The sequence below is a fragment of the Pseudophryne corroboree genome, chromosome 7 (genome assembly GCF_028390025.1).
Source record: "Pseudophryne corroboree isolate aPseCor3 chromosome 7, aPseCor3.hap2, whole genome shotgun sequence".
Classification (NCBI taxonomy): domain Eukaryota; kingdom Metazoa; phylum Chordata; class Amphibia; order Anura; family Myobatrachidae; genus Pseudophryne; species Pseudophryne corroboree.
Genome location: NC_086450.1, coordinates 207,992,228 through 208,539,808, shown reverse-complemented (window position 1 = coordinate 208,539,808; position 547,581 = coordinate 207,992,228). Strand labels below are relative to the sequence as shown.

Sequence of the window (547,581 nt, the reverse complement as noted above, 5' to 3'; positions counted from 1 at the left end):
TCCAGCCACTCCCGCGTTTTTCCCAGAAACGGTAGCGTTTTTTCACACACACCCATAAAATGGCCTGTTTCCGCCCAGAAACACCCACTTCCTGTCAATCACATTACGATCACCAGAACGAAGAAAAAACCTTGTAATGCCGTGAGTTTAATACCTAACTGCATAGCAAATTTACATGGCGCAGTCGCACTGCAGACATTGCGCATGCGCATTAGCGACTAATCGCTCCGTTGTGAGAAAAAAATACAGAGCGAACAACTCGGAATGACCCCCAATGTGCACACTCTTCGTACCTACGCCGAACGGACGTAGTAAGTACACAGTTTGCGTACACAGGCCTATACACAGATAGCACAATGCAGCAGCCCGAGTGGCTGTAAATACACTTTAAACCTTAGCAGGGAAAGGGACACGACACCAAATTGTATTTTAAAACTATGTTGGGGTCCAACCCACCAATGGTTATTTACTATCAGGGGGTTACAACAATAATACAATACAATAAGAGAAAAGGCTACAATCAATGGTACATATGTTTGTTCGCCTGCGCTACCCGGTCCGGTCCTCAGTCAATCAAGGTAGATGACCTTCAGAGATTGTGTCTGACCGGGCCTGCAGCTGGCCTTTTATACATTTGTCCAAAACCTAATACAATGGAAACTAATTTCTTCATCCATAGGTCAAAGGGCTGGTCATTTACAGTACAGGAGGGGGGTCATAGGTTGGTTTGAATAGGTGGGCGATGTCTGTTCCAGGTGTACTTGCACTTGGTCTCCACTGGGTTCCCGCCGAATATCAAAGTACAGTAAACACAGTATAATATTAATATCCTATTCCTGCACATAACTATGCGCAGGAGCGTGCTATCTTCTGCAAACTGCTACCGGAATGTTGCCCTTAAAATACCCTACAGTTGGATACCAAACACCACCTTATAACCTAATGCTGTCCCCTCATATCCTGTAAAGGTGAATCCCTTTGTTGTTGTACCTTTTAAACAAGTATAACTTGCTGGTGTGGTGTGTGTGGGCTATGTGTACATTGGAGGTAATTCCAAGTTGATCGCAGCAGGACATTTTTTAGCAGTTGGGCAAAACCATGTGCACTGCAGGGGGGCAGATATAACATGTGCAGACAGAGAGAGATTTGGGTGTGGTGAGTTCAATCTGCAATCTAAATTGCAGTGTAAAAATAAAGCAGCCAGTATTTACCCTGCACAGAAACAAAATATCCCACCCAAATCTAACTCTCTCTGCAGATGTTATATCTGCCCCCCCTGCAGTGCACATGGTTTTGCCCAACTGCTAAAAAATTTCCTGCTGCGATCAACTTGGAATTACCCCCCTTGTGCACTATGTGGATTAAATGTGAGATATGTCTTTGTAGCTTTTCAGGTATATAAAAATACATTCACATAAGCATTGGGTAGGGCTGACGTCTTTTCCGGTTGGATGTTTTCTGGGTAAAAGGGGGAAACAGAGAAAAATGGTGAAACAGGCCTTGAAATTCATTTGCAATCCTTATCATAACACTGTCTTTATGGAAGGATCATAAACCAAATCTGCTGCTGTAACAACGCCCTCGCTCCTTAGACTCATCAAATTTGTGCTGCGCTTGCGCCGCGTCAGAATTCGAACACACCTAAATATCAAACCACTAATTATGACGACACCTAGGATACACAGGAGAAACTTTCCTGCACTTTCAATTACATTCTGCACCCACTCTCCCAATCCAGAAAACCATTTGAGTGGGTTTAACCATGAGACCCAGCCGGTCAATTCATTACCCACAGCTGTCAGGGTAAGATTGTGTCTCCTCCGGAACTCCCACTTCAACTGTAAGATCTCATCCATCTTTTGATCGATGATCTCCTGTTAGGGTCTCCTGCCCTGTGCTGCCACGTCGTCATGGCAACCGGGAGACAAGTGCTAGTGGAGTAACCTGAGCGCAGCTGATACTCCGGTTCGGGTCTTTTGCTGTGCAGTGGTTATAGGCTCTGTGCACGGCAGGGGATCCGGTGCTGGTTTTTGTGCTCACAGTCTGTGAGGTCTGAGTGGGGCGTGGACAGCACCTGCTTTATAAGGCCTCTTTTCAGGGTAAGCAGATGCTGCTGAATCTCTGTTGGTTAGTCAGTTCATGAAAGTTAGCCAGTACTGTGTAGCTTTGTATTTGTTTGTTGCTTACTGCAAATAGGCCTGGGGATTTGGTATTACACTCTGCCAATCCAGACCTAGCAGTAAGACTGGAGTCAGTCGTTTAGCTTGCTGGGGTTCTGTTATTACTCTGTGAACTTAGCAAGTTTGCGGCTGTATTCTAACACTTGCCTGTCTAATCCTGTCTCACTGTGCTAGGTGTCAGGGGTCAGTTTAGTGGCAGTAAGCTTAAACCTGTGCACTGCAAGTGAGAATCAGGATTGTGGAGGCTCTCCTTGTGTCTATCATTCCATCTCTGACCAAGGAGTTTACTGCCACACCCGTTGGTAACCCTTTAGGGTTTTGCTGTTGCCCTTAGCAACAGCATTTCGGGTTCTCTACGTATTAAAACACAACATCTTGCTTTTTACATCTGAGCAGTTCTAATACAAGGGAGATACCCAGTTCCATAGCCTCTGGGCTTCTCTGTTCACTGTGTGTGTATTTTGTTACCCTATCACCTTCTGTGTACGTTATGTCATATTCCCCAGTTTGTCTGTGAGTCCATTTGTTTTGCATAACAGTTCAAACACCAGTACATTCCTGCAGACACTGGAGTGCATAACAGTTCTGACACTAGTACTTTCCTGCAGGCACTGGTGTGCATAACATCTCCGTGGGGTCGTCAGTGCTATTCGTAATATATGTACAGCACTTCACGCCATATTGAGCTGCCAATGTGACAAAGTACCCACCCGTTACGGCCGTGACATAATTCAGGACCGTCCTGTGCTGGACCAGCTGTCTTGTAAGCTTGTAACTCCCTGCCCATATACCTAAAGGTGTCATCATACATCTCAGCGATATTATCTATCAAGTTCGCTAGCGCATGGATGTACCTATAATTTATAGTTCCTCTGGCAGTACGGGTGATATCTAATGCGAGTAGGAACTGAATCCCGGTGGATTCGTGGATCAAATCAGAGGCTGCGTGCTTTGCCCTATCTATGATGTGTCTCTTGATGATGTGTTCATAGTGGGTATGAGTATAAGGAGTCTGAGCGCTGCGGTGAATGTCTTTCATTTTATTGTGCTCTAAGGTCATGACCTCTGGTAGTACCCTTCCAATATAACACAATCCCTCAGAGCTCGGAGTGAGCCACTTGTACGCTTTCCTCCCACATATGAAATAGGCATCATCTGGGAGAACATAGGGGACAAAATGTAACAACACCATGTTGCAAATCTTCCAGGTAAAGAAACCAATCCCCAGTTCTCTCATCTGCTCAGTACAAGTATCAGGCTGGATGATGTGGGCACAATACCCCGGTGACACTTTTCCAACCCACATGGCCTTGCTCCCACGTGTATACCTATACCGAAAATACCTCCCACTGTTGGCTATCTTGCGTACAAGTTCAGAGTCAATAGGTATCCTATCAGCTCTGTGTGAGAAGGTCATTGTCTCGTTATTCCAGGTTACTTCCCAATTTCCGTGTTTTCGGAAATTGGTGACATTAAAGAATATTAGTGATCTATCTACATGATACTGGTGGAGCTTCAAGCTAGGGGGCCTAGATATATTGAATTTCTTGTCCACTAATCTCCCACCCCGTAATTCGAGTACCTCATCTAATGTTAAAGGATATGGCACTAATCCTGACTTACTCTGTCCTTGAGGTACTTGTGAGCACACCCAGCATTCTGTCTGGTTTAAGACCTTACCCACTAATGAGTGGTAATTACTCAACGGATGTCGGTCCATATCGATATTACTGTTGGACTGACATCTCTGGATGCATCCATCTTCAACTATGTTCTCACAATATTTACAAATACAATATTCATCAGACAATAACCCCTTACATTGTCTCCGAGCTCCGTGACTACCAGAGCGCTTACTGATACCAGCCTTTACTCAAATGATGTGCTGCTCCTGAGATCCTACAAATTCGTACTCGCCATCAGAACCCATTCCAGGTCCTTGCTTGACTTCTCTGGGACCCTCACCAAAACAAATTGTGATAGATCCATTTCGTTAGGGGAAAGGAGGAAAATAAGGAGGAGAAAAGAAAGGAAAATGCAGTTGGGGGGTGAATAAAGAAAATGGTGCGACAACCGTCTTTGATCTTGTTGCTCTCCGCACTCAGGTGCCGTTCAATAGTCCTGCCTCTCAGCTTTCCCGGAATAGACTCTCTAGTGATACGAGGTTCTCTTCACCTTGCTCTTTGTCACGTGTTTTCTCCGGGTCAGCGACCTTCTTGCACTGGGACGAGTGGACCCAAGTCTCTCTTTCGGCGACTTTTAGTGCTGTTGTGCTGGTTAACAAGACTTGGTGCAGTCCTTCCCATCTGTCTATGAGGCAACCTGAGCGTAAGAAATTTCGAGTCATCACATAATCCCCAGGCTCAATGTCATGACAATTACTGTTCGGTAGGTCAGGAATCACCAGCTTTATATTTCTCTGTTGATTTCTCAGCTGCTGGCTCATCCTAACCAAATATTTCACAGTTATTTCATTATTGCACTTCAAATCATCCTGGGGGTCTATCATTACATGTGGTTGTCGACCAAAAAAACTTCAAAGAGTGATAAGTTAAGCAGTGACCTGGGACTGGTTCTGATGCTGTACAACACTAGTGGAAAAGCTTCTGGCCACAGCAATCCAGTTTCAGCCATCACCTTGTTCAGCTTGTTCTTAATAGTGCTGTTCATTCTCTCCACCTTTGCACTCACCTGTGGCCGGTACGGAGTATGCAGCTTGCTATTAATTCCTATCCGTTTGCACATGACCTGAAAGACTTCACCTGTAAAATGGGTACCCCTATCACTTGCAGTCATTCTAGGGATACCATATCTGCACACAAATTCCTGCACGATTTTCTTTGCAGTGAACGTGGCAGTATTCGTGGCAGCAGGGAATGCTTCTACCCAGTTGGAAAACACATCAGTACATACTAACACATATTATAAATTCCTACAGGGTGGCAACTGTATGAAGTCGATTTGTATTACCTGAAAAGGTCCGTCTGTAGGAGGGACATGGGATGGCTCCGTTGGTATTGCCTTACCAATATTCTTCCTCAAGCAAGTAAGACATGTCATTGCTTTCTTACCTGCATGAGAAGAGAATCCTGGCGCACTCCAGTAGGCTCTTACCAGTTGCACATACCCTCTTTGCCCAGATGAGTCAGACCGTGTGCCGCCTCAGCTAGACTTTGAAGATATGCTCTGGGAGCCACTGGCTTACCATGTCCACCAAAGTCCTGAGGACTCCTGACTATATCCCTTTGCCTTCCAGACCGCCTTTTCCTGTAGGGAACACAAATTTACATTTCAATTAACTGTTGTGTGTTGACCGTGTTAAATGTAATCAGTGGTGTGATATTCATTTGTATGGTTGTGCTTGCTACTGATTTAGCAGCTTCGTCTGACCGGCTGTTACCAAGTGAGACTGGGTCTTGGTTGTAAGTGTGTGCTTTACACTTGATAACAGCCACTTTGTCTGGTTCTTGTATTGCTGTCAGAAGCCTTTTGATGTGGGACGCATGCGCTACAGGTGTGCCAGCTGCCGTCATGAAATTTCTGAGGCGCCACAGGGCCCCAAAATCATACACCACTCCAAAGGCATACCTAGAATCCGTGTATATATTAGCTGACTTACCTTTGGCCAACTCACATGCTCTGGTCAGTGCGACCAGCTCAGCGACTTGTGCTGAGTGTGGTGGGCCAAGGGGTTCAGCTTCTATGATACCTTCGTCATCTACAACTGCATATCCGGTGCACAAGTCTCCCGATTCCGTCTGTCTGTGGCAACTACCGTCACTATAGAAGGTAAAGTCTGCTCCTTCCAGTTGGTTGTCACTGATGTCAGGTCTCGCTGTAAAAGTTTGGTTCAGGTATTCCATACAATCATGCGTATCAGTATCTGCACTAAATCCTCCTTCACCATCATTCTCATCCTCCACCCTTTGTGCATGACCAGGCACACTTGGCAAGTAAGTTGCAGGATTTAGTGAGCTGCATCTCTTAATGGTGATGTTTACAGGGGCCATCAGTGATAATTCCCACTTTGTAAACCGAGCAGATGAGACATGTCTGGTTTGGGCGGAGATCAGCAAGGCTGATACTGCATAAGGTGTATGGATGGTCAAGTTGTGTCCTAACACTACGTCCTCGCTTTTACTTACCAGCAAAGCTATCGCTGCAACACTTCGCAAGCAAGTAGGGAGAGACCGTGCTACAGTGTCCAACTGTGCACTGTAGTAGGCTACCGGTCTGCTGGCATCACCATGTCTCTGTGTTAAGACTCCTGCCGCACACCCAGCACTTTCAGTACCGTACAATTCAAAGGGCTTCTCATAATCTGGCATACCCAACGCAGGTGCTTGTGATAAACACTGTTTTAGTCTCCCAAACGCCAGTTCGGACTCATCTGTGTGAGAGATCCATTCCGGTTTGTTCGAAGAGACTATTTCTTGCAAAGGTAATGCCAGTATGGAGAACCCTGGAATCCAGTTCCGACCGTACCCACACATTCCAACGAAAGTGCGGATCTGTTGCTGAGTTTGTGGCAGAGCCATGTCATGAATCGCCTGTATTCTATCAGCTGTGAGGTGCCAAAGTCCTTGCATCAAGCAGTGTCCCAAGTATTTAACCCTGGTCCGGCACAACTGCAACTTATCCTTTAAAACCTTGGCCCTCATTCCGAGTTGTTCGCTCGCAAGCTGCTTTTAGGAGCATTGCACACGCTAAGCCGCCGCCTACTGGGAGTGAATCTTAGCTTATCAAAATTGCGAACGAAAGATTTGCAATATTGCGAAAAGACTTCTCTGTGCAGTTTCTGAGTAGCTTAAGACTTACTCTTCCAGTGCGATCAGTTCAGTGCTTGTCGTTCCTGGTTTGACGTCACAAACACACCCAGCGTTCGCCCAGACACTCCTCCGTTTCTCCAGCCACTCCCACGTTTTTCCCAGAAACGGTAGCGTTTTTTCACACACTCCCATAAAACGGCCAGTTTCCGCCCAGAAACACCCACTTCCTGTCAATCACACTCCGATCTCCAGAACGAAGAAAAAACCTCGTAATGCCGTGAGTAAAATACCAATCTTCATAGCAAATTTACTTGGCGCAGTCGCAGTGCGAACATTGCGCATGCGCAATTAGCGGAAAATCGCTGAGATGCGAAGAAAATTACCGAGCGAACAACTCGGAATGACCACCCTTGTGTCCTGTCTGGGAAAGATGAAACAGAAGCTGTTTATCTTTCAAGGACAACTCGAGTGAGTCAGAACACAACAACAAGTCATCAACATATTGTATTAGCACTGATCCACTCTCAGGTTGAAAGGATTGTAAACAGTCATGCAAGGCCTGGGAGAAAATACTTGGGCTGTCAATGAAACCTTGGGGAAGACGAGTCCAGGTGTACTGTACTCCCCTGTACGTGAAGGCAAAGAGGTATTGGCTGTCAGGGTGAAGAGGGACAGAAAAGAAAGCAGAACAGAGATCAATGACAGTGAAGAATTTTGTGGTAGGGGGAATTTGCATGAGGATGACAGCTGGATTGGGCACTACGGGAAATTGGCTCTCAACTATTTTGTTTATCCCCCTTAAATCCTGCACTAACCTGTAACCCCTCCCCCACTCTTTTTCACAGGGAAGATGGGGCTATTGGCTGTGCTGGACGTCCTGACTAGGATGCCCTGCTGTAGCAGCCGCTCTATGACAGGGTACACTCCTAACTCTACCTGTGGCTTCAGAGGATATTGAGGGATTTTTGGAGCTATCCTTCCATCTTTTACTTGTACTGCTACTGGAGCTACATTCGCCATCAATCCAGTGTCCAGTCCATCTTTGGTCCAAAGGGAACCCGGTATTTGCAAGATCATTTCCTCTACCTTTGATGGACACATGTCTATAACAGTAGAATGCGACATTAGCCTTTGAGGGGTGTCTAGTATATCTTGCACTTCTTGTGCGTGGTTCTCAGGTATATCCAAGAAGACACCCTCAGGAGTACAATATATGACACACCTCATTTTAAACAATAAATCTCTGCCGAGTAGGTTAGTCGGAGCCGATGCTGCCAACAGGAAAGAATGTTTGGTTTGCAATGGCCCTATCGTAACCTCTGGTCAGGTCTACTCAAAGGGTATTGTTGCACCGTTCCTGTTACTCCCATTGCCGAAATAGTTTTTCCCGTGGTTTTTACACCTGTTGTGGAATTCAACACTGACCTGGCCGCCCCTGTATCTATAAGAAAAGGTAATGGTACACCAGCTACATCAACCATGACCTCAGGTTCCTTTCCAAGGCTAGCAATCAACTTCACTGGCTGTAGACTACAGGTGTGGCCTGACCTCTATTGTGTAGTGGGACCTTCCCGCAGCGCATTGGCAGCTACAATATGTGAGGGGGATAACTGAGAGTTTTCGGAGGTCTGCCAGTCCCTCCTAGGTGGGTACCTCCGTGTTTCCCCTCTATGTGGTCTCTGTTCCCAACTATGTGTGTTATAGCGTGGTTCGTATCCAGGTCTAGGGGGTCTGTATACATTATGTGTCCCTTTACTCCTATATTCCCTTGAGTAATGCCCTTCCTTCTGGCAATTGTAGCATACTGTTAACCGTGACTTACCATCAGGGGTCTGGGGTTTTGGCTGATGGGACTTTCCTGTAAGTGCCTGTATACTTACCATCATAAGCTTATCCCCTTGCGGCTCCCTGTGTTTAGTGATATTCTGATCATGCTCAATAGCGGACTCTCTCAACGCAGCCACCGAGATACCTCTCCAGTTAGGTAGAGAGGTTTGCACCCTTGTCCTCAGTGTTTCCTTTAAACCATCCATTAACACCGAGGCAGCTACCTCCCTGTGATGTGCATTATCCTTAATGTCCTCGATCCCAGTGTATCTAGCTATTTCCTGCAGTGCTCTATGGAAATATTCGGATGCCGTTTCACCTTCCTTTTGTCTTATGGAGATTTTATTCCATTTAACAACAGTAGGGAAATATACTCCTAATTGCAGATTGATTTGCTTTACGTTCTCATGATTGTACTCATCAGTGAGAGGTACCTCTGCATATAACTTACAATCCGTTATTAATTTCGTGATGTCAATATTTGAGGGTAAACACACCCGTAGCACTGTTCGCCAATCTTTGTTTGTGGGTTCATGGGCATTACCTAACTCTTTAACAAATTTCTGGCATCCGACTAGATCTTTTCTGGGATCGGGGAATTCTGACATAATTGACCTTAACTCTGCTCGGGACCAAGGATAATGCATGGCAATGTTCCTGATGGGAGTTACTCCCTGATTGTCAGTTCTCCCGTTGGGAACTGCAATCACCCTGACAGGATTTAATTCAACTACATCATTTTGGCTTGACTCTATAATGCGGGGAGTTATCATCTCTGCATAGTGTATGGTGCCGTACTTACCTGTGGACACAACCTCACTCACCCCTCCGCTGGGGGGTATCGCTACAACTCTTGGTGGTTGGGCCGTGCCCACCTGAGTATTCTGAATGGTGGCTGCTAGAGAGAGTGCCGATATCGTGCTGGGCTCATCTTCCTGCTCACAGTCCTGGGGAAAATTTAAAATGGGATACAGCTGGCAAGGGTTAGGGTTAGCACATTGATCAATTACTTTCCTATCCTTTACCAATGCACCATTGCTTGTAGCCAATTTCTCCCCATCAACATATGGTGGTGGTGGTGCGGTTGCCATCGCTTTCCCGCTGTGCGAGCCAGTTCCCTCTGCACATCCCCCTCTTGCTGCCACAAGTTTAAACAATCTGTATGTCTGATCCTTTGTTTTCTAGATTTTATCAGACATATCCTAATCCTTATGTTCTGTAATACCTCTGGCTCAAAGCTGCCCATCCTAGGAAATGATGCCCTATCTTCAGCAGTCATACGTACCCATTCAGAACGTCCACACCCATTCAGAAGTCTCTGCGTGTGGACCATATTTCCCACACATAATAAACCTCGCTGACCCCCTGGGCCGCAGCTCTTCAGCCTGAACCCTGGCTACCATACGCCCACCGCTTGTGCAATTGGATCCCATCGCAGACTTTTTTCTTTTACGCAATCCCCAATGCACGACACGAATAGACGGTGAAAGTTCTCAGAGCGCTTTCACCCACTCCTTCTCCGCTGATGTACCACGACTCACTCCAATAGTGACTACCGCGTGAGGACCCTACCTGGCTTCTATTCACTGGAAGTTTTAGGAGTGACTTACCTTTTCCAGTGAATATCTACTGTTGGAGATTTTCCTGAGAGAGACCAGCGAAAACTCCCTATACACTTATACACAAATCACGCTTGCGTATGCTCTACACGGCGCTAATGATAATGCAGGTTTGCGCAAAAAGTTTGCACAAGGGTATTGTCACGATCCGGGTACTGAGACACTATCTCCCTTCTGGTTGTACGCCCTCCGCGGCCTCCACTGTCATCCATGCGGTTCCAGTATACAAGTTGCCAGTGTGGCGTCTCCTGCCCTCCGTGGCCTTCGCCGCCATTGCTGCTGAATCTCCACATGGTTTTCCAAACTAACTTTCCCTCCAAGTGCTAACATGGGCGCAGCCATCTTGGTTTCAGTCACATGCCTCAGTTTCCACCAATCCGCTGCCTCTGGAATCTGCATAATTGCCCAGCCAATGCCTGCCTTGCTGCAGGTATAAGTATCCTGTGCCTGGGCCAGGAAATCGTCAGTGCTTTCATTGTCATCTGTGATTCCAGCCTACAAGCTTCACTACAGACTTTCTCCTGCAATTCCATTCTGCAGTTCAGCCTGACTTCCCTGGTGATTACACTCTGCTGTGTAACCCGACTCTCCAGTGTTAACCCCCTACAGCCTACTTTGGATTCCTGTGTTTGAACTTTTGCTTTACAGTAATCATCCTTTATTCCTCAGTTCCAGCGCACTCCAGCTTCTTTTCTCATCTTCCAACGAACCCCAGCTTCTTTACTCATCTTCCAGCGAACCCCAGCTTCATTTATTGTTTACAGAACTTTCCTCCATATTCCAGGTTACTGGTCTTTACCAAATGTGCACCTAATTATCACGTGTGACTTTCTATTATTCTTTTGCACGTTATTTGACTTTTTATTTAATAAAAGCACTTAAGGAATTCCCTTGTTGTCGTGGTCACGCCTTCGGGCATTCTTTGCTGCTGTCATTACGCATGTCCAGGAGTCACATAGCTCCTCCTAAATTTAAGTACCCGTCAGGCCCTACAACTGAGGCTCTCAGTGACGGTCTCCAGCCCTCAGTTGTGACAGGTATCAAGTTGCGCCACGTATTGCACCCACAAATGCGTGGTCCAATCGCACAGCGTATAGGTACTTGTTACCTATCCGCTCTACGACCACTGGAGTCGAATATACAAGCTGTGCTCCTCAGCCGGAGCGTAACAAAACACCTTTACTTCAGTCCACAATTCTTTACTACACAATGCACAATTCCCTATTACGCACCTCTGCAAATCTCACTATTTGCGTATTTCACTATCTGTATTAACGTGAGTCAGCCGCCTCACGCTGCCAAGCCTCCACTTACTTGGTGTCACCGATGAGATCCCGAATTCCCAGGGTTCAATACACTCACTCCGACTTTCAGCTCACACAAATACACAGTGTTTTTCTGTACAGAAAAAAATCCACTCTTTCTGATTGGCAGCTTTACCCTAGAGGCAGTACAGTTTAGACAAAAGTCTTACACTAATCTGCTATTGAAATCGGATAGTTATGTGCTATTTGTATTAAAAGTGTACTATCCCACCTTATTTGATCAATTATCGTGTGATTCTATTATGCGCATGCAATACTACGCAAGCTTGCGTAATCACGCAACCGTGCATAGCTCTATGCCACGTGTGCGACCCTGCGCCACGTGCACGTTTTTGTACGCTGTCCTCATGTTCCGTACCACATGTAGCAGCGTGCGTACATAATAAAAACCACACAACTTCTATAAATGTGAGCAATAAAACTACTATCGCCCGCTAAACACAACCCACACTGGTTCTGTGTAAACTGTAATGACTAGGCCAGAACTGTGTTTTGTGTTTTACAATTACGCCCTTAATATACTATATAAAATTTATCTATATAGCAAACCACTGTTTCCGATTTCACACAGATCTAAAATGACCTAATAATCTATACCTGTGGCAACAATATGTGAGAGGGTATGCAAAGTCTTGGTACGCCCTGTGTATGCTTTTTCGCGCCAAAAATTATAGAGATAATAAACAGCTTTCTTCCTCTCTCTGGGTTTCACACCAGCATCTCTTAAGACTGCAGTTACAGACGTGATCTAATAACACAAAATAATAGGGTTTAAGTACACCCAAGCAACCAGAAAAAGGTGTATCTTAAGATGCGTGTCCACCCTATGTTGATAGATCAAAGTCTGTTCTATTAGCTGCAAATCTGTGAGTATGTAGTGAACTGGAGGAGATCCCAATTGTGAATGCTGATTATTTTATAGGACAAAAAGCAATACCTTATTTCACCAAAGTTCAAGCCACTGCGGCCGCTGTATTTAGTCCTTAACCTCTGTACTGTTTACACACCTTACGTACACAAGATCGTACCGTGTGCGCACTCTGCGTACCTACGCCGAACGGACGAAGTAAGTACACAGTTTGCGTACACAGGCCTATACACAGATAGCACAATGCAGCAGCCCGAGTGGCTGTAAATACACTTTAAACCTTAGCAGGAAAAGGGACACGACACCAAATTGTATTTTAAAACTATGTTGGGGTCCAACCCACCAACGGTTATTTACTAGCAGGGGATTACAACAATAATACAATACAATAAGAGAAAAGGCTACAGTCAATGGTACATATGTTTGTTCGCCTGCGCTACCCGGTCCGGTCCTCAGTCAATCAAGGTAGATGACCTTCAGAGATTGTGTCTGACCGAGCCTGCAGCTGGCCTTTTATACATTTGTCCAAAACTTAGTACAATGGAAACTTTAATCTCTTCATCCATAGGTCAAAGGGCTGGTCATTTACAGTACAGGAGGGGTCATAGGTTGGTTTGAATAGGTGGGCGATGTCTGTTCCAGGTGTACTTGCACTTGCACACACAGTATAATATTAATATCCTATTCCTGCGCATAACTATGCGCAGGAGCGTGCTATCTTCTGCAAACTGCTACCGGAATGTTGCCCTTAAAATACCCTACAGTTGGATACCAAACACCACCTTATAACCTAATGCTGTCCCCTCATATCCTGTAAAGGTGAATCCCTTTGTTGTTGTAACTTTTAAACAAGTATAACTTGCTGGTGTGGTGTGTGTAGGCTATGTGTACATTGGCCCTCATTCCGAGTTGTTCGCTCGGTAAAAATCTTCGCATCGCAGCGATTTTCCGCTTAATACGCATGCGCAATGTCCGCACTGCGACTGCGCCAAGTAAATTTGCTATGCAGTTAGGAATTTTACTCACGGCATTTTCATCGTTCTGGCGATCGTAATGTGATTGACAGGAAATGGGTGTTACTGGGTGGAAACAGGACGTTTTATGGGCGTGTGGGAAAAAACGCTACCGTTTCCGGATAAAACGCAGGAGTGGCCGGAGAAACGGAGGAGTGTCTGGCCGAACGCTGGGTGTGTTTGTGACGTCAAACCAGGAACGACAAGCAGTGAAATGATCGCAGATGCCGAGTAAGTCTGGAGCTACTCAGAAACTGCTACGAGGTGTGTAATCGCAATATTGCAAATACATCGTTCGCAATTTTAAGATGCTAAGATTCACTCCCAGTAGGCGGCGACTTAGCATGAGCAAATCTGCTAAAATCCGCTTGCGAGCGAACAACTCGGAATGAGGGCCATTGTGCACTATGTGGATTAAATATGAGATATGTCTTTGTAGCTTTTCCATGCGAGTACCAATGCTACCGTAATTACTCATACCACGTGCTAATACGCAGGACCGCGTGAGCGGTCATACGCAACTTGCGAATATGCGCACGCATGGCAGAACAAGTACGCGTACGGAGGCCATCTGTGTAGAGTTTGTCCGTGATGTGTATGGCTGTAATATTTTCGACTTTGACACATAGTAAGAAAGACACTAAATAACTGCCATTATACATAGTTTAATAATGATCAGATAATTATACCTACGCTGGTGGCTGTATACGGTGCAGGCTAGCCCCAGTACTCCCCATACACTCAGGTGCAGCAGCTCAGTAGTAACTAATGTACAGCCACTTATTCATTTGGGAAGTGGTTAAAATACCGCTAGTCAGGAATGCCGACGCCGGAATCCCGACTAGTGGTGAAATGGCGCTGCCGGAATCCCAGCGACACAGGCTATTCTTCCTCTGTAGGTGTCCACGACACCCTTAGAGGGAGAATAGACCCTGTGGCCAGTGCAGCGAGTCACCAAGCCCGCAAGGGGCTTTCTAGCGCTCACCCTGCTGGCGGCATTACGGCGGATGGGAACCCGCTGTCGGGATCATGACAGCCGGGATCCCGTTCACCGGCATTTCATACTGATCCCATTCTTTTGTTTGTAAGACTTTCCCTGTGGTCTCAGTGTGCTACTGTATAGTATGGGCCTCATTCAGAGTTGATCGTGTAACACACCAAAGGTATTAAGAGGATCGACTTTCGTGGTTTGCCCACTCTTGTGGTCATTTCTGGGGCTTCTTCCAGACTTTGCACACACCCAGCAGAGAGGGAGGCAGTCCCACAAACCCAACTCAGTAATCGATTCAATAAATAAAAAATAAAATGTCTGTTTATTAATTGGAACTATTCTGCAATCCAGCTTTAATTTATGCGAATAGTGATAATAACACTTAAATAAATCAGTATAACACCCAGACTTGTTACTACCAAATACCAATTTAGTAACTAGTTAAAATCCACAACAATCTATAACTAAACTATGGACGGGATTCAAATCTTTTATTGCCCCCGATCTTAGTGACGTGCGATGGGGTGAGGCAGGTGAGGAAGAACCTTTCCTTTTGCGGCAGAGTTTTTACTGTATAAAGTATATGAAAAATACAAAGAATATGTTAGAAATATTTTCTTTGTATTATTCTTTTTTTTCTCCAAAAGTTTTTTAATTGACAGGTGTATATAATAACAATTCAAAATAGAAACAACATGCATTACATGAAAGTGTTCAGAAATGCGTTGAACAGTAGTAGCGCTCCACGTAGACCCAGAGTGATATCAAAATTAAACATTAGCGGAAACAATCAGATATCGTATCAGCAAGAGACAATAATAGGGATATATAAACGGTAAGGAATCGTGTAATCAGAAGGGGGCTGTAGAATCAAGGGTCTCCAAGATATACCATTTAGCATCCTTAAAACATTTCCGTAGAGCCTCCTTAATAATCGGGCGGAGGGTCAGGACGTAGGGTAGCCAAATATGGAAATACTGTTCAGTCAGTTTTTCTTTCTGTAAAGTAGTGTTAGTCCAGTCTAGGTGAAAAAGATGGGAGATCCTAGGGTGCAATAGTGAGATGGGATCAGCAGAGATCTACTGGGAGAGGATCGTCTTCTTAGTAACAGCTTCTAGTTTAATTAGTAAAATGCGCTGTCATTTAGACAGCATGATGGGAGAGGTTTTCGGGTATATGCCCCAAAATGCCCATGTCTTAGTAATAGTAAATTGTAACTGTAGGTCTGTTGTGATGTATGATTGGAGTGCCTGCCAGATTGCTTGTACCTTAGGACAGGACCATAGGCAATGAACAAGATCTGCGTCTGGAGCAGCGCATTTGAAACAGTGGGACGAAGGAGTGGTTCCAATAAGGTGTCGCAACTTGGGGGTGACATATGCTCTATGTAGGATTTTCTGATGCATTTCCGAATATGAGACTGAGCCTAATGTTTTATCCAAATAGGTATTGGCCTCTAGAATCAACTTCAAAGTGAGATCCGGGAACTCCAGTCTCCATTTCAGGAGACCCACTGAGCCAGATTCTATGTTTAGTAAGGCGCGGGAGTGTGAGTGTATGAGTGCTGTGGGAAAACTACTATTGGGGTCAAGACGTAAGGTTTTGTCCAGATTGTGAGATTTATCCTGTAGTGATAGCAAGGATAGAACTCTCTGCACATAGCTACAGGCTTGAAGGAAGGGGAATAATGGGATTTGTAAAAATGGGAAATGTGCTATAACATGTGAATGTGTAAGCAAGACCAAAGTCTCAGCATCTAAGAAATGATGGACATATTTCAGACCTCCGTCATACAAAGTATGAAATATGTGAGAGGTAGTGTGGGGTTTAAAGTCTGGGTTACCCCAGAGAGGTAAGAACAGTGATGTGTGCCGTGATAGTTTAAGCTGTGAGCGAACCACCTGCCAGGCAGCACAGGTAGAGGATATGAGTATATTGTCCTTTACGCAATTTGGCATGGAAGTGGAAGAGGGTGCAAAGGATTGTTCTAAATATGTATTAGCATATATACTTTGTCCGCCGATCCAGTCCAAAGCAATCCTGTAGTTAGCTGCCAAAGCATAGGCATGTAGGCATGGTAAATTTAGGCCACCAAGGGACCGAGGTTGACGTAATTTAAATAGCGAAACTGTAGGGCGTTTGCCCGCCCAGATAAATTTAGACAGTGCCTTATCCAATTGAGTGAATATGCTTTTGGGTGGGATCAGCGGAAGCATCTGTAGCACATATAAGAAACGCGGAAAACTGATCATTTTATACAAACGACTTCTGCCTGTGTATGTGAGGGGGAGGTCGGCCCATCTGGCGAAGTCCGCATATGTCCTAGTAAATAATGGGGAGAAGTTAAGGGAATATAGTTTGGAAGGGTGATTAGGGAATACAATACCTAAATAGGTAATACAGTTGTTTGTGGCCCAATGAAATGGGAAAGTGTCGCCCCATCCCGTTTTGGCCGAGGGAAAGAAGGCTAAGGCTTCCGTTTTAGAATAATTGATTTTGAAACCAGATACTAGTTCAAATGAGTCTAAAATGTCGAGTAAGTGTGGTATGGCAACTTGGGGGTTGCTGAAGTAAAATTTCGTTAGCAAATGCCGAGAATTTAAGTTTTTGATCAGCTAATTTTATACCTTGCCATCTATCTTCTTTTAAAAAGTGGCGAAGAAGAGGGTCTAAGGCCAGATTAAATAAAAGGGGAGATAGAGGGCAGCCCTGTCTGGTGCCCCGATGTAGGGAAAAGAGTCTGGAGTTGTGACCATTAATCGTTAAGAAGGCTTGTGGAGTTTGATAGAGGGTACAAAACACCTGGAGAAAATCAAGGCCAAAGTTCTGAAGTCTAAGTATTCTGTCTATATGAGCCCAAGAGACTTGATCAAAGGCCTTGGAATTGGAATTTGGTTTTATTGTCATTAAATATTCAATGCATGAACAATCAATGACATTTTCTGCATCACAACTTAGGACTATGTTTCCCGTCTCTAGTGAGCCGTGAATTTTAATCATGGCCGCTAATAATGAGCGGACAATATGTACTGAGTGCCTATTGCGTAAGAATCCTGTCTGAGCAGGATGAAGCAGTTTGGGTAGAACCAACTGGAGGCGGGCAGCAAGAATCTTCGTGAATATTTTAAAATCTTGGTTCAATAATGAAATTGGCCGGTAAGACGAGACTAAAGTGTGATCCTTATTAGGTTTAGGGAGGACTATGACTCGAGCCGTATTAAAGTCAGTTAGAGCTGGATGGCCCGCCAAGATTGAATTGTACAATGTTCTAAGGTGGTCACTTACATGTGGGAGAAGTAGTTTATAATAGGCCGCCGATAGTCCGTCAGGACCCGGGGACTTCCCATTGGTTAGGGATTTAATGGCCGATTCTAATTCCACTTCAGTGATGGGAGTAGTGAGGAAGTCCCTGTCTTCCTCAGAGAGGGTGGGAAGGTCAGCATGTGTCAAAATGTCTATACCAGCTGCAGGTCGGTCAGGGGGTGCGGTGTATAAAGTCTCAAAGAAAGTCAGAAAGGTGTCACTAATCATTTCTTGAGTCAATGAGGGTGAAGTGTGAGTGTCTCGAATTGAGGAGATGTGTTTAGGGGTTGTATGGGCTTTCACCATGTTTGCCAATAATTTCCCGGGGCGGTTACCCCAACGAAAATATTTGTTGGACTGAAAGGAAAGAAACAACTTGGCCTGCTCAGCACAAAGGGTATCATGGACTAATTTGGTGTCTTTATATAGCATTCTGTTAGATTCGGACGGGTCAGCCAATAGACGAGAATAAATAGAAGCAACCTGGAGGGAAGCCTTGGCCATCCTCTCCTGGAGTTGCTTCTTCCTGGCGGCAACATATGAGATTATCTGTCCTCTAAGAACAGGTTTAGAAGCCTGCCAAAAAAGGTTTATGTCATTAATATGCGTTGCATTATCGTGTGCGTAATTGACATATGATTGTGTCAAGTAGAGTTTAAAGTCCTCAGAGTGGGCTAGGTGTTCTGGAAACCGCCAGACATGAGAGCGGGTTGTGGCCAAAGTGATCGATAGGGTGATGGGAGCATGGTCTGATAGAAGAATATTAGCTATGGTGGAGTCCTTTACTCTATGAATCAGTGAGGCAGATATCAGCCAGTAGTCTAACCTAGAGAATATTTTATGTGGGAGTGAAAAGAAAGAGTATTCCCTAGAGTCAGGATGGAGAAACCTCCAGGGGTCCAGGAGCTGTAGGGAGTCCAGCATTAGGGACAGTGGTGGTGGAGTGGATCTGCTCAAACTCAACTGTCTGGGACCACCTGATAATGGGTCCAAAACAACATTGAGATCCCCCCCTAGAATCAAGAAGCCCTCCACCAAGCCTTGTAAGTTAACAAAGATGTCTGAGAAAAAGGAAGCGTTTGGCCCCGTGGGGGCGTAGATACACGCTAAAGTGAACCGCTCCCCCTCGACATCTACCTTTAGAAACAGAAACCGACCCTTCGGGTCTATCCATTCATCCCTAATCTCGTAATGCTATGATTTATGAAAAAGAAGTACTCCCCTTGCCTTGGTAGTGTAGGGGGGACTTCTGAAGTCACCAACCCAGGTGTCTCTAAGTCTATTAGGAGCAGTGAGACGCCAGTGCGTCTCTTGTAGAAACACCACATCGGGATGACATTTTTTGAGGTGATTCAAAAAATTTTTCCTCTTGATTGGTGTGCTCAAGCCCACTACGTTCCATGAGACTAACTTAAGAGACGTTTTTGAGCCACCAATGGAGGTCTCCGCATCTCCAGGGTCCAGCATTATCCAATACCCAGTCTGACAGAACGCAGAAGGAGAAGCAACAATTGAAAGTCCAATCCCCCATCCCAGCTTGCAGGGGAAGGACAAAAGGAGTATGTTGGGTTAATACGTGGAGTCACAACAAACATATAACAGAACATCATAATACATGTAGAAGACACTAGCCAGCATAACTTAGGCCACCAGTCAATGTTTTTTTCACATTTTTGAACTCAATATGACAGTTGTAACCATCCATATGTAAAAGAAACCTTAGTTCAGTGCCGTAACTAGCCATTTTAGCGCTGTGTGCAAGAAACGACAGTGGCGCCCCCCCCATGTAAGACAGGGGCAGTGCGCGCCGCAGGCGCGCAAAAAAATTATAGGGGCGTGGCTTCACGGGGAAGGGGCGTGGCCACAAAATAACAGCAATTCATACTACGGTGCACAGTAGTCTACATTATTCAAATTACGCTGCACAGTAGCGCCACTACACCAGGTAGAGCCCCTTTTATACATTACAGCAGACAGCGTCCCCCTTTTTACACATTGCGGCAGCCAGTCCCCCTCTTTACACATTGTGGCAGCCAGGCCCCCTCTTTACATATTGCGGCAGCCAGGCACCCTTTTTACACATTGCGGCAGCCAGACCCCCTTTTTATACATTGTGGCAGCCAGTCCCCCCTTTTACACATTGCGGCAGCCAGTCCCCCTTTTTACACATTGCGGCAGCCAGGCCCCCTTTTTACACATTGCGGCAGCCAGTCCCCCTTTTTACACATTGCGGCAGCCAGGACCCCATTTTACACATTGCGGCAGCCAGGCCCCCTTTTTACACATTGCGGCAGCCAGACCCCCTTTTTATACATTGCGGCAGCCAGGACCCCTTTTTACACATTGCGGCAGACGGTGTCCCCCTGAGAGAGAGAGAGAGAGAGAGAGAGAGAGAGAAAGGTAGAGTGAAAGAGAAAGAGAGAGAGAGAGAGAGACATACTTACCTTCTCCCCGCTGACAGGCTCCTCGTGCAGCTCCCTCTCGGTGCAGGCTGTGTGAGGTGAGAAGGAGGAGGAGGGAGGGGGAGCAGGGAGCCGCAGCAGCGCTATTTGATTGGTAGTAAGCGCCGCTGCAGCATCCCCCTCTCCTTCTGTATTGGTTGCCTGGCGCTGCTGTGGATGCTGGGATGAAGGAACCGCATCCCAGCATCCATAGCAGCGCCGGGCAGCAAATACAGAAGGAGAGGGGGATGCTGCAGCGGCGCTTACTACCAATCAAATAGCGCTGCTGCGGCTCACTGCTCCCCCTCCCTCCTCCTCCTTGAACCCGGCGCAGGTCTCTCTCCTCCAGCGCGGCGCACGGCGCACACAGAGGCGGCATGTAATGAGTCAATTTGACTCATTACATGCCGCTGGCCGTTGCGCCCCCAGGGCAACTGCGCTGTGTGCCAAGCCCCCTTGGCACACACGTAGTTACGGCCCTGCCTTAGTTTGAATAGAAGAAGGGGGAAAAAAAAGGGCTGACAGAGAAAATGGAAGAAGAGCCTCCCGCCATCCCTGCAACCACAATAGGTAGGGAAGATTCCCATGCAACAGTGGCTGTAAGAGCCAAATGTAAATAATCAACAGTGTGCTATCCATCAGGAAAGAAAAAGGAGATGAAGTAAGTGTAACATGACTAGTATATATTAATAATTGTTTAGCATTAAATTAATATGTATTTATTGTTATTAATATAAAGAATGTGTAGTTCATGTAAAATCCAATAGGACTTAGTTTCATATGAGCAGTTTGTGTTAGGGGAAATGCACAATAAATATAATAGGAGTAAATATATGAAATTAATAGATATATATGTATATGTATATAGTGTTAGTAATTAATTGGAGTAGTTATGTTATCCATTGTGATAGTGGTCCACTGCCATACTTTCGTTAATGTAACAAGTGGTTGTGTGTACTTCAAGGTGGGCTCGAGACATGGTGAGATAGCAATAGCCTGCAGAGCAGCAAAGGCGGCAAACTGGATCCTTGGCGTTGGCCTCGCGCTGCGGGAGCGACAACCTGCAGGGCGGGAAGAGTTTGTCCACGAGCAGGGTTCAGGGGCTGACCGCGAGCGGCTGACAATGGGAGGCAATGGTTGGCGGAGGCAAGGGACGGGGGACCAATAGTGAACGGCTGTGCGGCGCGAGTCCCTTTATCCGGGGGTATATAGAGAGCTCACCTGCGCTGCTGGGGGTGGCTGCTGTTCCCCTGGCTAGTGTGCGTGCTCAGATCTCTAGCGGGCCGCTAATAGAGCTGTATGCTGTAAACATACAGCGGCGCCGCGGAGACGGAGTAGCGCTACCCACGCCAGGTAATACTGTGAGAGAGTATTGGAGGCAGAGCTTGGGTGACACCGCCGGAGGCGGCCCACTGCTCGAAGAGGCGGGAGGAGGCGGTGGCCGCTCCTGGTTTGGCTGGACCATTGGTCGATGAGCGGGGGAGGACGGAAGAGAAGTCCCCGTGGAGGTCCCGGCTGGGCGTAGCTGACTGGATCGTCCGCCTTCCACAAGGGACCACCCAGCTCCATTGCTCACCACCTCACTAGGGAGGAGTCGGGGGAGCGTCGTCCAGCCGCAGCAGCAGCATAACTGGGGACGTGTAAGTGAACCAAAACCACACTGCCCCCTGCAGTATACATACACTGGGCCTCATAGACTTCAGCTGACACTCTGCTTTAGGAAATTTCATACTGCAGATACCAGTGCTCAGTGGCCAGACTCAACCATAATTTTGCAGTAGCACGGAAGAGTAACTGAGATGCATAATAGGCTGGTGTCACAATTCAAGCAGCTAAGATAGCTATAAATATTCATAGACTGGCCAATATGTAGATTGAACTGTATATGGCACTTATTCGTACAGTTAACTGTCAATACAGCTTTGCAATAGCTGAGATGAGGGAGAAACGTCATATATAAGAAAGGAATTTAATTGACGGTCTTATATATATACTATTACTAGGGATAAATTCCAGGGAGTATATATATATATATATCAGAGTGGAAAGAGACAATACTTCAATACAACATATTTGTTGGACTAGTGTTAACATAAAACACTGAAGTTCACATGCAAAATAAATATAAGGGTGTCCCATCGGAATTTACAGTGAAGTGGAAGGCTTGGCACCATAACTAAAAGTCCTATAAGGGATAGTATAATTCCAATCTTCGTAGGAAAGAGGAGACATTGCTTATCATTAGTCAATGTAATGATATAAATGTTATTCATATTTTCTCTGTCAAGGGGACAACGCTGATGTAGATACTACAGCCTTATATTTTGCAGGAAGTCAGAGCAGTATTACTTTGCTACTGTAACCAATATCTTATCTTGCTAAGTGAAGGAGACAGCTGGAATTGTTATATAAGTAGCCAGAGAGATAACAATTTATTTTGCCCAACTAGAGACATAAGTAGCAAAATACTGTGACTAATAGAAGTTAATGCTACAGTGTTTCATGGACTGAGATATCCTTAAGCAATAGATAACCACAACAATATCTCAGGAACAGTAATGCTAATTAAACCTCTGACACTGGAATATAATTGCAATAGGGATCATCAACAAAGACTTAACTAATTCCTGTTCCGTGTAACATAAATATTCAACTACCACCGTCAGTTCACCAAGTCCTTCAATATATATGGAATGTTTTTTCTTATATGGTATGGGCCCCTCTTGTGCACATCAGTTTTAACGAGTACCCGGGTAACTCAGTCTCAATTGAAAAGGGAAGAACGTTTTTGTATTGCATGCATAATGATATGTATAGTAGTGGTAGTAATATATATATATATATATATATATATATATATATATATTACATATTACTGTCATTATATTTAACAAGACAATTCATTATTGCATAAGTTGTCTAGTGTGATTCTGTAATTAAATTACATTACTTACCGTTATAATTTGTGGCTTGACGTGGATCTTGGAAACCTGGAAGAGAAGAAAGGTACAAAATAAGAGGTAATGAGTAACTGAGTTGAATACACTTACACATACAACACAGGAGGAAGGCTTACCCATGCGAGCCTTATAATAACCAGCTTGGGTGGAGGCACATATTTATTAATTACCCCTGGGTGGTTATAGAGGGGTTACATTTGGAGGCACCGCGTGAGATTAATTTGTAAGATACTCAGGGGTAAAGGAAGCACAGTAGCCAGAATGCCACAATATACCAGGAGTGAAGTGTTTGACTGGTGTATAAGGAAGGGAGTAACTCCTGAAAGGAGTTTTGTATTAATGGGGGACCTCACAGACACTACTGATAATACCATTATGACAGAGATGCTGTTTCTCTTTGGGGTGAAGCAACCAAGGATTGCTGATAAACAATTCAAGGAAAGTGGAGAGATGTGTGCTGTATTAATAACTACCAGTCATGATTTAGAGTCTGAATTGCTTCCCAAAGTGGTGGCTGTGAGATCTAACCCAGAATACCGGTGGATAATTATATGGCCTGAAAAGGATAGCAGTGAAAGGGCTGCTGAACCAGTAATTGTGGGTGATATGTCTTATCCGGCTAGTGGAGATCCTTCCACAGCTGTGAGAGAAGGTAGTCAAACACAGGGCATTGAATAAAAACTAGGTAACCAGTTAGAGGTTATAGCTGATAAAGTAGTACATCAATTGAGGGTAGTTACAGGCGATTGAGGCTTTTTTCAGGAATACTTCCTGTGCCTACTGGCGAGGAACCTTATGAGGCATGGAGGGAGGCAGCTATACAGCAGTCTGAGGAGTGACATTGCCCCGATCATATAAAGAAACAAAGGATAGTAGAGAGCTTACGGGGACCCGCTATGGGAATTATTCAAGCTACTAGAAAAAGTAATCCTGGGGCTGCTGTGGCTGACTACTTTCAGGCCTTAGAATACACATATGGGACATTGGAGGATGTAGGTGATTTAGTTGCCAGATTCCATCATACTTATCAGGAGACCGGAGAAAAAATAAGATTTTACTCACCGGTAAATCTATTTCTCGTAGTCCGTAGTGGATGCTGGGAACTCCGTAAGGACCATGGGGAATAGACGGGCTCCGCAGGAGACTGGGCACTCTAAAAGAAAGATTAGGTACTATCTGGTGTGCACTGGCTCCTCCCTCTATGCCCCTCCTCCAGACCTCAGTTAGGATACTATGCCCGGAAGAGCTGACACAATAAGGAAGGATTTTGAATCCCGGGTAAGACTCATACCAGCCACACCAATCACACCGTATAACTCGTGATACTATACCCAGTTAACAGGATGAAATATAACTGAGCCTCTCAACAGATGGCTCAACAATAACCCTTTAGTTAGGCAATAACTATATACAAGTATTGCAGACAATCCGCACTTGGGATGGGCGCCCAGCATCCACTACGGACTACGAGAAATAGATTTACCGGTGAGTAAAATCTTATTTTCTCTGACGTCCTAGTGGATGCTGGGAACTCCGTAAGGACCATGGGGATTATACCAAAGCTCCCAAACGGGCGGGAGAGTGCGGATGACTCTGCAGCACCGAATGAGAGAACTCAAGGTCCTCCTCAGCCAGGGTATCAAATTTGTAGAATTTAGCAAACGTGTTTGCCCCTGACCAAGTTGCAGCTCGGCAAAGTTGTAAAGCCGAGACCCCTCGGGCAGCCGCCCAAGATGAGCCCACTTTCCTCGTGGAATGGGCTGTTACTGATTTAGGATGCGGCAATCTAGCCGCAGAATGCTCCAGCTGAATTGTGCTACAAATTCAGCGAGCAATAGTCTGCTTAGAAGCAGGAGCACCTATTTTGTTGGGTGCCTACAGGATAAAAAACGAGTCAGTTTTCCTGACTCCAGCCGTCCTGGAAATATAAAATTTTAAGGCCCTGACTACGTCCAGTAACTTGGAATCTTCCAAGTCCCTAGTAGCCGCAGGCACTACAATAGGTTGGTTCAAGTGAAAAGCTGATACCACCTTAGGGAGAAACTGGGGACGAGTCCTCAATTCTGCCCTATCCATATGGAAAATCAGATAAGGGCTTTTACATGACAAAGCCGCCAATTCTGACACACGCCTGGCCGAAGCCAAGGCCAATAACATGACCACTTTCCACGTGAGATATTTCAAATCCACAGTTTTAAGTGGCTCAAACCAATGTGATTTTAAGAAACTCAACACCACGTTGAGATCCCAAGGTGCCACAGAAGGCACAAAAAAGGGGCTGAATATGTAGCACTCCCTTTACAAATGTCTGAACTCCAGGCAGTGAAGCCAGTTCTTTCTGGAAGAAAATCGACAGAGCCGAAATCTGGACCTTAATGGAACCCAAATTTAGGCCCATAGTCACTCCTGACTGTAGGAAGTGCAGAAAACGACCCAGCTGAAATTCCTCTGTTGGGGCCTTCCTGGCCTCACACCACGCAACATATTTTCGCCAAATACGGTGATAATGGTTTGCGGTTACTTCTTTCCTGGCTTTTATCAGCGTAGGAATGACTTCCTCCGGAATGCCCTTTTGCTTTAGGATCCGGAATTCAACCGCCATGCCGTCCAACGCAGCCGCGGTAAGTCTTGGAACAGACAGGGCCCCTGCTGTAGCAGATCCTGTCTGAGCGGTAGAGGCCATGGGTCCTCTGATATTATTTCTTGAAGTTCTGGGTACCAAGCTCTTCTTGGCCCATCCGGAACCATGAGTATCGTTCTTACTCCTCGTTTTCTTATTATTCTCAGTACCTTTGGTATGAGAGGCAGAGGAGGGAATACATAAACCGACTGGTACACCCACGGTGTCACTAGACCGTCCACAGCTATTGCCTGAGGGTCCCTTGACCTGGCGCAATATCTAGTTTTTTGTTTAGGCGGGATGCCATCATGTCCACCTGTGGCCTTTCCCAACGGTTTACCAACAGTTGGAAGACTTCTGGATGAAGTCCCCACTCTCCCGGGTGTCGGTCGTGTCTGCTGAGGAAGTCTGCTTCCCAGTTGTCCACTCCCGGAATGAACACTGCTGACAGTGCCAAGACGTGATTTTCCGCCCATCGGAGAATACTTGTTGCTTCTGCCATCGCCATCCTGCTTCTTGTGCCGCCCTGTCGGTTTACATGGGCGACTGCCGTGATGTTGTCTGATTGGATCAGTACCGGCTGGTTTTGAAGCAGAGGCCTTGCCAGACTTAGGGCATTGTAAATGGCCCTCAGTTCCAGAATATTTATGTGTAGGGACGACTCCTGACTTGACCAAAGTCCTTGGAAATTTCTTCCCTGTGTGACTGCCCCCCAGCCTCGAAGGCTGGCATCCGTGGTTACCAGGACCCAGTCCTGTATGCCGAATCTGCGGCCCTCTTGAAGATGAGCACTCTGCAGCCACCACAGTAGAGATACCCTGGTCCTTGGAGACAGGGTTATCAGCCGATGCATCTGAAGATGCGATTCCGACCACTTGTCCAAGAGGTCCCACTGAAAGGTTCTTGCATGGAACCTGCCGAATGGAATTTTGCTTCGTAAGAAGCTACCATTTTTCCCAGGACTCGTGTGCAGTGATGCACCGATACCTGTTTTGGTTTCAGGAGGTCTCTTACTAGAGATGACAGCTCCTTGGCTTTCTCCTGCGGGAGAAACACTTTTTTCTGTTCTGTGTCCAGAACCATCCCCAGGAACAGCAGGCGTGTGGTAGGAACCAGCTGTGACTTTGGAATGTATAGAATCCATCCGTGCTGTTGTAGCACTTCCCGAGATAGTGCTACTCCGACCAACAACTGCTCCATGGACCTCGCCTTTATAAGGAGATCGTCCAAGTACGGGATAATTAAAAACTCCCTTTTTTTGAAGGAGTATCATCATTTCTGCCATTACCTTGGTAAAGACCCTCGGTGCCGTGGACAGTCCAAATGGCAGTGTTTGGAATTGGTAATGGCAATCCTGTACCACAAATCTGAGGTACTCCTGGTGAGGATGGGAAATGGGGACATGTAGGTAAGCATCCTTGATGTCCAGGGATACCATGTAATCCCCCTCCTCCAGGCTTGCAATAACCGCCCTGGGCGATTCCATCTTGAACTTGAATTTTTTTATGTATGTGTTCAGGGACTTCAAATTTAAAATGGGTCTCACCGAACCGTCCGGTTTCGGTACCACAAACAGTGTGGAATAGTAACCCCGTCCTTGTTGAAGTAGGGGCACCTTGACTATCACCTGTTGGGAATACAGCTTGTGAATTGCCTCTAGCACAGCCTCCCTGCCTGAGGAAGTTGTCGGCAAGGCAGATTTGAGGAAACGGCGGGGGGGAGACGCCTCGAATTCCAGCCTGTACTCCTGAGATACTACTTGAAGGATCCAGGGATCCACCTGTGAGCGAGCCCACTGATCGCTGAAATTTTTGAGGCGGCCCCCCACCGTACCTGGCTACGCCTGTGGAGCCCCCGCGTCATGTGGTGGACTCAGAGGAAGCGGGGGAAGAATTTTGATTCTGGGAACTGGCTGACTGGTGCAGCTTTTTCCCTCTTCCCTCGTCTCTGTGCAGAAAGGAAGCGCCTTTGACCCGCTTGCTTTTCTGAAGCCGAAAGGACTGTACCTGATAATACAGTGCTTTCTTAGGCTGTGAGGAAACCTGAGGTAAAAATTTTTCTTCCCAGCTGTTGCTGTGGATACGAGGTCCCAGAGACCATCCCCAAACAATTCCTCACCCTTATAAGGCTCTATGTGCCTTTTAAAGTCAGCATCACCTGTCCAGTGTCGGGTCTCTAATACCCTCCTGACAGAATGGACATTGCATTAATTCTGGATGCCAGCCGGCAAAATATCCCTCTGTGCATCCCTCATATATAAGACGACGTCTTATGTTCGCAAAATAGTATCCCTGTTTGACAGGGTTACAGACCACGCTGCAGCAGCACTATCTGCAGGTCTCAGTCTAGTACCTGAGTGTGTAAACTTCAGGATAGCCTCCTGCTTTTTATCAGCAGGTACCTTCAAAGTGGCCGTATCCTAAGACGGCAGTGCCACCTTTTTTGACAAACGTGTGAGCGCCTTATCCACCCTAGGGGATATCTCCCAGCGTAACTTATCCTCTGGCGGGAAAAGGTACGCCATCAGTAACTTTTTAGAAATTATCAGTTTCTTATCGGGGGAACCCACGCTTTTTCACACTTCATTCACTCATTGGATGGGGGAACAAAACACTGCCTGCTTTTTCTCCCCAAACATAAAACCCTTTTTTAGTGGTACTTGGGTTAATGTCAGAAATGTGTAACACATTTTTTATTGCCGGGATCATGTAACGGATGTTCCTAGTGGATTGTGTATATGTCTCAACCTCGTCGACACTGGAGTCAGACTCCGTGTCGACATCTGTGTCTGCCATCTGAGGGAGCGGGCGTTTTTGAGCCCCTGATGGCCTTTGAGACGCCTGGGCAGGCGCGGGCTGAGAAGCCGGCTGTCCCATAGCTGTTACGTCATCCAGCCTTTTATGTAAGGAGTTGACACTGTCGGTTAATACCTTCCACCTATCCATCCACTCTGGTGTCGGCCAACAGGGGGCGACATCCCATTTATCGGCATCTGCTCCGCCTCCACATAAGCCTCCTCATCAAACATGTCAACACAGCCGTACCGACACACCGCACACACACAGGGAATGCTCTGACTGAGGACAGGACCCCACACAGCCCTTTAGGGAGACAGAGAGAGAGTATGCCAGCACACACCAGAGCGCTATATAATGTAGGATAAACACTATCACTGAGTGAATTTTCCCCAATAGCTGCTTGTATAAACAATATTGCGCCTAAATTTAGTGCCCCCCCTCTCTTTTTAACCCTTTGAGCCTGAAAACTACAGGGGAGAGCCTGGGGAGCTGTCTTCCAGCTACACTGTGAAGAGAAAATGGCGCCAGTGTGCCGAGGGAGATAGCTCCGCCCCTTTTTCGCTGACTTTTCTCCCGCTTTTTTATGGATTCTGGCAGGGGTAATTATCACATATATAGCCTCTGGGGCTATATATTGTGATTTTTTTGCCAGCCAAGGTGTTTTTATTGCTGCTTAGGGCGCCCCCCCAGCGCCCTGCACCCTCAGTGACCGGAGTGTGAAGTGTGTATGAGGAGCAATGGCGCACAGCTGCAGTGCTGTGCGCTACCTTGGTGAAGACTGAAGTCTTCTGCCGCCGATTTTCCGCATGCTGACACCGATAGGCCTGGGCCGCCTGCCGGCATTCTGGCAGCCGGGATCCTGGCGTCGGTATGCTGACAGCCAGGATTCCGGCCGCCGGGATCCTATCTACGTCCACTACCACAGCACAGACGTTCTGCTCTCATCTGACATGCACATGCATGCATGCAGATGCATCCATATGTGCAGAATGCAGATGCATGCATAATGTGCAGAATGTGCCCGCCTGCATTCCGCCCCAAACCAATCCTAAAGCCCTATACATGATGCATGAAGTGATAAAAGCCTTACCAGCAGGCTGCAGAAGCAACACACTGACACTGACAGTGACACAGCCGCCGGCTCCGCGGCGCTCATTGACCAGGCTCGCCTCCCCAAGTCCCGCTGCAGTACTGTGTCCCGGGCCGCTCCTGCTTGGCGCTCCGTCTGGCTCCTCACTCACACAGCAGAGACAGGGAGGCCGCGTGCGGTGAGACACTGGAGGGGCGGTCCGGACGAGCTTCCTGCTGTGTGACTGGTGCGCGGTGCAACGTCAGTACACTGCACAGCACACGGCACGGCCGGGGACTGGCTGAACGGATGACAGGTGACCTGGGGGGGGGGGGGGGCTGGGGGCACTGAAGAGGACTCCGGAGGGCTGGGGGGGCGCGTGTGCTGAATTAAAAAAAAAAACGCAACCACACAGCGGGCGGCCAGCGGCTGCCGCGATGCCGGGAGCAATATATAATTATTTACACTGCCTGGACCTTTGGCCCCTCACAACGACGGGGCCCGGGACGGGTGTCCCCTTTGACCCCCCCTGTCGCCGGGCCTGGCCAGCAGGTCTCACTGTAAAATAAAAAACCTAACATATACTTTCTTTCTAGGAGCTCAGGAGAGCCCCTAGTGTGCATCCAGCTCGGCCGGGCACAGAAATCTAACTGAGGTCTGGAGGAGGGGCATAGAGGGAGGAGCCAGTGCACACCAGATAGTACCTAATCTTTCTTTTAGAGTGCCCAGTCTCCTGCGGAGCCCGTCTATTCCCCATGGTCCTTACGGAGTTTCCAGTATCCACTAGGACGTCAGAGAAATTATCACAGTATGTGTATAGACTTGATAAATTAATCCATAAAATTGTAGATAAAGGAGGGTTAGCTCCCGCTGAAGTGGATAGTAGCCGCTTGAAACAATTAATTAGGGGAGCACTAACAACTGACCCTGTAGCTCAGCGGTTGCATTGTACAACTTTATTATTAGGAAGTCCCACCCTTAATGATCTAATTAAGGAAATTACACAGGAAGAAGCTTTAATCACTAATAGGGAAAAGACTCAGACCAAAGCTGTCAAAGTGGTGGTACCCTCCCCTGAGGCCCAAAGGTCGAGGGAAGACAAGTTAGTTACATTGGTAGTGGAACAAAATAAGAAAATAGACCAGCTCATTCTGGCACTAAATAAAAGGGTGGAACCCTCCAGCATTACTTCTAGTAATTCCAATAGGGGGTTTAACAGTGGCAGGGGAAATTTTAGGAGAGGTGGAAATTTTATAAGCAGAGGGTGTTTCCGCTGTGGACAGTTAGGACATAGAGCAGTGGAATGTTCTAGAGACTGGGGAATGAATGAAGTAGGAACTAATGTTCAGTCAAATAATTATCTTCATCAGGGAAACGATGGCGGGAGATTGGCGGGCCCCTCGCCGTCTCCCAGAAATTAGATGTAGATTCAATGGGGAGTACCCAGTGGAGTAGTTCTATTCCGGATGGTATGATAGGACCTGCTCCACATGTGGTAGTTAAATTAAACGGACATCCATGCCCTGTTTTGTTGGACAGCGGGTCCCAGGTGTCCATTATATTTGAGCATTGGTATAGACATTATCTATCTGATGTCCCTATCATGTTCCTGGAAGGACTGGTAATTTGGGGATTGAGTGAACAGAAATACCCTTATTTAGGTTATGTGGTAGTCAATATAGAGTTTCCGGAAGGATTTATGGGTGTGTCAGAACCATTACCTTTAGTTGCTCTGGTATGCCCAGAATCACCAGGTGATAAAACTGTAATGCCAGTGATCATTGGGACTAATGCTCATTTATTTAGGGTCCTCAGTGATTGGTGTTTAAAAATGTGTAGGGAAGCGACTGCTATTTCTATGGCGACTTGCCATGAGAAATACACGGACGGGGAGTCTGAGCACCGAGATTCTTCTCGGGCCCGGGGTCTGTCCATGGAAGACTTAGCCCCATGTTTCCAGGGGAGTGACATTGGGCTGGTAGAACAAAATACTTTATGTGAGGAATTGATGCAACGAAAGCATGTCTTTTCTCTTGGAGAATGGGATTTGGGAAAAGCAAAAGGTGTGGAACACTGTATAAAGCTGAATGATGAGACTCCTTTCAGGGAGAGGTCACGCAGACTTGCTCCTGCAGATTTCGATGATGTCAGACAGCATCTTCAGAATCTCTTGGAAACAGAGGTTATTCAACACTCTGAAAGTCCTTATGCCTCTCCTATAGTAGTGGCATGTAAAAAGAATGGCAAAATTAGAATGTGTATTGATTATCGCACACTTAACCAACGCACGGTGCCAGATCAGTACACGGTTCCTAGGATAGAGGAGGCATTGGACTGTTTGCAGGGGAGTCAGTGGTTTACAGTGTTGGATCTGCGGAGTGGGTATTACCAAATACCTATGAGTAATTCGGATAGAGAAAAGACTGCTTTTATTTGCCCTTTGGGTTTCTTTGAATTTCTGAAGATGCCACAAGGAATCAAGGGTGCCCCAGCCACTTTTCAGAGAACCATGGAGCAGACGGTGGGTGATATGAATTATCGTGAGGTATTAGTTTATCTCAATGATATTATCGTTTTCGGGTCCTCTCTGCAGGAACATAACCACCGTCTGCTCAAGGTACTGGATAGATTATTGTAGAAAGGTTTTAAACTTTCTGTAGACAAATGCAAGTTCTGCCTGCCCTCTGTTACTTATTTGGGACATGTGGTGAGTCGACAGGGCATTTCTACTGACCCAACAAAAGTTGAAGCGGTGAATGAGTGGCCTAGACCAACTAAATTAAAGGAGTTAAGATCTTTCCTCGGGTTTTGTGGGTACTATCGCCGCTTTGTGCCCTATTATTCGGTAATATGTCGCCCTCTCACTGATTTGACCAAGGGGTATCCGCCAGTTGGTAAAACCACAACGGCAACATCATGTAAAAAAAAAGGTTATTTCAAACCGTATGAAGAGTTTGGGAATAGATGGACACAGAAGTGTGAAGAGGCTTTCCTCAAGTTAAAATGGAGTCTTACTAATGCTCCTGTATTGGCCTATGTGGACCCCACTCTGCCTTATACATTACATGTGGATGCGTCCTTTGATGGTTTAGGTACAGTGTTGTACCAAACTCATGAAGGGAAGTAACAACCTGTATCGTATATCAGTCGGGGATTATCCAATAGTGAGAGGAGATATCCTGTACATAAATTGGAATTCCTTGCTCTTAAATGGGCTGTGGCTGATAGATTTCATGAGTATCTGTATGGAGCGAGTTTTGAGGTATTCACTGACAATAACCCCTTGACCTATGTACTTACCACGGCTAAATTAGATGCCACAGGGCACAGGTGGTTAGCTGCCTTGTCTATCTATGATTTCAAGATAAGATATCGCCCAGGCATCAACAACATAGACGCTGACTCTTTATCCAGATTATCTAGAATCGAAAATGAACTAGATAAATCTGAATGGATTGAAGTTCCTGCAACTACCATTAAGGGATTGTGCTTTAGCATCTCATGTGTAATGGCAGAGAGGGGGGAATGTATTAGTGCTCTTGGAGCGTCTGATAAGGCTTTACCTCTGGCCTATTGCTGGTTAAGCCAATTAGAATTGGAGGGTTTGAGACACTTAAATCAGGAACAAATCCAAATTGATCAAAGGAATGATCCGGATATTTCCGTTGTCATACTTTATATTGAGTCCGGTTATGCTGAACGTGATGGTTTAAGTTCTCTGACACACGCATCTAAGTTATTGATGCGGCAAATAAAGCAATTGACTCTGAGGAATGGAATAATGTATCGTGAATCAGTTAAATACAATGGGAAGGCCAAATTACAATTAGTTACTCCACAGTGTTATAGAGAAACTATTTTGAATGCATTACATGATCAGCATGGCCATCTTGGGGTAGAAAAGACAACGGGGTTGATAACTGACCAGTTTTACTGGCCCTTAATGGAGCAGGATATTGAGAACTACTGTAAGACCTGTGGTAGTTGTATTTTGAGGAAAACTCTTCCCACTAAGTCCGCCTCTCTTATTAATCTTCAGAGCCATGGTCCCATGGATCTAGTATGCATTGATTACTTATCATTAGAAACATCACCAGGGAAGGAATGTAACATACTGGTAGTAACGGATCACTTCACCCGTTATGCCCAGGCTTATGTTACTCCTGATCAAAAAGCTGTTACAGTAGCCAAAACTCTATGGGAGCGGTTCTTTGTTCACTATGGTTTACCAGCCCGCTTGCACTCCGACCAGGGGCGGGATTTCGAGGGAAAAATGATAAAGGAGCTCTGTCTGTGTTGCGGGATTAAAAAATCCCGAACTACTCCTTACCATCCGCAGGGTAATCCTCAGCCAGAACGTTTTAATCGTACCCTGCTTGACATGATGGGCACTTTGTGACCCATGTGCAAAACAAAGTGGAATAGAAGAATATGCCATCTGGTGCATGCCTATAATTGCACTAAGAATGAATCTACTGGGTACTCCCCATATGAGTTGATGTTTGGGCGTGAGGCCCGACTGCCCATAGATGTTTCTCTAGGACTTCCATCCAGAGATGCAAAGGGACAAACTCATTCTCAATATATCAACAATTTACGGAAAGAGCTAAAATATGCTTATGAGTTAGCTCAGGAAACGGCTAGGAAAGCTGGGATAGCAAACAAGAAAAGATATGACATGAGAGTAAAAGAGAATATATTAGAAATAGGAGATCGAGTTCTAGTGCAGCAATTAGGACTTCCCCGACGACAAAAATTAGCTTATCGATGGAAACCTGATCCATATGTGGTAATTGAACAATTACCTAATATACCAGTTTAGAAACTAAAGTCAGAGTCGGGGGAGGGACCAATTCTTACATACCACCGACAGCATCTTTTGCCTATATCACAAAACCTTCGTCTCCCTGAATGTACTGAAAATGAGCCACAATTAAAACCTAATTGGAAAGACGGTAGTAGATTACTATCTTCTCAGGGCAAATGCCAATCTCCAGAAATCTCTGTGGGTCATAATGAGGATGCCGAGGACATGGAACAAGGCCTAGGATATTTTTATTATGAGCAAGGTGCTGATAACTCTGTTCCCTGGGTCTATGATTGTACCCTACCTAAGATGTGTAATGAAAGCTCCCCGGACAATGAGAATAATATATCCGTTAATACTAATAACGAAGAAGGTGGGTTAGAATCCGATTGGGGAGTTATATCAGAAGGGGGTATAGGTGACACTGAAGTTAATCCAAGTATGGATCCTGGTAGTGAATCTAGGATCTTAGATGCTGGTAAGGATGACGTGCCTAGTTATAGGACCTCCAGGGAACGAAAACCTCCCTTAATATTAACATATCCGGAATTAGGTAAACCTACATATTTACCTCAAATAATTCACCCAAGTATAGTACTTACCTGGCCCTACTTCGGGTACTGGAAAGGGGAGAGTATTTGGTGTGTAACATGACTAGTATATATTAATAATTGTTTAGCATTAAATTAATATGTATTTATTGTTATTAATATAAAGAATGTGTAGTTCATGTAAAATCCAATAGGACTTAGTTTCATATGAGCAGTTTGTGTTAGGGGAAATGCACAATAAATATAATAGGAGTAAATATATGAAATTAATAGATATATATGTATATAGTGTTAGTAATTAATTGGAGTAGTTATGTTATCCATTGTGATAGTGGTCCGCTGCAATACTTTCGTTAATATAACAAGTGGTTGTGTGAACTTCAAGGTGGGCTCGAGACATGGTGAGATAGCAATAGCCTGCAGGGCAGCAAAGGCGGCAAACTGGATCCTTGGCGTTGGCCTCGCGCTGCGGGAGCGACAACCTGCAGGGCGGGAAGAGTTTGTGCACGAGCAGGGTTCAGGGGCTGACCGCGAGCGGCTGACAATGGGAGGCAATGGTTGGCGGAGGCAAGGGACGGGGGACCAATAGTGAACGGCTGTGCGGCGCGAGTCCCTTTATCCGGGGGTATATAGAGAGCTCACCTGCGCTGCTGGGGGTGGCTGCTGTTCCCCTGGCTAGTGTGCGTGCTCAGATCTCTAGCGGGCCGCTAATAGAGCTGTATGCTGTAAGCATACAGCGGCGCCGCGGAGACGGAGTAGCGCTACCCACGCCAGGTAATACCGTGAGAGAGGATTGGAGGCAGAGCTTGGGTGACACCGCCGGAGGCGGCCCACTGCTCGAAGAGGCGGGAGGAGGCGGTGGCCGCTCCTGGTTTGGCTGGACCATTGGTCGATGAGCGGGGGAGGACGGAAGAGAAGTCCCCGTGGAGGTCCCGGCTGGGCGTAGCTGACTGGATCGTCCGCCTTCCACAAGGGACCACCCAGCTCCATTGCTCACCACCTCACTAGGGAGGAGTCGGGGGAGCGTCGTCCAGCCGCAGCAGCAGCATAACTGGGGACGTGTAAGTGAACCAAAACCACACTGCCCCCTGCAGTATACATACACTGGGCCTCAAAGACTTCAGCTGACACTCTGCTTTAGGAAATTTCATACTGCAGATACCAGTTCTCAGTGGCCAGACTCAACCATAATTTTGCAGTAGCACGGAAGAGTAACTGAGATGCATAATAGGCTGGTGTCACAATTCAAGCAGCTAAGATAGCTATAAATATTCATAGACTGGCCAATATGTAGATTGAACTGTATATGGCACTTATTCATACAGTTAACTGTCAATACAGCCCTGCAATAGCTGACATGAGGGAGAAACGTCATATATAAGAAAGGAATTTAATTGACGGTCTTATATATATACTATTACTAGGGATAAATTCCAGGGAGTATATATATATATATATATATATATATATATATATATATCAGAGTGGAAAGAGACAATACTTCAATACAACATATTTGTTGGACTAGTGTTAACATAAAACACTGAAGTTCACATGCGAAATAAATATAAGGGTGTCCCATCAGAATTTACAGTGAAGCGGAAGGCTTGGCACCATAACTAAAAGTCCTATAAGGGATAGTATAATTCCAATCTTCGTAGGAAAGAGGAGACATTGCTTATCATTAGTCAATGTAATGATATAAATGTTATTCATATTTTCTCTGTCAAGGGGACAACGCTGATGTAGATACTACAGCCTTATATTTTGCAGGAAGTCAGAGCAGTATTACTTTGCTACTGTAACCAATATCTTATCTTGCTAAGTGAAGGAGACAGCTGGAATTGTTATATAAGTAGCCAGAGAGATAACAATTTATTTTGCCCAACTAGAGACATAAGTAGCAAAATACTGTGACTAATAGAAGTTAATGCTACAGTGTTTCATGGACTGAGATATCCTTAAGCAATAGATAACCACAACAATATCTCAGGAACAGGAATGCTAATTAAACCTCTGACACTGGAATATAATTGCAATAGGGATCATCAACAAAGACTTAACTAATTCCTGTTCCATGTAACATAAAAATTCAACTACCACCGTCAGTTCACCAAGTCCTTCAATATATATAGAATGTTTTTACTTATATGGTATGGGCCCCTTTTGTGCACATCAGTTTTAACGAGTACCCGGGTAACTCAGTCTCAATTGAAAAGGGAAGAACGTTTTTGTATTGCATGCATAATGATATGTATAGTAGTGGTAGTAATATATATATATATATATATATATATATATATATATATATATATAAAATAAGAATTTACTTACCGATAATTCTATTTCTCGTAGTCCGTAGTGGATGCTGGGAACTCCGTAAGGACCATGGGGAATAGCGGCTCCGCAGGAGACTGGGCACAAAAGTAAAGCTTTAGGACTACCTGGTGTGCACTGGCTCCTCCCCCTATGACCCTCCTCCAAGCCTCAGTTAGGATACTGTGCCCGGACGAGCGTACACAATAAGGAAGGATTTTGAATCCCGGGTAAGACTCATACCAGCCACACCAATCACACCGTACAACCTGTGATCTGAACCCAGTTAACAGCATGATAACAGCGGAGCCTCTGAAAAGATGGCTCACAACAACAAAAACCCGATTTTTGTAACAGCAACTATGTACAAGTATTGCAGACAATCCGCACTTGGGATGGGCGCCCAGCATCCACTACGGACTACGAGAAATAGAATTATCGGTAAGTAAATTCTTATTTTCTCTGACGTCCTAGTGGATGCTGAGAACTCCGTAAGGACCATGGGGATTATACCAAAGCTCCCAAACGGGCGGGAGAGTGCGGATGACTCTGCAGCACCGAATGAGAGAACTCCAGGTCCTTCTCAGCCAGGGTATCAAATTTGTAGAATTTAGCAAACGTGTTTGCCCCTGACCAAGTTGCTGCTCGGCAAAGTTGTAAAGCCGAGACCCCTCGGGCAGCCGCCCAAGATGAGCCCACCTTCCTTGTGGAATGGGCTTTTACAGATTTAGGCTGTGGCAGGCCTGCCACAGAATGTGCAAGCTGAATTGTACTACAAATCCAACGAGCAATAGTCTGCTTAGAAGCAGGAGCACCCAGCTTGTTGGGTGCATACAGGATAAACAGCGAGTCAGATTTTCTGACTCCAGCCGTCCTGGAAACATATATTTTCAGGGCCCTGACTACATCCAGCAACTTGGAGTCCTCCAAGTCCCTAGTAGCCGCAGGTACCACAATAGGCTGGTTCAGGTGAAACGCTGAAACAACCTTAGGGAGAAATTGAGGACGAGTCCTCAATTCTGCCCTGTCCGTATGAAAAATTAGGTAAGGGCTTTTATAGGATAAAGCCGCCAATTCTGACACACGCCTGGCCGAAGCCAGGGCCAACAGCATTACCACTTTCCATGTGAGATATTTTAAGTCCACAGTGGTGAGTGGTTCAAACCAATGTGATTTTAGGAACCCCAAAACTACATTGAGATCTCAAGGTGCCACCGGAGGCACAAAAGGAGGCTGTATATGCAGTACCCCCTTGACAAACGTCTGAACTTCAGGAACTGAAGCCAGTTCTTTCTGGAAGAAAATCGACAGGGCCGAAATTTGAACCTTAATGGACCCTAATTTTAGGCCCATAGACAGTCCTGTTTGCAGGAAATGCAGGAAACGACCCAGTTGAAATTCCTCTGTAGAGGCCTTCCTGGCCTCGCACCACGCAACATATTTACGCCAAATACGGTGATAATGTTGTGCGGTTACATCCTTCCTGGCTTTGATCAGGGTAGGGATGACTTCATCCGGAATGCCTTTTTCCTTCAGGATCCGGCGTTCAACCGCCATGCCGTCAAACGCAGCCGCGGTAAGTCTTGGAACAGACAGGGTCCCTGCTGGAGCAGGTCCCTTCTTAGAGGTAGAGGCCACGGGTCCTCTGTGAGCATCTCTTGAAGTTCCGGGTACCAAGTCCTTCTTGGCCAATCCGGAGCCACGAGTATAGTTCTTACTCCTCTCCGTCTTATAATTCTCAGTACCTTGGGTATGACAGGCAGAGGAGGGAACACATACACTGACTGGTACACCCATGGTGTTACCAGAGCGTCCACAGCTATTGCCTGAGGGTCCCTTGACCTGGCGCAATACCTGTCTAGTTTTTTGTTGAGGCGGGACGCCATCATGTCCACCTTTGGTTTTTCCAAACGGTTCACAATCATGTGGAAGACTTCTGGATGAAGTCCCCACTCTCCCGGGTGGAGGTCGTGCCTGCTGAAGAAGTCTGCTTCCCAGTTGTCCACTCCCGGAATGAACACTGCTGACAGTGCTATCACATGATTTTCCGCCCAGCGAAGAATCCTTGCAGCTTCTGCCATTGCCCTCCTGCTTCTTGTGCCGCCCTGTCTGTTTACGTGGGCGACTGCCGTGATGTTGTCTGACTGGATCAGCACCGGCTGACCTTGAAGCAGAGGTCTTGCTAGGCTTAGAGCATTGTAGATGGCCCTTAGCTCCAGGATATTTATGTGAAGTGATGTCTCCAGGCTTGACCACAAGCCCTGGAAATTTCTTCCCTGTGTGACTGCTCCCCAGCCTCTCAGGCTGGCATCCGTGGTCACCAGGACCCAGTCCTGAATGCCGAATCTGCGGCCCTCTAGAAGATGAGCACTCTGCAACCACCACAGGAGAGACACCCTTGTCTTTGGTGACAAGATTATCCGCTGATGCATCTGAAGATGCGACCCGGACCATTTGTCTAGCAGATCCCACTGGAAGGTTCTTGTGTGGAATCTTCCGAATGGGACTGCTTCGTAGGAAGCCACCATTTTTCCCAGGACCCTTGTGCATTGATGCACTGAGACTTGGCCTGGTTTTTGGAGATTTCTGACTAGCTCGGATAACTCCCTGGCTTTCTCCTCTGGGAGAAAACCTTTTTCTGGACTGTGTCCAAGATCATCCCTAGGAATAGAAGGCGTGTCGTCGGGATCAGCTGCGATTTTGGAATATTGAGAATCCAACCGTGCTGCCGCAACACTATCTGAGATAGTGCTACCCCGACTTCCAACTGTTCCCTGGATCTTGCCCTTATCAGGAGATCGTCCAAGTAAGGGATAACTAAAACTCCCTTCCTTCGAAGGAGTATCATCATTTCGGCCATTACCTTGGTAAAGACCCGGGGTGCCGTGGACAAGCCAAACGGCAGCGTCTGAAACTGATAGTGACAATTCTGTACCACAAACCTGAGGTACCCTTGGTGAGAAGGGTAAATTGGTCTCACCGAGCCGTCCGGCTTCGGTACCACAAACAGTGTGGAATAATACCCCTTTCCCTGTTGCAGGAGGGGTACCTTGATTATCACCTGCTGGGAATACAGCTTGTGAATGGCTTGTAATACTGCCTCCCTGTCTGAGGGAGACGTCGGTAAAGCAGACTTTAGGAAACGGCGAGGGGGAGACGTCTCGAATTCCAATTTGTACCCCTGAGATACCACCTGAAGGATCCAGGGGTCCACTTGCGAGTGGGCCCACTGCGCGCTGAACTTCTTGAGACGGGCCCCCACCGTGCCTGAGTCCGCTTGTAAAGCCCCAGCATCACGCTGAGGACTTTGCGGAGGCGGGAGAGGGCTTCTGTTCCTGGGAACTGGCTGTGTGCTGCAGCCTTTTTCCTCTTCCTCTGCTATGGGGCAGAAATGAGGAACCTTTTGCCCGCTTGCCCTTATGGGGCCGAAAGGACTGTGCCTGATAATACGGCGTCTTCTTATGTTGAGAGGCTACCTGGGGTAAAAATGTGGATTTTCCAGCAGTTGCCGTGGCTACCAGGTCTGATAGACCTACCCCAAATAACTCCTCCCCCTTATAAGGCAATACTTCCATGTGCCTTTTGGAATCCGCATCACCTGACCACTGCTGCGTCCATAACCCTCTTCTTGCAGAAATGGACAGCGCGTTAACTCTTGATGCCAGTCGGCAAATATCCCTCTGCGCATCACGCATATATAAAAATGCATCTTTTAAATGCTCTATAGTCAGTAATATACTGTCCCTATCTAGGGTATCAATATTTTCAGTCAGGGAATCCGACCACGCCACCCCAGCACTGCACATCCAGGCTGAGGCGATTGCCGGTCGCAGTATAACACCCGTGTGAGTGTATATACATTTTAGGATATTCTCCTGCTTTCTGTCGGCAGGTTCCTTTAGGGCGGCCGTATCAGGAGAGGGTAGTGCCACCTGTTTAGACAAGCGTGTGAGCGCTTTATCCACCCTAGGGGGTGTTTCCCAACGTGCCCTATCCTCTGGCGGGAAAGGGTATGATGCCAATAACCTTTTAGGAATTATCAGTTTTTTATCGGGGGAAACCCACGCCTCATCACACACTTCATTTAATTCCTCGGATACAGGAAAAACTACAGGCAGTTTTTTCTCACCAAACATAATACCCTTTTTAGTGGTACTTGTATTATCAGAAATATGCAAAACATTTTTCATTGCCTCAATCATGTAACGTGTGGCCCTACTGGAAGTCACATTTGTCTCATCATCGTCGACACTGGAGTCAGTATCCGTGTCTGTGTCTGCCATCTGAACAGGCGTTTTAGAGCCCCTGATGGCGTTTGAGACCCCTGGACAGGCACAAGCTGAGTAGCCGGCTGTCTCATATCGTCAACTGTCTTTCGTAAAGAGCTGACATTGTCACGCAATTCCTTCCATAAGCTCATCCACTCAGGTGTCGACTCCCTAGGGGGTGACAACTCTATTATAGGCAATTGCTCCGCCTCCATCTCATTTTCCTCCTCAAACATGTCGACACAATCGTACCGACACACCGCACACACACAGGGAATGCTCTGATAGAGGACAGGACCCCACTAGCCCTTTGGGGAGACAGAGGGAGAGTATGCCAGCACACACCAGAGCGCTATATATAGACAGGAATACCACTATATAGCGTGCTTTTCCCTTTATAGCTGCTGTTATTATCAAAACTGCGCCAAATTAGTGCCCCCCCTCTCTTTTTTACCCTTTTCTGTAGTGCAGGACTGCAGGGGAGAGTCAGGGAGACGTCCTTCCAGCGGAGCTGTGATGGAAAATGGCGCCCGTGTGCTGAGGAGATAGGCTCCGCCCCCTTCTCGGCGGCCTTTTCTCCCGCTTTTTGGTGAATTCTGGCAGGGGTTAAAATACTTCCATATAGCCCCGGGGGTTATATGTGGTGTATTTTCGCCAGCCAAGGTGTTTTACATTGCCGCTCAGGGCGCCCCCCCCTAGCGCCCTGCACCCTCAGTGACCGGAGTGTGAAGTGTGCCTGAGGAGCAATGGCGCACAGCTGCAGTGCTGTGCGCTACCATGTTGAAGACTGATGTCTTCTGCCGCCGATTTTTCCGGACCTCTTCTTGCTTCTGGCTCTGTAAGGGGGCCGGCGGCGCGGCTCTGGGACCGGACTCCGAGGCTGGGCCTGTGTTCGGTCCCTCTGGAGCTAATGGTGTCCAGTAGCCTAAGAAGCCCAAGCTGGCTGCAAGCAGGCAGGTTCGCTTCTTCTCCCCTTAGTCCCTCGATGCAGTGAGCCTGTTGCCAGCAGGTCTCACTGAAAATAAAAAACCTAAAACTAAACTTTCACTAAGAAGCTCAGGAGAGCCCCTAGTGTGCACCCTTCTCGGCCGGGCACAAAAATCTAACTGAGGCTTGGAGGAGGGTCGTAGGGGGAGGAGCCAGTGCACACCAGGTAGTCCTAAAGCTTTACTTTTGTGCCCAGTCTCCTGCGGAGCCGCTATTCCCCATGGTCCTTACGGAGTTCCCAGCATCCACTAGGACGTCAGAGAAATATATATTACATATTACTGTCATTATATTTAACAAGACAATTCATTATTGCATAAGTTGTCTAGTGTGATTCTGTAATTAAATTACATTACTTACCGTTATAATTTGTGGCTTGACGTGGATCTTGGAAACCTGGAAGAGAAGAAAGGTACAAAATAATAGGTAATGAGTAACTGAGTTGAATACACTTACAACATACAACACAGGAGGAAGGCTTACCCATGCGAGCCTTATAATAACCCGCTTGGGTGGAGGCACATATTTATTAATTACCCCTGGGTGGTTATAGAGGGGTTACATAAGATAAAGAAGAGGAAGAAGTACTTAGTTCTAGAAAAGTCAATCCGCATCGTCCATTCGAGAATCAGACTGTGGCGTGGATAGAGACTTGAGAAAGTTCCGAGCAGATTCCGGAGTATCGAAGTAGTGTGGTTTGCCGGCATGAAAGATTCTCAATTTTGCAGGATAAAGGAGAGCGAATCTGATGTTTTTAGAGAAAAGATCATTACATACAGGGGAGAATTCTCTTCGTTGTGTCGAAACTTAGAAAGAAAAGTCCTGAAAAAGAAGAAGTTTGGATTCCTTATAGCGGAGGTCAGAGCTACTGCGGTAGGGCCTCCATAATCTTCACCTTGTCAAGATAATTTAGTAATTTGAAAATTACAGGTCTAGGGCGTGACTGGGAGGACTGTGAAGATTGTCTATCGGGGCCGATGCAGTGGGCGAGGGGGGCAGATCAAGGGTTGTAGGGAGCCAGCGAGTAACCAAGTCTAGTAGATCTTTCTGTCTGACCAATTCTGGAAGGCCAATCAGGCGCAAGTTTTTCCGACGATTGCGATTTTCCAAATCTTCAATTTTATCGGTCATGGCCACTAGAGTGCTGTCGTGTGATTGCTGTTGTGACTGGATCGCACGCTGATCATCCTCTAAGGTGGAGATTCGATCCTCGGCCTCTGCCAAACGTTGAGTGTGTTGGGTTAATTGAGCCGCCGCTGACGTGATGGCCTCCATCAAAGGCGCCAGCTTTGCGTCCAATAGGGGTGAGATGATATCTGAGATTTCTCTGGCCTTTTGTATAGAGGACAGGCTAGCTCGGATGTCGGCAAGTAACATGTCATCAGCGTCCCTTCTACTAGGAGAGGATGGGGACCCCTGCTGAATAGGGCTATGCTCTTTATCTTTGGCTGCCGGTTTATTTATTTTTATTTTGAGAATTCTTATTCGTGCGGAGTGTTTTGGCCACGTACATTTCCATAGTGGGAAATGTGATTCAAGCGCAGCTCAGCAAGGGAAAAGGAAAGTCCGTCACTCGGAGGACGAAATAGGTGTGGACGTATAGCAAAAGATTATTAGTTCCTCAGGTGGGTAGCTGTCAGGCCACATAGGAGTGAGAAAGGAGGCCAGAGGAGAAAGCACTATGATGAGTACCTCAGCCAGGCTCATGTGCAGCAGGGAGAGGGAGGAGGGGGGAAATGAGTGCCCACCTGCGATAGCTGCAAGGTCAAAGCTCAGGCAGCGACCAGTGTGGTACCTGAGAGGCCTTCATTGTGTTGTGGAGCCGCTTCACAGACAGGCACAGGCAGGGGGTAACGGGTTGCTTGCGTCGTCACTAGCGCCAGTCGGCTGACGGCCCTGGCCGGTGGAGCAGTGCAGAGATGGTTGGAAACCTGCGTACCCTCTATAGGGGCAGGGGGCACAGGATACACCGGGATCCCAGATTTGGGACCAGGGGGTCGCGGCCGCTGCAGCAGCGGGGCGGGTCTCTGCCGCACGCACCTGGTTAGAGGGAGCCGCCAGTCAGCGGTGCGGGATCCGGAGGGCGTCGGGGGACACAACGGGGTGCTGTAAATGGCCAGGGGTCCCTCAGGCAGCCTGGACTCGATCCTCCACGAGACCCAAGATGGCTGCCGTCATATACTGCACACAGCGTGTGCGGACTCCAGCGGGTGAAGCAGGGGGGGGGGAGCGAGCCGGGACACACACCACTTTGCTCCCCGTTATCTCCGGGCCCCGCGGGTGCAATTGCGGGGTCTCTGGTCAAGGTTGAGCTGCTGAATTGGGCTGTTAGAGATGCCTGGAGGGAGAGCTCTCATGGGAAGTAGCCGGATCGTTTGGCCCGCCCACCGGAAGTCCTCTTTGTATTATTCTAATCATTTTTATAGTCAAAACTCTGGAGTAAAAAGTCTATGGCAGGTGATGCAGTGTCTCTCCTGCCTATCTTTTACAGACATCTCTGATCAAAACTCACCAAATTATCAGTAGTATATATTGCTGCGCCTGTGTATAATGCCCACATGAATCCTTTGGCGTGTGGGCATTATACATGGTGTGTAAATCTGGCTCTGGTACTAGCCAGTGCCTCATCAGCCATTTACCTCACTGCACATCCCTGGAGCATGTTGTGGAACACGCTGCAGAGGGGGGGAGGGGTGTGTGACGCTTAGGGCATTTGGGGCACACAGGGGAATATTGTCCAATAGTGTCCCCCTTTTTAAAAAAAATCTTTGATAATCTGACTATTTTAGTTTGTCAGGGTTTTTTTTTTTTTTGGGGGGGGGGGGGGGGGGGGAAATTACTGCCTTGCCTTGGGTGACGAAAATCCTAGTTTCGGCCCTGCATACAGAGACACAGTACAGCACCATTTACATACAGAGACACAGTACAGCATAAGCCATATACAAAGACACAGTGTTACACCATTTACATACAGAGACATAGGGCAGCACCAGTTATACAGAGATGCAGTACAGAACCAGCTACGAGAGTCGGCACGCTGCCAGGCCCCCCTACCCCATGCAGCCCAAGGCCCGACACCATTCCCCCTCGGACAGTAAAAAAATCACTGGCAAGCACGCACACCGCACGCCTCACTATCTCTCCCCTGTGAACGGCAGCGCACCTCTGCTTCTCCTAGCTTCTTGTCTCCATAACACAATTCAGGCCAGCGGAGAGGAGAGTGAGACAGAGCAGCACCCAGCAGCTGTCCAATCAATGTGCTGACAGTCTGCCGGATGCAGAACTTATCAACAAGCTTACATTGTACAGCGCTGTCGGCACTCCCCATGAGACTCACCGGGCCCTAATCGGCCGCTTGTGTTGCTAATGGGCCCTACACACTGGACGATTAGTGCGATTTGAACGATGATTGATATGAATGATGATAGATATTGTCCAAATTGGCTTGCACTGAAAAATTATTAAAAACCAACGATGAACAACCGCGGGGACACGCATCATTCGTCGTCGGTGCCTCCACACTAAACTATATGAACGATATATCGTTCATTTCTGAACGATATCGTTCATATTGTCTTAGATATCGTCTAGTGTGTAGGTCCCATTAGTGGTAAAGCCGCTACTGGTTAGGACAAGCCTCACATGGGCCCTTGTGGTTATGCCTGGAAGGAGAAGGGATCACTAAGAAAATGTAATGTTTGGGAAAATGTACTGTAACGCTTTTCAAACTTTTTGTAGAACTCAAACAATATAAGCCTGCAAGATTCCCTGCATGACCTACATATGTGCCATTTATGTTCTGTTTTGCTTGAACTGCATTTGCTTTGAGGTAAAAGTGATCACTATTTAAAAAAAAAATCAAAATACCTAAAAGTCAAGGAGTGGCTCAACCCTAGCGCATACATGTCTGCCCGAGGCATCTGCTGCTAATCCTGCCATAGAAGAAATGAATTTGGGTAACAAAAGCATGTTTTGCCAGGTGCCAGTTAAACTGAAGATTGTTCTGTCACCTGGTGAATTGGACATATACTTTCCAACATTTAGAAGCACAAGAAGACAAACCCATAAAGTCCAAGTCCACCCCAATCTGAAATACACCATCAATATTCTGGCGCAGCCACAGAGCCGCAGGGAAGGCTGTACTAAAGGCTCATTGCCAGCAATAGGGACTGTATCGCTCTAGCCATATATAGGTGGTGTAAGTGGTATAGAGAGAAACAGCATTCAACTGCTGATTGTTAAATACTGAAAGGAGCTAATTGGTTGGTACTTTATCTCTCTCCACGTTATCTATCTCCAAGGTTTGATACAACCCCACATCTATTGCTGAGTACACATCAGACGATTTTTTAAATGATTCGCTCGGTTCCGACGGATCAGAATGACATATTGTTATGTACTTGTGTGTACCCAATATGGTGCTGACGATATGCGCTCCCGCAGGTCATCAGTGATGTTGCCCTTTGAACCTGCATGCAGCTCAATCTGGCGACATCAACGGCGAGGGTCATGCTGCCGAATACAGCATGGCTGCCTGCCCCCCCCCCCCCCCCCCCCCCTCCGTCGTTGCCAGCATCGGTGGCGTGTGTAACTATGCACTTGCCGATACCGGCACCCCCGCAGGGTCCCGTTGCCACCAATGTCATGCTGGGTACACATCGTCTAATGTGTACCCAGCTTTAGGCTTGCTATCTGCTTGGTACAGTCTGAGTGCTGAACTGCCTTCCTCTCCCTGTGTCTCACCTCCACGTGCCTATCAAGATAGGGGATATGGATCAAACTTTTGAAAGAGATAAAGTGGAGAAGTTGCCCATAGCAACCATCAGCTTCTATAATGCATCTAGCACAGTCTATAAAATGACAATTACAAGCTGATTGGTTGCTATAGGCAACTTCTCCACTTCATCCACCTGCGGCAGTTACCCATCCCTTGTCCTGCCCAGTTTGTCGGTTTATTGCACTACTGTACATTGGCCCTCATTCCGAGTTATTCGCTCGCTAGCTGCTTTTAGCAGCATTGCAAACGCTAGGCCGCCGCCCTCTGGGAGTGTATCTTAGCTTAGCAGAATAGCGAACGAATGATTAGCAGAACTGCTACTAAATAATTCCTTGCAGTTTCTGAGTAGCTCCAGACCTACTCCTAGATTGTGATCACCTCGGTCTATTTAGTTCCTGGTTTGACGTCACAAACACGCCCTGCGTTCAGCCAGCCACTCCCCCGTTTCTTCTGGCACGCCTGCGTTTTTAGCACACTCCCTGAAAACGCCAAGTTGCCACCCAGAAACACCCACTTCCTGTCAATCACACTACGATCACTCGAGCGTTGAAAAAACGTAGCTCGAGCTTGTGTATATCTACTAAGTTTTGTGTTAAATAACTAAGCGCATGCGCGCTGCGTACCATGCGCATTTTCTACCTAATCGCTGCGTTGTGAAAAACGGCAACAAGCGAACAACTCGGAATGACCACCATTGTTCCAAAAATGTGTCCACTTACAGTCACTGTACCACTGATATGTCATTTCTCTGTTACTTTATTATTATTATTATTAGAGATGAGCGGGTTTGTTTCTCTGAGAACCGAATCCCCCGAGTATCACGTCCCGAGTCCGGATCAGAGTCCGGCTCGGGACTTCCCACCAGACTTGGAAGCCCGAACGAGGCAAAACGTCATCATCCCGCTGTCGTATTCTCGCAGGTTTTGGATTCCATACTAGATGCTGCTCGTCGCGCCATTTTCACTCCAGTCCTGGAGAGTGTAGCGAGAGGACGTGTCTCTCTCCTCAGTGTCTGTCTGTGCGGGAAAGTGGTGTGGCGAGTTGACATGCTCTTATGTGTCATTCCAGTGCTGTCTTGTGCTGCATCAGTCCAGTGGTGGTGTCTTGTGCTGCATCAGTCCAGTCACAGTGGTGTGTCCTGTGCTGCCTGTCATAAGTCCAGTGCTGCTGTATAAGTCCAGTGCAGTGGTGCTGTGTTTTGCTGCATCAGTCCAGTGGTGGTGTCCTGTGCTGCCATAAGTCCAGTGGTGGTGTCCTGTGCTGCCATAAGTCCAGTGGTGGTGTCCTGTGCTGCCATAAGTCCAGTGGTGGTGTCCTGTGCTGCCATAAGCAGAGGTGTAGCTAGGCCCCATGGTGCCCGGATCAAGGGTATGTTTTGGTGTCACCCTCCCCTGTACTGAATTTGGGGCCTAGCCAACATGTGGTGGAATGTTACATTTGAAACGAAAGAATATTTAAAAATCCTAAGTCAGGGGCTGGCTGCGCAAGGTGGCATGGTGCACATTTAAGTGTTCCAGGGCCATTTTTGCATTGCATTCCCTGTGAGAAGCTGGGCCACTTGCTTGAGTCTGTCCCCCAGGCTGAAAGTTGGCAGCCAGTCCCTGGGGCGGGTTCTAGACCTTGTGGAGCTCAAGGAAAAAGCATCCTTTGGGGGCCCCCCATGTTTAAAATAGGGTCAGTGCATGCCGAAGGGCCATGGCTTCATTGGGAAAGTGCGTGGCCACAGAATAGTACCAATTCACATTACTCCGTAGTGTAGTGTCCATTATTCACATTACACCACACATTAGTACCCCTTATACACGTTATGCAACACTGTAGAGCAGCGCGCCCTCTAACTTTTTTGGCCATAAGTCCAATGCTGCTGCTGTATAAGCCCAGTGCAGTGGAGCTGTGTTGTGCTGCATCAGTCCAGTGGTGCTGTCCTGTGCTGCCATAAATCCAGTGCTGCTGCCGTATAATTCCAGTCCAGTGATACTGCTGTATAAGATCAGTGGCACTGCCGTATAAATCCAGTGATACTGCCATATAAGTCCAGTGGTACTGCCGTATAAGTCCAATCCAGTGATACTGCTGTATAAGTCCAGTGGTGCTGTCCTGTGCTGTATATTATTTACTACAAATAAAGGGGTTATTACTATTTAATCCAAATAATTTTTACAGGGTTTGCACGGTGTGGTGTAGAGGTACGCTCTACTGTGCCACATATTGGTGGTCATTCCGAGTTGATCGCTAGCTGCATTCGTTCGCTGTGCAGCGATGAGGCAAAAAAAGGCACTTCTGCACATGCGTATGCGGCGCAATGCGCACGCGTGAAGTACTTTTACAACGAACGATGTAGTTTCACACAGGGTCTAGCGAAGCATTTCAGTCGCACTGGTGGCCGCAGAGTGATTGACATGAAGTGGGCGTTCCTGGGTGTCAACTGACCGTTTTCAGGGAGTGTTTGAAAAAACGCAGGCGTGCCAGGAAAAATGCAGGGGTGGCTGGGTGAACGCAGGGCGTGTTTGTGACGTCAAAACAGGAACTGAATAGTCTGACGTCATTGCAAGCGCTGAGTAGGTATTGAGCTGCTCTAAAACTGCACAAAAAAACTTTGGCTCCGCTGTGCGATCCTTTCATTCGCACTTCTGCTAAGCTAAAATACACTCCCAGTGGGAGGCGGCATAGCGTTTGCATGGCTGCAAAAAACTGCTAGTGAGCGAAGAACTCGGAATGACCACCATTGTTATATAACTCCAGAAAAATAATGGAAAACAAAAATTTAGAGGATAAAATAGGGAAAGATTAAGAACCACTTCCTTCTACTGTGCTGCTGCTGCTGCTGCTGTTGTTGCTGCTGGGAGTCGATCATCCCAGAGTGGAAGTCGGAAGACCACTTGTACTACTTCAACTAAGCAATTGACTGTCCAACAGTCCTTTGCGAGGAAGATTAAATATGACAGCAGTCACCCTGTTGCAAGCAGATAACTGAGGCCTTGACAGCTATGTTGGTGTTAGTCGTGCGTCCAGTATCCGCCATAAGTGCAGAGGGATTTAGAGACAGTTGATGGAGGTAGTGTGTCCCCGGTACCAAATCCCATCTAGATTCCACTTCACTAGGAAAGCGTTTCCCGAACTGTACAGGGACATTAAGAAAAATGTCCTCAGTGTCCTGAAAAATGCGGTTTATACCCAGTGTCCACTTAACCACGGACATGTATACAAGTGGAGCAGGGCAAACTAAGGACTACATGACTGTAACAGCCCACTGTGTAGATGTATTGCCTCCCGCAGCAACAACAGCAGTGGCACCAGTAGCAGCATCTCACAAACGCCAGCTCTTTCCTAGGCAGGCTACGCTGTGCATCACCGGGTTCTGTAAGAGGCACACTGCCGACAACCTCTTTCGGAAACTGAGGGACATCATCGCACAATGGCATACCCCACATATCACAAATCTCCTGGGGATTTGTGATATTGGACAACGCCACCAATATTGTGCGTGCATTACATCTGGGCAAATTCCAGCACATCCCATGTTTTGCACGTACAATTAATTTGGTGGTGCAGAATTTTTAAAAAAATGACAGGAGCGTGCAGGAGATGCTGTCGGTGGCCTGAAAAATTGCGGGCCACTCTCGACATTCAGCCACTGCTTGCCACTCGTAGATGGGCCAGGTGTTTGTGCCGCACACTTGTGTCGCTTAGCTTAGTCATACAGCTACCTCATTGCACCCCTTTTTTTTCTTTGCATGATGTGCTGTTTTGGCCCTATTTTTTTAAATCTGCCATCCTGTCTACCACTGCAGTGCCACTCCTAGATGGGCCAGGAATTTGTGCCGCACACTTGTGTCGCTTAGCTTAGTCATACAGCTACCTCATTGCACCTCTTTCTTCTTTGCACTATGTGCTCTTTGGGGCCTAGTTTTTAAAACTGCCATCCTGTCTGACATTGCAGTGCCACTCCTAGATGGGCCAGGTGTTTGTGCCGCACACTTGTGTCGCTTAGCTTAGTCATCCAGCTACCTTGGTGCAACCTTTTGGCCTAAAAACAATATTGTGAGGTGTTCAGTGTTCAGAATAGACTGGAAATTAGTGGAAATGAATGTTATTGAGGTTAATAATACCACATGATCAAAATTACCCCCACAATCTGTGATTTTAGCTGTTTTTGTGTTATTTTAAAAAAATCATCCAGATCCAAAACCAAAACCCGAAAGGGTGGTTTTGGTAAAACCAATCCAGATCCAAAACACGAGCATGGAACCAGATCCAAAACCAAAACACGTAAAGTGCCCGCAGCACATCTCTAATTAATATTGTCTGGATTTTCCCTGAACAGTGCGGAAACTATGTGGTGCCTTGAAAATAAAAGATAATAAGAATTTACTTACCGATAATTCTATTTCTCGTAGTCCGTAGTGGATGCTGGGGACTCCGTAAGGACCATGGGGAATAGCGGCTCCGCAGGAGTCTGGGCACAAAAGTAAAGCTTTAGGACTACCTGGTGTGCACTGGCTCCTCCCCCTATGACCCTCCTCCAAGCCTCAGTTAGGATACTGTGCTCGGACGAGCGTACACAATAAGGAAGGATTTTGAATCCCGGGTAAGACTCATACCAGCCACACCAATCACACCGTATAACTTGTGATCTAAACCCAGTTAACAGCATGATAACAGAGGAGCCTCTAGAAAAGATGGCTCACTACAGCAATAACCCGATTTTTGGTAACAATAACTATGTACCAGTATTGCAGACAATCCGCACTTGGGATGGGCGCCCAGCATCCACTACGGACTACGAGAAATAGAATTATCGGTAAGTAAATTCTTATTTTCTCTGACGTCCTAGTGGATGCTGGGGACTCCGTAAGGACCATGGGGATTATACCAAAGCTCCCAAACGGGCGGGAGAGTGCGGATGACTCTGCAGCACCAAATGAGAGAACTCCAGGTCCTCCTCAGCCAGGGTATCAAATTTGTAGAATTTTACAAACGTATTTTCTCCTGACCAAGTAGCTGCTCGGCAAAGTTGTAAAGCCGAGACCCCTCGGGCAGCTGCCCAAGCTGAGCCCACCTCCCTTGTGGAGTGGGCATTTACAGATTTTTGGCTGTGGCAGGCCTGCCACAGAATGTGCAAGCTGAATTGTACTACAAATCCAACGAGCAATAGTCTGCTTAGAAGCAGGAGCACCCAGCTTGTTGGGTGCATACAGGATAAACAGCGAGTCAGATTTTCTGACTCCAGCCGTCCTGGAAACATATATTTTCAGGGCCCTGACAACGTCTAGCAACTTGGAGTCCTCCAAGTCCCTAGTAGCCGCAGGCACCACCATAGGTTGGTTCAGGTGAAACGCTGAAACCACCTTAGGGAGAAACTGAGGACGAGTCCTCAATTCCGCCCTGTCCGAATGGAAAATCAGATAAGGGCTTTTACAGGATAAAGCCGCCAATTCTGACACGCGCCTGGCCCAGGCCAGGGCCAACAGCATGTCCACCTTCCATGTGAGATATTTTAACTCCACAGATTTAAGTGGTTCAAACCAATGTGACTTTTGGAACCCAAAAACTACATTGAGATCCCAAGGTGCCACTGGAGGCACAAAAGGAGGCTGTATATACAGTACCCCTTTTACAAACGTCTGAACTTCAGGGACTGAAGCTAGTTCTTTTTGGAAGAAAATTGACAGGGCCGAAATTTGAACCTTAATGGACCCCAATTTCAGGCCCATAGACACTCATGTTTGCAGGAAATGTAGGAATCGACCCAGTTGAAATTCCTCCGTCGGGCCTAACTGGCCTCGCACCACGCAACATATTTTCGCCAAATGCGGTGATAATGTTTTGCGGTTACATCCTTCCTGGCTTTGATCAGGATAGGGATGACTTCATCCGGAATGCCTTTTTCCTTCAGGATCCGGCGTTCAACCGCCATGCCGTCAAACGCAGCCGCGGTAAGTCTTGGAACAGACAGGGTCCTTGCTGGAGCAGGTCCCTTCTTAGAGGTAGAGGCCACGGATCCTCCGTGAGCATCTCTTGAAGTTCCGGTTACCAAGTCCTTCTTGGCCAATCCGGAGCCACGAATATAGTGCTTTCTCCTCTCCATCTTATAATTCTCAGTACCTTGTGTATGAGAGGCAGAGGATGGAACACATACACTGACCGGTACACCCACGGTGTTACCAGAGCGTCTGCTGAGGAAGTCTGCTTCCCAGTTGTCCATTCCCGGAATGAACACTGCTGACAGTGTTATCACATGATTTTCCGCCCAGCGAAGAATCCTTGCAGCTTCTGCCATTGCCCTCCTGCTTCTTGTGCCAACCTGTCTGTTTACGTGGGTGACTGCCGTGATGTTGTCCGACTGGATCAACACCGGCTGACCTTGAACCAGAGGTCTTGCTAAGCTTAGAGCATTGTAAATGGCCCTTAGCTTCAGGATATTTATGTGAAGTGATGTCTCCAGGCTTGACCATAAGCCCTGGAAATTCCTTCCCTGTGTGACTGCTCCCCAGCCTCGCAGGCTGGCATCCGTGGTCACCAGGACCCAGTCCTGAATGCCGAATCTGCGGCCCTCTAGAAGATGAGCACTCTGCAACCACCACAGGAGGGACACCCTTGTCCTTGGTGACAGGGTTATCCGCTGATGCATCTGAAGATGCGACCCGGACCATTTGTCCAGCAGGTCCCACTGGAAAGTTCTTGCGTGCAATCTGCCGAATGGGATTGCTTCGTAGGAAGCCACCATTTTTCCCAGAACCCTTGTGCATTGATGCACTGAGACTTGGCTCGGTTTTAGGAGGTTCCTGACTAGCTCGGATAACTCCCTGGCTTTCTCCTCCGGGAGAAACACCTTTTTCTGGACTGTGTCCAGGATCATCCCTAGGAACAGAAGACGAGTCGTCGGAACCAGCTGCGATTTTGGAATATTGAGAATCCAACCGTGCTGCCGCAACACTACCTGAGATAGTGCTACACCGACCTCCAACTGTTCTCTGGATCTTACCCTTATCAGGAGATCGTCCAAGTAAGGGATAACTAAAACTCCCTTCCTTCGAAGGAGTATCATCATTTCGGCCGTTACCTTGGTAAAGACCCGGGGTGCCGTGGATCATCCAAACGGCAGCGTCTGAAACTGATAGTGACAGTTCTGTACCACAAACCTGAGGTACCCTTGATGAGAAGGGTAAATTGGGACATGAAGGTAAGCATCCTTGATGTCCCGAGACATCATGTAGTCCCCTTCTTCCAGGTTCGCAATCACTGCTCTGAGTGACTCCATCTTGAATTTGAACCTCCGTATGTAAGTGTTCAAAGATTTTAGATTTAGAATCGGTCTCACTGAGCCGTCCGGCTTCGGTACCACAACAGTGTGGAATAATACCCCGTTCCCTGTTGCAGGAGGGGTACCTTGATTATCACCTGTTGGGAATACAGCTTGTGAATGGCTTCCAAAACTGCCTCCCTGTCAGAGGGAGACGTCGGTAAAGCCGACTTTAGGAAAACGGCGAGGGGGAGACGTCTCGAATTCCAATTTGTACCCCTGAGATATCACCTGAAGGATCCAGGGGTCTACTTGCGAGTGAGCCCACTGCGCGCTGAAATTCATTGAGACGGGCCCCCACCGTGCCTGAGTCTGCTTGTAAAGCCCCAGCGTCATGCTGAGGGCTTGGCAGAGGCGGGAGAGGGCTTCTGTTCCTGGGAACTGGCTGATTTCTGCAGCCTTTTTCCTCTCCCTCTGTCACGGGGCAGAAATGAGGAACCTTTTGCCCGCTTGCCCTTCTGGGAACGAAAGGACTGCGCCTGATAATACGGCGTCTTCTTATGTTGAGAGGCGACCTGGGGTACAAACGTGGATTTCCCAGCTGTTGCCGTGGTCACCAGGTCTGAAAGACCGACCCCAAATAACTCCTCCCCTTTATACGGCAATACTTCCAAATGCCGTTTGGAATCCGCATCACCTGACCACTGTCGTGTCCATAACCCTCTTCTGGCAGAAATGGACAACGCACTTACACTTGATGCCAGTCGTCAAATATTCCGCTGTGCATCACGCATATATAGAAATGCATCTTTTAAATGCTCTATAGGCAATAATATACTGTCCCTATCTAGGGTATCAATATTTTCAGTCAGGGAATCCGACCACGCCAACCCAGCACTGCACATCCAGGCTGAGGCGATTGCTGGTCGCAGTATAACACCAGTATGTGTGTAAATACATTTTAGGATACCCTCCTGCTTTCTATCAGCAGGATCCTTAAGGGCGGCCATCTCAGGAGAGGGTAGAGCCCTTGTTCTTACAAGCGTGTGAGCGCTTTACCCACCCTAGGGGGTGTTTCCCAACGCACCCTAACCTCTGCGGGTAAGGATATAATGCCAATAACATTTTAGAAATTATCAGTTGTTATCGGGGGAAACCCACGCATCATCACACACCTCATTTAATTTCTCAGATTCAGGAAAACTACAGGTAGTTTTTCCTCACCGAACATAATACCCCTTTTTGGTGGTACTCGTATTATCAGAAATGTGTAAAACATTTTTCATTGCCTCAATCATGTAACGTGTGGCCCTACTGGAAGTCACATTTGTCTCTTCACCGTCGACACTGGAGTCAGTATCCGTGTCGGCGTCTGTATCTGCCATCTGAGGTAACGGGCGCTTTAGAGCCCCTGACGGCCTATGAGACGTCTGGACAGGCACAAGCTGAGTAGCCGGCTGTCTCATGTCAACCACTGTCTTTTATACAGAGCTGACACTGTCACGTAATTCCTTCCAACAGTTCATCCACTCAGGTGTCGACCCCCTAGGGGGTGACATCACTATTACAGGCAATTTGCTCCGTCTCCACATCATTTTCCTCCTCATACATGTCGACACAAACGTACCGACACACAGCACACACACAGGGAATGCTCTGATAGAGGACAGGACCCCACTAGCCCTTTGGGGAGACAGAGGGAGAGTTTGCCAGCACACACCAGAGCGCTATATATATACAGGGATAACCTTATATAAGTGTTTTCCCCTTATAGCTGCTGTATTTTTAATACTGCGCCTAATTAGTGCCCCCCTCTCTTTTTTAACCCTTTCTGTAGTGTAGTGACTGCAGGGGAGAGCCAGGGAGCTTCCCTCCAACGGAGCTGTGAGGGAAAATGGCGCCAGTGTGCTGAGGAGATAGGCTCCGCCCCCTTCTCGGCGGCCTTATCTCCCGCTTTTCTGTGTATTCTGGCAGGGGTTAAATGCATCCATATAGCCCAGGAGCTATATGTGATGTATTTTTTGCCATCTAAGGTGTTTTTATTGCGTCTCAGGGCGCCCCCCCCCAGCGCCCTGCACCCTCAGTGACCGGAGTGTGAAGTGTGCTGAGAGCAATGGCGCACAGCTGCGGTGCTGTGCGCTACCTTATTGAAGACAGGACGTCTTCTGCCGCCGATTTCCCGGACCTCTTCTGTCTTCTGGCTCTGTAAGGGGGCCGGCGGCGCGGCTCTGGGACCCATCCATGGCTGGGCCTGTGATCGGTCCCTCTGGAGCTAATGTCCAGTAGCCTAAGAAGCCCAATCCACTCTGCACGCAGGTGAGTTCGCTTCTTCTCCCCTTAGTCCCTCGATGCAGTGAGCCTGTTGCCAGCAGGTCTCACTGAAAATAAAAAACCTAAAACTAAACTTTTTTACTAAGCAGCTCAGGAGAGCCACCTAGTGTGCACCCTTCTCGTTCGGGCACAAAAAATCTAACTGAGGCTTGGAGGAGGGTCATAGGGGGAGGAGCCAGTGCACACCAGGTAGTCCTAAAGCTTTACTTTTGTGCCCAGACTCCTGCGGAGCCGCTATTCCCCATGGTCCTTACGGAGTCCCCAGCATCCACTAGGACGTCAGAGAAAATAAGAATTTACTCACCGGTAATTCTATTTCTCGTAGTCCGTAGTGGATGCTGGGTACTCCGTAAGGACCATGGGGAATAGACGGGCTCCGCAGGAGACTGGGCACTCTAAAAGAAAGATTAGGTACTATCTGGTGTGCACTGGCTCCTCCCTCTATGCCCCTCCTCCAGACCTCAGTTAGGGAAACTGTGCCCGGAAGAGCTGACACTACAAGGAAAGGATTTGGAATCCAGGGTAAGACTCATACCAGCCACACCAATCACACCGTACAACTCGTGATAACCATACCCAGTTAACAGTATGAACAACAACTGAGCTTCACTTAACAGATGGCTCATAACAATAACCCTTTAGTTAAGCAATAACTATATACAAGTATTGCAGACAATCCGCACTTGGGACGGGCTCCCAGCATCCACTACGGACTACGAGAAATAGAATTACCGGTGAGTAAATTCTTATTTTCTCTGACGTCCTAGTGGATGCTGGGTACTCCGTAAGGACCATGGGGATTATACCAAAGCTCCCAAACGGGCGGGAGAGTGCGGATGACTCTGCAGCACCGAATGAGCAAACCATACCTCCCAACTTTGCAGTTTTGTGGAGCGGGACACTCGCGCGGCTTGGCCGCGCGCGCTCCCGAAAAGGAGGCGTGGCCTATGAAAAGGGGGCGTGGCTTCACGGGAGGACCCGCGATCGCGAGCCATGCCCCCGTTTTCGTCACTGAGGGGGGCATGCCCAGCGCTCTGTGAGCCGCTGGCATGCTCCCTCTCCCTCTGACTCCACTGAATAGACGCTGTGTGCATGCGCACAGCGTCTATTCACCGCTGCTCTGCTAAGCAGAGCAGCGATTGACAGAGCCTCCCAACTGACCCCCCCACCGCGGGACACTGTGGCCCGCGGTGGGACAGCGGGACAGTCCCTAAAAAACGGGACTGTCCCCCGAAAATCGGGACAGTTGGGAGGTATGAGCAAACTCAAGGTCCTCCTCAGCCAGGGTATCAAACTTGTAGAATTTTGCAAACATGTTTGATCCCGACCAGGGAGCAGCTCGGCAAAGATGTAAAGCTGCTGCCCCTTGGGCAGCCGCCCAAGAAGAGCCCACCTTCCTCGTGGAATGGGCTTTGACTGATTTAGGATACGGCAGTCCAGCCGCAGAATGTGCAAGTTGAATCGTGCAACAGATCCAGCGAGCAATAGTCTGCTTAGAAGCAGGAGCACCCAGCTTGTTGGGTGCATGCAGGATAAACAGCGAGTCAGTTTTTCTGACTCTAGCCGTCCTGGAAACATAGATTTTCAGGGCCCGGACTACGTCCAGCAACTTGGAAGCCTCCAAGTCCCGAGTAGCCGCAGGCACCACAATAGGTTGGTTCAAATGAAACGCTGATACCACCTTAGGGAGAAATTGGGGACAAGTCCTCAATTCTGCCCTGTCCATATGGAAGATCAGATAGGGGCTTTTACATGACAAAGCCGCCAATTCTGACACACGCCTAGCCGAAGCCAAGGCCAAAAGCATGACCACTTTCCACGTGAGATATTTCAACTCCACGGTCTGACGTGGCTCAAACCAATGTGATTTTAGGAAATCCAACACAACGTTGAGATCCCAAGGTGCCACTGGGGGCACAAAAGGGGGCTGAATATGCAGCACTCCCTTAACAAACGTCTGAACTTCAGGCAGTGAAGCCAGTTCTTTTTGAAAGAAAATAGACAGGGCCAAAATCTGGACTTTAATGGATCCCAATTTTAGGCCCATAGTCACTCCTGACTGTAGGAAGTGCAGAAATCGACCCAGCTGAAATTCTTCTGTTGGGGCCTTCATAGCCTCACACCAAGCAACATATTTTCGCCATATGCGGTGATAATGTTTTGCTGTCACATCCTTCCTAGCTTTTATCAGCGTAGGAATGACTTCAACCGGAATGCCCTTTTCCATCAGGATTCGGCGTTCAACCGCCATGCCATCAAACGCAGCCGCGGTAAGTCTTGGAACAGACAGGGCACCTGCTGTAGCAGGTCCTGTCTGAGAGGCAGAGGCCAAGGGTCCTCTGAGATCATTTCTTGTAGTTCCGGGTACCAAGTCCTTCTTGGCCAATCCGGAACGACGAGTATAGTTCTTACTCCTCTCCTTATTATCCTCAGTACCTTTGGTATGAGAGGAAGAGGAGGGAACACATAAACCGACTGGTACACCCACGGTGTCACTAGAGCGTCCACAGCTATCGCCTGAGGGTCCCTTGACCTGGCGCAATATCTTTTTAGCTTTTTGTTGAGGTGGGACGCCATCATGTCCACCTGTGGCCTTTCCCAACGATTTACAATAAGCTGGAAGACTTCTGGATGAAGTCCCCACTTTCCCGGGTGGAGGTCGTGCTGACAGTGCTATCACGTGATTTTCCGCCCATCGGAGAATCCTTGTGGCTTCTGCCATCGCCATCCTGCTTCTTGTGCCGCCCTGTCGGTTTACATGGGCGACCGCCGTGATGTTGTCTGACTGAATCAGCACCGGCTGGTTTTGAAGCAGGGGGCATGCCTGACTTAGGGCATTGCAAATGGCCCTTAGTTCCAGAATATTTATGTGTAGGGAAGCTTCCTGACTCGACCATTGTCCTTGGAAGTTTCTTCCCTGAGTGACTGCCCCCCAACCTCGGAGGCTTGCATCCGTGGTCACTAGGACCCAGTCCTGTATGCCGAATCTGCGGCCCTCGAGTAGATGAGCACTCTGCAGCCACCAAAGCAGAGACACCCTGGCCCTCGGGGACAGGGTGATCAGCCGATGCCTCTGAAGATGCGATCCGGACCACTTGTCTAACAGATCCCACTGTAAGATCCGTGCATGGAATCTGCCGAATGGAATTGCCTCATAAGAAGCTACCATCTTTCCCAGGACTCGCGTGCAGTGATGCACCGACACCTGTTTTGGTTTTAGGAGGTCTCTGACCAGAGATGACAACTCCTTGGCCTTCTCCTCCGGGAGAAACACCTTCTTCTGTTCTGTGTCCAGGAACCAGCTGCGACTTCGGCATATTCAGAATCCAGCCGTGCTGTTGTAGCACTTCCTGAGATAGTGCTACTCCGACCAACAACTGCTCCCTGGACCTCGCCTTTATAAGGAGATCGTCCAAGTACGGGATAATTATAACTCCCTTCTTTCGAAGGAGTATCATCATTTCGGCCATTACTTTGGTAAATACCCTCGGTGTCGTGGACAGACCAAACGGCAACGTCTGGAATTGGTAATGGCAGTCCTGTACCACAAAACGGTGGTACACCTGGTGAGGTGGGTAAATGGGGACATGTAGGTAAGCATCCTTGATGTCCAGTGATACCATGTAATCCCCCTCTTCCAGGCTTGCAATAACCGCCCTGAGCGATTCCATTTTGAACTTGAACTTCCTTATAGAAGTGTTCAAGGATTTCAAATTTAGAATGGGTCTCACCGAACCATCTGGTTTCGGTACCACAAACATTGTGGAATAGTAACCCCGTCCCTGTTGAAGGAGGGGAACTTTTATTATCACCTGCTGGAGGTACAGCTTGTGAATTGCCGCAAGTACTACCTCCCTGTCCTGGGGAGTAGCTGGTAACGGCGAAAGGGGAGACGTCTCGAATTCCAGCTTGTATCCCTGAGATACCACTTATAGAACCCAGAGATCCACCTCTGAGCGAACCCACTGGTCGCTGAAGTTCCGGAGACGGGCCCCCACCGCACCTGGCTCCACCAGTGGAGCCCCAGCGTCATGCGGTGGACTTAGTGGAAGCATGGGAGGATTTTTGTTCTTGGGAACTGGCTGTATGGTGCAGCTTTTTCCCTCTACCCCTGCCTCTGGGCAGAAAGGACGCGCCTTTAACCCGCTTGCCTTTCTGGGGCCGAAAGGACTGTACCTGATAATACGGTGCTTTCTTAGGCTGTGAGGGAACCTGAGGTAAAAATGTCGACTTCCCAGCTGTTGCTGTGGAAACGAGGTCCAAGAGACCATCCCCAAACAATTCCTCACCCTTGTAAGGCAAAACCTCCATGTGCCTTTTAGAATCCGCATCACCTGTCCACTGCCGAGTCCATAATACTCTCCTGGCAGAAATGGACATTGCATTAATTCTAGATGCCAGCCGGCAAATATCCCTCTGTGCATACGCCATCAGTAACTTTTTAGAAATCACTAGTTTCTTATCGGGGGAAGCCCACGCTTCTTCACACACTTCATTCAACTCATCTGATGGGGGAAAAACCACTGGTTGCTTTTTCTCCCCAAACATAATACCCTTTTTAGTGGTACCTGGGTTAATGTCAGAAATGTGCAACACATTTTTCATTGCCGTAATCATGCAACGGATGGCCCTAGTGGAATGTACATTAGTCTCGTCCTCGTCGACACTGGAGTCAGACTCTGTGTCGACATCTGTGTCTGCCATCTGAGGTAGCGGGAGTTTTTGAGCCCCTGATGGCCTTTGAGACGCCTGGGCAGGCACAGGCTGAGAAGCCGGCTGTCCCACAGCTGTTATGTCATCGAACCTGTTATGCAAGGAGTTGACACTGTCGTGTAAAACCTTCCACATATCCATCCACTCTGGTTGTCGACCCCGCAGGGGGTGACATCACACTTATCGGCACCTGCTCCGCCTCCACATAAGCCTCCTCATCAAACATGTCGACACAGCCGTACCGACACACCGCACACACACAGGGAATGCTCTGACTGAGGACAGGACCCCACAAAGTCCTTTGGGGAGACAGAGAGAGAGTATGCCAGCACACACCACAGCGCTATATAATCAGGGATTTACACTAACACAAAGTGATTTTTCCCTATAGCTGCTTTACATATACAGTTTGCGCCTAAATTTAGTGCCCCCCCTCTCTTTTTTACCCTTTGAGCCTGGAAACTGCAGGGGAGAGCCTGGGGAGCTGTCTTCCAGCGGAGCTGTGAAGAGGAAATGGCGCCAGTGTGCTGAGGGAGATAGCCCCGCCCCCTTCTCGGCGGACTTCTCCCGCTCTTATATTTATATTATGGCGGGGGATTTTTGCACATATATAGTTTTTTAGACTATATTATGTGCTGTTTGCCAATGTAAGGTACTCTAATTGCAGCCCAGGGCGCCCACCCCCCCCCCCCCCCCCAGCACCCATCAGTGACCGGAGTATGTGGTGTGCATAGGGAGCAATGGCGCACAGCTGCAGTGCTGTGCGCTACCTTAATGAAGACCGGAGTCTTCAGCCGCCGATTTCCAGGATGTTCTTCTTGCTTCTGGCTCTGCAAGGGGGACGGCGGCGCGGCTCCGGGACCGGACGACCGAGGCTGGGCCTGTGTTCGATCCCTCTGGAGCTAATGGTGTCCAGTAGCCTAGAAGCCCAAGCTAGCTGCAAGCAGGTAGGTTCGCTTCTCTCCCCTAAGTCCCTCGTAGCAGTGAGTCTGTTGCCAGCAGATCTCACTGAAAATAAAAAACCTAACAAATACTTTCTTTACTAGAAGCTCAGGAGAGCCCCTAGTGTGCAACCAGCTCGAGCCGGGCACAGATTCTAACTGAGGTCTGGAGGAGGGGCATAGAGGGAGGAGCCAGTGCACACCAGATAGTACCTAATCTTTCTTTTAGAGTGCCCAGTCTCCTGCGGAGCCCGTCTATTCCCCATGGTCCTTACGGAGTACCCAGCATCCACTAGGACGTCAGAGAAAATAATAATAATAATAATAATGATGAGGTGGTAGCTTGGTATCGGCTATGATGCTAATTGTAGTGCCATTCTCCCAAGAATACACAATGCCACCCCATGCTTGCCTACGTTCCCTCATTCTGCAGGAGACTCCCTGAATTAGTAGCAAACTCCCTGAATAGTCCAGCAATCTCCCTGATTGCACCTCATCCCCATTGTGCAGCTGTTACATTCATGAAGGGGGGGGGGGGTGGATAAATCACAGATACATACATTCAAATGGGTACACCAGCGCCATTTCCCTGCATTGGTTTTAAGACACAATGATCTCTATGGCTACATGCATTTTAAATAAAGTTTCTCATGGCCACTTACAGTATATGGATCCTCTTGTAAAGCACAATACACAAACAAATCCTGCAAAATATAAGTCTTTTCTTCAACATGTTGTGAGAGGTGCGGTTTGACTGCGGTGCGTGTGGTGGTGCCTGCTGCCGTGCAGGTGTAGACTCGGTACTCACCAGGCGCCGCTCTCTCTCACCTTCAGGTACCGGAACCTTCAACGGACCTGGAATTCTTCAGTCGGATCTGGACACGGCGATTCCCTCTTGGAGCTGACCGTCGACCGAGCTGAGGAGAGAATGGTCTACATTAAAGGGGGTATCGACCCTGCTTCCGGTGGAACAGGGGATACCCCAGGGGTGGCTGCGACCTTCACCGGCTGGGTGAATGGTCATCACCGGCACAAAGCCTCAGCTACCCAGCTTTCACACACTCGCGCTTTCGCACGTAGTGTGATGAAAGGGATTCTCACGTCCGTGAGCAATCCTAACTCCGGCGCTCGGGGACAAACAAGGGACAGACGTACACGGATGCTACTCACCGTCACAAGTCTTGCACTCCGATCTTCTCCACTTACAGGTCCCTGTAAGGAGGCAAAGAGAAACAGCCGTGCAGGGCCTAACTCTGACCTAGTGTCACACCCTATACTATCTACAACAGCAGAGCCCTCAAACTAGCTCTGTGGGTGTGGTGCAACACAACTATGCACAACTTACACAACACATACACTTTGCCCTGCACGGTAACAACATATATCACACTATCGGAGTTACAACATAAAACGGTGCTGTCCCTTTATCTACCCGACTCAGAACACCCAGCAGTGTGGACCGCACAGCTCACCCACCTACCGTACTCTCAGGGTGGCCTGAGCCTAACGCCCAGTGTCACCTTTACTCACCTCGGGGAAAACACTGCTTCGATGGGCCTAGCGCCCCCTAACTGTCCACAGGCCGGAGGCCTGACTTCGCCCACAGGCCTAGCGCCCGCCTAACTTGCTGCCCGTTGGGTGACCTGGGCCTTGTGCCCAGGGTCACCTTATCTGTACCTACTGGCAAAAATACGCTAGGGCCTAATGCCCTCTATCGCCCACAGGCCTATTGCCTGATTTGTCCCCCGGGCCTAGTGCCCGCCTAACTGGTGCCGCAGGGGTGGGGTGGCTTGGGCCTAATGCCCAAACCACCTAATCAGACAAATGACCCCCAATCTCCTAACTGCGCCACAGGCCTAGTGCCTGACTTGTGCCCTCGGGCCTAATGCCCGTCCCTGGTGGTCGAGGGAGGAAAAGGGGAGGGGGGCAGGATGCCTCACTGAGGCCTTACCTAACCCGGGGGCCTCCGGCACCGTCTTCTGCCGCTGACCCGTCCTGGCCAGCGGCGCCGGCGTCTCTCCTCCGCGTCCAGCCGCCGCTGGACATCTTCTCTTCCGATCCCGACCGATGACCTCCTCCGGCTCCTCCTTGCGGCGTCTGGATCTTCTGCGCTCCGGCGCGCCGACCTCCGTCCGCGCTGCTCCCGCCCGTCTTCTTCCTTCTGCCACGCGATCCTCTTCCTCGCGCTCCTGCGCGCGGGCTCCTCCTCTTCGCCGCTCTTCGGCGCGGCCTCCTTTACGAACGGCTCCCGCCCGGCGTCTGACGTCAGATGCCAGGGGCGGGGCCTATGACGCGGCGAGCGCCGATTGGCTCGCCGCGTCACTCTCCGATTGGCTGCCGCTCTGGGAGCCGCGATTGGCTTCCGGAGGGCGCCAAGATTTAAATGCCCCCGCAGTCTCTGGTCCGGTGCAGGGAAAAAGGTAATCCCTGCACCGGACACCCGCCGCCACGCACCAAGCGCTGGGGACAGACAAGCTGCCCCAGCGCTGTCCCCAGCTAGGGACGGCAACATGGATGTGCCCACAGGGCACATCCTTACATTTCCCCCCCCTTTTTCCTTTGTAGTCCCTACAAAGTTCCTCACGACTTCCATTGTCCGCGGGTCAGGGAATTCAGAGGTCCCTCCGGCGAAGGTACATTCGGGGGCCCAGCCTGGACCAGCTGTGACCCCACATCCTTCCTCCTCCAGCTCCGGGTTCCTCTTACGTCCTGACCTCCATCGGCGGATCCTCTGGGGGAGTGGCATCTCCTCACGGTCGCTTGACGTTGGCCACCAAGGGGAATCTTCCTCTACGGGGACAACAGTCACCCACTCTTGGCCTCCGATACCGTCTGTGGCTTCGTCCCTGTCGTCCGGGTTTGGTATCGACCACCACCCAACAGCGGAATCCTCCGGGGCATCCGTTTCCTCCCGGGCAACAGCCACCACATGTCGCATTTCCTCGTGGGGCATCTCCAAAGGTCCTATCTCTTCCTCTGGAACGGGTCCTCCCACGGCATCGCAGTCCTGTCCCCGTACGTCGGTCCATTTCGGCACTCCTGGCAGGTATTCTTGCTCCAGGACTATCTCCTCCTCTTTCCGGAGGGCATTCAACTGGGAGCATGACTCCACCCGATCCTGCCAGTCACTCTCGTCGGCGCTTCCGATGCCAGAGTCGTCCTCCATCTGTTCTGGGAGGGATTCGTCGGCGGACAGCTCACCGTAGTCCTCCTCCTCCTCCGATATCTGGACTGGGGTATTACTTTCCTCCTCAGCGTACTTCTTCGCTTCCGCTGGCACCTCTGCTTCCTCAGCGTACTCTTGCGCTTCCGCTGGCATCGTTACTTCCTCAGCGTACTCCTTCGCTTCCGCTGGCATCGTTACTTCCTCAGCGTACTCCTTTGCTTCCGCTGGCATTTCTTGGTACCCAGGACACTCCTGTTCCGCACGTCCTGGTCGTGGACGGTTCCATCGCGGGGAGATTCCGGACGTCTCAGTCACTGGGTCTTCACGCTTTTCTTCGCAGCGTGGCCTCTTCACCTCCCAGTCGTCCACCTCCGCCTCATGCGGGAAAGGATTCTGCCTTACTGGGGTCACTTTCTTGGGACAGAGTAGGTCCTCGGCATCTTCCCAAGGGCACTCACTGGCCGCATGTCCTGGTCGCCGACACTTCCAACAAGGGAGGGCCACTGCCACCTTCTCCAAGACGGGTTCCTGGTCCACCTCCTTCACTGGGGAATCTTCACCCGTTGGTTCCGGCTCAGAGGAAATGGGCACCTGCGAACTAACTTCAAGCAAGGCCTTCCGCTCCATTTCCCTGGTTTCCTCCTCCCATCTCTGGGCGCGACCATCCGCAATCATCCGGTCTTCATTCCACGGACAATCGGGAAGCGCATGTCCTCTCGCCTCGCAGAGCGCACACACAGGCTCTGCAGCCACCCGGTCCCAAAGCTGCTGACGAGACTCCGTCAGCTGCTTCACCGTGGCCTCGTAGTCCGTCCTGTCTTCCGTCCATGGACATTCCAGGAGCAGATGTCGGGGATCTCCACAGTTTTCACACCGGGAATCAACCTCGTCTTCGCTCGACTCTTCGTCCCAGGGACAACTGTTGTGCTCATGCCCGTAGTTTCCGCAGAGCAAACACCAGGACTCCTTCGCTTGGCCCTTCTGACGTCTTCGGTCCGCTTCCTGGACCACCTTCTTTGGGGACGTCTCTCGCCAAGTACACTCGTCGGCAAAGTGACCTGTTTGCCGACATTTCTTGCAGGGCGTCACAGCGGCCTTCTTGCGCCCCTTCTCCCGGCGATCTTCTTTTTGCCGCTGGACCGACCGCTGCACCATCTTCAGGATGTCTGCTTCAGACACCGTCACCCAGTCGCTCTGGTCCGCACACATCCGGGGGTGAGTCTTCTCCGGAGCCGTCCGCAGGGAGGTCTTCTTGGTGGCGTTCCACATCGTGTCCGTGATCCGGTCTCTCGATCCTGCCGACTACGCCAAGTGTGAGAGGTGCGGTTGGACTGCGGTGCGTGTGGTGGTGCCTGCTGCCGTGCAGGTGTAGACTCGGTACTCACCAGGCGCCGCTCTCTCTCACCTTCAGGTACCGGAACCTTCAACGGACCTGGAATTCTTCAGTCGGATCCGGACACGGCGATTCCCTCTTGGAGCTGACCGTCGACCGAGCTGAGGAGAGAATGGTCTACATTAAAGGGGGTATCGACCCTGCTTCCGGTGGAACAGGGGATACCCCAGGGGTGGCTGCGACCTTCACCGGCTGGGTGAATGGTCATCACCGGCACAAAGCCTCAGCTACCCAGCTTTCACACACTCGCGCTTTCGCACGTAGTGTGATGAAAGGGATTCTCACGTCCGTGAGCAATCCTAACTCCGGCGCTCGGGGACAAACAAGGGACAGACGTACACGGATGCTACTCACCGTCACAAGTCTTGCACTCCGATCCTCTCCACTTACAGGTCCCTGTAAGGAGGCAAAGAGAAACAGCCGTGCAGGGCCTAACTCTGACCTAGTGTCACACCCTATACTATCTACAACAGCAGAGCCCTCAAACTAGCTCTGTGGGTGTGGTACAACACAACTATGCACAACTTACACAACACATACACTTTGCCCTGCACGGTAACAACATATATCACACTATCGGAGTTACAACATAAAACGGTGCTGTCCCTTTATCTACCCGACTCAGAACACCCAGCAGTGTGGACCGCACAGCTCACCCACCTACCGTACTCTCAGGGTGGCCTGAGCCTAACGCCCAGTGTCACCTTTACTCACCTCGGGGAAAACACTGCTTCGATGGGCCTAGCGCCCCCTAACTGTCCACAGGCCGGAGGCCTGACTTCGCCCACAGGCCTAGCGCCCGCCTAACTTGCTGCCCGTTGGGTGACCTGGGCCTTGTGCCCAGGGTCACCTTATCTGTACCTACTGGCAAAAATACGCTAGGGCCTAATGCCCTCTATCGCCCACAGGCCTATTGCCTGATTTGTCCCCCGGGCCTAGTGCCCGCCTAACTGGTGCCGCAGGGGTGGGGTGGCTTGGGCCTAATGCCCAAACCACCTAATCAGACAAATGACCCCCAATCTCCTAACTGCGCCACAGGCCTAGTGCCTGACTTGTGCCCTCGGGCCTAATGCCCGTCCCTGGTGGTCGAGGGAGGAAAAGGGGAGGGGGGCAGGATGCCTCACTGAGGCCTTACCTAACCCGGGGGCCTCCGGCACCGTCTTCTGCCGCTGACCCGTCCTGGCCAGCGGCGCCGGCGTCTCTCCTCCGCGTCCAGCCGCCGCTGGACATCTTCTCTTCCGATCCCGACCGATGACCTCCTCCGGCTCCTCCTTGCGGCGTCTGGATCTTCTGCGCTCCGGCGCGCCGACCTCCGTCCGCGCTGCTCCCGCCCGTCTTCTTCCTTCTGCCACGCGATCCTCTTCCTCGCGCTCCTGCGCGCGGGCTCCTCCTCTTCGCCGCTCTTCGGCGCGGCCTCCTTTACGAACGGCTCCCGCCCGGCGTCTGACGTCAGACGCCGGGGGCGGGGCCTATGACGCGGCGAGCGCCGATTGGCTCGCCGCGTCACTCTCCGATTGGCTGCCGCTCCGGGAGCCGCGATTGGCTCCCGGAGGGCGCCAAGATTTAAATGCCCCCGCAGTCTCTGGTCCGGTGCAGGGAAAATGGTAATCCCTGCACCGGACACCCGCCGCCACGCACCAAGCGCTGGGGACAGACAAGCTGCCCCAGCGCTGTCCCCAGCTAGGGACGGCAACATGGATGTGCCCACAGGGCACATCCTTACATTTCCCCCCCTTTTTCCTTTGTAGTCCCTACAAAGTTCCTCACGACTTCCATTGTCCGCGGGTCAGGGAATTCAGAGGTCCCTCCGGCGAAGGTACATTCGGGGGCCCAGCCTGGACCAGCTGTGACCCCACATCCTTCCTCCTCCAGCTCCGGGTTCCTCTTACGTCCTGACCTCCATCGGCGGATCCTCTGGGGGAGTGGCATCTCCTCACGGTCGCTTGACGTTGGCCACCAAGGGGAATCTTCCTCCACGGGGACAACAGTCACCCACTCTTGGCCTCCGATACCGTCTGTGGCTTCGTCCCTGTCGTCCGGGTGTGGTATCGACCACCACCCAACAGCGGAATCCTCCGGGGCATCCGTTTCCTCCCGGGCAACAGCCACCACATGTCGCATTTCCTCGTGGGGCATCTCCAAAGGTCCTATCTCTTCCTCTGGAACGGGTCCTCCCACGGCATCGCAGTCCTGTCCCCGTACGTCGGTCCATTTCGGCACTCCTGGCAGGTATTCTTGCTCCAGGACTATCTCCTCCTCTTTCCGGAGGGCATTCAACTGGGAGCATGACTCCACCCGATCCTGCCAGTCACTCTCGTCGGCGCTTCCGATGCCAGAGTCGTCCTCCATCTGTTCTGGGAGGGATTCGTCGGCGGACAGCTCACCGTAGTCCGAGTCCTCCTCCGATATCTGGACTGGGGTATTACTTTCCTCCTCAGCGTACTTCTTCGCTTCCGCTGGCACCTCTGCTTCCTCAGCGTACTCTTGCGCTTCCGCTGGCATCGTTACTTCCTCAGCGTACTCCTTCGCTTCCGCTGGCATCGTTACTTCCTCAGCGTACTCCTTTGCTTCCGCTGGCATTTCTTGGTACCCAGGACACTCCTGTTCCGCACGTCCTGGTCGTGGACGGTTCCATCGCGGGGAGATTCCGGACGTCTCAGTCACTGGGTCTTCACGCTTTTCTTCGCAGCGTGGCCTCTTCACCTCCCAGTCGTCCACCTCCGCCTCATGCGGGAAAGGATTCTGCCTTACTGGGGTCACTTTCTTGGGACAGAGTAGGTCCTCGGCATCTTCCCAAGGGCACTCACTGGCCGCATGTCCTGGTCGCCGACACTTCCAACAAGGGAGGGCCACTGCCACCTTCTCCAAGACGGGTTCCTGGTCCACCTCCTTCACTGGGGAATCTTCACCCGTTGGTTCCGGCTCAGAGGAAATGGGCACCTGCGAACTAACTTCAAGCAAGGCCTTCCGCTCCATTTCCCTGGTTTCCTCCTCCCATCTCTGGGCGCGACCATCCGCAATCATCCGGTCTTCATTCCACGGACAATCGGGAAGCGCATGTCCTCTCGCCTCGCAGAGCGCACACACAGGCTCTGCAGCCACCCGGTCCCAAAGCTGCTGACGAGACTCCGTCAGCTGCTTCACCGTGGCCTCGTAGTCCGTCCTGTCTTCCGTCCATGGACATTCCAGGAGCAGATGTCGGGGATCTCCACAGTTTTCACACCGGGAATCAACCTCGTCTTCGCTCGACTCTTCGTCCCAGGGACAACTGTTGTGCTCATGCCCGTAGTTTCCGCAGAGCAAACACCAGGACTCCTTCGCTTGGCCCTTCTGACGTCTTCGGTCCGCTTCCTGGACCACCTTCTTTGGGGACGTCTCTCGCCAAGTACACTCGTCGGCAAAGTGACCTGTTTGCCGACATTTCTTGCAGGGCGTCACAGCGGCCTTCTTGCGCCCCTTCTCCCGGCGCTCTTCTTTTTGCCGCTGGACCGACCGCTGCACCATCTTCAGGATGTCTGCCCCAGACACCGTCACCCAGTCGCTCTGGTCCGCACACATCCGGGGGTGAGTCTTCTCCGGAGCCGTCCGCAGGGAGGTCTTCTTGGTGGCGTTCCACATCGTGTCCGTGATCCGGTCTCTCGATCCTGCCGACTACGCCAAGTGTGAGAGGTGCGGTTGGACTGCGGTGCGTGTGGTGGTGCCTGCTGCCGTGCAGGTGTAGACTCGGTACTCACCAGGCGCCGCTCTCTCTCACCTTCAGGTACCGGAACCTTCAACGGACCTGGAATTCTTCAGTCGGATCCGGACACGGCGATTCCCTCTTGGAGCTGACCGTCGACCGAGCTGAGGAGAGAATGGTCTACATTAAAGGGGGTATCGACCCTGCTTCCGGTGGAACAGGGGATACCCCAGGGGTGGCTGCGACCTTCACCGGCTGGGTGAATGGTCATCACCGGCACAAAGCCTCAGCTACCCAGCTTTCACACACTCGCGCTTTCGCACGTAGTGTGATGAAAGGGATTCTCACGTCCGTGAGCAATCCTAACTCCGGCGCTCGGGGACAAACAAGAGACAGACGTACACGGATGCTACTCACCGTCACAAGTCTTGCACTCCGATCTTCTCCACTTACAGGTCCCTGTAAGGAGGCAAAGAGAAACAGCCGTGCAGGGCCTAACTCTGACCTAGTGTCACACCCTATACTATCTACAACAGCAGAGCCCTCAAACTAGCTCTGTGGGTGTGGTGCAACACAACTATGCACAACTTACACAACACATACACTTTGCCCTGCACGGTAACAACATATATCACACTATCGGAGTTACAACATAAAACGGTGCTGTCCCTTTATCTACCCGACTCAGAACACCCAGCAGTGTGGACCGCACAGCTCACCCACCTACCGTACTCTCAGGGTGGCCTGAGCCTAACGCCCAGTGTCACCTTTACTCACCTCGGGGAAAACACTGCTTCGATGGGCCTAGCGCCCCCTAACTGTCCACAGGCCGGTGGCCTGACTTCGCCCACAGGCCTAGCGCCCGCCTAACTTGCTGCCCGTTGGGTGACCTGGGCCTTGTGCCCAGGGTCACCTTATCTGTACCTACTGGCAAAAATACGCTAGGGCCTAATGCCCTCTATCGCCCACAGGCCTATTGCCTGATTTGTCCCCCGGGCCTAGTGCCCGCCTAACTGGTGCCGCAGGGGTGGGGTGGCTTGGGCCTAATGCCCAAACCACCTAATCAGACAAATGACCCCCAATCTCCTAACTGCGCCACAGGCCTAGTGCCTGACTTGTGCCCTCGGGCCTAATGCCCGTCCCTGGTGGTCGAGGGAGGAAAAGGGGAGGGGGGCAGGATGCCTCACTGAGGCCTTAACTAACCCGGGGGCCTCCGGCACCGTCTTCTGCCGCTGACCCGTCCTGGCCAGCGGCGCCGGCGTCTCTCCTCCGCGTCCAGCCGCCGCTGGACATCTTCTCTTCCGATCCCGACCGATGACCTCCTCCGGCTCCTCCTTGCGGCGTCTGGATCTTCTGCGCTCTGGCGCGCCGACCTCCGTCCGCGCTGCTCCCGCCCGTCTTCTTCCTTCTGCCACGCGATCCTCTTCCTCGCGCTCCTGCGCGCGGGCTCCTCCTCTTCGCCGCTCTTCGGCGCGGCCTCCTTTACGAACGGCTCCCGCCCGGCGTCTGACGTCAGACGCCGGGGGCGGGGCCTATGACGCGGCGAGCGCCGATTGGCTCGCCGCGTCACTCTCCGATTGGCTGCCGCTCCGGGAGCCGCGATTGGCTCCCGGAGGGCGCCAAGATTTAAATGCCCCCGCAGTCTCTGGTCCGGTGCAGGGAAAAAGGTAATCCCTGCACCGGACACCCGCCGCCACGCACCAAGCGCTGGGGACAGACAAGCTGCCCCAGCGCTGTCCCCAGCTAGGGACGGCAACATGGATGTGCCCACAGGGCACATCCTTACATTGTAGATCTTACTAACTTTGGGGCTCATTTACATTTGGATGTAAGTCATTTTTATGACACGCCTCTCAGATGTAGCAGTACACGGCCGCACTGATAGGTGTTACTTTCACATCTCCCTGAAATGCTTTTTCAAAAGTAGGCAGGTATGTGCCACCCTGACCAAGCTGTACACTAGGTAAGAAGATGGGAGGTAGGGCGGCAGCTCTGAAAGGAGAATGGAAGTCTAGGGAACTCACAACACATGCACTGACCCTAGACGGTACAAAGTAACTGAGCAACATTGCTCAGATATTAATTTCCAGCTTAATAAATGATTCATTTCTAGACTAGGAGGATTCTAAACATGATCCACCCATCGTAACTTTAATTACCTCTCTAAAAAGTACCAGGCCTGGCTGCACCCTCAGACTATGGGACTATTGGGCTCAATCTCCCTGACCAAGCACTCATCCACTATTTCTGGCCACCCTTTGTGCCTCCTATCTCCTGGAGCACCAAACAGTGACACTGCCCCTGGTAATCGCCTCCTGGCTGACACTGATCTACCCAGGCCAACATCCATCAATATACTGTATACAGCAAGCATCAGCAAACATCTCCTGGCTGGAATGTCCCAGGCTGATGTCTCTGCAGTTATTTGTTTTTCTTTTTACTATGACTATACATATTGATTTAAAACTGGTGAATCCAGACAGAGTAGATTGCGCCAAGGACACTGAAGTATTTGATCCATGCAATGTCTCCGGATGCACACTAGAGGCCGCTGCTGCACTTCCGTTTCAGAGAGACGGAACCTAGCTTTACGGTCTTTGTATGGGGGGGAAGAGGATTTGCAAACACAGAGAGTAGGAGCAAGAGATGGCGCGGGCAGGGAAGGTATGAATGACAGATGAGGTGGGGGAATGTGTCACACGGGGCTCCTCTTATATCCTGCTGCCTCTATTATGGGGCATTAGCACGTATCTAGCTTCTACCTTAGCACGTAGGACACCGTATCTTGGTATCTGGCTGGACCTGTAATATAACATGTAGTTAAAGCTCCAGGGACATGTTAACATAGTAACCAGCTGCTGTGTGTACAGTTCCTGCTGTATGCTGTAGTCAGCAGTGCTTATTATTCTTATTCTAATTTCATATTTGTTTAAGTTCAGAACATGGGACTCCATGGGTTAGCATAACTAAACTGCTTCAGAACATCATTAGCTTGTTCAGAACCCATTATAATGTGTACCCTCCAGGGCTCGCTTCTCTCGCCGTGCTTCTGGCACTGTGCCGGATTATCGGTGGTATCGGCGACGGAGGTGTTGGCAGCACTCTGATCTCCCCGCCCCCTCCCCTGCAGCCTAATTTTACTGAGAATGCCTCGCACATCCTAACTCCAAGCCTGCAGCCCGACTCCCCGCCCGCAGCCTGACAACCTGCCCACAGCCCTGACGGTAGAGACTAGATCCCCGTTTCAGTAACTGAAAAGGAACTAGACTTTTCTCTGACGTCCTAAGTGGATGCTGGGACTCCGTAAGGACCATGGGGAATAGCGGCTCCGCAGGAGACTGGGCACAACTAAAAGAAAGCTTTAGACTACTGGTGTGCACTGGCTCCTCCCACTATGACCCTCCTCCAGACTTCTGTTAGAATCTTGTGCCCGGCTGAGCTGGATGCACACTAGGGGCTCTCCTGAGCTCCTAGAAAGAAAGTATATTTTAGGTTTTTTATTTTACAGTGAGATCTGCTGGCAACAGACTCACTGCAACGAGGGACTAAGGGGAGAAGAAGCGAACCTACCTAACTGGTGGTAGCTTGGGCTTCTTAGGCTACTGGACACCATTAGCTCCAGAGGGATCGACCACAGGACCCGACCTCGCTGTTCGGTCCCGGAGCCGCGCCGCCGGCCCCCTTACAGAGCCAGAAACAAGAAGTGTTCCTGAAAATCGTCGGCAGAAGACTTCTGTCTTCAACAAGGTAGCGCACAGCACTGCAGCTGTGCGCCATTGCTCCTCATGCACACCTCACACTCCGGTCACTGATGGGTGCTGGGGGGAGGGGGGGCGCCCTGAGGGCAATATAAGACACCTTGGCTAGCAAATCTACACCATATATAGTCAGGAAGGCTATATAGGTGTAAAAATACCCCTGCCAGAATTCCAGAAAAAGCGGGAGAAGTCCGCCGGAAAAGGGGCGGGGCCATCTCCCTCAGCACACTGGCGCCATTTTTCCCTCACAGCTCCGCTGGAAGGACGCTCACTGGCTCTCCCCTGCAGTTGTCAAGCTACATAAGGGTAAAAAAGAGAGGGGGCACTAAATTTAGGCGCAGTATATATAAAATAAGCAGCTATAAGGGAAAACACTCATTTATAGTGGGATCCCTGTGTTATATAGCGCTCTGGTGTGTGCTGGCATACTCTCTCTCTGTCTCCCCAAAGGGCTTTGTGGGGTCCTGTCCTCTGTCAGGGCATTCCCTGTGTGTATGCGGTGTGTCGGTACGGCTGTGTCGACATGTTTGATGAGGAGGCTTATGTGGAGGCGGAGCAGATGCCGATAAATGTGATGTCACCCCCTGCGGGGTCGACACCTGAGTGGATGGTGCTGTGGAAGGAATTACGCGACAGTGTCGACTCCTTGCATAAAAGTTTTGACGACATACCAAATGTGGGACAGCCGGCTTCTCAGCCTGTGCCTGCCCAGGCGTCTCAAAAGCCATCAGGGGCTCTAAAACTCCCGCTACCTCAGATGGCAGACACAGATGTCGACACGGATACTGACTCCAGTGTCGACGACGATGAGACTAATGTAACTTCCAGTAGGGCCACACGTTACATGATTGAGGCAATGAAAAATGTGTTGCACATTTCTGATGTTACCCCCGGTACCACAAAAAAGGGTATTATGTTTGGAGAGAAAAAACTACCAGTAGCTTTTCCTCCATCTGAGGAGTTAAGTGAAGTGTGTGAAGAAGCGTGGGCTTCCCCTGATAAGAAACTGGTAATTTCTAAGAGGTTACTAATGGCGTACCCTTTCCCGCCAGAGGATAGGGCACGTTGGGAAACATCCCCTAGGGTGGATAAAGCGCTCACACGCTTGTCAAAGAAGGTGGCACTACCGTCTCCGGATACGGCCGCCCTGAAGGAATCTGCTGATAGAAAGCAGGAGGCTATCCTGAAGTCTATATATACACACACAGGTGTTATACTGAGACCAGCTATTGCTTCAGCATGGATGTGCAGTGCTGCAGCTGCGTGGTCAGATAAACTGTCAGAAAATATTGACACATTAGACAGACACACGATCCTGTTAACCATAGACCATATAAAAGACTCAGTCTTATATATGAGAGATGCACAGAGGGAAATCTGCCGACTGGCATCTAAAGTTAGTGCATTGTCCATTTCTGCTAGGAGAGGCTTATGGACTCGCCAGTGGACAGGAGATGCAGATTCTAAAAGGCACATGGAAGTTCTGCCTTATAAGGGTGAGGAGTTGTTCGGGGATGGTCTCTCGGACCTCGTTTCCACAGCAACAGCTGGGAAGTCTACATTTTTACCCCATGTTCCCTCACAGCCAAAGAAAGCACCGTATTATCATGTACAGTCCTTTCGGCCCAATAGGGGCAAGCGGGTTAAGGGCGCGTCCTTTCTGCCCAGAGGCAGAGGTAGAGGGAAAAAGCTGCAGCATACAGCCAGTTCCCAGGAGCAAAAGTCCTCCCCCGCTTCCTCTAAGTCCACAGCATGACGCTGGGGCTCCACAGGCGGAGCCAGGTACGGTGGGGGCCCATCTCAAATATTTCAGCGATCAGTGGGCTCGCTCACGGGTGGATCCCTGGATCTTTCAAGTAGTATCTCAGGGGTACAAGCTGGAATTCGAGACGTCTCCCCCCCCGCCGTTTCCTCAAATCTGCCTTACCAACCACTCCCTCAGGCAGGGAGGCAGTGTTACAGGCAATTCACAAGCTGTATTCACAACAGGTGATAGTAAAGGTGCCCCTACTTCAACAAGGACGGGGTTACTATTCCACAATGTTTGTGGTACCGAAACCGGACGGTTCGGTGAGACCCATTTTAAATTTGAAATCCTTGAACACATATATAAAAAAATTCAAGTTCAAGATGGAATCGCTCAGGGCGGTTATTGCAAGCCTGGACGAGGGGGATTACATGGTATCACTGGACATCAACGTTGCCGTTCGGTCTATCCACGGCTCCGAGGGTCTTTACCAAGGTAATGGCCGAAATGATGATACTCCTTCGAAAGAAGGGAGTTTTAATGATCCCATACTTGGACGATCTCCTGATAAAGGCGAGGTCCAGGGAGCAGTTGTTGGTCAGGGTAGCACTATCCCGGGAGGTGCTACAACAGCACGGCTGGATTCTAAATATTCCAAAGTCACAGCTGGTCCCTACGACACGACTACTGTTCCTGGGAATGGTTCTGGACACAGAACAGAAAAAAGTGTTTCTTCCGGAGGAGAAGGCCAAGGAGCTGTCATCTCTAGTCAGAGGCCTCCTAAAACCAAAACAGGTGTCGGTGCATCACTGCACGCGGATCCTGGGAAAGATGGTAGCTTCCTACGAAGCAATTCCATTCGGCAGGTTCCATGCAAGAACCTTTCAGTGGGACCTGTTGGACAAGTGGTCCGGATCGCATCTTCAGATGCATCGGCTGATAACCCTGTCTCCAAGGACAAGGGTGTCTCTGCTGTGGTGGCTGTAGAGTGCTCATCTTCAAGAGGGCCGCAGATTCGGCATACAGGACTGGGTCCTGGTGACCACGGATGCCAGCCTTCGAGGCTGGGGGGCAGTCACACAGGGAAGAAACTTCCAAGGACTATGGTCAAGTCAGGAGACTTCCCTGCACATAAATATTCTGGAACTAAGGGCCATTTACAATGCCGTAAGTCAGGCAAAACCCCTGCTTCAAAACCAGCCGGTACTGATCCAGTCAGACAACATCACGGCGGTCGCCCATGTAAACCGACAGGGCGGCACGAGAAGCAGGACGGCGATGGCAGAAGCCACAAGGATTCTCCGATGGGCGGAAAATCACGTGTTAGCACTGTCAGCAGTGTTCATTCCGGGAGTGGACAACTGGGAAGCAGACTTCCCCAGCAGGCACGACCTCCACCCGGGAGAGTGGGGACTTCATCCAGAAGTCTTCCAAATGATTGTAAACCGTTGGGAAAGGCCACAGGTGGACATGATGGCGTCCCGCCTCAACAAAAAGCTAGAAAAGTATTGCGCCAGGTCAAGAGACCCGCAGGCGATAGCTGTGGACGCTCTAGTGACACCGTGAGTGTACCGGTCGGTTTATGTGTTCCCTCCTCTTCCTCTCATACCAAAGGTACTGAGGATAATAAGGAGAAGAGGAGTAAGAACTATACTCATTGTTCCGGATTGGCCAAGAAGAGCTTGGTACCCGGAACTTCAAGAAATGATCTCAGAGGACCCATGGCCTCTGCCGCTCAGACAGGACCTGCTGCAGCAGGGGCCCTGTCTGTTCCAAGACTTACCGTGGCTGCGTTTGACGGCATGGCGGTTGAACACCGGATCCTGAAGGAAAAGGGCATTCCGGAGGAAGTCATTCCTACGCTGATTAAAGCTAGGAAAGAAGTAACGGCAAACCATTATCACCGCATATGGCGTAAATATCTTGCGTGGTGTGAGGCCAGGAAGGCCCCAACGGAAGAATTTCAGCTGGGCCGTTTCCTGCACTTTCTACAGTCAGGGGTGACTATGGGCCTAAAATTGGGTTCCATTAAGGTCCAGATTTCGGATCTATCGATTTTCTTCCAGAGAGAACTGGCTTCACTACCTGAAGTTCAAACTTTTGTTAAGGGAGTGCTGCATATTCAGCCCCCTTTTGTGCCTCCAGTGGCACCTTGGGATCTCAACGTTGTGTTGGATTTCCTAAAGTCACATTGGTTTGAGCCACTTAAGACCGTGGAATTGAAATATCTCACGTGGAAAGTGGTCATGTTGTTGGCCTTGGCTTCGGCCAGGCGTGTATCAGAATTGGCGGCTTTGTCATGTAAAAGCCCTTATCTGATTTTCCATATGGATAGGGCAGAATTGAGGACTCGTCCCCAATTTCTCCCTAAGGTGGTATCAGCCTTTCATCTGAACCAACCTATCGTGGTGCCTGCGGCTACTAAAGACTTGGAGGCTTCCAAGTTGTTGGACGTAGTCAGGGCCCTGAAAATTTATGTTTCCAGGACAGCTGGAGTCAGAAAGACTGACTCGCTATTTATCCTGTATGCGCCCAACAAGTTGGGTGCACCTGCTTCAAAGCAGACTATTGCTCGCTGGATCTGTAGTACGATTCAGCTTGCACATTCTGCGGCTGGACTGCCGCATCCTAAATCAGTAAAAGCCCATTCTACGAGGAAGGTGGGCTCTTCTTGGGCGGCTGCCCGAGGGGTCTCGGCTTTACAACTTTGCCGAGCAGCTACTTGGTCGGGGTCAAACACATTTGCTAAATTCTACAAGTTTGACACCCTGGCTGAGGAGGACCTAGAGTTTGCCCATTCGGTGCTGCAGAGTCATCCGCACTCTCCCGCCCGTTTGGGAGCTTTGGTATAATCCCCATGGTCCTTACGGAGTCCCAGCATCCACTTAGGACGTCAGAGAAAATAAGAATTTACTCACCGGTAATTCTATTTCTCGTAGTCCGTAGTGGATGCTGGGCGCCCATCCCAAGTGCGGATTGTCTGCAATACTTGTATATAGTTATTGTTTAACTAAAGGGTTATTGTTGAGCCATCTGTTGAGAGGCTCAGTTGTTATCATACTGTTAACTGGGTATTGTATCACGAGTTATACGGTGTGATTGGTGTGGCTGGGATGAGTCTTACCCGGGATTCAAAATCCTTCCTTATTGTGTCAGCTCTTCCGGGCACAGTATCCTAACTGAAGTCTAGAGGAGGGTCATAGTGGGAGGAGCCAGTGCACACCAGTAGTCTAAAGCTTTCTTTTAGTTGTGCCCAGTCTCCTGCGGAGCCGCTATTCCCCATGGTCCTTACGGAGTCCCAGCATCCACTACGGACTACGAGAAATAGAATTACCGGTGAGTAAATTCTTATTTTTATCATGAGTCTTCTATTTCCCCTTCTGTTTGTGTACGTTTTTACGGAAGGGGAACTAGACACTACCACAGCCTGACTCTTTCCCCATCCACCCCGTGCAGCCTAACTAAAGTGCCCTACACATATAAAGATCCGCCGCCGAGCTGCCTGACGGCGGATACGGCCGACGTGCGACCCGGCGGCGGGGGGGAGTGAAGTTCCTTCACCCCCCCCCCCCGTCACCCAGCTCCATAGAGGTGCAGGCAAATATGGACGAGATCGTCCATATTGGCTTGCATGCACAGCCGACGGGGCACCAGCGATGAACGAGCGCGGGGCCGCACATTGTTCATCGCTTGTGCCTCCACACTGGAAGATATAAACGATATCTCGTTCATATCTTTTAGTGAGATCGACCAGTGTGTAGGCCCTATAAGGTTCCTGCTGCTTATTAAACGCTCCCTCAGCCTATCTAAACCCTCCCGCATCTTAACACCCACCACCTAACTTTCCCCGGCACTTAATGTGTCCGGATTAAAAGAGGTGCCGGACCATCAGGTGCTGGAAAATCGATGGTCTTCCTGTACATGTCAACGTGGAAACTGATAGCCCAGGGGGTCCCATGTTCTGACCTTAAGCTCTTCATATTTATTTGTCATGACAAGCCTTGAAAAATGTGATTAAATGCCATAAGCTGTGTTCTGTAAAGGCAGCATGATGGGGATGGTAGTCCCGGAACATCTGCCCTAGATCGTACATGAGGTGCGTGGAGTCACTCGCTCAGCACTAACGTGTACCTGCAAATTATTTCTAGTACTTGTTCATTTTATGGCTGCTAAACATGGGCTTGGTTATATTGGGGGAACAGGTGCTGAATTAATGGAAATAAGAGGCAGGTGGAGTCTGTGATCCACGTGGTGCATGTATAATTAAGTAGTACTATATTTTTAAATGTTTTTAACTATTCATTTGTATTAAAAATCCATTAATTACAAATGGATATTAGCATACCTGCCTACGTGTCATTTTGCATGTTTTTTTGTTTTTGATTTAGACAACCTGCAGCTCCTTAGCTGTTGTGGAATGATGGAGGCTAGCTTGAAAGTGCTGTGTTACGCTAGGTACACTCTGCTGGTTTTTTTTTTTTGGGCCAAACGGATTGTTTTATTTTTCTGCCAGTGGAAGGGCCCAAGTGGACTGCGCATGCGGTGTTGTCGTTCGCAGTGCCTCAGATCCACAGCATGATTGACATGCAGCCATTTGGGGGGCGGTGCCTGGGATCATTCTACAAAACCGGGGTGCTTTTCGACCCCGTTCTGTAGGCATGCCAAGACCAGGATTTCCTGCTCAAGCAGATGAGTTCTGGCGGTGATTCTAAGTTACCTTAGGCTTACTCAGATGGCTGATAGGTGTGATGGTGATCTAACCCTGCGTTTTTGGAAGCAGCACTTAGATCTGCAATTCTAGCAGGTGGCGTCTTTCTTCTTCTTTTACGGCACCCCCTAGACGAAAGGTTTCTCATTAAGAAATTCCGAAAACGTATTAACTTTTGTGCTTACCTGTCATCCTTAAGCACCGTACACACTGGGCGACACACTAGACCAGCGGTGGCCAACCTGTGGCTCTAGAGCCACATGCGGCTCTTTCTTACTTCAAATGTGGCTCCTAACACACAAAGTCACATGACCACAACAGATCCGGTAACCACTGCTTTCCAGAAAAACACGCAGCAGCATTACGGGGACTTAGAACTGAGGGAGTCAAATACTAGAGATGAGACACCCACCAGCAAACAGAGGACACATAAGGGGCTGCTACAGTGGCATGAATTGGGGGAAGCTGAAGTGACACAGGAGGGTGCTAGCTGGAGTGACAGGAGGGTGCTTGCTGAAGTGACAGGAGGGTGCTGGCTGGAGTGACAGGAGGGTGATGGCTGGAGTGACAGGAGGGTGATGGCTGGAGTGACAGGAGGGTGCTGGCTGGAGTGACAGGAGGGTGCTGGCTGGAGTGACAGGAGGGTGCTGGCTGGAGTGACAGGAGGGTGCTGGCTGGAGTGACAGGAGGGTGCTGGCTGGAGTGACAGGAGGGTGCTGGCTGGAGTGACAGGAGGGTGCTGGCTGGAGTGACAGGAGGGTGCTGGCTGGAGTGACGAGGGTGCTGGTTGGAGTGACACATGGGGGAGCTGAAGTGTATTATGTGAATCTGGATGTTTCTATATATTTTATGTGGATCTGGCTTTTTCAATGTATTTTATACCAGGGGCGTGGCCTAGAAGGCACAAGGCCACACACCCTTTTTGCACGTGCGCCTTCGGCTCGATGTCGGCTCTTTGACGTACCTAACACATTTTTTTGGGCTCTTTGTCTCTGACTGGTTGGCCACCCCTGCACTAGACGATATGAATGATAACAATCTGTTTTTAAAAGATCTATCGTTCTTATTGTCCAGTGTGTATGGCGTTCATATCATCCAGTGAGTATGGATGAACTATGCGTGCACCCGCGGGTCGTTCTCGTTCATCCATGATCTACCGAACATGCAGCTCAATGTTAACTATATTTTTGAGCTGCATGTTCAGGGAGTGAGGAGAATGACGTCACTTAACGATGTTGTATATCGATATCGTTCAGTGTGTATGCACTGGCGATTTCCCCTAATTAGCAATCGGCGATATAGCGCTGATAGCTAACTAGGGGAGGTCGCCCATTGTGTACCTGGCTTTAGGTTCAGTAATGTGGTGTGATGATGCTTGTGTTTGTCCACATACTCTATGATTGGCAGCCATCGGCCCTGGTTTTGCCTACCAAATTGGCCATAACTAATTTGATTTTGTCCTGGACCACCAACCCATGGCACCCTGGCATATATTTCCCCTAGCACCCAGTTTTGGAATCACTACACTAAGCAATAATTTTTATTTGTTTTATTTTTGTTACCGATTTGCTACCACATTGAATTTTTTACATCCACCCACAAGGAGTATGAGCTAATCAGGATAAACCGTAGGAAATATGGGCGCACACACTGCATGATAGTCAGACTTTTTGACCGATACCTTCTGTCAAGTCTCATTAATTGCAGAATCAAAGCCAAATGTTTAGGCCCATTTTTGTACCATTTTAACGGCAAAACACTCATACCTGCACACTAATCAATAAAATAGGCCAATCACTCGATTATTGCCAAATCGTATTGTATAGTGTGTACCCAGCTTAAGTTCATAAATATGTTAGTAATATAAAAGAGGCCCAAACTATTAAGTCCTGCCCACAGTCTCAGGCCTCTTCCCTCATAATAGGCAAGTTAAGGTTGTTAGGTCGACATAACTTAGGTCGACATGGGCGTTAGGTCGACAGGTCAAAAGGTCAACATGAGTTTCTCTATCGTCCTAAGTGGATGCTGGGGTTCCTGAAAGGACCATGGGGAATAGCGGCTCCGCAGGAGACAGGGCACAAAAAAGTAAAGCTTTACTAGGTCAGGTGGTGTGCACTGGCTCCTCCCCCTATGACCCTCCTCCAGACTCCAGTTAGATTTTGTGCCCGAACGAGAGGGTGCAATCTAGGTGGCTCTCCTAAAGAGCTGCTTAGAGAAAGTTTAGTTTAGGTTTTTTTCTTTACAGTGAGTCCTGCTGGCAACAGGATCACTGCAACGTGGGACTTAGGGGGAAAGTAGTAAACTCACCTGCATGCAGAGTGGATTTGCTGCTTGGCTACTGGACACCATTAGCTCCAGAGGGATCGAACACAGGCCCAGCCGTGGAGTCCGGTCCCGGAGCCGCGCCGCCGACCCCCTTGCAGATGCTGAAGCGTGAAGAGGTCCGGAAACCGGCGGCTGAAGACTCCTCAGTCTTCATAAGGTAGCGCACAGCACTGCAGCTGTGCGCCATTTTCCTCTCAGCACACTTCACTGGGCAGTCACTGAGGGTGCAGAGCGCTGGGGGGGGGCGCTCTGAGAGGCAAATATAAACCTTATACAAGGCTAAAAATACCTCACATATAGCCCATAGGGGCTATATGGAGATATTTAACCCCTGCCTGACTGGAAAAATAGCGGGAGAAGAACCCGCCGAAAAAGGGGCGGGGCCTATCTCCTCAGCACACGGCGCCATTTTCTGTCACAGCTCCGCTGGTCAGAACGGCTCCCAGGTCTCTCCCCTGCACTGCACTACAGAAACAGGGTAAAACAGAGAGGGGGGGCACATTAATGGCTATATATATATATATTAAAGCAGCTATAAGGGAGCACTTAATATAAGGATATCCCTTGTATATATAGCGCTTTGTGGTGTGTGCTGGCAGACTCTCCCTCTGTCTCCCCAAAAGGGCTAGTGGGTCCTGTCTTCATTAGAGCATTCCCTGTGAGTTTGCGGTGTGTGTCGGTACGTGGTGTCGACATGTATGAGGACGATATTGGTGTGGAGGCGGAGCAATTGCCAAATATGCAGATGTCACCCCCCAGGGGGTCGACACCAGAATGGATGCCTTTATTTGTGGAATTACGTGATGGTTTATCTTCCCTTAAACAGTCAGTTGAGGACATGAGGCGGCCGGACAATCAATTAATGCCTGTCCAGGCGCCTCAAACACCGTCAGGGGCTGTAAAACGCCCTTTGCCTCAGTCGGTCGACACAGACCCAGACACGGGCACTGATTCCAGTGACGACGGTAGAAATTCAAACGTATTTTCCAGTAGGGCCACACGTTATATGATTTTGGCAATGAAGGAGACGTTACATTTAGCTGATACTACAGATACCGTAAAACAGGGTATTATGTATGGTGTGAAAAAACTACAAACAGTTTTTCCTGAATCAGAAGAATTAAATGACGTGTGTGATGAAGCGTGGGTTGCTCCTGATAAAAAGTTGATAATTTCAAAAAAGTTATTGGCATTATACCCTTTCCCGCCAGAGGTTAGGGCGCGCTGGGAAACACCCCCTAAGGTGGACAAGGCGCTCACACGCTTATCCAAACAAGTGGCGTTACCCTCTCCTGAGACGGCCGCACTTAAGGATCCATCAGATAGAAAGATGGCAGTTATTCAAAAGAATATATACACACATGCAGGTGTTATACTACGACCAGCTATAGCAACTGCCTGGATGTGCAGTGCTGGAGTAGTTTGGTCAGAATCCCTGATTGAAAATATTGATACCCTAGATAGGGACAATGTTTTACTGTCGTTAGAACAAATAAAGGATGCATTTATCTATATGCGTGATGCACAGAGGGATATTTGCACACTGGCATCTCGGGTGAGTGCTATGTCCATTTCAGCCAGAAGAGCCTTATGGACACGACAGTGGACAGGCGATGCGGATTCAAAACGTCACATGGAGGTTTTGCCGTATAAAGGGGAGGAGTTATTTGGAGTTGGTCTATCAGACTTGGTGGCCACGGCTACTGCCGGGAAATCCACTTTTTTACCTCAAGTCACTCCCCAACAGAGAAAGGCACCGACCTTTCAACCGCAGCCTTTTCGCTCCTACAAAAATAAGAGAGCAAAGGGCTTGTCGTACCTGCCACGAGGCAGAGGAAGAGGGAAGAGACACCAACAGGCAGCTCCTTCCCAGGAACAGAAGCCCTCCCCGGCTCCTGCAAAAACCTCAGCATGACGCTGGGGCCTCTCAAGCGGACTCGGGGACAGTGGGGGGCCGTCTCAAAAATTACAGCGCGCAGTGGGCTCACTCGCAGGTAGACCCCTGGATCCTGCAGATAATATCTCAGGGGTACAGGTTGGAATTAGAGACGGATCCTCCTCATCGTTTCCTGAAGTCTGCCTTACCAACCGTCTCTTCCGAAAGGGAGAGGGTGTTGGAAGCCATTCACAAGCTGTACGCTCAGCAGGTGATAGTCAAAGTACCCCTATTACAACAAGGAAAGGGGTATTATTCCACTCTATTTGTGGTACCGAAGCCGGATGGCTCGGTAAGGCCTATTCTAAATCTGAAGTCCTTGAACCTCTACATAAAAAAGTTCAAGTTCAAGATGGAGTCACTCAGAGCAGTGATAGCGAACCTGGAAGAAGGGGACTTTATGGTATCCTTGGACATCAAGGATGCGTATCTACACGTTCCGATTTACCCCGCACACCAGGGGTACCTCAGGTTCATTGTTCAAAACTGTCACTATCAGTTTCAGACGCTGCCGTTCGGATTGTCCACGGCGCCTCGGGTCTTTACCAAGGTAATGGCCGAGATGATGATTCTTCTTCGAAGAAAAGGCGTATTAGTTATCCCATACTTGGACGATCTCCTAATAAGGGCAAGGTCCAGAGAACAGCTGGAGACAGCTTTAGCACTATCTCAAGAGGTGCTAAGACAACACGGGTGGATTCTGAATATTCCAAAATCCCATTTAATCCCGACAACTCGTCTGCTGTTCCTAGGAATGATTCTGGACACGGTTCAGAAAAAGGTTTTCCTTCCAGAGGAAAAAGCCAAGGAGTTATCCGATCTGGTCAGGAACCTCCTAAAACCAGGAAAAGTGTCAGTACATCAATGCACAAGAGTCCTGGGAAAAATGGTGGCTTCTTACGAAGCAATTCCATTCGGCAGATTCCATGCAAGAATATTCCAAAGGGATCTGTTGGACAAATGGTCAGGGTCGCATCTGCAGATGCACCTGCGAATAACCCTGTCACCAAAGACAAGGGTGTCACTTCTGTGGTGGTTGCAGAAGGCTCACCTATTAGAAGGCCGCAGATTCGGCATTCAGGATTGGATCCTGGTGACCACGGACGCCAGCCTGAGAGGCTGGGGAGCAGTCACACAAGGAAGAAACTTCCAGGGAGTATGGACGAGTCTGGAAAAGTCTCTTCACATAAACATTCTGGAACTAAGAGCAATCTACAATGCTCTAAGCCAGGCGGAACTTCTCCTGCAAGGAAAGCCGGTGTTGATTCAGTCGGACAACATCACGGCGGTCGCCCATGTAAACAGGCAGGGCGGCACAAGAAGCAGGAGTGCAATGGCAGAAGCTGCCAAGATTCTTCGCTGGGCGGAGAATCACGTGATAGCACTGTCAGCAGTGTTCATCCCGGGCGTGGACAACTGGGAAGCAGACTTCCTCAGCAGACACGATCTTCATCCGGGAGAGTGGGGTCTACATCCAGAAGTCTTCAACATGTTAATAGACCGTTGGGAAAGACCAATTGTAGACATGATGGCGTCTCGCCTCAACAAGAAACTGGACAAATATTGCGCCAGGTCAAGAGATCCACAGGCAATAGCTGTGGACGCACTGGTAACTCCTTGGGTGTACCAGTCAGTGTATGTGTTTCCTCCTCTGCCGCTCATACCAAAGGTATTGAAGATCATACGGCAAAGAAGAGTAAGAACAATACTAGTGGTTCCGGATTGGCCGAGAAGGACTTGGTATCCGGAACTTCAAGAGATGCTCACGGACGAACCGTGGCCTCTACCTCTGAGAAGGGACCTGCTACAGCAGGGTCCCTGTCTTTTTCAAGACTTACCGCGGCTGCGTTTGACGGCATGGCGGTTGAACGCCAGATCCTAAAAGGGAAAGGCATTCCAGAAGAAGTCATTCCTACCTTGATTAAGGCACGGAAGGAAGTCACCGTGAAACATTATCACCGCATTTGGCGAAAATATGTAGCGTGGTGCGAGGATCGGAGGGTTCCGACGGAGGAATTCCAACTGGGTCGTTTCCTACATTTCCTGCAATCAGGATTATCTATGGGTCTCAAATTGGGATCCATTAAGGTTCAAATTTCGGCCCTGTCAATATTCTTCCAAAAAGAATTGGCCTCTGTCCCTGAGGTCCAGACTTTTGTCAAGGGAGTACTGCATATACAGCCTCCTGTGGTGCCTCCGGTGGCACCGTGGGATCTAAATGTAGTTTTAGATTTCCTCAAATCCCATTGGTTTGAACCATTGAAAAAGGTGGATTTGAAATATCTCACATTGAAAGTGACTATGTTACTAGCCCTGGCCTCTGCCAGGAGAGTATCTGAATTGGCGGCTTTATCTTATAAAAGTCCTTATCTAATCTTCCATTCGGATAGGGCAGAACTGCGGACTCGTCCGCATTTTCTCCCTAAAGTGGTATCAGCATTTAATCTGAACCAACCTATTGTGGTGCCTGCGGCCACTAGCGACTTGGAGGACTCCAAGTTGTTGGACGTTGTCAGAGCCTTAAAAATATACATTGCAAGGACGGCTGGAGTCAGAAAATCTGACTCGCTGTTTATATTGTATGCACCCAACAAGTTGGGCGCACCTGCTTCTAAGCAGTCGATTGCTCGTTGGATTTGTAACACAATTCAACTTGCACATTCTGTGGCAGGCCTGCCACAGCCTAAAACTGTAAAAGCCCACTCCACAAGGAAGGTGGGCTCATCTTGGGCGGCTGCCCGAGGGGTCTCGGCATTACAACTCTGCCGAGCAGCTACGTGGTCGGGGGAGAACACGTTTGTAAAATTTTACAAATTTGATACCCTGGCAAAGGAGGACCTGGAGTTCTCTCATTCGGTGCTGCAGAGTCATCCGCACTCTCCCGCCCGTTTGGGAGCTTTGGTATAATCCCCATGGTCCTTTCAGGAACCCCAGCATCCACTTAGGACGATAGAGAAAATAAGAATTTACTTACCGATAATTCTATTTCTCGGAGTCCGTAGTGGATGCTGGGCGCCCATCCCAAGTGCGGATTATCTGCAATACTTGTACATAGTTATTGTTAACTAATTCGGGTTATTGTTAAGGAGCCATCTTTAAGAGGCCCTTTCTGTTGTCATACTGTTAACTGGGTTTAGATCACAAGTTGTACGGTGTGATTGGTGTGGCTGGTATGAGTCTTACCCGGGATTCAAAATGCCTCCCTTATTGTGTATGCTCGTCCGGGCACAGTACCTAACTGGAGTCTGGAGGAGGGTCATAGGGGGAGGAGCCAGTGCACACCACCTGACCTAGTAAAGCTTTACTTTTTTGTGCCCTGTCTCCTGCGGAGCCGCTATTCCCCATGGTCCTTTCAGGAACCCCAGCATCCACTACGGACTCCGAGAAATAGAATTATCGGTAAGTAAATTCTTATTTTTTCACTTTTTTATCTTTCATATTTTAGTTTTTTTCATACTTAACGATCCACGTGGACTACGATTGGAATGGTAATCTTGCCGGAAGCATGGCGAGCGAACACGGTGCACTAATTTGGGTTCCCCGTCTCTTTACGGAGAAAACGACACCACAAAGTCAAAAACCTCATGTCGATCTTTTGACCTGTCGACCTAGTACACGTCGACCTAAAGCCCGTGTCGACATAATGGCAGTGTCGACCTAATGTGTCGACCTAAGTTGGGTCGACTCAACGACCCATACCCCAATAGGCATGGTTTAAAGCAAAATGTCAACCTAATAAAAAAAAAAATGTGCAAAAAATCCCCCAAAACATTTTACAGTACCATGTTTTTTTTTTTGCTCTGTTGATAGAGATATTTCTTATGAATATTTGACAAATGTAGGTAATCTTGTGATGACATTACGGTTTCCATGAAAAAGAGGGGACGTATTATGGTAAATACCACAAAAACACAAGACCTCTAACGCTAACTGTATAATCAGATAAACTTTTATTCACGTCTTTTCACATTTTTTTCTCTGTAAATGTTACCAAAATCGCTATTTAGTACAGTATTGGTCCAAAACCCTTACTAATACCATCTGCAAACTATTTTTTAGAGTCTCTACCATTATGGGATCTATGGGGTTAAATGTATGATCCTTCGATATGGGGGAGAAGTGGTATCAGCACACATTATGATACGCATCTGATACTGCTTCTCAGCCATGTATGACTCTGGCGGTGTGTGCTACGTGACAGGCTTTCTATTCACCCCTGTCTGTATTGGCACTGCTATATAAAATATAGTATGCCAATATGCAGGGGCAGTGTATGAACGGTCAATAGCACTGAAACTGTCGATTTTGACAGCTGCAGGTGTTGTTGCCGATACACCAAAGCAGGGACAACGCTGTCCCTGGCTGCAGTGCCTGCCGGCTCCACACTGCATGTGAGATCTCACAAGAGTAGCGAGATCTTGCGCTTTCACACAGGAGTTGGCAGGGGAAAACACACAGCACATCAGTACTATGCTGATGCACTGTGGGGTCACCTGGCAGCGATTGACGGAAAGGGGGAGTTTCCACTCCCCAACTACGGCATTCGAGATGTCCCTACATCTCTGCGCTGCTGCTTTGCCTAGGGATTGTTATACTCACAAGATATGAGCAGGTATAATACATTTCTCATACGTCCTAGAGGATACTGGGGACACCAAAAGAACCATGGGGTATAGACGGGATCCGCAGGAGACATGGGCACTTTAAGACTTTGAAAAAGGGGTGTGCACTGGCTCCTCCCTCTATGCCCCTCCTCCAGTTTTAGACTTGTGCCCAGTGAGATTGGACGCACTACAGGGGGCTCTACTGAGTTTCTCTGAAAATACTTTTTTGTTAGGTTTTTTATTTTCAGGGAGGCTGCTTGCAACAACCTCCCTGCTTCGTGGGACTAAGGGGAGAGAAGTATGACCCACTTCTAGTGAGTTCCAGGGCTCTGCTTCTGGCTACAGGACACCATTAGCTCCCGAGGGTTTGATCGCTGGGTACGCTCAGATGCTCGCTCCCGCAGCCGGCCGTCACCCCCCTTACAGAGCCAGAAGTAAGAAGACAGGTGAGTAGAAGAAGAAAGAAGACTTCAGTGACGGCATTACCCTGAGGTACCGCGCAGCGGCCGGGCTCCCGCTCATACACACAGCACTATCTGGGTGCGGGGAGGGGGGGCGCCCTGGGCAGCTTAGGATACCTCAATAAAACTCTGGCAAGGGGACATTAGTGCTAGACACTGTCCTAACCCCCGCCAGTATACTTTGTATTATAAAATAGCGGGACGAAAGCGCACCATTACGGGGGCGGAGCTTCGTCCCCACAGCTCACTCGGTGCCATTTCCTCTCCGCTGGCTGCAGAGATGCTGGTCCTTCCACACTGCTGAACAAGTATCAGGGTGCAAAACGGGGGGGGGCAGGTTATTTGGTGCAATATTATATAATATAAAAAGCGCTACAGGTCTGGGGCATTTTTGATTAACGCTGCTGACCCATTTATTTAGCGCTGGGGTGTGAGCTGGCGTACTCCCTCTGTGATTCTCTGTGGGTCTGTCCCCTATAAGCCCAGTGTGTCTGTTAGTGGATATTACACGTGTGTCGGCATGTCTGAGGCTGAGTGCTCTTCACAGGAGGAGACTGTATTAGAGACGCAAAAGGCGGGGGTGACCGTGTCGGCACCGCCGACTCCTGATTGTTTAAATGTATTGACTGCTTTGAATGCTAATGTAGCTCTTATTAGTAAAAGATTGGACAAGTCTGAGTCTTAGACCCAAACTTGGAAGAAATCTGTGGAAGATATGTTATTGCAAGTTCAGGTCCCCTCGGGGTCACAGAAACGTACGTTTACCCAGTTGGCAGACACTGATAACGACACGGACTCTGATTCCAGTGTCGACTATATTGATTCCAGATTGGATCCAAAATTGGCAAAGAGCATTCAGTACATGATTGTGGCAGTTAAAGAGGTATTGCATATTACTGAGGACCCGGCTGTCCCTGATAAAAGGGTCTGTATGTATAAGGAAAAGAAACCTGAAATAACGTTTCCTCCCTATCATGAACTGAATGCTTTATTTGATAAAGTCTGGGAAAGTCCTGACAAAAGATTTCAGATTCCCAAAAGGATTCCGGTAGCTTATCCGTTTCCCACGGGGGATTGGGAAAAATGGGAGTCACCCCCCATTGTGGACAAGGCACTATCGCGGTTGTCTAAAAAGGTGGCTCTTCCGTCACCGGACATAGCAGCCCTTAAAGACCCTGCAGACCGTAAGCAGGAAGCTACGTTAAAATCCATTTATACGACCACAGGGACAAAACTCAGACCGGTCATTGCCTCGGCGTGGGTGAGTAGTGCTATTGAAAAGTGGGCAGATAACTTGTCATCTGACATAGATACCCTAGACAGGGATAACATCCTCTTGACGCTGGGTTATATCAAGGACGCGGCAATTTACCTAAAGGAAGCTGCGAGGGATATTGGCCTTTTGGGATCAAAGGCCAATGCTATGGCTGTCTCAGCTAGATGAGCGTTGTGGATTCACCAATGGAATGCTGATTCCAAGAAAAGTATGGAGTCTCTACCGTATAAAGGTAAGGCCTTATTTGGTGACGGCCTTGATGATTTGGTATCTACAGCTACTTGCGGGTAAGTCATCCTTTTTGCCTTATATTCCTCCACAACAAAAGAAAACGCACCACTATCAGATGCAGTCCTTTCGGCCTAATAAATACAGAAAGGGCCGAGGTTCTTCCTTCCTTGCTACTAGAGGAAGGGGAAGATGTAAACGGTCACCAGCCTTGTCAGGCTCCCAGGAGCAGAAGTCCTCCCAGGTTTCTGCCAATTCCACCGCATGACGTTTGGGCTCCTATGCGAGAGTCCGCACCGGTGGGGGCACGTCTCAAACTCTTCAGTTTTGGGTTCATTCGGACCTGGACCCATGGGTTTCACAAATAATATCCCAAGGGTACAAACTGGAGTTTCAAGACGTCCCCCCTCATCGATTTTTCAAATCGGCCTTGCCAGTTTCTCTTCTGGACAGGGAGGTAATTTGCAACGCCATACAAAAGTTGTGTCGAAATCAGGTTCCCCGGTCACAACAAGGGGAAGGCTTTTATTCAAGTCTTTCTGTGGTTCTGAAGCCGGATGGCTCGGTCAGGCCATCCTGAACCTGAAATCCCTCAATTTCTACCTAAAAAAAAATTCAAATTCAAAATGGAGTCTCTACGAGCAGTGATCTCCAGTCTGGAGGAAGGGGATTTTCTGGTGTCGGTGGACATAAAAGATGCCTTCTTACATATCCCCATTTATCCTCCACATCAGGCTTACCTGAGGTTTGCAATTCAGGATTGTCATTACCAATTTCAGACGTTGCCGTTTGGTCTGTCCAAGGCTCCGAGGATTTTCACCAAGGTAATGGCGGAAATGATGGTGCTGCTTCGCAAACAAGGAGTCACAATTATCCCGTACTTGGACAATCTCCTGATAAAGGCGAGATCCAGGGACCAGTTGGTAAAAAACGTGGCCCTGTCTCTGACAGTTCTTCAATAACACGATTGGCTCCTGAACTTGCCAATGTCACAGTTGATTCCGGCAACGACGTTGTCATTTTTAGGGATGATACTGGACACAGAACTACAGAGAATTTTTCTTCCGGTGGAAAAGGCTCAGGAATTTCAGAGCCTGGTCAAACAAATTCTGAAACCATCAAGAGTGTCAATCCATCAGTGCACTCAATTGCTGGGGAAGATGGTGGCGACTTACGAGGCCATTCAGTTTGGCAGATTTCATGCCAGAGTATTTCAGTGGGACCTGTTGGACAAGTGGTCCGGATATCATCTACACATGCACCGGAAGATAGTCCTGTCTTCAAAGACCAGAATATCGCTCCTGTGGTGGCTGAACAGCTCTCACCTCCTGGAGGGACGCAGGTTCGGCATCCAGGACTGGATCCTAATGACCACGGATGCAAGTCTCCGAGGATGGGGTGCGGTCACCCAAGGGGTAAACTTTCAAGGAAGATGGTCAAGCCAGGAATCTTGTCTCCACATAAACGTTCTGGAGTTAAGGGCCATTTACAACGGCCTTGTGCAGGCGGAACATCTTCTTCGCAATCTGCCCGTACTGATCCAATCGGACAGTGTGACAGCAGTACCGTACATAAACTGCCAAGGCGGAACTTAAAGCAGAGCAGCAATGTCAGAAGTCACAAAGGTTCTCCGCTGGGCAGAGAAACATACAAGAGCGCTGTCAGCGATCTTAATTCCAGGAGTGGACAACTGGGAAGCAGACTTTCTTAGCCGACACGATCACCATCCAGGAGAATGGAGCCTTCATCAAGAGGTCTTCACGGAAGTCACAAGTCGTTGGGGAGTTCTTCACATAGACATGATGGCATAGAGGGAGGAGCTAGTACACACCCCTTTTTCAAAGTCTTAAAGTGCCCATGTCTCCTGCGGATCCTGTCTATACCCCATGGTTCTTTTGGTGTTCCCAGCATCCTCTACAGACTAAAAGAAAAGGATTTACCGGTAGGTATTAAAATCCTATTTCTCATACGTCCTAGAGGATGCTGGGGACACTTCAAGAACCAAGCGGTATAGACGGGATCCGCAGGAGACATGGGCACTTTAAGACTTTCAAATGGTGTGACCTGGCTCCTCCCTCTATGCCCCTCCTCCAGACTCCAGTTTAGATCTGTGCCCAGGCAGACTGGATGCACACTGAGGAGCTCTACTGAGTTTCTCGGAAAAGACTTATGTTGGGTTTGTTATTTTCAGGGAGAACTGCTGGCAACAGTCTCCCTGCATCGTGGGACTTAAGGGAGAGAACTCAGACCTAATTCTGTGAGTTTCAAGGCTTTGCTTCTTAAGCTACTGGACACCATTAGCTCCAGAGGGTCTGATCGCTAGGTACGCCTAGTTGCTCGTTCCCGGAGCCGCGCCGCCACCCTCCTTGCAGAGCCTGAAGTCAGAAGCCGGGTGAGTAGAAGAAGATCAGAAGACTTCAGTGACGGCAGAAGATTTCAGTGACTGCTTTGAGATACCGCGCTGTGCGCCATGCTCCCACATACAAAGCAGCACTGCAGGGTTCAGGGCGCAGGGGGGGCGCCCTGGGCAGCATAAAACCTCAATAGCAACTGGCATAAGAGTATACAGTGCCTGGGCACTAAATACAGACCCCCGCCAGTATAAATATATAAAAATAAGTGGGACTGAAGCGCGCCATTAAGGGGGCATGGCTTAGCCCTCCCAGCTCTAACCAGGGCCATTTTCTCTTCACAGCTGCAGAGAAACGGAGCCTGGCCTCCCACACTGCTGTACAAGTAACAGGGTGCAAAATGGGGAGGGGGCACAGTTGATTTGGTGCTATTTTATTGATATTAAAAGTGCTAACAGGTCTGGGCAGTATATTACACGCTTCAGAACCGGGATAGGCGCTGGGTTGTGAGCTGGCAGAACTCCCTCTGTGTTTCTCTAACAGGCTTTGCTGTGGGTCTGTCCCCTGTAGCCCAGTGTGTTGTGGGGGTCGGTACGCGTGTGACGACATGTCTGAGGCTGAGTGCTCTTCCCAGGAGGAGGCTGGAGTGGGGACAGAAAAGACTGTGGGAGTGACCGTGTCGGCATCGCCGACGGCTGATTGGGTAAATGTTTTGAGTGTTTTGAATGCTAATGTGGCTCGATTGAATAAAAGATTGGATAAATCTGAGTCTCAGAACCAGACGTGGAGAAAATCCATGGAGGAGGCATTATCACAAGTTCAGACCCCCTCGGGGTCACAGAAGCGTTCATTTTCCCAGATAGCGGATACAGATACCGACATGGACTCTGATTCCAGTGTCGACTATAGTGATGCCAGATTAAATCCTAAACTGGCTAAGAGCATTCAGTACATGATTGTGGCGATAAAAGACGTATTACATATAACGAAAGACCCTGCTGTTCCTGATACAAGGGTCTGCATGTTTAAGGGAAAGAAACCTGAGGTGACGTTTCCTCCCTCTCATGAACTGAACGCTCTTTTTGAAAAAGCTTGTGAAAATCCTGACAAGAAGTCACAGGTTCCCAAGAGAATTCTGGTGGCATATCCGTTCCCCCTCTGGGGACAGGGAAAAGTGGGAGTCAACCCCCATGGTGGACAAAGCTCTATCACGTCTGTCCAAAAAGGTGGCGCTTCCGTCTCCTGACATGGCAGCCCTAAAGGATCCTGCGGATCATAAGCAGGAAAATACACTAAAATCCATTTATGTCACTACAGGTACGCTGCTCAGGCCTGCCGTGGCATCGGCATGGGTGAATAGCGCCATTGAAAAATGGGCAGATAACTTGTCATCTGATATGGATTCCCTGGACAGGGATAGCGTGCTTTTGACACTGGGTCATATCAGGGATGCTGCAGCCTATCTAAAGGAAGCTGCGAGGAATATTGGCCTTATGGGATCAAGGGCCAATGCCATGGCAGTCTCGGCTAGGAGGGCATTGTGGATTCATCAATGGAATGCTGATGCTGACTCCAAGAACACTATGGAATCTCTGCCGTTCAACGGTAGTGTCTTGTTTGGTGACGGCCTCACTGACCTGGTATCTACGGCTACCGTGGGTAAGTCATTGTTTCTACCTTATGTTCCTGCACAACAAAAGAAAACGGCCCACTATCAGATGCAGTCCTTTCGGCCCAATAAATACAAAAAAGGACGAGGGTCTTCCTTCCTTGCTACAAGAGGAAGGGGAAAAAGGTCACAGGCTGTGGCAAGTTCCCAAGAGCAGAAGTCCTCCCCGGCTTCTACCAAATCCACCGCATGACGCTGGGGCTCCTCTGCGGGAGTCTGCACCGGTGGGGGCACGTCTCCAACTCTTCAGTCAGGTCTGGGTTCGCTCGGCCCTGGATCCTTGGGTATTAGAAATAGTAACCCAAGGTTACAAATTGGAGTTTCAAGACGTGCCCCATCACCGATTTCTCTGACGTCCTAGTGGATGCTGGGAACTCCGTAAGGACCATGGGGAATAGCGGGCTCCGAAGGAGGCTGGGCACTCTAGAAAGATTTATGACTACCTGGTGTGCACTGGCTCCTCCCACTATGACCCTCCTCCAAGCCTCAGTTAGATTTTGTGCCCGGCCGAGGTTGGATGCACACTAGGGGCTCTCCTGAGCCCTTAGAAAGAAAGTATAGATTTAGGTTTTTTATTTTCAGTGAGACCTGCTGGCAACAGGCTCACTGCAGCGAGGGACTAAGGGGAGAAGAAACGAACTCGCCTGCTTGCAGCCGGATTGGGCTTCTTAGGCTACTGGACACCATTAGCTCCAGAGGGATCGACCGCAGGCCCAGTCCTTGGTGTTCGGTCCCGGAGCCGCGCCGCCGTCCCCCTTACAGAGCCAGAAGCAAGAAGAGATCCGGAAAATCGGCGGCAGAAGACATCAGTCTTCACCAAGGTAGCGCACAGCACTGCAGCTGTGCGCCATTGCTCCTCTCACACACTTCACACTCCGGTCACTGAGGGTGCAGGGCGCTGGGGGGGGGGGGGGGCGCCCTGAGAAGCAATTATAACACCTTGGCTGGCAAAAATACCACAATATATAGCCCCAGAGGCTATATGTGTGGAAAATACCCCTGCCAGAATCCAGAAAAAAGCGGGAGAATAGTCCGCGGAAAAGGGGCGGAGCTATCTCCTGCAGCACACTGGCGCCATTTCTCCTTCACAGATCCGCTGGAAGGAAGCTCCCTGGCTCTCCCCTGCAGTCTACACTACAGAAAAGGGTAAAAAAAAGAGAGGGGGGGCACTAAATTTAGGCGCTGTATAAATTATATAGAAAAAGCAGCTATAGGGGACATAACTCAGTTAGTCCCTGCATTATATAGCGCTCTGGTGTGTGCTGGCATACTCTCACTCTGTCCCCCCAAAGGGCTTTTGTGGGTCCTGTCCTCTGTTGGAGCATTCCTTGTGTGTGTGCGGTGTGTCGGTACGGCTGTGTCGACATGTTTGATGAGGATAATGATGTGGAGACGGAGCAGATGCCTTTAGAAGGGATGTCACCCCCTGCGGGGCAGACACCTGAGTGGTTGAGCTTATGGAAAGAAATGAGTGCACGTATAGACTCCTTACATAAGAAATTTGACAACATGCCAACTGTGGGACAGCCGACTTCTCAGCTCGTGCCTGTCCAGGCGTCGCACAGGTCATCAGGGGCTCTAAAACGCCCGCTACCTCAGACCGCAGACCCAGATGTCGACACTGATACTGACACCAGTGTCGACGACGATGAGTCTAACCTGATGCCCACTAAGGCCATTCACTGCATGATTGAGGCAATGAAAGAGGTGTTACACATTTCTGATATAAATACAGGTACCACTGAAAAGGGTATTATGTTTGGGGAGAAAAAACTACCCGTAGTTTTTCCCCCATCAGATGAATTAAATGAAGTGTGTGAAGAAGCGTGGGCTTTCCCTGATAAAAAATTGGTAATTCCTAAGAAGGTACTAATGGCGTTCCCTTTCCCGCCAGAGGATAGGTCACGTTGGGAAACACCTCCTAGGGTGGATAAAGCGCTCACACGTTTGTCTAAAAAGGTGGCACTACCGTCTCCGGATACGGCCGCCCTCAAGGAACCTGCTGATAGAAAGCAGGAGGCGATCCTGAAGTCTGTATATACACACTCAGGCATTATACTTAGGCCAGCTATTGCGTCAGCTTGGATGTGCAGTGCTGCCGCTGCGTGGTCAGATAAACTGTCAGAAAATATTGACACATTAGACAGACACACGATCCTGTTAACCATAGACCATATAAAAGACTCAGTCTTATATATGAGAGATGCACAGAGGGAAATCTGCCGACTGGCATCTAAAGTTAGTGCATTGTCCATTTCTGCTAGGAGAGGCTTATGGACTCGCCAGTGGACAGGAGATGCAGATTCTAAAAGGCACATGGAAGTGTTGCCATATAAGGGTGAGGAATTATTTGGGGATGGTCTCTCGGACCTAGTTTCCACAGCAACGTCTGGGAAGTCAGCATTTTTACCCCTTGTCCCCTCACAGCCTAAGAAGGCGCCGTTTTATCAGGTTCAGTCCTTTCGGACCCAGAAAAACAGGCGTGGAAAAGGCGGGTCTTTTCTATCCAGAGGCAGAGGTAGGGGAAAAAGGCTGCAACAAACAGCAGGTTCCCAGGAGCAAAAGTCCTCCCCCGCTTCTTCTGCCAAGTCCGCCGCATGACGGTGGGGCTCCACAGGCGGAGCCTGGTACGGTGGGGGGCCGCCTCAAGAATTTCAGCGATCAGTGGGCTCGCTCACAGGTGGATCCCTGGATCCTTCAAATAGTATCTCAGGGGTACAAACTGGAATTCGAGGCGTCTCCACCCCACCGGTTCCTAAAATCTGCCTTGCCGATTGCTCCCTCAGACAGGGAGGCGGTGCTAGCGGCAATTCACAAGCTGTATTCCCAGCAGGTGATAATCAAGGTACCCCTACTTCAACAAGGCCGGGGTTACTATTCCACACTATTTGTGGTACCGAAACCGGACGGTTCGGTGAGACCCATTTTAAATTTGAAATCCTTGAACACATACATAAAAAAAATTCAAGTTCAAGATGGAATCGCTCAGGGCGGTTATTGCGAGCCTGGAAGAGGGGGATTACATGGTATCCCTGGACATCAAGGATGCTTACTTGCATGTCCCCATTTACCATCCTCACCAGGAGTACCTCAGATTTGTGGTACAGGATTGCCATTACCAATTCCAGACGCTGCCGTTTGGACTGTCCACGGCACCGAGGGTATTTACCAAGGTTATGGCGGAAATGATGATACTCCTTCGAAAAAAGGGAGTTTTAATTATCCCGTACTTGGACGATCTCCTAATAAAAGCGAGGTCCAAGGAACAGTTGTTGGTGGGAGTAGCACTATCTCAGGAGGTGCTGCACCAGCACGGCTGGATTCTGAATATCCCAAAGTCACAGCTGGTTCCGACGACACGGCTACTGTTCCTAGGTATGATTCTGGATACAGTCCAGAAAAAAGTGTTTCTCCCGGAGGAGAAGGCCAGGGAGTTGTCATCTCTAGTCAGAGACCTCCTGAAGCCAAAACAGGTATCAGTGCATCGCTGCACGCGGGTCCTGGGAAAGATGGTGGCTTCTTACGAAGCAATTCCCTTCGGCAGGTTCCATGCCAGAATCTTCAGTGGGACCTGTTGGACCAGTGGTCCGGATCGCATCTTCAGATGCATCGCTTAATAACCCTGTCTCCAAGAACCAGGGTGTCTCTACTGTGGTGGCTGCAGAGTGCCCATCTTCTAGAGGGCCGCAGGTTCGGCATACAGGACTGGGTCCTGGTGACCACGGATGCCAGCCTTCGAGGCTGGGGGGCAGTCACACAGGGAAGAAACTTCCAAGGACTATGGTCGAGTCAGGAGACTTCCCTTCACATAAATATTCTGGAACTAAGGGCCATCTACAATGCCCTAAGTCAAGCAAAATCCCTGCTCCTACACCAGCCGGTGCTGATCCAGTCAGACAACATCACGGCAGTCGCCCATGTAAATCGACAGGGCGGCACAAGAAGCAGGATGGCGATGGCAGAAGCCACAAGAATCCTCCGATGGGCGGAGAATCATGTACTAGCACTGTCAGCAGTGTTCATTCCGGGAGTGGACAACTGGGAAGCAGACTTCCTCAGCAGACACGACCTCCACCCGGGAGAGTGGGGACTTCATCCAGAAGTCTTCCAGATGCTGGTAAACCGTTGGGAAAAACCACAGGTGGACATGATGGCGTCCCGCCTCAACAAAAAGTTAAAAAGATATTGCGCCAGGTCAAGGGACCCTCAGGCGGTAGCTGTGGACGTTCTAGTGACACCGTGGGTGTACCAGTCGGTTTATGTGTTCCATCCTCTGCCTCTCATACCAAAGGTATTGAGAATAATAAGAAAGCGAGGAGTAAACACAATTCTCGTGGTTCCGGATTGGCCAAGACGAGCGTGGTACCCGGAACTTCAAGAGATGCTCTCAGAGGACCCGTGGCCTCTACCGCTCAGACAGGACCTGCTACAGCAGGGGCCCTGTCTGTTCCAAGACTTACCGCGGCTGCGTTTGACGGCATGGCGGTTGAACACCGGATCCTAAAGGAAAAGGGTATTCCGGAAGAAGTCATTCCTACGCTTATTAAGGCCAGGAAAGATGTTACGGCAAAGCATTATCACCGCATATGGCGGAAATATGTTGCATGGTGCGAGGCCAAAAAGGCCCCAACAGAGGAATTTCAACTAGGTCGATTTCTGCATTTCCTGCAAGCAGGAGTGAATATGGGTCTTAAACTAGGCTCCATTAAAGTACAGATCTCGGCTCTGTCGATTTTCTTTCAAAAAGAACTAGCTTCAGTACCTGAAGTTCAGACATTTGTGAAAGGAGTGCTGCATATTCAGCCCCCGTTAGTGCCTCCTGTGGCACATTGGGATCTCAACGTGGTGTTGAGTTTCTTAAAATCACATTGGTTTGAGCCACTAAAAACCGTGGATCTGAAATATCTCACGTGGAAAGTGGTCATGTTATTGGCCTTGGCTTCAGCCAGGCGAGTGTCAGAATTGGCGGCTTTATCATGTAAAAGCCCTTATCTGATTTTCCATATGGATAGGGCAGAATTGAGGACTCGTCCCCAATTTCTCCCTAAGGTGGTGTCAGCGTTTCACCTGAACCAGCCTATTGTGGTGCCTGCGGCTACTAGGGATTTGGAGGACTCCAAGTTGCTAGACGTTGTCAGGGCCCTGAAAATATATGTTTCCAGGACGGCTGGAGTCAGGAAATCTGACTCGCTGTTTATCCTGTATGCACCCAACAAGCTGGGTGCTCCTGCTTCTAAGCAGTCTATTGCTCGCTGGATTTGTAGTACAATTCAGCTTGCACATTCTGTGGCAGGCCTGCCACAGCCAAAATCTGTAAATGCCCATTCCACGAGGAAGGTGGGCTCATCTTGGGCGGCTGCCCGAGGGGTCTCGGCTTTACAACTTTGCCGAGCAGCTACTTGGTCAGGGGCAAACACGTTTGCAAAATTCTACAAATTTGATACCCTGGCTGAGGAGGACCTGGAGTTCTCTCATTCGGTGCTGCAGAGTCATCCGCACTCTCCCGCCCGTTTGGGAGCTTTGGTATAATCCCCATGGTCCTTACGGAGTTCCCAGCATCCACTAGGACGTCAGAGAAAATAAGAATTTACTCACCGGTAATTCTATTTCTCGTAGTCCGTAGTGGATGCTGGGCGCCCATCCCAAGTGCGGATTGTCTGCAATACTTGTAAATAGTTATTGTTAACTAAAGGGTTATTGTTGAGCCATCTGTTGAGAGGCTCAGTTGTTTTCATACTGTCAAACTGGATATAGTATCACGAGTTGTACGGTGTGGCTGGTAAGAGTCTTACCCGGGATTCTAAATCCTTCCTTATTATGTCAGCTCGTCCGGGCACAGTGTCCTAACTGAGGCTTGGAGGAGGGTCATAGTGGGAGGAGCCAGTGCACACCAGGTAGTCATAAATCTTTCTAGAGTGCCCAGCCTCCTTCAGAGCCCGCTATTCCCCATGGTCCTTACGGAGTTCCCAGCATCCACTACGGACTACGAGAAATAGAATTACCGGTGAGTAAATTCTTATTTTTTCAAATCGGCCTTGCCAGCTTCTCTTCCAGAAAGAGAGGTAGTTTGCGCTGCAGTACTAAAGCTGTGTCAAAATCAAGTCATTGTCATGGTACCCCCGTCACAACAGGGGGAAGGCTTTTATTCGAGCCTGTTCGTGGTCCCGAAGCCGGATGGCTCAGTCAGACCGATTCTGAACCTAGAATTCCTCAATTTGTATCTGAAAAAAAATTCAAATTCAAGATGGAATCTCTCCGAGTAGTGATCTCCAGCCTGGAGGAGGGGGATTTTATGGTGTCGGTCGACATAAAGGATGCCTACATGCACGTCCCCATATATCCTTCACATCGGGCTTAACTGAGGTTTGCTGTTCAGGATTGTCATTACCAATTTCAGACGTTGCCGTTTGTTCTTTCCACGGCTCCGAGGATTTTCACCAAGGTTATGGCGGAAATGGTGGTTCTCCTGCGCAAGCAGGGAGTCACAATTATCCCGTACTTGGACGATCTCCTGATAAAGGCGAAATCCAAGGAGCAATTACTGAACAACGTTATGCTCTCCCTGACAATTCTGCAACAACATGGTTGGCTCCTAAACTTGCCAAAATCACAGTTGGTTCCGACAACACGGCTGTCGTTCTTGGGTATGATTCTGGATACAGAATTACAGAGCGTTTTTCTTCCAGTGGAAAAAGCTCTGGAAATACAGAACATGGTAAAACAGATTCTGAAACCGGCGAGAGTGTCGATTCTTCAATGCATGCGGTTGCTGGGGAAGATGGTGGCGGCCTACGAGGCCATTCAGTTTGGCAGGTTCCATGCCAGGGTGTTTCAGTGGGACCTGTTGGACAAATGGTCCGGGTCTACCCTAACATGCACCAGAGAATAATCCTATCTTCCAGGACCAGAATCTCTCTCCTGTGGTAGCTGCAGAGTTCTCACCTCCTAGAGGGATGCAGGTTCGGGATCCAGGATTGGATCCTGGTGACCACGGATGGAAGTCTCCGAGGCTGGGGAGCAGTCACACTGGGAAAATTTCGAGGGAAAATGGTCAAGCCAGGAAGCGTGTCTGCACATCATTATTCTGTAATTAAGAGCCATTTACAACGGCCTTCGGCAAGCGGAACATCATCTTCGCGGTCTGCCCGTCTTGATTCAGTCAGACAACGTAACAGCAGTGGCATACATAAACCGCCAGGGCGGAACAAAGAGCAGAGCGGCGATGGTGGAGGCCACAAAAGTTCTTCGCTGGGCGGAGAAACATGCAAGCGCTCTGTCAGCAGTCTTCATTCCAGGAGTGTACAACTGGGAAGCAGACTTCCTCAGCAGACACGATCTCCATCCAGGAGAGTGGGGTCTTCATCAAGAGGTCTTTGCAGAAGTGACAAGTCATTGGGGAATTCCTCAAATAGACATGATGGTGTATTGCCTCAACGAGAAACTTCAGAGATATTGTTCCAGGTCGAGGGACCCTCAAGCAATAGCGGTGGACGCCCTGGTGACACCGTGGGTGTTTCAGTCGGTCTATGTGTTCCCTCCACTTCCACTCATTCTGAAGGTGATAAAGATCATAAGAAGTTCCGGACTGGCCAAGGAGGGCTTGGTATCCAGATCTACAAGAATTACTCATAGAAGATCCCTGGCCTCTTCCTCTACGAGAGGACCTGTTATGGCAAGGACCGTGCGTGTATCAAGACTTACCGTGGCTGTGTTTGACGGCATGGCGGTTGAACGCCAAATCCTAGCCCGAAAGGGTATTCCCAGTGACGTCATTCCCACACTACTTCAGGCTAGAAAAGAAGTAACGGCGAAGCATTACCAACGTATTTGGAGAAAAGATGTGTCTTTGTGTGAATCCAAGAATGCTCCTACGGAAGAATTTCAGCTGGGGCGTTTGCTCCATTTTTTGCAAGCAGGTGTGGATGCGGGCCTAAAGTTAGGCTCAATTAAAGTACAAATTTCGGCCTTATCTATTTTCTTTCAGAATTAACTGGCCTCCCTTCCTGAAGGGCGTGCTGCACATCCAACCTCCCTTTGTGCCCCCAGTGGCACCATGGGATCTTAATGTGGTGCAATCTCATTGGTTTGAACCTTTGCGTAAGGTTGAGTTGAAATTCCTTACTTGGAAAGGGGTCATGCTGTTGGCCTTGGCATCCGCAAGGCGGGTGTCTGAATTGGCGGCTTTGTCTCACAAAAGCCCCTATTTAATCTTCCATGCAGATAGAGCGGAGTTGAGAACACAATTTCTGCCAAAAGTGGTTTCATCGTTTCACGTAAACCAGCCTATTGTGGTGCCAGTGGCTACTGATGCCTTGGCGGAATCGAAGTCTCTCGATGTGGTCAGAGCTTTGAAAATCTATGTCGCCAGAATGGCTCAGATTAGGAAAACAGAGGCTCTGTTTGTCCTGTGGGCTCCCAACAAGATTGGGGCTCCTGCTTCCAAACAGACTATTGCACGGTGGATCTGTAATACAATTCAGCAGGCTCATTCTACGGCAGGATTGCCGTTACCGAAATCGGTGAAAGTCCATTCTACCAGAAAGGTGGGCTCATCCTGGGCTGCTGCCCGAGTGGTCTCGGCATTACAGCTTTGCCGAGCTGCTACTTGGTCGGGATCAAACACCTTTGCGAAGTTTTACAAGTTTGATACCCTGGCTGAGGAGGACCTCTTGTTTGGTCAATCGGTGCTGCAGAGTCGTCCGCACTCTCCTGCCTGTTCTAGAGCTTTGGTATAAACCCCATGGTTCTTGAAGCATCCCCAGCATCCTCTAGGACGTATGAGAAAATAGGATTTTGATACCTACCGGTAAATCCTTTTCTCTTAGTCCGTAGAGGATGCTGGGAGCCCGTCCCTGTGCGGACACTATCTGCAGTACTTGTTTAATAGTTATTGCTTGTGTTACACAAAGGTTGTGTTTCAGTTATGGTCAGCCTGTTGCTGATTTTGTTCATGCCGTTGACTGGACTTGTGCTAATGCCATGTTGTACGGTGTGTTTGTTGTGTGAGCTGGTGTGTATCTCACCCTTAGTTTAACAATAAATCCTTTTCCTCGAAATGTCCGTCTCCCTGGGCACAGTTCCTATAACTGGAGTCTGGAGGAGGGGCATAGAGGGAGGAGCCAGTTCACATCCATTTAAAGTCTTAAAGTGCCCATGTCTCCTGCGGATCCGTTTATACCCCATGGTTCTTGAAGCATCTCCAGCATCCTCTACGGACTAAGAGAAAAGGATTTACCGGTAGGTATCAAAATCCTATTTTTTATTACTTTCTTTCTCTTACCCTAAACCCGTGTATCTCGGAGCCTCTGCAGACACTGTGTCAAAATAGAGACCACAAATCATGGTGTGAAAAAAAATAATATATATATATATATATATATATATATATATATATAGTGTAGGGATGGTTACATTTTCTACTATGGAGGGATTATAGATAATGTAGGAGTAATGTGACTGTGTGATGTCTCCGCAGAGCGCAGTGGTGCTATGCTTGGATGTTGGGCTTGCAATGAGTCACTCCAGTCAGGGAGAGGAGAGCCCATTTGAGCAAGCAAAGAAAGTCCTGATGTTGTTCCTCCAGAGACAGGTACAGATTTTTTAAATGTATTAATATTTTTGTCAGTGATAACGTTTCAGCTGGAGTTTGCATTATTTTCTCTGATAGAAATGTTTACATGTCTTTTTGCAATGTATAGATGTGTCCTCTTACATCCTTGTTGCTGTCACGCTAAACAGCCCTTGAAGTCGCACCATGCCGTGGCGGGACATGGTAGTACTAAGCGTCTCTTTTGGGGCTTTTTTCCGCGAAAATGCGTCTTAATGTAATAGGACCCAAATTCAGCAATTGATGATTTAAATGATATGCAGCATTCTTCCCCACCACCATAGGCATACCCCACTTTTACATACAGCATGCAGTATTGTGCGTGTCAGTGGGGACTGCTGCACTTGGACCTCGCAGGCGAGCATCGTCAGCGACATAGGGCATACACACTGGACACTATCGTGACGATGTCAGTGATCACAAAAACGCGCTGTGGCACGTATTTTACCCGAAAATTGATGGTGGTGACTTAGAAATAAAAAAACGCAGGGTCCCTCAGGCCGCGCTCTGACCAGCAGCAGCGCTGTCCTGCGCTGTCAGTCAGTTTCAGTCCCCACTCTCCATGACAGCAGAGGGAGGAACTTGGAAGGGGAGGAGACCATGGAGGGTGTGTTCTCCTGCCCCGCCTCCCCACACCATCTGCTCCGCACGCATATGACCGGAATCATCCTGCTGTCACAGCAGACAGTGACAGCAGCGGTATCTGGTGTAGCGATTGGAAATCTCAGCTCCGATCCCGCAGCAGAGACAGATGGGGCAGGGATAGAACTAGCTGAAATGAAGTGCCCATGGCCGGTAGTGTGCTGGCAGGTGTCTCTGACGGAGGAGGTGAGGTTGTCTGGCCGGATGAATGTATCTTTCCCCTTCTCCATCCCCCAGCATGATTGGACGCTTTGTACCTCCTGGATGGTTGGATCCACCCCTGGGACCAACCACCCTATTGAGTATACAGCGCGATTCACTTCTGGCCGGGGAGGGAGGAAGGGAGAGAGAGGAGGATCGGAGTACTGTCCTGGCTGGAAACCACCGCGGTGGCTGCAGCCTGTGTATCGCGGCAGCTGCAGGCAGCCACGGAGGATGTAGCAGGGAGGGGAGGGGGGGGGGGGCAGGAGCACCAAGCCTGGCCAGTCTGCTTTGCCTAGTACATGCAGTGCATGCCGCGATTCGCGGGTGATTAGGGGGTGGAGCTTAATGCAATGGACTACCCACCTCCATCAGAGACCTGTGCCTGAGCTGCTGTAGTTGGTAGTGTATCTCACGCTGCCCCCCCCCCCACCCCCCCTCACTCTCTCTCTGACACTCACTGTCTTGCTCCCCTCCCTATCACTCCCTGACGCTCTCTCTCGTGCACCTCTCGCTCTCTCTCCCTGACACTCTCTCATACGCCTCTTCCTCTCTCTCTCCCTGACACTCTATCTTGCTCCTCTCTCTCCCTGACACACACTCTTATGCGCCTCTCCCTGACACTGTCTTGCTCCTCTTTCTCTCTCTCTCTGACACCCTCTTAGATGCCCCTTTCTCTCTCTCTCTCCCTGACACTCTGTCCCTCTCCCTGACACTCTCTCGCTCTCTCCCTGACACACTTTCTTACTCCCCTCTCTGTCCCTCTCCCTCTGTCACACTCACTCGCTCCCCTACCTCTCTCTCCCCCTCTCTCTTTTGATCGCAAAATACGCATTATAACGCATTGACACAGTTTTTACAAATGAGCTGGTCCTGCAGGGCGCGCTGATGCCTTTGTGCTCCGTGTTGGCCATTAAGAATTCACTGACCCGCTGCACTTGTCTGCCCTGAAACAACACAGCGGCCTCACCCCCCTGCCTCACAGCAACAACCCGAGCAGCAACTAGCATACCTCCTGGGCAGCGAAATTTCATTCTTCAGCCTTCATCCTCTCCCTGTGACGGAGACCGGCCGAGCTGTCACGCGCGGAGCCGTCTCACAAGTCCTGAAAGGAGCATCTGCCGATCACCGGACATTGCCTCCTAGATACTGGCTGTCGCCCTTCCTACACACCCGGCGATTCAGCATCCTCTCCTTGGCTGCAGATCCGCTGACCAGGATGCCATCATTGGAGAGTGCCCACACACAGCCGCGGCAACTTCCTCAGCCTTACTTCCCGCACTCGGCACCTGGTAAGATGTGTATAGTACTATAGGGGTGCTGTCATATACACCCGCGGTCCCCGCTGCCAGCCACACACGTGAGTAGAGGTCGTGTCTCCGGTGCCCCCTCCTTGCCCCCCTGCACTGTCCCACCAATCCACTGCTCCCAGTATCTACCCATGCTGCCTCCCTACCCCCAGCACTTTGTGCCCCTAACTCCCTCCTTGCCCCTAATATCTATTAAATGGAGCAAGAGAAATATATCTGCACACTTAAAGTATAGTAGATATTTTTTGTATAACAACTTTTAGAAGACCCCAATATTATATTATCTATTTTAGATCTTATTTTCTGGGGTTGCAGCCCTATTACAACTAAAATTTAGGACAAAAACAAGGAGAACTGAAAAGTGGTTGCTTAGTTGGGCTTCATCCCTTCCCCCAGTACTGCCTGCCCCTAACCCCCTCCTTGCCACCCTGTACCGCCCCAGTTATCTACCCGTGCCGCCTCTATACCCCCAATACTACCAGCCCTAACCCTCTCCATGCCCCCACTACTACCCCAGCTGCTATCTAGCCATGCCTCTTTCCTACCCTCAGTACTTCCTGCCCCTAACTCCCTCTTTCTCTAACGTCCTAGTGGATGCTGGGGACTCCGTCAGGACCATGGGGGATTAGCGGCTCCGCAGGAGACAGGGCACAAAAATAAAGCTTTAGGATCAGGTGGTGTGCACTGGCTCCTCCCCCTATGACCCTCCTCCAAGCCTCAGTTAGGTTTTTGTGCCCGTCCGAGCAAGGTGCAATCTAGGTGGCTCTCCTAAAGAGCTGCTTAGAAAAAGTTTTTAGGTTTTTTATTTTCAGTGAGTCCTGCTGGCAACAGGCTCACTGCATCGAGGGACTTAGGGGAGAGAAGTCAACTCACCTGCGTGCAGGATGGATTGGCTTCTTAGGCTACTGGACACCATTAGCTCCAGAGGGATCGAACACAGGCCCAGCCATGTAGTCCGGTCCCGGAGCCGCGCCGCCGACCCCCCTTGCAGATGCCGAAGATGGAAGAGGTCCAGAAGCAGGCGGCAGAAGACTTTTCAGTCTTCCTGAGGTAGCGCACAGCACTGCAGCTGTGCGCCATTGTTGTCAGCACACTTCACACAGCGGTCACGGAGGGTGCAGGGCGCTGGGGGGGCGCCCTGGGCAGCAATGTATAATACCTTTTTATGGCTAAAAAATACATCACATATAGCCCTTGAGGCTATATGGATGTATTTAACCCCTGCCAGATCTCACAAACTCCGGAGAAGAGCCCGCCGAAATAGGGGGCGGGGCTTATTCTCCTCAGCACACAGCGCCATTTTCCTGCTCAGCTCCGCTGTGAGGAAGGCTCCCAGGACTCTCCCCTGCACTGCACTACAGAAACAGGGTAAAACAGAGAGGGGGGGCACTTTTTTTGGCGATATTACTATTTCTCTAACGTCCTAGTGGATGCTGGGAACTCCGTAAGGACCATGGGGAATAGCGGGCTCCGAAGGAGGCTGGGCACTCTAGAAAGATCTTAGACTACCTGGTGTGCACTGGCTCCTCCCACTATGACCCTCCTCCAAGCCTCAGTTAGATTTCGTGCCCGGCCGAGGTTGGATGCACACTAGGGGCTCTCCTGAGCTCTTAGAAAGTTATAGTCTTAGAATTTGTTCTTTTCAGTGAGACCTGCTGGCAACAGGCTCACTGCAGCGAGGGACTAAGGGGAGAAGAAGCGAACTCGCCTGCTTGCAGCCGGATTGGGCTTCTTAGGCTACTGGACACCATTAGCTCCAGAGGGATCGACCGCAGGCCCAGCCTTGATGTTCGGTCCCGGAGCCGCGCCGCCGTCCCCCTTACAGAGCCAGAAGCAAGAAGATGGTCCGGAAAATCGGCGGCATGAATACTCAGTCTTCACCAAGGTAGCGCACAGCACTGCAGCTGTGCGCCATTGCTCCTCTCACACACTTCATACTCCGGTCACTGAGGGTGCAGGGCGCTGGGGGGGGGCGCCCTGAGGCAGCAATAAAAACACCTTGGCTGGCAAAAATACCTCAATATATAGCCCCAGGGGCTATATATGAGGTAAATACCCCTGCCAGAAGTCCATAAAAAACGGAAGAATAGGCCGCGAAAAAGGGGCGGAGCCTATCTCCTCAGCACACTGGCGCCATTTTCCCTCACAGCTTCGTTGGAGGGAAGCTCCCTGGCTCTCCCCTGCAGTCTACAAGGGTTAAAAAAAAGAGAGAGGGGGCACTAAATTTAGGCGCAGTATACATTATATATATAGATATAAAGCTATAGGGGACATAACTCAGTTAGTCCCTGCAGTATATAGCGCTCTGGTGTGTGCTGGCATACTCTCACTCTGTCCCCCCAAAGGGCTTTTGTGGGTCCTGTCCTCTGTTGGAGCATTCCTTGTGTGTGTGCGGTGTGTCGGTACGGCTGTGTCGACATGTTGAATGAGGAGGCTTATATGGTGACGGAACAGAGGCCGATATATGTGATGTCGCCCCCTGTGGGGCCGACACCAGAGTGGATAGAGAGGTAAAAGGTATTAACCGACAGTGTCAACTCCTTACATAAAAGGGTGGATGACGTAACAGCTGTGGGACAGCCGGCTTCGCAGCCCGCGCCTGCCCAGGCGTCTCAAAGGCCATCAGGGGCTCAAAAACGCCCGCTCTCTCAGATGGCAGACACAGATGTCGACACGGAGTCTGACTCCAGTGTCGACAAGGTGGAGACATATACACAATCCAATCCGTGACTTGATCCCGGCAATAAAAAATGTGTTATACATTTCTGACTTTAACCTCTATAAATGGGTTTTATGTTTGGGGAGAAAAAACAGGCAGTGTTTTGTTCCCCCATCAGATGAATAAATGAAGTGTGTGAAAAGCGTGGGTTCCCCCGTTAAGAAACTGGTAATTTATAAAAAGTTACTGATGGCGTACCCTTTCCCACCAGGAGGATAAGTTACGCTGGGAGATATCCCCTAGGGTGGATAAGGCGCTCACACGTTTGTCAAAAAAGGTGGCACTGCCGTCTTAGGATACGGCCACTTTAATAGGTACCTGTTGATAAAAAAAACAGGAGGTTATCCTGAAGTCTGTATTTACACACTCAGGTACTAGACTGAGACCTGCAGATAGTGCTGCTGCAGCGTGGTTGGTGACCCTGTCAAACAGGGATAATAGTTGGCAAACATAAAAACATATTAAAGACGTTGTCTTATATATGGGGGATGCACAGAGGGATATTTTGCCGGCTGGCATCCAAAATAAATGTAATGTCCATTCTGTCAGGAGGGTATTAGAGACCTGTCACTGGACAGGTGATGCTGACTTAAAAAGCGCATAGAGAGCCTTATAAGAGTGAGGAATTATTTGGGGATGGTCTCTGGGACCTCGTATCCACAGCAACTGCTGGGAAGAAATAATTTTACCTCAGGTTTCCTCACAGAAAAAGGTACAGTCCTTTCGGCTTCAGAAAAGCAAGCGGGTCAAATGGCGCTTCCTTTCTGTACAGAGACAAGGGTAGAGGGAAAAAGCTGCACCAGTCAGCCTGTTCCCAGAATCAAGATTCTTCCCCCGCCTCCTGTGAGTACACACCATGACGCGGGTGCTCCACTGGTGTAGCCAGGTACGGTGGGGGGCCGCCTCAAAAATTTCAGCAATTAGTGGGCTCGCTCACAGGTGGATCCCTGTTTCTTCCAAGTAGTATTTCAGGGGTACAAGCTGGAATTAGAGATGTCTCCCCCCAGCCGTTTCCTAAAATATGCCTTGCTGACAACTCCCTCAAGCAGGGAGGCTGTGCTAGAGGCAATTAATAAGCGGTATTCCCAGCAGGTAATACTCAAGGTGCCCCTACTTCAACAAGGACGGGGTTACTATTCCACACGGGTTGGGGTACCGAAACCGCATGGTTCGGTGTGACCCATTTTATATTTAAAATCCTTGAACATAAAAAAAATTCAAGTTCAAGATGGAATCGCTCAGGGCGGTTATTGCAAGCCTGGACGAGGGGGATTACATGGTATCCCGGGACATCAAGGATGCTTACCTGCATGTCCCCATTTACCATCCTCGCCAGGAGTACCTCAGATTTGTGGTACAGGATTACCATTACCAAGTCCAGACACTGCCGTTTGGACTGTACATGGCACCGAGGGTGTTTTATCAAGGTAATGGCCGAAATGATGATACTCCTTCAAAAAAAAAAAAAGGGAGTTGTAATTATCCCGTAATTGGACAATCTCGTTATAAGGGCGAGGTCCAAGGAGCAGTTGGTAGTCGGGGTAGCACTATTTTGGAAAGTGCTACAACAGCATAGGTGGATTCTAAACAGTCCAAAGTCACAGCTGGTTCCTATGACACGTCTACTGTTCCTGGGGATGGTTCTGGACATAAACCAGAAATAGTGTTTCTCCCGGAGGAGAAAGCCAAGGAGTTGTCATCTCTAGTCAGAGACCTCCTGAAACCAAAATAGGTAGCGGTGCATCATTGCACGCGAGTCCTGGGAAAAATGGTAGCTTCTTACGAAGCAATCCCATTAGGCAGGTTCCATACAAGAACTTTTCAGAGGGACCTGTTGGACAAGTGGTCCGGATCGCATCTTCCGATGCATAGGCTGATAACCCTGTCTCCAAGGACCAGGGTATCTCTACTGTGGTGGCTGCAGAGTGCCCATCTTCAAGAGGGCCGCAGGTTCGGCATACAGGACTAGGTCCTAGTGACCATGGATTCCAGCCTTTGAGGCTGGGGGGCAGTCACATAGGGAAGAAACTTCCAGGGACTTTGGTCAAGTCAGGTTATTTCCCTACACATAAATATTCTGGATCTGAGGGCCATTTACAATGCCCTGAGGCCAGCAAGGCCTCTGCTTCAAAACCAGCCGGTACTGATCCAATCAGACAACATCACGGCAGTCGCCCATGTAATCAACAGGGCGGCACAAAAAGCAGGATGGCGATGGCAGAAGCCACAAGGATTCTCCGATAGGCGGAAAATCATGTGTTAGCACTGTCAGCAGTGTTCATTCCCGGAGTGGACAACTGGGAAGCAGATCTTCTCAACAGACACGACCTCCACCCGGGAGAATGGGGACTTCCTCCAGAAGTCTTCCAATAGGATTGTACACCATTGGGAAAGGCCACAGGTGGACATGATGGCGTCCCGCCTTAACAAAAAGCTATAAAAGATATTGCTCCAGGTCAAGGGACCCTCAGGCGATAGCTATGGACGCTCTGGTAACACCGTGGGTGTACCAGTCGGTTTAGGTGTTCTCCCCTCTGCCTCTCATACCAAAGGTACTGAGAATAATAAGAAGGCGAGGAGTAAGAACGATACTCGTGGATGGCCAAGAAGAGCTTGGTACCCAGAACTTCAAGAATTTATATCAGAGGACCAATGGCCTCTGCCACTCAGTCAGGACCTGCGGCAGCAGGGGCCCTGTCTGTTCCAAGACTTACCGCGGCTGCGTTTGACGGCATGGCGGTTGAACGCCGGATCCTGAAGGAAAAGGGTATTCCGGAGGAAGTAATTCCTACGCTTACTAAAGCCAGGAAAGAGGTTACAGCAACTCATTATCACCGCATATGGCGAAAATATGTTGCATGGTGTGAGGCCGAAAGGGCCCCAACAGAGGAATTTCAACTAGGTCGATTTCTGCATTTCCTGCAAGCAGGAGTGACTATGGGCCTTAAATTGGGTTCCATTAAGGTACAGATCTCGGCTCTGTCGATTTTCTTTCAAAAAGGAACTAGCTTCAGTACCTGAAGTTCAGACATTTATAAAAGGAGTGCTGCATAGTCAGCCCCCGCTTGTGCCTCCTGTGGCACCTTGGGATCTCAACGTGGTGTTGAGTTTTCTTAAAATCACTTTGGTTTGAACCACTAAAAACCGTTGATCTGAAATATCTCACATGGAAGGTGGTTATGTTATTTGCCTTGGCTTCTGCCAGGCGAGTATCAGAATTGGCGGCTTTGTCTTGTAAAAGCCCTTATTTGATTTTCCATATGGATAGGGCAGAATTGAGGACTCGTTCCCAGTTTCTCCCTAAGGTGGTGTCAGCGTTTCACCTGAACCAGCCTATTGTGGTGCCTGCGGCTACTAAGGATTTGGAGGACTCCAAGTTGCTAGACGTTGTCAGGGCCCTGAAAATATATGTTTCCAGGACGGCTGGAGTCAGAAAATCTGACTCGCTGTTTATCCTATATGCACCCAACAAGCTGGGTGCTCCTGCTTCTAAGCAGACTATTGCTCGTTGGATTTGTAGTACAATTCAGCTTGCACATACTGTGGCAGGCCTGCCACAGCCAAAATCTGTCAATGCCCATTCCACAAGGAAGGTGGGCTCATCTTGGGCGGCTGCCCGAGGGGTCTCGGCTTTACAACTTTGCCGAGCAGCTACTTGGTCAGGGGCAAACACGTTTGCAAAATTCTACAAATTTGATACCCTGGCTGAGGAGGACCTGGAGTTCTCTCATTCGGTGCTGCAGAGTCATCCGCACTCTCCCGCCCGTTTGGGAGCTTTGGTATAATCCCCATGGTCCTTACGGAGTTCCCAGCATCCACTAGGACGTTAGAGAAAATAAGAATTTACTCACCGGTAATTCTATTTCTCGTAGTCCGTAGTGGATGCTGGGCGCCCATCCCAAGTGCGGTTTATCTGCATTACTTGTACATAGTTATTGTTAACTAAATCGGGTTATTGTTGAGCCATCTGTTGAGAGGCTCTATTGTTTCATACTGTTAACTGTGTTTCATATCACGAGTTGTACGGTGTGATTGGTGTGGCTGGTATGAGTCTTACCCGGGATTCAATATCCTTCCTTATTGTGTACGCTCGTCCGGGCACAGTACCTAACTGAGGCTTGGAGGAGGGTCATAGTGGGAGGAGCCAGTGCACACCAGGTAGTCTAAGATCTTTCTAGAGTGCCCAGCCTCCTTCGGAGCCCGCTATTCCCCATGGTCCTTACGGAGTTCCCAGCATCCACTACGGACTACGAGAAATAGAATTACCGGTGAGTAAATTCTTATTATTTAAGCTGCTATAAGGATACAACACTTATATAGGGTTGTTCCCATATATATTATAGCGCTTGGGTGTGTGCTGGCAAACTCTCCCTCTGTCTCCCCAAAGGGCTAGTGGGGTCCTGTCTTCAATAGAGCATTCCCTGTGTGTCTGCTGTGTGTCGGTACGTGTGTGTCGACATGTATGAGGACCATGTTGGTGTGGAGGCAGAGCAATTGCCGGTAATGGTGATGTCACCCCCCAGGGAGTCGACACCGGAATGGATGGCTTTGTTTATGGAATTACGTGATAATGTCAGCACATTACAAAAATCAGTTGACGACATGAGACGGCCGGAAAACCAAAACGCCCTTTACCTCAGTCGGTCGACACAGACCCAGACACGGACACTGAATCTAGTGTCGACGGTGAAGAAACAAACGTATTTTCCAGTAGGGCCACACGTTATATGATCACGGCAATGAAGGAGGCTTTGCATATCTCTGATACTACAAGTACCACAAAAAGGGGTATTATGTGGGGGGTGAAAAAACTACCTGTAGTTTTTCCTGAATCAGCGGAATTGAATGATGTATGTGATGAAGCGTGGGTTAACCCAGATAGAAAAGTGCTAATTTCAAAAAAGTTATTGGCATTATACCCTTTCCCGCCAGAGGTTAGGGCGCGCTGGGAAACACCCCCTAAGGTGGATAAGGCGCTCACACGCTTATCAAAACAAGTGGCGTTACCGTCTCCTGATACGGCCGCCCTCAAGGATCCAGCTGATAGGAGGCTGGAAACTACCCTAAAAAGTATATACACACATACTAGTGTTATACTGCGACCAGCCATCGCCTCAGCCTGGATGTGCAGTGCTGGGGTGGTCTGGTCGGATTCCCTGACTGAAAATATTGATACCCTGGATAGGGACAGTATTTTACAGACTTTAGAGCAATTAAAGGATGCTTTTCTTTATATGCGAGATGCTCAGAGGGATATTTGCACTCTGGCATCGAGAGTAAGTGCGATGTCCATATCTGCCAGAAGAAGTTTATGGACACGACAGTGGTCAGGTGATGCGGATTCCAAACGGCATATGGAAGTATTGCCGTATAAAGGGGAGGAATTATTTGGCGTCGGTCTATCGGATTTGGTGGCCACGGCAACTGCCGGGAAATCCACCTTTTTACCTCAGACCCCCTCCCAACAGAAAAAGACACCGTCTTTTCAGCCGCAGTCCTTTCGGTCCTATAAGAAGCGGGCAAAAGGACAGTCATATCTGCCCCGAGGCAGAGGAAAGGGTAAGATAGGGCAGCAAGCAGCTCCTTCCCAGGAACAGAAGCCCTCCGCGGGTTCTGCAAAGCCCTCAGCATGACGCTGGGGCTTTACAAGCGGACTCAGGAACGGTGGGGGGTCGACTCAAGAATTTCAGCGCGCAGTGGGCTTGCTCACAGGTGGACCCCTGGATCCTGCAGGTAGTATCTCAGGGTTACAGGTTGGAATTCGAGAAGTCTCCCTCTCGCCGGTTCCTAAAGTCTGCTTTGCCAACGTCTCCCTCAGACAGGGCGACGTTATTGGAAGCCATTCACAAGCTGTTTTCTCAGCAGGTGATAGTCAAGGTACCCCTCCTACAACAGGAAAAGGGGTATTACTCCACGCTATTTGTGGTACCGCAGCCGGACGGCTCGGTAAGACCTATTCTAAATCTGAAATCTTTGAACCTGTACATACAAAAATTCAAGTTCAAGATGGAAACACTCAGAGCAGTGATAGCGAATCTGGAAGAAGGGGACTTTATGGTGTCCCTGGACATAAAAGATGCTTACCTGCATGTCCCAATTTGCCCTTCACATCAAGGGTACCTCAGGTTCGTGGTGCAAAACTGTCATTATCAGTTTCAGACGCTGCCGTTTGGATTGTCCACGGCACCTCGGGTCTTTACCAAGGTAATGGCCGAAATGATGATTCTTCTGCGAAGAAGAGGCGTATTAATTATCCCTTACTTGGACGATCTCCTGATAAGGGCAAGGTCCAGAGAACAGCTGGAGGACGGAGTAGCACTAACCCAAGTAGTGCTGCAACAACACGGGTGGATTCTGAATTTTCCAAAATCTCAGTTGACCCCGACAACACGTCTGCTGTTCCTGGGAATGATTCTGGACACGGTTCAGAAAAAGGTGTTTCTTCCGGAGGAGAAAGCCAAGGAGTTATCCGAACTTGTCAGGAACCTCCTAAAACCAGGAAAAGTGTCTGTGCATCAATGCACAAGAGTCCTGGGAAAGATGGTGGCTTCTTACGAAGCAATCCCATTCGGCAGATTCCACGCACGAACTTTTCAGTGGGATCTGCTGGACAAATGGTCCGGATCGCATCTGCAGATGCATCAGCGGATAACCTTATCGCCACGGACAAGGGTGTCTCTTCTGTGGTGGTTGCAGAGTGCTCATCTGTTAGAAGGCCGCAGATTCGGCATACAGGACTGGGTCCTGGTGACCACGGATGCCAGTCTGAGAGGCTGGGGAGCGGTCACACAGGGAAGAAACTTCCAGGGAGTATGGTCAAGCCTGGAGATGTCTCTTCACATAAATATACTGGAGCTAAGAGCGATTTACAATGCTCTAAGCCTGGCAAAACCCCTGCTTCAGGGTCAGCCGGTGTTGATCCAGTCGGACAACATCACGGCAGTCGCCCACGTAAACAGACAGGGCGGCACAAGAAGCAGGAGAGCAATGGCAGAAGCTGCAAGGATTCTTCACTGGGCGGAAGATCATGTGATAGCACTGTCAGAAGTGTTCATTCCGGGAGTGGACAACTGGGAAGCAGACTTCCTCAGCAGACACGATCTACACCCGGGAGAGTGGGGACTTCATCCAGAAGTCTTCCACATGATTGTGAACCGTTGGGAAAAACCAAAGGTGGATATGATGGCGTCTCGCCTCAACAAAAAACTGGACAGGTATTGCGCCAGGTCAAGAGACCCTCAGGCAATAGCTGTGGACGCTCTGGTAACACCGTGGGTGTTCCAGTCAGTGTATGTGTTTCCTCCTCTGCCTCTCATACCCAAAGTACTGAGAATTATACGGCAAAGGGGAGTAAGAACGATACTCGTGGTTCCGGATTGGCCAAGAAGAACTTGGTACCCGGAACTTCAGGAGATGCTCACGGAAAATCCGTGGCCTCTACCTCTAAGACGGGACCTGATTCAGCAGGGACCGTGTCTATTCCAAGACTTACCGCTGCTGCGTTTGACGGCGTGGCGGTTGAACGCCGAATTCTAAGGGAAAAAGGCATTCCAGAAGATGTCATTCCTACACTGGTTAAAGCCAGGAAGGAGGTGACTGCACAACATTATCACCGCATTTGGAGAAAATATGTTGCGTGGTGTGAGGCCAGGAAGGCCCCCACGGAGGAATTTCAATTGGGTCGATTCCTACATTTCCTGCAAACAGGATTGTCTATGGGCCTCAAGTTGGGGTCCATTAAGGTTCAAATTTCGGCCCTGTCGATTTTCTTCCAGAAAGAATTGGCTTCAGTTCCTGAAGTCCAGACTTTTGTAAAAGGAGTACTACATATACAGCCCCCGTTTGTGCCCCCAGTGGCTCCGTGGGACCTTAATGTAGTTTTGGATTTTCTCAAATCCCATTGGTTTGAGCCACTCAAATCGGCGGATTTGAAATATCTTACATGGAAAGTAACCATGCTACTGGCCCTGGCTTCAGCCAGGAGAGTGTCAGAATTGGCGGCTTTATCGTATAAAAGCCCATATCTGATTTTCCATTCGGACAGGGCAGAACTGCGGACGCGTCCTCATTTTCTGCCTAAGGTGGTGTCAGCGTTTCACCTGAACCAGCCTATTGTGGTGCCTGCGGCTACTAGCGATTTGGAGGATTCCAAGTTGCTGGACGTTGTCAGGGCATTGAAAATATATATTTCAAGGACGGCTGGAGTCAGAAAATCTGACTCGCTGTTTATACTGTATGCACCCAACAAGCTGGGTGCTCCTGCTTCTAAGCAGACGATTGCTCGTTGGTTTTGTAGCACAATTCAACTTGCACATTCTGTGGCATGCCTGCCACAGCCTAAATCTGTCAAGGCCCATTCCACAAGGAAGGTGGGCTCATCCTGGGCGGCTGCCCGAGGGGTCTCGGCATTACAACTCTGCCGAGCAGCTACGTGGTCGGGGGAGAACACGTTTGTAAAATTCTACAAATTTGATACCCTGGCTAAAGAGGACCTGGAGTTCTCTCATTCGGTGCTGCAGAGTCATCCGCACTCTCCCGCCCGTTTGGGAGCTTTGGTATAATCCCCATGGTCCTGACGGAGTCCCCAGCATCCACTAGGACGTTAGAGAAAATAAGATTTTACTTACCGATAAATCTATTTCTCGTAGTCCGTAGTGGATGCTGGGCGCCCATCCCAAGTGCGGATTGTCTGCAATACTTGTACATAGTTATTGTTACAAAAAAATCGGGTTGTTCTTGTTGTGAGCCGTCTGTTCAGAGGCTCCTACGTTGTCATACTGTTAACTGGGTTCAGATCACAAGTTGTACGGTGTGATTGGTGTGGCTGGTATGAGTCTTACCCGGGATTCAAAATCCTTCCTTATTGTGTATGCTCGTCCGGGCACAGTATCCTAACTGAGGCTTGGAGGAGGGTCATAGGGGGAGGAGCCAGTGCACACCACCTGATCCTAAAGCTTTATTTTTGTGCCCTGTCTCCTGCGGAGCCGCTAATCCCCCATGGTCCTGACGGAGTCCCCAGCATCCACTACGGACTACGAGAAATAGATTTATCGGTAAGTAAAATCTTATTTTTTCCCCCCAGTACTGCCACAGCTGGCATCTACAATTAACCGTTAACTACTCCCAGCACTGCCTGCCACTAGCCACCCCAGCACTGTTCCACCTGCTTTCTGAACTTAACCTCTCCCTACCACCAGCACTGCCTGCCTTTACAGCCCCCCTCTACTCCCAGCTCTACCCCAACTTCTCCCTGCTTCTGCCCCAACTTCTACTTGCTCTTTACCCCTCTATCCTAAATGCTGCCTGCCCCCAGCACTGCCATAAGCTGCCACCTGGCCCCCGCACTGTCCAAACTGCTGCCTTCCCTCACCCTTCATAAAGTGTGATGGGCTCCACAGGGAATGACATTGGGGTGTTAGAGTAGGATCTTGATCCGAGGCACCATTATAGCAAGCAGTGCTGAACCTAGGACTGTTTGGGCAAATCCTCTGTAAAGCCGCCTGCCTGTCAGCGCTGTGCATTTTACAGGACACTTAAGTATTCTACATGTCTGCTGACAGTGTTAGTTAAGAAAAAGTGCATTTAGTCAGGGTTATTTAGTACAAGTACCCTGTGATATACATCCAGTCTTTACTGTGCATTGTTATATCTATTAAGTATATAGCTATACATAGTACTACTCTGTATTGCTAGTCCAGTGCAGTTTTATTGCATGTCATAATTTCTGCATTGTACAAACTGTGACTGTGTGTGTGTGTGTGCATATAGCTGCTGTGGGACCACCATTTTCGTGTCTCTCACTCAGATTGCTATCCCTATATTCTATAACCTGAGGGGGCTAAATGTGTCAGGTTTATCATAATATAGGCAGTTCACAAGATATACTCAGTGTGTATTTTTCTCTGTGATTTTTAGTCACCATATACCTCTTGAATTCCCTGTTTGTTCTGATCCACTACACAGGGGGTTCTTTTGTGCTGCTGATATTATGTGTTGCCTTGCATTGAGCTTTTGATTATGTCAACTACAAAGGGCAATGGAGCTGGGGCTGATCCCACATTGCGTGGTGTTGACGCTGCAGACACATTTGAGGATAACATAGCAGCTGAGGGTTCAGGTTCTGGGGGTTCCTTGCCCCCCAGTGGGACTGTAGCAACGGGGGTGCAAAATGACCCACCTTGGGCTACCTTCTCCACGCTATTGAATACGCTGGTAACTAGACTATTGCCCCCTATGGGACCTCCTGTGCCGGTACAACCGCTTATGGTCCCCGCGGTTCATCCGCCATGGGCAGATCAACTGTCCAATCAGTTACAGCAATTGAACCAATCACTGACTACTCAGAAGTCTAACCCTCGCCCGCCTAAGACCAAGGAGTCCTCTAAGTGGGCAATTACTTCCTTACAATCCACCAACGTCCGAGACACCTCGTCTGATGAGGATGGCGTTTATACTAGTGATGAGCGAGGTTCGGTTTTACTCGGTTTTACTCGGTTCTCAAAACGGCATCTTATTGGCTATCCAAAACACGTGACATCCGTGAGCCAATAAGATGCCGTTTTGAGAACCGAGTAAAACCGAGTAAAACCGAATCCGCTCATCACTAGTTTATACGGACCCCACAGATTCTGATCCTGATGCTTCTGATGGGGAAGTTGTTTCGCAGGTGGATGTTCCTGGCTTGTTAGAGGCTATCAGGCTCATTCTTCAGGTTGATGATGAGCTGGAGCCTGGCACTGCCCGTAAGAAACCGGACAGGTTTAAACGTCAGTAGGTGGTTAAACAAGGTTTTTTATTTTTTAGATAAATGAGAACCAAGAATAAAAGTACACTTACATAAATTGTACATAAGATAACAGAATTGAGTAAACAGCGGAAATTTACGTAATACAATAACACTAGCGCATAGTGCTCAATTCGCCAACTGTGTACTCCAATCTTGGCATCAAAATATAAAAACAAAAATGAAAGAACAGCAAATAATGCAAATAGGAAGATAAGAAGAAAAAGTACAGTACAGTGACACAGATGTGTCCATGGGAACGGCACAACCAGGTATTGGTACATAGGGGTGGAAGAGGAATACCTTGGTTAGTACAGGTTGAGTCTCCCTTATCCAAAATGCTTGGGACCAGAGGTATTTTGGATATGGGATTTTTCAGTATTTTGGAATAATTGCATACCATAATGAGATATGGTGATGGGACCTAAATCTAAGCACAGAATGCATTTATGTTACATATACACCTTATACACACAGCCTGGAGCTCATTTTAGCCAATATTTTTTATAACTTTGTGTATTACACAAAGTGTGTCTACATTCACACTATTCATTTATGTTTCATATACACCTTATACACACAGCCTGAAGGTCATTTAATACAATATTTTTAATAACTTTGTGTATTAAACAAAGTTTGTGTACATTGAGCCATCAAAAAACAAAGGTTTCACAATCTCACACTCACTCAAAAAAATCTGTATTTCGGAATATTCCGTATTTCGGAATATTTGGATATGGGATACTCAACCTGTATCAGATTGTGGGGAGTTTAAAAGTGACAAATCTGTGGAGTCACTAATAATCATGGCATGTCTCTGCCTTTCCCGGAATTCCCTCCATTTCAACCAATTCCTATGAATTGAGGGAGGCGATATAGAGTACACACCTCCTGCTGTTTCAAATAGTGCTTGTGGGTATTATTAATGATAGTCTGGATAGTGGGTATTGACTGCGATTTCCACAGTTGACCTATTGCCGCCTTAGTGGATATTAAGATGTGACCAGCAACATACCTATCGCAGTTCAGTAGTGCATATGTTGAATAGTGAAATAAGGCAAACATGGGGTCCAATGGCACCTCCACACCCAGCACTTCCCGCAAAAGAGAGAGAACACTTAGGTCCACAGCGGCCTCAGGATCAGGCATTCCCAAAAAATATGTAAGATATTGCCCACATGTCCACAATTTCTCCAGCAGATTTGGGATATCGAGGGCCAAATACTATCAAGCCGCTGCGGAGTAAAGTACGCCCTGTGGCATAATTTATAAAACATTTCGGAATGTTGGAGACCTTTAGAAATCTTGAAACACATTAAGGAAATAGTGTCCCACTCTTCCTCTCGGAGAACTATGGAGAGGTCTCTTTCCCATTTAATCTGCAAAGGAATCTTACCCGTTTTAGTCAGAAGGACAATGTACTGATACCATCTAGATATCCCACCCCTATGTCCAGGGGAAGACAACCTAGAATATAAAGGAGCAGGGAGTGGAGTGGGACTTCTAAACTTACCAGCACAAGAATAGAGCCAGTGGCGTATTTGTAAGTACTTAAAGAAATCATGTGTATAAAAATGGGATTGTAAGCGAGAAAAAGGTACTAAACCTCCTTCCGAGCAGAGATCTTTCAAATTCACAATACCAGCATCTATCCAAGCGTCCAGCGTGAGACTGGAAATAGTACAGGCAGTAGTTCTAACAGACAGATCAGCCGCTGGCAGCGAAATAGTTGGGTCAGACGTTACCACTGTATGTCAGAGCTTTAAAGTACATCTAATCGCTTCCCCAGGGCCCTGCCATTTTGGAACGCCATGGATAGGCAATAGGAAGAGATCGATTATGTTAATCAATCCCAAAAAAGATCGTTCAGTAAGTACCCATGGTTTGGAGTTGTGCTTAGCAAACCAGTCTCGAGCCTGGCTGAGAAGACAGGCGGAGTGGTATGCCTCCAAACTAGGGTAGGCTACACCCCCAAAATTCTTGGGCAAAGTCCAAACCTGCCTAGCTATGCGGGGTTTAGACCCCTTCCAAATAAAGCTAGATATAATTTTGTTAGCTCTGACACTGAGAGGTTTGGGGAAGCTACAAGGGATAGCCCGAAACAAGTAGAGGAGTTTAGGTAGCAATACCATCTTGGTTGCAGACATACGCCCTAGCCAAGAGATTTCATGGAGGGACCATTCTTTGATTAATTTTTCAAAGGCGCATAATAAAGGTGTATAATTGCAATCATACAAATCCCTGTCAAGCGAAAGATGAATACCCAAATACTTAATAGATCTCACTTGCCAGGCATATCTGTATCTATCCTTGAGTAAAGCCAGTGTATGCAGCGGGGTATGGAGCGGTAGAGCTTCCGTTTTGGAAGTATTCAATTTATAGTAAGACATTCTGGAATATATATCCAGTAAACTATGGAGGGCGGGAAGGGAGGTGTCAGGGAGGGTTAAACAGAGCAAGATGTCATCTGCGAAAAGGTTGATCTTGTGACTTCTCCTCCTACCTCGGGACCTGTAATTGTAGCATCAGTCCTAATGGTCTTGGCCAGGGGCTCGATAGCTAGAGTAAAAATAAGGGGTGACAAGGGGCAACCTTGTCTAGTGCCGTTCAATATATCAAACCTACTTGACAGACACCCATTAACAAACACCCTTGCAGAAGGAGTGGAGTACAAGGCAAAAATAGAGTCCAAAAACCTCCCAAAGATTCCAAATCTCAGATAACCCCAATGGAGTCTGTCGAACGCCTTTTCGGCGTCCAATGAGAGGATCAATAGGGGCGTTTTATGTGCATTACAATACTCCATGACGACGTAAACTCTCCGAGTGTTGTCTGGGGCCTGCCTGCCTGGGACAAAACCAACCTGATCAGCAGCTATGAGGGAAGGTAATAAGGGACAGAGGCGATTAGCGATAAGCTTCGCAAAAAGCTTTACGTCTGTGTTTAACAAAGCTATAGGACGGTAATTTTGGACAGATGTAGGAGGTTTACCTGGCTTAGGAATAGCAACTATTTGCGCTTCAAGCATCTCCCTCGGGAACCTCCCTACATCAGATGCCTCGTTAAAGACGGTCAACAGCACTGGTGCCAAATCCGCTTTATAAGTTTTACAGAAATTGGATGGGAATCCATCAGGGCCAGGCGCTTTATCTCGCGGGAGATCATCAGTAGCTGCATCTAGTTAAGTTATAGTCCAAGGGGAGCCGAGGGACAGGCAGGCCGCAGAACCCAGCATCGGGAGGGAAATTGTATTAAAAAAGGACTGGATTTCAGCCTCCATGGGCTGAGGAGTAGCCGAATCCGACTGTAAATTGTAAAGTTGGGAGTACTACTCTGCAAAGGTGTTTGCTATATCATAAGGGTCAGATACTCTGGAGCCCGTAGTGGAACAAATATAATGAATTCTGGCCTTAGCTCGCCTACCTCATAATTTCCGAGCCAAAAGTCGACCCGCCTTATTTCCAAATACATAAAGGGGGTAATTCCAAGTTGATCGCAGCAGGATATTTTTTAGCAGTTGGGCAAAACCATGTGCACTACAGGGGGGGCAGATATAACATGTGCAGAGAGAGTTATATTTGGGTGGGTTATTTTGTTTCTGTGCAGGGTAAATACTGGCTGCTTTATTTTTACACTGCAATTTAGATTGCAGATTGAACTCACCACACCCAAATCTCTCTCTCTCTGCACATGTTATATCTGCCCCCCCTGCAGTGCACATGGTTTTGCCCAACTGCTAAAAAATTTCTTGCTGCGATCAGCTTGGAATTACCCCCAAAATCTCTGGTTCAGTCGTGCAATATTACGTTTGCACGTCCCGAAGAGAGAATACATTCACCTTCTCCCTAGCGGCAAGCAAAAGTTTAAAAACCTTTCTATTTTGTGGATTATGCTCCATTTCAAGTGTGGCAGCTTCGCTTTCAGCCAACAATCGTACAGCATTTTGAGAAAGTTTGAGCCGTGAAGCTGCCTGTCCGACCCCCGTACTACCGCTTTAAAGGAGCACCAGTTATTAAAGATCGAGGTATCCTCTGGCTTGTTAGTATCTAGATATAACTATAGAATGTTGTATGGCGAGAAAGGCTTCTGGATGACTAAGTAAGAAATTCCCCTGCCTCCAGGGACCTGGGGTACTTTACGAGCTCCTGGGTCCCATACTACCAATAGTGGAGAGCGGTCGGACCAAGTCATCGGCAATATGGTTATTTTCCTAATCAGTCAAGACAAGGTCAATCCTAGAGTACGAGGAGTGGACATGCGAGTAAAAAAAATAGTCCCTAACTGTAGGATGTTTAGTCCTCCATGCATCATAGAGATCATACTCTCCAAGTAAGTGGCGAAAACCAGCGTTCCTATCTGAGGTAGTCCTAGTCCTGGTTAAAGTATTTCTAGTGGGGTGAGATCTACCCATTATTGATTTATGGAATCATATTTATGAATATTAATATTTAATATATCATATATGGTATTTAATATATGGATATATTTTAATTAATATGCGTTTATCATATATATCTGCAAATATATTATGTCAGGCTTACAAACTAAGCAACTGATAAATATATGCAGTCCTTATACATATGACTTATGAAATTATGAAGTTAAGGTTCCTTAAAGAGAGTTCAAGCTTGAATATTACTGCTCCTTTTATCTGATTATTTATTTACAGGCAGATCAAATCGTACAGAATAAGATATACACAGTACTGATAGATAGATAGATAGAGATATATATATATATATATATATATATATACTAATATTTATCTATGCTTCCTTAGTTATATAACATAAAACAACATGACATAAGTTTCACAAACAGTTTCAATTACTAACATAAAGTGTATACTTGCAAGTTACAGATCCTTTCCTACTGCATCTCTCCTTCTCCTCTTCATGACTTCTTCTTTTCCTGACTGCTCTACCACTGACTGACTCAAGTATATATGCCTATACTGTTAACCATCTGCTGGTATATTCTCATATTGTTCTCAGTGTAAAAGATAATTATAGGTTTGCCAGATTCCAAGGTGTCGTAAAACAAACATTGAACTGAGCTGTCGTGTTCTGTTCACGCAGGCATGGTGTCATAAAATGTTACTTCCTTCATCATCAAAGATCTTACTATTTCCCTGTAAATATTATCACTTGGTTTGGGGGTTACAGTTTCAATAGATCTTCTGTTGTCATTGTCACTGGCCTGCAATATAACTAGACAATACAATAGGCTAGCTAGTTTATAATTGCCAAAGGCATTTTGAGCTTTGATTCCAATCTACTGTAAGCACATCTGTGAATTCCAGTGTCCAAGTGACCAAAAGAGCTCTCAGTCACATATCTATTATCATTTATGGCCTGAAACCTATTTAGACCATAATGATTCTTAATATTGCAGTAAAACACAAATATATACAGTATACACACAATGTAGTTTTGTAAATTACGTAAACATTTAACTTATACATATACAAACCTAATTCGGCTATCTCTTACTATATATAGATATATACCCACTATACTATTCACTATGGTTACATCACCTATTTATAATTAATTATATTTTCTCTAACGTCCTTGAGGATGCTGGGACTCCGTAAGGACCATGGGGAATAGACTGGCTCCACAGGAGATAGGGCACTCTAAGAAAGCTTTGGACTCTGGGTGTGCACTAGCTCCTCCCTCTATGCTCCTCCTCCAGACCTCAGTTTTACACTGTGCCCAGAGCAAGATGGGTGCACTGCAGAGAACTCTCCAGAGTTCTCTGCTTAGAAGCATTTTTTTTTTTTTTTTTCTACCTTTTACTACTTTTTCACAGGGAGCACTGCTGGCAACAGGCTCCCTGCATCGAGGGACTGAGGAGAGAGGAGCAGACCTTCTTGTCAAAGATAGGTCCTGCTTCCTCGGCTACTGGACACCATTAGCTCCAGAGGGGGTGAACGCAGGTTCTTACTGGGCGTCCACCCCCGGAGCCGCGCCGCAGTTCTCACACAGCTAGAAGTACAGAAGACAGAAGTCGTCAGGCGGCAGAAGCCTTCAGCTTCACTGAAGTAACGCACAGCACTGCAGCTGTGCATCATTGCTCCCATACACCTCACATACTCCGGTCACTGTAAGGGTGCAGGGGGGGGGGGGGGGGTGCCCTGGGCAGCAATATAAACCTCTACATGGCAAAAAGACTATATACATGTACAGGTGGGCTCTGTACATGTATATAAAAGAGCCCCCGCCATATTTTACTAGGTTTCAGCGGGACAGAAGCCCGCCGCCGAGGGGGCGGGGCTTCTCCCTCAGCACTCACCAGCGCCATTTTCTCTCCACAGCACTGCTGAGAAGAAGCTCCCCGGACTCTCCCCTGCTTACACACGGTGAAAGGGTGCTTAAAAGAGAGGGGGGGGGGGGGCACATAATTGGCGGTTTACATATTATACAGCGCTGCTGGGGAAAAACATTTTGTGTTGGTCTCCAGGGTCATTGCGCTGGGGTGTGTGCTGGCATACTCTCTCTCTGTCTCTCCAAAGGGCCTTGACAGGGATACTGTCTTCAGGAAAGGGGTTCCCTGTGTGTGTGTGTGTGTGAAGTGTGTCGGTACGCGTGTGTCGACAAGTTTGACGAGGAAGGCTCGCTTAATGTGGAGGGGGAGTGCTTGAATGTCAGGTCGCCGTCGGCAACGCCGACACCGGAATGGGTGGATATGCTGAATGTCTTGAATGCAAATGTCAATCTATTGCATAAAAGGTTAGACAAGGCAGAAGCTAGGGATCAGTCAGGTAGCCAGTCCATGCCTGTCCCTGGGGCGCCAGGTCCTTCGGGATCTCAGAAGCGCACCATATCCCAGATCGATGACACAGATACTGACTCTAGTGTCGACTATGAAGATGCAAAATTACAGCCAAAGGTGGCAAAGGGTATACGGTACATGATTATTGCCATTAAATAGGTTTTGCATATTACTAAGGAACCCCCTGTCCCTGACACGAGGGTACACATGTACAAAGGGAAAAAGCCTGAAGTCACTTTTCCATCCTCATTTGAATTAAGTGACTTGTGCGAAAAGGCTTGGGAATCTCCGGATAGGAGACCACAAGTTCCCAAAAGGATTCTCATGGCGTATCCTTTTCCACAAACTGATAGGATACGCTGGGAATCTTCGCCAAAAGCTGACAAGGCGCTGACACGTTTGTCCAAAAAGGTGGCACTGCCTTCTCAGGATACGGCTTCCCTCAAGGAACCTGCTGATCGCAGGCAGGAAATTACATTAAAGAACATTTACAATCATTCTGGTACTATTGCTCGACCGGCTATGGCGTCGGCCTGGGTTTGTAGTGCGGTTGTGGCATGGGCAGATTCCTTATCTACGGAAATTGACACCTTAGATAGGGATGCCATTCATATGACCATAGAGCATATCAGAGATGCTGCCTTGTATATGAGGGATGCTCAGAGAGACATTTGTTTATTAAGCTCCAGAATAAATGCTATGTCTATTTCTGCTAGGCGGCTCTTGTGGACCCGACAGTGGACGGGAGATGCCGATTCAAAGCAGCATATGGAGTCCTTGCCTTACAAAGGGGTGGAGTTGTTTGGAGACGGCCTCTCGGATCTTGTCTCTACGGCTACGGCTGGTAAGTCAAATTTCTTACCTTATGTCCCCCCGCAGCATACAAAAAAGGCACCTCATTATCAAATGCAGTCCTTTCGTTCCAATAAAAACAAGAAGGTACGGGGATCATCCTTTGTTGCCAGAGGGAAAGGCAGGGGAAAAAAGCTGCACACAGCTAGTTCCCAAGAGCAGAAGTCCTCCCCTGCGTCTGCAAAGTCCACCGCATGACGCTGGGGCTTCCCGAGGGGAGGCAGATCTGGTGGGGGCTCGTCTTCGGTTTTTCAACCACGTCTGGGTTCACTCGCAGGTGGATCCCTGGGCATTAGAGATTGTTTCTCAGGGATACAGGCTGGAATTCGAAGACTTGCCTCCTCGCCGATTTTTCAGATCGGCTCTGCCGGCTTCCCCGTCAGAGAGGGAGCTAGTGTTGACAGCAATCCAAAAATTGTATATTCAACAGGTGATTGTCACAGTTCCTCATCTCCAGCAAGGAGAGGGATATTACTCATCCCTGTTTGTGGTCCCGAAACCGGACGGTTCGGTCAGACCCATTTTAAACCTGAAATCTCTGAACCTGTACTTGAAGAGCTTCAAGTTCAAAATGGAATCACTCAGGGCGGTCATCGCCAGCCTGGAGGGGGGGGATTGGATGGTGTCCCTGGACATAAAGGATGCTTACCTTCATGTTCCGATATAACCCCCGCATCAGGCGTTCCTGAGATTTGCAGTGCAGGACTGTCACTACCAATTTCAGACGTTGCCGTTTGGGCTTTCCACGGCCCCGAGAATTTTTACCAAGGTAATGGCGGAAATGTTGGTGCTCCTGCGCAGGCAGGGGGTCACAATTATCCCATACTTGGACGATATTCTCATAAAGGCGAGATCTCGGGAGAGGTTGCTGGACAGCGTATCTCTGTCCATGAAAACGTTGCAGATACACGGCTGGATTCTCAATATACCGAAGTCCCAGCTAGTCCCTACAACACGTCTGACCTTTTTGGGGCTGATTCTAGACACAGACCAGAAAAAGGTTTTTCTTCCGATCGAAAAGGTTCAGGAACTCATAGCCATGGTCAGGAACATATTAAAACCAAAAAAGGTTTCAGTGCATAAGTGCACGCGGGTCCTGGGGAAGATGGTGGCTTCCTACGAGGCCATCCCTTTCGGCAGGTTCCATGCGAGGACTTTTCAGTGGGACCTCTTGGACAAGTGGTCCGGGTCCCATTTACAAATGCATCAAAGGATCACCCTGTCTCCCAGGACCAGGGTATCTCTCCTGTGGTGGCTGAACAGTGCTCACCTACTAGAAGGTCGCAGGTTCGGCATTCAGGACTGGGTCCTGGTGACCGCGGACGCAAGCCTCCGAGGCTGGGGAGCAGTGACACTGGGAAGAAATTTCCAAGGTCTCTGGTCAAGCCTAGAGTCTTGTCTCCACATCAACGTCCTGGAGTTGAGGGCCATATACAACGCCCTGCGTCAAGCGGAGGAATTGCTTCGGAGAAAACCGGTTCTGATTCAGTCAGACAATGTCACGGCAGTGGCTCATATAAACCGCCAGGGCGGAATAAGGAGCAGAATGGCCATGGCAGAAAGCGACCAGGATTCTACGCTGGGCGGAAGGCCATGTAAGCGCGCTATCAGCGGTGTTCATCCCGGGGGTGGACAACTGGGAGGCGACTTCCTCAGCAGGCACGACCTGCATCCGGGAGAGTGGGGACTTCATCAAGAAGTCTTCGCACAGATCACGGATCGTTGGGGACTGCCTCAAATCGACATGATGGCATCCCGTCTCAACAAGAAGCTAAAGCGGTATTGCGCCAGGTCAAGGGACCCTCAGGCGGTAGCGGTAGACGCTCTGGTGACACCTTGGGTGTTCAGTTCGGTCTATGCATTTCCTCCTCTTCCTCTCATACCCAAGGTGTTAAGAATAATAAGAAGCAGGGTCAGAACAATACTCATTTTTCCGGATTGGCCACGGAGGACTTGTTATCCGGAGCTGCAAGAGTTGCTCGCAGGGGATCCGTGGCCTCTTCCTCTAAGGCAGGACCTGCTGCGGCAGGGGCCCTGTCTGTTCCAAGACTTACCGCGGCTGCGTTTGACAGCATGGCGGTTGAACGCTGGATCCTAGCGGAAAAAGGGATTCCGGAGGAAGTCATTCCTACCCTGATCAAGGCTAGAAAAGACGTGACGTTAAAACATTATCACCGTATATGGCGGAAATATATTTCTTGGTGTGAGGCCAGAGCTGCTCCTATGGAGGAGTTCCATTTGGGCCGTCTACTTCACTTCCTTCAAACAGGAGTGACTTTGGGCCTAAAATTAGGGTCCATAAAGGTCCAGATTTCAGCCTTATCCATTTTCTCTCAAAGAGAATTGGCCTCTGTTCCTGAAGTACAGACCTTTGTGAAGGGGGTGCTGCATATTCAGCCTCCCTTTGTGCCTCCGGTGGCGCCTTGGGATCTTAACGTGGTGTTACGTTTCCTCAAGTCACCTTTGTTTGAACCACTCAAAACTGTGGAGTTGAAATACCTCGCGTGGAAGGTTGTCATGTTGTTGGCGTTAGCTTCGGCAAGACGTGTTTCCGAATTGGCGGCTTTATCACATAAAAGCCCATACTTGGTTTTTCACGTGAATAGGGCAGAGTTGAGTACTCGCCCTCACTTTCTGCCAAAAGTGGTCTCATCTTTCTTTTCATGTGAACCAACCTATTGTTGTGCCTGTGGCTACACGGGAGTTGGAGGATTCCGAGTCCCTGGATGTAGTCAGGGCTTTGAAGATTTATGTGACCAGAACGGCTAGAATCAGGAAGACTGAAGCTTTGTTCGTTCTGTATGCGGCCAACAAGGTTGGCGCTCCTGCTTCAAAGCAGCCTATTGCTCGCTGGATCTGTAACACGATTCAGCAGGCGCATTCTACGGCAGGATTGCCGTTACCGAAATCGGTTAAGGCCCACTCCACTAGGAAAGTGGGCTCTTCTTGGGCGGCTGCCCGAGGGGTCTCGGCATTACAGTTGTACCGAGCAGCTACTTGGTCGGGGACAAACACCTTTGCAAAGTTCTATAAGTTTGATACTCTGGCTGAGGAGGACCTTGTGTTTGCTCAATCGGTGCTGCAGAGTCATCCGCACTCTCCCGCCCGTTTGGGAGCTTTGGTATAATCCCCATGGTCCTTACGGAGTCCCAGCATCCTCAAGGACGTTAGAGAAAATAAGATTTTACTTACCGGTAAATCTATTTCTCGTAGTCCGTAGAGGATGCTGGGCGCCCGTCCCAAGTGCGGACTTCTTCTGCAAGACTTGTATATAGTTATTGCTTACATAAGGGTTATATTATAGTTTTTCGGTTGAACCGTGGCTATGTTGTTGTTCATACTGTTAACTGGGTAAGTTTATCACAAGTTATATGGTGTGATTGGTGTGGCTGGTATGGATCTCGCCCTTAGATTTACAAAAATCCTTTCCTCGTACTGTCCATCTCCTCTGGGCACAGTTTCCCTAACTGAGGTCTGGAGGAGGGGCATAGAGGGAGGAGCCAGTGCACACCCAGAGTCCAAAGCTTTCTTAGAGTGCCCTATCTCCTGCGGAGCCCGTCTATTCCCCATGGTCCTTACGGAGTCCCAGCATCCTCTACGGACTACGAGAAATAGATTTACCGGTAAGTAAAATCTTATTTTAATTCAGACAATATCTATTGCCCTAATATTATGTTAACTGCGGACATTTACCTATATGGCAACCCCATATAGGGGTCAAAAACCATGTTGAAATCTCCCAATATTATAACGGCCCCTTTAGCATGGTTCTGTATTAGGGAGCATCATTTCCTGCAGAACGAGAGTTGACTAGAATTTGGTGCATAGCATGAGACAAAGGTGACCATAGTATTTTCGAATTGTCCTAATAATATGAGGTACCGACCTTCTGGGTCTACTATTTGGGATTCTAGATTGAAAGAACAGTTTAGGGAAATTAGTATCGCAACGCCTGCCTTTTTTGTGGGGCCGTTAGCCATGTAACAGGTAGGGAAGCGATTATCATGAAATCTAGGGGGGGTCTAGTTTCCTAAAGTAAGTTTCCTGGATAGCGACAACATTCGCCTTCATTTTATAGAAGGAGGATAGAGCCAAATTACGCTTCTGTGGGGAATTCAATCCCTTAACATTCAGTGACACCAATTTAACCATAACTGAGTAACCGGGAAATGGGCCGACCGCTTAAACCAACAGGTGCAATTAAAGAGACTACCGTATCCTGGACACGCTGACATATCAGAGCAATGAACATGGGGGAGACAAGACACAGGAGGGAAACGTACAAGGGGAGAAAAGAGGAAAATAGGAAAAGAGAGAGTGGACTCCGTAAAGATACAGAGCATAGTAAGGCGCCAAAACATCCAGCGCCTCACACTACAAAGTAGAGAGGTTAGTGGCCACTAAGCTCTCTACTTTGTAGTGTGAGGCGCTGGATTTTCGTGACAACTCTTGTAGCAAGACTTTATGAAAAACAACACCAGCCCAATGAGGGCCTTTCTTGGCAAGGAAGATGCTTCAGAGGCTAGGCCCTATTTCCCAACCGTCGACCAGTCCTGCTGAAGTCGGTGGTGAGGAGAGCCAGTCTTGTGATCTCCCTTAAATTCCATTTGTGAAGAAGTCTCATACCGTCCTCCACAGAAGACACGACAATAGTAGAACCCTCTCTAGAAATTAGTAGACGTGTGGGGAAGCCCCACCTATATACGAAACCAGCTCTCAGAAGGGCCACGGTGACGGGCTGAAAAGAACGTCTCTTGATGAGGGTGTACTGTGATAGGTCTACAAAAAGTTGAAGCGAGCCCAAAGCTTCCACTGTGTCAGAAGGAAGGTCTAGCCGCCTTGAGCAAGGATTCTTTAATGTTGAAGAAATGGACTTTCATTAAGACATCCCTCGACAACCCCTCGGGAGCACTGCAGGCCTTCGGAACCCTATGAATACGGTCCAGTATCAGATCCGATGAGGTATCGGAGGTTAGCAGCTTCTTAAAGATCTCGATAGTATAGTCATGTAGGCTGCTATTAGAGATGGCTTCAGGAACCCCTCTGAGCTTGAGATTGTTTCTGCGTGAGCGGTCTTCTAAATCTGCCACTTTATCCCGCAAAGCTGCCACTTCCCCCTCAAGGGTATCATGATGGTTGATAAGGGTATTGTGAGATCCCACCACCTCACCCATTTTTGTTTCCAGGTGTCTGGTCCTCTCGCCTAAATCCTCAATAGAACTTTGGCAAGACTGCAACATGGCCCGAAATTCAGATGCCACTTCGTCTTTAAACTGGTGTAACAAAAGCTTCATGTTGCCCACCGTTAAGGCTTTGCTGTCCTCCAGACGTCGCGAGGAGGGGGTGGGGGGTTATGAGGTGAGTATAAGGCCGTCATGGGAGAGGAAGGCGTAGGCGAAGGGCACGAGTCGGTGGCAGGGACCCCAGTCCCCTGAGACATGTTACGATAAGGAGAAGGCTTAAAAAAGGTGACTTGAGAAATCGCACCGTCAGAAGAGAAAAATAACACTAGTAGAAAGGAGAGTCCAGCGGGGGCCTCAGAACGGCAGATAGCTTCAGTGCCACGTGTGTAGATGTGTCGGGTAAAATGATTGCGGGGAGGCACGGGGAGGACACATATTTAAAGGTAATTACATCCTGTTAGAGCAGCATCGGATATGACTCTGAGGAGTGAATGTCATCCACTTCTCAGCAGAGAAGGCCCAATGTGGAAGGCTAAGAAATAGCGGCGAGGGCAGGGGAACCTCAAAGCTATATAGGAGGGAGTCCACAGCGGAGTGAGCTATGGCACACAGGAAAAATGTATAGGAGGCCCAGGCAGGAGGGTGGAGATGGCATAAACAGGGCAGTCTGCCCTGTAAGTGCACTGGCACTAGCACTATGTAGGATAGGGCAACTGAGTGTCTAGATGTAGAATGGCTGCTATAGATATCGCCTGTCAGCCCTGGGTGCAGAGAGGGGGGGCTGTACCTCAGTCCTGTGACAGTAGGGGGGCCTGGGGCGAAAGACTACTCCAGGATGGGTAAGGCAGACGACTGCAGGCAATTCCGCGGGTCCCGCTGTGGCCGCGCTCCGGTCCTGGAGCTCACGGCCAGGTCCCCTCTAAACTCCAGCACCCGGTCCCAGCCCTGGATGGAGGCCGGGTTCGCCGGGTGACGGAGGGAGCCGCCTGACCCGCTCAATCTGCTGTGGGCAGGTCCCAGGAGTGGCGGAAGTGCTGCGTCCGCTTCAGGCTCTCCGAGCCCCAAGAATCAGGCAGGCGGGGTGGAGAACTCACCAGCCTTCCGGAGCCGCTGCGGCCACCGCCGAGCGCTGAGGGCACTAACTTCTGCCGCCGGGTCTCAGGGAGGGAGGACACAGGCACTGCCGCAGCTCCCGTTATGAATGTGGACTCCACTGCACCCGATCTCCGCGGTGAGGATGTTCCGATCTGCCAAGCGCCGAGTCCGGGGCACAGGGCCAACTGCAGTTCCCGGCTGCACTGTGAGGGGAAGGTCACAACCCGCAGGGACCCTAATAAGAGTCCCCTGGCTCCGTAGCTTCGTCCCCCCTATCATACAAGCTGGGGGATGGTATCAGGAGACAGTAGGGGTAGAGGGAGCCCCCAATAATGAAATTAGCCCGTAATATGTTTGGGTCTAACAGGAGCTCCTGGAATACACGTCAGTTCAGTTAGCTTGCTAGGCCACGCCCAAGATGCAGTGTTAAACAAGTTTTCTCTAACGTCCTAAGTGGATGCTGGGACTCCGTAAGGACCATGGGGAATAGCGGCTCCGCAGGAGACAGGGCATAAAATAAAAGCTTGAGATATCAGGTGGTGTGCACTGGCTCCTCCCCCTATGACCCTCCTCCAAGCCAGTTAGATTTTTGTGCCCGGCCGAGAAGGGTGCAAACTAGGTAGCTCTCCAGAGCTGCTTAGAATAAAAGTTTAGTTAGGTTTTTTTTATTTTTTTTTATTTTCAGTGAGTCCTGCTGGCAACAGGCTCACTGCATCGTGGGACTAAGGGGAGAAGAAGCGAACTCACCTGAGTGCAGAGTGGATTGGGCTTCTTAGGCTACTGGACGTTAGCTCCAGAGGGACGATCACAGGTTCAGCCTGGATGGGTCACCGGAGCCGCGCCGCCGTCCCCCTTACAGAGCCAGAAGAGACGAAGGTCCGGTGAAAGCGGCGGCAGAAGACATCCTGTCTTCAAGACTAAGGTAGCGCACAGCACCGCAGCTGTGCGCCATTGCTCTCAGCACACTTCACACTCCGGTCACTGAGGGTGCAGGGCGCTGGGGGGGAGCGCCCTGAGACGCAATATAACACACATATACCTTAGCTGGCAAAAGGAATACATCACATATAGCTCCAGGGCTATATGGATGTATTTTTTCCCCTGCCATTTTACACAAAAAAGCGGGAGTTAAGGACGTCGTGAAGGGGCGGGGCCTATCTCCTCAGCACACTGGCGCCATTATTCCCTCACAGCTCCGCTGGAAGGACGGCTCCCTGATTCTCCCCTGCAGTACTGCATCTGATTCAGGGTAAAAAAGAGAAGGGGGGGCATTTTGGCAGCAAATAACTAGATTAACAGCAGCTATAAGGGATTAACACTTATATAAGGTTATCCCTGTATATATATAGCGCTGGGTGTGTGCTGGCAGACTCTCCCTCTGTCTCTCCAAAGGGCTAAGTAGGGTCCTGTCCTCTATCAGAGCATTCCCGGTGTGTGTGCTGTGTGTCGGTACGCGTGTGTCGACATGTATGAGGAGGAAAATGAGGTGGAGGCGGAGCAGTTGCCTGTGTTAGTGATGTCACCCCCTAGGGAGTCGACACCTGACTGGATGATTGTGTTTAAGCAATTAAGTGATAATGTCAGCAATTTACAAAAAACTGTTGACGACACCCTCAGGGGCCCTAAAACGGCCGCTACCTCAGTGGGTCGACACGGATCCAGATACAGATACTGAATCTAGTGTCGACGGTGACGAGACAAACGTAATGTCCAGTAGGGCCACACGTTACATGATCACGGCAATGAAAGAGACATTGAACCTTTCTGACACTACAAATACCTCAAAGGCGGGTATTATGTGGGGTGTGAAAAAACTGCCAATAGTTTTTCCTGAGTCTGAGGAAATAAATGAGGTGTGTGATAAAGCGTGGGTTTCCCCCGATAAAAAACAGCTAATTTCTAATAAGTTATTAGCACTATACCCTTTCCCGCCAGAGGTTAGGGCACGGTGGGAAACACCCCCTAGGGTAGATAAGGCGCTCACACGTTTATCTAAACAAGTAGCGTTACCGTCCCCTGATACGGCCACCCTCAAAGAACCAGCTGATAGGAGGCTGGAAAATATCCTGAAAAGTATATACACACATACTGGTGTTATACTGCGACCAGCAATCGCATCAGCCTGGATGTGCAGTGCTGGAGTCGCATGGGCGGATTCCCTGACTGAGAATATTGATACCCTGGATAGGGACAATATTCTGTTAACTATAGAACATTTAAAGGATGCATTGCTATATATGCGTGATGCGCAGAGGGATATTTGTACCCTGGCATCAAGAGTAAGCGCAATGTCCATCTCTGCCAGAAGAGCATTATGGACCAGACAGTGGTCAGGGGACGCAGATTCCAAACGGCACATGGAAGTATTGCCGTATAAGGGGGAGGAGTTATTTGGGGCTGGTCTAACAGACCTGGTGGCCACGGCAACGGCTGGAAAATCCACCTTTTTACCCCAGGTTACTTCACATCAACAGAAAAAGACACAGTCTTTTCAAACTCAGTCCTTTCGTTCCCATAAGTACAAGCGAGCAAAAGGTCACTCTTTTCTGCCCAAGGGCAGAGGAAGAGGAAAAAGGCAGCACCATGCAGCCGCTTCCCAGGAGCAGAAGCCCTCCCCTGCTTCTGCCAAGTCTTCAGCATGACGCTGGGGCTTTACAAGCAGACTCAGACACGGTGGGGGCCCGTCTCAAGAATTTCAACGCGCAGTGGGCTCACTCGCAAGTGGATCCCTGGATTCTACAGGTAGTATCACAGGGGTACAAACTGGAATTCGAGGCGTTTCCTCCTCATCGGTTCCTGAAGTCTGCTTTACCAAAGTCTCCCTCCGACAGGGAGGCAGTTCTGGAAGCCATTCACAAGCTGTACTCCCAGCAGGTGATAATCAAGGTACCCCTCTTACAACAGGGGAAGGGGTATTATTCCACACTATTTGTGGTACCGAAGCCGGACGGCTCGGTGAGACCAATATTAAATCTAAAATCTTTGAACACTTACATAAAAAGGTTCAAATTCAAGATGGAGTCACTCAGAGCGGTGATAGCGAACCTGGAAGAGGGGGACTATATGGTGTCGCTGGACATCAAGGATGCTTATCTCCACGTCCCAATATATCCTTCTCACCAAGGGTACCTCAGGTTTGTAGTACAAAACTGTCATTATCAGTTTCAGACGCTGCCGTTTGGATTGTCCACGGCGCCTCGGGTCTTTACCAAGGTAATGGCCGAAATGATGATTCTTCTACGAAGAAAAGGCATCTTAATTATCCCTTACTTGGACGATCTCCTGATAAGGGCAAGAACCAAGGAACAGTTAGAAGTCGGAGTGGCACTATCTCAGGTAGTGCTAAGTCAGCACGGATGGATTCTAAATATTCCAAAATCGCAGCTGATTCCAACGACACGTCTACTGTTCTTAGGAATGATTCTGGACACAGTCCAGAAGAAGGTGTTTCTCCCGGAGGAGAAGGCCAGGGAGTTATCCGAGCTAGTCAGGAACCTCCTAAAACCAGGACAGGTCTCAGTGCATCAGTGCACAAGGGTCCTGGGAAAAATGGTGGCTTCTTACGAAGCGATTCCATTCGGAAGATTCCATGCAAGAACTTTTCAGTGGGATCTACTGGGAAAATGGTCCGGATCGCATCTTCAGATGCATCAACGGATAACCCTGTCGCCAAGGACAAGGGTGTCTCTCCTGTGGTGGCTTCAGAGGGCTCATCTACTAGAGGGCCGCAGATTTGGCATTCAGGATTGGATCCTGGTAACCACGGATGCCAGCCTGAGAGGCTGGGGAGCAGTCACACAGGGAAGGAATTTCCAGGGCTTGTGGTCAAGCATGGAAACATCTCTTCATATAAACATTCTAGAACTAAGGGCCATTTACAATGCCTTAATTCAAGCAAAACCTCTGCTTCAGGGTCAGGCGGTGTTGATCCAGTCGGACAACATCACGTCAGTCGCCCACATAAACAGACAGGGCGGCACGAGAAGCAGAAGGGCAATGGCAGAAACTGCAAGGATTCTTCGCTGGGCGGAAAATCATGTGATAGCACTGTCAGCAGTGTTCATTCCGGGAGTGGACAACTGGGAAGCAGACTTCCTCAGCAGACACGACCTTCACCCGGGAGAGTGGGGACTTCACCCAGAAGTCTTCCACCAAATTGTACACCGTTGGGAAAGACCAAAGGTGGACATGATGGCGTCACGTCTAAACAAAAAACTGGACAGATATTGCGCCAGGTCAAGGGACCCTCAGGCAATAGCAGTGGACGCTCTGGTAACGCCGTGGGTGTACCAGTCAGTGTATGTATTCCCTCCTCTGCCCCTCATACCGAAAGTATTGAGAATCATAAGAAGGAGAGGAGTAAGAACTATACTCGTGGTTCCGGATTGGCCAAGAAGGTCTTGGTACCCGGAACTTCAAGAGATGCTCACGGACGAACCGTGGCCTCTACCTCTAAGACAGGACCTGCTACTGCAGGGGCCTTGTCTGTTCCAAGACTTACCGCGGCTGCGTTTGACGGCATGGCGGTTGAACGCCGGATCCTGAAGGACAAGGGCATTCCAGAAGAAGTCATCCCTACTCTGGTAAAAGCCAGAAAGGAAGTAACCGCAAAACATTATCACCGCATTTGGCGTAAATATGTTGCGTGGTGTGAGGCCAAGAAGGCCCCTACACAGGAATTTCAACTGGGTCGTTTCTTGCATTTCCTGCAAACAGGACTGTCTATGGGCCTAAAATTAGGGTCCATTAAGGTTCAAATTTCGGCCCTGTCGATATTCTTCCAGAAGGAACTGGCTTCAGTACCTGAAGTTCAGACATTTGTGAAAGGGGTGCTGCACATACAGCCTCCTTTTGTGCCTCCAGTGGCACCTTGGGATCTCAATGTTGTGTTGAGATTTCTAAAATCACACTGGTTTGAACCATTGTCTACGGTAGATTTAAAATATCTCACGTGGAAGGTGTCGATGCTGTTGGCCTTGGCTTCAGCTAGGCGTGTGTCAGAATTGGCGGCTTTATCATGTAAAAGCCCTTACCTAAATTTTCATTCTGACAGGGCGGAATTGAGGACTCGTCCTCAATTTCTACCTAAGGTGGTTTCTGCATTTCACATGAACCAACCTATTGTGGTACCTGCGGCTACTAGGGACTTAGAGGACTCTAAGTTGCTGGACGTTGTCAGGGCCTTGAAAATATATGTTTCCAGGACGGCTGGAGTCAGGAAAACTGACTCGCTGTTTATCCTGTATGCACCCAACAAGCTGGGTGCTCCTGCTTCAAAGCAGACGATTGCTCGTTGGATTTGTAGTACAATTCAGCTTGCACATTCCGTGGCAGGATTGCCACAGCCAAAATCAGTAAAAGCCCATTCCACAAGGAAAGTGGGCTCATCTTGGGCGGCTGCCCGAGGGGTCTCGGCTTTACAACTTTGCCGAGCAGCTACTTGGTCAGGGGCAAACACGTTTGCTAAATTCTACAAATTTGATACCCTGGCTGAGGAGGACCTGGAGTTCTCTCATTCGGTGCTGCAGAGTCATCCGCACTCTCCCGCCCGTTTGGGAGCTTTGGTATAATCCCCATGGTCCTTACGGAGTCCCAGCATCCACTTAGGACGTTAGAGAAAATAAGATTTTACTTACCGATAAATCTATTTCTCGTAGTCCGTAGTGGATGCTGGGCGCCCATCCCTAGTGCGGATTGTCTGCAATACTTGTATATAGTTATTGTTACAAAAAATTCGGGTTATTATTGTTGAGCCATCTTTTCAGAGGCTCCTTTAAATTTATCATACTGTTAACTGGGTTCAGATCACGAGTTGTACGGTGTGATTGGTGTGGCTGGTATGAGTCTTACCCGGGATTCAATATCCTTCCTTATTATGTACGCTCGTCCGGGCACAGTATCCTAACTGGCTTGGAGGAGGGTCATAGGGGGAGGAGCCAGTGCACACCACCTGATATCTCAAGCTTTTATTTTGTGCCCTGTCTCCTGCGGAGCCGCTATTCCCCATGGTCCTTACGGAGTCCCAGCATCCACTACGGACTACGAGAAATAGATTTATCGGTAAGTAAAATCTTATTTTACATCTCTCTGACCATTAAGTTGACATACGTCAGGAGTCCTGGGAAAATCCAGGAAAGAAGTTCACGCCTCAGAAGAAGATGCTGGCTCGCTACCCCCTCGCTGCGGAGCTTAGTAAAAATTATGAAACACCCCCACCAGTGGATTCGCAAGTGGCGCGGCTGGTAGTTTCCTCAGCTCTGCCTGTAACTACCGTTGCGTCCTTGAGAGAGCCGATGGACAAGCGTGTGGAGGGTTGTTTGAAGGCAATCTACATCCTAAACGGTGCGGTGCATAGGCCCACTATTGCAGCGACATGGGCTGTGGAAGCGTGGGCTCAGGAGCTGGAGGCGGAGTTGCCTTCCAATGCTCCTGATCATGCTAGACAATGCCTGTCGTATATTGTTACAGCGTCTCATTACATTAAAGAGGCGGCTTCTGATGCCAGTACTCTCGCGGCCAAGGCTTCTACTACGTCCATTTTGTCTCGCCGAATTCTCTGGTTACGGTCCTGGTCTGTGGACATGGAATCTAAGAAAACCCTGGAGGTACTCCCCTTCAAAGGAGACATTCTTTTCGGAGAAGACCGCAAAAAGATAATGGCTGACTTAGCGTCTGCTAAAACAGCATGTCTTCCTAGTACTGCTCCTGTGGTGTCGAAGGATAAGAGTACTTCCTTTCGCTCCTTTCGTCCTTCAGGGAAAGCAAAAGGTCAGGCGTACCCAAATCAGGTTCGCACTTCCAAACCCAATAAGTCCAAACCCAAACGGGCCTGGGCTGCCCGTCAGCCTGCTTCCAAAACTGACAAGCCTGCTGCATGACCATGATCAAGATTATCGACAACCCACCATGGTAACAGGGATGGATTGGCTGGGAATACACAGTACCACTAAGTTTGGTTTTGACTGGGTTGTTGTATTTCATATGAAAAGGGCAAAGGAAGAAAAGATCCCTTAATCAAGATGACATCTGAGGCTTCAACTGTTGTGTTACCACCAAAGATGCTTGCTCAGAATGTTATTTCCACTGCATAATGAGCAGAATATGTATAGAGGGACCCTGCTGCTAGATTGAAATAATTGGCGCGACTTATACATGATATTTCTGTTATTAATATCATATGGAACCTGTGGAACGCATATAACAAGTCGTCTGGATACAGGAAACAGCAGGTGGAACGCAAACAAATGACTTCCGGCTGGCGAACCCGGAAGTAACGGCGCAATTGATCCTTGCATCTAATTGAAGTAATTATAAGGGCTATATAAGGAGAACTGAGTTTGGACTCCATATTCAGCTTGAAAAAGGACATTTTATGACTGAAACGCATTGCTGCTGTATGGAGAAGAATTGAAGTGTGTTCCAGGTGCCGTGGGACTTCATGCTGATTTCGCTCAGTGTGGTGGTGCTAGGCTATTCAGCCTAGGACTGCATTTGCTACTTTATTAAAAGCTACCCCACCGCAATCTTCACTCTTGGTGAGATATTTTGATTTTGCACAGAAGTCACCAGTGGTCAATCATCTTGGACCAGATAATACCTGCGCACACCATTGCACTTTACATTTGTATTTTAAAAACCATATTATGTGTGTATATGTTGTGTTTTTAATAGTATGCCATTAAATATTTTTTATATGTTTATAAAAAGTGTTTTGAGACTAAATCTTTACTACATTTACCATATTATGGGTAATTTACATCTCTAAGGAGAGAGCGCCAGGAATCTCATATTCATTAATTTGTTCCTTAAATCCTTCTCTCGAAGATGTCCGTCTCCTCAGGCACAGTTTCTAGATGGAGTCTGTTAGGAGGGGCATAGAGGGAGGAGCCAGCCCATACTATCAAACTCTTAAAGTGCCAATGGCTCCTAGTGAACCCGTCTACACCCCATGGTACTAATGTGGACCCCAGCATCCTCCACGGACTATGAGGAAAGGGTTTACCGGTAGGTAACCAAAATCCTATTTTTAGAAAACCATCAACTCTCCTATTCGTGACATCATTTAATGATGTTGAAGGCAGAGGTAATGTAGATTTTCGCACTAATCGAATGACATGCGTATCTATTTTGGGAGCCACCTCCCTCTTTAAACAATCCCCAGCTGGAAGAGGATAATTGGAATTCAATTTCCTTGGAATTCTAAACTTCTTACTGGACGTAACCCAAGCCTCTTGCATGATTTCCGTCAGCTGTTCTGACCCAAGAAACTCAGTCCTAACTGTTTTGGGACGCTTAAACACAGGTATCTTAGATTTTAACACAGGCTCTGCTGATTCTTCTAAGGATAGAATGGCTTTCATTGCATTAATTAACTCAGATATGTCCACTGAGCTGAGACCTTCCTCCTCATCTCCGTATGCAGAACCGGAGTGTAATGAGTCTTCCTCCGACGAATGCTCATGTGAAACGTGTAGACTGTGAAGATGTTGTTTCATGTCTATGTGATTTACTTACCACTGGCCTTTCCACCTGTTTTTGTTGAGAGGCTGCGTCTTCCCCTGCTGGATGTGATAAACCCCAGGGGGGATGCTGCATGTAAGGGTTAATAGTGTAACCTATCCCTGGTACAGAAGTTGGAATTATCCGCTCAGCTATACTGGATAATGTCTGAAATGTAGCCCATGGGCATCTAATTTGCACCTGTGTCTGTCTTAGATTTTTCAAGAGACTTTGGTGAAAGCTATAACAATATACACAAACCATTCTGAACCAGATCCTGAGATGTTAACCCAGCTTTGCAAAACAAACATGATATGAGTGTTGGTTCTGCTGTGAGTGTATTTTCCTCACCCTTGCCACTCTTAGACATGATAAAGAATCACACACTTGCACAGTGTACTACACAATTTGGTACTGTAATTACTTAACATTTTGTTAGTGACATACAATCCGACCCTACATGCTTTGCACTAGCATTGAGGATCGAAAAAAACTGACAATTATAGTAAAGTCAACAATCACACTAGCAATCAGTCACAGGTTATACATTAGTATAACAAGCAATATGAGCACATAATCAACTACAAATACATTTCAAGTATGTAGGAGAAACATATTACTGTATTACCTTATATAGGATTTAACCGTATTCAGTCGCACAGCGAAGGAAAACAGTAATAATTATCAGACTTGTATACATTAGGCACTTATCCAACTATTCGTACTCAGAAGGTAGAGACTTAGTGCTGTATTACCCGTGCTCAGTAGAGTGGGATACATGGAGACTCACCCCGCTTCCAGGACCGATCAATATGTTAGGGAACGCTGAGTGGATCCAGACGCTACTAGTGTACACACTCTCTATGTGAACCTACAGTGAACACAAACGCTCAAATTGTCACTGACGCACCAGCCACACAGCCGCCTATGCTGCGACTGGGTCCTTTTAGATACACAGCGTCTCAGACAGAAGCAGGAAAACAGTTCATGGCGGGATACTCGGAGGAAGCTGGTCATGAACCGGGGGGAGGGGCGACCATGGGAGGCGTCTGACTCCCCACTGCTGACATCAACTCTAGGGATCGCAGCCTCATGCTACCCCTGGAGCCTATTACCCTAAGGCCTAGCGCTGGTGCCCTCTAGGTGGCAGCCGCGTCAGAGACTGTTTGGTAGTTTCCTCCCAAAACAGTGCGGTTGTTTCCGTGTACCCCCTCTAAGCAGAACTGATGCCTTACCTTCTCCCCGTGCTCCGGCCACAGCCTGGTAACGTCTGTAGGACCTGCTTGTATAGCCGACACAGATGCCCACCAAAACAGCACTGTACTCGTGGGTAAGCGTTGTCGCGACCCGGCGGGGAGTTGTTGGAGCGACTCTTTCTAAGGTACGTATAAGACGCTTTTTTTAGAAAAATAACTTAAGAAAAATAGTAAGACTATAAAAATAAAATAAAAAAGCTTATGACTGCTAAAAAAACCCAGCAGTCCTCTTGACCATGGTCCGGCTCCTTCCGCACCAAACAATAAACAACTGATTTGCCTGAGCCAGGAGCTGGGGATATGTGGACGGCCAATACAACAAGTCTTGTAAGACTAGACGCCAAGAAAGTGAAGTTTTCCTTCAACACACAAATCCAAACCTAGGTTTCCAGCTTTTCGTCCCTTTCAGACCCAGGGAAATGCAAAAAGAAAGGGTAATGGCAAACAGTCTCAATCTTACAAGTCTGGTAAGACTAAAAAGCATTGGGCTACCAGAGGGCCGGCTTCCAAGCCAGAAGATAAGCCATCAGCCTAATGGTGCGGGTCTCCACCTGGGGGATCACAGGGTGGGAGGCCGACTTCTTCATTTTGCACAGATCTGGCAGCAGTCCACCACAGATGCCTGGGTGCAAGATGCGGTATCTCACGATTATGCGTTTGCCTTCAAGAAACACCCTCCACAAAGGTTCTTTTGTACCATCCCGTCTTCAGTGGAAACTAAGGCCAGGGCCTTGCAGGAGGCAGTTCAGAAGTTGCTTGAATCAGGAGTGATAATTCCAGTTCCTCCTGCGCAACGAGGACAAGGTTTTTATTCCAACCTGTTTCTAGTACAGATGCTGAAAGGGTCATTCTTGCCCATACTCAATCTCAAGTACAGTTGGGTGCCTCGATTTCATATGGAGACTTTACGTTCCATTATTTTGGCCATGGAGTCGGAGGATTTTATGGTATTTCTGGATATCCAGGATGCCTACCTGCATGTTCCTATAGCACAGTCCCATGAGTGCTATTTCAGGTTTGCTCTCCTCTAGCAACACTTTCAGTTTCAGGCCCTACCATTTGGACTAGCCACAGCTCCAAGAGTGTTCACCAAAATTATGGTGGTAATGGCGGCTTATCTCCGTCGACAGGGTGCTAATGTTTCCGAAATGTGGCATAGCTTCACTGTTATCTTATGGTATTGTAAGGCTCTGATTGTATTTTCATTGACATTTCGTTGCTGATTTTGTTAATGACTAAATAAATAAAGTAAGTAAGTAAGAATTTTTCCATACCTCGATGACCTATTAATCCTGGTGCAGTCTCAGGAATTGCTTCAGTGCCATCTGCAACAGATATTAGCTTGTTTGCAGAAACACGGTTGGCTCATAAATTGGGCAAAGTCATCCCTGAATTCGTCACAACGTATGACGCACTTGGGGACTGTATTGGATTCCGGGCTTCAGAGAGTGTTTTTATCTCTGAACAAAATACCCACAATACAGTCGAGGATTCAGGAGCTACTACACAGTCAAAGGGTATCCATTCACGCAGCTATGCGTGTGATGGGATCAGTAGTGACGACATTCGACATGGTGGAGTATGCTCAATTCCACTCGAGTCCACTTCAACGTCTGATCCTTTCCAAATGGAATGGGTTACATCAGACAATAAAAACTCAGACTATGGTCTTTCCTCTGGAAGTACGGATGTCTTTAGCCTGGTGGCTACAGACATGCCATCTGGACAAAGGAAGACCCTTTTAGTCCTCTGATTCGGAGGTACTGACAGCGGATGCCAGTCTTTAGGGCTGGGGAGCAGTTTCAGAAAAAAGTTGCTTCCAGGGGCAGTAGACCAAGGAAGTAAGTTGCCTACCAATAAATATATTGGCACTTTGGGCTGTATATATGGCACTCAGTTGGGCAAAGGACATTCTTCAGGAGAAACCAAATTTGCTTGGACAATGTGACAGCAGTAGCGTACCTCAATCGTCAGTGAGGAATGTGCAGCCAAAAGGCGATGAAAGAGGTAAGCCGCACGTTAAGGTGGGCAGAACTTCATCATCCGGCCTTGTCCACAGTATTTGTTACAGTTCCTAAACTGGGAAGCCGATTTTCTAATTCGACACACCTTTCATGCAAATTAATGGGCTTTACACCCCGAGGTCTTTCAGAGTCTGGTAGACAAGTGGGGGTTGCCCGAGATAGATCTCATGGCTTCTCTGCAGAATTTCAAAGTGCCAGCATACGGGTTAAGAACAAGGGATCCCAAAGCGATCATCGTGGATGCTCTGTCGGTGAGATGGGACTTTCGACTAGCCCATGTGTTTTCACCAATTTCCCTGTTGCCCAGGGTGATTCGAAAGGTCAAACAAGGAAAGGGCGCCGTGATTCCAATAGCTCCGGCATGGCCCAGAAGATGTTGGTACACAGATCTGCAGAGGCTGTCAGTGGACACACCGTTGCTACTGCATCAGCGTCCAGATCTGTTGTCTCAGGGTCCTTGTTATTACAAGCATCTGGATTTGCTGTCTTTGACCGCTTGGCTCTTGAGACATCCATTCTGAAAGCTAGAAGATTTTCACCACAGGTAATTCAAACAATTCTTAGAGCAAGGAAACCATCTTCTGCTCGTATTTATTACCGGGTGTGGCAAGCATATATCCAATGATGCAGTGCCAGGAAGCTGGGTCCTAGCATTCCTTCAGGCAGGAATGGATAAAGGTCTCCGCGTGGCCTCCTTGAGAGTACAAGTGTCGGCATTAACAGTTTGGTTTCAAAAGAAAATTGCCAACCTGCAGGATGTTTGTACTTTTTTTCTAAGGGGCGCTTCACATCCAACCGCCTTTTGTTCCTCCTACAGCTACTTGCGATGCAGGAGGGAGCTTCTCATGCTCAATATTGACCGCACTATTCGACTTTTGTCACAACATGGGTGGATTCTCAATCTACGCAAGTCCCACCTGGAGCCTACTCAGTGGCTCCTGTTCCTGGGAATGTTTCTGGATACTGTGGCTCAGAAAGTGTTCCTCCCAGAGGAAAAGGCAAGGACACTCAAGGAGATGGTCCGACTGGTGCTATGGCCTACTCGGATATCCATCCATCTTTGCATAAAATTGTTGGGAAAGATGGTAGCCTCATACGAGACCATCCAATACGTAAGGTTCCATGCCAGAACATTTCAGTTGGATCTCTTGAACAGGTGGTTCGGATCACATCTTCAGATGCACCGGGTAATACGTCTGTCACCTCATGCCAGGATCTCCCTCCTGTGGTGGCTACAGTCCTCAAACCTGTTGGAAGGTCGCAGTTTCGGGTTTCATGATTGGATCCTCCTCGCGACAGATGCGAGTCTGAGAGGATGGGGTGCTGTCACCCAAGGGGCTCAGTTCTGGAATCAACATTCTGGAACTTCAGGCAATCTACAGTGCTCTGCTTCAGGCCTCTCCTCTGCTCAGGGATCGGGCGATCCAAGTGCAAGTCGGACCACGCCACGGTGGTGGCTTACGTAAATCAACAAGGAGGGACAAAAAGCAGAGCCTGCATGTGAGAGGTGTCAAAGATACTCCTCTGGGCAGAAAGAAGCGCAAAAACAAAGTCCGCCATCTTCATTTCGGGGAAGGACAACTGGGAAGCGGACTTCCCGAGTCGTCACAATCTCCACCCGAGAGGGTGTGGTCTCCACCAACAGGTGTTTCAACTGATCATCGACCTGTGGGGCTGTCCACAGATAGACATGATGGTGTCTCGACTCAACTAGAAGTTTCGTTGGTATTGCTCAAGAACCAGGGACCCTCAGGTGAGGGCAGTAGATGCGCTGATGTCTCCTTGGCCTTACCGGCTGGTCTACCTGCCGGCTGGTCTACCTGCTTCCTTCGATTCCATTGCTCCCGAGGGTGCACAAGCGAATCAGGGAGTCCAGGCAATTCTAATTGCCCCGGATTGGCCTCGGGGGATTTGGTACGCGGATCTTCTGGACATGTCGTCGAAGACCCTTAGCCTCTGCCAATGAGAAAAGATCTTTTACAACAAGGACCGTTCGTCTACCCGGATTTACGGTGACTTCGTTTGACGGCTTGGAAGTGGAGCGTAAACTCCTAGCTCACAAGGGCCTTTCCAAGAAGGTTATTGCAACCATGGTTCAGGCCAGGAAACCTGTGACGTCAAAACACACTCATATCTGGAGAAGATATGTTTCTTGGTGCAAGGAACGCACGTACCCACCTGCTGAATTCACTTGGGACGTTTGTTATATTTCGTGTTGGCTGGTGTTGATAAGGGCTTGGGTCCATTAAGGTCCAGATTTCAGCTCTCTCTCCATTTTCTTCCAGAAGAAGTTGGCAATGTTGCCAGAAGTTCAGACCTTCTTGCAAGGGGTACTTCACATACAACTTCCGTTTGTGCCGCCCACGGCACCTTGGGATATGAATGTTGTGTTGGAATTTCTTCCTGGTTTGAACCTCTGATGACGGTAGAAGACCAGTACCTCACGTGGAAGACGGTGATATTACTGGCCCTGACTTCTGCTAGGCGTGTCTCAGAATTGGGGGCCCTCGCGTGTAAAAGTCCATACTTGGTCTTTTACGAGGACAGAGCGGAGCTGAGGACTAGGCACAAGTTTCTGCTGATGGTTGTCTCTGCGTTCCACCTGAATCAACCAATTGTTGTCCCGTCTTGTGCTGACATTTCTGCTCCTCCGAAGTCATTGGATGCTGTGCGGGCCTTGAGGATTTATGTCAAAAGAACGGCTCGGATACGAAATACGGATTCCTTATTCGTGCTCTATGATGTGCAGACAAAGTGTTGTCCTGCTTCAAAGCAGTCCATAGCTCATTGGCTGAAGTTGACTATCCAAGAGGCCTATGTGTCGGCAGCCTTAACTGTTCCGCAGTCTCTGTAGGCCTACTCTACCAGATCAGTGGAGACTTCCTGGGCAGCTGCCCGTGGAGTCTTGGCTTTGCAACTGTGCCGAGCTGCTACCTTGTCGGGGAAGAACACCTTTGTGAAGTTATATAAGTTTGATACCCTGGCCAAAGCGGATACCCAGTTTGGGTAGGCAGTGCTGCAGACGCACATTCCCGCCCGTTCTGGAAGCTTTGGGACATCACCATCGTACTAACTGAACCCCAGTATATCTTATAATAATAATAATAATAATAATAATAATAATAATACTACTACTTTATTGTCATCAATAGTTCATGAAAGAAATGCATGAACAATCAACTAAACTAAAAAGCAAGCATATACAGAGACCATGAGAACAGAACAAAAAGAGCACTCCTGAACCCAAGACATTCCCAATTTTCAATTTATCTCGGTTCTATCCGGTTTAACATATTTACTGCTTTTGGAAAAAAGCTACCCCTTAACCGGTTGGTCCGACAAAGAATAGAACGATAACGCCTATTAGATGGCAACACAGAAAACATCCCCACATTAGGATGAGATAAATCTCCCAAAATACTTCTCACCTTAGTGAGGAGCCTTTTTTCATATATATCCTGAATACAGGGCAAACTGACTCCAATAACTCTACTTGCAGTTTTAACCACTCCCTGAAGGGACTTACGTTCTACGGCAGTACAGTTTCCAAACCATACCACAATCCCGTATGTAAGGACACTCTCTAAAATGGCTGAATAAAAGTTTACTAAAATCTCCTTACGTATTCCCGCCATACGCATTTTCCTCAGTAAAAACAGGCGTTGTTGGTTTTTTTTAACAACACATCGTGTATGGGTACCCCAAGACAGATCATTGGAGATGTTAATGCCCAGGAATTTAAAAGACTCAACTATCTCCACAACCTGGTTATTGACAACTATAGGACAAAAGGGCTGCTTGTGAGTTTTCCTAAAATCTACAATCATTTCTTTCGTTTTTTTTACGTTTAGAATTAAATGATTTGTTTGACTCCAAGCTTCTAACCTAGCGACCTCAGATCTATATTCTGACTCATCATCCTTACTTATTAAGCCTACAACTGCGATATCATCGGCAAATTTAATAATGTGAACTGACTCCGATTTAGAAAGGCAATCATAGGTAAACAGGGATTACAACAGGGGACTCAGTACACAGCACTGAGGCACCCCTGTACTGATTACAAGTTCGCTTGACAGGGAATTGTACAATCTAACAGATTGGGGCCTGTTAGTCAAGAAATCCAAGATCCATCTACATACAAAGTTATTCAATCCCAACTGAGATAATTTAGACACTAATGATGTTGGGATTACCGTATTAAATGCTGAACTGTAATCCACGAACAAAATTCTCTCGGAAGAACATGTGGATTCTAGATGGGTAGCCACACGATGAATCAAGGTGATAGCAGCGTCATCTGTCGACCTATTTGCTTTATATGCAAATTGAAAAGGATCCAGATTGGCTGGGATATTTTTCTTTATGTGTCCCATAACCAATCTTTCAAAGGCCTTCATTATAAGAGATGTCAGAGCAATTGGTCGGTAATCGTTTGGCTCAATGGCCTTACCATTTTTGGGAACCGGGACGATAATAGATGACTTAAAACACCTAGGCACATGACAAGTGGCAAGGGAAAAGTTAAAAATTATAGTAAAAATCCCAGCCAACTGCTCAGCACATGTCTTAATAACATTTCCCGGAATCCCATCTGGGCCGGGGGCCTTACCTGATTTAGAACTGGTAAAGCACCGTCTAACAGACAATTCATCCAGTACCAGGGGCTCCGCATTCTCCAGATTTCCATCCCAATCAACAGGGGAAACAGCCATGCTATCAAAACGAGAGTAAAATATGTTTAACGTCTCCCCTAGGGAACTATCAGCCTCTTTATGAGAGGGATTCTTGTTAACTTTGTAGTCAGAGATGTCTTGAATACCTTTCCACAAGCTTTTTGCATCTTTATCATTTTTAAACTTGCTTTCAAGTTTAACAGAAAAGGCCCTTTTTGCCTCTATTATACCCTTTTTTAATTTTTGACGGGCAGCCCTAAAAACATTTTGGTCACCAGATCTAAATGCTTTGTCTCTCTCACTTAATAAGGTTCGAACCGTGCCATTTATCCATGGTTTAACATTTGCATAAGTTCGAACACACTTTTTAATTGTTACACTCTCTATGCAACAACACACATAACCAAGGACCATGGAGGTGAGGGAGTCCACATTCACATTATTATCATCCCCCAATGATTCTTCAATGAACAACCCCCAATCAGTAAATTCCAAAGTATCCTGAAGTTTCTGCATTGCACCCTCAGGCCAAGCTGTAATATTAGTACTGGTCGGCCTAAACCGTTGGACTACGGTTTTGTATACTGGGACCAAAAATAGGGACATATGATCAGAATTACCAATATTGGGATATCTAAAAGTCGCATAAGCATCCTTGATATTACAATAGACATGGTCCAACACATTTCCCCCTCTAGTAGGGACTTTAACATACTGATAAAATTTTGGTAAAACTGCCTTCAATCTAGCCTGATTAAAATCCCCTGCAACTAAAAGAACCCCCTCAACATATTTAGATTCCAGTTTAACTATGGCAGCGTGCAAGACATCTAATGCAGATTCTGTGTGAGCAGAGGGAGGAATGTATACGGCCATTACCAACGCCACTGAAAATTCTCTTGGCAAATAGAAAGGTCGACACTTAACCACCATATATTCCACATTTACAGAGCAAAAAGTCGCAACAAGACTGGCATCAGTGCACCAGTTATTATTTACGTATACACACAGTCCACCACCTCGCGTTTTCCCAGATTCCATGGTTCTGTCTGATCTAAATAATGACCTATCTGTAAGCTGAACTACAGAGTCCAGGATAGAGTCATTCAGCCATGTCTCTGTGAAAATCATGAGAGAGCAAGTCTTTAAAGGGGACTTATTTGCCAGTCTCACTTGGATCTCATCCAATTTGTTCGTAAGAGATCTTACGTTTGCCATAAATAAACTGGGAAGCGCTGGTCTATGGGGGCACAGATAAAGTCTTACCCTAATACCTGCTCTTTTACCCCGCTTTTGCTTCCTCTCTCTCCGCGGTCTGCGTTTCCATCTGGGCTTGCATACCCTCCAGGGACTAGGCATCCTCCAATCATGAACAGAGTCTTGTTGCTCAGGCTGCTCAGGCTGACCAGATTCCAGGCTTCCTTGCCTCCTCCAGCCCCCAGCAACCAAAGTCCTCCTGAGTCCACCGCAGGATCCCCCACAATTCTCCTGTCCAGAGGAGCACCCAGCATACCTCGGGTCAACACCTCCTCTGACCCCGGAACTAGCCTGCGGGCCCTCCGCAGCAGCAGCAGCACTCAGAGGCCGGCCAGCGTCCCCGCCAGCCCGCACATCGGCGCCCGCCAGCCGCACCAGCCCGACCGCCGTCAGGACGTCGGAAGCCAGCAGGGTCCTCCACGTGGCCTCCCCCAGTGACAGCGGTCCTCCACGTGGCCTCCCCCAGTGACAGCGGCGACATCTCTGACTACATCTTATGGATATTAGAGAAAACGGATTTTAATACCTACCGGTAAATCCTTTTCTCGTAGTCCGTAAGGGATACTGGGCGCCCGCCGCAGTGCGTGGACTTGTCTGCAGTTTTTTTCTTGTCAAAAAGTTTACCTGTTCAGCTGTTGCTGTTTGTTACCAGCCGTTGCTGGTCATTTTATGTTATTAGTGTGCTGGTGTATGAATCTCGCCAGTCGTTGTTATGCTTCTTCTCTCAAGTATGTCCATTCTCCTTCGGGAACAGTTTTACCTATACTGACTGTAGGAGGGGGCATAGAGGGGAGGAACCAGCACTCCCAGTTGAAGAAATTTAAAGTGCATCGGCTCCTTTGGACTCCATCTGTACCCCATCTTACTAAGTGAACCCCAGTATCCCTTATGGACTTCGAGAAAGGGATTTACCGGTAGGCATTAAAATCCCATTTATCTAACATCCTAGTGGATGCTGGGGACTCCGTAAGGACCATGGGGAATAGACGGGCTCCGCAGGAGACAGGGCAGTTTAAGAAAGAATTTGGATACTGGTGTGCTCTGGCTCCTCCCTCTATGTCCCTCCCCCAGACCTCAGTTTGAATCTGTGCCCGGACGAGCTGGGTGCTACTTAGTGAGCTCTCCTGAGCTTGCTATAAGAAAGTATTTTGTTAGGTTTTTTTATTTTCAGAGAGATCTGCTGGCAACAGACTCTCTGCAGCGTGGGACTGAGGGGAGAGAAGCAGCCCTACTCACTGAAGATAGGTCCTGCTTCTTAGGCTATTGGACACCATTAGCTCCAGAGGGATCGTACACAGGATCTCACCCTTTGTCGTCCGATCCCGGAGTCGCGCCGCCGTCCCCCTCGCAGAGCCGGAAGACAGAAGCCGGTGAATGAAGCAAGAAGACTTCGAAATCGGCGGCAGAAGACTCCAGTCTTCACTGAGGTAGCGCACAGCACTGCAGCTGTGCGCCATTGCTCCCACATTAAACCCACATACTCCGGTCACTGTAGGGTGCAGGGCGCAAGGAGGGGGGGGGGGGTGCCCTGGGCAGCAATTAGAGACCTCTTGGCAAAAGTTGGGCATATATACAGTTGGGCACTGTATATATGCATGAGCCCCCGCCATAATTTTACACAGAAACGCGGGACAGAAGACTGCCGCTGAGGGGGCGGGGCTTCTTCCTCAGCACTCACCAGCGCCATTTTCTCTCCACAGCTCTGCTGAGAGGAAGCTCCCCAGGCTCTCCCCTGCAGAAACACGGTAGAAGAGGGTGAAAAGAGAGGGGGGTCACATAAATTAGGCGCAAAAACATTATATACAGCAGCTACTGGGTTAACACTAAGTTACTGTGTGATTCCCGGGACATATAGCGCTGGGGTGTGTGCTGGCATACTCTCTCTCTGTCTCTCCAAAAGGCCTTGTGGGGGAACTGTCTTCAAAAAGAGCATCCCCTGTGTGTGTGTGGTGTGTCGGTACGTTTGTGTCGACATGTTTGACGAGGAAGGCTATGTGGAAGCAGAGCGGGAGCAAATGAATGTGGGGTCGCCACCGACGGCGCCGACACCTGATTGGATGGATATGTGGAAGGTTTTAAATGATAATGTTAATTCCTTGCATAAAAGGTTGGATAAAGCTGAAACCTTAGGACAGTCGGGGTCTCAGCCCATGCCTGATCCTATGTCGCAGAGGCCGCCAGGGTCTCAGAAGCGCCCACTATCCCAAATTGTTGACACAGATATCGACACGGATTCTGACTCCAGTGTCGATGGCGATGATGCAAAGTTACAGCCTAAATTGGCTAAAGCCATCCGTTATATGATTATAGCAATAAAGGATGTGTTGCACATCACAGAGGAAACCCCAGTCCCTGACAAGAGGGTTCATATGTATGGGGAAAAAAGGCAGGTGGTGACCTGTCCCCCTTCACATAAGCTAAATGAGTTATGTGAAAAGGCTTGGGAATCTCCAGATAAAAAACTGCAGATTTCCAAACGGATGCTTATGGCGTATCCTTTCCCGCCAACGGACAGGTTATGCTGGGAATCCTCCCCTAGGGTGGACAAAGCTCTCACACGCTTATCCAAAAGGGTAGCCCTGCCGTCACAGGATACGGCCACCCTAAAAGATGCTGCAGATAGCAAGCAAGAGGGTACCCTGAAGTCCATTTATATACATTCAGGTACCTTACTAAGGCCGGCAATTGCGTCGGCATGGGTGTGTAGTGCTGTAGCTTGATACCTTGGATAACTTGATACCTTGGATAAGGATACTATATTAATGACCCTGGGGCATATAAAAGACGCTGTCCTATATATGAGAGATGCTCAAAGAGACATTAGCCTTCTGGGCTCTAGAATAAATGCAATGTCGATTTCTGCCAGAAGGGTCCTGTGGACTCGGCAATGGACAGGCGATGCCGACTCAAAAAGGCACATGGAGGTTTTACCTTACAAGGGTGAGGAGTTGTTTGGGGAAGGTCTCTCGGACCTGGTCTCCACAGCTACTGCTGGAAAGTCAAATTTTTTGCCGTATGTTCCCTCACAACCTAAGAAAGCACCGTATTACCAAATGCAGTCCTTTCGATCACAAAAAGGCAAGAAAGTCCGAGGTGCGTCCTTTCTTGCCAGAGGCAGGGGCAGAGGAAAGAAGCTGCACAACACAGCTAGTTCCCAGGAACAGAAGTCCTCCCCGGCTTCCACAAAATCCACCGCATGATGCTGGGGCTCCACAGGCGGAGCTAGGCCCGGTGGGGGCGCGTCTCCGAAATTTCAGCCACAAGTGGGTTCACTCCCAGGTGGATCCCTGGGCGATAGAGATTGTGTCTCAGGGATACAAGCTGGAATTCGAAGAGATGCCCCCTCACCGATACCTCAAATCGGCCTTGCCATCTTCCCCCTTAGAGAGGGAAATAGTGTTAGCTGCAATTCACAAATTGTATCTTCAGCAGGTGGTGGTCAAGGTTCCCCTCCTTCAACAAGGAAAGGGTTATTATTCGACCATGTTTGTGGTACCGAAACCGGATGGTTCGGTCAGACCCATATTAAATTTAAAATCCCTGAACATATACCTGAAAAGGTTCAAGTTCAAGATGGAATCGCTCAGAGCGGTCATCGCAAGCCTGGAAGGGGGGGATTTTATGGTGTCTCTGGACATAAAGGATGCATACCTTCATGTCCCCATTTATCCACCTCATCAGGCGTACCTCAGATTTGTGGTACAGGATTGTCATTACCAATTCCAGACGTTGCCGTTTGGTCTCTCCACGGCACCAAGAATATTTACCAAGGTAATGGCGGAAATGATGGTGCTCCTGCGAAAGCAAGGGGTCACAATTATCCCATACTTGGACGATCTCCTCATAAAGGCGAGGTCCAGAGAGCAGTTGCTGATCAGCGTAGCACGCTCTCGGGAAGTGTTACAACAGCACGGCTGGATTCTAAATATTCCAAAGTCGCAGTTGATTCCTACGACTCGTCTGCCCTTCCTGGGCATGATTCTGGACACAGACCAGAAGAGGGTCTATCTCCCAATGGAGAAGGCTCAAGAGCTCATGACACTGGTCAGAGACCTATTAAAACCAAAACAGGTGTCGGTGCATCACTGCACGCGAGTCCTGGGAAAGATGGTGGCATCATACGAGGCCATTCCCTTCGGCAGGTTCCATGCGAGGACCTTTCAATGGGATCTGTTGGACAAGTGGTCCGGATCACATCTACAGATGCATCGGCTGATCACCCTATCCCCCAGCGCCAGGGTGTCTCTCCTGTGGTGGCTGCAGAGTGCTCAGCTTCTAGAGGGCCGCAGATTCGGCATTCAGGACTGGGTCCTGGTGACCACGGATGCAAGCCTCCAAGGGTGGGGGGCAGTCACACGGGGAAGAAATTTCCAAGGGCTGTGGTCAAGTCAGGAGACTTGCCTTCACATCAATATCCTGGAACTAAGGGCCATATACAACGCCCTAAGTCAAGCGGAGACCCTGCTTCGCGACCAATCGGTGCTGATTCAGTCAGACAACATCACCGCAGTGGCTCATGTAAACCGCCAAGGCGGCACAAGGAGCAGGGTGGCGATGGCGGAAGCCACCAGAATTCTTCGCTGGGCGGAGAATCACGTAAGAGCACTGTCAGCAGTGTTCATTCCGGGAGTGGACAACTGGGAAGCAGACTTCCTCAGCAGGCACGACCTCCACCCGGGAGAGTGGGGACTCCATCAAGAAGTCTTCACGCAGATTGCAAGGCGGTGGGAACTGCCACAGGTGGACATGATGGCATCCCGCCTCAACAAAAAGCTACAGAGATATTGCGCCAGGTCAAGAGACCCTCAGGCGATAGCTGTAGACGCACTAGTGACACCGTGGGTGTTCCAGTCGGTTTATGTATTTCCTCCTCTTCCTCTCATACCAAAGGTGCTGAGAATCATAAGAAAAAGAGGAGTGAGAACAATACTCATTGTTCCGGATTGGCTAAGAAGGACTTGGTATCCGGATCTGCAAGAAATGCTCACAGAGGACCCATGGCCTCTGCCTCTAAGACAGGACTTGTTGCAACAGGGGCCCTGTCTGTTCCAAGACTTACCGCGGCTGCGTTTGACGGCATGGCGGTTGAACGCCGGATCCTAGCAGAAAAAGGCATTCCGGATGAGGTTTTCCTACGCTGATAAAGGCTAGGAAGGACGTGACTGCTCAACATTATCACCGTATATGGCGAAAATATGTTGCTTGGTGTGAGGCCAGGAATGCCCCTACGGAGGAATTCCAGCTAGGCCGTTTCCTTCACTTCCTACAGTCGGGAGTGACTTTGGGCCTGAAATTGGGTTCCATTAAGGTCCAGATTTCGGCTCTATCCATTTTCTTTCAAAAAGAACTGGCTTCTCTTCCTGAAGTCCAGGCGTTTGTAAAGGGAGTGCTGCACATTCAGCCCCCTTTTGTGCCTCCAGTGGCACCTTGGGATCTTAACGTGGTGTTGAGTTTCCAGAAGTCACACTGGTTTGAGCCACTCAAAACCGTGGAGTTCAAATTTCTCACGTGGAAGGTGCTCATGCTATTAGCCTTGGCTTCAGCTAGGCGTGTGTCAGAACTAGCGGCTTTGTCACATAAAAGCCCCTATCTGGTTTTCCATATGGACAGGGCAGAATTGCGGACCCGTCCACAATTTCTGCCAAAAGTGGTGTCATCCTTTCATATGAACCAACCTATTGTGGTGCCTGTGGCTACTCGTGACTTGGAGGATTCCGAGTTACTAGATGTGGTCAGGGCTTTGAAGGTTTATGTAGCCAGAACGGCTAGAGTCAGGAAAACTGAGTCGCTGTTTATCCTGTATGCATCCAACAAGCTGGGTGCTCCTGCTTCAAAGCAAACTATTGCTCGCTGGATCTGTAACACGATTCAGCAGGCTCATTCTGCGGCTGGATTGCCGCTTCCAAAATCCGTAAAAGCCCACTCCACAAGGAAGGTGGGCTCTTCTTGGGCGGCTGCCCGAGGGGTCTCGGCATTACAGCTTTGCCGAGCAGCTACTTGGTCAGGTTCGAACACTTTTGCAAAGTTTTACAAGTTTGATACCCTGGCTAAGGAGGACCTTGTGTTTGCTCATTCGGTGCTGCAGAGTCATCTGCACTCTCCCTCCCGTTTGGGAGCTTTGGTATAATCCCCATGGTCCTTACGGAGTCCCCAGCATCCACTAGGATGTTAGAGAAAATAAGATTTTACTTACCGGTAAATCTATTTCTCGTAGTCCGTAGTGGATGCTGGGCGCCCGTCCCAAGTGCGGACTTCTTCTGCAATACTTGTATATAGTTATTGCTTAAATAAGGGTTATGTTTGGTTGCATCAGGGTTGATCTGATGCTCCGTTGTTGTTCATACTGTTAACTGGGTAAGTTTATCACAAGTTATACGGTGTGATTGGTGTGACTGGTATGAGTCTTGCCCTGGATTCCAAAATCCTTTCCTTGTACTGTCAGCTCTTCCGGGCACAGTTTCTTTAACTGAGGTCTGGAGGAGGGACATAGAGGGAGGAGCCAGAGCACACCAGTATCCAAATTCTTTCTTAAAGTGCCCTGTCTCCTGCGGAGCCCGTCTATTCCCCATGGTCCTTACGGAGTCCCCAGCATTCACTACGGACTACGAGAAATAGATTTACCGGTAAGTAAAATCTTATTTTTTTTGGGCGCATGCACGCCATTGTTGCTGGCAGCAATTAAGTGCCTGTACCTCATCACCCTGCCGTGCACACATCGTAGTGGAAACACTATACTACACTTATCATGTAACTACTCTTTAATATGCTACCATATATCTGAAATCACCTAAATGTGACACACTAAACACCTGTATCTTATTTGTTGTAGGTTCTAGTAGGAACATTGGGGGTAATTCTGAGTTGATCGCAGCAGGAAATTTTTTAGCAGTTGGGCAAAACCATGTGCACTGCAGGGGAGGCAGATATAACATGAGCAGAGAGAGATAGATTTGGGTGTGGTGAGTTCAATCTGCAATCTAAATTGCAGTGTCAAAATAAAGCAGCCAGTATTTTCCCTGCACAGAAACAAAATAACCCACCCAAATCTAACTCTCTCTGCAAATGTTATATCTGCCCCCCCCTGCAGTGCACATGGGGGGTAATTCCAAGTTGATCGCAGCAGGATTTTTGATAGCAATTGGGCAAAACCATGTGCACTGCACGGGAGGCAGATATAACATGTGTAGAGAGAGTAAGATTTGGGTGGGTTATTTTGTTTCTGTGCAGGGTAAATACTGGCTGCTTTATTTTTACACTGCAAATTAGATTGCAGATTGAACACACCCCACCCAAATCTATCTCTCTCGGCACATGTTATATCTGCCTCCCCTGCAGTGCACATGGTTTTGCCCAATTGCTAACAAAAATCCTGCTGCGATCAACTTGGAATTACCCCCATTATGCTAAGGGTGTCTTTATATAAAAAGATTACTAAAATGTAGAAATTGTTATGTAAATGTTCCTATAGCTTTGCAGAGTGTGATATACTTGGCATTATTTAGAAATGAACTGTGCTGCGGTGTATGGTTTCTCATTCCCCCTGTTCCAGACTGGGGCTGTATTTATGAAGCCACCACTGCGTCTCTGCAGGTTGGAGCTGAACATTTCAAGCTGCACTTGGATTTAGTGTATAGCACGCCTGGACTTTATGTTAGTGCTGCTTTAAATGTTCAGCTCCAACGCACAGAGAACATCTGTTTACTAAAGATACTGCTTTGTGGATATAGCCCCAGAGGTGGCCTGCTGTTTGTAGCCTCATGGAGCCACTCTGAAGAGTATACACTTGTGTATTTGGTGAACTGATATTTTGTCTCATTATTACAATAAACTGTAAGTTTTATTAGATCTTTTAAAATATTAATTGCAAACAGATCATTGTGCCAGCAAAGTAATTAAAAATATAAGATGTGAGTAGTTCAGAGCAGATTAGTACTTGCTATATTTTATAAATCAGTATTTTATTTTATAAGCATACACAAAGGATTGTAATAATCCAGCAGCACGGGGCGCGTTGTTTTTATAACGCAATTGTTCAGCACTTTTTATGATTTTAATTACTTCTCTAGCTCAAGACTTTTGCAATGAATATTATACGTGTTCTAATACAAGTTGCGTTTTATCATATTAATCAAGCACAAATAATAGTTACTGTCTGTATAGTATTGTAGATATTTTACACTTTCTGGTACACCACACTGAGGTTATGAATGTCATAGCATACAATATTTTAAGCACTGGGGGATATGTTATGCTTTATAAATGGCAATAAATAAATATTAATGATAATTTGGTGCTTAAAAGTGGATAGAACTTGTCTCTGAGATCTTATATATGATTCATTTTTTTCCCCAGAGTTGAACGTCACAAGTAACTTCAGGTCAGACAGGCGCCTGAAAGTTTCAGGCTTCTCTCACACATGGGCAATGAGAAAATGGGTACAAAGGCATGACATTGAATGTACGCTTTAGATACATTTTAATGTGTTTTTCATGTATTTTTACCACACAACACAGTCTTTTGCACTGGTATCCTATGTCAACTCATGGGTAGTTCCTAGTTTGTGCCCTGTTTTACTAAGCATGGCATCAAAATGTTAGAACACAGTGGTTAAAACTGAACCACTGGCTCTTACTTTACAATTTTTTTTTTTTTTTGCATTTTCATGCATTATTAATGTGTAAAACTTGAAATAAAAATGAATAAGCGTGTTACAGTTTTATGGCTACTGTATGTTTAGGTGCATACACACTGGGCGTTTTTGCCCAGCATGTATGCCCAGCGATGATCGCTGACATCGCTGGGCTGAAAATCGCTCTGTTCATACACACTGAGTGATTTTATATCCTCCTGCCCAGTGATGTCAGTGGGGGGTGAACGGCTTTCCATAGCAGAACGCTGTGGAAAGCCATTCACCCCACTGTTAATCTGGCGATGATGCGGGGGCACGCATTAGCGCTCATCGCCGGGGCTTACACACTGGGCAGTTTTGAGCTGAAAGCAGATCAAAACACCAAAGCGAGCTGCTTTCAGCTCAACATCGCCCAGTGTTTATTGGACCTTTAGTTATATAATGAGCAGTCCTGTTGTATAACACAATTGCCTCAGCTGTGTGATGTTTAATGTGCTTTTCAGACATGGTTTAGCACAGACCACCCAGAAAGTATTGCTGTTTGAATGATCTAAACCAGTATGTTTCTCAAAGTCATTAATGTTCTGCTTATTTGTGTTAGGTGTTTGCAGAGAACAAAGATGAGATTGCATTGGTGCTGTTCGGGACAAATGACACAAATAATGCGCTGGCTGATAGGGATCAGTATCAGAACATCACAGTGCAGCGGCATCTCATGCTACCGGACTTCGATCTTCTAGAGGAGATTCAGAATGTTATCCAGCCCGGTGATGAGCAAGCCGACTGTATCCTCCTGCCTTCTTCTGAGCTGAAAACAGATTGCTTATGTCCATTGTGAGTTTTGTATTGCTGTCATTCACTCACTCACTCACTCACTCACTCACCCTTTCTTTACTCCATTTAAAGCTATACATTTATGAGCCCAAATTACTGTAAGATTAGTTTACTTTTAATTTAATTTCTCTGACGTCCTAAGTGGATGCTGGGGACTCCGTCAGGACCATGGGGTTTAGCGGCTCCGCAGGAGACAGGGCACAAAACTAAAGCTTTAGGATCAGGTGGTGTGTACTGGCTCCTCCCCCTATGACCCTCCTCCAAGCCCCAGTTAGGTTTTTGTGCCCGTCCGAGCAGGGTGCAATCTAGGTGGCTCTCTTAAGGAGCTGCTTAGAAAAAGTTTTTAGGTTTCTTATTTTCAGTGAGTCCTGCTGGCAACAGGCTCACTGCATCGAGGGACTTAGGGGAGAGAAGTTCAACTCACCTGCGTGCAGGATGGATTGACTTCTTAGGCTACTGGACACCATTAGCTCCAGAGGGAGTCGGAACACAGGTCTCACCCTGGGGTTCGTCCCGGAGCCGCGCCGCCGACCCCCCTTGCAGATGCTGAAGATTGAAGGTCCAGAAACCGGCGGCAGAAGGCTTTTCAGTCTTCATGAAGGTAGCGCACAGCACTGCAGCTGTGCGCCATTGTTGTCACACACTTCACACCAACGGTCACGGAGGGTGCAGGGCGTTGCTGGGGGCGCCCTGGGCAGCAATGTATAATACCTTATTCTGGCTAAAAATACATCACATATAGCCCCTGGAGGCTATATGGATGTATTTAACCCCTGCCAGGTCTCAGAAAAACGGGAGAAGAAGCCCGCCGAAAAGGGGGCGGGGCCTATTCTCCTCAGCACACAGCGCCATTTTCCCTCACAGAAAGGCTGGTGGGAAGGCTCCCAGGCTCTCCCCTGCACTGCACTACAGAAACAGGGTTAAAACAGAGAGGGGGGGCACTTATTTGGCGATATGTATATATATATTAAAATGCTATAAGGGAAAAACACTTATATAAAGGTTGTCCCTGTATAATATAGCGTTTTTGGTGTGTGCTGGCAAACTCTCCCTCTGTCTCCCCAAAGGGCTAGTGGGGTCCTGTCCTCTATCAGAGCATTCCCTGTGTGTGTGCTGTGTGTCGGTACTTGTGTGTCGACATGTATGAGGACGATGTTGGTGAGGAGGCGGAGCAATTGCCGGTAATGGTGATGTCACTCTCTAGGGAGTCCACACCGGAATGGATGGCTTATTTAAGGAATTACGTGATAATGTCAACACGCTGCAAGGTCGGTTGACGACATGAGACGGCCGGCAAACCAATTAGTACCTGTCCAGGCGTCTAAAACACCGTCAGGGGCGTTAAAACGTCCTTTTACCTCAGTCGGTCGACACAGACACGGACACTGACTCCAGTGTCGACGGTGAAGAAACAAACGTATTTTCCTATAGGGCCACACGTTACTTGTTAAGGGCAATGAAGGAGATGTTACATATTTCTGATACTACAAGTACCACAAAAAAGGGTATTATGTGGAGTGTGAAAAAACTACATGTGGTTTTTCCTGAATCAGATAAATTAAATGAAGTGTGTGATGATGCGTGGGTTTCCCCCGATAGAAAATTATTGGCGGTATACCCTTTCCCGCCAGAAGTTATGGCGCGTTGGGAAACACACCTTAGGGTGGATAAGGCGCTCACACGCTTATAAAAACAAGTGGCGTTACCGTCTCCAGATACGGACGCCCTCAAGGAGCCAACTGATAGGAGGTTGGAAAATATCCTAAAAAGTATATACACACATACTGGTGTTATACTGCGACCAGCGATCGCCTCAGCCTGGATGGGCAGCGCTGGGGTGGCTTGGTCGGATTCCCTGACTGGAAATATTGATACCCTTGACAGGGACAGTATTTTATTGACTATAGAGCATTTAAAAGATGCATTTCTATATATGCGTAACTCTGGCATCAAGAGTAAGTGCGATGTCCATATCTGCCAGACGATGTTTATGGACACGACAGTGGTCAGGTGATGCAGATTCCAAACGGCACATGGAAGTATTGCCGTATAAAGGGGAGGAGTTATTTGGGGTCGGTCCATCGGACCTGGTGGCCACGGCAACAGCTAGAAAATCCACCTTTTTTACCCCAAGTCACATCTCAGCAGAAAAAGACATAGTCTTTTCAGCCTCAGTCCTTTCGTCCCCATAATATCTGCCCAGGGATAGAGGTAAGGGAAGAAGACTGCAGCAGGCAGCCCATTCCCAGGAACAGAAGCCTTCCACCGCTTCTGCCAAGTCCTCAGCATGACGCTGGGGCCGTACAAACAGGTGCGGTGGGGGGGTCGTCTCAAGAGTTTCAGCACGCAGTGGGCTCACTCGCAAGTGGACCCCTGGATCCTACAAGTAGTATCCCAGGGGTACAGATTGGAAATTCGAGACGTCTCCTCCTCGCAGGTTCCTGAAGTTTGCTTTACCAACGTCTACCTCCGACAGGGAGGCAGTATTGGAAACAATTCACAAGCTGTATTCCCAGCAGGTGATAATCAAAGTACCCCTCATACAACAAGTAAAGGGGTATTATTCCACACTATATTGTGGTACTGAAGCCAGACGGCTCGGTGAGACCTATTCTAAATGGAGTCACTCAGAGCAGTGATAGCGAACCAGGAAGAAGGGGACTATATGGTGTCCCTGGACATCAAGGATGCTTACCTCCATGTCCAAATTTGCCCTTCTCACAAAGGGTACCTCAGGTTCGTGGTACAAAACTGTCACTATCAGTTTCAGACGCTGCCGTTTGGATTGTCCACGGCACCCCGGGTCCTTACCAAGGTAATGGCCGAAATGATGATTCTTCTTCAAAGAAAAGGCGTCTTAATTATCCCTTACTTGGACGATCTCCTGATAAGGGCAAGGTCCAGAGAACAGTTGGAGGTCTGAGTAGCACTATCTCAAGTAGTTCTACGACAGCACGGGTGGATTCTAAATATTCCAAAATCGCAGCTGTCTCCGACGACACGTCTGCTGTCCCTAGGGATGATTCTGGACACAGTCCAGAAAAAGGTGTTTCTCCCGGAGGAGAAAGCCAGGGAGTTATCCGAGCTAGTCAGGAACCTCCAAAAACCAGGAAAAGTGTCAGTGCATCATTGCACAAGGGTCCTGGGAAAAATGGTGGCTTCTTACGAAGCGATTCCATTCGGCAGATTTCACGCAAGAACTTTTCAGTGAGATCTGCTGGACAAATGGTCCGGATCGCATCTTCAGATGCATCAGCGGATAACCCTGTCTCCAAGGACAAGGGTGTCTCTTCTGTGGTGGCTGCAGAGTGCTCATCTACTAAAGTGCCACAGTTATGCATTCAGGACTGGGTCCTGGTGACCACGGATTCCAGCTTGAAAGGCTGGGGAGCAGTCACACAGGGAAAAAAATTTCCAGGGAGTGTGATCAAGTCTGGGGACTTCTCTCCGCATAAATATACCGGAGCTAAGAGCAATTTACAATGCTCTAAGCTTAGCAAGACCTCTGCTTCAAGGTCAGCCGGTATTGATCCAGTGGGACAACATCACGGCAGTCGCCCACGTAAACAGACAGGGCGGCACAAGAAGCAGGAGGACAATGGCAGAAACTGCAAGGATTCTTCGCTGGGCGGAAAATCATGTGATAGCACTGTCAGCAGTTTTCATTCCGGGAGTGGACAACTGGGAAGCAGACTTCCTCAGCACGACCTCCACCCGGGAGAGTGGGGACTTAATCGAGAAGTTGTTTCCACATGATTGTGCACCGTTGGGAAAGACCAAAGGTGGACATGATGGCGTCCCGCCTGAACAAAAAACTGGACAGGTATTGCGCCAGGTCAAGAGACCCTCAGGAAATAGCTGTGGACGTTCTGGTAACACCATGGGTGTACCAGTCGGTGTATGTGTTCCCTCCTCTGCTTCTCATACCAAAGGTACTGAGAATTATAAGACGTAGAGGAGTAAGAACTATACTCGTGGCTCCGGATGGGCCAAGAAGGACTTGGTACCCGGAACTTCATGAGATGCTCACAGAGGACTCAGGGCCTCTGCCGATAAGAAGGGACTTGCTTCAGCAAGTACCATGTCTGTTCCAAGACTTACCGCGGGTGCGTTTGACGGCATGGCGGTTGAACGCCGGATCCTAAGGGAAAAAAGGCATTCCGGAAGAGGTCATTCCTACCCTGGTCAAAGCCAGGAAGGAGGTGACCGCACAACATTATCACCACATGTGGCGAAAATATGTTGCGTGGTGTGAGGCCAGGAAGGCCCCACGAAGAAATTTCAACTCGGTCGATTCCTGCATTTCTTGCAAACAGGAGTGTCTATGGGCCTCAAATTGGGGTCCATTAAGGTTCAAATTTCGGCCCTGTCGATTTTCTTCCAGAAAGAATTGGCTTCAGTTCCTGAAGTCCAGAAATTTGACAAGGGAGTACTGCATATACAACCCCCTTTTGTGCCTCCAGTGGCACTGTGGGATCTCAACGTAGTCCTGGGATTCCTCAAATCACGTTGGTTTAAACCGCTCAAATCTGTGGATTTGAAATATCTCACATGGAAAGTGACCATGATGTTGGCCCTGGCCTCGGCCAGGCGAGTGTCAGAATTGGCGGCTTTGTCTCACAAAAGCCCATATCTGATTGTCCATTCGGACAGGGCAGAGCTGCGGACTCGTCCCCAGTTTCTCCCTAAGGTGGTGTCAGCGTTTCATCTGAACCAGCTTATTGTGGTACCTGCGGCTACTAGAGACTTGGAGGACTCCAAGTTGCTAGATGTTGTCAGGGCCCTGAAAATATAGATTTCCAGGACGGCTGGAGTCAGGAAAACTGACTTGCTGTTATCCTGTATACACCCAAAAAACTGGGTGCTCTTGCTTCTAAGCAGACGATTGCTAGTTGAATGTGTAGTACAATTCAGCTTGCACATTCTGTGGCAGGACTGCCACAGCCAAAATATATAAATGCCCATTCCACAAGGAAGGGGGCTCATCTTGGGCGACTGCCCGAGGGGTCTCGGCTTTACAACTTTGCCGAGCTGCTACTTGGTCAGGGGCACATCCTGGCTGAGGAGGACCTGGAGTTCTCTCACTCGGTGCTGCAGAGTCATCCGCACTTTCCCGCCCGTTTGGGAGCTTTGGTATAATCCCCATGGTCCTGACGGAGTCCCCAGCATACACTTAGGACGTCAGAGAAAATAAGATTTTACTTACCGATAAATCTATTTCTCGTAGTCCGTAGTGGATGCTGGGCGCCCATCCCAAGTGCGGATTGTCTGCAATACTTGTACATAGTTATTGATACAAAAAAAAAAAAAAAAAAAAAAAATCGGGTTGTTATTGTTGTGAGCCGTCTGTTCAGAGGCTCCTACGTTTGTCATACTGTTAACTGGGTTTAGATCACAAGTTATACGGTGTGATTGGTGTAGCTGGTATGAGTCTTACCCGGGATTCAATATCCTTCCTTATTGTGTACGCTCGTCCGGGCACAGTATCCTAACTGAGGCTTGGAGGAGGGTCATAGGGGGAGGAGCCAGTACACACCACCTGATCCTAAAGCTTTAGTTTTGTGCCCTGTCTCCTGCGGAGCCGCTAATCCCCATGGTCCTGACGGAGTCCCCAGCATCCACTACGGACTACGAGAAATAGATTTATCGGTAAGTAAAATCTTATTTTTTCCAAGTGTCTTAAGATTGAAGGGAAATCAGGAATTTATTGCGGGCGTGACTTCTCAGTGTTGAAGCTTTACATTACATTGCGTTCAAGAAGGTTTCTGTCTTGCAGAAATGCAACTGGAAGTTGTAACGTGTGTCCTAGTATAAGTATCGGAGGACAGCAGGATTATTCTATTTGTGGGGTGAGAAAGGCTGTGCGGACAACACAACCCTGACTATACCTTCCCCAATTTGCTAGCGCGTTTATTTAATACTCTACGAATTATTTGAATTTGCTAATGGCAAGGATCACCCCTGCCCAAACAGCTTGCGTAGTATGGCTAACCCCTCTATTTTCCAGGGCAGGAGTATTTACCATGCCCCCCCCCAGGCTCTCCCATAATTTCCTTATACAGGTTGAGTATCCCATATCCAAATATTCCAAAATACGGAATATTCCGAAATACAGACTTTTTTGAGTGAGAGTGAAATAGTCAAACCTTTGTTTTTTGATGGCTCAATGTACACAACCTTTGTTTAATACACAAAGTTATTAAAAATATTGTATTAAATGACCTTTAGGCTGTGTGTATAAGGTGTATATGAAACATAGATGAATTGTGTGAATGTAGACACACTTTGGTTAATGCACAAAGTTATAAAAAATATTGGCTAAAATGACCTTCAGGCTGTGTGTATAAGCTGTATATGAAACATAAATGCATTCTGTGCTTAGATTTAGGTCCCATCGCCATGATATCTCATTATGGTATGCAATTATTCCAAAATACGGAATAATCCGATATCCAAAATACCTCTGGTCCCAAGCATTTTGGATAAGGGATACTCAACCTGTAACTACCTTCATGTGTCTTGAGTAGGCACTGCCCAGGAATGCCCGGCACATTTCCAGTACACTTTGGATACTGTGGAATTGCACCTTAGTGTGTACACACCATGCACACCGTCAGCCATTTAGGCGAATATTAGAATTGCGTGCAATTTAGAATCTGGTCCATAATCCACATTCAACTTTAGGTAGATACCTAAAGGGTTGTAATTCTTACAGCTGCTGCTTTCATTTAAAAAAAAACAAGCCGCAAAGAAAAAAAGTTAAAAAAACAGGATATGTAATGTGTATTAGGACATGATTAAAAGTAACTGTAATACAATTTTATGAACCAGTAACAGAATAATTACCATAACCCAACCTAATACTGTACAGAGTGGTACAAATATTAGTGGAGTGACAAATGGCTTCACTAGTGATCCAGGCCCTGTATTGGCACTTTTCCTATCCTGGTTGATGTATCATCGGTCCTGATCAGGCATCACCCTGCTTTGGGCAAGCACCCACCAAAGATCATAGGATAGCTACCACTTGTAGCTTGCATGGTTTCGTACTATCTTGATCCTGATATCCAAGTCAGTGGGGTTCATATTCACCAGCAACAGCTGCCAACAGAACTCTTAACTAAGAACACCCTTGCATCCCTTGGGATGGCACTTTAAATTCTCCCATTTTGCAAAACTCTGGGTGTGAGAATGTCTTGGCTCCGTTCCAGTCTCTGCAGTGCTGGTCCAAAAGGATTGGCACTGTCTGCTTCCCTTCTATGGGGTATATGCAATTAGCGGCGAATCGCGGCAAATTATCGGCCGTTTTTCAGCGGCTGACCGCGGGTAACCCCACCGCTGACGGCAAAGTTCCCACCATTGAAAGTAATGGAGAGGCTTTGCGAGGCGCTGTCTGAGGTCACACGCGCACAGCCAATCAGGTGAGCGCCACGGAAGCAGCGCTTCCTGATTGGCTGAAGGGACCTCAGTGACAGCAGTCACGTGGTGTCCCGGCATTCGGGGAAAGGGGTCTGATGTGTAAACATGGGACCCCTTTCAGTCCGTGGTTCGGGTAAATGCGGTTTGTTTTTTTGCCAAGTACGTGGATTTATATCTGGACACTGGATTGAGGTGAGTATAATTTGATTCACAGGTACCCCGAATCGTCGGATCAGGAGACGTGGCAGTCGGCGTGTCAACATAGGTAAGTATGTGTGTGTCGGCAGGTGTGTAATAAAGTTTCTCTGACATCCTAGTGGATGCTGGGAACTCCGTAAGGACCATGGGGAATAGACGGGCTCCGCAGGAGACTGGGCACACTATAAGAAAGATTTGGTACTACCTGGTGTGCACTGGCTCCTCCCTCTATGCCCCTCCTCCAGACCTCAGTTAGATTTCTGTGCCCGGCCGAGCTGGATGCACACTAGGGGCTCTCCTGAGCTCCTAGAAAGAAAGTATATGTTAGGTTTTTTATTTTACAGTGAGACCTGCTGGCAACAGGCTCACTGCAACGAGGGACTAAGGGGAGAAGAAGCGAACCTACCTGCTTGCAGCTAGCTTGGGCTTCTTAGGCTACTGGACACCATTAGCTCCAGAGGGATCGACCGCAGGACCCGTCCTTGGTGTTCGTTCCCGGAGCCGCGCCGCCGTCTCCCTTACAGAGCCAGAAGCAAGAAGATGGTCCGGAAAATCGGCGGCAGAAGACTTCAGTCTTCACCAAGGTAGCGCACAGCACTGCAGCTGTGCGCCATTGCTCCTCATACACACTTCACATTCCGGTCAGTGAGGGTGCAGGGCGCTGGGGGGGTCGCCCTGAGCAGCAATAAAATCACCTTGGCTGGCAAAATAACCACAATATATAGCCCCAGAGGCTATATATGTGGTAATTACCCCTGCCAGAATACAGAAAAAAGCGGGAGAAAAGTCAGCCGAAAAAGGGGCGGAGCCATCTCCCTCAGCACACTGGCGCCATTTCTCCCTCACCGTTCCACTGGAAGGAAGCTCCCTGTCTCTCCCCTGCAGTCTACACTACAGAAAAGGGTAAAAAAGAGAGGGGGGGCACAAATTTGAGGCGCAGTAAATATTATAGCAGCTATAGGGGACATAATTCAGTTAGTCCCTGCATTATATAGCGCTCTGGTGTGTGCTGGCATACTCTCTCTCTGTCTCCCCAAAGGGCTTTTGTGGGGTCCTGTCTCCTTTAAGAGCATTCCCTGTGTGTGTGTGCGGTGTGTCGGTACGGCTGTGTCGACATGTTTGATGAGGAGACTTATGTGGAGGCGGAGCAGATGCCTATAAATGTGATGTCACCCCCTGCGGGGCAGACACCTGAGTGGATGGACTTATGGAAGGAATTACGTGCAAGTGTCGACTCCTTACATAAAAAATTTGACGACATGCCAAATGCGGGACAGCCGGCTTCTCAGCTCGTGCCTGCCCAGGCAATTCAAAGGCCATCAGGGGCTCTAAAACGCCCACTACCTCAGATGGCAGACACAGATGTCGACACGGATACTGATACCAGTGTCGACGACGATGAGTCAAATTTAATGTCCACTAGGGCCATTCGTTGCATGATTGAGGCAATGAAAGAGGTTTTACACATTTCTGATATAAACCCAGGTACCTCAAAAAAGGGTATTATGTTTGGGGAGAAAAAACTACCAATAGTTTTTCCCCCATCTGAAGAATTAAATGAAGTGTGTGAAGAAGCGTGGGCTTTCCCTGATAAAAAATTGGTGATTTCAAAAAAATTACTAATGGCGTTCCCTTTCTCGCCAGAGGATAGGTCACGTTGGGAAACTCCCCCTAGGGTGGATAAAGCGCTCACACGTTTGTGTAAAAAGGTGGCACTACCGTCTCCGGATACGGCCGCCCTAAAGGAACCTGTTGATAGAAAGCAGGAGGCTATCCTAAAGTCTATATATACACACACTGGTGTTATACTGAGACCAGCTATTGCTTTAGCGTGGATGTGCAGTGCTGCTGCTGCTTGGTCAGATTCCCTGTCAGAAAATATTGACACCCTGGACAGGGACACTATATTGCTAACCGTAGAGCATATAAAAGACTCAGTCTTGTACATGAGAGATGCACAGAGGGAGATCTGCCGGCTGGCATCTAGAATAAGTGCATTGTCCATTTCTGCTAGGAGAGGCTTATGGACTCGGCAGTGGACAGGGGATGCAGATTCTAAAAGGCACATGGAAGTTTTGCCTTATAAGGGTGAGGAGTTATTCGGGGATGGTCTCTCAGACCTTGTTTCCACAGCAACAGCTGGGAAGTCAGCATTTTTGCCCCATGTCCCCTCACAGCCTAAGAAAGCGCCGTATTATCAGGTACAGTCCTTTCGACCCCAGAAAAACAGGCGGAGAAAAGGCGGGTCCTTTCTGTCTAGAGGCAGAGGAAGGGGAAAAAAGCTGCAACACGCAGCAGGTTCCCAGGAACAAAAGTCCTCCCCCGCTTCTTCCAAATCCGCCGCATGACGGTGGGGCTCCACAGGCGGAGCCAGGTACGGTGGGGGGCCGCCTCAAAAATTTCAGCGATCAGTGGGTTCGCTCACGGGTGGATCCCTGGATCCTTCAAGTAGTATCTCAGGGGTACAAGCTGGAATTCGAGGCGCCTCCCCCCCGCCGTTTCCTCAAATCGGCCTTACCGACAACTCCCTCGGGCAGGGAGGCTGTACTAGAGGCAATTCACAAGCTGTATTCCCAGCAGGTGATAGTCAAAGTACCCCTATTTCAGCAAGGAAGGGGTTACTATTCCACACTGTTTGTGGTACCGAAACCGGACGGTTCGGTGAGACCCATTTTAAATTTGAAATCCTTGAACACATACATAAAAAGATTCAAGTTCAAGATGGAATCGCTCAGGGCGGTTATTGCAAGCCTGGACGAGGGGGATTACATGGTATCCCTGGACATCAAGGATGCTTACCTGCATGTCCCAATTTACCTTCCTCACCAGGAGTACCTCAGATTTGTGGTACAGGATTGCCATTACTAATTCCAGACACTACCGTTTGGACTGTCCACGGCACCGAGGGTGTTTACCAAGGTAATGGCAGAAATGATGATACTCCTTCGAAAAAAGGGAGTTTTAATTATCCCATACTTGGACGATCTCCTAATAAAGGCGAGGTCCAGGGAGCAGTTACTGGTCGGAGTAGCACTATCTCGGGAAGTGCTACAACAGCATGGCTGGATTCTAAACATTCCAAAGTCACAACTGGTTCCTTCCACACGCTTACTGTTCCTGGGGATGATTCTGGACACAGAACAGAAAAAAGTGTTTCTCCCGCAGGAGAAAGCCAAGGAGCTGTCATCTCTAGTCAGAGACCTCCTAAAACCAAAACGGGTATCGGTGCATCACTGCACACGAGTCCTGGGAAAAATGGTGGCTTCGTACGAAGCAATTCCATTCGGCAGGTTCCATGCAAGGACCTTCCAGTGGGACCTCTTGGACAAGTGGTCGGGATCGCATCTTCAGATGCATCAACTGATAACCCTGTCTCCAAGGACCAGGGTGTCTCTACTGTGGTGGCTGCAGAGTGCTCATCTTCTAGAGGGCCGCAGCAATTCCATTCGGCAGGTTCCATGCAAGGACCTTCCAGTGGGACCTCTTGGACAAGTGGTCGGGATCGCATCTTCAGATGCATCAACTGGTAACCCTGTCTCCAAGGACCAGGGTGTCTCTACTGTGGTGGCTGCAGAGTGCTCATCTTCTAGAGGGCCGCAGATTCGGCATACAGGACTGGGTCCTGGTGACCACGGATGCCAGCCTTCGGGGCAGGGGCGCAGTCACACAGGGAAGAAATTTCCAGGGACTTTGGTCAAGTCAGGAGTCGTCCCTACACATAAACATTCTGGAACTGAGGGCCATTTACAATGCCCTAAGTCAGGCAAGGCCCCTCCTTCAAAACCAGCCTGTTCTGATCCAATCAGACAACATCACGGCAGTCGCCCATGTAAACCGACAGGGCGGCACAAGAAGCAGGGTGGCGATGGCAGAAGCCACAAGGATTCTCCGATGGGCAGAAAATCACGTACTAGCACTGTCAGCAGTGTTCATTCCGGGAGTGGACAACTGGGAAGCAGACTTCCTCAGCAGACACGACCTACACCCGGGAGAGTGGGGACTTCATCCAGAAGTCTTCCTATTGTTGGTAAACCGTTGGGAAAGTCCACAGGTGGACATGATGGCGTCCCGCCTCAACAAAAAGCTAAAGAGATATTGCGCCAGGTCAAGGGACCCTCAGGCGATAGCTGTGGACGCTCTAGTGACACCGTGGGTGTACCAGTCGGTTTATGTGTTCCCTCCTCTGCCTCTCATACCAAAGGTACTGAGAATAATAAGAAGGCGAGGAGTAAGAATGATACTCGTGGTTCCGGATTGGCCAAAAAGAGCTTGGTACCCGGAACTTCAAGAAATGTTATCAGAGGACCCATGGCCTCTACCGCTCAGACAGGATCTGCTACAGCAGGGGCCCTGTCTGTTCCAAGACTTACCGCGGCTGCGTTTGACGGCATGGCGGTTGAATTCCGGATCCTAAAGGAAAAGGGCATTCCGGAGGAAGTCATTCCTACGCTGATAAAAGCCAGGAAAGAAGTAACCGCAAACCATTATCACCGCATTTGGCGAAAATATGTTGCGTGGTGTGAGGCCAGGAAGGCCCCTACAGAGGAATTTCAGCTGGGTCGTTTTCTGCACTTCCTACAGTCAGGAGTGACTATGGGCCTAAAATTGGGTTCCATTAAGGTCCAGATTTCGGCTCTGTCGATTTTCTTCCAGAAAGAACTGGCTTCACTGCCTGAAGTTCAGACTTTTGTAAAGGGAGTGCTTCATATTCAGCCCCCTTTTGTGCCTCCTGTGGCACCTTGGGATCTCAATGTGGTGTTGAGTTTCCTAAAATCACATTGGTTTGAACCACTTAAAACCGTGGATCTGAAGTATCTCACGTGGAAAGTGGTCATGTTATTGGCCTTGGCTTCGGCCAGGCGTGTGTCAGAATTGGCGGCTTTGTCATGTAAAAGCCCTTATCTGATTTTCCATATGGATAGGGCAGAATTGAGGACTCGTCCCCAGTTTCTCCCTAAGGTGGTATCTGCTTTTCACTTGAACCAACCTATTGTGGTGCCTGCGGCCACTAGGGACTTGGAGGATTCCAAGTTACTGGACGTAGTCAAGGCCTTGAAAATTTATGTTTCCAGGACGGCTGGAGTCAGGAAAACTGACTCGCTTTTTATCCTGTATGCACCCAACAAAATAGGTGCTCCTGCTTCTAAGCAGACTATTGCTCGCTGGATTTGTAGCACAATTCAGCTGGCGCATTCTGCGGCTGGATTGCCGCATCCTAAATCAGTGAAAACCCATTCCACGAGGAAGGTGGGCTCATCTTGGGCGGCTGCCCGAGGGGTCTCGGCTTTACAACTTTGCCGAGCTGCAACTTGGTCAGGGGCAAACACGTTTGCAAAATTCTACAAATTTGATACCCTGGCTGAGGAGGACCTTGAGTTCTCACATTCGGTGCTGCAGAGTCATCCGCACTCTCCCGCCCGTTTGGGAGCTTTGGTATAATCCCCATGGTCCTTACGGAGTCCCCAGCATCCACTAGGACGTCAGAGAAAATAATAATTTACTCACCGGTAATTCTATTTCTCGTAGTCCGTAGTGGATGCTGGGCGCCCACCCCAAGTGCGGATTGTCTGCAATACTTGTATATAGTTATTGCCTAACTAAAGGGTTATTGTTGAGCCATCTGTTGAGAGGCTCAGTTATATTTCATACTGTTAACTGGGTTTAATATCACGAGTTATACGGTGTGATTGGTGTGGCTGGTATGAGTCTTACCCGGGATTCAAAATCCTTCCTTATTGTGTCAGCTCTTCCGGGCACAGTATCCTAACTGAGGTCTGGAGGAGGGGCATAGAGGGAGGAGCCAGTGCACACCAGGTAGTACCAAATCTTTCTTATAGTGTGCCCAGTCTCCTGCGGAGCCTGTCTATTCCCCATGGTCCTTACGGAGTCCCCAGCATCCACTACAGACTACGAGAAATAGAATTACCGGTGAGTAAATTCAAAGGTGTGTGTCTCCTGTTTTTATTTGGGTATTTTTTTTCCAGTAGTATTACAGGTACCAGCGGGCCCGTTTTTCTCCCGCATGCTGGTACTTGTGGTTCTCCAAGTACCAGCTTGCGGGGGAGGCTTGCTGGGACTTGTAGTACTACTGGAAAAAACAATATTCATTTAAATTTTCTCAAGGCAATCAGCCTCCCATCCGCAGCCCTTGGATGGGGGGGACAGCCTCGGGCTTCACCCCTGGCCCTTGGGTGGCTGGGGGGGGACGACCCCTTGATTGAAGTGGTCCCCACTCCCCCAGGGTACCCCGGCCAGGGGTGACTAGTTGGATATTTAATGCCACGGCCGCAGGGCGCTGTATAAAAGTGACCCCCGGCTGTGGCATTATCTGTCCAGCTAGTGGAGCCCGATGCTGGTGTATAAAATACGGGGGACCCCTACTCTTTTTGTCCCCCGTATTTTTTGCACCTGCACCAGGCGCAGAGCCCGGTGCTGGTTTTAAAAATACGGGGGATCCCCTGTCATTTTTCCCCCCGGATTTTTAGAACCAGGACCGGCTCGAAGAGCCCGAGGCTGGTTATGCTTTGTAGGGGGGACCCCACGCCATTTTTTACCGGGATTTTACCATTCCATCTAAAAATAAAATAAAAATAAAAAAAATATTATTTTAAAAAAAAATATAAAAAAATACTTGTGCCTCCAAAAAAGACAAACAAAGTACCTAATCCCTTCTAATATAAATAGATATGCTATTACCAATAAAAAAAACACCAAAAAAAACATGTTTTAATTTTTTTTTATTAGTTTCACCCACCAAAGTGTGGCGGATTGAAAATGACGAATTTACTGTCTAAAAGCACTGTTGTCGAATTTCCAAACTTCAATTGAATATACTTTGGTCGAATTGCAGCACTTGTATCATTGCAGAAAAGTCGAATTTGACAAAAGTCGAATTTCAAAAAGTCGAATTTTGAAAGTCCATTTTTTTGACGGAAAGTACTGAATTGCATTGACGATTTTTTTTTTTGGGGCGAAAAAGTCCAGTTTTTCGCCAATTTCGGGAATTCGACCGCAATTGCATATACCCCTATGACTGCTTGGATCATCTATTTCAAGCCTGCATGATCTTGAAGATAATGGACAGGGAACAACACCTTGTGATCCTTGTTAACTGAGTAGGGACAGTTACTTCTAGAAAGTTCACCTCCATAGGTGAATCTTGGTCTGCAGAAGCTACACCCCCCTCTCCCCTTTGCCTGTTATAAATAATGTACTAAAGATAATGTACTTTCTGCAGCGGGGTACACTGGGTTCCACAGGGATAACATCTGGGGGTGTAGAGTTGGATCTTGATCCGAGGCACCAACAGGCTAAAAGCCTATATAACTTTACTTAGTACTACACAGTATTGCTGGTTCAGTGCAGTTTTATTGTTTATCATAATTTCTGCATTGTGCATGTGACTGTGTGTGTGCATATAGCTGCTGTGTGATATCTGCTTTGTATATCTCACTCATACTGCCATCCCTATATTGTGTACCCTGAGGGGGGCTAGGTGCATCAGGGTTATTATTTGATATAGGTATTTCACAGGATATGCTTCTTTTGTATTTTTCTCTGTGATTCTCAGTCACCATATACCTCTTGAATCCTCTGTTTGTGCTGTCACGCTGCACAGGGGTTCTTGGTTAGATATTATGTCTGCTGATATTGTACTGTGTCGCCCGTGGTTTACGCTTTCATATCATGTCAGTTACATGGGGCGATGGTTCTGTGGCTGATCCCGCAATACGCGGTGGTGATGCTGCAGATGCATTAAAGGAAAACATAGCAGCGGATGGTTCAGGTTCTGGAGGTTCCTTACCCCTCCAGTCAGTTTGTAGCAACGGGGGCACATTATGACCCGCCTTGGGCTACTTTCTCTAATTTACTGACTACGCTGGTAACTAGACTTACGCCACCTATGGGACCCCATGTGCCTTTACAGCCACATATCGTCCCTGCGGTTAATCCGCCATGGGCAGATCTCCTGTCCACTCAGTTACACCAATTGAATCACTCATTGACTGAACAGAAACCTAACCCATCGCCCGCCTAAGACCAAGGGGTCCTCTAAGCGGGTTATTATTTCCTCACAATCCACTCATGTTTCAGATACTTTGTCCAATGAGGATGGCGTGTATACTGACCCCTCAGACACTGATCCAGATGCTTCTGATGGGGAGTCTGTTTCACAGGTGGATGTTCCTGACCTATTGGAGGCTATCAGGCTGATTCTTCAAATTGATGAGGACCCAGAACCTGTTGTTGCCTCTAAGAAACCTGATAGATTCAAACGTCAGAAGGTTACCAAATTAATTTTGCCTCATTCTGACCACTTAGTTGACATACGTCAGGAATCCTGGGAGAATCCAGGAAATAAATTCACACCTCACAAGAAGATGCTTGCTCGCTATGCCCTCGCTGCGGAGTTAAGTAAAAATTAGAAAACGCTGCCGCCGGTGGACTCGCAAGTCGCTTGGCTGGTGGTGTCCTCTGCTCTGCCTGTCACTACCATCACCTCTCTGAAGGAACCGACGGATAAGCTTGTGGAGGGTTGCTTAAAGTCTATTTATACCGTTGCGGGAGCTGTGCATCGGCCCACTATTGCGGCTCCTTGTGTTGCAGAGGCTATTGAAGCGTGGGCTCAGGAGGTGGAAGCAGAGCTGCCGTCCAATTTTTCTGATAATGCTAGACAATGTCTTTCGTATATTGTCACAGCCTCTCATTACATTAAGGAGGCGGCTTCTGATGCCGGTGTTCTGGCGGCCAAGGCCTCTACTACGTCCATTCTGACTCGCCGGATTTTCTGGTTGCGGTCCTGGTCTGTGGATCTGGACTCTTAAGAAAACCCTGGAGGTGCTCCCTTTTAAGGGGAACATCCTTTTTGGTGAGGATCTCAACAAGATTGTTGCTGACTTAGCTTCCGCTAAGGCGGCATGTCTTCCTAGTACTGCTCCTTCGGCTCCGAAGGATAAGAGTACTTCCTTTCATTCCTTTTGACCTCCAGGTAAAGCAAAGGGTCAGGCGTACCCGAAACAGGCTCGCACTTCCAAACCCACTAAGCCCAAACCTAAACGTGCCTGGGCTGCCCATCAGCCTGCTTCCAAATCAGACAAGCCTACTGCATGACGGGACGGGCCTCCCCCGGGGGGGGGGGTTACCAGAGTGGGAGGCCAACTTCTACGGTTTGCCCAGGTATGGATGAAGTCCACTTCTGACGCCTGGGTAAGGGAAGTCGTCACGGATACGCCATATCCTTCAAGAAACGTCTCCCTCATCAGTTTTGCCTGACGAACATCCCTTCAGGACAGGTGAAGGCAAAAACTCTTCATTTGGTAGTGCAGTCCCTCCTGGACACAGGAGTGGAAGTGCCGGTGCTTCTGGCTCAGAAAGGGAAGGGGTTCTATTCACCGCTGTTCCTATTTCGGAAACCGAATGGTTCCTCCCGGCCCATTCTCAACCTCAAGTCTTTAAACAAATTTGTGAGGGTCTACAAGTTTCGTACGGAAACTCTTCACTCTATTGTTCTGGCTTTGGAGCCCGGGGACTATATGGTTTCCCTGGACATACAGGATGCTTACCTCCCATATTCCTATTGCCATGTCGCATCAGCAATACCTGCGGTTTGCTATTGGCAATCTCCATGATCAATTCTGGGCCTTACCTTTTGGATTGACCACGGCGCCGCGAGTATTCACCAAGGTCATGGCGGTGATGACGGCCCTGCTCCGCCGTCAGGGTGTCAGGATTCTACTGTATCTGGACGACTTGCTGATCCTGGCAAATTCCCCAGACGTTCTCCTCCGTCATCTGGATCTGACGGTCCAGTTTCTGCAATCCCACGGGTGGCTCATCAACTGGAAGAAATCTTCCCTGGTCCCTGCTCAGAGCATGGTGCACCTGGGGGCATTGTTGGACACTCGCAACCAGTGGTTGTTCTTGTCACAGGAGAAGGTCCTAAACCTTCAGGACAGGATTCGATGCTTCCTCTCTCGCCCGCGAGTGTCGATACACTCTGCGATGCAAGTACTAGGCCTCATGGTGTCGGCTTTCGACATGGTAGAGTACGCTCAATTTCATACCCGTCCTCTGCAGAAGCTGATTCTTGCCAAGTGGGATGGCCTGCCTCAGCGGATCAGGTCTCACATGATCTCCTTGTCTCCGGCGCTGGGCTTTCTGGCTCATTCTGGTGTTTTGGGGTGCCACACCCTGCACCTAGATATAGCGCTAGGGACCCCAAATATACAGAGAGGCCTTGATGCGGCTTTGGGGCTTAACCACACATTTGCGCAAATATGTGTAACGAAGATCTCTGAATTCTATTATCATGTGGGATTTATATCTGGTTACTGTTATCCATTCAGTGTGCTGGGGAAACAATTGCTTTTTTTCTTGCTCAGAAATACCCCTTCCTTTCGAGCACCTGAATGATATCACTAAGCTAATTGAGCATTTACCAATCTATATGTCTGTTGTGAGAGGCAGAGAGGTTTCTGCATTAGGAGGAGGTGCAGGCCCTGACATGCCACATGGAGCATTATGGGGTTGCTCCAAGGTAGGTAGCTCTTAGCTTAGACATATTTTAGTAAGGAGCCATTATCATGTGGCTCCTTGCTGGTTAATATTAGACCCAGATTGGGGTAATGGAGGTGTGAGGTGTGGTGCCTCTGGACTGGCTGAGCTGGATGGCTTTAGTGTGGCATACCTTTACATTCTATTAACACTTTTCACTTATTAATTTTCTAACATTATTTCTCTATTTTAATTACATTTCATGTTTGTATCACCCCCTCTATAGCTTCGGCTTCCTAAATACTAATTTATTAACACTATAGTTTTTAACTGGTATGCCACGCTGGGCTTTCTGGCTCATTCTGGTGTTTTGGGGTGCCACACCCTGCACCTAGATATAGCGCTAGGGACCCCAAATATACAGAGAGGCCTTGATGCGGCTTTGGGGCTTAACCACACATTTGCGCAAATATGTGTAACGAAGATCTCTGAATTCTATTATCATGTGGGATTTATATCTGGTTACTGTTATCCATTCAGTGTGCTGGGGAAACAATTGCTTTTTTTCTTGCTCAGAAATACCCCTTCCTTTCGAGCACCTGAATGATATCACTAAGCTAATTGAGCATTTACCAATCTATATGTCCGGCGGAGGTTCGTCTGTCACTGAGCTGGTGGCTGCGGGACCAACGATTGAGCAGGGGTAGTCCCTTCTGGATCTCCAACTGGGTCATCCTGACAACGGATGCTAGTCTGAGTGGTTGGTGCGCAGTGTTGGAGCAACACTCTCTTCAGGGTCGGTGGACCAGGGAGGAGTCTCTCCTCCCGATAAACATTCTTGAATTTCGGGCAGTGTTCAATGCTCTGAACCTGGCCCAGCATCTGATACAGAACAGGCCTGTTCAAGTACAGTCGGACAATGCCACCACGGTGGCATACATAAATCATCAAGGCGGCACTCGAAGCCGCATGGCAATGATGGAAGTGTCAAGGATTCTTCAGTGGGCAGAACGCCATCTGCCAGCCATATTGGCAGTGTTCATTCCGGGGGTCCTCAACTGGGAAGCGGACTTCCTCAGTCGTCAGTACGTACACGCCGGAGAGTGGATCCTCCATCCAGAAGTATTCCAACTCCTAGTGGACAAGTGGGGCCTACCAGATGTAGACCTGATGGCGTCTCTACACAATCACAAAGTTACGGTCTTCGGAGCAAGGACAAGGGATCCTCAAGCGGCGTTCGTGGACGCACTTGCAATTCAGTGGAACTTTCGGATTCCGTATGTGTTCCCTCCGGTGTCCCTCCTGCCCAGAGTAATACGGAAGTTCAAGCAAGAAGGAGGAAACCTACTTCTAGTCGCTCCAGCGTGGCCCAGGCGGCACTGGACCTCCGATCTACAGGGCCTCTCGTTGGATCGTTCCCTCCGGTGTCACTCCTGCCCAAAGTAATAAGGAAGTTCAATCAAGAAGGAGGAATCTTGCTTCTGATCGCTCCAGCGTGGCCCAGACGGCATTGGTTCTCAGACCTACAGAGTCTCTCGTTAGATCGTCCTCTTCTGCTTCCGCAACGCTCAGACCTCCTCGTTCAGGGCCCTTGTGTATACCAGGATTTGGCCCAGCTTGCTTTGCCGGCGTGGCTCTTGAAGCTTCAATTCTGAGGGCCAAAGGATTTTCTGAGGCGGTTATTCAAACTATGTTGAAGGCCCGTAAGCCGGCTTCTGCTCGGATTTATCATAGGGTCTGGAATTCTTACTTTGCTCGGTGCGCATCTAACAATCATGACGCTTACAAGTTTAGTACGGCCAATCTTTTGGATTCCTGCAACAGGGCCTGGACTTAGGCCTTCATCTGGCCTCCCTCAAGGTTCATATTTCTGCCTTACCGGTATGGTTTCAGAGAAAAATTGCGACCCTGCCTGATGTTCATACGTTCACTCTGTGTTTTACGGATTCAACCTCTCTATGTCCCTCCCGTGGCTCCTTGGGATTTGTCGGTGGTTCTGGAGGCCTTGCAAGAGTCTCCGTTTGAAGCTCTTGAATCTGTGGACCTTAAGTGGCTTACTCTTAAGGTCTTGTTTCTGCTGGCTATTGCCTCTGCTAGACGGGTTTCAGACTTGGGTGCTTTATCCTGTCGGCCACCTTTTCTGATTTTTCACATGACCAGGCGGTTCTTCAGGTGCACCCTGGTTATCTACCTAAGGTGGTGTCTTCTTTCCACCTTAATCAAGAGATTGTGGTTCCAGCCTTTATCTCTCCTGAATTGTCCTCCAAAGAGCGGTCTTTGGATGTGGTACGGGCTCTCCATATCCATGTGAAGAGGACAGCCTCCGTTAGGAAGTTTGATTCTCTTCTTGTACTTTTTGGTTTTCACAAACGTGACTGGCCTGCGAATAAGCAGACCTTGGCCAGATGGATTAGAATGGTGATTGCACAAGCTTATGTACAGGCTGGTCTTCCAGCTCCTGCTACCATCAAAGCCAATTCTACTCGGTCGGTTGGACCTTCTTGGGCGGCCCGCCATGGTGCGACCCTTGAACAATTGTGCAAGGCGGCTACGTGGCCCTCAGTGAACACATTTATAAGGTTCTATGCCTTCGATACTTCCACCTCCCAGGATGCCTCCTTTAGACGCCGGGTTCTTGCTACTGTGCGTTCCCTCCCATAAGGAACTGCTTTAGGACATCCCCGATGTTATCCCTGTGGAACCCAGTGTACCCCGCTGCAGAAAAGGAGATTTATGTTAAGAACTTACCTTTGTTAAATCTCTTTCTGCGAGGTACACTGGGTTCCACAGGGCGGCCACCCTTACGCACTTATCTTCTTTGGGTTTGTATGGCATTAGCCGCTGATACCTTCTCCTGTCGTGAGAATGTGGTGTATGTGGCTACTAGCGGTTGTCGTCTATTTTACCTGCTACTGCATTGGACTGGTTAACAAAACTGAGCTCCTGTGCACGGAGGCGGGGTTATAGAGGAGGCATCACTGAGCATCTTGGGAACAGTCAAAGCTTTTAGCCTGTTGGGGCCTCAGATCAAGATCCAACTCTACACCCCGATGTTATCCCTGTGGAACCCAGTGTACCTCGCAGAAAGATTTAACAAAGGTAAGTTCTTACCATAAATCTCCTTTTCTTCACTTAAATTGTATTGATAAAGGGGATAGATAACCTTGGCTTTGTGCATACTTGCTGTCTCTGAAGGGGAGATGTTGTAAAATAGATTACTTCTTGTGTTTCTATATATGTGACACATCCTTAACAACCCTAGTCCTCGATGCCTTGATTGTCTCCATGGACATTCTCCAGAAAGAAACATTGTAAGTGATCAAAATATATATTTTGTACTGAAATGCATTGGTGAGTACTACAGCCAGGAGCAAAGAGTTGTCTGTGCTATTTGTACCTTGAACACCTTGGAACAGAGATGTAAAGTAACTTGGTCCCTTAATGTCTCCTGTCTCTTTCCTGCTGGTCCTCTGGCAGCACTGGTTGTGGGTGTCTGCACTGTGGTAGCACATTATGGCCCAGATTTATCAACCTTGAATAGTGATAAATTGCACAGTAATAAAGTCCCAACCAACCAGCTCCTGACATAATTCAAACCCAGCCTGTAACATGGCAAGTATTTATTTTATTTACATTTTCTTATATAGCGTATCGGTAGGAGCTGATTGGCTGGCACTTTATCACCATGCAATTTATCACGCTCCAAAGCTTGATAAATCTGGGCCATATAAGGGTGGTGTGTCTGTCGCAGACTGTAGAAAAAAACATTAAAGTAATTTATTTTTATTTTTAATCGCATGCATAACAGGTTAGTCATTTTTATTATAGAATTAAAATTGTGCAGATGAACGAGTGTTGTCTAAAGGGCCTCATACATTAGGACTATTTTACACAAATTCATACAATTCCGATATATCCGTCTGATATATTGTATGAAATTGTGTACAATCGTATGTGTTTTAGATCGTATCCAATCTGATGCGCGTCCCCGTGGCTGTCGGATAGGTTCCCCTAGGTCATTGGTGCTGCACTAATGATATATCGGGAATGGATGGAATCGGATGAAAAAAGTGTGCATGTGATATATCGCTTGCGATGGATCACAGGGAAGTATGACTGGCATTCTCAGGACACTCCCAGCCCCCGTAACCCTCTATCCAGCCCATCAGATATATCTCATGGTACAATTGTATGCCGTACGATATATTGCATGCGATGTATAGCGGCTTCATCAATCGCATGCAATATATCTTATGCAAAAATAGAACAAAAGTACCAAATCGTATGGAATCACTCCCGGGAACGTCCCGGGGGAGTTCAAGGGAAATTGCATCCGACTTCAGCCTCAGACATATCGTTGTAGTGTATGGGGCCCTTAACTGTAGAACCCATGTTTGCTTATAATCTAAAGTACTTATTCCCAATAAATATGTGTGCAGATACGTATGTGCTACGGTGCCAGGCTGGATGTGACACAAGAAGTCTTCTATATTGAATATATGCCATGGACAGTCTATAAAAACTGTATTTCATTGTAAATAAAATAGATTAGCTGGGGTACTGTTTGGTTCAAGAGTCTGACTTTATTTACTGCAAAATTTTAACATTGATCTATCAGGAAAAAAGGAATCTTGTGACATCTGTGTCAGCCAATGTGGATTTTTCTTCATGTTCCATGCTGTGTTTTAACTTTCTCTCATAGAGGGAAGAAGTACGATAAACTGCTTATTGCAGTGTTCACAGACCTCAGCAGTCCCTACAGTGAGGATCAGTTACAGATCATTATTGCCAACCTAAAGAAAGCGGGCATCTCCCTACAGTTCTTGTAAGTGACACCAGCTATTGTCTTTACACCCTCTGTGGAACTTCAACTTCCAGCATGCACTGACAGTCAACATTGTAATGTAACTATATAGTATATTCTCATTCATCAAATATGGGGGGGGGGATTCATTGCTAAACTTGGGCTGTTGAGGGTGCCACACAGTCTATCATTTTACCTCTTATCATACAAAATGGGTATACAGTACTAAACCAGTGTTCACAAGCATACAGCCTATGCATTTACTATACACAAGTGGTATCACTGAGGGGCAGAGTGCTTAAGTTTTTTTTTTGTGTGCCTTGTGATGTCACTGGTTTCTAGTAAATTAATAGGTTAATTTTTCTTAAATATTGGTTTATCTCAAAAGTTGGCTACATGGATTGCCTTAGTAGTATGTTCACTGGGCCCTAATAAATTGACTGCATCCCCCGTTCTCTGCTCTTGGAGGAACCAGGAGGCCACAACCATTAAGTGTGTTTCCTTGTGTCGGTGCAGCCTGCCTTTTGGCCTAGATGATGAGGATGGAGGTGGGGACAGGGACCCGGGAAGAGGAAATGTTGACAGGAGAGGAGGCCCTGGCAAAGGACTCTCTGACCAACAGAAAGATGGAATCCAGATGGTGAGGAAGATCATGTTGTCTCTGGAGGGTGAAGAGGGTCTGGATGAAGTTTACCCTTTCAGGTATGCACATTTCATATTCAGAAAAACTGTTACAATGTTATTAATATGATAAATCCACATACAAATTTTATAGGATGAAGGAACCCCTTCAATTAAGTTTTCATGTATAAACTATGAAGCTGAAATAAGCTGGACACCCTGACATTCACTGTAGCTCTGTTATAACAGTAAAGTATAAGCTTGTCAATCCGCTATAGACAACTAATGCTTCTTCCACATTTATAAGACTGACCTGATGAGATCTCATACAGGCCAAAGAGATGAGAATACAGAAATTTGACTTGCTGTATCATAACCAGTGCTTCTGTGTATGAATGAACCAATTCACACTTTCTACAGAGCAAGGCTGACAATCTGTCAGTCCTTCACTGACCGCTGTGTTCAGGCAGCCTGCACACGGAGGACAGGGCCGTTTCTAGACAATTTTGTCTTCCAGTGTGAACAGTAAAAAAAATAAATAAAAGACGTGCCCCCTCCTCCTATATGGATTCTAAAATGTAGCGTGCCTCCAAAGAGGGGGTGTGGCATTGCTAAAATGGGTGTTTCTTTTTAGGAAAAGACTACCTTACACCCCAGTTTTTGACCCTGCACCCCCAGACCTCAGCTACCAAAGGAAAGAAAAAATTCTACTATGTTATGCCCCACACACTAATGCCCCTTGCACCATATTGTGCACCACACCGTAATGCCCCTTGCACGATATTATGCACCACTCAGTAGTGCCCCCTGCACCATATTATGCTCTACACACTAATTCTCACTGCACAATTTTATGCCCTACACAATAATGCACACTGCACCATATTATGCCCCACACTGTAATGCCCCCTGCACCATATTATGTCCCATACAGTAATGCCCCCTTCACCATAAACAGCCATACACAGTAATGCCCCTGGCACTTTGTTATGCCCCACACAGTACAACTTATTATGCCCCAAAGTGATACCACTCAGGGTAGCCCCTGCCTCTTTAATATGCCCCACAGTTATGCCCCTCAGGGCAGCCCCTGACTCTGTAATATGCCCCACAGTATTGGTACCTTTGAACTTCTTTCTCGTAGTTAGGGGGTTTCATGCTGCGGGCCGTCTCCTGTTTGGAGGCGACCCGCATTGCAGTGTCTCCCAGCATCTCCCCAGTGGCTCCTGGCACTTCCGGGTACTGGTGTTCTCTCCTTTTCTCTGGCAGATGCTAGAGGTCCAGTAGGACCTCTAGTATCTGTCTCCTCTAAGGCGGCGGCCATTTTGGGTGGGACATTTTCATCAATATTCTGTGTGGTTGGCTAGACTGCATAGAATACTGCTACAGACACTGGCTGGTTCTCCCAGATGGAGGATATATTTAGTTATGCATAAACATAACATGAATTTCATCGTAATTTGTTCAGCCCTTTACTATATTGTAAAGTGATTTCAGAGTATTTTTTAAACAAGGTGAAATTTTTACTGTATATATTTTTTCCTGTGAGTATGTAGCAGACCCAAGATCCTGAGTGGTTAGAAAGGGCAGAGTATTTAGTCAACTCTTGAATTATTTTCACCCGTCCTAATGAGAAACGTAAAAGTCAAGGTGCAGCATGGTTGATGTAATGGTCAGCATTGTTGTCTCACAGCACTGACGTCTTGGGTTTCATTCCCACCTTGGCCCTAAATTTGTGGAGTTTGTATACTCTCCCCGCGCTTGTGTTGGTTTCCTCCGCGTGCTCCGGTTTCCTCCCACAATTTAAAAATATACTGGTAGGTCAATTGGTTCCTGACAAAAAATAGTGTGTATGTGGTAGGGAATATAGATTGCTAGCTCCTCTGGAGCAGGTATTGATGTGAATGGCCAAATATTCTCTATAAAGTCCTGCAGCATATGTGTGCGCTACATAAATAATAAATAAGGTTAGAAGCTTTATTTATTAGAGATTACTGATCTGTCTGAGCCACTATTAGACTAATGATCCTGAGACATGACGTCACTGGTGTCTGTTACATTGCTAGTCTACATTCCTGTCAATATATGTTCAGCCCACAAAACTGTTGTGTCCTGTGCAGGTAACAGGGCAACGTATATACAAAGTTTCCATGTACAGTATGAAGTTTTATAGTTCTTACACCATTAATTAAGAAAAAAAAAAGGATTTCTCTAGCATCCATAAGGGATATTGGGGATACTTAGTATGATGGGGAATAGACAGGGTCCAAAGGAGCTGGTGCACTTTACATTTCTTCACTGGGTGTGCTGGCTCCTCCCCTCTATGCCCCCTCCCACAGGCAGTTTAGAAAAAAGTGTCCTCGGGGGAGGATGCACATCTCTGCAGTGACTGTCACTGGCCTTGCGAGGTGCAGCTCCAGAGAGTTTTCTTCAATTTCTTTTCTATCTTTATTATTTTCGGTACGCTGTTTGGGTAAAACAGCATACTTGCACCGTAGGACCCACTATAGCCCCCTGTGTACACTGGCTAGCGGTGGCTTAAACTAGCACTTGCGTGATGTTTTTAAGCTATTTGGGAGACAGTGCCAGTGTAAAAAACACAGCAGCAAAAACCGCTGTAGAACTGGTACAGGTTGTAGCAAACGGGGAGAGCCACTATTGTACACAATCTGTGTCCTATAACAGACAGTACTCATAGCTGTTTCACTGTGATATAACCGCTTACAGCCTCACTGGGGCTGTGTAGCTGGGGTGTGATGGTCTCCTCTCTCTCTATCTCCCTCTCGCATACAGTAAGGGCAGGCTTGCTAAGTTATTACTTGTCTGTGTGTATGTAATTATGCTTTACTGTGAACATGGGTAAATACAAACTATGCAGTGTTTGCCATACCAGATTATCTTCCTTATCTGATTCTGTATCATGTGAACAATGCAGCCAATCTTCACAACTCAGTGAGGGGCTGGTGGAGAGGGTTCACTACGGCTGGCCGGCGGTCGGGCTCCCGGCGCCCAGCATACCGGCGCCGGGAGCCCGACCGCCGGCTGACCGACAGTGTGGCGAGCGCAAATGAGCCCCTTGCGGGCTCGCTGCGCTCGCCACGCTACGGGCACGGTGGCGCGCTACGCGCGCCACACTATTTTATTCTCCCTCTATGGGGGTCGTGGACCCCCACGAGGGAAAATAAGTGTCGGTATGCCGGCGGTCGGGCTCCCGGCGCCGGTATACTGAGCGCCGGGAGCCCGACCGCCGGTATACAGAAGACCACCCGGTGGAGAGGGTCAAGAGCCTTCCTGGCTCGGTGCCATTAAAACTATGATGTCTGATATGTCATCACAACTCATTGCTAATGATCAAAACACTCCACTACTACAGCAGGCTGTTGCAGACCTAGCTGCCAGGGCAGATGCTACACAGCCCCCCTCTCTAACTCAGGACCACAAAAGCGTGGTTTACCTGCTCTACTCTCTGATTCAGATGACGATATACAGGAGAATGGGGAGGACTTGGATCCCATTAGTGGGGATTCCACTTCTGCTCAGAGTATTGAACCCCTCATTCTGGCTATACAGGACTTGTTAAAACTTTTTCTAGAGGATGCTGCGTGTCAGCAGTCGTTTTTCTTTACACAGAACAAGCCTAATGTCACTTTCCCTGATTCTACAGAGTTAGATGACCTGTTTAAGTTGGCCTGGAAAAATCCAGACAGAAAATAACCAAGTGTCAAAAATATTTTTGCACACTTTCCCGTTTGCTCCTGAAGTTAGGAAATTCTGGAAAGAACCCCCGGGGGTTGACATATCAGTCTCTTGACTGTCTAAAAAGGCGGTGCTGCCTGTAGAGACTAGACTAAAGTCTATCTACACAGCAGCAGGTGTATCGCAAAGGCCGTTCATAGTGGGTTGCTGGATCACCCATGCCATTCACACATGGGTTTCTCAAATTCAGGAGGGCCTCTCCGGGGATATGCCACCGATCACTACGGTGACTCTCCTGAAGCACATTCAGGACACTGCACGCGTCCTGTGTGACTCGCTCAAGGAGATGGGCAATATTAATGCTAGGACCTCTGCCATGGCAGTGTCGGCACGCAGGGCCTTATGGTTGCGTCAATGGAAAGTGGACGCAGAGTCCAAGCGTAGTGTGGAATCTCTCCCCTTTTCTGGGGAATGGCTCTTCGGGGGTTGAGTTGGATACGTGTTTTTCTAAGGTTACTGCAGGGAAATCCAAGTTTCTCCCCTCTGGGGCCCCGCCGGCTAGGCGTTCCTACCTGGGGCCGTCTGTTCAGTCCTTTCGGTCTAACAGATTTTGATCTAGGGCCAGAGGTGCCTCCAATGCAAATAGAGGCACCAGAGGTAAGTCAAGAAGACCTACAAACACTGGATCTCAGTAACAGAGCACCAGTTCTGCTTCTACAAAGTACTCAGCATGACGGTGCCCACCCACCCCGAGGGGATCTCGAGATGGGAGCTCGACTGCGTCACTTCAGCCAGGTCTGTGAGAGTTCCTGCCAGGATACCTGCGTCAAGGACCTCATTTCTGAAGGCTACAAGCTGGAGTTCGACGGTGCTACTCCCCAACGATTTTTCAAATCAAGCTTACCAGCTTTGGAATATACGCAAGTTACGTTGCAACAGGCCATACAAAAGTTGGTCCAATCCCACGTCATTGTTCCAGTACCGGTACCACAAAGCGGCAGGGGTTGTTATTTCAACCAGACGTCTCGGGTACGGCCCATTTTGAATCTAAAATCCTTGAATCCTTACCTAAAGGTTTTCAAGTTCAAAATGGAATCCCTAAGGTCAGTGATTGCGGGACTGTAAGTACAGGAATTCCTGGTTTCCCTGGATTTCAAGGACGCCTACATTTATATTCCAATTTGGCCACCTCATCAGGCTTATGAGGTTTGTTCTACTGGATGATCACTACCAGTTCCAGGCGTTACCCTTTGGCCTGTCCACAGCTCCGGGGGTATTCACGAAAATAATGGTGGAGATGATGTTCCAACTCATGGTCCAGGGGGTCAATGTTGTCCCTTACCTGGATGATCTTCTGATAAAAGCAAGATCCAGGGAGCTTTTATTGCTCCATATAGACCACACTATCCAACTTCTGTCACGCCATAGGTGGATTCTCAGTCTACAGAAGTCTCATCTGGAGCCGACTCAGCGGCTCCTGTTCTTGGAGATGTTACTGGATACGGTGGCCCAGAAGGTGTTTCTCCCGGAGGACAAGGTGAGAACACTTCAGGAGATGGTCCGCATGGTGCTCCGGTCTGCTCATGTAGCCATCTATCTTTGCATCAAATTGTTGGGAAAGATGGTCGACTCCTACGAGGCGATCCAATATGGGAGGTTCCATGCCAGAACATTTCAATTGGATCTCCTGAGCAAGTGGTCTGGATCACATCTACAGATGCATCGGATGATTCGGCTGTCACCTCAGGCCAGGATTTCCCTCCTGTGGTGGCTGCAGTCCTCCAATCTCCTGGAAGGCCGGAGTTTTGGGTTTTAGGATTGGACCCTCCTCACGACTGATGCGAGACTGCGGGGATGGGGAGCTGTCACCCAAGGGGCGCAGTTCCAGGGCAGGTGGTCAGCCCACGAAGCCCTCCTTCCGTTCAACATTCTGGAACTTCGGGCGATCTACAATGCTCTGCTTCAGGCCTCTCCTCTGCTCACGGACCACGCAATCCAAGTTCAGTCGGACAACGCCACAGTGGTGGCGTACATCAATCGACAAGGAGGGACAAAAAGCAGAGCCTGCATGCTAGAGGTGGCAAAGATACTCCTCTGGGCTGAATGAAATGCAAGAGCAATGTCCGCGGTCTTCATTCTGGGTGTGGACAACTGGGAAGTGGACTTCCTGAGTCATCACGATCTCCACCCTGGGGAGTAGGGACTCCACCATCAGGTGTTCCAGCAGATCATCAACCGGTGGGGCTTCCCATAGATAGACATGATGGCTTCTCGACTCAACTAGAAGCTTCACTGGTATTGCTCTTGAACCAGGGACCCTCCGGTTAGGGCAGTGGATGCACTGACGTCACCTTGGCCTTACCGGCTGGTCTACCTGTTTCCCCCAATTCCATTGCTCCCAAGGGTGCTCAAGCAAATCAGAAATCAAGGAGTCCAGGCAATTCTGATTGCCCCGGATTGGCCTCGGAGGGCATGGTACGCAGATCTTCTGGAAATGTCCATTGAACACCCTTGGCGTCTACCTCTAAGAGGCGATCTTCTTCAACAAGGACCATTCGTCTACCTGGACTTACGACGACTTCGTTTGACGGCATAGAGGTTGAGCGGAACATCCTAGCTCACAAGGGCCTTTCCAAAAAGGTTATTGCTGCCATGGTTCAGGCCAGGAAACCTATGACGTCAAAACACTATCATCATATCTGGCGAAGATATGTCTCTTAGTGCGAGGAATGCACGTATCCACCTCCAGAATTCCACTTGGGACTTTTCTTATGTTTCCTGTAGGCTGGTGTGGATAAGGGCTTGGGTTCCATTAAGGTCCAGATTTCAGCTCTCTCTCCATTTTCTTCCAGAAGAAATTGGCCCTGTTGCCAGAAGTTCAGATCTTCTTGCAAGGGGTACTCCACATGCAACCTCCTTTTGTGCCGCCTACGGCGCCCTGGGATTTGAATGTGGTGTTGTAATTTCTACAGTCCTCCTGGTTTGAGCCTTCTGATGACGGTAGAAGACAAGTACCTCATGTGGAAGACGGTGATGTTACTGGCCCTGGCTTCTGCTATGCGTGTATCAGACTTGGGGGCCTTATTGTGTAAAAGTCCGTACTTGGGCCCTCATTCCGAGTTGTTCGCTCGCTAGCTGCTTTTAGCAGCTTTGCACACGCTAAGCCGCCGCCTACTGGGAGTGAATCTTAGCTTTGCAGAATTGCGAACGAAAGATTCGCATAATTGCGAATAGAAATTTCTTTGCAGTTTCTGAGTAGCTTCAGACTTACTCTGCCACTGCGATCAGTTCAGTCAGTTCGTTCCTGGTTTGACGTCACAAACACACCCAGCGTTCGCCCAGACTCTCCCCCGTTTCTCCAGCCACTCCCGTGTTTTTCCCAGAAACTGCAGCGTTTTTCCGCACACACCCATAAAACGGCTAGTTTCCGCCCAGAAACACCCACTTCCTGTCAATCACACTCCGATCACCAGAACGAAGAAATTTCTTTGTTAAGCCGTGAGTATAACACCTAACTTTTTGGCGAATTTACTTGGCGCAGACGCATTGCGAACAATGCGCATGCGCAGTTTGCGACAAATCGCTCCGTTGCGAAAACCACTAACGAGCGAACAACTCGGAATGAGGACCAAGGTCTTTTACGAGGACAGAGCGGAGCACAGGACTAGGCAGCTGTTCCTGCTGAATGTTGTCTCTGCGTTTCACCTGAATCAACCTATTGTGGTTTTGTCCAGTTCTGACACTTCTGCTCCTCCGGAGGCATTGGATGTTGTGCTAGCATTGAATATATTTGTCAAGCGAATGGCTCGGATCAGACAGATGGATTCCTTGTTTGTGCTCTATGATGTGCAGAAAAAGGGTTGTCCTGCTTCGAAGCAGTCCATTGCACGTTGGCTTAGGCTTACTATCCAACAGGCCTATGTGTCGGCAGCCTTACCTGTTCCTAAGTCTCTGAAAGCCTACTCTACAAGATCTGTGGGCACTTCCTGGGTGGCTGCCCGAGGATTCTCGGCCTTGCAACTATGCTGAGCTGCTACTTGGTCGGGGAAGAACACCTTTGTGAAGTTCTACAAGTTTGATACCCTGGCCAAAGAGTATACCCAGTTTGGGAGGAGGTGCTGCATCAGTCTCCGCACATTCCTGCCCGTTCTGGAAGCTTTGGGACGTCCCCATCGTACTAGATTCCCCCAATATCACTTATGGAAACTAGAGAAAATAGGATTTTAATTACCTACCAGAAAATCCTTTTCTCGTAGTTCATAAGGGATATTGGGCTCCCGCCTCAGTGCGTTGACTTTCCTGCATGTTCTCTGTCATGTGGTTACCTGTTCAGCTTTTGCGGTTATTGTTACCAGCCTTTGCTGGTTGTTATATGTTTGTGGTGTGCTGTTATTAAATCTCACCACTCTTTGTTATCATGTTCCTTCTCTCATATATTCTCCTTTGGGCACTGTTTTACCTATAACTGCCTGTGGGAGGGGGCATAGAGGGGAGGAGCCAGCACACCCAGTGAAGAAATTTAAAGTGCACCGGTTCCTTTGGACCCCGTCTATAACCCATCGTACTAGATTCCCCCAATATCCCTTATGGACTACGAGAAAAGGATTTACTGGTAGGTAATTAAAATCCTATTTTTTTACTCTTACATTTTTGATTTAGAGAAAGTCTGGAAAAACTTTCCATCTTTAAGAAGATTGAGAGAAGACCGATGCCATGGCCCTGCCTTCTAACCATAGGTTCCAACCTTTCCATACGTATTGTGGGATACAAATGTGTACGTACCTCTTGGAATTCACAAGCTGAAGAATCCACTACATTGTGCATGACTGCATTGTTTATTTTCAGTGTAGAGCGGTTGCAAGTGCAAATTTACAATGAGTGATTTAACATCGATAGACATATTATAGCTGTACAATGTATGTAACAACAAAAGTGAAAGATAAAGGGGGGGGGGGGGTAGGGGCACTAGGATGAGAAAACTTCAAAAGGTTCTCCTCCTAATCCCTCCATCTGGGTTTAGAAGAACTAAAGGGTTAAATATTGTGAGACTAGAACACCTCATATTGCAGCAATGCCCTAGTTTTCCCATGAAAATAAGAGTGATACTGCAGGTAACCCATATTGGCTGAGCGTGGACTAGAAGTCCTACCTTTAGAAATACTGACATTTGCTGTTATACTGTATATGAATAATTTGGTGTCTGCAGTTTATACTCTGTGTGTGTGTGTGTATATATATATAACTATATATATATATATATATATATATATATATATATATACACACATATATATATATATATATATATATATATAATGTGTGTGTATATATGTATGTGTGTGTGTGTATATATATATATATATATATTTATATATTTCTGCTGCGGGGTACACTGGGCTCCACAGTGAATGACATTGGGGTGTAGAGTAGGATCTTGATCCAAGGTACCAACAGGCTCAAAGCTTTGACTGTTCCCAGAATGCCTAACGCCGCCTCCTCTATAACCCCGCCTCCGTGCACAGGAGCTCAGTTTTGTAGTTGGTGCCATGCAGTAAGCAGGCACTTAACAGGGGGGCTGCTCCAGCAGCCCTGAGAGAAGCTTTTAAAGAATATTGAAGACTTCATGGGCTGCAGCAGAGACACTGTGTTAGATGTCAGTCAGACATCTCCTGCTGCAGCTCCATCACCTCCCCCAGCGGCGCTGTACACTCCCGTGCCCTGGTTGCCGGGTACGTACAGCGGAGGCTCCGGTTTTCTTCCATGTTGGTAACACACACGACCGCTGCTCTCCCGGATCGCGTGGCCACACTCAGGGAGGAGGTAAGGGGTCCCCTCGACGGGACCCGCTGTTAATTGTGATCCCGCGTGGCCGGTGGGAGGCAGGCCATGTGCGCTGGCGTGGACACTGTGGTAGTACAGGGACCCCACTAGACCTCCAGTGCATGGGCACAGGTCGGTTTTCTCTCATAAAACCGTTTTATCACGCCCCCAGTACCCGGTGGTGAAGTCCAGCAGGGGGATAAGGCTTTGACCTGTAGCCCCTCCCCCAGGCCCTGGGCGCCATTTAGAGTAAACGTTCCCGCCCTAGAGCTGCATCTCTCTCTCTCTCCCTCACTCCCTGTCAGCGTTTGGGCGCTATTATAGCAAGCAGAGCTGATCCTGGCAAATCCTCCTCTGTAAAGCCGCCTGCCTGTCAGCGCTGTGCATTTTACAGGACACTTAAGTATTCTACATGTCTCCTGACAGTGTTAGTTAAGAAAAAGTGCATTTAGTCAGGGTTATTTAGTACAAGTACCCTGTGATATACCTCCAGTCTTTACTGTGCATTGTTATGTCTATTAAGTATATAGCTATACATAGTACTACTCTGTATTGCTAGTCCAGTGCAGTTTTATTGCATGTCATAATTTCTGCATTGTACAAACTGTGGCTCTGTGTGTGTGCATATAGCTGCTGTGTGACCTCCCATTTCGTGTCTCTCACTCAGATTTCTATCCCTATATTCTATAACCTGAGGGGGCTGAGTGTGTCAGGTTTATCATAATATAGGCAGTTCACAGGATATAGTCAGTGTGTATTTTTCTCTGTGATTTTTAGTCACCATATACCTCTTGAATTCCCTGTTTGTGCTGATCCGCTACACAGGGGGTTCTTGTCCGGTATTGTGCTGCTGATATTGTACTGTGTTGCCTTGCATTGAGCTTTTGATTATGTCAGCTACAAAGGGCAACGGAGCTGGGGCTGATATTACATTGCGTGGTGTTGACGCTGCAGGCACATTTGAGGATAACATAGCAGCTGAGGGTTCAGGTTCTGGGGGTTCCTTGCCCCCCAGTGGGACTATAGCAACGGGGGTCCAAAATGACCCACCTTGGGCTACCTTCTCCGCGCTATTGAATACGCTGGTAACTAGAATAACGCCCCCTATGGGACCTCCTGTGCCGGTACAACCGCTTATGGTCCCCGCAGTTAACCCGCCATGGGCAGATCAACTGTCCAATCAGTTACAGCAATTGAACCAATCACTAACTGCTCAAAAGTCTAACCCTCACCCGCCTAAGACCAAGGGGTCCTCTAAGCGGGCAATTACTTCCTCACAATCCACCAATGTCCCAGACACCTCGTCTGATGAGGATGGCGTTTATACGGATCCCACAGATTCTGATCCTGATGCTTCTGATGGGGAAGTTGTTTCGCAGGTGGATGTTCCTGACTTGTTAGAGGCTATCAGGCTCATTATTCAGGTTGATGATGAACCGGAACCTGACACTGCCCCTAAGACACCGTACAGGTTTAAACGTCAGAAGGTGGTTAAACAAGTTTTACCTCACTCTGAACATTTAGTTGACAATACGTCAGGAGTCCTGGGAATATCCAGGAAAGAAGTTCACACCTCACAAGAAGATGCTGGCTCGCTACTCTCTCGCTGCGGAGAAATTGGGAAACACCTCCACCAGTGGATTCGCAAGTGGCGCGGCTGGTAGTATCCTCAGCTCTGCCTGTAACTACCGTCACATCCTTGAGAGAACCAACGGACAAGCGTGTGGAGGGTTGTTTGAAGGCAATCTACACCCTAAACGGTGCTGTGCATAGGCCCACTATTGCCGCGACATGGGCTGCAGAAGCTGTGGAAGCGTGGGCTCAGGAACTGGAGGTGGAGATGCCTTCCAGTGCTTCTGATCATGCTAGACAATGCCTGTCGTATATTGGCCCTCATTCCGAGTTGTTCGCTCGCTAGCTGCTTTTAGCAGCATTGCACACGCTAAGCCGCCGCCCTCTGGGAGTGTATCTTAGCTTAGCAGAATTGCGAACAAAAGATTTGCAGAATTGCGAATAGAAATTTCTTAGCAGTTTCTGAGTAGCTCCAGACTTACTCTGCCATTGCGACCAGTTCAGTCAGTTTCGTTCCTGGTTTGACGTCACAAACACACCCAGCGTTCGCCCAGACACTCCCCCGTTTTTCCCAGAAACGCCAGCGTTTTTTCACACGCCCAGAAAACGGCCAGTTTCCGCCCAGAAATACCCACTTCCTGTCAATCACACTACGATCACCAGAACGATGAAAAATCCTCGTTATGCCGTGAGTAAAATACCTAACTTTTTTGTAAAATAACTAACCGCATGCGCTCTGCGAACCTTGCGCATGCGCAGTAAGCGACTAATCGCAATATAGCGAATATCGGCAACGAGCGAACAACTCGGAATGACCACCATTGTTACAGTGTCTCATTACATTAAAGAGGCGGCTTCTGATGCTGGTATTCTGGCGGCCAAGGCTTCTACTACGTCCATTATGTCTCGCTGAATTCTCTGGTTACGGTCCTGGTCTGTGGACATGGACTCTAACAAAACCCTGGAGGTACTCCCCTTCAAAGGAGACATTCTTTTCGGAGAAGACCTCAACAAGATAGTGGCTGATTTAGCGTCTGCTAAAACAGCATGTCTTCCTAGTACTTCTCCTTCGGTGCCGAAGGCTAGGAGTACTTCCTTTTGCTCCTTTCGTCCTTCAGGGAAAGCAAAAGGTCAGGCGTACCCAAAACACTTCCAAACACTTCCAAAGCCAGTGATCGCAAAAATGCGCTATGGCGCGTATTTTACCCAGAAACAGCCGCCTGGGACTCACATTTAGAAGATGAGCGGGTCCCACAGGACGCGCTCATCTGAATATGTGTTTGCATGTCTTAAGCCAGTCAGCGGAACGCAGGAGGTGACTGGCTGTTTACTCAGCCAATCACCTCCTGTAGACTCCATCCAATCACAGCCTGCAGCATCTCCCGTTTTGAATCCTGCTCCCCGCCAGCACATGAATCTGTGCTGCAGGGCTGACAGACTGGCCCCGCTCATCCGGCTCCACCTCCCCTGTGCCGCCAGCACCCTCCTCTGCGACTGTGAGTACCGCTCCGGATCTGCCCGCCGCCACCCCCCTACCCAGGACCCGCTCAACGCCCCATCGAGACCCGACAATCACCTTCCAGCTCCCTGAGAGGGCAGTGTAAGCAGCAGAAGCCGCCCAGGCTGCGCAGCTCCCGCTGTAGGTAAGCAGTAGGCAGTGCTGCGTCGCCCCGCTTCACCTTGAGTAGCTGGTGCAGATGCGGGATGTCCGGGGGCTGCAAGCTCCATGTGTGCAATGTGAGGCTGCCCAGAGTGTCAGGGTCTGACCTCGGGTGGCGGGAGCCGGGCACGCAGGGAGATGGAATGTAAGGTTCGGGGGCCTGACCTCGGGCGGCAGATTTAAATGACAGGTATGCAGGGCCAGGAGGCAGACTGCACGAAGGGGCTGTTGGACACATGTGGCACCGCCCCCAGCAGCGACTCAGTGACACCATTTTTCTGACAGCGCAGTGCATCCTGAAGGAGCTCTCCGTGAAATTGCAAGCAGAGGCTGGTAAGAAGGAGCTCCTCCAATCACTTCCCCTGGCGGGCTGGCCACTGCTAAATATACCGGTAATCAGTACAACTGTGCAGTGTGACTTTCCCATTGCACCTGGGGCTCCACTACTTTGACACAGTTGTAACTGATTGTCGGTATATTTAGCAGTGGCCAGCCCGCCAGGGGAAGCGAATTTAGGAGCTCCTTCTTATCAGAGAACAGCCCCTGCTTGTGATTTCACATAGAGCTCCTCCAGGCTGCGGCCACTACAGGCACCGGCTGGCCCCTTGTACCAGTGCACTCACTGCACTGTGCTGTCAGAAAAAATGGTGTCAGTGAGTCGCTGCTGGGGGCGGAGCCACATGTGTCAAACGGCCCCTTCGTGCAACTGGAGGTCATAAGTGGTTACTGCAACGTGCCTCAGTACTCTACCTGGTGCAATGTGTATAACGTGCTCTAACTGGCGCAATGTGTATAATAACGTGCTGTACCGGGCGCATTGTGTATAACGTGTTCTACCTGGCGCAATGTGTATGATAACGTGCTCTATCTGGTGCAATGTGTATAACGTGCTCTACCTGGCCCAATGTGTATAATATGCTCTACCTGGCGCAATGTGTATAATAACGTGCTGTACCGGGCGCATTGTGTATAACGTGTTCTACCTGGCGCAATGTGTATGATAACGTGCTCTACCTGGCGCAATGTGTTTAATAACGTGCTGTATCGGACGCATTGTGTATAACGTGTTCTACCTGGCGCAATGTGTATGATAACTTGCTCTACCTAGTGGCAATGTGTATGATAACGTGCTCTACCTGGCGCAATGTGTATAATAACGTGCTGTAGCGGACGCATTGTGTATAACGTGTTCTACCTGGCGCAATGTGTATGATAACGTGCTCTATCTGGTGCAATGTGTATAACATGCTCTACCTGGCGCAATGTGTATAATATGTTCTACCTGGCGCAATGTGTATAATAACGTGCTGTACCGGGCGCATTGTGTATAACGTGTTCTACCTGGTGCATTGTGTATAACGTGTTCTACCTGGCGCAATGTGTATGATAACGTGCTCTACCTGGCTCAATGTGTATGATAACGTGCTCTACCTGGCGCAATGTGTATGATAATGTGCTCTACCTGGCATAATGTGTATAACGTGCTCTACCTGGTGCAATTTGTATAAGTCCTCTACCTGGAGCAAAGTGTATGACGTGCTGTACCTGGAGCAAAGTGTATGACGTGCTCTACCTGGTGCAAAGTGTATGACGTGCTCTACCTGGTGCAAAGTGTATGACGTGCTCTACCTGGAGCAAAGTGTATGACGTGCTCTACCTGGAGCAAAGTGTATGACTTGCTGTACCTGGAGCAAAGTGTATGACGTGCTCTACCTGGTGCAAAGTGTATGACGTGCTGTACCTGGTGCAAAGTGTATAACGTGCTGTACTTGGAGCAAAGTGTATGACGTGCTGTACCTGGTGCAAAGTGTATGACGTGCTGTACCTGGTGCAAAGTGTATGACGTGCTGTACCTGGTGCAAAGTGTATGACGTGCTCTACCTGGAGCAAAGTGTATGACGTGCTGTACCTGGAGCAAAGTGTATGACGTGCTGTACCTGGTGCAAAGTGTATGACGTGCTGTACCTGGTGCAAAGTGTATGACGTGCTGTACCTGGAGCAAAGTGTATGACGTGCTGTACCTGGAGCAAAGTGTATGACGTGCTCTACCTGGTGCAAAGTGTATGACGTGCTGTACCTGGTGCAAAGTGTATGACGTGCTGTACCTGGTGCAAAGTGTATGACGTGCTGTACTTGGAGCAAAGTGTATGACGTGCTGTACCTGGTGCAAAGTGTATGACGTGCTCTACCTGGTGCAAAGTGTATGACATGCTGTACCTGGTGCAAAGTGTATAACGTGCTGTACTTGGAGCAAAGTGTATGACGTGCTGTACCTGGTGCAAAGTGTATGACGTTCTGTACCTGGTGCAAAGTGTATGACGTGCTGTACCTGGTGCAAAGTGTATGACGTGCTGTACCTGGTGCAAAGTGTATGACGTGCTCTACCTGGTGCAAAGTGTATGACGTGCTGTACCTGGTGCAAAGTGTATAACGTGCTGTACTTGGTGCAAAGTGTACGACGTGCTGTACCTGGTGCAAAGTGTATGACGTGCTGTACCTGGAGCAAAGTGTATGACGTGCTGTACCTGGAGCAAAGTGTATGACGTGCTCTACCTGGTGCAAAGTGTATGACGTGCTGTACCTGGAGCAAAGTGTATGACGTGCTCTACCTGGTGCAAAGTGTATGACGTGCTGTACCTGGAGCAAAGTGTATGACGTGCTGTACCTGGTGCAAAGTGTATGACGTGCTGTACCTGGAGCAAAGTGTATGACGTGCTGTACCTGGAGCAAAGTGTATGACGTGCTGTACCTGGTGCAAAGTGTATGATGTGCTCTACCTGGTGCAAAGTGTATGACGTGCTGTACCTGGTGCAAAGTGTATAACGTGCTGTACTTGGAGCAAAGTGTATGACGTGCTGTACCTGGTGCAAAGTGTATGACGTGCTGTACCTGGTGTAAAGTGTATGACGTGCTGTACCTGGTGCAAAGTGTATGACGTGCTCTACCTGGTGCAAAGTGTATGACGTGCTGTACCTGGTGCAAAGTGTATAACGTGCTGTACTTGGTGCAAAGTGTATGACGTGCTGTACCTGGTGCAAAGTGTATGACGTGCTGTACCTGGAGCAAAGTGTATGACGTGCTGTACCTGGAGCAAAGTGTATGACGTGCTCTACCTGGTGCAAAGTGTATGACGTGCTGTACCTGGAGCAAAGTGTATGACGTGCTGTACCTGGAGCAAAGTGTATGACTTGCTGTACCTGGTGCAAAGTGTATGACGTGCTGTACCTGGTGCAAAGTGTATGACGTGCTGTACCTGGTGCAAAGTGTATGACGTGCTGTACCTGGTGTAAAGTGTATGACGTGCTGTACCTGGTGCAAACTGTATGACGTGCTGTACCTGGTGCAAAGTGTATGACGTGCTGTACCTGGAGCAAAGTGTATGACGTGCTCTACCTGGCGCAGTGTGTATAGGAGGTTCTACCTGGTGCAATGTGTATAAGCGGCACTACTGTGTGGTGTAATGTGAATTGACACTATTATGTGGTCACGCCCCTTCCCTATGAAGCCACGCCCCTAAAATTTTGCAGCGCGACTTCGGCGCGCACTACCTATACTTTCTGGTCTCAGTGGTGGAACACCAATTCACTTTCTGCCTAAGGGCACCAAAATGTCTAGTTACAGCTCTGGTGCAGGGTGTCCTGCATGCTACACAGTCCAGCAGCACTGTCACCCCATCCCCTCACATTGCAACACTTTTGTAGTGTCCAAACAAGATTAAGATTAATAAGAACCTTCATTCCGATGGGACCCAGAAAAAGACCGGTAGGACCCCAATTTTTAAAAGTGAAGGGTCCCTGGGACCCACTTTTTTTTTGGCTCAGCGCGATCACTGCAAACCCAATAAGCCCAAACCCAAACGGGCCTGGGCTGCCCGTCAGCCTGCTTCCAGAACTGACAAGCCTGCTGCATGACGGGGCAGGCCTTCCTCTGGGGGATCCCAGAGTGTGGGGGGGGGGGGGGGGGGGGCGACTTCTAGGGTTTACCCAGGAATTGTTGAAGACCAAATCCGATGCCTGGGTACGGGAAGTCGTCTTTCGAGGTTACGCCGTATCCTTCAAGAATTGTCCCCCTCATCGATTTTGCCTGACATACGTCTCTTCGGATCAGGTGAAGGCAAAAACTCTTCATTTGGTGGTACAGTCCCTCCTGGACACAGGAGTGGTAGTACAGGTGCCTCTGGCTCAGAGAGGCAAGGGGTACTATTCACCGCTGTTCCTAGTCCCGAAACCAAATGGGTCTTCCCGGCCCATTCTCAACCTCAAGTCCTCAACAAATTTGTGAAGGTCTCCAAGTTTCGTATGGAAACTCTTCGCTCTATTGCTCTGGCCTTGGAGCCTGGGGACTATATGGTCTCACTGGACATACAGGATGCTTACCTGCATATTCCCATTGGAGTGTCGCATCAGTAGTACCTGAGGTTTGCGGTTTGCAACCTCCATTACCGGTTTCGGGCGTTACCTTTTGGTTTGACCACGGCTCCATGAGTCTTCACTAAGGTCATGGCGGTAATGACGGCTGTACTCTGCCGTCAAGGGGTCAGGATCCTACCGTACTTGGACGACTTGTTTATCCTGGCAAATTCCCCAGAGATTTTCCTACGCCATCTGGATCTGACTATTCAGTTTCTGCAAGCCCACGGGTGGCTCATTAACTGAAAAAAATCCTCCCTGGTCCCTGCTCAGAGCATGGTGCACCTGGGAGCGTTGTTGGACACTCACAACCAGCGGTTGTTCTTGTCGCAGGAGAAAGCCCTGAAGCTTCAGGACAGGATTCCATGCTTCCTATCTCGTCCGCAAGTATCGATACATTCGGCGATGCATGTGCTAGGTCTCATGGTGTTGGCTTTCGACATGGTGGAGTACGCTCAATTCCATTCCCGCCCTCTCCAGGGGCTGATTCTTGCCAAGTGGGACGGCCTGCATCACCGGATCAGGTCTCAAATGATCTCATTGTCTCCAGCAGTCCGTCTATCACTGAGCTGGTGACTTCAGGACCAACGATTGAGCAGGGATTGTACCTTCTGGATCTCCAACTGGGTCCATCTGACGACGGACGCCTGTCTGAGGGGTTGGGGCACGGTGTTGGAGCAACACTCCCATCAGGGTCGGTGGACCAAGGAGGAGTCTCTCCTCTCGATAAACATTCTGGAATTGCGGGCGGTGTTCAACTCATTAAACTTGGCCCAGCGTTTAATACAGAACAGACCTGTTCAAGTACAGTCGGACAATGCCACCACGGTGGCGTACATCAATCATCAAGGCGGCACTCGAAGCCGCATGGCAATGAGGGAAGTATCACGGATTCTTCAGTGGGCAGAACGTCTTCTGCCAGCCATATCGACAGTGTTCATTCCGGAGGTCCTAAACTGGGAAGCAGACTTTCTCAGTCGTCAGGACGTACACGCCGGAGAGTGGAGCCTCCATTCAGAGGTGTTTCAACTCCTCGTGGACAGGTGGGGCCTTCCAGATGTGGACCTGATGGCGTCTCGACACAATCACAAGGTCCCGGTCTTCGGAGCAATGACAAGGGATCCTCAAGCAGCGTTCGTGGATACACTGGCAATTCCATGGAACATTTGGCTGTCATACGTGTTCCCTCCGGTGTCACTCCTGCCCAGAGTAATAAGGAAGTTCAAGCAAGAAGGAGGAATCCTACTTCTGATTGCTCCAGCGTGGCCCAGTCGACTGGTTCTCAGACCTTCAGGGTCTCTCGATAGAGCGTCCACTTCTACTTCCGCAGCACCCAGATCTCCTCGTTCAGGGCCCCTGTGTATATCAGGATTTTGCCCGATTGGTTTTGACGGCATGGCTCTTGAAGCTTCCGTCTTAAGGGCCAAAGGATTTACTGAGGGGGTCATTCAAACCATGTTGAAGGCACGGAAACCGGTTTCTGCTCGGATTTATCATAGGGTCTGGAATTCTTACTTTGCTTGGTGCGCATCTAACAATCATGCTGCTTACAAGTTTAGTACGGCCAAACTTTTGGCCTTTCTACAACAAGGCCTGGACTTGGGCCTTCATCTGGCCTCCATCAAGGTTCTTATTTCTGCCTTGTCGGTTTGGTTTCACAGAAAAATTGCGACCTTACCTGATGTGCATACGTTCACTCAGAGTGTGTTGCGGATTCAACCTCCTTATATCCTGCTGGTGGCTCTTTGAGACTTGTCGGTGGTTCTGGAGGCGTTGCAAGGGTCTCCGTTTGAGCCTCTTGAATCTGCAGACCTTAAGTGGCTTTCTCTTAAGGCAGAGGTTCCCAAACGTGGTCCTCAAGGCACCCCAACGGTCCAAGTTTTAAATGTATCCATACTTGGCCACAGGTGACTTAATTAACACCTCAGTCAATTTGATTTAACCATCTGTGCTGAGCCATGGATATACCTAAATCCTGGACTGTTGGGGTGCCTTGAGGACCATGTTTGGGAACCTGTCTTAAGGTATTGTTTCTGCTGGCTATTGGGTGCCTTGTCTTGTAGGTCACCATATCTGATTTTTCACCGTGATTGGGCGGTTCTTAGAACACATCCCGGGTATTTACCTAAGGTGGTGTCTTCTTTTCACCTTAATCAGGAGATTGTGGTTCCAGCCTTTGCCTCTCCTGATTTGTCTTCCAAAGAACGGTCTTTGGATGTGGTACGGGCTCTCCGTATCTATGTGACGAGAACTGCCTCCATCAGGATATCGGATTCTCTCTTTGTTCTGTTTGGTTTTCACAAACGGGGCTGGCCTGCTCACAAGCAGACCCTGGCCAGATGGATTAGAATGGTGATTGCACATGCTTATGTACAGGATGGCCTTCCATCTCCTGCTACCATCAAGGCTAATTTTACTCAGTCGGTTGGACCTTCTTGGGTGACCTGCCGTGGTGCGACCCTTGAACAGTTGTGCAAGGCGGCTACGTGTCCCTCAGTGAACACGTTCATAAGGTTCTATGCCTTTGATACTTCCGCCTCCCAGGATGCTTCCTTTGGACGCCAAGTTCTTGTGCCCGCTACAGTGCGTCCCCTCCCATAAGGAACTGCTTTAGGATATCCCCAATGTCATTCTCTGTGGAGCCCAGTGTACCCCGCAGCAGAAAACGAGATTTATGGTAAATACTTACCTTTGTTAAATCTCTTTCTGCGAGGTACACTGGGCTCCACAGGGCGCCCACCCTGACGCACTTAGCTTCTTTGTGTTGGTATGGCATTAGCCGCTGACACCCTCTCCTGTCGTGAGTTTGTGGTGTTTGTGACTACTAACAGTTGTCGTCTCTTTTACCTGCTACTGCATTGGACTGGTTAACAAAAACTGAGCTCCTGTGCACGGAGGCGGGGTTATAGAGGAGGCGGCGCTAGGCATTCTGGGAACAGTCAAAGCTTTGAGCCTGTTGGTGCCTCGGATCAAGATCCTACTCTACACCCCAATGTCATTCCCTGTGGAGCCCAGTGTACCTTGCAGAAAGAGATTTAACAACGGTAAGTTCTTACCATAAATCTCGTTATATAACTCAGCCACAGAAGCACTGAGGGCGACTATGCATAATCTTAATGCTTTAAAATCAGAATGTAATGTTAAATATACAGTAGAAACGAAAAGATAAATTGCTAGAGGTTTACTCATACATAGCAATAGCTGTAAGCAGCTGTAGTTGTTCAATAATAGCATTTTTACTGAAGCTGGTATATATGATGGTTATAGCGAATTACCAATTATATTGACCTTATATCTAAAATACATCTGTTTTAAAAAGAATACTTGAAAGTAATTGTAACACCAATTAATCTTTTAGTTAAGTTAATTTTAACCAATTAATCTCATTCTCCGTTAACTATCAAACATTCTAATTGTCACATGTTGTATAGTTTTCGCCTTTATTTCTCTAGCATCCATAACTGATATTGGGGAGACTTAGTACGATGGGGTTTAGACGGGGTCCAAAGGAGCCGGTGCACTTTAAATTTCTTCACTGGGTGTGCTGGCTCCTCCCCTCTATGCCCCATCCACAGGCTGTTTAAGAAAAAGTGCCCTCAGGAGAGGATGCACATCTCTGCAGTGACTGTCACTGGCCTTGCGAGGTGCAGAGCCGCTTCCCCGCTGCAGTGCCACCGTCCTGAAAGGTTGTTTGTTCAGTGGGGCACTGCGCCACGCCGCACACCCCTAACACTAGCCTGAATGTGACGTCTGTGGTGAGTACAAACCGAGGGCCCCGCTAGGGGGGTCCCTAGGTTCAAAGTGCGGCTGAACGTGGGCGCAGCATTCGGGACCCTCCATGAGTGGACCCACTAGAGCCCCCCCCCCCCGTGTAAACTGGGTCAAGGTGGCTTAAACTAGCACTGGTGCAATGCTTTTAAGCATGATAGGAGACATTGCCACTATAAAAAAAACGCTGTAGTTCTGGTGCCATTGGTGGGGGCAGGGCTACCTCAGAGCGGGACCAGAGGCATTTTGGCGCCTTCCTCTGCTTACTGCAGCAGCAATCAGCACACACAGCTCTTCCTGACTCCCAAGACACGCTGGAAAACTGGTACAGGGTGTAGCAAAGGGGGAGAGCCGCTACTGTACACAATCCTGGTCCTCTACAGGACAGAATTTACTAGTGTTTCACTGTAATATAATTGGCTGACAGCCTCACTGACAGCTAGGGCTGTGCTGGTGTCTCTCTCTCTCTCTCTCTCTGTGTCTCCTCTCACATACAGTAAGGGCAGGGTTGATCAGTATTACTGTCTGTGTGTGTATGTCATTGCGATTACTGTAAACATGGGTAAACACAAGCTCTGTGATGTACGCCACACTAGATTCTCTTCCTTATCTACTGATTCTGTTTCATGTGAACAATGCAGCCAATCTTCACAACTCAGTGAAGGGGCTGGGGGAGAGGCTCCAGAGCCCTCCTGTCTAGGGGCTCTTAAAACTATGATGTCTGATATGTCATCACAACTGTCTGCTAATGTTCAGAAAACTCAGCTACTACAACAGGCTGTTGCAGACCTAGCTGCTTGGGCAGATTTTACACAGCCCTCCATCTCTCATGCATGTCCACAAAAGCGTGGTTTACCTGCCCTACTCTCTGATTCAGAGGAGGATATACAGGAGGATGGGGAGGACTTAGATCCCATTAGAAGGGATACTGATTTTGCTCAGGGTATTGAACCCCTCATTCTGGCTATATGGGACGTGTTAAAACACCCTCTAGAGGACGCTGCGTCACAGCAGTCGTTTTTCTTTACATAAAACAAGCCAAAAGTCACTTTCCCTGATTCTGCAGAGTTAGGTGACCTATTTAAGTTGGCCTGGAAAAATCCAGACAAAAAATTCCAAGTGTCAAAAAAGTTTTTGCACACTTTCCTATTTTCTCCCGAAGTTAGGAAATTCTGTGAAGAACCCCCGGGGGTGGACGTATCAGTCTCTCGACTGTCCAAAAAGGCGGTGCTGCCTGCCCCGGGCTCCTTTACCATGAAGGAACCTGGGGACAGAAAGATAGAGACTACACTCATATCTATTTACATGGCAGCAGGTATATCGCAGAGGCCGGTCATAGCAAGTTGCTGGATGACCCATGCGATTCACACATGGGCTACTCAGATTCAGGAGGGCCTCTCCGGGGCTATGCCTCTGGTCACTATTGTGACTCTCTTCAAGCACATTCAGGACACTACACGCTTCCTGTGTGACTCACTCAAGGAAATGGGGAATATTACTGCTAGGACTATTGCCATGGCAGTGTCGGCGCACAGGGCTTTGTGGTTGCATCAGTGGATAGCCGATGCAGAATCAAAGCGCAGTGTGGAATACCTTCCCTTTTCGGGGGAATGGCTTTTTGGGGTTGAGTTGGATACATGGATTTCCAAAGTCACTGCTGGGAAATAAACGTTTCTCCCCTCCGGGGCACCGCCGGCTAGGCGTTCCTACCTGGGGCCATCTGTTCTGTCCTTTTGGTCTAACAGATTTCATTCTAGGGCCAGAGGTGCCTCCAATGCAAATAGAGGTGCCAGAGGTAAGACAAGAAGACCTGCAACCACCGGTACTCAGGAACAGAGCACCAGTTCTGCTTCCACTAAGTCCTATACATGACAGTGCCTACCCACCCCGAGGAGATCTCGAGGTGGGAGCCCGACTGTGTCTCTTCAGCCGCATCTGGGAAATCTCCTGCCAGGATACCTGGGTCAGAGACTTCATTTCTCAGGGCTACAAGCTGGAGTTCGACGGTGCTCCTCCCCAACGATTTTTCAAATCAATCTTACCAGCTTTGGAGGATACGAAAGTTGCGTTGCAACAGGCCATCCGAAAGTTGGTCCAGTCCCACGTCATTGTTCCAATACCACAATGAGTCAGGGGTTATTTCTCCATCGTGTTTGTGGTTCCAAGGCCGGATGTCTCGGGAACGGCCCATTTTGAATCTAAAATTCTTGAATCCTTACCTAAAGGTTTTAAAGTTCAAAATGGTATCCCTGAGGGCAGTGATTGCGGGTCTGGAAGAACGGGAGTTCCTGGTTTCCCTGGATATCAAGGACGCCTACTTTCATATTCCAATTTGACCACCTCATCAGGCTTATCTGAGGTTTGCCCTACTGGACGATAACTACTAGTTCCAGGCACTACCCTTAGGCCTGTCCACAGCTCTGATGGTATTCACGAGGACAAGGCGAGAACACTTCAGGAGATTGTCCGCATGGTACTCCGACCTACTGGTGTATCCATCAATCTTTGTATCAGATTGTTGGGGAAGATGGTCGCTTCCTATGAGGCGATCCAATATGAGAGGTTCCATTCCAGAACATTTCAATTGGATCTCCTGAGCAAGTGGTCCGGATCACATCTACAGATGCACCGGATGATTCGGTTGTCACCTCAGGCCAGGATTTCCCTTCTGTGGTGGCTACAGTCCTCCAATCTCCTGGAAGGCTGCAGTTTCAGGATTCAAGATTGGACCCTCCTCACGACGGATGCGAGACTGCGAGGATGGGGTGCTGTAACCCAAGGGGCACAATTCCAGGGTAGGTGGTCAGCCCACGAAGCCTTCCTTCCGATCAACATTCTGGAACTTCGAGTGATCTACAATGCTCTGCTTCAGGCCTCTCCTCTGCTCACGAATCACGCAATCCAAGTTCAGTCGGACAACGCCACAGCAGTGTCGTACATCATTCGGCAAGGAGGGACAAAAAGCAGAGCCTGCATGCGAGAGGTGTTAAAGATACTCCTCTGGGCGGAAAGAAATGCAAGAACAATGTCCGCAATTTTCATTCCGGGTTTAGACAACTGGGAAGCGGACTTCCTCAGTCGTCACGACATCCACCTGGGAGAGTGGGGACTCCACCATCAGGTGTTCCAGTAGATCATCCACCAGGGACCTTCAGGCGAGGGCAGTAGACGCACTGACGTCGCCTTGGCCTTACCGGCTGGTCTACCTGTTTCCTCCGATTCCGTTGCTACCAAGGGTGCTCAAACGAATCAGAAATCAGGGAGTCCAGGCAATTCTGATGGCCTCGGAGGGCGTGGTACTCGGATCTTCTGGATATGTCCGTCGAAGACCCTTGGCCTCTGCCAATAAGTAGTGATCTTCTTCAACAAGGACCAGTCATCTACCTGGACTTACGGCAACTTCGTTTGACGGCATGGAGGTTGAGCGGAACATCCTAGATCACAAGGGCATTTCCAAAAAGGTTATTGCTACCATGGTTCAGGCCAGGAAACCTATGATGTCAAAACACTATCATCATATCTGGAAACAATATGTCTCTTGGTTTGAGGAGCGCACACATACTCCTGCGGAATTCAGCCTGGGACGTTTCTTAAGTTTCCTGCAGGCTGGTGTGGATAAGGGCTTGCGTCTGGGTTCCATTAAGGTCCAGATTTCAGCTCTCTCCATTTTCTTCCAGAAGAAATTGGCACTGTTGCCAGAAGTTCAGACCTTCTTGCAAGGGGTACTCCACATACAACCTCCTTTTGTGCCGCCTATGGCGCCCTGGGATTTGAATGTGGCGTTGGAATTTCTACAGTCCTCCTGATTTTAGCCTCTGATGATGGTAGAAGACAAGTACCTCCATGGAAGACAGTGATGTTACTGGCCCTGGCTTCTGCTAGACTTGTCTCAGAATTGGGGGCCTTATCGTGTTAAAGTCCATACGAGGACAGTGCGGAGCTCAGGACTAGGCAGCAGTTCCTGCCGAAGGTTGTCTCTGCATTTCACCTGAATCAACCTATTGTGGTTCCGTCCAGTTCTGACACTTCAACTTCTCCGGAGGCATTGGATGCGGTGCGATCCTTGAAGGTCTATGTCAAGTGAACGGCTCGGATCAGACAGACGGAATGTCTTGTTTGTGCTCTATGATGCACAGAAAAAGGGTTGTACTGCTTCAAAGCAGTCCATTGCTCGTTGGCTTAGGCTTACTATCCAACAGGCCTATGTGTCGGCAGCCTTACCTGTTCCTAAGTCTCTGAAAGCCCTCTCTACAATATCAGTGGGCTCTTCCTGGGCGGCTGCCGAGGTACCTCGGCCTTGCAACTATGCCGTGCTGCTACCTTGTCGGGGAAGAACACCTTTGTGAAGTTCTACAAGTTTGATACCCTGACCAAAGAGGATACCCAGTTTGGGCAGGCGGTGCTGCAGCAGTCTCCGCACATTCCCGCCCATTCTAGAAGCTTTGGAACGTCCCCATCATACGAAGTCTCCCCAATATCCCTTATGGATGCTAGAGAATGTTAGGGTAATTTAACCTCTTCTAGTCTGGTCTATAAACTCTCTGCAGTCATCAGTCAGAACTCTGTTCCTTTAGCAACCGGTTGGAGGTCAGTGAATGAAAAGATGACACAGGATTATGTGTAACCTAAGCAGACCATAAGCTGACCTGCTAGGGGCCGTCACAGGTTTATTTTTATAGCTTACAAAAGAATCATGCTTGCCAATACATTTAGCCAATCAGAATACACCATGTATGTCTCAGAATCTGAAATACGTCAATTGTCATACAATGTTCCAATTGGCAACTAGAACATCCTTGAAAATGGTTATTGTTTTGTGATTATCAGTCTTTCGGACATAAACTCAAAACATTCTTCAACATTCTTCCCAATTAGCCTTGGATATATCTGGTGTTGCCTTGTCCTTGAACAATTCATGCTTTGTAACAAGATATTCGGAGTATATAGTTTTATGAATATCTGTGCAATATATTTAAGGATACATGAACACATTTTGTGATTAACAGTAAATATCTTAATCAATGCGAAAAACCGTGAATCAATATATTTGCTATACTGCGGAAGCTCCTACACCATCAAGAAAATAGGTTTTTAATTACCTACCGGTAAATCCTTTTCTCGTAGTCCATAAGGGATATTGGGCGCCCGCCTCAGTGCGTTGACTTTTCTGCAGGTTCTCTGTTGTTACCTGTTCAGCTGTTGCTGTTATTGTTACCAGCTGTTGCTGATTGTTGTATGTTCGTGGTGTGCTGGTATTAAATCTCACCACTCTTTGTTGTCATATTCCTTCTCTCATATATGTCCTTTCTCCTTCTGGCACTGTTGTACTTATAACTGCCTGTGGGAGGGGGCATAGAGGGGAGGAGCCAGCACACCCAGTGAAGAAATTTAAAGTACACCGGCTCCTTTGGACCCTGTCTATACCCCATCGTACTAAGTCTCCCCAATATCCCCTGTGGACTACGAGAAAAGGATTTACCGGTAGGTAATTAAAATCCTGTTTTCCTCCTCCATCTGTATTTCTGCGGGAAAATTGTAGAAAAGGGCCTAGTTGGTGTTGCTGAGTAGGATAGCCCTGTTCTGGAATAAAGTATTGGGAGTACATATAACATGCACTAGTTAGGTGCTGCTGTTAGTACAGGTAGCCACCTGTGTATGACTGGAAAGGGAAACGGTGTAATTTCCCTGTCCCAATATCCAGGTCCAAGAATATTGATCAGTTACATCAATTGGGGATGTAGTTTACAATACTGGCAGTCAGAATACCGGCGCCAGCATGCCAACTGTAGCTATCAAGGTTAGGATTAGGCTGGTGGTGGTGGTGGGGGGGGGGGGGGTGAGTAGGGTTAGTCACTGCGGGGAGTATTAGGGTTAAGTTGCGGGCAGGGAGGGTTATGGTTAGGGTGATGGGTAGGGTTAGGTTACAGACAAAGAAGTGTCAGCATTCTGTCGGGATGCTGCTGTCGGTATACTGACTGTTTTGCATCCAGACTGCTGGAATCCTGTACCCAACCCATTAATAATTGTGCTGCATTACAATAGCTTGTTGTAGTTCATTTTTTTATTATGTTTTCACATGCAGTAAATATCATTTACAGTAAATATACTGTTTTCATAGTGTTCCTATACTGTACATACACTTGCATCTGCACTGTCAATGCATTTATTTCTCTCTCTGCTGGATCTGTTTATTTTTATCCTTCCCGTTGCATTAAAGGGAATCTAATCCCTTAACATCCTAGCTGGTCACATGACCTGGATCACCTGTCAATCAGAATCACTTGAATTGTCAGGGTGGTAGATTATATTTTCACAGTGGTATACAAGATTTCTCATAACAAGTCCCTGAGTGCAGGGAGCAGCGCTAGCCGTCTATACCCTCACCTTACTTAATAATGCTATTTTTTGTTTTAGGTGACACAGGAGAAAGTGAAAAAGTCATGGGCTAATGTAGATGCTAAAACATTGAAAAAAGACGATGTTCAGAAGGAAACTGTGTTTTGTCTAAATAATGATGAAGAAACAGAAGTCCAAAAAGACGATACTATTCAAGGTTTAAGTTTTTATCTAGAATTTCTATAAAATGTGTATGGATCATGTCCACCAAGCAAATAGTCGCCATGTATTTTTCACTGCTCATTGTGGTCTGTCAAAATAATGTTTTAACCACTTAACTAGCAATTTTTCCCCAAAAAAACCGCTCAGAATTATTTTTTTCATATGATAAAGTTGATGTTTAAATGTTTTATTAAAAAAAATAATTAAGAGGCTGTTTTGCAACCCCCTCATCCCCTATGTCCCTAAATGTGGATTATATAATCGCGCCCCCCTCCCCCTCCGTTATTTTGCTGCTGCTCTTTGCAGCCGCTAGGTATTTACAGTGATGGCAAGGCTGGCTTCCCCGCCAGCTGCCGCGCTCTGCAGCCGTCAGGATATACACCAGGACAGCGCTGGCTTCTCCAGTGGCTCCTGCAATCTGCAGTGGCCGGGTATATACACTTGTGAAGCACTGCTGAAGTCTGACAAATCAGTGTAATTCATTCTTTCTGTTTCCAACAGGGTACCGCTATGGAAGTGACATTATACCATTCTCAAAGGTGGATCAAGAACAGATGAAGTATAAAACAGAGTCAAAATGTTTCTCGATTCTGGGATTCACAAAGTCATCACTGGTAATTCTATATTCCAGAGACTCAGATGCTGCAGTTTATTCATGTTTCTGAAGACCCAAAAGATAATTATACGTATATATCAATTGCTATATTCTGTTACTAAACCTGAATTTATTAACCTTAATAATTTTGTTTGCAATTGTTTTCCCAGATTGAGAGAACCCACTTTATGGGCAGTCAAGTTGTGAAGATTTTTGCACCAAAGGACGATGATGTGAGTTTAGGTTAAGAAGGGGTTGCCATGATAAAATGCTAAGTATCCGTCCTATTTAATTGCAACTCCAAGCATTATCTACTTCCTGGAGTCTGCCAGAACTTGCTGGGGTTTCTAATTCAAAAGCTGAAATTCCACAGGTTATAGAGCTTTGTTACATACTGTACATAGTAGAATATTTGGTACTTTCCATTGGATCCTTTTAAGTAGGCTTTGAGTTTGACAATTAATGTAAACTGTAGTTTTAAACCCAACCTCCCCCCTCCCTGCATTCTCATGAATCCATTACTACTGGAAAGGTGTAGCAGCGACCTAGTGAAACTGTTAGAACAAGCAAACAAACCAGTAGGGAAAAGACGGTCAAGATCAAACACCTCTTGTGACTGATCTGAAGCTGCCACCCTAGTGGAACTTGCAGACACCCGGTTTGGTGACACCTGCTCCGCACTAGAATAGGTTGAGTGATGACTGAGCAAATCCAACACGCAGTGGGCTGCTGTGAAGCCGGCCAACCACGTATATGTGCATTTCAAAGAACAAGCAGAGAATCTTTACAGTGGACAGAAGAAGTCTTGTCCATGTAAATCCACAGAGCTCTGACTACATCTAGCAGAGCCCGATCATTCTTGTCCTGGGAAGTTCGCTGAAGGAATAATACCCGGGAAGACAATATCCTAATTAAAGCAGAATGCCAAACAAAGAAATTGTACGGAGAACTGCTTTATCATCGCTGAAGATGAGAAAAGGCGGCTTGCAAAACAAAACCCCCCAACTCAGACACATGCCGGGCTGAAGCAATAGCCATTAGGAAGACCCGCTTCCAAGTAACAAATTGAGGATCCTGCTGTAGCAGGTCTGGTCAAAATGGAAGACTCCATCTGTGACCTAACGATAACTTGAGGCTGTCGGCGTACTAAGACCTATGTAACCAACGTGGAGCCACTAGGATTACAGTCACTCGTAGATATTTGATCCACCTTGAGGCAACATTAAATAAGCGGGAACAGACACACTAGATGGACGTTCCATGGAACATTCATGGCATCCACCATAAAAGCCATCTGGTCCCTGGAACTCGCACAAAATTGTGGAACTTTAAACTTATGTGCGGAGTCCCTGAGATCCATCTGTGGAAAGTCCCACTTCCAAACTGTTGATAACTGACATATACCACAGTCATGGCGTTGTCCGATAGAAATCAGACTGGCTGTCCGGTCAGGACGGATTGGAATTCCAAGAGTGCCGGAAAGATAGCTCGGAGTTCGAGCCATCTACGATGATGACCAAAGGTCCTTGAGCTGAAGAGGTAACATTACAGCACACCATTCGAGGAGATTTGTGTCTGTGGCAACAATGGCATAATGCGGCATGACCAAGGATTGGCTCTGAAGTCGATGATCAGAATCCAGCCACCAAAGGAGAGTTTGAGCTGAGAGAATAGTACAAGTATGGAGAATTCCGCCCCGGAATTCCCGCGAATGTAACCTGGCGTACTGAATGGTTTCTAAAGTGGCCGAAGATTCAGAATCGTCCGAAATTATCTGTCCGGCTTTCGAACAAGGTGGTGTAAAACCCCCGTTTCAGTTCCAGCGAAGGAACTTCAGCAATAATGGCATCCAAGAAGAGGGAATGGAGAGTCTGGTCCAGTGCCATCCTCTTTTCTACATCCCGGGGGAGAGCGGTCGTGAACACCATGGTGGCGAACCCTTGAGATTGATGATATAACCACTGAAAAGAATGCCTAGCACCCAGGCATTTGAAGACAACTTCACCCAATGGTCTCTGAACAGGAGTAACCGCTCTGTGATTGGTTACTGTACTGGGTGGAGGGAGACCCTATTAAGTGCTTGGCTTCTCCTGAACCTTCGTTTCCAAGTGTCAGCTTGCACCAGAAAATCTGCCTTTGAATTCAAACCCCTGCTGGGGAAGAAGCATCCAATGGTAGATTGACCTGTAGTGGTCGCTCCACCATGAACAGAAGAGCGAAATGCTCGGAAATGCTTTTTTGGGTAGCCATCAAAAGCAAATTTCTTTTCCCTCTGGTAACCTGGGCAGTTAAGTCACAGTCCAAGTGCTGAGCCAAAGAGTCTGACGAGTCGTGACAGCGATAGCTGAAACTCAAAGCCACCTGAGCATCATTCTGTACTGCCTTACGCCTATTTAGCTGCACCACAGAGCTGTTTCGCTAATTCCTGGACAATTCATTGTGAGGGCCTGGTGACCCAAGACCCAATAGCTCGAGCTACCTATGCCGAGGCTAGGAAAAGTTGATTAACGACCCTGGTGCCTATAAAAATGGACTAGAGACAACCTTCCAAATCGAAATTAGCGATTCATTAAAGAACGCATAGAGCCTTCAGCAGAAATAGCTGTGTGCGTAGCTAAACGCACAACTACATCATCAACCTTGGGAGGCGGTTCCATTTAGACACATGGGGGTGGATATTGCAACACATACTTGCGAAGCAAGGAGTACTTTTTTTATCCGGCACCTTCCAGGTCTCCTTGAGGAGATTGGAGAGATCCAAAGTAGACGGCACAGTAACGACCTTCTTGCGCCTATGCATGCATGAACGGACCCACAGTCTCCATTTGGAAATCCACCTCCAAGCAGTCCAGAGAGTTGCGCACATCCAATATGACAGGAAACATTTTCAAACCCGGACACCACACACTGGTATGGAGCCCAAGAGGATCAGACGGCTATTGGGGAGTTGCCCTGCCAGGAGCAGATAACTTGGACGCATTGAGGCAACAGCTGCCTTAGCCTGATTTTCCCCAGTGAAGCGCTTCACCAAGCCCGAGACCCAGAGCCTGCGCGATGCTGGCTCTGCAAGGGCAGACGCGGTGGCCCCGAACGCCTGCGCGACGCTAGACCTTGCATGACAGTACGCACAAAATTTCCCTGAGTCCACCTGTCCACAAGATAATCTGATATTGCACAAGGCGCAGGTGACATACAATGCCATAGCAGCGCCTTCACCCATGACTGGTTTTGCTTTGACAGTCATAGTTCCTAAGTGGTCTTGCTGTAAATTGCGGAACAACAATCAGTTCCCAGCTTGTCACTTTCAGGACAAAGGCCCAAGTGTATTAAGCCTTAGCAAGTGATAGTCGATACAGATAGAGAGTGATAAATGACCAGTCAACCATCTCCTAACTGTCATTTGTCAAACACAGCCAGTTAGGAAGCTGATTGGCTGGTCATTTATCACTCTTTATCTGTCTCCACTTTATCACTTGTTAAGGCTTAATACAGTGTTGCCCAACCCTAGTCCTCGAGATCTACCAATAGTTCACGTTTTCCAGCCCGCCTGGCAGGTGCACATGTGCAGTCATTACTAACTGTCACATTTTAAAAGATCCACAGGTGGAGCTAATCACTTAACTTGTGATTCTGTGAGGAGACCTTGAAAACGTGCACTGTTGGTAGCTCTCGAGGACCAGGGCTGGCTACCCCTTGCTTAATACATTTCTGCCATAATCCCATGACCTCATTCAAAGCACATGGTGCTATTGCTGCTGCCGCAAGTGGAACCAAAAGCCATTGAGAGGAAAAGAAAACACAGGGCATTGAGCGACTGCATTATCCCTATTAAATAGGCAAAAAATAAACAGAAATACTTAGCCTACCTGTTGACAGCTGCAGTGGAGGAGGTAATAATGAGTTAAGCCTGCAGGCACAAATTCCCCGTTAGATGCGAGCCAGAGAACTGAGTAGGAAATGAGCTTGGCCACAGCAGCAGTTATGCAGAGAAAGACAGGAGTAACAGGCTCTGCCCTCCTGCTCCATGGCTGCACTCTTCTTGCAGCAAGTGCTACTCCCATGTCAGTGGGGGGAAAGCACTGTGTTTTTGCATGCATCACATGAGCTGTCTGTGTGCAGCGCTCTCCCTTAAGGGAGCTTCCGGAAAGATGGCGCAGCCATCCAGGACTGCGCTGCCACTCCTGTGCCCTCTAGAAGGGTGAGAACATCCCCGGGCCAGGCGGACTGGAGTACAGAGGTGAAGCAGGAAATGTTATACATGCACGATATGTGCGTTTATAATACATTTACCCCAAGGTATCTTGGGGGTCATTCCGAGTTGTTCGCTCGTTATTTTTTTGTCGCAACGGAGCGAATAGTCGCTAATGTGCATGCGCAATGTTCGCAGTGCGACTGCGCCAAGTAAATTTGCTATGCAGTTAGGAATTTTACTCACGGCATTACAAGGTTTTTTCTTCGTTCTGGTGATCGTAATGTGATTGACAGGAAGTGGGTGTTTCTGGGCGGAAACAGGCCGTTTTATGGGTGTGTGCGAAAAAACGCTACCGTTTCTGGGAATAACGCGGGAGTGGCTGGAGAAACGGAGGAGTGTCTGGACGAATGCCGGGTGTGTTTGTGACGTCAAACCAGAAACGACAAGCACTGAACTGATCGCAGATGCCGAGTAAGTGTGGAGCTACTCAGAAACTGCTAAGAAGTGTCTATTCGCAATTCTGCTAATCTATCGTTCGCAATTTTGCTAAGCTAAGATTCACTCCCAGTAGGCGGTCGGCTTAGCGTGTGCAAAGCTGCTAAAAGCAGCTTGCGAGCGAACAACTCGGAATGACCCCCCTTAATAGAGCATTAAGCCGCCATAAACTATTATAGCAGTTACAATGTGTCATGTCATAGACTATGTAAGATTGTGTATTGGATGGTGTGGTCCTAATTTTCCACAGGTGATACCTTCAGTTTGTTTTTTTAATGTTGGTGGAAAATGCCCTTTCAGTTACCGCTCCTCTCACCCAGTTGCTTTTACGTAGCAGTCCTCATAATTCTAATCCTACGCCACTTGTCCACTGTTCCTTGTGGCACCTCTGCGTGGTGAGCAGTCCCAGACACGTTCATTCCTCTCCAACCCCCACCTCTCCATCCCCCAATCCTTCTGAGTCACTGAAATTCCTCTCTGCGTAAGAGTATGGACAAAATAAGTGATCATGATTATTAATTAACTCAACAGGAACACCTATTTGGAAGCTCATTCTTTCCTTATACTTTATTGATGTCTGTTCTGTATTTTAGTCACGTTACCTGTTTGTGTTTTGCACTCCATTAGGCTGCAGCTGTCGCACTGTCAGCTCTGATTCAGGCTCTGGAAGAGCTGGAAATGGTCGCCATTGTACGGTACGCCTATGATAGAAGATCTAACCCCCAGGTTGGCGTGGCCTTTCCTCACATCAAAGAGAAATACAAGGTGTGCTGATATATTTTCAGATCTATTACTTAGTCACATGGTCTTAGAATGTTATTTAATAATGTACATGGATTGTTGGTGCTGTGAACCTGACAGTGATGTAATAGAAGTGCAGGGGGCATACACTGGAGTTTTTAAGGAGAGAGGGGATGGAGATTCCCTGAATGTTGGGGAATATGGCTTACCCCACTGTTTGTCTCTCCCAACAACCATTGGAGAATAGTATTTAACAGTATGTACAAATCCCCTCTTCTGGTCTTCTAGATGAAATGAGTGCATGAGTACATAACATTTATTTGAAATTCATTGCCAAATATTAAGGCGTGATTGTACTCCTGTTGTCATGTCACTCAAGAAAATATGTTACGTATACAAGAAAATTACTTAATGTATTACCTTCATAGCTTAGAGCATAGTTTCTCAAACTCTGCCATATCAGTCCTGGTTTTAAGGATATCCATGCTTGAGCACAGGTTTCTTGATTAGTATCTCAGTCAGTTTGACTTAACCATCTAGATTCAAGCATTTATAGTCTTAAAACCCGCTCTGTAGTGACAGTGTTTGGGAAACTCTGGTTTAGTGTGTAATGAGTATCCTCATTTTAAAATGTCCCCTTCAAAAAAAATTAAAAAGCTTACCAAGTACTTGGCGGAAATCAAATGTTTTGTCTGCTAGCTGGTGCCTAACATAGCTATTCAATTGTAGCTCTGTTCAGTCGCAATGGCTTCTGGCATCTGCATTTTAGCTTCACCCCTCTGGGTGGTGTTTTGAAATGCGAGAAAAATTACCCGTTTGGGCTCCCAAGTGGCACTTATCACAATTGGGTCCAGCACTTTGGTTGGATTTAGCTGCTAAACCCAACTTTTATGGGCACGATCAGCGTGAAAAAACCCCCAATTGGATTGCGCCCTGCGATGTCCCATAACTTTAGACAGAAGATCGGGTGCGCAAAACAATTGAATACTGCCCACTTAGTATAATGATCCAAGTCAGTGTTCAGGCAGCGTGATAGTTCCCTGAAGTCCTGTTTGTCAGCATCTCACAGGTTAGAGAAGTTTAAGTATTGAAAAGTATTGTATCTGGTTGCTAAAGGTTGCAGCACTTCTGTGCTATTGGTACTTTGTTACTGAAGTCTCCTCATTTCTGTGTTTAGTGTCTGGTGTATGTCCAGCTGCCGTTCATGGAGGACTTGAGGCAATATATATTTTCCTCCCTCAGCAATAATAAAAAGATCAAGCCTACAGGTACAATGATAAATTCATGTTCACAATTCCCAGTGTTAAATGTGTGTTTCGTTCATTAATTTCTGTATAAGGTAATGATCTACACTGGAAAGTGAAAGTGGTGGGCTCACGAGTTGGTCTGAGAAAGAGACACGGGCAGGACACTGACCTCTGAGGAGTGGTCTGAAATTCTATTAGCAGTAGCCAAGAGTTCCATTTCTGTTTGAATTAAAGAAAACGCCTATCAGCTATATTTTGGCTGGTACTTGGTACCTACCCATCTCCATTCGATCTACCCTGCCACTACTGAACTATTGGCGGCTATGTGACCAACCAGGAACTCTGCTGCATATTTTGGTATTTGGTTGTCCAGGCCTTTTGGAAGGCCAATAATGATTTAATTAAATCAGTCACTGGACTACAAATGCCAACCTCCTCACTATATTCTTTGCTACCCCGGCCAGAATTTGACTAATCATATCCTATGCACTGCAAAATGCCACATAGCGCAGTGGAAGTCTTCTACGCCCCCCTCGCTATCGACCACGATCAATGTGATTTGGTCTACATATCAAATTGAAAGAAAAACACATACATTTCATGTTCCTCCATTCACTTTTATTAAAATTTGGATGCCATGGTGGTCCACTTTCAGGCTGAACACTGTAATATAGTACATATCCATTTTGGCGGCACACACCAGTCCTCCTCTTCTCTCCATCCTTTCTATTTGCCCCCTATCCCAGGCTTCTTTCTTCATATAGATATGTACCGTGTTACATCTCCACACTCAGGAATGTTGCTACCATAATTCCATGCTGCTGTTCATCTTCTATTAGACTTTCTGCTGCGGGGTACACTGGGCTCCACAAGGATAGACATAGGGGTGTGTAGAGTAGGATCTTGATCCGAAGCACCAACAGGCTCAAAAGCTTTGACCTTCTTCTCAAGATGCATAGCGCCGCCTCCTATATCACCCCGCCTCCGTGCACAGGAGCTCAGTTTGTAGTTGGTGCTTGCAGTGCAAGCATGTGACAGGAAGAGCTGCTCACAGCAGCTCTAGAAAAAGCTTTTTCTGAGGAAAAAAGAAGACTACAAGGGCTGCAGCAGAGGCACAGATTGTGCTGGATGTCAGTAGACATTGCCTGCTGCAGCTCCATCTCTCCCCCAGCGGCGCTGTACTCTCCCGTGCCCTGGTTGCCGGGTACCTACAGCAGGAGGCTCCGGTTTTCTTCCAAGTTAGTCACACACGGCTGGGGCTCTCCGTTATCGCGTGGCCGCACTTCGGTAGGAGGTAAGTGGGTCCCGCTCGCGGGACTCGCACTTTATCGTGATCCGGCGCGGCCGGTGGGAGGCGGGCCGCGCGCGCGCTGCTGGTGGACAATGTGGCAGTACAGGCGATCCCACTAGATCACCAGGCCATGGGTGCAGGACAGGTTTTCTCTCTAAACCTTTTATACAAGTAGCCCGCAGTACCCGGTGGTTTTGCCAGCAGAGGGGATAAGGCTTAGACCTGGAGCCCCTCCCCGAGCCCCAGGGCGCCATTTCCCGCAAATGTTCCCTCCCTGGAGCTGCAGATCTGTCTCTCCCTCACTCCCTGGCAGTGTCTGCGGCGCCATTATCCCTCAGCTCACTGTTCCTGGGAATGCTTGGGCAAATCCTCCTATGTAAAGCCGCCTGGTTGTCAGTGCTGTGACTTTACAAGACACTTAAGTATTCTACCTGCCTTTTTTAGTCAGTGTTAGTTAAGAAAGAGTGCACTTAGTCAGGGTTTCCTAGTGCAATTACCCTGTGATATACATCCAGTTCTTACTGTGTACTGTTATATCTATTGTTATATAGCTGTGTAAGCTAGTCCAGTGCAGTATTATTGTTAGTAATAACCTCTGCATTGTACAGACTGTGACTATTTGTGTGTGCATTTGATAGCTTAGTGGTGTCCATTTTGTGTCTTTCACTCAACCTGCTATCCCTCTATTCTATAACCTGAGGGGGCTTGGTGTGTCGGGTTTTATCCAATATAGGATTTTCACAAAGATATACTGTATTACGTATTTTTCTCTGTGATTTAGTCACCATATCTCTCCTTTATCTCTGCTGGTGCTGACTACACTGCGCAGGGGTTTGGGCTAGAGGTATTGTGCTGCTGACAAATTGTACTGTGTTACCTGATACTGCAAGTTATATCATGTCTGCTTCTGAGGGTAACGGTTCTGGGGCTGAACACACTGCCGGTGTTGCTGAAGCCGCAGATACCTATGTTGAGAATATAGCAGCTTTGGGCTCTGGTTCTGGGGGCTCCTTTCCCCCCAGTGGGACGGTGGCAACGGGGGCAAATAATGACCCGCCGTGGGCCGCTTTTTCCACGCTTCTGCATACGCTAGTTCATAAACTAACACTCCCTATGGGATCCCCAATGCCGGTGCAACCGTTTGTGGTCCCTGCAGCTAACCCGCCGTGGGCGGACGATTTATCTGCTCAAATAAAGAAGTTGAACCAGTCCCTGACTACTAAAAAGTCTGACCGGCACTCGCCTACGTCCAAGTGGTCCTCTAAGCGAGCGCTTGTCTCCTCACAATCCACTGCTGGCACTGACACCTCGTCGGATGAAGACGGCACTTACACTGACCCCACAGGTTCTGACTCAGATATGGCTGATGGGGAGGGTGGTTCACATGTGGATGTTCCTGATCTTTTGGAGGCTATTAAGTTGATTTTACAGTTTACGGATGATCCCGAGCCATCCGTTCCTTCTAAGAAACCAGATAGGTTCAAGCGTCAGAAGGTGATTAAACAAGTTTTATCTCACTCTGACCACCTAATTGATATACGTCAGGAACCCTGGGAAAACCCGGGTACGAAGTTTGTGCCTCAAAAGAAGATGCTGGCTCGCTATCCCCTCGCGCCGGAGCTGTCTAAGAATTGGGAAACGTCTCCTCCAGTGGACTCGCATGTGGCTAGGATGGTGGTTTCCTCCGCTCTACCGGTCACCACCGTCACGTCTCTAAAAGAGACTACGGATAAACATGTGGAGGGTTGTCTGAAAGCGATTTACACCCTCACGGGTGCTGCACAAAGGCCCACTATTGCAACTACTTGGGCTGCAGAGGCAATTGAAGCATGGGCCCTGGAGTTAGATGCTGAAATCTCCTCTGACCATGCTAGACAATGCTTGTCTTATATTGTCATAGCTTCTCGTTGTATTAAAGAGGCGGCTTCTGATGCCGGTATCCTGGCAGCCAAGGCCTCTACTACGTCAGTCCTGGCTCGCCGGATATTGTGGCTGAGAACCTGGTCTGTGGATCTGGACTCTAGAAAAACCCTGGAGGTACTCCCTATTAAGGGAGATATTCTGTTTGGGGAGGATTTAAATAAGATTGTGGCTGACTTGGCTACTGCTAAAACTGCCTGTCTGCCAAGTACTGCACCTTCTGTGTCGAAGGCTAAAGGTACTTCCTTTCGCCCCTTTCGTCCTTCAGGTAAAGCAAAAGGTCAGGCGTACAGCAAGCAGGCCCGCACTTCCAAACCTGGTGAGCCTAAGCCCAAAAGAGCCTGGGCTGCCCGTCAGCCAGCTTCCAAGACAGATAAGCCTGCCGCATAAGGGGGCGGGCCTCCCTCTGGGGGATCCCAGGGTGGGGGGCCGGTTTCTAGGGTATACCCAGGAATGGTTGAAGACCACTTCAGATGCCTGGGTACGGGAGTCGTCACTCGAGGTTACGCCATAGCCTTCAAAAACCGACCCCCTCATCGATTTTGCCAGACAGATGTCCCATTGGACAAGACAGAGGCAAACCCTCTACATTCGGTGGTACAGACCCTCCTGGATACAGGAGTCGTAGTACAGGTGCCTCTTGCGCAGAGGGGCCGGGGGTACTATTCTCCGCTGTTTCTAGTCCCGAAACCGAATGGGTCCTCCCGGCCCATTCTCAACCTCAAGGCATTGAACAGGTTTGTGAAGGTTTCCAAGTTCCGGGTGGAAACCCTTCGCTCTATAGTTCTGGCCTTGGAACCTGGGGACTTCATGGTCTCCCTGGATATACAGGATGCTTACCTGCATATTCCTACAGCAGTGTCTCATCAGCAATATTTGAGATTTGCGATTGGCAACTGCCATTACCAGTTTCGGGGTTGCCTTTTGGTTTAACAACGGCTCCGCGAGTGTTTACAAAAGTCATGGCGGTGATGACGGTGGTACTCCGCCGTCAAGGGGTCAGGATACTGCCGTATTTGGACGACTTGTTAATCCTGGCAAATTCCCCAGAACTTCTCCTTTGTCATCTAGATGTGACGGTCCGGTTTCTGCAAGCCCAGGGGTGGCTCATCAACTGGAAGATGTTATCCCTGTTCCCTGCTCAGAGCATGGTGCATCTGGGAGCACTATTGGACACTCACAACCACCGGTTGTTCCTGTCTCAGGAGAAAGTCCTGAAACTTCAGGACAGGATTCGTTGCTTCCTATCTCGTCCGCAAGTGTCGATACATTCGGCGATGCAGGTGCTGGTCCTCATGGTGTCAGCATTCGATATGGTGGAGTACGCTCAATTTCGCTCTCGCACTCTCCAGAAGCTGATTCTAGCCAAATGGGACGGCCTGCCTCACCGGATCAAGTCTCAAATGATCTCATTGACTCCGGAGGTCTGTCTGTCGCTGCTCTGGTGGCTCCGGGACCAGCAACTGTGCAGGGGCCGTCCGTTCTGGATATCCGACTGGGTCCTGTTGACGACAGATGCCAGTCTAAGAGGTTGGGGGGCGGTGCTGGAGCAACACTCCCTTCAGGGGCGGTGGACCAAGGAGGAGTCCCTCCTCTCCATCAATATTCTGGCGGTCTTCAATGCCTTGAACCTAGCACAGCATTTAATTCAGATCCGTCCTGTTCAAGTACAGTCGGACAACGCCACCACAGTGGCTTACATAAATCATCAAGGCGGCACTCGAAGCCGCCTAGCAATGAAGGAAGTCTCGCGGATTCTACAGTGGGCAGAACGCCATCTACCGACCATATCGGCAATATTCATTCCGGGAGTCCTGAATTGGGAAGCGGACTTTCACAGTCGTCAGGACGTGCATGCCAGCGAGTGGGGCCTCCATCCAGAAGTGTTTCAACTCCTAGTAGAAAGGTGGGGCCTTCCAGACTTAGATCTGATGGCGTCTCGACACAATCACAAGGTTCCGGTCTTCGGAGCAAGGACAAGGGATCCTCAAGCAGCATTCGTGGATGCGCTGGCGGTACCGTGGAGGTTTCGGCTGCCGTACGTGTTCCCTCCGGTGTCACTCCTGCACAGGGTAATTCGGAAGTTCAAGCTAAAAAAAGGAATTCTGCTACTCATAGCTCCAGCGTGTCCCAGACGGCACTGGTTCTCAGACCTGCAAGGCCTATCGTTAGAGCATCCAATTTTACTTCCACAACGCCCAGACCTCCTCGTTCAGGGCCCCTGTGTCTTCCAGGACCTAGCCCGGCTGTCTTTGACGGCGTGGCTCTTGAAGCTTCCGTCTTAAGGGCTAAAGGGTTTTCTGAGTCACTCAAACTATGTTGCGGGCCCGGAAACCGGCTTCTGCTCGGATTTACTATTGGGTCTGGCATTCTTACTTTGTTTGGTGCGCATCTAACGATTATGACGCTTCCAAGTTTAGTATAGCCAAATTGTTGGCTTTTCTTTAGCAGGGCCTGGACTTAGGCCTGCGTCTGGCCTCCCTCAAGGTTCAAATATCTGCCTTGTCGGTGTGGTTTCAGAGAAAAATTGCGACCTTACCTGATGTACATACCTTTACTCAGGGCGTGTTGCGTATCCAACCACCCTATGTCCCGCCTGTGGCTCCTTGGGACTTGTCGGTGGTTTTGGGGGCATTACAAGAGTCTCCGTTTGAACCTCTTGGTTCAGCTGACCTTAAGTGACTTTCCCTTAAGGTGGTGTTTCTGCTGGCTATTGCTTCAGCTATAAGAGTGTCGGATTTGGGTGTCTTGTCTTGTAGTTCCCCATATCTGATATTTCACCGTGACCGGGCGGTTCTTAGGACTCGTCCCATCTATCTACCTAAGGTGGTTTCTTCGTTCCACCTTAATCAGGAGATTGTAGTTCCGGCACTTGTTTCTCCTGATCTGTCTCCCAAAGAGCGGTCTATGGATGTGGTACGGGCTCTCCGTATCTATGTGAAGAGAACTGCTCCTATTAGGAAATCTGATTCTCTTTTTGTTGTGTTTGGGTTTCACAAACGGGTCTGGCCTGCTCACAAGCAAACTCTGGCCAGATGGATTAGAATGGTGATTGCACATGCTTATGTGAAGGCTGGTCTCTCTGCTCCTGATCACATTAAGGCCCATTCTACTCGGTCTGTTGGCCCTTCTTGGTGGTGCGACCTTTGAACAATTGTGCAAGGCGGCTACGTGGTCCTCTGTGAACACGTTCATAAGGTTCTATGCCTTCGATACTGCCGCTTCCCAGGATGCTTCCTTTGGACGCAGGTTTCTTGTGCCCGCTACAGTGCGTCCCCTCCCATAGGGAACTGCTTTAGGACATCCCCTATGTCTATCCTTGTGTAGCCCAGTGTACTCCGCAGCAGAAAACGAGTTTTATGGTAAGAACTTACCTTTGTTAAAACTCTTTCTGCGAGGTACACTGGGCTCCACAAGGCGCCCACCCTGACGCACTTAGCTTCTTTGGGTTGGTATGGCATTAGCCGCTGACACTTCTCCTGTCGGGAGAATGTGGTGTTTGTGGCAACTGGCAGTTGTCGTCTCTTTTACTTGCTACTGCATTGGGCTGGTTAACAAAACTAAGCTCCTGTGCACGGAGGCGGGGTGATATAGGAGGCGGCGCTATGCATCTTGGGAAGAAGGTCAAAGCTTTTGAGCCTGTTGGTGCTTCGGATCAAGATCCTACTCTACACCCCTATGTCTATCCTTGTGGAGCCCAGTGTACCTCGCAGAAAGAGTTTTAACAAAGGTAAGTTCTTACCATAAAACTCGTTTTTATCTACCAACATATATGATAATACCTGACTGATTTATTTGAACATAATGCTTCATTGGTACTCTCTTTTTGGCCATATCTATCTGTCTTCATTATCTGCTATTTCTCTTAAGTCCTAGAGGATGCTCGGGTCCACATTAGTACCATGGGGTATAGACGGGTCCACTAGGAGCCATGGGCACTTTAAGAGTTTAGTAGTGTGGGCTGGCTCCTCCCTCTATGCCCCTCCTACCAGACTCCGTTTAGAAAATGTGCATGGTGGAGCCGGCACAGCTAGGGGAGCTTCTAGGAGTTCTTTTAGTTGTTGTTTTTTTTTTTTTTTTTAAAGAGTTAGGTACGGGGAGGCTGCTGGCAACAGCCTCCCTGCTTTGTGGGACTTGGGGAGGGGGGGGGGGGCGTAGGATCCAACCCTCTGAGGTTAATGGCCCCTATCTCCGCTGACAGGACACTGAGCTCCTGAGGGAGTTGATCGCAAGCCCCTGATGCGACCGCTCGCTCCCGTAGCACTGCCGCCACCCCCTAACAGCCAGAAGACGTCGGTGGTGAGTAGGACCCTGGCACCTCGACAAGCGGGGAGCCGGTGAGAATGGCGGCATCAGGGCTGACAGCGCTGATGCTGCTCTCCAGGGGGCTCAGAGGTACAGTGTGCGGCGCTGTGAGGGGCGCCCGGGGCCAGCGCAAACATCCTTACACTGGTCACTATTGCTATCAGGGATATTTGTACTACTGCTAGCACCATTACCTTAGGCAAGTATAATCTGTATAAGTGCAGGAAGACGTGCCATTTTAGGGGGCGGAGTTTCTCCTCAGAGCGGATCCAGCACTCACCAGCGCCATTTTCTCCCTGCAGATCACACTACAGATACGCTGACAGGGAACGCTGACCCTCCACATAACTCCAGCTATCCTGTGCGGTACCAGGGGGTTATAGAAGGGGGGGGGGGGGGGATAGAGTGTTTATGCACATTACTGTGTAGTCTGTTTAGATTACTCGGTCAGTGCCAGGCATTTATTATTATAACTGTCTACTGGGTCACTGTGTGGGCTGGATCCCTGACTCTGTGTCTCTCAGAAGGTACTTGGGGGATACTGTGTCTGACATTTTCCTGTGTGTGTGTGTGTGTGTGTGTGTGTGTGTGTGTGTAACATATCTCACATTACCATGTCTAGGGACTCTATCTTGTGCTGCAGAGTATGTATCTTCTCCAGAAGAGTCTATTATATGTATTCAGGAATGCAATATACTGTCTTAGCCTTCTGAATCCGAACCCCAGTGGGAGGCTTCTATTAAGGGTATAATATCCCAGATTTCATCTAGGATAGCTCATTATGAGATTGAAACACAGATTTAAAAAACTCTGTAGAGGTTTTGTCGTATTCCACTCCCACTACCTCAACAAACACTCCTAGTATATGCCCAAAAAAGCATACTCTTGCCCGGGTAATGCAAGTCGACATGGATACCGACTCTGATACGGGTGACGGAGATAGGGATATACTGCAGGCGGAGTCATCCCTTGCTACAGGGGTGCAGCTAATGAATGAGGCCATTCGGGACGTTTTACACATTACTGACAAGGTACGTGAACAGGTTGAGGAGGCTTACTTTACAGACAATAAGAAAGTCTCCCTTACCTTCCCTGCATCTAGGAAATTAAACGCATTATTTGAAAAATCCTGGGAAAACCCGGAGAAAAAATTCCAGATCCCAAAGAGATTTCTAGTTGCTTTTCCTTTCCCTGAAGAGGATAGGAAAAAGTGTGAAAAACCTCCTATAGCAGACGCTTCTGTTTCTAGATTGTCTAAAAAGGTGATTTTACCTGTCCCTGGGTCTACCGCTTTGAAAGAACAGGCAGACCGCAAGAATGAGACTACGGTCAAATCCATATACACTGCTTCAGGCGTGGCGCTTAGGCCCACTATTGCTTGTGTATGGATTCCTAAAGCCATAGTAAAGTGGTCAGGCACGTTACTAGAGGATTTAGATACTATGGCTAGAAGTGACATTGAAATGTTTTTACGTCACATACAGGATTCTGCGGGTTTCATGGTGGAGGCCATAAAGGACCTTGGTAACCTGACTGCACGGACGTCTTCCATGGCTTTCTCGGCACGCAGGGGACTCTTGCTGCGCCAATGGTCTGCGGATGCGGAATCCAAGAAGTGTGTGCAGAGCATACCCTTCACAGGTCAGGCTCTATTTGGGGAAGCTTTGGATGCGTGAATCTCCACAGCAACCGCGGGTAAGTCAACCTTTCTTCCCACAGCCACTCTGACGCCGAAAAAATCCTTCTCTGCATCTACAATGCAGTCCTTTCGGACCGCAAAGGTTAAGAAGTCCAAGTCCCCTTCCACCTTCTTCAGAGGTGGTTGGGGAAAATCCTGAAAACCTGCACCGGAAGGTTCCTAGGAACAGAAGTCGGGTTCGGTTTCCTTAAAATCCTCAGCATGACGGTGGACCTCCCAGCCTGGAGGTCGGGCAGGTGGTAACACGTCTAAGAAATTTCAGTCAGTTCTGGGCGTCCGCAGGCCTGGACCCCTGGGTACAGGATATTTTATCTCAGGGGTACAGACTGGAGTTTCAAGAGCTCCCTCCTCACAGATTTTTCAAATCAGGCTTACCAGCTTTGCTTACAGGAAGCCAGTCAAAAATTGGAAAAGGCAAATGTGATTGTTCCAGTTCCACCTCATCTGTAAAACAAGGGTTCAACCTTCGGCACCACAAAAAGGCACAATCATTTTTGTGGTGCCGAAGCCGGACGGTTCGGTCAGACCAATATTGAACCTCAAATTGTTAAATCCATATTTGAGGGAATTAACGTTCAAGATGGAATCTCTGAGAGCGGTGATCTCGGATCTGGAGGAGGGGGAATTCCTGGTATCCTTAGATATCAAGTATGCATACCTTCACATTCCTTTTTGGCCGCCACACCAGGCTTATCTCAGGTTTGCGCTGTTGGACTGTCACTATCAGTTCCAGGCGCTGCCATTCGACCTATCCACGGCACCGAGGATGTTCACCAAAGTAATGGCAGAAATTATGCTTCTACTCCGCAAGCAGGGAGTAAACATAATTCCATATCTGGACAATCTGCTGATAAAAGCATTGTCCAGGGAGAAGTTGTTGCAGTCCGTTGTTCTCACAACTCGACTGCTTCGGGATCATGGATGGATACTGAATATTCTAAAGTCACATTTGGAGCCGACAAGGAGATTGTCTTTCCTAGGGATGATCCTTGACACGGATGTGCAAAGGGTATTTTTACCGCTGGAGAAAGTGTTGGTGATACAAACAATGGTCCGGGATGTCTTGAAGCCTACCCGGGTATCGGTTCATCAATGCATTCGTCTTCTGGGAAAGATGGTTGCCTACTACGAGGCTCTACAGTACGTAAGATTTCATGCACGGTCCTTCCAACTGGATCTTCTGGACAAGTGGTCAGGATCCCTCCTACACATGCACCAGAGGATACGTCTCACTGAAAGCCAGGATTTCACTCCTATGGTGGATGCAAATACCTCACCTTGTCGAGGGCCGCAGGTTCGGGATTCAGAACTGGATCCTTCTAACCACGGATGCAAGTCTCAGAGGTTGGGGCGTGGTAACCCGGGGGGAAAACTTCCAAGGAAGGTGGTCAAGTCTGGAATCCATCCTTCCAATAAACGTTCTGGAACTGAGAGCTGTATTCAACGGCCTTCTACAAGCGGCACATCATCTGCATGGCCAGGCCAATCAGGTGCAGTCGGACAATGTAACGACGGTTTCCTACATCAACCGACAAGGCGGAACGAAGAGCAGAGCTTCAGTGACAGATGTATCAAAGATCCTCCTCTGGGCAGAAAGACACGCGATGGCGCTGTCAGCAATCTTTATTCCAGGAGTGGACAATTGTGAAGCGGACTTCCTCAGCAGACATGATCTCCATCCAGGAGTGTGGGGACTCCACCCAGAGGTGTTCGCAGAGGTGACAAGTCTTTGGGGCGCACCTCACATAGACATGATGGCCTCCCGCCTCAACAAGATGCTTCGCAGGTACTATTCCAGGTCAGGAGATCCACTGACAGTGGCGGTGGACGCACTGCTGGCTCCGTGGACCTTCCAGTCGGTGTATGTGTTCCCTCCACTCCCGCTCATCCCAAGGATTCTAAAACTTTTAAAAAGAACAAGAGTTCAGGCGATCCTCATTGCTCCGGATTGGCCAAGGAGGGCTTGTTATGCGAATCTTCTGGAGTTACTGCTGGAAGATCCGAGGCCTCTTCCTCTTCGGGAGGACCTTTTGCAACAGGGGCCGTTCGCTTATCAAGACTTACCATGGCTACGTTTGATGGCATGGTGGTTGAACGCCAGATCTTAGCTCGGAAAGGCATTCCGAAAAAGGTTTTCTCTGACGTCCTAGTGGATGCTGGGACTCCGTAAGGACCATGGGGAACAGCGGCTCCGCAGGAGACAGGGCACAACAATAAAAGCTTAAGGATCAGGTGGTGTGCACTGGCTCCTCCCCCTATGACCCTCCTCCAAGCCTCAGTTAGATTTTTGTGCCCGGCCGAGAAGGGTGCAATCTAGGTGGCTCTCCTGAGCTGCTTAGAATAAAAGTTTAGTTTAGGTTTTTTATTTTCAGTGAGTCCTGCTGGCAACAGGCTCACTGCATCGTGGGACTAAGGGGAGAAGAAGCGAACTCACCTGCGTGCAGAGTGGATTGGGCTTCTTAGGCTACTGGACATTAGCTCCAGAGGGACGATCACAGGTACAGCCTGGATGGGTCACCGGAGCCGCGCCGCCGTCCCCCTTACAGAGCCAGAAAAGACGAAGAGGTCCGGTGAAATCGGCGGCAGAAGACATCCTGTCTTCAGACTAAGGTAGCGCACAGCACCGCAGCTGTGCGCCATTGCTCTCAGCACACTTCACACTCCGGTCACTGAGGGTGCAGGGCGCTGGGGGGGGAGCGCCCTGAGACGCAATATAACAGAATATACCTTAGGTGGCAAAAAGAATACATCACATATAGCTCCTGGGCTATATGGATGTATTTTAACCCCTGCCATTTTTACACAAAAAAGCGGGAGATAAGGACGTCGTGAAGGGGCGGAGCCTATCTCCTCAGCACACAAGCGCCATTTTCCCTCACAGCTCCGCTGGAAGGACGGCTCCCTGACTCTCCCCTGCAGTCCTGCTTCAGAATCAGGGTAAAAAAGAGAAGGGGGGGCACTTTTGACAGCAAATAACGATATAAACAGCAGCTATAAAGGAGTAACACTTATATAAGGTTATCCCTGTATATATATATAGCGCTGGGTGTGTGCTGGCAGACTCTCCCTCTGTCTCTCCAAAGGGCTAAGTGGGGTCCTGTCCTCTATCAGAGCATTCCCGGTGTGTGTGCTGTGTGTCGGTACGCGTGTGTCGACATGTATGAGGAGGAAAATGATGTGGAGGCGGAGCAGTTGCCTGTGTTAGTGATGTCACCCCCTAGGGAGTCGACACCTGACTGGATGATTGTATTTTCTCTAACGTCCTAGTGGATGCTGGGGACTCCGTCAGGACCATGGGGAATAGCGGGCTCCGCAGGAGACAGGGCACATCTAAAAAAGCTTTTAGGTCACATGGTGCGTACTGGCTCCTCCCCCTATGACCCTCCTCCAAGCCTCAGTTAGGTTTTTGTGCCCGTCCGAGAGGGTGCAATCTAGGTGGCTCTCTTAAAGAGCTAGTTAGAAAAGTTTTTTTTTAGGTTTCTAATCAGTGTCTCCTGCTGGCGACAGGAGCACTGCAACGAGGGACTTAGGGGAGAGACTTGCAACTCACCTGCCTGCAGGAGGATTGAAGTCTTAGGCTACTGGACACTGAGCTCCAGAGGGAGTCGGAACACAGGTCAGCCTGGGGTTCGTCCCGGAGCCGCGCCGCCGATCCCCCTTACAGACGCTGAAGAACGGCAGAACGGAGGTCCGGAAACAGGCGGCAGAAGACTTCAGTCTTCATAGAGGTAGCGCACAGCACTGCAGCTGTGCGCCATTGTTGCTACACGGCTCACGGATCTCGGTCACGGAGGGTGCAGGGCGCTGCTGGGGGCGCCCTGGGCAGCAATATAGAGTACCTTAGAGGCAAATAAATACATCACATATAGCCATTAAGGCTATATGTATGTATTTAACCCAGGCCAGTTTATTAGAAAAACCGGGAGAAAAGCCCGCCGGAAAAGGGGCGGAGCTTATTCTCCTCAGCACTCGGCGCCATTTTCCTGCACGGCTCCGCTGGTGAGGAAGGCTCCCACGACTCTCCCCTGCACTGCACTACAGAAACAGGGTAACAAAGAGAGGGGGGGCATAAATTGGCGATATAAATATATATTGAGAGCGCATATATAAAAACAACACCTTCTAGGGTTGTTATATACTGTATAGCGCTTTTGGTGTGTGCTGGCAAACTCTCCCTCTGTCTCCCCAAAGGGCTAGGAGGGTCCTGTCTTCAATAGAGCATTCACTGTGTGGCTGCTGTGTGTGTCGGTACGTGTGTGTCGACATGTATGAGGACGAAGTTGGTGTGGAGGCAGAGCAATTGCCGATGATGGTAATGTCACCCCCTAGGGAGTCGACACCGGAATGGATGGCTTTGGTTATGGAATTACGTGATAATGTCAGCACATTACAAAAGTCAGTTGACGAAATGAGACGCCCGGCAAACCAGTAGTACCGGTTCAGGCATCTCAGACACCGTCAGGGGCTGTAAAACGTCCCTTACCTCAGTCAGTCGACACGGGTACCGACACAGATGAATCTAGTGTCGACGGTGAGGAAGTAAACGTATTTTCCAATAGGGCCACACGTTATATGATCACGGCAATGAAGGAGGCTTTGCAGCTCTCTGATACTACTGGTACCTCAAAAAGGGGTATTATGTGGGGGGTGAAAAAACTACCTGTATTTTTCCCAGAATCAGAGGAATTGAATGATGTGTGTGATGAAGCGTGGGTTACCCCCGATAGAAAAATGCTAATTTCAAAGAAGTTGTTGGCATTATACCCTTTCCCACCAGAGGTTAGGGCGCGCTGGGAATCACCCCCTAAGGTGGATAAGGCGCTCACACGTTTATCAAAGCAAGTGGCGTTGCCGTCTCCTGATACGGCCGCCCTCAAGGATCCAGCAGATAGGAGGCTGGAAACTACACTGAAGAGTATATACACACATACGGGTGTTATACTGCGACCGGCAATAGCCTCAGCCTGGATGTGCAGTGCTGGGGTAGTGTGGTTGGATTCTCTGACTGAAAATATTGAGACCCTGGATAGGGACAGTATTTTATTGACTCTAGAGCAATTAAAGGATGCTTTTCTTTATATGCGAGATGCTCAGAGGGATGTTTGTACTCTAGCATCAAGAGTAAGCGCGATGTCCATATCTGCTAGAAGAAGTTTATGGACGCGACAGTGGTCAGGTGATGCGGATTCCAAGAGGCATATGGAAGTATTGCCATATAAAGGAGAGGAATTGTTTGGGGTCGGTCTTTCGGACCTGGTGACCACGGCAACTGCCGGCAAATCCACCTTTTTACCTCAGACCCCTTCACAACAGAAAAAGACACCGTCTTTTCAGCCGCAGTCCTTTCGCTCCTATAAAAAGCGACCAAAAGGACAGTCTTATCTGCCGAGAGGCAGAGGAAAGGGTAAGAAAGGGCAGCACGCAGCCCCTGCCCAGGAACAGAAGCCCGCCCCGGCTTCTACAAAGCCATCAGCATGACGCTGGGGCTTTACAAGCGGACCCAGGAACGGTGGGGGGTCGACTCAAGATTTTCAGCAATCAATGGGCTCACTCACAAGTGGACCCGTGGGTCCTGCAGATAATATCTCAGGGTTACATGCTGGAGTTCGAAAGGTTTCCCCCTCGCCGGTTCCTAAAGTCTGCTTTACCAACGTCTCCCTCAGAAAGGACGTCGGTTTTGGAAGCCATTCACAAGCTGTATTCTCAGCAGGTGATAGTCAAGGTACCCCTCCTACAACAGGGAAAGGGGTATTATTCCACACTATTTGTGGTACCGAAGCCGGACGGTTCGGTAAGACCTATTCTAAATCTGAAATCCTTGAACCTGTACATACAGAAATTCAAGTTCAAAATGGAGTCACTCAGAGCAGTGATAGCGAATCTGGAAGACGGGGACTTCATGGTGTCCCTGGACATAAAGGATGCTTATCTGCATGTCCCAATTTACCCCTCACACCAAGGGTATCTCAGGTTCGTGATACAAGACTGTCATTATCAGTTTCAAACGATGCCGTTTGGTTTGTCTACGGCCCCTCGGGTCTTTACCAAGGTAATGACCGAAATGATGGTTCTTCTACGAAGAAAAGGCGTATTAATTATCCCTTACTTGGACGATCTCCTGATAAGGGCAAAGTCCAGAGAACAGCTGGAAGTCGGTGTAGCACTAACCCAGGTAGTGCTCCAGCAACACGGGTGGATTCTGAATCTTCCAAAATCTCAATTGACCCCGACAACTCGTCTGCTGTTCCTGGGAATGATTCTGGACACGGTTCAGAAAAAGGTGTTTCTCCCGGAGGGAAAAGCAAGGGAGTTATCCGAACTTGTCAGGAACCTCCTAAAACCAGGAACGGTGTCAGTACATCAATGCACAAGAGTCCTGGGAAAGATGGTGGCTTCTTACGAAGCGATTCCATTCGGCAGATTCCATGCACGGACATTTCAGTGGGATCTGCTGGACAAATGGTCCGGATCGCATCTGCACATGCATCAGCGGATAGCACTGTCACCAAGAACAAGGTTGTCTCTCCTGTGGTGGCTGCAGACTGCCCATCTGTTAGTGGGCCGCAGATTCGGCATACAGGACTGGGTCCTGGTGACTACGGATGCCAGCCTACGAGGTTGGGGAGCAGTCACAAAGGGAAGAAATTTCCAGGGCGTGTGGTCAAGCCTGGAGACGTCTCTTCACATAAATATACTGGAGCTAAGAGCGATCTACAATGCTCTAAGTCTGGCAAAACCGCTGCTTCAGGGTCAGCCGGTGTTGATCCAGTCCGACAACATCACGGCAGTCGCCCACGTAAACCGACAAGGCGGCACGAGAAGCAGGAGTGCAATGGCAGAAGCGGCAAGGATTCTGCGCTGGGCGGAGAATCATGTCATAGCACTGTCAGCAGTGTTCATCCCGGGAGTGGACAACTGGGAAGCAGATTTCCTCAGCAGACACGACCTTCACCCGGGAGAGTGGGGACTTCATCCAGAAGTTTTCCACATGATTGTGAACCGTTGGGAAAAACCAAAGGTAGACATGATGGCGTCTCGCCTCAACAAAAAATTGGACAGGTATTGCGCCAGGTCAAGAGACCCTCAGGCAATAGCTGTGGACGCTCTGGTAACACCGTGGGTGTACCAATCAGTGTATGTGTTCCCTCCTCTGCCTCTCATACCAAAGGTGCTGAGAATTATACGGAAAAGAGGAGTAAGAACGATACTGGTGGCTCCGGACTGGCCAAGGAGAACTTGGTATCCGGAACTTCAAGAGATGCTCACGGAGGATCCGTGGCCTCTACCTCTGAGAAGGGATCTGCTTCAGCAGGGACCTTGTATGTTCCAAGACTTACCGCGTCTGCGTTTGACGGCATGGCGGTTGAACGCCGGATTCTAAAAGAAAAGGGCATTCCAGAGGAAGTTATTCCTACCTTGATTAAGGCTAGGAAGGAAGTGACTGTACAACATTATCACCGCATTTGGCGAAAATATGTTGCGTGGTGTGAGGCCAAGAAGGCTCCAACGGAAGAATTTCAATTGGGTCGATTCTTACATTTCCTGCAAGCAGGATTGTCTATGGGCCTAAAATTGGGGTCTATTAAAGTTCAAATTTCGGCCTTATCAATTTTCTTCCAGAAGGAATTGGCGTCAGTGCCTGAAGTACAAACTTTTGTCAAAGGTGTACTACATATACAACCCCCAATAGTGCCTCCAGTGGCACCGTGGGATTTGAACGTGGTTCTAAATTTTCTCAAATCTCATTGGTTTGAGCCGTTAAAATCGGTAGAATTAAAATACCTTACATGGAAGGTAACCATGCTGTTGGCCCTGGCTTCTGCCAGGAGAGTTTCAGAGTTGGCAGCTTTGTCATACAAGAGCCCATATCTGATATTCCATTCGGACAGGGCAGAATTGAGGACGCGTCCTCAATTTCTCCCTAAGGTGGTTTCGGCATTTCACTTAAACCAGCCTATTGTGGTGCCTGCGGCTACTAGCGACTTGGAGGACTCCAAGTTTCTGGACGTTGTCAGAGCATTAAAAATATATATTTCAAGGACAGCTGGAGTCAGAAAAACTGACTCGTTGTTTACATTGTATGCACCCAACAAGATGGGTGCTCCTGCGTCTAAACAGACGATTGCACGTTGGATCTGTAGCACAATCCAACTTGCACATTCTGTGGCAGGCGTGCCACAGCCTAAATCTGTAAAGGCCCACTCCACAAGGAAGGTGGGCTCATCTTGGGCGGCTGCCCGAGGAGTCTCGGCATTACAACTTTGCCGAGCAGCTACGTGGTCAGGGGAGAACACGTTTGTAAAATTTTACAAATTTGATACTCTGGCTACAGAGGACCTGGAGTTTTCTCATTCGGTGCTGCAGAGTCATCCGCACTCTCCCGCCCGTTTGGGAGCTTTGGTATAATCCCCATGGTCCTGACGGAGTCCCCAGCATCCACTAGGACGTTAGAGAAAATAAGAATTTACTTACCGATAATTCTATTTCTCATAGTCCGTAGTGGATGCTGGGCGCCCATCCCAAGTGCGGATTGTCTGCAATACTTGTACATAGTTATTGTTACAAAAATCGGGTTATTATTGTTGTGAGCCATCTTTTTAGAGGCTACTTCGTTTTGTTATCATACTGTTAACTGGGTTCAGATCACAAGTTGTATGGTGTGATTGGTGTGGCTGGTATGAGTCTTACCCGGGATTCAAGATCCTTCCTTATTGTGTACGCTCGTCCGGGCACAGTACCTAACTGAGGCTTGGAGGAGGGTCATAGGGGGAGGAGCCAGTACGCACCATGTGACCTAAAAGCTTTTTTAGATGTGCCCTGTCTCCTGCGGAGCCCGCTATTCCCCATGGTCCTGACGGAGTCCCCAGCATCCACTACGGACTATGAGAAATAGAATTATCGGTAAGTAAATTCTTATTTAAACAATTAAGTGATAATGTCAGCACTTTGCAAAAAACTGTTGACGACATGAGACAGCCGGCAAATCAATTAGTGCCTGTCCAGGCGTCTCAGACACCGTCAGGGGCCCTAAAACGCCCGTTACCTCAGTGGGTCGACACAGACCCAGACACAGATACTGAGTCTAGTGTCGACGGTGACGAGACAAACGTAATGTCCAGTAGGGCCACACGTTACATGATCACGGCAATGAAACATTTCTGACACTACAAGTACCACAAAAAAGGGTATTATGTGGGGTGTGAAAAAACTACCAATAGTTTTTCCTGAGTCAGATGAATTAAATGAGGTGTGTGATAAAGCGTGGGTTTCCCCCGATAAAAAACTGCTAATTTCTAATAAATTATTAGCACTATATCCTTTCCCGCCAGAGGTTAGGGCGCGTTGGGAAACACCCCCTAGGGTAGATAAGGCGCTCACACGTTTATCTAAACAAGTAGCGTTACCGTCTCCTGATACGGCCACCCTCAAAGAACCAGCCGATAGAAGGCTGGAAAATATCCTAAAAAGTATATACACACATACTGGTGTTATACTGCGACCAGCAATCGCCTCAGCCTGGATGTGCAGTGCTGGAGTCGCATGGTCGGATTCCCTGACTGAGAATATTGATACCCTGGATAGGGACAATATTTTGTTAACTATAGAACATTTAAAGGATGCATTGCTATATATGCGTGATGCACAGAGGGATATTTGCACCCTGTCATCAAGAGTAAGTGCTATGTCCATCTCTGCCAGAAGAACATTATGGACGCGACAGTGGTCAGGGGATGCGGATTCCAAACGGCACATGGAAGTATTGCCGTATAAAGGGGAGGAGTTATTTGGGGCTGGTCTATCGGACCTGGTGGCCACGGCAACGGCTGGAAAATCCACCTTTTTACCCCAGGTCACTTCACATCAGCAGAAAAAGACACCGTCTTTTCAAACTCAGTCCTTTCGTTCCCATAAGTACAAGCGAGCAAAAGGCCACTCTTTTCTGCCCCAGGGCAGAGGAAGAGGAAAAAGACTGCACCATGCAGCCGCTTCCCAGGAGCAGAAGCCCTCCCCTGCTTCTGCCAAGTCTTCAGCATGACGCTGGGGCTTTACAAGCAGACTCAGACATGGTGGGGGCCCGTCTCAAGAATTTCAACGCGCAGTGGGCTCACTCGCAAGTGGATCCCTGGATTCTACAGGTAGTATCGCAGGGGTACAAACTGGAATTCGAGGCGTTTCCCCCTCGTCGGTTCCTGAAGTCTGCTTTACCAAAGTCTCCCTCCGACAGGGAGGCAGTTTTGGAAGCCATTCACAAGCTGTATTCCCAGCAGGTGATAATCAAGGTACCCCTCCTACAACAGGGAAAGGGGTATTATTCCACGCTGTTTGTGGTACCGAAGCCGGACGGCTCGGTGAGACCAATTTTAAATCTGAAATCCTTGAACACTTACATAAAAAGGTTCAAATTCAAGATGGAGTCACTCAGAGCAGTGATAGCGAACCTGGAAGAAGGGGACTATATGGTGTCTCTGGACATCAAAGATGCTTATCTCCACGTCCCAATATACCCTTCTCACCAAGGGTACCTCAGGTTTGTAGTACAAAACTGTCATTATCAGTTTCAGACGCTGCCGTTTGGATTGTCCACGGCACCTCGGGTCTTTACCAAGGTAATGGCCGAAATGATGATTCTTCTACGAAGAAAAGGCATCTTAATTATCCCTTACTTGGACGATCTCCTGATAAGGGCAAGGTCCAGGGAACAGTTAGAAGTCGGAGTGGCACTATCTCAGGTAGTGTTACGTCAGCACGGGTGGATTCTAAATATTCCAAAATCGCAGCTGATTCCAGGAATGATTCTGGACACAGTCCAGAAGAAGGTGTTTCTCCCGGAGGAGAAGGCCAGGGAGTTATCCGAGCTAGTCAGGAACCTCCTAAAACCGGGCCAGGTCTCAGTGCATCAGTGCACGAGGGTCCTGGGAAAAATGGTGGCTTCTTACGAAGCGATTCCATTCGGAAGATTCCATGCAAGAACGTTTCAGTGGGATCTACTGGACAAATGGTCCGGATCGCATCTTCAGATGCATCAGCGGATAACCCTGTCGCCAAGGACAAGGGTGTCTCTCCTGTGGTGGCTGCAGAGTGCTCATCTACTAGAGGGCCGCAGATTTGGCATTCAGGATTGGATCCTGGTAACCACGGATGCCAGCCTGAGAGGCTGGGGAGCAGTCACACAGGGAAGGAATTTCCAGGGCTTGTGGTCAAGCATGGAAACATCTCTTCATATAAACATTCTGGAACTAAGGGCCATTTACAATGCCCTAAGTCAAGCAAAACCTCTGCTTCAGGGTCAGGCGGTGTTGATCCAATCGGACAACATCACGTCAGTCGCCCACGTAAACAGACAGGGCGGCACGAGAAGCAGGAGGGCAATGGCAGAAGCTGCAAGGATTCTTCGCTGGGCGGAAAATCATGTGATAGCACTGTCAGCAGTGTTCATTCCGGGAGTGGACAACTGGGAAGCAGACTTCCTCAGCAGACACGACCTTCACCCGGGAGAGTGGGGACTTCACCCAGAAGTCTTCCACCTGATTGTAAACCGTTGGGAAAAACCAAAGGTGGACATGATGGCGTCACGTCTAAACAAAAAACTGGACAGATATTGCGCCAGGTCAAGGGACCCTCAGGCAATAGCGGTGGACGCTCTGGTAACGCCGTGGGTGTACCAGTCAGTGTATGTGTTCCCTCCTCTGCCTCTCATACCAAAAGTACTGAGAATCATAAGAAGGAGAGGAGTAAGAACTATACTCGTGGTTCCGGATTGGCCAAGAAGGACTTGGTACCCGGAACTTCAAGAGATGCTCACGGACGAACCGTGGCCTCTACCTCTAAGAAAGGACCTGCTACTGCAGGGGCCTTGTCTGTTCCAAGACTTACCGCGGCTGCGTTTGACGGCATGGCGGTTGAACGCCGGATCCTGAAGGAAAAAGGCATTCCAGAAGAAGTCATCCCTACTCTGGTCAAAGCCAGGAAGGACGTAACCGCAAAACATTATCACCGCATTTGGCGTAAATATGTTGCGTGGTGTGAGGCCAAGAAGGCCCCTACAGAGGAATTTCAACTGGGTCGTTTCCTTCATTTCCTGCAAACAGGACTGTCTATGGGCCTAAAATTAGGATCCATTAAGGTTCAAATTTCGGCCCTGTCGATTTTCTTCCAGAAAGAACTGGCTTCAGTACCTGAAGTTCAGACATTTGTAAAAGGGGTGCTGCACATACAGCCTCCTTTTGTGCCTCCAGTGGCACCTTGGGATTTCAATGTTGTGTTGAGTTTTCTAAAGTCACATTGGTTTGAACCACTTTCCACTGTGGACTTAAAATATCTCACATGGAAGGTGTCGATGCTGTTAGCCTTGGCTTCAGCCAGGCGTGTGTCAGAATTGGCGGCTTTATCATATAAAAGCCCTTACTTAATTTTTCATTCTGACAGGGCGGAATTGAGGACTCGTCCTCAATTTCTACCTAAGGTGGTTTCTGCATTTCACATGAACCAACCTATTGTGGTACCTGCGGCTACTAGGGACTTAGAGGACTCTAAGTTGCTTGACGTTGTCAGGGCCTTGAAAATATATGTTTCCAGGACGGCTGGAGTCAGAAAATCTGACTCGCTGTTTATCCTGTATGCACCCAACAAGCTGGGTGCTCCTGCTTCTAAGCAGACTATTGCTCGTTGGATTTGTAGTACAATTCAGCTTGCACATTCTGTGGCAGGATTGCCACAGCCAAAATCAGTAAAAGCCCATTCCACAAGGAAAGTGGGCTCATCTTGGGCGGCTGCCCGAGGGGTCTCGGCTTTACAACTTTGCCGAGCAGCTACTTGGTCAGGGGCAAACACGTTTGCTAAATTCTACAAATTTGATACCCTGGCTGAGGAGGACCTGGAGTTCTCTCATTCGGTGCTGCAGAGTCATCCGCACTCTCCCGCCCGTTTGGGAGCTTTGGTATAATCCCCATGGTCCTTACGGAGTCCCAGCATCCACTAGGACGTCAGAGAAAATAAGATTTTACTTACCGATAAATCTATTTCTCGTAGTCCGTAGTGGATGCTGGGCGCCCATCCGTAGTGCGGATTGTCTGCAATACTTGTATATAGTTATTGTTACAAAAATTCGGGTTATTATTGTTGTGAGCCATATTTTCAGAGGCTCCTTTGCGTTTATCATACTGTTAACTGGGTTCAGATCACGAGTTGTACGGTGTGATTGGTGTGGCTGGTATGAGTCTTACCCGGGATTCAATATCCTTCCTTATTATGTACGCTCGTCCGGGCACAGTATCCTGGCTGAGGCTTGGAGGAGGGTCATAGGGGGAGGAGCCAGTGCACACCACCTGATCCTTAAGCTTTTATTGTTGTGCCCTGTCTCCTGCGGAGCCGCTGTTCCCCATGGTCCTTACGGAGTCCCAGCATCCACTACGGACTACGAGAAATAGATTTATCGGTAAGTAAAATCTTATTATTCCTACCCTGATCCAGTCTAGGAAAGGAGTACCGTCTAAACATTCCATCGCATTTTGAAAAAGTATGTCTTGGTGTGAATCCAAGAAGTTTCTTACGGTGGAGTTTCACCTGGGGCGGTTTCTCCTCTTCCTGCAAGCAGGTGTGTATGTGGGCCTACGTTTCGGCTCCATAAAAGTCCAGATTTCGGCCTTGTCCTTTTCCTCCCAGAAACAGTTGGCTTCTCTCCCTGAGGTTCAGACTTTCTTGAAAGGGGTGCTGCACATCCAGCCTCCCTTTGTGCCTCCTACGGCACCTTTTGATCTTAACGTGGTGTTGCAGTTCCTGCAATCAGATTGGTTCGAGCCTTTTACAGGAGGTTGAGGTCAAGTTTCTCACTTGGAAGCCGGTCACACTGTTGGCATTAGCATCTGCTAGGCATGTGTCTGAATTGGGGGCTTTGTCCTGCAAAAAGCCCCTACTTAATTTTCCGTGAAGATAAAGCTGAGCTCAGGATACGTCAGCAATTTATTCCGAAGGTTGTGTCGGCTTTTCATATCAACCAACCTATTGTGGTGCCAGTGGCTACTGACTCCTCAGTTACCTCAAAGTCCTTGGATGTTGTGAGGGCTTTGAAGATTTATGTGAAGAGAACTTCTCGTCACAGAAAGTCGGACTCTCTGTTTGTCCTTTATGACCCTAGCAAGATTGGGTGTCCTGCTTCTAAGGAGATGATTTCTCGCTGGATCAGGTTCATTATCCAGCATGCTTATTCTACGGCGGGCTTGCTGTGTCTGAAATCTGTTAAGGCTCACTCTACTCGTAAGGTGGGTTCTTCCTGGGTGACTGCCCGGGGTGTCTCGGCTTTACAGCTTTGCCGAGCGGCTACTTGGTCAGGGTCGAACACGTTTGCTAAGTTCTACAAGTTCGATACTTTGGCCTCTGAGGACCTAAAGTTTGGTCGATCTGTTCTGCAGGAGCCCCGCGCTCTCCCTCCCGTACTGGGAGCTTTGGTACATCCCCATGGTGTTAATGTGGACCCCAGCATCCTCTAGGACGTAAGAGAAAATAGGATTTTAATTACCTACCGGTAAATCCTTTTCTCGTAGTCCGTAGGGGATGCTGGGCGCCCGCCCAGCGCTTCGTTCTCCTGCAGTTGTTAATTGGTTCAGCATTACCTTGCTACTTGGTTAAGTACTGTTGTTCAACGGTTGCTGATTTGTTCAAGCTAGTTGGCTTGGTTTGCCTTATGTGTGAGCTGGTGTGAATCTCACCACTATCTGTGTATTTCTTTCTCTCGAAGTACAGTATGTCCGTCTCCACGGGCACAGTTTCTAGACTGAGTCTGGTAGGAGGGGCATAGAGGGATGAGCCAGCCCACACTATTAAACTCTTAAAGTGCCCATGGCTCATAGTGGAACAGTCTTTACCCCATGGTACTAATGTGGACCCCAGCATCCTCTACAGACTAGGTAATTAAAATTCTATTTTTGTTGTGTTTATTATATGTTTCTATACCTTGAAAATAATTCTGATTAAGACTAATAAACAAATTTTTCAAAAAGAAAAAAAAAACTGAAAGTGGTGTTGGTTTGTGTACAAGGTAATATTATTATCTACTGTAGTTTTTCCAATAGAGTGATGGCGTTAAAAAAGACTCTGACTACAACTTTTCCTGTTTTCAGATACACAGCTATCTGCAGTGGACTCTTTGATTGATAACATGAGTTTGGTTCACGATGATGGGGATAGTGTGGAGGATTTATTCAAACCAAGCAAAATCCCCAACCCTCAGTTCCAACGCTTATTCCAGGTGAGTGGTAATTATGAGTCTTCTTTTGTAGTAAAATCTGTTATGACAGCGCCGAACTAGCTGATAACTCTGTGTCTAGCTCTCACATACAGTAAAGGCAGGCTTGTTATTATATTACTTGTCTTTGTGTATGCGTATTTCTCTTACGTCCTAGGGGACTCCGTAAGGACCATGGGGTATAGACGGGCTCCGCAGGAGACATGGGCACTATAAAGAACTTTAGAATGGGTGTGCACTGGCTCCTCCCTCTATGCCCCTCCTCCAGACCTCAGTTAGAGCCTGTGCCCAGAGGAGACTGGGTGCACTACAGGGGAGCTCTCCTGAGTTTCTCTGAAAAATAATTTTGTTAGGTTTTTTATTTTCAGGGAGCACTACTGGCAACAGGCTCCCTGCATCGTGGGACTGAGGGGAAAAAAGCAGACCTACTTAAATGATAGACTCTGCTTCTTAGGCTACTGGACACCATTAGCTCCAGAGGGTCGGGAACGCAGGTCTCACCCTCGCCGTTCGTCCCGGAGCCGCGCCACCGTCCTCCTCACAGAGCCGGAAGATAGAAGCCGGGTGAGTATTAGAAGAAAGAAGACTTCAAAGGCGGCTGAAGACTTCAGATCTTCTCTGAGGTAACGCGCAGCGGTAACGCTGCGCTCCATTGCTCCCACACACACTAACAGCGGGCACAGAAGGGTGCAGGGCGCAGGGGGGGGGCGCCCTGGGCAGCAATAATAAACCTCAAGGGACTGGCTGACATATGTATATACTGCGGAGGCAGTATATTAAATAATCCCCCGCCAGTATTGTAAAATTGAGCTGGACCGAAGCCCGCCGCTGAGGGGGTGGAGCTTGATCCTCCAGCACTTACCAGCGCCATTTTCTCCACAGCACACTGCAGAGAAGCTGGCTCCCCGGACTCTCCCCTGCTGAACACGGTGACAGAGGGCAAAAAAGAGGGGGGTGGGGGGGCACTTTTAATTGGCGCAGTGAGTGTGTATATATATATATATATATATATATATATATATTTATTTAAAAGCGCTGCCCTAACTGGGATTTTATTCCAGGGTCTGGTGGCGCTGGGTGTGTGCTGGCATACTCTCTCTCAGTCTCTCCAAAGGGCCTTATTGGGGAACTGTCTCCATATAGTTATTTCCCTGAGTGTGTGGGGGTGTCGGTACGTGTGTGTCGACACGTCTCAAGCGGAAGGCTCAGCTAAGGAGGAGGTGGAGCAAATGATTGTGGTGTCTCCGTCGGCAACGCCGACACATGATTGGATGGATATGTTTAATGTTTTAAGTGCAAATGTGTCTTTGTTACATAAGAGATTGGACTTAGCAGAGTCCAGGGATAGAACAGGGAGTCAATCCATGGCTTTGGCTGTGTCACAGGGCCCTTCAGGGTCTCAGAAACGTCCCCTGTCCCAAGTAGCAGACACTGATACCGACACGGATTCTGACTCCAGTGTCGACTAAAGTATTCATTATATGATTATTGCAATAAAGGATGTTTTACATATCACAGATGACCCCTCTGTCCCTGACAAGAGGGTATGCATGTTTAAGGAAAAGAAGCCTGAGGTTACCTTTCCCCCATCCCATGAACTGAATGCGTTATTTGAAAAAGCTTGGGAAACTCCAGACAAGAAACTGCAGATTCCCAAGAGAATTCTTATGGCGTATCCTTTCCCTGCGCAAGACTGGTTTCGGTGGGAATCCTCACCCAGAGTGGACAAGGCTTTAACGCGCTTATCCAAAAAGGTGGCGCTGCCGTCTCCAGATACGGCAGCCCTCAGGGATCCTGCTGATTGCAGACAGGAGACTACCTTGAAATCAATTTATACACATACGGGTGCCTTGCTCAGACCGGCAATAGCTTCGGCTCTGGTTTGTAGCGCCGTGGCTGCTTGGACAGATACCTTGTCAGCTGACATTGATACCCTGGATAGGGATACCATTTTATTGACCTTAGGTCACATTAAAGACGCAGTTTTATATATGAGAGACGCTCAGAGAGACGTTGGCCTGCTAGGTTCGAGAGCCAACGCCATGGCGATTTCTGCTAGGCGAGCCCTGTGGATCCGCCAATGGGCAGGTGATGCCGACTCTAAAAGGCATATGGAAGTTTTGCCTTACAAAGGTGAGGACTTATTTGGGGAAGGTCTCGCGGACCTGGTTTCCACAGCTACCGCGGGTAAATCTACTTTCTTTTTCATCCACTAGGGGTCACTGGAGTACTCTTGGGATATGGACGGCTTCCACAGGAAGTAGGCACTGAATAAATTAATTTTGGAACTATACCTCCCCTCCATATCCCTGAGTACCTCAGTGTTTTTTCTGTGCTCGACACAGTTAGTAGGCTTGTGGCTTTGCTGCCACAGAGGTCCACATTTCATTGGATTTTTTTTCTAAGTTTTTTCTTTTTTCAACGATTTACCACATCCCTTCCCCCCTTCCAATAGGCGTGGGTCCGGGATAAGTGAAGGCTGCTTTAGCAGCAGTGGGTGTCGGACCTCTCTAAAAAGAGCTCCCTCACTACCACCTGCAGGACTAAAACCTGCAGTAAAGGCTGGACGGAACTTACAGAGAAGCCCCGTCATAGCCCTCACCACAGGGTCCAGGTATGTTGAACGGGGCGGTCAGCTCACGCTGTCGCCCCACTGTGTGGGATACTGTGTGTGTGTGTGTGTGTGGCCCAGGCCCTCGATGCCGCTTCGGGCTCCCTCTCCACCATAGCCCGGCTCCGTGTATAGAGAACGGTATACGGCGCATGGGGGGACACACAAATGAGAGTCAAAAGGCAGGTTTCTTAGCCTAGTGAGTAACTTTGCTGCCACAGTGATGTTCCCTGCACACAGAAATGTCAGGGTCACTGGATAAAATCTCATGATTATGCTCTGGTTTCTCTTCAGAACGAACAAATCTTTCGCCTTTTACTAAAGATTTCCGTGGAGAGGAGCAAAACTGAGTTTTATCTCAATTTTTGCATGCCCCATATTATTGGGGTTAAAAACAACTCTTATTGATAAGGGAATACAGCAGCGCTGCATATGTATTACAAAAGGCTATGAAGTCTTTGTTAAAACAAGATTAACCATGTTTCCTGTTGTATTTCCAGAATTTCCTGTGTTATATCTCTCCTCCATTGAAGGCGCAGGGGTGTTAAGGAGAATTTGGGAGCAGGCATATGGCTGGCGTGCACTGCACTTGGCCAGATATATATTTATAGAGACACCTTAGTGCTATTTACTCAGTTGGGCAAGTTGTCTGTCTTTGTTTTTGTTTTGGTTGTTTTTTTTGTATTGTCTGTCTGCATGAGTAAGACACCAGCAATTACTAATAAGCAGTTTCCCTGCCATGTCTAAAACATGGATATACATAATTATTTATATCATAACTGTTTATAATGATATTATCCTAAAGACTGCAAATCTGAATCATGGTTGTGGCAGCCAAATACTGGCTTTGTTCATTTGTTGTAAAGTAAGATATGTTATAACAATTGGTCAGCACATGGTGCTTATAAAACAGTATCTGTGGAGCCGTATGAGTTCACTCACCTGCAGCAGCTTTGGCTTAATTCACTTGGCCACACCACACTGGATACGCCCAATCTCATCTGATTTTGGAAGCTAAGCAGTGTTGGGCCTGATTAGCCACCTGGGAGTACAAGGTGCTGTAGGTATTTTTAATCTACAGCCACACCACACTGGATACACCCAAACTCATCTGAGCTTGGAAGCTAAGCAGGGTTGCATACTGTTTTGCCATCTGGGGGAAACTGGTGATCCAACTAGATTGCATACTAATACATGCTAGTTTAAACTGTTAAAAATAGCTCAGTTTGGCCTTACACTATCAATATAAACCTACCATAGGTTTTACAGTCAGGATAGCTCTCCAGAGCGCGCTCCCGGCGCCGGCCACTAGAAGGGCCCATTAACTAAGCTGTGGTCAAGCAGCAGTCATCTCAGGTTTTAAGCCTGTGCGAGGTCACATTTAGTTTCAGACTTGTAAAAATGTGTTATACCTGTGTATCAGGATATGTGTATAGAGGTATGCATATATATATATTTATTAAAGTCTGAACATGTGTGAATATACATTGTTGTATGTATGTGTGTGTGTGTGTATATATATGTATGTGTATATATATATATATATATATATATATATAATATGCTGACATTAAAAGTCTATTTTGCAGTAAGCAAGAATAATTGGTCAGCACTCAGTGCTTATTAACACTATCTGTTGAGCACTGCAAACATGGCCACACCACAGCAGCTTTGCTTATTGTTTTTACAGGTGGCTCTGTAGCCAAGTGGTTAGGCTTTCCGGCCACAGTGAACATTGTGTTTGCATGGACACTGGTTCAGATCCTGGTTTAACAGGTGTTTAAAAAAAAAAAAAAAAAAAAAAAGTAGGACAATTTTTTTTTCTTTTAATGTTACTTCCTGGTTCTTTCTCGGAAGTTGCTGCCCTACAACACTTAGACTCTGGAGGAGCGGGGTGTTGTTAGGAGTTTAATTTATTAATTGTTTTGTACAGCATGACTCTACAGGAAGATTCACTATTGCTGGTAACCACATGCACGGTAATGCAGGTTTATACACACGTTACTTCCGTGGTGTACTTACTGGTTGGAGTACATGATCTCTTGCACTTACATGTGCAGCAGAGTACTGCAATGGAAGCATGCTGGGCCCATAACCCAGAGGTAGGCAGATTGAAACTATCCTCTGCTATATGCATTTATGCATAATCAAACAAGCAGCTTCGCTGCAAAGTCGGTCACACAGTGTGTCGGACAAATACGAATCTGGGCCAGTGGCGCAATGTATAACGCATCTGACTATGCATAACAAGATTGTAGGTTCGTCTCCTACCTGGCTCGTTTAAGTTGCCGTGATCGTATAGTGGTTAGTACTCTGCGTAAAGACTGCACAGACAGTTTCAGTTACATTGTTGCGGTCGATTTGCCGCCAGCCCTCATAGCACCAGGCCAGTACGTCAGGTTCTCAGCGAAGGCTGAGCAATTTCCAATCAGAGACAATTGCATTTATTGGGTGTTTTACTACATATCGGAGTATACCCTACACAGCAGTAGGGCTGTTGCTTCGCCCTGCTTTGGTAAGGGTTTGAGGTAACAAGGCTGTAGTGGCAGGGCATTCCAGTTCAGGTTTGCCCTAAATAAAGACCACCTTACACTTCTTGCTGCCTACAGCTTCTTTGGACGTTGGCAGTTGGTTCTTGCGTTTTCAGCTTCGCTAGTAGCGCATAACGTCCACTTTGGCTACGTTCCTAACAGGCGGAGTCGGATTCCAAACGAGAGAGATCGCAGACCAAGTGGGGAGGAAAATCTGATTTCCTACCATTGTCTACGCGAATTCCTGAATGATTCCGTCTCAACGACTTCAATTCCTAGGTATGATTCTCAATACGGTAAATCAAAGAATTTACATACCCGAACAGAAAGTACAGGTCATTCGTCATCTGGTACAATTAGTGCTCAAGCCACGCACAGTCTCGGTTCACTTGTGCATTCGCCTATTAGACAATGGTGGCGGCTTTCGAAGCGCTTCAGTTCGGAGGACTTCACTCACGTCCTTTTCAGTTGGATGTGTTCGCACAGTGGTCGGGCTCGCATCTGCAGATTTACTGCAGAAGTGAGGTTGTCTCCAAGGGCCAGAGAGTCTCTACTCTGGTGGCTCAAAGTACAGAATCTAACCGCAGGGAAACGGTTCGGTGCCTGGAATTGGATAATTCTCACGGCGGACGCAAGTCTCAGAGGTTGGGGAGCTGTAGTTCAAAATTATCAGCTCCAGGGTCTCTGGGCGGATCACGAAAGATTGCTGTCTATAAATGTCCTGGAACTCCGGGCAATTTACAATGCGCTACTATAAGCAGTGCACAGGCTGCAGGCTCAGGCTGTTCAGGTGCAGTCAGACAATGCGACAGCAGTCGCATACATCAACAAACAAGGAGGAACGAAAAACCGTATGGCAATGCGGGAGGTACAGATGTGTCCACGTGCATCTTTGCTGTGTCCCGTCATGTATGGCACGGTTTTGCATGCTATATACTCAGAGATTTAGTCATGTCTTGTGGGTTTTTTTTTCTTAATTTGCTGCCTTAATATGTTACTTTATACATATTCTTTTATGGCAAACAAAAATGTTAAAATTCATCCACTCACTTCTCATGAAAAACAGTTTAGCTGTGTTTTGCATGTTGTGCCAAATTTGTAAAAAAAAAAAAAAAAAAAAAGCAAAAGATGTAAGCAGTCACATCTGTAGCTTGAATCCTCTATTGGGCCGAGTATCACCAAATGATATTGTCGGCAGTAGTCATTCCGGGAGTGGACAACTGGGAGGCGGATTATCTCAGCCGTCTGAATTTTCATCCAGGAGAATGGGCATTAAATCCAGAAGTATTTCACATGCTGGTCCAGAAGTGGAGTTACCCGCAGGTGGACCTGATGGCATCTCGCCACAATCATCAAACGCCCTAGGTCGTGTCCAGAACGAGAGATCCAAAGGCAGTGGCGGTGGATGCTCTCACAATCGCGTGGCCATACAGTCTCGCGTATCTATTTCCACCGTTTCCGCTGCTCCCTCTGTGGCTAAAACGGATCAAAGGAGAGTCCGTCACAGTTATACTAGTGGCGCCTCTTTGGCCTCGGAGAGCTTGGTTCTCGGATCTCCGCGGTCTACTCGCAGTCGGTCTTTGGCCGCTCCCACTACGTTCTGACCTGTTACAGCAGGGTCCGTTCCTTTTACCCGATTTAGCGCGGCCGCGTTTGACGGGGTGGCTGTTGAGACAGCCCTCTTAAGAAGAGAGGGCATTCCAGAATCGGGTATTCCAACCATGTTACGAGCTAGGAAGCCGGTTACGGCAGCTCATTATTACAGAATTTGGCGTGCCTAGGTTAGATAGAGGTCTGAGTTTATCCACACTAAAAGTGCGGATATCGGCGTTGTCCATTTATTTTCATAGTAGATTGGCCCTATTGCCGTCGGTTCACACCTTTTATGCAGGGTGTCCTCAGAGTTCAGCCTCCATTCACTCTACCTACTGCGCCATAAGACTTGAATCTGGTTTTTAGATTTCTTAGTCTTTTTATTATGAACCCTTACAACAAGTGGATATTAAATTTCTCACTTGGGAAAATAATGTTTCTTTTAGCCTTAGCGTCAGCAAGGCGTGTTTCAGATTGGGTGCTTTGTCGTGCAAACCACTGTATTTAGTGTTTCATGATGACAGAGCGGAATTCCGAGCGAATTCTACTTTTCTACCAAAGGTAGTGTCATCTTTTCACATCAATCAACCAATAGTAGTTCCTATGTTAACAGGAGACTCTGGTAGGTTGGATGTGGTACGCGCATTACGCATTTATGTATCCCGAATGTCGACCGTTCGTAAGACGGATACGTTGTTTGCTCTCTATGATGCTGCCAAGATGGGTTGGCCAGCTTCTAGGCAGACCTTATCCAGTTGGATTAAAGTGACCATACGTCAGGCTTACCTTCATGCTAGGTTACAGCCGCCTACATCGATAACAGCTCATTCCACACGTGCTGTGGGAACATCATGGTCAGCGAGTCGTGGAGCTTCTACGACACAGCTTTGCCGGGCGGCTACATGGTCTTCGGTGCACACGTTTGTGCGCCTCTACAAGTTTGATACGTTTGCGGCATCAGCATCTAGCTTTGGCCGCCTAGTGTTACAGGTGCCAAACAGCTCTCCCGCCCGCGGGGGAAACTTTGGTACGTCCCAAGAGTACTCCAGTGACCCCTAGTGGATGAAAAAGAAAATAGGATTTTGGTACTTACCAGGTAAATCCTTTTCTTTGAATCCATAGGGGGCACTGGACGCCCACCCAGAGCAGTTTACCTGGTTTGGGGTAGGTTCAGTAGATCTTATGGTAACACACTTTCACCGACTGGTTCAGATTAACAAGTTATGGTGTCAACTGTTTAGTTGTCAGTAATGTTGGGTCAACTTTATTGTTGTCCGTTATGTTATATGTAATGCTCCATTGTCAACCTCTCTTTCGCTCCTGTTCGGCTCAGTAAAAAACACTGAGGTACTCAGGGATATGGAGGGGAGGTATAGTTCCAAAATTAATTTATTCAGTGCCTACTTTCTGTGGAAGCCGTCCATATCCCAAGAGTACTCCAGTGCCCCCTATGGATTCAAAGAAAAGGATTTACCTGGTAAGTACCAAAATCCTATTTTTTTACCTTATGTTTCCCCACAGCAGAAGAAAACACCGCAATATCAGATGCAGTCCTTTCGGTCGCATAAATCCAAAAGAGGTCGGGGATCTTCCTTCCTCGCCAGAAGTAAGGGTAAAGGGAAGAGAATGCCTGCTACGGCTAGTTCCCAGGAGCAGAAGTCCTCCCCGGCTTCTACTAAATCCACCGCATGACGCTGGGGCTCCACTGAGGGAGTCCGCTCCGGTGGGGGCACGTCTTCGACTCTTCAGCCACGTCTGGGTTCAGTCAGATGTGGATCCTTGGGCAATGGAAATTGTGTCCCAAGGTTACAAACTGGAATTCGAAGACGTGCTTCCTCGCCGGTTTTTCAAATCGGCCTTACCAGCTTCTTCCCCAGAAAGGGAGATAGTTTTAGCTGCAATTCAAAAACTGTATCAACAACAAGTGGTTGTCAAGGTTCCCCTAGTTCAACAGGGGCAGGGGTACTATTCAACCCTGTTTGTGGTCCCGAAACCGGATGGCTCGGTCAGACCCATTCTAAATTTTAAAATCCCTAAACCTGTACTTGAAAAAGTTCTAATTCAAGATGGAATCGCTCCGGGCAGTTATCTCCAGCCTGGAAGGGGGGGATTTTATGGTGTCACTGGACATAAAGGATGCATACCTTCATATCCCCATATATCCCCTTCATCAGGCGTACCTGAGATTTGCTGTACAGGAATGTCATTACCAGTTTCAGACGTTGCCGTTTGGCCTTTCCACGGCCCCTAGGATTTTCACCAAGGTAATGGCGGAAATGATGGTGCTCCTGTGCAGGCAGGGAGTCACAATTATCCCGTACTTGGACGATCTCCTGATAAAAGCGAGATCGAGAGAACAGTTGCTGAAAAGCGTGTTGCTCTCCCTGAGAATGCTGCAGCAACATGGCTGGATTCTCAATCTGCCAAAGTCACAGTTGGTTCCAACGACTCGGCTATCTTTCTTGGGCATGATTCTGGACACAGAACGAAAGAGGGTTTTTCTCCCGATGGAAAAAGCCCAGGAACTCCAGAACATGGTCAGAGACCTGTTGAAACCGAAAAGGGTGTCAGTCCATCAATGCACTCGAGTACTGGGGAAAATGGTGGCGTCCTACGTGGCCATCCCCTTCAGCAGGTTTCATGCGAGGACTTTTCAGTGGGATCTTCTGGAGAAGTGGTCCGGGTCCCATCTTCACATTCATCAGAAAATCAGCCTGTCCCCCAGGGCCAGGGTGTCTCTCTTGTGGTGGCTGCAGAGTGCTCACCTTCTAGAGGGTCGCAGGTTCGGCATTCAGGACTGGGTTCTGGTTACCACGGACGCGAGCCTCCGAGGATGGGGAGCAGTCACACAAGGAAGAAATTTTCACGGACTATGGTCAAGCCAGGAGGCTTGTCTACACATCAACGTACTGGAATTGAGGGCCATATACAACTGCCTGCGTCAAGCGGAGAATCTTCTTCGCGATCTACCGGTTCTGATTCAGTCAGACAGCGTTACAACCGTGGCTCATGTAAACCGACAAGGCGGAACAAGGAGCAGAGTGGCAATGGCGGAAGCCACCAGGATTCTTTGCTGGGCGGAAAATCATGTTAGCTCTTTGACAGCAGTCTTCATTCCGGGAGTGGACAACTGGGAAGCAGACTTCCTCAGCAGACACGATCTCCATCCAGGAGAGTGGGGACTTCATCAAGCAGTTTTTGCAGAGTTAACAAGTCACTGGGGACTTCCTCAAATAGACATGATGGCGTTGCGCCTCAACAAGAAGCTTCGGAGGTGTTGTGCCAGTCAAGGGACCCTCAGCCAGTAGCAGTGGATGCCCTGGTGACACGTGGGTGTTTCGGTCGGTCTATGTGTTTCCTCCTCTTCCACTCATCTCAAAGATAATGAGAATTATAAGACGAAAAAGAGTGCAGACAATTCTCATTGTTCCAGATTGGCCTCGAAGGGCCTGGTATTCAGATCTTCAGGAAATGCTCACAGAAGATCTGTGGCCTCTTCCTCTCAGAGAAGACCTGTTGCAACAGGGGCCCTGCATGTTCCAAGACTTACCGCGGTTACGTTTGACGGCATGGCGGTTGAATACCGAATCCTAGCTGGGAAAGGAATTCCGGAAGAAGTCATCCCTACTCTGATAATGGCTAGGAAGGAGGTGACGGCGAGGCATTATCACCGTATCTGGAGAAAGTATGTATCTTGGTGTGAGGCCAAGAATGCTCCTACGGAAGATTTCCATCTGGGCCATTTTCTCCACTTTCTGCAGACAGGAGTGGATATGGGCCTGAAATTAGGCTCCATTAAGGTACAGATTTTGGCCCTATCAATTTTCTTTCAGAAAGAATTGGCTTCTCTCTTGGAAGTCCAGACTTTTGTAAAGGGAGTGCTGCACATACAGCCTCCTTTTGTTCCTCCAGTGGCACCATGGGACCTTAACGTGGTGTTACAGTTCTTAAAATCTCACTGGTTTGAACCTCTTCAAACGGTGGAATTAAAATTTCTCACTTGGAAGGTGGTCATGTTGTTGGCCTTGGCATCTGCAAGGCGGGCGTCCGAATTGGCGGCTTTGTCTCACAAGAGCCCCTATCTGATTTTCCATGTGGGTAGAGCAGAATTGAGGACTCGTCCTCAATTTTTGCCTAAGGTGGTTTCATCGTTTCATATGAACCAACCTATTGTGGTACCTGTGGCTACGGGGGACTTGGAGGATTCCAAGTCCCTTGATGTAGTCAGGGCCTTAAAAATTTATGTAGCCAGGACGGCTCGGGGTAGGAAAACAGAGGCTCTGTTTGTCATGTATGCAGCCAACAAGGTTGGCGCTCCTGCTTCTAAGCAGACTATTGCTCGCTGGATCTGTAACACGATTCAGCAGGCTCATTCTACGGCTGGATTGCCGTTACCAAATTCGGTAAAGGCCCATTCCACTGGGAAGGTGGGCTCTAATTGGGCGGCTGCCCGAGGCGTCTCGGCATTACAACTTTGCCGAGCGGGGACTTGGTCGGGTTCAAACACTTTTGCCAAATTCTACAAGTTTGATACCCTGGCTGATGAGGACCTCATGTTTGCTCAATCGGTGCTGCAGAGTCATCCGCACTCTCCCGCCCGGTCTGGAGCTTTGGTATAATCCCCATGGTCCTAACGGAGTCCCCAGCATCCTCTAGGATGTAAGAGAAAATAAGATTTTAAACCTACCGGTAAATCTTTTCCTCCTAGTCCGTAGAGGATGCTGGGTGCCCGTCCCAGTGCGGACTAAATTCTGCGAGACTTGTATATAGTTTTTGCTTACATAAGGGTTATGTTACAGTTTTGATCAGTCTCGGGCTGATGCTGTTTTGTTTCATACTGTTCACTGGTTCGTATATTCCAGGTTATACGGTGTGGATGGTGTGGGCTGGTATGAATCTTGCCCTTAGATTAACAAAAATCCTTTCCTCATACTGTCCACCTCCTCTGGGCACAGTTTCTCTAACTGAGATCTGGAGGAGGGGCATAGAGGGAGGAGCCAGTGCACACCCATTCTAAAGTTCTTTATAGTGCCCATGTCTCCTGCGGAGCCCGTCTATACCCCATGGTCCTTACGGAGTCCCCAGCATCCTCTACGGACTAGGAGTAAAAAATTTACCGGTAGGTTTAAAATCTTATTATAAGTGTTGTCTACTGTAAACATTGTAAAACACCAGTTATGCAGTGTATGTCACACCAGATTCTCTCCCTCTACATCTGGTTCCATATCATGTGAGCAATACAGCAAGTCCTCACAACTCAGTGTGGGGGGTGGGGGGGGGGGGGAGGGTCAAGAGCCTTCCTGGCTAGGAACCATAAAATCTGTGATGTCAGATATGTCATCTCAGCTCACTGCTAATACTCCAAAGACTCAACAACTGCAGCAGGCTGTTGCAGACCTAGCTGCAAGGGCAGATGTTCACACCCCCCCCCCTCCCCCCCCCTCTCTAGATCAGGGCCACTAAACCGTGGGTTACCTGCTTTACTCTCACAATCTGATGAGGAGACACAGGAGGAGGGGGAGGAATTGAAACCTGTTACTGGGGTTTCCCCTTTCTGCACTTGTTATAACCCTTTTTCTCTGACGTCCTAGTGGATGCTGGGTACTCCGTAAGGACCATGGGGAATAGCGGGCTCCGCAGGAGACTGGGCACTCTAAATGAAAGATTAGGTACTGTCTGGTGTGCACTGGCTCTTCCCTCTATGCCCCTCCTCCAGACCTCAATTAGAATCTGTGCCCGGCCAGAGCTGGTTGCACACTAGGGGCTCTCCTGATCTTCTAGTAAAGAAAGAATTTGTTAGGTTTTTTATTTTCAGTGAGATCTCCTGGCAACAGACTCACTGCTACGAGGGACTAAGGGGAGAGAAGCGAACCTACCTGCTTGCAGCTAGCTTGGGCTTCTTAGGCTACTGGACACCATTAGCTCCAGAGGGATCGAACACAGGCCCAGCCTCGGTCGTCTGGTCCCGGAGCCGCGCCGCCGTCCCCCTTGCAGAGCCAGAAGCAAGAAGAACTTCCTGAAATTCGGCGGCTGAAGACTCCGGTCTTCATTAAGGTAGCGCACAGCACTGCAGCTGTGCGCCATTGCTCCCTATGCACACCACATACTCCGGTCACTGATGGGTGCCGGGCGCTGGGGGGGTGGGCGCCCTGGGCTGCAATTAGAGTACCTTACATTGGCAAACAGCACATAATATAGTCTAAAAAACTATATATGTGCAAAAATCCCCTGCCATAATATAAATATAAGAGCGGGAGAAGTCCGCCGAGAAAGGGGCGGGGCTATCTCCCTCAGCACACTGGCGCCATTTCCTCTTCACAGCTCCGCTGGAAGACAGTTCCCCAGGCTCTCCCCTGCAGTTTCCAGGCTCAAAGGGTAAAAAAGAGAGGGGGGGCACTAAATTTAGGCGCAAACTGTATATGTAAAGCAGCTATAGGGATAATTCACTTTGTGTTAGTGTAAATCCCTGATTAAATAGCGCTGTGGTGTGTGCTGGCATACTCTCTCTCTGTCTCCCCAAAGGACTTTGTGGGGTCCTGTCCTCGGTCAGAGCATTCCCTGTGTGTGTGCGGTGTGTCGGTACGGCTGTGTTGACATGTTTGATGAGGAGGCTTACGTGGAGGCGGAGCAGGTGCCGATAAGTGTGATGTCACCCCCTGCGGGCCGACACCAGAGTGGGTGGACATGTGGAAGGTATTAACCGACAGTGTCAACTCCTTGCATAAAAGGCTGGATGACGTAACAGCCGTGGGACAGCCGGCTTCTCAGCCCGTACCTGCCCAGGCGTCTCAAAGGCCATCAGGGGCTCACAAACGCCCGCTACCTCAGATGGCAGACACAGATGTCGACACGGATTCTGACTCCAGTGTCGACGAGGATACATATACACAATCCACAAGGGGCATCCGTTGCATGATTACGGCAATGAAAAATGTGTTACACATTTCTGACATTAACCCAGGTACCACTAAAAAGGGTATTATGTTTGGGGAGAAAAAGCAGCCAGTGTTCTTTCCCCCATCAGATGAGTTGAATGAAGTGTGTGAAGAAGCGTGGGGTTCCCCCGATAAGAAACTCGTAATTTCTAAAAAGTTACTGATGGCGTATCCTTTCCCGCCAGAGGACAGGTCACGTTGGGAGATATCCCCTAGGGTGGATAAGGCGCTCACACGCTTGTCAAAAAAGGTGGCACTGCCGTCTCAGGATACGGCTGCCTTAAAGGAGCCTGCTGATAGAAAGCAGGAGGCTATCCTGAAGTCTGTATATACACACTCAGGTACTATACTGAGACCTGCAATTGCTTCAGCATGGATGTGTAGTGCTGCTGCAGCGTGGTCTGATACCCTGTCAGATAATATTGATACCCTCGACAGGGATACTATTTTGCTAACCATAGAGCATATTAAAGACGTCGTCTTATATATGAGGGATGCACAGAGGGATATTTGCCGGCTGGCATCTAGAATTAATGCAATGTCCATTTCTGCCAGGAGGGTATTATGGACCCGGCAGTGGACAGGTGATGCTGATTCTAAAAGGCACATGGAGGTTTTGCCTTATAAGGGTGAGGAATTGTTTGGGGATGGTCTCTCGGACCTCGTATCCACAGCAACAGCTGGGAAATCGACTTTTTTTACCTCAGGCTCCCTCACATCCTAAGAAAGCACCGTACTATCAGGTACACTCCTTTCGGCCTCAGAAAGGCAAGCGGATCAAAGGCGCTTCCTTTCTGCCAGAGGCAGGGGGAGAGGGAAAAAGCTGCACCAGACAGCCAGTTCCCAGGAACAAAAATCCTCCCCTGCTTCTACTAAGTCCACCGCATGACGCTGGGGCTCCACAGACGGAGCCAGGTGTGGTGGGGGCGCGTCTCCGGAACTTCAGCGACCAGTGGGTTCGCTCACAGGTGGATCCCTGGGTTCTGCAAGTGGTATCTCAGGGATACAAGCTGGAGTTCGAGGCTACTCCCCCTCGACGTTACCTCAAATCAGCCTTGCCAGCTGCTCCCAGAGAAAGGGAGGTAGTACTGGCGGCTATTCACAAGCTGTACCTTCAGCAGGTGATAATCAAAGTACCCCTCCTTCAACAGGGACGGGGTTACTATTCAACAATGTTTGTGGTACCGAAACCAGACGGTTCGGTGAGACCCATTCTAAATTTGAAAGCTTAGAACACTTATATAAGGAAGTTCAAGTTCAAGATGGAATCGCTCAGGGCGGTTATTGCAAGCCTGGAAGAGGGGGATTTTATGGTGTCGCTGGACATCAAGGATGCAATCGCATCTTCAGATGCATCGATTGATCGCCCTGTCCCCGAGGGCCAGGGTGTCTCTACTGTGGTGGCTGCAGAGTGCGCACCTTCTCGAAGGCCGCAGATTCGGCATACAGGACTGGGTCCTGGTGACCACGGATGCAAGCCTCCGAGGTTGGGGGGCAATCACCCAGGGAAGAAACTTCCAAGGACAATGGTCGAGTCAGGAAACTTCCCTACACATAAATATTCTGGAACTAAGGGCCATTTACAATGCCCTGAGTCAAGCAGAACCCCTGCTTCAAAACCAACCGGTTCTGATTCAGTCAGACAACATCACAGCGGTCGCCCATGTAAACCGCCAGGGCGGCACAAGAAGCAGGGTGGCAATGGCAGAAGCCACAAGGATTCTTCGATGGGCGGAGAATCACGTGATAGCACTGTTAGCAGTGTTCATTCCGGGAGTGGACAACTGGGAAGCAGACTTCCTCAGCAGGCACGACCTCCACCCGGGAGAGTGGGGACTTCATCCAGAAGTCTTCCAGCTGATTGTAAACCTTTGGGAACGGCCACAGGTTGACATGATGGCGTCCCGCCTCAACAAAAAGCTGAAAAGATATTGCGCCAGGTCAAGGGACCCTCAGGCGATAGCTGTGGAAGCTCTAGTGACACCGTGGGTGTACCAGTCGGTTTATGTGTTCCCTCCTCTTCCTCTCATACCCAAGGTACTGAGGATAATAAGAAGGAGAGGAGTAAGAACTATACTCATTGTTCCGGATTGGCCAAGAAGAGCTTGGTACCCAGAACTTCAAGAAATGATCTCAGAGGACCCATGGCCTCTGCCGCTCAGACAGGACCTGCTGCAGCAGGGGCCCTGTCTGTTCCAAGACTTACCGCGGCTGCGTTTGACGGCATGGCGGTTGAACACCGGATCCTAAAGGAAAAGGGCATTCCGGAGGAAGTCATTCCTACGCTGATTAAAGTAAGGAAGGATGTGACCGCAAAACATTATCACCGCATATGGCGGAAATATGTTGCTTGGTGTGAGGCCAGGAAGGCCCCAACGGAGGAATTTCAGCTGGGTCGATTTCTGCACTTCCTACAGTCAGGGGTGACTATGGGCCTCAAATTGGGTTCCATTAAGGTCCAGATTTCTGCTCTGTCGATTTTCTTTCAAAAAGAACTGGCTTCACTGCCTGAAGTTCAGACATTTGTTAAAGGAGTGCTGCATATTCAGCCCCCTTTTGTGCCTCCAGTGGCACCTTGGGATCTCAACGTGGTGTTGGATTTCCTAAAGTCGCATTGGGTTGAGCCACTTAAAACCGTGGAGCTAAAATATCTCACGTGGAAAGTGGTCATGCTGTTGGCCTTGGCTTCGGCCAGGCGTGTGTCAGAATTGGCGGCTTTGTCATGTAAAAGCCCTTATCTGATTTTCCATATGGATAGGGCGGAATTGAGGACTCGTCCCCAATTTCTTCCTAAGGTGGTATCAGCGTTTCATTTGAACCAACCTATTGTGGTGCCTGCGGCTACTCGGGACTTGGAGGATTCCAAGTTGCTGGACGTAGTCAGGGCCCTGAAAATCTATGTTTCCGGGACGGCTAGAGTCAGGAAAACTGACTCGCTATTTATCCTGCATGCACCCAACAAGCTGGGTGCTGCAGCTTCTAAGCAGACTATTGCTCGCTGGATCTGTAGCACGATTCAACTTGCACACTCTGCGGCTGGACTGCCGCATCCTAAATCTGTAAAAGCCCATTCCACGAGGAAGGTGGGCTCTTCTTGGGCGGCTGCCCGAGGGGTCTCGGCTTTACAACTTTGCCGAGCTGCTACTTGGTCGGGTTCAAACACTTTTGCAAAATTTTACAAGTTTGATACCCTGGCTGAGGAGGACCTTGAGTTTGCTCATTCGGTGCTGCAGAGTCATCCGCACTCTCCCGCCCGTTTGGGAGCTTTGGTATAATCCCCATGGTCCTTACGGAGTACCCAGCATCCACTAGGACGTCAGAGAAAATAAGAATTTACTTACCGGTAATTCTATTTCTCTATCGTCCTAGTGGATGCTGGGGTTCCTGAAAGGACCATGGGGAATAGCGGCTCCGCAGGAGACAGGGCACAAAAGTAAAGCTTTCCGATCAGGTGGTGTGCACTGGCTCCTCCCCCTATGACCCTCCTCCAAGCCAGTTAGATTTTTGTGCCCGGCCGAGAAGGGTGCAATCTAGGTGGCTCTCCTAAAGAGCTGCTTAGAGAAAGTTTAGCTTAGATTTTTTATTTTACAGTGAGTCCTGCTGGCAACAGGATCACTGCAACGAGGGACTTAGGGGAGAAGAAGTGAACTCACCTGCGTGCAGGATGGATTGGCTTCTTGGCTACTGGACATCAGCTCCAGAGGGACGATCACAGGTACAGCCTGGATGGTCACCGGAGCCTCGCCGCCGGCCCCCTTGCAGATGCTGAAACATGAAGAGGTCCAGAATCGGCGGCAGAAGACTCCTCAGTCTTCTAAAGGTAGCGCACAGCACTGCAGCTGTGCGCCATTTTCCTCTCAGCACACTTCACACGGCAGTCACTGAGGGTGCAGGGCGCTGGGAGGGGAGCGCCCTGGGAGGCAAATGAAAACCTATTTGGCTAAAAAATACCTCACATATAGCCTCCGGGGCTATATGGAGATATTTAACCCCTGCCAGAATACACTAAAGAGCGGGAGACGAGCCTGCCGGAAAAGGGGCGGGGCCTATCTCCTCAGCACACAGCGCCATTTTCCTTACACAGCTCCGCTGGTCAGGACGGCTCCCAGGTCTCTCCCCTGCACTGCACTACAGAAACAGGGTAAAACAAGAGAGGGGGGGCAAAATAGTGGCAAAAATTATATTATAAAAGCAGCTATACAGGGAGCACTTATTATAAGGCTATCCCTGTCATATATAGCGCTTTTGGTGTGTGCTGGCAAACTCTCCCTCTGTCTCCCCAAAGGGCTAGTGGGGTCCTGTCTTCGTTAAGAGCATTCCCTGTGTGTCTGCTGTGTGTCGGTACGTGTGTGTCGACATGTATGAGGACGATATTGGTGTGGAGGCGGAGCAATTGCCAAATATGGGGATGTCACCTCCTAGGGGGTCGACACCAGAATGGATGCCTTTATTTATGGAATTACGGGATAGTGTCAACACGCTAAAGCAGTCGTTTGTCGACATGAGACGGCCGGACAATCAGTTAGTGCCTGTCCAGGCGCCTCAGACACCGTCAGGGGCTGTAAAACGCCCTTTGCCTCAGTCGGTCGACACAGACCCAGACACAGGCACTGATTCCAGTGGCGACGGTGACGAATCAACCGTCTTTTCCAGTAGGGCCACACGTTATATGATTTTGGCAATGAAGGAGGCGTTACATTTAGCTGATACTACTGGTACCACTAAACAGGGTATTATGTGGGGTGTGAAAAAACTACCTATAGTTTTTCCTGAATCAGAAGAACTAAATGATGTATGTGATGAAGCGTGGGTTGCCCCCGATAAAAAGATGCTAATTTCAAAGAAGTTATTAGCTTTATACCCTTTCCCGTCAGAGGTTAGGGCGCGCTGGGAAACACCTCCTAGGGTGGATAAGGCGCTCACACGCTTATCTAAACAAGTGGCGTTACCCTCTCCTGAGACGGCCGCACTTAAAGATCCAACAGATAGGAGGATGGAAAATATCCAAAAAAGTATATACACACATACAGGTGTTATACTACGACCAGCTATAGCGTCAGCCTGGATGTGCAGTGCTGGAGTAGTTTGGTCAGAGTCCCTGATTGAAAATATTGATACCCTGGATAGGGACAATGGCCCTCATTCCGAGTTGATCGGTCGCAAGGTGAATTTAGCAGAGTTACACACGCTAAGCCGCCGCCTACTGGGAGTGAATCTTAGCTTCTTAAAATTGCGAACGATGTATTCGCAATAATGCGATTACTAACTACTTAGCAGTTTCAGAGTAGCTCCAGACTTACTCTGCCTGTGCGATCAGTTCAGTGCTTGTCGTTCCTGGGTGACGTCACAAACACACCCAGCGTTCGCCCAGGCACTCCCACCGTTTCTCCGGCCACTCCTGCGTTTTTTCCGGAAACGGTAGCGTTTTCAGCCACACGCCCCTGAAACGCCGTGTTTCCGCCCAGTAACACCCATTTCCTGTCAATCACATTACGATCGCCGGAGCGAAGAAAAAGCCGTGAGTAAAAATACTTTCTTCATAGTAAAGTTACTTGGCGCAGTCGCAGTGCGAACATTGCGCATGCGTACTAAGCGGATTTTCACTGCGATGCGATGAAAAATACCGAGCGAACAACTCGGAATGAGGGCCAATGTTTTACTGTCTTTAGAGCAAATAAAGGATGCATTTCTTTATATGCGTGATGCACAGAGGGATATCTGCACACTGGCATCACGGGTAAGTGCTATGTCCATTTCGGCCAGAAGAAGTTTATGGACGCGACAGTGGTCAGGCGATGCGGACTCAAAACGGCATATGGAAGTTTTGCCGTATAAAGGGGAGGAGTTATTTGGAGTCGGTCTATCAGATTTGGTGGCCACGGCTACAGCCGGGAAATCCACCTTTTTACCTCAAGCTACTCCCCAACAGAAAAAGACACCGACTTTTCAACCGCAGTCCTTTCGTTCCTTTAAAAACAAGAGAGCAAAGGGATATTCATATCTGCCACGAGGCAGAGGAAGGGGGAAGAGACACCAACAGGCAGCTCCTTCCCAGGAACAGAAGCCCTCCCCCGCTTCTACAAAAGCCTCAGCATGACGCTGGGGCTTCTCAAGCGGACTCGGGGGCGGTGGGCGGTCGTCTCAAGCATTTCAGCGCGCAGTGGGCTCACTCGCAGGTAGATCCCTGGATCCTGCAGATCATATCTCAGGGGTACAGGTTGGAACTAGAGACAGATCCGCCTCGCCGTTTCCTGAAGTCTGCTTTACCAACGTCCCCCTCCGAAAGGGAGACGGTTTTGGAAGCCATTCACAAGCTGTACTCTCAGCAGGTGATAGTCAAGGTACCTCTTCTACAACAGGGAAAGGGGTATTATTCCACTCTATTTGTGGTACCGAAGCCGGACGGCTCGGTAAGACCTATTCTAAATCTGAAGTCCTTGAACCTGTACATAAAGAAGTTCAAGTTCAAAATGGAGTCACTCAGAGCAGTGATAGCGAACCTGGAAGAAGGGGACTTTATGGTGTCCTTGGACATCAAGGATGCGTACCTCCACGTTCCAATTTACCCCTCACACCAGGGGTACCTCAGGTTCGTTGTACAAAACTGTCACTATCAGTTTCAGACGCTGCCGTTCGGATTGTCCACGGCACCTCGGGTCTTTACAAAGGTAATGGCCGAGATGATGATTCTTCTTCGAAGAAAAGGCGTATTAATTATCCCATACTTGGACGATCTCCTAATAAGGGCAAGGTCCAGAGAACAGCTAGAGAGGGGATTAGCACTGTCTCAAGAAGTGCTAAAACAGCACGGCTGGATTCTGAATATTCCAAAATCCCAGTTAATGCCGACAACTCGTCTGCTGTTCCTAGGGATGATTCTGGACACGGTTCAGAAAAAGGTTTTTCTCCCGGAGGAAAAAGCCAAGGAGTTGTCCGAGCTTGTCAGGAACCTCCTAAAACCAGGAAAGGTGTCTGTACATCAATGCACAAGAGTCCTGGGAAAAATGGTGGCTTCTTACGAAGCAATTCCATTCGGCAGATTCCATGCAAGAATTTTCCAGAGGGATCTGTTAAACAAATGGTCAGGGTCGCATCTTCAGATGCACCAGCGGATAACCCTGTCTCCAAGGACAAGGGTATCTCTTCTGTGGTGGTTGCAGAGTGCTCATCTATTGGAGGGCCGCAGATTCGGCATACAGGATTGGATCCTGGTGACCACGGACGCCAGCCTGAGAGGCTGGGGAGCAGTCACACAAGGAAGAAACTTCCAGGGAGTGTGGACGAGCCTGGAAACGTCTCTTCACATAAACATTCTGGAACTAAGAGCAATCTACAATGCTCTAAGCCAGGCAGAACCTCTGCTTCAAGGAAAACCGGTGTTGATCCAGTCGGACAACATCACGGCAGTCGCCCATGTGAACAGACAGGGCGGCACAAGAAGCAGGAGTGCAATGGCAGAAGCTGCAAGGATTCTTCGCTGGGCAGAGAATCATGTGATAGCACTGTCAGCAGTGTTCATCCCGGGAGTGGACAACTGGGAAGCAGACTTCCTCAGCAGACACGACCTTCACCCGGGAGAGTGGGGACTTCATCCGGAAGTCTTCCACATGCTGGTAACCCGTTGGGAAAGACCAATGGTGGACATGATGGCGTCTCGCCTCAACAAAAAACTGGAGATCCGCAGGCAATAGCTGTGGACGCGCTGGTAACGCCTTGGGTGTACCAGTCGGTGTATGTGTTTCCTCCTCTGCCTCTCATACCAAAAGTATTGAGAATTATACGGCAAAGAGGCGTAAGAACGATACTAGTGGTTCCGGATTGGCCAAGAAGGACTTGGTACCCGGAACTTCAAGAGATGATCACGGAAGATCCGTGGCCTCTACCTCTAAGGAGGGACTTGCTTCAGCAGGGTCCCTGTCTGTTTCAAGACTTACCGCGGCTGCGTTTGACGGCATGGCGGTTGAACGCCGGATCCTAAAGGAAAAAGGCATGCCGGAAGAAGTCATTCCTACTTTGATTAAAGCAAGGAAGGAAGTAACCGTGCAACACTATCACCGCATTTGGCGAAGATATGTTGCGTGGTGCGAGGATCGGAGTGCTCCGACGGAGGAATTTCAACTGGGTCGATTCCTACATTTCCTGCAATCAGGATTGTCTATGGGTCTCAAATTGGGATCTATTAAGGTTCAAATTTCGGCCCTGTCGATTTTCTTTCAAAAAGAATTGGCTTCAGTTCCTGAAGTCCAGACTTTTGTTAAGGGAGTGCTGCATATACAGCCTCCTGTGGTGCCTCCAGTGGCACCGTGGGATCTCAATGTGGTTTTGGAATTTCTAAAATCTCATTGGTTTGAACCACTAAAAAAGGTGGATTTAAAATATCTCACATGGAAAGTGACCATGTTACTAGCCCTGGCTTCGGCCAGGAGAGTGTCAGAACTGGCAGCTTTATCTTACAAAAGCCCATATCTGATTTTCCATTCGGACAGGGCAGAACTGCGGACTCGTCCGCATTTTCTCCCTAAGGTGGTGTCAGCATTTCATCTGAACCAGCCTATTGTAGTGCCTGCGGCTACAAGTGACTTGGAGGACTCCAAGTTACTGGACGTTGTCAGAGCATTAAAAATATATATTGCAAGGACAGCTGGAGTCAGAAAATCTGACTCGTTGTTTATATTGTATGCACCCAACAAGATGGGTGCTCCTGCGTCTAAGCAGACGATTGCTCGTTGGATCTGTAGCACAATCCAACTTGCACATTCTGTGGCAGGCCTGCCACAGCCTAAATCTGTAAAGGCCCACTCCACAAGGAAGGTGGGCTCATCTTGGGCGGCTGCCCGAGGGGTCTCGGCATTACAACTTTGCCGAGCAGCTACGTGGTCAGGGGAGAACACGTTTGTAAAATTTTACAAATTTGATACTCTGGCTAAGGAGGACCTGGAGTTCTCTCATTCGGTGCTGCAGAGTCATCCGCACTCTCCCGCCCGTTTGGGAGCTTTGGTATAATCCCCATGGTCCTTTCAGGAACCCCAGCATCCACTAGGACGATAGAGAAAATAAGAATTTACTTACCGATAATTCTATTTCTCGGAGTCCGTAGTGGATGCTGGGCGCCCATCCCAAGTGCGGATTATCTGCAATAATTGTACATAGTTATTGTTAACTAATTCGGGTTATTGTTAAGAAGCCATCTTTCAGAGGCTCCTCTGTTATCATACTGTTAACTGGTTTTGATCACAAGTTGTACGGTGTGATTGGTGTGGCTGGTATGAGTCTTACCCGGGATTCAAAATTCCTCCCTTATTGTGTACGCTCGTCCGGGCACAGTACCTAACTGGCTTGGAGGAGGGTCATAGGGGGAGGAGCCAGTGCACACCACCTGATCGGAAAGCTTTACTTTTGTGCCCTGTCTCCTGCGGAGCCGCTATTCCCCATGGTCCTTTCAGGAACCCCAGCATCCACTACGGACTCCGAGAAATAGAATTATCGGTAAGTAAATTCTTATTTTCTCGTAGTCCGTAGTGGATGCTGGGAGCCCGTCCCACGTGCGGACACTCTGCAATACATGTATATAGTTATTGCTTAACTAAAGGGTTTTTGTTATGAGCCATCTGTTACTGAGGCTCATTTGTTGTTTCATACTGTTAACTGGGTATAGTTATCACAAGTTGTACGGTGTGATTGGTGTGGCTCGTATGAGTCTTACCCTGGATTCCAAATCCTTTCCTAGTAATGTCAGCTCTTCCGGGCACAGTTTCCCTAACTGAGGTCTGGAGGAGGGGCATAGAGGGAGGAGCCAGTGCACACCAGATAGTACCTAATCTTTCTTTTAGAGTGCCCAGTCTCCTGCGGAGCCCGCTATTCCCCATGGTCCTTACGGAGTACCCAGCATCCACTACGGACTACGAGAAATAGAATTACCGGTAAGTAAATTCTTATTTACACTGACAATTTTATCCCGGAATTTTGCACGTGAACGCGCATCATCCCGGGATTTTTGTCAGTGTAAAAGGGTACAGGGACAATTTCCCGGGACGAGCATCCCGGGATTTCAACCCAGGTCTCGACCTGAGTTGAATCCGGGACCGTCCCGGGAAGCTGTGCAGTGTGAACGGGTATACCGGGTCAGGGCGACCCGGCACCCGATCTCTGCATAGGAGGAGGCGGTGCTTGGAGAAGATCATCTCCAAGCACCGCCTCCGGTAGATTCAGCGGTGACGTCACCGACCCGGCAGTATGCCGGGTCGGGCCGCTAGTGTAAAAGGGTCATTCTCGGGAAATATACCGGGACACATTCCCGGGAATGACCTCGGCCTGTAAAAGGGGTATTATTGAGCCCCTCATACTTGCTATACGGGGCGTGTTAACACTCCCACTGAAGGACACTGCAGCACAGCAGTCATTTTTCTTAACACAGAACAAACACAGTGTCACTTTCTGCAGAACTGGATGACCTGTTTAAGTTAGCCTGGAAAAATCCAGATAAAAAATACTAAGTGACAAAATGATTTTTGCACAGTTTCCCATTTGCTCCTGAAGCAGGAAAATCTGGGAAAAACCCTCGGCCGTAGACATATCAGTCTCTCGCCCATCTAAAAAGGCAGTACTACCAGCTCCGGGCTCCTTTACCATAAAGGACCCGGGGGGATAAGAAAATAGAGACTACACTGAAGTCTATTTACACAGAGGCTGGTATATCACAAAGACCGGTCATAGCGGGTTGCTGGATGACGCATGCCATTTGTACGTGGGCTACTCAATTTCAAGAGGGCCTCTCGGGGGATATGTCCCTGGTCACTAAAGTGACTCTCCCAAAACACATTCAAGACACTTCACGCGTCCTGTTTGACTCTCTCAGGTTCAGATCAAGTGCCAGAGGCGCCTCCACCGCAGCGAGAGGCACCAGAGGTAGTACAAGAATACCCGGCGCCACAGGTTGTCAGGAACAAAGCACCAGTTCAGCTTCCAGTAAGGCCTCAGCATGACAGTGCCTCTCCACCCCGAGGGGACCTCGAGGTGGGAGCTCGACTGCGTCACTTCAGCCGAGTCTGGGAAAGCTCCTGCCAGGATGCCTGGATAAGAGACCTCATTTCTCAGGGCTACAAGCTGGAGTTCTACGGTGCTCCTCCCCAGCGATTTTTCAAATCAAGCTTACCAGTTTTGGAGGATTCACGAGTCATGGTGCACAGGCCATCCAAAAGTTGGTCCAGTCCCAAGCCATCATGCCAGTGCCACTACAACAACAGAGAAAGGGTTACTCTACTCCAACCTGCTTGTGGTGCTGAAACCGGACGGTTCGGTAAGACCCATTCTGAGTCAAAAATCCTTGATCCCTTACCTAAAGGTTTTCAAGTTCAAGATGTTAACCTTGTGAGCAGTGATTGCGGGTCTGGAAAAAAAAGAGTTCATGGTCTCGCTGGATATAAAGAACGCCTATCTCCATATTCCAATTTGGCCGCCTCACCAGGCTTACCTGCAGTTCACCCTGCTTAACGATTACTACCAGTTCCAGGCGCTAACCTTCGGACTGTCCAGAGCTCCAAGGGTCTTCACTGCAGGTAATGGCGAAAATGATGTTCCAGCTCCGAGTCCGGGGGGTAAACATCGTACCTTACCTGGACGATCTCTTGATAAAAGCGAGATCCCGGGAGCTTCTATTTCTCAGTATAAAAAGCACTATTCAGCTTCTGTCACAACATGAGTGCATTCTCAATTTGCAAAAGTCCCACCTGAAGCCTACTCAGCGGCTCCTGTTCCTAGGAATGTTTCTGGACACAGTAGCTTAGAAAGTATTCCTCCTAGAGGACAAAGCATGCATGCTTCAGGAAATGGTCAGAGCGATCCTACAGCCGACTCGGATATCCATCCATCTTTGCATACGATTGTTGGGAAAGATGGTAGCCTCATACGAGGCGTTCCAGTACGGATGGTTCCATGCCAGAACATTTCATTTGGATCTCCTAAGCAAGTGGTCCGGATCGCAGCTACAGATGCATCGGATTATACGGTTATCACCTCAGGCCAGGATTTCCTTTTTGTGGTGGCTACAGTCCTCAAACCTAATGGAAGGTCGGAGTTTCGGGATTCAGGATTGGATCTTCCTCACGACACATGCAAGTCTGAGGGGATGGAGAGCTGTCACCCAAGGAGCTCAGTTCCAGGGCAGGTGGTCAGCCCATGAACCCTACTTCTGATCAACATTCTAGAACTTCGGGCGATCTACAACTCTCTGCTTCAGGCCTCTTCTTTGCTCCGGGATTGAGCTGTTCAGGTTCAGTCGGACAGCGCCACGGCCATGGCATTTATCAATCGACAAAGAGGGACAAAATGCAGAGCCTGCATGCGAGAGGTGTCAAGAATACTCCTCTGGTCGAAAAGAAATGCAAGAGCAATGTCGACCATCTTCATTCGGGGGGTGGACAACTGGGGAGCGGACTTCCTCAGTCATCACGATCTCCACCCGGGGGAGTGAGGCCTACACCAGCAGGTGTTTCAACAGATCATCAATCTGTGGGGCTGTCCACAGATAGACATGATGGCATCTCGACTCAAAGAGAAACTTCCATGGTATTGTTTAAGAACCAGGGACCCTCAAGTGAGTGCAGTAGATGCACTGACGACGCCTTGGCCTTACCGGCTGGTCTACCTGTTTCCTCTGATTCCTCTCTGCTCCTGAGGGTGCTAAAGCAAATCACGAATCAAAGAGTCCAGGCAATTCTGATTGCCCTAGATTGGCCTCGAAAGTCGTGGTATGTGGACCTTCTGGACATGTCTGTAAAAGACCCTTGGCCTCTGTCAATGAGAGGAGATCTCAACAAGGACCGTTCGTCTACCCGGACTTACGGCAACTTCGTTTGACGGCATGGAGGTTGAGTGGAACATACTAGCTCCAAAAGGCCTTTCCAAAAAGGTTATTGCAACTATGGTTCAAGCCAGAAAGCCTGTGACGTCAAAACACTATCATCATATCTGGAAACGATATGTCTCTTGGTTCGAGGAGCGCACATTTCCTCCTGCGGAATTCAGCCTGGGACGTTTCTTACGTTTCCTGCAGACTGGTGTGGATATGGGCAAATGTCTGGGCTCCCTTAAAGTCCAGATTTCAGCCCTCTCTGTTTTCTTCCAGAAGAAGTTGGCTATGTTGCCAGAGGTTCAGAGCTTCTTGCAAGGAGTGCTTCATATACAGCCTCTCTTTGTGCCACCAACGGCACCCTGGGATTTAAATGTGGTTTTGGATTTTCTACAATCCTCCTGGTTTGAACCACTGATGAAAGTAGAAGTCAAGTACCTTACGTGGAAGACTGTCATGTTATTGGCCCTGGCTTCTGCTAGACGTGTGTCTGAATTAGGGGCCTTATCGTGTAAAAGTCCGTACTTGGGCCCTCATTCCGAGTTGTTCGCTCGTTATTTTTCTTCGCATCGGTGCGATTAGTCGCAAACTGCGCATGTGCAATGTTCGCAGTGCGCCTGCGCCAAGTAAATTTGCTAAAAAGTTTGGTATTTTACTCACGGCTTAACGAAGAAATCTCTTCGTTCTGGTGATCGGAGTGTGATTGACAGGAAGTGGGTGTTTCTGGGCGGAAACTAGCCGTTTTATGGGTGTGTGCGAAAAAACGCAGCCGTTTCTGAGAAAAACGCGGGAGTGTCTGGAGAAACGGGAGAGTGTCTGGGCGAACGCTGGGTGTGTTTGTGACGTTAAACCAGGAACGAAACTGACTGAACTGATCGCAGTGGCAGAGTAAGTCTCGAGCTACTCAGAAACTGCTTAGAAATTTCTATTCGCAATTCTGCTAATCTTTCGTTCACAATTCTGCTATGCTAAAATACACTCCCAGTAGGCGGCGGCTTAGCGTGTGCAAAGCTGCTAAAAGCAGCTAGCGAGCGAACAACTCGGAATGAGGGCCTTGGTCTTTTACGAGGACAGAGCATAGCTCAGGACTCGGCAGCAGTTCCTGCCAAAAGTTGTCTCTGCATCCCATTTAAACCAACCTATTGTTGTTCCGTCAAGTTCTGGCTCTTCTCCTCTGGAGGCTTTAGATGCTGTGCAAGCCTTGAAGTTCTACGTCAAGAGGAAGGCTCGGATCAGAAAGACAGATTCCCTCTTGTGCTATATGATGCACAGAAAATGGGTTGTCCTGCTTCTAAGTAGTCCGTCGCTCGTTGGCTTAAGTTGACTATCCAACAGGCCTATGGGGGTAATTCCAAGTTGATCGCAGCAGGAAATTTTTTAGCAGTTGGCCAAAACCATGTGCACTGCAGGGGGGCAGATATAACATTTGCAGAGAGAGTTAGATTTGGTTGGGTCATTTTGTTTCTGTGCAGGGTAAATACTGGCTGCTTTATTTTTACACTGCAATTTAGATTGCAGATTGAACTCACCACACCCAAATCTCTCTCTCTCTGAACATGTTATATCTGCCTCCCCTGCAGTGCACACGGTTTTGCCCAACTGCTAAAAAATTTCCTGCTGCGATCAACTTGGAATTACCCCCTATGTGTCGCCAGCCTTACCTGTTCCATATTCTCTGAAGGCCCACTCTACAAGATCAGTGGGGTCTTTCTGGGCAGCTGCTCGTGGAGTCTCGGCCTTGCAACTATGCCGAGCTGCTACCTGGTCGGGTAAGGACACCTTTGTGAAGTTCTACAAGTTTGATACTTTGGGCAAAAAGGGTTCCCGGTTTGGGCAGGCGGTGCTGCAAACGTCTCCGCCCGTTCTGGAAGCTTTGGGACGTCCCAATCATAATAAGTGAACCCCAGTATCCCTTATGGATGCTAGAGAAAATAGGATTTTAATTACCTACCGGTAAATCCTTTTCTCGTGGTCCGTAAGGCAGGGGTGGCCAACCAGTCAGTAGTCAAGAGCAAGAGCCACTATTTTTGGGCGTGGCATAGTTGTCACAAAGCCGCACCCCATTTTTGTGCGCACACCTTTTGGTATGACATTTGTAGGAGTATGATCTAATATCATAACCCCTTTTTTTGGTTCATGTTGTACAGTGCCACATACATATAATACAGTACATATAAAAATGCCAAAAAATGGATGCCTCGACAATGCCAGATACACATATGTCCCCACAGTGCCAGATACATATATGTCCCCAGTGCAGATACATATGTCCCCAAAGTGCCAGCTATGTCCCCAGTGCCAGATACAGATGTCTTCACAGTGCCAGATATGCCCCCAATGCCATATACACATGTCTCCACAGTGCCAGATATGCTCCCAGTGCCAGATATGCCCCCAGTGCCAGATACACATATCCCCACAGTGCCAGATATGCCCCCTGTGCCAGATTCACATGTCCCCACAGTGCAAGATATGCCCCCAGTGCCAGATACAGATATGCCCCCAGTGCCAGATATGCCCCCAGTGCAGATACATATGTCCCCACAGTGCCAGCTATGCCCCAGTGCCAGATACACATGTCCCCACAGTGCCAACTATGCCCCAGTGCCAGATATGCCCCCAGTGCAGATACACATGTCCCCACAGTGCCAGATATGCCCCGGTGCCAGATATGCCCTCAGTGCCAGATACATATGTCCCCACAGTGCCAGCTATGCCCCCAGTGCAGATACACATGTCCCCATAGTGCCTGCTATGCCCCCAGTGTCAGATACGCCCTCAGTGCAGATACACATGTCCTCACAGTGCCAGCTATGCCCCCAGTGCCAGATACACATGTCCCCCCAGTGCCAGATATGCCCCCAGAGCAGATACACATGTCCCCACAGTGCTCCCTCCCCCTCCTCTCCTCTGCTCACCGCGCTGCTGCTGCTCACTCTCCGGCAGCGGTGTCTATCTTGAAATAGGCGCCTGTCCGTTTGCGAATCAAAGGTCGCGGTCCGGCAGCCAATCAGGAGCCTTAGCTGCCGGTCCACGAGCTCTGATTGGCTCATGGGCCAGTGCCGAATGAAGAAGAGAGACACCACCGCTAGAAAGGCGTGCTTGTGTCTCGGGGTGGGAGCAGCGGTGGCCAGGAGCTGACCGAGCCGCATGCGGCTCGAGAGCCGCGGGTTGGCTACCGCTAACATAAGGGATACTGGGTCCCCGCCTCAGTGTGTTGACTTTTCTGCAGGTTGTTTCTTCTATATAAGTTTACCTGTTCAGCTGTTGCTGTTTGGTTGCCAGCCATTGCTAGTCAGTTTATGTTGTGGTGTGCTGCTGTGTGAATCTCGCCACTCGTTGTTATGTTCCTTCTCTCAAGTATGTCCATTCTCCTTCGGGCACTATTTTACCTATAACTGCTTGTGGGAGGGGGCATAGAGGGGAAGAGGGGAGGATCCAGCACATCCAGTTGAAGAAATTTAAAGTGCACTGACTCCTTTGGACCCCGTCTATATCCCATCGTACTAAGTGTACCCCAGTATCCCTTATGGATTGCGAGAAAAGGATTTACCGGTAGGTATTTAAAATCCTATTTTATTCAGTCGCATAGACCTTTTTATGGTTGCGTATTCGGTATAATGACTGGTCTCGTCTATATTGTGACTTTCTCTATACTCCTGTATATCCAAGCAGGGATCGTAGCTGAGCCTTCACCAAACTTTCCTCAACATCTCTTATTTGTGTCTTATAAATGTCCTACAATCTATCGGAAGATGTGTTCTTGATTCATGCTGTTCTTCCTTTATATAGTTTAGATGTATATATCTACAGATAAGAGCTCCAACCCACAGCGCTGTCCCTGACACTAATTGAACCTCTCAAGCGTGGTGTAATTGATTACTGGTCTGATTTCTGCTTTTGGGCGGATCAATCAGTGGCGGCTCAGACAATAGGGAATCTGCTGGCTGCTGACACATGAATCTGTCGGGAAGTGTTTAAAATGTTGCTTCTGCAGCATTTGGTCAGACTTTTTTTTTTTGTGGGGCAGCCTGGCAGGTTGGAAATATTGAGTTCATGCTATCACTTGCATGTACAGGTTGAGTATCCCATATCCAAAATGCTTGGGGCCAGAAGTATTTTGGATATTGGATTTTCTCTTACGTCCTAGGAGATACTGGGAATCCATTTAGTACTATGGGGTATAGACGGGTCCACTAGGAGCCATGGGCACTTTAAGAAATTGATAGTGTGCTGGCTCCTCCCTCTATGCCCCTCCTACCAGACTCAGTTCAGAAAATGTGCCCGGAGGAGCTGGTCACGTCTAATTAGGAAATGACGGTGCCGGAGGAGATTGTTCCCTCTAGCAACCAGAGGAGCGGTCCCTCTGGCGCAGTTGGGAAAAAATATAGTGAGGTACCTAGACAGATTGTGGTGGTAGTGGATTCCATTATGAGGAAGACAGATAGGGCAATCTGCTACCGGGACCGTGATCGCCGTACAGTCTGTTGTCGCTCGGGTGCGGCACATCGCAGACCGGGTAGATAGATTGTTCGGAGGGGCTGGAAATGACCCGGCGATCTTGGTGCACGTTGGCACCAATGACAAAGTTAATGGAAGGTGAGATGTCCTTAAGAAAGACTATAGGGACTTAGGCAAGGACATCTAAGGTAATAATCTCCGAAATATTACCTGTGCCACGCACTAGCCCAGGGAGGCAGAGGGAGATTAATGTGTGTTTTAGGGATTGGTGCAGGAAAGAGGGGTTTGTGTTCCTGGAACATTGGGTGGACTTCTCAGTCAGGCGCCATCTTTTTCTCCGGCAGGGTCCACAGGTTATCCACAGAATAACAATAGGATATGATGGAGTGACAGCGGATTGCCACCAAACGATCACAAGCTTTCAGTCCTCCCAGAACGCAACGGGCCAGTCCATATATCCCCGCCCACTGGCTCAGGCAAATCAGTTGTATTCCAAAGCATTTAGGCAGTGGCATCATCTAGAGCCCTAACCAGGCGAGAAGAACACACATGCACACCCTTCCGTACAAGAAGGAAGAGGTTTAGTGAGTAGAAAGATCCTCAACTCAGGTGCGTCAGGGTGGGATCCCTGTGGAACCTGTGGACATAGGAGAAATACCGTTATCAACGGTAAGTTCTTACCATAACGTATATTTCTCCGGCAGGGTCCACAGGTTAACCACAGGATAACAATGGGATTTCCCAAAGCAATTTAGTGGTGGGGACGCTCCTGATTAGACAGGAGAACCTGTCGCCCAAATTCAGCGTCATGAGAGGCAATAGTATCTAAGGAATAATGTCTAATGAATGTGTTAATGGAAGACCATATGGCTGCCTTACATATCTGGACTGCTGAAGCACAATGCTGTGCTGCCCATGAAGGACCTACCTTACGAGTAGAGTGAGCAGAGACATTATCCAGAACAGGGAGATCAGCTCGAGAATATGCTTCTGAAATAGTCATTCGAAGCCATCTTGCCAGTGTCTGTTTAGTAGCAGGCCATCCTCTCTTGTGAAATCCGTAGAGAATGAAGAGAGAATCTGTCTTTCCGATGGCACTGGTACGTAGATCGTTAATGCCCGGACTACGTCCAGCGACGCATCTCCCACAGAAAGTCCCGATACCTGAAAAGCCGGGACTACAATTTCTTCATTAAGGTGGAATTTAGACACCACCTTCGGAAGATACCCAGATCTAGTTCTTAGAACTGCTTTATCTAGATAAAAAGTCAGAAAAGGAGAACGACAAGACAGCGCTCCTAAATCTGACAATCTTCTAGCTGATGCCATAGTCAGTAGAAAGAGAACTATAGCTGTCAACCATTTAAGATCCACTTTATTAAGTGGTTCAAATGGAGTAACTTGAAGGGCTTTCAGGACTAAATTTAAGTCTCAAGGAACTGTAGGAGGAACAAAGGGAGGTTGAGTGCGCAGCATTCCCTGGAAGAAAGTACGCACATCCTGTAAATTTACAATTATCTTGTGGAACCATACAGTCAATGGTGATACTTGTACTCTCAAGGAAGCCACCTTCAAACCTTTATCCATTCCCACCTGAAGGAAATCTAAGACCCTAGAAATTTGGAAAGATTTTGGGTCGATATTTCTTTCACTACACCAATGAATATAGGTCTGCCATATTCGGTGATAAATGCGAGCTGAGGAGGGTTTCCTTGCTCTGAGCATTGTTTGAACTATCTGTAGTGAGAGTCCTCTTGACTTCAGGATAAAGGTTTCAAGAGCCACGCCGTCAACGATAATCGATCCAGATGCCTGTGATAACAAGGACCCTGCATTAGTAGATCTGGACATTGAGGGAGCAGCAGTGGAGCATCCATCGACATTCTCTGCAGATCTGTGTACCAATGCCTTCTGGGCCAAGCCAGAGCTATTAGAATCACAGCACCCTTTGCTTCTTTTATCTTCCTCACCACCCTGGGTAGCAGGATGATCGGAGGAAACAGATATGCCAGATGAAAGTCCCATTTCACTGACAGGGCGTCCACAGAGATCGCACCGGGATCCTTTGTTCTTGACCCAACAAAGTACCAGTATACGGGTCAACAGGAAGAGATTAAAGAAGATTAAAGAAGGAGAGTATAGGCTCTTTAAAAGATAAGTTGGGAGTCTTAATCAAAAATGATAATGACATAGCGAACAAACTAAATTAGTTTTTTTCAACTGTATTTACCAGAGAAGACCAAATGCAGGGTCTAACACACAATCTCAACAAAAATAATGTCCTACTGCCCTCTGGGACCATGTGAGCTCTCTGATTGGCGTTATATAGGCTCTCTGAAGGGTCTTCAGATGAACCTCTTGTAATGAGGCAGAATAGAGGAATCTGAAAGCGGGCATAATGTTGTCCAACAGGTCAGTACAAGATCCCATGTTGGGAATATCTCTGGACGAGGAGGACAACGCCGTCTCCCAGAGCCGGTCCCCATGGGAGACCCTAAAAGTGGACCTGAAGTAGATAAGACAGTAAGGACAATCTTTAGTGAGCACCATTAATGTACGTAGCGGGTCTGTGGTGGGCTCAGGAAGCAAAGGTGGGGGTTGGGACTGAGCAAAATGTCTCACTTGTAAATACATAAAGAAATCCCGGTGGGGGATACAATATTTCAACTGAAGTTCAGAAAAAATATTACCACCCGGGTCATAGATATCCCTAATGGCAGCAATCCCCTTTTCTCTCCAACTCAGAAAATGTGTAATGTCAAGGCCAGGGAGGAAACGGGTTGCCCCGGAACGTAGTATGAGGAGAGACGTCAGGTCGTCTGCCTGCCTTTACATGGGTAGCCTGCCACGCTTGATATGTATGCCAAAATAAAACATTATGTTGAATCTCAGATGGAAGCTGGGGTTTAGGTGTGCTGTAATATAACGGTACATCGCAGCCCTACTAAATAAAATGGGGTCTGGGATTCCCAAACCGCCTTCCTCGCGTAATAGTTGTAGCCTGGCATAGGGGACTCTCAGTCTTTTACCTGCCCACAAAAATTTAGTGAAGCATTGTTTAAGAAAAAGAACATCTTTACTAAGGAGGGCAATGCGGAGCATAAGGAGGAAATAGGAAATCTTGGGAAAGACTACACTTTTAATGACTTCTGCTCGACCCATTAGAGACAAGGGCAGGGACGTCCAGTACGCAAGGATTTTAGCTACCTTAGATAATATAGGGCTCAAATTAACCATATACAAATCTGAAAGGGAAGTAGGGATATGGACACCTAGGTATTTAAGGCTATTCTGAACTACAGAGAATCAGGCCAAAAGAGGGTGTGAAGAGAAAAGGGAGGGGTCTCCTGACAGGGGGAGAAGCTCAGATTTAGAAATATTGATTTTGTACCCCGCAAAGGATCCAAATTTCTCAATTAGGGAGACAATTTCGGGAATAGAGATTACAGGATTCAAAATAAACATGAGCATATTGTCAGTTTATAGTGACAATTTAACCATAGTGTCCTTAATCTTAATACCCGTGAAATTGTCAGAAATTCTCAGTGATACTGCAAGGGGTTCTAAGGCTAGAGCAACAAGCAGGGGTGATAAGGGGCATCCCTGCCGTGTACCACTCTGAATAAGAAAAGGGGAAGAGAGAATACCATTCCCTAACACTTCAGTATGGGGGGACCCATATATACGGGAGATTAGCGAGATAAAGTCCACAGGGGCACCAAACCACCGCAGCGCTTCATACAGATGGTCCCAAGTGGCCAGGTCAAACGCCTTTTCGGCATCGAGTGATAACAATACATTAGTATAGGTGGCCCCGGAGGACTGAAGGCCCTGCATAACAGCCAAAACCTTCCATATATTACTGACTGATTGTCTACCCCATACAAATCTGGTCTGGTCAGTGTGGATTATATCTGAAACAATAAATTTAAGCCTATCAGAGAGGATTTTTTGTGAACAATCTGTGTTCAAGAGGTAGATTGGACGGTAAGAACTAGGAAACTCAGGGTCTCGTCCCGGTTTTGGGATGACTTTTATAACTGCAGAATTAAAGTATCGAGGTAAGGGGTCGCCCTTCAGGAAGGAATTAAATAGCACAGAAAGGGGTTTACACAGTCTAGGGAATAAAATTTAATAGTAATCATTGGCAAAGCCGGGCCCGGAATTTTCCCAGTTTTAAACCCTGCTATCGCCGCAGAAACCTCCTCAACTGTTATAGGCGCGAGTAAAGAGGCACAGTGTGTCTCTGACATCTCGGGCAGGTCGGTAGTAGGACAAAAGCTGGACTTGTTCACTTGATTACTAGGGTGTGAATAAAGATTAGTATAAAAGGATTGTAGTACCTCAGCGATCTGAACCGAGGTCTTTACTCTGTCGCCACCATGGGTGAGCAGAGAATGAATGACCACTTTAGGGTGTCTGCCTTTTAACAAACGGGATAAGTTTGCCAGACTTATTTCCATATCTGTAGATACCACAATCCCTCGAAAATGAATATTTGGCCTCCATCTGAGAAAGTAAAGTATCAAACAACGTTTTTTGTGTAAGGTATCGTTCCCTAGAGGAAGGGGAAAGCGAATATTTAAATTCCTGAAAAGAGTGAGTAAGAGCTGACTGGGCCTCTAAATATTGTGAGTTTAAGTCTAAATCCCTTTTTTACTATAGGACATTGTGTCCTCTGACAACTGATTTTAGGCGCCTGCCAATATAAAGCAGGATTATCACGTAAAGTCTCCCCATTATGTGCATGATATTCCAGCCACGCTGCGTCTAGTGTAGAACAAAACGTCAGAGAGTTACTTAAATGAGATGGGAAGTGCCAGGAACGAAAAGGGGCCTTTTCAGAGTTAAGTATTAGTTTCATCCAGCATAAGGCATGGTCTGAGATACAGATATCTTCAATTTTAGAATCAGCCACTTTAGAAAAAAGGGATTCAGAAAGCAACAGATAGTCTATCCTCGACAATGTGTGGTGTGCAGCTGAGAGACACGTAAATTCCCTCTCCAACGGGTAGCAAGCGTGTCACGCATCGACCAAGGACAGTTGAGAGCAAATATAGGTAATACCAACCCTCGGCATCGAGGAGGCGTGGGGAGGGGGGGTGATTTATCCATAGTCGAGGAGGAAAATATATTAAAATCTCCGCCGAGTATTACAGCAATCTCAGTATAGCTAAGTAATTTAGTAATAATATGCGAATAAAACTGCTTGGAGTAATGATTGGGAGCATAAATATTGCACAGTAGGAACCTAGAAGTATCCAGCGTAACATCAGCAAGTACATACCGACCCTGAGCGTCATCCAAAACTGCATGGACAGAAATAGGGACAGTTTGTCTAGCCAAAATAATTACACCTTAAGCTTTAGAAGAAAAGGTCACCACAGACCAGCCCATAGTGTTTAGTTTCGCCACCTCAGTAGGTATAAGATGGGACTCCTGAATGAAGACGATATCACCCCTCACTTTCCGAAGATAGAGTAAAATCTTTCTACGTTTAACTGGAGAGTTGATGCCTCCCACATTCCACGTGCCAATAGACAGACTAGCCATTTATCAAAAATACAGGGTAAGCAACAATCCACAGGTTAAATGAAAGTATGCTTTCAGATAAATATGGGCCGATCGTCTGATATAGCAATAATACCATGAGATGCTTATAGGAAAACACTGAACAAACAGGGGTTGACACATGGGATGAGGGGGACGAAAGAGAGGGACAACAACATATAGAGAACATAACAATAACACAATGGAAGAAAGTCCTGCGGAGGACAATCATACCTTCAGAGTAAACAGAGCAACCGGTTCAAGCTAGCACAGAAGCTGCACTAGACAGCTGGATTGCCAGCAAGAAAAAATGAGAACCTGAGAAAAACGAAGAGGGGGGTGCCCTTACCCACCTTCACCCACCCTCGGCAACATATTAAGAGAAATATACAGTATATAGTAAGAGTAAAACAAGAAAACATCAGAGCACACAGAGCATTATGAGATAATCAGAAAGAAATCGCAAAGAAAATTTCTTATTCGTCTTGACCAAATGAGAGCAGAGGGGAGTGAATTCTCGCCGTGCACGGGAGACCTCACCGGAGTAATCCTGGAAAATGGCCAAACGGCTGCCCTCCCATTGTAAATTCCTGTGCTTTCTGGATGCCGTCCATATCGCCTCCTTGTGGATAAAGTTCAAACACTTGAAAATGACTACACGAGGTCTGCTGTTAGGTGAAGAGTGTGGGGGGGCCGAGCCTATGGGCTCTCTCAATGACCAAGCCAGAGCATTCATCCTTTATGTGCAATAAATCAAGTAGAGATGTTTACAGGAAAGTAATCAGGTCAGGGCCCTTCAGTGATTCAGGAAGCCCCAGCACTCTAAGATTCAATCTTCTAGATTTATTTTCAAGATCATCAACCTAGTTAAGCAACTGATAGTGTGATTTCTGCAACGCATCATATTTGTGCTTGAGGTCACCAACATCCTGAAAAGTCTCCTCCAACCTGTGTTCATTAGTAATAACAGTCTTAGACAATTGCTTGAGCTGTAACTTAAGATCCTTCACTGCCTGCGGCATTTTGGAAGCACAAGCCTACATAATAGGCTCCATAGCATCCCTGACAGCTCTCACCACATCTGAATAGGTCACTGGGGAGTCAGGGGAATGGACATGCTCACCCGAGGAACAAACTTGTGATGCAGAAGCCTATTTAGCGCTGCCAGCAGCTTGCAGGCTCGTATGTGTACTGAGCGCGGTTGCCATCTGGAATTCTCCAGGCCGTTTTTCTGACCGCGTTCTCTAGGCTTTAGGGGGCATGGGGGAGGACAGAAACTTTTCCATCCAGTGCCCAGTACTCTCCCAACGATGGAGTGTGCAGGGCGCGGAGAAACGCTGCAGGGGGACGGCTCTTTGGGCTCCGGTTACCGAGGGTGTAGGAGAGCTGCAGTGATCAGCGTCTCCTCACATGGGCGCCGGAACTGGAAGTCGTCTATATTTTGTCTTACGTCCTAGAGGATGCTGGGGTCCACATTAGTACCATGGGTTATAGATGGGTCCACCAGGAGCCATTGGCACTTTAAGAGTTTAAGAGTGTGGGCTGGCTCCTCCCTCTATGCCCCTTCTACCAGACTCGCTTTAGAAAATGTGCCCGAAGGAGCTGGTCATAGCTAGGGGAGCTCTCCTGGGCTTTCCTAAAGAAGTTTAGTTTAGAGTTTTTTTATTTTACAGGGAGGCTGCTCGCAACAGCCTCCCTGCAGTGTGGGACTAAGGTGGGGAGCAGTGTCCGCCCTGCGGGGTCTGAGCCACTGACTCTGCTGACTGGACACTGAGCTCCAGAGGGGCTGATCGGTCTCCGCCACAGGGGAACTGCTCACCCCAGCAGCATGCCGCCGACCCCTTAAAGAGCTAAAGCAAGTGGTGAGTTAGTCACCGACCCCCCTATCAAGCGGGGGGCCGGTGTGAAGATGGCAGCAACAGGGGATGGAGCGCGGTATTAACTGCGCTCCTGGACAGTACCAGAGGCACACTGTGCGGCGCTGTGAGGGGCGCCCTGGGCCAGCGCTCACCCCTCACACTGGTCAGCAAGCCTGTCGGGGTCAAGGGATCTCAGCCAGCACAACTCCTCAGGCCAGTTTAAACTTCACAAGAGCGGGAAGACAGCGCCATGAAGGGGGCGGAGCTTCTCAGAGTGGACCCTGCAGCGTTCCATCGCCATTTTCCTGCATGCAGTAGCTGAAGGAAGATTCTGGTCCCTCCACAGCAGCTCCAGATTACTGTATTACGGTACCAGGGGGGTAGAAGGGAGGGGAGGCTGATAGATTGACTGTGTGTCCTATTAAGGAGCACAAGTCAGCGCAGATAAGGGATTTCTCCTTGTATAAAAAGAGCTGGTGTGGGTTGGCTCCAATCTCTCTCTCTCGTCATTCTTGGGGGGGGAAACTCTGTCTTACCCCAACCTGTGTGTGTGGTGTATCTGGTGGTCACCTGCAGCAATGTCCAGGGATACAGTGTCATATGCTGCAGAGGATTTATCCTCCCAGGATGATCCCATTCCATTTGATCAGGCTAGCACTGGTTTAGCACAGATTCCAGCAAGGGAACCAGAGTGGTTTTCCTCTATCAAGACTTGGATTTCTCAGATTTCTGACAGGGTTGCCAGTAATGAATCTGCAACCCAGGTATTGCAGTCCTCTATGGATGTATGGCCCTTGTCAGGTACCTCGGGTCACCCCTCTATATATCCCCACAAACGTGTGCTTGTGCAGGTAACAAAAGATGCCACGGATACCGATTCTGACACTACAGATGGTGACGGGGATGTTTTGCGGGGGTCCGCATCTCTTGCAAGGGGGGTGCAGTTGTTGATAGAGGCTATCAGGGATGTGTTAAATGTTAATGATACCGCACCTGAGCAGATTGAGTAGGCTTTCTTCACTGAAAACAAGAAAGCCTCGTTAACCTTCCCTGCATCAAAAGAGCTGAATGCTATATTTGAAAAGGCCTGGGTGAATCCCGAAAAGAAGTTTCAGATCCCTAAGAGGATTCTGGTAGCTTTTCCTTTCCCTGAGGAGGATAGGAAAAAGTGGGAAAACCCGCCGATTGTTGCCACATCTGTATCCAGACTCTCAACGAAGGTGGTTTTACTGGAACCGGGATCTACCGCCTTAAAGGAGCCGGCAGATAGGAAAATTGATAATACTCTGAAATCAGTGTACACTGCTTCAGGGGCCATATTGCATCCCACTATTGCTAGTGCATGGATTGCAAAGGCAATAGTGAAGTGGTCGGCTGCCTTAATGGAGGATTTGGATACGATGGATAGGGATGACGTTGCATTGTATTTACGCAACATTCATGATTCTGCAGGTTTTATGGTAGAATCCATGAAAGACCTGGGTTCGATGGCTGCGGGAACTTCTTCCATGTCTATTTCAGCTCGTCAGGGACTGTGGCTCCGCCAGTGGTCGGCCGATGCGGAATCCAGAAGAAGGGTGGGGTCGCTACCCTATACAGGCCAGGCTCTTTTTGGAGAAGCCCTAGATGCGTGGCTATCTACCGCTACAGCGGGTAAGTCTCCGTATCTTCCCTCAGCAGCAGCTGCTGCTACAAAGAGATCCTTCTCACTCAGCTACGCAGCAGTCCTTTTGGCCCACCAAGACCAGAAAGGCCAAATCATCCAATACCTGCTTCAGAGTAGGAAAGGTTAAATCCAAGAAGCCTGCCGCTGCAGGTTCCCAAGAACAAAAGCCTGCTTCAGGTACCACAAAGTCCTCCGCATGACGGTGGATGGAAAGGGCCGGAGGTGGGGCCTGTGGGAGCGAGACTCAGACAGTTCAGTCATGTCTGGGTATCGTCCGGCCTGGATCCCTGGGTGGTAGATATTGTATCTCAGGGATACAGGCTGGAATTTCAAAGTCTCCCTCCTCATCGTTTTTTCAAGTTGGGCTTACCGACTCTGTTGGAGGACAGCACAGTACTCCAAGACACTGTCCAAAAGCTGGTGGAGGCACAAGTCATTGTGCCGGTACCACCGCACATGCTGACAAAAGGTTATTATGCGAACCTTTTCGTGGTACCGAAGCCGGATGGTTCGGTCAGGCCCATTCTGAACCTAAAATCATTGAACCCCTTTCTAAGGGAGTTCAAGTTCAAGATGGAGTCTCTCAGGGCGGTGATATCAGGTCTGGAAGAAGGGGAATTCCTGGTATCACTGGATATCAAGGATGCGTACCTTCACATTCCGATTTGGCTGCCGCATCAGGCTTATCTCCGCTTCGCTTTGCTGGACTGTCATTTTCAGTTCCAGGCCTTGCCATTCGGCCTCTCAACAGCACCGAGAGTGTTTACCAAGGTGATGATGGAAATGATGATGCTGCTGCTCCACAAGCAGGGTGTGAACATCATTCCTTATCTGGACGATCTCCTGATAAAGGCATCGTTCAGGGAGAATCTGCTGCAGTCCTTTGTTCTCACAACACAGCTGTTTCAGAGTGACGGGTGGATTCTGAATTTTCCAAAGTCACATTTGGAACCAACCCAGAGATTGTCGTTTCTGGAAATGATCCTAGATATGGAAGTGCAGCGGGTGTTCCTTCCGCGGGACAAGGCGTTGGTGATCCAATCCATGGTCCGGGATGTCTTGAAGCCACCCCGGGTGTCTGTTCATCAATGCATTCACCTATTGGGAAAGATCGTGGCCTTTTACGAGGTTCTCCAGTATAGGAGGTTTCATGCTCGGACCTTCCAACTGGACTTCCTGGACAAGTGGTCGAGATCTCACCTCCACATACACAGTCTCTCAAGGGGTGACCTTCCAAGGACGGTGGTCAAGCCTGGAAGCCGGCCTGCCCATCAACATTCTGGAACTAAGAGCCGTCTACAACGGTCTTCTTCAGGCGGCCCCTCTTCTAAGAAACAGGGCCATTCAAGTAGTCGTACAGCGTAACAACAGTGGCTTACATAAACCGACAGGGCGGAACGAAGAGCAGAACGGCAATGTCAGAGGTCACAAGAATACTCCTCTGGACGGAAAAGCACGCGTTGGCGCTGTCAGCCATCTTCATTCCGGGAGTAGACAACTGGGAAGCAGACTTCCTCAGCAGACACGATCTCCATCCGGAGGTGCTCAAGGAGGTAACAGATCTTTGGTGTCTACCCCAAATAGACATTATGGCCTCTCGTCTCAACATGAAGCTTCGGCGTTATTGTTCCAGGTCGAGGGACGCACAGGCTGTGGCGGTGGACGCCCTGGTGTCTCCGTGGGTGTTTTAGTCAGTGTACGTGTTTCCACCTCTCCCACTAATCCCAAGAATCCTAAAGCTCATAAGGAGAACAAGGATTCAAGCGATTCTCATTGCCCCAGACTGGCCAAGAAGGGCTTGGTACGCGGACCTTCTGAATCTACTGCAAGAAGAGCCGAGGCCTCTTCCTCTTCGGGAGGACCTGTTGCAGCAGGGGCCGTTCGCCTATCAAGACTTACCGCGGCTACGTTTGACGGCATGGAAGTTGAGCGTCTGATTCTTGCTCGGAAGGGTATTCTGAAAGAAGTGATTCCTACCCTCATACAGGCTAGGAAAGGGGTAACGTCTAAACATTACCATCGTGTTTGGAAGAAATATGTCTCTTGGTGTGAGACCAAGAAGTTTCCTGCGGTGGCATTTCAACTGGGACGTTTCCTCCTCCTTCCTGCAGGCAGGAGTGGATATGAGGCTGAGATTGGGATCTGTGAAGGTCCAGATTTCAGCCCTGTCCATTTTCTTTCAGAAGCAATTAGCTGCCCTCCCGTAGGTTCAGACCTTTTTGAAGGGAGTTCTGCATATCCAACCTCCCTTTGTACCGCCTACGGCGCCATGGGACCTTAACGTGGTGTTGCAGTTTCTCCAGTCGGATTGGTTTGAGCCTCTGCAGGGGGTGGAGCTCAAATTTCTTACATGGAAGGCGGCCACTTTGTTGGCCTTAGCTTCTGCTTGGCGTGTCTCTGAGCTGGGGGCTTTGTCATGCAAAAGCCCTTAAACTTGATCTTCCATGAGGATAGAGCTGAGCTCCGGACTCGTCAGCAGTTCCTTCCAAAGTGGCTACTGACTCCTCAATTACTACAAAGTCCTTGGATGTCGTGAGGGCTCTGAAGATTTATGTGAAGAGAACCTCTCGTCACAGGAAGTCGGACTCTGTTTGTCCTATACGATCCCAAGAAAATTAGGTGTCCTGCTGCTAAGCAGTCTATTTCTCGCTGGGTTAGGTTCACTATCCAGCATGCCTATTCTACGGCAGGACTGCCGTTTCCAAAATCTATTAAGGCCCACTCTACTTGTAAGGTGGGGTCTTCCTGGGCGGCTGCCCGGGATGTCTCGGCAGTCCAACTTTGCCGAGCGGCAACTTGGTTGGGGTCGAACACGTTTGCAAAGTTCTACAAGTTCGATACTTTGGCCTCTGATGATCTGAAGTTCGGTCAATCAGTTCTGCAGCAGCCTCCGCGCTCTCCCTCCCATTCTGGGAGCTTTGGTACGTCCCCATGGTACTAATGTGGACCCCAGCATCCTCTAGGACGTAAGAGAAAATAGGATTTTGGTACCTACCGGTAAATCCTTTTCTCTGACGTCCTAGTGGTTGCTGGGAACTCCGTTAGGACCATGGGGAATAGACGGCTCCGCAGGAGACTGGGCACATCTAAAGAAAGCTTTAGGACTATCTGGTGTGCACTGGCTGCTCCCCCTATGACCCTCCTCCAAGCCTCAGTTAGATTTCTGTGCCCGGCTGAGCTGGATGCACACCAGGGGCTCACCTGAGCTCCTAGGAAGAAAGTATATGTTAGGTTTTTTATTTTCAGTGAGACCTGCTGGCAACAGGCTCACTGCACCGAGGGACTAAGGGGAGAAGAAGCGAACCTACCTAAGTGGTGGTAGCTTGGGCTTCTTAGGCTACTGGACACCATTAGCTCCAGAGGGATCGAACACAGGACCCGACCTCGTCGTCCGTTCCCGGAGCCGCGCCGCCGTCCCCCTTACAGAGCCAGAAGCAAGAAGGTGGTCCGGAAAATCGGCGGCTGAAGACTTCTGTCTTCTCCAAGGTAGCGCACAGCACTGCAGCTGTGCGCCATTGCTCCTCATGCACACCACACACTGCGGTCACTGATGGGTGCAGGGCGCTGGGGGGGGGGGCGCCCTGAGCAGCAATATTAACACCTTGGCTGGCGAACTGACACCATATATAGCCCCAGGGGCTATATAGGTGTTTATTAACCCCTGCCAGATCTTTTACAATAGCGGGAGAAAGCCCGCCGAAAAAGGGGCAGAGCCATCTCCCTCAGCACACTGGCGCCATTTTCCCTCACAGCTCTGCTGGAGGGATCGCTCCCTGGCTCTCCCCTGCAGTCCTGCACTACAGAAAAGGGTTAAAAAGAGAGGGGGGGCACAAATTAGGCGCAGTATATATATATATATATATATATATTATGCAGCTATAAGGGAAAACACTCTCTATAGGTGATATCCCTGTGATATATAGCGCTCTGGTGTGTGCTGGCATACTCTCCCTCTGTCTCCCCAAAGGGCTTTGTGGGGTCCTGTCCTCTGTCAGAGCATTCCCTGTGTGTGTGTGCTGTGTGTCGGTACTGCTGTGTCGACATGTATGATGAGGATAATGATGTGGAGGCGGAGCAAATGCCTGTGAATGGGATGTCACCCCCTGCGGGGTCGACACCGGTGTGGATGGACTTATGGAAGGAATTACGTGACAGTGTCAACTCCTTACATAAAAGGTTTGACGACATAGGACATCCGGCTGCTCAGCTTGTGCCTGTCCAAGCGTCTCACATGTCATCAGGGGCTCTAAAACGCCCGCTACCTCAGATGGCAGACACAGATGTTGACACGGATACCGACTCCAGTGTCGACGACGAGACTAGTGTACCTTCCAATAGGGCCACCCGTTACATGATTGAGGTAATGAAAAATGTATTACACATTTCTGATAATACCCCAGATACCACAAAAAAGGGTATTATGTTTGGTGACAGAAAACTACCAGTAGTTTTCCTGCATCTGAGGAATTGATATGAGGTGTGTGAGGAAGCGTGGACTTCCCCCGATAAGAAATTGATAATTTCTAAGCAGCGTACCCTTTTCCGCCAGAGGATAGGTCACGTTGGGAAATAACCCCTAGGGTAGATAAAGCGGTTACACGCTTATTAAAAAAGGTGGCACTACCGTCACGGATACGGCCGTCCTGAAGGACCTGCTGATAGAAAGCAGAAAACTACCCTTAAAGCTATATACACACACACGGGCATTATATTGAGACCTGCTATTGCCTCGGCATGGATGTGCAATGCGGCAGCTGCGTGGTCAGATTCCCTGTCGGATAATATTTATACTATAGATAGGGACAATATTTTGCTGAAAATAGAGCATATAAAAGACGCTGTCTTATACATGCGTGATGCACAGAGGGATATTTGCCGACTGGCATCACTAATAAGCGCTATGTAAAACCATTGCCGCCAGACGGGGGTTATGGACTCGGCAATGGTCGGGCGATGCCGGTTCAAAACGGCACATGGAAGTTTGCCCTAGAAGGGGGTGGAACTGTTTGGGGATGGTCTTTCAGACCTCGTTTCCACAGCTACAGCTGGGAAATCAAAACTTTTGCCACAAGCTACCCCACAGCAAAAGTAAGCACTGTATTATCAGGTACAGTCCCTTCGGCCCCAGAAAAGTAGAGGGCTAGAGGCTCATCCTTTCTGCCAAGAGGAAAAGGTAGAGGGAAAAAGCTGCAGCACACAGCTAGTTCCCGGGAGCAGAAGTCCTCCCCTGCGTCCGGTAAGTCCACAGCATGACGCTGGGGCTGCTCAGGCGGACCCGGGTACGGTGGGGGCCCGTCTCAGAAATTTCAGCGCACAGTGGGCTCTCTCACAGGTGGATCCCTGGGCTCTTCAAACAGTATCTCAGAGGTACAGGCTGGAATTCGAGACGTCTCCCCCCCGCCGTTTCCTAAAATCTGCCTTACCGGCAACTCCCTCTGCCAGGGAGGCAGTGTTGGTGGCTATCCAAAAAAACTGTATTCACAGCAAGTGATTATCAAGGTACCCCTCCAACAGGAAAAGGGTTACTTTTCCACAATGTTTGTGGTACCGAAACCGGACGGTTCGGTGAGACCCATCTTAACTTTAAAATCCTTGAACACATATAACAAAAGATTCAAGTTCAAGATGGAATCGCTCAGGGCGATTATTGCGATCCTGGACGAGGGGGATTACAGGGTCTCTCTGGACATCAAGGATACTTACCTGCATGTCCCCATTTACCCTCCTCACCAGGAGTACCTCAAGATTGTGGTACAGGACTGTCACTATCAGTTCCAGACGCTGCCGTTTGGATTATCCACGGCACCGAGGGTCTTTACCATGGGTAATGACTGAAATGACGATACTCCTTCGCAAGAAGGGAATTTTAATTATCCCGTACTTGGACGATCTCCTGATAAAGGCGAGGTCCAAGGAACAGTTGGTAAGGGGGTAGCACTTTCTCGGGAAGTGCTGCAACAGCAGGACTGGATTCTCAATTCCAAAGTCACAGCTGGTCCCGACGACACGTCTTCTGTTCCTGGGAATGATTCTGGAAACAGACCAGAAGAAAGTGTTTCTTCCAATGGAAAAAGCCGAGGAGTTGTCATCTCTAGTCAGAAACCTCCTAAGACCGGGACAGGTGTCGGTACATCAATGCACACGAGTCCTGGGAAAAATGGTAGCTTCGTACGAAGCAATTCCATTCGGAAAGTTCCACGCAAGGAATTTCCAGTGGGACCTGTTGGACAAATGGTCCGGGTCCCATCTCCAGATACAGCAGCGGACAACCCGGTCGGCAAGAACCAGGGTGTCGCTGCGGTGGTGGCTGCAGAGGGCTCATCTACTAGAGGGCCGCAGATTCGGAATACAGGACTGGGTCCTGGTGACCACGGATGCCAGCCTTCGGGGCTGGGGTGCAGTCACACAGGGAATAAAATTCCAAGGACTATGTCCAAACAGGAGTTTTTCACTTAACATAAATTTTCTGGAGATAAGAGCCATTTACAAGGCCCTAAGCAAAACAAGGCCCCTGCTTCACCAGCCGTACTGATCCAATCAGACAACATCACGGCGCTCGCCCATGTAAACAGGCAGGGCGGCACAAGAAGCAGGAGGGCGATGGCAGAAGCCACAGGGATTCCCCGTTGGGCGGAAAATCATGTGGTAGCACTGGCAGCAGTGTTCATTCCGGGAGTGGACAACTGGGAAGCAGACTTCCGCAGCAGACTCCACCCGGGACAATAGGGACTTCATCCAGAAGTCTTCCAAATGCTGGTAAACCGTTGGGAAAGACCACAGGTGGACATGATGGCGTCCCGCCTCAATAAAAAATATATTGCGCCTGGTCAAGGGAACCTCAGGCGATCGCTGTGGACGCTCTAGTGACACTGCGGGTGTACCAGTCGGTTTATGTGTTCCCTCCTCTCCCTCTCATACACAAGGTACTGAGGATAATAAGAAAAAGAGGAGTAAGAACTATACTCATTGTTCCGGATTGGCCAAGAAGAGCTTGGTACCCGGAACTTGAAGAAATGATCTCAGAGGACCCATGGCCTCTACCGCTCAGACAAGACCTGCTGCAGCAGGGGCCCTGTCTGTTCCAAGACTTACCGCGGCTTCGTTTGACGGCATGGCGGTTGAACACCGGATCCTGAAGGAAAAGGGCATTCCGGAGGAAGTGATTCTTATCCTGATCAAAGCCAGGAAGGATGTCAGCCTGAAGTTCAGACGTTGTAAGGGAGTGCTGCATATTCAGCCCCTTCTTTGTGCCCCAGTGGCACCTTGGGATCTCAATGTGGTTTTGGAGTTCCTGGAATCACATTGGTTTGAGCCACTTAAAACCGTGGATTTGAAATATCTCACATGAAAAGTGGTCATGTGTTGGCTCTGGCTTCGGCCAGGCATGTGTCAGAATTGGCGGCTTTGTCATAAAAAAAGCCCTTACCTGACATTCCATATGGATAGGGCAGAGTTGAGGTCTCGTCCTCACTTTCTCCCGAAGGTGGTATCAGGTTTTCACTTGTACCAACCTATTGTGGTGCCTGCGGCTACTAGGGAACTGGAGGATTCCAAGTTACTGGACGTAGTCAGGGCCCTGAAAAATTATATTTCCAGGACGGCTGGAGTCAGGAAAACTGACTAGCTGTTTATCCTAGATGCACCCAACAAGCTGGGTGCTCCTGCTTCTAAGCAGACTATAGCGCGCTGGATTTGTAGCACTATTCAGCTTGCGCATTCTGCGGTGGGACTACCGCAGCCTAAATCTCTAAAAGCCCATTCCACAAGGAAGGGGGGCTCATCTTGGGCGGCTGCCCGAGGGGTCTCGGCTTTACAACTTGGCCGAGCTGCTACTTGGTCAGGGGCAAACACGTTTGCAAAATTTTATAAATTTGATACCCTGGCTGAGGAGGACCTTGAGTTCTCTCATTCGGTGCTGCAGAGTCATCCGCACTCTCCCGCCCGTTTGGGAGCTTTGGTATAATCCCCATGGTCCTTACGGAGTTCCCAGCATCCACTAGGACGTCAGAGAAAATAAGATTTTAGTCACCGGTAAATCTATTTCTCGTAGTCCGTAGTGGATGCTGGGCGCCCAGCCCAAGTGCGGATTGTCTGCAATACTTGTAAATAGTTATTGTTACACAAATCGGGTTGTTATTGCGAACCATCTATTCAGAGGTTCCATTGTTATCATACTGTTAACCGGGGTTCCTATCACGAGTTATACAGTGTGATTGGTGTGGCGGGTATGAGTCTTACCCGGGATTCAAAATCCTTCCTTATTGTGTCAGCTCTTCCGGGCACAGTGTCCTAACTGAGGCTTGGAGGAGGGTCATAGGGGGAGGAGCCAGTGCACACCAGATAGTCCTAAAGCTTTCTTTAGATGTGCCCAGTCTCCTGCGGAGCCGTCTATTCCCCATGGTCCTTACGGAGTTCCCAGCATCCACTACGGACTACGAGAAATAGATTTACCGGTGAGTAAAATCTTATTTTCTCATAGTCCTTAGAAGTTGCTGGGCGCCCGCCCAGCGCTTCGTTTTCCTGCTGTTGTTAATTGGTTCAGTACCACTTCGTTTAATTGAGGTACTGCATTGTTACTTGGTAAGTCATGTTTCAGCCGTTGCTGAATAGTTAAAGCTAGTTGTCTTGACGTGCCTTGTATGTGTGAGCTGGTATGAATCTCACCACTATCTGTGTTAAGTCCTTCTCTCGAAGTATGTCGTCTCTTCGGGCACAGTTTCTAGACTGAGTCTGGTAGGAGGGGCATAGAGGGAGGAGTCAGCCCACACTCTTAAACTCTTAAAGTGCCAGTGGCTCCTGGTGGACCCGTGTGTTCCTCATTGTACTAATGTGGATCCCAGGATCCTCTACGGACTACGAGAAAAGGATTTACCGGTAGGTACCAAAATCCTACTTTCTTTAATAAAAAAAAAAGGGGATTACTATTTATTCTAGGTGTTTGTAATATTTATACCTATTTGTCCTTTTTTGTTTAATTGTATATTTAAGGTCCACACTGAACCTTACATAGCGACGAATGAGGGACAATCGGTGCAATTTACATTTTTATTGGGTATAGGCGCTACACATTTGTGTTTTTGTGTAGGATATGTTTTGGAATAACAACACACAAAGGGGGTAATTCCAAGTTGATCGCAGCAGGAATTTTTTAGCAGTTGGGCAAAACCATGTGCACTGCAGGGGGGGGGGGCAGAGAGAGTTACATTTGGGTGGGTTATTTTGTTTCTGTGCACGGTAAATACTGGCTGCTTTATTTTTACACTAGAAATTAGATTGCAGATTTAACTCACCACACCCAAATCTATTTCTCTCTGCACATGTTATATCTGCCTCCCCTGCAGTGCACATGGTTTTGCCCAACTGCTAACAAAGTTCCTGCTGCGATCAACTCAGAATTACCCCCAAAGTGCAAGGCCAGTTCTTTAATGTTGTTAGTGTGGACTTGCGCTATGAGGTCTTCTCATGTGGTCAGTTATACGTGGGTCTCTCACGTATCTGTAATGCCACCAATCAAATACTCAAAACTGATGACAATAATAAGACACGTAATGTGGTTTACAACAAAGTATTTACAGTTTATGGAATTGGTAAACAGTTCAAAAATAAAAATTAATATATGCATATAATAAAACTGTAAGGGTTGTGTTTGTATATAGCAATTTTTTTTTTTTTTTTTTAGAAATATACTTCTAGGGGCTGTATATAAACTATAGAGATGTGAAAAAAAATAATAAATACATTTTTGGTCTGTTTGTTTGTCCCGGCATCACGCAAAAACTACTGGATGAATTTGGATGGCATTTTCACTATTCACTATAGTATAGCTTAGTGACCTAGAAAGATGTGACATCAGGGATAGTAGCAATAAAGGAAAAAACAGATGCTTGACACTCAGCGCATACAGTGTTCAGGCTCCTCAAGTCCAAACTGACTACATGGGGGGAATTAAAATGTTTGAAAAATCGGTTGGGTGTCTGTTTTTTCTTGTCTATTAGAAAGGAAAAAACAGTCACCCAACTGACTTTTCAAACAATTGAATATCCCCCTATGTATGTAAATATAGTAAGTTGGTGTTCCAGTCATGCTTCTGCTGGACTTGACTCCGCCCAAGTTATACAACAGAACCGACTTAGTGGCTGCTGTGCCGAGCAACTTATTTAAGGCTGAGATCTAATGGGATGTGGCGCAGGTGAGACTGTGTTTATACCACGTATACCCCTTAACCCCAACAATTTTCCTTTTCGTTTCACGCGCCTGCAGTTTCCTTAAGCGTCTGCTTCATTATGATGATCAATAAGTCGCAGGGGCAAACACTCAGGGCTTCAGGCGTAGATCTCAGGACCAGCTGCTTCTCCCATGGGCAGCTTTACGTGGCTTGCTCACAAATTAGTAGCTTCAAGTCATCTTTTTGTATTAATCCCTGAAGGAAAAACTGCAAATATTGCAGGGGCATCCATGATTTTCATCCCTTTCATTTTGCACTAGCAGCATCAATGCTTACTGTATTCTTTCAGAATGGACTGTTTTTATTTGACTTTTATGTTTTCTCTTTTTTTTTATTTTTTTATTTCTTTGGTTTCTTGGATGGCAAGCGCAATCTGTGCTCTCACACTCCAAAAATCTACTGCTGTGTGTGTATGTATGTATGTATGTATGTCTGTATATATATATATATATATATATATATATATATATTCCTGTCCTATATATATATATATATATATATATATATATATATATATATATATATGTGTGTGTGTTTGTGTGTATAAACATGTGGTGGGTAATGTAGATTTGTGTATGGGATGGTATGCGCAGCTCGGGATCAGGATGGGGATGGAGGGAGGACAGGAGTACATGTATTACCCTCCAGTATAGGGGAGATGCAGTATCAGCGCACGTTATGTGCGTTGATACTGCTTCTCCCCCATGTAAGACACTGGCGGAGTGTGCACACCTGTCCATATCGGCGCTGCTATCTAAAATATTTGACAGCTGCAGGTGGCGATGCCCATAGACTACAGCAGGGACAGAACTGTGTTTGCAGACAGTTATTCTGTTTTAATTTTATGCAATTTTATTTTTGTGTGTCCCAAATTATCTGTATGATCCTAGACTTTTTTGGAAAGAGGCATTTAGGTTGTCTGACTTGTCGTAGGTTTATCCATGTGTCTGTTTGACTGTTTAATTATCATCTGGCTATATATATATATATATATATATATATATATATATATATATATTGTGTGTGTATCCTCTCTTTACTGTATGGATCTGTGTTATTTGAATATAAATGTTTCTGACTTGTAATGTAGATTGGTATGGGATATTAATTTGTAATGGTTCTGTGACCAGATGTAGTGGTAATAATTATATAACTGAGGTGATATTGAAATCTATATTGAGACCTTTTGCTGTAAGTGTTTTCAGGGCATAGATCCTTCTAAGTTCTTCCTTGTTTATCCTTTTCATGTAATCCCTTCCTCGCCAATTGCAGTATGTGGTATACGCTGTATGACCATGAAGTAAATGTTTACAGGATAGTGTAGTGATACACTATGTTTATCATACCATATTCTGATGTTGCAAATGTGTTCTGTCATCATCACTTTTAGTGTTCTGATTGTATGGCTCACATACTGAAAGCCGCATGGGCGTGTGACAAAATAGACTATTCGTTTTGTGTGGCAGATGAGTTCGGCCCTGATTTTGTGATCCTGTGCTGTTTGATTTCAGTTCTCTGATTTGGTTTGTGTAGTTTTGAAATTGGTTGTCCTGCACCCTATGCTTGTGCCACATTAATGGAATTCTCGTCTTGATGTGGAGCCGACTATTTTGGTTTGTAAAGACCTGTCGGGGGTATGTGGTTATGTACCAGTTTCTTCATCAAGTCTGGAGTGTTTTTGTATACTATTTTGGGTTGTCGTGGTAACATGTTTGCCAAAGTTTTGTCTTGCATCAGTATATTCCAGTGATTTTTGATGCTTTGTTTGAGTCTACCTGCTGCACTGTTGTAATGTGTTACAAAGTAGATGTCCTTATTGTCTGTTTAGTGTATTGTCTGCTTATGTTTGCATTGGAGTAATTTCTACCTTCTTTCTTTTCTACTTTGCGGAATGCTTCGTCTACAGTGTGTTTGTCATATTTCTTGTCCATGAACTTCCGTTTTACTTCTTCTCCCTTGTCCTTTGTAACATTTGTAGCTGCCAGTGCATTATTCAGCATTTCTGCTTTAATGAGGAATACCACCTCACCCAATAGCTGTCTATTTGCATTTTCCTTCTTGTGTTTTCCTGTTAGTGCCTGCAACACAAGGCCTTCAATCCTGATGACCCTCTCCCACCTATAGACCAGCATCTTTTAGACATGCTGCAGACACCAGTAGAAGTTAAAGCAAAGTGCCAGGATGCATTATCCAAGGTGAAGGCCTTATTCCCACTGCAGAAAGCTGCCAAGAGGAAGGAACAGAAGACTGCCAAAGATATCTTCCAAGACCAGTAAGTTCGTGCTACCAGTGTAGTCTGATTTCTTGTGTATATACTGAATTTGAATGTGTAGTATATTCCATGTTACAGTGGAGTCTGTCACAAATATGCTGAATTCTGTCCTGAATGCAAGATTTTTTGTTGTGTGTTCCATGACCGAACTCCTGATTTCCTTTTAGCTTTATTTAAAATTACAAATAGTATTGTGCGGCCAGTGTGATTTTTACTGCCCAAGGTGGCCTTAATTGACTTGATCACAGTGACTACAGTTTAATATATGTGCGATAACACATTTCGTAGTGTGAATTTTAAAGATATTAGAAGCCCATGTAAAAACAAAAGGCCGCTGGTTGGGTGTTTTAATTACAGGCCACAGCAGAACTCCCAACAGAGCTTCTGCTATCCCAATAAAAGGTAGGAAGGGTGTACTCTTTATACTACAGGAGTAACATTTTAAAAAAATCACTCAATGCTGAATGACTAAAGGCCCCCATACATCGGCAATCACAAAAAAATTAGCACATTCTGTAATTTTTTCCCCCAGATTTAAAGAGTTCCCAATCTACCAATCTGTGCTCATACATTACAGGTATTTCTCTAGCATCTATAAGGGATATTGGGGAATTAGTACGATGGGATATAGATGGGGTCCAAAGGAGCCGGTGCACTTTAAATTTCTTCAGCAGGGTGTGCTGGCTCCTCCCCTCCATGCCCCCTTTCACAGGCAGTTTAGAAAAAAGTGCCATCAGGAGAGGATACACACTCTGGAGCTCCAGAGAGTTTTCTTCAGTTTCTTTTTAAACTTTATTATTTTCGGTATACTGTTTGGGCAACAGCATACCTGCACCGTGGGAGTTAGGAGTGGGGTGGTCACCGGCCACTGTAAGGTGTCAGAGCCGCTCCCCCACTGCAGGACCACCCTCCTGAAAGGTTGTTGTATAGCGGGGCACTGCGCCTTAGCGGTCACAATCGTAGCGCGCCACACACCCCTAACATTACCTGAAGGTGACAGTGGTGAGTACAAAACGGGGGCCCCGTTAGGGGGTCCCCCGGTTCTTGGTGCAGCAAAGACATAGGAGCGGCATACGGGACCCGCTATAGCCCCCTTCTGTACACTGGCAGCGGTAATGAAAACTAACACTTGCTGTGATGTTTTACACTTATAGGGAGATTTTGCCAGTATAAATATCACTGAAGCTCTGGCACCATTACAAGGGGCGGAGCTTCCTCAGACCGGGACCAGCGGCGTTTTGGCGCCTTCCTCTGCTTACAGCTGCAGCAGCAGATACATACACAGCTCCTCCAGACACTCCGCATACGCAGGAAAACCTCTATTGTACACAATCTGTTTTCTGTACAGTACTAATACTCTGGTGTTACACCGTGATTTAACAGCTTGCAGTCTCACTGGGGCTGTTTAGCTTGGGTGTGCTGTTCCCTTCTCTCTCCCTCTCACATATACAGTAAGGGCAGGCTTGCTATTGTGTTACTTGTCTGTGTGTATGTGTTCAGTGCTTCCCTATCTAATTACATCCTCTGTAGAGTATTCATAACATCACATATCTTGTCTTTCTTTAGTCTCACACCCTCCTGACACTTGGATAACTTTGTGGGGTATCATCATACAACCCATTAAGAACCTAGCAATCTGGTGGACCATTATGCAATAGGTAGCATCTATCCTTGTGTATCTATGCCTATTTCCCTATAGATTGTAAGCTTGCGAGCAGGGCCTTCCTACCTCTATGTCTGTCTGTTTTTACCCAGTTTTGTTCTATTACTGTTGTTCTAATTGTAAAGCGCAACGGAATATGCTGCGCTATATAAGAAACTGTTAATAAATAAATAATAAATAAGTGTTATTTACTGTAAACATGGTAAAACACCAATTAAGTATGTCACACCAGATTCTCTCTCTCTACATCTGGTTCCATATCAAGTGAACAATGCAGCCAGTCCTCACAACACAGTGAGGGGGCTGGGGGGGAGGGTCAAGAGCCTTCCTGGCTAGGTGCCATAAAATCCATGATGTTCGATATGTCATCTCAGCTCAAAAGACTCAACAACTGCAGCAAGCTGTTGCAGACCCAGCTGCAATGGCAGATGTTCCACAGCCGCCCCTCTTTAGATCAGGACCACAAAAGCGTGGCTTATCTGCTTTACTCTCAGACTCTGATGAGGAGACGCAGGAGCAGGGGGAGTAATTGAATCCTGTTACTGGGATTCCCCTACTACACAGGGTATTGAACCCCTCATTCTAGATATTCGGGATGTGTTAAAACTCCCTCTAGAGTACGCTGCGGCACAGCAGTCATTTTTCTTAACACAGAACATACTCAGTGTCACTTTCCCTGATTCTGCAGTTAGATGACCTGTTTAAGTTAGCCTGGAAAAATCCAGAAAAAAAATACCAAGTGTCAAGACGATTTTTGCACTCTTTCCCATTTGCTCCTGAAGGCAGGAAAATCTGTGAAGAACCCCCGGCTGTTGACGTATCAGTCTCTCGCCTATCTAAAAAGGCAATACTGCCAGCTCCGGGCTCCTTTACCATAAAGGACCCGAGGGATGAAAAAAAATAGAGACTACACTGAAGTCTATCTACACATCAGCAGGTGTATCACAAAGACAGGTCATAGCAGGTTGCTGGATGACTCATGCCATTCATACGTGGGCTACTCAATTTCAGGAGGTCCTCTCGAGGGATATGTCCCTGGTCACTACAGTGACTCTCCTAAAACACATTCAAGACACTGCATGCGTCCTGTGTGACTCTCTCAAGGAGATAGGCAATATTAATACTAGGACCACTTCTATGGCAGTGTCGGTGCGCAGAGCTTTGTGGTTGCGTCAGTTGATAGCGGACGCAGAGTCCAAGCGCAGTGTGGCGTGTCTACCTTTTTCAGGGGATTGGCTCTTTGGGGTGGAATTGGTTATGTGGGTTTCTAAAGTAACTGCGGGGAAATCCACGTTTCTTTTACGTCCTAGAGGATGCTGGGGACTCCAAAAGGTCCATGGGGTATAGACGGGATCCGCAGGAGCTTGGGCACACTAAAAAGACTTTGACTGGGTGTGAACTGGCTCCTTCCTCTATGCCCCTCCCCCAGACCTCAGTTAGACTTTGTGCCCAGGAGTGACTGGACACACACTAGGGGAGCTCTACTGAGTCTCTAGAAAATACTTTTGTTAGTTTTTTTATTTTCAGGGAGACCTGCTGGCTACAGGCTCCCTGCATCGTGGGACTGAGGGGAGAGAAGTCAGACCTACTTCTACTTAGTTAAGGGCTCTGCTTCTTAGGCTACTGGACACCATTAGCTCCAGAGAGTTCGATCACTTGGTTCGCCTAGCTGCTTGTTCCCGGAGCCGCGCCGTCACCCCCCTCACAGAAGCCAGAAGAAAGAAGCCGGGTGAGTATGAGAAGATCCGAAGACATCAGACGGCAGAAGACTTCAGTAACGAGGTAGCAGCGCAGCGGTAGCGCTGCGCTCCATGCTCCCACACACTTCACCAACGGCACTTGCGGGTGCAGGGCGCTGGGGGGGGGGGCGCCCTGGGCAGCATGTTACTGGGGTCTTGTAAGCTGGCATACAGGCATATTCGGTGCCCGGGCACCGTTTTTCATACCCCCGCCAGCATAGCAGATTTGAATTTTTGCGGGACTGAAGCGCGCCTCACCAGCGCCATTTTCTCTCATCCACAGCCGCTGCATGAGACGTTGGTGCTTGTTTAGAATTAAGGGCAGCACTATCATCATATATTATATTGGTGTGATATATGGGCGCTGGGGTGTGAGCTGGCATACTCCCTCTATGTTTCTCTCTCTCCGGGCTTCCCTGTGGGTCTGTCCCCTGGTTGGGGCAGTGGGTGTGTTGGTACTACGTGTCGGCATGTCTGAGGCTGAGTGTTCCTCCCCGGAGGAGGTTGCTGGGGACTTAGAAACGGGTCTGGAAATGGCTCTGTCGGCACAGCCGACACCTGATTTGGTTACTATGTTAAGTGCACTTAATGCAAATGTGGCCTCATTGTCCAAGAGGTTGGATAAATCTGAGTCTCAGACACAAGTATGGAGGAAATCCATGGAGGATGCTTTGACTCAGGTGCAGACCCCTTCAGGGTCACAAAAGCGTTCGTTTACCCAGATGGTAGATACGGATAACGACACGAATTCTGATTCCGATGTCGATTTTAATGAGGCTACTTTACACCCAAGGCTAGTTATGAGTATTCAGTATATGATTGTGGCTATTAAAGATGTTTTACGTATCTCTGACGAACCTGCGGTGCAGGAAACAAGGATTTGTTTATTTAAAGGGAAAAGGCCTGAGGTGAAGTTTCCCCCCTCTCATGAAATGAATGCTCTTTGTGAAAAGGCTTGGGAGTCACCAGACAAGAGATGGCAGATTCCCAAGAGAATTTTCATGGCGTATCCTTTCCCCTCTGACAGGGAAAAATGGGAGTCGTCTCCGAATGTCGACAAGGCTCTATCCCGTTTGTCTAAGAAGGTGGCGCTTCCGTCCCCTGACACAGCAGCTCTCAAGGATCTGGCGGATCGCAAGCTGGAAACGTCTTTGAAGGCCATTTTCGTTAATACGGGTGCATTGCTCAGACCTGCTGTGGCGTCAGTATGGGTGAGTAGTGCTATTGCTAAATGGGCTGATAATTTAGCTTCTGATATGGATACCCTTAATAAAGATAATATTCTTTCTCTGACGTCCTAGTGGATGCTGGGAACTCCGTAAGGACCATGGGGAATAGCGGCTCCACAGGAGACTGGGCACAAAAGTAAAAGCTTTATGACTAGCTGGTGTGCACTGGCTCCTCCCCCTATGACCCTCCTCCAAGCCTCAGTTAGATTTTTGTGCCCGAACGAGAACGGTGCATGCTAGGTAGCTCTCCTGAGCTGCTTAGAGTAAAAGTTTAAATAGGTTTTTTTATTTTCAGTGAGTACTGCTGGCAACAGGCTCACTGCATCGTGGGACTAAGGGGAGAAGAAGCGAACTCACCTGCGTGCAGAGTGGATTGGGCTTCTTGGCTACTGGACATTAGCTCCAGAGGGACGATCACAGGCCCAGCTTGGATGGGTCCCGGAGCCGCGCCGCCGGCCCCCTTGCAGAGCCAGAAGAGCGAAGAGGTCCGGAAAAATCGGCGGCAGAAGACGTTCCTGTCTTCAATAAGGTAGCGCACAGCACCGCAGCTGTGCGCCATTGCTCTCAGCACACTTCACACTCCGGTCACTGAGGGTGCAGGGCGCTGGGGGGGAGCGCCCTGAGACGCAATAAAACACGTTTTAAACCTTATATGGCAAAAGAAATGCATCACATATAGCTCCTGGGCTATATGGATGCATTTAACCCCTGCCAGTTTTCCTAAAAAAAAAAAAAAGCTGGAGAAAAGGCCGCCGAGAAGGGGGCGGAGCCTATCTCCTCAGCACACAAGCGCCATTTTCCCTCACAGCTCCGCTGGAAGGACGGCTCCCTGACTCTCCCCTGCAGTCCTGCACTACAGAAACAGGGTAAAACAAGAGAGGGGGGGGGGGCACTATTTGGCAGATAATACAAATACAGCAGCTATAGAAGGGAGAAACACTTATATAAGGTTATCCCTGTATATATATATAGCGCTCTGGTGTGTGCTGGCAAACTCTCCCTCTGTCTCCCCAAAGGGCTCGTGGGGTCCTGTCCTCTATCAGAGCATTCCCTGTGTGTGTGCTGTGTGTCGGTACGATTGTGTCGACATGTATGAGGAGGAAAATGATGTGGAGGCGGAGCAATTGCCTGTAATAGTGATGTCACCCCCTAGGGAGTCGACACCTGACTGGATGGTCGTATGGAAGGAATTACGTGACAGTGTCAGCACTTTGCAAAAAACTGTTGACGACATGAGACAGCCGGCAAATCAGTTAGTGCCTGTCCAGGCGTCTCAAACACCGTCAGGGGCTCTAAAGCGCCCGTTACCTCAGATGGTCGACACAGACCCAGACACGGATACTGACTCCAGTGTCGACGGTGAGGAGACAAACGTAATGTCCAGTAGGGCCACACGTTACATGATCACGGCAATGAAGGAGGCTTTGAACATTTCTGACACTACAAGTACCACAAAAAAGGGTATTATGTGGGGTGTGAAAAAACTACCCATAGTTTTTCCTGAATCAGATGAATTAAATGAGGTGTGTGACAAAGCGTGGGTTTCCCCCGATAAAAAACTGCTAATTTCTAATAAATTATTGGCATTATACCCTTTCCCGCCAGAGGTTAGGGCGCGTTGGGAAACACCCCCTAGGGTAGATAAGGCGCTCACACGCTTATCAAAACAAGTGGCGTTACCGTCTCCTGATACGGCCGCCCTCAAGGAACCAGCTGATAGAAAGCTGGAAAATATCCTAAAAGGTATATACACACATACTGGTGTTATACTACGACCAGCAATCGCCTCAGCCTGGATGTGCAGCGCTGGAGTGGCTTGGTCGGATTCCCTGACTGAAAATATTGATACCCTGGATAGGGACAGTATATTATTGACTATAGAGCATTTAAAGGATGCATTACTATATATGCGAGATGCACAGAGGGATATTTGCACCCTGGCATCAAGAGTAAGTGCGCTGTCCTTTTCTGCCAGAAGAAGTTTATGGACACGACAGTGGTCAGGTGATGCGGATTCCAAACGGCATATGGAAGTTTTGCCGTATAAAGGGGAGGAGTTATTTGGGGTCGGTCTATCGGACCTGGTGGCCACGGCAACGGCTGGGAAATCCACCTTTTTACCCCAGGTCACCTCTCAGCAGAAAAAGACACCGTCTTTTCAGACTCAGTCCTTTCGTCCCCATAGGGGCAAGCGGGCAAAAGGCCACGCATTTCTGCCCCGGGGCAGAGGAAGGGGAAAAAGACTGCAGCAGGCAGCCTCTTCCCAGGAGCAGAAGCCCTCCCCCGCTTCTGCCAAGTCTTCAGCATGACGCTGGGGCTTTACAAGCGGACTCAGGCACGGTGGGGGCCCGTCTCAAAAATTTCAACGCGCAGTGGGCTCACTCGCAAGTGGACCCCTGGATCCTGCAGGTAGTATCACAGGGGTACAAATTGGAATTCGAGACGTCTCCCCCTCGCCGGTTCCTGAAGTCTGCTCTACCAACGTCTCCCTCCGACAGGGAGGCGGTATTGGAAGCTATTCACAAGCTGTATTCCCAGCAGGTGATAATCAAGGTACCCCTCCTACAACAGGGAAAGGGGTATTATTCCACGCTGTTTGTGGTATCGAAGCCGGACGGCTCGGTGAGACCGATTTTAAATCTGAAATCCTTGAACACTTACATAAAAAGGTTCAAATTCAAGATGGAGTCACTCAGAGCAGTGATAGCGAACCTGGAAGAAGGGGACTATATGGTGTCTCTGGACATCAAAGATGCTTATCTCCATGTCCCAATCTACCCTTCTCACCAAGGGTACCTCAGGTTTGTGGTACAAAACTGTCATTATCAGTTTCAGACGCTGCCGTTTGGATTGTCCACGGCACCACGGGTCTTTACCAAGGTAATGGCCGAAATGATGATTCTTCTTCGAAGAAAAGGCGTCTTAATTATCCCTTACTTGGACGATCTCCTGATAAGGGCAAGGTCCAGGGAACAGTTAGAGGTCGGAGTAGCACTATCTCAGGTAGTGCTACGTCAGCACGGGTGGATTCTAAATATTCCAAAATCGCAGCTGATTCCAACAACACGTCTACTGTTCCTAGGGATGATTCTGGACACAGTCCAGAAAAAGGTGTTTCTCCCGGAGGAGAAGGCCAGGGAGTTATCCGAGCTAGTCAGGAACCTCCTAAAACCAGGACAAGTGTCAGTGCATCAATGCACAAGGGTCCTGGGAAAGATGGTGGCTTCTTACGAAGCGATTCCATTCGGAAGATTCCATGCAAGAACTTTTCAGTGGGATCTGCTGGACAAATGGTCCGGATCGCATCTTCAGATGCATCAGCGGATAACCCTATCTCCAAGGACAAGGGTGTCTCTCCTGTGGTGGTTGCAGAGTGCTCATCTTCTAGAGGGCCGCAGATTCGGCATTCAGGACTGGATTCTGGTGACCACGGATGCCAGCCTGAGAGGCTGGGGAGCAGTCACACAGGGAAGAAATTTCCAGGGCTTGTGGTCAAGCATGGAAACGTCTCTTCACATAAATATCCTGGAACTAAGGGCAATTTACAATGCCCTAAGTCAAGCAAGGCCTCTGCTTCAGGGTCAGCCGGTATTGATCCAATCGGACAACATCACGGCAGTCGCCCACGTAAACAGACAGGGCGGCACAAGAAGCAGGAGGGCAATGGCAGAAGCTGCAAGAATTCTTCGCTGGGTGGAAAATCATGTGATAGCACTGTCAGCAGTGTTCATTCCGGGAGTGGACAACTGGGAAGCAGACTTCCTCAGCAGACACGACCTCCACCCGGGGGAGTGGGGACTTCACCCAGAAGTCTTCCACGTGATTGTAAACCGTTGGGAAAAACCAAAGGTGGACATGATGGCGTCCCGTCTCAACAAAAAACTAGACCGATATTGCGCCAGGTCAAGGGACCCTCAGGCAATAGCGGTGGACGCTCTGGTAACACCGTGGGTGTACCAGTCAGTGTATGTGTTCCCTCCTCTGCCTCTCATACCCAAAGTACTGAGAATCATAAGAAGGAGAGGAGTAAGAACTATACTCGTGGCTCCGGATTGGCCAAGAAGGACTTGGTACCCGGAACTTCAAGAGATGCTCTCGGAGGACCCGTGGCCTCTACCTATAAGAAAGGACCTGCTCCAGCAGGGACCTTGTCTGTTCCAAGACTTACCGCGGCTGCGTTTGACGGCATGGCGGTTGAACGCCGGATCCTGAAGGAAATAGGCATTCCAGATGAAGTCATCCCTACCCTGATCAAGGCCAGGAAGGATGTAACCGCAAAACATTATCACCGCATTTGGCGGAAATATGTTGCGTGGTGTGAGGCCAAGAAGGCCCCTACAGAGGAATTTCAACTGGGTCGTTTCCTGCATTTCCTGCAAACAGGACTGTCTATGGGCCTAAAATTAGGGTCCATTAAGGTTCAAATTTCGGCCCTGTCGATCTTCTTCCAGAAAGAACTGGCTTCAGTGCCTGAAGTTCAGACGTTTGTCAAAGGGGTACTGCATATACAGCCTCCTTTTGTGCCTCCAGTGGCACCTTGGGATCTCAATGTAGTTTTGGGGTTCCTAAAATCACATTGGTTTGAACCACTCACCACTGTGGAATTAAGATATCTCACATGGAAGGTGGTCATGCTGTTAGCCCTGGCTTCAGCCAGGCGTGTCTCAGAATTGGCGGCTTTATCATATAAAAGCCCTTACCTAATTTTTCATTCAGACAGGGCAGAATTGAGGACTCGTCCTCAATTTCTCCCTAAGGTGGTTTCAGCGTTTCACATGAACCAGCCTATTGTGGTACCTGCGGCTACTAGGCACTTGGAGGACTCCAAGTTGCTGGACGTAGTCAGGGCCCTGAAAATATAAGTTTCCAGGACGGCTGGAGTCAGAAAATCTGACTCGCTGTTTATCCTGTATGCACCCAACAAGCTGGGTGCTCCTGCTTCTAAGCAGACGATTGCTCGTTGGATTTGTAGTACAATTCAGCTTGCACATTCTGTGGCAGGCCTGCCACAGCCAAAATCTGTAAAAGCCCATTCCACAAGGAAAGTGGGCTCATCTTGGGCGGCTGCCCGAGGGGTCTCGGCTTTACAACTTTGCCGAGCAGCTACTTGGTCAGGGGCAAACACGTTTGCTAAATTTTACAAATTCGATACCCTGGCTGAGGAGGTCCTGGAGTTCTCTCATTCGGTGCTGCAGAGTCATCCGCACTCTCCCGCCTGTTTGGGAGCTTTGGTATAATCCCCATGGTCCTTACGGAGTTCCCAGCATCCACTAGGACGTCAAAGAAAATAAGAATTTACTTACCGATAATTCTATTTCTCGTAGTCCGTAGTGGATGCTGGGCGCCCATCCCAAGTGCGGATTGTCTGCAATACTTGTATATAGTTATTGTTACAAAAATCGGGTTGTTTATTGTTGTGAGCCATCTTTTCAGAGGCTCCTACGTTTATCATACTGTTAACTGGGTTCAGATCACAAGTTGTACGGTGTGATTGGTGTGGCTGGTATGAGTCTTACCCGGGATTCAAGATCCTTCCTTATTATGTACGCTCGTCCGGGCACAGTATCCTAACTGAGGCTTGGAGGAGGGTCATAGGGGGAGGAGCCAGTGCACACCAGCTAGTCATAAAGCTTTTACTTTTGTGCCCAGTCTCCTGTGGAGCCGCTATTCCCCATGGTCCTTACGGAGTTCCCAGCATCCACTACGGACTACGAGAAATAGAATTATCGGTAAGTAAATTCTTATTTTTGACTCTTGGTTATATCAAGGACGCTGCAGATTACCTGAAGGATGCGGCGAGCGATGTTGGTCTCTTGGGATCAAGAGCCAATGCCATGGCGGCCTCGGCCAGGAGGGCGCTGTGGATCCATCAATGGAATGCTGATGCCGACTCCAAGAAAAATATGGAAGCTCTTCCCTTCAAAGGTAGTGTCTTGTTTGGTGACGGCCTGGCTGACCTGGCGTCTACCGCGACTGCGGGTAAGTCATCTTTTCTTCCTTTTGTTCCCACACAACCGAAAAAGGCACCTCATCAGCAGATGCAGTCCTTTCGACCCAATAAATACATGCGAGGAAAAGGTTCGTCCTTCCTCGCTTCAAAGGGTAGAGGAAGGGGAAGGAAGTCGCCTGCAGTATCAGGCGCCCAGGACCAAAAGTCCTCCCCCGCCTCTACCAAGTCGACCGCATGACGCTGGTGCTCCCCTGCGGGAGCCTGGGCCAGTGGGGGGCCATCTATGGATCTTCATTCAGGTCTGGGTTCAATCAGGCCTGGATCCTTGGGTCCTAGACATAGTGTCTCAGGGATACAAGCTGGAGTTTCAGGAGATGCCCCCTCTCCGCTTTTTCATTTCGGCCTTGCCAGTGTCTCTTCCGGAAAGAGATGTGGTAAATGCTGCGATACAAAAGTTGTATCAACAGGGGGTCATTGTTCCTGTTCCCCCGTCCCAACAGGGGGAGGGGTTCTATTCGAGCCTCTTTGTTGTACCGAAGCTGGACAATTCGGTCAGACCGATTCTGAACCTAAAATCCCTCAATCCATGCTTGAAAGTTTTCAAGTTCAAGATGGAATCTCTTCGAGCTGTGATCTCCAGCCTAGAAGGGGGGGATTTTATGGCGTCAGTCGACATAAAGGATGCCTACTTACACGTCCCGATATATCCTCTGCATCAGGCCTTCCTGAGATTTGCGGTGCGGGATTATCATTACCAATTTCAGATATTGCCGTTTGGGCTTTCCGCGGCCCTGAGGATTTTCACCAAGGTCATGGCGGAAATGATGGTTCTCCTTCGCAAGCATGGGGTTACAATTATCCCGTACTTGGACGATCTCCTGATAAAGGCGAGGTCCAAGGAACAGTTGTTAAGAAATGTGGATCTGTCTCTGTCGGTTCTGCGACAACACGATTGGGTTCTAAATTTGCCAAAGTCTCAGTTGATCCCGGCCACTCGGATGCCCTTTCTGGGCATGATTCTAGGCACAGAGTTACAGAGAGTGTTTCTTCCGGAAGACAAAGCTCTGGAAATACAGACAATGGTAGGGAGCTTCTGAGACCGACAAGTGTGTCGATTCATCAATGTACTTGGGTTCTTGGAAGATGGTTGCGGCTTACGAAGCCATTCCGTTTGGCAGGTTTCATGCCCGGGTGTTTCAGTGGGATCTGCTGAACAAATGGTCCGGGTCTCACCTGCACATGCACCGGAAAATAAGTCTATCTTCCAGGGCTAGGATTTCTCTCCTGTGGTGGCTACAAAGCTCTCACCTTCTAGAGGGACGCCGATTCGGAATCCAGGACTGGGTCCTGCTGACAACAGATACAAGTCTCCGAGGCTGGGGTGCAGTCACCCACGGAAGAAATTTCCAGGGAAAAATGGTCAAGCCAGGAATCCACATAAATGTTCTCGAGTTAAGAGCCATTTACAACAGCCTGCTACAAGCAAAGAGCTTTCTTCAGGGTCGTCCTGTCCTGATCCAGTCGGACAACATAACAGTGGTGGTGTACGTAAACCGCCAAGGCGGAACAAGGAGCTGGGAGGCTATGGCGGAGGCCACAAGAATCCTTCGCTGGGCGGAACAGCACGTGAGCGCTCTGTCAGCAGTCTTCCTCCCGGGCGTGGACAACTGGGAAGCAGACTTCCTCAGCAGACACGATCTCCATCCGGGAGAGTGGGCTCTTCACCAAGAGGTATTTGCAGAAGTGAAGGGGCGTTGGGGAATTCCTCTGATAGACATGATGGCATCTCGCCTCAACAAGAAGCTTCCGAGGTATTGTTCCAGGTCAAGAGACCCCCAAGCCAGTGCAGTGGATGCCCTGGTAAATCTGTGGGTGTTTCAGTCGGTATATGTGTTCCCTCCGCTTTCTCTCATTCCAAAGGTGCAGGGGATCATATGACGAACAAGGGTTCAGGCGATTCTCGTCGCTCCAGATTGGCCACGCATGGCCTGGTATCTGGATCTTCAGGAATTACTAGTGGAAGATCCTTGTCCGTTTCCTCTAAGAGAGGACCTGTTACTGCAGGGGCCATGCGTGTTTCCGGACTTACCGCGGCTGCGTTTGACGGCGTGGAAGTTGAGCGCCAAATTTTAGCTCGAAAAGGTATTCCTGGGGAGGTCATCCCCACTCTCATTAAGGCTAGGAAGGAGGTTACGGCGAAACATCACCGTATTTGGAGAAAGTATGTTTTGTGGTGTGAAACCAAAACTGCTCCTGCGGAGGAATTTCACTTGGGTCGGTTTCTCCATTTTTTGCAGGCAGGCATCGATGCAGGCCTGAAATTGGGTTCCATCAAAGTGCAGATTTCGGCTTTATCTATTTTCTTTCAAAAGGAATTGGCCGTCCTTCCAGAGGTTCAGACTTTTGTGAAGGGAGTGCTGCATATCCATCCTCCATTTGTGCCGCCTGTGGCGCCGTGGGATCTTGAAGTGGTCTTGCAGTTTCTTATGTCTCCCTAGTTTGAACCTTTGCGTAAGGTTGAGTTAAAGTTTCTCACTTGGATGGTAGTCATGCTTTTGGCTCTGGCGTCTGCCAGGCGAGTGTCATAGTTGGCGGCATTATCTCATAAGAGCCCGTACTTGATTTTTCATTCGGATAGGGCGGAATTGAGGACTCGTCAACAATTTCTGCCGAAGGTGGTTTCTTTGTTTCACATTAACCAACCTATTGTGGTACCTGTGGCTACAGATGCTGTGGCAGTTCCAAAGTCTCTTGATGTTGTAAGAGCTTTGAAAATTTACGTCACGCCAGAACGGCTTTTACCAGGAATGCAGAGGCTTTGTTTGTCCTGTATGCTTCCAACAAGATTGGAAATCCTGCTTCTAAGCAAACTATTGCACGCTGGATTTGTAGTACGATTCAGCAAGCTCATTCTTCGGCTGGGCTGCCGTTGCCGAAGTCAGTAAAGGCCCATTCTACCAGAAAAGTGGGCTCGTCTTGGGCGGCTGCCCGAGGGGTCTCGGCACTTCAGCTTTGCCGAGCAGCTACTTAGTCGGGTTCAAACACCTTTGCTAAGTTTTACAATTTTGATACCCTGGCTGATGAGGACATCATGTTTGCTCAATCGGTGCTGCAGAGTCGTCCGCACTTTCCCGCCCGTTCTGGAGCTTTGGTATAGACCCCATGGTCCTTTTGGAGTCCCCAGCATCCTCTAGGACGTAAGAGAAAAAAGGATTTTAGAACCTACCGGTAAATCCTTTTCTCCTAGTCCGTAGAGGATGCTGGGCGCCCATCCCAGTGCGGACTGTTACTTGCAGTGTATTATTACTGGTTAAATTTGTTACACGCGGGTTGTGTATTAGTTATATTCAGCTTGTTGCGGTTGTTAATTCATACTGTTATCTGGTTTCCTGATACTCCGGTTGTAAGGTTTGTTTGTGGTGTGGGCTGGTAAGATTCTCGCCCTTAGTTTAAACAAAAATCCTTTCTTCGAAATGTCCGTCTCTCCTGGGAACAGTTCCTATAACTGAGGACTGGGGGAGGGGCATAGAGGGAGGAGCCAGTACACACCCATTCAAAGTCTTTTTCGTGTGCCCAAGCTCCTGCTGATCCCGTCTATACCCCATGGTCCTTTTGGAGTCCCCAGCATCCTCTACGGAGTAGTAGAATAGGATTTACCGGTAGGTACTAAAATCCTATTTTCTCCTCTCTGGGGCCCCGCCGGCTAGACGTTCCTACCCGGGGCCGTCGACCCAGTTCTTTCGGTCTAACAGATTTAGATCTAGGGCCAGAGGTGCCTCCAATGTGGCTAGAGGCACCAAAGGTAAGACAAAAAAACCAGCAATCGCAGGTTCTCAGGAGAGCACCAGTTCAGTTTCCACTAAGGCCTTAGCATGATGGTGTCCGCCCACCCCGAGGGGATCTAGATGTGGGATCTCAGCTGCTTCACTTCAGCCCTATCTGGGAAAGCTACTGCCAGGATACCTGGGTAAAGGACCTCATTTCTCAGGGCTACAAGCTGGAGTTCGACGGCGCTCTTCCCCAACGACTTTTCAAATCAAGCTTACCAGCTTTGGAGGATACGCGTGTTACGCTGCAACAGGCCATCCTAAAATTGGTACAGTCCCAAGTCATTGTTCCAGTGCCACTGCAACAACAGAGGAGGGTTACTACTCCAACCAGTTCGTGGTACTGAAACGGGACGGTTCGGTAAGGCCCATTTTGAATCTAAAATCCTTGAAGCTTTACCTAAAGGATTTCAAGTTCAAGATGGAATCCTTGCGAGCAGTGATTGCGGGTCTGGAAGAGCGGGAGTTCATGGTCTGCCTGGATATAAAGACACCTATCTTTAAATCCAGATTTGGCCACTTCACTAGGCTTACCTGAGGTTTGCCCTGCTGCACGATCACTAATATTTCCAGGCGCTACCCTTTGGCCTGTCCACAGATCCGAGGGTGTTCACGAAGGTGATGGCGGAGATGATGTTCCCACTCCGGTCCAGTGGGTCAATATTGTCCCTTATCTGGACGATCTCTTGATAAAAGCGAGATCCAGGGAGCTTTTTTTGCTCCATATAGACGACACTATACAACTTCTGTCACACTATGGGTGGATCCTCAATTTACAGAAGTCCCACCTGGAGCCCACTCAGCGGCTCCTGTTCTTGGGAATGTTACTGGATACTGTGGCCCAGAAAGTGTTCCTCCCAGAGGACAAAGCGAGAACACTTCAGGAAATGGTCCGAATGGTCCTCCGGCCTACTCAAATCTCCATCCATCTTTGGGGAAGGTGGTAGCCTCATACAATGTGATCCAGTATGGGAGGTTCCATGCCAGAATATTTAAATCGGATCTCCTGAGCAAGTGGTCTGGATCACATCTTCAGATGCACCGGATAATACGGGAGTCACCTCAGGCCAGGATTTCCATCCTGTGGGGGCTGCAGTCCTCCAACTTACTGTAAAGTCGAGGTTTCGAGATTCAGGATTGGATCCTCTTCATGACAGATGCGAGTCTGAGGGGATGGGGAGCTGAAACCAAGGGGGCTCAGTACCAGGGCAGGTGGTTAGCCCACGAAGCCCTACTTCCGATCAACATTCCGGAACTTCAGCGATCTACAATTCTCTGATCCAGGCCTCTCCTCTACTCAGGTATCACGCGATCCAAGTTCAGTCGGATAACGCTACGACTGTGACGTACATCAGTCTATAAGGAGGGACAAAAAGCAGGGCCTGCATGTGAGAGGTGTCAAAGATACTCCTCTGGGCACAAAGAAATGCAAGAGCAATGTCCGCAATCTTCATAACGGGAGTGGACAACTGGGAAGCGGACTTCCTGAGTCGTCACGATCTCCACCCGGGAGAGTGGGGGCTCCACCGTCAGGTGTTTCAGCAGATCATCGACCGGTGGGGCTGACTACAAATAGACATAATGGCTTCTCGGCTCAACAAGAAGCTTCGTTGGTATTGCTCACGAACCAGGGACCCTCAGGCGAGGGCAGTAGATGCACTGACGTCGCCTTGGCCTTACCGGCTGGTCTACCTGTTTACTCCGATTCCATTGCTCCAAGGGTGCGCAAGCGAATCAGGAATCAAGGAGTCCAGCCAATTCTGATTGCCCCGGATTGACCTTGGAGGGCTTGGTACACGGATCTTCTGGACATGTCCGTAGAAGACTCTTGGCCTCTACCATTGTGAAGAGATCTGGACTGTTTGTCCACCCGTACTGAAGGCGACTTCATTTGACTACATGGAGGTAAAGCGGAACATCCTAGCTCAAAAGGGCCTTTCCAAAAAGGTTATTGCCACCATGGCTCAGGCCAGGAAACCTGTGACGTCAAAACATAAGCTCATATCCTAATATCCTCATATGCAATCACGCTCAGTCCTTGAGTTGGTCTTAAAAACATATCAGTGTGAACTTTTTACAGTATATCAGTGAATTCCTTTTTGTCACCAGGTTGGAAGTGTTATATTTATATAGGGCAACCCTTTGGGAAGCCAACTACAAATTTTGTCCAAACAAAATTACTACTATAGAGCAATCGTGCTACTACCTCTCATGATTTATGGTCTTTAAAACCAATTCAAGGAATGAGCGTGATCGCACAGTTAATCTGAACCTGATGAAGTCGTTAAGACGAAACGCATAGGGTTCATATATCAATATCTGCCATGGTTTGGTACATTTGAATTCCACCATGAGCTCACACTTTTTGCTAAAGTTGAGGGTGGAACCCCTTCCAACTTCCTGTACTCAATCATATTATGGATTTATTGATTTTATGTTACATGTGTTATTTTAAATATTTTTAAGAAGTAAAAGAAAACTTTGTATTACAGGTTGAGTATCCCTTATCCAAAATGCTTGGGACCAGAAGTATTTTGGATGTCGGATTTGTCCGTATTTTGGAATAATTGCATACAATAATGAGATATCATTTCGATGGGACCTAAGTCTAAGCACAGAATGCATTTATGTTTCATATACACCTTATACACACAGCCTGTAGGTAATTTTAGCCAATATTTTTAATAACTTTGTACATTAAACAAAGTGTGTGTACATTCACACAATTCATTTGTTTCATATACACCTTATACACACAGCCTGAATGTCATTTAATACAATATTTTAATAACTTTGTGTATTAAACAAAGTTTGTATACATTGAGCCATCAGAAAACAAAGGTTTCACTATCTCAGTCTCACTCAGAAAACTCTGTATTTCGGAATATTCCGTATTTTGGAATATTTGAATATGGGATACTCAACCTGTAATATATGTCTGAATTTTTTATTGTGTGATTTCTGGTTAGGGGTATTTTTTTGTAGGGAACCTTTGCATTAGCCATCCAAATCATTGCATTACCTCGATATCCCTATATACTGAATATCTGATTGATTCATTGGAGTGAATAGCTTCCTTCTGAACTGAATGTACAGTTATATATTCATTAGCGCACAGAGATATTGTTTGTATGTGTGTGTATATATATATATATATATATATATATATATATATGTATATATATGTTTCTCTTACGTCCTAGAGGATGCTGGGGTCCACATTAGTACCATGGGGTATAGACTGGTCCCTTGGGAGCCATGGGCACTTTTAGAGTTTAATAGTGTGGGCTGGCTCCTCCCTCTATGCCCCTCCTACCAAACTCCGTTTATAAAATGTGCCCGGTGGAGCCGGTCACAGCTAGGGGAGCTCCTAGGAGTTCTTTTAGTTTTATTATTTCTCTGACGTCCTAGTGGATGCTGGGAACTCCGTAAGGACCATGGGAAATAGCGGCTCCGCAGGAGACTGGGCACAAAAAGAAAAGCTTTAGGACTACCTGGGGTGCACTGGCTCCTCCCCCTATGACCCTCCTCCAAGCCTCAGTTAGATTTTTGTGCCCGACCGAGCTGGGTGCAATCTAGGGGGCTCTCCTGAGCTTCTTAGGAGAAGTTAGTTTTAGGTTTTTTATTTTCAGTGAGACCTGCTGGCAACAGGCTCACTGCATCGAGGGACTAAGGGGAGAAGAAGCGAACCTGCCTGCTTGCAGCCAGCTTGGGCTTCTTAGGCTACTGGACACCATTAGCTCCAGAGGGACCGAACACAGGCCCAGCCTCGGAGTCCGGTCCCAGAGCCGCGCCGCCGGCCCCCTTACAGAGCCAGAAGCAAGAAGAAGTCCGGAAAATCGGCGGCAGAAGACATCAGTCTTCACCAAGGTAGCGCACAGCACTGCAGCTGTGCGCCATTGCTCCTCATGCACCACACGCTCCGGTCACTGATGGGTGCAGGGCGCTGGGGGGGGCGCCCTGAGCAGCAATATAAACACCTTGGCTGGCTAAAATACATCACATATAACCCCCAGGGCTATATGGATGTATATTAACCCCTGCCAGATTCCTGAAAAAAGCGGGAGAAAAGTCCGCCGAGAAGGGGGCGGAGCCTATCTCCTCAGCACACTGGCGCCATTTTCCCTCACAGCTCCGCTGGAAGGACGTCTCCCTGACTCTCCCCTGCAGTCCTGCACTACAGAAAAGGGTAAAACAAGAGAGGGGGGGCACTAATTAGGCGCAGTATAATATAAACAGCAGCTATAAGGGGAAAAACACTCTGTATAGTGTTATCCCGGTATATATATATAGCGCTCTGGTGTGTGCTGGCATACTCTCCCTCTGTCTCCCCAAAGGGCTAGTGGGGTCCTGTCCTCTATCAGAGCATTCCCTGTGTGTGTGCTGTGTGTCGGTACGACTGTGTCGACATGTATGAGGAGGAAAATGATGTGGAGGCGGAGCAATTGCCTGTAATGGAGATGTCACCCCCTAGGGAGTCGACACCTGAGTGGATGGGCTTATGGAAGGAATTACATGAAAGTGTCAGCTCTTTACAAAAGACGGTTGATGACATGAGACAGCCGGCTACTCAGCTTGTGCCTGTTCAGGCGTCTCAAAGACCATCAGGGGCTCTAAAACGCCCGCTACCTCAGATGGCAGATACTGACGCCGACACGGATACTGACTCCAGTGTCGACGATGAAGAGACGAATGTGACTTCCAGTAGGGCCACACGTTACATGATTGAGGCAATGAAAAATGTTTTACACATTTCTGATAGTACAAGTACCACTAAAAAGGGTATTATGTTTGGTGAGAAAAAACTACCTGTAGTTTTTCCTGCTTCTGAGGAATTAAATGAAGTGTGTGATGTAGCGTGGGTTTCTCCCGATAAAAAACTGATAATTCCTAAAAAGTTATTGGCATCATACCCCTTCCCGCCAGAGGATAGGGCACGTTGGGAAACACCCCCTAGGGTGGATAAAGCGCTCACACGCTTGTCAAAACAGGTGGCACTACCGTCTCCTGATACGGCCGCCCTTAAGGAACCTGCTGACAGAAAGCAGGAGAATATCCTAAAATGTATATACACTCACACGGGTGTTATACTGCGACCAGCAATCGCCTCAGCCTGGATGTGCAGTGCTGGGGTGGCTTGGTCGGATTCCCTGACTGAAAATATTGATACCCTGGATAGGGACAGTATATTACTGACTATAGAGCATTTAAAAGATGCATTTTTATATATGCGTGATGCACAGAGGGATATTTGCCGACTGGCATCAAGAGTAAGTGCGTTGTCCATATCTGCCAGAAGAGGGTTATGGACGCCGCAGTGGTCAGGTGATGCTGATTCCAAAAGGCATATGGAAGTATTGCCTTATAAAGGGGAGGAGTTATTTGGGGTAGGTCTATCGGACCTGGTGTCCACGGCAACTGCTGGGAAATCCACATTTTTACCCCAAGTAGCCTCTCAACATAAAAAGACGCCGTATTATCAGGCGCAGTCCTTTCGGCCCCATAAGGGCAAGCGGGCAAAAGGCTCCTCATTTCTGCCCCGTGGCAGAGGGAGAGGAAAAAGGCTGCAGCAAACAGCCAGTTCCCAGGAACAGAAGCCCTCTCCCGCTTCTGCCAAGTCCTCAGCATGACGCTGGGGCTCTACAAGCGGACTCAGGCACGGTGGGGGCCCGTCTCAAGAATTTCAGTGCGCAGTGGGCTCACTCACAAGTGGACCCCTGGATCCTTCAGGTGGTATCTCAGGGGTACAAATTGGAATTCGAGACGTCTCCCCCTCGCCATTTCCTAAAGTCTGCCTTACCGACGTCTCCCTCCGACAGGGAGGCGGTATTGGAAGCCATTCACAAGCTGTATTCTCAGCAGGTGATAATCAAGGTACCCCTCCTGCAACAGGAAAAGGGGTATTATTCCACGCTGTTTGTGGTACCGAAGCCGGATGGCTCGGTGAGACCTATTTTAAATCTAAAATCTTTGAACACTTACATACAGAGGTTCAAATTCAAGATGGAGTCACTCAGAGCGGTGATCGCGAACCTGGAAGAAGGGGATTATATGGTGTCTCTGGACATCAAGGATGCTTACCTCCATGTCCCAATTTACCCTTCTCACCAAGGGTACCTCAGGTTTGTGGTACAGAACTGCCACTATCAATTTCAGACGCTGCCTTTTGGATTGTCCACGGCACCCCGGGTCTTTACCAAAGTAATGGCCGAAATGATGATACTCCTTCGAAGGAAAGGAGTTTTAATTATCCCTTACTTGGACGATCTCCTGATAAGGGCAAGATCCAAGGAACAGTTGGTAGTCGGATTAGCACTATCTCAAGTAGTGCTGCGGCAGCACGGTTGGATTCTCAATATCCCAAAATCGCAGCTGATCCCGACGACACGTCTTCTATTCCTAGGGATGATCCTGGACACAGTCCAGAAAAAGGTGTTTCTCCCGGAAGAGAAAGCCAGAGAGTTATCCGAGCTAGTCAGAAACCTCCTAAAACCAGGCCAAGTATCAGTGCATCAATGCACAAGGGTCCTGGGAAAAATGGTAGCTTCCTACGAAGCAATCCCATTCAGCAGATTCCACGCAAGAACATTCCAGTGGGACCTGCTGGACAAATGGTCCGGATCGCATCTTCAGATGCATCAGCGGATAACCCTGTCCCCAAGGACAAGGGTGTCTCTCCTGTGGTGGTTGCAGAGTGCTCATCTTCTAGAAGGCCGCAGATTCGGCATTCAGGACTGGGTCTTGGTGACCACAGATGCCAGCCTGCGGGGCTGGGGAGCAGTCACACAGGGAAGAAACTTCCAGGGCTTGTGGTCAAGCCTGGAGACATCACTTCACATAAATATCCTGGAGTTAAGAGCCATTTACAATGCTCTAAGCCAAGCAAGACCTCTGCTTCAAGGTCAGCCGGTGCTGATCCAGTCGGACAACATCACGGCAGTCGCCCACGTAAACAGGCAGGGCGGCACAAGAAGCAGGAGGGCAATGGCAGAAGCTGCAAGGATTCTTCGCTGGGCGGAAAATCATGTGATAGCACTGTCGGCAGTGTTCATTCCGGGAGTGGACAACTGGGAAGCAGACTTCCTCAGCAGGCACGACCTCCGCCCGGGAGAGTGGGGACTTCACCCAGAAGTCTTCCACATGATGGTAAACCGTTGGGAAAAACCAAAGGTGGACATGATGGCGTCCCGCCTCAACAAAAAACTGGACAGGTATTGCGCCAGGTCAAGGGACCCTCAAGCAATAGCTGTGGATGCTCTGGTAACACCGTGGGTGTACCAGTCAGTGTATGTGTTCCCTCCTCTGCCTCTCATACCCAAGGTGCTGAGAATTATACGGCGGGGAGGAGTAAGAACTATTCTCGTGGCTCCGGATTGGCCAAGAAGGACTTGGTACCCGGAACTTCAAGAAATGCTCACAGAGGACCCGTGGCCTCTACCTCTGAGAAGGGACCTGCTCCAGCAGGGACCATGTCTGTTCCAAGACTTACCGCGGCTGCGTTTGACGGCATGGCGGTTGAACGCCGGATCCTAAAGGAAAAAGGCATTCCAGACGAAGTCATCCCTACTCTGATAAAAGCCAGAAAGGATGTAACTGCAAAGCATTATCACCGCATCTGGCGGAAATATGTTGCGTGGTGCGAGGCCAAAAAGGCCCCGACGGAGGAATTTCAACTGGGTAGATTCCTGCATTTCCTGCAAGCAGGAGTGTCTATGGGCCTAAAATTAGGATCCATTAAGGTCCAGATTTCGGCCCTGTCGATTTTCTTTCAGAGAGAACTGGCTTCAGTGCCTGAAGTCCAGACGTTTGTTAAGGGAGTGCTACATATACAGCCTCCTTTTGTGCCTCCAGTGGCACCCTGGGATCTGAATGTTGTTTTGGGTTTCCTAAAATCACATTGGTTTGAACCACTCAACACTGTGGACTTAAAATATCTCACATGGAAAGTGGTCATGCTGTTGGCCTTAGCTTCAGCCAGGCGTGTGTCCGAATTGGCGGCTTTATCCTGTAAAAGCCCTTACCTGATTTTTCATACGGACAGGGCAGAATTGAGGACTCGTCCTCAATTTTCTCCCAAAGGTGGTTTCAGCGTTTCATCTGAACCAGCCTATTGTGGTACCTGCGGCTACTAAGGACTTGGAGGACTCCAAGTTGCTGGACGTTGTCAGTGCCCTGAAAATTTATGTTTCCAGGACGGCTGGAGTCAGAAAATCTGACTCGCTATTTATCCTGTACGCACCCAACAAGCTGGGTGCTCCTGCTTCTAAGCAGACTATTGCTCGCTGGATTTGTAGTACAATTCAGCTTGCGCATTCTGTGGCAGGCCTGCCACAGCCAAAATCTGTAAAAGCCCACTCCACAAGGAAGGTGGGCTCATCTTGGGCGGCTGCCCGAGGGGTCTCGGCTTTACAACTTTGCCGAGCTGCTGCTTGGTCAGGGTCAAATACTTTTGTGAAATTTTACAAATTTGACACTCTGGCTAAGGAGGACCTGGAGTTTTCTCACTCGGTGCAGTCATCCGCACTCTCCCGCCCGTTTGGGAGCTTTGGTATAATCCCCATGGTCCTTACGGAGTTCCCAGCATCCACTAGCACGTCAGAGAAAATAAGAATTTACTTACCGATAATTCTATTTCTCGTAGTCCGTAGTGGATGCTGGGCGCCCATCCCAAGTGCGGATTATCTGCAATACTTGTACATAGTTATGGTTAACAAATCGGGTTATTGTTGTTGTTGTGAGCCATCTATCCAGAGGCTCCTCTGTTATCATGCTGTTAACTGGATTCATATCACAAGTTGTACGGTGTGATTGGTGTGGCTGGTATGAGTCTTACCCGGGATTCAGAATCCTTCCTTATTGTGTACGCTCGTCCGGGCACAGTATCCTAACTGAGGCTTGGAGGAGGGTCATAGGGGGAGGAGCCAGTGCACACCAGGTAGTCCTAAAGCTTTTCTTTTTGTGCCCAGTCTCCTGCGGAGCCGCTATTCCCCATGGTCCTTACGGAGTTCCCAGCATCCACTACGGACTACGAGAAATAGAATTATCGGTAAGTAAATTCTTATTTTTTTTTTAAGAGTTTGGTACAGGGAGACTGCTGGCAACAGCCTCCCTGCTTCGTGGGATTTAGGGGGGGGGAGTAGGATCCAAACCCTAGAGTTTAATGGCCCCTATCTTCGCTGACAAGACACTGAGCTCCTGAGGGTGATGATCGCAAGCCCCTGAGGCAACTGCTCACTCCCGCAGCACTGCCGTCAACCCCTAACAGGGCCAGAAGATCGAGGTGGTGAGTATGACGCTGGCGCCCCGATAAGCGGGTCACCGGCGAGAATGGCGGCACAAGGGTAGGAGCGCAGCGCTGTAAGGCTGCTCTCCAGAGGGCTCTGAGGTACAGTTGTGCGGCACTGTGAGGGGCGCCCTGGGCCAGCGCAATACCCTAAACACTGGTCACTATGGCTATCAGGGACTCTGTACTGCTGCTAGCAATGCTTTACCTCAGGCCAGTATAAAATCAGAAGTGCGGGAAGTCACGTCATTACAGGGGGCGGAGATTCTCCTCAGAGCTGATCCAGCACTCACCAGCGCCATTTTCTCCCTGCATCACAGCCAAGAGACGCTGACGGAGCGCTGACCCTCCACATAACTCCAGCTATCCTGTGCGGTACCATGGGGGTTATAGAAGTGGGGGAGAGTGTCATTCACTGTTATTATTGCTGTTTAATCTATTAAGGTTACTCAGTCAGCGCCAGGCATTTATCATGTAGCTGCCTACTGGGGCGCTGTGTGTGCTGGCTCCTTATACTCTGTGTCTCTCTGAAGGTACTGTGGGGGAAATTGTGTCTGACATTTTCCTGTGTGTGTGTGTATGTTTATATATCTCACTTTACCATGTCTAGGGACTCTGTTTCTTGTGCTGCAGAGTGTGTATCTTCTTCAGAGGAGTCTATTCCATGTACTCAGTAATGCAATATACTGTCTCAGCCCTCTGAATCCGAACCCCAATGGGTGGCTTCTCTTAAGGGAAAGATATCCCAGATTTCATCTAGGATTAGTCATAATGAGACTGAAACACATGTTTTGAAAAGATCTGTGGAGGTTTTGTCATATTCAGCTCCCACTACCTCATCCAAGACCCCTGATGTATATTATAAAAAGCATGCTCTTGCAAAAATAATGCATGTCTACACGGATACCGACTCTGATTCAGAGGACGGTGATGGGGATATACAGGGGGAGAGGCATCCCTTGTTAAGGGGGTGCAACTCATGATTGAGGCTATTAGGGATGTTTTACACATTACTGATAAAGTTCCTGAGCAGGTGGAGGAGGCTTACTTTACTGACAATAAGAAAGCCTCCCTTACCTTCCCTCCGTCTAAAGAATTGAACGCATTATTTGAAAAATTCTGGGAAAATCCGGAGAAAAAATTTCAGATCCCTAAAAGGGTTCTCATTGCTTTTCCTTTCCCTGAGGAGGATAGGAAAAAGTGGAAAAACCCGCCAGTGGTAGACGATTCTGTTTCTAGGTTGTCTAAAAAAGTGGTTTTACCTGTACCTGGGTCCACCGCTTTAAAAGAGCCAGCCGACCGCAAGATTGAGACTACATTCAAATCTTTATACACCGCAAACGGCGTGGCTTTAAGACCTTCTATTGCTTGTGCATGGGTTTCTAAAGCCATTGTAAAGTGGTCAGGCACTTTACTAGAGGATTTAGAGTCTATGGATAGAAGTGACATTGAATTATTTTTACTTCACATACAGGATTCTGCAGGTTTCATGGGGGAAGACTTGAAAGACCTTGGACATCTGAACGCAAGAGCTTCTTCCATGGCTGTCTCAGCACGCAGGGGACTCTGTCTGTGCCAATGGTCTGCGGACACGAAATCCAAGAAGAGTGTGGAGAACCTACCTGGTCAGGCTCTGTTTGGGGAAGCGTTAGATGCGTGGATCTCCATGGCAACATCAACTTTTCTTCCCTCTGCTACACCACAGACTAAGAAATCATATCCTACGTCTGCGATGCAGTCCTTTCGGGCCTCTAAAGCAAAAAATTCCAAATTCCCCTCCACTTTCTTTAGAGGTGGCCGGGGGAAATCCCGATAACCTACACCCACAGGTTCCCAGGAACAGAAACTCTGTTCTGGTTCCTCAAAATCCTCTGCATGACGGTAGACCTCCCAGCCTGGAGATCGGGCAGTTGGGAGCAAGACTAAGAAATTTCTGTCATGTCTGGGCGTCCTCATGCCTGGGTACTGGATATTGTTACCCAGCGGTACAGACTAGAGTTTTAAGAACTCCCACCTCACAGATTCTTCAAATCAGGCTCGCCAGCTCCTATAGGAAGCCATTCAAAAGTAGCTAAGGTCAGATGTCATTGTTCCAGGTCCACCTCACCTACAGCACAAGGGTTATTATTCAAACCTGTTTGTGGTACCGAAACCGGATGGTTCGGTAAAACCGATATTAAACCTAAAGTCATTGAACCACGACTTGAGGGAATTCAAATTCAAGATGGAGTCTCTGAGAGCAGTGAACTCAGGTCTGGAGGAAGGGGAAATCCTGGTATCCCTGGATATCAAGGATGCGTACCTTCACATCCCGATCTGGCCGCCACACCAGGCTTATCTCAGATTTGCGCTACTGGGTTGTCACTATCAGTTCCAGGCGCTGCCGTTTGGCCTCTTCACGGCACCAAGAGTGTTCACCAAGGTGATGACGGAGATGATGCTACTCTTTCACAAACAGGTTTTGAACATAATTCCTTATCTGGACGACCTGCTGATAAAAGCGTCTTCCAGGGAGAAGCTGTTACAGAGCATTGCTTTCACGACTCAGCTACTCCAGGATCATGGATGGATCCTGAACCTTCCAAAGTCGCGTTTAGAGCCGACAAGGAGACTGTCCTTCCTGGGGATAATCCTCGACATGGAAGTACATAGGGTGTTTCTGCCGGTGGAGAAAGCGTTGGTGATACAAACAGTGGTCCGGGATGTCTGGGTGCCTGGGTATCGGTTCATCACTGCATTTGCCTTCTGGGGAAAATGGTTGCCTCCTACGAGGCTCTACAGTACGGAAGATTCCATGCACGGTCTTTCCAACTGGATCTCCTGGACAAATGGTCGGGATCTCATTTTCACATGCACCAGAGGATACGTCTGTCACCGAACGCCAGAATATCGCTGCTCTGGTGGCTGCATACTTCTCATCTACTAGAGGGCCGCAGGTTCGGGATTCATAATTGGATCCTCCTAACCACGGATGCCAGTCTCAGAGGTTGGGGAGCAGTCACCTGGGGGGGAAACTTCCAAGGAAGGTGGTCGAGTCTGGAATCCATCCTTCCGATAAACATTGTGGAACTAAGGGCCGTGTACAACGGTCTTCTACAAGCGGCACATCTTCTAAAAGATCAGGCCATTCAAGTTCAGTCGGACAGTGGCCTACATAAACCGACAAGGCGGAACGAAGAGCAGAACTGCAATGTCAGAGGTAACAAGAATCATACTCTTAGCGGAAAAGCACATGGTGGCGCTGTCAGCAATCTTCATTCCGGGAGAAGACAACTGGAAAGTGGACTTCCTCAGCAGACACGATCTCCATCCGAGAGAGTGGGGCCTCCACCCAGAGGTGTTCGCAGAGGTGACAAGTCTTTGGGGCATACCTCAAATAGACATGATGGCCTCACGCCTCAACAAGAAGCTTCGGAGGTATTGTTCCATGTCGAGGGATCCACAGGTAGTGGCGGTGGATGCCCTAGTAACTCCGTGGGTGTTCAAGTCAGTGTATGTGTTCCCTCCACTTCCACTCATCCCAAGGATTCTCAAACTAATAAAGAGAACAAGAGTTCAGGCGATCCTCATTGCTCCAGACTGGCCAAGAGGGGCTTGGTACGCAAATCTTCTGGAGTTGCTGCTGGAAGATCCGAGGCCTCTTCCTCTTCGAGAGGACCTTCTGCTACAGGGGCCGTTCGCTTATCAAGACTTACCTCGGCTATGTTTGACGGCATGGAGGTTGAACGCCAGATCTTAGCTCAGAAGGGCATTACGAACAAAGTTATTCCTACCTTGATACAGGCTAGGAAAGGCGTGACGTCAAAACATTACCATCGGATTTGGAATAAGTACGTGTCTTGGTGCGAATCCAAGAAGTTTCCTACGGTGGAGTTTCAACTTGGACGGTTTCTCCTCTTCCTGCAAGCAGGTGTCGATGTGGGCCTGCGCATGGGCTCCATAAAAGTCCTGATCTCGGCCTTGTACATTTTCTTCCAGAAACAATTGGCTGCCCTCCCTGAGGTTCAGACTTCCTTGAAAGGGGTTCTGCATATCCAACCTCCCTTTGTGCCTCCTACGGCACCTTGGGACCTTAACATGGTGCTGCAGTTCCTGCAATCGGATTGGTTCGAGCCTTTGCAGGAGGTTGAGGTCAAGTTTCTTACCTAGAAGACTGTCACACTGTTGGCATTGGCATCTGCTAGACGTGTGTCAGAATTGGGACATTGTCCTGCAAGAACCCCTACTTGATTTTTCATGAAGATAGAGCTGAGCTCAGGTCGCGGCAGCAGTTTATTCCGCAGGTTGTGTCGGCTTTTCATATCAACCATCCTATTGTGGTGCCAGTGTCTACTGACTCCTCAATTACTTCGAAGTCCTTGGATGTTGTGAATGCTTTGAAGATTAATGGAAGAGAACTTCTCTTCACAGAAAGTCGGACGCTCTGTTTGTCCTTTATGATCCCAACAAGGTTTGGTGGCCTGCTTCTAAGCAGACGATTTTTCGCTGGATCAGGTTTACTATCCAGCATGCTTATTCTACGGCAGGATTGCTGCGTCCTAAATCCGTTAAGGCCCACTCTACTCGTAAAGTGGGTTCTTCCTGGGCAGCTGCCCGGGGTGTCTCGGCTTTACAACTTTGCCGAGCAGCAACTTGGTCAGGGTCGAACACGTTTGCTAAGTTCTACAAGTTCGTTACTTTGGCCTCTGAGGACCTACAGTTTGGTCAATCGGTTCTGCAGGAGCATCCGCGCTCTCCCTCCCGTACTGGGAGCTTTGGTACATCTCCATGGTACTAATGTGGACCCCAGTATCCTTTAGAACGTAAGAGGAAAATAGGATTTTAATTACCTACCGGTAAATCCTTTTCTCGTAGTCTGTAGAGGATGCTGGGCGCCCACCCAGCGCTTCGTTATCCTGCAGTTGTTAGTTGGTTCAGTACTGCCTTGTTCCTTGGTTAAGTAATGTTTGTTCAGCCGTTTCTGACTTGATTCAAGCTGGTTAGCTTGGTCTTCTGTTGTTCTGTGTGAGCTGGTGTGATTCTCACCACTGTCTGTGTATTTCCGTCTCTCTAAGTATGTCCGTCTCCTAGGGCACAGTTTCTAGACTGAGTCTGGTAGGAGGGGCATAGACGGAGGAGCCAGCCCACACTATTAAAGTGCCCATGGCTCCCAAGGGACCAGTCTATACCCCATGGTACTAATGTGGACCCCAGCATCCTCTATGGACTACGAGAAAAGGTTTTACCGGTGGGTAATTAAAATCCTATTATAAATAGCAATCGGATGACGGCGGCACTCACCAGATTTGTTCAAATTTCCTTAATACTATGTCAGTTTATTTAACCATTGGGCCCAGTGGTTCAATAAACTGACACAGTTTTAAGGAAATTTGAACAAGTTTGGTGAGTGCCGCTGTCATCCGATTGCTAAATTGTGACACATTGTCATTGGGAGGGCACCCCAGCCTTTCACTCATTTGCCCCAGGAGTGCCGGGACTTTGATAGATAGATATATATATATATATATATATATATATATACATTCCAAAAAGGACCGGCACTCCCACTAATGTTTGCACAGGTGCTCCGGTGCCCTCCAGGAAAAGTCCACAGTCAAAAAGAAGAGGCGGCACTCGGAGGCTTAAAGGTGCTAAACTGTATTATCACAAACGAGAACTAACGTTTCGGGGTCAAACTACCCCTTTGTCAAAGTGAACGACAAAGGGGTAGTTTGACCCCGAAACGTTAGTTCTCGTTTGTGATAATACAGTTTAGCACCTTTAAGCCTCCGAGTGCCGCCTCTTCTTTTTGACTATATATATATATACATATATATGAGCAAGTGATAGTGTAAACTATAAATCTTCTCAGTCACAGGCACTTAAAACAGCCGTGCCTATCTTCTCCGAAAAATTTATTGTTTTTCTATTTACTTAGTTTGGTAATATCGGTATGCCCAAGGTAAGCTTTCAGTTTCTTGCCTCTGCGATAGCAGGACATCAATGATGAATTACAAAGTGGCAATAGCTTCCTTTATCAGAATAAATCATTAGCCATAACTTTTAACCGATTAACTCTCATACTCGTGATAAAATGGATTAAACCAAAACTGTTTTTACTCTTTATAGTCTTAGATGTCAGTAATTGTTGTTGGGGAATAGATAAAGCTTTCTTTTTTAATTTGTCTAAATTCAATACATTGTAGCCCCTCTCAATGAATTTCAAGTAGTGTCAATCTGTTTGATACCTTCCTCTCCATTACTAGAGATCCTTAATGCCCTTAGGAATTGAGAATAGGGCCATGCATCTTTTAATGGACTTGGATGTGCACTAGAGGCCAGTAACAGATTATTTATATCTGTAGGTTTTGTGAACAAAGATGTTTGGAGTCTATTGCTTGTTTTAGTAATAGTAATGTCAAGACAATGTACCATCCTCTCACCATTAGAAAAAGTAAATTTAACAGGACTATTACTCTGGATGTGTGCATTAGTCAGTTGACCAAATGACTCCTCTTAGCCTCTCCACACAATAAAGAGGTAAACTATATAGCAACAGAAAGGCAGAATGTTATTGCCTACCACAGGGTCTGTAAAGAATAAAACCTATTTATATCAAACATGAGTCTCCTCGCCCCCCTCTCTCTGTCATGGTAGTTATAGTTCCTAGTGAGGACTAATTCTGAAAGTGATAAGAAAGATTGAATTTGTAACCTTTGTAATGTATATCATTGGACAATAAAATTTTAACATGTCGTATGGTATACAGGTTTACAAGTTGCGAACATCTACCGGACTTAAAAGTACAATCATCGGGTAGATCAGGAAGATTAGCAAGACACAGTAATAAACTGTTAGTATCTTTCAAAAAAAGTAGGTTTAGCCTGTGCACAAGGTTGCATAAATGCATCTAAGTATGTAGAAATGGGTTGATATAAGGAGCCACGGTCAACAATAATGGGACATGTGTTGGGGAATGTAATCTTTCCCAGGGATTTATAACATGTTGACATTCCAATTGTCAACAAAATATGCTGAACCCGACTGAGCAATTACCGCATCCTGGTTGGTGTGCAGAAATGATCAATAAGTTCTCCTCTGTTATGAATAGCATTTCTTTAGGTATGTTCTCCTCCTACCACTTGAGGACACTGGTACTCTGGTTATAGATAGTGGTGACTGGAGCCTGGCCCTTTAAATCTTCATTGATTTGACTGGGGCTCCTACTCCTCTAAACACCACTTGGCTCATTTTAGTTTGTGTCCGATGGAGCCAGGCATTCTCTCTGTTGCAGCCTCACAGTTTTTTGTTTTGTTTTCCTTTTCTTTTTTTTCTGCGGGCAGATTCCAGACTCCAGAAGTCTGCTTACAACATAGGAGCAGTCGCTGCCATATGTCTGTGTCCTAGTTTTCTGAGCGCTGCGTCTTCTAACATTGCAGCTCCACCACGAATCGAATGGGGAGCTCCTGCTTCCCATTGCAGGATAACCTGTAGTCTAGGTGTTGGTGTCGTTAAACACCCCCACCTCTTGGCGTGCCTCTGTTTGTAGATTTCCCATGAAGGATCTCCTGCCACAGACATTCCGCAGACACATCATCCACTCCTGCAGTCCTACCAGGTGGTTGTGGGATGTGCCTCACTCGCAGTAGCATACTTCAGTCCTGGGAGGGTTGGGAGACCATGAGAGAGATTTTGCATAATTGTGACCCAAATGCTCCTGAAACTCAGTAGGTCTCTCTTCCGATGGAAACATAATAACTATTCTGGCCCGTAATACTTCTTCTCTTAGAGTGTTCAGATCATTTTTCAACTGCCTGGGTGAATAAGACTGTGGAAAAATGGTCAGACATCCTCTGTGACTATCTCCAGTCTGGTACTTTGCAATTTTAATTGATTCCTCTGGTAGAGCATATCTGGGATCTGCTTCTTATCTGGGCAAGGTGGTTAAAGAAATGGGTTTGAACTGTTTCAGGGTCTCTGCTTCAGCTGTTAAAACTCACCAGGCCATCTGGCTGAAGAGCTGGCTGGCCAATGCAGAGTATATTAGTTGTTTGGTGGTCTTGTATTTTTCCCGTGACATCCTTTTCGGTCTGGAGTTCTACAGATTTATAGATATTGCCGTGGGGGTAGATAAAAGCTTCTTTCTGCCTTCCTCAGCTCCCAAGAGAAAGGGTCTATCGTGGCCTTCCTGTTCCTTTTGGCTTTAGTTCAGTCACTGTTTCAGGCTTCAGTCCTCCACAGCAGGGCAAGGCAGGTCGAGCGGCCAACAACCCTGGTCTGGCCGCCGACCTGATGCCTGACATTTGGCGAAGCCTTCCACATTACTTATTGGCCAAACATATAGGAGATTCTATGGTTGAAGCCTGTGTGCTTCACTTTTGAGACACTTGGTTTTAGACCTTTTCTGTGGGTTACAGAATCGATTTTTGGGCCTCCCTTCTCAACGGTTCTTTTTCACGGGCCTTCTTGTATCTCTATAGAAGTTCTGGCACATCAAGAGATCCAGGGCTTTTATTTATTTATTTTTAAATATTTTTATTAACGACTTTGTAATACAAAAATACATTCATATATTGAATAACATTGATGTGCGAGTCCATACAATATCACACATATGCTGTTGACAATTAATCAATATACATGTGTACACAATAAAATACCTAAGTCAAGAGTACAAAAGGACCTAAGATGTAGGATATGCCGCGTGTACCCGAAAAGTGACCAATATATATTAGTGGATCATTATCAATCTTGTTAAATACCATGTAGTTGTCGAAACTGTTTAGTCTGGGAGGGGAGAATTGAAATATAACTTGCCCAAAGTTCAAAGAATTTAGCTACTCTGGATTCTTTGTCTAAATATGTCATAATCCAATCCATTTGAAATAAGTAAAATATTTTTTCTTTGAATAAAGAATTAGGGGGGTTTCTGGTTGGTTCCAGACTTGTAGAATGGTCTTTTTAGCTGCATATGATAGTTGGTGTCTGTCCCAGGAATTAGTTAAAGATGGACTGAGTGTACGCACGCCCTAAGCCTGTATGTGCCCAAAAAATAGGTAAGGACACATAGAGGGCACTTTATTAATATAGTGTTAGAATATATAGTCTGGTTACCATCCTTTGCTGCATTGTGTCTCCACATTGGAGCTAAGAAGAAAACTTATAAGAAACCTAATTTATTTGTGCTATGTATAGAAGTCAGCATTCAAGAAGCTATACCTGTATTGGTTAAAGATCACTCTCCTTATAGTGCATTCAGCACACCTCAGATTCTGTGTGTTGTCTAACTGAGCTAATTGCCAATTAAGGAGTTTTGGGCTGCCACCCTGGACTTGTTAATTTTATCTGCACCAGTATGTGTTCAGGACCAGTCCATCAAGTAAAATGTACCAAATTTCAGCATACCAGGTCCATCTACACCTCAGGCCTTCACAAAGGTCATGGCTATCAAGATAGCTCACCTCTGTTTGCTGGGTGTCACCATTGTCCTTTACCTTGACAACTTTCTAATCAAGGACCCTTTCTGAGAGTTCGTACAGTTCCATAATTGTGTGACGCATCATGGGTTTATATATCTTTTAGTTGGATGATCAACTACAAAATGCCAACATTGTTCCATCACAGAGGATTTATGGGCATGCTTTTCAACACCTCCCTAAAGGGGGTCTTTCTGCCTCAGGAAAATATTGCCACCCGGACCTTGATTCGCTTGGTCTTGCGGAAGAAGGCAGTTTTCATCCATCTGCACACGTCTGTTGGGAAAACTTGTGTCTTCCAAAGGGCCGTTGGATCCTGCGTCCAGGAGCAATAAAGCGCCACCTTGCTGTTCAGTCGAGATACTGTAAAATCAACATCTAGCCCAGCTCACCAGTCCACCAGGGCTTGAAATACATCCGGATGGAAGCACCACTTGTAAGGGTGAAGATCTTGGCTGCTCAATTTTCTCTGAAATAATGCCAGTGGCTCTGCCCACCACATGACGTCATCCTCATTCCCAAGGGACTCACTCTGTCCCCTTGGTTCTTGAGATATATTTAGAGATGTCCAGCTAGATCTTTAGATATAAATAAACAATAATAATAATCGGATCCATGACAGAAGGCGATGGTTATTCTATAGGCCTAAGCGGACGTGGTACTTCAACCTACAGGGTCTTCCTATGAACACCCTTGGCATCTTCCTGATCATCTGGACCTTTTTCATGAAGGCCACTTGGTCTACCCTGCATTACATCAGATGTGCTTAACAAGCGTGGCTGTTGAAGTAACCATCTTTAGAACTAAAGGGTTTCTGGAGTCAGTTATTTGAATGATGCTGACGGCCCAGAAGTTAGTTTCTGCTCAATATCATCAATGTATTTGTCGGGCTTATGTCGGTTGTTTTGAAAATAATTGTTTTCCTTCCTCTTCTTTTCAACTCTTTATTTCCTTTGGTTCATTCAGGAGGGCTTGAAGCGCACTGGGTTGCATTTGCATTCTTTGAAGTAGATATGAGCGGGTTTGGATTTAACGCTAGAATTAACGCCTGTTCGGTTTTATCTGGATTTTTCCTATTGGCTATCCAAAACACGTGACATCTGTGAGCCAATAAGATAACGTTTTGAGAACCGAGTAAAACCGAGTGAAACTGAACCCGCTTATCTCTTCTTTGAAGGTGTCTGTATTTTTTTAGCATCACCTTATTTTTCTCCCGAAACTTCAGATGTTAAGGCAGGGGGTCCTCCATGTGCAGCCTCTCTCCTTCCCATGGCTCTGTGGAACCTAAATTTGGTTTTCAGTCAGTAAAATATCATTCTGATTCCATTCCTCCCAGCGCTACCTATGTTTGTATATTATTTCTTCCTTTTGACTGTTTTTTTTGTGTTGCCTGTCTTAACACCTTACGTTCCATCAGTTGTGATTCTGTTGAGTTTATTGGTTAGGAATTTTCTCTTGGGATTGGTTAAACTAACTGAGGGGATGATTCAGAGTTGTACAGTATTTGTATCGCTCCTGTGTCTTTGGACACAGCAGTGATGTGAACATATGCTAATGCCACAGTAGGCTCCTGAGGGCAATCTGATCACCAATGGATTCTGAGTAAGGCTTCTCAGAATGTCCATATTATCTCCGTAGCCAAGGCCAGTAAATTGGCTCTGTCTTTGATCCTGAGACTTCAGATGCTAATGCAGGGGGGCCGCCATGTGCAGTGTCATTTGGGCATGTGCAGTGTGTTATTTGCGCATGCGCAGATCTATCCCCATCAGAGTTGTAGGCAAATCTTCGGGTTTTCCTACAACTCTGATTCAGGCCCTGAGTCAGGTTGGATGTATAGGGGAAGGTGCCTTGTTAAAATCAATGGAGTGCCAGGCTTCACTTGCCACCATTAGTACCAATGTTGCCCATGGAATCAGATAAAGGTATTTTTCCTGTAAGTACAAATAGCCTGCTTTTTTATGGCATGTAAGTTTGAAGCTACAAGTTGCGTTATACAACACATGAGTTCAGTGTGTCTTGGTAGCACTGAGCGTCTTTTTTTTTTTTTAATGTTTTTTCTGCGAAAATGCATCTTAGATGCAATTATTGTAATAGGACGCACAAGTAGCTTCTGCTGATTAAAATTATATGCAGAATGCCTATATTCTGTGTGTGACTGCGACTGTATTTGCATATAAAATGCTATGCTACAGTGTTTTCATGGAACACACTGTTTCGTCGTATTTCTGATGCAGATAGAGCCGCAATTACACACAGAATAGAGGGATGCTGAATATCATTTTAATCAGCAGAATCTGCTTGTGCGTCATATTAAATTTCTCTGCGTCTAAGACGCATTTCTCCGGCTGGGTCCACAGGTTATCCACAGGATAACATTGGGATATGATGGAGCGACAGCGGATTGGCACCAAACAATCACAAGCTTTCTGGCCTCCCAGAATACACCGGGCTCATCCATATAATCCCGCCCACTGACTCAGTCAAATCAGTTTTTTGTTTGGTGCAGCAGGTGCTGTGTTTGGCAGCCCTAAGCTTTATTTGATTTATTGTTATAGTCTTACTATGGTTTTGAGTGATCTTTCCTAACAGCATCTTACGTGCATATTGGAAAGAGTCGCTCCAACAACTCTCCGCCGGGTCGCAACAACGCTTACAAGTGCTGTCTCGACGGGCGTCTGTGTCGGATGTTACTAGCAGGTCCAGCAGACGATACCAGGCTGTGGCCGGAGCACGGGGAGAAGGTAAGGCATCGGTTCTGCTTAGAGGGGGAATACGGACACAGCCGCACTGTTTTGGGAGGACTACCAAACAGTAGGTGACGAGCCGCAAACACTTATATGTTGTTGTTCGGTATAAGCTGTATTATCCTCTATGATCTGGTACAGGATGGTTATGTGTAAAAATGATTTGCTGTTTAGCATAATACATTCCTGATTTACATCAGGTATAGATAGACCCGTTGAGGCGATGTTTGCACAGACCTTGTACAGTTTAGCTGAAATGTTAATCTTACAATATTAACACATGCTGCTCACTGATTGTGGTATATCCCCAACAGCATCTTCAATAAGACAAGCTGATGACCGAATGTAAATAAATCATGGACTTCACAGGCTACACATGATAATCATCAGACGATGAACGCTCCATATACTCTACTTCAGCATACGAAGAACAGGTAAAAGATATCAGCTAAATAAATAAGCTGAAATAAATGAGAGCAAAAATAGGCTAGTCTGTCAATAGAGGCAGCAGAGCCTGGGGGCCTCCCAAAATAGGGGACTGTTTAAAATAGGGAAGTGCCTCCCAAAATAGATATGCATATCATTTGATAAAGCAAAAATCTAGAGGGCCTCTGCCATCAAAAGAATAAGACTATTGTCTTTGTCTGTGGCAGTCATAAGGCCAGCCAGGACTTCACCTTGTAGTCTACGGCTACACCACACTGGATAGGCCCAATCTCAATAGATTTTGGAAACTAAGCAGTGTTCGGCCTGGTTAGTTCTTGGAGGGGATACCACCTTGAAGTACCAGGTGCTGTAGGTACATTGGGCTGAGGTACTGGAAGACAGGTTTCAGTGCCTGCAAGGGAGTAAGAATCCCATATGGCCCATATGGACACTAATGTTCTAGGGCATCAGCATAACAATCGCTGTTCAAGAACAGATTGTTTCACATACAGCTTGTTCCACGGTTATCTTGACTAGTTTCTGTGCCTAGGCACAACATGACTTATAGCATAAACCATTCATCTGTACACGGGAAGCTGATTCAGAATCTAAGAAGGTTCTGGAAATTTTTGCCTTGGCTAAAAGTTTCTGTTTGAATTAACAGTTATTCCGGAGTCAGAAACAGACTCCAGGAAGGTCACGTTCCCTTCCACATATAACCCCAAATATAGGGGTCTGGTTTGGCCTTGTCGGTCATAAAGGAACGTAACAGCCTTAATACAATAAGTTTGGTAAGGCAAAGAAGCAAAGGCAACCAGAGGCCAGCTTCCAAATCAGAGGCCATCAGTATGATGGTGCGGGTCTCCTTTTGGCGGATTCCAGAAGGATGAGGGGACAACTTCTTCAGTTTGCACAGATTTGATAGCAGTCTACAAATAGATGCCTGGGTGCAAGAAGCGGTATCTCTAAGGTTATACTTTCCCTTCTGGAACCATTCTCCTAAAAGGTATTAGGTTTCAGCCCGTCTCGGGTAGAAGCGTAGGCGAGGGATTTGCATGAATGAATTCAGAAAATGTCAGGAATAGTCATTCCGGTAACCCATGCGTAATGGAGGGTTTGTTCCCACCTGGGTCAAAAACAATCCCTCGCCCCAATATCAATTTCAAAAACAGAGAAATTTGGGTAACGCGGTTCATGTGGAGGCAACTCCATAGTTGGATGAGGAGCCAATATAATACATGGTATTCCTGGATAAGTCAGAATTTTACCTTCAGGCTCCTATAACACTGTCCATCAGGGTTATCTCAAGGTTACCATCCTTCAGCAAAAATTCAGTTAGGCCTTACCCTTTGGGTTAGCCACAGCCCCAGAGTACCAAAAAAAATTATGGCAAGTTGGCAAGTTATCTCCGTTAGTAGACGTTAAGAAAATTTGCCTTACCTTGACCACCTTCCTATCCTGACACAAATACAGGAAAGGTTCTGTGTCATCTACAACATACAAATAACTTGTCTGCAGAGCCATGGGTGGTTCGTAAATGGGATCATCTCTGGTTCACTAACATAACTCATGATGGGGCTATACTGAATTTGAGTTTGCAGGAAGTAGTTACCTCGGAACAAGATATCCAAGGCAAAGCTAGGAGAGTGGTTACAATGTCAAACAATATCGATTCACGCAGCAATGCAAATGATGGGTTTGATGGTGTTAACAATACACATGGTGGAGTGGGCATAATTCCACTCAAGACTTTTTCAGCATCTCCTCCATCTAAGGCCGCATCACACTGGATATGTCCAATCTCAATGATGTTGAAAGTTAAGCAGTGTTGTACCTGGTTAAATTCTCCGAGCACAAGACCATCTGTAAATACCAAGGGGGTATAGATGGGCTGGATGGATAGTACACAAGTATGTGGTACTGGCCAAAAAAAAAAAAAAAAAAAGGTAAGAAGTAGCCTGGGGGCTAAAGACATTCCATCTAGATCAGAGGATCCCTTTTTCTTTTTTGGCTATCAGGTGGGGAAATCCTGACAACAAATACACGTCTTCACGGCTATGGAATCCATTTTCCGGAAAATTATGATTCCGGGGATTTTAGACCACAGAAAAAAGGTGCCAGCTAATAAATCTGTTAGCACTTCAGGCCATATACTGGTTACCGATTCAGGCACGAGACATTCCTAAAGGAAGATCAGTCCAGATTCGCAAGGACAAGGAAAGGGCAGTAGTTTGCCTCAACTTTCAGAGAGGAACGCGCAGATAAATAGCAAGGAAGGAGGTAAATCACATACTAAAATGTGCAGAACTCCATCTTCCAGCCTTGTCCTCAGGGTTTGTTCCGGGAGTCCTAAACTGAAGAACTGATTTCTCAGTCGACACGCCATTCAGGTAAATGAATGGGCTTTGCACCCTAAAGTCATTTCAGACTCGGGTAGACAAATGGCCTTGGCCAGAGATCATTCTCATGGTGTCCCATCTGAATAACAAAAGCCATAATCTGGTCAGGAACAAAGGAAGTAATCTTTGTGGATATCTTTTTAATGGGAATTTTATTTCTCTTATGAATTTCTCAAATCATCCTGCTACTCAGGATAGTGAGGAAAATACAACAAAGATGCCGGGATCCTAATAAGCCTTGGCTTGGCCCAGAAGGTGTTGGTACACAGATCCGCGGAAAATGTTGAATACCTTTTCTGTTTTCCTCTACGCCCAGACTAAGACAGGAACCTTGATTATCACAGATATCTGGTTCAACTGTTTTGATGGCGTGGCTTTTGAAATCTATATACTGAGGTCCAGAGGATTCTCACAAATGCTCAGAGCAAGGAAAAACGTCCTTGACTCGTATTTATCACCAAATATGACAAACGTATATGCATTGGTGCAATGAAAGAGGTATGGACCCGAAATCAAGAATAGATAAAGGTTTTAACGGTGGCTTCCTTGGAAATACAAGTATCAGCATTTGACTGTATGGTTCCGAAAGAAAAATGCCAAAATACAGGATGTGTGCATTTTTTCCCAGGGAATGCTGCGCATTCAACCTTCCCCTTTTCCTACTACAGGGTCAGGGAATCTAAATCTAGTCCTCAAAGCCTGTCAAGTTGCTCTGTTTAAACCACTAAGTGAAGTGGATTTTAAATGATTAATAGCTAAAGTTCTCATTCGGCTGACTATGGCATCAGCTAGAGTCAGATTTAGGAGCACTTTCATGCTAATCTCCCTTTCTGATGTTATCCAGATAAAGTAGTTCTCAGAACTAGGTCTGGGTATCTTCCTAAGGGGTGATCTATATTCCACCTTAATGAACATATTATGGTCCCGGTTTTTCAGAAATCGGGATTTTCTGTGGGAGATGCGTCGCTGGACGTAGTCCGGGCATTAAGTATCTATATGGATTGTACCAGTGCCATTAGAAAGACAAATTCTCTTTTCATCCTCTGTTTTTTTTCACAAGAGGAGATGGCCTGCTACTAAACAGACGCTAGCAAGATGGCTTCGAATTACGATTTCAGAAGCATATTCTTAAGCTGATCTCCCTGTCCCGGCTAATGTCTCTGCTCACTTTACATGTAAGGAAGGTCTTTCATGGGTAGCACAATAATGTGCTTGAGCAGAACAGATATGTAAGGTAGCCACATGGCTTCCAATAAACACATTCAATCAGACATTATGCCTGGGATATCTTTGCCTCTCATGATGCTCAATTCAGGCGTAAGGTTCTCCTAATGATCAGGGGCGTCCCCACCACTAAAAATTTGCTTTGGGAAATCCCAATGTTATCTTGTGGATAACCTGTGGACCCAGCCGGAGAAATATACGTTATGGTAAGAACTTACCGTTGATAACAGTATTTCTCCTATGTCCACAGGTTTCCACAGGGATCCCACCCTGACGCACTTGATTTGAGAATCTGTATACTCACTAACCTCTTCCCTCTTGCATGGAAGAGTGTGCATGTGTGTGTTTCGCCTGAATAGGGTTCTACATAATGCTCCTGCCTAAATGCTTTGGAAACAACTGATTTGACTGAGTCAGTGGGCGGGATTATATGGACGAGCCCGGTGCATTCTGGGAGGCCAGAAAGCTTGTGATCGATCGGTGCCAATCCGCATCATATCCCAATGGTTATCCTGTGGAAACCTGTGGACATAGGAGAAATACCGTTATCAATGGTAAGTTCTTACCATCACGTATATTTTCACGGAAAAACTCAAAAAAAGACGCCTGGCGCTACCAAGTTCAGCCACGACATGGTGCCACTTCAAGGGCTGTTTAGCGTGACTGCAGCAAGGATGTAAGAGGACACATCTGTATATAGGCATTTGGTGGGCATTAATGGATTACATGTATATACTAGTAAGTAGTGTCATCATCTGTTCCTATAAGTACCTCTGACAGGCCCAGATCTGATGGTTTTTATCCCAATGGTCTGGATTAATAAAAAGCTCACTAATTCTGTCAGAGAACTAGTAACATAACATGATTGGGTGTAGATGCATGGAGGTTAGGACTGTCCTGTGGACTTATACAGCCTCCACTTTTAATGTTGACCTTCATGAACTCCATTGTGTGATGAGTTTGTTAATAGTATTTGAAGGTAGTTATGTACTATAGTTATACACTATGTGGATAAAAGTGTTTGGACACTGACTGCAATTAGTACACTGACCAACTGTGACACTGATGTAGGCCGAGTTGGCCTAGACCGCACCTGTCTGTCCAATTCATACCAGAGGTTCTCACTGGGGTTAATAACTGGACTCTGAACTGGCCAGTCCATCCGGGTTTCCGAATTTTCTGTATGCCAGTCCAGTGTCGCCCTGAAACATATTGACTTGCTAAAAACATTATCCATTTCTGTTGAACTGCCACAATGTAGAGTGCACAGCGTTATCGAAAACATCTCTATACTTCTCAGAGTTAATATGACCATGCATTACAACTAGCGGACCCCATGCCAAACCAGCTGAAACAGCCCCAGAGCATAACTCTACCACCTCCAGAGGTTTATAAGCAGTTGCTCGCTCACAATATCCAAGTTTGTGAGCCTCCCTACGAAGCCATTTAGAACTTATCTGCAATGTTATGCATGGGCCGACCCCTGTTCCATTACAGATCCCTGGTTAGCACTCTCCGGTACTTTGGTTGCAGTTTGGGGGTCTTCTAGGGCGATGTGTATTAATGACAAAAGACACAGTGGATTTAGTAACCATCCTAACATCCACAATTCTTCTCATACCTCAGATCGAGCTGCTTATGAGGATCCCTTTCAAGCTCTGTTAGCTCCCTCTACAACAGGGGTGGGGAACTTTTTTTCTACCAAGGGCCATTTGGATATTTATAAAATCCTTCGGGGGCCATACAAAAATTATCAACTTCAAAATTAGTCTAGGGGGAGGGGGACCAACCTTTGGCGCTACTGGTTAATATTTTTCTCTAACGTCCTAAGTGGATGCTGGGGACTCCGTCAGGACCATGGGGTTTAGCGGCTCCGCAGGAGACAGGGCACAATAATAAAAGCTTTAGGATCAGGTGGTGTGCACTGGCTCCTCCCCCCATGACCCTCCTCCAAGCCTCAGTTAGATCTTTGTGCCCGGCCGAGAAGGGTGCAATCTAGGTGGCTCTCCTGAGCTGCTTAGAATAAAAGTTTAAGTTAGGTTTTTTATTTTCAGTGAGTCCTGCTGGCAACAGGCTCACTGCTACGAGGGACTTAGGGGAGAGAAGTAAACTCACCTGCGTGCAGGATGGATTTGCTTCTTAGGCTACTGGACACCATTAGCTCCAGAGGGAGTCGGAACACAGGTCTCACCCTGGGGTTCGTCCCGGAGCCGTGCCGCCGACCCCCCTTGCAGATGCCGAAGTTGAAGAGGTCCAGAGGTCCAGAAACAGGCGGCAGAAGACTTTCAGTCTTCATAAGGTAGCGCACAGCACTGCAGCTGTGCGCCATTGTTGTCAGCACACTTCATACCAGCGGTCACTGAGGGTGCAGGGCGCTGGGGGGGGCGCCCTGGGCAGCAATGTATTATACCTTTTTTATGGCTAAAATACATCACATATAGCCCTTGAGGCTATATGGATGTATTTAACCCCTGCCAGATCTCACAAACTCCGGGAGAAGAGCCCGCCGTTTTAGGGGGCGGGGCCTATTCTCCTCAGCACACGGCGCCATTTTCCTGCTCAGCTCTGCTGTGAGGAAGGCTCCCAGGCTCTCCCCTGCACTGCACTACAGAAACAGGGTTAAAACAGAGAGGGGGGGCACGTATTTGGCGATATGATTACATATGTGAAAATGCTATAAGGGAAAACACTTGTATAAGGGGTTGTCCCTGTATAATTATAGCGTTTTTGGTGTGTGCTGGCAAACTCTCCCTCTGTCTCCCCAAAGGGCTAGTGGGGTCCTGTCCTCTATCAGAGCATTCCCTGTGTGTGTGCTGTGTGTCGGTACGTGTGTGTCGACATGTAGGAGGACGATGTTGGTGAGGAGGCGGAGCAAATTGCCTGTATTGGTGATGTCACTCTCTAGGGAGTCGACACCGGAATGGATGGCTTATTTAGGAATTACGTGATAATGTCAACACGATGCAAGGTCGGTTGACGACATGAGACGGCCGGCAAACAAATTAGTACCTGTCCAGGCGTCTCAGACACCGTCAGGGGCTTGTAAAAACGCCCATTTACCTCAGTTGGTCGACACAGACACGGACACTGACTTCAGTGTCGACGGTGAAGAAACAAACGTATTTTCCTTTAGGGCCACACGTTACATGTTAAGGGCAATGAAGGAGGTGTTACATATTTCTGATACTACAAGTACCACAAATAAGGGTATTATGTAGGGTGGGAATAATCTACTTGTAGTTTTTCCTGAATCAGATAAATTAAAGTGTGTGATGATACGTGGGTTTCCTCCGATAGAAAATTATTGGAGGTATACCCTTTCCCGCCAGAAGTGAGGGCGAGTTGGGAAACGCACCTTAGGGTGGATAAGGCGCTCACACGCTTATAAAAACAAGTGGCGTTACCGTCTCCAGATACGGCCGCCCTCAAAGAGCCAGCTGATAGGAAGCTGAAAAATATCCTAAAAAATATATACACACATACTGGTGTTATACTACGACCAGCAATCGCCTCAGCCTGGATGTGCAGCGCTGGGGGGGCTTGGTCGGATTTCCTGACTGAAAATATTGATACCCTTGACAGGAACAATATTTTATTGACTATAGAGCATTTTAAGGATGCATTTCTATATATGCGAGATGCGCAGAGGGATATTTGCATTCTGGCATCAAGAGTAGATGTGATGTCCATATCTGCCAGACGATGTTTATAGACACGACAGTGGTCAGGTGATGCAGATTCCAGACGGCACATGGAAGTATTGCCGTATAAAGGGGCGGTCCATCGGACCTGGTGGCCATGGCAACAGCTGGAAAATCCACTTTTGTTACCCCAAGTCACATCTCAGCAGAAAAGGACACAGTCTTTTCAGTCTCAGTCCTTTCGTACCCATAAAGGCAGGCGGGCAAAAGGCCAGTCATATCTGCCCAGGGTTAGAGGAAAGGGAAGAAGACTGCAGCAGGCAGCCCATTCCCAGGAACAGAAGTCCTCCACAGCTTCTGCCAAGTCCGCAGCATGACGCTGGGGCCATACAAGCGGACTCAGGTGCGGTGGGGGGTCATCTCAAGAGTTTCAGCACGCAGTGGGCTCACTCGCAAGTGGACTCCTGGATCCTACACGTAGTATCCCAGGTGTACATTGGAAATTCGAGACGTCTTCCCCTCACAAGTTCCTGAAGTCTGCTTTACCAACGTCTCCCTCCGACAGGGAGGCAGTATTGGAAAAAAATTCACAGGCTGTATTCCCAGCAGGTGATAATCAAAGTACCCCTCCTACAACAAGGGAAGGGGTATTATTCCACACTATATTGTGGTACTGAAGCCAAACGGCTCGGTGAGATCTAAAAGATTTGAACAATTACATACAAGGGTTCAAATCAAGATGGAGTCACTCAGAGCAGTGATAGCGAACCAGGACGATATGGTGTCACTGGATATCAGGGACGCTTACCTACATGTCCAAATTTTGCCCTTCTCACCAAGGGTATCTCAGGTTCGTGGTACAGAACTGTCACTATCAGTTCAGACGCTGCCGTTTGGATTGTCCACGGCACCCCGGGTCTTTACCATGGTAATGGCCGAAATGATGATTCTTCCTAAAAGAAATATGGACGCTTTCCTGATAAGGGCAATGTCCAGAGAACAGTTGGCGGTCGGAGTAGCACTATCTCAAGTAGTTCTACGACAGCACGAGTGGATTCTAAATATTCCAAAATCGCAGCTTTTTCCGACGACACGTCTAATGTTCCTAGAAATGATTCTGGACACAGTCCAGAAAAGGATGTTTTCTCCCGGAGAAGAAGACCAGGGAGTTATCCGAGCTAGTCAGGAACCTCCTAAAACCAGGAAAAGTATCAGTGCATCATTGCACAAGGGTCCTGTGAAAAATGGTGGTTTCTTACAAAGCGATCCCATTCTGTAGATTTCACGCAAGAACCTTTCAGTGGAATCTGCTGGGAAAATAGTCCGGATCGCATCTTCAGATGCATCAGCGGACAACCCTGTCTCCAAGGACAAGGGTGTTTTCTTCTGCGGTGGCTGCAGAGTGCTCATCTATGAAAGGGCCGCAGATTCGACATTCAGGACTGGGTCCTGGTGACCACGGATGCCAGCCTGAGTGGCTGGGGAGCAGTCACACAAGGAAAAAATTTCCAGGGAGTGTGATCAAGTCTGGAGACTTCTCTCCACATAAATATACTGGAGCTAAGGGCAATTTACAAGGCTCTAAGCTTAGCAAGACCTCTGCTTCAAGGTCAGCCGGTATTGATCCAGTGGGACAACATCACGGCAGTCGCCCACGTAAACAGACAGGGCGGCACATGAAGCAGGAGGGAAATGGCAGAAACTGCAAGGATTCTTCGCTGGGCGAAAAATCATGTGATAACACTCTCAGCAGTGTTAATTCCGGGAGTGGAAAACTGGGAAGCAAACTTCCTCAGCAGGCATAACCTCCACCCGGGAGAGTGGGGACTTCAGCGGGAAGTCTTCCACATGATTGTAAACCGTTGGGAAAAACCAAAGGTGGACATGATGGCGTCCCGCCTGAACAAAAAAAACTAGACAAATATTGCGCCAGGTCAAGGGACCCTCAGGCAATAGCGGTGGACGCTCTGGTAACACTGTGGGTGTACCAGTCAGGGTATGTGTTCCCTCCTATGCATCTCATACCAAAAGTACTGAGAATCATAAGAAGGAGATGAGTAAGAACGATACTCGTGGTTCCGGATGGGTCAAGAAGGACTTGGTACCCGGAACTTCAAGAGATGCTCACGGAAGAACCGTGGCCTCTACCTTTAAGAAAGGACCTGCTCCAGCAGGGGCCTTGTCTGTTCCAAGACTTACTGCGGCTGCGTTTGACGGCATGGCAGTTTAACGCCGGATCCTGAAAGGGCATTCCAGATGACGTCATCCCTACCCTGGTCGAAGCCAGGAAGGATGTAACCGCAAAACATTTTCACCGCATTTGGCGAAAATATGTTGCGTGGTGTGAGGCCAAGAAGGTCCCTACACAGGAATTCCAACTGGGTCGTTTCCTACATTTCCTGAAAACAGGACTGTCTATGGGCCTAAAATTAGGGTCCATTAAGGTTCAAATTTCGACCCTGTCAAATTTCTTCCAGAAAGAACTGGCTTCAATGCCTGAAGTTCAGACGTTTGTAAAAGGGGTACTGCATATACAGCCTCCTTTTGTGCCCCCAGTGGCACCTTGGGATCTCAATGTTGTTTTGAGTTTCCTAAAGTCACATTGGTGATCCACTCACCACTGTGGAATTAAAATATTTCACATGGAAGGTGAAGATTCTATTAGCCCTGGCTTCAGCCAGGCGTGTGTCAGAATGGGCGGCTTTATCATATAAAAGCCCTTACTTAATTTTTCATTCTGACAGGGCAGAATTGAGGACTCGTCCTCAATTTCTCCTTAAGGTGTTTTCTGTTTTTCACATGAACCAACCTATTGTGGTACCTGCGGCTACTAGGGACTTGGAGGACTCCAAGTTACTTGACGTTGTCAGGGCCCTGAAAATATATGTTTCCAGGACGACTGGAGTCAGAAAATCTGACTCGCTGTTTAGCCTGTATGCACCCTACAAGATGGGTGTTCCTGCTTCTAAGCAGACGATTGCTCGCTGGATTTGTAGTACAATTCAGCTTGCACATTCTGTGGCAGGCTTGCCACAGCCAAAATCAGTAAAAGCCCATTCCACAAGGAAGTGGGCTCATCTTGGGCGGCTGCCCGAGGGGTCTCGGCTTTACAACTTTGCCGAGCTGCTACTTGGTCAGGGGCACACCCTGACTGAGGAGGACCTGGAGTTCTCTCATTCGGTGCTGCAGAGTCATCCGCACTCTCCCGCCCGTTTGGGAGCTTTGGTATAATCCCCATGGTCCTGACGGAGTCCCCAGCATCCACTTAGGACGTTAGAGAAAATAAGAATTTACTTACCGATAATTCTATTTCTCGTAGTCCGTAGTGGATGCTGGGCGCCCATCCCAAGTGCGGATTGTCTGCAATACTTGTACATAGTTATTGTTACAAAAATCGGGTTATTCTTGTTGTGAGCCATCTTTTCAGAGGCTCCTTCGTTGTTATCATACTGTTAACTGGGTTCAGATCACAGGTTGTACGGTGTGATTGGTGTGGCTGGTATGAGTCTTACCCGGGATTCAATATCCTTCCTTATTATGCACGCTCGTCCGGGCACAGTATCCTAACTGAGGCTTGGAGGAGGGTCATGGGGGGAGGAGCCAGTGCACACCACCTGATCCTAAAGCTTTTATTATTGTGCCCTGTCTCCTGCGGAGCCGCTAAACCCCATGGTCCTGACGGAGTCCCCAGCATCCACTACGGACTACGAGAAATAGAATTATCGGTAAGTAAATTCTTATTATTTGCAATAGAGCACAATTTTCTGCAACTGATATAAATTTGTATATGTATAGTTATGCAACAGTGTATAAATATGGAGGCAGTGGAATGTTTCTATATAACAGATTGTTTATTTGGTAAAATATTAAAAAGTTAATGACAATAATGATTTAAACCTTAGTGCTCTATATATTGCTAGCCAACAATGAGATTTAAACTGATAATTAATGAAATTAAATTGCTAAAATCTATTGGTACTAAACACGTAATAAATGACACTGTGTTTAAAAAGACGTAATAAATACTGTGTTTAAAAAATGAAGGAGACCGGTCTCTTTCTTCTTACAGTAGTTTTGGATTAATGAGTATGTTCCGGCAGGGCCGGTTGTGTCCACAAAAAAAGTCCGGTTTTTAGTGAGTTCCTGATAGTCCGTGAAGGCAAATTGTAATCACAGTGGTTTGGTTTTCAGGTGATGAAAGTTATTAGGAGTTGCTTACGTGTCTTCACCCTAATCAGGGCTGAGTAGTCCGTGCGTGTCTAGTGGTGCTGCAAGTGTCTTGTCTCCGTAGCCGCGGTTTGTTACAGGCGCCTGTAACCCCGGTTTCCTTGATGTTGTCTCGCCGGCGTCTTCCAGGGAATCGGGATCTCCGGGTTTCGGGTGGACAAAGGGGGCGTGGTCCAACGCGTTTCACTCGGCCAATGATGCCGTGCTTCGTCAGGGACACTGTCCCTGACGAAGCGCCTGTACAGGCGCCTGTAACAAACCGCGGCTACGGAGACAAGACACTTGCAGCACCACTAGACACGCACGGACTACTCAGCCCTGATTAGGGTGAAGACACGTAAGCGACTCCTAATAACTTTCATCACCTGAAAACCAAACCACTGTGATTACAATTTGCCTTCACGGACTATCAGGAACTCACTAAAAACCGGACTTTTTTGTGGACACAACCGGCCCTGCCGGAACATACTCATTAATCCAAAACTACTGTAAGAAGAAAGAGACCGGTCTCCTTCATTTTTTAAACACAGTATTTATTACGTCTTTTTAAACACAGTGTCATTTATTACGTGTTTAGTACCAATAGATTTTAGCAATTTAATTTCATTAATTATCAGTTTAAATCTCATTGTTTGCTAGCAATATATAGAGCACTAAGGTATAAATCATTATTGTCATTAACTTTTTAATATTTTACCAAATAAACAATCTGTTATATAGAAACATTCCACTGCCTCCATATTTATACACTGTTGCATAACTATACATATACAAATTTATATCAGTTGCAGAAAATTGTGCTCTATTGCAAATAAATATTAACCAGTAGCGCCAAAGGTTGGTCCCCCTCCCCCTAGACTTTGTAAAGCAAGGAAACAAATGAAAAGAGTTTCCTACTCCAACCTGGGCTGCTCGGGTACACAAATACACAAGTAAACATTTTAGGGAGCGCAGAGCACACCCCCAGCTACACAGCAACTTAAAAATTAGCCTGCCACCCAGTAGTTATGCCCCCAGGAGTTATGCCCCCAGGAGTTATGCTCCTTTGTGGTAAATGGGTGTGGCCATTTAAAATGGGATGTGATACACATATGCCCCCAATAGTGCAGTGCCAGATACACAAATGCCGCCACAGTGCCAGATACACAAATGCCGCCACAGTGCCAGATACACATTGCCGCCACAGTGCCAGATACACAAATGCCGCCACAGTGCCAGATACACAAATGCCGCCACAGTGCCAGATACACATTGCCCCACACATATCTCCCCACCCTACTGTGCTGCTCGCTGCTGCTGTGTGTCAGGGAGGGGAGGAGAGCGCAGCGTGAGCCTATCCTCCCACTTAGTGCTCCGTCTGGCGGCGGCGGGTCTCAGTTGTCAGGGGCCAGGCAGGGAGGAGAGCGCAGCTATGTCAGGCGGTGTCGTGTAGGACCTCAAGCTAGCCGCCTGTTCGTGAGCCAATTAGAGCTTGCGCACCGGCAGCGGTGGCTCCTGATTGGCTGCCGGTCCGCAAGCTCTGATTGGCTCATGAACCGGCGGCTGGTTTGAGATCCTACCGCTGCCTGACATAGCTGCGCTCTCCTCCCTGTCCTGACGGCTGAGACACGCTGCCACCGGACTGAGGGGTGGCGTGTCTCGCTGACGCATAGCAGCAGCCCGGAACAGACTGCTTTGTGGGCCTCATATGGCTCGCGAGCCGGGGGTACTCCACCCCTGCTCTACAAGGAATTTTTTAGCAAATTATCTATTTAGTGCCCCTCTACACGTTTTACACCTTCACGAGCATCCATTTTGCATGCGTGGGGTTGTCCAATCCCTTTTGTCCACATAGTGTATGTATATATTCAGACACAGAGAATTTAATTCAAACAATATGGATGAATAGGGTGGCCTATTAAGCCATTGTGAGTTTTTAATAAAAACTTTTTTCACTGTCTTAAAGGGCCCATACATCTAGCTTGTACCGGGAAATTTCTCCATTCTGGTGATGCCAGGATCAGGGGAATGGAGAAATCCAACATGTAGTAAAATCTTGATTCTCTGATTACGAGCTGAAAATGGTCGAAATTGGAGAACAATGACATGTTAACAAGTTGAATTTCTCGAGTTCCTGTGACGGATTACTGATCATCACTGCTCGCCGATCGGCAGAGATTGTGAATCCTGGCACAAATTGTATAACCCACATAATCTAAATATAAACTGTGCAGACAAAGTTTCATGATTTATATATTTTCTGTGAAGGGGATATAGTCAAAGAAAAATTATTCAAATTTGCTGTTTTTGTATACTGGCTTTGAAGCATGTGCTGTGTCACCCACGTAAGTGACAAACAAATGCTTTTAGCTGATATGCATAATGTTTTTTTTTTTTTTTATGGAATCTTCGTTGTATCTTTGGAGGTTAGCTAAAATACAGTTACCTACAGAAGTCCTCATACAGTATATCTTTGCTGCAGTCACATCAAACAGCCCCTCTCAACCTGCCAAAGCGCATGAGAATCTGCTACCATTGGGCGTCTTCTTTTTGCTTATTTTTTTTTTGCTGAAAATGCATCTTAGTCACGCATTGTGGCTAGGACGCACCAGCAGACACTGCTGGTTAATTTGATATGACAGTGTGCGACTGAGTCTTTGAATCCCTACACGAAGTGCTACAGTGTAGCAACTGCAGCTTTTTTTTCAAAAGAAGTTCTGTTCTACTCCGTATACAGACTCAGTCACACACAATATGCAAGTGTCATTTTTCATATTAATCAGCACAGTCTCCTTGTGCGTCCTAGCTGCATTGCGACTAAGAGGCATTTTTGCAAAAAAAAAAAACACCCTACATTAGCAGAGTTGCATGGGACCCTGGTGGCTTACTCGCCAGGCATCTAGCGCTGCATGCCGTATTCAGGCTACATGTAAGAGCACATGTAAATAGGAAGTAGACTAAATTTACTTTTCTTTAGTGCTTATTCCTAGATTTAACTTATTTGTTATTTTCCACCTCATCCAACTGAAGTATGACAGATTGTTAATCTACATGGCTTACCTGCTGTCTCCTAGCCACCTGTGGTGCTCCAGTATAATATAATGTCTGTCCTTAGAACGTTATTTGATTTGATTACTTGTTCTGGCACCCCAAGTATCAGTGTGCCATAGGCTAGAAACCTAGGTGAAGCATGTACATCTGGCAATCACTGGCCCCCGAAAAGAAATACTGGATCTCACTTTGGGTCCTAATACACATGTTGTATGCATCTGACCTGTACCATCTCTTTTGAATTCTTCAATAGTTTAGTAAATATCTCTTCCTTAAACCATTTCTGTGGGGGTGTTGATTATTAGATCTACACTAAAAAGTTCTACATTTAATAGGTCTAGCACTAATTGTCGACCTGGTCAAAAGGTCAACATGGAATAGGTAGATAGTTGAAAAGGTTGACCGGGTAAAAAGGTTGACATGGAAATGGTCGACACAAAAAAAAGGTAGGCACTATTTTTTTAGGGGGTGTTTTGTCACTTTTCTCCCACAAACAAGCTCCATTAATGTACCACAGCCCCTCTCATGGCTCACCATGCTTCGGGCTACTGAACCCTCAGCACAGGTTACTATTCCCAATCGTAGGTCATGTGGAACATGAAAATGTTGGAAAGATTGAAAGAAAGAAAAAATTAACTTGTCGACTATTTTCAGGTCAACCTTTTGACCCTGTAGATCTTTTGAACCTGTCGACCTTTCTGCCTTTTACATGTTCACCTTTTGACTCTGTCAACTTAATGCATGTCGACCATTAGTGTGACTGAAGACCTTTTTACTGTAGTTCTATAGACCGGATACCCGTTTGTGGATTGTTATACATTAATCTGTACTTCTGCAACTTTCAGCGGGTGTAGTATTGTATGCCGGCGGCCAGGCTCCCGGCGACCAGCATACCTGCACCAGAATCCCGACTGCCGGCATACCGACAGCGCGGCGAGCGCAAATGATCCCCTTGCGGGCTCGCTGCTCTCGCCACGCTATTTATTCTCCCTCCAGGGGGGTCGTGGACCCCCAAGAGGGAGATAAAGTGTCGGTATGCCGGCTGTCGGGATTCCGGCGCCGGTATACTGTGCGCCAGGATCCCGACAGCCGGCAAACTGAAGACCACCCCTTTCAGCATGTCAGTGTTGCCTAAGACCATATATAGGAATAACAGGTCTACCTGTCCATATTCCATGTACAGTATGTTCTGAATGAAGGGAGCATATGTGTTGTATTTTGTTGGTATCTCTCTTTAGCAAAGAGACCTGATTTGTTCTTAATGTACACCAGTCATATGGTCTGTGGTATTTTCTTGCATGAAGGGTTGAGTCAGTTATCGTAATCCTAGTGTCTCAGTAGGATACTGAGACAGCTCACTAGCATACTGAGACAGCTCTGTCCTGGAGTGTAATTAGCCGCTGCTCAGCTAAATGTCACAGACCTATTACATGAATCTGGCACTTGTCTTACAAAGTGCTAAGCGTTTTCTTTTCTTTACCTTTTAAAAAAAAAAAAATCTTTTTCTTTTCTATTTTACTGACATCCTTTTTACAGCATAAAATAAATGGTAATAGAATAGTCAGGTGTGATGGTGTCTCAGGCATCCGTCACAGGACTGGTTCTTCTCTGCAGAGTCTCTGCCAGGGGGCTGCAGACAGCATCAGCAGTCAATGGGTTATTGCTGCCGTACTACTGAGGCTAGACACGTCAATTAAGCGCAGGGCTGGATTTCTTTAGAGCGGCTTGCAGCTTCCCTTGTTTGATTACAGCTTGGCTTCCTGACCAGCGGCGTGATTAGATGGTTGCAAATTATTGATTTCTCTTGCCAAGCACGTTAGAGGATCCTTTTCCGATTTTAACAAAAGCTGGCTGGGGCAGACCGTACTCTTATATAGAATCACATCCTGACTGTGCTCTATTCATATTGGTAGCCCTTATCTGGTTAAATACAATTTTATTCTTTCAGTGGTTGAGCTGTGAGTCAAGTGGTTGGCGCATCTGCAGTCGGGGGGTATTGATGTCTGTACATAGAGGGCTTGATACAGAGTTGTTGGCATAATGGGTGTAAATTAAAAGCTTATTTCTCCTCTTATGTGGAGCTGTACATCTTCACATTGGTAACATACATATATGTGCCTGGTTTCATACAAGTCGTCTTCATCCTATTCTCTGTGCACATGCCGTATAGTAGGTATGAATGCTATGCCTCTTAACAGGTGTTTATGAGGGTTCTGCATGAGCCGCGTTTGTGTAAACACAACTTTTAGCTAAAATGCTGCTCCCTACCCACCCCTCTTGCACAGGTGGGCGTAAGTGGCAGTATTTTACAACTCTGCATAGTTAGAGATGTCTGCCTTTGCTTACTGAGCATGCAAACAAAGGAAGAGGAAAGCAGTTGTCCTTGGTTGCACACAAATATTTAAATATAACTTATTAATAGTCTTTAATTAAGAAGTTTCTTATATTAGGTTACAAATAACAGCTTATTTAAAAAAAATAGAGATGTATGTGATATGTAAAAATTGTAACGGTGATTCTGCTTTTGTGTCAGGACTCAATAAGTAAATTACTTTAATGTGAATATTTGTGTGTTTGCTGTTTCAGTTTGGTGAGCTGGCGTCTTTATAGTAGGACATTGTTTCTTTATATATGAAGAGATCTCGTAATATCGCGCTCTTATGTAGTCATGTACTTCAGTTATTAAGTACCTCTTATTATGCAGATGCAGAGATTATTCTTCATTTGAAGTAGTTGGTATTTGATTTTAATTATATTTGCTTGACGTCTTGCCTGTAATTTGCCATATAAATATGGGCAATTACAGATGATAAGTCAAGCAAATATCCGTAAGGATAGTCACTGCATCTGTATCAGAAGCAGGGTTGGCTGTATTAAACCAAATTGTTTTTTTGTTTTTTAAACCACTGTGGGATTTTTTTTTGTTACTACAGGTATGGCACCTAGACTTTAAAAAAAAAACACCTAATTATATTTTAAAAAAATAGTGGTTATTCAAAATGATTAATCCTAGTGTCTTGCCCAGGGCTAATGCTTAACTCCTCCTTTTTCTGTGTGCGTGTGTGTTTTTCTCTCTGTACCAATGCACTTCTCATCCTCCTAGTCTTCTACCTCTCCTCTTGATCCTACACCCTCACAAATAAGTAAGCTTTGTCTCCTGTGAAGATCTCAACTTTAGCTAAAATCTGTAATCTCTCTCTACTGGTATCTTTTCTTCACTGTTCAAGCATGCAGGGATTACTTCCAGTCTGAAAAAACAAAATTCTGACCCTAACACTTTCTAAAACTACTGTCCAATCTCTCCGCTCCAATGCTCCTCCAAGCTACTTGAGAGACTTGCCGGCACTCGCCTCACGCACTTTCTTAACTTATTGGACCCACTTCCTTCATGCATTCGTTGCCAATATTCCACAGAGACAGCACTGACTAAAGTAGTGAATGATCTGGTCACTGCTAAGTCCAAAGGCAATTACAGGTTGAGTATCCCTTATCCAAAATGCTTGGGACCAGAAGTATTTTGGATATCGGATTTTTCTGTATTTTGGAATAATTGCATACCATAATGAGATATCATGGCGATGGGACCTAAGTCTAAGCACAGAATGCATTTATGTTTCATATACACACAGCCTGAAGGTAATTTTAGCCATTATTTCTATTACGTCCTAGAGGATGCTGGGGACTCCGTAAGGACCATGGGGTATAGACGGGCTCCGTAGGAGATAGGGCACCTAAAAAGAACTTTGACTATGGGTGTGCACTGTCTCCTCCCTCTATGCCCCTCCTCCAGACCTCAGTTAGATCTTGTGCCCAGAGGAGAAAGGGTACAATGCAGAGAGCTCTCCAGAGTTTTCTGTTTTAAAGAATTTTGTTAGGTTTTTTATTTTTAGGGAGTCCTGTTGGCAACAGGCTCCCTGCATCGTGGGACTGAGTAGAGAGAAACAGAGCTGGCTGGTCAAGTTGGGCACTGTTTCTAAGGCTACTGGACACCATTAGCTTCAGAGGGAGTCGGAACACAGGTCTCACCTGGGGTTCGTCCCGGAGCCGCGCCGCCGTCCTCCTCACAGATGCCGAAGATAGAAGCCAGGTGAGTATGAGAAGGCAAGAAGACATCAGGCGGCAGAAGACATCAGATCTTCATGAGGTAAGCGCGCAGCGGTAAGCTGCGTGCCATTGCTCCCAGTACTCACACACAAGCAGGCACTGAAGGGTGCAGGGCGCAGGGGTGGGGGTGCCCTGGGCAGCAATAATCCTCATTTTGTGGAAATATAAGCAGGATTAGGCTGTGGCATAGTAAATCCACAAATCCCCCGCCATTTTTTATATAAGTTTACTGGGACCGAAGCCCGCCGTCGGGTGGGCGGGGCTTGATCCTCAGCACTAACAAGCGCCATTTTCTCCACAGAAACTGCATGAGGAAAAGCTGGCTCCCTGATCTCTCCCCTGCTGAACCTTCACAGGCTGGAAAAAAGAGGAGGGGGGCACTTTGGAACGCAGTGAGTGGGAATTAAGGCTATATATATAAAAAGCGCTATCTGGTATATATATTCCAGTGTTTTTAAGCGCTGGTGTGTGCTGGCATACTCTCTCTCTGTCTCTCCTAAGGGCCTGGTTGGGGTTTTGTCCCCTTATAGGTTAATCCCTGTGTGTGTGGGGTGTCGGTACGTGTGTGTCGACATGTCTGAGGCGGAAGGCTTCTCCAAGGAGGCGGTGGAGCAAATGAGTGGTGTGTCCCCGTCGGTTGTGCCGACTCCGGATTGGATGGACATGTGGCATATGTTGAATGCAAGTGTGGCATCTTTACATAAAAGGCTTGATAAGGCCTGACTTAGGGGGGACATCAGGGGGTCAGTCCTCGGATTGGACCGACTCACAGGGCCCGTCGGGGTCTCAAAAGCGTCTCTTAGCACAAGACACTACTACCGACACGGATTCTGATTCCAGTGTCGACTATGACGAAGTAAAATTGCACCCTAGGGTGACTAAAACCATTCAGTGTATGATTGTGGCAATAAGGGATGTGTTGCATATTGAGGATGAACCCTCGGTCCCCGACACAAGGGTACACATGTTTAAGGAAAAGAAACATTATTAATTTTCCCACATCTCATGAATTAAATGATTTCTTTGGAAAAGCTTGGGAGACTCCGGAAAAGAGACCGCAGATCCCCAAAAGAATTTATATGGCATAAACCTTCCCTAAGCAGGACAGGGAGATTTGGGAATCATCCCCCACTGTGGACAAGGCCCTGACGCGCTTGTCCAAGAAAGTGGCGCTATCGTCTCCTGACACAGCGGCCCTTAAGGACCCTGCAGATCGCAGGCAAGAAACTACCTTAAAGTGTATTTATTCTCATACGGGGTCTGTGCTAAGACCGACAATTGCGTCGGCATGGGTGTGTAGCGCAATTGCAGCTTGGACAGATGAGCTGACAGATCAATTTGATAATATGGATAAGGATACTATATTCTTAACTCTAGCCCATATAAAAGACGCAGTCTTATTTATGAGGGATGCTCAAAGGGACATTGAATTGCTAGCTTCTAGGGCCAATGCCATGTCTATCTCAGCGAGAAAATCCTTATGGACTCGCCAATGGACGGGTGATGCGGATTCCAAAAAACATATGGAAGTACTACCCTATAAGGGTGATGTATTGTTTGGGGATGGGCTGTCGGACCTGGTTTCCACGGCTACAGCAGGTAAATAAATTTTTTTACCATATATTCCCCAACAGCAAAAGAAAGTAACACCCTATCAGATGCAGTCCTTTCGGTCGCACAAGTCCAAAAGAGGTCGGGGATCCTCTTTCCTCGTCAGAGGTAAGGGCAGAGGCAAAAGAGCACCTGCTTCGGCAGGTGCCCAGGAACAAAAGTCCTCCCCGGCTGCTCCAAAACCCACAGCATGACGCTGGGGCTCCCCTGAGGGAGTCCGCACCGGTGGGGGCACGTCTTCGACTTTTCAATCAGGCCTGGGTCAGATCAGACCTGAATCCCTGGGTGTTGGAAATAGTTTCCCAGGGGTACAAACTGGAATTCGACGAGGTGCCCCCGCGCCGATTTATCAAATCGGCCCTACCAGCTTCCACATCGGAAAGGGATGTAGTGTTAGCTGCAATTCAAACGCTGTGTATACAGCAAGTGATAATCAAGTTTCCCCTGCACCAGCAGGGAAGAGGTTACTACTCAACCCTATTTGTGGTCCCGAAACCGGACGGTTCGGTCAGACCTATTTTGAATCTGAAATCCCTAAACCTGTACATAAAAAGATTCAAATTCAAAATGGAATCACTCAGAGCGATAATAGCCAACATGGAGGAGGGGGAGTTTATGGTGTCTCTGGAAATAAAGGATGCGTACCTTCATGTCCCCATATATGCTCCCCATCAGGAATACCTGAGATTCGCTGTATAGGATTGTCATTACCAATTTCAGACGTTGCCGTTTGGACTTTCCACGGCCCCGAGGATTTTCACCAAGATAATGGCGGAAATGATGGTGGTCCTGCGCAAGCATGGAGTCACAATTATCCCATACTTGGACGATTTCCTGATAAAAGCGAGATCAAGGGAGAAATTGCTGAGCAGTGTGGCGCTCTCTCTGAGAGTGCTCCAGCAACACGGTTGGATTTTAAATCTACCGAAGTCACAGTTGATTCCGACAACTCGACTACCGTTCCTAGGTATGATAATGGATACGGAACAAATGAAGGTCTTCCTCCCAATAGAGAAAGCCCAGGACATCCAGAACATGGTCAGAGACCTGCTAAAACCGAAAAGGGTGTCAGTTCACCAATGCACTCGAGTTCTGGGAAAAATGGTGGCGGCCTACGAGGCCATTCCCTTCGGAAGGTTCCATGCAAGGACTTTTCAATGGGACCTTCTGGATAAGTGGTCCGGGTCCCATCTGCACTTACATCGGAAAATAACTCTGTCCCTAGGGGCCAGAGTGTCTCTCCTGTGGTGGTTGCAAAGTGCTCACCTGCTGGAGGGTCGCCGGTTCGGAATTCAGGACTGGATCCTGGTTACCACGGACGCGAGCCTCCGAGGATGGGGAGCGGTCACACAGGGAAAAAATTTTCAGGGACTTTGGTCAGACCAGGAGTCCTGTCTACACATCAATGTGTTGGAACTCTGGGCCATTTACAACGGCCTTCGACAAGCGGAGAGTCTTCTTCGAAACCTACCGGTTCTGATTCAATCAGACAATGTCACAGCAGTGGCTCATGTGAACCGCCAAGGCGGGACAAGAAGCAGAGTCGCGATGGCGGAAGCCACCAGGATTCTTCGCTGGGCGGAAAATCATGTAAGCGCTCTGTCGGCTGTCTTCATTCCAGGAGTGGATAACTGGGAAGCAGACTTCCTCAGCAGACACGATCTCCATCCAGGAGAGTGGGGACTTCATCAAGAAGTCTTTGCAGACATAACACGTCTTTGGGGAACTCCTCAAATAAACATGATGGCGTCACGCCTCAACAAAAAGCTACGGAGGTATTGTGCCAGGTCTCGGGACCCTCAGGCAGTGGCAGTAGACGCTCTGATAACACCGTGGGTGTTCAAATCGGTCTACGTGTTTCCTCCTCTTCCTCTCATCACAAAAGTGTTGAGGATCATAAGGCAAAGAAGAGTACAGACGATACTCGTCCCAGACTGGCCTCGAAGGGCCTGGTACTCAGATCTACAAGAGATACTCACAGGAGATCCCTGGCCTCTTCCTCTGAGGGAAGACCTGTTGCAACAGGGGCCCTGTGTATTTCAGGACTTACCGCGGTTACGTTTGACGACATGGCGGTTGAACGCCGAATCCTAGCGAAAAAGGGGATTCCGGAAGAGGTCATCCCTACTTTAATAAAGGCTAGGAAGGAGGTGACGGTTAAGCATTATCACCGTATCTGGCGAAAGTATGTGTCTTGGTGTGAGACCAAGAATGCACCTACGGAAGATTTTCATCTGGGTCGTTTTCTCCACTTCCTACAGACAGGAGTGGATATGGGCCTGAAATTAGGCTCTGTTAAGGTTCAGATTTCGGCCCTCTCGATTTTCTTTCAGAAGGAATTGGCTTCTCTTCCAGAAGTCCAGACGTTTGTAAAGGGAGTGCTACACATCCAGCCTCCTTTTGTGCCTCCAGTGGCACCGTGGGACCTCAACGTGGTGTTGCAGTTCCTAAAATCACACTGGTTTGAACCGCTTAACAAGGTTGAGTTGAAATTTCTTACTTGGAAGGTGGTCATGTTGTTGGCCTTGGCATCAGCAAGGCGAGTATCAGAATTGGCGGCTTTGTCACACAAAAGCCCCTACTTGATTTTTTATGTGTATCGAGCTGAATTGAGGACTCGTCCGCAATTTTTGCCTAAGGTGGTTTCTTCATTCCATGTGAATCAACCTATTGTGGTGCCTGTGGCTACAAGTGACCTGGAGGATTCCAGATCCCTTGACGTAGTCAGGGCCTTAAAGATTTATGTAGCCAGGACGGCTAGAATTAGGAAAACAGAGGCTCTGTTTGTCCTGTATGCGGCCAATAAGATTGGCGCACCTGCTTCGAAGCAGACTATTGTTCGCTGGATCTGTAATATGATTCAGCAGGCTCACTCTACGGCTGGATTGCCGATACCAAATTCGGTTAAGGCCCATTCCACTAGGAAGGTGGGCTCTTCTTGGGCGGCTGCCCGAGGCGTCACGGCATTACAACTTTGCCGAGCGGCAACTTGGTCGGGGTTAAACACTTTTGCTAAATTCTACAAATTTGATACCCTGGCTGATGAGGACCTAGCGTTTGCTCAGTCGGTGCTGCAGAGTCATACGCACTTTCCCGCCCGATTGGATGCTTTGGTATAAACCCCATGGTCCTTACGGAGTCCCCAGCATCCTCTAGGACGTAAGAGAAAATAAGATTTTAAACCTACCGGTAAATCTATTTCTCCTAGTCCGTAGAGGATGCTGGGCGCTCGTCCCAGTACGGAAACTCTGCAAGACTTGTGTATAGTTGTTGCTTACATAAGGGTTATGTTACAGTTGAAATCGGTCTTGGACCGTTACTGTTGTTGTTCATACGGTTAATTGGTTATGTATGATCCAGGTTACATGGTATGATTGGTGTGGGCTGGTATGAATCTTGCGCTTGGATTTCTAAATCCTGCCTTGTATTGTCCATCTCCTCTGGGCACAGTTCTCTAACCGAGGTCCGGAGGAGGGGCATAGAGGGAGGAGCCAGTGCACACCCATAGTCAAAGTTCTTTTTAGGTGCCCTATCTCCTGCGGAGCCCGTCTATACCCCATGGTCCTTACGGAGTCCCCGGCATCCTCTACGGACTAGGAGAAAAAGATTTACCGGTAGGTTTAAAATCTTATTTTTTAATAACTTTGTGCATTAAACAAAGTGTGTGTACATTCACACAATTCATTTGTTTCATATACACCTTATACACACAGCCTGAAGGTCATTTAATACAATATTATTAATAACTCTGTGTATTAAACAAAGTTTGTGTACATTGAGCAATCAGAAAACAAAAGTTTCACTATCTCACTCTCACTCAAAAAAAATCCATATTTCGGAATTTCTCTTACGTCCTAGAGGATGCTGGGGACTAGACGGGCTCCGCAGGAGACATGGGCAATCTAAAGACTTTAGATGGGTGTGCACTGGCTCCTCCCCCAGACCTCAGTTAGATCCTGTGCCCAGAGGAGACTGGATGCACTGCAGGGGAGCTCTACTGAGCTTCTCTGAAAAAGACTTTTGTTAGGTTTTTTATTTTCAGGGAGCACTGCTGGCAACAGGCTCCCTGCATCGTGGGACTGAGGGGAGAGAAGCAGACCTACTTAAATGATAGGCCCTGCTTCTTAGGCTACTGGACACCATTAGCTCCAGAGGGTTGGAACGCAGGTCTCATCCTCGCTGTTCGTCCCGGAGCCGCGCCGCCTTCCTCCTCACAGAGCCGGAAGATAGAAGCCGGGGGAGTATAAGAAGAAAGAAGACTTCAAAGGCAGCAGAAGACTTCAGATCTTCACTGAGGTACCTTGTGTACATCCTGGAGAGGGTCATGTTGGGAGGTATGGGATAGTATGAAAAAGCGACATGGAGGGGACCACTAGCAAGTGTCAGTCCAGGACTAACAGTATTCGTGTAGGAGAGACGATTGAAAGATACCTTTATTAGCATCATTCAATATTCCTTAACGTGAGTTGGGTACGCTTCATCTAGAGATACCTTCTCCATTTTTCCTACCTCCGTTACCTGTTAAAGATACCTTTTATATAAGGTTCCATATACGTGCCTACATAAGTTGGGTACGTAGGGAACTCTCCAACTGCCTATAAAGTCTCCAGTTAAGACCTACTAAGCTATTGGTGTCTTTACTATTTATATTTCCGGTTCTACACGGGAGATTGTATACCAGTGTGAAGAGGCACTATCCAGTGGACATCCACCAAATGGAATCTTGACCGGAAAAAGAAACCTTTATGAGCATTTTTACTCGATATTTACGTGAGTACGGTGTGTACCCTGTGAAACTTCTCCTTGCTCTTGAGAACACTCTTGCTGATTATCCACACTATAGAACTATATACATATTGGGAAGGAATATTGACCTTCCTCACTTTTTCGTCAATTAGTGATTTCAAACTGTTTGTATAACAGTTTATTGCAAATTTCATGTACTGTGTTGGATAGCGCATATAGGTGGTAGTATCCCCTTTTTATATAGATTGTGGTGTCTCCGTCGGCACAGTCGACACCTGATTGGATGGATATGTGGAATGTTTTAAATGCAAATGTGTCTTTATTACATAAAAGATTGGAGAAAGCAGAGTCCAGAGAAAAAGCAGGGAGTCAATCCATGGCTTTGACTGTGTCACAAGGCCCTTCAGGGTCTCATAAACGTCCCCTGTTCCAGGTAGCAGACACTTATACCGACACGGATTCTGACTCTCGCCCAGGGTGGACAAGGCTTTGACGCGCTTGTCCAAAAAGGTGGCGCTACCGTCTCCAGACACGGCAGCCCTCAAGGATCCTGCTGATCGCAGACAGGAGACTTCCTTAAAATCAATTTATACACATACGGGGGCCTTGCTCAGACCGGCAGTAGCGTCGGCATGGGTATGTAGCGCAATAGCAGCATGGACAGATAACTTGTCATCTGACATTGACTCCCTAGATAAGGATAGCATTTTATTGACCTTGGGTCATATAAAAGACGCAGCGATATATATGAGAGACGCTGCGAGAGACGTTGGGCTGTTGGGTTCAAGAGCCAATGCCATGGCAGTTTCTGCTAGGCGAGCCCTGTGGACCCGCCAATGGACGGGTGATGCCGATTCAAAGAGACATATGGAAACTTTGCCTTACAAGGGTGAGGTTTTGTTTGGGGAGGGCCTCGCGGACCTGGTTTCCACAGCTATCGCAAGTAAATCTTTTTTGCCTTATGTTCCCCCACAGCAAAAGAAAACACCTCAATATCAGATGCAGTCTTTTCGGTCGCATAAGTCCAGAAGGGGCCGGGGCTCTTCCTTCCTCGCCAGAGGTAAGGGTAGAGGGAAAAGAATGCCTGCTACGGCTAGTTTCCAGGAACAGAAGTCCTCCCCGGCTTCTACAAAATCCTCTGCATGACGGTTGGGCTCCACTGCGGGAGTCCGCGCCGGTGGGGGCACGTCTTCGACTCTTCAGCCAGATCTGGGTTCTGTCAGATTTGGATCCTTGGGCGATAGAAATTGTATCCCAAGGCTACAAACTGGAATTCAAAGAAGTGCCTCCTCGCCGATTTTTCATGTCGGCTTTGCCAGCCTCTCCCCCAGAGAGGGAAATAGTTTTAGCTGCAATACAAAAGCTGTGTCAACAGCAAGTGATTATCAAGGTTCCCCTAGTGCAACAGCGGAAGGGGTACTATTCAACTCTATTTGTGGTCCCGAAACCGGATGGCTCGGTCAGACCCATTCTGAATCTAAAATCCCTAAACCTGTATCTAAAAAAGTTCAAATTCAAGATGGAATCTCTCCGGCCAGTGATCTCCAGCCTGGAAGAGGGGGATTTTATGGTGTCACTAGACATAAAGGATGCATACCTTCATGTCCCCATTTATCCTCCTCATCAGGCGTACCTGAGATTCGCTGTATAGGACTGTCATTACCAGTTTCAGACATTGCCGTTTGGGCTGTCCACGGCCCGAGGATTTTCACCAAGGTAATGGCGGAAATGATTGTGCTCCTACGCAGGCAAGGAGTCACAATTATCTCATACTTGGACAATCTCCTGATAAAAGCGAGATCGAGAGATCAGTTGCTGAAAAGCGTGTCACTGTCCCTGAGAGTGCTGCAGCAACACGGCTGGATCCTAAATCTGCCAAAATCGCAGTTGATTCCAACGACTCGGCTATCATTTTTAGGCATGATTCTGGACATGGAAAAGAAGAGGGTTTTTCTCCCAACGGAAAAAGCCCAGGAACTCCAGAGCATAGTCAGAGACCTGTTAAAGCCAAAAAAAGATGTCAGTTCATCAATGCACTCGAGTACTGGGAAAAATGGTGGCGGCCTACGAGGCCATACCCTTCGTCAGGTACCATGCTAGGACATTTCAGTGGGACCTTCTGGACAAATGGTCGGGGTCCCATCTACAAATACATCAGAAAATAAGCCTGTCTCTCCTGTGGTGGCTGCAGAGTGCTCACCTTCTAGAGGGTCGCAGGTTCGGCATTCAAGACTGGGTTCTGGTGACCACGGACGCGAGCCTCCGAGGATGAAGAGCAGTCACACAAGGAAGAAATTTTCACGGACTGTGGTTGAGCCAGGAGGCTTGTCTGCACATCAATGTGCTGGAATTAAGGGCCATATACAACGGCCTGCGACAAGCGGAGACTCTTCTTCGCGACCTACCTGTTCTGATTCAATCAGACAACGTCACAGCAGTGGCTCATGTAAACCACCAAGGCGGGACAAGGAGCAGAGTGGCAATGGCGGAAGCCACCAGGATTCTTCGCTGGGCAGAAAATCACGGAAGCGCGCTGTCAGCAGTCTTCTTTCCGGGAGTGGACAACTGGGAAGCAGACTTCCTCAGCAGACACGACCTCCATCCAGGAGAGTGGGGTCTTCATTAAGAAGTTTTTGCAGAGATAATAAGTCATTGGGGGCTTCCTCAAATAGACATGATGACGTTACACCTCAACAAGAAACTTCAGAGGTATTGTTCCAGGTCAAGGGACCCTCAGGAAGTAGCAGTAGACGCCCTGGTGACACCATGGCTGTTTCCGTCGGTCTATGTCTTACCACCTCTTCCACTCATCTCAAAAATACTGAGAATCATAAGACGAAAAAGAGTCCAGACAATACTCTTTGTTCCGGATTGGCCTCGGAGGGCCTGGTATTCAGATCTTCTGGAAATGCTCACAGAAGATCCGTGGCCTCTTCCTTCCAGGGAGGACCTGTTGTAGCAGGGGCCCTGCGTGTTCCAAGACTTACCGCGGTTATGTTTGACAGCATGGCGGTTTAACGCCAAATCCTAGTTAGGAAAGGTATTTCGGGGGAGGTCATCCCTACTCTGATGAAAGCTAGGAAGGAGGTGACGGCGAAACATTATCACCGTATCTGGAGGAGATATGTATCTTGGTGTGAAGCCAAGAATGCTCCTACGGAAGATTTTCACCTGGGCCGTTTTCTCCACTTTCTGCAGACAGGAGTGGATGTGGGCCTAAAGTTAGGCTCTATTAAGGTACAGATTTCGGCCCTGTCAATATTCTTTAAGAAGGAATTGGCTTCTCTCCCAGAAGTCCAGACTTTTGTAAAGGGAGTGCTGCACATCCAGCCTCCTTTTGTGCCCCCAGTGGCACCATGGAACCTTAACGTGGTGTTACAGTTCCTTAAGTCACACTGGTTTGAACCTCTTCAAACAGTTGAGTTGAAATCTCTCACTTGGAAAGTGGTCATGGTGTTAGCCTTGGCATCTGCGAGGCGAGTGTCTGAATTGGCGGCTTTGTCTCACAAAAGCACCTATCTGATTTTCCATGTGGATAGAGCGGAGTTGAGGACTCGTCCTCAATTTCTGCCTAAGGTGGTTTCATTGTTTCATATAATCCAGCCTATTGTGGGGTTCCTGTGGCTACGGGGGACTTGGAGGATTCCAGGTCTCTTGATGTAGTCAGGGCCTTAAAGGTTTATGTAGCCAGGACGGCTCGGGTTAGGAAAACAGAGGCACTGTTTGTCCTGTATGCTGCCAACAAGGTTGGCGCCCCTGCTTCTATTGCCCGCTGGATCTGTAACACGATTCAGCAGGCTCATTCTACAGCTGGATTGCCGGTACCAAATTCGGTAAAGGCCCATTCCACTAGGAAGGTGGGCTCTTCTTGGGCGGCTGCCCGAGATGTCTAGGCATTGCAACTTTGCCGAGCGGCTACTTGGTCGGGTTCAAACACTTTTGCTAAATTCTACAAGTTTGATACCTTGGCTGAGGAGGACCTCATGTTTGCTCAATCGGTGCTGCAGAGTCATCCGCACTCTCCCGCCCGGTCTGGAGCTTTCGTATTATCCCCATGGTCCTTATGGAGTCCCCAGCATCCTCTAGGACGTAAGAGAAAATAAGATTTTAAACCTACCGGTAAATCTTTTTCTCCTAGTCCGTAGAGGATGCTGTGCGCCCGTCCCAGTGCGGACTAAATTCTGCGAGACTTGTATATCGTTATTGCTTACATAAGGGTTATGTTACAGTTTTGATCAGTCTCTGGCTGATGCTGTTTTGTTTCATACTGTTAACTGGTTCGTATGTTCCAAGTTGTACGGTGTGGAGAGTGTGGGCTGGTATGTATCTTGCCCTTAGATTAACAAAAATCCTTTCCTCATACTGTCCGTCTCCTCTGGGCACAGTTCTTTAACTGAGGTCTGGAGGAGGGGCATAGAGGGAGGAGCCAGTGCACACCCATCTAAAGTCTTTAAAGTGCCCATGTCTCCTGCGGAGCCCGTCTATACCCCATGGTCCTTACGGAGTCCCCAGCATCCTCTACGGGCTAGGAGAAAAAGATTTACTGGTAGGTTTAAAATCTTATTATTTGGATATGGGATTCTCAACCGTACTCACTACTTATTCTAGCTCTCTGCTGCTTTTGACACTGTTTACCACTCTCTTCTTATACGAACACTACAATCCCTAGGTTTCCAGGGCACAACCCTTTCTTGGTTCTCATCCTGCCTATCTAATGGCTCTTTCAGTATCCGCTTCTCTGAATCGACCTCCTCTTCGCTACCTCTATCAGTTGGAGTACTGCAAGGCTCGGTCCACTGCTTTTCCCAATCTATACCACATCTCTTGGCAAACTAATCGGCTCTTTTGTATTTCAGTATCATTGGTACGTGGCTGATACCGAAATCAACCTATCCTCCCCAGATTTGTCACCATCTGAATTGGTCTGTGTCACTGAATGCCTTTCTGTCATTTTTTCTTGCATTTCATCTCGCTACCTCAAACTTAATTTCTCTAGCATCCATATGGGATACTGGGGTCACTTAGCACAATGGGGTATAGATGGGGTCCAAAGGAGCCGGTGCACTTTAAATTTCTTCAGCTGAGTGTGCTGGATCCTGCCCTCTATGCCCCCTCCCACAGCCAGTTTAGAAAAATGTGCCCTCAGGAGAGGATGCACACTAATATTTCCAAAACAGTATTAATTCTATTTCCACTGACCAAAAATAGTTACCATCTTGATATCTCTATCACTGTTGAGAGCTCGGTGATCAATCCTACCGCACTGCCTAGGTCATCCTTGACTTTGAACTATCCTTTGTTTTGCACATTAATCTGTCTCAAAATCATGTAACATGCATCTAAAAAACTTATCCAAAATATGACCATACCTTACACAAGACACTGCAAAAACTAATCCATGCACTCATTACCTCCTGCTTTATTTATTGCAATAGTTTTCTTACTGGTCTTACCAAAAAGATACTCTCCTCATCACTAAAATCCAATTTGAATGCAGCTGCGAGGCTAATTTTCCTCATTCATGGTTTGCAGATTCACTCTGTCAGTCCCACCATTGGTTACCTGTATTTTACTATATACAATATAAAATACTTTTACACACACAAGGCCATTAACCAAACTACTCCAACGTACATCTGTTCACTTATCTCAAAAGATCTCCCAGCCGGACCTCTTCACAAGATCTATGTCTCTGATCTGCACTCATCATTCGCTCTCATTCACGATTGCAGCACTTTCTTCAGGCTGCACCTACTCTGTGGAATGCCCTCCCATGCACAATAAGACTCTCCTCTAGTCTCCAAACCTTCAACATTCCCTGAAAACTCAGCTCTTCAGGCAAGCTTATCAAATTCCAGGACCGCTCACATAACCTCCATAAACTTTCCTATCCAGTTATATCTCCACTGTATAGTCTACACATTTCCTCATGTTTTCTTCACTTTCCCATCCTCCTGACCCCAGGCCAACATAGCTGTGTCACCATGTCATACAGCCCACCAAGAACCTTTGCTATATGGTGGACCATTATGCATTGAATAAAACCTACCTTAGTGTATCAATGCCTATTTCCTATAGATTGTAAGCTTGTGAGCAGGGCCTTCCTTCCCCTATGACTGTCTGTTATTACCCAATTTTGTTTTACAGGTTGAGTCTCCCTTATCCAAAATGCTTGGGACCAGAGGTATTTTGGATATGGGATTTTTCCGTATTTTGGAATAATTGCATACCATAATGAGATATCATGGTGATGGGACCTAAATCTAAGCACAGAATGCATGTATGTTACATATACACCTTATACACACAGCCGGAAGGTCATTTTAGCCAATATTTTTTATAACTTTGTACATTAAACAAAGTGTGTCTACATTCACACAATTCATTTATGTTTCATATACACCTTATACACACAGCCTGAAGGCCATTTAATACAATATTTTAATAACTTTGTGTATTAAACAAAGTTTGTGTACATTGAGCCATCAAAAAACAAAGGTTTCACTATCTCACTCTCACGCAAAAAAGTCCGTATTTCGGAATATTCCGTATTTCGGAATATTTGGATATGGGATACTCAACCTGTATCACTGTTGTTTCCAATTGTAAAGCACAACGCTATGTAATAAACTGTTGTTGTAATAATAATAGTAATTCTCTGAAAAGTGCTTTTGCATTTTGTATTACTATTCAGATTAATTTAATTAGAAATAAGTAGGACTAATGCTTTACATTAATTTGTTCTTATTTTCAATGTCATCTATGAATGTACTTTGTATGTTTTAATGTTTAGTCTATATATATATATATATATATATCTCTTCAGATACAATAGGAATAATAAGCAGCAAAAAATCGGTTTTATTGAAAGAAGTAAAGTAAATCATATGAAAGCCTAATAACTTTGGATTGTTATGTTATAAAGCAATAAAACATGGTTGATCAAGGTTTCTAATACATAGAAATGTTTCACAGTATTAATATAGTAAGCAGGATTTAATTTTCAAAAAGTGTTTTAAACCCCCCTCCCCCCAAAAAAAAAGGTTGTTGTTTTTTTCCTGAAAACTGGGTTTTTACCAACCCCGATTCAGAGGCACTTAATAAATACACTACATGACTACTAGAGTGCAAAGTCCTACTATAAAGACACCAGTTCACCAAACAAAAATAAGATTAAACAAAACACAAATAACATTCATATTAAAGTGATTTACTTATTGAGTTCTAACACACAGTGGAACTACCATTGAATATGTACAGTAATCACATCTGTTGTTATGCTTAGATTCATAGTCTATTATGAAACACCCCTTTCCTAAAGCATATTATCTGATTTTGTTTTTTTTTGTTTTTTTTTAATAAAAACTGTTTTGAAACCTAAAACCACCACATGACCATTATTCTTGCACTTCCAGGTCATTGATTGTGAATAATTGAAACTACCCATCGTTGAATATTGTTTTTACTAATAATTTTTAGAAAGGTTTCTTTGTGTACAGTATACCTTGACCAGCACTAGACATCACTATCATTCATATAGGTATTACTTTTCTGTCAACTAGTTTTTGTCCCATTCCTTTAATCTCCTCCTGAGGTCTCTTGTCAGTCATGTGATCTTCTCATACTGTATTACAATAAATTGAGGTTTAAGCAAAGGAATTTTTTTAGAATGCCTTTATAAATATATATTTTTTGAAACGAGCAGCAGTCCTGTTTTTTTATTTTTACTCCGCGGTAGCAGTTTTATCAATCTTCAGTCTTTATATGGCACCAATGTATTCTACAACTCCAGATGTGTCCTCTTACATCCTTGCTGCAATCATGCTAAACATGCCGTGGTGTAGCACTGAGGGTCTTTTTTTCAGTTTTTTCCACAAAACTGTGTGTTAGACACACAGTAATGTAATAAGACTTTAAAGCAGTTTCTGCTCATTAAAATGATATGTGGCATGCCTATATTCTGTGTGTAATAGCAGCTCTATCTGCATCCGAAATGCCACATTTCAGGAAACACTGTAGCATAACATTTTGTATGCAAATACAGTTGCAGCCACACACAGAATAAAGACATGCGGCATATCATTTAATCAGCAGAAGCTGCTTGTGTGTCCTATTACATTACTGTGCGTCTAAGATACATTTTTGTGGAAAAAATGCAAAAAAAGCTCGGCGCTACAGAGTCACACGGCACTCACGTTATGTGTAACGCGACTTGGAGTACACGGAGCAAATATGTAAGAGGGCACATCTGTATTTGTGTTTGTAATATGTAAACTGTTCATTTATTTACTTGATGGATCGTTACTCTTCCTTCCATTTCCATAAAACTACAATGTCATCATCCATTATTCTTTCCTTAAATTCTTATGATATTATTATAAATCTGTTTCTTCTCATTTGCATAACATGCCACTGACAATTGTAGAATACAAAAATATAGGTAGCTTAGATATAGTGTTTGCAAAATTATTTAAAAGTATTTTGCGCTTTAATGGCTGACGTTATGTCCTGTGTTGCTGAAAGGCATTATGGTACTTTTTTGTTTGTTTGTTTTTTTGAAAATTATATTTCCATCATGTGACGGCTGAGGTTCTGGTTTAAGTGGACATTTGTCCACAGAAGAGGAATCATTCTGTTACATAGTTCATCTGCTTTCTGTACGCAAAACAGTAGTTCTTGAAGTCCACATGTTATCCACAGGATAACAATGGGATATGATGAAGCGACAGCAGATTTGCACCAATCGGTCAAAGCTTTTCCGGCCTCCCAGCATGCAATGGGCCCATCCATATATCCCCGCCTCCTGGCTCAGGCAGATCAGTTTTTTGTTTGGTGCGGCAGGAGCCAGGACCATGGTCAGAGGGCTGCTGGTTTTTAGCAGCCCTAAGCTTTCTTATTTTATTTTTATAGTCTTACTATTTTTTCTTGAGTGATCTTTCTAAACAGTGTACCATAGAAAGAGTCGCTCTAACAACTCTCCGCCGTCGCGACGACGCTTACCCACGAGTACAGTGCTGTTTCAGCGGGCGTCTGTGTCGGATATACTAGCAGGTTCAGCACACGTTACCAGGCTGTGGCCGGAGCACGGGGAGAAGGTAAGGCATCGGTTCCGCTTAGTAGGGGAATACAGACACAGTCGCACTGTTTTGGGAGGAGGTTACCAAACAGTCGCTGACGCGGCTGCCACCCCTGCTGCACCAGCGCTAGGCCTTAGGGGTCAAAGGCTCCAAGAATAGTATGAGGCCGCGATCCCTAGGGTTGATGTCAGCAGTAGGGAGTCAGATGCTTTCCTGGTCCCCCCTACCCCCGGTTCATAACCAGTTTCCTCCGAGTCTCCCACCATGAACTGTTTCCTGCTTCCGTCTCAGACGCTGTACACGAAGGGGGACCCAGTTGCAGCATAGGCAGCTGTGTGACTGGTGCTTCTGTGTTCACTGAGCGCCTGTGTTCACTATAGGTTCAAGGAGCGGCAGTGTACACTAGTAGAGTCTGGATCCACTCAGCGTTCGCTAACGTATTGATCGGTCCTGGCAGCGAGGTGAGTCTCCCATTCTACTGCGTACGGGTAATACAGCACTAAGTCTCTATCTACCCTTTTGAGTACGAATAGTTAAGTAAGTGCCTATTGCATATGAGTCTGTATACATTTACTGTTGTTTCTTTCGCAATTCGTCTGAATACGTTAGATCTGTTTAAACATGATGCAGTAATATGTTCTCCTACATACTTAAAATGTAGTTGTAGTTGTTGAAGTGCTCATATTGCTTATTATACTAATGTATAACGTGACTGACTGCTAGTGTGATTGCTGACTTTACTATATTTCTGTCAGTTTTGTTTATTGCGATCCTCAATGCTGGTGCATGGGTAGGGTCGGATTGTATGTCACTTTAAAAAGCTTAAAGTGATTACAGTCACAAATTGTGTAGTACACTGTGGAATTGATGATTATTTATCATGTCTAAGAGCAGCAAAGGTGAGGAAGGTACACTCACAGCAACACCAACACTCATATCATGTTTGTCTTGCAAAGCTGTGTTATCCTCCCAGGATCTGGTTCAGGATGGTTTGTGTGCAAATTGTTTTAGCTTTCACTAGGGGTTATTGAAAAATACAAGGTAGATTCAGGTGCAGATGGATCCATCTTGGGCAATGTGTGCACAGACTTTATCCAGTATAGCTGAACGGATAATTCCTCCAACTCCTGTACCAGGGATATGTTACACTATTAACCCTTACATGCAGCTCCCCATCTATGGTGTATCACTTCCAGCAGCAGCCTCTCATAAGAAACAAGCTGATAAGCCGGTGGTAAGTAAATCTTCATCCTCACAGGCTACTCATGATTCAGATAAGGATTCATCGGAAGATGAGCACTCAATTAATTCTACTTCGGCATACGAAGAGGAGGAGGAAGGTCTCAGCTCAGTGGATATAACTGAGTTAATTAAAGCTATGAAAGCCAATCTGTCCTTAGAGGATTTAGCAGTGCCTGTGTTAAAAACCAAGGCACCTGTGTTTAAACATCCCAAAACAGTTAAGACTGAGTTTCCAGGGTCAGATCAGCTGACGAAAATCATGGAAGAGGCTTGGGCTACGCCCAATAAGAAGTTTAGAATTCCTAGGAAATGGAATTCCAATTATCCTCTTCCAGCTGGGGACTGTTTAAAAAGAGAGGTGGCTCCTAAAGTAGATATGCATGTAATTCGATTAGTGCGAAAATCTACATTACCTTTGCCTTCAACATCATTAAATGATGTCATGGATAGGAGAGTGGATGGTTTTCTAAAAAAAACATTTTTTCCCTGTCTGGGACAGTCATAAGCCCAGCCATGGCTTCAGCTTGGATGGCAAAAACAGTGGCTGCCTGGGCTGATGCATTGGTGGGGGATTTTTCAATACCATCTAGAGAGCAAAAATCCCATATAGCACATATAAACCAAGCTGCAATGTTCTTGGATATGGGTACTATTGACTCCAGGGCATCAGCTTCAACAATAGCTGCTCGCAGAGCAGTTTGGCTACGTACGTGGAAAGCTGATTCAGAATCTAAGAAGGTTTTGGAATCTTTGCCCTTTTCTGGAGATATTCTTTTGGTAAATAATTGACAGATATACTGGAGTCAGAAGCAGACTCCAAGAAGGTCAAGTTTCCTTCCACATACAATTTCAAACATAAAGTTCCGGCTTTTCTGCCCTTTCGGTCTCAAGGAAAATCTAAAGGAAAAAGTGATGGCAAGCAGTCCCAATACAACAAGTCTGGTAAGACTAAAAAGCATTGGGCTACCAGAGGACCGGTTGTGAAAACAGTTAATAAGCCGTCAGCCTGATGGTGCGGGCCTCCACCTGGTGGACCTCAGGGTGGGGGGCCGACTTCTTCAGTTTGCACAGATCTGGCAGCAGTCTACAACGGATGCCTGGGTGCAGGAAGCGGTATCTCTAGGTAATGCGTTTGCCTTCAAGAAGCACCCTCCTCGAAGGTTTTTTGTACCAGCCCATCTCGGGTAGAGATTGAAGGCTAGGGCTTTGTTAGAGGCAGTCCAAAAAATGCTTCAGTCAGGAGTAGTCATTCCAGTTACTCCGGCACAATGAGGACAGGGTTTTTACTCCAACCTGTTTTTAGTTCAGAAGCCAAATGGGTCATTTCGGCCCATATTCAATCTCAAAGTACGGAACAAATACATTTGGGTACCTCTGTTTCACATGGAGACGTTACGTTCCATCATTTTGGCCATGGAGCTAGGGGATTATATGGTACCCCTGGATGTACAGGATGCTTACCTACATGTTCCTATAGCACTGTCACATCAGTGCTATCTCAGGTTCGCTATCCTCCAACAGCATTTTCAGTTCCAGGCCCTACCTTTTGGGTTAGCCACTGCCCCCAGAGTATTTTCCAAGATTATGGTGGTAATGGCAGCTTATCTCCGCCAGCAGGGGATAAGAATATTTCCATACCTCGACGATCTTTTAGTCCTTGCACAGATGCAGGAATTGCTCCTATGTCATCTGCAACAGACAATAACGTGTCTGCAGAAGAACGGGTGGCTCATAAATTGGGCAAAATCGTCTCTAGTTCCATCACAGCGGATGACTCACTTGGGGGCTGTACTGGATGCAAGTCTTCAGAGAGTAATGTTACCTCTGAACAAGATATCCAAGGTTCAGTCAAGGATTCAGGACTTGCTACACAGTCAAAAGGTATCCATTCACGCAGCAATGCGTGTGATGGATTCGTGGTATCAACATTCAACAGGGTGGAGTATGCACAATTCCACTCAATTCCACTCGAAATGCTGCATACGGGTCAAGAACAAAGGATCCTAGAGCGATCTTTGTGGGTGCCCTGTCGGTGAGATGGGACTTTCATCTGGCTTATGTGTTTCTTCCAATCACCCTATTACCCAGGGTGGTGAGAAAGATAAAGCAAGGAAAAGGTGCCGTGATACTAATAGCTCCAGCTTGGCCCAGAAGGCATTGGTACACAGACCTGCAGAGGATGTCGATGGATGCTCCACTTCTGCTCCCTCAACGTCCAGATCTACTGATGCAGGGTCCTTGTTATCACAGACATCTGGATCGACTGTCTTTGACGGCGTGGCTCTTGAAACCTCTATCCTGAATCAAGAGGATTCTCACAACAGGTAATTCAAACCATGATCAGAGCAAGGAAACCTTCCTCAGGTTCAGCATTCATCACCGAATATGGCAACTCTATATTCATTGGTGCAGTGAACGGAAAATGGACCCTAAGTCTTTCAGAGTTTCCAGGGTCTTAGCATTCCTTCAGGCAGGAGTGGATAAAGGTTTGAAGGTGGCTTCCTTGAGAGTGCAAGTGTCGACATTGACTGTATGGTTCCAAAAGAAAATTGGCAATTTATAGCATGTGCGTACTTTTTTCCAGGGGATGCTGCACATTCAACCTCCTTTTGTTCCTCCTACAGTGCCTTGGGACTTAAGTCTAGTCCTGAAAGCCCTTCAAGTTGCCCCGTTTGAACCACTTAATAAAGTGGATCTTAAATGGTTGACAGCTAAAGTACTCTTTCTACTGGCTATGGCATCAGCTAGAAGAGTATCAGATTTAGGGGTATTATCATGTCATTCCCCATTTCTGAATTTTTATTCCGATAAAGCAGTTCTCAGAACTAGATCTGGGTATCTTCCGATGGTGGTGTCTAAATTCCATCTTAATGAAGAAATTGTAGTCCCGGCTTTCCAGGTACCGGGCCTTTCTGCGGGTGATGCATCACTGGACGTGGTCCGTGCATTAAGGATCTACATGGATTGTACCAGTGCCATCAGAAAGACAGATTCTCTCTTCGTTCTGTACGGATTTCACAAGAGAGGATGGCCTGCTGATAAGCAGACGCTGGCAAGATGGCTTCGGATGATGATTTCAGAAGCATAGTCTCAGGCTGATCTCCCTGTTCTGGCTAATGTCTCTGCTCACTCTACTCGTAAGGTAGGTCCATCATGGGCAGCACAACGTGGTGCTTTAGCAGAACAGATATGTAAGGCAGCCACTTGGTCTTCCATTAACACATTACATTAACACATTCATTAGACATTATGCCTTGGATACCTTTGCCTCTCATGACGCCGAATTCGGACGAAGGATTCTCCTGTCCAATCAGGAGCGTCCCCACCACTAAATTGCTTTTTGAAATCCCATTGTTATCCTGTGGATAACCTGTGGACCTTGCCGGAGAAATATACGTTATGGTAAGAACTTACCGTTGATAACTGTATTTCTTCTAAGTCCACTGGATCCACAGGGATCCTACCCTGACACACCTGATTTGAGGATCTTTTCCTTCTTGTACGGAAGGATGTGCATGTGTGTTCTTATCACCTGATTAGGGCTATCTATGATGCCCCTTCCTTAAAATTTGGAATACAACCAATTTGCCTGAGCCAGGAGGCGGGGATATATGGACGGGCCTGTTGCATGCTGGGAGGTCGGAAAAGCTTTGACCGATTGGTGCAAATCTGCTGTCGCTTCATCATATCCCATTGTTATCCTGTGGACTGAGGAGAAATACCGTTATCAAAGGCAAGTTCTTACCATAACATATATTTCTTGAAGTCTGCAGCCTCTTGCCATCTCTTTGTGTCCTCCAGCTGCCCAGATATATGGCCGTGTGGTTTTCAGGGTGAGAGGCAGAAATAGCGAATTGCGACAGAAAAAAAGACATTTCATATCTCAATGCATGATTTAGGCAGTAAAGTTTTTAGAGTGGCATCCAAATGAGCAGCTCTGGCTGCTTCGCAAGGCTGCCTCCAGCAGGGCTGTGTACCACAATGCCTGCCCTTCTCTGCGAGGGGTGAATCTTACACGGCTTACGAACAGGTGCAGGGATCTCTGCCGAAACAATCTTTCAAATGAACGGATCACACTTAATTAAGCTTAGAGGCTTGTGGCAAAATGAATTATTGTTTCTTCTCATGCAAAAAGAATGTCGCTGCTTAACTCTTTCTGTGTAGTTTCTTAACAGATGTATGCGGCATTCTGAGGACAGTAGTGTGTGTTATGCTGCTGAACCTATAATAATGCATGAGATTTTTATTTAATTAAAAAGCAAGTTACACCGAAGATCCAAAATTGGATAGCAGTATGTAAAGGAAATGGTAGGTGGCACCACCGTATTGTGATGTCTTGCAAATGGCTAGACCTGCATCAGTTGTAATCTGACATCTTGTGAGTCAGTTTGAACATCTAGGTTGCTAATGGCAAGGGGATATAAATTATTAGAGTACGAACAGGGCATGACAGTGGGTGCCCGACGGATGAGATATTCCAATTTCAAAGTTGTGGCCACCATACTCCCTGAACATGAACCCAATCGAGCATTTATGGGACGTTCACATCCAAGATCTTACACTTACAAATATCAGGGAATTATCTGACATTCGCTTGTGAAATCGATGTCATGTCGAGTTGCTGCACTTTGCCCGGCTAGAGGGGCCCTACACAGTACTAGGAACCTACAGATATGTCCTCATACATTTTGCCTCAATACACCATGAAGCAGTAGATTCCTGGCGGGAGTGAGCTGACAGGTCCCGTGCAACTCGGCGTCATTCGGCTTTTTGTTGAAAATGCTTCTTATTGACATTGCTATGCAAATAGGGCACACAAGTAGACTCTGCTGAATAATATGATATGTGGCATGCCTATGTTTTCTGCGGCTGTAAATGCTTACAAAATTGTATGTTACAGTTTTTCTATGAAACACTGTAACGTACCATTTCATATGCAGATACAGCCACAGTTGCACACAGATTATAGCCATGCCGCATATCATTTTAATCAGCTTAAGCTGCTTGTGCATCCCATACGCATAATTTAGCAAATAAGATGCATTTGAATGGAAAAAAGTCGCACATTAATATGCTCTGCGCTACCGAGTGACTAGAAGGGCTGTTTAACATAAAGGGAGGCTAGCTGTAATTAGAAACCTCTATATACAATGCCATGTGGCACTTCAGCGTACATGATTATGTATAAATTGTCCATACATACAGTATTTTTCCCATACTCTTTCTATATTACTGTATGTATGGGTGTGTATGTATTTTATATATATATATATATATATATATATATATATATATAGAGCAAGTTCAGGCGGCACTCCACGGATTTTCAACACCAAAAAAGACAGCTACACAGGCTTGAATGTCAACGTTTCAGGTGCTGTTTAATCACACCTTTCGTCAGGTATCCTGACGAAAGGTGTGATTAAACAGCACCTGAAACGTTGACATTCAAGCCTGTGTAGCTGTCTTTTTTGGTGTTGAAAATCCGTGGAGTGCCGCCTGAACTTGCTCTGTGTATCTGCTCTATTTGGACCGAGGGAGGGCACCCAGGTATTTAATTAAGGTATTTGGAGTGCCGGTCATACTGGAATTATATATATATATATATATATATATATATATATATATACACACACACACACTCGCACACTGACGTGCCAAAAGTCATGGGATAGGTGCCTAGTATCGTGTAGTACCCCGTCTGCAAATGTTCATCACGCACTGCAACTTGGCGTTAACCAATCAATTACGTTTTCAGGCAGATCAGCTGACCAAACCCATGCCACATGATCAGACCCCGCACCATTATGAAATCACCACCAGCCTGCACAGTGCCTTGTTCATAACTGGGGTTCATGGCCTCATGGGGTCTGCGCCAAACCCTACCATCAGCCCCAAACAACTGGAACCTGGACTTATCAGACAACGCCTCATGTTGCCAGTCCTCCTGGGCATTTCCAACATGTCTCAGTTCGGCGGCGCAACCAACATTACCTTTATATACTAAGTTTACACAGTTCAGTGTAATTTGCTTTTTAATGAAATTAAAATTTAATTTATTGTACAGTAGGTTTAGCAGCATAATCAGAATGCCACATACAGAACGGCTTTGACCAATGGAAAATAAGAACGTGCCCCATTCTTATTTAAACTTTTGTCAAAGCCATTCTGCAGCTCATTATCTGTCAGTCTCAACAGCTCCATTGTTTTCTTCTTTACCTCAGTAACTGATGCATAAGAGGTTCTCTTGACTACAGATTAGAATTTAGGGAAAAGAAAGAAGTCACACAATGCTAGTTGGAAGGTATTCCAGCACTCCAATCTGTTTCCTGGATAAAAACTGCTTCACAGAGAGTGCTGTGTGAGCTGGTGTGTTGTCCTGCTGGAGGATGATACCATTTTTCCACAACTCTAGCCTCCTTTCCTTTCTGCAGAGATTCTAGAAGATTTTTGTAGTAATGTTGATTTACTGTTGCGCTTTCTGGTACCCAGTCTGGCAAATAACACCCTTGGGGTGGGGGGGTATATTCAATTAAGGGCAAATAGATTTGCCATGCCGGGTTTGCTTGGCAGCTGGGGCGCTTTTTGTCAGTGCATTCTCACTCAGGAGGGTAGCGAGCACTTTTGAGCGAATCATGGTGCAAGTTGGGCTGACAGTGCCAGTGTTTAAGAACTGCAGCAATTCGCACCCTTCACCTTCAGTTGAATTCCCCTCTTCTGCATGTGGATGCAGAATGGGAGTACATAGAAGGGGAACTAAGTTAAAATGTTCTTAATATACGTAATTAAACATACTGTAAATTTATAGCATTGCGTTTCGTTATTTAATAGCTACCCTTTGTAAGTAGTGAGTTTGGGAGTATTGTGCAGAAGGTACACACTGTAGAAAATTGGATATCCCAAATTGTAGATATTATAGTGTTATAAATTGCTGAATTATAACTCGTTTTAACGTCTAGAACTGGTAATTGGACATCTGGTAAGGATTTTTTTTTTCTATTTCTCAGTAAATAATGAAATTTACAGGCAATTGTATAAGAACATGGTAATTACCAGATACAGGCTGGGACAAAAGCAAATGATAGTTCTCTTATTGAGGTTCTAGTAATTTAGCTTCCATTATATTGACCAAGAGAATCATTGGTTCCTAGTGAATGGAGCATAAGCTGTAAAACAGCCTATGCTCCATTCACTAGGAACCAGTGATTCTCCTTTAAAGGTTTCAGAAAAGCCTTTTTTCCCTTGCTTGTTGAATTTTAGGGAAATAAACATTCCTGTACATTATGTGTTTTACAGAAATGAGGAGCCCGATTCCAAGAAGATTAGGAGTGAAGATGATCATTTCAGCATCTCGCACTTGGCTGAAGGAAATGTCACAACTGTAAGAACACTTAAGTGCATGCCATTGAGCTTTACATTGCATAAGAATAAAATGATAGTTTCACCCACAGTTTACAATTTGGCTCTTGTCAGACCCCTCAAACAATGTGTAGAACTCTGGGAACCCTATTTCAGTGACCCCACTGTTCGGTAGTATAGTGGAGAAAATACTGGAAGGTATAATAAGGGATAGCTTACCAGAGTACTTGGACACCTCCAAGGTTATTAATGGGAATCAGCATGGTTTTATGAGGGACACGTCATGTCAAACTAACTTAATTAGCTTCTTCGAGAAAGTGAGCGATAATATTGATCAGGGTAAAGCAGTGGCTGTTGTCTATTTAGATTTTGCTAAAACGTTTGACACAGTGCCACATACGAGACTCATTTTTAATGTGAGAGAGCTTGGTTTAGGAAACACTGTCTGTACTTGGGTAAGTAATTGGCTGGATAACAGGGAACAGCGAGTGGTGGTTAATGGGATGTTTTCTGGCTGGGCCTCAGTGCTTAGTGGAATACCGCAAGGTTCAGTTCTCGGGCCACTACTGTTTAACATATTTATTAATGACCTAGGAGTGGGGGTGGAAAGCATAGTGTTAATTTTCGCAGATGATACTAAATTGTGTAGCGTAATTCAGACAGGGATATTGAGTCTCTACAGAAAACTGTAGGTTTGGGCAGACAAATGGAGGATGAGGTTCAATATAGAAAAATGTAAAGTAATGCACCTTGGAACTAAGAACAATCAGCCTATAAATTAAATGGGGGAAACGGTAGTTGAAAAAAACTTGGGGGTGCTCATTGATAATAGACTTAGTAGCGGTTCCCAATGTCATAGTGCAGCAACAAAAGCAAATAAGGTGTTAGCATGCATAAAACGGGGATGGGAGACAAGGGATTTGACCGTAATCCTGCCACTGTACAAATCATTGGTACGGCCACACCTTGAATATTGTGTACAGTTCTGGGCACCACGCTATAAAAAAGATATCTTGGAACTTGAAAGGGTTCAGAGGCGAGCCACCAAACTGATCAAAGGGTTAGAGGCACTGGACCATGAGGAAAGGCTTACTAGGTTGGATATGTTTACACTCGATAGGAGGCAGCTGAGAGGGGACATTATTAATATTTACAAATACACTGCTCAAAAAAATAAAGGGAACACTAAAATAACACATCCTAGATCTGAATGAATTAAATATTCTTATTAAATACTTTGTTCTTTACATAGTTGAATGTGCTGACAACAAAATCACACAAAAATTATCAATGGAAATCAAATTTATTAACCCATGGAGGTCTGGATTTGGAGTCACACTCAAAATTAAAGTGGAAAAACACACTACAGGCTGATCCAACTTTGATGTAATGTCCTTAAAACAAGTCAAAATGAGGCTCAGTAGTGTGTGTGGCCTCCACGTGCCTGTATGACCTCCCTACAATGCCTGGGCATGCTCCTGATGAGGTGGCGGATGGTCTCCTGAGGGATCTCCTCCCAGACCTGGACTAAAGCATCCGCCAACTCCTGGACAATCTGTGGTGCAACGTGGCGTTGGTGGATGGAGCGAGACATGATGTCCCAGATGTGCTCAATTGGATTCAGGTCTGGGGAACGGGCGGGCCAGTCCATAGCATCAATGCCTTCGTCTTGCAGGAACTGCTGACACACTCCAGCCACATGAGGTCTAGCATTATCTTGCATTAGGAGGAACCCAGGGCCAACCGCACCAGCGTATGGTCTCACAACGGGGCTGAGGATCTCATCTCGTTACCTAATGGCAGTCAGGCTACCTCTGGCGAGCACATGGAGGGCTGTGCGGCCCCCCAAAGAAATGTCACCCCACACCATTACTGACCCACTGCCAAATCGGTCATGCTGGAGGATGTTGCAGGCAGCAGAACGTTCTCCTTGGCGTCTCCAGACTGTCATGTCTGTCACATGTGCTCAGTGAGAACCTGCTTTCATCTGTGAAGAGCACAGGGCGCCAGTGGCGAATTTGCCAATCTTGGTGTTCTCTGGCAAATGCCAAACGTCCTGCACGTTGTTGGGCTGTAAGCACAACCCCCACCTGTGGACGTCGGGCCCTCATACCACCCTCATGGAGTCTGTTTCTGATTGTTTGAGTAGACACATGCACATTTGTGGCTTGCTGGAGGTCATTTTGCAGGGCTCTGGCAGTGCTCCTCCTGCCTTGCACCAAAGGCGGAGGTAGCGGTCCTGCTGCTGGGTTGTTGCCCTCCTACGGCCTCCTCCACGTCTCCTGATGTACTGGCCTGTCTCCTGGTAGCGCCTCCATGCTCTGGACACTACGCTGACAGACACAGCAAACCTTCTTGCCACAGCTTGCATTGATGTGCCATCCTGGATGAGCTGCACTACCTGAGCCACTTGTGTGGGTTGTAGACTCCGTCTCATGCTACCACTAGAGTGAAAGCACCGCCAGCTTTCAAAAGTGACCAAAACAGCAGCCAGAAAGCATAGGAGCTGAGAAGTGGTCTGTGGTCACCACCTGCAGAACAACTCCTTTATTGGGGGTGTCTTGCTAATTGCCTAGAATTCCCACCTGTTGTCTATTCCATTTGCACAACAGCATGTGAAATTGATTGTCATTCAGTGTTGCTTCCTAAGTGGACAGTTTGATTTCACAGAAGTGTGATTGACTTGGAGTTGCATTGTGTTGTTTAAGTGTTCCCTTTATTTTTTGGAGCAGTGTACATAAAGATACAATATAAGGATCTATCAGGCGATTTGTTTATCGAAAAATCGCTACATAGGACACGAGGATACCCTCTGAGATTAAAAGAGAGAAAATTTCATACGAAGGAAGGGGTTCTTCACAGTAAGGGCAGTAAATATTTGGAATCCTCTGCCAGAGTAGGTAGTAATGGTGGACTCAAAAATGGTGGAGTCAAAAAATGGATTAGATAAATTCCTAGCTAAAAGAAATATCCAAGGTTATAGCATTTTAAGGAAGAGAATTTTAGAAAGAGCATGAATGATAGTTGTTATTTATACTTAAAAACATAACTTCATCTGGGTCATTATAATTAAACTATAGTTACATTCATATTCGTGTAAGAATTCTACTACATGTTGAACTCGATGGACATTTTGTCTTTTTTCAACCTCATTAACTATGTCACTATGTTGCTATGTAAGTATAGCACCAGATATTCACCTTGTGTCCACCACAGTGGATATGATATTGCTTACAAAGTATCTTCCTGAAATAACGAACGCTTTTGTACTTTATGCTGTACCCATCCCTATCCCATTACGGATAGCTGCTATTTAAAAAAAAAAAATGCTATAAAGCTCCTCTGTCTTCTTTAGAGGGAAGTTCATTGTTCATAGCTTCATAGGTGGTTGTGGTATGCCTGCAGTTTCTAAGTTCGCAAAAACATTCTGTACAAGTTAGCGCGTTCAAACATGGGGCTTGACCATTTAAGCTTTGTTTCTCGTCTTTAGCATTGTCTTAGCATTTTCATGTGATTTTATTTGTGTTTTGTCTTTTGTTAAGAAGGGGAAGGAATGACTCCAAGGGTGTAGCTACCATAGGTGCAGGGGCCCAGAGCTTAGAGGGGCCCTCCATCCCTGTCAAAGTTACATCTGTTGTATTCATTATTCACTTCTTGGTGGTACATAGGGGCCCTTACAAATTTTTTTGCTGCTTTGGGGCCTACAAAATATCTAGTTATGCTCCTGGACCTGTTCATTGTAATGTAGTATACAATTAACTGGAGGGCATTATAATGTCATATATGAACCGGGGCACTGTAATATGGAAATGAAGTGGAGGCACTATTGTGTGGCAAAATATGGGGGCAGCACATTAATATGGCACAATATGAACTGGGGGCACTGTGTTGTATTATGTGTACTGGCAGCCCTGAAATATGCATAATGGGAACTAGGGCACTGCTGTGGTTCATAGAATGACCCAGTGCACTGTTATGGGGTATAACATGAAAAACCCTACAAGCACTGGGACAAGGTCCCTTCAAAATGTTGCAGTGGGACCCACAATGTTCTGGCTACGCAATGACTTGCTCCAGTTTTTCCTAACCTGCATTATAAACACATGACTGTATGGAACACATTGAGTTTGTAATTGTATTAAGTTGTTTTAGTGGTCCTTGAAGATTGGTATATAACACGTGAAAGTAGCTTGTGTTAAGGAAAATTTCTAGTGGTAAAACTAGTAGCGTTTTATACTATTTTCGTTGTAGTAATTAGATATGGCCTATTAATTTACAGAGATAGATCTATATATATTGAAAGGCATATATTTTCATTATTACTGCTAAAGTATTTTTTATGGTTTAAGGTGATTATCATGTGAAACATACTTGTCGTTCTAACCCCAGGAGATTCTCTTGCTTGGAGCAGAGCTAGCTCTCTACTTAATCCCTATTAGTGTGTACCTCACTGTCTGCTCAGATTCACATCTGAGATGCATATAAGATTGAACATTTTCACGACATGGTATCTCTTTGACGCTGGATGGTGCTGTATACACAGCAACAACATGAAGTCCCCTGAATAGATGTTCTATAGTTTGGAGACAACTCCTTACCAGGACTTCTAATGATTGTAACAAGCCTGCTGTGTATCTGTAGGGGTCATCATTAGTGCCTTCTAGATGCTCAGCCCTCCAAATAATGTATGCATGGAAACCTGTGCTTATGGGAAGATGGCAAGTACTAGGCTTTGCTGTTTATTTTCTTTGTTATAACCAGTGTCATGTTTACTTTCAGGGAATTCATAATATGAAAGGCACTTTATTTGGGGTTTGTATTTGTCGAGTGTCCAGTGTACAGTGTAGTTACATTTTAGTACCACCATTTCCGCTAACTTACAGGGGGCTTGGCCAAGCAGTGGAGCCAATCAGCAGCAGCTGTTTTCCACCAATATTAGTTCAAAATTAGTTTTCCTGGGATGACATCAGGTAAATCATGCTTCATCTACACCACCCTAACTTTTAACGTTCCAGAAACCACGACCAAGGCTTACAGTCTGGCTTCCCGACATTACTTATCTTATGATGCAATGTTCCTCACTGGTGGCCTCCTGAGCTGAAAGAAAAAAAGGTGTTACTAGTATAAGACAAGCTCAAGTGCATGCTGAGGCTGCAAGTGGCCCTCTCGTCAGTCGTACAGTATAGTGACGGGGGGGGGGGGCTCTGTCATTATTGTGAAACTATAAAATGTCATATGGGGAGGGACCCTGGACACGAACCTGAAATATGGAAACAATAGGGGTCATATCCTGCAGATAGCAATAAAACAAAAGACCACAGTATAGTTTGCCATGCCAGTGTGGCCACAGAGGAACATTCAGGACATTTCTTGGTCTCAAAATTAGTAAACCACAAGGCAGGAGAGACACCAGTAGTAGTACGCAATGGGTACTCTTGTTCTAGGTCTTGTAACTACATCATACCTTATGAATATATTTAGAACTAGCCACTTAAGCAGTGAGGTTAATCCTTGGGGTTGCGCTCCGGGGAAGATGGAAAACAGAATGCCAGCATTCGCCAGGTAATTATAATAAAATATCTTCCATTATTATGTAACCAGATAAAACGAAAAACTGACAGTGATGCATCATGAAACGTGAGGTTTGCTCTAGTCATACATACGGTGTTACTGGATCATAATACAGTCTGATTCAGTAATAAAAAGGACCTTTAGTCAGTCATGAATATGTTCTGTATATTTGTTGGTACATGTTACTTGTAGCTATTTATATATCTGGATATTTCAGTTCCTGGACTCTTTGTTTTGTTGTGATAAATTACATCAGTTACACAATTTGTGGAATTCTTTATTTACCGGAAGGACGAGTGATCTTTTATTATTACATTGTGTCTGCTGGTTCAGGTTCATTTACACTGGGGAAATATTAACCCTTTTTTAACACACACAGTAGCTGATCTGCTGTCTGGCAGAGACTGGGGAAATCTGCATTGTATGAGTCACAGCCAGAGCCCAGCCAATGTTTTTGTCTTTTCCCTACATAGGTTATTAAAGCTCTGAAGCTGCCCACCCATTCTCATGGTGGAAACACTGTGCCAGCTGCCAGCTTAGTGATTCATGGTCTGTACTCTCGTGCTCTGCTTGGTCATAACCATGCCAGATTCATGTCACAAAGACTGAGTGCAGTAAACTCCCGTTCAGACAGGTCTGGCGATGTATGGGGTGGACTGGATGCTTATCATCCCCTCAGTAGCTGCTCAATCCTGGATTACAGGCCTTCAGAACATCCACTTTCTAAAAATGCTGTCAGTCATCTGCTGTATATTTCAGGCCTAACACGCAGGCAAGGAATGTTTCCTTTGTGCAAATATTTGTCATCAGGCAAAGAAAGTCAAAGTCTTTATTTTTATATAACTTCTAATTTATTGTATCTTTTTAGCTGTATTTATATAATTCTAGTAATTTTTCCAGCATATTTACAGTACATACATATAATAAATAAAACTGTATTACCACAGATAGCCAAGTACTGTACCTGTATCAAAAGACAAGCCCTACATGTCTTCTCCAGCCAATCAGGTTATTGCACAAAATATAAATAAATGCAAGTTACATTTCAAAAGAGTTAAGAATTAGATAAAGCAATGTTCTGCTCCTCTTTATATATAACCAAACCAGTGTGCTGTCCCAAACACAATCTGATTAACATGTTCCTGTCTCTTTCACAAATTTAAATATATCTTGAATTTCAATTGCATTCATCCTCTTACCCATAGACAAAGTTCTTGTCATAAATCTGCATCCTACATACTGCAGCCTAGGAAATCTTAATTGTTGTTACACGAAACCCAGTAGTTTGTATATGTACAACACTATCTGATTTAGCATCCACTTTTGTCTTTCACATCTCCATGTAAAACCAGCATGGCTTATCACACAATAATAGACGATGAAAGCACAAACAGTCTTCTTTCCAAACCTTAGTTTGTATCGCAAAGATAATGTTCACACACCAAAACCCTGCCAATTGACACCTATCCCCTGCTCTGCAGCTAGGACAATTAACATATGACTTGCTATGAACAATTGTCAAAGCCTTTTAGAAACAAAATAACTCATACTTTTCTCATAAGTGCTTTGTCTATGCAGTTGTATAACTCTGCAGTCCATCATTCTCCAACTGCGCACTGCGCAGTGATATAACATATAACACATTATTAAACATGCATTTATAGAACATGGCACCAAGTGCCAATTCGTCTATTTAAAAATGGCACCGGGGATGGAGGGGTTAACCCCTTACGTTCCATGGCTGCCATTGTCCTTGTGGCTGACGGGATCTCCGGCCACAATTGTATTTCTTTTATCTTCACTGTCTGTAGAAGTCTGGGGTCTCTTTATGCCACTGTACATTAAAGCAAGCACCGTATTTGTTTTTGCACTTGAATGTATGAGGCAGAGAAGGGGGCATTATACCCACATAATATATAATTAGTGCTATAGTCCGTGCATCACAGAGTTTCCTGTACTTTTGGAGTCTGTCTGCAGATCTGTATGTCGAGGTGACCAGATGTCCTTTTTCTAGGTGGGCAGTGTGAATCCAGCTGACGACTTCCGTGCATTGGTGAGACAGAAAACCACAAACATCCAGGATGGTGAGTAACCCTTTATCCTAATATATGCCCTAGCATTAAATAATACTTACACTGTGTAGTATTTCTTGTCTGTTTATGAATGCGAAATAAATAATGTAAAATTCGTATGACCCATTTGACAAATATCCAGTTTGTGTCAATGTTAGAGGTTTGTGTAGAAAATGTATGATGGCCATTGAGGCTAATGCTCCTTAAAGAAAGCCAGTTATGCAGCCTGTGAAAAGGAAAGGAGCAGTTCAGCCTTTCTGCATGTAGCTGTCTCTAACAAAACAACAGTATTGTTAGAAGATATCCTGCACAATATGGAGCGGTTTCTGGTTTATCTCTCCTGTAGGTGGCTTTGTCTTCTAGCGATGCTGTCTTCCCATGCTCTCTGTGGTGCAGTTGTCAGCACACCTCCTGACAAGTAACTGTTCTAGCCATTCTTCTATGGGTGTGTACACACGGTGAGATTTTTTCTTTCGATTTTGATTATATAGTCAAAATCGCAAGAAAAGTTAGTGCAGATCGCAAGGTGAAAGTCTGTGCTGGGCAACTGTGCTGGGCAACGAGTTCCATAGAGTCGGAGCCACAAAGCTGAAAGCTGGACCCTCCAGATGAATTCAGGGAGACTCGAAGTACTGCTAATAGTTTTTCATCTACAGATAGCAGTAGAGAAGGGGTTCTTAGTTATTTAGGGCTTTTAAGTCTGTAAACCAATCCTGAAAAATATTTGTTATCTTATAAGGTAGCCAGTGAAGGGAGTAGAGAATGGCTCTACTCCCTTCACTGGCTACCTTATAAGATGACAAATATTTTTCAGGATTGGTTTACAGACTTAAAAGCCCTAAATAACTAAGAACCCCTTCTCTGCTGCTATCTGTAGATGAAAAACTATTAGCAGTACTTCGAGTCTCCCTGAATTCATCTGGAGGGTCCAGCTTTCAGCTTTGTGGCTCCGACTCTATGGAACTCGTTGCCCAGCACAGTTCGAGAAACCTGCACTCAAGAATCCTTCAAAAACAGACTCGAGACTTTCCTGTTTACCCAAGCAGTTCATTAATGCTCCTGTGGTTCCTAAAAACTACAACTCAAATGCCTAGTGTTATGTGGCTGATATGTAGGGCTGGTTGGTTAATACCAGCTGCATTTTGTACCAGTTGTAAATGGTGCCATTCTTTTGCTGGGAGACCCATGTACATGGCTTTGCAGTAGTCTATGAGTGATGTTTGTATGATTATTGGCAGATCTTCTGATGGAATTAAGTGCTTGATTCTGTCTGTGTCCCTTAGATGAAAGAATAAGGACTTGATTGTGGCTGATGTTTAAGTGTTAAGCCACTACCCAGGACAACACCAAGATTCTACACATGTTCAGTGTTTTGTAATTCTGACACAAATTTGGTAATAGGGCTCGCTGCAGATTAATCTGGCTGTAATTGGCTGAGTGCCACATCATGGAGAATGTAAAATAGGGCTGCCTGGACATACTTCATCAATGTCAGTGTTAGCTGGATGAGAGACAATCTGTAGACAGCAGTGCAGGCAGTTTGTGCCATTCCTGAGATTTATGGTGATTACACAGGGTGAGATTTGTGGCATCTGTTTCCCCAGAAGGAAGCCGTTTCTGTGCATAGGGATATACAAGTCAGTTTTTTTTTTTTTACCATTTACTGCTCCTCTACAGTGCTAGAGTGTGGGATAAAGACACCTCCATATTGCCTGCTGCAACATATCTCTTCTACCAATCAGTGTGTGAGTTTATAGGACTGTATACGATCTGCAGAATATGGAGTACATTAAAATTTATGTACAAAATGGAATGTGGTATGAAGGTCTGACACTTGTTTCACATCCAAGTTGCAGAGACCTGATATTTATACAGTAGTCTTGTTCATTGTGTGATAAGATTGTGTTAAACTTGTTGACTCCCCCCTCTGCTTAATTACAGTGCAATGCTGATCACACACCTAAGTAATGATGGCATTGTGATGCTGCACTTGAACCTTTAATGCAGTTACGGCCTCAGATATGATGGAACTATCATAATATATGTTGGTAATTGTGGTCTAAAAAGGACTGCTGACTTATCCTCACATGCAGTCATCGGGTGTCACTGACAGGCTGCAATGATGAAGGGATTGATCCAGTCTCTGAGGTGGCGAGTTCTTAGGTTGAATGTTTTGTCCTGTGTGTTCCTGGCTATAACTATGATGAATCACAGAACAAAGGTGACCGGAAGTCATTGTAAGCATATCTGGCTGTGTAGTTCAGATGTTTTACGTTAGTCCATAAAAGCGCTAACTAATACATAAACAGTATTAAATAGTATACAATACGTATAAATTTAAGTTCACATCCAGAATTCTCTTGTAAAGCGTATCGAATGCAGACATATACTTTATTTTCTCAATCTGCTCGTAGATCTTCAGAAAGAATAGTTCTTGAAATACATAAAAATTGGAGAAAAATGGAATACAGTGTAGCAGGGTCCAATGAGACTGTTATTTAAATAAAGGGTGATACTCCCCAGATTGGCAGCGCCTTCACTGTTCTTTAGTATATATGTATTCAAATTAGTGTACCCTACTTACATCCAAGTGAAGTTTGTTCCACACATAAAGGATCTTTATAACAAACCGATTTGGAAATCCTCAGACATGTACTTCCTACAGTGGGTCACCTAACAGTGCACAGATTAAAAAACAAGTGGGCGCACCCAATTTACAGCTACAATTCACTTCAAGGTTTCACGCTCAGCTGAGTGATCCTCTCGGCCTTCCTCGATAACTCGTAAAGTGAAAGACCCGGCGGATGTCCACTGTTCTCACCACTAACTGGTTTCAACAATCTGTCTTCCTCATGTGTAATGTTATGTATATGCGTGTTGGGTGACATACTGTGTACAGTTTTAATTGCTGCTCCCACTTTGCCCAATATTTGATCCTAGTTTTATGCGTCTTAGTTTTATTACAGGGTGTAGTGTATGAGATAGCTGATTGGACAGTCCACACCCTCAAAAACTACAGACCCTTTGCAAGGTGCTAGGGCAGGGCTGCTTCTAGCCAATTTGGCTCCCAGTGCGAGATTAAAAAATGCCCAACCCCCCTCCCGCATTGACATAAAAACAAATGCCCCTCTCCCCTCACAGTGATCGCAAAAACGCGCTATAGCGCGTATTTTACCCCATAATGAGGATCGGGGACTCGCTTTTACAAAATGAGTGCGTCCCTGGGGACGCGCTCCGTTGTAGGTAGTCCTGTAGCTCCTTTGATCTCTCCGCCGGGTCCCGCTGCCAATCTTGTGGCTTCATTGATGTCTCTGGGTCCAGCGGCCAATCCTGTGGTGCCTTTTAGGTCCAGTGGCCAATCACATGTATACACGGAGGTCTCCCTCTCAAACCCTTCCAATAGCCGGGCTTCCGAGAGGACTAGTAGACGGGGAGGAGTAGCTGTTGGTGCCTTTCACTGCTGTATGCAGCTGCGGCACCCGTACTCAGAAGGCGGCCCGAACTACAGCGTTAACAGGCTCTCTCTGCAGCCAACTGTCTCCTCCCCGTCCCAGCGCTGCTATTCACTTCTCCCCCCTCATCGCCGCGGCCACTCAGGATGCAGGGGCATGCGCCGGTGAATTCCAAGGGCCGGCGCGGCATCCGCAATGCTGAGTCCTGAGTGGCCACGGCGGTGAGGGGTAGAAGCGAGTAGCAGCGCTGGGACGGGGAGGAGACTGGTGGCCGCAGAGAAAGCCAGTTAATGCTGCTGAAGAGGTTACTACATCCCGCCCACAGCAGTGAGGAGCTAAAGAGAAGAATTTCAAGCAGCCCCTGGCATGGAGGATTCATGTTAGTAATAAACATATGGGCTATTGGGATGGCAACAGCTAACGATTCAAACACTGGGGGTGAGGGCAGTGCTCAGCATACACCAACACAAATGCACACATTGGCCAGCATAGTTACCCCACCCCCATAAACCCACACCCTCCATACACCCTCCATAGCCACACAGTGCCATCACATGCACCCAACCAACCACACAGTGCCCATCATATGCACTCCCCACAACGTGTTCACAGTGTCCATTATACACACACCCATCTGACAACCCCTCCACTGACACCCGTGATCACTGTGTCTGGGGACGACAACTGGGGGTCCGAGATGGTGGCTACAATGTGCCTAAGTGGTCACTTGGTGCAATGTGTGTAACGTGCTCTACCTGGCGCATTTTGTATAACGTGCTCTGCCTGGTGCAATGTGTGTAACGTGCTCTACCTGGCGCATTGTGTGTAATGTGCTCTGCCTGGCGCAATGTGTGTAACGTGCTCTACCCGGCGCAATGTGTGTAACGTGCTCTACCCGGCGCAATGTGTATAACGTGCTCTGCCTGGCGCAATGTGTAGAAAGTGCTCTGCCTGGCGCAATGTGTAGAAAGTGCTCTGCCTGGCGCAATGTGTAGAATGTGCTCTGCCTGGCGCAATGTGTAGAATGTGCTCTGCCTGGCGCATTGTGTAGAACGTGCTCTACCTGGCGCAATGTTTATATGTGCTCTACCTGGCGCAATGTATATAACGTGCACTACCGGGCGCATTGTGTATAACGTGCTCTACCTGGCGCAATGTGTATAACGTGCTCTACCTGGCGCATTGTGTATAATGCGCTCTACCTGGCGCATTGTGTATAATGTGCTCTACCTTGTGCAGTGTTTATATTTGCTTTACCTGGTGCAATGTGTCTAAGTGTTCTACCTGGTGCAATGTTTATATGTGCTTTACCTGGTGCAATGTATATAACGTGCTCTACCTGGTGCAATGTATATAACGTGCACTACCGGGCACATTGTGTACAACGTGCTCTACCGGGTGCATTGTGTATAATAATGCGCTCTAACTGGCGCAATGTGTATAAAGTGCTCTACCTGGTGTAAGTGTGTATAAAGTGCTCTACCTGGTGCAATGTGTATAACGTGTTCTACCTGGCGCAATGTGTATAATGTGCTCTACCTGGAGCAAAGTGTATAGCGAGCTGTACCTGGAGCAAAGTGTATAACGTGCTGTACCTGGAGCAAAGTGTAGAACGTGCTGTACCTGGTGCAATATGTATAACGTGCTCTATCTGGTGCAATATGTATAACGTGCTCTACCTGGCGCAGTGTGCATAGGCGGTTCTACCTGGTGCAATGTGTATAAGCGGCACTACTGTGTGGTGTAATGTGAATTGGCACTATTATGTGGTCACGCCCCTTCCGCATGAAGCCACGCCCCTTCAATTTTGCAGTGCGCCTTTGGCGCGCACTGCCTATGCTTTGCGATCTGGCAGGTGGAACACCAGTTCACTTTCTGCCTAAGGGCACCAAAATGTCTAGTTATAGCTCTGGTGCAATGTGTCCTGCATGCTACACAGCCCAGCAGCATTGTCACCCCATCCCCCCACCTTGCAACACTTTTGTAGTGTCCAAACGAGATTAAGATTAATAAGAACCTTCATTCCGATGGGACCCAGAAAAAGAACGGTAGGACCCCAATTTTGTGAGGGGTCCCCGGGACCCACTTTTTTTTTTTTGGATCAGCGCGATCACTGCCCCATATAGATATAAAAAGAAAAAGGTAAGCGCACGCTCCCGGCAAGAGGGCGTGGTCTTGATAAAATGGGCGTGGTCTCGTTACAATGTGCGTGGCCTCACCTGAAAAGACTACCTTACACCCCAGTTATTGACCTTGCACCGACAGATCACGGCGACCACAGGAAAAAAATAAAAAAATTATATTATGCCATACACCGCAATGCCATTGAAACATTAAATCCCCATTTTACACATTACGGCAGGCAAGAGTCCCCATTTTACACATTACGCGTGCAAGAGTCCCCATTTTACACATTACGCATGCAAGAGTCCCCATTTTACACATGATGGCAGGCAAGTGTCCCCATTTTACACGTTAGGCAGGCAAGTGTCCCCATTTTATATATGAGGGCAGACGAGTGTCCCCATTTTACACATGACGGCAGACGAGTGTCCCAATTTTACACATGACGGCAGGCGAGTGTACCCATTTTACACATTAGGCAGCCAGAGTCCCTATTTTACACTTTGCGGCAGGCAAGAGTCCCCATTTTATACATTAGACAGGTGACATGGGAGTGGGGGGAGAGGGGTGAGAGAGAGAGAAACTTACGTTTGAAGCTGTTCTTCCCGCTCTTCGGCCCGCCTCTCCCTCGTCATCGTCGCGCCGGCCCTTCCTGTAGCTTGGCTCCCCCTCCTCCCTCTTCCCGAGTACCCAGCTCGGGGGGCGGAGTTTTGTGGAATGACGCAATTGCGTTGTGACGTCACGAGGCAACCGCGTCATTCCACGAAACTCCGCCCCCCGAGCTGGGTACTCAGGAGGAGGGGGAAAGCAAAGAGCACTAGAAGTGCCGCGGCGAGAGCCCCGTGCGGTTGCACGGCTTGCCTGCCGCAAGAAACGGCACTGGTGCTAGGATAGGTTCAGTCTAATGTACTGTTTCTGCTTTCCATGCTAATTGTGTGGTTCCTGCTTTTGTGGTAAAACTCCTGAAAATGGATCCAAAAATAAATTCACCTTGAGTATTCATATATACTGTGTCTATCTATGGGACACTTTAATATTTATTTTAGAATACAAAGGCATGGATGATGATGATGATGATGATTATTATTACGGGTTGAGTATCCCATATCCAAATATTCCGAAATATACGGAATTTTTGGAGTGAGAATGAGATAGTGAAACCTTTTGTTTTCTGATTGCTCAATGTACGCAAACTTTGTTTAATACACTAAGTTATTAAAAGTATTGTATTAAATGACCTTTAGGCTGTGTGTATAAGGTGTATATGAAACATAAATGAATTGTGTGAATGTAGACACACTTTGTTCAATGCACAAAGTTATTAAAAATATTGGCTAAAATTTCCTTCATGCTGTGTGTATAAGGTGTATATGGAACATAAATGCATTCTGTGCTTAGACTTAGATCCCATCGCCATGATATCTCATTATGGTATGTGATTATTCCAAAATACGGAAAAATCCGATATCCAAAATACTTCTGGTCCCAAGCATTTTGGATAAGGGATACTCAACCTGTATTAATAATAATAATATTTTCCACATTGTTTGGTACTGGTGTACATATTTGGTCAACTGTTGTTTTTTTTGATCAATAAGCAGCTTGGGATCCACTTAAACCCATTCCAAAAATTAATTTGCATACAGTACAATATTTCCCCATATTTTGGAAGCATGATCTTATTTCATAACCATTTTCTTGACTAACATCCTCATCTATGAACCTGGCTATGTATCTTGGTGGGAGCTCTTCAGTCATTTAACCTCTGTGTTATAAGACGGGTATGAGGTGGTGCTCTGAGCTTGCCCAGAGTATTTTCCATGTACAGCACAGAAATCCAGCACTGCTGTTACAATCTGACACTACATCGGCGCCTGAGGTTTTAATTTAACACTCCAATGGGAAGACGCATGCTGCACTAATAAAACAGGGAAAAGAGGATGGCTAAGTAATGTTTTTATAGCTTTCATTTAAGAGACTGCAACTTTTAACAGTGACAAATTTAAAGCAATGCAGTTAATCTGTGACTTGGGAAGCGGAGTGTTAAAAGTATAAGTGTTTTAGTTAGTTACTGCTGCTAATTAAATGAATATACAGCAGTGTTTTCCATGGCTCATATAATATATCTTGTATTTTATTATGTTAGTAACATGAGCTGAGAGGGGTGAAGTGGTTTATGGGGGACAAGTAACACTAATCACTTACATTCTTTGTGTAGAATATAACAAATCTTTGCTGTAACTAAGTTTTGTTTGCTTTAAGAATTCATCATAGTGCCCCAAAGCTTTGACTTCCTGTCTGATCTTTGTCACAGGAATCACTTTTGTGACCTTCCAGTTTCTTCACCATATAATTGCAGGTTGTAGTCTTCTCTGAACGTTGTTTCTCCTCTTCATTATGTTTTGCTTCATCTTTCAGTCACCAGTCAGCTGATAAAACGTATCTTTGAGTTTCTGGACACCAAACAGTCCCAGTATTACATGAAGAGTATGAGCTGCATAAAATGTTTCCGGGAGGAGGCCATAAAGGTACGTATTATACCTGTCCCATCGGCTTCCAATCAGTGTGGCGTCACTTGTTCGTGTCTGTGACCAAATAGTGCTTGTTCTAACGCACAATTCAGATATACAACTAGACTTATCAATAAATATAATATAAACTAGCTGCTGCTGTTGGTGTGCCTTGACATTATTTTATATTTTCTGAAGTATCAATATACTTTGCCGAATTCTTCAATTTCCCATTGAGCATACTGTGTAAAGCGCTGTTATTGTCCAGGCTGCGGTATTATACAAATGGAATAAAACTCGATTAGAACCACATATGGATTATTCCCACGAGTGGGAATAGTTCTGGTGTAACGTGATTTCCGGCTGGCGGCATTGTCGGCTGTTGGGATTTTGGCATCGTATTCCTGAACGCCGGGATTTTGATTGCTGGCAAATTGACTGCATCCCCTATTTCATACTTTCTCTTCTTCTTATAATATCGGATCATTTAACAAGTGTCTTCTTATTGTACCTGAAGTTGGCCCATGTCGAGCTCTTCAATGATTTTCTCCATTTGCTGAAAGAGAAGGTTGCAGCCACCACACTCAAGGAATTCTGGGAAATTGTTGTCCAAGGTAAATTAAGAGTTTCTGCTGTTTGGTTTTATGTTTTACTCTCACTGAATGTCAAGGTGCTTTTTTGGAAAACGAGGCCCTGGGATAAATATCAGAAGTAGATAATTAAAACTACATAAGTTTCCCTTTCACTCTTGCCCCCTTGTGCATTAAACTCTGCTTTTATATGGGGCTCAGTCCTTCTCCCAGCTCAGCAATGGCTAGATTTTCTACAGCGCTTCTACTTTCCCTATTATACAGCATGTAGATTTTTTTGTCCGTCTCCTACTGACATGCATCCTCTCTGTCCCAGGTCATCTCCAGCTGGTGCCTCTCATTCTCTGTTTGTTTTCCAGATCAAATTTCTCTGATAACATGCAAGGAATCAAAAGATAGCCCAGTGACTCCTGACCAGGCCAATCAGGTACGAGCAACTCCTAAGTAATGAAGGAGGGGTTATGGTCAGTGATAATCTGCTTGAGGAGATGGGTTTTTCCATAATTCACTTCCATAATCAGATAATAGCTGTAATATACAGATTTGAACCACCTCCCACTATAAACTATACAGATATCAGGTGCAGTTTGTACCCCAGCACCTGACATCTGTCAATCATGGACAGGTAAGAGCTCCATCCATGACACCCGTAGAAACTGTACTCATCAGAACAGGTCAGGTTGGAAAAAATTTTTGCAAATAAGGGTTGGCAGAGAGTCCTGATGTTTCCTGGTTAGTTTAACCCGTTGTACAGATGCATCCTTATACGTTTAACCTCAATATGCCATGCAGTGCGAGATGCCCGGCGTGAGTGATCCACCAGGTCCTGTGCAACTCTGCTAACATCTTAGTCTCAACACAATGCGACTAGGATGCACGAGGAGACCGTGATTAATTTGATATAGGACACTTGAATATAGTATATGACTGAGTCTGTATACGGAACAGAACTTGTATTGGAATAAAGCTGCGGCTGCTACATGTAGGTATAGAGATTCAGAGACTCTGTCGCACACAGATTTACAAGTGTCCTATATCAAATGAAATTAATCAGCACAGTCTCCTGGTGCGTCCTAGTTGCATTGTGTTGCAACTAAGATGCATTTTCGCCAAAACAAGATGCCAGACACTAGAAGATTCTCTTGTAAACTGGTGTGCCAAGAGGGTCTCTTTGGTGTAACTATAGCAAAGATGTATTAGGACATATTTATTATTATTTATTAACAGTTTCTTATATAGCGCAGCAAATTCCGTTGCGCTTTACAATTTCAAATAACAATAACAAACTGGGTGATAACAAACAGTCATAGAGGTAGGGAGGCCCTGCTCGCAAGCTTACAATCTATAGGGAAATAGTCATGTGTACACAAGGAAAGGTGCTATCTATTGCATAGTTGTTCGCCAGATTGCAAAGGTTCTTGGAGGGCTGTATGATATGGTCATACAGCAATGATGAACCGGGTTTGAGAGGAAGGTAAAGTGAAGAATGAGAAGACATGTGAGGATATGTGTGGACTGTACAGAGTGGATGCAATTTGATAAGATACATATCTGTATTTCGCTTACATCCTAGAGGATGCTGGGGTCCAATTTAGTACCATGGGGTATAGATGGGTCCTTTGGGAGCCACTGCCACTTTAAGAGTTTCATAGTGTGGGCTAGCTCCTCCCTCTATGCCCCTCCTACCAGACTCAGTTTAGAAACTTTGCCCGTAGGAGCCGGTCACAGCTAGGGGAGCTCCTAGGCGTTTTTTTAGTTTTGTTGTTTTCTAGAGTTAGTTAGGTACAGGAAGGCTGCTGGCAACAGCCTCCCTGCTTCGTGGGCCTCAGGGGCAGAGTAGGAACCAACTTCCTGAAGAGTTAATGGTTCTCTACTCCGCTGACAAGACACTGAGCTCCTGAGGGTGCTGATCGCAAGCCCATGAGGCGACCGCTCACTCCCGCAGCACGGCCTCCACCCCCTAACACAGCCAGAAGAAAGAAGAGTGGTAAGTACAGCGCCGGTGTCCCGAGTAGCGGGTCGCTGGCGGATATGGCGGCACAAGGGTGGGAGAGCAGCTCTGACAGGCTGCACTGCGGGAAGGCTCAGCAACACACTGTGTAGGCGCTTTGAGGGGCGTCCTGAGCCAGCGCGGATACACCCTACACTGGTTATGCAGCTAACAGGGTCTAATCCCGCTGTTAGCACAAGGAAACCTCAGGCCAGTATAAACAATTAGTGCGGGAAGCCGCACGCCATTACAGGGGGCGGGGCTTCCTCTCAGAGCGGATCCAGCACTCACCAGCGCCATTTTCTCCCTGCTGATCATAGGAAAGAGACGCTGACAGGGAGCACTGCCCTCCACATAACTCCAGCTATAACTCTGCGGTACAGGGTGTTCTAGACGGGGGGGCAGTGTGATAGTAGTACTAATTAACTTATTATGGTTAGTTAGTCAGCGCCGGGCTTTTGTCATGATAACTGCCTACAGGGGCGCTGTGTGGCTGGCTCCATTATGCTCTGCGACTCTATGAAGGTGCTCTGGGGGAAACTGTGTCTGACATTTTCCTGTGTGTGTAAGTGTATATCCACATTACAATGTCTAAGGACTCTGTGTCCTGTGCTGCAGAGTGTTTATCTTCTCCTGAGGAGTCTATTCCATGTACTCAGGACTGCAATATACTGTCTCAGCCGTCTGAATCCGAACCCCAATGGGTGGATTCTTTAAGGGGAATGATATCCCAGATTGTAATTAGGATGTCACATACTGAGAAAGAGATGGCAGTTTTTGAGAAAATCTGTAGAGGGTTTGAAGTATTCAGCTCCCACTACTTTGTCTAAACCTCCACCTACATACCCATAAAAACGTACACTTGCCCATATAATGCAAGCTGACACTGATACCGACTCTGATACAGGGGACGGTGATGGGGATATGCAGGGGGGAGATGCATCCCTTACTAAAGGGGTGCAACTGATGATTGAAGCCATTAGGGATGTTTTGTATATCTCTGAGAAGGTACCTGAGCAGGAAGAGGAATCTTATTTTACAGTAAATAAGAAATCATCGCTTACCTTCCCTGCTTCTAAGGAGTTAAACTCCTTGTTTGAAAAATCCTGGGAAAACCCAGGGAAAAAATTCCAGATCCCTAAAAGAATTCTCATTGCTTTCCGTTTCCCTGAAAAGGATAGAAAGGAGTGGGAAACCCCACCTATAGTAGACGCTTCTGTATCTAGGTTGTCTAAAAAGGTGGTTTTACCTGTCCCTGGTTCAACCGCCTTAAAGGAGCCAGCTGACCGTAAGATTGAGACTACCCTCAAATCACTATACACTGCTACAGGCGTGGCTTTAAAGCCCACTATTGCTTGTGCGTGGATTTCTAAAGCCATAGTAAATTGGTCAGGCACATTACTAGAGGACTTATGGCAAGACACAGGGCGATCGGGCACAGGTCAAAGGAATACAATAATGTATATAGGAGAAAAACCAAAATTGTACAATTAATTACCCTTAGTAATGGGAAAGAGAAAATGTACACAATTTTCTCTTATTATATGCTGTCCTAGTTGGTGGTGCGCCCAGAGCCAGAAAGTACACAGACTGACAATGGGAGAAAAAGAAGGCTCTTGTGTGGGCGCACTCTTGTACAAGGAAGAAAGTTCCTATAATATATATTAAGGAATATTTAAAACTTAACTTTTATTGATAATATTTAAACCATAATTACCCATCTAAATGATCCATGAGAAAATAAAGAATTGAAAAATGTTACAATGTTCTGGTCTCTTTATTTCAAAGAGTAATTGGAAAGGTTGTAGACACTGGATTGTCATACCCCCATTTCCCCTGACCAGTACAGAATTTCTGTATTGATGGGACCGAGGAGTGGTCAAAAAAATATTATGAATATGTCCAACTAGTACATATTCATACGGTCCCATCAATACAGAAATTCTGTACTGTACTGAGAGCAGTTATCTCAGGTCTGGAGGAGGGGGAATTTCTAGTGGTCCTGGATATCAAGGATGCATACTTTCACATTCCGATCTGGCCGCCTCACCAGGCTTATCTACGGTTTGCACTACAGGACTATCACTATCAGTTCCAGACATTGCCATTTGGCCTCTCCACAGTACCGAGGGTGTTACCCAAGGTCATGGCGGAGATGATGCTCCTCCGAAGAAAACAGGGTGTGAACATAATTCCATATCTGGACGATCTGCTGATAGAGGAATCTTCCAAAGAGAAGCTGTTGCAGAGTATTGCACTCTCAATTCAACTGCTCCGGGATCATGGGTGGATCCTGAACCTTCCAAAGTCACATTTGGAACCGACAAGGAGTCTGTCCTTCCTAGGGATGATACTCGGCACGGAAGTGCAGAGGGTGTTTCTACCACTGGAGAAAGCATTGGTGATCCAATCAATAGTCCGGGATATTTTGACACCAGCCCGGGTATCGGTTCATCAGTGCATTCGCCTTCTGGGAAAGATGGTAGCCTCCTACGAGGCTCTACAGTATGGAAGATTCCATGCAAGGTTCTTCTAGCTGGATCTCCTGGACAAGTGGTCGGGATCACATCTTCACATGCACCAGCGGATACTCCTGTCGCCGAAAGCCAGAATTTCGCTCCTCTGGTGGCTGCAAACTTCTCACCTACTCGAGGGCCGCAGGTTCGGGAATCAGAATTGGATTCTTCTAACCACGGATGCAAGTCTCAGAGGTTGGGACAGCAGTCCACCCAGGGGGTAAACTTCCAAGGAAAGTGGTCAGGTCAGGAATCTATCCTTCCAATAAACATTCTGGAACTAAGGGCCATATACAACGGCCTTCGGCGCATTTTCTACAAGATCGAGCCATTCAGGTTCAGTCGGACAACGTCACAGCGGTGTCCTACATAAACAGGCAGGGCGGAACGAAGAGCAGAGCTGTGATGTCAGAGGTAACAAGAATACTCCTTTGGGCAGAAAGGAACGCGCTGGCGCTGGCGGCAATCTTCATTCCGGAAGCGGACTTCCTCAGCAGACACTCTCCATCCAGGTATTCGCAGAGGTAACAAGCCGATGGGGTGTACCTCAGATAGACTTGATGGCCTCTCGCCTCAACAAGAAGCTTCGGAGGTACTGTTCCAGGTCACGAGACCCACAAGCAGTGGTGGTGGACGCCCTCGTAACTCCGTGGGTGTTCCAGTCAGTGTATGTGTTCCCTCCACTTCCACTCATCTCAGGGATTCTCAAACTACTAAAAAGAACAAGTGTTCCGGCGATCCTCATCGCTCCGGACTGGCCAAGAAGGGCTTGGTACGCGGATCTTCTGGCATTACTGCTGGAGGATCCGAGGCCTCTTCCTATCCGCGAGGACCTTCTACTACAGGGGCCATTCGCCTATCAAGAGCGGCTACGTTTGACGGCATGGCGGTTGAACGCTAGGTCTTTGCTCGGAAGGGCATTCCGAACAAGGTCATTCCTACTCTGATCCAAGCTAGGAAGGGGGTAACGTCTAAGCATTACCATCGAATTTGGAAAAATGATGTGTCTTGGTGTGATTCCAGGACGTTTCCTACGGTGGAGTTTCAACTGGGACGTTTTCTCCTCTTTCTGCAAGCTGGTGTGGTTCTGCAAGCTGGTGTGGATGTGGGCCTACGCTTGGGCTCCATCAAGGTCCAGATTTCGGCCTTGTCCATTTTCTTCCAGAAACAATTGGCTGCTCTCCCTGAGGCTCAGACGTTCTTGAAAGGAGTTCTGCAAATCCAACCACCTTTTGTGCCTCCTATGGCACCTTGGGATCTTAATATGGTGCTGCAGTTCCTACAATCGAATTGGTTCGAACCTTTACAGGAGGTGGACGTAAAGTTTCTTACTTGGAAGGCAGTTACACTGTTGGCATTGGCATCTGCAAGACGTGTCTGAATTAAGGAGCTTGTCGCACAAGAGCCCCTATTTGTTTTTCCATGAAGATAGAGCTGAACTCAGAACGCGTCAGCAATTTCTTCCAAAGGTTGTGTCGGCTTTTCATATCAACCAACCCATTGTGGTGCCAGTGGCTACTGACACCTCGATTACCTCAAAGTCCTTGGATGTCGTCCAGGCTTTGACGATATATGTGAAGAGGACTGCTCGTCAAAGGAAGTTGGACGCGCTATTTGTCCTTTATGATCCCAACAAGATTGGGTGTCCTGCTTCTAAGCAGACAATTTCTCGCTGGATCCAGTGTGCTTATACTACGGAAGGTTTGGCATGTCTAAGATCTGTTCAGGCCCTCTCTACCCGTAAAGTGGGTTCTTCCTGGGCGGCTGCCCGGGGTTTCTTGACTATTCAGCTTTGCCGAATGGCTACTTGGTCTGGGTCGTACACGTTTGCTAAGTTCTACAAGTTTGATACTTTGGCCTCTGAGGACCTTAAGTTTGGTCATTCAGTTCTGCAGGAACCTCAGCACTCTCCCTCCCGTACTGGGAGCTTTGGTACATCCCCATGGTACTAAATTGGACCCCAGCATCCTCTAGGACGTAAGAGAAAATAGGATTTTAATTACCTACCGGTAAATCCTTTTCTCTTAGTCTGTAGAGGATGCTGGGTGCCCGCACAGTGCTTCGTATTCCTGCCTTGTTACTTGGTTAAGTTTGTTGGTTCAGCCGTTGCTGAATCGTTCCAAGTTGGTTAGCTTGGCTTTCCTTTTTGTTATGTGTGAGCTGGTGTGAATGTCACCACTATCTGTGTATTTCCTACTCTCTAAATATGTCAGTCTCCTCGGGCACAGTTTCTAGATTGAGTCTGGTAGGAGGGGCATAGAGGGAGGAGCCAGCCCACACTATTAAACTCTTAAAGTGCCAGTGGCTCCCAAAGTACCCGTCTATACTACATGGTACTAAATTGGACCCCAGCATCCTCTACGGACTACGAGAAAAGGATTTACCGGTAGGTAATTAAAATCCTATTTTTCCTTATTTCTTTGACTATAAGATGTGTCCTCATACATCCTTTCTGTAGTTACATTAAACAGCCCTTCTAGTCACAACGTGCCGTGACGTGACTCTGTAGCGCCAAGCGTCTTTATGTGCAACTTTTTCCTTTAAATGCTTATAAGTTGCATTACTATGCGAATAGGACACACAAACAGCTTATGCTGGTTAAAATAATATGCAGCGTGCCTGTATTCTTTGTGTGACTGCAGCTGTATCTGCATACAAAATGCTATGTTAGTGTTTTCCTGGAAATCACTGTAATATATTTCGTATGCAGATACAGCCACAGTCACAAACAGAATATAGGCATATAGCAAATCATTTTAACCAGCGTAAGCTGCTTGTGTGTACTATTCGCATAGTGATGCGAATTTGATGCATTTTCGGAAAAAAAATATGCCCAATGTTAGGAGAGGTTCCAGCTTACTAACCCCAGGCATCTCCTGCAGCATGGCGTATTGAGGGAAATTATATGAGAACACATCTGTATATGACGCAAAGCATGCTCCCATCATCTTACACTTTTTCTTGCAGTTCTTGGCCCTACTTGAGAAGAAAGCAGAAGACACAACCGTGTTGGAAGAGGAGGGAGATGTGGACGATCTGGTAAGAATACATGAAGATGATTCTGGTATCTCTGTGATCTTCCATAATGTGACTCTTCTGACAGTATATTTCCCTTCCAGCTGGACATGATGTAGCCGTGGTCACATGGGCACAGAAGCTTGTACCGAGTAGTGGAAGACAAAGGACCAACATGTAAAATGTTTACATTGCATCTTGATCTTCCTACATTTTACTGGAATATTTTTTATGATGGAATATTGTTCTGGGTTTTGTAAAATGTAGTGCACAGTTTGTAGATGTTATTGAAATGATTGCACTAGCAGAAATTGTTCATTGAAGAACCTTTTGACAGTGTAGCTAGTTTATTTTAAACTAAAGTAAGTGCTAAATAAAAAGTTTTTTTTGAGAAAAAGCTCATCCATTTACCTAGGATTACCCCACATAACTGCTCACTCAATATCTAATGGATTCAACTCATACTGTAGATGCTGAAGTAAGGTGGGCAGGGGCAGCCGTACTCTGCTTAGTAGATCACGATTAGCCACAATATCTGTGGGTAGAGCGAGAAAAGCCACCAATGCTCTGGGGGTACATGCATAGAGAATGGGGTTAGGGAGAGTGGAGCAATGGCCAGTTCAACGCAAAAAGCCTGAGTTAAGTGATTTACATATTCTATGCACTGTGGATCCTGGGCAATTGCCTATATTACTGTTTCGGCATTTCCATTCATTTAAGTATAAAAATAAAAACCTTGCCGTCGTACAGGAGCAGATCTTTGTATTAGCAAACAAGGCTATGTTATGCAATTAACTTAAGTACAGTGAATTCTTAATTGTTAGAATAAGGCACATAGAATGTGCTAAGAACATGAGCACTTTCAGCCACTGTACTTTGCACTATAGATGTCTACTTGTGTAGCTTTACTGCTCCTCTGTCCATGTTATCTGCAGACTGTACGAGAACCATCATCAGTTTCTTCCATATTTCAGTCTGCACACACTGTAGGAAGCCTTTTATCCAGATATATGGATGCCAATGTTTTATAAATCACGTCATGACATTAATGTTCCCCTTTCTTTGGTATCTTCCCTAAGTAATCTATATTCATCTATAATCTATAGTCACAATACTCATTGTTGAATGTATGTGCATTTTATTAACTAATACAGCTCTCCACCAAAATCCGTCTGCATTCTTTGATAAACATGTTGGACTTATTTTGCCCAAATTCAAGCAGTGCCTTTAAACTTGTGTCTTTAGTGAATATACATATATATGGAAGGTGATAATCGTCTATCTTCATTGAAATTATATTGCTTACCTTAAGGGGCTGGAATTACTCCTGGTACATGAAATAGTCTGCTGCTGCTGCAGCATGTTGTGAGAATCTGGTACGTCTTGCCAACATTTGTAGCACTCATTGTTCTTCCAGTTAGCAGGATTTCTCCATGGTTACATTTATTGCTCAGGACTGACAGATATTCAGAAGTCCTCTTTGAAGTATTGGAGTCAAATCAGTTATGTATGGTACCCAGCATAATGATGTTAATTAGTGAACTATTATCCTGTGTTATCAAACATTGCATATAAATCTTTCATTGTGACTACTTTTGTAGAAAGCAACTTCCATTTTAAGTATAATGGTCCTTCATTGTTGATTTCATTCATTTGTAGTGGCCGAATTGGCAGCACTGTTTGGTTAATAGCAATGCCTGGAAGGATTCATTAAGTTAGGAAAACAACAGTAAATTGTGCCAGGGTGTTGTTTCTGAATATTATCAATTTGCTAAATAAATCCCTTTCACATATATTGTGTCATTAGTGTACCCTGGTTTATTGATACTTCTCAAGCTGTTGCTGAGCTAGGCAGTAACAGTAAAGCTTCATTCACGCATGAGCCAGTAATATGTGGATTTGAGGGCATCCAAATTATTTAATTTTATGCCAGATGTGTCATTAATTCAAAGCAGGCCGCATATTGAATATATTGCATTCTTGCCCAATAAACCTTTTGTGATACTCCATTTACTTGCCTATATCTAAAGTCTTTAAATCACTGTTCAACCATTACTATGTTACCTGGAAACATTTTTTTTAACCCAACAATTGAAAATTGTTAGTGTCTCTAAAAGTCAGTGCATTCAATTCCAATTGCTTTTCATATCCACGGGGCCAGATCTCAAATCGTAGCAACATATTCTTCCAGCATAGTACAACCCAAGCTCCTGTATCCGTTTGTCAATACACTATAGGTAAAATGGAGCAATTTTACAACCGAAACTAAACTGAAAAGTACAACTGTTCCCATGAAAACTAAATTTTCTCTGACGTCCTAGTGGATGCTGGGAACTCCGTAAGGACCATGGGGAATAGCGGCTCCGCAGGAGACTGGGCACAACTAAAGAAAGCTTTAGGACTACCTGGTGTGCACTGGCTCCTCCCTCTATGACCCTCCTCCAGACCTCAGTTAGAATTTTGTGCCCGGCTGAGCTGGATGCACACTAGGGGCTCTCCTGTAAAGATGTGCACTTGAAATTTTTCGGGTTTTGTGTTTTGGTTTTGGGTTCGGTTCCGCGGCCGTGTTTTGGGTTCGACCGCGTTTTGGCAAAACCTCACCGATTTTTTTTTGTCGGATTCGGGTGTGTTTTGGATTCGGGTGTTTTTTTCAAAAAACACTAAAAAACAGCTTAAATCATAGAATTTGGGGGTCATTTTGATCCCAAAGTATTATTAACCTCAAAAACCATAATTTCCACTCATTTTCAGTCTGTTCTGAATACCTCACACCTCACAATATTATTTTTAGTCCTAAAATTTGCACCGAGGTCGCTGGATGACTAAGCTAAGCGACCCTAGTGGCCGACACAAACACCGGGCCCATCTAGGAGTGGCACTGCAGTGTCACGCAGGATGGCCCTTCCAAAAAACACTCCCCAAACAGCACATGACACAAAGAAAAAAAGAGGCGCAATGAGGTAGCTGTGTGAGTAAGCTAAGCGACCCTAGTGGCCGACACAAACACCGGGCCCATCTAGGAGTGGCACTGCAGTGTCACGCAGGATGGCCCTTCCAAAAAACACTCCCCAAACAGCACATGACGCAAAGAAAAAAAGAGGCGCAATGAGGTAGCTGTGTGAGTAAGATAAGCGACCCTAGTGGCCGACACAAACACCGGGCCCATCTAGGAGTGGCACTGCAGTGTCACACAGGATGGCCCTTCCAAAAAACACTCCCCAAACAGCACATGACGCAAAGAAAAAAAGAGGCGCAATGAGGTAGCTGTGTGAGTAAGATAAGCGACCCTAGTGGCCGACACAAACACCTGGCCCATCTAGGAGTGGCACTGCAGTGTCACGCAGGATGGCCCTTCCAAAAAACACTCCCCAAACAGCACATGACGCAAAGAAAAAAAGAGGCGCAATGAGGTAGCTGTGTGAGTAAGATAAGCGACCCTAGTGGCCGACACAAACACCTGGCCCATCTAGGAGTGGCACTGCAGTGTCACGCAGGATGGCCCTTCCAAAAAACACTCCCCAAACAGCACATGACGCAAAGAAAAATTAAAGAAAAAAGAGGTGCAAGATGGAATTGTCCTTGGGCCCTCCCACCCACCCTTATGTTGTATAAACAGGACATGCACACTTTAACCAACCCATCATTTCAGTGACAGGGTCTGCCACACGACTGTGACTGAAATGACGGGTTGGTTTGGACCCCCACCAAAAAAGAAGCAATTAATCTCTCCTTGCACAAACTGGCTCTACAGAGGCAAGATGTCCACCTCATCATCATCCTCCGATATATCACCGTGTACATCCCCCTCCTCACAGATTATCAATTCGTCCCCACTGGAATCCACCATCTCAGCTCCCTGTGTACTTTGTGGAGGCAATTGCTGCTGGTCAATGTCTCCACGGAGGAATTGATTATAATTCATTTTAATGAACATCATCTTCTCCACATTTTCTGGAAGTAACCTCGTACGCCGATTGCTGACAAGGTGAGCGGCGGCACTAAACACTCTTTCGGAGTACACACTTGTAAGAGGGCAACTTAGGTAGAATAAAGCCAGTTTGTGCAAGGGCCTCCAAATTGCCTCTTTTTCCTGCCAGTATAAGTACGGACTGTGTGACGTGCCTACTTGGATGCGGTCACTCATATAATCCTCCACCATTCTTTCAATGGGGAGAGAATCATATGCAGTGACAGTAGACGACATGTCCGTAATCGTTGACAGGTCCTTCAGTCCGGACCAGATGTCAGCATCAGCAGTCGCTCCAGACTGCCCTGCATCACCGCCAGCGGGTGGGCTCGGAATTCTGAGCCTTTTCCTCGCACCCCCAGTTGCGGGAGAATGTGAAGGAGGAGATGTTGACAGGTCGCGTTCCGCTTGACTTGACAATTTTGTCACCAGCAGGTCTTTGAACCCCAGCAGACTTGTGTCTGCCGGAAAGAGAGATCCAAGGTAGGTTTTAAATCTAGGATCGAGCACGGTGGCCAAAATGTAGTGCTCTGATTTCAACAGATTGACCACCCGTGAATCCTTGTTAAGCGAATTAAGGGCTCCATCCACAAGTCCCACATGCCTAGCGGAATCGCTCCGTGTTAGCTCCTCCTTCAATGTCTCCAGCTTCTTCTGCAAAAGCCTGATGAGGGGAATGACCTGACTCAGGCTGGCAGTGTCTGAACTGACTTCACGTGTGGCAAGTTCAAAGGGCAGCAGAACCTTGCACAACGTTGAAATCATTCTCCACTGCGCTTGAGACAGGTGCATTCCACCTCCTATATCGTGCTGAATTGTATAGGCTTGAATGGCCTTTTGCTGCTCCTCCAACCTCTGAAGCATATATAGGGTTGAATTCCACCTCGTTACCACTTCTTGCTTCAGATGATGGCAGGGCAGGTTCAGGCGTTTTTGGTGTTGCTCCAGTCTTCTGTACGTGGTGCCTGTACGCCGAAAGTGTCCCGCAATTCTTCTGGCCACCGACAGCATCTCTTGCACGCCCCTGTCGTTTTTTTTAAAATTCTGCACCACCAAATTCAAGGTATGTGCAAAACATGGGACGTGCTGGAATTTGCCCAGATTTAATGCACACACAATATTGCTGGCGTTGTCCGATGCCACAAATCCACAGGAGAGTCCAATTGGGGTAAGCCATTCCGCGATGATCTTCCTCAGTTGCCGTAAGAGGTTTTCAGCTGTGTGCGTATTCTGGAAACCGGTGATACAAAGCGTAGCCTGCCTAGGAAAGAGTTGGCGTTTGCGAGATGCTGCTACTGGTGCCGCCGCTGCTGTTCTTGCGGCGGGAGTCCATACATCTACCCAGTGGGCTGTCACAGTCATATAGTCCTGACCCTGCCCTGCTCCACTTGTCCACATGTCCGTGGTTAAGTGGACATTGGGTACAGCTGCATTTTTTAGGACACTGGTGACTCTTTTTCTGAGGTCTGTGTACATTTTCGGTATCGCCTGCCTAGAGAAATGGAACCTAGATGGTATTTGGTACCGGGGACACAGTACCTCCAACAAGTCTCTAGTTGGCTCTGCAGTAATGATGGATACCGGAACCACGTTTCTCACCACCCAGGATGCCAAGGCCTCAGTTATCCGCTTTGCAGCAGGATGACTGCTGTGATATTTCATCTTCCTCGCAAAGGACTGTTGGACAGTCAATTGCTTGGTGGAAGTAGTAAAAGTGGTCTTACGATTTCCCCTCTGGGATGACCATCGACTCCCAGCAGCAACAACAGCAGCGCCAGCAGCAGTAGGCGTTACACGCAAGGATGCATCGGAGGAATCCCAGGCAGGAGAGGAATCGTCAGAATTGCCAGTGACATGGCCTGCAGGACTATTGGCATTCCTGGGGAAGGAGGAAATTGACACTGAGGGAGTTGGTGGGGTGGTTTGCGTGAGCTTGGTTACAAGAGGAAGGGATTTACTGGTCAGTGGACTGCTTCCGCTGTCGCCCAAAGTTTTTGAACTTGTCACTGACTTATTATGAATGCGCTGCAGGTGACGTATAAGGGAGGATGTTCCGAGGTGGTTAACGTCCTTACCCCTACTTATTACAGCTTGACAAAGGCAACACACGGCTTGACAAATATTGTCCGCATTTCTGTTGAAATACTTCCACACCGAAGAGCTGATTTTTTTGGTATTTTCACCAGGCATGTCAACGGCCATATTCCTCCCACGGACAACAGGTGTCTCCCCGGGTGCCTGACTTAAACAAACCACCTCACCATCAGAATCCTCCTTGTCAATTTCCTCCCCAGCGCCAGCAACACCCATATCCTCCTCATCCTGGTGTACTTCAACACTGACATCTTCAATCTGACTATCAGGAACTGGACTGCGGGTGCTCCTTCCAGCACTTGCAGGGGGCGTGCAAATGGTGGAAGGCGCATGCTCTTCACGTCCAGTGTTGGGAAGGTCAGGCATCGCAACCGACACAATTGGACTCTCCTTGTGGATTTGGGATTTCGAAGAACGCACAGTTCTTTGCGGTGCTTTTGCCAGCTTGAGTCTTTTCATTTTTCTAGCGAGAGGCTGAGTGCTTCCATCCTCATGTGAAGCTGAACCACTAGCCATGAACATAGGCCAGGGCCTCAGCCGTTCCTTGCAACTCCGTGTGGTAAATGGCATATTGGCAAGTTTACGCTTCTCCTCCGAAAATTTTATTTTAGATTTTGGAGTCCTTTTTTTTAGTGATATTTGGTGTTTTGGATTTTACATGCTCTGTACTATGACATTGGGCATCGGCCTTGGCAGACGACGTTGCTGGCATTTCATCGTCTCGGCCATGACTAGTGGCAGCAGCTTCAGCACGAGGTGGAAGTGGATCTTGATCTTTCCCTAATTTTGGAACCTCAACATTTTTGTTCTCCATATTTTAATAGGCACAACTAAAAGGCACCTCAGGTAAACAATGGAGATGGATGGATACTAGTATACTTATGGATGGACGAGCGACTGCCGACACAGAGGTAGCTACAGCCGTGGACTACCGTACTGTGTCTGCTGCTAATATAGACTGGATGATAATGAGATGAAATCAATATATATATATATATATATATATAATATCACTAGTACTGCAGCCGGACAGGTATATATATTTATTATGTAATGACTGATGACGGACCTGCTGGACACTGTCAGCTCAGCAGCACCGCAGACTGCTACAGTAAGCTACTATAGTAGTATGTATAAAGAAGAAAGAAAAAAAAAAACCACGGGTAGGTGGTATACAGTTATGGATGGACGAGCGACTGCCGACACAGAGGTAGCTACAGCCGTGGACTACCGTACTGTGTCTGCTGCTAATATAGACTGGATGATAATGAGATGAAATCAATATATATATATATAATATCACACTAGTACTGCAGCCGGACAGGTAGATATATTTATTATGTAATGACTGATGACGGACCTGCTAGACACTGTCAGCTCAGCAGCACCGCAGACTGCTACAGTAAGCTACTATAGTAGTATGTATAAAGAAGAAAGAAAAAAAAAACCACGGGTAGGTGGTATACAATTATGGATGGACGAGCGACTGCCGACACAGAGGTAGCTACAGCCGTGGACTACCGTACTGTGTCTGCTGCTAATATAGACTGGATGATGAGATGAAATCAATATATATATATATAATATCACACTAGTACTGCAGCCGGACAGGTAGATATATTTATTATGTAATGACTGATGACGGACCTGCTGGACACTCAGCTCAGCAGCACCGCAGACTGCTACAGTAAGCTACTATAGTAGTATGTATAAAGAAGAAAGAAAAGAAAAAAAACCACGGGTAGGTGGTATACAATTATGGATGGACGAGCGACTGCCGACACAGAGGTAGCTACAGCCGTGGACTACCGTACTGTGTCTGCTGCTAATATAGACTGGATGATAATGAGATGAAATCAATATATATATATATATATAATATCACACTAGTACTGCAGCCGGACAGGTAGATATATTTATTATGTAATGACTGATGACGGACCTGCTGGACACTGTCAGCTCAGCAGCACCGCAGACTGCTACAGTAAGCTACTATAGTAGTATGTATAAAGAAGAAAGAAAGAAAAAAAAACCACGGGTAGGTGGTATACAATTATGGATGGACGAGCGACTGCCGACACAGAGGTAGCTACAGCCGTGGACTACCGTACTGTGTCTGCTGCTAATATAGACGATGATAATGAGATGAAATCAATATATATATATATAATATCACACTAGTACTGCAGCCGGACAGGTAGATATATTTATTATGTAATGACTGATGACGGACCTGCTGGACACTGTCAGCTCAGCAGCACCGCAGACTGCTACAGTAAGCTACTATAGTAGTATGTATAAAGAAGAAAGAAAAGAAAAAAAACCACGGGTAGGTGGTATACAATTATGGATGGACGAGCGACTGCCGACACAGAGGTAGCTACAGCCGTGGACTACCGTACTGTGTCTGCTGCTAATATAGACTGGATGATAATGAGATGAAATCAATATATATATATATAATATCACACTAGTACTGCAGCCGGACAGGTAGATATATTTATTATGTAATGACTGATGACGGACCTGCTGGACACTGTCAGCTCAGCAGCACCGCAGACTGCTACAGTAAGCTACTATAGTAGTATGTATAAAGAAGAAAGAAAAAAAAAAACCACGGGTAGGTGGTATACAATTATGGATGGACGAGCGACTGCCGACACAGAGGTAGCTACAGCCGTGGACTACCGTACTGTGTCTGCTGCTAATATAGACTGGATGATAATGAGATGAAATCAATATATATATATATAATATCACATTAGTACTGCAGCCGGACAGGTAGATATATTTATTATGTAATGACTGATGACGGACCTGCTGGACACTGTCAGCTCAGCAGCACCGCAGACTGCTACAGTAAGCTACTATAGTAGTATGTATAAAGAAGAAAGGAAAAAAAAAAAACCACGGGTAGGTGGTATACAATTATGGATGGACGAGCGACTGCCGACACAGAGGTAGCTACAGCCGTGGACTACCGTACTGTGTCTGCTGCTAATATAGACTGGATGATAATGAGATGAAATCAATATATATATATATAATATCACACTAGTACTGCAGCCGGACAGGTAGATATATTTATTATGTAATGACTGATGACGGACCTGCTGGACACTGTCAGCTCAGCAGCACCGCAGACTGCTACAGTAAGCTACTATAGTAGTATGTATAAAGAAGAAAGAAAAGAAAAAAAACACGGGTAGGTGGTATACAATTATGGATGGACGAGCGACTGCCGACACAGAGGTAGCTACAGCCGTGGACTACCGTACTGTGTCTGCTGCTAATATAGACTGGATGATAATGAGATGAAATCAATATATATATATATAATATCACTAGTACTGCAGCCGGACAGGTATATATATTTATTATGTAATGACTGATGACGGACCTGCTGGACACTGTCAGCTCAGCAGCACCGCAGACTGCTACAGTAAGCTACTATAGTAGTATGTATAAAGAAGAAGAAAGAAAAAAAAAAAAACGGGTAGGTGGTATACAATATTATATATATATTATATACATATATATATATATATTAAACTGGTGGTGATTATTAAACTGGTGGTCAGGTCACTGGTCACACTATCAGCAACTTGCAAGTAGTACTCCTAAGCAGACAATCACAATATATATTATACTGGTGGTCAGTGTGGTCACAATGGCAGTGTGGCACTCTGGCAGCAAAAGTGTGCACTGTACGTTATATGTACTCCTGAGTCCTGCTCTCAGACTCTAACTGCTCCCCACTGTCAGTGTCTCCCCCACAAGTCAGATATACATTATACAGTTACACTATCTATCTATCACTTCAGCAAGTAGTAGTACTCCTCCTAATGCTCCCCAAAATTACTACTGTGTCTCTCTCTACTCTAGTCTCACTCTCTTCTCTATAAACGGAGAGGACGCCAGCCACGTCCTCTCCCTATGAATCTCAATGCACGTGTGAAAATGGCGGCGACGCGCGGCTCCTTATATAGAATCCGAGTCTCGCGATAGAATCCGAGCCTCGCGAGAATCCGACAGCGGGATGATGACGTTCGGGCGCGCTCGGGTTAACTGAGCAAGGCGGGAAGATCCGAGTCGCTCGGCCCCGTGTAAAAAAAAATGAAGTTTGGGCGGGTTCGGATTCCGAGGAACCGAACCCGCTCATCTCTACTCTCCTGAGCTCTTAGAAAAAGAAAGTTTATTTTAGGTTTTTTATTTTCAGTGAGATCTGCTGGCAACAGACTCACTGCTACGAGGGACTAAGGGGAGAGAAGCGAACCTACCTGCTTGCAGCTAGCTTGGGCTTCTAGGATACTGGACACCATTAGCTCCAGAGGGATCGAACACAGGCCCAGCCTCGGTCGTCCGGTCCCGGAGCCGCGCCGCCGTCCCCCTTACAGAGCCAGAAGCAAGAAGAGGGTCCTGGAAATCGGCGGCAGAAGACTTCGGTCTTCATCAAGGTAGCGCACAGCACTGCAGCTGTGCGCCATTGCTTCCCATGCACACTTCACACTCCGGTCACTGATGGGTGCAGGGCGCTGGGGGGGGGCGCCCTGGGCTGCAATATTGAGTACCTAGGCTGGCAAATAACACATAATATAGTCATAGAGACTATATATGTGTAAAATACCCCTGCCAGATATACATAGAAAAAAGCGGGAGAAGTCCGCCGAAAAAGGGGCGGGGCTATCTCCCTCAGCACACTGGCGCCATTTTCCCTCACAGCTCCGCTGGAAGGATCGCTCCCAGGCTCTCCCCTGCAGTTTCCAGACTACATAGGGTAAAAAAGAGGGGGGCACTAAATTTAGGCGCAATATTGTGTATACAAGCAGCTATTGGGAAAAATCACTCAGTTATAGTGTTAATCCCTGTGTTATATAGCGCTGTTGGTGTGTGCTGGCATACTCTCTCTGTCTCCCCAAAGGGCTTTGTGGGGTCCTGTCCTCAGTCAGAGCATTCCCTGTGTGTGTGCGGTGTGTCGGTACGGCTGTGTCGACATGTTTGATGAGGAGGCTTATGTGGAGGCGGAGCAGGTGCCAATAAATGTGATGTCACCCCCTGCGGGGTCGACACCTGAGTGGATGGTTATGTGGAAGGAATTACGCGACAGTGTCGACTCCTTACATAAAAGGTTTGACGACATAGCAGATGTGGGACAGCCGGCTTCTCAGCCTGTGCCTGCCCAGACGTCTCTAAAGCCATCAGGGGCTCTAAAACGCCCGCTACCTCAGATAGCAGACACAGATGTCGACACGGATACTGACTCCAGTGTCGACGATGATGAGACTAGTGTACATTCCAATAGAGCCACCCGGTACATGATTATGGCAATGAAAAATGTGTTGCATATTTCTGATATTACCCCAGGTACCACAAAAAAGGGTATTATGTTTGGGGAGAAAAAACTACCAGTGGTTTTTCCCCCATCGGATGAATTAAATGAAGTGTGTGAAGAAGCGTGGGCTTCCCCCGATAAGAAACTGGTAATTTCTAAAAAGTTACTAATGGCGTACCCTTTCCCGCCAGAGGACAGGTCACGTTGAGAGACATCCCCTAGGGTGGATAAAGCGCTCACACGTCTGTCAAAAAAGGTGGCACTACCGTCTCCGGACACGGCCGCCCTAAGGGAGTCTGCAGATAGAAAGCAGGAGGTTATCCTGAAGTCTGTATATACACACTCAGGTATTATACTGAGACCGGCTATTGCTTCAGCTGCGTGGTCAGATTCCCTGTCGGAAAACATTGATACCCTAGACAGGGACACTATATTGCTAACCGTAGAGCATATTAAAGACGCTGTCTTGTACATGAGAGATGCACAGAGGGATATTTGCCGGCTGGCATCTAAAATAAACACAATGTCCATTTCTGCCAGGAGAGGATTGTGGACTCGGCAGTGGACAGGAGATGCAGATTCTAAAAGGCACATGGAAGTATTGCCTTACAAGGGTGAGGAGTTGTTTGGGGATGGTCTCTCGGACCTCGTTTCCACAGCGACAGCTGGGAAGTCAGCATTTTTACCCCATGTTCCCTCACAGCCAAAGAAAGCACCGTATTATCAGGTACAGTCCTTTCGGCCCCAGAAAGGCAAGCGGGTTAGAGGCGCGTCCTTTCTGCCCAGAGGCAGAGGTAGAGGGAAAAAGCTGCAACATACAGCCAGTTCCCAGGAGCAAAAGTCCTCCCCCGCTTCCTCTTAAGTCCACCGCATGACGCTGGGGCTCCACAGGCGGAGCCAGGTACGGTGGGGGCCCGTCTCAAGAACTTCAGCGACCAGTGGGCTCGCTCACGGGTGGATTCCTGGATTCTACAAGTAGTATCTCAGGGGTACAAGCTGGAATACGAGACGTCTCCCCCTCGCCGTTTCCTCAAATCTGCCTTGCCGACAGCTCCCCCGGACAGGGAGGCAGTGCTGGAGGCGATTCACAAGCTGTATTCTCAGCAGGTGATAATCAAGGTACCCCTCCTTCAACAAGGACGGGGTTACTATTCCACAATGTTTGTGGTACCGAAACCGGACGGTTCGGTGAGACCCATTTTAAATTTAAAATCCTTGAACACTTATATAAGAAGGTTCAAGTTCAAGATGGAATCACTCAGGGCGGTGATTGCGAGCCTGGACGAGGGGGATTCCATGGTATCACTGGACATCAAGGATGCTTACCTGCATGTCCCCATTTACCCTCCTCACCAGGAGTACCTCAGATTTGTGGTACAGGACTGTCATTACCAATTCCAGACGTTGCCGTTTGGTCTGTCCACGGCACCGAGGGTATTTACCAAGGTAATGGCCAAAATGATGATACTCCTTCGGAGAAAGGGAGTTTTAATTATCCCGTACTTGGACGATCTCCTTATAAAGGCGAGGTCCAGGGAACAGTTGTTGATCGGTGTAGCACTAGCTCGGGAAGTGCTACAACAGCACGGCTGGATCCTGAATATTCCAAAGTCGCAGCTGGTTCCTACAACACGTCTACTGTTCCTGGGGATGGTTCTGGACACAGAACAGAAAAAAGTATTTCTCCCGGAGGAGGCGGCCAAGGAGTTGTCATCTATAGTCAGAGACCTCCTAAAACCAAAACAGGTGTCGGTGCACCACTGCACGCGAGTAGTGGGAAAGATGGTGGCTTCTTACGAAGCAATTCCATTCGGAAGGTTCCATGCAAGGATCTTTCAGTGGGATCTGTTGGACAAGTGGTCCGGATCGCATCTTCAGATGCATCGGCTGATAACCCTGTCTCCAAGGACCAGGGTGTCGCTGTTGTAGTGGCTGCAGAGTGCTCATCTTCTAGAGGGCCGCAGATTCGGCATACAGGACTGGGTCATGGTGACCACGGATGCCAGCCTTCGAGGTTGGGGGGCAGTCACACAGGGAAGAAACTTCCAGGGACTATGGACAAGTCAGGAGACTTCCCTACACATAAATATTCTGGAACTAAGGGCCATTTACAATGCCCTAAGTCAGGCAAGACCCCTGCTTCAACACCAGCCGGTGCTGATCCAGTCAGACAACATCACGGCGGTCGCCCATGTAAACCGACAGGGCGGCACAAGAAGCAGGGTGGCAATGGCAGAAGCCACAAGGATTCTCCGATGGGCGGAAAATCATGTGTTAGCACTGTCAGCAGTGTTCATTCCCGGAGTGGACAACTGGGAAGCAGACTTTCTCAGCAGACACGACCTCCACCCGGGAGAGTGGGGACTTCATCCAGAAGTCTTCCAAATGATTGTACACCGGTGGGAAAGGCCACAGGTGGTGATAATGCTGATTTAGATTACCTTATAACTTCACAATAATGGGTAAGAGACACAGTACGCAATTGGCGTATGGGGTACCGTAAGGGTACGTACTTAGCGTAGCATACGCCCGGCCGTGATCGAGACGCACATGCGGCACGCTCGCTCACAGCTTAATGCGTGGTGTCGAGCACGCTATAGGCGAGCGACTACCGTAATGCTACGCTACTAGCGTAGCGGACGCTCGAGACCACGAGGAGATCACGAGCGGCGCAGACGCTCACAAGATGACAATCAATAAACCTTGAATGTAACACACAGAAAGGATACTCTTATACTGTAAACCTTGTACTAAAACACTGTAGCGATATAACACTGCTTAACCTTGTTAACACTAAAGCTGTTTGAGCGATCGAGACGCTCCTATTACCCACTGCAATGTAATGAACACACGATACCGTGCTAAGGATCCAACACCTTTACTAACAAGCTTTTAGTTATATCGAAAAAGGTAAACAGTTACAAGTCATACACTACAGACTAACATATAATTCTAACAGATTATCTAGACAAATATACAATATTGTTACAATCTTATACTAAACAGAGAGAGAGAGAGAGAATGTGGCCAATACAAACAAAGAGTGAGATGATTACAGAGAATTACTTACACACACTGGGAATGATCGCTGCGCAGCCTGGTACCAGCTCCGAGTTAGTCAATATGAAAACAGTTTGTGGAGTGCGCGAGCTGTTCAGGCTGGCTGATCTTATATACACTGAGTACAGTATACTACAAAGGGACCTACAATCTCATTGTTCATTGGACACAGGAATGTCTCCTCGCATCATATCAAAAGGTCATAGGTTAGTTTGAACAGGTGGGCTGTGACTATTTCAAACAGCTCAGGTGGGTGGGAATCTCCGGATTCCCGCCGCATGGATATGGAAACGCAAATATATGAAATGTCCAGAATCTACTAATGGCCATAACTATACGCAGGAGCGATTAATCTTTACCTAACCAACACCGGATTGTTGCTATTAAAATGTTCTTTAGTTAGGTACCAGACACAGCTGTTCAAACCCTGTCTGACCCTTCGTACCATACAAAGAGGAATTCCTCTGTCCAGCGACCATTTACATTAAACAAACTTAGTCATTATTAAGGGGAACATTATCTATAAAACATGCTATTTGGTTCTATTATTAAACGATTAAGTCGCCCGCTAGACGCACACAAACTCTACCGTAAATGCACATACCAGGCGCTCGAGCGCATGGCCGAGGCGCCATCACGCGGCTGCGTATATCCACACGCGCGGGAGAGAATGTGCACGTGCAGCAGGCACGCGCATGAGGTGAATATATGGCAACGTGTAGCATGATATTTGTCTGACTTTGACAGTCCACCCTTTGGCAGTCATCAATAACTGCCACTTCCTAAAAACAGTTCAAAAAGAGAAAAATATATGTCATGTAAAAATACATTTCTATGATTGGGTAAGGGAGAAGAGAAGAAGGTGGGAAAAAGGTATGACCTAGTGAGATAGTAGAAGCATGTGTGTATGAGTCCATGTTTGAGGGGTCATGTATCATCGTGCCGTACGTGTTTTAAATCAAGCTTCGAGGTATTGCGAAGTATACATTTGAATTCCTTCTTATCCCGTATTACGGGCCTGTGGATGGGCTGTCAAACTTTACCGAGCTCTTTTCGGCTTTTGGTTGCAACAAAATGGGGGAGCACATTTTAGTTGATGATACATGAATGAGGGGAATATGTGAGTGCTGATATCTGTGCCTATATTTCCTATCGACTATGTGTGTCATTACCTGAAGGTTGTAGAAATGAAGATAAGAAGCAATTATGGTAAATGCAGTCATAAACTATGTGAGTTTAATATACATTTGCCGATTGAGGTCTTGTCTGATGTCTTGTCTCGATGTACATGTTGACTGTAGTCTCTTTGGGCTTTTGCTATAATGCGAGCAAAGCCGTTTCAATGTCCATAAAATTTTAAATCACTAAAGTTCTGGGCTAGCGTTTTCATTAAAGTCACTAGGGATATTGGGGGCCGGCAACATAGTCCATAAAAAAAATCTTTGTATAAATGTGGTCTTCAAATCCTTCTTCCAAGCGAGTCTTTGTACCTTGGAGAAAAACAAAGGAGAAACAGGTGAAAGAAACGGATCTTGGAATCACATTTTATCACAGCGTGGTCTCAATGGTTGGGTCGTAAATCAAATCAGTTTTGTTATGCGATACAGTCATTACTTCAGGCGGTACCTTCCCAATATAACACAATCCCTCTGAGTTTGGGGCAAGCCACTCATACGCCTTTCTCCCGCATATGAAATATGCATCATCGGGGAGAACATATGGGACTGAATATGTCATTATCATGTTACAAATTTTCCATATGAAATCTCCTAACCCTAATTCTTCCATCTGTTTAGTACACGTATCAGTTTGTACGATCTGTGCACAGTATCCTGGTGATACTTCTCCAACTCTCATTGTCCTACTTCCTAGGGTATACCTATATCGGAAATATTTTCCACTGTGGCGTATGAGCTCTGTATCTGTAGGCATTCCGTCGGCTCTATGTGAGAATGTCATGGTTTGATTATTCCATGACACTTCCCAATTTCCCGGCTTTCGGGGATTGGAAATGTTAAAGCACACTAAGGACCTATCCACATGATATTGGTGGAGCTTCAAACTAGGAGGACTAGAGATATTAAACCTCTTGTCCACCGGCCTCCCACCACTTAGCTCAAGTACCTCTCCTACCGTTAAAGGGAATGGTACTAGTCCTGATTTGCTATGGCCTTGAGGTACTTGAGAGCATACCCAACAATCTGTCTGATTTAATACTTTACCCACTAAGGAGTGATAGTCACTCAATGGATGCCGATCCATATGGATATTAAAACTGGACTGACATTTCTTTATGCACCCATCCTCAACTAAGTTATTACAATGCCTACAGATGCAATTTTTTTCAGCTAACAATCCTTCACAATGTCAACAAATAACATGGCTACTAGATCGTTTTCTGGTACTCGCCTTTGCTTGGTGATTGTGTTGCTATTGGAAATTTACGCCTCTGTCTCAGTCATCAGAAACCCATTCTGGATCCTTTCTCGACCTCACTGGTACTCTCACCGAAACAGACTGCTCTGATCAACATCATGGTCAACAGGAAAATCCGGATCACAGTCTCTTGGGGCGAGTCCATCTTACAGGAAGAGAAAAAGAAATTTGTAATGGGGGTACAAAAAAAAAAACAGTTTGAGGGGGGAGAGAAAACTTGTTACGATAATTAGTTCTCTAGTCTTGTTGTTCTTCTTGTTCTGTTGTCATCTCAAAGGTGCTGTCTCTCAGTCTTCCAAACGAACACTCCGGTGATACAATATTCCTTCCAAATCAGCGATCTCTCTGTAAGGAGCAAAAATCTTGCATTACCATTTGTCTAACTGATGTGTGACATACCATCTTTAAAACATGAGAAAGAGAAAGAAGGAAAAAAAAAACAAAAGAGAGAGAGAACAATTCATATATATATGTTACATAAACCAACAATAAACAGCGAAACATTGTCAGATCTTCCGTTCACCATCAGGCTGTCACATCTACATGTCCAATGGTATCTTTGCATAGTCTCTCCCACCAGTATTTCCATACTGCACCCTTTGTATCTGGCCAGGATACATCGATGCTGGTAGGTCATACTGGGGTTTGGTAGACTTCTGAAAAGGTCAGGTAGTCAGGTGATGTTGGAGCTGTTGTGGTGAACGTCAGAGATGGGGAAAAAAAAATTTTTACAGATACATTACAATTTTTACCCGGTCATTCCTGTGTCTTCAAGGAACGACCTCCCAATTTGTTAACTGTTACCTCAGGCTTTATCAAGGTTAATGATCAACTTTCCTAATCATAAATTATATGTGTGGACCAAAATTTGACATGCGTGATACCTGATTATACTTCCAAGTGTCGTAACTCTGCTCGTGTTCTTGTCTAGGGGGTCTGACTTTATGTGGGCTGTTACAGTTGCTGGCATAATGCCCTTCTCTTTTACAAAGATAACAAGCCCTGGGCTTCCTCCAAGTGCCAGTGACCTGAGGTCTTGGTTGATTTGATGCCTCCTCAAACGCTTGGATGCTCATCACCATCAACCGCTTTCCCTGTACTTCCCTGATTCCTTGGATACCATGGTTATGTTGTTGTCTAGGGGGTTGATATACCTTCTGTAAATTTCTTGATCTACAATCTCTTGCATAATGGCCTTCCTTCTGGCAATTATAACACCTTATCACCTTGGACTTACCCACAGGGATCTGAGGCTCCTTACGTCTCTGTGTTTCCCTGTGCTTGCTGATGTTTTGCTCATGCCCAACAGCGGACTTTCTTAGTGCAGCCACCGAGATATTTCTCCAGTTTGGGTTGGTGGTCTGTACCCTTGTTCTCAACACCTCCTTTAAACCATTCATTAATAACTTAACCGCTACTTCTTTATGCTGTGCATTTGTTTTGAGGTTTGTGATCCCAGTGTCTCTAGCCATTACTTGCAGTGCTCGATTGAAATAATTAGAAATACTTTCCCCCTCGTTTTGTCTTATGGAGAAGATTTCTTTCCACTCGACAACGGCTGGGAAATATACTCCTAACTGTCGGTTGATCTGCTTAATACATTCCTGATTGTGTTCCTCCGTACGAGGTACCTCTGTGTCTAATTTACAATCAGCAATAAATTTCGCAGGGTCAACGCTGGAGGGCAAACATGCCCTCAGCACTGTCCGCCAATCTTTATTAGTGGGTTCTGTGGAGTTTCCTAGTTCTTTAATAAATCTCTGACATGCAACTAGATCTTTCCTAGGATCAGAGAATTCAGACATAATTGACCTTAATTCTGTCCGAGACCAGGGACGGCGCATTGCACTGTCCTTGACGGGAATGATTCCCTGAGCGTCAGTCTTCCCATTGGGGACTGTGATCACCCTGACAGGACTAAACTCAATTACATCATCTTGTGTTGGTTCTTCAATATGAGGTACATTTGTTTGTGCATGATATATAACACCGTACGTACCTGTGGACACGACCTCACCTGACCCTCCGTTAGGGGGTTTGATTATTGCCTTTACCGAATTGGTCGCGTCCACCTGGATGTCTTCTGTGGTGGCTGCTGGAAAAGGTGCCGACATCGTTCTGGGCTCACTTTCTTGCTGGTAATCCTGAGGGAAGTTTAACATGGGGTGCGACTTGCACAGGTTAACAGTTGTACATTGGACAGTATTGCAATTATCATTGTTACGTTTATTACAATTATTCTTATCATCTATAATACAGTTGCTAAGTGCATTTTTATCATACACCAGTGTGCCATTCTCTGTAACCACCTTCTCTCCCATTGCCACATTTCTCTCACCAAGGTGAGAGTCAGCTGTATGAGCTAATTCTCCTTGTATTTCACTTTCCCGTTGCCATAACTGTAAACAATCATTTTGTCTAATCCTCTGCTTGGCAGATTTTATTAGACCTATCCTTTTTCATAGGTTCTGTAATACTTTAGGGTTCAGACTGCCTACCCGGGGAGACTGTTCCTCATCATCCTCTGTCATTCGTTCCCATTCTTTGAATACCTGATACCTTGCGGACCCTTTGGGCCAGCAACTACCATCGTGAACCCTTGTTGGACGTCCCTTCTTTGAACAACTGGCCCCCATCGTTTGTAGATATTGCTGTCTTAGCTAATTCTCACAAACAGACCAGATTGCCCGCGGTAAGGCGACGGTGAAAGTTCAACTAGTGCCTTCACTCACTCTGCGCCCCAATTGGCCTATCCAATCCGTGGGATCTTTTGTAACCTCTATTTACTGGGGCGCGTGGGAGTATGCGATCCCTCCCCAGTAAGTATTGGTTGTTGGAGATTTCCTTAGTGAACAGCGAAACTCCCTTAAAATAACAAAAACCTACACAAATCACGTTAGAATGTACAAATAGCGTTTATGATCCCACAATAAATTTTTGTGCGGTCCAGTCGCACAGCGCATAAATAACTAAATATTTATACGCTTTACGTCCAATGGAATCGGTTGTTTAGGCTGCGAAACCTTCAGCCGGAGCTTTTAACTTGACTATATGGGTGCTACGCCAAACCCCTCGGGCTGCGCTTAAATACCTCGCAGTCCTTTTGTCTGCGGAAACTACTTGCTCCTTTTACCTTCTACAATGTTAACGCGGGCAAGCCAGTCCACGCCACCAAGTGTCCACTCACCTGATGTGGTCTCCGACGGGATCCCGATTTGTGGGTTCACAAAAATAATACCTTAAGTTCCACACTCACTCCTACTCACTCATATGCATACTGATCTTTCTGTACAGAAATTCCTTTCATACAGGCAGGAGTCCAATCCCTGGGTTTTGCAATAGAAAAAGGTTCTCTTTTAACTAATACTTTTTGGAAAACTGAACAAATCTGTGCTATTATCAGGTGGCTATACTATACCGCCCACCCTAAACAAGGTTATTGTGTGATTTGAGTCTCAGTGGGCGTATCCGTACGCTCCGTTGCATAAAACACGCCGCGTGCGTATGCCTTTGCGTCACATACGTGATCTCGCACGTTGTCCGAGACACGTATGCACAAAGTGCAGATATGCCCACAGCGACACAATCAACACGCTTCTATCAATGTAAACGATATTCAACTATGATCGCTTACCGTACACCACACAGTATTTGCTATGCTGTGTGCGTGTCCTTTACAATTATTCCCTTAAAAATTATCCTATTTAATCTCAACTAAATAGCACCAGATTTCTTCAGCACGTGTCTAATAATCAATTCTAATGGCAACAAGAAAGTGAGCTGCAACAATGTAGATGTGTGCGTGCGTGTGTGCGTATGCAAAAACAGAAATAAACAGTTTTAAAAGATACTAACGTATTGTTCTTACCTCCGGTTCCGGATTCCACCCCAGCACTCCTACAACGTAGCGTAACAGACGCTTATCTAGTCAGCACCACTGTATCCCTCACCACCAATACAGATACGAAGGGATACTGCGTTCCCGCCCTTTGCTGACAGATAAAGTCTGATTACAGTAGTGAGGATATGTGGAGGACGGACGAGCCCTCAATTGATAATGCTGATTTAGATTACCTTATAACTTCACAATAATGGGTAAGAGACACAGTACGCAATTGGCGTATGGGGTACGTACTTAGCGTAGCATACGCTCGGCCGTGATCGAGACGCACATGCGGCACGCTCGCTCACAGCTTAATGCGTGGTGTCGAGCACGCTATAGGCGAGCGACTACCGTAATGCTACGCTACTAGCGTAGCGGACGCTCGAGACCACGAGGAGATCACGAGCGGCGCAGACGCTCACAAGATGACAATCAATAAACCTTGAATGTAACACACAGAAAGGATACTCTTATACTGTAAACCTTGTACTAAAACACTGTAGCGATATAACGCTGCTTAACCTTGTTAACACTAAAGCTGTTTGAGCGATCGAGACGCTCCTATTACCCACTGCAATGTAATGAACACACGATACCGTGCTAAGGATCCAACACCTTTACTAACAAGCTTTTAGTTATATCGAAAAAGGTAAACAGTTACAAGTCATACACTACAGACTAACATATAATTCTAACAGATTATCTAGACAGAAATATACAATATTGTTACAATCTTATACTAAACAGAGAGAGAGAGAGAACGTGGCCAATACAAACAAAGAGCGAGATGATTACAGAGAATTACTTACACACACTGGGAATGATCGCTGCGCAGCCTGGTACCAGCTCCGAGTTAGTCAATATGAAAACAGTTTGTGGAGTGCGCGAGCTGTTCAGGCTGGCTGATCTTATATACACTGAGTACAGTATACTACAAAGGGACCTACAATCTCATTGTTCATTGGACACAGGAATGTCTCCTCGCATCATATCAAAAGGTCATAGGTTAGTTTGAACAGGTGGGCTGTGACTTTCAAACAGCTCAGGTGGGTGGGAATCTCCGGATTCCCGCCGCATGGATAATGAATCGCAAATATATGAAATGTCCAGAATCTACTAATGGCCATAACTATACGCAGGAGCGATTAATCTTTACCTAACCAACACCGGATTGTTGCTATTAAAATGTTCTTTAGTTAGGTACCAGACACAGCTGTTCAAACCCTGTCTGACCCTTCGTACCATACAAAGAGGAATTCCTCTGTCCAGCGACCATTTACATTAAACAAACTTACAGTCATTATTAAGGGGAACATTATCTATAAAACATGCTATTTGGTTCTATTATTAAACGATTAAGTCGCCCGCTAGACGCACACAAACTCTACCGTAAATGCACATACCACGTGCTCGAGCGCATGGCCGAGGTGCCATCACGCGGCTGCGTATATCCACACGCACGGGAGAGAATGTGCACGTGCAGCAGGCACGCGCATGAGGTGAATATATGGCAACGTGTAGCATGATATTTTTCTGACTTTGACAGTGGACATGATGGCGTCCCGCCTCAACAAAAAGCTAAAAAGATATTGCGCCAGGTCAAGGGACCCTCAGGCGATAGCTGTGGACGCTCTGGTAACACCGTGGGTGTACCGGTCGGTGTATGTCTTCCCTCCTCTGCCTCTCATACCCAAGGTACTGAGACTAATAAGATGGAGAGGAGTAAGAACTATACTCATTGTTCCGGATTGGCCAAGAAGAGCTTGGTACCCAGAACTTCAAGAAATGATCTCAGAGGACCCATGGCCTCTGCCGCTCAGACAGGACCTGCTGCAGCAGGGGCCCTGTCTGTTCCAAGACTTACCGCGGCTGCGTTTGACGGCATGGCGGTTGAACGCCGGATCCTGAAGGAAAAGGCTATTCCGGAGGAAGTTATCCCTACGCTTATTAAAGCTAGGAAAGAAGTGACCGCAAACCATTATCACCGCATATGGCGGAAATATGTTGCGTGGTGTAAGGCCAGGAAGGCCCCAACGGAGGAATTTCAGCTGGGTCGATTTCTGCACTTCCTACAGTCAGGGGTGACTATGGGCCTGAAATTGGGTTCCATTACGGTTCAGATTTCGGCTCTATCGATTTTCTTCCAAAAAGAACTGGCTTCACTACCTGAAGTTCAGACATTTGTTAAGGGAGTGCTGCATATTCAGCCCCCTTTTGTGCCCCCAGTGGCACCTTGGGATCTCAACGTGGTGTTGGATTTCCTAAAGTCGCATTGGTTTGAACCACTTAAAACCGTGGAACTAAAATATCTCACGTGGAAAGTGGTCATGCTGTTGGCCTTGGCTTCGGCCAGGCGTGTGTCAGAATTGGCGGCTTTGTCGTGTAAAAGCCCTTATCTGATTTTCCATATGGATAGGGCGGAATTGAGGACTCGTCCCCAATTTCTCCCAAAGGTGGTTTCAGCGTTTCATTTGAACCAGCCTATTGTGGTGCCTGCGGCTACTCGTGACTTGGAGGACTCCAAGTTGCTGGACGTAGTCCGGGCCCTAAAAATCTATGTTTCCAGGACAGCTGGAGTCAGAAAGACTGACTCGCTATTTATCCTGCATGCGCCCAACAAGTTGGGTGCACCTGCTTCAAAGCAGACTATTGCACGCTGGATCAGTAGCACGATTCAACTTGCACATTCTGCGGCTGGACCGCCGCATCCTAAATCTGTGAAAGGCCATTCCACGAGGAAGGTGGGCTCTTCTTGGGCGGCTGCCCGAGGGGTCTCTGCTTTACAACTTTGCCGAGCAGCTACTTGGTCGGGGTCAAACACATTTGATAAATTCTACAAGTTTGATACCCTGGCAGAGGAGGACCTAGAGTTCTCTCATTCGGTGCTGCAGAGTCATCCGCACTCTCCCGCCCGTTTGGGAGCTTTGGTATAATCCCCATGGTCCTTACGGAGTTCCCAGCATCCACTAGGACGTCAGAGAAAATAAGATTTTACTCACCGGTAAATCTATTTCTCGTAGTCCGTAGTGGATGCTGGGCGCCCGTCCCAAGTGCGGATTGTCTGCAATACTTGTATATAGTTATTGTTTAACTAAAGGGTTATTGTTGAGCCATCTGTTGAGAGGCTCAGTTATATTTCATACTGTTAACTGGGTATAGTATCACGAGTTATACGGTGTGATTGGTGTGGCTGGTATGAGTCTTACCCGGGATTCAAAATCCTTTCCTTATTGTGTCAGCTCTTCCGGGCACAGTATCCTAGCTAAGGTCTGGAGGTGGGTCATAGAGGGAGGAGCCAGTGCACACCAGGTAGTTCTAAAGCTTTCTTTAGTTGTGCCCAGTCTCCTGCGGAGCCGCTATTCCCCATGGTCCTTACGGAGTTCCCAGCATCCACTACGGACTACGAGAAATAGATTTACCGGTGAGTAAAATCTTATTATTGCTATTTTACCTTTCTGTAACAAAGAACATGTTTTTGTTGATACCATTTAAACAGTGTGAGGGCAGGTTAACAAGAAGTTAAATCTTGGGATAGTCGGGAGCATTGAGCAACAACACACATAACAACTGGATGTATCTGTGATGAGAAAGGGTGGACACTGTAGGTTGTTTTACCCAGCATGCTTTCTGGCATGTTTTCTCCTAATTCCCCAGAGAGTAGAGAAACTATATACTAACAATAGCATTCCATCAAGCTAATGACCATTGCAATTTATTAATCAGGCAAGGTGTACTGATATTGTGTGTAGCGCTTCACTAAAGAGTTATAAGCAATCTACTGACAATACTTAGATCCGACCCATATGGACTAATATCACAGACGAGAAAGAATAGGTATAGTATGGTATCCCGGCGGCCAGCATACCGGTGCCGAGAACCCGACCGCCGGCATACTGGCAGCTGGGCAAGCGCAAATGATCTCCTTGCAGGCTCGCTGTGGCCACGGTGTTGCGTATTTATTCTCCCTCCAGGGGGGTTGTGGACCACCAAGAGGGAGAGTAGTTGTCGGTCTGCTGGGTGTCGGGATTTCGGCACCGGTATACTGAGCACCGGTATCCCAACAGCCGGAATACTGAATACCACCCGAAAGAATAACTGTATGTAATACTGGCGCTCTATCTCAGGGTGGGGGAAGGAGATTGGTGAACTAAGCAGTGTGCTCAGAGACTGACATTTTGATGCAATGCTAAAAGCTTACCGTTTCACCCTCCTGAATTAATCTTCCTGAATGATTTTACTCCCAGTAGAAGTAGATGACCAGTTACGAACAGGTATTATCCAGGATTGCACTACAAATGTGGTTAGAGTTTGGAAGCATATAATTATCTGAAGTCCATCTGGAATTAACACATACACCATTTCAGCACCCCTGAGGCAGTCGTTTATGAGGAAACACGTTGGGTGACAAGATATCAATATCCAAAGTGGGCCTAACAGGTTGTCAAAGAGCTCGCCCCTTCAAAGGGAGACAGCAAGTGTTCTTAACATCCATCCCACAATGATCAAAATGTCTGTGTACATGTGAGACTAATATAAGGGGTCTATTTACCAAGCCTTGGATGGAGATAAAGTGGACAGAGATGAAGTACCATCCAATTGGCTCCTAACTGTCATTTCTCTGGCTGGGTCCACAGGATTATCCACAGGATAACATTGGGATATTGTCGAGCGACAGCGAAAATGGCACCAACACGGTCACAAGCTTTCTGGCCTCCCAGGATGCATTGGGACCTTCACCATATAGTCCCGCCCACTGACTCAGTCAGATCAGTTTTTTGCTTGGTGCGGCAGGAAGCCGCATGGTCACAGGGCTGCTGTGAGAGCAGCCTCAAACTTTTATTATTTTATTTTTATTTTATTTATTTTTTTTCAAAATAAAGTTTATTAAGCACCACAATTGTCAACATTTCTTTACAATCTGTGTATAAGATACATTAAGATGGTCAGAAGTGTACATTCAAACAGTATTTAGAATCAAATAAAGTAATTATATCACCGAGAAGTAGGGTAAACAATGTCGAAAAAGTGTCCTTTTATCAGTGAAATAATATGTAGATTGTCTGCTAGGATTCAATACTGTGGTATAAAAGTAATTATAACACTGCCATTTACAATACACATTGCTAAATGAAATGATGGAGAAAGGGAGGGGGGGGGAGACGAGGAGCCGCACAGGACCACAAAAGCCAAACCCCACAGTGTCAATAGTGAGCAATAAAAAGGGGAAAGCAAGAAACGGCATGTTTTCATACGTCAAAGGGGAGGTCACCCGCAATTCTTCGCTGCTGAAACCACGTTGTGTTTGTAAGTGATTCTATAATTATGTTCTGAAACTCCCCGGGTAGAGTGGGGATATAACTTTCCCATGTTTCAAAAAAAGGCGGAACCAAACGTTCCTTATTCAATGATGTTTCAATCCAATCCATATTAAAAACGTGGAACAGCTTATTTTTGAACATCTGTAGGGAAGGTGGAGAAGTGGAAATCCAACACTGCAATACAGTCTTGCGGGCAGCCGCGCTTATAGCTAACAGTAGTGTGGCCGGAGAGGCCCCAGCCACGAGGGAAATGGCCGCCGCGGCACTGAAGGGGTTAACCCCTAGTGCCCGGCGCCATTTTAAAAGACAATGGGCGCTTGGCGCCAGATTTGAAATATTGTGGGCGCTAGGCGCCATGTGTGCATTAATGGTTGAAAAATATGTTTTAATGTGTGCCGTGGCCCCGGACCTCTCCGGAGACCACGGCAGTGAGGACAGCCCCCCGGCGCGCTCAGCAGTGTGTGCGCGCCGGGGGAGAGGGAGCCGCTGACCGCCAGAGTCCGGGAGCTCCGCTCCCGGCAGCGGTCAGTGCAACCCCGGGTGCACTAGCAGTGTGCGCGCCGGGGGAGAAGGGGACTGCTGCAGCCGGGAGATCAGCTCCCGCTGCAGCCGTCGGGTGTGCGCCGCCGGAGTCCGGGAGCTCCGCTCCCGGCAGCGGTGAGCACAGCCCCCCGACGCACTGAGCTGTGTGTGCGCCGGGGGGGGGAGACGGAGAGCCGCCGCTGGGGGCCGGGAGCTCTCTCCCGGCGCCTCAGCCCGTCGGAGGTGGCCAGCCGCGGCAGCCGGGACGAACGTCCCGGGCTGCTGGGCGGCAAAGGGGGGGTGCGCCGCAGCCCGGCTCCCCGCCGGACGCTGCGGCGAGGTCACAAGTCAGCGCCGCTCATGGGGGACCGGGCTAGCCGGCTCGCTAGCGGCATGGGTGTAATTAGGATGGTGAGCGCTGGGGTCCGGTAGCTACGCTCCCGGCACCTTAGCGCTGAAACAAGACAGCTACAGCGGCCGGGACAAGTATCCCGGACCGCTGGGCTTCGGAAAAGGGGGGGTGCGCCGCTGCGTGCGGTGTGGCCACTGAGTAGTGCCACACTGGGGGGACGGAGAGCCAGCTCCCTGGACTCCAGTGGCAGGCAGGGTGGGGGAAGCCAGCCCCATACCTCCAGCACTGAGAGAGCCCTAGCAGCCAGGCTGCAGGGCTAGGGGAGCCAGCACAGACAGGGTCCTAGCAGCCAGGCTGCAGGACTAGGACACAGTATTCCACAAACCAGACATTGTGTAAAAAATAATAGAAAGTACAGTGTGTTGTAAGGCACTGCAGTGCCTAGGTATGTGGAGCCTGTGCAGGCTCAGAGTGTATTTAAATGTATAACATGTACAGTGTGATTTAAATGTAATGTATTTAAAGGTAAATTGCACTTACTTGGTTGTGTGTCCCAGGAGGGGGGAATCCATGGCTGTGCAGGCTGATGGATTCTCCCAGACCTTTTCCCCAAAAACGGAATGCTTTCCTATCCAGCCTCACACTTCCAAGGGGCACAGGGAGAGAGAGAAGCAGCTCAGCTATGAAACAAGCTGAGTGGTTTCTTGGAGCTCCATGGAGATCACCCGTAGTGGCCAAGAGACCTGGACCGGGGAGCCAGGCTGCCCAGCTCTGGAGCCCAAATCCAGGCTGCAGGCAGTGAGCTGGGTCCCGGGCAGGTTTCTGGAAGTCAGATTTAGGAGGTAAAACTTCCCCCAGCCAGACTGAACGGCATCGGGGCGTATCCTGATCTTCCAAGATGGGAGAGTCAAAGGAGACCGACCACTCCCCACTGTCCATAGGGAACAATGTAAGCTGTGCATGAGACAAAGGCATGCACAGCTCATGGGTAAACATTGATTGGTTGTGCACCACAGGGCGGGCTTACCCCCTGTGGTAAGGGGTCTTGGAGAGGGATAAAAGGAGGGCAGTTGGCCCATAGGAATGGTATATTGTAACATCTTATTCTGCTGAAAACATCTGATTGTATGCTGTTGCCCCTAGCAATAGGGAGGAGCCTTTTTAAAGGTTATTGAGCAATAAACATCATTGCCTCAAGAAGACTGCTTCATCTTGTGACCAACAGGGTTAGGCCAAACCTAGCTCCGTTCTCCGGCTGTCCAGGGAAGCACCTAACGTCTCCAAGCTCCGCCTTCCGCCAGCTACCGGTAGAGGCCTAGCAAGTGGCTAGTGGGGATTCGTCAGCACCACACAGCTGTGGTAAGGCAGTGCGTCGGCACATACAGAGCAGAACCGTGGTTCCAAACGCCACGGCAGGTTAGGAGTTTGGTGGTGGCAGTGAGAACCCGCCCACAGCGCAGTGGGTGGAGTCAGTAACAGGCGGTTACTGATGGTAAGCGGGAATCCCCTATGTGGTCAGGCCTCGTGCGGCTTGACCTTCCATTCTGTGCGCAGCCAACGGGACGCGAAAGCGGCGAGTGCTTTCGTACGGTACCGTCCTGTCACAGAAATTGGTGGCATAGTGGTGGGATATTCCCAGGCGGCTTTTCATCACCCGATTGGAGAAGCCGAGTTACTCAGGAGAGGAGTAACTGCAGCGCAGGAGAACGCACAAGATGGCGGAATTCAGCGGAATGTCCAAGGGCGATCTGGAGATCGTGTGCCAGGAGAAGGGTGTGGATATCCCTTCCAACGCGTCCAGAAGCGTCATGAAGGCGGTGCTCAGGAGCGTGGAGGAGTATCATCGGGCGGAGGTGGAAAGCACTGACGGCGTCAGCATCGCAGAGGACGGCCCAACAGTGGACCTTCGTAAGGAACCGGTGAGTTCCACAAGCCCCGCCCCCTTTCACAGCAGCAATGTTTCCCAGCAATCCCTAGCAGGGCCAGGATCCCAACGTCCCAGGGGGGGCAGTACGGATAGCCTAGCAGATCGGCTTGCGGAATTGGGGGAAAGGGCAACGGAGCAAGAGCGCTTGATCATCATCCAGATGTGGCGTGATGAGCGGGCACCACAGGCCGTGGTACCCCGGGAGTCGTTGTCAGCTGTTGTACACAGATCGAGACGCATTCAGTTTGCCAAGTTTGCAGACAGTGATGGGGACATTGATAGACATTTGCAAGTTTTTGAAAGGACTTGTAAACTACACGATCTACCCAAGTCAGAGTGGGTGAGACACCTTGTGCCCACTCTGCATGGAGAGGCCTATCGAGGAGTGGCCACGGAGGACTGTGGGAACTACGACGAAGTCGCGAAGGCCCTCCTCCAGCGATTCTTCATCACTCCAGAGTCTTACAGGAAGAAGTTCAGAGACTTGCCCAAGAATCCTAGCAGCACCCATGAGCAGTTCGCCAACCAGCTGCGGCAGTATGTGGTGAAGTGGGTGAAGGATTCGGAAGCCACTACATGGGACGCACTGATCGACCTGATCTGCAGGGAGCAGTTCTACCGCAGGTGCGCCCCAGAAGTGAAGGAGTGGGTGCTAGATCGGGAGCCACCCAGCTTAAAGATGGCTGCCCAATTAGCCGACAAGTATGTGGCAATTCGGCCACAGGGGCAGAAGCGCCCAGCCAGCAGCCAGCTCCAAAAGACTGCACCACCAAGGGGACCCCCCTCTTTAGCTCATCACCCCCAAAGACAAGCATCTTCCAACCCGGGTGCTCTTGGCCAGCAACCGCACCGCAGCGTCCCTGCAACTGATCAGAGATCATCGGTGCCACGACTGGAGAAGAAGTGCTACGGCTGTGAGAAAATCGGACATCTGAGGATGAACTGTCCTGCATCCCAAGCACCCCAGACTCGTGCCCCAAATCCGAGTGCTGGAGCCCGGCTTGCTTGTTTGACGAGAGGAGATGAGATTACAGAGACTGTTCCCCCTCCAGTCAGTCCGATGGAGTGTGGCGAGAGACAGGTGCACTCTGCGTAGAGAGTCACCTGCATGGCCAAACAGCCCCTACACAACATGTGGAGGCACCTGCAGCCGGTCCACGTGGGACCCCTGCAGGGGGAAGGCCTAAGACTCTGGGGCCTCAATCACTGTGGTGAGCCCCCACCTTATAGATCCTGCTGCAGTATTGCAGGGTCGCACTGCCACGGTCACCCTGGCAGAAGGAACAGAGAAAGCTGTTCCCATGGCAAGAGTCTACCTGGACTGGGGAGCTGGACCAGAGTTGCGAGAAGTTGCCGTCATGGATGGTCTCCCAACTGATGTGGTCCTAGGAAATGATCTGGGTGGTGGGATCGTCACTACGTTTGTTGGCGCCATTCCCCGGAGTCAAGTTCCAAACCCACCGTTGACATCAGCTACTCCAGCACAGCCCAGCCCAGAGGAAAAGACTACAGCTGCTAGACAACTGCCAGCACAGCCAACCACAGCATCAACCAGCCCAGAGGAAAAGATTACAGCGGCTAGATCAGCACATCGACCCCGCATGCCTTTTGCCTCTGGTATGCCCACGTCCACTAGCAAAGCAGAGGATGTCGGTTCCAGCTCGTTTGATCCTGTGGGGGTGCCCAATGATGCTCCTGACCCAAGTGGTTTGCCAACTCCGGCGGTGAGTATGAGAAACTACACTGACTTTTCCATGACTGACCCCTACCAGACTGACCCTAGTAGTCCCCACCTAGATCCCCCTGTAGAGTGTCCCAATTTAGGAGAGATTGAGGGCCACAGGCAGGAGTTTAGGGAGGCTCAACTCTCTGACCCATCCCCGAAAGGCATGAGGCGCCACTCTGGCAGCGGCCTTGACAGGGTTGGGGCAGGAAGTTTGACCTGGCTGGAAGGGTTAAGGTACAGGGTAGCCAGGAAAGTGGGAGGGGAAAGACCAGATAGGGAATGTGTCCAACTGGTCCCCTCAGGGAACGTTCCTGCGAAACCGGTGTCGATTGCCAGCGAAACCCCTTTGGACAGTAACCCGGAGACAGACCGTACCCTGAAGTGCCTGACACAGAGCTTACCCTGGTCTGGAATGTCGGATGACGCCCAGACCAAATGTAAGGCTGGTGCCATGCGTTGGCAGCTGGGGCACTCCAGCGGTTGTGTTATCTCTGGGCCTCTGCCCGTAGGAGAACCCTTGCAGCAAGTTGCTGTGGACATAGCAGGTCCCCTGCCTGTGCGCAGTAGATCGGGGAAGACACGCAGCCTCCCTGTAGTGGATGCCACACAGGATCCAGAGGCTGGTGGTCTGGCCGCCATCCCTGTGGCACAGGTAGCGGACGAGGAGGGAAGAGTAGGCCTAGGTGACAGGGTAGGTTTCCCGAGTCATAGGTCGACGGAGGAGGATTGGAGGGCAGGTCTGACGGTTAGGGCAGACAGTTGCCAGTTAGGTATGACGGAGGTGCAGTGCCTGGGGCACCATGTGGGAGGAGACAGGGGTAGGCCCAAACCAGAGGGGGTGGAGGCAACCAGAGGCTTTCCCCGACCCACATCACCCAGACCGGTACTGACCTTAGAACCTGTAAGGCCCTACGGACATGTTGTCATTGACTTTAGTCCTGTAGTGAACCCCTTGACAGAGATGGCTAGGAAGGGCATTCCCAAGTCAGTGGACTTTGCACCCGCTTGCGAGTTGGCATTCCAGTCATCGAAGGAGGCTCGGGTACCCGCTCCAGTGCTGATGGCGCACATTCTTCACCAGGACTGTGTGTTACGAACTATTGCGCCACTGCACGGACTGGGAGCGGTACCGAGCCAGAAAGAGCCATATGGGCAGGAGCACCCTGTGGCCTGGTTGAGCAGTATACTGCTATTGTGGGAGGTGGGGTATGCCACAATTGGGACACCGTGGGTGGCACTTGTTTGTAACCGGCCCCCCACCGTGGTGACTTACCACCTACCTGTTAGGTGGCTGCAACCTACCTTGGGGGAATTGGACAGACTTTTGTGGTGGAGCCTTGAACTTGGACTTCAGGTGTTCTATTTGAACATTGTGCACCCACGAAGAGAGGCCCACTACACTATGGATGAACTGTCTAGGCCAGAGCCCAGGTAGCGTCCCCTTCACCCCAACGGACTGCGGGACCAGGACCCAAATCGTTGGGACATGGGTCCATGGTTGACCCGCTTGAATGGGGGGGGAGGAGGGTGGCCGGAGAGGCCCCAGCCACGAGGGAAATGGCCGCCGCGGCACTGAAGGGGTTAACCCCTAGTGCCCGGCGCCATTTTAAAAGACAATGGGCGCTTGGCGCCAGATTTGAAATATTGTGGGCGCTAGGCGCCATGTGTGCATTAATGGTTGAAAAATATGTTTTAATGTGTGCCGTGGTCCCGGACCTCTCCGGAGACCACGGCAGTGAGGACAGCCCCCCGGCGCGCTCAGCAGTGTGTGCGCGCCGGGGGAGAGGGAGCCGCTGACCGCCAGAGTCCGGGAGCTCCGCTCCCGGCAGCGGTCAGTGCAACCCCGGGTGCACTAGCAGTGTGCGCGCCGGGGGAGAAGGGGACTGCTGCAGCCGGGAGATCAGCTCCCGCTGCAGCCGTCGCGTGTGCGCCGCCGGAGTCCGGGAGCTCCGCTCCTGGCAGTGGTGAGCACAGCCACCCGGCGCACTGAGCTGTGTGTGCGGGGGGGGGGGAGACGGAGAGCTGCCGCTGGGGGCCGGGAGCACTGCTCCCGGCGCCTCAGCCCGTCGGAGGTGGCCAGCCGCGGCAGCCGGGACGAACGTCCCAGGCTGCTGGGCGGCAAAGGGGGGTGCGCCGCAGCCCGGCTCCCCGCCGGACGCTGCGGCGAGGTCACAAGTCAGCGCCGCTCATGGGGGACCGGGCTAGCCGGCTCCCTAGCGGCGTGGGTGTAATTAGGATGGTGAGCGCTGGGGTCCGGGAGCTACGCTCCCGGCACCTCAGCGCTGAAACAAGACAGAGCTACAGCGGCCGGGACAAGTGTCCCGGACCGCTGGGCTTCGGAAAAGGGGGGGTGCGCCGCTGCGTGCGGTGAGGCCACTGAGTAGTGCCACACTGGGGGGACAGGGAGAGCCAGCTCCCTGGACTCCAGTGGCAGGCAGGCTGGAGGGTGGGGGAAGCCAGCCCCATACCTCCAGCACTGAGAGAGCCCTAGCAGCCAGGCTGCAGGGCTAGGGGAGCCAGCACAGACAGGGTCCTAGCAGCCAGGCTGCAGGACTAGGACACAGTATTCCACAAACCAGACATTGTGTAAAAAATAATAGAAAGTACAGTGTGTTGTAAGGCACTGCAGTGCCTAGGTATGTGGAGCCTGTGCAGGCTCAGAGTGTATTTAAATGTATAACATGTACAGTGTGATTTAAATGTAATGTATTTAAAGGTAAATTGCACTTACTTGGTTGTGTGTCCCAGGAGGGGGGAATCCATGGCTGTGCAGGCTGATGGATTCTCCCAGACCTTTTCCCCAAAAACGGAATGCTTTCCTATCCAGCCTCACACTTCCAAGGGGCACAGGGAGAGAGAGAAGCAGCTCAGCTATGAAACAAGCTGAGTGGTTTCTTGGAGCTCCATGGAGATCACCCGTAGTGGCCAAGAGACCTGGACCGGGGAGCCAGGCTGCCCAGCTCTGGAGCCCAAATCCAGGCTGCAGGCAGTGAGCTGGGTCCCGGGCAGGTTTCTGGAAGTCAGATTTAGGAGGTAAAACTTCCCCCAGCCAGACTGAACGGCATCGGGGCGTATCCTGATCTTCCAAGATGGGAGAGTCAAAGGAGAACGACCACTCCCCACTGTCCATAGGGAACAATGTAAGCTGTGCATGAGACAAAGGCATGCACAGCTCATGGGTAAACATTGATTGGTTGTGCACCACAGGGCGGGCTTACCCCCTGTGGTAAGGGGTCTTGGAGAGGGATAAAAGGAGGGCAGTTGGCCCATAGGAATGGTATATTGTAACATCTTATTCTGCTGAAAACATCTGATTGTATGCTGTTGCCCCTAGCAATAGGGAGGAGCCTTTTTAAAGGTTATTGAGCAATAAACATCATTGCCTCAAGAAGACTGCTTCATCTTGTGACCAACAGGGTTAGGCCAAACCTAGCTCCGTTCTCCGGCTGTCCAGGGAAGCACCTAACGTCTCCAAGCTCCGCCTTCCGCCAGCTACCGGTAGAGGCCTAGCAAGTGGCTAGTGGGGATTCGTCAGCACCACACAGCTGTGGTAAGGCAGTGCGTCGGCACATACAGAGCAGAACCGTGGTTCCAAATGCCACGGCAGGTTAGGAGTTTGGTGGTGGCAGCGAGAACCCGCCCACAGCGCAGTGGGTGGAGTCAGTAACAGGCGGTTACTGACGGTAAGCGGGAATCCCCTATGTGGTCAGGCCTCGTGCGGCTTGACCTTCCATTCTGTGCGCAGCCAATGGGACGCGAAGCGGCGAGTGCTTTCGTACGGTACCGTCCTGTCACAAGTAGTTTCCTACACCCCTAGCAACTCGTTGTGTAGTAGGAACTATCCCGAATATTGCCCATTCAGCGCCAAATGGAATGTAGTTGACCAAATGCTCCAAGGAAAATTTCCTCACCGCCATCCAAAATCTCCGAAGCAAAGGACAAGACCAGAAGCAATGGAGGAAGTCCGCTTGAGGAGACATGCATCTTAAACAATTATGAGAGGTAGTCATACCAGCCAAATATTGCCTATGGGGAGTGAAATACGAGCGGTGAAAAATGTTCAGGAACATTTCTCGATATTGTGCAGCGGGCAATAATTTACAACAACTGCGAACATTTTTAAGTAAATCGTCGCACGATAAGGAGGGGAAAAAAGATATCCATTGACTAACCCTTGAGGTAACCTGCTCATGGTCCATATGTTTTCTCAAAATAGAATAGTGCCAAGAAATAGCTTTTTTACCCGGTGGAGATAATCGAAGCATACTATCAGTAGCATTTTGCCAATCTAGCTCTGATAGAGCCCTAATGATTGTGCTTGCATAATGTTGTGCCTGAAAGAATGCCAAAGGGAATCTGTGAAGAACTGGGTATTTTTCCTTAGCCTGCTCAAACGTCAGCAGACGTTTGGAGGAAATGTCGACTATACTGCCTACATCCTGCACTCCCTCCCTCCTCCACAATGTAAAAGGGAAGGACGCTAATCCATTTTGAAAATCCGGATTGGACAAAAATGGCATAAACAAGGATTTATGCGCATTTAAATTGTTTTGATGGCGTAAGATATGCCACACTTTTCTCGTGGACCATAACAATGGGTTTTCTCATATTACCTGATCAATTTCTGCATCGTGTTGATGTAAGAAGGTAATTAAGTTACCCTCTGACAAAAATTGCTTATCTAGAGACGAATCTGTATAAATTTCACTCCCGTGTAACCAGTCACGTAAATGTCGTAAAAGAGATGCATGATTATAGTGTGTTATATGCGGAAAATTAATACCTTCATTGCCTCTGGTCTGCTGCAGCTTCACCAGGGCGATTCTGGGACGTTTACCCTTCCATAGAAACTTTCTGAATAAAGCATTAATCTTTAGAGTGTCTTTTTGTGTCAAAAGGAGTGGCAGAGATTGAAACAAATAAAGTAGACGTGGAAAGGTGACCATTTTTATTAAACTTGCCCTACCCAGATAAGATAACAGGAGATGGCTCCACCCCTCGAGCTCCGCCGCCACAGAAGATATGGCTCTGGTGATGTTTAGCCGGTAGAGAGCCGATGGCAATTTTGGCAATTGAATTCCAAAATAGGTGATGTGGGATTTGGCCCATGACAGCGGCAAATGCCCACTCCACTCAGGCCGGACAACCCCCGGCCTCAGAAATAAGCCCTTAGATTTAGACATATTCACCTCAAAGCCTGAGACCCGTCCAAAATCGGTCAGGATATTTAAAATTGCGGGTAAGGAATCCCGAGGATTGGATATATGTAATAGGACATCATCTGCAAAGGCCATGAGGCGGGTCTCCTCTGCCGATTTTGATTCCCTGATAGGAGGGGGAGGTCTGAATGATTCGAAAGAGCGGGTCAATTGCCAAGTTGAACAATAGGGGCGAAAGGGGGCAGCCCTGGCGTGTACCTCTTTGCATATTTATAGGGCCACGTACTCCGTTGACAATCAAAGATGTAGTAGGCGAGGAGTAGAAATATTGAATTAGTTGTATAAATGATGGGGTGAATTCACGTTTCTCAAGGACTTTAAATAGATGGGGCCAAATCACTGTATCAAAGGCTTTATGGGTATCCAGACTGAGTAGCATACAGTCAGGGTTTGTGGAATGAGAGGCGACAATTACTGATGCAAGGGCAGTTCGTATTGCCTTTACTGAGTGGCGGCCCCTAACAAAGCCAACCTGATGGTGCGTGAGTAGGTCAGGAAGAATGCTCTGGAGTCTATTAGCCATGATCTTTGCAAAAATTTTAAAATCAATGTTTAACAAAGAAATTGGTCTATAAGCATCTACCTCTTTAGGGTCCTTGCCTGGCTTAGGGATTAGCGTGGTATATGCATGGGAAAATGAGGGGTATGACGGAGTGGTTTGAAAAAGTGTACTATAAAGCTCAAGAAGGGTAGGGGTAATCTCAGTTTGGAGGAGTTTAAAATATATTCCAGTGTATCCATCCGGACCCGGGGACTTGTGTGGCAGGAGATTACTGATCACCCCTTCAAGTTCTCCCTCCGTTATGTCCGCCGACAGTATGTCCCTCTGAGCCTGTGTAAGTGCGGGAAGACTAGCATCATTCATTAATTTAGAATGTAAATCGGAGTCAAAAGGTTTTGCAGTATATAGTTCAGCGTACAATTGATTAAATTTAGATAGTATCTCTGACGTCTTAAGGAGAAGTTTACCAGATGTCGAATCCTTAATGGAAGATATAAAAGTACGCTTCTTCCAAGGCTTTGACATCATAGATAGTAATCTTCCAGGTTTATTACCCCAACGATAAAACATATGTTTGGTATAATCCAAGCGTTGGGTCGCCTGTATAGTCAAAAAAGACTCTAACAATTTTTTGTGCTGTAAATAAACCTCCAAAGTCAGGTCAGAGGGACATCTGACATACTCTTGAAAACTGTGGGATACCGCTGATTGTAATGTGTGATATCTTCGAGTGGCGTCTTTTTTCAGTTTTGTAACATAACCTATAATGTGGCCTCACATTACCACCTTGGAAGACTCCCAGAAGAGCACTGGGTTGTCCCAATGTTCAACATGGTCATCTACGAAGTTGGTCCAGTTGTAAACTAGGAACCGTTTAAAGTCTTCTGACTGCGCCAGATGATCCGGGAATCTCCAAAAGCGGTCCCGAGGATAAGCATTTTGCAGATACAGGGATAAATGAATCGGGGCATGATCGGATATTACTATATCTCCTATATCAGTAGATTTAACCTGGGTTAAAAGTGAGGAAGCCACTAGAAAACAATTGATGCGTGATAATGAATTGTGTGCTTTATTTAGCGTGATGTGTGTATGTCCTATCTGTTAAGTTCAATAGACGCCAGGGGTCCCCTAGATGAAACATATTTTTCATCTCCTGTATACAACGCCAACATTGGGAGTTTGTTCGGGCAGCAGGTGGGGATTTATCGATGGTTGGGTCCTCCACCGTGTTAAAGTCACCACCAATAACCAAAGAGTGCAACGTACGACTGGCCAGTTTTTGACTCAGGTCACGAAAGAACTCAATCTGGTTAACGTTGGGAGCATATAGGTTGACTAAAGTGTACTTGGCGCCTTCCAACTCCACGTCCACCACCACAAATCGGCCATTAGGGTCAATCATTGAGTCTAAAATGGAATATCGCAAATCTCTATGAAAGAGTATAGCCACCCCACGTGATTTTGAGCGATAAGATGCAGACACACACTCCCCAATCCAAGAAGCCCGAAGAGCGGAGCCATCCCCTGCCACCCAATGAGTCTCCTGTAAAAAAATTAACTGTGGGCGAGACCTACGAATATGCGTAAGTACCTTTTTGCGCTTTATGGGAGAATTTAGTCCTCCTACATTCCACGACAGCAGAGAGACACTAGAATTGGCCCGGACCGTAGAATCATCATTAGTTTGCGTTGCCATCTAATCTATTAGGGAAACGATCTACCCCAAAAAACAGGCCCAAAGCTCTCCCACGTGGCTCCACGTCCACCCCCCTAAGGAAAGGCATCAAAACAGTAACCACAATGTGTTGGCAATACAAGAACTCAAAAAATAATTGAAAACAGTGACAAAATGCGGTGCAAACATTTTCCAAACAAAAAAACATACAATATGGTGGAAGACTGTCTGTTCCACCAGAAAAACTGGAGGACCCCTTCCTGAGATAGGAGGAGTGCTCCCGATAACCCACAAAAATATATAGAACCATACAAACAAAAAAAAATGTTGTCATTACTACAATGCAATAGAATGTAAGTGAGAAATCTGGGGCCTATAGCCCAAACTGTATAGGACATAATCTATCGGAGTATATTAAGTGTGCAAACTTCATTCGCTAAAGATAGTTAAGAACCCCCTGCGGATCCAGCTACGGAACTAGGTGGGAAGGGTGAACGATGTCTTTGAAAGTGATCTTTGGCTCTCTGCGGGTCAGTAAAGATCACTGGTCGACCATTAATCATCACTCTTAGTTTAGCCGGATAAAGGAGCGCAAAGCGCTGGTTTTGGTCAATTAACATTTTGCATACCTCAGAGAAGGCTTTCCTTCTCTGAGTCACCAACGTGGAAAAATCTTGAAAGATTAGAACACGGTTGCCATCTAAAAGCAGGTTTTGTTTGGCTCTATAAGCCGATAGCATCCGTTCTTTAGCCCGATAGTCCAAGAACTTGGCTATAACCGGGCGAGGTTTAGAATCCTCACGTTGGCGCTGAGGACCTATTCTATGCACCCTTTCCAGTTGCGGTACATTAGAAGTATCTGGGGAGTCCAAAGCTTGAGGGATTCGGACACTAATATATTCATCAAGTTGGGCATCTCTGACTGACTCAGGGATACCAATGAATCGCAAATTGCTTCTCCTATTCCTATTTTCTAGATTATCTAGCTTTTCTGTTAAGGAGTCAATGGTCTGGGATTGAGAGGCAACAGTCACTTGCAATGAGTGTATAGAATCTTCCGTCGTACTGGTGTGTTGCTCTACTTCCTCTATTCTTGCCGTTTTGGCTTCAATTTTAGCCAAAGAGGCATCTAAACGAGCATGTAAATCTTCAAAGCGTTTATCCATTAAGGGCATTAGCATTGAGATTACCTCCTTGGTATTCTCCGCAGATGACGGAATAGCAATGCCCTGAGGAGTTGGGGCGTGGGCTGAGGTTTCTCCCGTGGAAGAGGAGGACGAACCCGATGGGGATGGGGGGTTCTGAGATTGAGCAGAGCGTTTCTTATTTCTAACCATGTTTGTGTCAGTGGGGTATATTGATGCGTTTGGAGTAGCTGTTCTGGACACAAATCTGTCCATACCTGGCCTAACCGGGCAACCACACCAAGCTGTTAAAATAGACTCCCCAGAGGGCAAGATAATTGTTACTCTGAATTAGTTTGCACCAAGGAAGGGCTAAAGGCTCACCATAGATACATTTTTATCACATTTTGTTATGGAAGTATAGTAGAAATGATCTAACACAGATAATACCTATCCCATATATGAAATGGAATCGTGTAGAAATGAGGAGATAAAATAAAAAAAACCATACAACCTCAACCTGCGGTGATACAGCTATCCTTGACACCAGGCTAAAAACCTATGTGGATCGGGTTGTAGTAAAGTAGAGGTTGTTGATACAAAGCGACAATAACCTAAAATCAGTGAGATGAACCAGCCTAGTTGAAAGTCTCAGCTGATTAAAATTCTCTCAGCAGGTCAACGAGTGCCTATTAAGTGCATGCGGATTAAAGGGTCATACAATCTAAAGCAAACAATGTTAGCCAGAAAAATGTATACCTCCGTCGTCGTACTAGATAACTAATCTCAAGAATACTATTAATTGTTGTGGCACTGGTAAAACTAAGTTACAGTGGCTTACACAACCCGCATATCCGTAATTGGGGCACCATAATCCAACAATTACTCTAAAGGGATGCCACCCGTAAACAGGCCTGTGTAACTCAGAAATGAATATAGCAGTAAAGAGCCCCCCAATGCAAATATACAAATCTGGGTTGGTGTGAATACACGAACTCTGCTGCCACAGGTGTAGTAACCACTAGGTGTCAGTGTAACATTGCAAGTTAGGTTTTTTTAGCTCAATTGTGTACCAAGGTGTGTTCAGTATGGGGATTTTAAAGCCAACCCTCAGATTCTAGTAAAACTATTCATCAGAGCACTGAGCTAAATGAGCATTTAAAACTAATAAATAAAACATGCATGTGAGCAGTAATATGCCACAACGATAAGTAGCCTAACAGGTATAATAACTACTCACGGCAGAGATTAAACAGTAATGTCCCTTTAGGTTATTCACATAAGCAGCGTCAGGCTTAAAGATCCCGTTCCCCCTTGAAAAATGTTGGTCTGTAGTGTCACAGAGTCCAGGAATGTGTCTCGCAGGTGTAGGCAAATAGGGAGAGAAGTCCAGTAGAGTGGCCACGTTGAGTTCTCTAAATCCCCTCACCTGTTATCCAATGATCAGCTGCACACGCTCCAGTGTCTCAATTCTCTCCACGAGCCGAGTATCAGTAGCAGAGTATCAACGGAGCAGCAAAGCCTACCGATAGCAGCGCGAGGTGTGGAGACAGGTAGACAAGCCCAGCAGAATCACAATCCTCTTCACAAATTAGCAGAGCGCCATCCAGGGAGCAGGGTCTGTCCACAGCACTTGGATGTAGGAGCCAGGCATCCTCTGACAGCAGTACCTCCCGCAGCCCGATCTGCTCCGCAGCTTCCGTCCGATCACGGCAATCTCCCCGTACTTCCAGCGTCCACCACCGTCCCGCAGCCGCTGACCCAGGCAAGGCTCCGGATGACAGGCCCCCGACGGCAGCGAAGCTCCGCCGCGCGCCCCCAGCCAGCCAGCCTCCAGCGGGGCTCCGACAAGAGGTCCAGCAGTCCGCGAACCGTGCGATGGATACGTGCACACGGTTTCCCAGTAGACATGTTCAGCGGGGCATCTCCGCGGTTACCCGCAATGGCACGGCGGCACGAGAGAGCCACCTTAGGTGGCAGGTCGATGAGACTCCCGGTCAGCCGCAGATCCCCCGGGTCACAGGTAGCACTCCAAGACGCGGTGGCTCTACTGGGTGTTCGCAACCCCAGGGGGCTAGGGTCAAGTGCAGATGTGTCGCGCAGGGTAGAGCAGGCCCCGCAGCGTTGGCAGCAAATAGATCTATTATTATTTTATTTTTATAGACTTACTATATTGTTTTTTTTGAGCGACTTCTCTTAACAGCGTCTTAAACGCATACTAGAAAGAGTCGCTTCAACAACTCCCCACCGGGTCGCAACAACGCTTACCTTCGGGTATCAGTGCTGTCTCGACGGGCGTCTGTATCGGATGTTCTAGCAGGTCCAGCAGACGTTACCAGGCTGTGGCCGGAGCATGGGGAGACGGTGAGTCTATGGACTTCCTCTTACTAGAGGGGTCAGGACACAGCTACACTGATTTGGTGGAGACTACAAACAGTGTGTTGATGCGCCGAACATCTAGAGTGCGACAGCGCTACGCTCCAGGGATCATAGGCGCCAGGACTGGGTAGAGGCCGTGATCCTGGGAGTTTAAGTCAACAGGGGTATTCAGACGCTCTCCTGGCCGCCCCTACTCCGAGTTCATGGCCAGTTCCCGCGTGTCTCTCGTTTCATGAACTGAATGACCTCACTTCCGGCTCAGACGCTACCACGAGGGTACTCCGTCGCAGCTTAGACGTTGCGGTTGTGTACACTGGAGATAAACCCGCCCAGACCGAGTCGCAGGCCTTAGCGTCTGCATACACGTGGAAGTCGCTGAGCGTCCGTGTCCGTTAGTGAGCGTCCGTGTCCGTTATCAGTTATCAAGAGCGGCAGTGTACATCAGTAGCGTCTGAATCCACTCATCATCTTACGAGCGTATTTGCTTGGATATGGAAGTGTGGTGAGTCTCCCTGTATCCCGCTCTCCGGAGGCAGGGTATACAGTACTAAGAATTCCTTCTACTCTTTAGTATGAATTGTTAATTTTTAGTACCTATTGCATATGAGACCTGTCTATTACTGTGTTTTCTGCATGCTATGTTGAAAAAAGAACCAGTTAAAAACAGAAGTACAATTTTCCTACTTATGTATAAGTTGTTATGGAGGTTGTATTCTCATATGGCAATGTCTAATGCTTTAACTTGTGACTGACTGCTAGTATGTGTGCTTACTTTTCTGTGTAATGTCAGTCCTGTTCTGACCCTCAAATCAGGTGCACTGTGGTCAGATTGATCTCACCTCTATATACTTACATATAGGGTGCTTTTCAGTCACAAATTGTGTAGTCAATAACAGATTATTACCATGTCTGTGAGCGGCAAAAGTGATGAGGAGAATTTATCAAGCACTCCTACAGCCCTAACATGCTTATCTTGTAAGTCAGGGGTAATTGATATGAATCAATTAGTTACTTACGAGGGTTTGTGTGCAAACTGTTTCGCTTTTCAGCGAAGTAAAAAACAGGAGTTGGTTCAGCCACCAACAGAGCCACCATGGAATATGTTCGCAAAGACTCTATCTTCTATAGCGGACAAGTTAACTCCAGTAGCACCACCTTAGGTTACACTATGAACCCATACATGCAGCTCCCTTCCTACGGCTTGGTTCCAGTAGCCTCTACAAGCAACCAAGAGACAGGTAAGACTAAGACAGATACGTCTATGTGGCAGACTACACAGGATGATACATCGGATGATGATACAATAGATTCGACTCCGTATGATGATGTAGCTGAACTTATTAATGCTGTGAAGGCTGTTCTCTCGTTGGAAGAGCCAGCCAATACAGTGTTAAAAGCTAAAGCACCTGTATTTAAACGAACAAAGTCAGTGAAAGCTGAATTCCCAGCGTCAGATGAGCTGACGGAAATGATGGATGAGTCTTGGGCGGCACCCAGTAAAGAGTTTAAGATTCCTAAAAGATGGGATTCTTATTATCCATTTCCAGCTGTGGAGTGTTCGAAAAGAGAAGTTCCTCCAAAAGTAGATGCACATGTTCTGCGACTCGTGCAGAAATCTGCTTTACCACTGTCATCTACCTCACTAAATGATGTCACAGAATGAAGGGTAGATAGCCTATTGAAAAATATATTTTCTTTAGTAGGAGCAGTGGTAAGACCTGCAATGGCTTCGGCCTGGGTAGCAAAGGCAATGGGCGAATGGATAGAGGAACTGGAGAATAGCATCCCTTCTCCTACTAGGGAGCAAGAGGATCGTTTTTGCCGTTTAAGACAATCTGCCCAGTATTTGGAAGAAGCCGCAATTGATGTAGGTACAGTTGCTTCTAAAGCCTCAGCCTGACAGTAGTTGCTCGCAGAGCAGTTTGGCTACATACCTGGAAGGCAGATGCGGAATCCAAGAAAGAATTGGAAGCATTGCCTTTTGTCGGTAATATATTATTTGGAAAACCTTTATCGGATATCCTAGAATCAGAGGCTGAATCAAAGAAGGTCAGATTTCCGGCTACCTATAACCCTAAATCTAAGGGTTTAAAATTTCGCTCTTTTCGTTGGCAAAGCAAAGCGAACGCTAAAGAGGAGCCTAAACAACCCCAGTTTAAATCCAGGGGTAGGAAGCAGTGGGCTAGCAAAAACCAGCTTCCAAACCTGAACAGAAACCATCAGCCTGAAGAGACGGGCCTCCGCCTGGAGGATTTCAGGGTTGGGAGCCGACTCCTTCTTTTTGCACACATATGGCAACAGTCAACAGCAGATGCTTGGGTGCAGAAGGTAGTATCTCAGGGGTATGGGTTCCCATTCAGGAGGAAGCCTCAAAGATTTTTTTGCACCAGCCCATCTCGTATAGAGTCGAAGGCCAATGCCCTGCAAAAAGCAGTCCAAAAATTACTGCAGTCAGGTGTGATTGTCCCAGTACCTCCATCACAAAGGGGACAGGGGTTTTACTCCAATCTATTTCTAATCCAGAAACCAAATGGGTCATACCGACCAATCCTCAATCTGAAAATGTTGAACAAATACATATGGATCCCGAAGTTCCACATGGAGACGCTGCGCTCCATAATGTTGGCTATGGAACCGGGAGATAACATGGTATCTCTGGATGTACGGGATGCTTACCTACATGTGCCTATAGCACTATCACATCAGTGTTACCTCAGGTTTGCCATCCTCCAGGAACATTTTCAGTTCCAAGCTTTGCCCTTCGGGCTAGCAACAGCACCCAGGGTGTTTACCAAGATCATGGTGGTTATGGCAGCTTGTCTGCGCAAACAGGGGATAAGAATATTCCCATACCTCGACGACCTGTTAATCTTAGCACAGTCGCAAGATTTACTGTTGGGCCATCTTCAACAGACGATAGTTTGTTTACAAAGACACGGGTGGATCATAAATTGGGAAAAGTCGTCCCTGAATCCGTCACAGCAGATGGTTCATTTGGGGGCTGTTAAAGTCGAAAAATATTGTAATGCATATGCCTTGTACTAACCCCATGCACATGCCCGCTGCGCGTGCACTCGCTCTGCCGTGTGTGCGCATATCCGCAATTTGCGTAACTGAGCTTTTCACGGCCATGCGCCTTAGCGCGTGGTATGCGCATTTACGATAGAGTTTGTGAACGCATAGAGGGTTATTAGAACATTACATATTTAACACAAATAGTGTACATTGTAGATATAGCTCCCCTAGACCATGTCAGCGAGTATTAATAGTTTAAACAGTTCATGGACTAAGAGATTCGCCTTTGCATGATAGGAAGGATCAGATAAAGGTTGGAAGGTGATGTCTAGTATCCAGCTGTAGGGTATTTTGAGGGTAACATTCCGGTGTTGGTTAGAGCAAGATCGCATGTTCCTGCGTATAGTTATGTACAAAAGTAGAATATGAACATTAACTGTATTTACAGTATATTATGTATGCGGCGGGAATCCAGAGGATACCACCCACAAGAGCAGTTGGGGAAAGACATCGCCCACCCTTTCAAATCCACCTATGACCTCTTCTGTAATGTAAAGACACATCCCTGTGTCCAATGGACAATGAGATTACAGTGACCATTGTATTGTGTATGCATGTTGTGTATAAAAAACCCATTGTTGCCTGGCCGGTCAGAAGACTCTGAACGCTATCTGTATGACCAGCGGAGGATCGGCCGGGTTGCGTTTGCGAACATTCTCACGTATGTACATTCTCTGTAGCCATTATTCTGTTTAGATTTACTTGTTAGCCTGTAGTGTATGATTTGTATTGTTTTACCTTTTGGAATTAATCCACTGTGGCCTTAGAACCCTGTGGTTGCAACTACAAATCAGTGTTGTGTTTTCACTTTCCTGCAAGGGCTTTAGTGTGTATTTATCTGTATAAGGTGTATAAGCATTGATAAGGTGTACGCACTGCGGGTACTTTGTACCGCCAGCGCTACTTAAGGTTTAAAGGTATTACATCGTTGCAGTACTTTGCTGCTAAGGTTTAAAGTGTAATCATATCATTGCATTGTATCATTAACCAGATTTAAAGGTTATCAATTGTGTGTGCGCACGCTGAGCGTACTCTGTACACTCAGCGCGGCGTGTGTAGCACGTGTATTCAGTCTAGCGGCCATTGCGGCTCCACGGTAATAGTGTATTTAGAGGTATAGCTTGCGGTCTAAGATAATAGCGACATTATCAATTGGGGGCATCGTCCGGTTCTTCCTCATACCCGCAGCCTAGCAGAGTTTACGCAGACTTTATCAGCAAAGGGCGGAAAGGTATCCCCTGTAAGCCTTCTCTTGGTCGGTGGATACACTAGTGCTGATTAGATAAGCGTCTGCCCTGCATGGTTTGAAGGGATGCTGGAGGGATCCGTAAGGTAAGAACGCAAAAGCTATTTTTTTAAATCTGTGAAATTTCTGTTTTGGCGCCAAATGCGCACGCAACACACGCATACACCTGTATTTTGTACTTTGCATATCTGCTCGCATTATTGCCATAAGCATTGATTACTAGATTCATTTTGACCTGTACTGAGAAAATTTGTTGCTATTTAGTTAAAATATAGAGTTAATAGTTAAGGAAGTAAGTGTAAGACGCACACGCAGCCTGGCCTAGTTGTAAAGGTTTATACAGTAGAAACTGTGTGTGTGTTAAGTAAGTGATTATAGTTAAATATCGCTTACATTTATAGAAGTGTGGGTTTTGTAGTACTGCGGACGTACGGCCTTTGTACACGTGTCTCGAATAGCGTACGGGACTGCGTACGCAACGTAAAGGTATACGCACGTGGCGTGTTCACGCAACGTGCGGAAAGGTACGCCCACTAAATACAAATCACACAATAGCATTGTTTTAGTTTAAGCGCGAGACGGTAGCCACGCGATAATAGCACAAATTGATCAGTTTCCCAATATTTAGTTTAAATACCTTTTTTTACTGTATCACCTCTGGAATTAAGGCTGTTTTCCTGAATGAAAGTTAATTTTCTGTACAGAAAAACCAAAGTGTATATGAGTGAACGAGCGTGAGTGTGCAAACAATAAAGGTTTTGTGGACCCAGGGAATTCGGGATCCCGTCGGAGACCACACCAGGTGAGTGGACACTTGGTGGCGTGAGAGTGGCTTGCTCACGTTAACATTGATTAAGGTATAAAGGAGCAATTAGTATAACAGCAGACCAAGAGGTCAGCGAAGTCAGAAAACCACTGACAAAGTCAAGCGAAGCTCTGAATACCTCGGCCTAAAAGGTCAGCGAGGTTTTGTGTAGAGAGCGCAGCCCAGGTGGTTGGCGTAGTACCCATATAGGCCCGTTCAGAAACGCTCCGGCTGAGGTTTCGCAGCCTGAAAAAACGATTCCATTGGTCGCACGGCGGATAAGTAACAGTTACCTATACGCTGGGTGATTGTACCGCACGTTCGTGAGTGCAATACTTAGCCCACCGCGATATCCTTTTACGAGTTGTGCGTAAAAATCGCGGGATCATTGGCGCTAAGTGTAGCACACGCAACGTGATTTGTGTAACAATTTTTTTGTTTTAAGGGAGTTTCGCTGGTCACTCAGGAAATCTCCAACGACCAATATTTACTGGAAAGGGTAAGTCACTCCCACACACTCTCAGTAAATAAAGGTTACACAGGGGCCCGAGGTTGGGTACGACCGGCGCTGACGACAGTGTTTAGGTGTATTGGCCAACGTGGGTGTGAGTGGGTGAGAGCGCTGGGAGAACTTTCACCGTTGCCTTACCACTGAGTATTTTGTTTTTTTGTAGGAATTAGCTGAGAAGGCAATACCTGCAAAAGATGGGGGCCAGTTGCTCAAGTAAGGGACGATCAACCAGGGTTCAGGTTGATATTCCGCGGCCCAAGGGGTCGGCGACGTACATAATGTGTGAGAAATATGGCTCACACACAGAGGTTTTATGCAATGAATGGGAACGTATGACTGCGGAAGATAGGGAACCATTCCCTAAGGTAGGCAGTTTTAATACAGAGGTGATAAAATCCCGAAAAGAGAGGATCAGACACTCAAACTGTTTACATTTATGGCAACGAGAGAGTGATATGCAAAGGGAACTAGCTCACACAGCTGGTTCCAACCCTAGCAGGAAACTGATTGCAACTGCACCACCACCACCGTATATTACAGGGGAGAAAGTGGCTACAGAGAATGGCATACTAATATATGATAAGAGTAAAATTGATAAATGTAGTAATGATAATAAGAATGAACTTAATAAATGTATTAATGCTAACCTATGCAAGTTGTATCCCATCTTAAACTTCCTTTAGGACTGCGACCAAGAAGATGAGCCCAGCATGATATCGGCACTCTCTCTGGCAGCCACCATACAAGACACACAAGTGGGCACGGCCCAACCAGTAAAAACAGTAGCAAAGGCCCCTAGCGGAAGGACAGGTGAGGTCGTGTCCACAGGTAAGTACGGTACAGTACATTATGCAGAGACAATTGCACCTCACATTGTAGAAGCAACCCAGAATGATGTAATTGAACTAAATCCTGTCAGGGTAATCGCAGTCCCCAATGGGAAGGCTGACGCTCAGGGAATCACTCCGGTCAGGAACATTGCTATGCATTGTCCCTGGTCCCGGACAGAATTGAGGACAATTATGTCTGAATTTCCCGATCCCAGAAAAGATCTAGCCGCATGTCAGAGGTTTATTAGAGAACTAGGTAATGCCACCGAACCCACAAACAAAGATTGGCGGACAGTGCTACGGGCATGTTTGCCCTCCAATATTGACCCTGTGAAATTCATTGCTGATTGTAAATTAGACGCAGAAGTACCTCTCACTGATAAATACACTCATGAGAATGTATGACAGATCAATCTGCAATTAGGAGTATATTTCCCAACTGTTGTCAAGTGGAATAAAATCTTTTCTATAAGACAAAAAGAAGGTGAAGCTGCTTCTGAATATTTCCATCGAGCACTGCAGGAAATGGCTAGATACACTGGGGTCGAGGACATTAAGGAAAATGTACACCATAGAGAGGTAGCTGTGTCTGTATTAATGGACGGCTTGAAAGAAACGTTGAGAACAAGGGTACAAACCACTCAACCTAACTGGAGAGGTATCTCGGTGGCTGCATTAAGAGAGTCCGCTATCGAGCACGATTGGAACATCATTAAGCACAGGGAGTCACAGGGGGATAAGCTGATGACCGTAAGTATCAAAGCCCTGACAACGAAGCCACATCAGCCTAAACCCCAGACCCCTGATGGTAAGTCGTATGTAGTAAAATGTTATAATTACCAGAGGGAAGGACATTACTCACGGAACTGTAATTATAAAAGTAACATATATCGACCCCCTAGACCAGAACATGACTCACAGCATAACACACGTAATTGGGATCAGGGACCGCATAGGAGGAATTATGAGCCACATGCAGGGGAAACAAGGAGGTACCCACCAAGGAAGGACTGGCAGACCTCTGGAAATTCTCAGCTACCCCCCTCACATATTGTAGCTGCCAGCGCGCTGCGGGAGTGTCACAACATACAATAGGGGTTAGGCCACACCTGTAGTTTGCAGCCAGTGAAGTTGATTGATAGCCTTGGAAATGAACCCGAGGTTACAGTTGATGTAGCTGGTAGATCACTACCTTTCCTTGTAGATACAGGGGCGGCCAGGTCAGTGTTAAATTCAACAGTAGGTATGAAAACAATGGGTAAAACAATTTCAGCAATGGGGGTAACAGATTACGATAGGGCCTTTGCAGACCAAGCACTTCTTTTTGCTAGCTGCATCGGCTCCGACTAATCTACTTGGGAGAGATTTATTGTGTAAGATGAGGTGTGTCATATATTGTACTCCTGAGGGTGTCTTCTTAGATATACCCGAGAATCACATTCAGGAAGTGCAGGATATGTTAGACACCCCACAAAGGTTAATGTCACACTCTGCTGTTATAGACAGGTGTCCATCCAAGGTAGAGGAAATGATCTCCCAGATACCGGAATTCCTCTGGACCAAAGATGGACAAGACACTGGATTGATGGCAAATGTAGCTCCTGTAGTAGTGCAAGTAAAATATGGTAGGATAGCTCCAAAAATCCCACAGTATCCTCTAAAGCCAGAGGTGGAATTAGGAGTGTACCCAGTCATAGAGCGCTTGCTACAACAGGGCATCCTAGTTAGGACGTCCAGCACTGCCAATAGTCCCATCTTCCCTGTGAAAAAGAGTGGGGGGAGGGGTTACAGGTTAGTGCAGGATCTAAGGGGGATAAACAAGATAGTTGAGAGCCAATTCCCCGTAGTGCCAAATCCAGCTGTCATCCTCATGCAAATTCCCCCTACTGCGAAATTTTTCACTGTCATTGACCTCTGTTCCGCTTTCTTTTCGGTCCCTCTGCACCCTGACAGCCAATATTTGTTTGCATTTACATACAGAGGAGTACAGTACACTTGGACTCGTCTCCCCCAAGGTTTCATTGACAGCCCAAGTATTTTCTCTGACGTCCTAAGTGGATGCTGGGGACTCCGTCAGGACCATGGGGAATAGCGGCTCCGCAGGAGACAGGGCACAAAAGTAAAAGCTTTAGGATCAGGTGGTGTGCACTGGCTCCTCCCCCTATGACCCTCCTCCAAGCCTCAGTTAGGTTTTTGTGCCCGGCCGAGAAGGGTGCAATCTAGGTGGCTCTCCTAAAGAGCTGCTTAGAGTAAAAGTTTTGTTAGGTTTTTTATTTTCAGTGAGTCCTGCTGGCAACAGGCTCACTGCAACGAGGGACTTAGGGGAGAAGAAGTGAACTCACCAGCGTGCAGGATGGATTGGCTTCTTAGGCTACTGGACACTAGCTCCAGAGGGACGATCACAGGTACAGCCTGGATGGGTCACCGGAGCCGCGCCGCCGACCCCCTTGCAGATGCTGAAGAGAGAAGAGGTCCAGAAATCGGCGGCTGAAGACTTCTCAGTCTTCATGAGGTAGCGCACAGCACTGCAGCTGTGCGCCATTGCTCTCAGCACACTTCACACCAACGGTCACTGAGGGTGCAGGGCGCTTGGGGGGGCGCCCTGGGCAGCAATGAAAGTACCTATGCTGGCTAAAAATACATCACATATAGCCCCTGGGGCTATATGGATGTATTTAACCCCTGCCAGGTTGTCAGAAAAACGGGAGAAGAAGCCCGCCGAAAAGGGGGCGGGGCCTATTCTCCTCAGCACACAGCGCCATTTTCCTACACAGCTCCGCTGCTAGGAAGGCTCCCAGGCTCTCCCCTGCACTGCACTACAGAAACAGGGTTAAAACAGAGAGGGGGGGCACTTATTTGGCGATATTAATATATATTAAGATGCTATAAGGGAAAACACTTATATAAGGTTGTCCCTGTATAATATAGCGTTTTGGTGTGTGCTGGCAAACTCTCCCTCTGTCTCCCCAAAGGGCTAGTGGGGTCCTGTCCTCTATCAGAGCATTCCCTGTGTGTGTGCTGTGTGTCGGTACGTGTGTGTCGACATGTATGAGGACGATGTTGGTGAGGAGGCGGAGCAATTGCCTGTAATGGTGATGTCACTCTCTAGGGAGTCGACACTGGAATGGATGGCTTATTTAGGGAATTACGTGATAATGTCAACACGCTGCAAGGTCGGTTGACGACATGAGACGGCCGGCAAACCAATTAGTACCTGTCCAGGCGTCTCAAACACCGTCAGGGGCTTTAAAACGCCCATTTACCTCAGTCGGTCGACACAGACACGGACACTGACACCGTCGACACGGACACTCCAGTGTCGACGGTGAAGAAACAAACGTATTTTCCATTTGGGCCACACGTTACATGTTAAGGGCAATGAAGGAGGTGTTACATATTTCTGATACTACAAGTACCACAAAAGAGGGTATTATGTGGGGTGTGAAAAAACTACCTGTAGTTTTTCTTGAATCAGATAAATTAAATGAAGTGTGTGATGATGCGTGGGTTTCCCCCGATAGAAAATTATTGGCGTTATACCCTTTCCCGCCAGAAGTTAGGGCGCGTTGGGAAACACCCCTTAGGGTGGATAAGGCGCTCACACGCTTATCAAAACAAGTGGCGTTACCGTCTCCAGATACGGCCGCCCTCAAGGAGCCAGCTGATAGGAGGCTGGAAAATATCCTAAAAAGTATATACACACATACTGGTGTTATACTGCGACCAGCGATCGCCTCAGCCTGGATGTGCAGCGCTGGGGTGGCTTGGTCGGATTCCCTGACTGAAAATATTGATACCCTTGACAGGGACAGTATTTTATTGACTATAGAGCATTTAAAGGATGCATTTCTATATATGCGAGATGCACAGAGGGATATTTGCACTCTTGATGCCAGAGTAAGTGCGATGTCCATATCTGCCAGAAGATGTTTATGGACACGACAGTGGTCAGGTGATGCAGATTCCAAACGGCACATGGAAGTATTGCCGTATAAAGGGGAGGAGTTATTTGGGGTCGGTCCATCGGACCTGGTGGCCACGGCAACAGCTGGAAAATCCACCTTTTTTACCCCAAGTCACATCTCAGCAGAAAAAGACACCGTCTTTTCAGCCTCAGTCCTTTCGTCCCCATAAGGGCAAGCAGGCAAAAGGCCAGTCATATCTGCCCAGGGATAGAGGAAAGGGAAGAAGACTGCAGCAGGCAGCCCATTCCCAGGAACAGAAGCCCTCCACCGCTTTTGCCAAGTCCTCAGCATGACGCTGGGGCCGTACAAGCGGACTCAGGTGCGGTGGGGGGTCGTCTCAAGAGTTTCCGCGCGCAGTGGGCTCACTCGCAAGTGGACTCCTGGATCCTACAAGTAGTATCCCAGGGGTACAGATTGGAAATTCGAGACGTCTCCCCCTCGCAGGTTCCTGAAGTCTGCTTTACCAACGTCTCCCTCCGACAGGGAGGCAGTATTGGAAACAATTCACAAGCTGTATTCCCAGCAGGTGATAATCAAAGTACCCCTCCTACAACAAGGAAAGGGGTATTATTCCACACTATATTGTGGTACTGAAGCCAGACGGCTCGGTGAGACCTATTCTAAATCTGAAATATTTGAACACTTACATACAAAGGTTCAAATGAAGATGGAGTCACTCAGAGCAGTGATAGCGAACCAGGAAGAAGGGGACTATATGGTGTCCCTGGACATCAAGGATGCTTACCTCCATGTCCCAATTTGCCCTTCTCACCAAGGGTACCTCAGGTTCATGGTACAAAACTGTCACTATCAGTTTCAGACGCTGCCGTTTGGATTGTCCACGGCACCCCGGGTCTTTACCAAGGTAATGGCCGAAATGATGATTCTTCTTCAAAGAAAAGGCGTCTTAATTATCCCTTACTTGGACGATCTCCTGATAAGGGCAAGGTCCAGAGAACAGTTGGAGGTCGGAGTAGCACTATCTCAAGTAGTTCTACGACAGCACGGGTGGATTCTAAATATTCCAAAAATCGCAGCTGTCTCCGACGACACGTCTGCTGTTCCTAGGGATGATTCTGGACACAGTCCAGAAAAAGGTGTTTCTCCCGGAGGAGAAAGCCAGGGAGTTATCCGAGCTAGTCAGGAACCTCCTAAAACCAGGAAAAGTGTCAGTGCATCATTGCACAAGGGTCCTGGGAAAAATGGTGGCTTCTTACGAAGCGATTCCATTCGGCAGATTTCACGCAAGAACTTTTCAGTGGGATCTGCTGGAAAAATGGTCCGGATCGCATCTTCAGATGCATCAGCGGATAACCCTGTCTCCAAGGACAAGGGTGTCTCTTCTGTGGTGGCTGCAGAGTGCTCATCTACTAAAGGGCCACAGATTCGGCATTCAGGACTGGGTCCTGGTGACCACGGATGCCAGCCTGAAAGGCTGGGGAGCAGTCACACAAGGAAAAAAAATTTCCAGGGAGTGTGATCAAGTCTGGAGACTTCTCTCCACATAAATATACTGGAGCTAAGAGAAATTTACAATGCTCTAAGCTTAGCAAGACCTCTGCTTCAAGGTCAGCCGGTATTGATCCAGTGGGACAACATCACGGCAGTCGCCCACGTAAACAGACAGGGCGGCACAAGAAGCAGGAGGGCAATGGCAGAAACTGCAAGGATTCTTCGCTGGGCGGAAAATCATGTGATAGCACTGTCAGCAGTGTTCATTCCGGGAGTGGACAACTGGGAAGCAGACTTCCTCAGCACGACCTCCACCCGGGAGAGTGGGGACTTCATCGGGAAGTCTTCCACATGATTGTGAACCGTTGGGAAAGACCAAAGGTGGACATGATGGCGTCCCGCCTGAACAAAAAACTGGACAGGTATTGCGCCAGGTCAAGAGACCCTCAGGCAATAGCTGTGGACGTTCTGGTAACACCGTGGGTGTACCAATCGGTGTATGTGTTCCCTCCTCTGCTTCTCATACCTAAGGTACTGAGAATTATAAGACGTAGAGGAGTAAGAACTATACTCGTGGCTCCGGATTGGCCAAGAAGGACTTGGTACCCGGAACTTCAAGAGATGCTCACAGAGGACTCATGGCCTCTGCCGCTAAGAAGGGACTTGCTTCAGCAAGTACCATGTCTGTTCCAAGACTTACCGCGGCTGCGTTTGACGGCATGGCGGTTGAACGCCGGATCCTAAGGGAAAAAGGCATTCCGGAAGAGGTCATTCCTACCCTGGTCAAAGCCAGGAAGGAGGTGACCGCACAACATTATCACCACATGTGGCGAAAATATGTTGCGTGGTGTGAGGCCAGGAAGGCCCCACGAAGAAATTTCAACTCGGTCGATTCCTGCATTTCCTGCAAACAGGAGTGTCTATGGGCCTCAAATTAGGGTCCATTAAGGTTCAAATTTCGGCCCTGTCGATTTTCTTCCAGAAAGAATTGGCTTCAGTTCCTGAAGTCCAGAAGTTTGTCAAGGGAGTACTGCATATACAACCCACTTTTGTGCCTCCAGTGGCACTGTGGGATCTCAACGTAGTTCTGGGATTCCTCAAATCACATTGGTTTAAACCGTTAAAATCTGTGGATTTGAAATATCTCACATGGAAAGTGACCATGATGTTGGCCCTGGCCTCGGCCAGGCGAGTGTCAGAATCGGCGGCTTTGTCTCACAAAAGCCCATATCTGATTGTCCATTCGGACAGGGCAGAGCTGCGGACTCGTCCCCAGTTTCTCCCTAAGGTGGTGTCAGCGTTTCACCTGAACCAGCTTATTGTGGTACCTGCGGATACTAGGGACTTGGAGGACTCCAAGTTGCTAGATGTTGTCAGGGCCCTGAAAATATAGGTTTCCAGGACGGCTGGAGTCAGGAAAACTGACTTGCTGTTATCCTGTATGCACCCAACAAACTGGGTGCTCTTGCTTCTAAGCAGACGATTGCTAGTTGGATGTGTAGTACAATTCAGCTTGCACATTCTGTGGCAGGCCTGCCACAGCCAAAATATGTAAATGCCCATTCCACAAGGAAGGTGGGCTCATCTTGGGCGGCTGCCCGAGGGGTCTCGGCTTTACAACTTTGCCGAGCTGCTACTTGGTCAGGGGCACACCCTGGCTGAGGAGGACCTGGAGTTCTCTCACTCGGTGCTGCAGAGTCATCCGCACTCTCCCGCCCGTTTGGGAGCTTTGGTATAATCCCCATGGTCCTGACGGAGTCCCCAGCATCCACTTAGGACGTCAGAGAAAATAAGAATTTACTTACCGATAATTCTATTTCTCGTAGTCCGTAGTGGATGCTGGGCGCCCATCCCAAGTGCGGATTGTCTGCAATACTTGTACATAGTTATTGTTACAAAAATCGGGTTATTATTGTTGTGAGCCATCTTTTCAGAGGCTCCGCTGTTATCATGCTGTTAACTGGGTTCAGATCACAGGTTGTACAGTGTGATTGGTGTGGCTGGTATGAGTCTTACCCGGGATTCAAAATCCTTCCTTATTGTGTACGCTCGTCCGGGCACAGTATCCTAACTGAGGCTTGGAGGAGGGTCATAGGGGGAGGAGCCAGTGCACACCACCTGATCCTAAAGCTTTTACTTTTGTGCCCTGTCTCCTGCGGAGCCGCTATTCCCCATGGTCCTGATGGAGTCCCCAGCATCCACTACGGACTACGAGAAATAGAATTATCGGTAAGTAAATTCTTATTTTCTCCCAGGCTTTGCATGACTGTTTACAATCCTTTCAACCTGAGAGCGGATCAGTATTAATACAGTATGTAGATGACTTACTGCTGTGTTCAGATTCACTTGAGTCGTCCTTGAAAGACACGAAACAGCTTCTGTTTCACCTTTCTAATACGGGACACAAGGTTTCAAAGGATAAGTTACAGTTGTGCCAGACCAAGGTAAAATATTTGGGACATTGCTTGACACAAGGACTGAGACACCTCACCGCTGATAGAATACAGGCGATTCGCGACATGACTCAGCCACAAACCCAGCAGCAGATCCGCACTTTCCTTGGAATGTGTGGGTACTGCCGAAACTGGATCCCAGGGTTCTCCATACTGGCTTTACCTTTGCAGGAAATGGTCTCCTCAAACAAACCAGATCGGATCTCTCACACAGATGAGTCCGAACTAGCATTTGAGAGACTTAAACAATGCCTATCACAGGCACCTGCATTAGGCATGCCAGATTATGGGAAACCTTTTGAGTTGTACGGTACGGAAAGTGCTGGGTGTGCGGCAGGTGTCCTAACCCAGAGACATGGTGATGCCAGCAGGCCGGTAGCTTACTACAGTGCACAGTTGGACACCGTAGCACGGTCTCTCCCCACATGCTTGCGAAGTGTTGCAGCGATAGCATTGCTAGTGAGTAAAAGTGAAGATGTAGTGTTGGGACACAACCTGACCATCCATACACCTCATGCAGTATCAGCCTTACTGAACTCTGCCCAAACCAGACATGTCTCATCAGCACGGTTTACAAGGTGGGAATTAGCACTAATGGCACCTGTGAACATCACCATAAAGAGATGCAGCGCACTTAATCCTGCAACTGGCACAAAGGGTGGAGGATGAGAGTGATGGTGAAGGAGGATTTAGTACAGACACTGACACACATGATTGTATGGAATATCTGAACCAAACTTTCACTGCAAGACCCGACATTAGTGACAACCCACTGGAAGGCGTAGATTTTACTTTTTACACTGACGGTAGTTGCCACAGACAGACGGACTCGGGAGACTTGTGTACTGGATACGCAGTCGTAGATGACAAAGGTATCATAGAAGCTGAACCCCTGGGCCCACCGCACTCAGCACAAGTTGCTGAGCTGGTCACCCTAACCAGAGCGTGTGAATTGGCTAAGGGTAAGTCAGCCAATATTTATACAGATTCTAGGTATGCTTTTGGAGTAGTGCATGATTTCGGGGCCCTATGGCGCCTCAGAAATTTCATGACGGCAGCTGACACACCTGTAGCGCATGCATCCCATATAAAAAGGCTTCTAACAGCGATACAGGAACCTGACAGAGTGGCTGTTATCAAGTGCAAAGCACACACCTACAGTCAAGACCCAGTGTCACTTGGTAACAGCCGGGCAGACGAAGCTGCTAAATCAGCAGCCAGCACCCCCATACAGACCGATATCACACAACTGATGGTATTCAATACCGTCAACACACAAAAATTAAGTGAAATGCAAAATTTGTGTTCCCCACAGGAAAAGGCAGTCTGGAGGTCAAAAGGATATGGCCAGGAGTCCTCAGGACTCTGGACAGATGGACAAGGTAAGCCAGTAGCCCCCAGAGCATATCTTCCAAGCTTAGCTGAGGCGGCACACGGTCTGACTCACCTGGGCAACGAGGGTATGTGTAAGCTGGTGAGAGCCTACTGGTGTGCGCCAGGATTCTCTTCTCATGCGGGTAAGAGAGCAATGACATGTCTTATCTGCTTGAGGAAGAATATTGGAAAGTCAATACCAACAGAACCATCCCTTATCCCGCCAACAGACGGCCCTTTTCAGGTAATACAAATTGATTTCATACAGTTGCCACCCTGCAGAAATTTAAAGTATGTGTTAGTTTGTATTGACGTGTTTTCAAATTGGGTAGAAGCGTTCCCCGCTGCCACAAATACCGCTATGTTCACTGCAAAGAAAATTGTGCAGGAATTTGTGTGCAGATATGGTATCCCTAGGATAATTGAAAGCGATAGGGGTACCCATTTTACAGGTGAAGTCTTTCAGGTTATGTGCAAACTAATGGGAATTAATAGTAAGCTGCATACTCCGTACCGCCCACAGGCGAGTGCGAAAGTGGAAAGAGTAAACAGCACTATTAAGAACAAGCTGAGCAAAGTGATGGCTGAAACTGGATTGTTATGGCCAGAAGCTTTGCCACTTGTATTGTACAGCATCAGAACCATTCCCAGGTCCCCCCTTAACCTATCACCCTTTGAGATTCTTTTTGGTCGACAACCCCATGTAATGATTGACCCCCAGGATGATTTGAAATGCAATAATGAGGTGACTGTAAAATATATGGTTAAGGTGAGCCAGCAGTTGAGGAATCAAAACAGAAATCTAAAGCTGGTGATTCCTGACCTACCAAACAGTAATTGTCATGACATTGAACCTGGGGATTATGTAATGATTCGAAATTGTCTACGCTCAGGTTGCCTTATTGACCGGTGGGAAGGACCGTACCAAGTCTTACTAACCAGCACGACAGCATTGAAGGTTGCCGAGAGAGAGACTTGGGTCCACTCGTCTCACTGTAAGAAGGTCGCTGACCCAGAGAGAGCCCGTGACAAAGAGCAGAGTAGAGGAAATCGTATCACTGGAGTGCCTGTTCCGGGAAGGTTGAGAGGCAGGACTGTTGTCACGGCACCTGAGCACAGAGACCTACAAGACCAGAGGCGGTTGTCGTACCAAACTTCTTTTTCCTTTTTATTATTTTCTCCATCTCCCATTACCCTCCTTTCCCCCCTTCCTTGCTCCTTTTTCTCTCCCCTTAGCAAGATGGACTTACCCCAAGAGACTGCATTCCGGGTTTTCCTGTTGACCCTGTTGTTGACCAGAGCAGTCTGTTTCGGTGAGAGTACCAGAGAGGTCGAGAAAGGATCTGGAATGGGTTCTGATGGCAAAGACGGATTTGTAGAATTCCAAGAGCAACACATCCATCGAGCAAAGGCGAGTATCAGAAAACGATCTAGTAGTCAAGAAACTAGGAGGCACTGTGAAGGGTTATTGGCTAAGGAAAATTGTATTTGTAGAAACTGTGAAAACATAGTTGAGGACGGGTGCATCCAGAGATGTCAGTCCAGCCTTAATATCAACATGGACCGTCATCCATTGAGCGATTATCACTCATTAGTGGGTAAGGTTTTAAACCAAACAGAATGCTGGGTGTGCTCACAAGTACCTCAAGGTCAGAGCAAGTCAGGACTAGTACCGTATCCATTAACAATAGATGAGGTACTTGAATAAAGGGGTGGGAGACCGGTGGACAAGAAATGTAATATTTCTAGGCCCCCTAGTTTGAAGCTCCACCAATATCATGTGGATAGATCCTTAGTATGTTTCAACATTTCCAATTCCCGAAAGCCGGGAAATTGGGAAGTGACGTGGAATAACCAAACCATGGCATTTTCACACAGAGCCGACAGAACGCCCGTAGACACTGAACTTATACGCCAAATAGCCGACAGTGGAAGGTATTTTCGGTACAGGTATACTCTAGGAAGTAGGACCATGCGGGTTGGAGAAGTATCACCAGGGTACTGTGCGCATATCATACAGCCTGATACGTATACTGGACAGATGAGAGAGTTAGGGATAGGATTTTTTCACTTGGAAGGTTTGCAATATGGTAATGTCATATTCTGTCCCATATGTTCTCCCCGATGATGCATATTTCATATGCGGGAGGAAGGCGTATAAGTGGCTTGCCCCAAACTCAGAGGGATTGTGTTACATTGGAAGAGTGTTGCCAGAAGTTATGACCATAACCCATAATAAGATAAAAGATGTTCACCGCAATGCTCAAGCTCCTTACACTCACACTCACTATGAACACATCGTTAAGAGACACCTTATAGATAGGACAGAGCACGCAGCCTCTGATTTGATCCACGAATCCACCGGGATTCAATTCCTGCTCACGTTAGATATCACCCGTACCGCCAGAGGAATTATAAATTATAGGTATATTCATGCGCTAGCGAACCTGATAGATAATATCACCGAGATGTATGATGACACCTTCAGGTATACAGGGAGGGAATTGCAAGCTTACAAAACGGAACTGATCCAGCACAGGATGGTTCTAAATTATATCACAGCGGTGACAGGCGGGTACTGTGTCACCTTGGCAACTCAGTATGGTGTGAAGTGCTGCACGTACATTACAAACAGCACTGATGACCCAACCGAGGTCATAGATCAAAAGATGGACGATATCTTGCAATTGAAGTGGGAGTTCAGGAGGAGACACAACCTTACCCTTACTGCTGTGAGTAATGAACTGACCGGCTGGGTCTCATGGTTGAACCCACGCAATTGGTTCTCAGGTTTAGGAGAATGGGCTCAAAATGTTATCGTGAGTGTAGGAAAGTTTCTCCTTTGTATCCTGGGAGTTGTCATAATGATTGGTTTGATATTTAGATGTGTTAGAATTTTAACATGGCGCAAGCGCGGTACCAAAGTGATGAGTTTGAGGAGCGGGGGCATTGTTACAACAACTGATTTAATTTATGACCCATCAATAGAGACAATGGGGGTCATTCCGAGTTGTTCGCTCGCAAGCGGATTTTAGCAGATTTGCTCATGCTAAGCCGCCGCCTACTGGGAGTGAATCTTAGCATCTTAAAATTGCGAACGATGTATTCGCAATATTGCGATTACACACCTCGTAGCAGTTTCTGAGTAGCTTCAGACTTACTCGGCATCTGCGATCAGTTCAGTGCTTGTCGTTCCTGGTTTGACGTCACAAACACACCCAGCGTTCGCCCAGACACTCCCCCGTTTCTCCGGCCACTCCTGCGTTTTTTCCGGAAACGGTAGCGTTTTTTCCCACACGCCCATAAAACGGCCTGTTTCCGCCCAGTAACACCCATTTCCTGTCAATCACATTACGATCGCCAGAACGATGAAAAAGCCGTGAGTAAAATTCCTAACTGCATAGCAAATTTACTTGGCGCAGTCGCAGTGCGGACATTGCGCATGCGCATTAAGCGGAAAATCGCTGCAATGCGAAGATTTTTAACGAGCGAACAACTCGGAATGACCCCCAATGTTGTGATAAGACGTGATTCCACGGTCCGTTTCTTTCACCCGTTTCTCCTTTGTTTCCCCCAAGCAAAAATACATCCATTCGGAAAAGACTTTGATGAACACTACATCCATTCGGAAAAGGCTTTTGATGAACAATACACCCATTCGGAAAAGACTTTTGATGAACAATACCCATTCGTAAAAGACTTTTTGATGAACAATACATCCATCCAGAAAAGACTTTGATTAACACTTTCAGCAAAGATACACCCATCCGGACAAGACTTCAACCAACACCTAAGAACGATTGCACAAATGTTATGTGATTGTATTTGTGATACGTGCTTTATCTTCATCTCTACAACCTTCAGGTAGTGACACACATAGTCGACAGGTGATATATATTTATACATATATTAGCATTCACATGTGTTTCCCCCTCCATGTATCATCAACTAAATGTGCACCCCATTTGTTGGAACAAGAAGCCGAAAAGAGCTTGGTAGTGTTTGTTGGCCCACTTACAGACCCTTAATACGGGATAAGAAGGATTTAATGTATACTTCGCAATACCTCGAAGCTTATCTAGAACATGTACGGCACGATGATACATGCCCCTCAGACATGAATTTCATACATACATACTTTTACTATCCCACTAGGTCATACATTTCCCACCTACTCCTCTCCTCCTACCATCCAATTATTTTATAGATATTGTATTGTATATTTTTCTGTTTAATGTTTAGATAGTGGCAGTTATTATTGACTGCCAAAGGGTGGACTGTTAAAGTCGAAAAATATTGTAATGCATATGCCTTGTACTAACCCCATGCACATGCCCGCTGATCGTGCACTTGCTCTGCCGTGCGTGCGCATATCCGCAATTTGCGTAACGGAGCTTTTCACGGCCATGCACCTTAGCGCGTGGTATACGCATTTACGGTAGAGTTTGTGAACGTATAGAGGGTTATTAGAACATTACATATTTAACCCAAATAGTGTACTTTGTAGATATAGCTCCCATAGACCATGTCAGCAAGTATTAATAGTTTAAACAGTTCATGGACTAAGAGATTCGCCTTTGCATGATAGGAAGGGTCAGATAAAGGTTGGAAGGTGATGTCTAGTATCCAGCTGTAGGGTATTTTGAGGGTAACATTCCGGTGTTGGTTAGAGCAAGATCGCATGTTCCTGCGTATAGTTATGTACAAAAGTAGAATATGAACATTAACTGTATTTACAGTATATTATGTATGCGGCGGGAATCCAAAAGATACCACCCACAAGAGCAGTTGGGGAAAGACATCGCCCACCCTTTCAAATCCACCTATGACCTCTTCTGTAATGTAAAGACACATCCCTGTGTCCAATGGACAATGAGATTACAGTGACCATTGTATTGTGTATACATGTTGTGTATAAAAAGCCCATTGTTGCCTGGCCGGTCAGAAGACTCTGAACGCTATCTGTATGACCAGCGGAGGATCGGCCGGGTTGCGCTTGCGAACATTCTCACGTATGTACATTCTCTGTAGCCATTATTCTGTTTAGATTTACTTGTTAGCCTGTAGTGTATGATTTGTGTTGTTTTACCTTTTGGAATTAATCCACTGTGGCCTTAGAACCCTGTGGTTGCAACTACAAATCAGTGTTGTGTTTTCACTTTCCTGCAAGGGCTTTAGAGTGTATTTATTTATATAAGGTGTATAAGCATTGATAAGGTGTACGCACTGCGGGTACTTTGTACCGCCAGCGCTACTTAAGGTTTAAAGGTATTACATTGTTGCAGTACTTTGCTGCTAAGGTTTAAAGTGTAATCATATCATTGCATTGTATCATTAACAATGTTTAAAGGTTATCAATTGTGTGTGCGCATGCTGAGCGTACTCTGTACACTCAGCGCGGCGTGTGTACGCCGAGTACGTACCACGTGCAGGACTCTGTACGCAAATAGCGTACAAAGTGCGTAGCACGTGTATTCAGTCTAGCGGCCATTGCGGCTCCACGGTAAAAGTGTATTTAGAGGTATAGCTTGCGGTCTAAGATAATAGCGACATTATCAGGGCCATATTGGATTCAGACCTACAGAAAGTTCTCTTACCCGAGAAAAGATAGTCAAGGTGCAGGTCATGGCTCAGGAAGCGTTGCAAGCCCAGACAATGTCAGTCCATGCAGCAATGCGACTGTTGGATCTGATGGTATCAACCTTCGACATGGTGGAATATGCGCAATTCCACTCCAGACCGTTGCAGCACCTTATTCTGACCAAATGGAACGGAAATCATCAGACGATAAAGAAGCAGATGATAAAGATTCCAGTAAATGTAAAAAGGTCTCTAGCGTGGTGGCTACAGACAGACCATTTAAACAAGGGGAGACCCTTTTTGGATTTAAGAGTGGCATGTCCTGACAACAGATGCAAGGCTGGGGGGCGGTACTCGGAAGCCTATGGTTCCAGGGAAAATGGACCGCAAGGGAAAGTCGCCTGCCGATAAATCTGTTGGAGATAAGGGCCGTTTACTTGGCTCTAGTTCTGGCAAAGGACAGTCTGCAAGAAAGACCAGTCCAGATCTGCTCAGACAATGCGACGGCAGTAGCATACCTCAATCATCAAGGAGGTACTCACAGCAAGAGACTGATGGAGGAAGTAACTCCCATTCTAAAATGGGCAGAACTCCATCTCCCAGCATTGTCAGCAGTATTTGTCCCGGGTGTACTAAACTGGGAAGCGGATTTTCTCAGTCGGCACACCATTCAGGAAACCGAATGGGCACTACACCCAGAAGTGTTTCAGACACTGGTGAACAGATGGGGTCTACCGGAGAAAGACCTTATGGCATCTCGACTAAACAACAAAGTTCCGAGGTACGGATCGAGAGCAAGGGACCCAGGAGCGGTCATTGTAGATGCACTGTCAGTAGAATGGAGGTTTCAGCTGGCATATCTGTTCCCTCCAATATCTCTGTTACCCAGAGTAGTGAGAAAGATAAAACAGGCAAAAGGAGCAATCATTCTAATAGCTCCAGCTTGGCCAAGAAGGCATTGGTACACAGATCTGTTGAGAATGTCCATGGAAGCACCAATACTGCTCCCTCAACGTCCAGATCTGCTAATGCAGGATCCTTGTTGTCAAGTCATCTGGATCTCCTATCTTTGACGGCGTGGCTGTTGAAACCTCTATCTTAGAGGCTAAAGGATTTTCGAAACAAGTAATCCAAACTATGCTTAGAGCAAGAAAGCCTTCTTCGGCCCGTGTGTATCATAGAATATGGCAAGCCTATATTCACTGGTGTACTGAAAAAAAATTCAATCCAAGATCTTTTAAAGTAGCTAGGATTTTGGATTTCCTTCAGGCAGGATTGGATAAAGGGTTTAAAGTTGCTTCCTTGAGGGTTCAACTTTCAGCGTTAACTGTATGGTTTCAGCAGAAGATTGCTGATTTACATGATGTACGTACGTTTTTCCAAGGAGTAGTACGTATTCAACCTCCATTTGTTCCTCCTGCAGCTCCCTGGGATTTGTATTTAGTTACATGGAAACATAGAATTTGACGGCAGATTAGAACCACTTGGACCATCTAGTCTGCCCCCCTTTTTTTTTATCCTTTAGGCAATCTCAACCCTTTTTGAACCTTAATTCTTTGTAAGGATATTCATATGCCTATCCCAAGCATGTTTAAATTGCTCTACAGTCTTAGCCTCTACCACCTCTGATGGGAGGCTATTCCACTTATCCACTACCCTTTCTGTGAAGTAATTTTTCCTTAAATTTCCCCTGAACCTCCCCCCCTCCAGTCTCAGTGTATGTCCTCGAGTTCTAATACTTCTTTTCCTTTGAAGAATGTTTCCCTCCTGAACTTTGTTAAGACCCTTGATATATTTGAAAGTTTCTATCATGTCCCCCCTTTCCCGTCTCTCCTCCAAACTATACATGTTAAGATCTTTCAGCCTTTCCAGGTAAGTTTTGTGATGTAGGCCATGCACCATTTTAGTTGCCCTTCTTTGTACACTCTAATGTATTTATATCTTTCTGGAGATATGGTCTCCAGAACTGGACACAGTATTCCAGATGGGGACGCACCAATGACCTATACAGTGGCATTATCACTTCTTTTTTCCTGCTACTGATTCCTCTCCCTATGCAACCAAGCATCTGACTTGCCTTCCTCATTGCTTTGTTGCATTGCTTTCCTGCATTCAAGTCACTTGAAATAGTGACTCCTAAATCCCTTTCCTCCTCAGTAGTTTCCATTATAGTACCCTTGATACTATATTTAGCCTTTGGGTTTTTGAGACCCAAGTGCATGATTTTGCATTTTTTAGCATTAAACTGTAGTTGCCACATTCTTGACCATTTCTCAAGCCTACCTAGGTCATCAATCATTTGTTTTACACCTCCCGGTGTGTCTACCCTGTTGCATATCTTTGTATCATATGCAAAAAGGCATACCTTCAATACCATCTGCAATGTCACCAACAAAGATATTAAAGAGAACTGGACCAAGTACAGATCCCTGGGGTACTCCACTGGTAACATTTCCCTCCATAGATTGAACTCCATTCACTACAACTGTCTGTTTCCTATCCTGCAACCAGGTTCTTATCCATTTAACCGTTTTATAATCCACCCCCACGCTTTCAAGTTTATTTAGCATTCTGCGATGTGGGACAGTGTCAAATGCCTTACTAAAGTCTAGATATGCTACATCTACAGCTCCCCCTTGATCTATTATTTTTGTCACAGAGTCAAAAAAGTCAATAAGATTTGTTTGGCATGATCTCCCACCAGTAAATCCATGCTGTTTTGGATCCTGTAAGTTGTTTGATTTAAGATATTCCACAACTCTTTCTTTTAATAGTTTTTCCATTACTTTCCCTACTACTGATGTAAGGCTTACTGGTCTGTAGTTACTTGCTTCTTCCTTGCTTCCACTTTTGTGCAATGGAACTACATTTGCTCTTTTCCAGTCCTCTGGAATAGCACCTGTATTTAGTGACTGGTTAAATAATTCTGTTAAAGGTGTAACCAGCAACGGCAGCGAGTGGGTAGGCAGTGGGACTCCAGAGCTCCCTGGACCATAAATCCTGCTCCAATCCTTGGGCCTTTCAACGGCTGAGTTCCGGCTCCTGCTACCTTCAGTCTCTCTGGGGAGGCGGCAGGCATCACCGGAGTACTCCTGCCTGCGTCTCCAAGCCCGCGCCGGCTGCCGCCCGGAGAGCAGACCTAGGCCGCCAGTGCATCCCCGGCCTAAATTTGCGGACCACCGCTGAGCTGCCACGGGCACGTACCCGCGGTGCAGACAGACACCACCAGCGGCTTGGGGTGAATGGCGCCCCCCCTTGCACCCCTTGCTTACCAAAACGGGCTGCTACTGTTCCCCTGGTGCCCAGGATTGCTGGGACTGAGTGAGGGGGAGTGAGGCTGTGGGCCCGGCGGCCATCTTGGAAGCAGCCTCCTGCACTAATCCCCGCTGCAATACACTGCTCTATATCTCTGAGGGGGCTGCAGGGCCAGTTGGATTGACACAGGGCACTCTGCCCTGCCTTTCATAGTCCAGCCAGTATTATAACATCTATCCTTGGGTCCCCCCCGGCCCCCCCTCCCCTCTGTTTCATCACTGGAGGTCTGGGGTCCTGGTGCATTGCTGACACTGCAATTACTACTCATTGCTGCATTTCCTGACACTGAATACCTGGACTCTGTGTGCTGCTTGAACCTTGATATTATGGTGAGGGGCGGTCAGAGCGCGGCTGCGGCTAAATTGGAGAAGTTTGCCCTTCAGCCTACTGTCCAGCCGATGCAGTCATCTCCTAAACCCTCCCCTTCTATTCAACCCGTTCCCCCGGCCGGGGCCGACTCGGGTGCGGATATGCAGCCATCTGCTCCTTCCATTCAACAGGTCCTGGAGGCCATTGCGGCTAGTGAACAACGCCTGTCGGATAAAGTGGAGAAGGTACAGTGTGACTTATCATTGTTACGCCAGGATGTCCAACGCGTCCGTGAGAGAGTGGGCGAAACCGAGACGCGGGTCTCCAATCTGGAGGACCTCAGCGGCCCTTTGCAGGGATCCGTATCCGCAGTCTCCCAGCAAGTTTCGACAATGCAAACTAAACTCCTGGATATGGAGGGTCGACTTCGCAGGAATAATGTGAGATTCGTGGGCCTGCCTGAGAAGGAAGAAGGGGCACATCCTGAGGAATTCCTGGAGTCCTGGCTCAAAGAGGCGTATGGCGCTGACTCCTTTACACCCCAGTTTGCGGTGGAGCGGGATCACAGGGTACCTTTCCGGCCTTTGCCCCCAAGTGCCCCACCACGAATATTTATTGCCATATTTCTGCACTATAATGACCGGGACTCTGTCTTGCGCTTGGGCCATGCGAAGGGCCCACTACTTCAGAATGGTGTCCGGGTGTCGGCATTTCCGGATTTCGCAGCGGATGTCCAAAAAGACCGGGGCTCAGTTCCTGCCCATCAAGCGGCGTCTTCGGGACTTGAATCTTCCCTATTCGATGCTGTTCCCCTCCAGGCTGCATGTGGTGGCGGATGGGGAAACCAAATTCTTCAGCTCTCCCAGGGAGGCGGCGGCTTGGCTGGACAGATATGCTCCGGGTGTCCGTCAGCTGGCTCCGGACTGACATCCAGTCTTCTTCCTATATGGGCCTCAAGAATGCAAGTATACGTCCAGGGAGCACCCTCTAGTTTAAGTGGTTCTGGACTTTGCTGCGTAGCGCTGTATACGCATAAGTTTTGATACACTTAGGGTTCCTATTTGCACTGGGACTTTAGGTCTTATGCTACGCATAAGTTTGCCGTAGGCACTTGAATCTCCAGGGTTGGGTTTTGTAAGGGATATGTGTATGCCACTGTTTGGGAAGGTATACGGGGAGGGGGGTTGGTATTTGGGTATTGCTTGTTTCTGTATGGCAGGGCTGGCCAAACCAGTCCTCGAGATCTACCAACAGTTCACATTTTCCAGACCACCTAGCTGGTGCACAGGTGTAGTCATTACTAATTAAGATGTGCTGCATTCATTCCTGACAATTATACAGATCTCCAGGAGGCCTAGAAAACATGAACTGTTGGTAGATCTCGAGGACCGGTTTGGCCAGCCCTGCTGTATGGGATCTGTTTTTCTTTTTTAAGTTTGTTTTCTATATTTCTGTGTTTTTTTCTGTGAGGTACTGATGTGTTGTTTTGACCGGCTAGGTTTGTGGCCCGGGGTCTGCGGACAGCAGGGTCTGCGGGATAATGCTTTCTATGGGCGGGCAGGTGCGCGGACGACTTTGATTGCAGGGTCCCTTATCCACCTTGCGAGGTACATATGTGATGTGTCCCAGATGGCCGTACAGACGCCATGCCTGCCTTCAAATTTTTGGCGTGGAATGTCCGGGGTATCAACAATAAAGTAAAGCGATCCCTGGTACTTAAAATGGTTAAGAAATATGACCCGGACATTGTCTGTCTGAGTGAGACTCATTTAGAGGGAAATAGACTGCTGTCGCTCCGCAGACCTTGGGTGGGATGGGCGTATCATTCCTCTCATTCCTCCTTTTCCCGAGGGTTGTTAGTCATGATAAAAAGAACTGTCCAGTTTGAATTGATTACGGTAAATACTGACCCCTATGGTAGGTTTGTCTTCCTGGAATGCAAATTGAATTCCTGTCATTTCTTCCTGCTATCAGTATATATTCCTCCACCTTTCTCGTATGATGTATTGCAGAGGGCCGCCTCTTTTGTTGCCTCTTCCCCCCGTGCCCCTGTTATTTGCTTAGGGGACTTTAATAACGTGTTGGACGTCTCCCTGGATAGGTGGAAGTCCCCTTCGGCTCCCGGGGTGGGGGGTACCCAGTCTAAATTTGCAGACTTTCTGAGTAATATGCAGTGGGTGGACGCTTGGAGGCTATGGCATCCTGCACTTAGACAGTTTTCGTGCTTCTCCGGTACATATGGCTCATTCTCCAGAATTGACCTGGCCCTGGTCTCCCCTGAGCTCCTGCCCAGAATCTTAGATGTTCACTATGAGGCGCGGGGGGTGTCCGACCATTCGCCCTTGCTGTTATCTTTGGAGGTGGAGTGCCAGAGGGGACAGTCGTATTGGAAGTTGCATCCATCCTGGCTAGCTCAGTTGGGCGACTGCTCGGACTTGACAGCAAAGTGGGAGGGTTTTTTTGCGGATAATATGGGCTCGGCCCCGGCTCCTGTCATATGGGACTCATTTAAAGCCTTTCTACGTGGTACACTGATAGGTAAAATTGCTGCACATAAATTGTCATGTAGGGAGAAGGAGAGGACACTTGAATCAGAGTTTAGGGACCTCGAGATCCGTTATCTGGCAGAGGGCACCTCTGCACTTAAGACGCAATGGCTGACGGCTCAGGCGGCATGGCTGGCTCATCTCTCAGATAAAAATGCGCGCTCCATTTTGTTTCGGGCCACTAATTTGTACATGCAGGCGGATAGACCGGGAAGCTTGTTGGCCCATTTGGTACATCACGACCGGCCTGGTTCTGCGGTTGCGCAGATGTCTGGTCCTGATGGCTCCATTGCAGACAACTCCCCAGATATTGCGCAATTGTTCCTTTCATACTTCAGGGATCTGTATGAGTCTCGACTGACGTGCTCTGCGGCAGACTTGGACATATATTTGAATAGTGTACCCCTCTCCAGACTCTCCCCCGAGGCTTGCAATTTTCTGGAGGCGCCTTTGACTTTGGAAGAGGTGTCCGCGGCAGTGGGCATGTCCCCCAGTGGCAAGTCTCCGGGCTCTGATGGCATCCCCACTGAGCTGTACAAAACACATATAGAGTTCTTTGGTCCCAATTTGCTTACTATGTTTACGGACACGTTTACTACTAACCAACTTCCTCCCTCAATGTCCGAGGCTGTTATTGTAGTGCTGCCGATGCCCGGCAAGGACCCAAGACTCTTGGAGTCCTATAGGCCAATCTCCCTCATTCCTACTGATGCTAAGATCCTGGCAAAATTTTTAGCAGTTCGGCTCAACACGGTTATTAAGTCCATAATACATCAGGATCAATCCGGCTCTATGCCGGGTATGTCCACGTCCATTAACTTGCGCAGGCTGAATACTATTCTGCAAGCTCCACATACCTTCCCCTCGGACTCGGTCGTGGTCTCTTTGGACGCGGCTAAGACGTTCGATAGCGTTGAATGGTCCTACCTGTGGGGAGTTATAAAATGTTTGGGCTTTGGCCCTAACTTCATACAATGGATCAGACTGCTATATCAAAATCCGCGTCCCAGGATCTTGGTAAATGGTTATATTTCGCCCTCCTTTAACCTGTCTCGGGGTACTAGACAGGGGTGCCCCCTCTCTCCTGCCCTATTTGCTATAGCCATAGAGCCTTTGGCCTGCCTGATTAGGACACACCCGGACATTGGGGGAATTGTCACGGGCCCTTGTGTTGACAAAATTGCCCTTTATGCGGATGACCTACTGTTATTCCTACATGATTATGCTGTTGATATGCCTATTTTGCTGCAGGTCATTGAGGAATTCGGCGGCTTTTCTGGTCTCCGTATCAACTGGCCCAAGTCATTTATTATGCCCGTCATTGGTTCTCCCCAGGTCCCGAAGCTCTCCTTGCCGCTATGCTGGACAGATCAGTTTAAATATCTTGGAATTCAAGTCACGAATAACCCTTCTGATTTTATACCCCTGAATTTGGACCCACTGACGCAACTGATTATACGCAAGTCGAGAGCTTGGTGCAAGCTTCCGTTGACGGTGACTGGCAGGGTTAGTCTAATTAAAATGATTATTCTACCCAAACTATTATATATTGTCTTGCAATCCCCGGTATATATCTTTCCGTCCTTTTTTAGGAAACTGAATGGTATATTATCATCCTTAATCTGGGCCAACAAAAGGCCTAGGATAAAGCTGAATACTCTCACTAGACTGAAAGCTGATGGAGGTTTAGCCTTGCCCAACTTTCAACTGTACTACTTTGCGTCTCAGTTATCACACCTTAGCACCTGGATACAGGGCGGGGATGCCGGCACTTTACAATGGGCATTTCTCCAGTGCTACTACCCGGGCCTCTCTCCGGTGCAGGTTTTGCTGAGTGGATGGGTTTCTCGGTACTCTCCCCCTATTGTCTTCCAGGCCATGAAGATCTGGCTCGCTCTGAGAAATCTGCTTGGGTTTGATGGCTTGGACCCGGATACTCCCCTCTGGCACTCTACTTCACTACCCGAGTTGGGGGCTCTTGAGGGTGGGGTGGTGTGGGCTCTGTACTCCATTGTCTCCATATCCCAGTTGTACAGGGATGGCACGCTGAAATCGTTTCAGCAGTTAAAGGAGGAATTTGGTCTACCTAATTCTTACTTTTTTAGATTCCTACAACTCCGACACGCCTTACAATCACAATTTCGGGACTCACCCCTGGTGCTCCTTCATTTCCCCATAAAGACCTTTTTAAGCTCGCTGGGACGGGTTAGGGTGATTTCTTTTACCTACTCGTACCTATTGGGGACATTTCATGCAGACCCTCTCTCGGGACTTCGTGAGTGCTGGGAGGGTGACTTGGGCCCCATAGGCGAGGAGGACTGGGAGCTTGCCCTGGAGTACCCGGGTGTGGTGACTAAGTCACTCCGATTTCAACAAATACAGCTCTTTATTTTGCACAGATCCGACACCGGCTCGGTTGGCCATGTTTGGGGCTGGCACTACAGCTGTTTGCCCTAAATGTGGGGCCGATGGGGGATCCTTTTGGCACCTTGTGTGGGATTGTCCGTCCATTCAGGTGTTCTGGTCTGGGGTCAGGTCGATTCTGGAGCACACGGGGATGCCTGGGAGTATGTTGACCTCGAGATTCTGTGTACTGGGAATGGGGGGTCCTGCTTCGGGCTCCAAGTGGGAGGGCCTTTATGCTCATAGTATTTGTGCCCTGGCCAAAATGTGCATTGCGCGGTCATGGATGGCCCCGCGTTGCCCTTCTGTAACAGCCTTTAAGGCTCTGGTTAATGACCGCTATGTATACATGAAAAATAATGCCATTTCCAAATATGAGAAAATATGGTCCCCTTGGACTACCTCTGTATACTCCTCTCCTGCTCTTGCGCTATGAGAGTACTGCGCCCTGGGGGCGGTGTGGGTCCTAGGTTCATACAAGGCCAGGTCGTGATATTAATCATTACTTCATATACCTCACCTATTGTATTGTAATACTGCTCCCTGATGTTTTTTTTTTCTTTTTCTTTCTTTCTTTCTTTTTTCTTTTTTTATGTTCTAGAAATTTCTGTAGGCTATGTTACGGCCTACTAGTTGGAGTTGTAATTGGTAAATGACTGGGGAGAAAATTAAAAATGTTTAATATGTGAGTTATGACCTGTTTACAGACATTGGATTTTTTTTTCTTCTTAGCACCGTGAGCTTAGTAATAGTATGGGGAAAAATTGTACATGTGACGTAATGTACCTTATTTTTCGAGATCACGTATGCTGTAAACTGCTGCATTGCCTGTACTGAATTATTCGATTTCCCTTGTCTATTGATGTGTCTGTATTGGTGATCCTTTTTTGAATAAATAAACTATTTAAAAAAAAGGTGTAACCAGCACATCTTTTAGCTCTTTGAGTATCCTTGGGTGTATCCCATCTGGTCCCATAGATTTATCCACTTTTAGTTTTGAAAGTTCTATTAGGACCTTCTCCTCTGTAAATGTACTTTCATCTGCCTTATTTTTATGAATGTCCTTGCAACTTATCTGTGGCCCCATCCCTTCCTCTGTAGTAAATACTGAGCAAAAATAATTATTTAGGTGATCTGCTATTGCCTTGTCTCCCTCCACCAAATGCTCACTCTCTGTCTTAAGTCTTATTATTCCTCCATTTGATTTTCTCCTTTCGCTTATATACTTAAAAAAAAGTTTTGCCCCCTTTATCTACTGACTGGGCCATTTTCTCCTCAGCTTCTGCCTTTGCACGTCAGATCACTTTCTTAACATCCTTCCGTCTGTCAAGATACACCTCTTTGTTGTTATTATTTTGAGTCTGTTTGTATTTCCTAAAAGCCATCTTTTTTGCTTTCACACTAGTTGCTACTTCTTTTGTGAACCACACTGGCATTCTTTTCATGGTGTTTTTCCTAACCCTTTTGATACAAAGGTCTGTTGCACTTAGTTTTGCACTTTTCAGTTTTTCCCACCTCTCCTGCACTCCTTCCAAGTTCCTCCAGTCCACCAATGAATCACTTAAACATCTCCCCATTTTTGCAAAGTCAGCATTTCTAAAATCCAACACCTTTATTTTTGTGTGACAGGAGTTGGATCCTGTCTTTATACTAAACCATACTGCTTGATGATCACTCACATATATGTCGGATATCCTATCACCATTTGTAAGAATTAAATCTAATATTGAGTCTTTGCGAGTGGGCTCCCTCACCAATTGCTTGAGAGATGCTCCCTGTAAGGAATTTAGAAATTTGCCACTGAACTTGCAAAAGACCCCTCCCAATTTACATCAGGTAAATTAAAGTCTCCCATGATTATGACTTCTCCCTTTAAAGCCATTTTAGTGATGTCCAATAATAGGTTCCTGTCCAAATCCTGCCCCTGGCCTGGTGGTCTATAGATCACCCCAATGCGAATAATGTCCTTCTCCCTGGTTTCTATGGTGACCCAAAGGGCTTCAGTTTTGTCTTCAATATTTTGTATTAAAGTAGCATGTATGCTTTTTTTCACATACATTGCTACCCCTCCTCCTATTCTTCCTATTCTTCCTATTCTATCCTTCCTAAATAAATTGTATTCTGGTATAGCTATGTCCCAGTCATGATTATCCACCATGACTCTGTAATTGCGACAAAATCCAGGTTATCCCTTGTCATTATTGCAATTAGTTCTGGAATTTTGTCTCCCAAGCTCCTAGCATTTGCACTCATAGCTTTAAGAATTTTGTCTGTGCATTTGTTATTAGTAGCCATGTCTAGACCGTACAAAATAAATGACAAGTTTAAAGTTGAAATTACCTGTTTGGGGATGTTGCTTAGTGTTTGTTTTTTTACTAATCAGGAATCACACTGTGTCCTTTACACCATGACTACACCTCACTAAATGTAAAGATATAGTACACCTGACCGTTCTTAAATTTCTCCAGGGTCCTCTGTTTGAACCACTTGAGAGAGCAGATCTTAAGTGGTTAACGGTTAAAGTTCTTTTTTTACTGGCAATGGCGTCAGCCAGAAGAGTGTCAGATTTAGGAGCATTATCGTGTAAGTCTTCTTTCCTAAGTTTTTTTCCAGACAGAGCAGTTCTCAGAACGAGATCTAGCTATCTTCCAAAGGTGGTATCAAAGTTTCACCTGAATGAAGAGATTGTAGTCCCAGCTTTTCAGGTATCGGGACTATCTGCGGGAGAAGCGTCGCTGGACGTGGTCCGGGCTTTAATAATCTACATAGATCGTACTAGTGCCATCAGGAAAACAGATTCTCTCTTCATCCTCTACGGATTCCATAGAAGACGATGGCCTGCTAGTAAACAGACGCTGGCGAGATGGTTCCGAATGGTAATATCAGAAGCTTATTCTCATGCAAATCTCCCTATTCCGGCTAATGTCTCTGCACACTCTACACGTAAGGTAGGTCCTTCTTGGGCAGCACAACAGGGTGCTTCATCAGAACAGATATGTAAGGCAGCCACATGGTCTTCCATAAACACATTCATTAGACATTATGCCTTGGATACTTTTGCCTCTCATGACGCAGACTTTGGGCGAAAGGTCCTCCTGTGCAATCAGGAGCGTCCCCACCACTAAAATGGCTTTGGGAATCCCAATGTTATCCTGTGGATAATCCTGTGGACCCAGCCAGAGAAATATACGTTATGGTAAGAACTTACCGTTGATAACGTGATTTCTCTTATGTCCACAGGGATCCCACCCTGACGCATCTGATCTGAGGATCTAGACAATCACTAAAACCTCTTCCTTTTTGTATGGAAGGGTGTGCATGTGTGTTCTTATCGCCTAAACAGGTCTCTGCCTGATGTTCCTGCCTAAAATCGCTGTGGAAAGAACTGATCTGACTGAGTCAGTGGGCGGGACTATATGGTGAAGGCCCCAATGCATCCTGGGAGGCCAGAAAGCTCGTGACCGTGTTGGTTCCATTTTCGCTGTCGCTCGACAATATCCCAGTCTTATCCTGTGGATACCTGTGGGCATAAGAGAAATCACGTTATCAACGGTAAGTTCTTACCATAACGTATATTTCTTGAACGTCCTAGAGGATACTGGGATGGTATTAGTACCAAGGGGTATAGATTGGGTCCATTGGAGCCTGGCACTTTGAGAAATCTTCAGTGTGTGCTGGCTCCTCCCCTCTATGCACCTCCTGCAGACTCAGTTTAGAAAAATGTGCCCAAGGAGTCGAGTGCATTCTCTGGAGCTCCAGAGTGTTTTCTTCAAAACTTTATTTTAGTTTATTTTCAGGCAGCACTGGCTAGCACCTGTCTGCCTGCGTCATGGGACCAAACCAACCTCTTGTAGGGTTAATGGTCCGGATCCCCACTGAAAGGACAAAGCTCCCGAGGTGCTGTTTCGCATTACACCCAAGGTGTGCGCCCACGCCGTCAGCATGCCGCCACTCCAAACAGAGCTGAAGACGCTGGTGTGGTGTGTACAGAAACCGGTCCCCGTTTACAGTGGCGTCATAAGGGCGCAGCGGGCACTTGGTGCGCGCTGTGGAATCCCGCGCTGGCGCAGAAATGGGTTTTAACCCTGTTTTCTGCATTTGGGAGACAATTGCCAGTATAATTATGCACAGGGACCGCGCGCCATTAAGGGGACGGGGCTTCCCGGAGAGTGCGACCAGTGTCTAAGTGGCGCCATTTCCTGCTGCATCAGACTCCAGGCTGCATGCAGGGGAGCGCTGCTCCTCCAAAGATCCTCAAAAGTCACCTGTATTGGTACCAGGGGGATTTGTAGAAGAGGGGGGAGCATATATATAGTCAGAAACCAGAGATCTAAGGCTCTAGTTTGTGCCTGGCAAAGCACTGCTTTAGCTGTTGTGGCATTGTGTACTGGTCTCATCCCTCTCTATATCACTCCATACAGGCTGTCTGGGGTTCTGTGTTATTTCACTGCCACTGTGTTATTTCACTGCTACTGTATGTGTGTTCTGCTGTATCAGCATGTCTGGCAAAAAGGTTGTGTCTCCATCCTGTAACACAAAATTTCTCCTGCAGGGTCCACAGGATAACAGTGGGATATGATGGAGCGTCAGCAGACTGGCACCAATCGATCAAAGCTTTCCGACCTCCCAGGATGCAACGGGCCCGTCCATATATCCCCGCCCACTGGCTCAGGCAAATACGTTTTTTGTTTGGTGCGGCAGGAGCCAGACCATGGTCAGAGGGCTGCGTTTTTTTAGCAGCCCTAAGCTTTATTATTTTATTTTTATAGTCTATTTTTTTGGAGTGATCTTTCTAAACAGCGTCTTATACATTAGAAAGAGTCGCTCCAACAACTCTCCGCCGGGTCGCGACAACGCTTACCCACGAGTATAGAGTTGTTTCTGCGGGCGTCTGTGTTGGATATACTAGCAGGTCCATCAGACGTTACCAGGCTGTGGCCGGAGCACGGGGAGAAGGTAAGGCATTGGTTCCGATTAGCTGGATGGAATACGGACACAGCTGCACTGTGTTGGGAGGAAACTACCAAACAGTAGCAGACATGTCTGCCACAGTGGGTGAACCAGCGCTAGGCCTTAGGGATCATAGGCTCCAGGAATAGTATGAGGCTGCGATCCCTAGGGTTGATGTCAGCGGTGGGGAGTTAGACGCTTTCCTGGTCACCCCTCCCCAGTTCATGACCAGATTCCGTGAGTCTCCCGCCATGAACTGATTGCCTCACTTCCGTCTCAGACGCTACCACGAGGGGTCTCGGTCGCAGCATAGGCTGCAGCGTCTGTTCACTAAGCGCTACCACAAGGAGACCCGGTCGCAGTACAGGCGTCTGTATGACCGGTGCGTCTATGCACAGTGCGTCTGTGTCCACTCAGAGTTCCCGGAACGGCAGTGTACACTAGTAGCGTCTGGATCCACTCAGCGTTCGCTAACGTATTGATCGATTTTGGAAGTGAGGTGAGTATTCCTGTATCCCACTCTACTGAGTAAGGGTTATACAGCACTACATTTCTATCTACTTTTGTCAGTATGAATAGTTAAGTTTAAGTGCCTATTGCATACGAGTCTGTGTACATTACTGTGGTTTTCTTCGCATTGCGTCTGAATACTTTAAGATCTGTATAAAACAGAATTCAGTAATATGTACTCCTACATACTTTACAATGTGTTTGTAGTTAATTATGATCTCATATGACTAATATATAACATGTGACTGACTGCTAGTGTGATTGCTGACTTTATTATATGTTTGTCAGTTGCTTCTTCTGGTCCTCAATGCTGGTGCATGGGTAGGGTCAGATTGATATCACTTTAGAAGGTTAAAGTGATTACAGTCACAAATTGTATAGTACACTGTTAAAGTGCTTTATCATGTCTAAGAGCGGCAAAGGTGACGAGGGTACACTCACATTAACACAAACACTCATATCATGTTTGTCTTGCAAAACGGTTGTTATGAGCCACGGCTGTGGCTCATTCCTGTTTTGCATTTTGGTTATGTATTTTATGTTATACTTCTGTTTATGTTCCCCGTGGGTGTCATGGGGTGTTCGGAGCTCACCCTTAAAGAGAGGGTACTGTTATGAACCACAGGTAGTGGTTCATTCCTATTTTATGTTTATAGTTGTCTTGCAGGCCAGGATTTCCCGTTGCTCTGGTTTAAGAATACTCTTGTTTGCTGCCGGTGGTGAGTCTGTGTAATTGCAGCTTGTTCCCATGTGTTCAGCCTCACCTGTCTGTTGATTGCACCTCTCAGTTGTGCAGCAGGGCAGCTGCACGACATAATTAATTAAGACTCTCTGTTATATTCTGGCTCAGTGCAATTCACAGACGCTGGTGATATTTCCAGGTTTCTAGACTTTCAGAGTTCTTGCGTTCTGAGCTAGTCCCTGCCAGTTCCTGAGCTCCTGTCTAGCAGTGTCTGTCTAGCTGCTTCCAGTGTTGGTTCTTGTGTCGATTCCTGTGTCGGTTCCTGTGTCCTGCCGTGAAGTGTTCCTGTCCAGAAGTCCTGTGGCTTTGTCTGTGCCTAGTCGAGTTTCTGGCTTCTTGGTGTCCACTGGTCTGTCGTTTGGGATTCTGCCTGTCCTCCGGTTCTGAGAGTCTGTGTCGGCTACATTGGGGGTTCCTGTCCGTTTGCCAGTGTTTGTACCGGTTCCGTGAGTAGCGGCTTTGCCGCATCCGTCGGCCTAGGCCGCAGTATTCTTTGGTTATATTTTGTTACTGGTGTTTTGCAGAGGGTTCTGCTTATGCTGTCACCGCCGGTACACAACAGTATTGTGTCGGCGAGTGGACAGCATTTCCTTGGTTGTTCTTTTCCTTTGGCGGCGTGCCGCACATATATTTAGTTTTAGGGTAGTTAGTAGCCCCTAGCTTTCTGTTGTTTTAGTCAGAGGTCCCCTTGTTATTATCCTGTCTCAGTTCACGCCTTGTCTCACGCTAAGACCTGGGGGCATCGGAGTTGGGCAGACATAATCCGCCCTTCAAACGCGGCTGCCGTGGGCCCAAGAAACCATAGTTACTCAGGCGTGAACTGACCACACGGGTAAAACAACGGAGGTAGGGTGCTAGGGGCTATTTCCACACCACACCTTATTTCAGCATCATGTTCTGGTGCTCAGGACTCACTACGCAACATCTCCCTTGTTCTGAGCACCAGGAACCTAACATTATCACCAGCCATACAACAAAAAAGAAATAAAGCTTTTTCTTTTTTGGCCCAGTCCAGTGTCTTGTCTAGAATCCAGTCCTGTCTAGAATTCAGTGTGCAGAATCCAGTCCGGTGTTTAAAAATCCAGTCCTGTCTAGAATTCAGTGTGCAGAATCCAGTCCGGTGTTTAAAAATCCAGCCCAGTCTTGTCTTGTCTAGTTTAAAAATCCAGTCCAGTCTTGTCTTGTCTAGAATCTTGTCTTAGAATCTTGTCTTAGAATCATGTCTGGAATCATGTCTAGAATTTTGTCTAAGAATCTTGTCTAAGAATCTTGTCTAGAATCTTGTCTTAGAATCGTGTCTAGAATCTTGTCTTGTCTTGTCTAGTTTGAAATCCTCCTATGCCTACTATGCAAGCCCTGCAAGCATCTCTCTCAGCCCTGAACTCTGCTTTCAGTGCTTTGAAACCTGAGCGGCTGGAAGTTTTGCAGCAATCCTTAAAGCAACTGCAAAACCTTCTGACCAAAATTTTGCTTATTTTGCCAGAAGTTGTTGAGAGTTCATCCTATAAAGAGACTCTTGCTCACAGTATGGTGACAAGTGAATCCTCAGGTTTAATTAAAGAGAAAAGGTTTAAAAGTTTTCTGCGGCCCAGGCTCTCAGAAGAGGAGCGTCTGCGTCGCAGAAACTTAGATTTCTGCCTATATTGTGGGGGTTTAGGCCACTATCTGCAGACCTGTGAGTTGCGCAAGCCAAGGTGTGGCGACAAGTCCTGCCCTCTGGCCAAGTTTAGTCAGGATACAAGACCTACTCCTGTCTCTACTGTGGCAGAGGTACTTGTCACACAACCCACACTAAAAAGCACTCTGTCCTATAATTGGGGTCCTTGGGCTAGGGAGCCCCATTATAGATTCAGGAACCAGAGGAGAATGTTTCTCTCCTCTCTTGATTTTCCTGTTGAAGCAGAGTTGCAAGCCCCTGGAGTGGTGCCCGGGGTCCTGGAGCGGTGCCCGGTGCCCAGGGTCCTGGAGCGGTGCCCAGAGTCCTGGAGCGGTACCCGATGCCCAGAGTCCTGGAGCGGTACCCGATGCCCAGAGTCCTGGAGCGGTACCCGATGCCCAGAGTCCTGGAGCGGTACCCGATGCCCAGAGTCCTGGAGCGGTACCCGATGCCCAGAGTCCTGGAGCAGTACCCGATGCTCTAGGTTATAGAGGGACATCGAATATTATAGCTCAGGTGTCAATACCAGAAATGGTCTCAGAAGCTGTTAACCCAGGTAGAGACTTGAAAAGCGCAACTCCAGAGAAGGTGTCTAAAACCATAGTTCTAGAAGGGAACTCGAGAAGCAAAACCCCAGAAGGGATCTTTGAAGTAATATCCCCAAGTGGGGTCTCGAGAGACGCAGCCCCAAAGAAGGGTCTAGAGGTCGCTTACCCAGGAAAGAACTTAAGAGGCATAGCGTTAGTGGAGGTTCTGAAGGTTAAAGCTTCAGCAAAAGTCCCGGAAGTCATAGTCCCGGGAGAAGTTTCGATAATTATCGACTCGGAGAGGGAGGCCGACGGCCCGGCCCCAGAAAGGGAGGCCGACGGCCCGGTCCCAGTAAAAGAATCCGAGGTGCTGACCCCAGCGGGGTTCCCGAAGGCCACTGCCCCAGCGGGGTTCCCGAAGGCCACTGCCCCAGCGGGGTTCCCGAAGGCCACTGCCCCGGGTGGGGTTCAGAAAGTCACTGCCCCGGGTGGGGTTCAGAAAGTCACTGCCCCGGGTGGGGTTCAGAAAGTCACTGCCCCGGGTGGGGTTCAGAAAGTCACTGCCCCGGGTGGGGTTCCGAGGGCCACTGCCCCAGGTGGGGTTCAGAAAGTCACTGCCCCAGGTGGGGTTCAGAAAGTCTCAGCCTCGAGTAAGGTCAATAGTGACCAGGTCCTAGCAAAGCACTCTAGTCAGTCAGATGGGAAGGAAGCAGATCCTGACTCTGTTGATATCTCAACATCTATAATCTTTGATGGGGACTTAGTCCAATTTCTGGCGCTTTACAAACACTATTACACCATTTTGTTGTCTAGACCATTTCTGGGCATCACTTCAGAGAACCTTGTGCTCTATCTGATATATTCCTTTAGAGGAGAGCCTTTTGAGTGGGCGACCAGCCTAATGAAAGCTGAAGATCCCATTCTTCAGGATCCCCCGGCATTCAGTGATGCAGTTATTAAGACATATGGTTCCAAAGAAATTGGTTCAGGTTCCTCTAGGTCACCCGTCTTATATGCTGAGAGTCCACCGTATACTGTAAACTCGGCACAAAGATCACAGCCTATTACCATTGCTACTGGATGTGCTTTCCTGTCTTCTCCCTACAGGAAATCTTCTAAAGTTTCGGTACCTAGGGGAATGGAACCAATCTATGGTCTGTTCTCAGATTCCGAAACTGATGAGGTTTCTTATATGCCGGGGCACTCTGGTAGGAGACGGAAGAAGCATCTGATTGCTCGACCTATATGTTTTGAAGAATTTTTTGAGCCAGAGGTTTCTTCCTTTCCTGGTGTCGCCAAGCAAGCACAGGGTAAAAAGAAGAAAAATAAATATTATTGACTCTTGCCTTGACAGTGGCCACTGTCAAGGGGGGGGACACACTGTTACAAGCTGTTGCCACAGCTTGTTTCTGTTACTTGTCTTTGTCTGTTTATTCCAGTGTCAGGTTTATTAATGTATACCTTGTTTTGGATAACCTGAATTTTGGGGTCCTTTGACCCCTCCTCAAGGGGGGGGGGGTAATGTTATGAGCCACGGCTGTGGCTTATTCCTGTTTTGCATTTTGGTTATGTATTTTATGTTATACTTCTGTTTATGTTCCCCGTGGGTGTCATGGGGTGTTCGGAGCTCACCCTTAAAGAGAGGGTACTGTTATGAACCACAGGTAGTGGTTCATTCCTATTTTATGTTTATAGTTGTCTTGCAGGCCAGGATTTCCCTTTGCTCTGGTTTAAGAATACTCTTGTTTGCTGCCGGTGGTGAGTCTGTGTAATTGCAGCTTGTTCCCATGTGTTCAGCCTCACCTGTCTGTTGATTGCACCTCTCAGTTGTGCAGCAGGGCAGCTGCACGACATAATTAATTAAGACTCTGTTATATTCTGGCTCAGTGCAATTCACAGACGCTGGTGATATTTCCAGGTTTCTAGACTTTCAGAGTTCTTGCGTTCTGAGCTAGTCCCTGCCAGTTCCTGAGCTCCTGTCTAGCAGTGTCTGTCTAGCTGCTTCCAGTGTCTATTCCTGTGTCGATTCTTGTGTCCTGCCGTGAAGTGTTCCTGTCCAGAAGTCCTGTGGCTTTGTCTGTGCCTAGTTGAGTTTCTGGCTTCTTGGTGTCCACCGGTCTGTCGTTTGGGATTCTGCCTGTCCTCCGGTTCTGAGAGTCTGTGTCGGCTACATTGGGGGTTCCTGTCCGTTTGCCAGTGTTTGTACCGGTTCCGTGAGTAGCGGCTTTGCCGCGTCCGTCGGCCTAGGCCGCAGTATTCTTTGGTTATATTTTGTTACTGGTGTTTTGCAGAGGGTTCTGCTTATGCTGTCACCGCCGGTACACAACAGTATTGTGTCGGCGAGTGGACAGCATTTCCTTGGTTGTTCTTTTCCTTTGGCGGCGTGCCGCACATATATTTAGTTTTAGGGTAGTTAGTAGCCCCTAGCTTTCTGTTGTTTTAGTCAGAGGTCCCCTTGTTATTATCCTGTCTCAGTTCACGCCTTGTCTCACGCTAAGACCTGGGGGCATCGGAGTTGGGCAGACATAATCCGCCCTTCAAACGCGGCTGCCGTGGGCCCAAGAAACCATAGTTACTCAGGCGTGAACTGACCACACGGGTAAAACAACGGAGGTAGGGTGCTAGGGGCTATTTCCACACCACACCTTATTTCAGCATCATGTTCTGGTGCTCAGGACTCACTACGCAACATCTCCCTTGTTCTGAGCACCAGGAACCTAACATTATCACCAGCCATACAACAAAAAAGAAATAAAGCTTTTTCTTTTTTGGCCCAGTCCAGTGTCTTGTCTAGAATCCAGTCCTGTCTAGAATTCAGTGTGCAGAATCCAGTCCGGTGTTTAAAAATCCAGTCCTGTCTAGAATTCAGTGTGCAGAATCCAGTCCGGTGTTTAAAAATCCAGCCCAGTCTTGTCTTGTCTAGTTTAAAAATCCAGTCCAGTCTTGTCTTGTCTAGAATCTTGTCTTAGAATCTTGTCTTAGAATCATGTCTGGAATCATGTCTGGAATTTTGTCTAAGAATCTTGTCTAGAATCTTGTCTTAGAATCGTGTCTAGAATCTTGTCTTGTCTTGTCTTGTCTAGTTTGAAATCCTCCTATGCCTACTATGCAAGCCCTGCAAGCATCTCTCTCAGCCCTGAACTCTGCTTTCAGTGCTTTGAAACCTGAGCGGCTGGAAGTTTTGCAGCAATCCTTAAAGCAACTGCAAAACCTTCTGACCAAAATTTTGCTTATTTTGCCAGAAGTTGTTGAGAGTTCATCCTATAAAGAGACTCTTGCTCACAGTATGGTGACAAGTGAATCCTCAGGTTTAATTAAAGAGAAAAGGTTTAAAAGTTTTCTGCGGCCCAGGCTCTCAGAAGAGGAGCGTCTGCGTCGCAGAAACTTAGATTTCTGCCTATATTGTGGGGGTTTAGGCCACTATCTGCAGACCTGTGAGTTGCGCAAGCCAAGGTGTGGCGACAAGTCCTGCCCTCTGGCCAAGTTTAGTCAGGATACAAGACCTACTCCTGTCTCTACTGTGGCAGAGGTACTTGTCACACAACCCACACTAAAAAGCACTCTGTCCTATAATTGGGGTCCTTGGGCTAGGGAGCCCCATTATAGATTCAGGAACCAGAGGAGAATGTTTCTCTCCTCTCTTGATTTTCCTGTTGAAGCAGAGTTGCAAGCCCCTGGAGCGGTGCCCGGGGTCCTGGAGTGGTGCCCAAGGTCCTGGAGCGGTGCCCGGTGCCCAGGGTCCTGGAGCGGTGCCCAGAGTCCTGGAGCGGTGCCCGATGCCCAGAGTCCTGGAGCGGTACCCGATGCCCAGAGTCCTGGAGCGGTACCCGATGCCCAGAGTCCTGGAGCGGTACCCGATGCCCAGAGTCCTGGAGCGGTACCCGATGCCCAGAGTCCTGGAGCAGTACCTGATGCTCTAGGTTATAGAGGGACATCGAATATTATAGCTCAGGTGTCAATACCAGAAATGGTCTCAGAAGCTGTTAACCCAGGTAGAGACTTGAAAAGCGCAACTCCAGAGAAGGTGTCTAAAACCATAGTTCTAGAAGGGAACTCGAGAAGCAAAACCCCAGAAGGGATCTTTGAAGTAATATCCCCAAGTGGGGTCTCGAGAGACGCAGCCCCAAAGAAGGGTCTAGAGGTCGCTTACCCAGGAAAGAACTTAAGAGGCATAGCGTTAGTGGAGGTTCTGAAGGTTAAAGCTTCAGCAAAAGTCCCGGAAGTCATAGTCCCGGGAGAAGTTTCGATAATTATCGACTCGGAGAGGGAGGCCGACGGCCCGGCCCCAGAAAGGGAGGCCGACGGCCCGGTCCCAGTAAAAGAATCCGAGGTGCTGACCCCAGCGGGGTTCCAGAAGGCCACTGCCCCAGCGGGGTTCCCGAGGGCCACTGCCCCAGCGGGGTTCCCGAAGGCCACTGCCCCGGGTGGGGTTCAGAAAGTCACTGCCCCGGGTGGGGTTCAGAAAGTCACTGCCCCGGGTGGGGTTCAGAAAGTCACTGCCCCGGGTGGGGTTCCGAGGGCCACTGCCCCAGGTGGGGTTCAGAAAGTCACTGCCCCAGGTGGGGTTCAGAAAGTCTCAGCCTCGAGTAAGGTCAATAGTGACCAGGTCCTAGCAAAGCACTCTAGTCAGTCAGATGGGAAGGAAGCAGATCCTGACTCTGTTGATATCTCAACATCTATAATCTTTGATGGGGACTTAGTCCAATTTCTGGCGCTTTACAAACACTATTACACCATTTTGTTGTCTAGACCATTTCTGGGCATCACTTCAGAGAACCTTGTGCTCTATCTGATATATTCCTTTAGAGGAGAGCCTTTTGAGTGGGCGACCAGCCTAATGAAAGCTGAAGATCCCATTCTTCAGGATCCCCCGGCATTCAGTGATGCAGTTATTAAGACATATGGTTCCAAAGAAATTGGTTCAGGTTCCTCTAGGTCACCCGTCTTATATGCTGAGAGTCCACCGTATACTGTAAACTCGGCACAAAGATCACAGCCTATTACCATTGCTACTGGATGTGCTTTCCTGTCTTCTCCCTACAGGAAATCTTCTAAAGTTTCGGTACCTAGGGGAATGGAACCAATCTATGGTCTGTTCTCAGATTCCGAAACTGATGAGGTTTCTTATATGCCGGGGCACTCTGGTAGGAGACGGAAGAAGCATCTGATTGCTCGACCTATATGTTTTGAAGAATTTTTTGAGCCAGAGGTTTCTTCCTTTCCTGGTGTCGCCAAGCAAGCACAGGGTAAAAAGAAGAAAAATAAATATTATTGACTCTTGCCTTGACAGTGGCCACTGTCAAGGGGGGGGACACACTGTTACAAGCTGTTGCCACAGCTTGTTTCTGTTACTTGTCTTTGTCTGTTTATTCCAGTGTCAGGTTTATTAATGTATACCTTGTTTTGGATAACCTGAATTTTGGGGTCCTTTGACCCCTCCTCAAGGGGGGGGGGGTAATGTTATGAGCCACGGCTGTGGCTTATTCCTGTTTTGCATTTTGGTTATGTATTTTATGTTATACTTCTGTTTATGTTCCCCGTGGGTGTCATGGGGTGTTCGGAGCTCACCCTTAAAGAGAGGGTACTGTTATGAACCACAGGTAGTGGTTCATTCCTATTTTATGTTTATAGTTGTCTTGCAGGCCAGGATTTCCCTTTGCTCTGGTTTAAGAATACTCTTGTTTGCTGCCGGTGGTGAGTCTGTGTAATTGCAGCTTGTTCCCATGTGTTCAGCCTCACCTGTCTGTTGATTGCACCTCTCAGTTGTGCAGCAGGGCAGCTGCACGACATAATTAATTAAGACTCTGTTATATTCTGGCTCAGTGCAATTCACAGACGCTGGTGATATTTCCAGGTTTCTAGACTTCCAGAGTTCTTGCGTTCTGAGCTAGTCCCTGCCAGTTCCTGAGCTCCTGTCTAGCAGTGTCTGTCTAGCTGCTTCCAGTGTCTATTCCTGTGTCGATTCCTGTGTCGGTTCCTGTGTCCTGCCGTGAAGTGTTCCTGTCCAGAAGTCCTGTGGCTTTGTCTGTGCCTAGTTGAGTTTCTGGCTTCTTGGTGTCCACCGGTCTGTCGTTTGGGATTCTGCCTGTCCTCCGGTTCTGAGAGTCTGTGTCGGCTACATTGGGGGTTCCTGTCCGTTTGCCAGTGTTTGTACCGGTTCCGTGAGTAGCGGCTTTGCCGCGTCCGTCGGCCTAGGCCGCAGTATTCTTTGGTTATATTTTGTTACTGGTGTTTTGCAGAGGGTTCTGCTTATGCTGTCACCGCCGGTACACAACAGTATTGTGTCGGCGAGTGGACAGCATTTCCTTGGTTGTTCTTTTCCTTTGGTGGTGTGCCGCACATATATTTAGTTTTAGGGTAGTTAGTAGCCCCTAGCTTTCTGTTGTTTTAGTCAGAGGTCCCCTTGTTATTATCCTGTCTCGGTTCACGCCTTGTCTCACGCTAAGACCTGGGGGCATCGGAGTTGGGCAGACATAATCCGCCCTTCAAACGCGGCTGCCGTGGGCCCAAGAAACCATAGTCACTCAGGCGTGAACTGACCACACGGGTAAAACAACAGAGGTAGGGTGCTAGGGGCTATTTCCACACCACACCTTATTTCAGCATCACGTTCTGGTGCTCAGGACTCACTACGCAACATCTCCCTTGTTCTGAGCACCAGGAACCTAACAACTGTATTTTCCTCTCCGGATCTGGTACAGGATGGTTTATGTGCAAATTGTTTTGCGTTTCAGCAGATTACAAGGCAGAGCCCTGTTCAACATCAGGTACAGATAGATACACCTTGGGCGATGTTTGCACAGACGTTGTCCAGTATAGCTGAATGGGTAATTCCTACAGCTTCGCTACCAGTAATGGGGTACACTAATAACCCATACATGCAGCTCCCTACCTACGGTATACCATTTCCCTCACCAGCTTCTCCAAAGAGACAAGCTGATAAACCAAGTGTAAGTAAACAGTCAACTTCACAGGTTACACAGGATGATTCATCGGACGATGAAAGCGCTATGTACTCTTCGGCATACGAAGAACAAGTAGAATGTCTCAGCTCAGTGGATATAGCCGAGTTAATTAGAGCAATAAAATCCATTCTATCCTTAGAGGATTCAGCAGAGCCTGTGTTAAAAGCTAAGGCACCTGTATTTAAATGGCCCAAAGCAGGTAAGATGAGTTTCCAGGGTCAGACCAGCTAACGGAAATCATGGAGGAGGCTTGGGCTACACCCAGTAAAAAAATATAGAATTCCCAAAAAATGGGATTCCAATTATCCTTTTCCAGCTGGGGACTGTTTAAAATGGGAAATGGCTCCCAAAGTAGATACGCATGTCATTCGATTAGTGCGAAAATCTATATTGCCTTTGCCATCAACGTCATTGGATGATGTCACGGATAGAAGAGTGGATGGTTTTCTGAAAACCATATTTTCTCTATCTAGGGCAGTCATAAGGCCAGCCATGGCTTCGGCTTGGATGGCAAAAGCAGTTGCTGCCTGGATAGAGGCACTTGGAAGATGGTCTTTCAGCATCTTCAAGGGAGCAAGAATCCTATATAGCTCATATAAAACAGGCTGCAATATTCTTGGAAGAAGCAGCATTAGATATGGTCACTATCGCCTCCAGGGCATCAGCTTCAACAATAGCTGCTCGCAAAGCAGTTTGGTTACGTACATGGAAAGCTGATTCAGAATCTAAGATGGTTCTGGAATCTTTGCCTTTTACGGGAAGTATTCTGTTTGGTAAAGAATTAACAGATATTCTGGAGTCAGAAGCAGACTCCAAAAAGGTAAAATTTCCTTCCACATATAACCCCAAATGTAGGGGTCCCGCTTTTCGGCCGTTTGGGTCACAAGGGAAAGCAAAAGGAAAAAGTGATCGTAAGCAGCCCCAATATAATGAATTTGGTAAGGCGAAAAAGCAATGGGCTACCAGAATGCCAGCTTCCAAACCAGAGAATAAGCCATCAGCCTCATGGTGCAGGCCTCTTCCTGGGGTACCCCATTGTAGGGGGCCGACTTCTTCAGTTTGCACAGGTATGGCAGCAGTCTACAACAGATGCCTGGGTGCAAGAAGTGGTATCTCTAGGTTATGTTTTTCCCTTCAAGAAGCATCCTCCTCGAAGGTTATTCTGCACCAGCCCATCTCGGGTAGAGATGAAGGCCAGGGCTTTGCAAGAAGCAGTTCAGAAATTGCTTCAGTCAGGAGTAATCATTTCAGTACCCCCTGCACAACGAGGACAGGGGTTTTACTCCAACCTGTTTTTGGTTCAGAAGCCAAATGGGTCATTCCGGCCAATCCTCAATCTCAAAATGCTGACCAAATACATTTGGATCCCGCGTTTTCACATGGAGATGTTACGCTCCATAGTTTTGCCCATGGAACCAGGGGATTATATGGTATCCCTGGATATTCAGGATGCTTACCTATATGTTCAGGCATTACCGTTTGGGTTAGCTACGGCACCCCGAGTATTTACCAAAATCATGGTGGTTATGGCAGCTTATCTTCGCAAGCAGGGGATAAGAATTTTTCCATACCTCGACGACCTGTTAATTCTTGCAGAATCACAGGAATTGCTCTTGGACCATCTCCAACAGACAATAACATGTCTGCAGAGGCACGGATGGCTCATAAATTGGGCAAAATCGTCTCTTGTTCCGCCACAACGGATGACTCACTTGGGGGCTGTACTGGATTCAAGTCTGCAGAAAATATTTTTAACTCGACAAGATAGCCAAGGTACAGTCAAGGACTCAGGAGTTGTTACACAGTCAAACAATATCAATCCACGCAGCGATGCGACTGATGGGTTTGATGGTGTCAACATTCGACATAGTGGAGTATGCACAATTCCACTCAAGACCTCTGCAGCATTTGATTGTGGCCAGATGGAATGGAATACATCATCAGACAATAAAGAAACAGACTATGGTACTTTCACACAAGGTAAGAAAGTCATTAGTCTGGTGGCTACAAACATCCCATCTAGACTAAGGGAGACCATTTTGGATATCCGATTGGGAGTCTCCCCAGTTTTCAGGGCTGGGGAGCAGTGTCCGGAAGATTATGGTTCCAGGGACAATGGACCACAGAAGAAAGTCGCCTGCCAATAAATCTGTTAGAACTTTGGGCCATATACATTGCACTGATTCAGGCAAAGGACACTCTGCAAGGAAGTCCAGATCCGCTCGGACAATGTAACGGTGGCAGCATACCTCAACCATCAGGGAGGAACGCGCAGTCAAACAGCAATGAAGGAGGTAAGTCACATACTAAAATGGGCAGAACTCCATCTTCCAGCATTGTCCGCAGTATTCGTTCCGGGAGTCCTAAACTGGGAAGCAGATTTTCTCAGTCAACGCGCCATTCAGGCAAGCGAATGGGCTCTACACCTGGAAGTCTTTCAGACTCTGGTAGACAAGTGGGGTTTGCCAGAGATAGATCTCATGGTGTCTCGTCTGAACAACAAAGTACCCATATACGGGTCAAGAACAAAAGGATCCCGGAGTGATCTTTGTGGACACCGTGTCAGTGAAATGGGACTTTCATCTGGCGTATCTGTTTCCTCCAATCATCCTGCTACCCATGGTGGTGAGGAAGATAAAAGAAGCAAAAGGTGCCATGATTCTAATAGCTCCGGCTTGGCCCAGAAGGCATTGGTACACAGATCTGCAGAGAATGTCGATGGATGCTCCACTTCTGCTCCCTCAACATCCAGATCTACTAATGCAGGGTCCTTGTTATCACAGGCATCTGGATCGACTATCGTGATGGCGTGGCTCTTGAAACCTCTATCCTGAAGTCAAGAGGATTCTCACAACAGGTAATTCAAACAATGCTCAGAGCAAGGAAACCTTCCTCAGCTCGCATTTATCACCGAATATGGCAGGCCTATATTCATTGGTGCAGTGAAAGAAATATGGACCCAAAATCTTTCCAAATTTCTAGTGTCTTACATTTTCTTCAGGCGGGAATGGATAAAGGTTTAATGGTGGCTTCCTTGAGGAGTACAAGTATCAGCATTGACTGTATGGTTCCAAAAGAAAATTGCCAATTTACAGGATGTGCGTACTCTCTTCCAAGGAATGTTGCGCATTCAACCTCCTTATGTTCATCCTACAGTGCCTTGGGACTTAAATTTAGTCCTGAAAACCCTTCAAGTTGCTCCGTTTGAACCCTTGATAAAATGGATCTTAAATAGTTGACAGCTAAAGTTCTCTTTCTACTGACTATGGCATCAGCTAGAAGAGTGCCAGATTTAGGAGCGCTGTCATGTCAGTCTCCTTTTCTGATTTTTTTATCCAGATAAAGCAGTTCTTAGAAATAGGTCTGGGTATCTTCCTAAGGCGGTGTCTAAATTCCACCTTAAATTGTAGTCCCGGCTTTTCAGGCATTGGGAATTTCTGCGGGAGATGCGTTGCTGGACGTAGCATTAAGGATCTACGTGGATCGTACCAGTGCCATCAGAAAGACAGATTCTCTCTTCATTTTCTACGGATTTCACAAGAGAGGATGGCCTGATACTAAACATACGCTGGCAAGATGGCTTCGAATTACTATTTCAGAAGCATATTCTCGAGCTGATCTCTCTATTCCGGCTAATGTCTCTGCTCACTCTACTCATAAGGTAGGTCCTTCATGGGCAGCACAAAATGGTGCTTCAGCAGAACGATATGTAAGGAAGCCACATGATCTTCCATTAACACATTCATTAGACATTATGCCTTGGATACTTTTGCCTCTCATGACGCTGAATTCGGGTGCAAGGTTCTCCTGTCCAATCAGGTGCGTCCCCACCACTAAATTGCTTTTGGAAATCCCAATGTTATCCTGTGGATAACCTGTGGACCCTGCTGGAGAAATATACGTTATGGTAAGAACTCACCGTTGATAACGGTTTTTCTCCTAAGTCCACAGGTTCCACAGGGATCCCAACCTGACGCACCTGATTTGAGGATCTTTCTACTCCCTAAACCTCTTCCTTCTTGTACGGAAGGGTGTGCATGTGTGTTCTTCTTGCCTGATTAGGACTCTACATGATGCTCCTGCCTAAATGCTTTGGAATACAACTGATTTGCCTGAGCCAAAATCCCATGGTGCACATATAAAACAGGCTGCAATATTCTTGGAAGAAGCAGCATTAGATATGGGTACTATTGCCTCCAGGGCTTCAGCTTCAACTATAGCTGCTCGCAGAGCAGTTTGGTTACGTACCTGGAAAGCTGATTCAGAGTCCAAGAAAGTTTTGGAATCTTTCCCTTGTTCTGGAAATATTCTTTTTGGTCAAAAATGTACAGATTTTCTGGAGGTAGAAGCAGACTACAAAAAGGTAAAGTTTCCTTCCACATTCAAATCCAAACCTAAAACTCAGTTTTTTTGGCCCTTTCAGTCTCAAAGAAAGGGTAAGGGAAAAAGTGATCGCAAGCCTCAATACAACAGGTCTGGTAAGACTAAAAAAACATTGGGCTACCAGAGGCCCGGCTTCCAAATCAGAGGATAAGCCATCAGCCTGATGGTGCGAGCCTCCACCTGGGGGACCCCAGTGTAGGGGGCTGACTCCTTCAGTTTACACAGATTTGGCAACAGTCTACAACAGATGCCTAGGTGCAGGAAGTGGTATCTCTAGGTTATGCTTTTCCCTTCAAAAAGCATCCTCCTCGAAGGTTTTTCTGTACCAGCCCGTCTCGGGTCGAGGCGAAGGACAGGGGTTTGCAAGAAACAGTTCAGAAATTGCTTCAGTCAGGAGTAATTATGTCAGTTCTCCTTGCACAGCGAGGACAGAGGTTTTACTCCAACCTATTTTTGGTTCAGAAGCCAAATGGATCCTTTCGGCCCATTCTCAATCTCAAAATGCTGAACAAATACATTTGGGTACCTCGGTTTCACATGGAGACGTTACGTTCCATAATTTTGGCCCTGGAGCCAGAAGATTTTATGGTATCCCTGGATATACAGGATGCTTACCCGCATGTTCCCATAGCACTGTCTCGTCAGTGTTATCGCAGGTTTGCTATCCTTGAACAGCATTTTCAGTTCCAGGCACTACTCTTTGGGTTAGCCACAGCCCCCAGAGTATTTACCAAGATTATGGTCATTATGGCATATCTCCGCCAACAGTGGATAAGAATTTTCCCATATCTCAACGATCTTTTAGTCCTGGCACAGTCACAGGAGTTGCTCCTGGGTCATCTCCAACAGACAATAACTTGTCTGCAGAGACATGGGTGGCTCATAAATTGGGCAAAATCGTCTCTAGTTCCGTCACAATGGATGACTCACTTGGGGGCTGTACTGGATTCAGGTCGGCAGAGAGTAATTTTACCTCGTAACAAGATATCCAAGGTACAGTCAATGATTCAAGTCTTGCTACACAGTCAAACGGTATCCATTCACGCAGCAATGCGAGTGATGGGTTTGATGGTGTCAACATTCTACATGGTGGAGTATGCACAATTCCACTTCAGGCCTCTGCAGCGTCTGATTCTTGCCAAATGGAATGGGTTGCATCAGACAATAAAGAAACAGACTATGGTACTTTCGGTAAAAGTAATAAGGTCATTAGCCTGGTGGCTACAGACATCCCATCTGGACAAGGGGAGACCCTTTTGTATATCAGATTTGGAGATTCTGACAACAGATGCCAGTCTCCAGGGCTGAGGAGAAGTGTCCGGAAGATTATGCTTCCAGGGACTATGGACCAAAGAAGAAAGTTGCCTGCCAATAAATGTGTTGGAACTTCGGGCCATATGCATGGCACTGATTCAGGCAAAACCAGTTCAGATCCGCTCGGACAATGCGACGGCAGTAGCATACCTCAACCATCAGGGAGGAACTCGCAGCCAAAAAGCAATGAAGGAGGTAAGTAAGATACTAAAGTGGGCAGACCATCATCCAAGCCTTGTCCGCAGTATTCATTCCGGGAGGCCTGAACTGGGAAGCGGACTTTCTCAGTCGACACACCATTCAAGCAAGTGAATGGGCTCTACACCCGGAGGTCTTCCAGATTCTAGTAGACAAGTGGGGGTTGCCAGAGATTGTTGTTCAGGCAGGACGCCATGAGATCTATGTGGCCGCATACGGGTCAAGAACAAAGGACCCTAGAGCAATCTTGGATGCCTTGTCGGTGAAATGGGACTTTCATCTAGCTTATGTTTCCTCCAATCACCCTGTTACCCAGAGTGGTGAGAAAAATAATGCAAGGAAAGGGTGCCGTGATACTAATAGCTCCGGCTTGGCCCAGAAGTCATTGGTACACAGATCTGCAGAGAATGTCAATGGAGGTTTCACTTCTGCTTCATCAACTTCCAGATCTACTGATGCAGGGTCCTTGTTATCACAGACATCTGGACCAACTGTCTTTGACGGCGTGGCTCTTGAAACCTCTATCCTGAAGTCAAGAGGATTCTCACAACAGGTAATTCAAACAATGCTCAGAGCAAGGAAACCTTCCTCAGCTCGTATTTATCACCGAATATGGCAAGCCTATATTCATTGGTGTAGTGAAAGAAATGTGGACCCTAAATCTTTCAGAGTTTCCAGGGTCTTAGCATTCCTTCAGGCAGGAATGGATAAAGGTTTGAAGGTGACTTCCTTGAGAGTGCAAGTATCGGCATTGACTCTATGGTTCCAAAAGAGAATTGCCAATTTGCAGGATGTGCGTACTTTCTTCCAAGGAATGCTGTGCATTCAACCTCCGTTTGTTCTGCCTACAGTGCCGTGTGACTTATGTGTAGTCCTGAAAGTCCTTCAAGTTGCTCCACTTGATAAAGTGGATCTTAAATGGTTGACAGCTAAAGTACTCTTTCTGCTGACCATGGCATCAGCTAGAAGAGTATCAGATTTAGGAGCGCTGTCATGTCGTTCCCCATTTCTGATTTTCTATCCAGATAAAGCAGTTCTCAGAACTAGATCTGGGTATCTTCCTAAGGTGGTGTCTAAATTCCACCTTAATGATGAAATTGTAGTCCCGGCTTTTCAGGTATCGGGACTTTCTGCGGGAGATGCATCGCTGGACGTGGTCCGTGCATTAAGGATCTACGTAGATCGTACCAGTGCCATCAGAAAGACAGATTCTCTCTTTATTCTGTATGGATTTCACGAGAGAGGATGGCCTGCTTGTAAGCAGACGCTGGCAAGATGGCTTCGAATGACTATTTCAAAAGCATATTCTCAGGCTGATCTCTCTGTTCCGGCTAATGTCTCTGCTCACTCTACTTGTAAGGTAGGTCCCTCATGGGCAGCACAACGTGGTGCTTCAGCAGAACAGATATGTAAGGCTGCCACATGGTCTTACATTAACACATTCATTATACATTATGCCTTGGATACCTTTGCCTCTCATGATGCTGAATTCGGGCAAAGGGTTCTCCTGTCCAATAAGGAGCGTCCCCACCACTAAATTGCTTTGGGAAATCCCATTGTTATCCTGTGGATAACCTGTGGACCCTACTGGAGAAATATATGGTAAGAACTTACCGTTAATAACAGTATTTCTCCTACGTCCACAGGGATCCCACCCTGATGCACCTGATTTGAGGATCCTTCTACTCACTAACCTCATCCTCCTTGTACAGAAGGGTGTGCATGTGTGTTCTTCTCGCCTGATTAGGGCTCTACATGATGCTCCTGCCTAATGCTTTGGAATACAACTAATTTGCCGGACGGGGATATATGGTTGCATCCTGGGAGGCCGGAAAGCTTTTATCGATTGGTGCCAATCCACTGACACTACATCAAATCCCATTGTTATCCTGTGGAACCTTTGGCTTAGGAGAAATACCGTTATTAACAGGAAGTTCTTACCATAACGTATATTTTCCCCTTCTCCAGGGGGATCTCTGTTATGTACTCAGTGCACTCTCCCTTCTCAGGGAAGCAGCACACAGGAAACAGAATGACTGGATTCATTTAAGGAAATGATATCTAATATTAACTCTAAATTGCCTACTGGCAGGCAGAAAAGACAAATGCTTAAAACTTCTGTGGATGATTTTTTAGTTCATACTGCTGACTACAGACCGACTCCTCTGCCCCCCCTTCTGGTCTCACATAAACGCACTCTCCCAAATGTATTCCAATCTGACTGAAAATTATGTACCAGATTTGGAAGTGGGAGAGGTAGACGTAGACACAGGTGACAATACTCTGTCTCAGGTTGTGGAAGCTCTAATATATTCTATTAGGGAAGTCCTCAATATCCCAGATGAAGAGTCAGAACCTGATGAGTTGTTTTTTAATGTAAAACCAAAATCTACTACCACATTTCCTGTCTCCAAGGAATTAAACACACTTTTTGAAGAGGCGTGGGTTAATCCTGAAAAGAGCCTAAGCGGTTGCTTTATTTCTTCCCTTTCCCCCCTGAAGATAGGAAGGTGTGGAAGAATCCTCCGATTGTGGATACCTCAGTGTCCAGGCTGTCAAGTAAGATTGTGCTGCCTGTACCTTGTCGGGTCTGTGTAATTGTCTGTTCCCGGAGGGGGCACTAGTGGGTCAGTGGTTGCAGGATGGAGGAAACGAGGAGGCCGTAGTAAGTTCCCGAGCATGTGCGCAATGATGTTTATTATATACATACAGCAATATAATGATTACTGGAAAAGGAATAACAATACAGAAGTTTCACAGCGTGGAAGCTGACATTGTTTTTAAGTACAGTCACGAAGAATGAGCTGATCTGGAAACCAGCGGTGATTAGAGAACAGTAATGACCGGCCTGGGAGCCGATGGCAAATAAAACGATGGTCGGCCTGGTAGCCGATGTGAAGCAGAGTCTATATCCTGCGGATAAATAATGACACAGAGGATCGGCCTGGAAACCGATGGGAGAATGTGATGGAACAACACAGGCAATAAGTAGCTTTTGGTATTCAGTTTGGAAACCGTTAACAACTTGCAAATAACGATGGTCGGCCTGGGAGACGATGGCAATTGAAATCAGTACTCTGGAGGTAAGTAATACAAATGGTATAATAACAGTCACAGTTAATGAACTGGTCTGGGAACCAATGTAATTGGTAAACTACGATGATCGGCCTGGAAGCCGATGGTGAACATCGATGGCTGGCTTGGAAGCTGATGGTAACAGGATCAATATGCAGTAGGTAGGTAATGCAACCGATGGTAGTAAATACAGGCAATAAGTAACTCCGGTAATCAGTCTGGAAACTGACAGCAATAGATTCACACAGTCAGAATATATGCACAAAGTCCACAGAGCCAAGCAAGGCTATAGCAGGAGACAGTTGGTAATATACTAGCAGGTTGTTTAAGTGCTGCATGCGGTAGCACAGTGCTGAATGCAGATTAACAACACACAGGTGAGAATGATGAGGCAGCACCTGGAGAGAGTCTCTTACTGCATGTAGAAGTGGAAGCTGACTGTGGAAGGAGTTGTAGCAGAGCTGGATGGCTGGAGCCTGTATTTCCACAGAGACACTGAAGCCAGGAAGTCACTGGAGACAACTGGTGACTGGATCTGGATGGCTGGAGCCTGTTGTTCCACAGAGACACTGAAGCTAGTAAGTCACTGGAGACAGCTGGTGACTGGATCTGAATGTAGATGGAACTGCACCAAACTGGATGGCTGGAGCCTGTAGTTCCACAGAGCTAATACACAGGGGAATCTCTTAAGACAGGAGACTAGAGCCAGGAGACGCTTGTTCACAGGATGTGACGCGTTGTTCAAGGCAATGATACTGAGCAGGAACTCTGAGTATATACCCTCTGGTCAGCAGGGATTGGAGAATCAAGTCATGTGAGCGCTTCAATGCTCAGGAGTGGATAGCACCATGTCAGCTGACTGCAGGTGTCTATGCAGCACCCATACTGTGGAGATGGTGGGAATACATCAGGGTACACACTGTATGGCAAGCGGGGTACACACTGGAGAGAGTCTCTACACATTGCAGGCAATCATGGAACATGCTGCCAGGCTGGGAATGTGACCTCCGGAGGCCAGTACATCAGAGCACTGGTAAGTGACGTGATGCAAAATGCAGATTCGTGACATACCTGGTGCTATCTTTCTAAAAGACCCTGCTGACCGTAAAATTGAGACTACACTCAAATCCATTTACACTGCAGTAGGAGTCACACAGAGACCCACCATTGCTTATGGTTGGATCACAAGGTCAAATGGTCTGGTAATATACTTGAGGGGTTTGACACTATGCCTCAGGATGACATCCTGACTACTGCCACATATGCAGGATGCTGCTAACTTCATGAGCTAGGCCTCAGTAATGCCCGTTCCACAGCTATGGCAATCTCCGCTCGCAGAGCTCTATGGCTGCAACAATGGACAGCGGATGCTGGTTCCAAAAATGGCATGGAGAATCTTCCCTTCACGGGGGATGCCTTTGGGGAGGAATGAAATAAGTGGATTTCATAAGCAACGGCAGGTAAGTCCACCTTTTTGCAGCTCCTCCGGCTAGACATCCTTACCTCGGTCCCTCTCTACAGTCCTTTTGTATGGCCAGATTTAAAGGCAGGGCCAGGGGTGTCTCAAATGCAGCTAGAGGAAATAGAGGTAAATCTCACAGACAAGCGGCAGCTGGATCAATGGACCAAACTTCCGGATCTTCCTCCACGAAGCCCTCTGCGTGACTGTTGACCCGAGCTGCAGGGGGACTTTAAGGTGGGTGCTCCACTGCAAAATTTCGCCCAGGTTTGGGCGGAGTACTGCCGGGACCCTTGGGTGAGAGTCCTCATATCCCAGGGCTACCGGTTGGAATTTCAGACACTCCCTTCTCACAGATTTTTCAGGTCAGGCTTACCAGCTTCACCTGTAGCAAGAGTTACCTTGCAGGACGCCATTCAAAAACTCCACACACAGGTGATTGTTCCAGTCCCTTCTCTACTCAGAAGCAAGGGATTTTATTCAAGCCAAATCATGGTACCGAAACCGAACGGTTCAGTACAGCCAATCTTGAACCTCAAATCTCTGAACTTGTATCTGCGTGTGTTCAAGTTCAAGATGGAATCTCTAAAAGCGGTGGTTTTTGGCCTGTAAGAAGGGAAATTCGTTGTATCCCTGTAAATCAGGGATGCATATCTGTACATCCCGATATGGCCCCCTCATCAGGCTTATCTCAGATTCGGATTACAGGACTTCCAGTTCCAGGCCTTGCCTTTTGGCCTCTCCACGGCACCGAGGGCGTTCACAAAAGTTATGGTGGAAATGATGCTGCAACTCCCCATGATGGGAGTGAACATCGGGGGTGATTCCGAGTTGATCGCTCACTAGCTACTTTTAGCAGCCGTGCAAACGCATTGTTGCCATCCACCGGGGAGTGTTTTTTCGCTTTGCAGAAGTGCAAACGGTTGTGCAGCAGAGCAGCTGCAAAATCATTTTGTGAAAAACAAGACCAGCCCTGTAGTTACTCTTCGTGTGCATTGATTCTAACGACAGAGGGACGGCTTTTGATGTCACACACCCGCCCAGCGTTCACCCTGCCACGCTTGCATTTTCCCCGACACGCCTGCGTTTTTCTAAGCACTCTCTAAATACGGTCGGTTGCCACCCAGAAACGCGCACTTCATGTCAATCTTCCTGCGTTCTGCCGTGCGACTGAAAGCTTCGTTAGAACCTGTGCAAAACCACAAAGGACTTTGTACCCATACGTCGCACGTGTGCATAGCGGTGCATGTGCATGCACAGAAATGCAGATTTTTAGCTTGATCGCTGCGCTGCGAACAACGGCAGCTAGCGATCAACTCGGAATGACCCTTAAAGAGTCCCTTACTTGGACGATCTCATCATAAAAGCGGTGTCCAGGGAGCGTCTATTGCAAAGCATCAGCCTGACTATGCTTCGTCTTACGGACCACGGGTGGATCCTACATTTACAAAAATCATACCTGGAACCGTCGCAGAGACTTCAGTTCCTGGGGATAATACGAGACAATGTCTCAGATAGTATTTCTCCCTATGGACAAAGCCTTGACAATTCAGGCTATGGTCTGCTCTGTACTCAAGCCCCGCAACATCTCGGTGCACCTTTGCATCTGCCTACTAGGTAAGATGGTGGCCTGCTACGAGGCAATTCAGTATGGCAGGTTTCATGCCGGTCTCACCTACACATGCACCAGAGAATATCCCTTTCGCCGAAAGCGAGGATTTCCCTGTTATGGTGATTACAAATCTCACACCTAGTGGGTGGTTGAAGTTTCCGAATCCAGTCTTGGACTCTGTTGACAACAGATGCGAGCCTCCGCGGTTGGGGTGCTGTGGCCCAAGGGGCTCAGTTCTAAGAGGTGGTCTAGTCAGGAGTCTTCTTTTCCGATAAACGTTCTGGAACTTGGGGCAATTTTCAGTACCCTTCTACAAGCCTCCTTTTTCCTCCAACATCAGGCCATACAGGTCCAGTCGGACAACGCCACGGCGGTGGTGTACATAAACCAACAGGGATGAACAAAAAGCAGGGCCGCAATGCGAGAGGTGTCAAAGATACTCCTCTGGGTGGAAGCCAACACAAGGGCCATATCGGTCATATTCATTACGGGAGTGGACAACTGGGAAGAAGACTTCCTCAGCAGAAACGACCTCCATCCAGGGGCATGGGGCCTTCACACTCAGGTGTTTCAACAGCTGGTCCAGCAGTGGGGCTGCCCGCTGATAGACATGATGGCTTTTCGTCTCAACAAGAAGCTGTGTCGCTACTGTTCCAGGACGAGGGATCCACAGGCTGCAGCGGTGGACACTCTGACGGCGCTGTGGACTCACCATTTCATCTATCTGTTTCCTCCAATTCCTCTCATTCCCAGAGTTCTAAAAAGACTCAAACGGGAAAGCATTTAAGCAATTCTAATTGCCCCGGATTGGCCTCATCTGGCCTGGTATGCAGACCTCCTAACCATGTCTCTCAAAGAGCCTGGCCTCTACCGCTTCTCAAAGATCTGCTTCAACAAGGGCCATTCGTCTGTCCAGACTTACTGCGGCTGCGTTTGACGGCATCGAAGTTGAAAGGGAGATTCTAGCCAGAAAAGGTCTTCCCTCAAGGGTTGTCTCGACTATGGTCCAAGCCCGTAAGGTGGTCACGTCAAAGCATTACCACTGTATCTGGAAGAAATGTTTCATGGTGTGATGGTAGAAAATATTCTACTGTGGAATTTCAACTTGGCCGTTTCCTGCTCTTCCTGCAAGCAGGCGTGGATATGTTCAGATTTCGGCTTTGTCCATATTCTTCCAGAGGCAGTTGGCTGATTCCGGAGGTACAGACGTTCTTAAAGGGTGTCCTTTGCATTCAACCACCCTTTGTCCCTCCCACGGCTCCGTGGGATCTCAATGTGGTCCTGACCTGTCTCCAATCGGACTAGTTTGAACCTTTACACAGGGTGTACTTGAAATATCTTACTTGAAAGACTCATGTTGCTGGCATTGGCCTCTGCGAGGCGTGTGTCGGAATTGGGGGCTTTATCCTGTAAGAGCCCTTATTTGATATTCCGCGAGGATAGGGCGAAGCTCAGGACTCGCCCACACTTTTTGCCGAAAGTGGTGTCGGCTTTTCACGTAAATCAACAGATAGTGGTTCCAGTGATGTCTGACACGTTGCTTTCTCCAAATCCCTGGATGTAGTTCAGGCTTTGAGGATTTACGTCAAAAGGACAGCTCGTCACAGAAAGACTGACTCACTCTTTGTCCTTTGACACTACCAAGATTGGATGTCCTGCTTCCAAGCAGACCATTGCTCGTTGGATCTGGATGACTATCCAACAGGCTTATTCTTCGGCAGCGTTGTCACTGGCTAGTTCTATTCAGACCCACTCCACTAGGTCGGTGGGTTCTTCCTGGGCTGCTGCCCGTGGTGTCTCAGCCTTACAGTTGTGCCGAGCAGCTACTTGGTCTGGTTCAAATACGTTTGTGAAGTTCTTTACGTTCAATACCTTGGCCGGTGAGGACCCTCAGTTTGGTCAGTCAGTTTTGCAGGGGTCTCAGCACTCTCCCACCCGTTCTGGGAGCTTTGGGACTTCCCCATGGTACTAATACCCTAGGATGTTTAGAGAAAATAGGAGTTTAATACCTACCGGTAATTCCTTTTCTTGTAGTCCGTTGGGGATACTGGGCACCCACCTTAGTGCTTCGGAGTCTGGTGGAGGGGCATTGAAGGGAGGAGCCAGCACACAGTAATGATTTCTTAAAGTGCCAGGCTCCAATGGACCCAATCTATGCCCCATGGTACTAATACCATCCCAGTATCCCCTACGGACTACGAGAAAAGGAATTACCGGTAGGTCTTAAATTCCTATTTTTTCAAACCCAAACTGTGACAGTTAGGAGCTGATAGGCTGGTCATTTATCTCCATCCAAGGCTTAGTTAATAGACCCCTAAGTTTTAAATGTGATTGTTTTTCTGTTTTTTTTTTAATTGTGTATCAAAAATCATGGATGTTGTAATGGTTAGCATTACTGCCTCACAGCACTGAGGTCATGGGTACAATTCGAACCAGGACCCTAACTGTGTGGAGTTTGCATGGGTTTCCTCCAGGTACTCCGTTTTCCTCCCACAATCCAAAAATATACTGGTAGGTTAATTGGCTCCTAGCAGGAATTATACCTAGCTTGTGTGTGTGTGTGTGTGTGTGTGTGTATGTACATGTGATAGGGAATATCGATTGTAAGATCCTGTAAAAGTCAAATTGCTTTCTAACAACTATTTAAAATGCCAGCTCTAATATATACTGTGGACGCCTGTGCATCTTATTACCATGTGCTATGAATGTGCACTATACATCGCAAAAACACTACATCCCATAAGAGAAAATAATACACCCACACATTATCTGAGTTCCAAAGCTCACTGATGTATATATTTGTTATTAAAAGGATATGTATTCAATATATCACAATGTACAGTATATATATATATATATATATATAATATAGTTATATGGTTACAATTTACACAGTAAGCAGTTATTACAAACTAATTCAAATACATACATGGCCAGCGATACAATTACCATATTTTGCTCAAATAAAGTTTCCACTCCATATCACTCTCTCTCTCTCTCTCTCTCTGTAAAATCATGCAGCCACTGGACAGACATCATCTCCACCATCATCTGGGACAAACAGGAAAAAGCAGCCGGCTCTGTGTGTGATCACCTATACACTGAGTCTCTTGGGGGCGTATACAGATCTCGTTACTAGTCTAGGGGAGGGAACTTTCTCATTCATGATGAGTCACTGGTCAGTTCATATGCAAACGACGTCCAGCCTTGATGGTGTAATTACAGGAAATAGCCACTGGTCAGGCATGCCGTCTTCCAGGAAATCCATTGTTCTAATAAGAGTGACTTTAGCTTTCATACATTTAATCATATCTACTAATGGCAATGTGTTACAACTTAATAACAGGCATCAAATTGATACACACATTAATCTGGTTACTATGACACCAAGCACAATATGTCCATCTTGCTCCGTTCCAATGATACACATATATGACGTTACTCCATTATATAATTTAAAACTTTATGATGTCTGGCGCTTGATATGTTCAATTTATGTGCTGTATGAAATATGTGTTGAATATATCTTTGTGGCATGTCTGTGTAAATGCGTATGTTACCATATATTGCTGTGTTCGCTGTGCGTATTTGCAAGCTTAGCTACTCATAGTGTGGAGTCTGTATGTTCTCTCTATGTAATATGTTTGACTTCAACAGTCCACCCTTTGACAGTAAACAATAACTGTTATAAATTATTAACATAAGAAAAATATTTCAAACAATAATCAGTGACCTAGACACACGTATGTATTCATTTCGCAAATCAGACATTTGACTATATTTGGGGAAGACATGGAGGAGGATAAGACATCCTCTATATGCAATTGGCGGTCACGGGACCACTGGTTGGGTGTGGGACAACATTCAACCTATAGAGGATGCTGGGGCAGTGCTTTGGCCTATAATGTCTGATTTGAATGAACATTTCACACATACATGTACCTACGTCTTCGTACACTGATGTTCGGATTCGATTGCAGTTCTGCTGGGTAGAGGGAGAAAACAAACAAATCGTGAAAGTGACATAAAATTTTCATGATTTACATATTCCTATCATTTTCTGAACATTGTTTCCATTCCTGGAACGTATGCTAGGTCTGTTTCATCATTGAACAAGGGTTATAATTAGTGTCCTTCCTAGATAACATAAACCTTCAGAGTTCGGGGAGAGCCACTCATAAACCTTTCTTCCACATATATTAATGAGCTCTTTATCTGCAATGTGTGAATGGCCATTGTCTGATTGTTCCTGATTACCTCCCAATTTCCTGAAATTGGTGAGATTTAAACATACCAAGGATTTATCTATGGTACTGGTGGATCTTAAGACTAGGGGGTCTAGTTATATTATACTCCTTGTCCACCGGTCCCCTCCCCCTTCTGTGTAATTCAAGTACCTCAGCTGACTAAAAAAAGATATGGCACTAATCCTGCATGTTTTCGTCTTAGAGGTACCTGTGAGCACATCCAACATTCCGTTTGGTTTAAGACCTTACCCACTAGTGAGTGGTAATCACTCATGGGATGTCTGTCAAATGCTGCCTTATTGCTAGACTGACATCTCTGGATGCACTCATCTTCAAATATGATGTCACAATAACTACAAAATACAGTATTCCTCAGACAATAGCCTATCACGTTACCTCCGAACTCTGTAACTACTAGACCATTGATTTTTCTCTGGCTTTAACAAACTGATCGGCTAATCCTGGGATCCTATAAGGAAATCACTCCTTCTTCCAGAACCAGTTCCAGTCCCACACTCGACTCCTCATGAAAAACCTCGCAAAAATAGAATGTCCTAAAAAAAATGTTTGTTAGTGGGAAAGAGAGAAGAGAAATAGAACAAAACAACTCTTGTTCATAGCAAATCAATTACAACGACTGGTCTTTCTTTAATCCTTTAGTACGCTCAGGTAGTGTTCAACAGTGCCGCCTCTCAGTCTTCACGGAACAGACTCTCTGGTGATACTTTTGCGATCTCACTCCATTTACGAGATCCTTCCGGACTACCGACTTTCCTACAATGGGAATCGTGGACCCAAGTCTCTCTCTCGGCTACTTTCACTGGGATAGTAGTGTCAACAAAACGTGGTATGGTCCTTCCCACCTGTCTATTAGGCAACCTGAGCGTAAGAACAATCACACAGTCTCTTGGTTCTCAATCAAGACAGTTAGTATTTGGCATACCAGGAATCAACAGTTTCAAGTTCTTTTGTCAAGTTCTCAAATGCTGGCTCATCTCGATAAGGTACTGTACTGTCACCTCATTGGTGTATTTCTGATCATTGTGCAGATCAATCATGACATGAGGTTGTCTTCGAAAAGAAAAAGACACAAAAACCAAAACAAAATTTTCGAAGAGGATGATTCGTTAAGTGAAGATCTGGGAGTGGTTCCGATGCTACATAATACTAGTGGCATTGTCTATGACCACAATAGTCCAGTATCACTCTCCTCCTACTCCTAGGTGTGCTATTATCTACACACAAATTTCTGCACAATTTTTCTTTGCGGTAAACACAGCAGCATCCGTGGCAGCAGGAAATGCCTCTACCCAGTTTGAGAAAACATCAGTGCACACCAATACATAATAATAATTCCTAAAGGGAGTTAACTATACGAAGTCGATTTGTATTACCTGAAAAGGTCCGTCTGCAGGAGGGATATGGGATGGGTCTGTTGGTATTGCCTTACCAATATTCTTCCTCAACCAAGTAAGACATGTCATTGCTTTCTTACTTGCATGAGAAGAGAACCCTGGTGCACTCCAGTAGGCTCTTACCAGCTTGCACATACCTTCTTTACCTAGATGAGTCAGACCGTGTGCCGCCTCAGCTAGGCTTGGGAGATATGCACTGGGGCCACTGGCTTACCGTGTCCATCTGTCCAAAGTCCTGAGGACTCCTGATCATATCCCTTCGCCTTCCAGACCTCCTTTACCTGTAGAGAACACAAATTTGTATCTTAGTTTAACTGTTGTGTGTTTGCAATGTAGAGTACCATGAGCATAACTCAAAAAAAAAAGAAAAAACATCTCTAGAGGAGAGAAAGAAGAAGAAAATATCAGGTCTGCGTTCACCAACGGGCATATTAGTGTCTATACAAAATTTCCTTCACCAGTATTCTCATCCTTCCTCCACCCTTTGTGCATGACAAGGCACACTGCAGTAATACTGGTGTTATCGTGCTGGTGAGATATACTGGGTTCGGGCAGAACTCTCAAGGACCAATTTGGCATGTAGTGTTTGAACTGTAATCGGTTCCCTGTATTGTACCCTGTGTGAATTCAAAAGATGAAGAGGAAACTGTGGAGAAACAGAATAGAGGTTGGTGACAGATAAGTTTGTAGAGGGTTTTATTAAAATGACAACTGGATTGGACACTACAGGGAATTGAGACTCAACTATCTTGTTTATCCCCCTTAGATCCTGCACTAGCCTGTAACCCCTCCCCCCACTCTTTTTCACAGGGAAGATGGGACTATGGGCTGTGCTGGACGTCATCACTAGGATGCCCTGCTGTAGCAGCCGCTCTATGACGGGTACACTCCTAATTCTACCTCTGGCTTTAGAGGATACTGGGGAATTTGTGGAGCTATCCTACCATATTTTACTTGTACTGCTACTGGGGCTACATTCGCCATGAATCCAGTGTCCTGTCCATCTTTTGACCAAAGGGAACCCGGTATTTGTGAGATCATTTCCTCTACCTGCGATGGACATGTGTCTATAACAGTAGAATGCGACATTAGCCTTTGAGGGGTGTCTAGTATATCTTGCACTTCTTGAGCATGGTTCTCAGGTATATCCAAGAAGACACCCTCAGGAGTACAATATATGACACACCGCATTTTACACAATAAGTCTCTGCTGAGTAGATTAGTCGGAGCCGATGCAGCCAGCAGAAAGGAATGTTTTGTCTGCAAGGGCCCTATCGGAATCTCTGCAGATCTACTCAAAGGGTATTGTTGCACCGTTCCTGTTACTCCCATTGCCGAATTAGTGTTTACCAGTGATCTTATCCAGACAGAGAATTTTCTATTACTGCAAAAGACAAAAAAATAATTTAACAAGCTTCTAGGTCATGCAAAGTATTCATTCAATCCTTCTCATCCCGTATTAAGGGTCTGTACATGGTCCAACAAACATTTCTGAGCTCATCTTGACTAGGGGCATTACTAGGAATGAATACTTCTTATATGGTAACTAAAAGAAATACCCGGGGGTTACCTTGTCTCTGTCCACTTTCCTACTGGCAAATACTAATGTGCAGACAGGTTTTTCTCCATTTCTGACGTTACCTTCTTGATTTTTGTTTTATTTTTGGGTTTTCACTATATATGTACACGAATGACACCATACTTACCAGTTCCACTGGTCTCAGCCACTCCCCCCGCAGGCTACTGCTCTTCTTTTACCCGTTGGATACTCCTCTGAGTGCATGAGAAATGGATGAAGCCAGTCAGGTCGCCTTCTCCTCCTAGATAAAACTTCGACATTCATTAGTACATATATAGGTTACATTCATATTTTTATTATTTTCTATAGTTTGTATGCTGGCCGTAACTGCTTCCACATCTACATATGGCAGTGTACTTGCTTTCTCTTTTTCTTCCTACTTGTTTATTGTTGCTACAAGTTCAAACAGTTCTTATATTTCCGTTCTTGTCTTATATGACTTTGGTTAGACATACTACCTGCAATACTTTAGGATCAAACTCACCAACCCCAGGGAATGATGCCCTATCATCAGCAGTCATACGTACCCATTCATTTGCAAAAAGCCTCCGCGTGTGGACCATATTTCTCACACATAATAAACCTTGCTGACCCCCTGGGCCGCAATTCTCCAGCCTGAACCCTGCATACTGAACGTCTCTCACTTGAGCAACTGGCTCCCATATTTGTGGGCCTTTTCCAACAAGCACCAAAATACTCAATGCAAGCAGACGGTGAAAGTTCACTGAGTGCTCTTCACCTGCTCTTGCCCACGTTAGCCAGTACAACGATACACTGTCGATAGTGGATTGCAATGTACCCAACCTAGGGCTCCTATAAGATCTAACAGCACCGTAATTTCTTTTGGTGGAGGTTCTGTTGGAATATTTTCCTGAGAGAGGCAGCGAAAAATTCTTTCGGTATCTTTCCACTGGAATTTTTGTAGGGTGAAAAAAACAGTTGCCTTATAACTATTGCTCACCCTTTCCAGTGGAAGCCCACCAGGGAGATTTCCCGACGTTATCAAAGAAAAAACCCTTTCTTTTTCCTTTTACACAATTACGTCTGCGTATGCTCTCCACAGCGCCTATGATACAATAATATCACTTTGTGCTGTGTAAAACACGGACGTGTGGTTCAATCGCACAGCCTATAGATACTAGTTATCTATATGCCCTACGATAGCAGGAGTCGAATTCACAAGCTGCGCTACTCAGCCGGAGCGTAACAAAAAAAAATCTATATGTTTGGGATTCACCTTTACTACAATTCACAATTCCTAATTACACTCCTGTGCAAGTCTCCTCACGACTTGCGTATTTCTCTCTTTATGTTCACGTAAGGTAGCGAACCTTACGCCACCGGGCCTCTACTAACCCAGTGTTCCCACGGGACCCGAATTTCCGGGGTTCAGCTCCACTCACTCTTACTTTCACTCACTCAGATACACCTTGTTTTTCTTTTCTGTACAGAAAATTTCACTCTTTGATTGATGGTTTTAATCCAGAGGCAGTACAGTCTAAACAAAGTCTCACACTAATCTGCTTTTGAAATCGGATAGTTATGTGCTATTGTATTAAACGTATACTATCCCACCTTTAATTGAACAACTATCGTGTGATTTGTACTTTGTCCATAACACGTGTACAAACGTGCGTCCGCAACTCAACAAACCACAGTCTCTATAAATGTGAGCAATAAAAGCTACTATCGCCCACAAACAACACACAATTTTTCCATATAAACCTAAGTGACCAGGCCGGAACTGCGTTTTGTGTTTTACGATTACACCCTTAATACACTATTTCAAATATTTTCTATATAGCAAACATATGTATCCGATTTCACACAGATCTATAATGACTGCAATAATCTATAATTTAAATGATATGATTCAGATTTGATAGCTATCTTGCAGAACATACACTGATATAAATATACACATAATTATATATATATATATATATATATATATATATATATATATATATATATATATGTATACACACACACATACCATTTACTGCAGTCCTATGAGACACCTCACCTCTTCACTGCCTATAATTTGCATATCAAAAATATTTGCTTTGCCTGTACTAAAAAAAAAGTAGTTACACAAGTTAATTTGCATTTCAATGGCTATCCTACCCTAGTAAAAAGACTCCACAAGTCTTGGAAGAAAAGAAAGAAAAAGGAAAAAGAGGTTTTGTTTTTTTTCTATCTGTGTGCAACCCGCCACTTGATGTAAGGTAATTACACACAGACAAGAAAAAAAAAAATCACTTATCTCACCATTTACTCTCACTAGGCCCAATTGAAACTATTTGTAATTGATTATGGTATGGGTTAAATAAATTCATTTGTAACTCATAAATGGTGCTGGATTTGTAGATATGTGGAAACTTTGTGACAAAGGAAACTGATTGTTCTAACCAGACTGAAAATCAGCTATTTAGAAAGTAACCTTCCTAAAATGGCCACTGCTCCTCCCCCTTCCACATCCATGAGGCTTACACAAGATGGTGGACAGGCCATGTGGCTAGGCCAAAATGGAGGACAGACCATGCGGCTCCTTTGTCACAAAGAAATCACACTCTATACAGGCACCAAGAGTTACTTTAGGCCTGAGTTTAAAAAGTATACACATTTTCTCAGCATGCTAACACAGCTATATTATGGCTATGCAGCAACTTTTAAATGTACTTTCAATTTACTTAGCAGATAAACAATCCAATCTGAATCAAACACAATATGACTTATTTGAACTTTGTTTTGCAACAATAAAAATACGCAGTAGCATTTTAAATATTGTGAGAAACACTGTCCCTTGAATTTCATATCAGCGGCTTACTGGTAACACAACAGAACACACGGATGTGATTCATCAGCGTCGCGATGCGTCCATCGTTAGTTGGTCGATCACAGCGGCGTCCTGTACAGTGCATCATCAAGAACGTGATATCGCGGACGCGCCTTCATCTGAAAAAGTCAAATTGCTTTCTAACAACTATTTAAAATGCTAGCTCTAATATATACTGTGGACGCCTGCGCATCTTATTACCATGTGCTATGAATGTGTGCTATACATCGCAAAAACACTACATACCATAAGAGAAAATATTACACCCACACATTTATCCGAGTTCCAAAGCTCATTGATGTATATATTTGTTATTAAAAGGATATGTATTCAATATATCACAATGTACAGTATATATATATATATATATATATATATATAGTTACATGGTTACAATTTACACAGTAAGCAGTTATTACAAACTAATTCAAATACATACATGGCCAGCGATACAATTACCATATTTTACTCAAAAAAGTCTCCACTCCATATCACTCTCTCTCAGTAAAATCATGCAGCCACTGGACAGACATCATCTCCACCATCATCTGGGACAAACAGGAAAAAGCAGCCGGCTCTGTGTGTGATCACCTATACACTGAGTCTCTTGGGGGCGTATACAGATCTCTTGTTACTAGTCTAGGGGAGGGAACTTTCTCATTCATGATGAGTCACTGGTCAGTTCATATGCAAACGACGTCCAGCCTTGATGGTGTAATTACAGGAAATAGCCACTGGTCAGGCATGCTGTCTTCCAGGAAATCCATTGTTCTAATAAGAGTGACTTTAGCTTTCATACATTTAATCATATCTACTAATGGCAATGTGCTACAACTTAATAACAGGCATCAAATTGATACACACATTAATCTGGTTACTATGACACCAAGCACGACATGTCCATCTTGCTCCGTTCCAATGATACACATACATGACGTTACTCCATTATATAATTTAAAACTTTATGATGTCTGGCGCTTGATATGTTCAATTTATGTGCTGTATGAAATATGTGTTGAATATATCTTTGTGGCATGTCTGTGTAAATGCGTATGTTACCATATATTGCTGTGCGTATTTGCAAGCTTAGCGACTCATAGTGTGGAGTCTGTATGTTCTCTCTATGTAATCCACTGGGGCAGTGACTGATGTGAATGACCAGATATTCTCAGTAAAGCGCTGCGGAATATGTGTGCTCTATGTGAATAAGTGCTAATAAATAAAGGCTGTATTTGGGTGAACTCAGGTTGAAAATGTCTCATAGTAGGCCAGGCAGGAGAAATAAAACTCCACTCTTATCACCTCACAACATTCTATATACAGGTTGAATATCCCATATCCAAATATTCCAAAATACAGAATTTTTGGAGTGAGACTAAGATAGTGAAACCTTTGTTTTCTGATGGCTCAATATACACAAACTTTGTTTAATACAAAAATTTACTATAAATGTTGTATTAAATGACCTTCAGGCTGTGTGTATAAGGTGTATATGAAACATAAATGAATTGCGTGTATGTACACAAATTTTGTTTAATGCATAAAAATTATTAAAACTATTGGCTTGATTACCTTCAGGCTGTGGTTATAAGGTGTGTATGAATCATAAATGCATTCTGTGCTTAGACTTGGTTCCCATTGCCATGATATCTCATTATGGTATGCAATTATTCCAAAATACGTCTGGTCCCAAGCATTTTGGATACTTAACCTGTACTGTAATAGGCAGATCAGAAAAAACTTTATACAGTTGTATAATTTAGTTTAGGCACTCCCCAAAAACCAACATTACCAATAAATATATATACACACATACATACATACATACACACATACACACTTCCAATTGAATAATGTGCTAGTCTAATGAGCAGGTGACCTTCCCTATATAAAGCTGCTCCCTCCCTACATAGGGACTGCCCTATCAGGATTTTGTGAAATAAATGTTCACTGTGGAATACTGCTTTTCATTGCGAAAGTATGGACTTTGTTGAAACCTTGGATTTATATAGTAATCTAAAAGCAAAAATTCACAGGATTAAGTTTAAGAAAGTAATTAGGTGGGTTTCCAAAATGAGTACCAGGCAGTTATTTGAGGCTTTAAACAATTCATGATACAGTATATCAAACAACAGAATAACATTTGCCGGGCTGTGATCTAGACAACGTTGTCTAGATCACAGCCAGGCATTGTGGAGCATTTTCCGAGATACCTTGTCCCTAACCCGGGAATTTTTAATTGTGTGACAATAAACAAATCTTTTTGGAAAGAAACGACTACATTCGTATCCATTTTAAAGAAACCGTTGGTCAGAGGTCTGCTGGTTTTTAGTAGCCCTAAGCTTTCTTTTTTTTATGTATATAGTCTTACTATTTTTTTCTGAGCAAACTTTATAAACAGCGTCTTATACGTACCTTAGAAAGAGTCGCTCCAAAAACTCTCCGCCGGGTCGCAACAACACTTACCCATGAGTATAGTGCTGTTTCGGCGAGCATCTGTGTCGGATATACTAGCACAGTGGTCTCCAACCTTAATTGGGGTGTGAGCTACTTTCGGAAAATAAAACCTCTGGAGGAGCTACCCCCTCCTCCCAATGCATGTGCTTTCCTACAAAAGTGGGTGTGGCCTCACAACTACAAGTAATGCCCCCCCCCGCATAGTGCCAGATACACAAATAATGCCCCTCAGCAGTGCCAGATACACAAATAATGCCCCTCAGCAGTGCCAGATACAATTCCCCCCACAGTGCTATTTTAAATGCCTCCCGCAGTGTCCAATACAGTGCCCCACACAATACTATCCCTTGCTGGCTGCTTCTACTACCGCCGCTGCTGCTCCTCCTGTATGAGGGATGGAAGGGGGAGGAGAGCATGCCTCTCCTGTGAAGTCCGGAGATGGCTTTGGTGAGGGTGACAGTCTCTGGCAGCGGCGGGCATTAAAATATGGTGCCAGTAAATGAGCCAATCAAAACTTGTGGTCCAGCAGCCAATCAGGTGCCGCCAATGCCGGTCCACAAGCTCTGATTGGCTGACGGCCGGCACCATATTAAAAATGAAGGGAGGAGGAGTGCCAGTGACTGCCCAAGCCCGTGTGCTCTGTGAGCTACTGAAAATACTACGGCGAGCTACCAGTAGCTCGCGAGCTACGTGTTAGAGATCACTGTACTAGCAGGTCCAGCAGACGTTACCAGGCTGTGGCCAGAGCACGGGGAGAAGGTAAGGCATTGGTTCCGCTTAGAAGGGGAATACGGACACAGCCGCACTGTTTTGGGAGGAGTGCACCAGCGCTAGGCCTTAGGGATCATAAGCTCCAGGAATAGTATGAGGCCGCAATCCCTAGGGTTGATGTCAGCAGTGGGGAGTCAGACGCTCTCCTGGTCGCCCCTCCCCCCGGTCCATGACCAGTTTCCTTTGAGTCTCCTGCCATGAACTGTTTTCCGCTTCCGACTTAGACGCTGTACACGAAGTGGACCCAGTTAAAGCATAGGCGGCTGTGTGACTGATGCGTCTGTGTTCACTAAAGGTTCATGGAGCGGCAGTGTACACTAATAGCGTATGGATCCACGCAGCGTTTGCTAACGTATTGATCGGTCCTGGAAGCGAGGTGAGTCTCCCTGTATCCCACTCTACTGAGTACGGTTAATACAGCACTAAGTCTCTATCTACCTTTTTGAGTATGAGTAGTTAGATAAGTGCCTATTGCATATGAGTCTGTATACATTTACTGTTCGTTCTTTCTTTCGCAATGCGTCTGAATACGGTAGATCTGTTTAAACATGATTCAGTAATATGTTCTACATACTTCAATTGTAGTTGTTGTGCTCATATTGTTTATACTAATGTATAACATGTGACTGACTGCTACGGTGACTGCTGACTTTACTATATTCTTTCAGTTTTGTTCTATTCCGATCCTCAATGCTGGTGCATGGGTAGGGTCGGATTGTATGTCACTTTAAAAAGCTTAAAGTGATTACAGTCACAAATTGTGTAGTACACTGTGGACGTGTTGATTATTTATCATGTCTAAGAGCAGCAAAGGTGAGGGATATACACTCACAGCAACACCAACACTCATATCATGTTTGTCTTGCAAAGCTATGTTATCCTCTCAGGATCTGGTTCAGGATGGTTTATGTGCAAATGGTTTTAGCTTTCACCAGGGGTTCTTGAAAAATACAAGGCAGATTCAGGTGCAGGTTGTTCCACCTTGGGCTATGTTTGCACAGACTTTATCCAGTATAGCTGAACGGATAATTCCTCCAACTCCTGTACCGGGGATAGGTTACACGATTAACCCTTACGTGCAGCTTCCCGCCTGTTGTGTATTAGCTGAGTTAATTAAAGCAATTAAAGCCATTCTAGCCTTAGAGGATTCAGCAGAGCCTGTGTTTAAAAACCAAGGCACCTGTATTTAAACGTCCCAAAACAGTTAAGACTGAGTTTCCAGGGTCAGAGCAGCTGACGGAAATCATAGAAGAGGCTTGGGCTACGCCTGATAAGAAGTTTAGAATTCCTAGGAAATGGAATTCTAATTATCCTCTTCCAGCAGGGGATTGTTTAAAAAGGGAGATGGCTCCTAAAGTAGATAACATGTGATTCGAATAGTGCGAAAAACTACATTACCTTTGCCTTCAATATCATTAAATGATGTCATGGACAGGAGAGTGGATGGTTTTCTTAAAACCATTTTTTCCCTGTCTGGGGCAGTCATAAGGCCAGCCATGGCTTCAGCTTGGATGGCAAAGGCAGTGGCGGCCTGGGCTGATGCATTGGAGGGGGATTTTTCAATAGCATCTAGAGAGCAAAAATCCCATATAGCACATATAAAACAGGCTGCAATATTCTTGGAAGAAGCAGCATTGGATACGGGTACTATTGCCTCCAGGGTATCAGCTTCAACAATAGCTGCTCGCAGAGCAGTTTGGCTACGTACGTGGAAAGCTGATTCAGAATCTAAGAAGGTTTTGGAATCTTTGCCCATTTCTGGAGATATTCTTTTTTGGAAAGAATTGACAGATATTTTGGAGTCAGAAGCAGACTCCAAGAAGGTCAAGTTTCCTTCCACATACAATTTCAAACCTAAAGTTCCGGCTTTTCGGTATCAAGGAAAAGCTAAAGGTAAAAGTGATAGAAGGCAGTACCAAGACAACAAGTCTGGTAGGACTAAAACATATTGGGCTACCACCAGACCGGTTGGTAAAACAGATATTAAGTCTTAGGGGGGAAAAGAGGGGAAGAAGGGGAAAAAAGGAAAAAAACTCGAGCACAGGTAAAATATGCCGAATAATTCGGTTGTAACAACCTGCAAATTGATTACCACAATGATTTGTAATACTATCCTCCTGTAGGGATGTGTACAAAAATAACTCCGTGGCGGTGCACCCCAGAGAGTCAAATTGCAATGCATAACAAGAAAACAGAGAAAAAAGGGACTCTCATTCTTTGGGGGGCACTCATTAGAAAAAATATTTTCACTTTTTTTAAAATGTAACTTTGTTCCTAAAATTAAATGAATGGACAAAACAAGACAAGAATATGAACATGTAGACATGCAGTACATAAGCCACACCCACAATTCCGTGTATAATAGAACTCTAATATATTTAGAAGTTATGCAGTTTACTAAATATTAGTCCAAACAATTGGAACCAGTGTAGATGATAATATGTGCCACAAACTCCGCTGGAGTCTTGTGATAAAGTATCTCGTTTTGAAGTATTGCAAAATATTACAAACATAATCTGATCATCCAGGATACAAATATCCACAATACAAACGGAAATCAGTATCCAGAAAAATATCAGTACAAATACTGTAGATTCAACCAGTGCAGTATAAGGATTTACACAGATATAAAATACTTGATCTTGTTAATCAGACATACAGTATGCATATCAGGTGTGTGCTAATCACAATGCTGAATACTAAGGGATTCCTATTTTAGTAACCTCTACTGCGGTAATAGTGTTGTTATAGAAAGAAACATTGGGGGTAATTCTGAGTTGATCGCAGCAGGAATTTTGTTAGCAGTTGGGCAAAACCATGTGCACTGCAGGGGAGGCAGATATAACATGCGCAGAGAGAGTTAGATTTGGGTGGGTTATTTTGTTTCTGTGCAGGGTAAATACTGGCTGCTTTATTTTTACACTGCAATTTAGATTGCAGATTGAACACACCACACCCAAATTTAACTCTCTGCACATGTTATATCTGCCCCTCCTGCAGTGCACATGGTTTTGCCCAACTGCTAACAAAATTCCTGCTGCGATCAACTCAGAATTACCCCCATTGTTTCACAGTCTATATCCATCAGACCGCAAGTATGTAGCAATAAATGGTAACATTATATATATTATGGTTCCTCATCCTGAAATGGTGCATATTGGGGGTGATTCCGAGTTGTTCGCTCGCTAGCTGCTTTTAGCAGCATTGCACACGCTAGGCCGCCACCCTCTGGGAGTGTATCTTAGCACAGCAGAATTGCGAACGAAAAATTTGCTAATTTTCTCGTAACGATTACCCCGCAGTTTGAGTAGTTCCAGACTTACTCTGCCATTGCGACCAGCTCAGTCCTTTTCGTTCCTGGTTTGACGTCACAAACACGCCCAGCGTTCGCCCAGCCACTCACCCGTTTCTCCAGCCACTCCCGCGTTTTTCCCTGAAACGCCTGCGTTTTTCCGCACACTCCCAGAAAACGGGCAGTTTCCGTCCAGAAACACCCACTTCCTGTCAATCACACTACGATCAGCAGAACGATGAAAAAAAACGTTGTTACGCCGTGAGTAAAATACCAAACTTTTGTGCTAATTTACTTGGCGCAGGCGCGCTGCGTACATTGCGCATGCGCAGTTTGCGACTAATCGCTCCGTAACGAAAAAAAAATTACGAGCGAACAACTCGGAATGACCCCCATTGTGCTTAATCTAAAATGCAAGTGTCTGAAGCAAATCACTACTTGTTTATAGCAGTAATTTGCAGTTTCACTACTGTTAGATTGGTGGAGCGATCAATGCATGTGTCTGCAGCTACAGGTAAGTACAAATACTGCAGATTCAACCAGTACAGTATAAGGATTTACACAGGTATAAACACTTGATCACGTTAACCAGACATATGCATAGCAGGTGTGTGCTAATCACAATGCTGAGTACAAATGGATTCCTATTTTAGAATCCTCTATTGCAGTTGCAGTGTTGTTATATAAAGAAACATTGTTTCACAGTCCATGGGCAATATTTACTAATATTCGTGTTTGAGTCGGTTTGTGTAGTGTTTAAACTCGTTTGTATCGGGTGCATTTTCATGCAACTTTTTGAATCCATATACGCAAAGTTACGAAGCAGTCGACTTTATGGTTTTCGTGTTTTCCAATGTCGATGCCAGTCGTTTTTTTTTTGGCACATCTACGGCCGTCATTATCGTTTGCGTACGTGTTTTTGTAGTATTTGCTGTTTTTTTCCCTAAGTTAAACGCTGCAGGGTTTTTTTTTTCCGCGGCCGCATTTTCACTTTGTTTCGATTTTCATCCCCGTTCGTGATTGGTTGTTTCAGATGGTAGGAGTGTCTGTGCGCAACCATATAAATATGCCCCAAACCGTCCGTACCTCGTGGGTTTAGTTAGTGGTGAGGAGGAGGGAGGTTGTGCTGTGGAGGTAGGTGAATTTGTGGTTTGGTGAGGAGTGTTGGTAGCGATTTCTGAGTGTGGTATTGTGTTTGAAAGTCGTCTTGTCATTCTTGTTGTCTTGTATTTTGTGGTTTTGTTTCATTTTTAGTCCAAGTTATTTTTCTTTATAGTCCCTTGTCAGTGTGTGTGTGTGTGTGTGTGTGTGTGTGAGTTGTGTAGTGGTAGTGGAGGAGTGTGTTGTTTGTCATTTTTTTTTCTGTGTTAACTGTTTAGACACACAATTATGTGTGACTCAGAGGTGGGTGAGGTGGAGGGTGTGAGTGAGGGGGAGGAGGTTGGTCAGGTGGAGGAGGTGAGTGTTAGTGAGGTGGAGGAGGTGGGTGAGGTTGCTGCAGCAGCCTCAAGTGATAGTGACAGTCAGAGTGCTCCGCAGCCACGCACCACTACTAAGACTGGGCGGAATGTAAAGTTTAGTTTTGCTGAAAATGTGGCATTGGTGCGTGAGCTGATGAAGTATCAGAGGCAGCTATTTGGCCCTGAGTCCGCCAAGGTGCCAACACGGAGGAAGACCATGTTGTGGGCGAAAGTGTTGCTGCTGTCAATAGTGAGGGGGGTGGTCAAGTGGACGGAGGACACGTGCCGCAAACGGTACTATGACATAAAGCGACGTGTCAAGTCCAAAATGCCCAAGGAGGCCAAGTCGGCTCGGAAAACCAGTGGTGGGCAGCACTATATTGCAAGATATCTGGAGTATGAGGAGCCCATGCGGAGTGTAATACCTCCTGAAGTTGTCTCTGCAACCCATGTCCGGGATTCAGATAGGCCCAGGAAGAATGGTGAGCATGTGTATTTGCATTTACATTCTATGACTTTTTTTTCCCTTAAATGTGTGTCATGTGACGTTGCATATTACTCCCATCTTCAAGTGTGTGTCAGCAAATACATTGTTTTGGTTAATGTTTTATACAAAAGCCAATGTAACATCTTACTTTATTGTATGTCATGTGTTTTTATGAAAGATATTTTGCATGTGTAGTTTGGACTTGGTGTGTCTCTGAATTGTCCTGCAATAATGTTTTCATTTTGGGTGTTTTTTATTTAACAATTGTGACTATGTTTTATATTTTTGTGATCCATGTGCAATGTTTAAAAAACAGTGGTTGTCATGTTAGAGGCTGGAGTAGTGGAAAGTGGTTTGGAAACCACTTACATGTGTAATATCATTATTAGATAATGTAAAATTTTTAAACAAAATAACACTATTTCATTGATAATTTTTAGCTTGTATTTGTACCGTGACACCACACTGCAGTGTAATTTTTAAAATATTGCTACATTTTGGTTTGGCTCATAGTGGTGATGTGTGTTTGGAGTGCCACATCACAGAGCAATTTATATATTGCATCTGTAATATTTATCCTTTCAATACAAAATGATGATGTGTGTGTTTTTGGTTGGTAATGTTTTTTTTTTTTTTTTAACTTGTGGCCTATGTCAGTGTCCTGTACATGTTTTCCTGTGTTGATTTTGCCATAGTGCATATGTCTATTGGACAATGTTTATTGTGTTATGTTTTTTGTTGTTTCCGGTCCTTATGTTTTTTATAAAAAAAAAAACAAGCATTTTTTAAAGAATAAATGTTTATAAGCATAATGGGTGGATGTATCCACAATAGCATGAATAATTGTTTTTTTTTTATTTTATACAGTGTTTGAAAAAAGCAGTACTACTCGTCGGCCAGTAACTCCTATCACATTTGATGATGACGCTGCGGAAGCAGGTAAAGTGTCCATTGTAGTATAGGGTATGTTTGTGAAGGAATGGCCATAACAAAATTGCACTTTCATTAAAAGGCCCATCAAAAGAAGTATGGAGCAGCAGAAGTGGCACTTCTGTAAGACACCACCACAAAAAACCTGTGGCCGAAAAGAAAGCAATGTCGTATGTCCCGGCCCAACCACAGCAGGCTACCCCGCCACGAAGATTATCGTCCGTATGTTCTGTCCCCCCACTCCAAATTTTGGACACACCTCCAAGACGTCATCCACACTCCCCTCATCTTGATTGTGAGTATCAAACTGAAATAAATGTTAAAAATTTCAGAACGTAATCAAAATTTTTCATAACCGCATTAAGGCAAAACACATCATAAACTTAGATACTTACCGCAGTAAGTAAAAGCTGAAATGGAATCCTAGCTATATGGCCTTGTCCACATCCAGTAAAGATATGTATGTCCACTTGAGCCATACAGTATGACATTGTGTGTAAGATGCTGCAACAAAAAAGCATGTTTTTTTAATTGAAAAAAGTAAGGTTGTTTTTCCAAATTTCACATGTGTGTTTGAGGTAACATTGCAAAATACATATAAAAACATTACTATGTTTGTTTGATCAAAGCTATAAGGTAACACATTATGGATTCCAATGTGTTTTTATGGTGAAGTATGTGTGAGCTACAATAAAACTAAAGTGTTTGCTTTCACAGTTAAGTAACCAGACACATTTGCCACAAACAGGCGTATGTATTTAAGTTACAAGTGATGATGTTGCTAGGTAGAATAGTTGAAAGCAACAGTGAATGACATGTGTTCCATGTGTAGTGATTTGTTTACATTTCTCAAACATATGGATAGCCAACGGAGATTTTTTTAACATTTCAGCTTCTAGTCCTGGGAACAGCATCCCTCCGCAACAACAACAACAACACAGTGACATGGGGGAGACAAACATCTTAGAAATGCAGCCATTAAGGCAAGGAATGAGCCCCCCAGCACCTGTGAGTACACCACCACAGCAAAGCACACCACAACACAGCCCAACAACACCAGTAACACAAGGCCCTGATCAGGTGTTTTGGTCCATTTGGGCTAGACAGCAGGCCACTAATGAAGATTGCCTGCGTAGGCAGACACAAATGTTTGCAAGCCTACCATCTCACCTCAGAAGAATATCAAGAAATCTGAGTAGACAAAATGAACAAACAACCAGAATAGGCAATACCATGGAACTCATGCGTACAGACATTACACAGGTCATGGGCAACTTACAGCGCATAATGGAAGAACAGCACAGACTAATGGAAGAACAGCACAGACTAATGGAAGAACAGCACAGACAACAGCAAAGTTATATGAACATTTTTCAAAACAATCAAAAGATTAATAAAAGTTTATTCCGAATTGTAGACAATCAAAATGCTGCTACACGTGAACTCAATGCTACCCTTACTAACCTGAATGTAACACTCAGATGCATGCACCAACAGCAAACAAGCAGCAGTTCTGGTACAACTACTCCAAATATCACGCCAGTCTCATCACCACCAAGACGCTCCACCAGAGCACGACAACATGACAGTGCTAAAGGCAAAGGGCAGGACAAGCAGCCACCAAAAAAAACGTGAAAATAATACAAGTTAGACATTTGTGATAAGTAACTCAACAGTTAGTAAGTGTATGTTTGGCAAAAAATATATAACACTTAGCTCCTTGACAATTTTTACAACATCATTAATTATAAGTGGTACAAACATAAAATTTGTACGCACATTTATTCTTTACCATTTTTTTTTGTATTGGAGGAGGGAAATGTTGATGGAGCCGCACATACATGTTAGCAGGAAGTAAACTGACCACTTAAATTTTTTTCTAATCATTACTCTTTCTAGATTCCATTCTCTTTTCCTGCAGACACAATAATTGGCGGCCAGGCAGAATGTCTTTAGCAGGAAGTAAACTGACCACTTGATTTTTTTCTAATCATTACTCTTTCTAGATTCAAATCATTCTCTTTTCCTGCAGACAATGCAAATTACAATGTTATTGATAACTATTTTACCTTTCTTTCTCTATACAACATTACAAGAAGAACACAATTGAGTTGCGTAAAAAGCTTTTAATATGTTGGCATTGAATTTTTAAAAAAACATTGACAAAATTAATGTCAGTATTGTTGGGACATGTTTGTGTGTGTTAAAAATTAGTAAGAATGTTATTACACATGATGCAGAAACCAACAAATAAGAACTTTTTAACCAAAAAACAAAGAATGTGTATAATAATGTATATATGTGGCAAACTGTGTATTTACTTACACATCATCAAGTTTACTGCATCAAACATTAGGAAATAAATTATTCCTGATTACAGTAAGTTTGTGTCTCTTAAATATGATGGAGCATCACACATAGGGACACATGTATTCCTCAAGGCTAACATATTATATGTTGAGGAATGTTTTTTGGGAACACAGGTTCTCAAACTCGGCCCTCAGGACCCCACACAGTGCATGTTTTGCAGGTCTACTCACAGAATCACAAGTGACATAATTAGCTCCACCTGTGAACCTTTTAACATATGTCTGTGAGTAATTCATACACCTGTGCTTCTACTGGGTTTCGTGAAAAACATGCACTGTGTGTGGTCCTGAGGGCCGAGTTTGTGAACCTGTGCATTAGGACATTACACACAATGATAAAGTGAAATACTAAATGGATTATGTGGGCTTGTAATAAATTAGCACTGCAAGTTTACGATCACTTATCCAGATTTAATGCATGCCACTCATAATCTGTTGTTTTGAGTTTAAAAATACACAATACACATGCGACATTTGTTTTGCATAAAGCGAGGGTATGTTTGTATGTGTCAAGGAGACAGACACATTCTGAGTAATGGTTTTGCCAATAAAAATGGCAAAACATCTATTTATGATTACACAACAAATGAAATAAGCAAACCAAACTTACCTTAGAAATAGCGAGTGATGAGGTCTTGCCTAACCTGCCTCCCTACATCTGTACTCCAAGTATCACCAGATGTCTGTAATTCCTCTGCTTGCTGGCTGCTTTCTTCCTCATCCTCCACATGTGGCAGATGTTGTTGCAAACACATGTTATGAAGAAAGCAGCAGCAGAACACAATTTGAGTCACCTTGGAGGGACTATACAACAGTAGAGAGAGCACCACTTTCCGTCAAACTCAAAAGTGACAGGTCGACATGCCCACAATTAGGCAAACCATGCCCTTACCACGCCCCTAATTATGCAAATCACGCCCCTAATCACTCCTCCGACACTCCCACTTTTCCTCCCCTTCTGATGTTGTTTTATAGGAAATAAGCTTACAAAAGGAGTTATAAGCGTCGTTTAACCATTGAAAACCCTCCTGCGTATTAACTCTTAGTTGCGTAAATGTTATATCCGGTTGATTTATAAAATAAGCGTACGAGCTACAAATGCTGTTTATTGGTTTCAGAGTGATATCTATAAAATTGTATAAACCTTATAGCAGCTTTAGTTCACCTTTCTATGACTGATAGTTGAACTCGATCCTTGAGATTTGTTACAGATCGGTAACCTATTAATGCAAACAGACGGATGTGTGCATTAAGAGTTCACTATATGTGTATTTTAAGCTATGGTGTTTGTGACAGATTAGTAAATGAATGACCGGTACACATAGACGTGTCATTTGTTTTAATTAGTAGTTGACATAGATGTCTAGGTTGTCCTTACGTTGTTTACATTGTTACAGACAGATTAGTTAATACAATATTGGACAGTACACATAGACGTGTAATTTGTTTTAATTAAGCGTAGACACAGAGGTCTAGGTGGTCCTTATGTTTGTTTATATTTACAGCTATTTGGCTGAGACAAGCAAGCAGACAAGAAAGTTGCAGGGGTAATTAAGTTCTGTTACTAGGGATATGATAATTTGTAAGGCTGTGGAATTTGCTAGTGACCGAAGGTTGAACTTTGATTGCAAGCAGACATGACCAGACTTGTCTGGTCATTAATTAAGGTCTATCAAGAGTGCTATGAGAACACGAGTTTGTAATTGACTGGTTGTCGGATGTAAAATGGCATACACGCTATGGATAATGATATATTATCAATTAGCAGCGGTTAGTGGTTAAGAGATATAGAGAGAGAACCATTTTAATGGCGCTGCAGTAACACGACTGGTAATAAACATAATACTTAATTGCCGGTTTATAGATGCTAACCAGTATTGATATAGCCTAATGGGTATATAAAATACATACAGTAGTACAAATCAGTAAAATCATTCTGCGTCATATAGGAACTAAACTGTTTTTATTATTTGACGAGCGAGATATTTTAAACATATTAATGCCGTTTCACATTTGAAATGCTGTGGCTACAATAACAATACTTGACAGGTATGTCTATTAAACCTAAATGTTGCTAAAATATAGCAGCGAGAGAGCGGATTGTGTATATATATATATATATATATATATATATATATATATATAAAATCGCTTGTAAAAACATTGCGTGTTTATATTCAAAATGTTGGCAATGCTTTATGGAAGATAAAGTCGTATAAATTAATTGTATAACATAATCAGGTGTAAAATTATGTGTTTATTAATAAATAAGCTGTTTTTTGAAACCCTATTTGTACATGCCCCCTATAGCTCCACCCGTAGGGTCTGAGTTTTGCATGTGTCAACAACATTTCAGCTTTATAAGGAAAGTCCTGTAACCATTCCATAACAGCGTTGAAATCTATCACACAGAAGATAATGAGTCATTGCAACACAAAAAAGTGCACTTGTTCTGCATGCTGATGCTAATAATAATAATAATAATAATAATCAGTTTTATACATTGGTAAATGCACCACACTGCATTTGTCAGGAGGTATTAACAGTTCCATGCCACAGTTGTGGGTTTTGGTGTCCCCGTCCTCCTCTAGGCTGGAGAATAGGCAGCTGGTAGAACGTGAGCATTATTGATTGTCTCGATGCGTAGGAATGGCACGGTATTGGTAGCTTTGGATAACCAGTTTCATCATACAGCCGGCTTAGTTATTATTCATGCATATTAGCATTTCCCTATTTACTTTCAAAACACTTAATAAAAATAATAAACAATTAGGTGTAAAACATAGTCGCCTACCATTCCTCATTCTGCCGGTGACTACCTGAAATAGTAGCAATAGCACCGACTACCTGAATAGTACCTCAATCACCCCTGAAAAAAAAGAAATCAGCGATACATACAGTCAAATGGGATCAGCTGCGACATTTCCCTGTATTGGTTATAAGGCACAATGATCCCGATGGCTACATGCATTTTTAATAAGCTTTTATCGTGGCCACTTACAGTATATGGAACCTCATGTAACAAACAATACACAAAGAAAAACTTCAAAATATCAGCGGTGGTTTTTCTTCAGCAAGTAGTTCTTGCTAACTTTGGGTATCATTTACATTGGGATGTAAATCATTTTCACGGCACGCCTCTCAGATGTAGCAGTACGTGCCCACATTGATATGTGTTAATTTCACAATATCCCTGAAATGCTTTTTTGAAAAGTAGAAAAGTATGATGTAAAATGAAATATTTGTTGTCTACACATGGCAGTGTTATCTACAGCGCCAACACACCGCTGTGTTTAGCATTCTGGGATATTCCGTGTTGATAGACCCCCATTTGAATTTGCGAACAGTATTAGCCCTGAATTTTTTTTTTTTTTTAAATAACAGTTGTTGCAGTAACGGGGTTTACCAATAATCTGGCGTTGGATAGGTATAACTGGTGAAATGTAGTTCAAAGGTGTTGTATTCTAATCCTACCTTTTCAGAGTTCATAAAGCATTAGTGGTTTATCTGAATGGGCATAAAATTAGTTCTTCTTGTTATACAAGGCAGTGTGACTGTATAATGATATAATCCCTAGCTGGTGTGGTTGCGGGGTTAGGGGCAGAAGTTTAGCAGGAACAAGCTTTGCAATTGACATCACGTGCATCCTGAATACATAATGCCTCATGAAAATATTATAGTGGGTGCTGAAAGGTACAGTTTTTACTTTCTAAACATTGTAAAATGTTTTTTTATTTCAGACGTTCAGTTATGCAGAGGTTTGCTGGGAAATTTTTTCTTTTTCTTTTTTTATTACCAAATGTTTTTAATAAAATAGTGTAATCTGTTGGCCTTGTCATCATGTCATTCAATTATTCTACAACGGGCCTTTCTGAGAATATAGATAAACATATAAAGATTAAATAGACCACTTTTTAACACTATTATAATACACAAGTCAAGTTAACCTATAAATTCCTGCGACTGACATCTGCATGTTATTCAGTGTAATTGTCGATGGCTTGTCGATATAGCGGCCACCATCATGAATAGTCATAGTTTCTGATCTGGACAATGCTTAAAATGCTTTTTTCTTAATTTATGAAATTATATCACTGATCTCGGCCTGTATCCAGAAATAGTTATAAGAATTAATAATTAATCCAAGAAAAAAGATGCTCATACTACGTCCCATTGAGTACCAACAGAAGTAGACCAGGGTAATTAGGACCTTTGCCATTCTCCGCTCTCGGCGCCACAGCTCATACTGTAACCCACTGAGTGCCATCAGAAACATAGCTGTAACTATGCAGATCATTTGCAATAGCGTTTAAATAGATTTTAATCTGTGTTTCCCCAAGGATATGCACATATGTATGGCTAATATTATTTATAGCACATTGACAGTTATTGGTTTATGATTATTTGTATATCTACATTTACTGTCATTTATAGATGATAAATCAGGGTCGTAGCCAGAACTTTGTGGGACCCGATAGCAACATTTTGAAGGGTTCCTGTCCTAATGCATCTAGAGACACCTATCCACAGCAATTGTTAATTTTAAACCCATAATAATATATTTATTATTTATTTATTAATTACCAGTTTATTTATATAGCGCACACATATTCCGCAGCGCTGTACAGAGAACATTTTCCCATTCATTTCAGACCCTGCCCCAGTGGAGCTTACAATCTATATTACCAAGCACATGTACACACAGACACATTCACGATAGGGTTAATTTTGTGGAGAGCCAATTAACCAACCAGTATATATTTGGATCCTGAGCCATACTGTTGCCATAGTAAATGTTATGCCCCATAGTAGTGTCCTAGTCTATTTTATGAACCACATTAGTGCTCTAGTTCAAATTCATTGTAGAGCTATCAGTACACATTATCCAACACTGTGACATCAATTCACATTATGACATGCAGTGTGCCCAGTTCATATTATGCCACACTATAGTGCCGCCACTTCATATTGTGCCACACTACAGATGCCCAGTTCAGATTATGAAAAATTATAATGCACAACATTTCATTTTATATCACATTACAGTGAACAAGTGAAGGGGCATAAATACATATATTTAAGGCCTGATGGCAATGGTTTGTAAGGGACCCTGCATAACAAACAAAGTGTGCCCCTCTTAGCTCTGGGTCCATAGCAGCTGCACTAAAGGCATCTATGGTAGCGATGCCCTTGTGATAAATCCATGTTATACACCTGGAAATAGTAAACTTTTCTTACATTTGTTATCAAAGGATGTATAGTGTAAAGGGCCTATCAAAACTTCCCTTAATATTTGCATTTAGTAATAATACTGTGCTTTGCTGCGGCAGTATGATAATATATCACCCCTACACTATGAAAGTGATGTTGAAACATTTTATAAATGAGATTGCTTACATTTAAAAAGAGAGAATGTGTGAATTAATCCTCTCATTCATGGGACTGTTGTGTTTAATTTTTTGCATAATGTTATTTTACAGATTTTTCCAGTAAAACTTAATGTTAGCGTTGTAAACATATGCTGTCCAATAGGCACACAGACATCTGTCCTCAGGGTTTATCTTCCCGGAGGTCCTCCACAGATGATTGTATGACTTTTATTCATTATACTGTGTGTATTGAGAACTTATATTGACTGTGCTTGTATAGACTGTTATTATATTAATGTGTATGTTAACTAGTGATGAGCGGGTTCGGTTCCTCTGAATCCGAACCCGCCCGAACTTCAGCTTTTTTCCACGGGTCCGAGCAGGCTCGGATCCTCCCGCCTTGCTCGGTTAACCCGAGCACGCCCGAACGTCATCATCCCGCTGTCGGATTCTCGCGAGACTCGGATTCTATATAAGGAGCCGCGCGTCGCCGCCATTTTCACACGTGCATTGAGAGTCATAGGGAGAGGACGTGGCTGGCGTCCTCTCCGTTTAGAGAAGAGAGAGACACAGTATTTTGGGGAGCATTATTAGGAGGAGTACTACTATACTGTATACTACTCTACTACTTGCTGAAGTGATATTTATAGAGTCATAGGGAGAGGACGTGGCTGGCGTCCTCTCCGTTTAGAGAAGAGAGAGAGACACAGTATACTATTTTGGGGAGCATTATTAGGAGGAGTACTACTATACTGTATACTACTATACTACTTGCTGAAGTGATATTTATAGAGTCATAGGGAGAGGACGTGGCTGGCGTCCTCTCTGTTTAGAGAAGAGAGAGACACAGTATACTATTTTGGGGAGCATTATTAGGAGGAGTACTACTATACTGTATACTACTATACTACTTGCTGAAGTGATATTTATAGAGTCATAGGGAGAGGACGTGGCTGGCGTCCTCTCCGTTTAGAGAAGAGAGAGACACAGTATTTTGGGGAGCATTATTAGGAGGAGTACTACTATACTGTATACTACTCAGACACAGTATTTTGGGGAGCATTATTAGGAGGAGTACTACTATACTGTATACTACTCTGCTACTTGCTGAAGTGATATTTATAGAGTCATAGGGAGAGGACGTGGCTGGCGTCCTCTCCGTTTAGAGAAGAGAGAGACACAGTATACTATTTTGGGGAGCATTATTAGGAGGAGTACTACTATACTGTATACTACTCTGCTACTTGCTGAAGTGATATTTATAGAGTCATAGGGAGAGGACGTGGCTGGCGTCCTCTCCGTTTAGAGAAGAGAGAGACACAGTATTTTGGGGAGCATTATTAGGAGGAGTACTACTATACTGTATACTACTATACTACTTGCTGAAGTGATATTTATAGATTAGATAGTGTGACTGTAAGTGTATTATCTGACTTGTGGGGGAGACACTGACAGTGGGGAGCAGTTAGAGTCTGAGAGCAGGACTCAGGAGTACATATAACGTACAGTGCACACTTTTGCTGCCAGAGTCAGTGCCACACTGCCATTGTTGTGACCACACTGACCACCAGTATAATAATATATTTTGTGATTGTCTGCTTAGGACTCGGAGTACTAGTTGCAAGTTGCAACGTGACCTGACCACCAGTTTAATAATCAATCACCACCAGTTTAATATATATATATATATATATATATATATATATAATTGTATATAATATATATATATATATATATATATATATATATATATATATAATATTGTATACCACCTACCCGTGGTTTTTTTTTTTCTTTCTTCTTTGTACATACTACTATAGTATAGTAGCTTACTGTAGCAGTCTGCGGTGCTGCTGAGCTGACAGTGTCCAGCAGGTCCGTCATCAGTCATCATTACCAATACCTAATAAATATATTATCTACCTGTCCGGCTGCAGTACTAGTGATATTATATATACATACATATATATATTGATTTCATCTCATTATCAATCATCCAGTCTATATTAGCAGCAGACACAGTACGGTAGTCCACGGCTGCCTCACACAGCTACCTCATTGCGCCTCTTTTTTTCTTTGAGTCATGTGCTGTTTGGGGAGGGTTTTTTGGAAGGGACATCCTGCGTGACACTGCAGTGACACTCCTAGATGGGCCCGGTGTTTGTGTCGGCCACTAGGGTCGCTTATCTTACTCACACAGCTACCTCATTGCGCCTCTTTTTTTCTTTGCGTCATGTGCTGTTTGGGGAGGGTTTTTTGGAAGGGCCATCCTGTGTGACACTGCAGTGACACTCCTAGATGGGCCCGGTGTTTGTGTCGGCCACTAGGGTCGCTTAGCTTAGTCATCCAGCGACCTAGGTGCAAATTTTAGGACTAAAAATATTGTGAGGTGTGAGGTATTCAGAATAGACTGAAAATGAGTGTAAATTATGGTTTTTGAGGTTAATAATACTTTGGGATCAAAATGACCCCCAAATTCTATGATTTAAGCTGTTTTTTAGTGTTTTTTGAAAAAAACACCCGAATCCAAAACACACCCGAATCCGACAAAAAAAATTCGGTGAGGTTTTGCCAAAACGCGGTCGAACCCAAAACACGGCCGCGGAACCGAACCCAAAACCAAAACCCGAAAAATTTCCGGCGCTCATCTCTAATGTTAACATCATGTATTACTTAATCACAGGCGCAACATGGTCATAATAGATGATGTATTGACTTTCTGTTTTATAGAATGGTACTGAAGAGCCCGATGCAGACCGTCATCACAAACATAGGGAACGCTTCAAGAATCCTTTTGTGATCAACAATGATTTAACAGGTAGGATTATCAAATTAGTCATACAGTCAATGGTGAGTGTGGAATCCTGGCCAGGCATTGGAAGTACCTCACACGCTTTGATTTTAATGTATAAACCGTTGACGCTTATGTACTGAGGAGTATATAACAAATCCTAACAATCAATAAACAGGCAAGTTACCTTTTAGAGCCACATTACAATAGGCCATAAAAACAAATCCTCAAGTTGAATGGGAAAAGACACCTTGAATCTCGCCGAATGTATTTTTAAGCGATTATGAGACACATAAAGATACTTTAGTTCTGTAAGCAATCCTGCAAAGTGTAAATAATATAATTGAAATAAATGATATTATTTTACTTAACAAAATATTTACAGCATGATGCTTGTCATCTCATGCAGAGAAACCAGACATTGCTTGTCAAGGTGCTATATCTCTGCATTGTATGGTATCGGGCAGATCGAATGCTATAGCATATTTAATTGAGTTGCAATTTCCTAGGTAACAATAAATGTTTTGTACAGGCTGCACATTGATAGATTCATACGCAGATAAGACAGGCAACAGTAAACATACATGTGTAATGCTTCATTTAAGCTTCTTCTACTATTGCAGCACCACTTTTGGAACGTTTTTAAATCGGTAGGAAATGGCGGTCATTGTTTATAGTCGAGATAGAGGGAAACCTCTACCACAGTAACACATAGGAAATCATTTTACTATGGGGCCTCTCCCTTAAACAGAGCATTTAGGACAGTATATAGCCGTATTTCCTGATGCTGCATCCACTTGTAGCCTTAGATGAAACCCATGGGGACTGTCAGTGGGAGGACCAACCAAAACGTAGTTTGTACTTATTAGCACTGATCACTCATATCTTTTCCCTACGCCGACATATAAAGTTGGTAAATAACTAGATTTGATGTAATTATAGAAATAATGCCATTCAAAATGTAAATCTGAATGAAGAAAGTTTGTTTACATTGCAAGTAACAGATATACCCCATCAAACTCTCTAATGGTTTTGAAGGGCCTGCCCAGACCCTGACTGTTATATGAAAACATTATTTACAGTATATGGTACTGCCAATCACGTTAAAGGTTAACATCTTTCTGCATACGTTATGTTAACAGCTTCATTAAAGCAATCCTAGCAAGTACCATTTTAATTGCACAGTGCACTAGTTCCCAGCAAGGCAGAAAACTGGTATCACAATCGGTGCAAAAGCAGCTGTAAGCCTGACACACTTAGTCTGCAAGTACACAAACCTGGCAACAGGCAGTACAGGCTTTTTAAGGATATACATATGGGGATTTCATTTATTTATTTTGTCATATATTGTGTCTGAGTAGGAGGGTAGCTATATGTTTCTGCAGGCAATGCCATAGTTTAATGTGTGGTATGGTTGTTATCCCAGCTTTTGTAGAACTACAATGCCCAGCAAGCCCTTCCATTCATAGTGCTTTCAGTTTCACAAAAGTTGTAGAGCCACAAATCTACACTCTAGGGACTGGCTTTATTAATAATAATAATAATAATAATAATAATATCAGTTATATGGCGCCACAGGGGTTCCAAAGCGCCTAACAAAGAACATAAACAAATGAACATAGCAAGAAAATGTAGGTCAAATACATGGTATGTAAACATTGCCACATCAGGGGACAGGACACTGAAAAAAAAAAATTGTATCTCAGATGTAATAAATAGCTTTTGCAATCATTTTCTATACATGGATTTATGCATGTTGTGTCTTACACAGTGGGTAAATATATATAAAAAAAAACAAATGTTTGTTTAGTAACAGGAACTATTTATTTAGTCTTTTTCCTATTACAGTCATAGTTACAGGTGGAATAGTGTATATAAGAATGTTATGCTTGCTGCACTCCGTACAGATATTTGTTCCTGGCAATCTTCTTCAACATTTCGATTTAATTCTCATGTTTAATTTTTTGTTTAAATATTAAATTTACAAACACTCAAAGAACTTAAGACCATATACCAGGACTGTTTGACCAGCTTTTACACTAAAAAACCTACAAGTTTCTCATAGCATGTAACTGTAAGTCATTTTCTTGCTATGTTCATTTGTTTATGTTCTTTGTTAGGCGCTTTGGAACCCCTGTGGCGCCATATAACTGATATTATTATTATTATTATTATTATTATTAATAATAATAAAGCCAGTCCCTAGAGTGTAGATTTGTGGCTCTACAACTTTTGTGAAACTGAAAGCACTATGAATGGAAGGGCTTGCTGGGCATTGTAGTTCTACAAAAGCTGGGATAACAACCATACCACACATTAAACTATGGCATTGCCTGCAGAAACATATAGCTACCCTCCTACTCAGACACAATATATGACAAAATAAATAAATGAAATCCCCATATGTATATCCTTAAAAAGCCTGTACTGCCTGTTGCCAGGTTTGTGTACTTGCAGACTAAGTGTGTCAGGCTTACAGCTGCTTTTGCACCGATTGTGATACCAGTTTTCTGCCTTGCTGGGAACTAGTGCACTGTGCAATTAAAATGGCACTTGCTAGGATTGCTTTAATGAAGCTGTTAACATAACGTATGCAGAAAGATGTTAACCTTTAACGTGATTGGCAGTACCATATACTGTAAATAATGTTTTCATATAACAGTCAGGGTCTGGGCAGGCCCTTCAAAACCATTAGAGAGTTTGATGGGGTATATCTGTTACTTGCAATGTAAACAAACTTTCTTCATTCAGATTTACATTTTGAATGGCATTATTTCTATAATTACATCAAATCTAGTTATTTACCAACTTTATATGTCGGCGTAGGGAAAAGATATGAGTGATCAGTGCTAATAAGTACAAACTACGTTTTGGTTGGTCCTCCCACTGACAGTCCCCATGGGTTTCATCTAAGGCTACAAGTGGATGCAGCATCAGGAAATACGGCTATATACTGTCCTAAATGCTCTGTTTAAGGGAGAGGCCCCATAGTAAAATGATTTCCTATGTGTTACTGTGGTAGAGGTTTCCCTCTATCTCGACTATAAACAATGACCGCCATTTCCTACCGATTTAAAAACGTTCCAAAAGTGGTGCTGCAATAGTAGAAGAAGCTTAAATGAAGCATTACACATGTATGTTTACTGTTGCCTGTCTTATCTGCGTATGAATCTATCAATGTGCAGCCTGTACAAAACATTTATTGTTACCTAGGAAATTGCAACTCAATTAAATATGCTATAGCATTCGATCTGCCCGATACCATACAATGCAGAGATATAGCACCTTGACCAGCAATGTCTGGTTTCTCTGCATGAGATGACAAGCATCATGCTGTAAATATTTTGTTAAGTAAAATAATATCATTTATTTCAATTATATTATTTACACTTTGCAGGATTGCTTACAGAACTAAAGTATCTTTATGTGTCTCATAATCGCTTAAAAATACATTCGGCGAGATTCAAGGTGTCTTTTCCCATTCAACTTGAGGATTTGTTTTTATGGCCTATTGTAATGTGGCTCTAAAAGGTAACTCTTGCCTGTTTATTGATTGTTAGGATTTGTTATATACTCCTCAGTACATAAGCGTCAACGGTTTATACATTAAAATCAAAGCGTGTGAGGTACTTCCAATGCCTGGCCAGGATTCCACACTCACCATTGACTGTATGACTAATTTGATAATCCTACCTGTTAAATCATTGTTGATCACAAAAGGATTCTTGAAGCGTTCCCTATGTTTGTGATGACGGTCTGCATCGGGCTCTTCAGTACCATTCTATAAAACAGAAAGTCAATACATCATCAATTATGACCATGTTGCGCCTGTGATTAAGTAATACATGATGTTAACATACACATTAATATAATAACAGTCTATACAAGCACAGTCAATATAAGTTCTCAATACACACAGTATAATGAATAAAAGTCATACAATCATCTGTGGAGGACCTCCGGGAAGATAAACCCTGAGGACAGATGTCTGTGTGCCTATTGGACAGCATATGTTTACAACGCTAACATTAAGTTTTACTGGAAAAATCTGTAAAATAACATTATGCAAAAAATTAAACACAACAGTCCCATGAATGAGAGGATTAATTCACACATTCTCTCTTTTTAAATGTAAGCAATCTCATTTATAAAATGTTTCAACATCACTTTCATAGTGTAGGGGTGATATATTATCATACTGCCGCAGCAAAGCACAGTATTATTACTAAATGCAAATATTAAGGGAAGTTTTGATAGGCCCTTTACACTATACATCCATTGATAACAAATGTAAGAAAAGTTTACTATTTCCAGGTGTATAACATGGATTTATCACAAGGGCATCGCTACCATAGATGCCTTTAGTGCAGCTGCTATGGACCCAGAGCTAAGAGGGGCACACTTTGTTTGTTATGCAGGGTCCCTTACAAACCATTGCCATCAGGCCTTAAATATATGTATTTATGCCCCTTCACTTGTTCACTGTAATGTGATATAAAATGAAATGTTGTGCATTATAATTTTTCATAATCTGAACTGGGCATCTGTAGTGTGGCACAATATGAAGTGGCGGCACTATAGTGTGGCATAATATGAACTGGGCACACTGCATGTCATAATGTGAATTGATGTCACAGTGTTGGATAATGTGTACTGATAGCTCTACAATGAATTTGAACTAGAGCACTACTGTGGTTCATAAAATAGACTAGGACACTACTATGGGGCATAACATTTACTATGGCAACAGTATGGCTCAGGATCCAAATATATACTGGTTGGTTAATTGGCTCTCCACAAAATTAACCCTATCGTGAATGTGTCTGTGTGTACATGTGCTTGGTAATATAGATTGTAAGCTCCACTGGGGCAGGGTCTGAAATGAATGGGAAAATGTTCTCTGTACAGTGCTGCGGAATATGTGTGCGCTATATAAATAAACTGGTAATTAATAAATAAATAATAAATATATTTTTATGGGTTTAAAATTAACAATTGCTGTGGTAGGTGTCTCTAGACCAGTGATTTTCAACCTTTTTTTTACTCGCGGCACACCAAACAATATTTTAAAACTGCCAAGGCACACCATCCGACCCCCACAGAAAAGTTCCCAAAAAACACACATTGGGCCTCACAGTAATAAAAAATCCACACATACATTGGCCTACACAGAAAAAACAATCACATTGCTCCCCACATAAAACAATCACATTGCTCCTCACATACTGTAAATAATGTTGCTCACACATAAATAAATCACATTTCTCCCCACATAAATCCTATTGCTCCCCACATGAATTATTCACATTGTTCCCCCCATAAATCCATAAATCCTACTGCTCCCCACAGGAGAAATAACATAAGAAATATTAGCCCCTACCGGTCAGCTGTCCCCCTCCCTGTTCCTCAGTGGCGGGGATTGTTCATAGTGGAGTGCTGTGAATACTGAGCAGCGGGCGATCGGGCACGTGTGGATGTGGGTGGGCAAGGAAAGCTGTGGATGTAGGTGGGAACTGGAAGATGTGTATGCAGGCTGGTGGGCTGGCTGGGTGGTAAGATGCGGCGGCTGTGACCTATGATATCACACCGCCGGGCCATCAAGGCACAGGTCACAGCCGGAGCATGAATGATCCTCTAAGAAGAGCCCGGGCCAACAGTTCTCTGAAGGTGCAGGAAGCTGCTCTGGCTCCGCGGCACACCTTGCAACTGGTCGCGGCACACTAGTGTGCCACGGCACACTGGTTGAAAAAGCCTGCTCTAGACGCATTAGGACAGGAACCCTTCAAAATGTTGCTATCGGGTCCCACAAAGTTCTGGCTACGACCCTGATTTATCATCTATAAATGACAGTAAATGTAGATATACAAATAATCATAAATCAGTAACTGTCAATGTGCTATAAATAATATTAGCCATACATATGTGCATATCCTTGGGGAAACACAGATTAAAATCTATTTAAACGCTATTGCAAATGATCTGCATAGTTACAGCTATGTTGTTTCTGATGGCACTCAGTGGGTTACAGTATGAGCTGTGGCGACGAGAGCGGAGAATGGCAAAGGTCCTAATTACCCTGGTCTACTTCTGTTGGTACTCAATGGGACGTAGTATGAGCATCTTTTTTCTTGGATTAATTATTAATTCTTATAACTATTTCTGGATACAGGCCGAGATCAGTGATATAATTTCATAAATTAAGAAAAAAGCATTTTAAGCATTGTCCAGATCAGAAACTATGACTATTCATGATGGTGGCCGCTATATCGACAAGCCATCGACAATTACACTGAATAACATGCAGATGTCAGTCGCAGGAATTTATAGGTTAACTTGACTTGTGTATTATAATAGTGTTAAAAAGTGGTCTATTTAATCTTTATATGTTTATCTATATTCTCAGAAAGGCCCGTTGTAGAATAATTGAATGACATGATGACAAGGCCAACAGATTACACTATTTTATTAAAAACATTTGGTAATAAAAAAAGAAAAAGAAAAATTTTCCCAGCAAACCTCTGCATAACTGAACGTCTGAAATAAAAAAACATTTTACAATGTTTAGAAAGTAAATAAACTGTACCTTTCAGCACCCACTATAATATTTTCATGAGGCATTATGTATTCAGGATGCACGTGATGTCAATTGCAAAGCTTGTTCCTGCTAAACTTCTGCCCCTATCCCCGCAACCATACCAGCTAGGGATTATATCATTATACAGTCACACTGCCTTGTATAACAAGAAGAACTAATTTTATGCCCATTCAGATAAACCACTAATGTTTTATGAACTCTGAAAAGGTAGGATTAGAATACAACACCTTTGAACTACATTTCACCAGTTATACCTATCCAACGCCAGATTATTGGTAAACCCCGTTACTGCAACAACTGTTATTTAAAAAATAAATAAAAATTCAGGGCTTCCAATGCTAATACTGTTCGTAAATTCAAATGGGGGTCTATCAACACGGAATATCCCAGAATGCTAAACACAGCGGTGTGTTGGCGCTGTAGATAACACTGCCATGTGTAGACAACAAATATTTCATTTTACATCATACTTTCCTACTTTTCAAAAAAGCATTTCAGGGATATTGTGAAATTAACACATATCAATGTGGGCACGTACTGCTACATCTGAGAGGCGTGCCGTGAACATGACTTACATCCCAATGTAAATGATACCCAAAGTTAGCAAGAACTACTTGCTGAAGAAAAACCACCGCTGATATTTTGAAGTTTTTCTTTGTTACATGAGGTTCCATATACTGTAAGTGGCCACGATAAAAGCTTATTAAAAATGCATGTAGCCATCGGGATCATTGTGCCTTATAACCAATACCGGGAAATGTCGCAGCTGATCCCATTTGACTGTATGTATCGCCGATTTCTTTTTTTTCAGGGGTGATTGAGGTACTATTCAGGTAGTCGGTGCTATTGCTACTATTTCAGGTAGTCACCAGCAGAATGAGGAATGGTAGGCGACTATGTTTTACACCTAATTGTTTATTATTTTTATTAAGTGTTTTGAAAGTAAATAGGGAAATGCTAATATGCATGAATAATAACCAAGCCGGCTGTATGATGAAACTAGTTATCCAAAGCTACCAATACCGTGCCATAGGGAAATGATAATATGCATGAATAATAATAACTAAGCCCGCTGTATGATGAAACTGGTTATCCAAAGCTACCAATACCGTGCCATTCCTATGCATCGAGACAATCAATAATGCTCACGTTCTACCAGCTGCCTATTCTCCAGCCTAGAGGAGGACGGGGACACCAAAACCCACAACTGTGGCATGGAACTGTTAATACCTCCTGAAAAATGCAGTGTGGTGCATTTACCAATGTATAAAACTGATTATTATTATTATTATTATTAGCATCAGCATGCAGAACAAGTGCACTTTTTTGTGTTGCAATGACTCATTATCTTCTGTGTGATAGATTTCAACGCTGTTATGGAATGGTTACAGGACTTTCCTTATAAAGCTGAAATGTTGTTGACACATGCAAAACTCAGACCCTACGGGTGGAGCTATAGGGGGCATGTACAAATAGGGTTTCAAAAAACAGCTTATTTATTAATAAACACATAATTTTACACCTGATTATGTTATACAATTAATTTATACGACTTTATCTTCCATAAAGCATTGCCAACATTTTGAATATAAACACGCAATGTTTTTACAAGCGATTATATATATATATATATATATATATACACACACACACACAATCAGCTCTATCTCGCTGCTATATTTTAGCAACATTTAGGTTTAATAGACATACCTGTCAAGTATTGTTATTGTAGCCACAGCATTTCAAATGTGAAACGGCATTAATATGTTTAAAATATCTCGCTCGTCAAATGATAAAAACAGTTTAGTTCCTATATGACGCAGAATGATTTTACTGATTTGTACTACTGTATGTATTATTTTATATACCCATTAGGCTATATCAATACTGGTTAGCATCTATAAACCGGCAATTAAGTATTATGTTTATTACCAGTCGTGTTACTGCAGCGCCATTAAAATGGTTCTCTCTCTATATCTCTTAACCACTAACCGCTGCTAATTGACAATATATCATTATCCATAGCGTGTATGCCATTTTACATCCGACAACCAGTCAATTACAAACTCGTGTTCTCATAGCACTCTTGATAGACCTTAATTAATGACCAGACAAGTCTGGTCATGTCTGCTTGCAATCAAAGTTCAACCTTCGGTCACTAGCAAATTCCACAGCCTTACAAATTATCATATCCCTAGTAACAGAACTTAATTACCCCTGCAACTTTCTTCTCTGCTTGCTTGTCTCAGCCAAATAGCTGTAAATATAAACAAACATAAGGACCACCTAGACCTCTGTGTCTACGCTTAATTAAAACAAATTACACGTCTATGTGTACTGTCCAATATTGTATTAACTAATCTGTCTGTAACAATGTAAACAACGTAAGGGCAACCTAGACATTTATGTCAACTACTAATTAAAACAAATGACACGTCTATGTGTACCGGTCATTCATTTACTAATCTGTCACAAACACCATAGCTTAAAATACACATATAGTGAACTCTTAATGCACACATCCGTCTGTTTGCATTAATAGGTTACCGATCTGTAACAAATCTCAAGGATCGAGTTCAACTATCAGTCATAGAAAGGTGAACTAAAGCTGCTATAAGGTTTATACAAGTTTATAGATATCACTCTAAAACCAATAAACAGCATTTGTAGCTCGTACGCTTATTTTATAAATCAACCGGATATAACATTTACTGGTGCAACTAAGAGTTAATACACAGGAGGGTTTTCAATGGTTAAACGACGCTTATAACTCCTTTTGTAAGCTAATTTCCTATAAAACAACATCAGAAGGGGAGGAAAAGTGGGTGTGTCGGAGGAGTGATTAGGGGCGGGATTAGGGCGTGATTTGCATAATTAGGGTGTGGTAAGGGCGTGGTTTGCCTAATTGTGGGCATGTCGACCTGTCACTTTTGAGTTTGACGGAAAGTGGTGCTCTCTCTACTACTTACAACAAAAGGCCACCAGACTTATCCAGACACCGAAACCTAGATTTCAGAACACCAAAACATCTTTCTATCACATTCTGCGTGGACTTATGTGCATGATTGTAATTGTGTTCAGCAGGAGTGTCAGGTCGGGACAATGGAGTTAGAAGCCAAGAGAAACAGCCATATCCTCCATCACCTAAAAGACAGATATAGTAACGTGATTCATGTTAAGATACAGCAACACATAAGTAACACACTGTGGGGCAGATGTATTAACCTGTAGAAGGCATAAGGAAGTGATAAACCAGTGATATGTGCAAGGTAATAAAGGCAGCAGACAATCTGTTCCTAAATGTTCATTTACATATTGGAGCTGATTGGCTGGTGCCTTTATCACCTTGCACAGATCACTGGTTTCTCACTTCCTTATGCCTTCTACAGGTTAATACATCTGCACCTGTATTTGGACAAAGTATACGCAGGCCTACACATATCAAATTACATACCCAGCAGCCATCCATCTGGCATTTGTCCGTCCTCAAACTTATCAAAGAGGGATGACTGACTGAGGATGAAGGAGTCATGGCAGCCCCCAGGGTAACCAGCAACAACACTCATTATTTTGAGATTTGCATCACAAACCACCTGCACATTTGTGGAGTGTTCGAAATGGCGATTAGTATATATGTGCTGCCTGCCCCTAGGTGGTCTCAGCTGAATGTGTGTGCAATCTATGGCTCCAAGCACATTGGGCATGCCAGCCAGCTCATAGAAATCTACCCTGACGGCATGCCACTGAGACTCCTGGGTAGGGAAGCAGATTGAGGCCTCGATGTGGGGCTGCAAAACAGCCAACACCTGTGTGTATATTTTAAAGAACAATAAACATGAGATTTTAGGACAGAACTGGCCACCGAGAAATTAAAACAAACAAAAAACAGAAGAGGTAGTTAGGTATACATCACCTGTGTTAAGATTCTGGAAAATGAGGGCTGTGAGATTCCTATGACATCCCCAGACACAGACTGAAAGCTGCCAGTAGCCAGAAAGTGCAACACAGCCAGGAGTTTGTGCAGGCCTGAGACAGAGCGAGAGCGTGCGGTCTCAGGGTCTAGGCCCAGTTTGACAAGGTCATACAGACGGAAAATGTTGTTACGATTTAGACGGAACATCTGTATGACCTTATCATCGGACAATGCGTTCAAATTTAAACGCCCCCTAAAAAAACGAGGCCTGCGCAGCCTCCGCGGAACCTGTACAACCTGCTGACCATGTTCAGTTTCTTGGCCCTGGGTACTTACAGGCTGATGTCGGAGTCTGAGGAATCCCACAGCACACAAAAGATCACTGGCCCACAGTCCTGCTGCCATTTCTGAGTGTAGGTGTATTGAAATGGGCCTAACATCCTTTTATAGGCATCCTAATTCAGGTATGATTGATTTTTGAAGTGCAACACATGTAAACACGATTGAAATAAGCAGGTCTATTTTTTTGCCGCTTTTTTTACCGATTCGCAAAAAAATACGACCGCAATTGAGCACTCAGAAACTAACATCCAAATACGAATGAATAGTGAATTCCCGTATTGTATGAAATAACAGCCGCATTTGACCGATGGTCTATTCATTCGTATTTCGGAACTTTGCAAATCAAACCATTACGAATAGTCCAAACACTGCCGAGATTGGTGCTTAGTGAATTCCCGGATTAGGACTTAGAAAAAAAAAAAAAAAAAAACACAAAACGGACAACCTTGAAATTCTTAGTAAATATTGGCCCATATATCCATCAGACCGCAAGTACGTAGCAATAAATGGTGACACACACACACACACACACACACACACACACACACACACACATATATACATACACACACATATATACATACACACACACACACACACACTGCTCAAAAAAAATAAAGGGAGCACTTAAACAATACATCCTAGATCTGAATGAATGAAATATTCTTATTAAATACTTTGTTCTTTACATAGTTGAATGTGCTGACAACAAAATCACACAAATTATCAATGGAAATCAAATTTATTAACCCACGGAGGTCTGGATTTGGAATCACACTCAAAATTAAAGTGGAAAAACACTACAGGCTGATCCAACTTTGATGTAATGTCCTTAAAAAAAGTCAAAATGAGGCTCAGTAGTGTGTGTGGCCTCCATGTGCCTGTATGACCTCCCTACAACGCCTGGGCATGCTCCTGATGAGGTGACGGATGGTCTCCTGAGGGATCTCCTCCCAGACCTGGACTAAAGCATCCGCCAACTCCTGGACAGTCTGTGGTGCAACGTGGCGTTGGTGGATGGAGTGAGACATGATGTCCCAGATGTGTTTAATTGGATTCAGGTCTGGGGAACGGGCGGGCCAGTCCATAGCATCAATGCCTTCGTCTTGCAGGAACTGCTGACACTCCAGCTACATGAGGTCTAGCATTGTCTTGCATTAGGAGGAACCCAGGGCCAACCGCACCAGCATATGGTCTCACAAGGGGTCTGAAGATCTCATCTCGGTACCTAATGGCAGTCAGGCTACCTCTGGCGAGCACATGGAGGGCTGTGTGGCCCCCCAAAGAAATGCCACCCCACACCATTACTGACCCACTGCCAAACCGGTCATGCTGGAGGATGTTGCAGGCAGCAGAACGTTCTCCTTGGCGTCTCCAGACGGTCATGTCTGTCACATGTGCTCAGTGAGAACCTGCTTTCATCTGTGAAGAGCACAGGGCGCCAGTGGCGAATTTGCCAATCTTGGTGTTCTCTGGAAAATGCCAAACGTCCTGCACGGTGTTGGGCTGTAAGCACAACCCCCACCTGTGGACGTCGGTCCCTCATACCACCCTCATGGAGTCTGTTTCTGATCGTTTGAGTAGACACATGCACATTTGTGGCTTGCTGGAGGTCATTTTGCAGGGCTCTGGCAGTGCTCCTCCTGTTCCTCCTTGCACAAAGGCGGAGGTAGCGGTCCTGCTGCTGGGTTGTTGCCCTCCTACACGTCTCCTGATGTACTGGCCTGTCTCCTGGTAGAGCCTCCATACTCTGGACACTACGCTGACAGACACAGCAAACCTTCTTGCCACAGCTCGCATTGATGTGCCATCCTGGATGAGCTGCACTACCTGAGCCACTTGTGTGGGTTGTAGACTCCGTCTCATGCTACCACTAGAGTGAAAGCACTGCCAGCTTTCAAAAGTGACCAAAACATCAGCCAGAAAGCATAGGAGCTGAGAAGTGGTCTGTGGTCACCACCTGCAGAACAACTCCTTTATTGGGGGTGTCTTGCTAATTGCCTATAATTTCCAGAAGTGTGATTGACTTGAAGTTACATTGTGTTGTTTAAGTGTTCCCTTTATTTTTTTGAGCAATATATATATATATATATATATATATATATATATATATATATATATATATATATATATATATATATATATAGAGCTGTTATTGTGACCAAGGGAGGAAATTGGCTGAATGCATCATACGTATGTTTATATTTAAATAAATCAATCAATGGATCCTCACCCTGAAATGGTGCATGTTTGTGCTTAATCTAAGATGCATGTGTTTGAAGCAAATCACTTTACTTTTTTTTGTAGCAATTAACTGCAGTTTATCACTACTGTTAGATTAGTGGAGTGATCAGTCCATGTGTCTGCAGATACAGGTAGGTATGCTTGAAATCATACTCCTTGTTATAGGCCCTACACACTGGCCAACAGGCTTCAAAGATATGAATGATCTCGTTCATTATTGAATGAGATAACATTCATATCTTTGAGTGTGGAGTCACCAGCGATGAACGATGCGCGGCACCGCACTCGTTTATCGCTGGTGCTCCGTCGGCTGTGCATGCAGGCCAATATGGACAATCTCGTCCATATTTGCCTGCACTTCAATGGAGCCGTGTGACGGGGGGAGTGAAGAAACTTCACTCCCCCCGTCACTGCGCCCCCACCGCCGGGTCGCCCGTCTGCCGTATCGGCGGTCATGCAGCTCGGCGGCGGATCGCCGTGTCTGTAGGGCCCATTAAAGAAAGAAAGGCACTCCTATTATCAGTACAGTGTAAGCAGCGGCTGCTCACTGTGTGACATGCATTATACAGTGAATGCCTCACTGCACCTAAGGGCTGGAAACATATTAGTATGCTTCTGCTTTTGAACAGACGCCCCCGGACACCCAGGAAAGTGTAAAGTGCACCCGTTCCTTTTTAAGTGTAAGCTTCTTCCCTGCATGTGTAAAACATTGATGCAGGGTGAGCGTTACACTCCTGTGTGCCCTATGGTGCCTGTAGCAGAATAGCAAAGTGGCAGTGCTAAGGACCCTGATGGAGGTGGAAACCCTGATGCCAGACGTATTGCAGGATATCACACTCACCATGCGATCCCATACACAGTCACCGGAAATTGTAAGTAGATACCTGTAGATACTGCAAATAGTAGTGTAAAATCCAATTGCACTGCACTGAGTGTGCGGCGTCGCACTGAGGAAGCTAAAGCGAAACAGCTGTCTGAGAGCGGGCGCCCGTCCATGCGCTGAATGGGAGTTTGTGGTACATATTATCATCTACACTGTTTCCAATTGTTTGGACTGATATTAGTAAACTGCATAACCTCTAAATATATTAGAGTTCTATTATACACGGAATTGTGGGTGTGGTTTATGTACTGCATGTCTACATTTTCATATTCTTGTCTTGTTTTGTCAATTCATTTAATTTTAGGAATAAAAGTTATATTTTAAAAAAGTCAAAATATTTTTTCTAATGAGTGCCCCCCCAAAAATGAGAGTCCCTTTTTTCCCTCTGTTTTCTTTTTATGCAAAGCAGATAATAAGCCATCAGCCTGATGGTGTGGGCCTCCACCTGGGGGACCTTGGGGGGGAGGGGGGGGGGGCGACTTCAGTTTGCACAGATGTGGCAGCAGTCTACAACAGATGCCTGGGAGCAGGAAGCGGTATCTCTAGGTTATGCTTTTGCCTTCAAGAAGTACCCTCCACGAAGGTTTTTTATACCAGCCCGTCTCGGGTAGAGATGAAGGCCAGGGCTTTGCAAGACGCAGTTCAGAAATTGCTTCAGTCAGGAGTAGTCATTCCAGTTCCTCCTGCACAACGAGGACAGGGTTTTTACTCCAACTTGTTTTTAGGGGGTAATTCCAAGTTGATTGCAGCAGGAAAATTTTTAGCAGTTGGGCAAAACCATGTGCACTGCAGGGGAGGCAGATATAACATGTTCAGAGAGAGATAGATTTGGGTGTGGTGAGTTAAATCTGCAATCTAAATTGCAGTGTAAAAATAAAGCAACCAGTATTTACCCTGCACAGAAACAAAATAACCCACCCAAATCTAACTCTCTGCACATGTTATATCTGCCCCCCTGCAGTGAACATGGTTTTGCCCAATTGCTAAAAAAAATTCCTGCTGCGATCAACTTGGAATTACCCCCTTAGTTCAGAAGCCAAATGGGTCATTTCGGCCCATTCTCAATCTCAAAGTGCTGAACAAATACATTTGGGTACCTCGGTTTCTGGCTGCTTTATTTGGAGACTTTAAATACTGGCTGCTTTATTTGGAGACTACGTTCCATCAGTTTGGCCATGGAGCCAGGGGATTATTTGGTATCCCTGGATATACAGGATGCTTACCTACATGTTCCAATAGCACTGTCCCAGCAGTGCTAGTGTATCTCAGGTTCGCTATCCTCCAACAGCAATTCAGTTCCAGGCCCTACCTTTTGGGTTTGCCTCAGCCCCCAGAGTATTTACCAAGATTATGGTGGTAATGGCAGCTTATCTCCGCCACCTCGACGATCTTTTAATCCTGGCAAAATCGCAGGAATTGCTCCTATGTCATCTGCAACAGAAAATAACGTGTCTGCAGAATCACGGGTGGCTCATAAATTGGGCAAAATTGTTTCTGGTTCCGTCACAGCGGATGACTCACTTGGGGGCTTTACTGTATTCAAGTCTTAGTAATGTTACCTCTGAACAAGATATCCAAGGTTCAGTAAAGGATTCAGGACTTGCTACACAGTCAAAAGGTATCCATTCAAGCAGAAATGCATGTGATGGGTTTGATGGTGTCAACATTTGATATGGTGGAGTATGCACAATTCCACTTGAGGCCTCTGCAGTGTCTGATTCTTGCCAAATGGAATCGGTTGCATGAGACGATAAAAACACAGACTATGGTTCTTACGATAGAAGTAAGAAAGTCATTAGTCTGGTGGCTACAGACATCCCATCTGGACAAGAGGAGACCCTTTTAGATATCAGATTGGGACGTTCTGACGACAGATGCCAGTCTCCAGGGCTGAGGAGCAGTGTCAGGAAGGTTGTGTTTTCAGGGGCAATGGACCAAGGAAGAAGGTTGCCTGCCAATAAATGTGTTGGAACTTCGGGCCATATGCATGGCACTGATTCAGGCAAAGGACATTCTTCGGGGAAAACCGGTCCAAATCCGCTCGAACAATGCGACGGCAGTAGCGTACCTCAACCATCAGGGAGGAACTCACAGCTGAAAAGCGATAAAGGAGGTAAGTCACATACTAAAGTGGGCAGAACTTCATCATCCAGCCTTGTCCGCAGTGTTCGTTTCGGGAGTCCTAAACTGGAAAGCGGACTTTCTCAATCGACACACAGGCAAGCGAATTGGCTCTACACCTAGAGACCTTCCAGACTATAGTAAACAAGTGGGGGTTGCCAGAGATGAATCTCATGGCGTCCCGTCTGAATAACAAAGTGCTTGCATACGGGTCAAGAACAAAGGATCCCAGAGAGATCTTTGTGGATGCCCTGTCGGTGAGATGGGACTTTCATCTGGCTTATGCATTTCCTCCAATCACCCTATTACCCAGGGTGGTGAAAAAGATAAAGCAAGGGAAAGGTGCAGTGATACTAATAGCTCCGGCTTGGCCCAGAAGGCATTGGTACACAGATCTGCAGAGATTGTTGATATATGGACCACTTCTGCTCCCTCAATGTCCAGAACTACTGATGCAGGGTCCTTGTTATCACAGACATCTGGATAGATTGTCTGACGGCGTGGCTCTTGAAACCTCTATCCTGAAGTCAAGAGGATTCTCACAACAGGTAATTCAAACTATGCTCAGAGCAAGGAAACCCTCCTCAGCTCGCATTTATCACCGAATATGGCAAACCTATATTCATTGGTGCAGTGAACGGAAAATGGACCCTAAGTCTTTCAGAGTTTCCAGGGTCTTAGCATTCCTTCAGGCAGGAATGGATAGAGGTTTGAAGGTGGCTTCTTTGAGAGTGCAAGTGTCGACATTGACTGTATGGTTCCAAAAGAAAATTGCCAACTTACAGGATGTACGTACTTTTTGCCAGGGAATGCTGCACATTCAACCTCCTTTTGTTCCCCCCACATTATATTCCGTTTACACATTCATTAGACATTATGCCATGGATACCTTTGCCTCTCATGACGCTGAATTTGTGCGACGGATTCTCCTGTCCAATCAGGAGCGTCCCACCACTAAATTGCTTTGGGAAATCCCATTGTTATCCTGTGGACCCTGCCAGAGAAATATACGTTATGGTAAGAACTTACCGTTGATAACGGTATTTCTCTTAAGTCCACAGGGATCCCACCCTGACCTGATTTGAGGATCCTTTTATTCACTAACCTCTTCCTTCTTGTATAGAAGTGTGTGCATGTGTGTTCTTCTCGCCTGATTAGGTCTATCTATGATGCTCCTGCCTTAACCTTTGGAATACAACTGATTTGCCTGTGCCAGGAGTCGGGGATATATGGACGGGCCCGTTGCATGCTGGGAGGCCGGAAAGCTTTGACCGATTGGTGCAAATCCACTGTAGCTTCATCATATCCCATTGTTATCCTGTGGACTTAGTAGAAATACCGTTATCAACGGTAAGTTCTTACCATAACGTATATTTTCTTGCATTTCAGTGAGGTTTGCATCTGAAAACGACAGGAACAATTCTCTACAAGGTGTTTTTAATCTGAGGACTATGGTCAGTTTATCTAGGTCTTCACAGGGAGCCAACAAGAGCCCTGAATCCATGTGTCATGGTTGCATTAAATCAACATGTTTCCATTTTCTCCTGGAACAAACTCATTTACAGTTACTTATATTTCTCTTACTTCCTAGAGGATGCTGGGGTTCCATTTAGTACCATGGGGTATAGACAGGTCCCTTGGTAGCCATGGGCACTTTAAGAGTTTAATAGTGTGGGCTGGATCCTCCCTCTATGCCCCTCCTACCAGACTCAGTTTAGTAAATGTGCCCAGAGGAGCCGGTCACAGCTAGGGGAGCTCCTAGGAGTTTTTCTAGTTTTATTATTTCCTGAGTTGTTAGGTACAGGCAGGCTGCTGGCAACAGCCTCCCTGCTTTATGGGACTTAGGAGGGGAGTAGGAACCAACTCTAGAAGTTAATGGTTCTCTATCTCCGCTGAAAGGACACTGAGCTCCTGAGGGTGCTGATCACAAGCCCACGAGGCGACTACTCACTCCCGCAGCACTGTTACCACCCCCTAACAGAGGCAGAAGAAAGAAGAGTGGTAAGTATGACGCCGGCAGCCTGGGAAGCGGGTCGCCGACGGGAATGGCGGCACAAGGGTGGGAGCGCAACTCTGACGGGCTGCGTTCTGGAAGGCTCAGCGGCACTTGGTGTACGGCACTGTGTGGGGCATCCTGGGTCAGCGCACATACCCCTACACTGGTCAAATGTGCTAACGGGCTAATCCCGCTGTTAGCAGCATAAATACCTCAGGCCAGTATAATCTATT

General features: G+C 47.0%; 1 protein-coding gene and 1 non-coding gene across 5 annotated transcripts; both read left to right on the top strand.

Annotated features, from left to right (window-relative positions):
- Positions 1 to 73,513: 73,513 nt before the first annotated feature.
- XRCC5 (X-ray repair cross complementing 5) lies at positions 73,514 to 402,482 on the top strand. Of its 4 annotated transcripts, none has more exons than XM_063933960.1 (21): positions 73,514 to 73,619; positions 105,494 to 105,607; positions 162,130 to 162,313; positions 183,736 to 183,784; positions 185,176 to 185,298; positions 185,794 to 185,979; positions 194,254 to 194,368; positions 213,238 to 213,376; positions 213,883 to 213,995; positions 214,147 to 214,209; positions 219,291 to 219,428; positions 220,582 to 220,672; positions 244,983 to 245,110; positions 297,461 to 297,657; positions 376,571 to 376,655; positions 384,219 to 384,288; positions 392,271 to 392,380; positions 392,880 to 392,976; positions 393,312 to 393,379; positions 400,426 to 400,497; positions 400,578 to 402,482. In XM_063933960.1, the coding sequence occupies exons 1-21, from the start codon at positions 73,602 to 73,604 to the stop codon at positions 400,590 to 400,592; spliced, it is 2,175 nt and encodes a 724-aa protein (XP_063790030.1). In that variant the 5' UTR covers positions 73,514 to 73,601; the 3' UTR covers positions 400,593 to 402,482. The 4 variants fall into 4 exon arrangements, with proteins under 4 accessions (XP_063790030.1, XP_063790031.1, XP_063790032.1 ...); XM_063933962.1 differs by having other exon boundaries at positions 73,611 to 73,637; XM_063933961.1 differs by lacking the exon at positions 183,736 to 183,784 and having other exon boundaries at positions 162,130 to 162,362.
- Positions 247,993 to 248,108, top strand: LOC134946728 (U5 spliceosomal RNA). The gene has a single exon (XR_010182331.1). It is a non-coding gene; the product is annotated as a U5 spliceosomal RNA (small nuclear RNA).
- Positions 402,483 to 547,581: the final 145,099 nt, after the last annotated feature.

Coding starts and splice junctions, on each gene's coding strand:
- XRCC5 (XM_063933960.1), top strand. Junction 185,299..185,793: donor GGCATCTCCCTACAGTTCTT/GTAAGTGACACC, acceptor GTGTCGGTGCAG/CCTGCCTTTTGGCCTAGATG. Junction 213,996..214,146: donor GATTCACAAAGTCATCACTG/GTAATTCTATAT, acceptor TTGTTTTCCCAG/ATTGAGAGAACCCACTTTAT.